The sequence below is a fragment of the Alligator mississippiensis genome, chromosome 4 (genome assembly GCF_030867095.1).
Source record: "Alligator mississippiensis isolate rAllMis1 chromosome 4, rAllMis1, whole genome shotgun sequence".
NCBI lineage: Eukaryota > Metazoa > Chordata > Crocodylia > Alligatoridae > Alligator > Alligator mississippiensis.
In genome coordinates this window covers 245,788,271-246,349,517 of record NC_081827.1, presented here as the reverse complement: position 1 = coordinate 246,349,517, position 561,247 = coordinate 245,788,271, and the positions used below count along the sequence as shown (strand labels likewise).

Below are 561,247 nucleotides of genomic sequence, written 5' to 3'. Positions count from 1 at the left end.
CAACACCATTAAATTAAAAGCTTCAGTCCCACATTAGAAGCTTTTTTCTTCCTCAGCTCAAGCTCTGTGAACAGAGGTCATACACCAGCAAACAGTTTCTGCCTTGGGATTAAAAAAATACAACCCGCCACTGAAGCCCTTTCTAGTACTTCTGGAAACTTTATCAGAGGAACTGAAAAATTCACCTGTTTGCTGCCAGTGGGAAGCTGTCCCTGGTGACTATAAGGGTCTTACCCTCATTTTCCAGAGAATTTAAGCCCTCTTTTCAAAGCACTGTTGTTGGGTATGTGAGAGGCCACAGTGATGAATTCAATCTAAGAGCGTGATTAAAATAAACAGAGGACTTAAGGACTTGGCCCCAGCTTGGCTATCAACTTATGTGACCCTGGGCAAGTCAGCTCAGACTGGATCTTCCAAACTATTCAGCACAACTACCTCCCAATAATGACTCTGGTAGCTTGCAGAAAAAGGGCAATGCCCCTCTAAATAATTTATTTTAAATTATTTAAAGATATACTACCATACTCCTAATACACTGTAATACTTAGGAGACTCAGTGAACCGTGCTCTTTTGAAAATCTGGGCCTAAACACCAATGCTGAACAGCTTAGAGCATCTGACCCTTAAGCTTTCCCCCCTGCCTCTCTGCATCACCTGCAGTGCATTGAATGGTGGATCAGTGTCCTAGGTTAGGAGATGCATGATGTGCCCAGCAAAATGGGGATGATTTTCAAGGTTTCCTGGCTCCCAGCTGTGAACATCTTCCTCTGGGGCACTTTGGAGAGGAATGCAGTGAAAAAAAGACCATCCACCATCTTCCCTTTCCCCCATTCTGTCTAGAAATCACGTCCTAACCTGTTTAAAGCCAGTTTGAGGGTAAAGAGTTCAGAGCATTGGTTAATGCAGCATCCTTTCATAGTTGCATGCTTTTAATGAGCTTAACTAAAAACCCTGCCGTCCATACGCAGTCTGTGATATTGCAGTGCTTATAATTCAGTCAAATCAAAACCAATTGACTTTCAAATCTTAGCCATTTTGGCTGCAGGGCTGTTCAAATTAAAAGGTCATGAGAATTTTTTTTAATAGGAAAAGCATTTTTTTCCAGTGTCCTTATTCAAAATCTGAACTTTATTTAAAAAAAATTCACCTTTGAGCAGAGACCAACTATAGTAAATGTCATCCCCCACCCCGCATGTTTCTAGACTTTCCAGAAGTATGAGTGACTGGAAATAAGGAGTTGGACTGGAAAGTGTTTTACAACTTTAATTATAATGATTATGACCAAGTGCCCACTCTCTTGAGTAACAGACCTGGGCCAACGATACTAACCCAGTGATGCACCTGGGCTCTGGGAAAGTTCACATCCAAACTCCTGTCCAAATCTGAACTCACAACTTTGGATCTGTCTCATTAGGAAGCCTGAAATTGGAGCCCAAACCCAATTTTTCCCAAAGCAATGAGAGAAGGATCTGGGCTACGTTTTGTGGCTCTGTCCCCTCTGAAATCACAATGGTGATTGGTGGTGACATAGTGCTATACCAGTAGAAACCCTTCTGTAAGGATGTGCAAACCTTCTCGTGGTAAGCAACAGGCAAATGCATGTCCCCACATCTGCTTTCTCGTCTTTTCCAAGACATTGTGATGCCTCACAATCAATGCGATGCTGCACAGCATCAATGTGATTCTGCAGCTAGTAAAGCGAGCAAAGCGCTGGCTTGCATCCATAGATGCTTCTCAAGCAAATCCCAGGACATCATTCTCCCCTTGTACTCTGCCTTGGTGAGGCCGCAGCTGGAGTACTGCGTCCAGTTTTGGGCTCCACAATTCAAAAAGGATGTGGAGAAGCTTGAGAGAGTCCAGAGAAGAGCCACGTGCATGATCAGAGGGCAGGATAACAGACCTTATGATGAGAGGCTGAGAGCCCTGGGACTCCTCAGCCTGGAAAAGCGCAGGCTCAAGGGCGATCTGATGGCCACCTATAAGTTTATCAGGGGTGCTCACCAGGATCTGGGGGAACGTCTGTTCACCAGAGCGCCCCAAGGGATGACAAGGTTGAACGGTCACAAACTGCTCCATGACCATTTCAGGCTGGACATAAGGTAGAACTTCTTTACTGTCCGAGCCCCCAAGGTCTGGAATAGACTGCCATCGGAGGTGGTTCAAGCACCCACTTTGAACACCTTCAAGAGACATTTGAATGCTTATCTTGCTATGAGATGACCCCAGCAGACTTCCTGCCCTGGGGCAGGGGGCTGGACTCAGTGATCTTCCAAGGTCCCTTCCAGCCCTAATGTCTATGAAATCTATGAAATTTGCTCTTGTCCTTGACCCCACTTCCTTCTCTTGTTTATTCCTCATTGATGTGTTGTTCCTATTCCTCCCATTCATCAGCAAGCTATGTACTTTTCAGGGTAGGATTTACACAGAATCCTTACAACAGAGATGTGCAGAGAAGAAAGAAAAATGAAAAGAAAGGCCGAGTGCTGAGGCAGCCAGGTTTCACTAACACCTGGGGACACCCTGCCATCAGCTTTAAGCCTGGGAGGAGGAGCAGGCCCTTCCATCTCCAACTGAGTTAAAAAGGACCACTGCTCATAGTGCTTTGATCTACCCTCATGGCAGTTGCGACGCAGTAGGACATCTCCAGGGCTAAGTTGTATGTTATCCATCTATTAAGTGATGCACTAGTAAAAACTTCACTGCAGGCAGAGATAAATTCAGTGCAGGTCATAAGTTGCACAAGAGGGTTGCACTGTGTTTTGTATTTGCACTGTGCCGTGACATAAAAGCTTGCCAGCAGTAGTCCTGGTTCACAATTCATGACTTCCCATCTCACCTTGCTGTGAAAGACAAGTGGGTGCTGTGGTGGAGGAGGACAAGCTATTAAGCTTAAGCCTATATATTTTACTTGTATCTGTTTACCCACATCTCACAGCACACTAAAATCACTACACTAAATGCAGGCATAAGGACATCTCTAACAAGCAAAGCTTCTCTGAAATGCTGACCCTTCTTAAGAAGGTGTTGATCTGCTGTGGACTCTACTCGTTCATTGAGACAAGTGGCTCTTTAAACCATCTGGAGGTACAAAGGATGGGAGCAGCTGTTTGAGGAAAGAAGATCTAGGGCAGCATCTCCAGAACTTGCAGGCAACAACCCTCCTAAGACTCTCTGACCTGGCTTATGGCAACGGGAAAGGAGGACGTTCGTACTGAGGCTGACAGGGACAGCGAAGTATGATGTTGCCTGCAGCTTATTACTTGCTCATCATCGTTGCCCCTGGGCCAGAGAAGGTGGGGAGACAGTCATCCAGGGTGTGGGCAGAGGCTGTCCGAAAAGGAGCTAGGAGGATTGAGCTGAACCTTTCTCTGGTTTACTTCTCTCATTAATAAAATGCAGTGTCAGCAGGAGGATGAAGTTGGCGGCTTTTTGTCGTGTGGGTTGTATGTGTAGAACAGGCTGGAAAAGAGACTCACAATACCTCAGCTCAGAAGGTTGCCTGACAGCACAGCCCACTGCCTGGCGGAAACCTGCAAACACTATATCATCGCACTGCACTGCACAGCATCCTAAAGAGTGTGTCTGCTTCCCTTCACAGGCATGGCCAGAGATGCCAATAAAGAAAAATGATTGCAGCAAAAAAGTGCATTGGTGCAGGAGGAGACTGGTTTTCTGCTCTAATTTTCAGTGATTAAAACCCTGCCAGCCACTTCTGCTGAGCACTGTTTCCTTCACTCGACTTGCATGTCACAACATAAAGCGGCGGACAAATAATCACTAGAATTCCACAAATGAGGCCCGACATCAAGGAGAACCAAGAGCTCTCAGGTGGCTTTGAAGGCACCATAAAAGCATAGTGCTCTCATAGCTACATGAGAACAGGACAGTCTTTCATCTTAGACTACTGTACCTTAAGTCTAGGATCAAATCCTGTATGTGCATTTCAGGAATTCTGAGCAGAGAGCATCTTAAACAAAGTCTAATCAAGACTGCTGTGAAACTAAGCGTGCACATGGATTGGGCATTGTTTCATACAAGGTTACTTATTAAACCATAGTGTTAGATGGTGATAATCTTTCGACTCAGTGGCATCTGATTACTAGATTGTAAATGAGTAATTATACATTGCTGAGCATGTATTTCCTATTCCTCCTCCATACAAAGTTGCCCATCAAAAATCTCTGCAGCAGATGAGCACATGCATTACTAAGTATAGTGCTAGTTAGTATAGGCTAGATATTATACTACATTGTACTTTTCTTTTACTCTAGAAACCCAGTGGATTCCATGTGCTTTCAGACAGTGATCCAATAGCCACTTGTAACAGGGAGCTGGGGATTCCCTGTTACTCGAGTGGGGAAACAGCCACAGGGAGGCCCAGAAGAAGGAAGCCGCTCGTTAGGGGCTGCAGAAGGATAGGTTGTGAGGGATTAATAGGCTTCAAGCGTCTATTGTAGAGCTAGCAGCTCTGCCTTAGTACGATACAACAGAGCCTGCCCAGTGCAGGGCTATTGCAAGCCTGGCGATGCTGCAATAGTACAGAAGGGCAGAGGCTGGCTTAGGCAACAGGGGCATGGCTGCAGCTGTTAGGTCAGCCAGCAAGCCTAGCTGGAAACATCTGTAGCTGGTGGGGGGAGCAGACACATGGCTAGGAGGGGCAGGGCTCAGGAAGCAACAAGGCTTGGGCAAGGGAGGCAGTCCAGTCCTGCAGGCTGCCAAGGGAGGAGCTCTGCTAAAAATGGCTCTGCACTAAAATGGCTCTACAAAACAATGGACAAGATCCTGGTACAATAAGCACTGACAGTGAGGAACTGAAGGCTTGCTAGGTGCTAAGCGTCAGGATGAAAAGAGGATTTGGTATGTAGCTAGGGTGCTTCCCATTTTAGTTATACCCTCTTTTTCATTACAGTTTATACTAGAGCACCAGGTCAGGACTAACAGATGAGGTTAGAGGTCCCAGCTGTGCCCACAGGGCATATGACTGTTTTGAGCCCTGCCTGGGGCCAAACTCCAGGCATTGACAGGTTGCTGCCATGGAGGGTTGAGACCTGAGCCCGGAGGGGTGAGGCCAGAGACATAGCAAGTTGTTATCAGGGCCGGGGCCTGAAGCTGAGATGGACGAGCCTAAAGGCCAGGTATGACACCATTGGCCAAGGCATCAGGGTCTGATAAGAAGAAAGGAGGGTTAGAGGCCAGGAAGGCTGGGGTCCCAACAAGGTCATACAAACCTGAAAAATCATGATATTGGCCTGGGGCCAAGAGCCACAGACATGATCAGCTGGTAATATCTGTGAGGCATGGATGTAGATGATGGGGCAGTAGGAGGCCACGAAAGCAGCCCTTAAGGGTTTAGAGTACACATGGTCAGTAGCCTGCTTTTCCCAAGTTAACTAATTACATCAAGGCGTGGCAGGAGAGAAGAAAGGGAGGATACCCAGAGAGCCCAAGTGAAGCAGGAGCTGTGGGACCCAACCTGGGACCCAAACCTGCTACATCACTCCATTCCCAGGGGATAAACTGAGGATAAGCACCTAATCCCAGTACTCTGACATTAACCACACAGCCTGTTTAGGACCCTGTCCTATATGGTACCAAGCACTCTCAACCTTATGTTAACATGAGAAATAAAGGTGCTAAACACTAACACACAAGACACCTGAACTCCTTAAGGACTCAGACTAGTCATTAGAGCAATGACATATCTAAATTTCAGCACTGTTTGTATGTTGCAGGCTACCAGATTTCAGCCTGATCAATTATTTGATTTCCCATGAGTCTCTTCATGGTTGACTCCCTCTTCCTATTTCTCTTCCACACAAAGTTGTCCATCAAAAACACCTCTGGTAGATTAGTTTTATATTTATATTCACGATGTGATGAGAAAGTAAAATGTACAAGGATTATTTCTTTTATTAATTTCTGTTCCTTTTCTCTAGTTCTCCCCCCCCCGCCAAAAAAAAAAAAAAAGGCTGATACAAACAAGACCAGAAGAAAGAAGAATGTTTGAGGCAAATACTAGTTTTCATTGCACTTTGAATTTAACTACTGCATTTTATGCAAATATTACCACTGATCTGCACTTCTTTGCACTGCAATCATTAGGCCAAATCCTGCTAAGACTTACTTCCCATCAAACAGAATAGGACTGCTGGTATGAATCAGGGCTTACCAGAATGCAAAATAATTTGTGTTAAAAATGCTTATTCTTTTAAATTGTGCCTTAAATGGATCTTATTGTAGAAATTTAACTCCATTTTCAGAGTGATACCCAGGCAACAAAGATGCAGTAATTAGGACTTTTTGAATAAAGGAGTCATGGGTTGTGATCCCCTTCTAGAGCTGGAGCTGATATTCCTGCCCCTGGAAAGATCAAAGATTTATGCTCCTTATGTTTTATAGGTAAAGTGGTGACTGATGGGTGAGACTGCCTTCTGCATATGTGCTCCAGATATTTAAATGAACTAAAAGGATATTACCCACAAAAATCCTTGGGTATCACTCATGAAAAAACCCACAGATATTAGTTGGGAGGAATTTAGGCCCTGATTCAGCAGAAGGATGATGCATGTGAACAACCCCGTCTCAAGGCTGCAAGGCACATAAGTGGTTTATTTTGAACCTTTGCTTAACATTCTAGTGAAGTTTGGATGAAGCCAATGGGATTTAGGCACGTGCCCTGCTAAACTGGAGCTTTATTTACTGTAAATATGAGGTGCAGTCAGGTTCATCAGTATTTTGGATGGGTGAGGGGTTGCAGCGCTTCCCTCTCACTGAATTTCTATCAGGAGTCAGGGGGCAAAAATGTTAGGCTTTATCCCCTGAAGAAAGTGAGCACAGCAGGCCCCTCTTTGGACCACTCAGACCAGTGAGATTAGCTCCTAATTTTTCACGTAGCATCCTGGAACCCTAAGCACCATCTGAGCTATCTCAAGTAAGCAAATGCAGAAGACGAGCTGAAGTGGCAGCACATACTTCAAGCTCCATTTGCCCTGACAGAGCCTGTACTCTTTATCTTATTGCTAAGTACCAATTATTTTTCACTGTATGTTTCAAATTCATGCACACAGAGAACTAAGGTCTGCCTTGGTTTCAGGACTGTTGGTGCATTGCTGCAGACTTGGGTATTGAAAGCAGTACGTGGTTGTAATAAGCAGCGCCAAAATGCTCATGTTCTATCTCTTTGCCTGCATTACCTGGCACAGATCTTAGACTCTGCCTTTGAAACATAATCTGTTATTACAAATGAACCTGGGCCTCCATTGTTCAGACTGAGATCTACTTTCCCAACATTTGAATGGGGGAGGGGATCTTCCAGTTACCAAATTGGGTCAGCTGTGAAGTTTAGGTGTCGGTCTCAGTCTTATGAAAGGTTCAGGCACGCTTGGAGCCAGATATACCATTAGAGGCCACCATGATTGTCACTGTGACAGCGATCCAGAGCCAGACAAGATCTCTATTTACATCATGCATAGACACTCGGACAATTAATATAAAGTTCCCAGGCAGATAGTTTTGCTGAATCAGCCAACACTGCGGTTCTCAAACTTTATCTGTAAGAGCTGCTGCTGTCACAACGGTGAGGCATGTCAGTCTCCAGGCGGTGCAGTTTTGCTTCTAGCCAGAGCTCAGTTCAATGTTCTCTTAGGGTTTCCAGATGCTTTTTTGGCTAAATCAACCCCAAAAAAACCATTGTTGCTAACAATTTGTGCAGGTGATTTACATCTTTCTGTTCCAGGTGTCTCTCTGGTACAAATCCAACTCTGATCAAGCTTTCTGACAATGCTGAAGGTGAGAGGATAGCAAACGCTCAGGAGGAGAGGACCAAACTGTGGAATGACCTGGGGAAAAAGTGGGTGCCTGAAGGCAACATAGTGAGAGTCTGCCTTAATAAAGGCAAAGCCTTGGCAGGTAGCGAGAGAAAATAAAGAGCACAGATGCAAAATAGTGGGAAGTAACCAGACAGGTGCATGTGGGCTTTTAAATTAGCTTAATTTCACATCACTTCCTAGTGTTGTTTTCATTTTGTTCTACTTTTTCTGGTAGCTACAGGGGGAAATTGTGACAGGAGGATGGGGAGGCAGGGAGGAAAAGCAGTATCCTTGATAGGAGGCCAAAAGAACAGCTCACCCCAGGAAGATATTTGAGAACCACCAAGTTGCCACATTGCCAGGTACACGTATCCTGCCATTTCGGCTGGAGGCAGGATGTGAAGAATACTACCTTTAAGCTATTCTGCAGCATGCATGCATCATTAAGCAGCTGTTGTGCTGCAGCCCAGCAGTGGCTGCATTTCATTGATGGGCAAAGTGATCCGTATGGTTCATAATGTACTTGGGAGTCCCTCAGGAGGAAAGCAGCTGAATATGTGCAAGAAGTCATGTTGATTTCATTATCTTTCATGCAGCTCCTTGCCTTAAGGACAAGGCATGCGAGAACTACTACAGGGTCCTCTCTCCCCAGGATCAGCTGGAAATCCCTCAGGGTCCTGTGATCGGTCCTGAATTGCGGTCTGGCTCCTTTCATATACCGCGTTTTGCACTTGCAGATTGTAAATGGCATAAAGCCAACTCGTGCAACTTGCTTTCCACGTTGATGCATCCCAATTCCTGGATGGATCCTGTCTGAGTCAAACTGCAGGTTGTCATGGGACTGCTTATTGCTTGCTGCTTGCTTTGCTGATATATTGGCACACCCCAGCAGTGATTTTTCACTTGTCACAGGAAATGTTCTAAGGCTGCATCTGGCTCATACGTACAGGTGAGAGCCTGAGCAATGACAGTCCTATCCATTGTGCACTGGACCGTGTGCGGAAGATGTCCAAAAGGGGCTGGAGAAACAGAACAAAAGAGTACGAGCAAGGCAAAGTGCAGGAAACCTACATTAATTCATGGAAGTCAGAACAATTTTGCTAGTTATCTGTATTTCTCAAGGGATGTAGCCTTACTGATTGGGAGATGTTAAGGTTAGATTTGCTTTCATTTGTCAGCAGTTTAGTTTATTTAGCTCTAATAAAGTCTTAAGCCAGTTGACCTTTACATGCATCCTTCTGTTTCATAGGTAGTGTCGTAGGAAATACCTTACTGGAGAAGACCCACAGCCTTTTGTTCCCAATATCCTGTTTCCAACAGTGGCATCCGAGGTTGTGCAGGAAAGCTGCAGGAGACTTATGGTAGGTCTCATCCTGATCCTGATTGATAGAGATTGCCTGAAGCGTTAATATCCCTTCTGAATTTTTGCCTCGGCTTATAATGACTCTGGCTGTTCTTGATACCCATATAAACGTCCAATCCTTTTTCAGATCTTGTCAAGTTCTTGGCTTCAACGACTTCTTGTGCCAACAAGTTCCACGACTTAATTAAGTGGCAAGCGAAAAGGTGCTTCTTTATATCGGATTGGGATGCCCTATTTTTCATATTCCTTGGATGTCCACTTATTTTTGTATCGTGATTCTTCTCTCTTTCACAGTGGGGCACACAACTGAAGCCAGTTCTTTTTTAAATTGCTCCCATATGCTAATAAAACTTAACACTTGCATAACACTACACAGGTGTTAATTAACCTTCACATCATCCCAGGAAAGTAGTCAGGTTGCTCTTATCATACTTGTCCTAGCAACACTGCAGAGCTAAGATTAAAACTCACAATATTAAAACCCGAACCCTAACCTGAACCTGTGCTTATTTCTGCCTCAATCCTTTTGTTTATCTGCCTTCTTTTCAAAGTCTCACCCTTAATGATGCGGTATTGCCAACTTTCATGATTTTGGGCATTGTTCTTAAAGTCTGCCCTTTGGAAATGTGGAAAATGTAGCTCTTTCTTTTATCTATATATATAAATATAAATGTATATAAAAGAAAGAGCTACGGTTTTCACATTCCCAAAGGGCAGACTTTAAGAACAACACCCAAAATCATGAAAGTTGGCAACAATGATGATGCGATATTCCTGCTGGATGATGTCAGCAGCAGCACAGGTCTGCTTCAAGTATATATATGGGCTGCTTTTAAATGTTGAATGGATCCCTGTCTGAAGATTCAACCCAGAAGCCCAGAAGAACTGTGAAATATCATCCCTGGATGCTCTTACTGGGCAATATTTCCCAATTCGGAAGTACCAAGTCTATACGTGTATTAAGCAGGGGTTTCTCAGGAGAATTGGAGACACAGAATTAATGTGAGACAACACAGCAATAATCAGTGAACTGTATGTACACTGTCTTTGGCAAAAGTCCTTTAGCAATGTTCCCTTTGCTACCGGGTTAGATGCCCAGAAAGGCAAAGTGGCCTTAGCAGGTGCTTTCCACTACACACTACTCGCAGGTGACTGTCAGTGATTAGTAAAGCCTCAAAGTTCCCAGAGGTCCCTGGTCTGGTCCCGAGGTTAAAATCTACCCCTAAGCTGCCATGATTTTAGAGGGCTGGGGTCCCTGCAACCTCACCTCTTTCACTGCACATCATGGCATCAGCAAAGCTGCCAAGCTAATTGGGGTCTAACATTTTAGGCAGAACATGCTACCTGTAACTAGCATGATTTTTACCAGAGCTCTACCCCCACCACAAAGTAGGCAACCATTTACTCTTGTCCTGGTTACACTGCCCAACAATGCCAGATACCTGTTGCACTTAAGTGGACTCCTCATTCAGGACACTTGTTGCAGCACGCCTGCCCTTTTGTCATCCATTTGGCACAACAGTGTTTTGATATACTTTAGCTCATAACTTCACAGGATTTTGACCAAATGATCTGGGCTGGTGCATAACCCAATGCAAATGAGGCCTAGCTATTGTCCTGCTCCTGCTGTCCACCTGGAGAACTGAAGCTGCTCTCAGCCACTCTTTTCCCTGTTTCTGTATCAGAGTGCCAGGCTGCAGGGCTTACACTGGTACTGGAGCCTTGCCTTTGAAAAGTTTCTCATCTCGGACTGCCTTTAGTTCTCTTTGGGGGAAGATTTGCAAATAGCAAAGGGGACAATTTGGGGGGCAAAAATCACTTCCTGGAAACTGCACCTTGGTGTGTGGCCCGAGTAATTTTGAAAGAGGAAGTTACCTGTGTGCTTTTTACATCTCCCTCTGGTTTAGGACTGCTGCCTATTGAATTAATAAAACCAGTTGCACAAAGAAAACACACGGACATCACGTCACCAAATTCTCCTCTATGGGAAAGTGATCCAATGGAGTTCAAACACTCATGCCTTTTGGTAGAGAAGTGACAGTAATATTGTTTGCATTACAGGCAGTCCTCGGACTTAGTACACAATTGGTTCCTGAAAACCATGTCTTAAGTTGAAATACTGTAACTCAGAACTGATTTTCGCATAGGAAGCAATGTTATAAATGGGGAATTTGTTCCTGAACCAAGGCCCGATACCCTATTTTCACCAAAAGTAGCCCAAAATTTTGTACTCGGTCAATTATAGATGAGTAGTATAGCTACATTAATGTATTTATATTGTAAATAGCAATCATATTGATTTGGAAGGACTTCTTTGTGGTGACTTTGCTGGAGTTTTTGAAGAGCTCTTGGTTGGACTTTTTGAAGGGTTCTCGGCTGGAGTCTTCTCAGGAGTCTTGACTGCAGGTTTTTTGGAGTCTCGTCTGCTTTCTTAAAGAAAGTGTCCAAGGAAGTTTGGACAGATGTTCTCCAAGGAGATGGGTGATGCAACTAACTTGTTCACTGGTGTCGTGTCGAATCAAGCATTGTCAAGTCAAAACTGATGTCAGAAAGTTGAAACAGGGTTTCATTTTATAAATGTTGTAAGCGTGAAAAGTTGTAACTTAAAATGTTGTAAGTCGAGGACTGCCTGTACAGTTGGTGCTACAGACCCCCACCAAGTTCCAGGTCCTGGGAACCATGTGGGTAACCCACATTAATGTCTCACCTCTAGTAGTTTAATCACATAAGAGGTTTATGAGCTTATGGCTTCTTCCCAGTTAACAGATTCATCTTCACTCAAGCAGCAGAGGCTTACAATTTTAAATCTAGATTGGTCCAGGTGCAGTCCTAGCGGAGATTCAATGCCTGCTCCAAAGAGCTTACAATCTAAGAAGGGAAAGGATGGTGTCATATGCTCAAGAAAACTGAGGCCCAGAGAGATTAAGTGATTGTTCATAGAAAGTAAACCCAGATTTTCCAAGTCCCAGACTAGCACTTTAACTACAAGCTCATCTTTCCTCTCTGGCAGTGATTATCCCATTAAATGTGGTTGCTAGTTTATTTAATTGCAAGTATTTTGGAGTCAGAAAGTACTGTACATTTATTTAATAAGAGTGAGATAAATGCATGTCTAGGGTGATAGAGTTATACGAGGCATTAATTTGTTTTGATATATTATGTGGAGATGTATTAATTCAATATATATAATATACTTGGATATATTAACTCAATCTAGCATTATATCCTAGACATGTTTTTAACAGTATTTATAATTCAGTCTTTTTCTTTCCTGTTGTATCCCAATTGCTTGTAGTTCTACGGACAGTATCTCCATTTCTTTAGGAGTCTGATTTTTCCCCTTATGAAAATTGCTAAGAATTAATGGATAAGTAGGAGAAGGACTAGGGTTGGGATCATGCCAAAGTAAACATCGGATTCTCTCCTTTTCTTCATTATGTCTTAAAGAAAGAGAAAACAATGGAAGAAATTGGGAAAGAATACCATAACTCTCTGTCAGAATGAGGAACCTTGAAAAAATTGCAGTTTTATTTCTCTCTTTCAGTATATCTTTGGTTTACTTTATTTGATACAGTATTGCTGTCGGGTTTGTTATACAATACTGGATTGTATAATACTGTCATACAGTTCTATTGTTGTTTTGAAAGGAAAGAGCAAAACTAAATCAGTTGTGTAATAGTGGAACGTGGCTGTCTCTGCTTGTCAGTCAGAATTAAATTCAGAAACTTCAGTTGTATAAGCACAAACTGCTTCCCCATAAACAGTAACTCCCTTGGAAATTAGTAACAGGATGTTATGGTCTCCAGAGCCAGCTGTAAGAGGGAGACATGCAGTATGCAACAGTCATGCCATGTATTATACTCCCTTTTTTTTTTCTAAAAGAGTCAGCTCAAGTACTTCTAATGATGGAAAATAAGCCCGCTGGTAGAGAAAGACGTCAGGAAGTGCAGAGGTCGGGTCTCTCTCATTTTCTAAGCCAGGTCTCCCTTCTTTGTTTGCTTCCTCTTATATCTCTCTGCGGGTTGCTGATTTGAGCTAGTCATGACCTAAATGGTTTTTCTCTTCATCCAAAAATCTTGACTTGTCAATGAAAAAAATCAAAATATTCCTGTTCTAAAATGTAGCTGCTGCATCTCAGGGGAGTTGTATTTAAGTACCTTGTTTTCCCATTCTCCTCTATGGGCTGGACCAACCCCCCCGCAAACCCTTCCCCTGGTATGCCATTCTCTCTGCCTGGTGAAAGGACACAGAGCTTCATGGCAGTCATCTGACCACAGCGCATTATGGGCAATAATGGTCTGGCCTAGTGAGTAAGGTTAAGAGGCAACTGAACTGTAACTCTGCCAAGACACTGTAGTGACATTTTCTTCCCATTTATTCCTCTCCTTCCCTAAAGAAAGTTGTCCTCCATTCAATTTTGGTGGCTCACTATGCACCACCCTTTCAACTTCAGCACCCGGGGACACAATATCTATGGCATCCGGGACTCCAGAGTGGTCTCTCATCCAAGTACTTATCTTCCAAGATCACATACAGGCTGCCTGACCTGGCTACCTCCACAGCATTTCAGATTCAGAACATTTGGGGTTTGGGCCATTCTGGTTTTTGACCCAAAATTGAACATTTCTGCAAAAAATAGAAACAAAAAGTATTAGTTGTTGAGAAAAAAAAAAAAAAGGCCCTCAGATTTCCACAAGGACAATGTTCAGGCAGGCCTTCTGTTATTAATGAGGGCAGTCACTGCCTATCTTTCCTGTTCTTGAACAGTCCCCGTGGATCGAACTAAATGAAGAGGCTGCTCCCTCTAATTATGACACTTGAATTGCAAGACTCGGATGCCTCCATGAACATGATGGGCAGTGATGCAGTCTGGCAAGGAAAGCTTCTGCAGGCGGGCATTGGGGAAGGCTTGCTCAGAGAGACCGGAAGAGTCCTGTGTAGAAAACAATCCACTATAGATCCTGGCAGCTCAGAAACCTATCGTTGAGTGTAGAAGAAGTAGTCCCATATTTTCCTGCTATACAAATCTATGGTCAGTAGGCATCTGCCCCAACCTGAGTAAAAATGGAGGGGCGAGGTACTTTGAGAAAGAGAGACTATTACTTTTGTTGAGTGCTTAGAAACCACTAGCCCCCATGTGCTGTGCAGAAAACTGGAAGGACACTGAAAATAAAGCAGTTATGAAAAGTCAAATGCTTGGAAATGGAAGTGTCAGGAGAATGGGGTGGTGACCCAATGGTCAGTGTTGGCCTCTGATATAGAAGACCTGGGCACAGCTCCCTCAACTACCATGGACTTGTGTGACCTTTGGTCAATCACTTCGCCATGGGATTCAATCAGAGTTTGTAGCCTAAATTCCTTTGAGGTCCTGTGCCTGGGTCACTGCGTGCCTCAGTTCCACAGTGGTAAAATGGGAATAAGAGCATGTTCCCACTTTGCAGGATTGCTTAGGGGATAAATGCATTACAGACTGTGACAGGGGTGTAGGTTGTAACCGTGCTGGTCTAAGGCCATAGGCAGGAAACACTCAAATACTATGTGCCCCCCTCATAAACAAAGTATAGGTACCGTTAGGCAGTCCCATGTTACCTCCCATTGATTTCACAGGGATCATGGTTAGATTAACACAACAGGCTTTGAATATCCCGCTTCGAGTGTAAAATACATTGGCGATAGGAACAGCATCATTAGTTGGATAATGAGGGAAGCAATACTCTAAATTATTATTGGATTTTTAAGGGGTCAAAGCAGCAAATATCGGTGTGGCAAAGTGGGGCTCCCCACCTAGCCACAGTGCTAGGTTCCCCACTTGCCTTTGGGCACACCACCCACCTGACTCACCTGCCACGCCTTGTTCTTAATTAATGAAGATGTTAATTAAGGCGGGAGGCTGCCCATCCATGCCTTGATGCCAGGGGGTGCTATCTGTGGCTCTGTACCTTCCCTACACCGCAGCCCATGCCTCGCAGATGGCATCCAGCTGTTAAACGCACCAGCCCCACACTGGGCTCCAGAATCCTCCACTCAGGACCCCTCTTTGATTCCTCCATTCAGGCAGCCTACTCCACCTTCATTCGGGCTACCTAGCTCCCTGAGGCTATTTCCCCTCTCAGGCATCGTCTCCCCGGGACCTTTGGCCACACAGGCCCTGGCCTCACCTCCAAGGCCAGTCGGGACCCTAGGCCCTCAGCTCTGTGCATCCCTCACAGTGGGCCCCTAGCCCTTTTGACCAGTCTGGTCCTGGCCCCAGCATTGACTAGTCAAAGGGTATTCTACCTCAGGCCTCTGCCACTAGCCCACCCTCTCTCTGGGTCTGCTTTCCTGGTTGCGGGAGCTGGGGTACTCACACCATGACTCGTGCTCCAGGGTCTCACAGGGGACTCTCACCCCCCACCTGGAGCAGTGGGTCATGGTGCTACTTAAGGTCTTGCCTTTGACCCACACTCAGCCTCCCAGCAGTGGAGGACTGGGGTCAGGACTCATCCCTCTCTCTCTTGGGCTGAGCCCCCTTTACTCAGCCTCTGGCCCAAACTTCAGCCTCAGGCACCCAAAGACCTATCTTGGCCTACTCCCCTCACTTGGGTCTCCAGATCTCTGCCCCCCTCACTCGATGCCATGGGGCTTTGCTCCCTAGTAGGTTCAGGTGGCCATAGCTGTGAATGGCCCCAACTACTTTTCCTCCAGGTCTTGCACCCCATACAGGGCTCAGGTGGCCACAGCCATGCCTGGCCCCACACTCTCCCTCCTCGGGGTCTCGCACCCCACACAGGGCTCAGGTGGCCGCAGCCATGCCTGGCCCCAACTGCATGTGGTGTTACACAAACCCACCCAAAGGTGAAGGCTAGGTTTAAGGTGCCCCTTCTCACCTTTCACCGGGATGGTAACTGTTCTGGTATGTCCTGGGGGCTCCCGCACCACTGAGAGCCCCACCAGGCCACTCACTCCCAGCAGAGTGCGGTTTTAGATCATGCCCAGGACCAGGAGCCTCCTAGCCATCCCCCAACAGCTCCTCCCTTTACTCCAGGATGATACTAGCAGCCTTGCAGCCAGGTGATGTTGCTGCCTGCCCTGCCAGCAGCAAAACACTCTTTATATAGGCAGCCCTGAGTCCAAAATAGCTGCTGCAATCAGGCACCTGCTGGCTGCTTGGCTTAGGTCTTAAAGGTCTTGAAGTGGTAGGCACCCACAGTCCCTGCCACACACCTTCCCCCTTAAAATGGTTCCTAGGGGAGATTTCCCCTGCTGCTCCTCCAAAGCAGGCTCCCCTCAGAGCCTGAGAGAGCCCTCAAGTGGTGAGCACCCCCAAAGGTGCTCTGCCACAATCGGTCACAACGTATTATTAAGCCATCCCTGGGACAGCCAAATAGCAAAGAGAAGATGTGCTATGTTTGATGAAATACTTAAAACTATGTCTTGTACCAATATTGTCTTGTCTTGTACCAATTCTAATATTGCCAAATGTAATAAATACTTAGCCCTCACTTTGCACTTTCTCTTCTTGAACCGCTATTCAGATATGAAAGATGTCATTAAACTCAGGATTAGAATGGTTAAAAGTAACACTGGTAACAATACTTCCAGATTGTGAGCTTATTTTCGTCAGTGTTGCATTAATGGTGATGGACTAAAGGGCCCTGAGAATGAAAGGCACTAATTTGACCCTGTCTCTAAACAGTTAAACAAGGTTTAGGGGTTTGAGTAGAGAAATCTCAGCTCATTTAATGCCATGGCAACAATCACCATTAAGAATCTTTTTACCCCTTTTATTCAAGATATGGAAAAAGAAGGAAAAGCTGTTAAACCATTGAACATGTAAAATATAAAGCCCAGCTGTCCTTTTAGCAGCATCCCTCCATCTCTTTCTCCTAAGCAGTTGAAAGGTTTTATAAGGAAAACCCCTCTGTTTGACAGCCTTTGAGATGGTATTAAAGATGGCCTTTTTGTGGGAGAGAGGAAGGGTGCGTTGAGATAAGGGGGGGCCTATTGCTGTGGTTAAAGTACAATCCTGCTTCCTTGAGACAAAGCAAGAGAAACATGGGGAAGGGGGAAGGGAAACCACAGCAAAGAGAGACGATGCGGTTTTTCTCAGCTGCTGACTCTCACTGCCGTGTGCTGCCTCTCGGTCTTATCAGCCAGTTTGAGACCAAGCAAATTTGTACCCATGTTGGACTGCTGGAGACATCTTTTCCCTCTGGGCACGGGCTCTTAGCAACGTTGCAGAACGTGCAAGCTTGTCTGACAAAGCCAAAGTCTTATTCAATGGAAGATAAATAGAAAGAACAAGAGGAAGTGGGGGGAAGGAAAAGAGCTTGTGAAGGGGAGCGGGACAGTGGGAACCCAGGTCTCACAATGTAGGTGTTAGGTTTTCGCTGAATCAGGCAAGGGTGGTGAGGTCGGCTATGTCTCTTGTAATGGGGGCCTTCTTGAGGCCAATTTGCCTTTGGCCCGCCCACTTGTTTCTGGGCCAACCACCTGCCTTCTCTCCTGGCACACCTTGTTGTTAATTAATTCATGATCTTAATTAGACGGGAGGCTGCCCATTCCTTGCCCTGATGCCAGGGGGTGCTATCTGCAGCTCTGTTCCTCCCCTACACCGCAGCCCATGCCTTGCAGATGGCATCCACTGTTCTTATCATCACCGGCCCCCTTCAGCTCTGGGTGTCCCTCATGGTGGGCCCTTGGCCCTTTTGACCAGTCTGGTCCTGGCCCCAGCATTGACCAGTCAAGGGTACTCTATGTCAGGCCGTTGAGCCTCTAGCCCCACTCTCTCTCTGGGGTCTGCCCTATGGACACGACTAGCGGGTGACCCACCCAGTTGTGGTAGCTGGGGTTAAGGTGCCCTGACCCACCTTTCACCAGGGTGGTAGCTGGCCTGGCATTTCCTGGGGACTCCCGTGCCACTTAGAGCCCCACCAGGCCACCCACTCCTGGCAGGTGCAGTTTTAGGTCATGCCCATGCCCATGCCCAGGCCCAGGAGCCTCCTAGCCATCCCCTACAGCTCCTCCCTTACCTCCAGGGTGTTCCATGAAGCCTTGCAGCCAGGCAGTCTTGCTGCCTGGCCCACCAGGAGGGAACTGATCTACTTATATAGGCAGTCAGGGTCAAAATGGCTGCTGCAATCAAGCACCTGCTGGCAGCTTGGCTCAGGTCTTAAAGTGGCAGGCACCAACAGTGCCCTGCCACATCCCTCTTATTTACCCAGTCTTTGAAGATCAGGGCAATGAAGCCTCGGTGTCACAATGGATCCATGGGTTTCAGAAACCGGTGGGAGTGGCAGCCATGATGGTGGAGGTGGATCTTTTCAATCCTTCTCTCCTCCTGACTGTTTCAATTTCCCCTTGGTCTACTGTTTTTTTCAGGATACCGAAAACATGGAAGCATGGCTGGACTAGTTTATCCTTTTGTTATTTTGTCCTCTAACTAGGCCTAATTTCCCACACACCAATATTCATTCACAAGCATCCAGTTCCATTCGCCTCCTGTCTACTTGACACGACTTCAGGGTTTTTTTAGCAGACCTTTTGTTTCAAATGTGGACATTAGTCCTTAACCACTTCTGACTTTTATAAACAATTTTTTGGAGCAGTATGAGCTGGACTTTTGTTATCTTGGACAGCTTTATCTATTGGCCTTCACACAATATTAGGAGCCACCATTTTGACCTGTGTTTGTACAGCAGATAGCACAAATGGCCCTGGTCCATGGCTGGGCCCTTTAGCAGTATCACAGTACAAATAATGAACAATAGATGTTTAAACTGTGAAAGAAAGCAAATGAATTTAAACAAACAATATTTATTTTTTCCTGCGTAGTTTGCAACCTAAAGGTGAAAATGAATCTAAGCAAAAACAAAGCTGACTTCCTTCTCCACCCTTACAGAAATGCAAGAAGTCAGCATTGCCCATGAATAGTGCAAGGTCACCCAGACCTTTGAGTTCTTTCTGTTTGAACACATTAATGTGTTGTTAATAAGATAGGAAAAGGTATCTGACTTTTAAGTTGATGGTAGCCCTGTATCAAATATTAATCTTCAAAATGCCATTATACAGCATTTAAACCTGATATTAAAATAGACTGGTGCATACTAATCTAAGAGTAAAAGGATGTGGTTTTTACATTATAGTTGTGTTTGTGTTATGGAAATACAAATGCAAAATGCCAGCAACAGAATCACAGCATAAACCAGATACTGTCTCTTTATTCCACTCAGCACACTTCCACCAAGAAGCACATGTTGCCATTTTAGTAAATTATCAAATTATTTTGCTCCCTCTAATTAGGCAATCTTGCTTGCATTCAAACATGTATTATCATCATTAACAATTATCTTTGAAAGGGCATTTAACCAAGACATTGTTGTTCTAGTATGATTTTATGTCACATTCAGGGAATTACAGCAGCTTGAAGGGTCATGATTTTCCTTTACACTAGCTACCATATGTTGTTGCATGGTCATTTGACTCTGTAACCTTTAGATCCTAACTACGTTTATAGAGTGGTAGTAATGTATGAGGTGCTTTAGGGAGAAGTAAGGAAAAGGTCCATGCTCTGGAAACCTTACAGCCTAAACAGGCAGCATTGTAACAAATCCACTTCTCTTTTATGGTTCATCAGCTATGTTGAATACTACAATCATTCAGAAATTATCAGGGATAGCAGAGACAGCGTTTTTCATTCTATGCTTCAAAAATACAGGCCCCAATGACTTGAGTTAGCTAGTAGCACTACAGGGCCTATGACACACATTTGAACATACTTTTTTATTTTATCCAATAGTGCATAAATACAACCCCCTCCTTCAACTCATTGCAGCATGAAGCAGAGGTATAAAACATTCCTTATAATAATTTATTTGTATCGTGGTAGCACATAAGCATCACAGTCTTGGATCGGAACCCCATTTTACAGGACACTGTAGTACCACAAAATAAAAAAGATGTTCCTTGCTCTAAAGATTGCAAGATGAAGAGCACTTGCTCAGCCAGAGAACACGATTATAAGCTTGCAGTCTTTCTGGTATTATGTATTGTCTTGGATCATGCTGAAAGTTTAGTACGTGAATATGTAGGAGTGAAGTCAGTAAGCAGTTCTGTACTGCAAATCTACAGCATTTTTCACTGCCTGCCTATATTTCTTAGGTCACGTGCATTGCCTGGGGATTTCATTTTGACCACTACCATTTGTAGCCCTTCATGAACAAGTGCCTTCAGCAGGTACTCAGCTTTTCTGCTTTCTACCTGCCAGAATTAAAAAAGCAATTGTTCATCTCAGCTTCATTCCTTCTCTGGCACATGAACTCCCTGGGATGATCCCATCATTTACAGCTCAACCTTGTTCCAGTGCTCTTTACTAGTTTGGCTGGCCTGTATCTTATTAGCATCTCGATGTTGTTCCTGTCTTATACTTCTCAGACTGTACACCCTGCCCATATCTAATTTCAGTGGCTGTTTTATTACCAGACAGCCCTTCCTCCTATATATATATAGGAGGAAGGGTTGTGTGTGTGTGTGCGTGCATGAGGAAATATGAGGAAGGGTTGCCTGGTAATAAAACAGCCACTGAAACTCTCTCTCTCACCTTGGTTTTATGTTGTTTCCAAGAAAGAACTTGTATAAAAAAATAAAACAAACCCAGATCCGGACCTGTATCACCCTTGTAACCTCTGCTCCCTGGATGCCTCCCTAGTAACTTCAACCCCTGACATCAACTCATCTCATAAAATAGAACTGAGTTTCAGGGGAAACCATGGCTTATGGGTTGTAATGCAAGGCCTGTTGAAACCAGCAGACTTTCTACTAATTTCAGTCGGTTTTAAAATATTCTTATGGTGACTGCAACTCGTTCAACTATTCTGTGATCACCGTGTCAGATGTTATGAGAATTATATCACCTAGTCCTTATAGAGTTTTGACATCAGTAGTTATCAAAGGGCTTGTAAGCAGGTCTCTCTGTCTGCTGGCTTTTGCAGGAGAATTCAGTTCTTGATGAGCTCCTCAGCCAGTTCTCCAAAACAAAGATCCTTCTTTCCATTCCCAGACACCCAGAGGAGCCCTTTCCAGGCCCAGGCCTAGGCTCAGCAGCCTGATCCCTTCTTGCAATAAGCTGCTCCCTACACAATTTGTTTCCTCCCCTCTCTGGCTTTTTCTTCTGAGAGCTTTTAAAGCTCCTAATGGACACTCATTAACCAAATACTCACAACTGGACTATCTTAATAGGGCTATTCCCTAACTGTTCCCAAGTATCAATATACTCATTTTATAGAAGGCCAAACTGATGCAGGGAGTGGCAGAGCGACTTGTCTAGGGTTACCCCATAGAGACGTGGTAGGCCCAGGAAGGGAATGCAGGTCTACTGCAATCCAGACCAGCATTTAACTACACAGTCACTACTCCATACATTTATGTAAGACTATCACAGGCTTGGCAGAGGGAATAGACAGCAACTGTTTGAAACTTGGAACACATTTTGAGATCACTGCTACACAGAGAAAGTCCAATTTTGGTATCCCAGTACAGGCATGGATCTTGCTGACAGCCAAGGAGCATTGAATTGGGCTGGCACTGACTGGAGGTCTTCGTACGTACCTAAGGAGCTGGGGAAAAGATTTTAAAATTTGTATTTTTCCATTTAAATGCAGGGCCCATTATTTTGTGAAAATCCTTTCCCTATTTTCATGTTGTTCTGCATGGCACTCTTTAGCTAATACAGGCTCACTCATTAACTGGGATTTTCTAGATTTTAGCTTTAAAATATTTTAACGCAAGTCTCATCAGATCATTTTGCCTTCCAACCTGCCATCTGCTTTTTGCAATGTTGTTATAGTTTTGTCTTATATATACATGACAGGGTTCAACCTCTAATACATCAATGATATGCTATTTTTTTTCACAGGGCCCCTGCCTCATTCAGTTCACAGACTGGATAGCACACATTTAATGAGTAGCTATTTAATCTTTCTTTTTACCCTCATCGTGCAAAGTATGGTCCCGCTCACTCCATTCAAGCCCTATTCTAAAGACAGAATTACACTACTATTTTTCCTCTCGGTTTCTCTATAGTGTTGATCACTGCTGCATCTGAGCGCCTCACTACTGTTAGTGAATTGTGTTAAGAAAGTGGTATTATCCCAACCGTGCACACAGGGAACCAAGGCAGAGGGGGATTGAGATCCAAGGTTTTCACTGATTCTGATGCAATGTGAATCTGATTTTTCAGAGTCTTTAGCAGTATATAGCACTGTATACAGCCTTATTGCCCATTGACTTCAATTACTGCTGTTTCTGCTCAGCATTACTATAGACCAGATCCCCGAAGAATCAGTTTGAACAACTAGAGGATGAGGAACATGTAGTTAGTGACCACTTGCAAAAAGTTTAGTTTAAGTTGCTGAGCATCATGCAGGGGCTCTGTAACAGAGGAAGGGATAGAAACCAATCCTCTAGGGCATCATTTTATTACCCAAGTACTGGGGTTTGCTTTTCCTGAGAGAGCATTTCGTTGGGTTTGCCGTCAGACCTGCCTTACATAGTTCTGACAGGACAGCCCGCAGATGTTGGCAGTGCTGTCCCCATGCTTCTGAAAAGATGATTATATCATCAATGTAGGCCGGTACATATTCCTGGTAGGTGGTCAGGACCCTGTCCATCGACCTCTGAAAAGAGGCGCCTGCCCCATGTAGCCTGAAGGGCATCCGCTGAACATGAAACAGTCCCCATGGGGTACCAAAGGTCGTCTTCTCTCGATCTTCCTTTGCCATGGGTATCTGCCAATATCCCTTTGCGAGGTCTATTGTTGTGATGTATCTGGCAGTCCCAATTTTCTCCAGCATGTCGTCTATTCTGGGCGTGGGGAGCACATCAAACTCAGCTACCCCATTTACCCTCTGGAAATTCACACAAAGTTTAAGTGTACCATCAGGATTAGTAACTAGCACTGATGGGCTCCTCCAGGGGCTTTGTGATTCCTCCATGATCCCCAGTCGGTGCATCTGTTTGACCTCTTTCTTAACAGCCTCCCACTGAAGTCTGGGTAATCTTCACTGATTTCAGATGACACAACTTGCTGGAGTCCTGATCCTACGTTCGATGCCTCGTGCCTCCCCTGGGGTTTCCTTGAAAACCTCTTGGAATTCATTTATTATTTCCTCCGTCTTCTCCTGTTGGTCTTTTTCTAGCATATCCTCCACCACTGGGTGCCTCCCCACCTCTCAGGTCATCTAGGTCCCCGCTTTTCTGCATGAGCCACCCCTCTTATGGGTGCCATTTTTTCAAAAGGTTGATGTGATAAATCTGTTCCCTTCATTTAGGCTCCATCCTCAACACCTCATAATTCATTAGGCCCGCCTTCCTAACCACCTGAAAGGGTCCCTGCCAGCGTGCCAGCAATTAGTGGGGATCATCTGGTAGCATCACCAGCACCTGGTCCCCTTCTTGCAGTTCTCTTTCTTGGGTGTGACTGTCGTATAAGTGTTTCTGCCGTATCTGGTTCTGTCCAAGGTTTTCCTCTGAGATGCTCCTAGCCTTCTCCAGTCTCTCCCTAAAATCAGTCACCACCTTCGGGGGCATGGACCATCCAGGTTCTGATTCAATCCATCCTTCACATATGAGGTCAATTAATCCTCTGGGCTGGTGCCCATAGACCAAGTCAAAGGGTGAATATTGAGTAGATGCCTGTGGGGCCTCCCTTACTGAAAATAACACAGGTGGCAACATTTCTTCCCACTTACTGGGATCTTCTTGTATTGTGGCTCAGATCATGGTTTTGAGAGTATGATTAAAGTGGTCCACCAGGCCATCTGTTTATGGATGGTACACTGACGTTCAGAGTTGTCTGATCTGCAATGTCTTACAGACCCCTCGTAGGACCACAGATGTGAATTTTTTCCCCTGGTCTGTTAGGATTTCCTGGGGAATCCCTACCCAGGATACCCACTTCATCAGTGCTTCGGCTATCCGTCACGGACCGTAGCAGGACCACCTCTGGGAATCGGGTAGTGTAATCTACAATCACGAGGACAAACTGGCATCCCACCCAACTCCGCGGAAAGAGGCCTGCTATATCCAAGGCTATCCGATAGGGTTGGCCAGCCAATGGGAGAGGCATTAATGGAGCTCAGGGTGGTTTCAGCCTACCAGTCTTTTGACAAGCTGGACACTCCCGGCTGTACCGCTCAACCATTTTATAGATCCTGGACCAGAACACCTATCTGGTCAGCCTGGCCTCTGTCTTATCTCTCCCCATATGCCCCCCCATAGGGAGGGCATTGGCCACTCAGAGCAGGGTCCTCCAATATGTTTGGGGCACGAATACCTGGGGCCTTCGTCCCCATCCCTTCCCCTTTCCACGTGGTATAGAATGCCATCCCTTACCTCGAATCTCAGGCTCCGTGTCATCAGGTTGGGGTCCAGCACTTCATCTTCTCTTTTTGCCAGATGCTCCTGCAGAATGTTTTGATAGAGCAGTTCCCAGGTCGGCTCTTCCCTGAAGGTGTTTCCTCCAGTTATCTGATCCAAATCTAACTCCTCTTCCTCCTGACTAACCGACTCTCCAAAATAGATTTCTTGGGTAAGGTACTCCCCACCCCCCGGTTTTCCCATTACCCATGTCACTACTTCTCACAGATGGGGCCAATCTATACCCAGCAGCATGGGGCAGGGAAGGGTTTCAGCTCTCCGCATTGCCAACTCTTTGGTTTGTCCCAGTACCATCAGCCAGAGTTTCCTCCTTTTATATGTGTAGGAAGCCCCATGTATGCAGACCATGCTGACTGCATTCTCTGGTGTACCCATCTGTGGGGTGGCCATATCTGCCCTTACCTGTGTATACTGCCCATACACAGAGGCTGATGCCTCTTGACCCACTGCTGGGCACTCCCCTCCCAGATTGATCAGGAACTGTTCCAGTATTATCAAGTCCACAACCTCCACCCCCATCTTCCCTTTGAGGTGTAGCCAATGTTCAGCTAGATCCCTTAATCTTTGGACGAGTAAGTGTGGTTGAAATTCCTCCCCCAGCTTCATGGCCCTAAACTTTTGTCTGTACGTCTCGGGAATCAATTCCAGGTGATAAAAGATTGCAGATTTGACCTTGTTATAATCTCTAGCCTCGGACCAGGTTAATGCCCTGTAAGCCGCTTGTGCCGGTCCTATCAGTAGGGGTCCTATTCAGGTGGCCCAGGTGTTGGGATCCTATTTTGCCACAATAGCTGATGGCTCAAAAGCCTCTAGGAAGTGAGGGCACATCTTAGGCATTGGGGGGTCCCCATGCTTCCAGAGACCAGTGTACCTGCTGTGCCCCAAATTTTCTTACTGAGGTCTTGTTGCCACGCAAACAGCCAAATCCCAGCCTCAGCTTCCTGTGTCCTCATTTGTATAAGCTCCTCCATCTGGGTTTGTTGTCCTTGCAAAATCCTCAACATCAAGGTGTGGACTTGTTGCCAGTCAGTGGGGTTCTGGACCTCCATGGACTCCATCCTGCTGGGGGTTATTTGTTGTTTCCCGGCCAATGCACCACTTGTGGTCGGGTGGAGGTGAATAACGAAATCTCTCTCCCTGGGGCTCGCCTGCCACGCTTTGGAATGATGAAAGAATAAGAAGTTAATTCCCCAATGGGAGAGGGTGTAGTAAATCCCCTTGCTGTGGACTTAAGTAGCTTCTGGCTCCTAATCAGTTAACATTCACCCCGGGGTGCAATCCCCTTCCCAACTGTGTTTACTAAGTAATTAACTTTGCCCTGTCCATGACCTGACTCGCCCCCCCACCCACCACCACCACTTGCAACTTTGTAGCATCAAAAGAACAGGGCCCTCTTTGCCCTGTTACAAAGTTGAAAAACTTTAGGTTGTGGTGTTCAAGAAGAAGTACAGAATTTGGGCGGTAGTGACAGAAAACTGCTGCTACGTCTGTGTATTTGTCATTTTGCATACTTGTTTGTTTTATTCAGGGCTGGCCCACAATTTTGGGGGCGCCCTGCAAGATATAGTTTTGGGGGCCCTCTGATCTATCAAAAAATCAAACTTGCAGTTAATTGCAGTATAAACTCACTGAAATAAAATAGCTGGGGCCAGGCTGCATGCACGGATTTTCTCTGATTAAAAAACAATCCCCAATATTCAGATTAAGAAAGTAACCCAACATCCATATTTTTCCGAGATTAAAATGAAACGTGGCGTAAAATGAAATGCCACTAATAGATAGATAGATAGATAGATAGATAGATAGATAGATAGATAGATATAAAATGTATAATTAATATATTATAGTATAACACTATGGACATACATATACATACACACACACATATGTATATGTGTGTATATACATACCACTATACATATACATACATACACACACACACACACATATGTGTGTGTGTGTGTATGTATATACGTATGTATATGTATATGTATAGTGGCATGTCATTTTAATCATAGAAAAATGTGGATTTTGGGTTACTTTTCTTAATCCAAAAATTGGGGATTTTTTTTTATCAGAGGAAACCAGGATCCCTGCTGATCAGTAGGACTGAAACCTTTAGATCCACCACAAAACTCTGATAGTTGCGGTAACAGAGTAAGTGATAGTAGTAGTAAGCTGTCATCTGTGTGGATCAGTACAAGAGTGTGATGAGGCACATGTTTTGTCAGAGGGTCTCACTGATATTTGAGAACAGGAAAGGAAAAGCAGAAGCTTTGAAATCTTGGGCTCCCCTCCCAGCTCTGGAGCGCTGTGCCCTAAAGGACACAAACTCTTGTTTGCAATCCCTATCACTTTCAGCCTGTCCCTCTTGCCCACCCCTGGCTCTTTGTCCAAGCCCTACTTCCTCTGCCCATACAGTCTTTATTCTTCAGACTTCTCATCCCAGTCCTAGCTTCCTAGCCTTCATCTCCCACTTTGGGTGTGTTGTCTGAGTCCCCACCTCTCTGTAATTTCTTTCTTCCTTTCCCTCCACCACCACCCTTTCAGTCGCCTTGCCCAACCAGCCCCAGTGCTCAGCTCCTTGGACAATCTGTCTTCCCCCATCCATTGGTTCTGTTCCAGTCTCCCTACCCTCCTCATTCACACTCATGTCCCTCACCCTTTCCTAGTTCCTCATCCCAGTCCCTTTGTCCAACTTGTCTCAGTTCTCCCACTGCACCTTATCACCTTTCCAGTCCATCTCCCCTCTCCTCCTGCTACCTTGCTAGTCCCAGTCTCCTTCTCTACCTGGTCCCAATATGTAGCTGTTTTTTTCCCAGACCAACACAACTACAAAATTGATCTGTGAAACTCTAGTTCTTTAGCCACTTTAACCTGTACCTAAATATATCCGATGATCACCCTAGTACATTAGAACCAAATAATTAAACATGTATATAGTAAGTAATTTTCAAGTGGGGAGGGGGTGGGGAAGGGACTTACATCACAGCTCCATGCCCTCATCCTAAGGATTTGGACTGAGGAGGAAATCCCAGATGACTTCAGGGATGCTACAACTGTGACAGTCTTCAAGAAAGGGGAGACTAGTCCGACTGTGGAAATTACAAAGGGACTTACCTTGCTGTCCACCACAGGAAAGACCACTGTGAGAACCCTCCTGAACCATCTCCTTCCACTTGCTGAAGAGCTCTTCTTGTAATCTCAGTGTGGGTTTAGGGCATCATGAGGCACAACCAACATGATCTTCACAGCTCAACAGCTTCAGGAAAAATGCTGGGAACAATATAAACCTCTCTACATGGCTTTCAACTATCAACTGAGAAGCACTATGGAGGATCCTTCTGAAGAAGGGATGCCCACCAAAATTCTTCACCATTCTTGCCTGCTTCATGACAGTATGCAAGCAGTGGTTCTCAGTAATGGATCTATCGCAGATGCATTTGAAGTTAAGACAGGAGTTAAGCAAGGCTGCGTCAATCCCCACCAAAAGTCTTCTCAATATTCCTTACTACAATGCTACATCTGACCAGCAAACTTCCAGTCAGAGTGGAGCTAAACTACCAAATGGATGGTAAAGTGTTCAATCTCAGCTGACTCCAAGCCAAAGGCAAGACCACCTCAACCTCAACTCATTGATGTCTGGTACACTGATGATGCTGTTGTGCGTGCTCACTTGGAAGCAGATCTTCAGGCAATCATGAACATCTTGACCGAGACATACAAGAAAATTGGACTGATGCTTAACATTCAGAAGACTTAAGTCCTCCATCAACAAACTGTTAATGAGCAGTTCCCAGCTCCGGTAATTCTAATTCCCCTTCAGACACTGGAAAATGTTGCCATCTCTCAGAAGCCATCTCTTGCAGAAGGCTGACATTGATCCAACATTGCCTCAAATGTGCAAGTGCAGCCTTCAGATGCCTGAGGAAACAGGTGTTCATGGACTGTAGCACCAGATCTGAAACTGAGCTAATGGTTTATCAAGCAGTCGTGATCCCCACCTTACTGCATGGAGCCGAGATGTTGACAATGTACAAGAGACACCTCAAGTTGTAGGAGAAGATCCTTCGAATCCAGTGGGAAGTCAGATGCACCAACATTAGTGTTCCCTCTCAAGCAAAAACCATGAGCATTAAGGTGACATCATCCAACATCAACTTTGCTGTGTTAGCTATGTCATCCAGATGTCCAACTCTAAATTCCCAAAGCAAGTTTTATTCTTCCAGCTTAGTCAATGCATATGCTTAAGTGGAGGGTCAAGAAAGTGCATCAAGGATGTCCTCAAGGCCAACTTAAAATGTAACATTGAGATCAACTTGTGGGAGACTATCACCCAGGACTGCCCCAGCTGAAGGAAGAGTCTGCTGCAAGGAACTCAGTACTTTAAAACCTTATGGTGATAACACGAGTCAGAAAAGCAGGAGCAGCAGAAACAGCGTGTCACAGACCAAATCAAGAATCCGAAGCCACCCACCCTGTATGGAAACACGTGCCTGAGTTGCAACGGAGCTGGTTGATCCTAGCCACATCAGCCGTCTTCAGACTCACAGACAGGACAATCATGGGAGACAATCATCCTCAACTGCAAGGGATTCCTGAAGAAGAAAGATATGATAGTAGCGCCTGAGGACTGTTTAAGAATGCAGCCTTTCTCTTTCAGACATGAGGCAGATGGTCCCTGCCCCAAAGACCTTGCAGTGGCTATAGGCAAGACTGGCTAAGGGTAGGGAAGGGCTATGACACACAAGCAGATAGTAGCAAAAGGCAAATTTGTTCTACAATTATTTCATTTTTTGGAGAGGTTACTTAGGAAGGGCTCAGCTGAGTGGCAGAAAGTAAAGGATGAGGTGCTGGTAAAGGGAAGAGGTAGAGGAGAACAAGGAAAGAAGGGCAGGTGTGGAATGAAGCTGATGAGAAGATGAAGGAAAAGCTGGAGCACACAGACAGTCAGCACAGGGCAGAGACAATCCTGTCACTACAAAGAAAAGCTTCTTACTGTCCAAAGTTCCTTGCTTCTGCAGCTGTTCATCTCTGGCTGGCTCCTTTCTGCAGTTTCTACACCTCAAGGCCATGTGAGAGAGAAGGAGGGATATACCCCTGTGCCCTAGGGCCCCAGAGTAAGGGAGTCACCCTGACACTTCTGGCTCTGGGGGATCCTACTTCTTGACCCTCTAATCTACCTTGTGATTCTGCAGGCTCTATCTGGTGGGCTGATTTCCAGGGTGAATTCTGCAACCTCTGCAAACATCTGCTCAATAGGCCTTTTGGAGAAGGCTGGGGTAGGATCCCTACAGTGATAAAGGATTTGAAAGGAGTATAGTTGGCTGGCTGGCTGAATTCCTGTTAAAATAATTACTCTAATGTTGCTGGGATCCCGTTGTATTATTAATGATGTGTTAGAGTGTCTATAGCTGTGGAGAGAGATTTTTTTAAATTATTTAAATCTAAATAAGTGAATGAAATAAAAATTGAGGAATATTCGCACAGATGAGCAAAACTTGTATTGAACTCTAGCAGCAGTAAGGTTCAACCTCACCCTAGTCAGCGGTGGCAAGGGGTTCCACAGGTGAACACCCTTTGTGGATCTCACAGTGACCATGGGGGGTTCTCTCAGATTAAGAAAGAAACTGAGGCAAAGATTAGCTGAGTGACTTGCCAGAGATCACAACAAATCCTCAGAAGAGAACCTGGGTCTCCTGAGTTCCCAATCGTGTTCTTGGACCCTAAACCTTTATAAAACCTCTGATGAGAAGTGTACTCATCATTTAGTTACAGCTCAAACTAGCAGGGTGCTGAGTTCTCTCCCCATCCATTGACTGCAGCCATGCTCAATTGAGCATTTTCAGGAGCTTGCAGGACTAAGCCCTTTGGGACCAGTTCACACTAAAGGAAAAATAGAAAGCAGCTCTCTGCAAAGCCCCTTCTGCCCAGTGCTCCATCTGTATAGACTGGATAAAGTGTTCATGGTCCTACCCTTCCCTGTAGAGATGCTTCAGTGGGACTTTCTTCTCCCCCCTGCTCCCCTTCTACCTCTCATGGACTCTTGGACTTCTTCCTTCCATCTCTTCCTGACCCCCTTCTTCCCTCTTGCATTCACTGACTCAAGTCACACTGAAATCAATCCATGAATGTCTAAAAGCTTTGCATCAGACCCTTATATTCCTAGCTTACCCAGTGCAATCTCCTTTCCATGCGTATGCTGCGTGACAGCATCCCCAGTTATGTTTTCCCTGCTAAAAGATGGGTGATTGCAGAGTGTATATGAAAGAGACTGAGAGATAATTTTAAGGGCTCAGCAAATTCCTTACTGAATTACTAACTTGTTTCTGACTACAAACATGCAGAAAGCAAGGGGGCTTGCTCTTTTCTTTTTTTTCAAATGGTTTAAAATAGCATAGCTCTTTTTATGCAGCAATGAGTAGCAACCCCCACAAAAGAAGGTCTTTTGGAAGGAAAAATTCCTTGTCCATTTGAGTGCTTTTATTGCAATTTGTACTCAATGATTGCTCTGTCATAGGTTTAACTGTGGCTGCTGATAGTAGTAATTCTGGCAAGTCCATATGCTAATCACACAATGAAATAAAGAAAACTGCAAACTATTTTTAGTGCATTTAACCTTTTGGGCCCTCTCCTTGGCTGGTTGATTCTCTTATGGGATTTTGTAAGGACAACACCAGGTGAAGGTCTTTTATCTGTAGTTATCAATTTATATTCAGGTGTAGCAGCCCCTGGTGACCTCAGGACTCTGCCTACTCTGGCTCTTCAGGTACCCTCCCTTTTCTTGCTCTTGTTTGCCACACCTTGCTGTTACTATCTCATTAGGGAGTAAGGGAGGCTGCCCCTAGGTCCCAGAGTGAGCCTTCATCCTTTCTGTAGTCTACTGATACCTTTCAAAGGTCACCTGCCTCTGTTCTGCCTTCAGATGCTAATTATGGCCCATCAATGCCTTCCAGGATGCTAGTCACTTCAAAGGCTATTCACAGCCTCCAATCTCCCTTACTGCCATACCTATGCCTCATAAGTATTACTACTTAGTTATTTTAGGTGGCACATGGCCACTGCCCCTTATCAGACCACTCTAAGCCTTTCTGTCCCTTGTTAGGACCTCAGTCTTTTCAGCCTGTGCCCCTTTTCTCTTGCTGGACCCTTCTGCCTCGGTCCATTGTGCCAGACCTGGCTTCTGGTTTTCAGCTACCATCTCATTCTTATCAGTCTGGGCCTCCAGCTCTGGTCTTTCCTGCTATGGCTTTGGTCTCACCCTACTAGGCCTTTGGGCCCCTGCCCCATTTCCTGCCCCTCTCAGACTTCAGGCCCCTAGCCTCAATTCTGATTCTTGTCCCCTAGCAGGACTCACTGCAAACACATGCCCCTTTGGCACCACTGGGCCTTCCAACCTCCCCTACTAGCCCTTTTCTGATCGTGTAACTAAACATCAACATTTAGCTCTTCTGCAAGCTCTCACTTCTTTACTTTTAACTTGCAGAGCAGTAGGGTCCCCAGATAGTTGGATTCTTCAGGCTGCTAAGGAAATATCTACTCTGTTATGACTATGGCTGAAAGACTAACTCCTAGGCTCAAGCCCTGATTTTATATGCTGCCTAAGCCCAGCTCCCTCTGGGTCATGCTACTTCCTCCTAGTCTCCACAGGTATTCTCTTTTAGGCTGGCTGGTTGACCTCTAGGGCTAGGGACAGACATTCAAAAAGCCTAAGCCTGAATTGATTTAATCTTTGCAGATTAATCTAACTTGGCTAGGCTAAATCAGCTTACAACTGTGCCGACATCCCAGAAACGCCAGCACATGCCTGCAGTGGAGCAGGCTAGAAGCCAGGGGGCGCTAGAGCAGCCCTCCCTTCCCTTCTACAGTGCTGAGCTGAGGGGTGTGTGGCCAGGCCCTGGCAGGATGCTCTGATTAGGGTGGGGTTTCCCCGCCTCTTGACTAGCCCAGCAAGAAGTTGATAACACAGTGTTTATCACTCCATTAAGAAAACAGCTGAGTGCCATTACCAGCTACCTGTTGATTCTGCCTTTGTCCTGGCTGCCACAGCATGGACCGTAGCATGTGATCTGCTAGCTAATGCTGAGAGGTGTCTGTGTAAGGCAGACAGGAGGGGAAGGGGGGAAAAGTCTCTGCCGAGCTGCAGCCATGGAGCAGAGGAGAGGGGCCAATTCTGCTGTGGAGCAGAGAGCCCCTCACAGCCCAGAGAGCATGCCAGGATGCTGGGGGAGTCTGATTTAACTTAAACCAGGAAGGGGTCTGGGACAGACATTGGATAAACCAGTTTGACCCAAATCAGTTAAGTCTGATACTACATTCAACCAGGTTTATCTCAAACCAGCATCAGCCATTTTCAAACTGGTTTATGTGCACTGAACATCTGTTCTGTTACAGGCTTAAACCAGTTTCTGACCACTTAAACCTGTTTATGTGTAATGTCTGTCCCTAGCCTAGAGCAGCTTACAGCTGCTAAACCAGGAGCTATACCCTTACTCCCTGGTACTACTGCAGAGCAATTAACTTTGCAGTAAGCACCCCAAGTCTAAAGTACCCAGGCAACCTGTTTTTCTGCTACTCCTAATGGGCAGACTATCCCACTCGGAGCTCTCCCTACTGCTGGTGTTCCCGTAAGGAAAGGGAGAGCCTCTAGCTCCCTGTTACATCAGGGAAAAGAAAAAAGGCGGGTTTTCCTAAAATTTAACTTAAAAATCTGAGGTTGACATATGGGAATGATATAGTATTGCCTCTATGATATAACTACCCTTCCTCACAAGTGATCTATCTGATCAGAGATATTGCATACAATACCATGTATGTATGTATGATATAGATATAGATATAGATATATAGCTATACATGTGTGTGTATGCATATACACATATATAATGTATGTTATACGTGCTATGTAAGACGTATTTCTTGTTACAGATGTGTGTGCATGTATCTATGCATTGTCTGTAATAGCTATATATGAATAGAAATTATTTAAGTGGAATAATGTATCAGGCTAAGTATACATCATTGATTAAATCAGTCTGTAGTTTGAGAGACTCAAATGCCATTTCCTTTTGTGATCCCTCTGTATATATGTAGGCAAATCTTCAGCGACTTTAAGTCAACAGAACTCCAATGAAGGGTGAAGTCAGTGGAGCATCCCTATTCTACACCTAATGAGGATTTGGCCCCATCTCTCACCTGTCTGTGAGTATATTTTATGCTCAATGAAACCAGTATCTGTAGGTGTGCACATTGTTTACCTTAATGTCCATATCCGCATGCAGAAGGCTAGATTTGTGTATTGGTGCAGAATCGTTCCCTGTGTGCGAACTTGTGTGTTTGAACAAAGCATTCTGCCAATGGAATAGAGGACAGTGTTATTCTAACTATTTATACACCCCCTCATCACTATGGTATCTGAAGGCCTTCAGAGTCGCTAATGGTTTTGTCTTTTACCACTCCTGTGAAGTAGCAAAGTGTTATCTCTGTTTTACAGATGGGGAAGCAAACCCATGTAGATTAAGTGACTTACCCGAAATCATGCAGGCAATCTTTGAAATGAATTGGAAGTCACAAAGTGAATTCATTCCAGTGCCCTCTCTACTAGATCATTCTTCTACCCATTCTTGATGGTGCATTAAAGGGAAAAAACAACCTGAAAATGGTTTGTAATGTTTCTGCAAATCACTAAAAAACAGTCTTGGCTGCTAGTAGTACATGCTTTGGAAACATGCAATTGTGCCCCCGTCACTGTACAATTGTGAGACTTCAGTGGGTGTTTTAATCTTGTTTAAGCTATTTTCTCAGCAGGTGACTGCAAGACATAAATGTCTACAGCATGACAGCAAGAGCGCCCATTCTCCTTTCAACTCTAGACAGTTGTTGTATTGCACACAAACACATTGTATGCAGCTCTGGAGACCCAGAAAAAGAAACTAGAATTATTAGCAGTAGTGCCACTTTAATGTAAAGGGAACTTGAGCTCTAAGATTTAAAGAAAGCAATAAAAGCTGTAATAGAAAATTTCTGGGAAGAAATATTGGGAAAATATCTATCTGAAACTTCCAAACTCACTCCTGAGACACCTACTTGTTTTCTCCCATACATAAAGAGCATTGTTGTCCTACCATTCGTTTTAAGTCCTTTGATTCTTAGACTGCGGAAAGCAACAACAATAAAGTACAAAAAGTTTTTGTGAAAGGTCGTGGCATATATGTATTGCTTCTCTCTGCTGTACAAAGCATGTAAAAAAAGCCAGCTATTAAGAGTCCTTTGAAATTTAAAGGTGCAGTGCACAAAAATGAAGGCACCTTGGTTGCACACAGCACACCAGTACCGTAAGGGAGATAACCTTTGGAGCTAAACTCTCTTTCCACTTTGCCTTCTTGCTATCTCTATTGCCTTTGCTGGGTAAATCAGGTTTAGAGAACCTGCATGTATCAGGACATCACCTGGGGTCTCCAGAGATAACTGTATTTATAAAAAATATTGTAAAAAGAAAACATATTCAATGATGTGGAAACTTAGAAAATGGGAAGGTTTAATCTAAAATGCAATCCTTGAGTTGCTAGCTGCACCTTTGAACAACATCTCTTGGCGCGATAATGATCTCCTGTGGAATCTGTTAGCTGGATGTGCTCTGTGCTAGGTATGTCTGCTACTCTCAGTGTGAAGGACTGACAACCCAGCAGGGGCAAAGCTGTATCCAGCTGCTGCCCTCAAACAGATGTTGATGAGAGAGCAGCGAATGTACAGTTGTTTTTCCTCCCCAAGTCCACTCCTATTTGGAGACCTGTAGCAATCTGTCCTGTCTCCTCTCCTTTTCATCATGTACAGGAAAGCTGCCGGAGAGGTCACAGAGAGCCAAGGGCTACAATACCATCAATATGCCAATGACAACTAGCTCTTCTGTTCCCTTTCAGCAGATGCAGTCAGCACCATCAGGCAGATGTCACAGTGCCTGCAAGAGATAAGCCCTTGGAAAAAAAGCAGCTGGCACAACCTGCATCCAAGTGAGAAAGAGGTGATGCTGGTTGAAAGATGGAAAATTTTGAGAATCAAGATAGGACAATGACCATCCTTTCCAATACTGACATTTCCCCTTGCTTCATCCAGGTAAGACAGACTTGGGGTCTGAGTGCAATCATTGCTGCTCTGGCAGACAAGGGCCTTTGGGTGAATGTGATATCTTTTATTAGACCAACTTAAATAGTTGGAAAACAATTATTAAGCAAGCTTTCAGGTTCAAAAACCCTTCGTCAGGCTAAGGAAGTTTCAGCAGTTGGTGTGTGCTCTTCCTGGATTGCTGCTCCTACATTCACATATAACAAAGCAGACAAATATGCACTTTCCATCCCCCTTGACTCACCAAGAGACTGAATCAATGTTCATCTCTGCTGCTGCCTCTAGGATAGAGGTGATTCACTTTATCTGGACTGATGGTAAAGGGCACCAGAGACTTGTGCAGGTTGGAAAAGCAACAAAAAATAAAGTTTTCTAAGCAAAGCGGCTAAACTGAGGAATGCTGGAGGTGACACACTTAATGTCAGCTAACCTCTATATTTGACCCTTGTATATGCAGTGATAGGAACATTAAAAAAAATTGAGAGAGAAATGTGGATAGTCAACTAAGAAGGGACGTTGGGGACAGGATGTCCTGAGGTCCAACTACTACTCTGGCACTTCCTTGCTTTATGGCCTGAGGCAAATCATTTAATTTCTTTACCTCCATTTCCTGATCTGTAATCTGGGAGCAATATCCTTTCCTGCCTCAGAGGGGAGAATTAGGTAATATTTGTTAAGTGCTTTAAAAAGCCTTATCCTATTAGCATATAGCAGCTTGCGACCAAAGACAATAATGCCAAATGGACACAGAATTAAACCTGCAACGTTAGATAGCAGTGCACTAAAACGCCACAGTAATGAGCTCATTAGAAATGCATGGCTAGATTGATTAGATAGATACTGCTGTGCAAAGTCTTATTTTGAGATGATCCTTAATGTGTTGTTTTGACTTCAGACAGATACCCAATGGTATTGTGCTTTAAGTTGGGGCAGTACTTGTCATATCAATAGAGATTATTGAACTGGACTGAGAGAGAACAGGTGCAGATACCACATGGATGGCCTTGTGGTATCATGTCGTGCGTGAGCACTTACAACTTCCCAAATGGGATGCAGTATTTTGTACAGTCTTTCTGATTTGCAGTTGGAAGTAACACTGCTTGTGCTGCTTGAATTCAGTGTTTTCTTCCTCCCCTGTTTTCTCTTTTTCACACTATTCCAGAGAGGATTTACTCTATCCACTGTGATAAAACTGCACTGCCATCACAAAAGCAACAATCCTCTAGGATTTTGTCCTTCTCTGCAGCAATGGCAGCATGCCCTGCCTGGTGGAGACCTGAGACAAGGCACTGTCATATTAATGTTACTTTTGCATTGTCTATGATAGGGAAGCATTAGAAGATGTATGAGCGCTCAGCCAAAAGCATCAGAAGAGATTTCACACAATCGTAAGGAATCCAAGTGTGACTGGAGGGCTGGATGAGTCAGGATAATTGTTTACACAACCCTTTCAATTCCAGGTTATTTGTCTGAAGGCGAACCATTTGGAGGCCCTCAGTCTTTTTCCTGTTAGACAGATCACCACAGACAAGATAGCCAGTACCACAGTGCATGCCAGGATGCATGTGGACATGGAGATTTAATAGCACCTGCCCTAAGGGTCTAGAGGTGCATTGACCATAGGGCTGCTTGTGTTACCCCTTCTGCTCTTGAGTGAAAGCATGTCTTCTTGCCTCTTTCCTTCCCTAGGTCTCTGTCCAGCCATATTTTCTTTCACCCTTTAACCCTTCCCGGGAGAGTTTCATCAAAGCTGTGGCAGTAGCATAGGTTTCATCAGGAGATCTCAAAACACTTTACATAGGAATTAAGTAGCATTAGTCCCATATTACAGATTGGGAAACTGAAGCCCAGGGAGGTGAAGTCACACAGCAGGTGGCTTTTGTCTTTGCATTGTGTGAGAGTACAGTGCCTAGCACATTTGTGACTGTGATGGGTCCTCTGAGTGCTACAACAATATACATAACAATGGTACTAACTTTCTCTCCATATGTGTCTAATTTGAAACGGCATGTCCCTTGGAGGGAAGAGGTTTTATTTTTAGTGCTGTGCAACTGTGGTGATCACCATTTGAGGTAAAACTACTTCCTAGAAGCCATTCTGTTATGTGCAATGCTCAGGACACAGTTGGTTGTAAGGATTAGATTTTTGAGTGATGCCTTTGATTTTCTTTCATGTTTCCAAGGCAAGCAAGAATTTCAGATCTTCCCAAGAGGCACTTGGCTGGAAAGTAAAGCATGTTACTGTTTGTGGGAGGGCTAATTAAAGTCACATAACCTGACTGACCTGCTTTGACATTAGGATCATGCCTAGCAGGGCTGTCTGTCCTAGCTAGATAGAGATTTAGCTCTTCAAATGTGCCTGATTAGCTAATCGGTGCGTGCTCCAAATCTGGATGCAATGACCATTTGGATATAATGATTCAAATGAAGACTCCACAGACTGATCTGGGTAGAATTTCGCTGCATGTATTTACTTGTCGTTTTGGATTATCACAAAGCCAGGATATTCGGGTATGACTTTAAGACTCTGGGAGCACTCAGGGAAGCTATTCTGTGGGGAAAGGGTCCCCTACCCCTAAATCCCTCTGTTATTTCCCCAAATCCTCTTTTCTTTACTCACCTGCCTGCCCCCCTCCTCCCCCCCAATCTAAAATTAGGCAGATCTAGCAAAGACTCCTTGGACTGGTGAACAGGGTAAAGATATGGTGTTGGGAGTGTGAACTGGGCAGATGGTTGTAAAGATTAAGATAAACATTTTTGTGGGGGGAGGAGTGAGGCAAAAAAGTTCCCGTTCTTCTAGCACATAAATTAATATCTGTGATAGGGACATGTGAATGGAAAGCAAAGACACCTTTACAACTCCATTGAAATACACTGGCCAGAATAGCTTTATTACTATTATTATTTACTGCCGGTAATAGTCCCCACTGTGCTGTGCATTGCACAGACACAAAGTAAGAGTGCGCTGCCCTTAAAGAGCTTATCATTTAAGTAGGTGAGAGACAGAAGGTGAAGTGGGGGAGAACACATATTACTATCCCTATTTTATAGGGGGGCTATAGACTTGCCTACGGTCACATACAAAGCCTGTGGTACAGCCAGGAACCGATCCCAGCTCTGTTAACCTGGTGTCATCTTTCCTCTTTTTAGCGAGCCACACTCACTTTGCCACAGGAAAGACGGTTCTGGAGGGACAGGGAAGGCAAATTCTGTGAGATTCATTTAATTTGATTTCCCCCAAAGCATTTCCTCACATGGAAAGAGGCTGGCAAGTTGTGGATGTTGAACAGCACAGTTGCCTATGCAGCTGCCCAGCTACTCTTTCTGTCTGAAGCCATGGAGGGATGACCCTGCTCCCGTCATGCCGGATAGCCCACTTTGAAGGAGACAGTGCCCTGCAGGGCAACACCTTCTATACCTGATCTCCATCTAGGGCCAGTACTTAGGAAGGAGAGAGTAATCTAAAAGGGCAGAGTTAGGTATGGCAGTATCACTGGAACATGGTCCCTCTGGGATAGTTGCCAGGACCTGGATTTGAACCCAGGATCTAAAACCTGTGAGTTACTCTTACCTGAGCTGAAAGGCCCTGCAACCTCATCCCATGCAGCAAGCAAGGGAGCCAGGGTCCTGTCTGCTCATTGCCTCCCTGCAGCACCTAATCTGGGTGAAGGGAAACCCCTGGAGCTGCCCCTGGCAAAGCAAGGGAGTGGGACAAGGAGACCATGTTCCCCACCCTTGTCTCATTCCCAGGAGGACAGGGGTGGACAGCACTGAAGGAGGGGCTGCCTGGCAGGAAGATGTGGAGCATGGCATGGGGGCAGGGTGCACTTAGGTGCTGGGGCTGCAGTGTTAGCAGCTGGGCTGAAGACAGGGGTAGGAGGCAGGATTGCAGCAGACAGGATGAGTCGGGATTGAAGGGGTGATGGGGAGGGATGTTGAATTTGGAGCAGGGGGTGCAGAGACAGAGGTGCCTCATCCCATAGAGCACCACACGCTTGTTTCTCCAGGTTAGAAGAAGCTAGACACTTCACTAGCAGGCGAGGGGCCTTAGGATCATGTTATGCAGTTTCCAATGGACGCACAAAACACATAGGACTCTGTTGGCATGAGTTAAAACCAATCTACAGGACTGGGACATAGGAGCAGGGAACGGACAGCAGAACGGCAGAACCAAGGCTGGCTACAAGGGGCAGCATCAAGGCCATGCACAAGGAGGGAGGGTCCTTCACGGGGTGGAAGGAAGGATTAGAAGGGACCAGGGAGAGGACAATGGACTCTCTCAGCCCTGCCTGGCTAGAGATGCTGCTGCCATGGGCAGGCTTCAGACCAGTGCCAGATTATGACATGCTGAGGCCCTAAATTATGTCCATCGTAAAAAGCCCCATATGATAAAAATAATCCATGAAAATGGATTTTCATTAAATTTTAAGAAGAATTATTGTTATTTCTGCAAAAATCTAGAACTCCTGGTTCAGAAATTATACCTTTTATTAGACCAACTGAGGAATTGTAAAAAAAAAAAACTTTTTCTGCAAGCTTTCAGGCTCAAATGCCCTTCCTCAGGCTCAGGAAAAGTTCAAGATGGTATAAGTCCCCATAGGTGGGAAATAAACTTCATTTTTGCATAGAGGAAGCAGAAGCTGGAAATCTGTCCCTCTGGGTCTATGAGAGTGTCTTTTTGAGGTTGCTCTTTGTTGTGCAGTTCCAGCAGGATTTCTTCCTGTTATTTCTGCATAAATTTATGAACTCAGTATGAATAACAACTGTGGAGACATATACAGGCAGTCCTTGGACTTGCGACACAACTAGTTCCTGAAAACCGCATCTTAAGTTGAAACATCGTAACTCGGAACCGATTTTCCCATAGGAAACAATGTCAAAATGGAAGATTCGTTCCTGAACCAAAGCCCCATACCCTATTTTCACCAAAAATAACCCAGAATTTTGTACTCGATCAATTATAGATGAGTCATAAAGCTACATTAATGTATTTATATCGTAAATAGCAATCATATTGATTTGGAAGGACTTCTTTGAGGTGACTTTGCCGGACCTTTCAAAGGGCGCTTGGTTGCACCTTTCAAAGTGCTCATGGTGAGACCTTTCAAAGGAGGGCTCTCGGCGGGACCTTTCGAAGGGCTCTTGGCAGGACTTTTTGAAGGAGGGCTGTTGGTGGGACCTTTTGAAGGGCTCTTGGTGGGACTTCTCGAAGGGCTCTCGGTTGCACCTTTCAAAGGGGAGCTCTTGGTGGGACTTTTTGAAGGGCTCTTAGTTGCATCTTTTGAAGGGCTCTCGGTTGCACCTTTCGAAGGGCTCTCGGTTGCACCTTTTGAAGGAGGGCTGTCGGTGGGACCTTTCGAAGGGCTCTCGGTGGGACTTCTCGAAGGGCTCTCGGTTGCACCTTTTGAAGGAGGGCTGTCGGTGGGACCTTTTGAAGGGCTCTTGGTGGGACTTCTCGAAGGGCTCTTGGTTGCACCTTTCAAAGGGGAGCTCTCGGTGGGACTTTTTGAAGGGCTCTTGGTTGCATCTTTCGAAGGGCTCTCGGTTGCACCTTTTGAAGGAGGACTCTCAGCAGGACCTTTCAAAGGGCTTTCAGTGGGACTTTTTGAAGGGCTGTCGGTGGGACCTTTCGAAGGGCTCTCGGCGGGACCTTTCGAAGGGCTCTCGGTTGCACCTTTTGAAGGAGGGCTGTCAGTGGGACCTTTCGAAGGGCTCTCGGTGGGACTTCTCGAAAGGCTCTTGGTTGCACCTTTCAAAGGGGAGCTCTCGGTGGGACTTTTTGAAGGGCTCTTGGTTGCATCTTTCGAAGGAGGTCTCTCGGCGGGACCTTTCAGAGACGTGCTCTCAGCTGCACTTTTCGGCGCGCTCTCAGCTGGGGTCTCCTCAGGAGTCTCGGCTGTCCAGTCTTGTTGAGTCTCGCCTCACGAGCCTTGGCTCCTTCCTAGGAGTCTCGTTTTTTTCTGGCGTTTCCTCCGCTTTCATAAAGAAAACACCCAATGAAACTTGGACGGACGTTCCCCGGGCAGACGGGCTTGTTCGCTGCCGCGGCGTCACCTCCGATAAAGCCCAGTTGAGTCAAAACCGCCGCCGGCCTGTCGAAACAGGGCGCGTCCAAATCCATAACGCTTGTCACGTTTTTTCCCCCTCACTAATTGCAAGGCCTGAAGATGTTTAACCCTAAATCCAGCTTCAAACTTTGGGTGGAGGGGGGTGGGGGCAAATGCACTGTGGATCTCACTAGGGGGGGAGGCCAGACTCATGCGATGGTGGGGGGCAAAAGTGAGTGCCCCCGCCCTTCAAAGTGAGTGTCTGTGCAAAGGGAGGGCGAAAGGACCCAGGGGAGGTTCTGAAGGAGGAGGGTGCCCCGCCCCTTTGCCCCCTCAGAGGGCGTGGCGGGACTACAAGTCCCAGCATGCCCTGCTCCGCCCCCGCCCCGCCCGCGCGCAGGGCGCATGCGCGGCCAGACGTGGCAGCAGCCGGCGGCGGAGCGGGAGCGGGAGCGGGAGCAGGAGCGGGGAGGGTCATGGCTCCGGCGGGGCGCGGCGGTGGCGCCGGGCTGCTGCTGCTCGGCCTGCTCGTGAGTCGGGGCCCCTTGTGCGGGCAAGAGGCTGGGGAGGGGGAGGAGGCGGAGGGGGGTCGTGGTGCTGGCACTGCAGCCCTGCCCGGAGGCAGCTGCAACTTTGCAACCTGCATCCCCCTCCCCTGAGGTGCCCGTGTGGTGGGGACCGGGCTCAGGGGAGGGGGAGGCCCCCACTGGCATTTCTCTTGCAAGCAGGAAAGAGTCTTATCCTTCTTTTATTTTATTTTTTTCATCCCATCACTTCTTCATCCCCCCCTTGTGCTTCCTCCCCAAAATGTCCATTCTGCCACCGGCGAGCGCGTCTTTCCCTCCGTGGAAGCGAGCACTTTGCAACAGGAGGGAAGGGATCCCCGAATCGATACGAGCCCGTCGCCGCCTGCTCGCTCTTCCAGCCTTAACTAGTTAATAAAGTTCCTCCCTCGGTGGAAACCCAGCCTGACGCAGGGACGGCGCCTCTTCAATTCCAGATGGGCTTCTTTGGGGGAAGCGGGGATCTTTTATTAGACTGACTTAAAGAGTTGTGGGGGAATGGGGTTTTTTTTGCAAGCTTTCGGGTCGTTGGGCTGAGGAAGCCCTCTGCAGTCGGTGTGTGCTCTTTCTGGATGGCGTGAATAGTGAACAAGCCAGACGTTTTAATAAAAAGCAAGTCGAAAAGGGTTTTTTTAATGAGAGTTTCCCTATGCTGCGTTTCAGGGGGTCACGTTAAGGAGAGAGGGGGCAGCTAGCTTCTCTACTGTGCATTTTGGGGGGGTCGTATTAAGGAGAGAGGGGCAGCTAGTTTCCATGTGCTGCGTTTTGGGGGTCACGTTAAGGAGAGAGGGGCAACTAGTTTCTCTGCACTGCATTTTGGGGGGTCATGTTAAGGAGAGGCATTAAGGAGAGAGGGGCAGCTAAGTTTCCATGTGCTGCATTTTGGGGGGTCACGTTAAGGAGAGAGGGGGCAGCTAGTTTCTCTGCACTGCACTTTGGGGGGTCACATTAAGGAGAGAGGGAGCAGCTAGTTTCTCTGCACTGTATTTTGGGTCTCATTAAGGAGAGGGGACAGCTAGTTTCTCTGTACTGCATTTTGGGGGGTCATTTTAAGGAGAGGCATTAAGGAGAGGGGCAGCTAGTTTCTCTGCACTGCATTTTGGGAGGTCACGTTAAGGAGAGAGGGGGCAGCTAGTTTCCATGTGCTGCATTTTGGGGGGTCACGTTAAGGAGAGAGGGGGCAGCTAGTTTCTCTGCGCTGCATTTTGGGTCACGTTAAGGAGAGAGGGGGCAGCTAGTTTCTCTGCACTGCATTTTGGGGGGTCATGTTAAGGAGAGAGGGGGCAGCTAGTTTCTCTGCACTGCATTTTGGGTCACGTTAAGGAGAGAGGGGGCAGCTAGTTTCTCTGCACTGCATTTTGGGGCGTCATGTTAAGGAGAGAGGCATTGAGGAGAGAGGGGACAGCTAGTTTCCCTGCGCTGCCTTTGGGGGCTCACATTAAGGAGAGAGGGGGCAGCTAGTGTCCATGTGCTGCATTTGGGAGGTCACCAATACGGTTGCTCCAAAAGCAATGTGAAAATCTTAAACTTCAGCAGGACCCTGAGTGAAGAATTTGTGACGGCACAGCCAGAAAAATGTAGTGCTAAAATCTAGAACTCTTGATTCCAAAATGATACCTTTTATTAGACCAACTGAGAAGTTGCTAAAAAAAAAATAAAAAAAAAATCTTTTTCTGCAAGCTTTCGGGCTCATGCATCCTTCATCAGGCTCTGGGAAAGTTCAAGATGGTAAAAAGTCCCCATATGTAGGAAATAAACTTAATTTATTAAACTTCCAGAAAAATGTAGGCATTTAGATTCTTTTTTGCATTTAAGTTGTGCTAAAGAGCATTGCAAACTTTCATTTTTCTAGAATGGCTTAGGCTTGCAAAAAAAGCTTTTAGAACGAGTGGATTCTTTGAGTTCGGTATAAATAAGTCAAAGGATTGGTTAACATAAATACTTTAATGCATTCTTTTATTTAATTTGCGGGGTGGAAATGCAGTTCTTCCCTCTCCCTTAGCAAACAAAGTTAATAATTAATGATAAATCACGTTAATTTTCTTACGCACACACCAACTCAATGCACTTCAGAAACAAAACTATGCAAGAGCACTCTAATTCCCATAATGTAAGTGCCAGAACTGGTAGAGATGTTGAAAGGCATCTGTGAATGAAAGCTGGAGTTGCCCTTCTAGGACTATATTAGCCCGTCTAGCTAGACTACTATTTTTTGCCTCTGGAAGTGGCCTAGATAGCCAGTTGGTTCAGGAGGTGAGAGAGAACTGCACAGTTGGCTGCATATATTGTTCCCTGCTTTGGTCCCGAAGCACAAAGGTCACGAGCATTTGTAACTTCGTAAATGTCTGAAGCAGAGCTGCGCTCTAGCCCTGACTTCTTCCAAAATGCTTTTGTTTCAGGCAGGGATTTTTGTTTCAGGCTCATCTTTAATTTGTAAAGTGTTTGTCTCCATAATACCTTATGGCAGTGAATTCCCCAGGTTGGTTATGAGCTGTGGATTGTGTTTATGCCAGCATTGCACCAGGGATGAATTTGACCATATCTTTAAAACATCCTTGTTTCTGGTTGACAATGAGTTGCAATTTTTTTATTTCCTCTTTTTTCCCCCTCATATGAAACTGCAGCGTTCAGCTGGAGTTTGCCGCAACATTCATATTTTCATATATGTAATGTCAGACGTGCTCTTCTCTCTATTTTTTTTTCCAGATGAAATAATCCACAGTCGTTTACATTTTCCTTCATATGGAATTCTGTTTCTAATAATTCTTGTTGCCCTTCTCTGGACCTTTTTTATTGCAGTCATGTCCTTTTTGAGATGGGATGAGCGAAAGTGAATGCAGCATTGTAAGTGAAATTACATGATGCCATTATAATTTATCCACATTATTCTCTTTCCCCTTCTTAATTTACCCCAGCATTTTATTTGCTCTTTGATGCTGCACGCTGAGCAGATGTCTTCATTGAGCTGTTGATTCAGCTAATTCTTTCCCCATTGCTGTATACAAGTAGTTTAAATTATTTCTTCCAATTTGCATTATCTTGCACTTGAAGGTGTAAAAATTAGCCTACAGCCTCAGTACAGCAAAGCTTGTGCTTAACTTTACATTAAATCAGGAGGACAGCCTGCGGTGCATAAAGCTGAATGTGTGCCTGAGTGAGGGCTATTGGCTCTTAAAGCAGAGGTTAAGGAATTGGGATGTTAGTTGGGTTTTCAACTCCGGATTTGCTGTGTTGCCTTGTACTAGTAACTATGGCTCCAGTATTCATAAGTAACCTTAACGTTGGGTACCCAAATTCTTCTGTTTTTCAGAAGCGCCTGCTGGTTGGAGTTGCGGGTGCTCAGTTTTTCTAAAAGTCAGCCCACAAATTTGATTCCACTTCTGAAAAACTAGACTTCAACATCTTTAAGGCTCAGTTTCTCCATATGTAAAATGGAGAACATGCACCCATCATTGTCAAGCCGTTTAGGATTCTCTGTTGTAGTGCTTCCCGTACATTTTGGACTAGTGGGCTGTGAACAACATTCAAACTTTCTTTTGGACCACTGTGTATCCTTCTCAAAATTACAATTGAAAGGGGAAAGGCCTTTACCCTAACCTTGCAGGCTAATTTGGCAACCATTTGGCTCTAATGAAGCATATTAATAAAAGCAGATTGTTCCTCTTAGTACAGTGAATGTATGACTCATATTGGGGGAAATATTGCAACAATCTGTCATTTGTAGACTCGCTTATCATATTATTTGGGTGTTCGTAAGGAAGTTGTGGTTTAACTTCACAGATACTTGCCTTTTTAGTATATCAAACGCTTGATTAAATCTTGTGCTTCAGGGTGAAAAATAGTGGTTTCATGAGTCGGAAAAGAATTTCCCTTGAGGAGTAGCATTGCATAATTGACAAGGTGCATTTTCTATATTTCTGTAGTGCATCAGGTACTGGGTACCAGTTAGATGTTGGGCAATTAGAGCCATAATAGCATTCTGTGTCTCTAGGGTGCTTTGCAAATGTTAATCAATCACAGTGCCCCTTTGACTTATTTACTAGTGGAGAGACTGAGGCAAGGGCATTTGACTGATTTGTGGCTCGACCTCAGACAGGTGGCAAAGCCAGGGTTAGATTTGAGAGCTCCTTGCTCCCAGTTCCTTGCTAATGTTGTTGGTCTTTACCAGGTGGACTTGGTGTCTTGAGCTAGTGTGGCATATGCTCTTTTGTATGTTTAAAGGGAAATGTACCCTGCTCCTTCTTCTAAATACATATTCATACCATCTGTAACATGGGTAAAATACTGTCTTCTCCGATGCTCCTCCGAAGCCCAGCATTGACTGCTGGATTGTTCTGGTTCACAGGCATACATCTGATGCTTTATAGAGACAGTGAAATTCTGCTTCCATTGAAGTCAGTGGCAAAAGTCCCACAGCAGGGCCAAGATTTTCTGTTATCCTGCAAGTGTGCCCTAATTGGTGAGAGCAATTCGCAGCCTGGAGAAGCTTTCTCCACTGCAAATTTTCTTTTATGCTTTTTGAGGGTAAGGCCAGTCATAGCTTGAAGTCAAGTTATAGCTTACCTTGGAGCTGAGTGGCAGTGTCTGTTTTCAAGAGGCTACAGGAACCAAAACTAGCACAAAATGGCAAGTTTCAGTACTTTTCTCAGAACTGGGGGAGTGGAGGAACAATTCGATACATACACCTGTAAAACAAAACTATTTATGGGCACGGCATCAGTTTTAGTTGCATTTGTATTGACCAGTCTGCCATACTTAGTTGCATTGATGTGACTTTAATATCTTCCCTGGGTAGATGAGCAGTGAATACCTGTGGGACGCTGCATAATGTCAGTCTATATTATGAGCTAATAAGTAACTCCTGAAACCTTATCCTGACTCTGACACTGCCTGCTTCTAGCCTTTGGTTGATCGTTTGACTTCCCCAAGAATATTACCCAGGCTGGTAATTTAAGGTGATTCTCCTTATCAACCTGGCGGAGGTGCTCTGAGGATTAATTAATGCTTGTGCAGTGCTTTGAAGATGTAAGTGCTATAGAAATGCTAAGTATTCTTAGGAGTCATTTCCTTTCTCAGCTCCCATTAGCGGCTTTTTTTCTAGTAAAGTCTCAAATTTACCTGAGTAGATGATGGCTCTTCCTTAGAAACTAATTTCCAGCAAAGCATCATTTGACTCATACTTTCTCATGCCCTTAATTTTTAAAATTATACAAATGTGTTTATTCTTAAATGTTATCTGGAACAAATATTAAGCCGAAAGCTAATGAAATAATACATTGCACCAAGACTGGGCTTGATGAGAAATTTAAATGTTACATTTGTAACTAGGGGAAAATTCTTTGTCAGCATTGGTAATTGCCCATGTTACAGTCATTTGTTAATTAGTAAATAGTTTGTGCAGGTTTTCCTTCACTAAGCATTTTTATACCAGGGATATAGAATGTAATTGGCTACTCAAAGCTTTAAACAATCTTTAATACGACCTATAAAGCCTGTCACTTATTTTTCCTGAAACCCAGTGTTTCAGCAAGATGTAAGCAAGTAGGCAGTAGTCAGATTTTGATGTCACTGTGGCATTGTTGCTGTCTATATTTGGAATGCAAGTGTTGCAGATTGCCACGTTAACTTTAATGCTTTGTTTGCACTGTTCTTCATTTTGAGTTTAGGAGAGAGCACAAATATCATGGTGCTAAATGTGCCATCTCTCTTCAATGAGGGAAGAAATGATGCAAGCCTTTTTTAGTGTTACGTGTCATAACTGGAAGGATGTCAGTGCTTCTTGCTTGTAGGTTGGTCCTTAAAAGACTGGAGGTCAGAATTAATTATTCCCTTTGCAATTCGGGTCAATAAAGTTCTGTGTCTTGTACCTCTCAAGAAAAATTAACAAAGCAAATGGAGAGGTCGGGGGTGAATATTTGAGATCTTAATCTGCATCAGGCAAGCCCTTTTCATCCTTTATTTATGTTGTGAATATTATAATGGTTAAGAAAAGATCATGCTGCTGGCTTGAGAGGAGCTGTAGAACTATTTATGCTGTACTACAAATTAATAAGCAAGAGGTTTGCTTATGGTCACTGATGGTCTGAGTCCAGCCCGTTGTCCTTTCTTGGTTCCAAAGATTCAGTTCCCAGCAGTTTTTTGGGAAGAATTCAGAGCCACCTCTTCTGAATAATGTTGGGTACCAAAAGTAACCCCATTTCTCCTGATCTGCTTTGATTAAAATGTTTCTTCAGCTACTTTGGATATTAATCATGAACCAAAATGGGGGACTGTCCTACTTATCACTATACATCTCAGAAGACATTTGTTACAAATGGCTCAGTGATCAAGGCAGCGCAACCCTGAATGTAAATAGCAGTAAAGGGAAGGCGTGTGAGTAGAAAGAAGCAATTATGGCACAAGGTCAAAAGTGCTTTGCATGATGAACAAGGATAAAACGTCTGTCTTCAGACTCTGCTGGTTTTTTGTTTGTTCGTTTCAAGCAAAGTAGGGGGCACGTTCTCCAAACCAGTTGGCAAATTTGGGCCCCTCATTTTTTTGAAGTGCTCAACTTTGAGTCATTTTAGAGGGACCTAATTTTCAGAAAGTGTTGACTACCAGTCTTCTAAAAATTAGACCCATGTTGAGCATTTCTAATTGAGTATGTAAAATTTCTAGTTGCTTTGAAATTTTAGGTCTAGATAAATTACTTAGAACTGACAGAGTTTTGTTTTTTTTTTTTTTCTTTAAAAAAAAAATAATAGCAAGAAAATTTATTCTTAAGTGCTTTGATATTTCTTAATATCTAAGCTTTGCCCATTAGCTTTTGGCAGGGGTATAAAAAAAACAGAAAATATAATAGTTGCTTGTTACAGTAGTTAGCTGCGTGCTGCAGTTTCTGTTAAGTCTTATTGTAAAAGATGTCTGACTGCATGGTTATAATGTGTGAGTGCATGGAAAAAGCACTTGGCCCAGCTTTTTCAAATGCAAACTTGAAATAAGGGGGAGAGGGAAAACATTTACGTCATGGGTGAAAATGTTCATTTATTGAGGATAAGGTTGGAGGGGGGAGCCCCTCAGTTTAGCAGCATGTGACTTCAGAAGCGGTGGTAACGTCAAGGCTGTGTTTATCCAGCTCAGCCAGGGTAATTTCCCCAGTATTTACATTGCCCCTTGGGTGGTTTTGCTGTTTGTGCTAAGCTTCATGCTGCTATGGCTACTGCTGCCAGCAGTATCCAGGCTAACTAACCCAAAACTAGCTAAGGTATGTCTCATTCAAATAGGGCACTGCCTATTATGCAGAACTAAGGTGACCAATTTTGAAGGAAAAGTATAAATACAGCATAAAACGTGACCACAGGATTTGCCCTGGGAATTGTATAGGGAAGAGATTGAAAACCACTCTCACTCTGTGGATCCTTTGCTGTTTTCCCCATTGTCTTCCAGCAAGTAAAGCATCAGTCTTTCCTGCCCAAGTGCAGGGGGGCTGGACCCGATAATCTGTAAGATCCCTTCCAGCCCCTAGCAACTATGAAACTAACTCGTCAGAGTTGTCTTCCCTACAATTTATGTTGCTCCTTTATGAAAGAAATCAGGTGACTTATTTAAATTCTATAATCTCCATAACATTTGGAATTTCAAGGCAGATTTGGAGTTCTTCTAAATGCCGATTAGGAGACTTCCCATAAAATGGATTTCTTGTCAGGCAGTCTGTTTTATACATGCGCTGTCACTTTTTGATCTCAATTACCATGACATAAATGCTGCTGTCCCACTTGACTCTGCAAAGGTACGAAACCCTTTTAGAAGATTTCAGGAAAACCATTTTTTTTTTTTCCGTAAGAACAGTTGATTTAGGGTGCTGGGAAACTCAACAGGAGGATTTCGTGTCCTACAGTGAAATTTTAGGATTTTTTTTAACACTTGTATTAAAAACATGATTGCCATCCTTGCACTGCGCAGAGCCTGGAGAAGTGTCTCTCTGTGCATGCCTAAAAGACACCTGCGACTATCAGATTTCCACGTGCCTAAGGGTATTTGTGTACAGATTTGGCCAGGTACGCAGTTTTTCAGTGTCATGCCCCCCTTGGTTCCTGAATGCCCAAGCCAAGCCTGTGCAAATGCACACATGCACCTTCATACTCCTGTTTCTGGAGATCGGAGCCTTTGTTGTCAGGAGGTCAGGCAGTTCCTCTACTGAACAACGGGAACTTTGTCAGGGAGAGCTAGTTAGTCTTGTTAGACTGAAGTCAGACATAAGGCACGGTAGATTTGCACCCTGTAGACCAACTAAATCAGAGACAAACTTTTGTAAGCAGGAGGCTTACTTCATCAGATACTGTCTATCCTGTCTCCTGCCTCTTTGTCAGTCATCTTTGATACATTGTTCCTTCATTGGGGACTTAAATGAACTTTTTTCAGCTGCATTGTCCATGCCAGAATTTGTCTTCTAAGTTTTCTCATTATCGTACGTAAGATCACTGCATTTGTACAATTGTATGAAATGTCCCACACCAACTCACAAAAGCAGCGAGGCAAGTCATAAGTTAAACCTGGCTCTACAATAATAGCAGGGAAGTACTTATTCTCTGCATAGATAGCAGGGCTTATGTTATATAACGTTTTGCCAATCACTGAAATAGAGGTCTCTCTTGCCATTGCAAACCCGGCTTTTGAAGCCTTATAAAAGCCTGAACAATACACTCTTACCTCTCCTCTTCACACTCTGATTTTGGAGAAAAATGTGATAAGGAATAATTATGTTGTTCAGAACCTTACTCGTCTTGAAGATAACAAATAGATAATTATTTCACCAGCTGGAAGTGGGACTGCAGGCAGTGGGTCTTTGAAATTCCTGAAAGTCCAGTTGCAGCTTGAGAGCTTGATCATGGACTGTCATTACAGCAGGGCAGTAGCACCACCATAATTAAGGTTGAGATGAGCAAACTGTTTAATGGCAGATTGTTCCATCAACTTGTAAAAATTGGTAGCCTAGAGATAATAGGAAGGCCTTTAAGCTTTTTGCAACTAATTAGGTCTTTTCAACTTAGTGTGCAGTGTTGTATTTATTGAATGTGTGTCTTGATACGACCATTGGAGACGGCAAAAGACTGCTGCTGACAGCTATGTTCTTGTAACTCCTATTCTTATAGGAAGTGAAAAAATCTTTGTAATTTTGAATACTATTCTGAATGCTGTAATTGAAGACCATAGCCGTCGTACTGGTTCTTACTGAAGGGTTATTGTCTAGCTAAAGTACTTCAGTGGTAAGGGCAGTGTAAGAACTTGTAAAATACCCCTTCCTGTAGAAATGAATTCATATCCCGGAAATGTATGAGAAGAGAAAAAACAGTATGGAATAGAGATCTCTCATGTTGGGGCTTTTCCTTACTCGGCCCTAAAGACTAGGGGTATTAAACTGTATTTTTGTGTCGTAGTCTGAATTGTGCATGTTTTCCTATGAAGGCCTTCACCAGCCTTTTGGGGTACTGAATGTTAAAACTATTGTGGTACTACTGGGTAGTCCCAGTTGTGAACTGGAGCAGGACCTGTTGTTTCAGGCTCTGTAGACATGCAGAATAAAGAAGTCCTGTCCCAAAGACCTTCCAATTTGAATAAATTGCTGGCTCAATTCCCACTGTTCTGACATCTGGTAGGGTCATTCCTGAAAGGGTGGGCATGCTGGTTGCTTTCCAGGACTGGGGTTGTGTTCCTGCTCAAAACTGCCTTTCAGCCAAACTGTCTGGAGTGTTTCTGCTCTTTTGTGTGAGGGATTCTGAAATTTTAGGGTCATTTGATCAAGTGGCAGGTAGGTTTCCCTTGTTCCTTTATAAGGCTCAGTACAGGTTCATGGTGTTTTCTGTGGCATATAAAAGATTCCTGCCTGGGAGACTGCATCACCTTTTCTGGCCTGTCTGGCTCGTGTTAACGAGCTTCTGTGTCCTGGATATCAACAATGAATAGAGTGTTTAATAGATTGGGGAAGAAGTTACAAGCCAGTGTGCAAAAACCTTGTAAAGAAAACATCTGGAGCAAGACTACCCCTGAATCATACCTTGGTATTGATACAAGGGAGCACAGTGTTTGTAAACCAGTCCTGGCTGCTCCTTGACATTTGCCTGTAGATTTTCAAAGAGGCTAAAATCCACTGAAAAGATTTTAGTGGATCTTTCACTAAAAGAACTGGGTGCCCAGTTCCTGTTGAATGACTATGAGAGTGGGATACTCTGTTCCCTGAGGGCCCTTTGGTGTTCTTTTTTCTCTAATTTCTTGTTACTGATGCCACTGGTTTGTCTCCAGCCAGAGCAGAAATGCTCAGAAGTTCAGCCACCACATTGCAGAGCATTGTGATTTAAATTCTGCTTGGAGCAGAACATGTTAACTGAGTAGCGGAAATCCAGGCCACCACCTTCAGCACCCCTATGTGGATATTTGTATGGGTAGACAAACTGAAGGAGCATTGTCAATAAGGGAAAGAAAAACATAAGCATTTTTTCTTATGTTTTTGAGGAGCGTCATTTGTTCATTTATATGAGCTATTTGGAGAAGATAAAGCTAGTTAATTCTGATCAGTTTGCAGACACTTAGGAGGTGATGAGATTACAAAACCCACTGCTAACTTATCATTATTAATGCACGATCTTGTACATGAATATGCTGATGCGTATCATCCTAACTCAGTACTTTCAGACTGGACCTTAGCTTCCTGAGGCTGACAGGTTGCAGCATTAATCTTAATTCTGTGGCAAAGATTTATTTGGCAGGAGTCATCAGGCCTCTGGTCATGCTGTAGCACATGGCACCTGACCCAGTGGGTTTGCAGCTTTTGCTGGACACGAGCTCAGACATTGCCATGATGGGTGCAATATTAAAACCAAAGATGACTAATGGGTATTGATAGGATAGATCAGGCTAGGATAGCAATGTGCACTTATAATGCAATATGCTTCTCCTTTTAACAAGCCTGTGAATTCACTAGCACAGCAAATTCTGTGTTAGTGACAACACATCCATGCCTGTGGTTAAAGTTGTCATTGTTTCCAAAAATCTAATTTTTCATGAGGCTTGTAATCTGCCATAAAAAAATCACTGAACTTGGCTAAACAACCTCTGTGTCTGGAAAAGACATGACATAAGTTTGCTTCCAAACAATCTGTAAATCTGTACAAGTACTTTATTTAAAGTTTATGGGTGTATAATGCAATCTGGTGTTAGCATCATTTTGGAAGAGGCCTTGACTTATAAAAAAATAAAATAAAATAAAACAAACCCAAAACCAAACCAGTCAAACATTTTCCAGGCAGTCAGTTAGTAGCTTAGTCTTACTTGATAGCAGTTTCCTAGACAGACATAGTGAACGGTCACTGCTTCTCTTGTGTGCTAGACCTTGTTGTTTCTGTAACATGAAGGTTTGATGTTCTGTAGGATTTACATGAGCAGACTTTTGAAAAAAGCCATAGCCAGTTCTGATATGGGGTTGTGTACACACCACTGCTTGTTACAGGGTTTCTGTAAACAGTTTTTGTTCCAAATGTTCTGTTCTTCCCATCGACTTTAGTGGAGTTGTCCTGCATGAGCGTGAACTTGCAGCTGCATGTAACTTGCCCTAATGCTCTGCATGCATTTTTCATCCTTTAGTAGCTACCCTGGGTTTTTTTAGCTCAACCAATGCACTTATCTTGACCCTGGAGACTGAACTCCAATATAGGCATCTAAAAGCATAAACCTCTATTGCCTGAGTTAAAAGATGAAGGCTGTTTTATTTCGGATGCATTTGCTGATTTATCTTCAGTCTAGCCATTAGAGAGACAATCAATTAGACTGTGGTGGGAACATTATGTGTAGGATGGGCCAACACTTATCTGTTTATAGGCAGATGTGGTCCTTTTACAAATACTATGTAAACTGTAAGTATAGTTTCCTGTAAGTTTAGTGCTCTGAGCAACATTTTACAAGATCTCATTCCCAAGGCTACAGCAATTTCAGTCTAACCTGATGGTTTCAAAGCTTCCTGACAGTACTCTTGTGCAATCAAGCTTTTGCAATTGTGTTCATTTTTTGCTTTGGAATCTCATTACCAAATCTCATTGTTTAACAGAATTTGGGTTGTTTCTTGGCCTCGGCAACATGCTGTTGCTTGTAAATAATTGTGCGTTTCATTGCAAATTCAGTGCCAATGGCTGACTTTGGCTTGGTGCCTTTTCCTTTTTTTTAATACAGAGGATGCGAGAAAAACAGGGTTTTGCTTTTTTCATATACACTCTGGACATGAATTTTCCACCCTAGTTAGAATGAAAGAGACTAACAATTAGCATTGAATTAGGGAAATGCTGAACCTCTCATGTGTTTGGCAAATTAACTAATGCTTTTAGCCAAGCAATTAAGTGTTAAGGTTTTCCTGTAAGGTGAATGTAAACTAGAGCATTTCTCCAGCTAGGCTTCTTTTAATCATTCCATTGGTATGACTGTATTACATTGCAGGAGGAAGGCAGAGTCTGATGGAAAGGGTGGTTATTATTGAAGGCTACTGTGGGCAGACAAATAGTAGAAGGCTTTCTGCAGACATAAGGGCAAGAGCAAGGCTCTGCTGTGTAGAGCTTCCACTCAAAAGGGTTGGCCTCCTCATTTTGCAGGTGTGGAGCTGAGGTGCAGAGAGATGAACTTGTCCAAGAGCATAAGGGACACATGTGGAAGAGCTCAGAATTGAACATGCATCTCCCCAGGATCAGTGCTTCAGCCCCATGACCCCAATTTCTGTACTGGGTATGGGGCTGAGACCTAGAGTGAAATTCTGGCTCCACTGAGGTCAGTGGGAAACTTGCCAATGACTTCAGTGAGGAAAATTTTGCCCTGAAATTCTGCACTTAGTTGTCCCATTTCTGTGTGATTGGGCAAGTCCCTTAACTTCATTGAACCTCACTTTCTTCACTTATTAAAAAGGAGGTATCTGATGCTTGATGTGCAAAGCAGTTTGGGGTTTCTGCACAAGAATGCTTTGTGGTGGTGCTGCACTACAGGGGATAAATAAGAGGAATCAGTTTTCCAGCCTGAGGAGATGTTTAAAGGTCACAGCTTTCACACCTATTAAGTAAAAGCATGCATCTCGATGTTGTGCTTATCCAGTATTTCCTTGTGGAAATGCTTAACACAATATTCTCCCTATTTTGATTGATAGTTTGGGTTTTTTGGCTTTTTTTTATCAAGGCAGTATGTGGATTTGGGTGAAAGAGGGCATTAAACAGAGTCAAAATAGTTTATAATGCCAAAAAAGTGACTGGTTTTGAAATGCCCTTGTGCCCTTTACCTTTCGAGTAAGTGGGAAAGTTGACATTTCTATTTCTAATGTCTTGCATCCTTAGGCAGTCTTACCAGTGTGCCTGTTGCCAGCAAAGGTGTCTCCACTCATAGAAAAAATTAGCGACCACAAGGATTTCAAGAAGCTTCTCAGGACGCGGAATAATATATTAGTGCTCTATTCCAAATCCGGTAAGTTCTTCTTTTGCTTTTCAATTCACTCTCTCTCCAATGGGCTAGGACTGGGGGGAGATGGTAAGGCAGGGTAAGAGGGGGGTGAGCACTGGGGCATTTATGGAGGTGTCTAAATGCTCCCAGTTTATTTTGAAGTCTTATCCTATATTCCTTGGCAGTGCCAAGCAAGCCCATGGTGCTCAGTAAATAATAGCAACAATGCATGTTGGCTGGGATTTGGGATTCCTGCATTCCTGTCTCGTGTTGCTTCTTACTTACTCTGTGGCCTTGGAGAAGACTCTACTTTGGAGCTTAGTTTTCCCATTTGTGAAAATGGCTTCCTGGATGTTTCTAGCCTGATGGTTTGCTGCGGTTTGTAATAACTGCCCAGGTGGTGACACCAAGAGGCTTAATCATTGCGGGAACCCCTTCATTTTTACCAATCACATCCTTGGGTACGATATGGTTGTCTTGTGCCTTAATGTAGTTAGTTGGTGCCTTGCATTATTCCTCCTCATTTCCTGTTATATCATGTGCCCCATCAAAGCTTTTCAGTAACTTCTCTCTATCCACTTCTTCACACTTTCTGTCTTCTGATCTATCATTTGCTCCTTACCATTCTTCTTATGTGCTGCTCTTTTTTGCATGTGCCTGTACATCATCTTTCCTGCTGTGGTCCGCTCCTGGAGCGGTCTCTCTAGCTTCTTGTTAAACATCTACTGTCTCCCCCATGTTGCCTCAGTGGCAGTTTGCTTTTCCATGAATCCTCCCCATGCTGAACTTCGCTCAATCCTTCCATAACTGATCTCTTGCTCTGCATCTTTGTCATCTAAACTTGATCACAAGAGCTTTCAGGCAGCAATCCTGTCTGGCTCTGGGCATTGTAAACTTGTATATCTGTGACATCAAGCAAGGTTAAAAAAAAAAGTGATTTTGAGATGCTTATCCAAATGCAAAATGCTGTTGCTGTCATGCATCCGATATTCATTAGTGCAGCAGATAGGAGAACTGCAGATTAACAGAAATGAGATCAAAGCAGCCTCTTTAATGCTGTTGTTTTGGTTTTGCTTTGTTTTTTTTGCTGCTTTTTTTTTTTTTTTGCCATACAATAGAGAAAAAGAAGCAGCCAAGAAATGTCATGTTTATAACAGATCATCTTTTTGGACTGTGCTGAAGGTGTTGGATCCAAATTCTGTTATATTGCATGAGTCTGAATTTGGAGAAACCCTTTTGACTTCAGTGGAGTGATACCAGCTCTCTACTGCTGTCACTGAAAGCCAAATTTGGTCCCAGAGTGGAGTGGTCCTGCATCCTTTCCCAGAAAAATGACCAAATTTAAAAACTTTATAAATCCCAGAGTGTAGATGCTTTGGGGAATTAACTTTTATTTGTTAGAGAGATTGGCTGAAAGGGTTAAAATTGTGTTGTGTGACTTGAACTGTTGAAATTTTTATATTTTTGATGTAATGGGGAACCTGGCCCTTGGAAGCCAAATGTTTCTACAGCAGCAGCTTTAAAGTAAAAGCCATGAAAGTTTCTGCTTTTTTTGTAATTTTTTTTTGTTAATGGGGCAACTGCACTGTTCAGCTCTTTAAAGGGAACTTTTCTAACCCTTAATGTATTTAGTAGTCACTGCTTTCATTTTTAGTTGTACAACCACAGCACTTCAGTGCTGACACTTGTCAAATAAATGTTGCCCTATGGGCATCCTTCAAAAGCCATGTTATGTATGTATATCTCCCTCTCTCTACTTAATTGGTTGGATTTAGCAGTATAAAGTGTTGCACAGAGCTGCCGGTGGGATTAACATTTCCTAGAGTGGTGATCCTTATACACAATTAAAAAGCACTTGCTTATCTGCTGCCACCCATTTAAAAAAAACAAAACAAAAAAGCCAACAAAACCTTGTAGGCACAGTTATAATCCCCAATACGTACTGTGCATTTATGATGAGATTCAGGTTTACCATTCAGGAAGCTGCTGGCAAGGAGGGTTAAAATGTCAAATAGAAGTCAAGGAAGAGCTGTGTAATGTTCCTGACACATGCAGGAAATTTGTCTCTTGTGAAAGATGTGCCTACCTATGCTATGTGTTTTGGTCTTCAGTCTGCGCCTTAGGCTTGGTGAGGTTCCCTACATGTTCTCTTCCAGTTGTGTCCAGGGGAAATGCCTTGGAAGATGCAGTAGGAAAAGAGCAAGGGGTAGAAAAGTTTGACCTTTTCTTGCTTGCCATCCCCGTCAGCATCCACTGTCTGCTACCACGTGAGAACCTGATCCTGGGCTGAATGGATTTGCAGACCGATCCAGTCAATGGCAGTTCTTTTGTTTTGGTCCTTATGCTTAGGGACCTACTTAATTTGTGATTTTGTGTATTTCATGGAAACAGCAAAATTGGGCATTGTCTGTGAAATCTGCAAAAATCAACCACCCTCCCTCTTTCCCCCTGCTCCCACAAAAACTTTACTAAAAATTGAATTGCTGGCCTTGTGGCCACTGAAGCCTGCTGGGGGGGGGGGGGGGGGGGGGGGGGTAGGCCACAAAATTGGTTCCTTTTTGCTTACCATGACTTGGGTAGATCCCTCCTTATACTGGATTTGATGCTGGGAAAAGCAGCACAATGCCTTAACTTATGGAGCAGATCCCAGTTGCATAAAACCAGTATCAGGTCTACAATAGTTTCCAGAGTGATAATGTGGGCAGCTGGAGAAGTGTCTGTGCACCCATGCATATATCTGTACTCACTAGGCCTGCAGAGCTGGAGGACTGTGCAGAGAAGGTGCTGCTTGATACCTGGGGTGCAAACAGATGTTGCCCTGTGCCAGCATGAACACTTTTCTGGCGGCACAAGTTGCAAGCAAACAGACATCTTAGCCCATTGCCATGCTCCAGGTGCCCCAAAATGTTGCCACAACCAAAGGTAGTCACAGTTTGTGATGCCTTCAGTGGGAAGGCATCTATTTGCTTATTGCATATCCCCTTCAGGGGATTCCTGTGGCGCACACTCCTCTGTTGCTGCACTCCAATCTAGGGCATGTGTCTGCAAGCAGGGAGACCTGTGTGGGGCCTACAGGGTACAGGAATGGCAAGGGCCCAACCCTGTTGAAAAGCAGCCTGGGCAATGGCTATAGGTGCCAATGAAGTGGATTAGCTGTCCTGGGACGCACCCTGGCACAGCTAATTTCACTCTAAAGATGACATTTGTTTATAGTCTTGAATACCAGAGTGCCTGCTGTCTTATAAATGCCTTATGGGAAACACAAATGTATTTTTAAAAGTGAACTGGCCAGGAGATTGGGTGCAGGTGCCCCTTGTCCTTGTGCTTTTCAGCAAATGAGGTGGTGGTGGTGGTAATTTCTTGGGTTTTACAGCCCGTGTCTCATCACTCGCACTGTCAACTTCCCTGCCTTATTTGCTGCTGTGCTGCCTGTGCTGTGCTTTATATTTGCTGTTTTTTAAACCAAGGTAGTTGGCCTCCTTTGAAATGACCTCTATAATAAAACTACCTACCAGTGGTTGACCCTAATAGAGTGTCTAAAGCAGTGGTGCATGCACATGTGGCATGGCAGGAGGCTAGATTGTGTGAATTGCATGTTAGATCCTATTACACCTTTACCTGAATGTCTAGAGGGGCCCAAAGGTCCTTATATGCCATAGTGTTTGAGCACCTCACTGCTCTGAATGCATTTGTCTTTCAAATGCCAGCTTGAGACAGTGAAGTGCTATTAACTCTATAACACATTGAAGCACAGAGGTTAAGTGCCTTGCCTGGGATCACACAGGACGTCTGTGGTAGAGCAAACTTGTACCCTTAGTTCCCTGAGTCCTAGGCTAGAGCCATAAGTATAGGATCATGCTTCCAAAGCAGAACAGTTAGTGCACAGCCAGAGGCAGAAAGAGGTTGGAGGGGGAGGGAGCTCATTATTTTGGCCAAGCTGCTAAAGTATACAGGGATTTCATGATGTATTCCCAGAAGATAAGGCAGTGGTGCATGCCTGTAGGTATGAACGTTTAGCCTGTGTTTTTAAAAAAAGACTCTTTAGCGATCTTTGCTGCTGTCAGCTTGAACTGATTTACTGATTCCTCTCACTGGTCTCTCTCAAGATTTGGAAAAAGAGTCTTTCTGGTGCTTCATAGCCGAGGCAGCAACTGCTGCACTTGTCACTTGGTTTAACATTGTTGTTTGTTTTCAGCTGCTGCTGCCGAAAGCCCACTCAGGTTACTGTCCGATGTGGCCCAGGCGGTGAAAGGACGGGGCACTATAAGCTGGATAGATTGTGGGTATGTGATGTGTTTTTCTTTTCCTCTTCACCCTCCTGCCTCACTTCAAGTATTGCTGAATTTAGCACTTCAGTAGCAGTGGTTTCAGGCACGTTTGGTAGCGATTCAGCCCTTATCATAAACAGGTCCCTCGACCAGACCTGCTTTTTTACACAGATCTCTGTGTTGTTCCTCTGGGATATGGCTGGAAGCTCAATTTGTTTTCCTGTTCTTTCTCTCCATGAGCAGGAGAACCTAGAGCATAGGGTCTCCTTTGCTGCTTCTCTTCCTTGCTTTGGAGAAGCAACCAAGGAAAAAAAGTCTTCTACTCGCCTTGCATATGTCCACATACATGATATGTGGATGTCAGAAACTCAGGCAGATAGAGAGGGAGGCTGGGGGATGTTCCCAGGTAGCACAGGTTCTTGTTCATGGTGCTCTGTAGTTTGGAGCTTAGCACGCAGGTGGTTTCCTCTTAGAGAGAAGCTCCAGGCTAAAGGGATGTTTAATGTGCAGCACTGAACAGCAGAACCTGCTTATGTCGAAAGGGAGCTTCACTGCGAGTGAGATCCCTTGCTGGGCAGAGGGGACAGCACTTCATGCTTTAGCCAGAAATCAGTGTAGCTGTTGCAAACACTGCAGGATCTGTAGGACTGGGGGCAGGGGTGTTATGTGTGTTAACTTCCTGTCACAATGCTGCACAATAAGATCTGTTTTTAGTAACCTGCTCTCTCGCTTGTAGTTTCATGGCCCTTCTCAGTGCAGCATCAAGAGGACATTATTCTGGGTAAGCAGTTCTCATTTGAAGAGCAATGAGTAGGTGTTCTCTTGGTTCGGAGAGCTGAAACCCTCCGCTGGTGGGGTTCTGCTCATGTGGCTGACGAGAGCACGTTGCATGTGGTTTTTGTTTGCATATCATCATGCGTCTCCCTGTGTCTGCATCTTCAGAGCTTTGCTTTGGTGCCTGCAGCTGGCAACTCCTGCTTCCTGTTTCAGAAAGGAACAGATTGCTGGCTACCTGGGTGTTTGTGTGTTTGTTTCCCAGAGCTTGGGGTACTGGTGCCTGAGCCACATCTGTACTACACACAGCTGTAGGTCACCTCTAGGATGAAATAGCTTTTCCTGAAATTTTATGCGTGTTAATCCATGTCCTCTCACTTACATTGGAAAGCAGCAGTGCCTAAGAGCAGTGTTTTGTCCTTGTTGGTTAGTGCAAGGTTGCTTTGTTTCCCTGAAACAATCCAAATGAATCCTTTTCCTGTGACAGCTTCCTTCTGCATTCATTCTGCGGGGCCAGCAGATTAATGAGGTTTTTACTTCCTTTACCAATCATCGGAGGCAGGATACCAGACTATCAACTGGCATAAACTAGGAGAGCACCACTGAAGTCAGGAGAGCTGGAGGAGTTTTCACTTGTTAGGGGGATTAGCTGCTAGATCCTTAACTGTAAAGGCAAATGTGCAGTGGGAAATGTGGCCCATCTCTGAGGTCTAGTCTCCCTGGTCCCTTTCCTGCAACAGACATGTCAGCGAGTGCATCTGGCGCACCTACATGAGACGTTTACTGCAGAGCTGCCTAATTAGCTTCACAGTAATGTCTCTGCATTTACACATGTGGCCCTATTAGGTCATAGTAAGCTAATTAACTCTGCTGTAGGTTAGCACTTGTAAATACAAGTACTATTCTGCAGCAGAGTTTTCTTTTACTGCACAGAAACATGTGTAGACGCTGATGGGGCTGGCCAGGGCACAAGGGTGCTTTGGTGTGGGGGCTGCCTGCTGGCTAGCCCCACACTGGAGTACCCTTGTGCTCCCGCCAAACCATTCGCAGCACATTAAGCCAGACCCCCCAGGCCTCCTGCCAGCCGGGGTTGCTCCAACCCAGCTCAACGTGCTGTGGTCCGAGGTGCCCATGTAAATGCAATGCCTGGGAACAGTAAACACCAGCCCAGTGTTTTGATATTTGTTGCAGCAAGTTCTCTATATCTAGTTCTTCTATTTTTTTTTTTTTACCTCAAGCTGTATCCTTCCAAAAGGCTATCACCAGAAAGCACTACCTTGTGAGTTACTTGGTTAAAAGATATCACCTCTACCATGAGCCCTGATTGCTTTTTCCTCTAGACAATACGGCTACAGCCTGGATACCTTGGAAACAATATATATATATTTTTAAGTGGTGTTCATTTAATACTTGAATAAACTCTACAGTATGTTTAGCACTTTACATATCTTTCATCCGACCGTTGCAGAGTGCTGTACAGATCTTAATGCATTAAGCCTGTCCATGTGAAGGTGGGTAAGTATTGTCCCTGGCAAGGGAAAGCTGAGTTGGTCATGCCTCTCTAAGCACCAGCAACTGATACCAGGCTGCGCACAGGGCACCAGATGTAATGATCTCTGAGGGCTGAGTACCTCCTTTTCAGAGGGTGATTTTGGGAGGAACCTTGGAAAACATGGAAGCTTTTTCTGAAGGGAATTAGATATTTTCAGAGGTCTCCTTCATTTCTCCTTCCTATGCAGATGCCCCAGCAGGGACTGCCAAACCTGATGAGTGCTTGGAATAGTGAAGTGAGGCTGAGTGTCTTGCTGATGGCCAGGGAAGGGATGATGCACTTTTAAAAGTGCTTTGGATTGGGATAGCATTGCTTTGTTATCAAAGCCATAGGTTGCCTATACACATGCAGCGAGGCTGCTCTGACATGCTGTAATTACAGCTTCATCAGAGCAGACTTGATTAACCAAGTCTGTTGGGGTGTGGTAATTACTGCACTCTAGCAGACTCCAGCGTCTTGTGTATTGGTGTCCCTACACTGAAAAATTGTGGTGCTTGAATTAAAATTCATTCAACCAGCTTTAGTTAAAGTGCCCCTGCTGCCATTTTTCAGTGTGGGGATGCTGATATATGCAATGCTCCATGCACTTTAAGTAGATTGGCAATCAGCCGCTCTAATTAAAGTGCCCCCCCCCCCCCCCCCCCCCCCGAATCCCAGAGCACAACTATAAGTGCCCATAGAGAGCATCTGGAGATTAACCTTATTACTCACAGTTCTTTCAATGCCAAGGCCATCTACTGTTCAAGCATTTGGGGACCAACCCCTTTGAGACCTAAGGACAGAGGAGACCTGATCAAGAAAATAGGAGTCATCAGCACCCATTAGGAAGAGCACGTTGACAAACTTTTCAATCAAGACTTTGTTGTTGATGAGAGTGCTCTCAACTCCATCCCACAACACCAAGTCAGAGATGATTGGGGAATCCCTCTCTTTCTTGATGAGGTGAGGAAAGCCATCAAGCAGATGGAGAATGACAAGGCATCTGCAGCTGATGGAATCCCTGACGAAATCTTCAAGCAGGGGGAAGAGGAGCTCCTATCGCAGCTTCATGCCCTCATTTTAAGGATTTGGAATGAGGAGGAAATCCCAGATGACCTCAGGGATGCCACAATTGTGATAGTCTTCAAGAAAGCGCAGACCAGTCCAACTGTGGAAATTACGAAGGGGCTCACTTTGCTGTCCTCAACAGGAAAGATCATTGTGAGAATCCTCCTGAACCATCTCCTTCCACTTGCTGAAGAGGTCTTCCTGTAATCTCAGTGTGGGTTTAGGGCATCACGAGGCACAACCAGCATGATCTTCACAGCTCGCCAGCTGCAGGAAAAATGCTGGGAACAACAAACCTTCAAGGGACCTCTCTACTTGGCCTCCTTTGACTGTCAGCTGAGAAGCACTGTGGAGGATCCTTCTGAAGTACGGATGCTCACGAAAATTGATTACCATTCTTTCCCTGTTCCGTGATGGTAAGTGAGCAGTGGTTCTCAGCAATGGATCTATCACAGATCCCTTTTGAGGTTGAGAGGAGTTAAGCAAGGCTGCATCATCCTCCTAACACTCTTCTTGATATTCCTTATTGCAATGCTATATCTGACCACCAGCAAACTTCCAGTTGGAGCGGGGCTAAACTACCCAATGGATGGTAAGCTATTCAATCTCGGCTGACTCCGAGCCAAAACTGAGGACCTCCCCCTCAGCTTCAATCATCAGGCTTCAGTATGCTGATGATGCTGTAGTGTGCACTCACTTGGAAGCAGACCTTTAGGCAAGTGTTGGTGTCTTTTCCAAGGCGTACAAGAAAATGGGATTGACACTTAATATTCAGAAGACTAGGGTCCTCCATCAACAAGCTCTTAACAAGCAGTTCCCAGCTCCAGTAATTTAGATTCCCAGTGAGGCTCTGAATAATGTTGAGTATTCTCCTGTACCTCAGACATCTCTTGCAGAAGGCTGACATCGAAGAAATCCAACATCACCTCAAATGTGCAGGTGCAGCCTTCAGACACTTAAGAAAACCGGTGTTCAAAGATCATGACATCTGATCCAAAACCAAGTGTATGATTAATCAAGCAGTTGTAATTCCCACCTTATTGTATGGAGCTGAGATGAGGTGTCTTCTGTATGTTGTCCACAAATTATAGGAGAAGTACCATCGATGCTGACTGTGGAACATCCTTTGAATCCAGTGGAAGGACAGACGCACCGACTTTAATGTCCTCACAAGCAAACAGCATGAGCACCGAGGCGAAGTTCATCCAACTTCAACTTTGCCGAGCTGGCCGTGTCATCCAGATGTCCAACTCCAGGCTCCCAAAGCAAGTTTTATTCTCCTAGCTCAGTCATGGCGTGTGCTGAAGAGGTGGGCAGAGAAAGCACTTCAAGGACATCCTCAAGGCCAACTTGAAAAAATGCAACATTAATAATTTAGGGCTGGACCTGATGATCTTCCAAGCTCCCTTCCAGCCTTACAATCTATGAATATCAACTCATGGAAGACTATCACCCAGGACTACTCCAAATAGCAGAAGAGTCTGCTGCAAGGATCTCAGTATTTTGAAGTCTTACGATGAAATCAGGAGATGGAAAAGGGAGCGTGGCAGAGACAGTCTAAATCAAGAATCCGGGAAACTTGCCCAAGTTGCAGTTAAGTCTTTCGATCCCAGATGGACCTTGTCAGCCATCTTCACTCTCACAAATAAGACAGTTATGGAAGACAAGTGTCCTAGACTGCGAGGGATTGCCAAAGGAGATGGTGAGTTGCTTTCATCCTTGAAAGGCTCTTCTATCTGCTCCCTTTATCCCAGCCACAAAGTGTGAAAGGTGGCCATAAGGCCTTTTGGTGCAGGCCACACAAAGCAATCTGTAGGGGTCCAAACAGCTGAGTCCTGTTGGAGCTGTTCAGGGTACTTGCTTAGTGCAAATATGCTGTGAGGCTTATTTGTGCTCTGACACTGAAACAACAAATGCACAGAAGCTGGGATATTTACAGTGCAGACTTGATTTTGTTTTACAAATATTGACAGGAAATGACTTTTCTGGCAGCTCTCTTCTCTGCTCCTGTTAGCAGAGATTTTTGGCTTTGCTCTTTGTACCCTGCTGTAGCAAGCTCCTTTGCCTTCTGGTGCAAGGCTGGTATCCATGCCGAGCTATGGCTCCTATCTAAGCCTCTCTGTGACAATGACAGTGTGGTTTATTTTATTTTCATTTTTCAGTGTTAGCTTCTTCCTTGTAACCCAGGGTTTCTTCCTCCTCCCCCTTTTGCAGAGAAATCAAGAACATGCTGCCACACTAAAGGGGAAATCATGGCTGTTACTGAGTGCCAACAAACTATTCCATATTGTGCAAGATACAGGGGAAGATGCTCTTCTTGCTACTGGAAGTTTGTTGTCTAAATAGCTTAGTGATATGTAAACCAGGTTCCCCACTCCTGGGCTGCTTTGTGGGTTGTGGTTTGGACAACAAGTTAGACTTGAGGCGTCAGTTCCAGTTTTGATGCGAGTTTGGCCAGGAAGATGAATTTGTGGATAGAGGCTAGGGGAAGCATTGGTTCCAGATAGTTAGAACAGAACTAGAGATCTGGCTCGGTAGCCCTATAAGCAAAGATGGTAAAGGATGAATGAAACTGGCTTATTGTGACTCTGTGGCCCAGTTCTAAGTAGCTTCCTCTTTCAGTGGGATTACTCAGAGGATTAAATCCTTTGCTAGATCAGAGCCCTGTTTAACCACATAAGGAGGTTTTCCAGCACATTTCAGTACCCTCTATTTGCACTGGCTCATGTTGGCAAAAAACTCTAGCAGAAAGAAAATGACCCCTACTAGGTAGAAAACCGGTGGTGTGCAAATTGATTAAAATATTCAGGTGGTCACTCTTTGTTCCTGTATATTGAGAAGCTCCTGAGGCCCTGTGTATAATTAAACACGGAGCGGTTCAATTATGAATAAAAGACCTGCAAACGATGTGACAAAAATACTTACATTTCATTTCAGCCTTCCCATGTTTTAATTAGGAAGCCCTTGCTGAGGTGTTTGATGTTGAATGAATTGCAGCGTGAGAGATGTTGGAATATTGAATTAATGTCTGGTGAGATGCAATCTTACACATGGCATCTACTTTTTGCTGCTGTCAGATAGGACAGAACATTTCCATTACGGTGTTTAGGAGATCTGGTAAGTCGGTTCTGGATTGGAAGCTGAAGGCTGAGGACCAGTGCTGGCAGAACAGTATAGTAACACAATTTTTGAACCCATATAGGGCATCTAAAAGGTTGGTTGGCAAGATAGTGTCTTCAGTTTGAGCTATGAGACATCCTATATACAAGCTGAGACCTGGGGAGTATGGCCCAAAACTTTCAAAAGACCTGGGAGTCAGGACTTTTAGGTTCTGCAGTTAACTCCAAATTCGTAATTTAGGGCAATTAGCATGCTTATGCCTCAGTTTACTAGACAGATGGGTAGGATAGTACTGGATTCCCAAGGATGATGTGAGGTTTAATTAGTTGCTGTTGGGAGATCTTTGAGTAAATAATGCCACGGCAGTGAAAATAACCACTACTTATTCATGTAATGCATTCAGATATTATTGTGGTGGGTATATAAACAGTCAGAGAGGATTTGATGATTCTTTTCTCCAGCAGCCTGATGCAAGTTTTGCAAATAGAAGGACTTTGTGGGTGCAGGACCTGGCCCTTATGTTGTAAGCACATGGACATGGGAAATAGGAAGTTGAGCTTGATTTGAAAAGTGGGTGTTTTCTACCCTTCACTATAACCTTTAAGGAAGAATTTGTCTTAAAATGGGATGATGCAAAAAGAGCTGGGGGACAGCTTCAGGCACCCCCTGCTTATCTTTTCCTGCCTAGACAGACATGATGAGCTTCCACCTCCAAAACTCCAACTGATCACCCAGATGCACCATGTGTTGCTAGACTCTCAGGGTTGGGGCCAGGTGCTGGGTGCACTGAGTGAATCAAGAGTTATGCCAAGTTCAGGTTGTATACACTATGAAATGGTCCAGGCCTGGGGCACTAGATTTTGGCACTTTTGTCTGACCTACGTTCTTGTGAACTCTCAGGAAGGTGCAAAGGAAATGTGTGAACTGCATCACAGCGACATTTTTGGTCTTCGATTTTTCTTCTTTCTGATTTTTATGAAAATAGATTTATAAATCAAAGCAGAGCAAGCGTGTATTTCTTTGGCTCTGGGCAATTAATCCCCCATCAAACACACACAGTTTTTCCTTTTTTTTTTAATGTTGGTCCCAAACAGAACAAAGCTGTGTGGGTTCCATCTGCTGTCATGGCGCATGTGCTCAGCTTTAAAGACGAGATGCCATCTGGCTAAAATGTCTCACTCCTTGGTTTGTGGTAATCCCACACTCCTGCTTTCATGCTATTTACGTGATTTGCTGCTGCTTCCTTCAGGAGAGGATCTAAAAATTGTCTGGAGTTGTTAGAAGCCTTTGGAATTGAACATGAAGTTCAGCTCTTTTTCTTCAGAGCGGTCTCCAAATTCCAGTTTGGCCAATCATGTGGCCTGCCTAAGGACATTGCAAACTTTTGACCCGTCTGGAGGCATGTTACACTCCTCATTTTAAGACCAATTTCTTCTTCCTTGGAAGTTTTTTTTCATGTTAGCCTTTGGACGGATTTCTCTTTGAGTTTCCTGATTTCCTTGGATTTTTTTTTTTTTTTTGGGGGGGGGGGGGGGGGTTTGGTTTTCTGAGAGTAGAAAAGACCCACTAAAAATAATTGATTCAATTGTTTAATTAGCTGAGATGGACGAGGAGGGATTTTAAAAAGATATTGTTCCATCAAGAATGAGAAGTATGCAAGTCCTTACTTTATAAGGACTTGCATATAAAGGCAGGTGGGATTAGAGGTAGTCAGAAATCAGAGGTCCTTTTCCAAAAAAAAATTCATGCAAACTCCATCCTCTTTCTTTTTAGGATAAAATTATGATAGGGAATTGTGAAATTATAAATTCTGAGCTGGGGGCTCGGAAATGCTCAGGTGAAGAGAGAGAAATGCAACAAAGAATGCAGCCCTATTGCATCTAGGGCATCTAAATGGACTGCAGAACACTGTTCTGTAGGATTTCTTTGTTAATGCTGAAATACAGCCTCTTCTAAGGTGCAAGGGAGCCGTTTTTCTGTAATAGGTGCAAGTAATGTAGTTGGCTTAGGAGAGGAAGTAAAGCATGCACCTGTATCCTCTAAAAAGTTTTAGGTGATGTTTGTCCTAAGAACACTTTGCCAGTATAGCTGGTTAAATACATGTGCTATGACAGCAAAATATTTCTAAAAGGACAGAGTTTGTACAGGCAAAACTGTTTCAGTGGCATATCTCATTCCAGCACTTCTCTTCCATGCATTGGGTGAAATAACCTATCCACATAGACTACATTAATTTCAGAATAACAGACTTATTCTACAACGAGTGTTCACATAGCTTATCTGGAATAACTGCTTTGTTTTAAATTCACACTTTACCTTAGGTGAGACTCTGGGGTTAGTAGATGGAAAATTCTTCAAGACCCCGTATACTGCATTTCTTCAGAAATATGTGGCATTTAACTAAAGACTCCTCTATATGCATAAGATGCAGAGTTCAGGTCATGCATTCAGCCTTACTGTTTGCGTTTCCTGATCTTTTTATTTTTTCCTGAATTGCTGATTAAGTGTGGAAATGTTAACATTGCTGTTATCTAGAATAAAATTAATGTTAAATTAGCTAGAGTTTAATTAACATTCTCCAGTTTCCTTGCACTTAGTGCTTATTAATTTTAAATATTCTCTGAATGATTCTCCTTAAATTCAACTGAAGAATGGTGATGCAAACAAAGACCAATGCAGAAGTTCTTGTGTGTATGGGACTGGTTTATTCCTAGAAGTATTTTCCTATCCAGTATTTCTAGCATTCATTCACATCCTATTGAGTCGCACTGTTATCTCCAGATCTGGACTCTTCTGATGAAGAACCCACCATGTAAATGGAGTCCAGTGTGGTCTCTGATTAAAAGATGCAAGAAAGTACAACTGCCTTAGCTTTTCAGAAGTTCCTGTGCTGCCTTTGGTTGTTCCTGCAAGTCCATTCATCGTATCTCTATGCAGGTTTTTGTGGTGCTCTCTAACCCTCTTTATTAATTTGGCTCTCCTTCATTGTAACTTTCCACCTTGCTGCAAACAGGAAGATTATGCTATGTAATGTTTTATTCTTCTCTCTCATCTTGATCACTGGCAGCTGAAGACACCTGCATTACCTTCTGTCTTCCTTTTTTTTGGGCTGTCAAAGATTCTTGCTTTTAGGGAATGGATCTCCTGAGTTTTAGTTTTGGGAAATGGTTTTTTTCCTCTCTGTTACCAGGGAGGTTTTGTACATAGATTCTTTGGTTCTCTAATTGACTAACAGATCGACAGAATCATTTTTATTGGATGACTGGTGGTGCTGGTTTTCCACAGCATATAGATTGTTCCCTCCTGCATTCCTGTCACGTTTCAGGGGACTGTTCAGAGCGGAAAGCTGCAGTTGGAGGGCAGGGTGCTGCTGATGGAGGAATCTTGCGGTGTGTTGGGGCTGGAAAATGAGCCCTGCAGTCCAAACGAGACCTTTGTCGTCTGCTAATCCCAATTCCTGCATGCTTTCTATAAAGCAGCGTTTCCTTTCCTTGGTTCAGGCTTCTCTCTCTTCCCCCAAAATAAAATCAGAACTCTTCAAGCATTGCAGTTGCTGGTGTGAGATGCCTGTTTGCTTCTGGTAAGCACAGACCTGTTGTTATTCTCACTTGCCTTCATTAATTTCCATGTGAGATGTAGAATAGTGGAGACAGATCAGCAAATCTGTGTAGAAAAGAAAGAGATACTGTATTTTAAGATCAATATTTTTTTCCTTTTGTCCTGCTCTTGGAGTCTTTTCCTGGTCTGTTCTGCATCGGTTTTTCTGCCACGCTCATTGCAGCAGTTTGAGTGCCCGTCTGTGGTGAGAGCTACATATGTGCTTTCTGTCTGAGTGGATGTAAGCCATTATCATCCGGTGCCTGCTTAGCACAACTCTTTGGAGAAGTGCTTTTGCAGCTAGGTTGACAGCTTCTGAGAAGTGATCCCCCCCCTTCCCCTCTCTTATTTCAGATCTGTCTCAGGAGAGTGATACAGGAAGGCCTGAGATCATTACAGAATATGAGGCTGCTTATAAAGGTGACATACTGTAAGCAACACTGTTCATAGCAGCTGCCACATCATACTAGGAAATAGTGATGATACTACAAAAGCATCCCTTTCCATGGGAGCATGGCTGGAGAGGGCCAGTGAGCATGGCATACAAAATGATGTCTTATAAATGATTCTTGCTGTAGTGTAGGAAGGATGATTGTAAGGAAGGTACTCGGACATCAGGTACTGCCTGGATGCATTGCTCTTAAATGACATGAGAGTCCTGAACTTCATAGTAGCAAGCATGTCTCTGACCAACTGGCATTCGTTTCTGCTTTCTGACAATGTATTGAAGGCCTGCTTAAGCAACATGTGTACTTTTAATTTAAATGACTTGGTGGAAGCTCATGGTATTTCCATCCCTTTGGATTGCCACAGTTTCGGGTTGCACATTTGCAGGATCTGAACTCTGTGCTTCTCAGGGTGTTCGTGAGCCCTTTTTCCATGAAAGGGGAGAACAGGGTATGTTCTCTGGCACCCAGCTGGAGGGCTTTGCAAAGGCTCTGCCCTGGGGCCGGGAAACCAAAGAAGGGACAACTGCAGCCTGTAGATGGTTGGCCCAGAGCACAACATGGGCTCCCTAGCCTCGGCGAACGCTGACTGATGCTGGCTTAGCACAACAATCTCGAGGGATATTGCGGAAAGCCAGTTAACCTGTAGTTAAATGGGGCTGGACTGCCTAGGCTCTTCCAACCATGTCCTGGGATAAATTTAACTTCATCAACAGGAGGAGTAAAAAGCAAAGAGAATGCAGGCAGAGGAGGAGAGGCCTGACTGGTATCTCCCAAGCATTTCTAGGATGCAGGGTGGTTGGGAGCTGCCTCGTAATCTCGTATTTTAGGACTTCTGCTGAAGAACAAGGCAGAAGGTTCCCTGCATCCCCTTCCCCCACATTAATACTTTATTTGGCTTTTCTTTTGCCTTTGAAGAATCGGACGTGGGCTGCAGTGAAGAGCCGGCTGTTTGGGGTGCATTGATGTTTCTCCTGCTGCTTAGGAGTCTCGCAGGTGCCTGGCTGGAGAGTCTGGCTCAGGTGTTCAGGATCAAGCCATTTCCCAGAATTGTGGTTAGAAAGGAATTTTCCTCCCTAGGTCAGATTTGACAATAATTGGGGTTTTGGCTTTGGGTTTTGTGTGTTTTGTTAGGAGGGTGGGGGTTGCTTTTCTCTATAGTGAGAGGTACAGTCCTCTTCTTAGGATCCTCTAAGCACATTTTAATTTAACAAATTCCCTGCCACTGTTAGCCAAGATGCTGGCAAGTGACTTTGTTTCTCCTGTTCTCTACTTGTGGCTCGCAGTAGGATTATCTGTAGGGCACTTTGTGGCTGTGGAGTATGAGAGAGGGTGGAATGGGTGATTTTTATGGATCCTTTGGATTTGGGGACCTCCTTGCCTACATCTACAATACTCTGGTCCACTTGAGCAGATGCTGGACCAGAAGCGGGGAACTCCTGGTCCGTGTGCAGCTCTGATGCCGACTTGCTGTCACTTCCCTTTTTAACTGATTCTTTTTTTCCCACCCGTCCTTTGTCTTGTCTGTGCAAGTTGTAGGCCCTCCAGGGCAAGGATTTTCTCCATGTGTGTTTGTAAAGTACCTGACACAATATGGTCCCTGTCTTGGCTAGAGCTTTTGAGCCTGACAGCAGTATAAATGACTGGCTTTCAGATTTGTTGATATGGTGATGTGGTTCAGATGTGCTTATGTGATATGCTTGCATGAGAGCAAGCCAGTGTTAATGTATGCAGAGTTACTCACCTCATTACTTAAACCAGTGCTTCCATGATGTCTTCATTAATCACTTCGCTGTGCCTGGGCCCACAGGAAGTACAGATAAGGGACAGCTAGTCCATGAGTGTGCTACAAAGCAACATGTAGCCAGACGGTCAGTATACTGATATGCCACCTTCCCTTCACATCCCTATTGCAAAGACTGCCCAGCAGCTCCTCCACCCCTTTCCTGTCCCCAGCCCAGCAGGAGAGGAAGACTTTTAAACTGTTATAATCTGGCCCTGCTTGTCCCTACAGTAGTGCTTATTTTATTGTGCAGCACAGTTTGAACATGCTGGGATTTTTTGTCTGTATTCTGAGAGTGGGTTTGAAAATCTTACCAGGCCCAGCTGGTGCTCAGGCTTATTTGCCAGTCAGAAACTAATAGCAGCATACAGTTGCACACGTTCCCTCTCAGTGAGAAGCCAAGGGATGGTATAATGCGATGAAGTCTTTTGGGGTTGGCAGGAGCAGCTGTCTGAGAATAGAGATGTTCATCAGGATGCTGAGTTTCACTCTCCTGATGTCCAAATCTGCCTGAATCCTTGACCTGTGCCTGATGATGGCGATCAGCAGTGCCATCTCCGGGCACCATGTTCACCCTTGGAAACAAATCAGCTCCTGGTGCAGCAAGTCCAACATCTGCACTGTTTCTCCCTCCATGCATTCTGGCCTCTCTTGGTCTGTTGTTGCAGGAGCCCTTCCCTGAGCAGCTCCTGTTGAGAACAACTTCCCATATCTTTCCTGGATATGGAGAGAGGTGGCTGGAGTGCCTGGCTGGGTCCACCCTGTTATTTTGAGGGTGCTAGCATTTGGGATTGCTTTTTCCATGGGGATAAAGCTGGATGTATCGAATGCAATTTAAATAAAGCTGTGGCCTCATCCTTTTTCAGTGGTGGCATAGTACTGAATTAACAGGGTTAAAATTCATGTGAAAGAAGATGGTGTGAGATACCCACTATTAATATGGCCGTGCTATGGTTACTCGGAGTAGTAACCCCTTCTCCTGAGCCTGGAAGATGCTCTGGTGCCTTGTCATACCCATTAAGCAGTCAATTCTGAGATGGTTTCTTTCTTTTCTTCCCCAGCACACTAATGAGCTCTTCTACTTTCTTCAAACGGTTTAATTAAATCGCAAGAGCTGGAGTCCTAATTATCCTTTCCCATGTAAGAGGTAAAGAGCTTGCCTTTAGAGAGTAGCTGTTGGCCAGAATCCAATGGAGGTAAATCTCCCCAGAGCAGACTGAATCTGGGTTGGTATTTACTCTCCTGAAGGATAACAGCCGTTTCAAAATGGTATTGTAGAGAGCTGTTCCTTGTGGATGGTTTTCTTTTTCTGGCTGCGTGGAAATCAGCAGCAGCAAATGCAGGGGGGCAGCGGAGGGAGACTAGGTCCAGTATTGTCTTTGCAAAGTATGTCATCTTTCCAAGAAGACTTAATTCAGTAGCTGAGTCGGTGCGTCTGGCATATTCAGAAAGCTGCACTGGGGCATGAAAAAATTACTGATGCAAATTTAGACCTGATTTGTGCTGGGGATTTGCTTGGACATCAGCCATGCAGACCCCTTGTGTAGATGGACTAAATTCTGTTTCATGCTCGCGCAGGGTAAGATGCACAGAGCAAATTGCAGCTTTCTGTCTGTCTGCAAAGGGTTTGTCCCTGTGCAGCAACACAGATGGCTAGAACTGAGGCAGAACCTCAGTGCTGGAAAGATTTAAATAGGCTGTTTTTTTTCCCTTTTAAGATATTGCTGCTTCTGGAATTTACATTCCTGTTTTTTTAATAAAGGCTTCAGGTAGTAAGGAAGGAATTAGTAAGAGTTGAAGCAGGTGATGTTTGTTCCTGGTATTCATGGGGCACCTGTTATGGTAGTACCTGGGGACACTTTCCTTTGAGTAGTAACAGTGTGGAGCACTTCTCATCTGTAAATCTCAGATCATCTCAAAGCTTACTGTCCCTCTAGATAAGGAGAAAATGAGGCTTGGGGAGATAAGTGACTTGCCCATGGCTCCGCAGTGACTCAGTGGCAGAGTTGTCAACAGCACCCTATAGTGCCTGATCCATTGGAGAGCAGCGCCATAACCACTGGAGCAGGATTAATGGTTGCAAACCCAGGGCTAAAGGCCCTCCAGCCCTGTTTGAAGATCCAAGGGTCTGTGTAGCTTGGTGTTTGTGACTCTGCTTGCAGCCCTGTGCCCCTCACTTGGACATACTTTAAGTTAGCCCCATTGAACTTGCTCCTCTTCACACTGCACAAACATTTGCTTCCAGATGGGGCTGTTGCACAGAGTCGACCAGAAAGGGACTTGCCCTGGAAGAAATAGTTGGGCGTGCCTGGGGCAGCGTTTTAAAAGTTTGGGCTCACCTGAGCTGGGTGCCAGTTACTTGCAGCAACACAACAGACTTGTCTCTGGGTAAGCCCCTCTGTGTCCCTGGCTAAAGCTTGGACGAATTTCTTATGGGGTAGACTTCAGATATGGGGACTTCCTACCGGGAATGAGCTGCCTTCAAACTTGGCCAGCAAGACAGCTTGCAGGCATGTTTTGGCAATGCATGGGTGACTTGGGAGAGCAGAATGGCAAGAGGTGGTGCCTGACAGCTAGGTCCAATCATCTGTGGCTTTGTAAATGGCAAATGGGACTGTGCAAGGCAGCTTCTGAGTGAGATTCATAGCGAAGCACAAGTTGCATATCCTTTTACGAGCCCCCTCTGCATATAAGATGGGTGACCTTGTTCAGTGTCAGCTGAAATATCTCAAGCGGCTTTCCCAGGTGCTTCCTAGATGGACCGAATTATGGCCATCCAAACAACAGGTACCGATGGCCAAATTGACCTTTATGTGATCCCAGAGGTAGCAAGTTTGAGGCCATAGCAGGAGCACTCATGGTTCGGCCGTGTCAGAATCTAGCAAATTTGCAAATTCTGCAAAATACCTTGTCACAAGGACACAAAAAAGGAAGGAAGATCTGTGGCTGAGAGGGACATATGCAGTTTTGTGGCAAAGCAAAAGGTGGAGGGCGGGGAAACTTGTAGCTGGCTGCATTCTGCTATCTGAGTATCCAGGACCAGAGATGAGTTTCGTAGGACTGCAGGGTTATGTGTGGGTGAGAAAACAGACACTTCTAATTGGAGGAATCATCACATGCTTTGCTAGCTCCTTGAGATGCTAATTTAGATCTGTAATTTAACACTCCAGTGTATGTGTCTGTCTTTTAACGCAATGTTGTCTGGAACGTGCCTCCTAGGACTTCCTGCACACAGTTCCCTCTCTGCAACAGTGTTAATTCATTGTGTTTCTTTTCTCTTTCTTGTTCCTCACGTTTGCAAGGAGACAGGTTGAGAGTGTCTGTAGAATTGATGCAGACACCAGCAGGAGCCCTCAATTCAGCAGGGCCCCTCGTAGTTGTGGCATTGAGGCTTTCTAAAGTGACTCTAATCAGTTTAAACTTCAGTGGCATTGATAGGTGCTCAGCATTTTCATTTGCTAAATGGATTTATTGGTGCAAAAGGTACAAGGAGCCTCTGCTGAGAAACAGGTTTTTGGAGCTTTTTCATCTTGCTCTGTCGAGGCAACTAATAGCCTTGTCAACATAAACCCTCCCTTCTTTTGGCACTTTGACCATTTAACTTTTCTTCAGGAAGTTTCCTCTTGCATGCCATGTTCTCTTCAACAATGAAGGCTTCATATAGTTGACAGGGGTGTAGCTTGTAGCTGTGTAGGTCTAAGGACATAGGCAGACAAGGTTCTTTGGGTAAATCTGATAGTTTTTTTTATTAGAATAACTCAAATAGTTGGAAAAATTCTTCTTTGCAAGCTTTTGGGTTTAAATACCCTTCGTCAGGCTGTGGAAGCATCTGCAGTTGGTGTGTGCTCTCTTAAGCCTGGACTTAAGTCTTACAAACCTAAGCAAATGCTTTCTTGAATGTGGATATGTGTGTTTAATTCAGTGGTTCTTAACCTTTTTATGCCCAAGGCACCCCTGGATAGATTTAAGGCACCTTTTAGAAAATGCCAGCTCATATTTCTCACTTCTATTTTTCTATAGACAAAAAACTAGAGCAATTCTGTTGCCAAGAACTCAGACCACAACAGATCAGATTGTTTTTAACACTCCAGATTTCTGTGTGAAATCTTTGGGTTTATCATGTGAATCATGTTAGAACTGTTAAGTTTGCAAACACTGTGCAGCACCCTAGAAAGGACCTTAAGGTGCTCCAGGGTGCCATGGTGGCCTGCTTGAGACTCACTAGTCTAATCCCTTCTCACAGTTCTCTCTCTATTTTCTCTCAGTCTAAACCCTCTCATCATGCTTCAGGCTTCCTCTGTGCACTTAGGATTCATTCCTACCCTGAGACAAAGGTTGACTGTGTTCTGTTTATTTTATTCTCTCCCAAACCAGTCTTGCCAACCAAACTATGGGCACATCTTCCTGAAATGTTCTTAAAAGCTCTCCTGTAATCACCTGCACTGAAGCATGTATCCTGGAGCATGTTGCAACCCCTGTTCTAACAGATAGGACTCTCAACTTGAGCACTGTTTTGGACCGTTCAACTCCATGTACCTAGACCAACTAACCAAATGGCTCGGATCCACGCTGGCTGCAGTAGAACGCCAGCTTGCTTGTCAGATGTGATGGAAACCACCATCCTCTTGGATTTAAGCAAAACTAATTGCTGCTGAGAAACCAGGGCTAAATGCTTTACTTTCAGCACTGAACTGCTTACATTCTTTTAACCATATTTTTTTTTTTCTTATGTGTACCTTGCAGTGATGCAGAAAGCCGAAAATTATGCAAGAAGATGAAAGTAGATCCCAGCTCAAAGGAGAAAGGAGTGGAATTATTGCATTATAAGTGAGTGTGGGACTGGGGTGAAAGAGGCTCTCACTAATTGTCCAAGCTATTTATGAGCATGTGGCGTTCACTTATTGTTAGTTCTGTCATGTAGTCTCTCCCCCAGTGCAGAGGCTTATTACTGTATTTACTTGAATTCAAAATGACATTTCCCCTCCCCGGTCTTTGAGCCTCATCTAGGAGTTGAGCACTGGCCTGGGTCATGCAGCAACTCGGCTCCAGTTTTGTCCCTTGCCGTGGGGCTGAAGTCAGAGCTGAGCTGCTACCTGCCCTGGGCTCGGATGGCTCACTTGGTGGGGGAGCAAGCTCACAGCTCAGGGAGCACAGGGGCAACTGGGGGCAGGGAGAGGAACGGGGACACCTACCTAAGTGAGTACCAGAGAACATGGGGGACACTGTAGTCTCCAGCTACCCCCTTCTCTCTTTACTTTCTGCTCTGGCTCTGGTCCTTCCAGCCCCAATCTGGCCCAGCTGGGAGCTTCTGCTTCTTTCTGGCCAGGCTAGGCTGGGTCAGGGCTGTGCTACTGCTGACTGCCCCAAAGCTGAAGTGGAGTTAGGTGACGGTGGTGGTGGGAGAACAGGCGAGGGGGCAGGCTGCAGGAAGGATATACAAAATTGTGGGATCAAAAGGTAGCTGTGGTGGAAGGCGGGCAGGTAGGGAGGCCAAGGGATGAAGGTCCCTCACACGGGGTCCGACTGTGGGGCTGGATCCCACAGATCTAGATATATGGTAGCATTGGAGTAGCAATTAACGCTGGCACTGCTTCCCTGCCACCAAATTTCCAGACCCATGAGCCCTGATGACATGAGTTTGTGGGCTGGATTTGGCCTCAACAGAGATTGAGTACCACTGTCCTAAGGTGTTGCTTTCAGTGGGGATTATGCACATACCTAAATGAATACAGGTAACAGGGGAGGAAGTATGACCTAGTGGACAGATCACTGGACTGGGACTCAGGAGACCTGTGTTCTGATCCTGGCTCTGGCACTGCCTTTCTGGGTGGCTTTGAGCTTGTCATGTCACCTCTGTGCACCTGCCTTTCTCCTTTAATCCAGCCCTCCCCTCCCGCCCCCTCCCCTGGGTCCCTCTTAGTGAAGCACTTGGAGAGCTGCTGATGGAAACTGCCATTCCTGGAGTTAGATTGCCTTCTTATGCATCATAAAAGTAGGGATAATGCAGCTATACAGGGTGCTGAGCAGCTGTCTCTCCCAAGATCATGCCTTTAGTAAATGCTCTCATTAAGGCTTCAGAGAGGAAATTATTCATTAGAGGCCTGTTTGCTTTAAGCTTATTTCTACCTCCCCTACCTCCCCCCTTTAAATTGCTTTGCATTAAATTTTGCACAATTCTGTGACTTTGGTGGGATAATTTATTCTGGAGAACAAGGTGTTGGGGAGAAGGGGGAACAGCTGTATGGTTTTTCAGAAACATTCCTGAAAGTTCACACTGTTTCCCTGTTCCTCATTCAACAGGGACGGTGCATTTCATACTGAATATAAGAGAGCTGTCACACTAAAGGTAAAGTTAAATATGTGATTTTTTTTTTTTTTTTTTTTTGACACTGCAGAGGAGGGGAAGGAGTGGGAGGGACATCTGTGGATTAAACAGATGTTAACGCTCTCAGTTTCATGTTACAGGGGCACGGGGTAACTTTCATCAACAGCTGTTAGGGAAAAAAACCCTTTAGGTCATTCTATCTACGTGCATCTCTCAGTCCCAGATCCAGAAAAGCTGTGTGCGCTTAAGAAGATTGAACCCGTGTTACATTGCATAAATTGTGACTTTATTTGCAAACTGGTATTACACAGGGTTTTTTTTTCCCCTGCCAGATCCTATTGGTAGTTGGCTGTAACTAATAGCATTAGCTGGACAGCTTTTATGGAAGGGATTTCCCTGTTGTTTTAGCAGTTATCAGCCATAAAGAGAGCAATGAAATGGCCTTTTCTTTCATCTGATTATGGAGCCTCAATTCATATGACTATACCCTGAGCACAGCAGGAACGAAATGACCTTCCTTCGCATAAAGCAATGGGAATCAAAATTCTATGGGGACAATAAAAGAAGGAAAAAGACATGTCAGTGACTTAAAGCAGGGGTTGGGGGGGACAGGAGACGGAGTAATTTTGATGCTCATAGAAGTAATAGGCTAAATGCAGGGTATACTAAGCAGAAACTGTACAGTCTTCCCTTGTGTTTTGCTACTAGCTGGCAGGGGGGCTGGCAAGAGCTTGTTTGCACTGAGCAAATGGTTACCCTGAGATCAAATTGACTAAATCAGTAGACATACAATCTGTATGTGGCCATAGCTTAGACTAGCGTGAAGTTATTGCTGCCTCTGTGAGGGGTGACTGGACTGGACTGGAGTGACTTCAACCAGTGTAGGGACTGTGTGGTATGTTTCTACTCTACATTTGCACGACAGTAAACTTGCTGTGTCTGCAGGGTGGCCAACCTGTGGCACATATGGCACATGCAGCCTATATGTGTGGCATGCAGCAGGCCAAGGAGGGGATGGATAACACAGTGGCAGATAGGGCAGGGAGCAGAAAATAAAAGCAGCAAATCAGGCAAGGAGCACAGGTCAGGGAGCAGAAGGAGCAGATTGAGTAGGGGAGAGGGATGAGAGTGGTACTTGGAGGGTGTGGGGCTAACTTGTTGCCTGCCTGCCTCCCCAGAGACTTGGCCCCCACTGTGGTGTGCGATCTGTTCTCAGTGGCTGACCTTAAGCTCCCTCCTTCAAGTCACTTGGAAAGCCAGAATCTCCAAGGAAGCCTACATTTTCCAGTATCAGCCACTTCCCACCAGCCAAATCCAGAGCAATCAGGAAGCGCTCGGTGTCCAACTTCCCCATCTTCAGTCCTTAGTGCAGAGGGAGAGGGAGGTCTTTGGGTAGGGCTACTTTTTTCCACCATCTTCAGCAAAAATGTTAATGGGGGGACAGGAAGTGTCCCTTTTATCCTCCAAATGGTGTCACAGCCAGAGAGCAGAGTCTCTGCAGCTCGGGCTGGGCTGTGGTAAACTGTGGGAAGCATTCATGGCTCAAAGTGGCATAGTAACTTAGGTGCTGTTACTAGGGAATCAACAAGTGACTTTCCTAAGTACTGTGGACTCTTGCTTAATTCTCCCAGGTGCTGCTGCTGTCTGAAGAGGAACATTTTGCCCCCTTTCCTACCATCCTGTTTGACATGTACTTAGAATCATAGAAAATGAGGGTTGGAAAGGACCTCAGGAGGTCGCATCTCGTCCAACCCCCTGCTCAAAGCAGGACCTTCCCCAGCCAGATCATCCCTGCCAAGGCTTTGTCTACCCAGGTCTTAAAAACCTCCAAGGATGGAGCTTCCACCACCTCTGAATAACCTGTTCCACTGTTTTACTACCCTCCTAGTGAGAGAGTCTGTCCTAATATCCAACTTAAACTTCCCTTGCTGCAACTTGAGCCCATTGCTCCTTGTTTTGTCATCTGCTACCACTGAGAACAGTCCAGCTCCATCCTCTTTGCAACCCCCCTGCAGGGAGTTGAAGGCTGCTTTTAAATCCCCACTCATTCTCCTCTTCTGCAGACTAAATGAGCCCAGTTTCCTCAGCCTCTCCTCATAAATCATGTGCCTCAACTCCTGAACCATTTTTGTTGCCCTCTGCTGGACCATCTCCAATTTGTCCACATCCTTTCTGTAGTGGGGGGCCCAAAACTGAACACAGTACTCCAGATGTGGCCTCACTTGTGCTGAATAGAGGGAAATAATCACTCCCCCTGATCTGCTGGCAACATTCCTACCAGTGGAGCCTAGTATGCTGTTTGCCTTCTTGGCAACAAGGGCACACTGCTGGCTCATATCCAGCTTATTGTTCACTGTCACCCCCCAGGTCCTTTTCTGCCGAGATGCTGCCCAGCCAGTCAGTCCCCAGTATATTCTGGTGCAGGAGATTTGTTCCATCCTCAGTGCAGGACTTTGTACTTGTCCTTGTTGAACCTCATGAGATGCCTTTTGGCCCAATCCTCCAATTTGTCTAGGTCACTCTGAACCCTGACCTCCAACGTATCTACTACTCCCCCCAGCTTAGTGTCATCTGCAAACTTGCTGAGGGTGCACTCCATCCCATCTTCCAGATCATTGATGAATACATTGAACTAAACAAGCCCCCAGGACTGACCCCGGGACACTCTACTTGATACCGGCTGCCAACTAGACACTGAGTCATTGATTACTACCCTCTGAGCCCAATGCTCCAGCCAGTTTTCTATCCACCTTACAGTCCATACTTCCAGTTTGGTAGCTCGGTGATGCCCACAGAAGGAGGTTCTTGATCCCAGCAGAGGCATAACTATAAATTTTGGTGCCCAGGACAAAACTTTGGGGGCGGGAGGAGAGGGCAAAAACTCCTTTATCACCTCTGGAACGGCCTTGTGCTCCCCTCTCCATCCTCCTCCACCCACCTGTAGGAGCCAAGCTAGAGAAGCCCCATGCTGCTCAGCTCCAGGAGGGTGCAGGACTGCTCCGGATATGGCAAAGACTCTGGTGGTGAGTGGGCATCATTCTGGGTACCCTTCTCTGTCAGTGCCCAGGACTGGTGCCCCTCTTGCATCCCTTAGTTACATTCATGGGTCCTAGTACAGGTGGGAGGGAAGATGCTCTTGCTCCAAAGGCCATGCACTTGTCTGTTTATTGATCCATTAAATTCACCAATTGTCCATTAATATCTTTTTAAAGAGGAGTCTGATTATACATCAGAAGTCACTGTCAATCCATTTCACCTGCTGCTAGCTTTGCTACTCTGTTCTCTATTTTAAAGTTCTTTCTTCCCCTACATCGGTGGTTCCTAACCTTGTTAGGTTCAGGGCACCTCTCATGACAGCTCTTAGTTTTCATTCATTTTTTGACTGCATAAAAATAATAGAGCAGTTCTTCTGTTGCAGGGAATTTAGGAAGACCACAACAGGATACAGTGTTTTTAACACTAGGGATTCTCATTTCACGTTTCTGGGTTTATCTTATAGGAGGAGATAGCTGTTTAGCCTGAAGTCAGCCAGAAGGCAGGGCAGATATGCACCTTTTTATAGGGCTTTCATAAACCCATCTGATGAAGTGAACTTGGGTTCATGAAAGCTTGTGCGTTCTGTGTCTGTCTCCTACTAGAGAGAGAGAGGGGCATTGAGGCACTGAATGTCTGGACTTGGTCTGGCCTCTGGATTCTGTTTCAAAAGGGGTTTAAAGTGGGGGGATGGTAGATTTAGGGCAGCCTCCAGTCCTCCATACACCTGCCTAGGCATCAAAGCCCTTGCTGTGATGGTCACAGGACTCCGTAAAGGACATAAGGAACCTGAGGCGGTTACCCAAATGTCCTGGCAGCCCTTTTTAGGAGTGGTCTGCTTGCCTCCCTTGAGAGAGGCACTAGAAAAAATCCATGGACCAACCTGAGAGAGAGAGACTGGGTTGGGGCATGGATTTATTTGGAGGCACCCCAGGGTGCTCTGGCACCCTACATGAGAATCACTGTTCCATATGGTCTGCTTTCTCCCCCTCCTCTTGTTGTCTTGCGTATGCTGTAACCAAAACCTTCTCAATTGCATTTCAGTCGAATTTCTAAGTACACTGCAAGTGTTAACTCAGCCATGCAGCAGCCCTACTCAGAAGATGCTATATAGATGGGCAGACTGAAATGCAGAAGGTTAAGGGATTTTTTTCATGTCACTGAGCAACAGGTATATTATTCTCAGTCTTTTGCTTTCACCAACTGACTACCCAGCCTCACTAGCAGCCCCCCAAAGTATAAGGCAGATGCTCCATAAACACATGTCTGAACATAAAGCCTTCACTGTAGGATCAGGCACAAGGAAAATTTTCTCCCCTTCTGTGATAGCAAAAACTCATTAAAACCCAAACTTTTTCAATACAAGTAAAGGGAATAGATAGAACCAGGAACCCACTAAATTAGTTCTGTTGTAAGCCCTGAAATGTTTTAAAGCTTGCTTTTGTAAGGCCCTCTCTTTAAAAACCAAAAGGTCCATGTGTCTGATCAAGAGGATAAGCCTCTCTTATTAGCATCCCTACTGCATTATAGCTTGAGGGAACAGAAGGTGCAGGAACATGATTTCCAGAGCATGGCTAGTTATCGTCTTTATATAGTTATCATTATTTATGACTAACCACCGTGCTCGTTCCATCATGCTATAAAACATGGTTTGTCCGGTCTATGCTGCAAGATGAAACCATATTTCCTGACCTCTGTTCCATCAGTATTACCCAACAGCTTTGAACTTTGTTTCAAGAACACAGGTAAAGCACAGCTTGGTTCAGTCTCTGCTGCAAGATCAAAGCGTGTGGCGTGTTTCTTTCGGTCTTTTTTACCACCTCATGTCCTTTCAGTGTTGTAACTGATTCTCTCAGTGTGGTGGTTGCTGTGTTATGGACTGGTCCTTGCTCTGATCTTTAACTGTTGGAGTGCAAGAACCTTTGTAGGAAAGTGGGGGGGGTTTTTAAAGTTTTTTTTTTTCTTTATTTGTTCTTATGACTAAACTTTTGCATTTCCTTTGTGCTTTATTTAAAAATAAATAAAACCTTGACAGAGCAGAGGAATAAGTGAAAGGCAGTACACTGCCTGCCCTTGCCAGAAATCGTTACACATCTTTCTTTTCTTTTTTTTCTGGCAGAGAGTGAGAGACTGAATGAATTTAAATCTCTCTCTCTCTCTCTCTCTCTAATCTCCCCATCCTCTAACAGCATCTGTTGCTACATGGCTGAACTTCACAGATGGGGATTCCTGAAACTAGAGTAGTCAATCACACTCATTAGCAGCTCAGAGACTGACCCCTGTCTCTCTTCCCTTGTGTATATCTGAGATTTAGGCACAGCCTAGTCCAGGCAGAGAGAGCACTGCTTGATGGGACATTCTTAACTGCAGTGCATCTCCCTCTCCTTCCATGGCGCATGTTATTGAGCCTTCTCCAAACTGGTTGGGGCTGGACAGGCTGGTATGGCTAAAGCACCTCGATCCTGTTTATATTACATCCATGTTTTAGAATATGGTTTGTCCTGCTTAGATGGGACCCATGTGTTACCATCAGGCAAAAAGCATGCTGCTACTTTTACAAGTGCCTGTGCAAAAACAACGCTTATACTCTGCACATCTGCTCTTTGGCTCTATGCTAACTTCAGGGACCAGAATATGTTGTCAACGGAGGGGTTTTTTAATTGTTTTTTTTACTCTTCGTAGCTCTGCAGTGGCAACTCCTACAGTAGCCTGAGCCAGAATCTGTTTCTTCTTGTCAGTTTATTATTTTCCTCAGCTCCCATCAGTAGTGCCTGGGCAGCCCCACTGAAAGCAAAAATTGCCAAGATGTCACTGGCCTTGCCTGGACTGGAATAAAAGCTGTATTAATACATTAATTAATACATGTGCAAATCAATTAATGCATTTGCAAAGCCTGTTCTAGACAAGTCCTTAACATGAGCTCAGCTGACTGGGCATCAGTCCAGACTTTGATTTGACCAGGTCATCATGTGTTATAACGTATGTGGCAATGGCATGCAAGAGTGTTCAAATAAAGATCTTGCAGGGGCAGGTTGCTTGTGCCTGAGATCAGAAGATCTACAGTGCAACTCCCTTTCTTTGTTGATGCAGCAACATCTATTAATCGTGTCCACAAAAAGAGAAGGCCGTCTGCACTTAATGTAAGAAGAGAAGAAGTCCGTTTTCTGCCTGTTTTGTCGTTCTAGAGGGCAGCAAAAGACAAGGGAACTGGGTTGTTTGAGTGAAATCCATGCTTATCCCCCTCCTTGAGCACTGACGTTACAGCAATCATCATGGGTTGCTCAGGCCTCCAATGCCAAAGTTGGTTATGTCACAGCTCACAAAGGAGGCTGGTCATAAATGAAATCCTACCTCCGTTAAACTCGATATCAAAATTACCATCGTCTTATCTTGACCCATTTCACCCATGGTCTTGAGTTGTAGCTGACTTCCCTTGGGCTAACTTGTTTTGATATGACCAAATATCTGTGATCTGCCAAATCTACATCAGCCCTGGAAGATGTTCTGCATGTATGTTTGTTTAAACCTTAAGCTCATACGTTGTGGAATATTTAACTGTGGTGTAAATAGAAACTTTTTTGCGTTACTCCCAGCTGGCTTCTTTCCTCTTCTGGTTCCTTGTTACACCCTGGCTGAAATTAAGGTGTAAGCTGAGTTAGGTGGAAAATGGCACGAGGAGGAAACTAGCAAAATAGTCTTTCTCAGACCAACTAACTTTTAGTCCCCAAGCTCTGGACTGTGATGCTCTTCATAGGAGTAGCATCTTCCTCTCTGAATTGGCCCCAAACTGAAGAAGGGTGTGAGAATTTGCGTGGCATAGGAAGCTAGGCCAGGGAAGCAGATGTGGAGGGGCTGCAGTGCTGAAGGTGGGGTAGTTGAGGCCCCATGCACTGCTGCCACACTTCTCTCTACACTCAACATGTAGAGGGCCCACATCTGTCATACTTTCCCCTCCTTAGAGGGAACAAGGGCCAGCGAGCTGTGAGTCATTCAAGGAGCATAAACTTTCAACCAGGCCCACAACTCCACTCTATGTCCTAAGGAACTTCTGCTTCCTAGAGATTATGGCTGCATTGGTCTTACCTAAAGCAAGCTAGTGCTAGGGCAGAATAGCATTGGCGTTACTTGTGGGAGAATACACAATGTGGAAGGATGGGGTTCAAGATGGTGCCTGTCTCGTATTTTGTTTCAGTTTTACACTTAAAGGCCCATTTCTTTCCATTCATTGCAGTCCATGGTGGCCTTTCTAAAGGATCCAGAAGGAGCTCCATTGTGGGAGGAGGATCCAGAAGCCAAAGATATTGTACATGTCGACAGTGAAAAGGTATTTTGAACGTATAGACACAGGGCATTGGTGAATGTAACATTGTTAAGAAGCATCAATATAAGCCCCATTGTCTCCCTTCTACTGAGGAGGAAACTAGGGCAAGAGTTAAATGATTTGGCCAACTCAAAGACCTGTTTGCTATGGAGCCGGATCTCCTCACTCCCTGTCTTAGCTGTACTCGGCACCCTGCTGCTGGGTATAGACCTTGCCTGGGATTTCTCCTTGCTTGGCATGGTGTTGCCATGTACCTATACACATTCAATTTAAATACATCCAAAGATCTGTCCCTGTCATGAGGAGCTTGGGGCACAACATAAATGACCTCTAAGATGCTTAATCAGGGCTTAGGTGCCTGAGTCCCAAAGATCCAAATCAGCTCTGCTCACTGAACATGCCACCACTTAGGTGCCTAGATGCATTAGTCTTTTCCATTTTGGCCCAATACGGTCACTAGTTGTCTAGACTTGGGCTGCTGGACATGTTCAGAAGTCACCCTGAGTAGTTATGTATGTGATTTAGTCCCACCTAAGCTCTGTTGCAAGCTAAACTGGTCTGGGAGGTGTGCAACCTGTGCCTTAAGTCTTAACCCCCATGAAAGAGCTGGATGTATGCATGCTGCTTGATACAAAATGATGGCAATGAGGTAGTGGTGGTGCCTACCTTTTACCCAGTAGCCTGGGTGACTGGCTGATCCCAGCCACCTCTGGGGAGGCACCTCGGTCTCCCAATTCACTGTGTAGAGGAAGCAGAAATACCTTGCCTCGTTTTCTAGATGCCCCTGAGGACAAGGCACCCACGTTTTAGGTGTTGTAGAAGGTAAGTGGTGGCACTTTTGGAGATGGATTAGGATCTATCCTTTAGAGCAGGAGAGAGGAAATTTTATCTCCGTTTCCAGGGTTGTCGTTAAAGTACAGAGATGGCCATGCAGGATGTTTTTGGCAGAGGCAGAAACTGCTGACCCCAGTTTTCCTGTGTCTCAGCTCATCACTGTTGGCCCTTTTCTCTCAGTTCAGTGGAAAGTTTCATCCCACCTTTAAAAGGCCAGGGTCATTGTAGTGCTAACTGCGATTTCCTCTGTAATCATCATTTTGGTGTTTTGTATTATTTTCCAGTCTTATTTTCCAGTCTATTGATTTTTAAAATTTTAATTGATTGGTCTCTAGCTGGTATTTTGTAAAGAGCGTTTTCAATTTTCTACCTTTTGTTTTTGATATTGAGAACAGTTATTTTGACATTCAGTTTTTGTAGGAAGATTAATTTTTAATGTTCACCTTTTTTTACTCTATTATAAACTCTCATGGGGTCGCATTCAATTTAAAAACTTCATCTGGTTTCCCTGCCATGGCAGCACTAGAAAAATCTATTCTTGTGGCCTCTCATGGCCCAGCTTTAGGTTTCATGATGTGGAAACTAAACCTGTCCCAGTTTTTCATAGTCTGACCTCCTCAAATCAGGGTGTAGGTATCTCTGAGAGGACTGGGGAGGAAAATGTGTCTAATTATAAAAACTTTGAAAGCTCTATGGACCAACAATTGTAAACCTCCCACATCTTAGCACTGAAAATTTATCTCAATGTATTTAGGGAATATTTGAGCCCCATGATGATTTATATTAATCCCACTAAGCTGGAGCTGAGTGGAAAGAAGTGATTCAAGTTCTGGCTGTTTGCGAGATTTGTTTTTATTCCTTAACTAATTGAGTAAACAAGCAGGAGTGTCTTTGAATATTATTAACCTTTATTTTTTCAAGTTTAACACCACTAAAAGTGACTGGATGCATTTAACAGGGACTTTTCTGTCTGATTTGTCATTAGGAATTCAGAAGGCTTCTGAAGAAGGAAGACAAGCCTCTTCTGATGATGTTCTATGCTCCATGTGAGTGCTCTGGCACTTTTTTTTATCACTGTCTCCTATGACTGATCATCCCTTACGTCTACCCTGAGCTGAGTAGTGTTCTCCTGACCGCCTCCTCAGTGACTTAAACATTCAGCTCCTTGAACTGACACGCTGCCCTTATCATTTGTCTTCAGTGCTCCTTTGGGTTTCCTCCACTCCTGGCATCTACTCTCTCTCCTGGCCATCCATTTTTCTTGCCCTATTTTTTGCTCTAATCCTGTCTCTCTACCATCTTCTATAAGTGTCAGGTACTGTCTCATCAGGCCACTGGGTCATATCATTTGTACATGACTCATTTTGTGCATGTCTGGTTTTCTCGTGTTCTCTCGGTCTGTGCTAAGCGCATCAGACCAAACCTGTGCAGTATTGTAGGCCCAGCACTCTGCCCCATACAATAATATAAATGCACAGGGTCTATACATACTTTCTGTCATGGTCTCCAGATCTTATGATAAGTAGCAAATCTCCAAGGGAGACTACAGCTCTGAGTGCAGCCTTGTCTGATGTATGACAGAAGGGAGAACTCATTGCTCATGCTGCACACCTGAGGCAGAGTGGTGTGTGGAGTAAACTTAACCCCCAGTCCCTCCCAGCAATTGGGAATGGGGTTTGGTGAGAGGAGGAAGTAGAAAAGAAAGCATATCAAAGTCATAACAAGTTAGAAAATGACAGCAATGTAACAGCCTAACATTGTGTTGCCAGAAGGTTTAGTTTGCTGCATGAGTACATGGTGCCTTCTGACTTCATTCTGCAAACTTTACGGTGTGTGAATATCGAATTGTTGCTATTAGGTGGTTTCTTCAGACTGTTCTTCAAACATAAAGCTCTTATGGTCAAGTACTATTGCACCAGAGCCATTGATCACTTGGAAAGCAGGCAGGCCACAGAAAGGGAACAGTTGCTCAACCATTGAATTTGCCTTGATAGTGGGATTGATGTTAGATGTCACCTGCAATTTGTGGTTATTGCTTTGTTAAAATGAGCCTCCCATGTCAGAACTCTGATAGCACCAAAGGATACTTATCTGTGGCTTCCTGATTCATCATTATGAATCTACCATCATTCTACCTTTAGTCTCACGTGAATATTGCTCAGATGACCAGTACTGCCCATGACTTGACCTGATGGATCAAGAAGAGTGTGCTTTCCTTTTTAATGCCATATACTACAGCACCTTCCTTTGAACTTTGCAGCTGCAGAAGAAAGCTCAGGTTCTACCTCTTATGTGGCTGTGCCATTTTCTGATTTATAGTATGCATTGTAGTGGGCTGCTGCCTTGTTTCAGCATGAGATGATTTGCCTGTTCTGAGCTTGTAAATCACCCCTGGAGGGCCATTCCCAGTTTCCTGAATGCTTTCACTCTTTACCTCTGTTGTTTGTAATCATTTTCCATAGGTCCTCTCCCCAGATGTACCTCAACTTTACCTTTCATTCTTTGTGCCATTCCCCTAGCTGCTCTAGTTTTTCCCAGGCTTCCTTTCTCTGAAAAGCAAGGTACCTGCCAGCTTTCAGTACTTTTACTTTTGCTGCTTCTAGACTGCATGAGGAAGCCTGCGTTTCTTTTTTTACCCTTCTCTAATTTCTCACACCTTAATTTCCTCACTTTTTTTTTTTTTTTTTTTAATACTAACTTCCTAACTTGATTTTTTTTTCCCCCACTTTTCTTTTAATTCTTCCCTCATTCCACTTACCCTGGGAAGACAAACCTCATTCAGGAATCACAGTACTGTGTCGGTTATTAGACTCCGAGGATATTGCCTGCTGTCTTGTGACAGGGCTAACCTCTTGTAGCTCTGACCTATGTCTTGTAGCTGGGAGCAGGAAATCAAGATGAGCCTCTTGCCAGCACTCCTGTGTTTCACACTTATTAACCTGTGCTGGAAGAAAATGTAACCTCTGGCAAGAAATTAGACCGAAATCTCCAAGTCTCGGAAGGAATGATGAAGGCATTTGTAATGTGTCTAAGCTTTCTTGGAATTGGGTGCCACTGCAGAGAAATCAAAGATGGTGAAACTTTCCATTTGGCTATATTGTGGCAGCTTCATAAGGTATCGATAGAAGAACAAATTTATAAATAGGGGTAAGCTGCACTGGTTAAGCTTCCTATTGTGAGATAAGAGCAGACCCATCAAATAGTTGATGCAAAACCACCAATATGTGGTAAGTCTCCTACCATCCTTCACTTACGTAATTTCTCTGTATGTTCCAATAAGCTTTAGAGAGACTCAATACATCCTGTGGGTGGGAAGATGAAGGTGACTGCCAACTGCCAGGCAGTCTCTTGCACTTTCAGGAACACTGCAATCTGCATAAAAATATTACTTGGTGAGAAGATATGTTTTTCTGACAAATTAGCTGCCATATAAGACCATAGTCTGGTCTCCTAAAGCTGTATAATAAAGCCAAGTTAGACCCAACTGAGCAGTTAGACTAGTTGGAGTCCAGATTTAGTCCTGTAACTAGTGCTTGCAAGATTATTGCAGAAAGTGGGCTCCATCTTGCAGCATCCAATGTAAAATATTTGTAGTATAAAATATGGTTAGTTCTATTGCAAACTCGGCTTTTGAAATGGAAGTATTAACAAGCAGCAAAAGAGCACAAGTGCATTTGATATAGAAAATGCACGAATAAAACATATGGCAGGGACCAGATTTGTTTGCAATGCATGTGGAGGAGCAATACAACACAAATATACACGTATGCCAGAGCTGCAGGGTCATGTGTGCAACCAAAGCAACCGCTTTGCAAAAGTTAGGTGTTCTTGGCACCACTTAAAAAACAAAAATAACACAACCCACACAAGAGAAAAAATATACTGTTAGAAGATGGATCTCATGATTCACAGAAGTTTAGGGCTGGAAGGGACCTCGTGAGATGATAGAATCATAGAAGTAGGGTCGGAAGGGACCTTGTAGATCTTCAAGTCCGACCCCCTGCCTGGGCAGGAGGAAAACTGGACTCAAATGACCCCAGCCAGGTAGGCATTGAGCCGCTTCTTAAAGACCCCCAGGGTAGGAGCCAGCACCACTTCCCTTGGAAGTTGGTTCCAGATCCTAGCCGCCCTAACTGTGAAGTAGTTCTCACGGATGTCTAATCTGAACCTACTCTCCAACAACTTGTGGCCGTTATTCCTTGTTATCCCAGGGGGCGCTAGGGGAAACAAGGTCTCCCCCAAACCCCTCTGGTCCACCCTAGTAAGTTTTTATAGACAGTCACCAGGTCCCCCCTCAGCCTTCTCCTTGTAGGGTCTGCCCTGCTGTCCCTGGATCATGCGAGTGGCCCTCCTCTGGACCCTCTCCATGTTGTCCACATCCCTCTTGAAGTGGGGTGCCCAGAACTGGACACAGTACTCCAGCTGTGGCTTGACCAGTGTCACGTAGAGGGGGAGGATCACCTCCTTGGCCCTACTTGAGATGCACCTGTGGATGCACGATAAGGTCTGGTTAGCCCTGCTGACCGTGACCTCACGTTGTCGGCCTATGTTCATCTTGGAGTCAGTGATGATCATCGGGTCCAAACCCCCTCTGGGCAGGAAAGTCTGCAGGGGTCAAATGATGATGAAAATAATGATGATGATAATGGATATCATTATTATCAAAGACTGGTGATGAAGATGGAGTAAAGTGCCTAGGTCTCTCGAGGTAGTTGCAGCCATTGCTTTTACAAAAGACTAGTGCCTACTCAGCTATGTTTTACATGGCCAGCACAAATGTGAACACCTGAGATGAGGCCAAAATGTTTGATCTGTAGAAGGACACCTACCCCGCATTGAAGTTTTCAATCAATGTAACACCATTGGTGAGAGCAATTTTGTAGTCAGTGTAGGGTGGATCCACACAAGGCAACAGTGAGAATGAGTTCAGAGCTCGAGGGAGAGAGGACAGTAGCTTAGGTGATGTTTTTTGAAGGCACGCCTTTATTTTCTAAAGGGAATCTAGAAGAGTGCAACTTTTTAAAAAGGGGAAGGGTGGGAAGAGGGAGGATCGTAGCCAGTTGGAAACTCATGATGAGTTGGTGGGATGAGAAGTAGAAAGCAAAGGCACCCTTGCTGCTGATGTGGTAGTGAACATGAAGGCAACAGGCTGAAGTGTCCAGGAGCTGAAACCAGCTGTTGAGTGGACTGCATCAGATTAGTTTAGTTTATATTGGTTCAGGCTTTGGTGAAATGGATGGTTGTGCCGTGTACATTGTGAAATCACCTTCATTTGAACTGGCACCAATCCTCTGTGTTGTTGACAATCTCAGAAGGCAGGGATAGGATGGTCATGGGACCTGGAGTCCTTCTCTCTTGTAAAAAGGTATTTCTCCAAGCTGGAGCAGACGCTCATTGATGAGGCCGACCAGAATCCTTGTTGCTAAAATTTCCAGGCAACAGTAGCAGATATTTGTCATGTAGCCTACGGCATTACTGATCATTGTTTTCCTGCTGTGCCATTGCCTGTAAAATAAATCTGACTATCATCACTGTGGTCCCAGGAGTAGTTCAGAGACATCTCTTCTTTGATGCATAACAACTTAGTCATCGCCCTGCCCCCATATCTCGCTTTACTTGGCAGCAGTAAAACCCTCTGGTTTACAAAGCGATTTATTTTCTAATCTACTTAGCCTCCTACAGCACATTCCAGCCACATGTCTTCACTCTCTTTTCCCTAGCAAATCTGCCTTGTCTTTTGCCCAGCATTTGGGGTTTCCATGTGTTACTAGAGGCTCTTCTTTGAACTGACCTCTTCCCTAGGCAATCAGGATAGCATTAGTGGTCTTCCAGTGTCTTTTTAATATGTTCAGGAGAGGTGCCTCCAATTCAATTCCTGATGCTTGCTAAAACTCCAGTTAAATCTGAAGAGGACTCATTTTAATGTGCAAAAGACTGGTTTCTGATTTGCTTGCGCACTGGAGCCCAAGTTTGGAGCTTGGAGTTTGGCAAGTGAAGGCCTTTCCCTTGATGTAGGAGAAAGGTTCATGCATTTTGAGCGTTCCAGGGGAGTATTGATTGCTTGGAGCAAGGGTAGGCAGCTCCTGGCATGGGTGCAAGAGCATGGCATGCAAAGGCGTTTGGCTGGGCATGCACGCCTCGGGCAGGCGGCAGGGGAGTTACTGGGACTGCTGCCACAACAAGGAATGGGCCCCTTGCTGCTCTCCCGCTATCCGCCCCTGGCACACCAAGATCTTACAAGTCAAGGTTGTGGGTGTTTTTGGCACCCTACCCAAAAAACGTTGCTGACCCCTGGTGTAGAGGATCAGGCTCTTTGGCTGCCTATACATGTGCTTGGGGGGAGGCATTTTAATTGAAGTGGTTCCCGGAGAGTCATTCCAATTAAAACAGCTCACCGTCGCATGTATTATTAAGCCCCACCACATTTCAAAATGGCCATGGGACACTAACTAAAGCTAATTTGACGAGCTTTAGTTAAAGTGCCCACAGCCATTTTGAAACGTGGGGTGGGGCTTAATCTACGTGATGCCCGAGGCAATGCCAGACCGTTCTAATTAGAATGAGGAGAAGCCTCGGTTAATTGAATCTGCTTGTTCTCAGTCTAATTAGAATGTGAATGAGCACATCTCTGGGCAGTCTTTAATTTTAACCTTCCTGTCTAGCTCTGCTAAAGACAGGCTGTGAGCAGGGCTTACTTCCAGCACTGGGAGTGTATTTGTTAAGTGGAAGTGGAGAGATGTGTTTAATAAAGGCTGAGCAGAGCTGTTCTGATCATTTTATTTGTGGGGAAGTGGTGGTTGGGAATGCTGTTTCAAATGTTAAGCATTTCAATGAATGTTAGCCCAAAAACGTGAAACTACTTCTAGTTCATCATGCTACCTCTCATCATGCTGCTACTTCTAGAATTAGGACCTGAAAGATGAATTTGACTAATATGGATAAATGCACACTTTTCAAAAAGGAAAATGAAGATGGATCTACTGTACATCTGGATTTTGTTTACAAATGTGACCTTTTTTTACCTTAGCTTTTTGGCTATGCTAACACTTGGAAAGTAGTTTCAAAAAGCATTTTTCCTTATCTTTTACTGTCTGACATGCCACATTTCATCTGGGAGAGTAGTCTGAAGGTTGGCATTGCTGAAATGTTCACTATCTTCATTTTCTGTTTCCCCAGGGTGCGGCGTGTGTAAGAGAATGATGCCAGCTTACCAACAGGCAGCCACAGACCTGAAGGGTAAATATGTAAGTGAGAAGATGGCACGAGGCATATGTTAAATTCATTTGTTTTATCTTTTTTGAGGATGTAATGCTGTAGAGATTAATCAAATAGGGAATTTTAACTGATACTAGGTTGAAGGAGAAATATTTGAAGCCAACTCCAGCAAAAAAAGGACCATCTCCACTCCTTTTATTTGATTCTAGTAATGTATTTTCTCTCATAAGACAAGCCCTGGGGTAAAATATAGACTTCGTTTTTTTGAAAAGCAGAATGAAAAATAAAAGATCTTTCCTTTATAGTAAGTAACTGAGTAGCAGCAGCTAGGGAAGGAGCTGAATCGTGTTAGTTCCCTGAAGATTTTACTTTCACTTCAGCTTGGTAAGGCAGAGCTGCTCTTACCATATTTCTCGCATGTAATGCCCACCACAATTTCCAGAAGCTGTTTTTTGGAGGCAAAGTGGTTGTTTCATTCAAGAAAATATGATATTTTGGAGTCTGAAGGGTAGACACACTACCTGAATCCAAAGTGGCTTTCTCCAGAACAGGCTGTGTATCTGATTCTGCAAATGCTTATAAATATAAGCTCTGAGCATTTAAGTAATCCCATGAGCAGAGGAAGGGTTTTGCAAAATTGGGATCTAATACTTTTATTTAACCTGGAAACCTATCTGAGAGTGTGGGCAAAAGTGTCTCTCTGAAGCATTCATTTACATTTTTACCATTTACCTAGTTTTATACACTGTGCTTGGAGGAGAAAATGGAATTTGTCTCTACCTCAGTAAGGAGGCTGATTCTTAACTGGAAAGCACAGGAATTGATAGAGCTTTTTGTTTTATTTTGGCTGTTTTAATATTCCAAACAATGTCTAATGAAGTTTTAGATAAGTTTAAAGAGCTTTTAAATAAGTTTAATAAGCAAATTTCATGGAATAATCATGTGTTGTGTGTGCAAGACATAGCACTGATACTCTTCAAATAAGACATGGGCACCCCCTGGTTCAAGACTTTAAATATGTATTTTATAAATAAATTCAGAGGGCATTTAAGGCGAAAGGAAAGCCAGTGCTGGAGACTTGGGCATGTTGTAGTTTAAGCAGTGTTTGCTTTCAGCCTGACTGCTTACCATTCACTTTGTCACAGTTTGCTGGCTTTACTCAAGAGAGGCTGTGTGTGGCAAAGCAAATGATGAAGACTGAGGTTCACTGGCAGGGCATTCCAGTCACTACATCTCAAGAGCATTAGAAATCCTCAGGATCTCACATGCCCACAAATAGCTGTTAAACACGGTAAAAGTTTGTTTGCCTAGGGCTAATTCAAAGGGAACTTGCATTTATTTAGAGAACAGTATGGCTCTTTAAATATCTTTAAAAGCATTCTGGTCAGATGAAACATCATTAAAATCCCACCTGTCCTGTCATTGGAATTTACACTAAGTTCCTCTTCAAGATGTTCCTATCTCGGGACTGGTGAGTTTTAAGGCTCTGTGACTATAAATTTACAGGAATTGGAAGCATCAAGAGAGCTAGACGTCTTGCACTGTGCAGAATGCGCTCTATTTTCCTGTAACTTTCCTTTTGCCTTGGCTGCAAGCAATCTTCTTTTTCTTTTTCCAAGGAGTTGTGACTTAGGCTGGAGAAGTTATTGTTGTGCCTTTCTGCCAGGTTTGATCGTTTCCTTCCATATTTTTACCCAGTGAGATATGAATGCTGGGGTCCTTGTCCTACCTTGAGCTTTGAAGCATAGGCCTGTACTTGTGCAAATTGTTACTAAGGTAATTGGGGCTGCACCTTAGGGTAAGGTGATCAGTCTACAGGCAATCGGTTTGGACAAACATCCTACCTAACATGTCAGTTGGGAGGGGGGGTGCTGTTTTCCCACAAGCTTAATCCTTTTGGTCTAAATCCAAGTCCAGCTCTCCATGGATTAATGCTTCTCTACTAACCAACTCTTTTTCCATCTGTACACTTCACTGTGTCTAAAGCAAAGTAAGTTCTTTATTATACTGCACTATTTCCCAGCGAGGTTCTTTAAAGTAGTAATGATCTCCAAATCAGAGATTTCCACATAGTTTATGACTGGCGTGGATGAGCTGAGGGTTTGGCCTTTTTAACCCAAGCAGTCATTACCTGCCAGGAAATGCCAGGCTTGGAGGTCATTATTCCTATTATAAAGTTAGAAAATAAAATAAAGTAACTGCCTCTTTAATAGGTTGTAAAAATGAAAAGGTGAACCGTACCTGACATTGGTTACTGTATTCTGCTGTTGGGACTGGTCTTTTCCTGTTAGTGCTATAACCAAGAAGAAAGCTGGATGACATTTTCAGTGTTACATTGGGTTTACACTTTGCATTAAATCTCAAACCAGCTCACGGTGAAGTAACCTTAGAGATGGAAGCTTCCAGCTGTCCTACTAGTGGGGTTAATTTCTGCTAATAACCTTGAATTCCTGTAACCGGTGCACTCTGGTCTCAATTCGGGAAAGTATCCCTAGTCAGCAAAGGACTTAAGCATATACTTAAGTCTCATTTGACTTCACGAGGTGGGTTAAGTGCTTTGTTGAATAAGCATGAGCCAAAATCCATCCTTTCTTGAATTGGGGTTGTCTTCCTTCAGCACAAGCAAAATGTACATGCCATGCAGTCCTAATATTTCAGCTCTGTCGGGTAAAAGGAAGGAATTGTTTAATTCTAGTTTGTTTTTTAGTTGGGGTATAACACGCATTGAAATTCTGAGTCTGTCGAAATGTGTTTATTATACTCTGCATATTGTGTGCAGATTTAGATGTAGATAGGAAACATTTAGATGTAGGTAGGAAACAATTTTGGAGTACCTGTTTTAAAATGAGCTTGTTATAAGAAAATAGTTGCATATATTACATTTGAAAAATGTCTTTCTGATGACAACAAAGACGGGGAAAAATGTCCTCATTCATTCTGATGACTGATAAGTCACTGGAGGGGAAATCATGTGTTAGTTATTCTGAGAGACCGTTCTTAGAGACCCCTGTTGGCAGACTGTTTGTGTGCTATTTAATTGCATGAAATCAGCAAATATCAAAAAAGTTTTTTAAAATAATGTGCAACACTCCTGCCTGGAAGCCTTGATTTCCGTGTCTCTAGGAGTTCTCAAATCATGTGTTAAACCAAAATTAGGGTAATTTCTTATCTCCATTGAAGTCTCTGAGGCATATAGGCTGCTGCGTTCACTTAGGGTGACTGCAGCTGGACTCTCAACTTTTGTACATCATTATGGCCTAATTGAAATCAGTAGCACTGTGAAAGTTCACACCAGCTGAGCATCTGGAATGCCCTGGAACACCTTTATGGACTCCAGGGGTCCTCTGAACTCCAAGCACATGAGAGTTTAGTAATTTAACATGCAAGAGAAAATCTAACAAGCCACATTCTCCATCCCCTTTTGCCCCTTGTGTAGCCATTTGCACCAAGCAAAGTTACTACTGTGAGACTACCACTTTTTTTTTTTAACCCACTGTCACCTCCTGTTATTGACAACATAAGAGTCAAAGTGTTGGAGAATCAGGCCCAGTACTTTTTATGAATCAAGTAAATGGTTGGTTTCCTTTGAATAATCAAGAAGTAAAATCAGCAGAGAGCTAATAAAGACATATTCTTTACTCTGCTCCTTTCAGTGCTCCAGGTGTCCTTCCCAGGGCAGGGGAGGAGACACCAAAATGTCATCTTTTGTGACTCTCTCCTATATGTCCTGAGGAGAGACTGACCTCACGAGGAGTCTATATGGGTTTTTTTGGTCTGTGCAGTTTGCTGCCATTAGGAAACTAGCATTAAATTCTGATGTGGTATTTCAGTTGGAAAAAGAAAACCCTGTTTTCAGAGGGGAGGAAGAGGGTTTGGATTATGACCATGCTGCTAAAATGATTTAAAATATCAATGTCTTCTGTCTGGAGTTAATCTTGAAGTTGTATCTCCACAGCTAGCCAGCTAGAATTCTGTATATCCAAGGCCTACAGAAACATTTAAGAAAGTTTCATCCTCAAATCTCCACTATTTAAAAGTACTTCAGCCACCCATCATCTTACCTACAGGGAAACAGTATTGGGAACTCCTTTGTCTTGATGCTTAATTTTGATTGCTAACCTGCCAGTCTCGCTGAGTATAAATAGACGTCTCCGTTGTGTTGCTATAACAGTTTTTACTTATTCACTCATATACAGACGTGTGTACCATTTGTCACACCACAGGTGCCTCAGTTCATGGCCCCTGACAGAAGGCAGCAGTAATTTCTGCTACTTCCTTGTGGCAGATGTCTGCTAGCTTTATGGCATGAGAGTGCAAGCATCCTGGAGCTGCCTGCACTCTCCAGCATCCCTAGGCAGGTGGTCTTGATGGTTTGAGGGACCTGATCCTATGCACCTGCTCAAGATCAAGCCCCAGGAGCCCCTGCCCAGCTTTCTTCACTCAGGTTACAAACAGATGTGGCCTGACATCCATTTGTGTCCCCCATAAAAATGTTTATGGGGTACAAATGGTGAGCAAATAGATGTCCATACCCTTTGTCGTGCCACATGAGAGACAAATTAGTGGTGCAACAGAAGGTAGTAATAAATGCTGCTTTATTGTGGTGGGTGTCTGTTGGCTCTCTGCTTAGAGAGAGGTTCACTGGGGGAATCTCAAGCCATCTCTCTACAAGTGGGGGGAAGACAGGATTCCCCACTTAAACCCACCTTGGGATCTTGGGGGCATGTCTTCATAAGTGGGGAAAGCCCACACAGGTCCTAGCTTGGAGGCAAAGGACCTGGGGAATCCCTGGTGCCGTGTGCTTCCAGACTGGGACCCATTCACCCAGACCTGCCACTGCAGTTGCATCTAGGTAAGTGGGAAAAGCTGGGCAGGTGCCTTCAAGGCTTGAGGAGTCTGATCCTGCCTGGGAATTCCTGGGGTAAGCAGGACCAGGCCCCACAAGAACATATCGCCCCTTGCCCCGCACCTTCAATGGGCAGGACGAGGGATGATGTGTTTCACCCAATGAGGCAGATCAGTTGTCATGACACATCATGGCATGGCAGACCCGCTGCATTCAGCCGTGTCTATTTCTAGCCTAAGGTCCCGGAGACCAATGGGCAAGGCACCAGATAACAACATGTTTCGTCCAGTGAACTGGAGCGGAGATGATGGGACGCAACCCAGTAAAGCTGATCTGCTTCATCTGTCTGTCTGTTTATGCCCACTGAGACCTAGTCACTGCACCCTCTTGCTGGTTTCACTTTTCATAACACAGGAACAAAAGCTTGCCTGCCTTGCGAGACCATATAGTTCCTGTCCCTGAAGTGTATGAGTAGCATGTATTATTTCCCCCAGTTATCAAAAGGCTATAAAATGTATAATAAAAAATGACAGGGCAAATGATTGTTTTGAATGATCTTGTTTACTTCGTTCAGAGCCCAAACCTGCTCTAGAAGCCTCTAAAGAGGTGTTGTTTCCTGTTGCCTAAATGAGCATAAGCCTTGTTTTCAAACTGCAGTAATGGTTTTGTGTGGTTTTGCCCTCTAATAATTGCCCGTTTAAGCTGCTTTTCAGTCAGATCTTAAGCTTGCTGCCCTGGTAGAAGCTGAAGAGGTGGGGACAGAATGGCCTGTTAACGTCCCTACACTTTGTAAGCTGTGATACTTGAACTGAAAAATATAGTCAGGCCTGCCACTTGAAATATCAATACCCAGCGAGAGCAATAGTAATGCTCCCGAATAAGTCCCCTTTGGGTGCTTCAGATTTTAGAGAGTGCGTATAAATATGGGAAGATTCTTGTCCAGAAAACAGGGGAAGGTGATGAGCTACTTAAAGGCTGTTTTTACACACTATATGTAATAGGCCAGAGAGACTGTGCTAGGATGAATAGCAGGATGGCAAAGAAGCATGCGGCTCTGTTTTCTTGTTTCAGGTACTTGCGGGAATGAATGTTTACTCTGCTGAATTTGAAAGGATAAAGGAAGAATACGGTGTCCGGGGATACCCTACCATCTGCTATTTTGAGTCAGTTTTGCTTATTTCTTCTTTAGAAATCATACACTAAATTGTAATTTCTTGTTCCTCCTTATCCAGGGCAGGGGCTAAAACTTGTTTTGTTGCATTAATAGGAAAGGAAAGTTCCTCTTCCACTATGAGAACTATGGTGCTACAGCAAAGGATATAGCAGAGTGGCTGAAGAGGTAAGGCATTGTACTTTATGAACTATACCTTTTATGTACTATACTTGCTGTAAACAGCAGATCAGTCTAGGGATGACACCTCTTCCTTCTCTGCCCTCACCCTTCCTCCCTGAACAAATAAACCTTGTCTAACCTGTTACAGCTGAACTTAGCTCTAATGTTTGTTTTCATCATGCCTGCCACCTTAACATTTGTATTATGGGCCTAATATAAGACTATCTCTGACCAATAGGTTGTGAACAGAAGGATCTGCTGTTCTTTGGGCCCCAACTCCATTAAAACGTGGACCTAAATTTTCAGGTGTTTGTTTGTGGGTAATTGACAGGAAACGCTTTGAAACACAAGACAGTATAATGTATTTCAGCACTTTAAATCAGCAGGAGCTGTTAAAGTGTGTTGAATTACCATATTTCTTCAATCCAAGGTGAGGGGTTTTTTCCCCCCCACATTTAACATGAGATGGGGTAGCCCTTTGTCTGGAATTTGAGTACAAGGTGGGGCTCCAGCTCTAACTTGGACTTGGGTTAGGAGCTGCAGCTGCTGTCCCTCTGCCACCTTTATTTCTACCCCGCCCTGCAGCTCCAGTTGGGAGTACAGAGCTCCAGCTCTGGCCCTGGCCTTGTGGCAAGAGCTGCCATTGTCACAATCACTGCTGTCTGTCTGGGCAGAGACTAGAGCTGGAGCTGTGACCAAAGGTAAGCAGTGGTGGAGATGGGAGCTAAGTATATGAGGGAGGCAGAAGCATTGGTGGGAGGAAGGAACAGGAGGCAAGGTGTGGGGGTGTGCAAGCAAACGGGGGGGGGGGGGGGACAAGTGGCAGTGGGCAAGGTATGCGGGGGACAAGGGTTAGGGGTCAGGGTGCTTTCCCCTCTGCTGCTGCTTTTCACGCTGCAGCTGTGGGAGGAATGAATTTAAGATGATCCTCTGATAATTTGATTCTATACATGGAAAATTATAACAGATTTATAAATTTTCTATATATAGAATCCAATTACTGGGGCTGGGGATTGTCTGAAAGTTGAAGTCATCTTGTATTGGGGAAAATATGGTAGTCATGAAAAATCAAAGCAGCCAAAATCCTAACTCAAAAAAAATTATTCTGTAAGTGCCTCTGATGGTACCATCAGCTTAGTGTGATGGACTCTACCTGGAGGTAGTTATTTGTCATGGCAAATATTTTGGGGGTTACAGGAATTTATGGGAATCGCAGTGGAGTTGCTATAAATGTTTGCTGAAACACTTTTTTGATTAGATGTTCAGTGGGGCAAATCAACGTGGCTTCCTCAAAGACGGTGGAAGTACTCGTACAATGCATGAGAATCTCTGTAGAATATATACCAGTTCACGGCAGCCATGTTTCCCTTCCACTCCCCCAACTTTATTTTTCCCCTGCCCATCTCAATTAATAGCTTAGACAACCCAGCCTCCTCCTTTTTCCCTTTGCTGTCTCTCGTCCCCTCTTCATTGCTGTTGAAGTGCAGAGGAACTGGTATCAGGCATAGCAGTTGGCCTGGACTTGCAGACATTTCACCCTGCTGAGACCCAGGAGTGCAGCCTAGGCATTGCTCTGTGACATCAACAGGAGACTTGCATGCACAGGGGGGACAAAATGCTGAAGCTGAGTAATACGGTGTGGATCAAAGAGGAGAAATTTGGCCGTAGTCTTTAAGCCTCTTTCAGCCCATTAAGCCTTCAGACATGAATAAGCAAGAAAGCAGCTCTGGAGACGACACTGAGATGATCACTCCCTTGGAGCAAGGATATATGACTTCCATCACCTGGACCTTTTTATGCTTTTCAGCTCTGCAAGGATGTGGTTATCTCCTGGCTACCACATGTGAGACATTAGATGTTTGCAGGGGGGGAGGGGTTCAGTCTGCCCACATACTATCCAGATAATCCCTGTAATATGCAGTGCTTTTATATCAGTGCTGCAACAGTTAGTGAACACAGCTACTGGAGGCAGAGCAGAACAGCTGCAAGCTCTTTCCAATGATAATCTCTGCTAACAAGCCACGGTGGGCTTTGGCTGATATTTCAGCAGGCCAGAGATAAAGACAGCTGTTTGTCCTCACTTAATTTTCAGTACATGCTTAATAGTTTCCCAAAAGACAATCTCAGCAGTTGCTTTTTTGCCCCTTTTTGTATCTTTTTAAAGAAATCACTTTCAGGAATTGTGCATACTTAATATCTCTGGTAATTGATGTTACAATTAATACTGTATATAGGATAAATCTAGTACATGCATAATATTGTATCACTTAGAGGGATATTTAGTACAGGCAATCAAATGCTGTGGCAAGGTTTTGAGAGCCTAAAATTGTAATTAAATAGCTACAGGACAAATGCATATGCTATAAATTTTAAGTATCCTTTAATTCAAGTCCTTGCCAAATAACTCATCCTTGAACTATGTACTGATAACTATTTTTATCTAATAACTGATAATTTTTTTTTTTTGGCAGTATTTGTTTTGGGCTATTTCTCTTTATCTCTATCGCATATAGAAATTGGTTCCTTTTTTAAAACAAAAAAAATAGGGGGAAAGCTGCTGAGTGTGCTTGGCAGAACTTGGATCCAGTATCCTATCTCTAAACTTCGGGAGGGCTTGCCTCTGGGTTCAGATTTCTCAGCTTGGGTTGTCTTGAGTGTGAGAGGAACTGGAGGGCAGAGAGAGGCCACTGAAAACTCAGCATCATGCTCTGCTTTCCTGTAGAGCATCATGATCTGATGAGTAGGCCGGCCAGCAACACTGAACAGCAGGGATTTGTCACTGCAGGGATGTCTGTTGTGGTAGGTGATAGGACACACCTCTGCGACGTGTGTTTACATACATGAATGTGTACATACTTGTGCCAATATGCACTGCATGTACATGTAGAGCGTATGCATGTTGGGAAACTAGTGGAGACCTTTTGAGATTGAAAGATTCTGAAATTTACACTAAGTAAATGGCTCCCACAAAGCAACAGCCTTGTTTTTCACCTTCCTCCTTCCCTGTAGATTGGCTTTCAGTATTTGGTCAGTCAGTCACTCTAACCCTAAACAGCATGGGATTGGGGTCGATTTTACATGAGGGAAAGTGATCAAGTCAGCCAGGCTTATGCCTGTCCTGGTCTCTCTTTCTTCCAGGAAGGGTTTAATCCTGAGGACCCCAGCTTCTCTCACTACTTAGTCAAGGTTGTTCTTTCTTACACTGGAGGTTTCTAATGCATCAATCTTTAGATACTTGGCCTCTCTTATCTTGCTAATAGACACAGAGATAGATCTGGCTGCTATCTTGCTAAGGTTTAAGGGCAGTTTTATGAGGCTACCAAAGGAGACAATTGTTCTCCAGTGCACTCCTTACTGTCTTGGGTACTCTCTTGTACTAGAGCTTTTTCCTTTGCACTAAAGTCTTAATTTCTACCTTTTTTAGCTCCATCAATCTAGATGGTTCGCCAGACATCTGCAAACTGCCTTAGTGGATACTTAGCTCATCTCTTAGCTGCCTTTTTTGACCTCCTGTTGGGCTCTACCTTACTGCTTAGCTGTTCAATTAAAGCACTCCTCTCGCTGTCGTTTGTTAGTTTAATTAGCTCTTGATTACTCTCCCAGACTTCTCTGTCATTCCCTGTCTTTGTCTTTGGGCATGAGGTTTTCAATGCTCATAGTGCTTAAATAGCGTTTCAGATATTTCTTGCTGTGTCTGTCTAGCATCAAGATGTCTCCTTTGCTCCTATCTAGCCATGCACCCACACAGTCATGATTAAGCAAGATGCTTGTATAGACCGCCTTTTCCTCTGTGTATTACTTAGGTACCAAAACAGATGATTTGGGATCACTAACATTTGTCTTGCTCTTGTCTGTTAATGCCTTTAAGGTGACCAGATTCTCTCTGACTCGGTCAAGTTCTGTCCCTCTTTAAAATCTGCATCTTTTACAGATTACCCCGTGCAAGTAATTTGCAGGCAATGCACAGGCAACTAGCAAGCTGGTTTTTTCTGTACAATTCACTGCCTGATCCACCTGCTAAGGCACTACCAGCCCACTTATTTTTTACCCACTTGTAGGTCCTCTCCATTTCTTTTTAAGATGTTGAATTCACCAGGGCAGGGATTATACTTTGTTTGTGTCTCCACTGCTTGGTACAATGGCACCATGATCTTTGATTTGAGATTCCTGAATGCTTCTTTTCTATAAAAAGGCCAGTGAGATGTGCTTCCTGGTTTACCAGACCTTGCTTTTTATTCTTGGATCGTTTCTCCTAGCATATGTTGATGCTGTCTGCTACTTCTGTCTGTCTCCCTTTTCTGCTGTTACCAAACTAGGCTTTCAGCTTGGAAAGGAGCAAGGCAAGATAAATGAGTTATCTACTTTCCATGCCCTGTTCCAAGCAGCTTGAAACAGTATTAGGTTTTAATCAAACATGGCAAATCTGCTTTGTTAGAGAGAGACCAGATGTAAGCTTTCTCTTTTTTTGGATGGGGTTTGGACCTAGCGCAGCCAGCTAAATCAATACTATCTCCAAAGTCTGGATCTAGATGTTCCTATGTTTGGCTCTGCTTTTATTATTAAATTTTAATAAATAAAAGGTCAAGTTTAGTGTAGTCTTTGTTAGCATGTGCTAAGTTTTGTCCCTTTAACGTACATTCATGGAAGCAAGGAAGAATCTGGTACCTGAAAGCTTGTCCGACAGCTTGCCTAGCTGAAAAGTAAGACAAAAAAGCCTTGCTCTTTGGTGATTTAAAGCACTGAGCCAGAACTCAGGGGATGGGGGTTCAGCTCCCAGCTCTATTTCAGATTTTTACATAGATCCTTAAGTAGTCATTGAATCTCAGATGCCAGTTCAGGAGCAGAACTGGGGAAGCCAGTAGGACTGATCACATATCAAAGGTTCCATATGTGCTTGAGTACTTTGAACAGGGACCTTTAAATGCCTGTTTTAAAATGGGTAAGTGTCATTACCTCTATCTCACAGGTTATTGAGGATAAATTCCTAGATATTAGGGAGGTGCTCCCAGGGGTACTGTAGATAGATTGAGTGTGGGTCTTGTCCCATGGCCCCATGATCATTCCTGTTGCTTTGATCTGGCAGAAGAGCAGTGACTCAAACCATATAACTTGCTGGGCTGTCTCTGCTTTCCTTTTTCTTGCAATGTGTGTACTGGCAAATGCTAATGCAGTGAGAATGGGGATCTTCTTGCTGAGCTGGCTAAAAGGGTAATAAAAAACCCCCCAGGTTTTATTTTTACAATGGAGTAACAAAAGTGGTTCTTTTTTTTTTAATCTCTCCACTCTACCTGCTTCTGTTTCTGCTGTCTGCAGGAGCTTCTGCTCATGATGGATTTTCCCCTCCTCCATTTTTATCTAGGTTTCAGCGCTTATCAGCTCAGAGTGGAACCAATTAAAGAACCCCATTTGGCGAGGTTAGCATGTCACGCAGCAGCATTGAGAAATCAAATTGGTTCCCCACAATCTGATTGGCTGCAGCGGTTGTTATTCATCACCAAAGAGCTTCCTCTCAGCTACGTCTTTTGTTTTACAGCCCTGTGCCACCGCAGCCGCAGGCCCCAGAGACTCCCTGGGCAGATGAGGAGAGCGCAGTTTATCACCTGACTGATGAAGACTTTGACAAGTTTATCAAGGAGCATTCGTCTGTCCTGGTGATGTTCCACGCACCATGTGAGTTACTTTTCCTTTCCATGTCCTGCTCCAAATGCTGGTTTATAATGAAGTGGAGGCTCGTTTCCATCTTGGTGTCGCATGCTGTGAATGTCAATATTAAGATTTTTCTTTATGATCCGTCTCTGATATAGCTGGTTTGCAGTGTTCATAAAGACACTGGCTGCAAGTTTAGGACAAGGATGGGCAGTCATAGAAGTTGCTGTTTTGCTGGACAGGATTGAAAAGCTTAATATCCTAAATAGTCTGGGAGCTCGTTATCTAACACAGTGCTGTCACACATTTAGTTTATCCTGTTCCCAATTCCACTTTTGCTGCAGGGAGTCTGGGGGGCCTGCATGCATTATTTGAGCCAGAAACTCCCAAGTTCTAATTCCACAGCTGTTGATGCTTCTGCCTCAGTTTCCCCATGTGCCAGAATGGAGATAATGGGTAATTTAACTTGTACAGAGGTGTGGTGTCTGCACATATTAAATAATGACCCTCAAAGACTTAAGGTACTGAACAGGTGTTGGTATTGATATTACTTACTGTTCTGCCTAAAATAAATTGAGTTGGATTGGATTACCCAGATTCGACATCTTGATCAAGCCAGATACAGAGTGTTGTCCTGGACCTTTGCTTTTGAGCTTCTTCAATGGGCTCTTCCACCCAGAGCACATTGAAATGACAGTGAGAAATTGCTTGGAGCACTTTTATAAATGACACCTGCATTTGGGGTCGTTAAATATTGGTGTTTGTCTCAGATGCTATAAACCTTCCTTGGGACTGCAAGCCTTACCAGAGTTTTCTGTGTTCAGTGTTCTTTGCTAATTGGACAGTTGAAATGCAATTCAGGCAGTATCTGGAGCATCCAGGCTAGCATTATACTTTTCTTAGCATTGATCTTTGCTTGGCACTAAAATTCTAGTGTTGTGTAGATGTGTCTGGTGGTGGTGGTTGTTTCTAGCTGCAATTTGAGACGGCTGTTTTAATCTCTGCAGTTCAGTTATGGGGTAGGCTCAGCCCCTGGTTCTTCACCATCCTGGAAATTGCGATTGGCTGGGATGCTCATGTAATAGCCTTAGATTTGAACACTGGGGCTCTGGAGGCAGAGTGCTCTCAGTGAAGCTCTTGGCACAAGAGTTGAGATCACACCTTTTATTGAAGTCTGTGGGATTTGGCACGTAAATACCTCTGAAAAATCTGTTCTTGCGGGGCGCTCAATTTTTACCTAAAGTCAGAAAACTTTCTTTTGTGTAGTGGGACCTCTAGGAACCAACTAATGACATGATTTAAGTCAACTTAAGTTGTTGTTGTTCTTAATAATGGAAATAATGTCAGATGAGTGCTGGGTGCATAGTTTGAAAACAAAAAAATATCCTCTAGGTTGATAAGAATATAGATTTTTGTTGTGGATTTCTTGCCCACTAGAATCTGGAGAGGACACTTGCACTATATCAAGACTCCTATACACTTTAGCTTACCTTTTTAAAAATTGCATGGTATTTTAAGAGTAACAATTGCATTAAAATATGACTGTTCTCCTTTGGGGAAGCCTATTATGTATACAGGTTAAAGGACACCTAAGTCTATGGTAGATGCTGATTTTAAAATAAACAGATAGCCCCTGTTAAGTTAATGCAGTTTTCCTAGATTTTGTCCCAACTCCCCTTAGCTGTGATTGAGAGCATATTTCCTGCTCAGACAACTCATTTTAACTGCACCTTTTTTACTTGGAAAATAGTTCTGTAGTTGTTTATGATCAGAAAACTCCTAGGGAAGACTTGCAAGGCATGTGAGTAGAGGTCTTGCCTACATACAGAATCTAGCTTGCAAATACAGAAAGAAGCCTTGCTTACAAGAATCCTCTCTGGGAATCCACAGCCGAGAATGGGCATGCAGACTAATTAAAAACAGACAGCTATCATAAACAGTTATCTCCATGATTAAAAGATTTTCTCCAGGCACTTCTTATATTTCCTGATGGAGTGACCTTATGAATATTAGGAGATATATTACTCCAGCTGCAGTACAAGCAGTAAAGACAAAGGACATCACTGCCTTATTTGTTTTAACCTTGGAAAACTTAAAGGATGTGAAAGCATCTTCTTTTAAAAGTATATGGAAAATAAGTATACTCTGTTGTAGAAGGAAGAAATAACAGAGAGGACAAGAATTCTGGACATGCTTCCCTATAAATGTCTCCACATATAGGAATTTGCAATAACATTTCCACCACTGGGCTAGAATTAGCCAGTATTTTAAATCTCATTCTAGTATACAGTGCATGTATTTAAGTACCATAAATCTTACTTTCATTTAAGGGGGGAGAAAAATGCCTTTGCTGAAGGCAGAGTAATGGTAGTGATACCTTAATTGCAATTTCATAGTCAGATAGCCAGCAAATTAATAGAACATAGTATTAAAAGACCCGTAGGAGAATCAGCATTTTTCAATACGAGAGAGGATGCTGAGCCATATACATTGTGGTGCAATTCCACCACTTAGTGGCATTATGCTGGGGGTGTATTTGGCCAGTTGTGGTGGCTCTGAATGTGGGTCCCTGTGGGTCAGGTTCTGAAATTTTTACCAAGAAAGAAATGAACTTGATTTCACTGCTCGAATGAAAGTGTTACTCCAGAAATAAAAGAAGAGGAACACCTTGGGTGTTTATACATGCGCTCTGGTTGAGGGGTGCTTGAATCGGAGCAGCTCCAAGAGATGCTGTAATTAAAGCGCCTGGAGTGTCTTGTGTATCAACTCCCCACACTTAAAAAATGGTGGCAGGGGTGCTTTAACTCTTTATCTCCCACCACTGTTTTTAGGTGCGGGGATGCTGATGCATGTGGTGCTGGAGTCTCTTGGAGCATGGTAATTATCATACTGCAGCAGATTCGATTAATCGCATCTACTCCAAGGTGCTGTAATTACAGCATGTCAGAACAGCCTCACTGCTCATGTATAGGTGCCCCTTGTGTTTTATGTCCATCCTCGTCTGACTAATGCAGTTCAGCTGGACCCAGGTGTATATGAGTTACCTCAGCAGTTGTGATCAGTGCAGCTCACACTGCTGTCTGACCAGCCTTTCCCTAGTCTTGAGATTAGGCTTTCTTTGAAACTGGAGGCATCGGATGACAAGAAGTTTCTCTGCTTCAGATTGCTGTGTTAAATTCCTAAAACTGGGTAAGTAGTGGTGGGTGGGCAGAATGGATTTGGCTGGCTTCTCTGTTTTGGATTAGTTGGGGCACAACGGAAAATTTTGCAACCTTCTAAAACAAATAGCACTGTAAAGCTCTTAAGAGGATGTTCAGCTAATCTGCACAATTGGGCTAGGCAAACACCTAACCCAGCCAGGTGCACTTCTGCTGTGTGCGTCTGCATACCACCTCTCCAACCATCCAAGCAGGGTCAGTGTTGATGCATGCCTTTTATTCAAATAGTCTGTGGTGTGGGGGGGTTTTAATTTCAGTTTTAGTCACTGGCCGCTTCTTCAGTTTTGAAGTTATTTTGTTATGTGACATCAAATACAGATGTATGTTCACTCAAATTTAGTTACTTCACAATGAACATTTCATATGAGAAATGGATAGAGGTGGGTGATAAGCAGGGATCCTGGTTTTCTCTGTTTAAAACCCCTAAATTCTTTTTATTAACCTCCTCCATCTGCATTTTGCCACAATTAAAATGAATCGCCACTATATAATTAATTAGGTGTCAGTTGAACACAATGTTGTATTGATATATTACAATCTTAAAACAGTTTGGAAGCCTACCAGTGCCTCAGTCATTATAATATAAAACAAATTCTAATTACCTATATATTTTCATGTTTAATTTTTGTTTTGTTTTTTATCATGGAAAATTAAAGCTCCCCTGCCCCCTTCACTCACCAGGACATGGGTCCAGCTGCGGATGTCCCTCCCTGCTGCTTTGTGGCACTGAGCAGCCCTGATATGCTGGTGCCCTGCCCCTGCCACTACCCCTCAATCGCCAGCCACAGCCCCGTGCCCCTTGCCAAGGCCAGTCCTGCACGGACTCACAGGATGGTGGTCTGTGAGGACACAGTGGAGACAGCCTCTAGCATGAGGTGCATACAGCATACCTAAAGTGGAAGCACAAGCAGCAGCTGGAGCATCACATGCTGCCCTGTGCGACTGGCTGGGGCCGGGGCTGGGATGTGGCGGGGAGGACCAGCACTGTGCTCCACAGCAGCAGGTTTAAGCCAAACCAAGCTCAGCTCTGGCCTGGGCTATACTGCAGGGGAGGGGCTCCAGCTGCTCTCCACCCCATCAGGCCAGAGCGTGGCACCTGCAGCTCACGGAGGCAGCAGCAGAGCAAGTCCAGCCCCAGATGGAGGAGAAGGGGAGCTGGTCTTGCTGGTAGCACCAAGTGGTTCTTCAGACCCTCCCCTGCCCTGCTGCAGTCTTGGTGCCCGGACATCTCCCAATGCTGGCAGGCACCCCCTCTCCCCAAGCCCTGGCCCTCCAACACCTTCCCCCATTGACTTACCTGTATGCAGCTGCTGGAAAGGCTCCCACCACCCTGCCTGGCTGTATGTCAGCTGAGTGTGTGTGAGCACATGCATGTGCACCCTGTGCCTCCAATTGCCCGCCTCCCACTCCTCGCCAGCCCCAAGCAGCTTCTTGCAGGCCGGAAGGCTGACCGCCTGTAAGGGGAAACCTGCCACTTCCCAGTTTTCTCCTTTTAAAGGAGAAAATGTGTGTTCTTCTGTGGCAAACAGAAAACCCGGATCCCTGGTGATAAGGACTCTATGCATACCACAAATGAAGTCATTAGTTGTATTGTAATGGGATCTGTGAACGAACCCTGTCACAGATCTGGACCCCAGTATGATAGATACCATACCGGTGCAGAACACGGCAGCCATCCCTACCCCAAAACGTTTACAGCGTAGACTTTTAAGAAAGACAGGAAAGAGATCTTGGGTCCATTGTTTTTAAGCAAACTGTCCACATCAGCGCAGTGTTCAGGAGCAGTCAAGATAGCAAATAATCTTAGGAATTATCAAGAAGGGAAATGTAAACAATAAACATTGAGGTTCTTCCCCTTTATAAGCCTCCAAGAAGTTGTGGAGGCCAGTAGCTTAACTCGGTTCAAAAGGGGCTGGACCAGTTCTTGGAGGAAAGGCCAGAATTTGGAAAAGCATTTTTCTCCACTTAGAAAGGAACTAGAAGCTTTACTAATATGGTAGGGGCCTATGGCTGTATTATGCAGTTTAAGATTGAAGCCAAAATGAAAATAGCTTCATTGGAATGAGTTAAAAAACAATCTGCAGGGCTGTGAAATAGGAGCTTCATTATCAGGAGCAGCAAACGGAGTAGAATTGCAGAACAAAAGATAGTTTGATTGGTGGAACATGAAGGCAATTAAAAAGGACAGAGGGTTGTTAACACCTATTGGATGGAAAATGTAGAAGGGATCAAGGAGATGACAATGAGCCAGGAAGTCAATTGACTCCCTCAGCCCTGTCTGACTAGAAATGCTTCTGCCACTGCCAGTTGGTTTTAAACTTGGGGTGGAGCAGGGGTCAAAGCTGGGGTGCAAGTATGCCAGTGCACCCCCTGGATCTGCTTCTGGGCCTATCAGTAGGTATTGATTATGGTAGGTAGGGCTGCAGCCTCTTAATGAGACTTTCTTATACCTCTGCTCCAATCCCACTGCAGCTTCCAGCATTCAAAGAGTGGAAAATTTTGGACATGCTTTGTTCACTGTTCTCACAGCATCTACTCCCTGCCACTGTGCAGGACTGGCTACGGGGTTTGATGGACCTATGGTCTGACCCAGTAAATAGCAGTTCATACGATTGTGATGTATTGAATTAAAATAGCTATACCTATTGTTACCTCAACAGAGTAAAACCTCCCTGTATATTTAAACTCATTCATTTTTAGTTATTATTTATTTTCATTGTTGTTTTTTGTTGGAGGTTTGTATGTCTGTGCTTGGTAATAGTAGACCAGGCAGGCCTGGATGAGCTCTGGCTTATGCAGACATTGTCATGTTTGCAGCTGGTCAGCAAAGACATTCCCAACTTTGATAAGGGATCGTATAGCTTCAGCCAGAGCTGTTTGTCTGACCTGTCCAACATCACTTCCAGAGAGGCAACAGTGCGGTTTGACACAGATGGCCAGAAAAGAGAGCCCTGTGTGATGGCTGCTGAATCCCGGTGCTAAATCACATTCACTTGTGTGCTGAAGAGCCCAGCCAGCTCCTTCCGGTGCCTGCAATAGGAGCTACATCCTGGAAATCAAGCTGCGCTGATCTAAACTGCTAACAAAACATTTGCAATTGCCCAAGTGTCTTTATAGCCAATTAGGTTGTAGGCTCTGAGCCTCTCGGGCACTTTCTAATAATTTGCCCTTTGTCCCCCAAATGATTTGCTAATTCAGAATGTAACTTTTAAATGGAACATCCTCAATAAGAAGGAAAGAAGTAATCGCCACACTAATGGAGCCAGGGATCCCTCCCATCACATTTCTCAAAGGGCCAGAGCTCCACAACCTTTCCTTTTCCATTTACAAATATTTCCTAGTATTGCCCTCCAAAGCACGATCTCCAAGTCTTCTACAAAATAAGCCTTCCCGAGTCACTGAAAAAAAAAAAAAGTCAATTCAAATGCTGCTAAAGGGCATTTAAAGTCTTGGACTGAAATTAAAATCAATTCAGGAATGGATTTTAAAAGTGCCTGCTTCTCATGCATGGGAGTTACTTTTCATTACATTTTGTTAACCCATATGACATGGCTAACATTTTAAAATGTAACTGTTCCCTTAACATCATGTACAAGTGACCCTCCTGGTGCCCTCCCGGACTCTTACCTCCACTGGTATATTCAGCAAGCACAGGTCCCTTTTACTAGGGAGTGAAAGTTGTTGAACTCTGGCTGCTCAATAGCCTGGGCCAGGCCTCCTGGCATCCTCCCTCTCGTGCCACGTTAGCAATGATGAAGTCAATGGGAGCTGCATGAGTGTCAAAGCTGGTAGAAGCAAAGGGAGAATGCGAACAACTCTATTGAAGATAAGACCTGAGGTAGTGGTTGGTTAAAGTTAAATGCCTGTTAAATCCAGCTCCTGTTCCCAGTATCTTCATTGGGCTGATTTAAATGCATATATCACTTGTGTTTGCAGATTGCTCAGGGATTACAGAATACCTCTACTGCCTTGTCTCTGCCCTTCAGCCGCTATCTTCCTCCCTCACCAGTAAGCAGCACGGGTAGAGCACTCATCCTGTGCCCCCAAAATTGATAGCTTGGAGCACAGCTTTGGAGAAAGAGCCGGGGGAATGGGAGGCAGTATTAAAGTTAAAACCGTTTCATAGCATGGGACTGGGTTGGGGGTGTTTGCTTGGGGCCAGCACGACCCCTTGGGCAGGAGAGCTTGGGAAAATGGAATTGTTTTCAGGGGGAGAGGGCCTGGGAGCCATGCACCTTGGGATGCTGGATGACTGCAGATGGGTCACTTGATCTCCATTAAACAGATGCAATACCCTAGCTTGAGCTAGGGAGAAGGGCTCAAAGATAGCCCTTGCCTGCAGTGTACTTGTAAGACACTTGGAGGGAACTTAGCACAGCTTTAATGCCCTTTTAAACCATTTTGAAAGGAACTTTTGAAATGGGAACATCCACACATTAAAGTTGACCTGTAACATCTCCCTTACTTGCCACTCTTCCTGCTGGGTGTGGAGAATCTAGACCAAAGGTTTCCAGTTTTTATTTTATATATAAAAAATGCAGGAAAAACAACCCTGCTGACTTACTTTCTTTAAAAAGCAAAACCAAAAAAACCCTTGGATTTTAGAATGCTAAATAAATAATAAATCTCCTTACCAGTCCCTAGTGAGGTGCACACTGGAGATTTCTTATAAAACCACCAGTTGCTGCGGTTAGCGCTAATTGGTACCGCTGCCAGTCTCAGCCAACAAGCCCAAAGATTGAAAAGGCTGGAGATTGAATTGACAATGGGATCTTCAAAAACAAAAACAGGTGGAAGCCCATCAGCAATGCACTGTGGGCTGGCCTGTTGCACACAAACCCGTCTCAGTTGATGTTTTCATAGGATGATTTTCGATTCAGCACACGCAGGCGCCACTGGGGACCCATGTTGTTGACACAGACTAGCGCAGGTTGGTGCAATGAGGAAGGACCAAACAGTTTTGTGACCTTTTATTTTAATAATGGCACTAGGCAGAGAGCACGTGGCAAGATGCTTCACTGATTCTACATGAGCGATGCATCTGTGCATAAAAGTATAAAAAAAGTTTTGCAGAGACTGCTCGCGCTTCCTATGCTGTTTTCTATAGATGTCACCAGCTTTAATGAGGTAAAAAGCGCAAAAGTGGCAGAGAGAGCGCTTGGAAGTGTACATTTGTCCTGTAGTAGGAAAGTTTTCTGTGTCTCTTTTTTAGTCACTGAAATTAGTTGTCTGTGACTGCTGGTTAGGGGACGTAAAATCATTTATTTCACATGCAAGGGGGTCATTCTTTTTAGTGCTGAAGGGCTGGAATTAAAATCCCCCTCGGCTCAAGCAAGATCAGTCACAAAGGAGTGGTGGTACCTGATACAAGGTGTCCCAGGGGAGCTGGGACGCCAAAGGAACCCTGGGGCAGCAAGGAGTCCTACTTAACTCCCGCAGGTCCAGAAGAGCCGGGGGAGGCGTGTACGCCAAAGATGCCAGCACGGGTAATCAGCCGGGCGTTTATCCGGCCGCGGCAGAGCAGCGGGGGTGGAGGATGCCTCCCGGAAGGAACAAAAAGCAGCCCTGCCAAGGCAGCAGGGCGGTTGAGGAGGAGAGACCACGGGAGGGAACTCCAGCGTGGAGGAGATCAGCCGCTGCTCTCGGCCGCACCGAGAGCAAGGGGCGGAGCCAGGGCAGGCTCTGAGAGAGCCAGCAACACAACCAGCAGCAGGGTTGACAGTGGGACCGACTACAACACTGTCAGCAGAGCCGGAGGAGAAACTGACAGTGTTCCAGGCAGTAGAGCCGAAGGAGGGACCGGTGGCGTCTGGGGCATCGAAGCCCCACAGGAAATTGACAACGGTGCAAGCCGCAGAGCCGGTGAAGGAACCGGCGACGTCTGGAGCAGCGGAGCCAGTGAGGGAACTGGCTGCATCACAAGCAGCAGAGCTGGTGTAGGAACCAGCGGCGTCTGGAGCAGCAGAGCCGGTGAGGGAACTGGCTGCATTGCAGGTAGCAGAGCCGGGGAAGGAACCGGTGGCACCCTGAACGGCAGAGCCGGTGGAGGAACCGGCTGCGCTGCAGGCAGAAGAGCCGGTGAAGGAACCGGCTGCTTCGGAAGCAGTAAGGCCAGGGCCGGGACGAGCGGCCAGATTAAGGAAGGAGCCGAGGTGGAAGATCTGGGCTGGCAACCCCGGCAGGCACCATAGTGAGCCGGAGACCTGTACGGACGGCTGGCAGGTCGGAGGTGAGATGGCGGCGGCCCTAGGACATCGGGGAAGCCAAGAGAAGATAGAACCACAGGTGGCGAGTGGCTGGGGTGTAGGGGAGGACGGAGCCCCAAGACCACCCGCTGGGGACCACGCCAACTGTGGTGGCTACCCCAAGGAAGGACCCCCCACTGAGATTACATTCAAAGTCGTGGCAGGCGAGTTCAGGGGTCCTCCTGATTTCAGCAGAGGTAGCCTTCGGGGCCCACCTGTAAGCCTGGGGCCCGCAAAATCTAGGGCCTGGGCAAAGGCGGCGTGGGAACACTTACTAAAGCGGAGGCAGGTACACAAGGCTTGAACACAAACGCATCTCAGATGGTTTGGTCAGCGTGGGGGTCACTTGCATAGATGTACACCCGGCCATATAGAAAGAGCAATAGTTCTTGGTCCCTTAGTTTTCATTGCATTCGTAGCACTCAAACTTTAGTCTCTGATGCTGATGATTTTTTTTTTTTTCAGGTTTGTTCTCTGCTTGCAAGGGAGTATGTGCACTGGGGGTAGATAAGCTTGTTAAGTGTCAAAAGAAGGGAGGAAAAGGTTCCTATTCTCAATTACTTTAAAAAAAACCCACAGCCTGCAATAAGGGACTGAAAAGCTGGAATTTGGCAGAAAAATAGCCCTCTGTTATAATGTACCTTTGCGGTTTCCTGAGGAAATGAGGTCCTTATAAATCTTTGAAAATTGGAGTTCACACATGAGCAATGCATCTTAACACTTACAGTACTATTTAGCAGTCACACAATAGTCTGAGGGAAATGGAGAGAAGTTAGCCACTGAGTAAAATAATTGCTGAAAAATTGTATTGAATGAGTCCAGCATTCACAAGAGCCTTGCCTCATTCTGCACGCATCTTGTAAGTGTGTGTAACCCCATTCACACTCGGTAACATTTTCCTATTAGACGAGGGACTGACTGGGGTGTGTGGCGCTGTTGCAGGCTAGAGAAGAATTCATTGGGTTTGATCAAGCCTTCATTGAAGTCGATGGAAAGGCTCTCACTTGCTCCACTGAGAAATGCATAAAGCCTTGAATGAGGGAGGGCTCGTTTATAGCATCTTCTTTTCCACTATACACCTCTTGCTTTTTTTACCATTTGAATCCTATGAGGGGGAAAACCATGCAGATCTTGTAATACTCTGGAAAGAGAATAGATTCTGTCTTTATTAGGAGGGGGGAAGGGCAGCAGGAAGGGACTTCCATCCATAAAACCTTTTGTTATACAGCATCAAAGCTGCAAAATGCACCCATTGTAAGGCAAGAAGTGAGAAGTTGCATAAAAACTGGATCTTGAGGCAAGCATGCAAAGGTACCTGGGTACCTATGAGTGAGGGTGTCGCTACAAGAGTCTTGGTAAATAGGTGGGAATGAGTTTGGGTGGGGGGGTTCTGACTCTTGAGTCCATAACTGCATAACTATAATGTCCCTTTGGCATTTTTTAATAGAAAGTGAAATAAAATTTGCCTCTGGCAAAGAATTGAGCATGCCATCTCTCAAAGGGGTGGAGGGGGTGAGAGAGACTTGCTTTCAGGAGGGTTTTAAATACAAAGCATAAAGTAGATACTCGACAGCTTTTGTGCATAGCTCCAGTGGCACTCTCATGTCTTGAGCTTTCTTCTGCTAAAGCCAGTGTGGATTTTGCCAGTGATTTTTTTTTTTTTTTTTTTTCAGTGAGACAAATATTGGGCTTTTATCGAATGTATCCATGTAATGGTTATATATTGAAAAAGATATATATTTATCAGTTTGAATTCCTTTATTTTATTTTGAAAAATCAACAAAAGGAAAATAATACACAGAGTGTGGTTTTGTTGATGTCAGCCTAATTTCAGAACCTGTTCTCAGTACAGCTGTTGTTCACATTTGTTGGCACAGGAGTCCCTGAAAAAGCAGTAATTTCATTAACCGAGAAAATGAAGAACCTGCCATTGATTTTTCTTTCTTGTGTTCTTTTTTCTATTTTTTTTTAGCTCTTGAGAAATGTGGGGAAGATTGTCATAAAAAAAAATCAATGCGAGTTTATAGTGATATATCATGTAAATAAGGGTGAGAACACTATTAAAAACCCTAACAACCAAGTTATGCAGTAAAACTTGATGAGCTTGGTAATGAAAAGAATCAAGACAGTAAAACAGACTCCATTGTCTCTCCTGTCCATAACCTTCATCAGTTGTGTAGCAGATACGAAGTCAGAGGTTTATCCATTGAGATGCTTATTATTCCCAGTAACATTCAAGGGAGGGACTGTGATCCACGGGTGAGGGTGCTAACTTCAGTCTTTGGGGATGTTAGCTTAATCCCATTTTCTGGCATAGTTTGTGTGTGATTTTGAAGGAGTAATTTACCCTCTGCCTCAATCTCCCATCTGTAAAATGGGAATAGCAACACTTCCCTACTTCTTAGATGCTCTAGTAATTGGGGGCATATCCATACATAAGATAGAATGGCAAAGATCCCTTTGACCGAAATGATGCAGATCAGGCCTGGTCTGACAAAGACGGCCTTGTTGGCCATTTTCAGGGCCACAGGTAAACAGTCATGCTCGGCTGCAAGGGATTGCCGAAGAAGGCACATATGCCTGCTACTTTGTGCAGGATGAAACCCTCCACTTATGAAATGCCATCTGAGACTAGTAGACTGATTAGTTCCTATTATGACCATCACAGCTATCATGCTGGGTTACATGCACCCTTTTCAGTCTGCCTGGGCTTGCAGGGAGGACTTACTAGTTTTGCCAGTTGTGAGATACAGTTCTTCAGGTGGTGTTGCTCTTTCTGTTGGAAAACTGTGTCGGGACCTTTGCAGCTCTCATTCCTTAAAGGTGAAACTTGTTGTAGAACGGCGCTGTGCTGCCTGCAACAGGAGGGGCAGGTCAGCTTCTCTTTTTAGCTATTTTCTATGACTGTGCACAGGTAGAAAGGATGCTGGGGGGGAGCTGTGTGAGGGACAAATATGTACTGTTCAGATTTTGTGTTAACTTGGAGAAACTCGTTTTTTCAAGATGCTTTAGTTCCTGCTGGTCTCCAGTGTGGAGTAATTAGTTTGTCTATTAAGAAAGACATTTACAAAGGCTACTTTAATCAGAAAAATACTCACTACAAATGTGCAGCAGGTGGTGAGTGGAAAGAACATTAGGTTCCTTTGGGATTTGCTATCTCAGTTCTGCTGTTACTTTCTATTACCTTTCCTCTCTCTCTTTAAAAAAGCTTACTGTCCAACTACCCCAGCCAAAGTGGACTAAATGCAGCTCCCTTAGAGGCAGCTAATACCACTCTTGGGTCAGCAGGAGGTTGATAGCTGAAGAGGGATGCATGATGCTCCAACAGATTATTTAATTACTTGTCAGCAGGGCTTTTGATAGAGTACCTCTAATGGCAGCTGAGCCTTTGTCTGGCAGGAGTCTTTTAGCTATATATTTTTTTTTTTTTCCCCCAAGATGAACTTGGGGCTGGATTGACAGCCCTGGAGGCTGCCACTTCATGTGGGTCTTCAAAATGTACACAGCTGGAATAGATGCATTGCAGGCCCACAGCCCTGAACAGGATGGACCCCCTCGAGGGGTGAGATGCAAGATTGTTCTTGGTTTGGGTGCTGACACAGACAGTCCCTGTGGCATTTACTATAGCGGGCTGGCTTGTTGAGAGCATTCAATCTCTTTTCTCCTGGAAATGGCACTGAGGCCGCTTTGATGGCTGCCTACTAGTCAGTCGCTGCAGGCCTCGGAGTTCTGTTAGAAGAGCGCCACGGTTAATATTCATAACCTCACCTGCTTTGCTTTTAATGACCGATTAAGTATTAAAATGAGCTTTATGCGCTAAAGCAGCTGTGTTTTTCTGATTGAATTTCCTGTCCCACCTGGAATCTCGTATCGGTCAGCTTGCACAGTTTTCCTGCAGCACTGGTTGTGCATGATGGGTGAGAGAGGCTTTCTGCATTTTGACACTGGAGCCGCTTTGTGCATTTCTCTAAACACAGTACAAAGAGGTCAGATCAGAGATGCTTTGTCATCTGCCAGGAGAGGTTGTGGGGTTTGTTTGGCTAAAGCACATTTTCCTAAGTACTGTTTTGTTTGGCTCGGTTTTCTGTTATTCTGTTCAAAGAACTTGCTTTGCCTACCCTCAGAAGTCATTAGAGAAGCAACTAGAGAAATGATAGCTTCTCCATCCCATCTTTCTGAGACATACCTGCTACTTTTGCTGCAGTGCTGTGTGAAGGAACGAGCTGGATTCTTTGCCCTGCGTACCTGCTGCTTTTATGCTGCGATCCTGTCGAGGAGGAGATTGGTAGTCAGTATTTAGATGGGAGACCAGCAAGGAGTATCAAGCTGTTGGTGAATCAGTAAGGAAAACACTTCCATTGGAGTTACCAGGAAACAGCATGTTCTTGGGGGCATGGTATTGGCAATAGATGGACTGCCTTCTGGGTAAGACACTCGCCTGGAGTCCTGACACCTTCTGCACAATATCCAATTTACCCCAAATAAGACAAACCCACAAATAAACCAGACAAACATCACTTTATATTTTCACCCTGTGCTTCGCTGTGCTTTGTTTTCCCTGTAGGAACTCGTAGATCTTAGTTGCGTTCACTTCCAAGAGAGTCGTTTATATTCGGTTTTGGAGCTCATCTCATTCGCTGGTATTTGACACTGCATTTCCATGCGAGGTCCAAGCACCTGAGGTCAGGACAGCTCAAAGGAAAACTGCATCCTGATGCAGGGGTTCATGGTCCAGCACCCTGCTTACAGGCTTCTAGCTGCATGCTTTATGCAGATGGCATCTTGGGCCCCATTAAACAGGTTTTCACTCGTGAAAAGCAAGGCTGCCCCAATCCAAAGAAGCTGGAAGCACATAACATGCCATTATATGAAAGTGATTTAACCCTGCCCCAACAGTGGCAAATTTACTCCTGGTTAAATCGGGGACAGTTAAGTAATTACAGTCTGAGTCCCTCGATCCCCTTGCAATTTCCTTGAGAATTCTTTGTTTCCTGGCCTAAACTCTGTCACTTAATGTTGTGCTGTTGCTAGATCTTCCTCGGCCTACTAGCAAGAGCTAGAGGAACGCAGCTCCCAGATGAGTGTGCTCGCAGGATGGTGTACATCTATGGTGGGGGAGGAGAATCACTGTCTGACTTAAAGCAAAGTACATTTGGATATGGAATAATTACAAGGGAAATGAGATGGGAGCCTTGCGGTGGTATTATTTGTAATTTTCTGTCAACACTTTTGCCTTAAGGTTATGCTATTGTCTTTCTTTCTAATTTTAAATAGGAGATGAATAATTTTTCACACATACTGAGGGCCAGATCCCCCCCAGCTGGTGTGGGAGGTGTTGACTTGCAGCTCTCTCTGCCAGCTAGTCAACCTCCCCCTGTTTCCCCTACCTCTGAACGTTGCCAGCAGAGTGGGACTCGGTTTTTCACTGGGTACCCACGTATCGCCTCAGCCAGTAGACGCTGCAGATACAGAAATCCCACTGCATCAACAGCCAACGGCTGAAAGCTGAAGTAGACAAATTCAGAACATAATTAGACAAAGCTTTTTAACTGAGGATAATTAAAAACTGGGGAGCTATCCTAAGGACTTGATGGATTCTCCATTATGTAATCTTCAAATCAAAAGAAGACAAGTTGTATTTCAACGAGACAGTGTTGAAAGGAGTTGCTTGGCATTGCCTATGGCCTATATCCTGCGAGAGAAGATCAGTAATAGTACCTTCTTGCCCATAACATCTGTAAATGCAATGGGCAGAATTGGCTTCAGTTGTGTTTTCAGCCAGCACCATTTTTATGGAGCTACCCCAACCAGAGGATTAGGATGTCATGGTGTGCACCTCTTTTTGTGTTACTCTGCTGGGCTTTACCCCCAAGTTGACTTTAGCCCTCGTGCTCCTTGCCATACAAATAATGTAGCCGCACGCTGGACTTCTGGGAGAAAGGTTTTGCCAATTCGTTTTAGTTTTATCTGACTTCTGCAGCATGCAGAACACTTTAATAAACTACTCAGTATACCCTGTGGCTACCTTTCTAAAAGTAGTTGTGACTCTCTCTGCTTTTTCCACTGCAAGATTTTTGCGGAGTTAGCTGTTACATAAACCTTGTAAAGAAAAAAAAGAAAGCAAGAAATCCAGCGTGTGATCTTAAGCTCATCTATTCTCCTTCTGCACTCTTGCTAATGTCTAGAACTTAAGCTGTCAAGGCCAGAACAGCAGGGGTTGGCATAAATCAGAATTTCACACGTGTTTCCATTCTGATTCTGTATTTTCGGTTCCACAGAACTTGCTGGGCCATCACCTTTTGTACTGAAATATTCCAGGCTTGGCCTCTTGCAGTGACAATCTCTAAGTGCGTAAGATTTGAGGTCAGTTTGAGTAGGAGGAAAAGGGGGAATTGGACAGTTTTGACTTTTAAAAACTCCCCCAAAACAAAAAACCCTATGGAAGCTGTATTTAATTGGAAACAGCAAAACCAAATCGAATTGAAAATGGATGTTTGGTGTACAGTCTTCCATGAAGAGCACCACTTGCTCTTGCTGCCTAGAAAGATTTGATCTGGCCAAGTCGTAAGTCCTTGAAGAATCCAGTACAAAGCATGTACTACTGGAGGACGTGCTCTGTCTCGCCATCGGTAATTTAAACACGCAGGGGGAAATCTAATCCAGTACACTGCTACAAACAGGCAGTGATATTGAAGTTGGGGAATAGCTGCAGACTTCATAAGCAGGTGTCTACTCCGCCTGGATACCCCATGAACTCGGCTTGAGCTGCCTCAGGCTTGGAGGTCAGTGCTGTTGCTGTAAAAAGTATGGTATGTTGATGACAACAGAATTCCTGAATGTGCAGCTTTAGATATAAGGGAATAATGTCAGAGAGATCCACGGCCCCTGATCTTCAAGAGGTGGGCTCTGTGCTTTCCAGAAACCTACCTGGAGGTCTGCTTTGCCCTCAGATCTGGCATAAGCTGATCAGAGTATATGGGATCATTGTGACAACTAAAAGAATGGGAATGAATATGGGAGCATACCCATGTGTTCAGGGAAAATGAACAAACAAACCTGCTTTGGCCTTTCGCAGCTTTTCAGTATGTAACAGTGCAACCTTAGTGCTCTGTAGGTGTTGCGTGCTGTTTGCTCCTTCCCCCGTGGTCTGTCATATAAGTTTGCAGCCTGTTTCCACTCGGAGGTCTGAAACGTAGCAGGCTAAATTACTCGGAGGAATCCGCAGCTGCTCTTGTATATTGTCTTTTTATATGTGAAGAAATTGCAAGTGGTCTCCCATCAGACCTTCGTACAACTCTGTTAGTTGATGCATAATAAATACCTTCATGTTCAAGAATATTCCCAAAAGGGGTGATATATTTGTATTCTTCTGTGTGATGGGGAAGCTAGGATTATACATGTGTCCATCAGAAAGATACCAGAACATCATGGTAAAGTATGTTTGATTGCAACCTGTTGGCATTGATTATTCAGTCTCTTTTTCTGTGCAGTTCCCCTACTTTTTGCTGTACATCTGCCATGTCCTGCTAAGACAATTATTCCAGTTGGAAAGAAGGATTTGGGAGGATCCTGAAGGATCTCCTTTTTGCTGGTTCTTCCTCCTGGGCTTTCCCTTAGAGAACATAATGGGTTCAAGTCCCTTGGAGCGAGGTCATGGGTGGAAGTGGGGGATAAGGAAAGCCCTCAAATCTAACGTTTTCAGTGGCTTCAAATCCAGTTGTTGCGGTGGAGGGGTGGTACTCCTTTTAGCCGAGCTCCACGACACTTGCTTCAAAGGGCTGGCTTCAGATTCTCACCAAGTAAATTGCAGTAGTAGTCCATGTTCAGTGGCCCCCTTCCTTAAGAAGTCGGTCACAGAAATGCCTCTAGTGTCCCAGAAGACCATCGGAAAGGATTTCATTCATGTGGAGGCAGCAGGCCCTGTGAGATGGCAGTGTCTATCTGTCTTTTGTGCTGACAGCAGACAGTGACTACTATATGCAGGTTGCATTGCAAGGTCGGTGTCCTGCCAATGTCCTCTTGTCTTGACTAACCATTTTACATTCCTGCCATCACTCTGTGTACCCCAGTTTCTCCCCAGCATGTACTCTCTGGTCAAGGTTGAAGACTGGGCCAGGCTCATTTAAGGGTATAAACAGATCTGACAGCTGATATCAAATGATCCTAGTATAAGTTGTTGCAACTATTACAGCTATCCATGCTACTATAGTTGTACAAGTGTAGTAAAGCCATTGAAACTTTTAGTCTGCTTCGTTCAGAGGGTAAAGTTACAGCGATTTGATCTGTAACAGCGGATGTGCGCTCTTGAACAGCAGCACCCCCACCCCTTAAAACAGTTAAGAGTTGCATTTATCCATAGCCTAGGATGAAATAATTGAATAATTGTTTTTGACTGGCTGTCGGGCATAAAAGTCAGATCTGTGTCCTCTGCACTGCCCTGCAGAGCCCCATGTTCGGGTTGGTGCACCAGCCCCAAAGTTTTTGTTTCAGGCTATTTGCAGAATTAAGTGTAAATTAAATGTGAACTCCCCGCAGAAGGCACTGCAGGTTGTGCTTCAAACGTGTGTTTTCCCATTAGGTTAATAGAAATATTTGCGGTAAGTAGCGATAGGTGAATGTGGAGATGGCACGATCTAATGAATAGTGTGATGCATGGTAATGTTGCCCGACTAGCTTGTCAATAGAAGGAATTTAATGATTCTTTAGAATCTTTATTCACAATTTAATTTGTCTCTAGGGTTCTGCAAATCAGAAATTCCTGATTCTCAGTCCGTCGGAAGTTGGTGATGGCCTTTATCTCTTGCTTGTCACGTCTCTGCCTTCACTTCATGCCCTCAGACAATATTGTGTCGAAACCATGGGACGTGACCAAAAGCGTGATATTTATTTATACAGCCTTAATAACTTGAAAGAAGCAAACAATAAATAAGTGACATGGAGCAGCAGAGCCATTTGTATTCCAGGGACTGCAATAAGACAGACTGCCTATGCAGCAACCAAGTTGCTGGATAATGATTGGTTTGCGGCGGGTCCTCTGTAGGCACAGCTGTAAGTTTTTAGGGTAGAAATATATCCATCACAGCAGAACTTTTGAAAACAATTTGCTGCAATACAATTTGTCTGTGTTTGAGTCATCTTAATGGTGCCATATATGTTGTCACAAATCAATAATAACAAAATAAAATACTGTGGGGGGAAACATTTCCTTTTGGCTAAAGCATTGCATTACTGTGGAAGAGACTTGGGTTTGCTTCCCACTCCTGATCTGCCTGGGCTACAGGGGTTGGAAGTACTGTATAGGAGGATACATATGTATGGGGGGGAGTTATAATATTGAGTTTCTTATCACGTTGATAAAGACCTACAGTTTTGTAAGAAGCTAAAGGTCCTTCTGGTCCAGTGTCCTTTCTCCACTCCTTCCTGCCTTCTGGACGAGGCATGTCATGCTGCCACTGTCACCAGTATCAGTGTAACTAATTGTGCAGGACAGGACCTCTTGTAATCAAGTTTATGGTTTGAGACCTGAATTAAGATCATTATTTGTATTCTAATTAATATATTCCATTATTCAGACTTTAATTGATATATAAAAAAGACAACCAGCAGCTGTTATTTAAGCCTCTTAAATAAGCTTAACAAGAAGATGAACAGCAGTGACTTCTGCAGGACACGTGTATATATTGCTTAAGTTGTAACTTAAATTGTTTGATTTAGGAGCAAAGACCTGGAATGGTCTTTTTGGATGGGCAAATACAGGCAGTCCTCAACTTGCAAGGTTTCGTGTTACAAGGTTTTGCACTTATAACGTTTATCAGTTGACACCCTGTTTCAACTTTCTGATGTCAGTTTTGACTTTATAACGCTTGAGTCGATGCAACACCACGCCAGCGAACAAGTTCACTGTGTTGCTCATCTCCCTGGAGAACGTCTGTCCATACTTCCTTGGACACTTTCTTTAAGAAAGCAGACAAGACTCCAGAAAAACCTGCAGCCGAGACTCCTGAGAAGACTCTAGCCAAGACCCTTGTCAAAAAGTCAAACCAAGAGCCCTTCAAAAAGTCCAGCAAAGTCACCTCAAAGAAGTCCTTCCATATCAGTATGATTGCTATTTACAATATAAATACATTAATGTAGCTATATCACCCATCTGTAATTGATCGAGTACAAAATTCTGGGGTATTTTATAGTGAAAAGATGGTATCGGGCCTTGGTTCAGAAACCAATCCCCCATTTAAAACATTGCTTCTTATAAAAATTGGTTCCAAGTTGCAACGTTTTGACTTAAGACACGGTTTTCAGGAACCAGTTGTGTTGTAAGTCCGAGGACTGCCTGTATAGTCTCCTGCTATCACTTTCACCTCCTAGGTTTGCAGAAGAAGGCTGGAGAGAGATCCATCTGGGATAGTTTAGGACCAATGAATCTTGCATCTCTGGACAATAGCACTTGAGGTCACTTCTAACTGATTCTGTGATCAAGTTATATCTTAAAATTAGTTGATTTTCCCTGTTCCAGCTGGAAATCTGTTTCCAAAGCTTGTTGCTTTCGTGGTCTAAATTGGTTATGTCCCAGTTCTTGCAGAACATCATAGAAGTGTTGACTGGGAAACCCTTACCAGCCATTATCAATCCCTGCATTTTTGTTTTTTTGAGACTTCTTGTAATGTGTGTTTACAGCCAATTATGGGTCCATCAGCCAGGGCTTCAGACACGCAGGAAATGGACCCTTGTGTTGGCTCAGCTTCATAAATGGCTCCCAGAAGTTAAAAAGGCTGGTGAAAATACCAAGCACAAATACTTGGGAGCACAACAAAAGCCATCAGTACCAGAGCCAGAGCACTGTCCTTGGAAGTGCATCTGTTTCTACCTTCTGAAGGTCTGAGTTCAGGATTGCCTGTTTCCTTCAGTGGTTAATGGCCTGGCAGGTGACTAATATAAAACTTAATGGATTCCATTCTGCGGCTTAGGTCTTTGCAATCAGTTGCTGAAGGCTAAAATGCAGATGCCTCGGGTCTTTTCCGTTGGAAAACATTTTAGTCCACTTCTTAAACTGGAGCCTCAGGAGATACGTTTGACAATTGTAGCAGTTGTAGAATATGAATGTTGCTGTCTCAATAGTGTGTTTGCAATTAATTTTCTATTTTAAAAGCAACATTGTTCTACCAGATGATAACCTGCAGCTGATATGTGACTTGGATTTTGCATTACAAGTCTGCTCCAGTCAGGTGGCAGAACAGATCATTTCTTTGCATGAGATTTGTAGGCTGAAGTCTTCATTCAGGATCGGTGGTGGCTGAAGCATTCTGTGCTCCCCTATTTTCACCTGCTCCTTCTCCTGTGAAAACAAGAACGAATGGTTGTAATGATCTGGACAGTTGTGTAGGATGGGATGCGCTGAAATCAGTGGGCTTCTTTGTGCTCTTGAATTTCTTATTCCTCTGCTTGTAAATATGTTCTTATTTTAATGGGACTGACTATGGACCTGAGTCACCACCCTGCAACACCAGCTGCATGTGGGTGTAACTTTCTTGGTCTCAGTGGATTTCTATTAGTACAAAAACTGGAATGATGCAGTGATGAATCAGAAATAATGTGCTCTTTTGCTTCCTGGGACTAAATTTGCAACTGGAGTAAACTGGCATAGCTCTATTGACTTTTGAGAGAAGCATGGATTTATACCAGCTACAGACCAGACCCCTGAGACCCCAAGTGCTTTTGTCCCACTTGGGGGAGTGGCCATCCTGCATGCAGTCACAGGCGAAAACGTTGGTGATTAGGCCCCTATAAAGGTGGCCCTCCATTGCAGCTAGTGGGAAAGCTGCAGCATGTCAGATTGTCATTGCGATGAGCACTCCCTCCTTCATCTGCTGTGCTTCTTGTCCATTTTCTTTATTTCCTTGTGAAAATTGTGACCTGGACTGGAGCAGAGGGACAGTCATATGAAAATACTCAATTGCTGACCAGTAACAGGGTCTTTTTTTTTTTTTTTTAACCTTTCCTTTTCAGTGTGCTGTTGGCCTCCCAACCTACTGTCATCCCACTGTTTGTTTTTTTTTATAGTAGATAATTCTCTCAACTGTACATAGCTGGACATGCTGAGTTACTCCTGCCTGACTTGCAGGGCTTTAGTCTGCTGCGTCTAGTGACTGATGGCCAGATCCCCTTGCTTTTCCAGCTCTGAAATGAGTCAGAAAACTTTGAATGGTCCCAGTCATGGGCATGTAATTGAAATTTGTGACTCCTGATTAACAGCCGCTGCATCAAAGGGAGAATGTATTTATTCGCATGGTTACTTGGAGCGAACAAGAACATCAATTATAAATAAAATGGGAAATGGGTGCTCTCACTTCATTCATGCAGCTATTTTAAAACAATTAGCAAGGGCTTGTTTTACACCACGTTTCACACTTCAGGATTTTGATTTTTAAGAGTGTAAATCTCTCCCTCTTTTCTCTGTGATGTTAATATGTGCATTCTGCCTTTCCTTTTGTGCAGCTTGAAGGATTTAGACTCGTTCAATGAGGTAGGATGCCCATTTTATAGCTGGGCAAAGCCACCTACATAGAGGATCTCTGTGAGGTACCTAGGATTATTTTTCAGATCTGGTTTTCCCATTGCAGGGTAAGATTAATTCTCATTGTTATTTCAGTGGGAGGGTTTCCTCATCCTACAGCGAGAGAACAAAACTCCAGGAGTCCTTATTCCCAGGTATCTCCAAGATCCTGGTCCCATCTAGAGTGAAGGAGCTGACATCAGTCCATATGGCAGGCAGGCAGCGGGGCATCCTTAGGGTTTTTCTTGACCTTTCTCTTCCTCTCCTGGGACTGGAGAGGTCAATTCTCTTCCTTAGTATTTTTGCTCATAATGTATCCCTATGTCAATATACACTTAACACAGAAATGCATCTTCTAAGAATGAACATCAAAGGTGTTTGCTGCAAAACCTAAGGGCTTCCTTCTGTAATCCCAGCAGACCTTACACAGCACATTGTGGCGTCTGGGTTAAAGGCATCTTGTAGAATTGTTGTTATTTTCCCATTCATTTTACACCTAAAAAATGTCTAAAACTAGAGGAGCTTGGTATTGGAGGATATAAGCTGTGCTGAGCAGCATAACATGGCAGTCAAAGAAAAGACCGTGAGCTTGAAATTCATTTAAATGACTTTCTCATTGGCCGTACGAATGTCATGATGATTCTGACAAGAATAGGGAAAGGTAGGATAAGTGACCCCAGGAGATTTGACTTGCAGGGTTGACAGCATCTTAACTTAATCTCAACTGAAGGGAGGCAGCAGTACCAAGCAGTGAAAGGGAATGGAAAAGTCCCCATAAAGCTGGGCAGAGTAACTTTTCTGTTTTGAGGAAAGTTTTCATGGATGTTAGGGGCTGGAAGGGACTTTAAGTGATGGCTTTTAAGATTTTTGCCACCTGAGATTAATCCAAATGTAGCCTCCAGGCCGTGGTGGTGGAATACTGTACTGCTCTGTACGTGACCTGGGAGAGGTTGGGGTACTTCAGGCTGCTGAGTTCAGTTCCCAAGTGGTCTCAGCCGTGACGCGAAGCGCTCTTTATTCATTCTGTGGAATCTCCACCTGTAAATAAAGTTCTCCGCTCCAAAAAGGGGAAATAAATCAAGTCAAGCAGATGTCAGTGGGAACTGTCAGTCCCTTCCAGAAAGCCATGCGACTGCAAGATTTCTGTGGGTGGCAAATAAATCATTTTGCTGGCTTTTTGCATACTCTTGAAAACAGGACAAGCAGTGCTGAGACAGTAACTCTTTCTCAGGCTTTTCTAGCCTCTGAATAGGATTTCACCTCTTACCTGTCATGTCAGGCTCCATGTTCTGTGCTCTTACTTTCTCTGACTGCAAAATCTCTCCTTTATAGCTTTCCCTGCATTCTTAAAACCACCTGGTTCTTCCATATTTATGGCTTTAAAAATGCACTTGTATTTTTTCACACGGAGGATGTAAGTCACTGCAGCCAGTATTGTGTAATTGATACCATGGGGCATTTTTACAGCCTGGACTTCAGTTGTGGCTCTGTCTGCAGTGCAATGTAGACTCATTCAAGCTAGTTATCAAACTGTCTAATTCAGGAACCGGTAGCTGTCCAGCTGCTGCAACTCGGTTATTCTTCTCAGGCAGATTTTGCAGCTTGCTCTGAGCTCCTTACTGCAGCCTGTACATCGCAACTGACACCTAAGCTCGATTTGTTCAAAACCAGCTTGGTTATGTCAGTACCGCATTACAGCTGCAGCCAGGATTGCACCCAGAGTGTGTCAGCTGTAGCAGCTGGAGTTGTATGCCATAAATCCCTGCTTGTTGTGTACAAGTTGCACCATAATGCATCATACTAGACCCTCCTCTTGCTGGGCTGCAAGAGGAGCGGGTGGAAACGGGGCTCTTCACCTCTAGAGATGGGTCAAACCAGGGTTATCCAACTGTGGTTTTTAAAACCAAGCGCAAGCTTGGTCCATGGCTGCTCTGACTGTTCTTCCCTGCAGTGAGATTGAGCAATACTTTTTGTTCTGCTTATGCTCTGTGTCCTTTTTGACAGCACCCTAACCCCGCTCCTTACCAAACTTAGAAACGGCCATAGTGGAGCGGAAGTGGACATTGCCTTGGCTTTCATGCTTTTCAAAGCCCGTCAAAGCCTGGGCCTTTATGTATTCCCACAAGGAGGAGGAAAACAGGACTGACTTTGCCCAGCAGGAAAGTACCTGTCAGGACTTTTCCAGAAATCAATAGCCAAATGCAATGTGTCCTGTTAACAGCACAGTTCATTTAGCAGCATCTGACAGGGCCTTTAGTATAGATGGCCATTTATAGGAATTAGTTCCAACTCTTTCAAGCTCTTCATCCATAACTGATGGCTGGGCCTCTCCTGTTCTCCTTTTCGTTAGGCCAGAGGGAACCTCATCTGTGTCGGCATGTCTTGGGAGGAATGGAGAGAGTTGCATGAGGGTAACTAAATCATCCAGCCTGAAGCGAGTCCCATCTACAATTTGCACCGTAGCTGCTCAGACCTAGGTCTTATGTCCTGGCAGGGTACCTACCTACTCCAGTTTTGAAGATCTTAGTCTGCCTGGAAGCTTTGGAAGGGCTTGTAGAGGAAGAAAGCAGCTTTAAAAAGTTAGTTTTATCATCTGTGCATAAGGTGGCCATTTTACCTCATTACCATAATATAGTTTTGTGCCTAAATAATGCTTTTTAGACAAGTCTTGAAGATCTTTACACAGGTGGCATACTAACATCTCCATTTTACAGGCCTTGCCTGTGTACAAGCATATGTATTAGTATGCTTTACGTCAGTGCAAATCCCCATTATAAACAGGCTGCACCAGTGTAAAGTGGAGCTTATATCAGTACAGTCAAATTGAAGTTTAAATGACTAAATAATGCTGTTAGCGTAAGCCAACCTGGATGTATGTTTTCTTTGTGTAGCTAAGGATTTAGGATTTGAATTAAGTCAGGCTAAGTGACTTGACAAAGAGTGTACTGTAAAGCAGTGTCTTGAAAGATGCTACCTATATAGTCTTTGTAGGATTCTGGAAAAGAACAAGATATTACATATTCCATTCTTTCACCGCATATTAAATTGTCATTAGTTTTATGGAAATGATCCTAAAACTTACTAGCATTGGTACAAGTAAATGAAATAAAATATGTTCTGAAATATATTGGATGTTTATCCTTGGTCCTGGATCTCAGTAATGGCTGGATGGGTCTTTACATAATCGCGGTGTGACCCTGCTTAGGGAGCATAATGGAAAATACCGTTGTATAATGGATCATTTAATTTTTTTTCTTTTTTCTGTCAGGGTGTGGGCACTGTAAGAAAATGAAGCCAGAATACGAGAAGGCTGCAGAGTCCCTCCATGTAGCCAATGATGTAAGCTAATCTTTTGTCCTTCCCCTCACTTTTCAAATAATGATTAATAAATGACTGAAATAATAAGAATTACTTTCCTTTTCCCCCCTACAACAGTTTTAGCTGTTCTCATCCTCCCACTGGGCCCTCCGAGATGTGTTTGCAAAGCACAGTCTCATCGGCAATGCGTGAGCCCTGCCAAAGTCTTAGAAAGAACATTCTGTCTTAAATGAAAACAAAATCGCAGTGTTGATGTATTCCGCTGTAGGGCCTTACTTATACATAATGTGATCAAACCCAAATACAAAGTGGAAAAGTTTTTCTTTCCTATTAATTACAGGCCTCATGTGAAATGCAGATGTTAAACAAACATGGGCTTTTATTTATGAAGTAGATTTAAAAGTCTAACGGGCTTGTTCTTCCTTCTGTGTACGTTGGTTTTAGACTGATGTCGCACTGACTTCAACACAGTTGTTCCTCATGAATGTCAGCATGTTTAATTGGGAGAATAGTCATTGCTGCTTTTTACAACAATGCCGACTGAATCAGTATCTACCGTTGACTCCTCTACATGAATGACCCATTGACAGCTGGGTTACCTAGTGTGGGGGCTACCGTCAACTAAGTCCAAAATGGGTTCATATTCATGGCTTTGGTGCCATAATGAGATGCGTTTGCCTCTCTGCCACAGTGCCTCTACAGAGTGGTTAAATCTCTCACATTTCACACTTGGGGAAAAATCCTGACCATTGGTAGTTGTTGAGACCAGATGTGTCCAAGTGGTTGGAATCTGGATCTTATAGATGTGATGCTATGAAATGGGTGCCCTTCCTCTGTAGGGGCTCCATCAATGGCATTGCATGGACAGGTTGAGACAGGCCAGAGGACTGCCTGGTGTACAAGCCTCTAGTCCTCCTCTTAGGGCTAAGACACATGGTGGAGTGCCCTGGATGGTCTCTTCGAGCCCTTGGGTTGACCCAGTGCTGTTAGTCACATAGCTGCTTGTCCTAGAACAGTATTTCTTCCCATTTTGTCTCCTTCCCCAAAATATACGGCTTATGTCCAGCCAGGCTACCAGAGCTGTGTCTTGGGATTCATCCATTAATGAGCTGGAGGGTCTTCAGTATTTTAACTTGATGACTTGGTAAAATATTCATCCCTTTATGCCAATCATTAAGACCAACTGTGCTTTTCTGTATAGGCCTAGTTTGCACATAGAGGGCTAAGAGTCACTGTGTCTGAATGTGTACCGTCTCCTGGAAAAAGCTGTGTCCATCATCATGACTTACAGTTAGTCTCTTTGTATTTTAGAGTCCAGGTGTCCTTGCAGCAGTAGATGCTACCGCCAACAAGGCACTGGCTGAAAGATTTCACATCTCAGGGTTTCCTACATTGAAGTATTTCAAGGATGGAGAAGAGAAATATACTCTGCCACACCTCAGAACCAAGAAAAAGATAATTGACTGGCTACAAAAGTAAGTTTCTAAGAGTCTGAGATTTGCATCCAGATTTTTGGCTAATGGCCACTGGAGATTGCTTTTGTGAGGAAGCAAATCACCAGCCTAGCTTCATCTCCCACTTAAATCCCTTACTAACAGAAAGAAAATTGAATGCCAGTATCAAAGCCCACACAAACATGCATGCTAATTATGGGTTTTAATGCACAAAATCCTTTATTTGCTGTGGGTTTGTTTTAATGCTTGTCCTGGTAAGTCTTTCCTAAAATAAACGTTTTTAAGTATATCCTAAGCTTCTCTCCTGAGAGAATACCAGGAGCTTCAGAAATAAATAGGATAAAATTTGTTGCACCTTCTTGAAATGAGGCAATAGTTTCCTTTTAGTAGTGAAATTGTTGTACTTCGCACTTCTTTGTTCTGTTTCCCTTTCTTTCAATCACTGTAAATCATCTTTGCCCAATTCATTTCATCCTGACATCTTTTCATAAGGAATGCATTAAAATATGCAGATTTGAGTTTAATGTCTGTAGAAAAGAATTCTGTTCCAAGAGGGAACAATTGCTGTAGTAATTGTCCTTTTATTTTCTCTTTTGGAACAAACATATATAATTGTTGTTTTTTTCAGCACTGAATTTGTTTGCTCAAAACCTCTGGATTTACCACGTTTGTATTATTCAACAATTAAAAAAAAAATTGTACCTGCTTTTTTCAATTTTTGGAAGTTGTTGAGCTCTAACCATATATTGATATGGGGCATATAACCTCGCCTTTTTTTTTTTAACAGGATAGTTTGTTTGATAATTTGTATTTGTGTTGTCTTGTAAAAGTGCCCTGAGATGCATGTGCTCGGGGTGGGGGGGATACTTTAATTAGAGAGGCTCTTAGAGCCTCTCTAATTAAAGTGCCTACAGCATATTATATATCAGCATCCCCTTGCTTCAAAATGGTGGCGGGGGTGCTTGAATTCAAGTTGGTTGAATGAGCTCTATTTCACGTGCCCCCAGGGATGCTGATGCTCAAGACGCGGGAGGGTGCTGGTGTGCGGTAATTGCTGTGCTCTGGCAGACTCATTTAATTGAGTCTGCTCCAACACGCTGTAATTACAGTGCGTCAGAGCAGCCTCCGCGCTCGTGTACAGGCACGCTGAATGTTTCCAAGGGCTTTAAATCACGTACTTAGTTTGCCCTTACAATGCCTTTCCAAGATGGAGGTAAACACTGTACTTAGCTTACGCTTGGATAAATCGCCATCTCTCCACCCCTCACTTACTCAGGGTCACACCGTAAGTGAGTGACGCTATGAAAAATATGGGATCCCAGCTCTAGCCATTAGACCTTCTCCCAACCAGAGCCAGAAATAGAACCCAGATCCTTAGCTGATTTAAGCAGTCAAAGCTCCTCTGAAATCTATATAAAGATGCCTACACCGCAGTCTAGACGTATGCTTTTAGCCTGCATAGATGTACCAGAGCAAACTCTAATCTAGGTAGCTTGGATATGTGCAGCATTCTGGTCGCAACACACTGGTTTCAGCTCAGGCTGCACAAACCCATCCAGTATCCTTGGTAACTGCTCAGTATCTGCAGCCCATGCCATTGCAGCCACATTGTTATTGATACCTGGGCTAGCTGGTCTAAAGCAGCTTTGACATGTTTGCAGGTGATGTAGAAGCATTTCTGGATTGTAGCATAGACAATACCCTTTGTCAGCTTGCGTCAACAGTATCTGACATCCTGATTCCTCTTGCTAGCAACTGGTCAATCAGTATGGAAAGAAATATGGAGTCATCTGGCAGATGACCTTGGATGCAATTAAAAATCGGAATTTTCTCTTTGTTTTCCTATACCTAGTACTCCTTAAAATGGTGTCATTCAAAATGACAGGACGTGTGGAAACTGTAATATATGACTAAGACTACACATGAAGGTCTTTATGCTGTGGCTCCACTCTGATGATTTATATAAGTAATCACTTATTTAAGATACAGCAGGAATGAATTTAATGAGTCGGAGATGAGACCGTGAGCTGAAGAATAACAGATTTCTAGAGTAGTTCTACCTGTACAGGGTTGCTGCAGTCTATTCAAGAAATAAAGTCACATTTGATATCAGTCTCTTTACTAAAATAAAATAAGTTTGATTACTGTCCACGCTGTTAAATAGAGCAGTGTGATATATTGTGCCCTGGTTTGAGTGGCAGACTTTGTATTTTATGATCTGCTCTTGAAATACTTGACAAAAGTTTTTCTTCTGGCAATACCTGCTACAAAGGCTTTTATGGGTGGGTTATTCTCTGTCAACCCCTTCTGATCCTGCCAGCTCTGTAGGCATAACTTTAGACACCACAGCACAAGACATAAAGTCCATTCTGTTGGCTCTTTGCTAAAATAACTTTTCCATGTTGTACCAGTCCTACTCATACCATTGGGCAGAATTGCTTATGTTTTTTATTTTACTGACCCATAGAAATTAACTGTCTGGTGCTGGAAATGCAAGCCAAAGTTTTGCCCTTAGGGAAACTTTTCTGCTGTTTTCTCAAATCAGTAATGACCAAGTTACTCTTCGTACACTTCTATGAAATCTGAATATTTTTAGATTTCATAGACATTAGGGCTGGAAGGGACCTTAAAGATCATCAAGTCCAGCTCCCTGCCCTAAGGGCAGGAAGTCAGCTAGGGTCAAAGGATCCCAGCAAGATGCACATCCAAACTTTTCTTGAATGAGTCTGGAGTAGGTGCCTGCAGCACTTCTGGGAGGAGTCTATTCCAGGTCTTGGGGGCTCGGACAGTAAAGAAGTTTTTCCTTGTGTCCAGCCTAAAATGGTCTTGGAGGAGTTTATGACTGTTGGCCCTTGTTTTCCCTTGGGGCACTCTGGTAAACAGACGTCCTCCCAGATCCCGATGCACACCCCTGATGTACTTATAAGCAGCCACCAGGTTCCCCCTGAGCCTGCGCTTTTCCAGGCTGAAGAGTCCCATGGTGCTCAGCCTCTCTTCATAAGGCCTGTTCTCGTGCCCTCTGATCATGTGCATGGCTCTCCTCTGGGCTCTTGCAAGCTTCTCAACATCCTTCTTAAATTGTGGAGCCCAGAACTGGATGCAGTACTCCAGCTGTGGCCTCACCAAAGCCAAGTACAGCAGGAGGATGACATCCTTAGATTTACTTGAGAAGCATCTATGGATGCAAGCCAGAGGGTTTTTTTGCTTTACCATCTGCAACATCGCATTGATGGCTCATGTTCATCTTGTGGTCAGTTGTGACCCCCAAGTCTCTTTCAGCAGTGGTGCTAGCAAGTGTAGCACTGCCGAGCCTATAAGCATGCTGCGGGTTCTCCCCCCCCCCCCCCCCCCCGAGGTGGAGTACCTTACATTTATCAGTATTGAAGGTCATCAGGTTTGTATCTGCCCACTTACTAAGTTTATCCAAGTCAGCCTGGATCACTAGCCTGTCCTCAGGTGTGGATGCTATGGCCCAAAATTCAGTGTCATTGGCAAACTTGACCAGTGCACTTCTGACACCAATGTCCACATCATTGATAAAGATGTTGAAGAGAACCAGTCCAAGGACAGAGCCTTGGGGAACACCACTGGTCACGGAGCGCCATAATGATTCACATCCATCAACTACTACTCTCTGGGTCCGACCTCAGAGCCAATTTCCCAGCCATCGGACTGTGGTGTAGCGAGGCCACAGTTGGCCAATTTTTCCATGATGAGGTCGTGGGACACCAGATCAAAGGCTTTTTTAAAGTCCAGATATATGATGTCAATCTCTTCTCCCTTGACCGGGTGACACATCACCTGGACATAGAAGGAGATGAGATTGGTCAGGCAAAACCTACCTGTGCTGGCTATCCCTCAGGATGCTGCCATCAGCCAGCTTACGAAGAAGGGTCATCTTGATAATTTTCTCCAGAATCTTACCGGGGATTGAGGGTAAGCTAAATTGGCCTGTAATTCCTGGGATCTACTTTCCGCCCTTTCTTGAAGATGAGTACCACATTGGCCTTCTAGTCTTCAGGTACTTCACCTGAGTGCCACGAGTTTTCGAATATTTTTGCCAATGGTTGGGCTATGACACCTGCCAGCTCTGAGTAGTCTAGGGTGTAATCTGTCAGGACCAGCTGACTTGCAGGTGCCCAGCCTCTCGGTGTTCCTTTACTAGATCTACACCGATGCTGGCTATAAATACGCCCTCACCCTGGCCATCCCGCATCATGCTAGGCAGGGCAGTCCCATTGGTTTGATGAAAGACCAACGTGAAGTACCCATTAAGCAGGTTGGCTTCTTCCTGGGTGTCAGTTATCAGCTGTCCCATTTGGTTTAGCAGGGGTCCAGTGTTATCCGATTCCTTACATATCTGAAAAAGGACTTCTTATTATCCTTGATACGTGAAGCCACATGGAACTTGGTTGCAGCCTTGCCTTTCCTGATCCGCTCCCTGCAGGTACGGACAAGTGCTGATTACTCCTCCTTGGTGGTAATTCCAGCCTTTATAAGTCTCTCTTTTGAGGCATAGGAAGTCCTCAGTTTCCCTGCTGAGCCAAGAGGGTTGCTGTGCCCTTTTGCTACCCTTCCTCTGAGATGGGATGGCCATCCCTTGTGCTGTCAGGATCGTTCCCTTGAGGAGCAACCACTCCTCTTGTCAAGACATGGTCCCTTAGAGCCTCGACAGTGAGCCTCCTGAGCTTGTCAGTCAGCTTTCCTGAAGTCAAGGACTTGAGCATTGCTGACTGACTTGCCACCTCTGCGATGGATAGTAAAGGTGATCAGCTCGTGGTTACTATCACCCAGCTTTCCATCAATTCTTAGGTCACTGACTAGATCATCCCCTTTGGCCAATACCAGGTCCAGCAATGCTTTACATCTTGTCGGCCCATAGACTTCTTGAGTCAGGTAGAGCTCATCCACGCATGTGAGGAAGCTTTGCAACCGATTGGATTTGGTCGAGTGCTCTTCCCATGAGATGGCCGGGTAGTTGAAGTCTCCCATGACAACCATGGACCAGGAGCGTGCAGCCTCAGCCAGTTCTGTGGTGAATTCCTGGTCCGGCTCTTGTTTCTGGTTAGGAGGTCTGTAGTAGACTCCTACCATGGTGTCCCCTGTGCCATGTTCCCCACGTATTTTAACCCAGAGGCACTCCAGTCATCTTCCCTGGGTGCCAGCATCAATTTGCAGGGACGTGTAGCTGTCCTTGACCGAGAGTTATACCCCCACCGTTTTGTCTACATGATCTCGCCTGTATAGGGTATAGCCCAGTCATAGGTGTAGTCCCACCAGGTCTCCGTTATCCCTATGAGATCATAGTCATTCTTGTTTAGCAGGAGGACCTGTTCCTCCTGTTTATTTTCCAAGCTCCTGGCATTGGTGTACACCAGAGGTGGGCAAAATGCAGTTTGCGAGCCAGATGTGGCCCACCAGGCCATTCTGTTCGACTCGCAGGGCCCCCTAAAAGATGTACAGCCCCTGGCTGCCTGTCGCACGGCCCTCGATGGCTTGCCAAAACTCTGAGTGGCCCTCTGCCCAAAATAATTGCCCGCCTCTGGTTGTACAGGCACGTAAGTGTCCCACTGGGGGCCTTGCCTTTCCCTAGCCCTGGAGCGATCTGTAGGTAGGGGTTGGTTCCCTTGAGTACCTTGGCCTGCTGGATTTGCAAAGGTTGCTCAGTGGGCTTGTAGTGGCGGTAGTCCTTTATCCCTTGGTGGGCTTAGTTTAAAGCCCCATTGAGCAGGTCAGCCAGTCTGGCTGAGAAAAGCCTCCTCTGCAGTGCAGTGTGGTGGAGGCCATCTCTCCCCAGCAGACCACTGCCACTCTCACCAAAAAGCGGACTCTGATCGTGGAAGCTGAAGCCTTCACCATGACATCAGTGTTGCAGTCCTTGGTTGACTACCTCAATCCTCCTCTCCCTCCTCAGCCCATAGCCCAAAACCAGGAAGATCGAGGAAAACGCCACCTGTGCCCCCAACCCCTTAAGCCCCACTCCCAAAGCCCTGTAGCATCTCATGACCTGGCTGGGATTGCTCCGAGCCGTGTTATTCGTACCCACGTGGATAAGGAGCATAGGGAAGTGGTCAGTGGACTGGATGAGTTTAGGGATCCTCTCGGCCACGTCCTAGATATGGGCTCCTGGGAAGCAGCAGACCCCCGGGCTAAGGGGTTGGGGTGGCAGATCACGCCCTCAGTCCCCCTCAGGAGGGAGTCTCCCGCGATGACCGCTCTACAAGTGTCCTTAGGGAGAGCAGGGATGGTAGCTGTGGGTGAGCATCTGTTGCCTGCAGGAGCTGGCAGCTCTGCAGGCTCTACTGGGGCTGCAAGAGGTTCATACCTGTTGCAAAACCCCAGAGGGGAGGGGACCTTGGCACAGCATGCCTTGGGGCTGTTGACCACCTTGGTCCAACCCCCTGGCTAGACAGAATGGGGGATCCCAGAATCCTCCCTTGTCTTGAGCTATAAGAGCTGGACCAGCTGAGCTACACAGGTCCCTTCCCTCCATGGGCCCTGCTTACCTCCGGCTGTGCTGGGAGTCGGCAGGGTGCTCCGTGGCTGCTGGGGGGCTTCGGGGTGCGGGGGCACGATGGGCTTGCAGTGGATGTTTCATTGCCTTCTTTTTCTTCAGTCCTCAAGCACCACCTCCACCCGAACCAGCTTGGGAAGAAAAGCAAACAAGTGTTATCCACCTTGTGGGAGAAGACTTCAGGGAATCTTTGAAGAAGAAGAAGCATGCCCTTGTCATGTTCTATGCCCCATGTGAGTAAATGTTTCTCTTGCCATACAGTTTTTGTGTGCCTGCATTGTATTTCTATGCACTTTTCTGAATAGATGTGCTTTTAGATCTGCTCTTTAAAACAAACATCCAGATCTGAACACCCTGGCCTTGTCAAAGTTAAAACCTGGTTAGCTGTTTTGGGACCATCTCTAGCCTATTTTGTGCATCTGTATGGAGGGGAAAAAAAAGTCAACAGGTTTTAATCTAAAAGGTTACTGAGCTACCACAGACCCCAAAGGAGGCGGATGTATAAACTAAGTGAATTTTATTTTCCTTGGTTTCATCTTCTGGCCTGCATTAAAAAAATGTTATCCATTACAGTATAGCAGTAGACACAGAGGACCGGGTTTGCTAATGCATAACTCCAGCATATTTGCCATTTATATTCCAGTGTTATCACTAGAGTACTACAAGAGAAATTAGTCCCTTACAGTCCAAGCACAAATTCTGATGGGACCTTTCCAGTAATAAATTTGTATTTGAATCCACGTGTGCATGAGTATAGCAACTGCGTCACCAAATTACCTCATTTACATTAGTGAGTCAGCTTTTGATGACAGTGGGAATCTTTCCATTAGACCCTCTGTAAGTAGGGTGGTTTGGGGCAAAGCTGATTTCTCCAACTATTTTATATTACTGTATTGTGGCATAGCACAGGTTGTGCCTGCCACTTCAAGGGCTTGAGCAGGCTGCAGATCAGTAGAGACTGCAGGCCTAATCAGGTGGGTCACATGGCACCCAAGAGGCTGCCTCTGTTCCCCTGCCTGCCCTTTTCCCTCCTCCCCTTATTTTTGCTCCATGCACCCTGCAACCTGGGGCTCTGAGCACAGCCCCAGCCCAGCCCTGTGGCAGCAGCAGCATGCAGCCTGTGTGGGTGCTGTGGGGGCCAGGCTGAGCTAGGCTAGGGCCATGCTCAGTGTCCTAGGCTAGATGGAGCCTGCTGGTGCTAAGCAAGGTTGGGGGGGGCAGAGGTTGAGGGGAAGGGGGAACAGAGGTTGTGGGGACCAGGCAGGGGGCAGAGGTAACACGGGGACAGGCACAAGCAGGGGCCAAACTGTTTGACCTCCCCACACCACCTGCCTCAGAATTACCTGCTCCCCTGCAGCAGTGGGAGAGATGAATTTAAGACGACCCTTCAATAATTAGATTCTATATGTGGAAAATTATTTTAAAAAATTATACGTTTTCCATGTACAGAATCTAATGGGAGGGGGGGTTGTCTTGAACTCAGAGTTGTCTTAAATTTGAGTAAATTGTTTTGCTTTTTTCAAATATAGTCAGTTTCCAGCCAAGAGCCTCATCTGTCTTCCTGATTTTCATTGTGCTGTTTGTGTTGTTTAAGCCAGCAAATTCATCTTTTCTGTTTTCAGTATTATTCTAGAGAAGTCTGGACACCATGTAGACTCTAAACGTTTTTTTTGGTTTGTACTGGAAAAGAACGTATCTGTGTAATGTCTGTTTGATATTTATAGTCTTTTTTTTAAAAAAAAGAGGAGGCAGATTCAGCCTCCAAACTTGCATGTAAAATATTGTGCTGTCAGACAACCGTCTTGCAATTAATTGAGAACATTTAGATAAGCAATTACTAACTTATGGACAGTATCAGACTTGTTCCCACAAAACTGAAGGCCTTTTTTAATCAAACCCTTAATGTTTAATCAGGCAGCTCCTTATTTTGCTTTTCTGTCTGAGAATGAAACATGAATGCAATCTGGGCTCCCACAAAGCTGTGCTGGATATGGGATGCAGAGAGATGGTGAGGAGTGGAATTCACAAGGGAATTCCTGGAAGGCTGTAAAAGAAAGTGGAAAGGCCTTAATCCTTTAGGCAGCTCTAGTTCCCACCACCCATTGACTAAAAATTGCTTCTGTGCCAGGAATTTCTGATTCGCAGAACCCAATTGGGTAAGAATGGAACTTTTAAATGATACATTAAATAGTGTGAGTAAAGTCGTGTCCAGCTAGTTTGCTTTACCTTCTCTTTCCATTATGTACTACTTTCTATGAAGGAGAGAGAACTTTTTTTTTAATTATTTTAATTTCTCCAACCTTCCAAGAGCATTTTTTAATTGCTTCTCTAACTTTGTGTGTCAGGAGAAGGGGAGGAAGGAGTGGCACTAAATCTTAAATAGCATTTAAATTTTGAACTTCATAAGACATTATGCAGTTTATTAATGCCCAGCTCCTGTGGTCACATGCATGTGTCTTCTCTGTGACAGCTAAATGGTAAAACCCTTACTCATTGAATAGTACCTTCCCCCATGCGTAATTCCACTAAGTTAGTAGAATTGTGTAGGGATGTGAAGGTCATGGAGCAAAGTTATATCTTTGAGAGTCAGGTTATCAAGGTTGTCATAGCCTGTCTCTACATGTATTAATGGGCCACTGGAATGGAGTTGACCTGGTTCTTTGCTATTCTTCACATCTGGATTCCTTGTTAAACCTGTTCTTAGGGACCTACCCAATTTGCGATTTCATCGATTTTTTTTTTTTTTTTTTTTTTTTTTTTTTTTTTTTTTTGCAAAAACCACAAAATCGCCATTGTCCATGAAATCTGTGAACTAGAGGAAAAAAAACACCTTACTAAAAATAAAATGATGGATCCCCAGTGGGAGCCAGTGGTCCTTGTGGCCAGTACAGCCCAGCCTCAAAGCCCTCTGGGCAGAGGGAAGGGGAGCTGCCGGCACCAAGGTGGCACCATCTCCTCCTGCCCCTTGCCACTAAATGGCTGAGAGCGCTGGCCCTGCCCCTCTTGGCCAATCAGCAGCGAGGGGTGGGGCCATGTGACAGACAGCCCTTGGTCAATCAGCAGCAAGGGGTAGGACCACAAAACTCTTGGCCTGTCAGAGGCATGGCGGGAGGGAGGGTGCTGCAGTAAGCCCATGAAAATGGTGGCTGGCCCCACAGTCGGCCCGTGAAATTGGCCACCTGCCTCCTTGATTTTGGTAGGTCCCTACCTAGTCTTGAAACGTGTAGTCTAGAGAACAAGACTGAGGGGCAATGAGGTGTCACGGTCTTCAAATATGTAAAAGATGATTGCAGAGAGGAAAGTTATCAACTGTTCCCCATGTCCCATTGGAGGGCAGGACAAGAAGTAATGGACTTCGATTGCAATGGGAAGTTTAGGTTAGATCTGGGGTGTCAAACCCGCCTGGCCCCCAGATCTGGATGCAGTGGCATCAAGGCAAGGGGTGGCAGCAGCCATGGGGGGCTAACACATCTATTGCTCCCCCTTCTCCCTCCCTCCACCCCACTGGCGATACGCATCCCCAGTGGGCAATGCACCTGGATTGTGGCAGCGAGTCCTGCTCCTGTCTCTCCTACCCTGAATTCCTGGCTCCTCTGGGGCACCCTCAGGGCAGAGGACCTGCTTCATAGGCAGGATTCAGCCTGTTGGCCATAGATTTACCACTCCTGTGTTAGACGTTAAGAAAAGCTTCCTAACTGTAAGGAGAGGTCAGCCCGAGCACAGATTACCTACAGAAGTTGTAGAAGCTCCTTGGCTGGAGGTTTTAAGAGCAGGTTAGACGCACAAAAAAATCTGTCAGGGATGTTTTATGATTAGTTGATTCAGCCGTGAGGCAAGGCATGGACAAGATGAGTTTTCAGATGCTCCTGAGATCCATTTTCTGCAATTCTAACAACACGCTTTGAGCCAAACGATACCCCCGTCTGTCTGTGGGTAGGATAGATGGGTGTTTGGAAAGCAGATCAATCACAAGGATTTGTCTGATCCCTCATTAAGAGCATCATTGCCTTTGCAGTCCCCCAAGTTTAGGGCTTGCGGTGTTCTGTCGGCATCAGATTTATTCTCATTAAACATCAAAGTTTGCGGTTATGTGCAGGCCTGGTGATACATAAATACACACACGTACATACGTTCAGCCAGCCTGTTCTTGATCAGGCGTGGCAGGAAATGATTGAATATTTTAAGTCTCTGGGTGCAATGAAATAATTATTAAGGAAAACAGAACAGTACAAATCATCCTGTACGAACTCGGCTGCTTTTCCGAACTGATAATGTGCCTTCTGCTAAATTTGATAGATTAACTTTTGTTTACAACTTTCTCAGTCATGGGACCTCTTGGTGCTTATGCTTGCCAATTAGTGCTAACTTGCTTATTTTAGTGCAGAAGGAGCACTGGTAAAATTGCCAGGCCTCATTAGATCAAATAATTTCTGTTCTCTATTCAGATCCACATCCCAGGTCAGTGCAGCCCTGCTGTGTGTTACTCTATTCAGTGAGTGCTCCGTGAGAGGGGGGGGTTTATCTTTTGCACAAACTACAAACCTCTTCTATTTAGACTTTGAATTTAAAACAGTGGATTGAGTGGTCTGACCTTTCTACAGCCTTCAGTTAAAGTAACGAACCTTTAGGCAAAGGCCACGGTGATTTCCATCCTCTTTATTCCTGTTAAATGAATATCTTGCATTTGGATATAGCGCCTTTCAACCCAAAGCATTTAATGTACATAGGAGACCCTTCGCTCTGCTGAAATGCAGCCATCTCTTGAGGTGGAAAGCAGCAGTGTTTTAATAGCACATAGCAATATTTCAGTGGTTTAAGAAAGGAAAGGAAGACTGCTGTGTCCAGCTGAATGAGCAACGGGAATCCCAGTAGGAAGCAAGTAGGTGCCATTTTGAATTTGGCCATAACACTGAGGCTCAAACCGTGGAAAAAAAGTAATATGTAGGGCCTTTTAATAACTTTGAACTCAATGAAGTCAATGGAAAGAGAGGCTCCCATTGACTTCAGATTGCTCAGTGAGTGACAAATGTCTTGGCTTCATATTTCATGTGCAAAGAGGCACTTCTGGCAGCGCAATGAGCACTGAATTATACTGAGCTGTTAGCTCATTATTGGCTCGGGGGAAGAAAATCACCCACTGCATAGCCAGGGCAGTAACTAGGTTTTACCTGACGTTTCAGTCTGGAACTAATTGAGTCCCACTCAGAGCCGTGTTGTGCTGCCAGGCAGTGAGCTGCATGTCTCTTCAGCAGACAGTTGGGTCTACCAACACTTATTAACGCTGCTTCTGTTGCATAGAAAACTGTGCAAAACAAAAATCAGTTGTTGATTAGCTGTCAGAGCCACAAAGGGCAGACAAATTGCGGTAAATAAAGCATCATTTCGATTGGGGAAGTTTTTGCCATGTAATTTGGAGTGAATTGAGCGAAAGTGAACCATAAGTAGAAACAAGAGGGAATCTTTTCCGACGGAACCATTTTTACTGGGGGGAAAAAAATAAGCTTTGTGAATTTTTTGTAGGAAGGTGCTGATTTCAGCAAAATTTTGTCAAGAAAGGTTTCTTCACTCGGGGGTTGTGGGGGGGGGGGGGTGAAATATAGTGTGTGGGTGGGGGAAAGGAGATGCACACGGGTGTGCCCCAGAGTACGTGCACATCGAGGGTCCACCTGGAATGCGGTAGGAATAAAGTCCCTTTTGCTTGATTCAGACCCGGGCCTTCAGCCTGTCCCTCTTTCCTTGCAGCTGTGCTTTCTGACCTCCCAGCTACTAGCAGCTGTAGGTTTAGACCATCCAGGCTTTTTGACTGGAGCTATTTCTGCTTCTATGAATTCAAAATTAGTCGGTGGGCAAGAGACAGAGATACTGAATCTATAACCCAGTAGATCTGGTGCTCACCTATGATATGAGAGGCCCCGGGTTTAAGTTCCTGTTCCAATGAACGTTGTATTTTCTTAGCGGAACAGCTCCAGAAAGGGGAAAAAGTCAGATTCCCACCCCAGAATGTACAATAGCCTTGCAGACGAGTTACATTCATATAATGCAGATGGGCTGACAGATCTGGGACTTGAACCTGGGTGAATGTCCTAACCACCAAGATGCAGGGTTTGCTGGGGTCAGTTTATTAGGGTTTTTTGTTTTTAGGTTGTTTGTTGTTTTTTTTCCTCCATGGAAAACATCTAAAGGTTTTAGCTTTATCCCAGTGCACAATGAGAATACGCACAATTCTCTTTTTTTTTGGGGGGGGGGGGGGAATATATTTTTCTGCCCAGCTCTAATCATCAAGTTTATAATGGAGAATAGCGGTGCTGCAGTCTCAAGCTTTAAGTATCTGTTATGTATTTTCTTGTAGTCGGGATTTCAATGAAGGGTTTTCTGCAAGTAGAAAAAGGAGCCCCTCTCCCCACCCCCACACATACACGAGGCCTTTCTTCTTTCTTTTCAAACCTCAATATTGTTTTAAGAAACAAAGAATAACATGGCAATGCAAGTATTTGTGGATCATCATGAAGGTCAAAACCTACCTTCAAGACGGTTTCTGGTATGAAGGAATCGACCATGTTAGGATTATGGTAGGATTTATGCCTGAACAAGTCCTAGTTCCTTAGGATTTATTGTGCTGAATGGCTGGTTCTGAGGGAGGATTTAATGCTTTACAGACAAATTCAGCTTCTCTTCTTTAAAAAAAAAAAAAAAAATATGCAGGCAGGTTTTTTTTAATAACTTTTTCTGCCAGCTAAATTGGTAATGAGGTAAGCAAGAAGTGATAATAAGGAAAAAAAAATCACTGTTCTTTTTAGTGGCTTGTGGAGGTGGCTGTTGTCAATATAATTAACTTACCAAATGGCCTCAATTTGTAGGGCTCTCCAGGGTTCCCCAAATGGGCACTTTCTAATAAGCATTTTACTGCTGAGGGCTGATTTTCCAGTTTGCCTTTACTAATCATGCCAGAAACTTAAATTGGAGTTACTGTTGTCAGCTAGTGAGGTTCATCCTTTAGGACTAATACAACCTGACCCACGGACGCTGTACTTAAGAACACACGGAGTAAAAGCACGGTTGGAAATTGTTCTTTTTTTTGGTTGAGATTTTAGTACAGATTTAGATGAAACTGGGCAGCTGCTACTTGTATAGAGCTTTCATCTCTTTGTTTTGCTACTTGCTCATCTCATAAAGTCTTTTCCAAACTTGCATTTTCCTTGGTAAGTGGGAATGAGTTAAAACATTCAGCTTTCCTTTAAGACCTCCTGGAAGAGTTTTTGGTGTAGTTTGAAAACTGTTGAAAAGAAAAAACAGGTCTTAAAATTGTCTTGCTGCCAGACCTGGAACGTTACGAAACGCCTAGACACAGGAGGAGGGGTGGATGTCATATACTTAGACTTCAGGAAGGCCTTCGATACGGTATCCCACCCCATACTGGTGAACAAGTTAAGAGGCTGTGACGTGGATGACTACACAGTCTGGTGGGTGGCGAATTGGCTAGAGGGCCGCACCCAGAGAGTCGTGGTGGATGGGTCGGTCTCGACCTGGAAGGGTGTGGGCAGTGGGGTCCCACAGGGCTCGGTCCTTGGACCGATACTCTTTAATGTCTTCATCAGTGACTTGGACAAGGGAGTGAAATGTACTCTGTCCAAGTTTGCAGATGACACAAAGCTATGGGGAGATGTGGACACGCCGGAGGGCAGGGAACAGCTGCAGGCAGACCTGGACAGGTTGGACAAGTGGGCAGAAATCAACAGGGTGCAGTTCAACAAGGAGAAATGCAAAGTGCTGCACCTAGGGAGGAAAAATGTCCAGCACACCTACAGCCTAGGGAATGACCTGCTGGGTGGCACAGAGGTGGAAAGGGATCTTGGAGTCCTAGTGGGCTCCAAGATGAACATGAGCCAGCAGTGTGACGAAGCCATCAGAAAAGCCAATGGCACTTTATCGTGCATCAGCAGATGCATGACGAATAGGTCCAAGGAGGTGATACTTCCCCTCTATCGGGCGCTGGTCAGACCGCAGTTGGAGTACTGCGTGCAATTCTGGGCGCCACACTTCAAGAGGGATGCGGATAACCTGGAGAGGGTCCAGAGAAGGGCCACTCATATGGTTAAGGGCCTGCAGACCAAGCCCTACGAGGAGAGACTAGAGAAACTGGACCTTTTCAGCCTCCGCAAGAGAAGGTTGAGAGGCGACCTTGTGGCTGCCTTTAAGTTCATCATGGGGGCACAGAAGGGAATTGGTGAGGATTTATTCACCAGGGCGCTCCCGGGGGTTACAAGAAACAATGGCCACAAGCTAGCAGAGAGCAGATTTAGACTGGACATTAGGAAGAACTTCTTCACAGTTCGAGTGGCCAAGGTCTGGAACGGGCTCCCAAGGGAGGTGGTGCTCTCCCCTACCCTGGGGGTCTTCAAGAGGAGGTTAGATGAGTATCTAGCTGGGGTCATCTAGACCCAGCACTCTTTCCTGCTTATGCAGGGGGTCGGACTTGATGATCTATTGAGGTCCCTTCCGACCCTAACATCTATGAAGCTATGAAAACCTCACCCCAGTTTGGTAAGTCAGTTTTCTGACAAAATGCAAACTTTCTTCTCGGGCTGTGAAGTCTTTATGAAGATGTACCCTCACAAGGAGAATTTGTTGGTGGCTAAACAGAAAATCCCTCATTGACCTGTGGCTAGAAGATAGATGGGAAAACTCCTCTGCAGAATTACAGCCCAGTCAGCCTGACCTCAATACCCAAAAAGATTGTGGAGCATGTCATCAAGAAGTCTTGTTAAGCACCTAGAGAATAACAAGATGATCAAGAACAGCCAGTACACATTCATCAAGACCAAACTGAATTTCTTTTATGGTAAGGAGATGGCTTTTGTGGATGTAGGCAGAGCAATGAATGCTATATACCCCAGCTCTAGCAAGGCTCTTGATACTGGCTTCCAGGATATTCTCATTATGAAGCTAAGGAAATACCTCACTCCATAAAGAAAAATACTGTAAGACACTGTCACAGATCGCGTCACTTTTGAGGGGCCACTCTTTTTTGGGACTCCTCAAGAAGGAGCCTTATTCAGTCTCCCACTAGTGAAGGGCCCACTGATGCCAACCCAGACTATCTATAGCATCCTGAACCGGAGAGCTCCTTTTCTTTTGTCAGCTCCTGGAAAGGAGGATGTTTCTTCTTCAAGAGGGGTGGCGTCAGAGTACTGACATCCCTAACAGCACAGCAGACTGCTCAGCTTCAAACGATTATTCTTTTTTGTGCCATTTCCATACTTGGAGGCTTTAGACCAGTGGCAGCCAACCTTCTGGTCCCTTGGCCAGATGAGTGGCATGAGGTCCGTGCATAGGCTGGACCCTTTATGGCATCTGCTCATGGGGTCAATCTGTGGGTCTGATCCAATGCCTTATCCTGCACACCTCTTTCAGCCCATGCACCAGCCCTTCACAAGTTTGGAAATTTGGCAGCAAGTACTGCCAATTAACCATTAACACTGGTACTGCTCTCTAGCTGCAAAATTTTAGGACTCTTGAGGAGTCCCTCAGGCTGGATGACAATCCTAGTTTAGACCATAGTTTCTCAACCTGTGGTACACATACCCCTGGGGGTATGCGAGACACAGGCAGGGGGTACGCAGGTGCGGACAACCCCCATAGCAAGGGGGCACCGCCGGTCCCCCTGCCACTGCTGGGTTCACGTCCGGCTGCTCGCCCCCACCCCCAAACCAGCCAAAGGCTGCTGCAGGAGGGGGAGGGTGGACATACAGACACCTGCTCACTCCCCGCTGACAGGCAATTAAGTTTTCTTTTTTTTATCCTGCCTGGGCTTTGGAGGGGGTGGGGGGCACAGACTGAGACCCCCAGAGTGCAGGAGGGGCAGGGTACTGCCCTGCTCCCTCCTGCACTGTGGGGATTGGCCCCATGACGCAGCCCGCCTGGGGCCCAGTTCACTGCGGGTGGGAGGGCTGATGGTGGCACCGGGTTCTTCCTGGCATTCGGGGCAGGCTGTGGCGATGGGAGGGGGGCTGCTGCCTGCCCCCGCCAGTGCCACTGCCGCCGAACACTGGGGGGAAAAGCCCTGTGCCGCTGCCAGCCCCAGCCTATAGCCAGCCTGGGCTCTTAGGCAGCTGCAGTAGGCAGCAGTCAGGCTGCAAACTTCTGCACCGGGCTCTGCAACCCCGGCATCAGCTCCATACTGGCAACTGCACGTGCACCTCAAAGCAGAGAGCGGGTTTATCCCCGCTGTGAGGTGTGAGTGCAGTCACTGCCAGCATGGAGCTGATGCTGGGGCTGTGGAGCCCGGTGCAGCTGTTTGAAGCCTGACTGCTGCCTACTGTAGCTGCCCGAGAACCCAGGCTGGCTACAAACAGCTGTGCTCGGCTCCAGAGCCCCATCATCAGCTCGGTGCTGGCTGCGACTGCATACGCACCTCAGAGCAGACAGTGGGGATAAACCCGCTCTCTGCTTTGAGGTGCATATGCAGTTGCTGGCATGGAGCTGATGCTGCGGCTGTGGAGCCCAGTACAGCCGTTTGCAGCCTCCCTGCTGCAGCTGCCTAGAACCCAGGCTGGATACAGGAGGTGCCGGCAGCGGCACAGGGCTTTTCTGGGCCACGCTGCCTCAGGGTCCCCCCCCACCGTCTGCTCAGAGCCGCAGGATGCTGGAGCCTGGAACAGCTCCTCTGCAGCCTCCTGGCTGCAGCCAGCCCAGGCTCTGGGTAGCTGCTGTCAGCCTCAGAGCCCGGTCTGCTTGCAGCCTCCCAGCCACCTGCTGGGAACAGCCCGGGCTCCATGGCTGGCAGCACCTGCCTAGAGCCCAGGCTGGCAGTGGAGTGCCCAGCAAAATGGCTTCACGTGCCATGCTTGTTCCAGGGGTTGCCAACCCCTACCCTACAGACCTCACATGCTGTACTCGGCACACGTGCCCCGGGGGTTGCTGACTGCTGCCCTACAGACTTACCTCACTGTACCGCGGGCCTGATGATCTTCTGAGGTCCCTTCCAGCCCTAATGTCTATGAAATCACCCCAACCCCTGCTGCAGCAGCCCCAGAACCAGCCAACGCTACCTGCCTGCACCACAATTATGGTTACTACATGTCCCTTCTCTCTCCCCACCCTTCACTCTCTTCAGCCTCTCCCCTTCCCTGTCTCTTTCTCTCCTTCTTTTCCTCTGTCTCTCACCCTTTCCTCCTCTCAAAACTATGGCGAAAAATTTGGCATGCCACACATTGCACAACTTTTTTAATTCCCCAGCAATAATTTGGCACATCACGCTTTGCGCAACACTGAGTTCAGCCCTCCTAGCTTTGGCCAACATTGCCTCTGGCCCAGGTACATTCTTGAGCACCCCTGGTATAAAAGGTAGCAACCCTACCCACACCAGATCAGACATCTGTCATATCACTGCCTTATATACACAGCCCTTCTTCCAACACAGGGATACATGTTAGTCTGTAAATATAAAATCCCCTGGAAAATTGAGTGTTGGAGTACTTATTAAAATTTTCAGAAGTTAGGGGGTACTTGCTACCTAAAAAGTCGAGAAACACTGATCTAGATAGTGAGGGAGTTGAATCCAGTTCCATGTAGATCAGTTGACAGAACCACAAGGAGAGAAATACTTGGTTGGTAGATCAGCTGAAGCCAAGGAGACGTACCTATAACAGCCTGATAAATTCTGTGTCCCGTAAGGAAATAGCAGTGTTTGGACCAGTGGTCCATCGTTACCAAAAGCTAGCTCTTTCACAGGGGGCTTCAAGAAACCCTTCAGCAAGTATTTCTTGGATAAGCTGTTCACAGGAAAAGTTTTTCTAATAGAGACTAGTTGATCCCTTTAGTGGAACTAAATACTTCATTAAAACATCATCCCCCTTGAGTAGCTTTATAAGAGGCTGGGTATGCACAAATCAATACCCTGCAGGATTCTTGTAGGAGAGACCCATTTCCCATAACTGTGCATATGGCTACACGTTGTCTTTAAGTATACAATATTCCCCCCCATCTTCTATGATAAAGTATGCCTTGTTAAGCTTTTATTAGTAAGCTGTAAGAATGTGAACAAAATGTATTTGTTAGTAAATGAGGCTTAAAATATCTATCCAAAATTAAGATGCATGCTGCAAAGAATCACTTGAAAAGCTTCGAGTATCACTAGGAAGAATTTACTGGTTGAACGTAGGAGAAGGAGATCCAGGATCTAGATGTGAGCACTCAGATAAGGGTTCTTCAAATGCAGCATGTGTATTTTGCGGTTTTGATTATTTATGTGAGCGTTGCAGCCAGTTTTCTTCTGTTCGTTAGCGGGGTGTTTGCTATCGACTATCACATCAGTCAGATTCATGCTTATTGCTGTAAATAGTGTTGATGCCAGTGCTCTCCACCGAGTCCGCTAATGGTCTGGTTTTGATAAAGGATGAATCTGAAAAGAGGTCAGGCTGGCGCAGTGCTTGTGTCTGAGGATATTAATTAGCACCGAGAGAACTGCTCTTCACCATTACTCTTAACTCAGAAGTTATGAGTCAGTTTAATGGACTGAACGCCGCCGAGGCGGGAACAGGCAGGGCGCTCTGGGAATACAACTGTGGCATTAAACCTGAAGATAAATTTGTCAGGGTCCCTCTCCCTCGTTCTGAGAGACAGGATTCCCACTTTAAATCTTTAAAAACCTTAAAATGTTACAACCGATTGAATCGTTGGGCGGGAGATTTACCTCTTGCGAAGCTGACCTCTTCACACGCACAAGACAGGGATGGCTTCAACGGATGATTTAACAAAAGGGCCAGTTGAACCAGTTGCCACTGAATATTCCCTCCCACAAAAATACAGCTGGCATTGTGCAATGTGAAACCAGTGCAGATTTACAGTATTACAGCAATATTTCAGGGGCCTGCTTTTGAGTCAGGCTGGGATTTAACAGGTGTAATTTTGATAGTGCAATTAATTGCACTCTTTCCCCCCCCCCCCCCCCAATCTATACTTTACCTTCTGACTGCCCAGCTGTATCTGTAAATCCAGCATCTATGTGCTGAATGCCTCTCCACTTGCTCTTACTGCTAAATGTGGCCACTGTTAATGGTGCTTACAACATGAGATGCCGGGTTGAAGCCTGCTTTTTAAGAAATACAGCTGTGAGGAAGCTGTTGACCATTGTGCATGTACATTAGATGCCACAGGGAACTGGCAGAAGGCGCATAAAAAAATCCAGGAGCTCTAGGTCTGAAATGCCAGCTTTATCCTGAGTGTACCAGCTTTCCCTCCCACTCCCCCCTATTTTTTATACAATTAACCCTTGTAGTTGCAAGCTAGAGGCATGCACTTTACACTTTTCTGATCTGCAGGATTAGTTGCTGTTTAAGGGTCCAAGTTACAGCATCGTCTGAGCACTAATATGGTGCTTTTAGTCAAGACTCAGCCCCAGTTCCTGTTATGGGAAATCCAGCTGAGGAATCCTGCATAAGAACCTTTCTCCTTCCTTTCTATCCCCAAAAATGTCAAGGGTCCCTACATGTCTGGCCTTCCCACCCCCTCCCCCTCCAAAAAAAAAAAAAAAGCTGCTCATGTTAAAGGTAGTGGTTTTCAAAGGCTTTGGTCTTACAAAGCACCTTTGCAGTCCAGATAACTCGAGTGTTTGACAAAGTAATGAGATAAATACAGTATTCAGGAAGTAAATGCGTAGGCAGAGCTGTAGCCATAGTTACCTGGGCGCTCTTTCACTGCATGTTATGCACATCCTTTGGATAAGTGCACTTCAAGGGTTAATGAAATTCTGCATCCAGCAGGTGTTTTGTGTGTACCGAGCTCAGATGAGCTAGGATTTTGGAAAGCGCCATGAGAGCGGTACTGTGGGAGTGTGTGATCCAAAGTCTGCTCCCCTGCTACTAAGATCAGTAATTGGCACTCCTCAAGTACTCCAGGCTGCGCAAACACCTAATGCTGTGGTGCTCAGATGAGCAGCGTGGTGCTGGTCTGGGGGCTGGATCCCATGTGCAGGGTTGGCACAAGGGTGTGATCCTGCTCTCTGGCCCAGCCCTACATGCTGGCTCTTGCCACCTTCCTAGCTGGCCACACACACTGCATGTGGCCATAGATTTGTAGTGTGCGAAGCCATATCATACAACCCGTGGGACTTTCCAGAGTTCTAGATATCAGGCAACAGGGAAGGCATTTAAACATAACCATGGCTCCCCTGCTGCCAAATATCCAGAGCCGTGGGGAGCCCCATGGGTCAAATGACACACACGCCTGACCTGATGGATCCTCTTGGCATCACTGTCAAGTAGATGTAATTTTCTCACTACACAGTTCAAAAATTCAGGCAGCAGAATTGAGATTTGCCTGCAAGCATGCAGTGAGCAGGGATCTGGGTTTTCTGCTTGCCACAGAAAAATGCAAATGTTCTCCTTTGTATGAGAAAAATGCAGGAAGCAGCAGGTTTCCCCTTGCAGGATGGCAGGGGTCTAGCCTGCAAGGGGCTGCTTGGGGTGGGGGGAGCAGGATGCAGGGGGCACCCTGTGCATGTGTGTGTAGATGCACGCATGCAGGGGTCCAGCCATACAGCCAAGCAGCTGTGGAGAGTGGCTCCTCCAGCTGCCTGCAGGTAAGTCTATGGAGGGGGGCATAGGAGGTGGGGGAGGCATAGGTGACACAGATCGAGGCGGTAGTGACCACGATGAGGGAGTAGGGCTGGGGGGCTGTGGGTCAGGAGTGAGGGGCACTGGCAGGGACAGGGGGCTGCGGATCAGGAGTGAGGGGCACCAGTGGGGCTGTGGGTCAGGAGTGAGTGAGGGGCACTGGCATATCAGGGCTGCTCAGCAGCACAAAGCAGCCAGGGGGAGGGGGGAAACAGCTGCAGCTGGACCCACACACCCTAGTGAGTGAAGGGGGCAGGAGGAGCTCTGATTTTTCCATGATAAAAAACCCAAAATCAAATGCCAAAGTATACAGGTATTGAGCATTTATTTTATTATGACGATTGAGGCACTGGTAGGCTTCCAAATTGCTTTAAAATTGTAAATATCTCAATAAAACATTGTATTCAGCTTATACCTATATATATACATCAGTGGCGTTGCATTTTAATCACAGAAAAACATGGATTTGGGACTTGTAATAGGAGAATTTGGGGGTTTTTTGGAGAATAAGCATTTGATCAGACTATTTACAGCTGGGCTAGTGAGGTGGATTGCAACCGTCCCATTCAGGCTAGCTCCAGCAGATCAGCTCACGTGAGCAAGAAGCCCCTCTCTTCCTCTGTTTTATTCCTCTAGACTTCCCATTATATTGTCGTCTTGTGAGTTCTAGAGACCGGTTGGATCTAGCGGGGAAACTTCCTCACGTACCACCTTGCATTTCCAGGACACACAATATTCTTCCTTTCTTTGTTTATTCGTGATGGAAGAGGTGACCCAGAGAGGTGGTGCAGTCTCCATCCCTGGAGGTTTTTAAGACCTGGGTAGACAGAGCTTTGGCTGGGATGATGTAGTTGGCGCTGGTCCTGCCTTGAGCAGGTGGTTGGACTAGATGTGACCTCTTGAAGGCCCTCCCAACCCTCATTTTGTATGATTTCCTCCTGAATCCCTTGGAGTCAGTATTTGGCATACTAGTCTCCTTGCTATTGTCCACCCACCTTTTGTCCTACATTAACATATCTCCTCCGACTTCAAACACTGCAGATATTCCCGCACACCATACCGTGATACTGTATCTTTGGCCCGCACTCCCATTTCTTCCATGTACAGTCAGCGAGCCTTTCCTTCAAGCCTTGGACTGGAATGGAAATCAGCTTTTTTTGTTGTTGTTTTAAAGGTTGCTAAAAGAAAAGGTCGCATCTCTCAGCAGACAGCGGCGTGTGTGAGCAGTTATTAATGGCTTGCATGTCATCGTTGAGAGCAACGAGGCAAGCCCTGATTGACCTGACGCTTAACTGAAAACCTCCTGACCCTCTCAAATCAAAGGAGGCCCCCCCCCTCCCCTCCTTTCAATTATTAATAATCGTACTTCTCGGACACAAGTTATGCTGCATGTCAGGTCATATCATAAAGCAAGCGTTGGGTCCCGATATTCAATTAAAAGGCCCTGCCGTTCTCCACTGGTGGAACAAAAGCAAATTAACCTTTCAGTAACATCTCCAGATAGCTTTCTCAAAATCGCCTATGGTTTCAATAACTTGCGCAGCTGCATGAATTGTGTTAGTTTAAGCACTATCTATTTTTCAGTTCTTATCTTCACAGTGATTGCACTTGGCCTATCTGTCCTTGATTGACCAAGTAATATCCTTGTTTTAATCGCTTGAAATTCTCAAAATGGGAGCTGCCTTCCTTTCCTCTCCTACCTGCCAGCTCCTCTGTTTGTTTTGATCGCTGCATAATGTGCTGCTTTCACCTCCTAGAGTAGTTGTTTTAAACCTATAATGGAAGGCTGCGTCTCTCCCTGTTGTTTGGAGGGCGATTACGGAGATCAGGAGACGAGGAGTCGGGGCTCTGGGGCTCCATTCTTTGCTATGCAATTTGCACTGTACAACCCATCCTGAAAAGCACTCGCAGCTTCCACGTGCTTTGCTACTGAATGCAGTCAGCACTTCCCAGATGTGTTCAGTACCTACCAGAATTGAACCTGTTGAGCAAGTCATCCTCTCTTTGACTCAGTTGATCCTTAAACCGTATGAAAAAGGGAGAAAACAATGCCTACTGATCAGGGGCAATTTGTGACGACTCATGTCCATCAAAGCTTTGTGGTTTGAGAGGTGCTAAAGGTGGGTGAAGAAGTGAAACCATTTTCTATTGTATGGAGAAGAGAGCACAGGTCGTTATTGGGACGGCGCTGATGAGTTAAGTTGGCAACCAGTTGCACCCTGAAGCCATCTGCAACCCTAAGCACATGAAGGTATACTGAAACGGTCCCTTTCAAAATGGTGCATCTTAAATATATTTACTTAAGTGGTCAACTCTCAAACTATTTATGGCTTCTGTGTACAGTATAATATAGTGTGTTGTGTGTGAAAATTATAATAAACGGCCAGGTTAAATGTATAGGGTCCAGTTTTCAAAGATGCCTAATTCCTGATCTATACAGTAACTTGCATTTGTATAACTATTTTGTTTTGGACTCCATAGATTAGATCAAAAGGGACCATTGTCATCACCTGACCTCGCCTCATGCATACAACAGGCTAGTGCACTTCCACAAACTAATCCTTACTTGAAGTGGAGCATTTCTAACCCTACAATTATCTATCCTCTTTGCCTAGTTGGGAAGTGGCACAATGTTGGCTTTCTTCCACTTTCCTGGAACTTCCTCAGTGTTTTGGAGAGTTCCCAAAAATTAATATTAATGGTCTGAATTACTCCTTGGTCAGCTTTTGAAAAATCCTTTAACACAACTTATCTGGACCTATTTCTTGATTTATAAATGACTAACTTCCATAGATTGTTTAACATCCTACTGATCACTTTTGGAAGGGAAAGTGCTTTATTCTCCTTTTGTGATATGACTACATTATCATTTTTTTTTCCTCAAATATAGGGCGGAAATATTTTTGCATTACTTTTGCCTTTTCTGTATTAATATATGACAGTTCTTCCATTTCCATCTAGTAATGAATCGCTATTAGGATTCCTCTGGCTCCTCATTTATTTAAAACTTGTCCTGATTATCTTTATCTCGGCTGCCCGTAGATTCCTATTTGTGTGCTTTTGCTTTCCTTATCAGTTTTCTACAATTGTTAATTTCTGATTAATATTCATTACTGTCAGCTTCTCTCTTTTCCCATGTGTTATAGCTAGGATAAACTCCTTTCTGTATGGAAGTCAAAATAATAAGCATATACTGATATAAGCCCATTTGTAGTGATAGAACTGTGTCCACTCTGGAGGGACTGTGTCATGTTAACAATGCGGGTATAATTAAAGCCATGCATCTTTTGCATTAAGCACAGCCTTAAGTGGCTTAGACTCTTAAGGATAGCTGGAAAAAGACTTAAGACTTTAGGAATCCAAAATCTTTTGAAAATGAGACATGGGTCACTCAGGCGCTTTGGGTAAAATTTTACCCAGATGCATTATAAATTCAATATGGTGAGTGTTGGTCAGGTGGCCAGTATCTGTTTCACACACTACTCTTGGGACCTCTTGATAAGTACCATCTGCTCCCAGTAATTTACTGCATCTGAATTTCGACAGTTTCTCCTCAAGTTTTTCCTTTGAGCTTTTGACATCTGTAAAGGACACACTTAGTTAAAAAATCCCTTAATAGGAACATTGTACTCCAGCCAAAACAGGGACAGGATGTTCCTTTGACTTCTTCACTACTTGAAAGTCCTTTTTTTTTTTTTCTCTAATTAACCCCATCACATTTCTCCTTTGCTATTTTGGCTGCTCTGCAATTGCACATGTTATCCTTTATGTCTGATGTGTTAGGACAAATATCTGCAATCATTTGCAACAGAGGGTGGTCAGTTTGTTTTGTCCTATTTTAATTCTCACCTTACTTGGGTTTTGGGGTTTTTTTGCCTTTCCTCAATCTGTTCCCTGTTAAGGTAGGTTTCTTTTACAAAGGGAGTATTTATTAGATCTAGTCAAGTTGAAGATATCTCTGCTTATTATTTTGCTTTGCCTGATGGCGTGCAGTCAGTTGGTGCCATCGTGTTCTGAAACAGCATCCAGCTTAACTCGAAATTTTTCTCTCTAGCTCGTCATTAGCATGAAAGGATTGCCTTGAAATATTTAAAATATACCTCTCCAAGTGGTGCATCCTGTTTTTGTACCAACCTCCATTGTTCAGGAGTTCCTGATACCCAGTAGTGTGCTCACAACCTGTGGACCCCTGCATTGCACACATCTAAATGTGTTCTTTACAGCTTATTTCATAGACACCAAGACAAGATCCCCTGAAATGCAGCTGAGCACATGAGGTACCATGCCAGAAAAATAAAAAGAACTCACCTCGGGACCAACATAGCCATTATTTCCCCAAATTCCTTGACTCTTTGCAGTGCGTTCCACTGGTCAAGCAATTCAAGCCCTTTTGGACGATGTGTGGTGCTGAGACCCTCCTGGAAATCACCCTCTTGATGGTTTTAATTCTCCGGTATTCTTATCAGAGAGGCAGATACGGCCTCTTCTTTCACCCTGTGACCCTGTCCAGGCTGTGGTGCTCTCATGCAGTTGTTCCCAGACCAAGTAGTGACTGGAGGGAGCACTTCCAAGTGACTTGAGCAGCTGCTTCCATTGCAGTGATGGACAATGCTGGGTGCAAACAGGTAGTTCTGCTGTCCTAGAAAGCTTCAGTGGTTCGTGGCAGCTGCCTTCTTGGCTGGCCCTCCACGGTTAAGCTGAGAACCTCCAAACATAAAGCATGAGCTGTTGCTGCTTGATCTATAGAACAGAGGCTCTCTAGCTGGGATTGCAATATATTTCTATCACCCTTGCAATAGAGGGAAATCAGCCGCATGCTGTTGCACTTAATACAGTGATCTCTTGCATTCCTATCAGTGCACATGATGCCATCATGGGATTTTGCATAGGAAAGGAATTCTGGTCAGTTATACTGAAAAGTGATTAAGGGTTTTCTCCTCCTTGACATTTCTGGATGTGAAATTTGGGACCCTGCACAGTAGCTGGGTTTTCAAAGAGCTAAGTGGTCCATGCTCTGAGAACCAGGCCTCTATCGTTCCTGAAGCTGGACTACCAAGAAAGCAATTCAGTTCTCAAAGTCTGACCCTGGCTTGTCCTGACCTCACCTATAGCTCCTGAATCCAGTTTTGATGCCAGATCCCCTCCTCTCCCCTGACTAATCTTAACGTGGACTGCACCCATGTCTCAAGTGTCTTGCCACTAGGCAAGTCCACCCACATCCCAGTATCCCATATGTCCCTATTTCCACCACCCACGTCCCTATTTCCTGCCTTGACTGCACTGACCTCGTTATAGGAACCTGAAGTCTTCCAGATAAAGACCTTCATCTTGACTCTGCAACCCAGAGCGCCCAGATGCTGTGGCCCAGTCTAAGGGCATGTGAACTGATCCTGACTCTCTCATATAAATAACCTTTTGCTGCCAAAATAAAGCTGTGGTCCACCAAGCCAAACGGGGTGAGGGGCAGGGGAACCTCCCCTCCCTAGAACACAATGGGTCTTCTCCTTTGAAAAAGCTCCTGTCGTCCAGCTTTCCCCCTTGGGAACAGTAGCTAAGATTTTCAAAGTTGCCTGAGAAATTTGGGCTCCCAGGTCTGTAATAAAATTAAAACCCTAGGATATGGTGATTGTTAAATGTGTGGGATCGAACCTGGCCACTCGTGACATCTCATCCACGCCTTCAGATGCTAAATGTTTAATCTCTTTCCATTACAGCCCATCTGGAAAATGGCTGCATGCTTTCCTATCTTAACATACAATGCTTGATCATTTCCTCTTTCTGCATTCAAATCTCCACAGTAGTGTGAATACTTTAAAGAAAAGTGTGAGAGTGGGTGTGAAGAGGGAGTGGTGGGAATAAGTTTTCCTTCTGTCAAAGTGAAGACTTCGTCCTCTGCTTATATGTGCATGTGTGTGCACACGCTTTAAATAGAAAGCTTGAATTGGGTGACTTCCAGTTTTCGACACTTGGCAAGCCTTTTAAGTTGTAACAGATGAGGTTCTGCTGTTCCATATGATGTGCTCTTCCCACATCTCTCTTGATGACTTCTTGAAGCTCCTTAAGGATTCAGCACAGAATTCACATCTGTTCCACAGATAGATGTCCAGAGCTAACGAAAGGCCCATCGGACTTGAAGAGTCGGCGATGCCAAAAGCCATATGGTGGTGTTTTTAGCTTTGTGACCAGAGTGCAGGGACAAGAGCACTCTGGGCCAAAGGAGGCGAGGTGTGAAGTGGTATAAGCCACACGTCGGCAAATGCAAAGGTAATTTGCAGATTGGAGTGGGGATGATAAGCATAAAAGTAAGGAAGCCAGGGGTAAACTAGTGAAAGCAACTCTCAGGAGCTGAGGAGCATGTAAGATATAGGCTAAAACTGGGAGGATTAGGTTTTTTACCCGTGACTGTGAATCATGACCCCTGCTGAGAGTCTCCTCAGCATTAGCATTATTGCCTACAAACTCTGAACTTGCTTACAGCACTTGGAAGACCCTAAGCAAGAGTCTAGATCGGTGGTTTTCCAACTTTTTTTTCATTTATGGACCCCTAAAAAATTTCAAGTGGAGCTGCTGACCTCTTTGAAAATTTCAAATGGAGGTGTGGGCCCCTTTGCATTGTAAGGGGTGAGTATGCACATACTTCTCATTGATCCTAGTCCTCTTTCATGGATCCCTTAGACATAGTCTTGAACCCTTAGAGGTCTGTGGACCACAGGTTGAAAACTGCTGGTCTAGGTCATATAATACTCTTGTCTAGCCTTCAGAACCCATAAACCTTTGCCTAAGCCACATAACCATCTTGATGTCCTGTGTCTAAATATTGCCCTGCAGTACAGGTTAATAATTGCATGGTGACTGTAATTGTTGAATGACTATTGACACCCGTCCCTGCCCCCCATGGGTCTATTAATCTCCTTTTCAACATCTATACTGCCATCCTGGCAGCATTATTAATTGCCATCTGTTGACCACTATGAAATGCCAGGTTGCATTTGTAATACAAAGTGAGCTGTCTTGTGTCTGAAGGGATGCTCTCATTATCTCTTGGCTTACCACTGGCTGTCTTTGACGAGAGGGACCTGTTGTAAGCCCAAACTCTCAAAGTTGTTCATGGCTTGAACAGATTGCCATCCTTTGTGGATTGGGCACTAGGGAAATAACGCATCAACCAATGCATTACATGCATTGTGTTGTTTGAGAGAGATTTGCTTATTTGGAGGAAGACTTTAATTAAAGTTGCATGTTTCCTATGAGACTTCTGTTTTCTTTGCATGGGTTACTTAATAAGCTTTTGTAAAATCGAGTTTCCAACTCTGGTTGGAGAATGCACAACCCTCCCCCCCATCACAGTTTCTTTGGGCTAGCTCAGGGGTGTTCAACTGCCAGCCCATGGGCTAAATGTAGCCCACGGAGCCATGGCATCCTGCCCATGAGGCTACCCACAGGTCAGAAAATTTGGTGGTAGGGAAGCAGTGGCAGTTAATACAACCACCCTCCCTAGTTGCCAAATCCCCAAATGCCAAGTCCTGCCCGGCAGGTCAGAGCTGGGCCATGCCCCCTTCCCTCTGTATGGCCAGGTTGGCGCTGGGCTGCACCCCCTTGTCCCACTCAGGGCTGTGTCAAGCCCCCTCCCCACCACGCATCAAAATCAAACCCCATTCTCCCATGGGACTGGGTTGGGGCTGGGCTGTGTCCCTTCTCCGTGTATGGCTGGATTGGAGCAAGGCCACATCCCTCCCCTCTACCTGCAGGGTTTGGTTGGGGTAGCATCAAGCCCTCTCTCTCCTGCCGTGCAGACGGGTTAGGGCCAAGCTGCCCCTGCACCCCTCTACACTGCTGGGACCACTGGCCAAACCTAGCCTGCGGACAGACCAGGTATTGCCCATCCAATTCACCGCTGGGTTTGCTGACAGGGATCTTTGTCGGGTTAGAAGGACAGAGTTGAGTGCGCTTGCAAGGTGACCTGCGTCATCTGGATGAGCAAGAGCACACCTCTCATGGGTGCTTGATTCTCCTCTTTTTCTGAAAAGTTATCAGGCATTGGTGCCAACTCCCATTGTATTGGCTTTCAGTAGCACCAATGGACCTATCTGAGCCTAGGCCACTGTTTTATGTTGTACAAAGTCTGTTTGGAGACAGGCCCAGACCTGAAAACCTTACGCTTGAAATGTCTGGCAGAGGGTGGGATGGAAAAGAGGCAGAGAGGTAATGTGACTTATCTTGGTTGCACTGCAGATTGGTGACAGACCCGGGAACCGAACCCAGAATCCTGGGTTCCTTACCTGTGGACCACGCAGGCGCCTTGCATCCTCGGACTAACACCAGAAATACTTAAGGAAGTACCACAATAGTAGGCACGCTATACTGCTCCTGGACTGTAGCTGCCCTGTGCCACGTATAAGTTCGGGGCGCTAAGGATGGGATTTTTAAAAGTGCCTGAGTGACTTATATCAAGTCAGCAAGCTACTTTCTTTGGTTTTTGCTACTTATTACTGACTTTCCATGGGATTTGGGCTGCATAAGGCATATATATGCGTTTTGAAAATCCCATTCTAAAGGAAGAATGGTCTTTATATTTTGAAAGCAGAGTTTGTACCACAGTAGAGGGTAATTACAGGAATTGTAATTTGGCCAAAGATTTCTGGGTTAGCAGTCTTCCTTTATGAAAAGCACTGTGTGATCTCTGACACCAGCACCTTGGTTTAACGTATTGTAGACCTGAAAGACGTGCCCCTTCCAGTAACACAGCGCCTTTCAACGTGGTGCTAGGGCATTTGCTCAGTACTGCCTAAGAAGGAAGACCGCTGCTTATTAACCAATATTTTACAATGATGAATGACAGTAAGAGTAACATTAGCTGCACAGTGTGCTTGTAGGCATCCAGTTGCCTACATGTTGCCCTTTATTATTTGAAGGTAGAGGCAGGAATACTTCTCTGTTTAACTTTGCACCTTTATGTTGCAACAACACTTGGTTGACAGAAGTTGGCCAGTTTCCTTGTACTAACTGAAAAAGAAGAGCTTTGACAACTTGCTTGCAAAAAAAATCTCTCTAAATTCAGTTGGGAAGAAAAAATCACTGTATATATTTTAGTTACTTATGTTTGCTTGGGTGTATCTAATGTAGAACAAAATATTTAAAGAGTAGCTCAGATTAGTCATATGCATGGCTGCTGACCCGAGAGAGCATAAAACAGAGCGTTGCCTCTAATAAAGAAGGTAGGGTTTACTTACTTGATGTGATTTCCCACCCACCTCTAAATTATTCGAGTGAATTTAGTGCCCATGTAAGTATGGGGCTAGCTGGCCCTTAGATCGAAGACCACAATGGTACAAACAGGGATTGGTCGGTCTTCCCCACAAAGTTTTCTCGGGTCTCCTCGGTGCCGACCCCTTAACCCCCCTGTATTTGTAAGGTTTGTGGTTTCCAACCCTGCCCATCCTTTCAAACTGGGCACTGCCCTTTAATACATGGATAAATGGGCAATTGTAACCTCGGCTCCAAATTCAGTTCTCCCCATGCAAAAGGCCGGTACAGTGACTTCCTCCCCACTGCAAAGTCAGGCCTGGCTCAAGCAGGTGGTTCTCCATTGCTTTCAACTATTTGAATATTGAGGGAGACTGGTGTCCCGGGAGCTTCCCTTCCAGTTTCCAACCCTTGAGGCCATCACTTCTCCCATTCACAACTACCCCGACCGCCCCTTCTCTCATTTGCAATCTCAGGCCATCTGCGAGGCAACTTCAGGAACCGAGTGTGTGGAAATACAATAGTAGGAAAGGGATTAATTTGCACATAGCTCGCTGTCTAATGCTATTTAAGTGACAGGCGTGAAAGAGGATACCCCTGCGTCTTGGTCCTTGTTCAGAACAGCACTTAAGCACATGCCTGAAATTAAGCGGACGATTAAATCTTATTGGGATCAAAGCGACTCAAACTCATGATTAAGTCATCTTCCTGATGACAGCGCTGCAGACTGCTAGTATCCCTCTGCTCAGGGTGCGAGAACCTCTCATCTGTAATTCCTTTTAATGCCGATTTTTATCTGATTCACCTGCAAGCTTGTCTTTGAGTTTTCCCTAATATCTTTATTTTCTTTTTTTTTTTTTAATACAATGAATTTTTACATTTTTTTTTTTTCTTTTTCTTCCCATGCCAAACAGGGTGCCCACACTGTAAAAATTCCATCCCACATTTCACAACCGCTGCCGAGCTCTTTAAGGAAGATCGCAAGGTAACCCATTTTTAATAGTTTCTGCAATGTTTAAAACGCCTCTGCCACCATTTCATTTCACAGGCGGGATCCAGTTTGTCTAAGGATAAGGCTGCCACTGAAAAGCTGAACCGTGTTTTCACCCTAGAGATCATACTTTTTTTATTTTCCTGGCCAACTGGGTTAAAATGTTAACGCTCTTCTGCCTTTAGCTTTTCTTGCTGTTCCCCCTCCTCCCCCTTTTATTTCTTCTGGGGTGAACTCTTCTCTTTAAACATTCTGTAACTTTTTGAATCTTTAGATGAGAGAGATTATTTCAAACCTTTTCTCTTTTAAAGCATGGTTAATAATTAACGGGCTGTGTGTGGGGAGAAAGCCTGTATTTCATGCTCTGGGCAGAAACCTGGGGGAGGTTTTTGAAATACCCAGGATGATTTGTGAGTGAGAGTCCCATTGGCTTTCCATGGGACTTGTGTTTTTAAATCACACAGGAGCTTTTGAAAAGCCGTAAACGGGGAAACTGCAATTTGTTTGTCTCTTCCAGCAAGCTTTCTTCACTTAAACCTTTGCTTACTCAAGTGCGGTGCCCTCTGGCTCGTGTAAGGGATGGCTTGTCCTGTTGGGCTCTTGCATATCTCCTTTGCTAATTCATGTGGATGCCCGCTCACCTGCCCACCCTCTGTAAAATGCATTTCAGGATACATTGGGTATGAAAGATGCTATTAAAAAAAGCTAAAGCTATTTCTGCATCCTCATTTCTGCTCCCTGGTTTCTTTCCAAGCTTTGCAGCTTGGCACCTTTCTCGGTAAAGGAAACGGTGGCTTCAGTTAAGCAGTGTATTTATTTAAGCAGGGCCAGATTAACCCCTTAGTGGGCCCTAGGCAAACAAACTCGTGGGCCCGAGCCATCGAGACCCCTTTCCCCACCCTGGTGCTGCCGCCCACCCGTGAGGAGCCCAACACATTTCGGCAGGGGGTGCAGGGCTTAAATAAAAGGACTCAAAGTATGGAGACAGTGGCATGTGCCTAGTTTGCCTATGTGTTAATCCAGCCTGGATTTAAATACATTCCTAACATGCAGCACTTGAGCAAATGGGATTAGTGATGTTCTAGGCTAATGGCTATAACAGTGGGCGCCAACCTGTGTCACAAATTAGCCCCATACCTGCCCCAAATGCCCTTCCGCTCCCCTTTGTCTGCCTGATCTGCTGCTTTGCTTCCTCTTTTCCATCCTGTGCTCCTTCCTGTTCCTCTGCTTTGTTTCCTGCCCTGCCTGCTGCTTCGCTGCCTATCCTGTCCCTGAGCTGCCACGTGCCACACACGCATCGCAGGTTGTGGCCTGTGTTGCAGGTAGTTTGTGCCCTGTTGATACCTTTTCGTTTCTAAAAACATTTAAAAATTTCACTTTTTTTTTTTCTCTTCTCTTTCTGCCCTCTGCTAGCTCTGAGTTGGGCCTTTCTCAAGTTCCCCACAACTTCAGTCTGCGTAAGCAATATGAAGTTGGCTGTCCCAAACAATGTGAGACTTGCTTATCAGGACTTCGGGCCACATTAGGAAACTTCTGAATCTGGACTCAGTTCAGCATCTGCCTTGGTTAAATAAGAGGCAACTGTGGGAAGGTTTTGCTTCAAAGTACGGTCCAGTGAGTCCTCTGAGTAAAAGGGCTCAAAATATGGAGACAGTGTTTGAGTGCAGGTCTTAAATTTGGTGGAGAGTATCTAAAGTTGAAGAAGTGCAGAGGTGTAAAATGTAATGAGGTAGAACAGAAGGATCCAACTGAGGATATTGAGGCTTGCCTATTTTTCAAAAGGGGGATATACAGGCAAAACAGCTTTGTCCCCCCAGAGACTTAGGAAAGTCCTAGGGATTGATTATCTTGGGAGACCTCTTGACTCATGCACAGCGCATAGCCTGGCAAGGCGTGCCTTAGGGACTGTTGGTGTCCTTGTGGAAAAGCCACGGGCCTTCATCCAGCAAAGAGTGTGAACCTGTGTGTCCCTTCAGGCACGAGAAGATATACATATCACCCCACACATATACCCCAGCATACCCCGCTGCCTTGCAGGGCGCTGCTTCAGTGCCACATGTGTCCCTTCATTCCTTGTTGAACTACTCTATAAAATTGAAGAGGGTTTCACCAGTGGGAAGTTACTCCCAGGGTAAAGAGGAAACCCAGAATTTACTGGAAAATGGGTAACTCGCCTATGTATTTTTTTTTTTTTTTTAAACTCATCATCCCATGTGATTCTGTAGCAGAAAAGTCTTCTTTATTCAGCGCTAAACACAGAGCCATTCAAATTATCATTATCTATTACATTATATTGGATTCTTTAATAAGGAAAGGCCCCTTGGCTTCTGTAGCATTTAAAAACTTTTAATTAAAAAAGAAAAATTCCAGGCCTTACTCTCACCAAAAAAAAAAAAAAAATCTTTCAACGAGAACTGAGGAGGCGTTCCTGAGTTTCTGAAGAAAGGGTTTGAAAATGGCCAGCTCATAAAACGGGGCATTGATTCTGAAGACTTGCAATAGCTGGCTGCAGGCCTTTTCTTTTCTTTTCTTTTCCAGAGAGACGGCACTTGGTTTTACGTGCAGGTTTCCATCATGCACGCCCATGCGGCGATAGACTGTGCCTGCAAAATGATGTGGGTGGGACTTCAAAATTTAGTGTCAGCTGTTGTAAGTGGCGGGAGAAAATATTATTTGGGGGGGCTGTGCAGTGCAGGGTGCACCCGCCTGACCCCCGCCCCCTCATCCCGCAGGGCCATTGCAGGGGCCGGCGCGCGCTGATGCTGTATGTATGGCGGTGCGGGAGTGCACAGCAGGGGTGCTATCACCGGCCACTGCAAAATTAGTTGTGGTGGGGGCTAAGCCCCGTTAGCCCTGGCCTTCCACCACCTGTGCCAGCTGTCAGGTGGTCAGTTGTCGTGGCTGACAGCTTTAGCTGAAGTATCTCATGGATGTGTTTTGTCCCGCAGCCTTGGCCCGCTGTCACAGTTGTGGAAGAGACTGGGCAGGGCTCCAGCACAGGCTGAGGCTCCTGCACTTCCAGCTGGTGCAGTGCATGTGGAGGAGGCCTGGTAAGAGTGGGCCAGTGAGGAGGACAGAGGTGTAGGGGGTGAGCAGGCTCCTGAGCATCCCGTAGTCAGAGAAACTCTTGGAAGGCTCATCCTCAAACCAATTCTGCAAGACTCCTCTCTCTGCTGGTGCAAGTCGTTTCTCATGTCTCAGTATCAGACAAAATATCTTATCCAGGTGAATCCAGGTACTGAAGAGGATTAAGCAGAGACCGGGAGCTTTCTTGTTCCCAGCTACCTGGGGAGCTGTGTTGTGGCGTTTACATGGTGCTGCCAGAAGAGAGCCCAGGGCCTTTTCATACACCGACAACCCTGGCTGTCGACTCTTTAAGTGACCTTCCAGCTTGCCAGCAGATGCTCAGGACATGCAAGCCCACTAAGAAACAGAGCAGCCCCCTTGGCACAATTTTAGATATTTGTACAAGCTTCGTTGGAGTTGCTTATACATGCAAACAGGATTTTCCTTTACTGTTGTGTATCAATACAAATCAGAAGACCTCCAGCAGCTAATAGTCGGTTTATACAGGACCTGTAGGAGCGATGTGGACAGCAGAGAACCCTGTTCTTTTTCTGACAAGTCGGTGCCCTGGTAATGGTTTGCAAACTGTCCGTTTGCTATTGAAACCAGTGAAGCCATATGAAACGTCCACAGTGGCATTTAGGCAGTTACTTTTATAGTGACCCACACTGCATGGCCCCAGTGCACAGTTATGCCATTGGGTCCTAAATGCATTAAGGACACATGGAAGTTAACATGTGGAAATTGGTCACGTAATTGCTCTGCATTTAATTTAAAAAACAAAAACCCAAACCATTTAGATTCCTTAAATGCGGTGGTGTTAGTGCTGTGTGTCCCTGTCACTGATAACTAATCTTCCCTTTCACGTTAAGAATAGCAACATGGCTAACCCCAGTAGGCTGTACTGGAGTTCTTATATATAATGGGTAACATAAATAAAAGCCTGTACAGTAATCCTAGGGAAGGATATGTATGTCTAACTCATGTGCTTTTAAGTCATTTTGGCAACAACAGACTGTTTTTTTTGTATAGTAAGAGATTTGTCATCTGCAGTTGACTACTCTCTAAAGCAGATGCTTAGTGCCATTCCTTTTTTATGCTGAAATTTTATCCCTGTTTTAATTTAAAAAAGGCTGCCCTATATCATTCGTTCCTTGAATCAATAGTCAGTTCGTTATTCACTTCCATTTTCATAACAAAAGTCAATATTAGCTCCTGTGGAGATTTATTTCCTTGAATCAATAAACCGGTGTGTGGCAGTACATATTTTAACAGGATTTTAACAGGACCAACTAGTATTGCAGAAGATATTTTTTACTACATTATCCTATGATTGCTGGAAGACAGACTGGTAAAATGAAAGGGGTTTAAGAGGAGAAAGCAGGAGCTCCTGCTACCTGAAAAGCAGGAAGATTTGAGTCCATCACAAGCCCATTTATTTTAATTGCCACCTCTCCCTAGAATAGACAATTCTGTGTTGCAGTCCTGTTGGAAGCTGGTTCACCCCAGGAAACCAGTGATGCTACAGAGCAATGGCTGAAATGCTGAAAGTGTTTCTTTTCATCTTTGCATGCTACACTCCCGCGGGGAAGCCTGCTAACATGCCTGTTTTACAGCTGGGGACTGGAGGCAAGCAGGCTAATGGTTAGATTTTTTTTAAAGAAAGTTCAGCTTCCAGTTAGGCACCTAAGTAAAAACCTCAGTTGCTCATTTCTTGGGCTTTTTATTTTTTTAATCAAGCTTGGCACTTAGCAGTTCCCATTGAAAGCAAGCACTCTTGAAATTCAGGCCACTTAACAGAAGTGCTTAAATGAAAATCTGGTCCTTAGTGACTTGCCCGGAGTTATGTGACCAGGCTGAGATTTGATCTTTCAAGGGCTGGTCCAGCATCTAACATGAAACTATCCTTTCCACTGATGCCTTAAAGATGCACAGTTCTGGCACAGAAAGAAGAATTTATCCCACAAAAGACATGACTTCTTTGAGAATTATATCAGCTGTAGCAGCCTAACGCTGCACTGTCCCTTTAATCTGCTGTGTTCTTGAAACCTCTTTGGGGGAAAAAGAAAAACATATACTTGCTGAAATCTGGCATCTGTGAAAACGGGCCTTAGTTGGTCTGGTTGCGAGCAGGGCTAGGGTTTGGAGACTTGAGGGTAGGTTTGGGATTCAGCAGTATTGATGTCCAGTGTCTCGCAGATGTGAGGCTCCAAATGTCCTTCTCGTGAAAAGAGTCAGTCTCTTGAATAGATCTGGATGCAGTATTTACTAAGTTTCGGTGAAGAAAACTTGAATGGAAAAGTTGTCCATCCCTTTTTTATCAGCTTGATGCATGAAGTTTGTTTTACTGCGTCGGACCTGGAAATGAAAAGCAGGACCTCTATCGCACGTATAGGCGAGCTCAGGTTTCAAGATTTGAATCAAAAGACCCTTCCTCCTCAAACATTTTGAAGCAGTCCTAGAGTAGATCAGGCATGTCCAACTCATTTGGCCCCATGGGCTGAGCCTGGACCATGGGGCTGCTTGTGGGCCAGACAGCGCACCTCCGGTGGTGGGACAGCAGCTCGTTGGTACAGCTTTAGACCCCGGGGTGTAAATGCTGCCATTGCTCTCTCATCTTCTCCTCTCCTCATCACCTTAACCCCTGCTACCAATTTTAGTCCCCAGTGGCAACTGAAGACCTTGAATTTGGTGGTGGACAAGGGAATAAAGGATAAGCGATGTTCACCCTCTGGGTAGCAAGGCCTGTTGGCTGCAATTTAATTACGTGTGGGCTGCACGCAGCCCGCAAACTGCCAGCTGTGGATTGGAGGATATTAGTATTTGGTCTTTAACTTGTATTAAAATAGACCCCAACATTTATTTTCCAGCAGTTTACACATATGCAGGCCTCCATGAATTTTGTGAACCGTGAAGAGTCAACGGTCCTGTTGAGGCAGGTGCCGGTGAGATGCAATGTTGAGGTGCTTAGCGCCATATCCAGATGGTTCTGACTCTAGCCTAAAGGAGCCAGTAACAGCTGGGTTGACGAAGGGCAGACTTCATCGCATGTCTGGAGCGAGGCTTGAACTCACGGTTCTGGAGCAGTAGCTAAATACTGCTCATGTATGTGTCTGCTGTAATTTATGGTTGGCGTCTCCGGGTATACAGATGCTGAGAACAGAATGCATCCGTTTCTAGCATCTGACAAAGTAGATTATTGTTTGTGCCTCTCTGAACCAGCTGGTCCCTAAGGATTTGTTTGGGATGGTTTGCATAGGCCACTCTGCCTTTCTTTCTGGGAACTAGCTGGTTGAATAGCTTTTATATCTACTTGTTACGAGTATACATACATTAGAAAGGTGTCCAATTGACAGACAAATCATAGAAACATAGAAAAGGAGGGTCAGAAGGGACTGCTAGAGGCTATTCAACCTCCTTCCTGAGGCAGGATCTTCCATATCCAAACCATCCCAAGCAAATCCTTGCCTAACTTATTCCTATGGCAGTCTATAATGCTTTGGACCTTTTTTATGCAAAGCTAGATAAGGATCAATTCGTTGGACTTAAGTCAGTTCAGCCACGCCTACAAAAGGAAAAGGATAGCTGCTTGCCTAGCGCCACGTGGTAGCTCTGCCTGACTCCCTTTGAGCACACGCTCGTTTTAAGGCATGTTTGCACCTGCTTCACTGTAGCCAGCACAGTCCCAGTGATGATGTTGGCTAGACAAGCCTCTTGTAAGTGTTTGTGCGTGTCACAAATAGTTGCTGTAAGGCCGGGGTGTCGAACTCATCCAGCCTCGCTGGGCCAGACTGCAGGCCAGATTGGGGCCTACCCCCTGTGCTGTATGCAGCATGCATGACACGGGGTCCAGCCCACGCACCGCATGCAGCGTAGGCCAGCATGTGCCCCGGGTGGGGTTAGGCCAGATTCAGACTCACAGACCATATGTTTGACACCCCTGCTATAAGGGTTTTATTTTATTTTAAATTAATTTCCCTAAAAGTTTGCATATGCTGATCATGGTAAAGTGAGTAGATTAAAAAAAATTAAATGTCAAGTCTAAAAACAATTATCACTTTCAAAGACACCCCAGCTTCTCCTTTTAAAAAATTGCTGTAGAGTTCTTTATTTTTAGCACATTATGGCTGGTCAAATTTATCTGAATTTGCACGTTGGGACATGATGCCTTGTCTTTAAACCAGTTTCCCTTTTGCATTGGATAAACGGGTACGGTGTTTCTTGGGCCCATGGATAACTTTGATGTATGTCCTGTGCTTTAACTCCCTGGCATATTAGTTATAATGTAAATAGCAGGGTAGATTTTACTAGGCAGTGCACATAGCCATTGCTAATGTAATAATTCTGGCGAGCTGTCATGCAACTCTTGTGTGATAGTTAATTTTTTAGGATCGTTTCTGAGAACAGTGTTCTCCAGAAGTCTCCAGCTAGCTTGCGGCGCTATTTTAGAATCACGGTGTCATGATTTCTTGCTGACTCAGTTTCCAGCCCGATAGATTTTTTTTTTGCATCATTGCCAAAGAAATTAAGGAGCAAGTTTCCTTGTAACCCACCCACTTTAGCTATAACCCAAAGGAAAACCAGTTAAGTGAAAATACTGTCAGTTTTTGTAGACAGTTCAGCATGGATTCACCAGGAGCAAGTCATGCCTGATCAACCTGATTGCCTTCTATGATGAGGTGACTAGCTCTGGATGCAGGGAGACTGGTGGATGTGATGTACCGATTGATTTTAGCAAGGCTTTTGATACCATCTCCCACGACGTTCTCCAAGGCAAGATAAGGAAGTGCGGGCTGGATGAATGGACTGTAAGGTGGATAGAAAACTGGCTGGAGCATCGGGGTCAGAGGGTCGTAATCAATGGCTCGATGTCTAGTTGGCAGCCGGTATCAAGTGGATGCCCCCAGGGTTGGTCCTGGGGCCAGCTTTGTTCAATATCTTCATCATTGAACCGGAAGATGGGATGGAGTGCACTCTCAGCAAGTTTGCAGATCACACCAAGCTGGGGGGAGTAGTAGATATGCTGGAGGGTAAGGCTCAGATTCAGAGTGACCTAGATAAATTGGAGGATTGGGCCAAAAGGCATTTCATGAGGTTCAACAAGGACAAGTGCAAAGTCCTGCAGTTAGGATGGAAAAATCCCCTGCACCGGTGCAGGCTGGGGGCTGACTGGCTGGGCATCAGCTCTGCAGAAAAGGACCCGGGAGTGACAGTGGACAAGGAGCTGGATATGAGCCAGCAGTGTGCCTTCGTTGCCAAGAAGGCTAATGTTATCCTGGGCTGCGTTGGTAGGAACGTTGCCAGCAGATCGAGGGGAGTGATTATTTCCCCCTTTTCAGCACTGGGGAGGCCACATCTGGAGTCCTGTGTCCAGTTTTGGGCCCCCCACTACAGACAAGTTGCAAAGAGTCCAGCAGAGGGCAGCAGTAATGGTTTGGGAGCTGGGGCACATGACTCATGAGGAAAGGATGAGGAAACTGGGCTCGTTTAGTCTGCAGAAGAGAAGACCGAGGGGGATTGAATAGCAGCCTTCAACTCCCTGCAGGGGGTTGCAAAGAGGGTGGAGCTGGACTGTTCTCAGTGGGGGCAGATAACAGGACAAGGAGCAGTTGGTCCAAGTTGTAGCAAGGGAGGTTGAGGTTGGATATTAGGAACAATTTTCTAGGAGGGTAGTAAAGCACTGGAGCAGGTTACCCAAGGAGGTAGTGGCATCTCCATCCTCGGAGGTTTTTAAGTCCCAGGTAGACAAAGCCTTGGCACGGATGATGTAGTTGGGGCTGGCCCTGCTTTGATCAGGGGTTGGACTAGAGGTGATCTCCTGAGGTCCCTGCCAACCCTCATTTTCTGTGATTTGTCTGATTTCCTCCTGAATCCCTTGGAGTCAGCATTTGGTACACTAATCTCCTTGCTATTGTCCTTTTCTCCTACATTAGCATATCTCCTCAAACTTCAAGCACTGCAGATATTCCCACACACCATACTCAGATTTTTGTGTGATATGTTTTATTGAACCAGCACTACAGTTGGAACAGATGTTGGACAAACTTTCAGTCCTTGTGCCCTCCTTCCAGTCTGAGGATGTCCAACAGCCCCCCGACTGTGCACTTGGCCCAGTAAAGGCAGAAACCTCATCTCTTGTCCATTTGCTGCACCAACATGGTACAGCGGCAGCGCAGCAGCAAGTTCATGTTCAGTCAAAGATACTCACTGTCTTTCACTCTCCGTGTGCACTTGGAATTCAAGGCACAAGACTGAAGCTGTCGGGACTAGACTAAGGGAGGCTCATGCCCGGCAGCCGGATTAACTGGGTCAACTGAGCCCAGTGAACCAACCGGTGCCAGCTTGGCTTAGCCTTCAGGGGCAAGACTAATTGAGGCTTCAGACCCACAGCCGGAGTAACTGAAGCTAACAAACGAACCAGCTCCTGCTGAGCCCTAGCCCCTTCCCCCTGGCTGGTTCCAGGTCTGCTCTTAAGGAATCCCTCCAGCACCTAAGCCTTGCTGCAAAACTTACTGGTCTCTGGTCTGTGTGCAGCTCCTGTCCCAGTAACTCCTCTGGTTCCCTGATTCCTGATTAATCTCAGTGTTGAACATCAGTTTGATCTTAACTTGCTTCTGACTTCTGATCCTCCGGTTCAGTGTCAGACTCTGGGCTTCAGCTCCCATTCCTCTGCTGCTCCCATCCTGTAGTTCATCCTTGCAACTCTCCAGTTCTCATTTCTGGTGCCACACACTAGGCCTGCCACCCTTGTGAACCATGACAGAAGCTTAATCTCCTGGAACATGTGAGGATGATTTTGGACCTGGCTGATCTGAGTTCAGCAGCCAGTCGGTTCAAACCTGCAGCATCCAACACGGGATTGAGAAGATGCATGTAGAGAAGCTGGCACTGAGTAAAGGTCTAGCATCAACATTGCCACTGACCCCCACCATAGTCCCAGAGGCGTTGGCCCAGAAGACCACAGCAGGGGCTCAAGAAAGCACTTGGTGTCCCCTCTCTTCCACCCTCTCTCCAGGAAACCAAACTTTGAAGCCCCACCACCAAAGCCTGGGGAATGAAGCAGACAGCAATGAAGTCAAGCTCAGCACTGTGGCAATAGGCAGAGAGTTTTTGAGCCATCCATGGTACATAAGCAGCCAGCACAGGCATGGACTTCATCCCATTCCTGCGTAGTGCCTGTGCATGGCACCTCATTTTCTTCAGTGTTTGGCACTGCTGGTGACCAGCAGAGTACTGTTTTATTTAAAATCCATGAGCAGTGGCACCAGCAGACCCAAGGAGCTCTTCAAAGCCCAACCTCCAAGCCACCAGTATAGACACTGGGCCAGCCCACGCACATGCATACTTGATACTAGCATACCCCCATATCCATCTTCCTTGGCCCAGAAGAGCTGGAAACCTCCACTGAGAAGACAGAATCGATCCCTTCTCCAACACGATCCCCAGCTTTTGACCACAGGCACTGGAGCGTAGAGGAGTGAACTGAGAAGGGCAGCTACATCACACTGCCTCACACCGTGTTTCCTCCCCCTGGAAAAAAAAATCCTTTTCTCTTCATTTTAAGATGAAAGCAATGCCCCCAGCAGCGGTAGTGACATCTGATGATTTCAAGGCATTCCAGTATAGATGGCTAACCTTGGAGATTTGTGACTTTTTTGATCACTGCCAAAATACCCAGCAAGCTAGATTCATCTTCTCTGTAGCTGGAGCCCTGCCATGGGCATGCTTGTGCAGCACTATTGCTGCCAGACAGAGGTGGCCCAAGCAGGTTATGAATGTGGTCGTGTGGCAGCTGCAGAGCTTGAAGCTAGCGTGGCGATATCTCTTGGAAGCTAGTGCATCCAGAGCTAGCTTGGGTAACTCTGCAGGCCTTTCACTAGATAGACGTACACCATCATGCCAGAGCACCGCTGGACATCGGTGGTTTGCTTCAGAAACATACCAGCATCTGAGGTCTCTGTTTGGCCAGGGGATAACCCATGAGCACTTGCTAAATGGTATGGCAGCCAAAGCAGATCCCCAGGTGGTATTGCAGTTTCTGTCGGCATGGTCAGTCACACTTCCCAAGGGAAAATACTGCTCATCTGTCACTTGCCATGGGATTCAGAGTGATAAGTAGTACAAAAAAATAATAATAAAAAGGACAGTTTCTCGCTCCCCACGTTTATCTGCGATCCCATAAGTTGCCCTTCACCCTCCATGCCTGCTTTTCGGAGACCTTGACTATCATGGGCTTCCACGTGGAAGCATCGGAAAAAGGCTCAGCCTTTTAAACCCTCTTTACGAGGTACAGTTGGGCACGGGATGAATGTGTGGCTTAGAGACATGATTGGATAGTCACCAATAGCTCTTCCATTTATGGTTACTCATGCAACTTTTATTCTGCCCCATTATGCATATGCATGATGATAATTTGCTTTAATTACACGATGACACGCAATATTATTTTTACAGGCCCCCTGCCTCATTAATTACACAAGGAGGCCGAAATAATTTTGGTGAAGCAGCCATAAATCTGTCTCTCCCTAACTTTCAAGTGTTTGACATTTGCAGTCAAATAAATAGCACACTTCACTTTTGAAACTGGAGGATCCAAGAGCCATTATTCATTGGGGGGAAATGTAAGAAACAATTAAGCTCCTTGCTGGCACCAAGAAGCTAAAACGGGAACAACCTCTACGTTTTAGCCATGACAAAAACCGTGTGGGGGCTATTGTTTTTGTTGGGGCTTGTGTTGTAAGAGAAGCAGCCAGAAAACACCACAGTAGCAGAAAGGGAGGAGGAACAAGAAGCTTGAAGAAGTACTGGGAGCCTTGAGGAAAGTCTAGAGGGATCCTTTTTGCTGAAGGATGTTGGGAAGGCTGAGCAGACGCACGCTCCTGGGCAGCCGGGCTTGTTACGTGCTTTGGAAACGAACAGGATTGACTCAAAGTAATAGCTGATTCCATCACCACTTTCTCCTCCTAACTGAAACAACCTGCAGCGTACCAAATATTGACTTATAGCTCATGGCAAAAAGGGATAGCCATATAAATGTGTTAACATGCACCAAAAAGTCCTGATCTGTTTATCTTAACAGTTGTGTTTAACTGGGCCTGAATGAGCTCGAGTCCTTTCTCTTGTACAAAAACTAATTACACCTATTTTATGACTTTATAATTTAATCGTCTTCAGGAGCTCCACTCTGCATGATAGCATTCATGTGCTAAACCAGGGAAAGTGAAACCAAGGGTTAAAGTAAAAGGGTTAACTAATACAGTTTCACCTGAAAATAGGCCTGTGTTTGATCTGTCTGAGCCATTGTCTTGAGCACGAACATCTCAAAGACAAACAGAAACTGCCTTTGCCCATCTCTCCAATTGCTGCTAGGATGTTGAAATTAGTTTTGGGGTTTTTTTGTTTTTTTCATTTGCACTGTGTTGTCATGAAACCAGAGGGCATATTAGAATATTAAATGATCTTTTAATTACGGGACTGCAGTGAAACAGCAGCCCTGAAGTCATGCAAGTGAAAAGTATTTTGATGAAGTCTGTTTGGAGGAGGCTGGTCGAATGGAAGCTGTGGCTGGTATTAAATTAGCATTTGATACGTGGTACCAAACGTGCCACGGCTCCCATTGAAGCCAGTGGGCAGAGCAAGTTCTTGAGCAGCTCGCGGTCGGGTTCCAGGTGACGCCGGCAGCGCGGGAACAACGGCTGGAAGCTGTGGTTGGCCTGTGGTGAGCACGGCCTCAAGGCTGAGGCTTCTCTGGACAAGGAGAGGGGACCCGGTGTGTAGCAGGTCAGTCGGCAGAGAGATGACATTCACACCGGGACTCCTTGTTGTTGTTTGTCTTGCAGTACCGTATAACAGCCTTAACCAGGATCAGAGCCCCCATGCGCATGTGCTGTACCTAGCACGTCACAGGTCCTCCTCCAAAGAGTACACCATGCACAGGACAGACAAGTGAAAGGAAAAGAAACAAAGGTCCATAGGAGTAAGGTAGCTTGCCTAAGGCAACAAAGAAGGGAAATGGGTGAGCCAGGCAGAGGTCGAGTCCAGATAATTTGACTCCCAGTCTGCCCTGCCAATCAAGTGCTCTGCATCTCCCTTTTCACTAGATCTGGGAAGAGCTGGGTGAGGCTTGTTATTAGCTACGCTATTAAGATAAACAGATCAAGACTTCTTGGTGCATGTTAACACACTTACGGTTATCCCTTTTTTGCCATGAGCCGGAAGTCAAGCTGTGACCCTTATTCATTAATTCATAGGTGTAGCAAACCTGAAACCATCAAACTTTTCGCTGAATAAATTGTAGTGGGAAGAAGAATTCGTAGGCAGCCAGACATTAGGAATAATGAAGATGGGTCTCATTCCTCCTGGGTGAATACCCAGCTGCAGTTCTGCTCTGCTAACCCTAGGCAGCAGCATTTGACTCGGCTCAGACTAATGCAGGCCAGCTGAAGCCTGATGCTCTTTTCTTTCTCACCTAGTGGGATGAGTTGTCACGCGTTTTGACATGCGTGACGGTCTGGACTCGAGCCAGTCTAGGCTGCAATGGTGAGGACGCAGAGCTGTTCAGGTTTTCTCTGTTACCACTGGGACTCCTGTTCTCCTAGCTTATGTTGAGCTCAGCATTTGATGAAGTCAGCCACTGCTGATGAAAGCTTATGCATCTCTGATTGAGTTTGTCTCTAAAGGTGCAGATCTACCTCACCGTCCGCCTGACTTCAGACTAACATGGCTCACTACCTGTCTCCTACCTTATGCCCTTCCTTTTGTATTTCAGATTGCCTACGCTGCAGTGGACTGTGCCAAAGAACAGAACCATGACCTGTGCAAGCAGGAAGGTGTCGATGGCTACCCCACCTTTAACTACTACAACTATGGGAAGTTTGTAGAAAAGTACAACGGGGAGAGAGGGGTAAGTACAGGTGGAGGATGTGGAAAGAAGCCCCGCACAAACAACTGCTTGTTCCATTTTTGTTCTGAAGGAAGGGTGCGGGAGAATGGCTGGCTGCTGCAATATACTGTTTAGAATTGATTTGTTCTAGTTTTGGTAGATTCCACCCAAAAGAAATGTGGATTTTGGTGCTGTTTCATGTTCGTTTGTTTTGTAAGAAGTTTGCAGGTGAATGTAGGACAAATGAAAATGTTGATTTTTACTGGCTGCAGTGGGCCGTGGAGGTGGCAAGGGATATAGAAGTTACTCCACTCGGGTATGACAGCGCATCTGAATCCAGACCCCTCCCCGTACTCCGCGTGCTCGCAGATTCTGCCGGATCACAATAGAGGGTTGGTTGCATGGAGTAGACAAAGCTGCCCCTTAGACCAGGAGGAGATAACCAAATAACTTGTTTTCGCTGTATTAGACTGCAACCCAAGCTTTAGAAAGGAAAGAGTTATTGTGCCACCTACCCGATGGCCTTCATCAGGCCTTCCATTTTCCTGTGGTGTTACGTACAGTTGATCATGCACCCTGAAGGTGTAAGAGAGTGAACTGCTTTCTTTTTGGTGTGCATCATTTAAGTCCTCATATCCTACAGTCTTGGCAGCAAAGCACTGTCTGGAAGAGAGTAATGGAAAAGCTAGGTGTTCCCGACGATGATTTGTGGGAACATATCTAGCCTGGAGGCCAGCTGCTGCTAGTATAATTCATAAAAGTGTAGCAAGTGTAAAGGAGTGCCAAGTCCTTCCTCAGCACCTTTTCCTTCCTCAGCAGTGAAGTGGAAGTGTTCATTGATAGCAGTGGGAGTTTTGTCTTCAGGATTAAGCCACAGTAATTGCCAGTTCATTGACCTGTGCATTGGCATGGATACCGCTCTGTTTGTAGTCTAGTAGAGACTGGTGCAGCAGCCAGCGAATAAGCAAGGTTTTGGCCATCAAGTGCTTTGGGATTCAAATACACGCCGTTCCAGTGGGATTTTTGAAAGGACGGCTCTCTTGTGGCTGAGGATAAGATGTTGGCAAGGCAGACGCGTGCTTGGATGACGGGAGCTGGGAGATGCGTTGTCCATAACAGCTGACTTGTTTTTAAATAGCAGTAGAATTGCTCTGCTGTGTGTCCCATCTCTGTACCGCTGACAGCTATTGGAGAGTCTCCTTTAGTCAGAGGAGAATGACCTACTTCTGGGACGGGGAGTCACGGTTTCCGTTCCTGGTGTTCTTGTGAAATTTTGAGGAGGGCAGTCTCGCACGAGTACGGTGGAAACCATGATGTTCCTAGGCTTCTCCATGAGCTTGTGGGTTTTGTAATATGGGAGCAAAGGGCTTTATTTTTAAAGGAGTGAAAACAGCATGAAAGGTGACGATATTATGGAGGTAATGACCGAAACAGCTGAGTTATCTTGGCCTGTGGCCCGCTACCTTGCAAAAGACGACGGAGAGAGCAGGGCATGGGGAGGGGAACTAACTGGTGCGTGCCTGTTAGCAAGCCATTTAACGCACTGAGTTTTGAATTTCTCGAGCTGACACCAAGTCAAAAATTGTCACACTTTTTTTTTTTTTACCTTAGAAACATGGCCACTTTCAAAAAATGGCAATTTACCGAAAAACACGCTGCGTCTTGGTCTGTTTTTTCTCGTCCCACGCAAAGTTTCCCTTTTTTTGAGCAAACTTTTAACAAGTAAGGTTTCACCTTCCATTTTTGCTCCATTTAATTTTTGCTCTGCTTTCCTCACTCCCCACACGAGAGTATCTGTCATGGTTAGTCGGAAAAACAAGGATGGGCATTTTTTTTCAAACCCAGGTGCTTCAACTTGTGCATATTACTAAAACTTGAACGGTGAGCTGACTTCCATGCCGTTGCAGAAGTGCCTGGCGCTGCTTCTCTCTCCTTGAACGTGCTGAGTGCTCCATGTGTGAAAATCAAGTCACCTGGGGTGTCTAATACAAATTGAGAACGAGGCCTCTGAGGATGACCAGTCTGACCACACTTCCACATTTCTTTAGCGATGTCAGTCTGAAGCCTCCGTTTGTAAATGAATTCCCTTTGTTCAGTCGCTACCGAAAATCCCCGGTCCTGTACCAGACTTTGGGCAGTTGTGTTCTGCGTGGCTCTATAAGGGCAGCCCCAGTCCTGCACCCGCAGAACCACAGAGCCGGGCTGAGGCCAGACAAGATCGTAGGATAAAGAAATATCTGTTCCTGTGTGGCAGTTGCTTGTCTAGCTGGTCTGGAAGCAAAGCATGCACCTTATTCACATGGCACTCCTGTGTGTTTAAGAGTTATTAATCGGACGACTGGAAACGCTTGTGGAACCCTCCTTCTCGTCCTCTCTGGTTTTTGGTGTCTTTTACTCCATCCCCAACCTGTTTCTCCTGAGACTTGATGAATTGAGTGTCTCTCCTTTCGTGTGCTCCCACCCAGGTATCGCTTCCTCCACCACTTCGGCTGCTGCCACTGCTGGGGTCTCTGGGCTCCCACTCCCTCCTGGCTTCTGCTTCCTGCCTCCACCCCAGGGCGGCAGTCGGGCAGGGGGGCTGCAGGGTCCAGGAAACCTGTGGCCCCGGGGACCCGTGCAGCGTCACAGGCTCAGAGGGGAAATCCAGCAGCATGGTGGGGAGCCCACACAGCATGTGACCGCAGCTGCTCGCAAGCTGCACAGCCCTGTCCTAGTTCATATTCAGCGTGCTTCCCTCTGCCTTTGGGCGCGGAAGCTGGCAAAGTCCCTGTGAAACAACACTGTTTTGGTTTCTTATTTTAAAACTCTGATCAATATTTTCCTTTCTTTAAATGCAGGAGGCCGGATTTGCCACTTTCATGCGAACCCTTAGAGAGAGAGACCATGAAAGGGTAGGGAAGAAGAAGGATGAACTGTAATTTCTGCCTCAAAAGAAGCTTTCCACTGCACTGTGAATGGTCCCAGGTCCATTGTTACTGCGCCTGAGATGTCACGAATTCTAAAGACAGAGACTTTTTTTCTTTCTTTTTTTTTTTTTTTTTTTTTTATAAATAGCCATGGTCATTTTGTACAATTTTGAAATAAAGTGAAACCACTTGATTTTTAAAGAAAATTCAATTAGATTGTTGCCACATTCTGTTAAACAAAAAACAGCATTCTCTCCTGTTGTGAGACTGTGCCCATCAACACTCCTATGCAATATTTTTGTAGTCGGTAGTGTGTCCGTAGAAGACCTCATTTGACAAGGTAAATTTTCTTTTCTTTTTTTTTAAGTGTTTTACAGTACACGTAATGACTTTTTTTAAAACAGTGGAGGAAAATGGGACTTTTAAGAAACAAAAAAAGTCTGTTCAAATGCAGTTTTACATTCTTGCAAAATAGTTACATGCTCTTCAGAGAGATATGGGGGAGTGATTTTAAGGCGCTCAGGGATAACAGGGTAACGGGGTTAATGAAGACACTAGCATTGACCAATCCAGATCTTGTTGATTTTCATTTTTAATCCACTGTACTGGAAGTGTTTACATATCTTTGCAGAATGTACTAAGTTGTTTTAAATAAAATGTCAAAGATCAGCACAGTAGGGATTAAATGTAAAATAAATCTCACATTTTAGCAGTTATGTTGTCAAGTACCCCTGTAAATTATGGGGACGAAATAATATATAGGCTGTTGAATTTTTTTTTTCAATTTATGATCAGGCCACATGAAATGCATATTGCAAGGTGTTATATTTAACATTGTACATTTGACAGAGGCACAGTATTTTTGATATACAGAAATGACACGCACCAGTATTTGTTTACATCCCAAGAGCTTGTCCATATTGTATGTTATATATATATTAAAAGAAAACCAAAACCTGAGTTATGGAACGTTAACAATATTTCTACGGCAAGTAATCATGTTAAAGGCATACTGTGAACATGTTACTGGAAATTGCCCTCCGGATACTACGAAGTTGTATCGATCTGAAGGTGCTTCTTATGTCTTCATAGTCGGGGTGGGGGGGTGTGATTTCATTTTGATGGGGAAAAAAATAAAAAATTGGAAACTATTTTTTTTTGTTCATCATCTTCGTACCTACCAGGTTGCCTGAACTAGCGTTCACAACTGCTAGCAGTCCGGAGACCCAGGCTGCTGCAGGATCTGTGCCTCGGGGTTATTTCCTGGCTGTCCATTGAGGGGTAAAGCCCACTGTTCATTTGTAACAGGTTCTCCAGCATTTTAATCTACCCTGTGCTGCGTTAAGATTTGTATGCATTGGGCTCTTTCTAATGGTCCCAAGCAGCAGTTTGATGCAGCACCCTTGTATAAGGAAAGAGAAACATCCCATGAATCTGAGCTCTCCGCTAAAAGGCTGGTAGAGTCTCATTTTCTTTGCCTGTCCGGCCCGTGCAAAGGGAACAACTGTCCGGCTGGGGCGCCGAGGGGATTTCTCACTCCCTTATCCATTCTGGATGCACTTCCCTTGTTCATCATCCTTTCTCTTGCCCAATTAATGGGACTGCACATTTGGCACTCATTAAGCTGCTGAACCCATTAGTGAGCAAGAGTGGGTAGGCTGATTTGTCTTGTGTGATGGCCAGCTTGTTAGCCAGGACCATACATCTAAGCAATGATGGTGACGTGCCAACTATTTTCTCTTATTAGGCACCTGTTGAATCTCTCCACTCCGAAAGGAGTGGACTGTCCAGCAGGATGTTGATTTTCTATTGTGGAACTGGCCTAATAGTTTATGACCTCCTGCTCACCCATCCGCAACTTTTTTTTCGGTGGCATAGCTATTGTTTAGCATTGTGGTCCATGCCTCTCTATCATGTGGTGAGCATGGGTCAGATCTTTTACGCTGTCCTTGCATTCAGTAGCGTGTATTCAGCCCCGAATGTGGAAAGGAAAGCCCATGTAGTCTTCAGATTCTAAGTGGGAAGATCCTTGCTTTCCAACGGAGCATGAAGCAATGAGTATGATTAGTCCAGAACTATAGACATCTTGCTGCAATTTTTCTGGCCTCCGAGTCAGTGGTTGGCACTGAAGAGAGGAAATAGAGCTTCCATGGACATCTGAGCAATAGGCTGTGCCCATATTCGCATTAATTGCTGAGAAATGCAGACTTCTCTTTTAATAAGATCACAGTTTGCCAATGATGACATCATCCTTGGGATCACTCTGAATTATAGGCTTTAGTAAATGTTTAGGATAAGACAATTGCTCGCTGTGCTGTAGAGCAGTAATTCTTTACAGCTGGTTACACTACAATAACATTAAAATTAAGGAGCCTAGATTTGCCTATGGTGTTTTGTCATGTTGCTTCTTGGACTTAGAGGGGTTTTTCCTTGGCTAATCATGTGTTAATGTACAGATATAAAATATTTGAGAATAACTGACCTCCTGGTACAGGGTCATGACTCATCTGGTTTATAGTCAGAATGTCTTCTAGGATAACTTTGAACAAGATGAACAATTAAATCTAATGACTAACAGAAGCGTTAGCCACTATGAACTAGAGTCTGTCTAACTTTGCTTCCTACTTAATTGCAGAAACAAATGCCTGATTCTGATTTACTGTGGTGTAAATCCAGAATAACTTTACCAAAGTCAATCAAGGTATTCTGGATGTACATTGTATAAGTGAAATTAGATTGTGTCCCATTAAATATCTTTTTTATTATCTTTTTTTTCTGTTTATAAACTTGGAACAGGAAGGGGTTTTTTTCTTCTTTTTAAAAAATAAAATCTCTAATTTTATATTAAAATACTTGAGTTCCAATATTTAAAAAAAAAAGTCCAATTTTACATATTAATAATACCCAGCCATTTATGGAAGATATCCAAGTGTGACTTACAACTTTTAACTCATCTTTTCATGATGGTATTATCTAATCTAGTGGCCCGCAAAAGTGTTAGACTCAAGGCACCCCGTTAGGCTTGGAGCGCCTCTCAGAAAGGCCAGCTCTTACTTGTTTTTTTTCAACTACAGAAGAAAAACAGAAGAAATCTCCTGTTTACAAAGCATTCAACAGACCACAACAGGTCAGCATGTCTTTTAACTATGGATTCTTATTTGAAATCTCCGGGTTTATCTTATGAATCCTGTTTGCACACCCAACACTGCTGCCATCGTGTAGAACCCTTGAAAGGCTTTCAAGATGCCAGTTGAGAATCACTGATATAATTGTATCCAGTATCCAAGTGTATATCCGTAAAAAATGAACTACTGCTAGCAAATATTCTGCAGCAAATCAGAGGTGGTATTGCTTTTGTGACCCCCTGGGTCTAACTTTTCAAGCTCTTAATAGGCAAATGACCCAAAGGCTGTTGATCTCATCTATGTAAGTATATTCCCCTGGAGATCAATTACTACTGGAGTTAATAAAGTGTGAAATCCTTCTTTGCGCAGGGTTGCCAGCACAAAGACTGTGCATCACTTGCATCCCATTTAAGCCAGGTTTGGGGATTTAAGTGGCACACTGGTCTGGCCTCAGCCCACTTCAGAAACTTGATATGTCCAAGACACAAGGACAAGCTGTTTAGACTGGCCTAGAGCTGAGCCTGAAAGAGATGTTAATGAAATAAACAGCTCTTGGGAGATTCTACACCAACACGGCCACTAGCCATGGGTAGAGCCTTTGTCTGTAATGTGAAAAACTCCAGATCTGGTCCCTGGCATAAGCAGGCACCGCAGGAACTTGAGCCTGTTCTTCCACATCCCGGGGAAGTGCCAAAGGCATTAGTCTGTAGAGGTTCTCTGGTCCATTTTATACATAATGGAACGGCTTCAGAAGAAGACACTGATGGAGGCCCAGGCGTGGACAGTAGCATAGCCAATAGCCTGGTCATTAGGCACTACTCTGAATCATGCAGAACGGGGCCTTTGAACAGGGGCTTCTTACATTGCTTTCCCCTCTCCCTGTGAAATCCCTTCCTTGATCTGAGAAACTTGGCAAAAATGGTATCACAACCAAGATACTCCCATAGAGCACGTTCTCATTTTGGTCAATTTTCTCAAAAAATCCGTTTAATTTAACAATCCCCAAGCCAGCTGCCGAGAACTGCGTTGGGAATTCGGGCTAGGATGTTCAGAAAAAAGTCCCACTGAATGGAAGGCAAGGTTCTTTGGGTAGATGCGATATCTATCTTTTATGAGACCAACTGAGTATTCAGTTGGTCTCATAAAAGATATCATATCTAGCCAAAGAACCTTGCCTGCCCGTGTCCTTACACCAACACGGCTACAACCAAAAACCCACTGAAGGGAAGAATTTCAATGGGATTTAAGCATCCAGCTCACTTAAATCCCCTTGCAGAATCCCAGCTTCTGCCTGTGGGTGTTTTTAGTGGCTAACTGTTTTGCCCTGGAGAATCCAAAAGAGTATTGAGGTTTGTGTGTTAACGTTTTTTAATCCAGGGATGATTAGAAAATGTAAATACCAGTACATTTTCAGATAAAGCCAGAGTGCACATCTGAAGTACTGTATGAATTCACTTAATGGATGATCCTGAAAGTTTGGAGGCTTACAGCTTTTTGAAAGACAAGTCATTACAAGCAATTCAGGAATTTACAAGTTGTCCTTTTCCTGTCCTTTGTAGCAGAATATTAGCATCAATCTTCATTCATTGCTACCAGTAATGGTAAGAGAAAGAGCAAGGGAGAAGGAAAAACAGATGTACTAGAGTAAGAGATCCCTGCCAACATGCATGCTAGAGCCAAGGAACAGTTGACAGTAGTCGCACACTGAAAACTATAATCAAAAGAACAAGGACCACTTCTTTGTGTGTACAGTGTAATTAGTTTAATGGGGAGTGTTCAGGTGACTGAAGACAGATCCAAAAGCTGGCAATTAAATTGCACTTTTACACCCAGGTCTTCACCTTCTAGCCAAGTATGTTCCTTTTACTATTTGAGTTCCTGTACAGGTGTTACTTTTCCATGTAGTCTTGTTGCGAATAAGTGAATCCAAACTAAGGTTACCCCTTTATCCGTGATCTTTACATTACTGGTTAGAGGCAGGAGTTTGAAGAGTAAATAAAAAGCAAAGGCAGGTAGCGGACAGGAGACTGGAAAGCGGAAGCAGGGTTTGGATTGTTATTCTTCAGACTTCAAGGAAAACTACTCGGCCTTTCCTTCCGCAGAAGGGGCACAGCTTAGTGCTGCTCCGCCTTTTGTGGCTAGGCTTGGATTCAGGAGGGAAATGAAGAGCTGAGCCCTTTGGCTGTTTGTGTTGCCTACAAAATACTTATGCAAGGGAGCCAATTGGAAACAGTTCTCAAAGCAGACTTTCCCCCAGACATTTCTGTGCCTCTCCTAGAGGGGGTGTGTGACACCTTCTCAGCAGGTGCATCTACACGTGAAATTAATGGGACACAATAAACTGGAGCAGTTCGACCTGGAGTCAGCTGCTCCCGGGCGCAGCGTCTACATGTGTGCCCACGAGAGCAGCAGTTTGAGCCAGGGCGGAGCAGCACTAGGTTCAGGGGGGTTGGCCCTGACCCAGGTGGTGGCAGCAGGTGGCAGAAGGACTGGCCGGGGCACAAGTGCATGCAGCAGGCAGCTCCCACACTTAAGCACCCTGGGCATTTATACACATACATTTGTCTGCTCTGATGCAGTGGTGATTCAGCATGTTGGAGCAGACTCAGTTGATCGAGTCTGCTCCGCATGCAAGCTGGCGCACCCAGCACTACGTCTCATGCACTTGTACAAATGGGAAATGTGCGTTAGTGCTGAGAAAATGGTGGTGATGCGCTTTTGAACTGAAACACCTTTGCCATAAAAACGCCCGGCACTGCAGCACAAGCATGTGTACAAATGCCTCCTTGTGCCCCAGCTACTCCAGTCACCGCCTACACGTGTGTTTTGTCACACTTGATTACTCCACTGTAAAATATCACTGTCCCAACAGCACTATCTTACAGTGGAGTTAATTAATTTACTGCACCCTAATACCAGTGCACGTGTAGCCAATTAGTCAACTCCACAGTAAAGCGCATGTGTAGATGCACCCAGCATGTCTGTGCCTCTCTTATTTGCTGATTAGGGAAAGAAGAGCACAAAGCTTTCTACAAAATAAATCATTCCAAATCTAATTTGATCTCTGCTGGCGTGTCCTTGAGTGCCTGTCTGAAATGAGCTACTACAATCTGCAACTGCCTCCGTTTTTGCAGGTGTTACAGCAAGCGCTGAATGGGCTGCGATTGTCATGCAACCTTTCGAGAACCTCTTACTATCATTAGGCAGTTCTTCAGGTTTCAGGTGCTTCCATCCAAGGAGCAAATTTAGGCCTTAGTTTTAAAACTATTTTTACCTTTGTAGAATTCCTTCATGGATTTGTTGTCACTCGGTGCTGTAGTGAAAAAGTCCCTGACAGAAAATTATGCTTTTCTCTCTCTCTTTGTCTGTCTTGTCCTTTTTTTTTTAAGGCCTGGTAGTTTTAATTACTCCCATTAGCTTAGGGCCACTAACACTTTCCTCCCTAATGCTCTTCCAAGAGTTTGTAAATGGGTATCATTTAGCCAAATGTTGCAGGCACTTCCCCCAGTCCGCACCACTTGATTCCCATCAAGCATTTGTCAAGGGATAAAAGCTTCTAGATGAACAAAATCGTTTGTGATTAGTCTCTGGTGCCCCAGTTAAATGGGTGCCTCCACACTGGGCCTTCCAGAGGGAGAGGCTTCATCATTAACATGTGCAATTCTGCATGATCTGATTAGCTCTTGCAGTTCATTTGGCAGCGAATGTACAAATCCGTCACAGTCCACATGCCAAATATGTGCACAGTTAAATGAGAGAGAAGCAAGAAATGGTGCTTCTCTCATAGTCTTTCCTCATTAATAAATGTTAAGCTGTTACCCAGTACACTAGATTTATGCAGTGCACTGGTCTTTCTTCCAGTTTGGTACCTATCTGCTCCTAAACTGGAAATCTTCCTTTTGGGCTGATGGCTCTTTTTAGTACGCTTGCTTAATGTTGTGCCTGTGGTTGATTATGGACTCCAGGGTCTGGTTCTAATGGCCATAAACTAGTGATGGGCATAACAGGATGCAGTCTCCATTTGCACAGTACATAAAACCAAATTAAACAGTTGTTAAAAATGTATTATTAGCAATCCATTCACCCCCACTTCTATTGTTGTTAAACTGACGGTCTGTAGCACATCTCCGAATAAGAAGTCGGGGGGGGGGTTCTTTAAAGGAAGAGCTCTAAGACTGTCAACCAGAGACGCTTTATGTGATGAAATGGTTAAAATGCAATGATGGGCAAAACGCGAGCGTATAAGGATGACTCCGTCTTGCTCAGCACATCAACCATCTGTGCGCATTCAAACCTGGACCAACTGATGGGGATAAGGACTTCTGTCAATCCATCCACTGCTGCAACAGGGCAGAATTTAGCCATGGATTTGTTAACTCTTTTCTTTACATGTGTTTTCACTACTGTTTATGCCCAGGAGTCAACAAGCTCTGGCACCCTGAAATAGCAGAGTACTGAAGCCCATGCTGAAGTCCAGTGACTTCAATTAAACTTAAGCATGTGCCAAGTCAGGGGCGGGCAGTTATTTAAGGCAGAGGGCCACTTACTGAGTTTTGGCAAGCCATCGAGGGCCACATGACAGGTGGGGGCAGATGAATATTAATTTTCTAAATTTTTTAGGGGCCCTGTGGGCCAGATAGAACGGCCTGGCGGGCCACATTTTGCCCACCCCTGCGCCAAGTGCTTTGCTGAGCCAACAACACCCCTGGTAGTGAACTGGATTCTAGTTTGGCTTCCCAGATCCCAGTGTGACTGCCTGGCAGACAGGTTACCAGGGAAGCCAAGTGTCTGGTTCTCTACCTGGCTTGCTCCTTGGCCCACCCTGAAATTTAAGCTGGTCCCCCATCTGATTGGCTTCCTGTTCTGCCTTTCTGGATGCAGGCAGGCAAACCAACTCCTATAAGGGCTTGTCTAGCACCCCATTGCCTAGAAAGACTTGAGGAGTTTGCCATATATTGAACTATAAACATTAAAATGCAATGTTAGTAAATATATATTAAAATATTTTAAAATCACATTAAAATATACAAATATTCAAGTGTTGAGATCTCGCATAGAACAGTAAATCCCATTCCCTCCCATGCTCAGTAATGTGTGCACTGTAGAACGTGCTTCCATCCGTGTGGTTCAAGTCTGGATTTAGTCCAGTACCCCTGTACCGATCACAGTCATTACTTCCTTCCTTCCCTCTGCAAGATCTGGGCCTAGAGCCTGGGTCAGTCGCCTCCTGCCAGAAAATCTGCTGGGCTGCTACAGCTTGAACTGAAGACAATTCTCCTTTAAGGTGCAAGTAGTCATTATGAAGGATGTAGCCTCCATTCCCAATTGCTAGCACGGGGAATCCTATTCAGGGTTTGCATCCCACCTGCGTTGAACATGGCTGCTCCAAGTAACACGCTGGAACAAGAAGCAGGGACTGCTGCAAACTAATGGAATGCAAGTCTTAGCACGAGATCCTGCAGAGCGAGCCCCACTACAGATTTTTAGATGGATGGTTATCTACATTCTTATTTATTGCTTCTATTACACTACCAGTTACAGACTGCAACGGAGATCAGGGCTCCGTTGTGCTAGATGCTGTACGAGTGCTTATCATCTAAATGGGAAAGGGATGGGAGAGAAGCCATGTTTGTATCTGCTTTACGGAAGGGGGCTACAGCAGAGCCACGTTCGGTACTGTGCTTCATCTCGCGCACAGCCCATGGGGCAGCAGCGGGGACTGAACTTGAATCTTCATTTTCTGCAAAGCCACCGTGTCTCTAGCTGCGTGGTGCAGCGCATTTCTGAATGTTTGGCATAGAACAAATTATTAAAAGAGGAAATGAAGCACGAGGAAGAGATCTGGAATCTCACATCTAGTATCTTTTCTCTCTGGATGAAGCACCTCCTTTTTTCTTTCTCTTCTCAGCACTCCCTTTACTTTCAAGCCCTCTGACAGTGATCTTCATACTGATGATGCCGTCTCATCCCTTGCTTATTGTATCACATTGAGTTATACTGCAAGCTCTCTGGGGGAAACGTCCTGTTCCAGAAGTGGCTGTGTGCATTTAGAACAACACCCTACAATATGTATTTTCAATTCCTTTTTTTAAATGTTCTGCATAATATTTAAGACCTTTGAGGAGAAGGAAGAGTATACCTTTCTCTCAGGTGAAAGCATTGCAGTTTCAAATACAATGAGGCATCCAACATGCAGATTACTGCTATCATCTCTGTTCAGTTTACCTGATAATCAAAAATACATATTGGTGTAAAATAACGAATCCTTACCGATATTCTCAGATGATGAATAAAATATGAATGTGTCTCAGAAGCTACAGTCATTGTGCTCTGCATAAGTAAAAAAATATGTGAGTTTTTGAAGACATTTTGAGGGAAATAAAAAAGCATGGAGGTAAATGGAAAACTGAAAGAAATTCAACATAGGTTTACCGAGAGCAGGTTGTAGCAGACCAGCCTGATACCTTTCTTTGATAAGATAATTGATGTTCTGTGAAATAAATGCACTAGATCTAATCTAGCTGGACTTCAGTAAAGCATTCAGTGTGGTGCTATCCAGGGAGTTATTAGTTCAGCTAGAGAAAACAGGGATTGTAGAGGAACTGCAAAGTGGGTAAGGAGCTGGCTCGAGGGGAATGTGCAGGTTGGAAAGAAGCTACTGGGAGAGGTCTTCAGGGAGCTCTTGGGAACTTACAAAATATTTTCATGAATGACCTTAGAAGTACAATACGAAAACTTGCTAATGATGCAAAGTTGGGAAGCATTGCCAATACAGAGGAAGATTGGAATATCATACAGGAAGAATTTGGTGCCTGTAGTGACTGAAGTAATTGAAATGGGGTGATATTTAATACTAATTCAGAATTTTTGCTACTAGCTGTTACTTCATCGGTTGGAAACAGCAGAGGAGGAAGACCTGGGTGTTTTAATGAATACCATGATAAATGCGACTGTAATGCTAGAATGTATCAGAAGTGGCAGAGCTGTAGGGCAGTGCGAGGCTTCAGATCGTGCTTCGGATCCGGGGCCGCTGCGGATGCTTTGACATCCAAAGCGGCATGCCCGAAGCGAAGCGTGGGCTCAGTTAAGACGTCCAAAGTGGTTCGGTTCGGAGCTTCTGAAGCACTTCGGAAATGCTTCGGATGCTTTGGATGCTGGAAGTGAAAGTTAGAAGAGGGAGGGGGAGCAGGGGAGGGAGGGAGAGTGGGAGGTGAGGGAGGGGGAGCTGGGAAGAAGACTGACATGTGTAGGTGGCCAGTGAGAAAGGCTGGCTGCCTTCCCAATGACAGCGTCTGGGGGGAGGGACCTAGAAACAGCATAAAAGCCACTGTTTGGGGGCTTTCTGTGCCTTTTCCTAGCTTGTTCCCCCAGAAACTGTGTGAGGGAGGAACGCTCAGACTCAAGCATGTCAGCTTGCTTGCTTTTACTCAGTAGTTGGAACGTGCCTGCTCCTTTTTGTCGTTAGAAAGGATTGGGTAGGATTTAGCTTAGCTATTCAATTACTATTACTATTACTATTCAGTTCATTTCTTTTAATTTATATTTGCTTTTTTTTTTGTTTTTTTGCAAACTTTGAAAAAAGAAAGCTGTGTTTTCCCTGCCAGTGTGAGCCGTCACTGTGCAGGGAGGCACACAGATTGCACACACGCACACACATACACAATATAAATAAGAAAAATCAGATATTCATAGGAGACGAAGACAGCACAAAATTTTTATATAACTCTTAACAATGAAGCAAACAATCAAAGAAGAGGCCAGTGCACGCACACAACAGAGAGAATAAAACAGACGCATTCTTTTCCCAAGCAGCCGTGACATCAGTGCTGCCAGTGGAAGCAAGAAGGTGGGAGCAGTGTCTGCACCTGACAGCCCTGCACCTGCACCACCTCTGCTCAGTCCAGAGGCGGGTACCAGCAGCGGAATCACTGTCTCCTCCATCCCAATGTCATCTCTCACTGTGAGCCTCCTACGGCCAGAGGAGGAGCTGGAGCTGGAACCAGGGATGCTGAGCGCACTGGCTTAAGCAATTCTGGGGGAACAGAGTTTGTGCTCCACACCCCTCAAATTTCCCCTAGACCCAGGAGCTCAGACTGCTGAGGAGTAGGATAAGGCAGGATCCTCACCCTCAACCCAGGAGCGGGGGAGTAGTGTAGTGTGGGAGCATTTTGAGTTGGCAGATGATCCCAGGTTTGCCATCTGCCACCACTTTTCCACCATGGCCATGCTGCTGCATCTGAGGAAGCAGCACCCCCTTGCCCTTCTTCCTGCTCAGCCTGGCACCAGTGCAAGCGTGGCAAAAGGGAAGTCCCCCGCTCACTCCAAAGCGCCATTCCCCCCAAAGCAGAGGCAGGCCACCCTGGACCAGTGGGGGAAAAGTGGACAGAAAGGGGAGCACATTCCCAAGGTGCGTGAGATCACCCAGAGCATTGGGGAGATGCTTGCTCTGGATAGCCAGCCCTTCTCCCTAGTTGAGCGGCCAGGGTTCAGGCGGTCCGTAGCACTTCTGGCCCCATCTTACAAAGTGCGTGCATGCACCACCTTTAGCAGGATGGTGGTGCCCTTCCTGTACGAGGCATGCAGGGAGTACTTGAGGGAGGAGCTGTGCAAGGCAGCACCGCAGGTAGCCTTGCACTTCACCTCCGACATATGGAGCAGCCGGGGTGGCGATCACACCTACCTCTCCCTCACAGGGCACTGGTGTGCTCAGTCGGGCCGTTGGTGGGCTCTACTGCAAGCCAAGGTGCTGGATGAGTCCCACACGGCAAGGGGGATCATAGGGGCCATGAACCGCGCAGTGCAGGGGTGGCTCATTGGGCAGGCTGAGCTCACCCACAGGTTCATGGTCACCAACAATGAAGCCAATATGGTGAAGGCTGTCCGTGATGCCAACTTTGCTGGCATCCACTGTGTGGCACACAGGCTGCACCTAATAGTGAGGGATGCCTTGGCAGAGGACAGGGCTGCCGGTAACAGTGCCGCCGCCACTACTGCTATAAGCCAGCTGATTTCGAAATGCAGGAAGGTGGCGGGCTACTTCCACCATAAAGGGGGGCAAGATGCTGCGGGAGAAACAGGCAGAGCTCAGCATCCCGGAGTGCAGAATCATACAGGATGTGGAGACCAGGTGGTACTCCACATACCTGATGCTTGAAAGCCTGGTGGAGCAACAGAAGGCCATCCATGAGATGGCTTTGCTTGGGGAGACTAGGATCAGTGGCCCCCTGAACAGAGCTGAGTGAGGTACCATCTCCCAGATCTTGGTGGTCCTCAAGCCCTTCCTCAAGGCCACCGAGATCCTGAGCGCTGGCGATGCCCTCAGCCAGGTGATCCCCTAGTGAGGGAACTGGAGAACCAAATGGAGAAGTTCCAGGGGATCAGTGTTCCTGGCTGGGGCAGGTCACTGTCACCAGACGTGCAGGCACCGGTGAGGCAGCTGAAGGAGGGCATCAGGAGATGACTGGATCCCTTGCGGTCCAGTACAGTTCACATGATGGTGGGCATGTGCGACCCAAGGGTGAAGGGGAGCATGTGCACTGGCAGCACCAAAACCCTTGATCACTGGACTCAGGTGCTGGTGAACAAAGTCAGGGAGGCTGAAGTGCAGAGGTGAGGGGATGTGGAAGAGGGAGATCCACTTTCCTGTGCCAACACTCCCAGCACTGGCACCAGCACCAGCCAGTCTCCTCCACGCCAGCCACTGCCAATGTGGGCCATGAGCATGGCTTCAATACTGGGGTCCAAACGCAGCAGACCCCAGCCTCGGGCAGGTACCGCTGAGGCTTCAATGGCTACCTATGTCACTGAGGATGTGGAGCCACTGGACTGCGACCCCTTGGCCTACTGGGCAAACCGCAGCCAGATGTGGCAGGATCTGGCCATAGTTGCCCAGCAACACCTGTCCTGTCCACCAACCAGTGTTCCAAGCGAGAGGGTGTTCAGCATTGCCGGGGGTGTTGTCACACCCCACCGCACCTGCTTGGATCCTGCTTTGGTGGAGCAGCTGGTGTTCCTAAAGGTGAACCTCCCGCAGCTGGGGTTCCCCAAGCTCCACCTGCAGACGGACTGAGTGCCACCCTCCTCACTCCGGCTGCACCAATTTCTTTTTCTGAGTTTTTTAAAAGCTGAGTAATGCCCTGCTCGCAGCTGGAGCGGGCACTGACTGCATCACCAGCCAGCAAGAAAAGAACATGTCCCTGCTGAGCTCATTCCCCTGCCAGGATGAACTTGGAGGTATGGGATTGGGGCTATGGGGAAGGAGGAGGCCCCAGGTCCTGGGCATGACCACTAAAACTGCACCCTGCCAGGGTAAGGAGGCCTGGTGGGACTGCAGCCCCATAAATGCCAGGGCCAATGCTCCCCTAGTGAAAGGCGGGTAGGAGGTGTCATAACCTCCAGCTAACGCACGCATGCACAAAGTCCTGGCTGGGGAATGCCCAGACCTGTCACGTCTTTGACAGGCCTGACACTTGCTGGTTGCCGTACAGTTGTGAGGCTCCCGGTGAGCTCAACTTAGCTGCCCGGGATGCCAGCTTTAGGGTTGAAAACCCCTTTGTCAGGCTGAGGAAGTACCTGCAGGTGGTCCTGGATGGAAGGAATAGTAAAGAAGCCAGAGGCTGGCCTGGCCCGCAATGCAGGCAAGAAAGCCCATCAGTGAAAATGGAAATGGAGGCGTCAGGACGGGGAGGGACAGGCTGGGGTGGGGGGTAGGGGGGAAAGGGGATATAGCAGCGCAGGTAAAAGTGCTGAGGTGCCTGGGGTGTCAGATGTCCAGCAGGTCGCAGCGTGCCAGAACTCCACTGTGTAGACTGAGTCCATGAGTTTCTGTACCTACCACCTAGGAGGCTGATGAAGTGCAGCTCATAAGCCCAGCTCTGAAAAGTGGTTTGCATTGTAATTTGTTCCCTCTCAGGATCAGGCCTGACAGACTGGAGGCAGTGTTTTTTTGGTGAGGAGTGTGCCCCCACAGGTAGTTGGGTTTTGTTGTCTTTGATAGATTGTGGTGTGCTTGTGAGGGTACTGGAGAGAGTTGGCAGGTTTTGTGTTTTGAGCTGTAGGAAGTTGGCTTCAGGTCTGGTGATGAGGTTAGGTGCTTGTGTGAATGTACAAACCACTTTTCAGAGCTGGGCCTGTGAACTGCACTTCATCAGCCTCCTAGGTGGTAGGTACAGAAACGCACGGACTCCACATACACAGTGGAGTTCTGGCACGCTGCGACCTGGCTCCCCAGGCACCTCGACACTTTTACCTGTGCTGTTACATCCCCCCACCCAACCTGTCCCTCCCCCCGATGCCTCCATTTCCATTTTCACTGACTGGCTTTCTTGCCTGCATTGCATGCCAGCCTCTGGCTTCTTTACTATTCCTTCCATCCAGGACCAACTGCAGGTACTTCCTCAGCCTGACAAAGGGGTTTTCAACCCTAAAGCTTCCAAAGATACGTTTTTTTAAGTACTCCCTTTTTTTCATAATACACATATAGAGATAAAAACACAAGGTGTTACTTATCACACACCATGAGTAACATTCTATGTCCAACACAACGCAACACAACATCTTTACTTCTTGCTGTCAGTTCCTTTATAAAACAACAGGCTCTGTGACAGTTCAGTTTGGGAACCTTTGCTGCTGCTGCTGCTGCTCCTGCTGGTGTTGAGCCAGCTAAGTTATTGTACCTGTTGTCACGTAAAGTGGTGGACCGGCCATGAGGCTGTAGGGGAGGAGGAGGCCTCACTGGGGCACATTGCCGTGTTGTGCAGAGGCCCCAGCACCAGGAAGGGCGCACCTTAACACATACACACACAGTGTCACCCACCCACATCACAAGTTTTGCCTGTCAGTAGCTTGAGGTGCAGGGCCCCAGAAGACAGACTCCCCCAGCGAGAGACACACACAGCTGGCAGGCTTCGTGGCCTGAGCAGGGGCCACCACCCCTGCAGTTTTCAGCCCGCTGCACCTTAACACACAGTGTCATCTGTCATGAGTTCTGCCTGTCAGCAGCTTGAGGTGCAGTTCCCCTCAAGCCCCTGCACCTATCTTCTTGAAACTCGGCATGCTTCGTGGCCTCACCAAGGGGTTACCACCCCTGCAGTTTTCACCCCTCTGTGGTGTAACACATAGACATGACATGAGCTTTGCTTTCAAGAATTTGGGGTGCAGTTCCCCCCAAACCCCAGCACTGATCTTGAAACTTGGCAGGCTTCATGCTCTCAGCAGAGGCTACCACCCCTGCAAGTTTCACCCAAATCAGAGACAAAACAACAAAGTTATAGATATTTAATTGACCCCCCATTATACCCTATGGCCGGATCTCTGAGGCGGCTCCGAAGTTTCGGAGCTGCTTTGGCTGGATCGAGGCAGCAAACCGATCCAGAGCTCTGGATCAGATCGCTGACATCTGAAGCAGCTGGATCTGAAGCCGGATTGAATACCTGCCTACTCACATAGGCCTACAGAGCTGCATCAATGCCATTCTAGAAAACACTGGTGAGACCTCCTCTGGGCTGGGACATATAGCACTGATCATCCATGTTCAGAAAAATTATTTCAGATCGGAGATAGGCAGAGGAACGGGGGACCAAACCTATGAGAGTAGAATAAAAGACCTTGGCTGTTCAGGCTGGCAAAACAAAGGGTCAGAGGAGATATGATTGCACTCTGTAAATATACCAGTCAGGTAAACACTAGAGAGGGAAAAGAAGTAATTAAGATAAAGAACAATGTTGGCATAAATATGTGCATAATTATTTTGTGATGAAATTTAGGCTTCAAATTAGAAGAAAGTTTCTAACCATCGGAGGAGTAAGGATCTGGAAGCGTCTTCCAGTGGGTTTAGTGGGGGCAGACACCTATCTATTTTAAGACAGAACTTGATAAGTTTATGAATGAGATTACATGATGTGACTGCTTGCAATAGCAGGGAACCGGACTTGATTACCCAGGAGGTCCCAGTTCCTGTATCTTGGCGAGTTACTATTATACAGAGCTGCACCTCCATCTCATTCAATTATAATCTTATTTGATATTACAGTACCTAATAATCCTATTCATCCCTAACTAAGGTGCCTTTCTATCCCTTTGAATTAAATTTCAGATATAACATCCTAACTGAGGATTACAAAGCTATATAGATTTTTATTTCCCCCCCCCCGCAACTCATGTAGAGTTTGTTGTGGATATTATCATTTTCAAAGGCAAATTTCTTTAGGGACCAAGAGTTCTCTGAATATAAATTAAGTGTTTATGGTACAATCTTATTAACAAATAATGCTTTTCTTATTTATTGTAATTGTTTAAATAGCTTCTAATGAATTTTTTGGCCTTGTGAAGCGATCAGCTTGGAATGATTTTTCCCTCCTATGAAAATATTTGAATACAAACAAAGTCTGCCAGTGTGTTCAATTACAGGAGTGTAGGGAGCTAAAGGGATTATAAGTACTAGGAGTATATTAATGTAGCTTTCCAGCTCAGTTTCTTCCACCAGAGACAGAATAAAGTAAGCAAAAAAGCCCTGAAGAAAGACCTTTATTATTGGAATGGCTTCTTATATGATCATTAAAAAAAATAAGCTCAACTTGCTTTATATCCACAAATCCAAAGTCCTGCTGGCTCTGAAAATAAAAATATATTAATAACTTGCTGCTTTGCAAACTAATTGAGATGTAGCAGGAAGATTACTTTTCACAGATGTGATGTACTTGGTGTGCAAGTGATCATGTTTGGCTATACTACAACCAGAGCCACCCTGATAATGGTATTGCTGAAAGTTGTTGTAGCATTTATTAGTAGTGAGCTACTCTACATAAGGTTACTTTAAAGTCCTTGAAAATGCAACACTATTGCTCTGAGGGAGAATCCCTTCCACCTTCACCCAGAGCAGACTCTTGAGAAAAATCTCAGTAGAGAAACAAAGGAGAAATTTCAGCGGGGATATAAATAACACGCCTCCCCAAACTTCGTTACGGCTTCTTGCAGGCTCTCACTGAAAATGTATCAACAACACTTTTTAAAGGACGGAAATGATAACTGGGTTTTCAATTTTCATTTTTTTACCACAAGTGTTGTAAAGAATATTTGTTTGTTTGTTTGTTTGTTTAAGCCCCAGATACTGGTATCATATTTGTACCTGAGAATTAAAGCTCCCAGGTTAAGAAAAGCGTGTTTCTAGCTCTCATGGTTGCGTACTAAGGCTTTAAAAGTGACCCTCCTCAAGTCTCTAAGATCAGTCACAGATAAAAAGAGCTCAAGAGCTTTTAAAGAGCTTCTAAAATGTTACAATATTTAAGATGATACGATGACTAGGGAGTTGACTCTGATTTGGCAGTACTATGAAGGCAACAACAGTGCATACATCTGCATTTATGAACCCAACTGAAGTTACCCATTTGTTTGTCTGCAGGGCTAGTGTCTGCTGTTACTTGCACATTCTCCCTGACAAGAAGCTTTTCGGCACATCTGTTGCAAATAGGGCTACAGATAACCACCTGGGGAGCTATTGCATGCTCCTTAAGAAAGGGGGTGAGGAAGAAACATGCACAGATCTGAAGATTTTGCGCTTGTTTGGTTTCAGTTCTTCAGGCACTGCCCTGTGTCCTGCAGCAGCTTTTCTCTCCAATCAGCTGGAGATTCATGAAGTAGTCAGGTATTCTTCATGACAAAGGCACAATTATCTCTTAGCTCTAAACAATATTTTAAAATAATCCAGCAACTGATTTTATCCTCTGTGGGTATGAGGATCGTGAACTATGAGGATCTATTTGGCACTGCTGCTTACAACTCAGTTTCTGGTGCTGTTAAGCCATACTTGCATTCCTCTTAACCTCCACTTGTTCCAGAAGTCTTTCTTCCTCCTTTATAAATGCCAAGTATGCTTCACATTCTTCCTTATGGTTTGTGTTTAGCATAAAGGCTGACATTTGTGTGTCTAACTCACACGGATCTTGGCCTCAGCCTTTTACTCCTTGTTGAAATTCTGATTTATTCAGAAAACAGTTTCTCTCTAACAATATTATGCCCCTTATTTGTCTTAGTGGAGCTGACAGGATCAGCAAAACAGTTTTGCAAAGATAGATAAGACATTTTCAAGGTAATTAGCTTGTCAGCATTGAAAGTGCCTGGAGGGGAACAGTCTGGTGAGCTAAGAACACCACCAGGAACCAGGAGCTCTAGAGTCATAATCCCATTTCTAACTCCCTCTGTAGGGCCTCTGCAGTAAAGTAGCCTCTCTTGGGGCCAGTTTCTCATTTATAAAAAGACATAATACCATATCTTCTAGGAGTGTCTAAGAATCAGTTAATGGATATATCTATAGTGCACTGAAGTAAAAAATGGTATATCTGTAAATGCAAAAACACTTCTTTTTTAATGTTCTGATTCCTTCACTCAAAGGCAGTCTTATCATTTTATACCTAAAATTATGTTATGAGAGTATTGAGATTATAGGTTAATAATACCAAAGTCAGGGAATAGCATGTTGCATATGCACCCTCAGCTCTACTCCTTGTGCCTATTCTTCCCGTGCTTTCTGTAATTGTATAACCACAATTTATCAGTAATACAGTAGCCCTATCATACAGTTTTCATGCCATGTTTTCTAATATTGTATATAACTGCACATGCTGAACAAAGAGTCCATTGAAATCATTTATATTATCATCACAGCATGTATTAAAGTTGTGCCCAATGTCTTCATCCAGGGTTGAGGCCAGGCTGTGCTAGGTACTGTACAAGCAGAAAGGTACAAATGTTTCTTTTATGAACAGCAACCTAATTAGGGCAAAACCACAATGAAGAGAAATTGTGACAATCTGGAACCACAAAAGAGCTCATACTCCAAAGCATGGCCCTTTCAACCATAGACACAACTTTATATGTTTTTTCTACATACCTTGAAGTACCAGGCATGACTGACGAACACTGTGATGGTGGGACAAGAGTGTCCTACAGGAGTGCAGGGGGGTCCCTCGCACGCTCAGCAGTGAACCCAGAAGTGGACCAGAAGTTCTTCCAGTCTGCTGCTAAACATGTGGGGGACCCCGCCGCACCCCCCCAGCTCTGCAATCAGCCGCAGGGGGACCCTAGGTGCCTCCCGAGACCCAGGAGGCACCAGTCACCGAGCCAGGGGGGTGGGGGATGCCCCACATGCTCCATGGCAGACCCAAAACTGGAACTACTTCCAGTCCACTTCTGGGTCTGTCGCTGAGTGTGCAAGGGACCTCCCCACACTCCTGTGGAACACTCCATTTGCCCCACCACCGCACCATTCATGAGCTGTGCCTGGTACCTCGAGGTACGTAGAAAAAACATAAAGCAGTGTCTATGGCTGAATTGTCAAATCTCTCCGAATCAAATCGGAGGCTTCTGATTCAATTCAGAGAGATTCATGGGTCCCCTGATTTGATTTGGATTCAGAGATTCGGCCGCCAAATCAGGTCAAATCTCCAAATTGAATCAGCGACTGAAGCTTCACACAACCCTATTGGTTTCCTCTTCATGCAGTCTCAACACTGCTGGTACAGTCTCTGCCAGTGCTCCTGCCACCTGGTGTGGCCTCCTATTTCTCCACCTCCTCAACTCTCCAATTTCAGGTAAAAACAATTTTTTCCCTTGCCAGCACTTCTTAACTTTTTCCTCCATCTTTGTTACCTTTAAAATCTGTAAGTGTATTTAACCTTGTAAAGATGTTGGAATACTGCTGAGATGAAAGACACAATAGCTTCAGTCTAAACAAACTGTGCTTGATAGATGTAAGCAGGGCTTTAAACTAGATTCCACTGGGGATGGTGATCAAAAAGCAATCAGTCCAGAGGGGAAAAGACTTTATGAAGCAACTCGGCTCTGGGAAAGGGCCAGAGAGATATAGGACTGCAACAGATGGTGCAAAAGGGAAGCTAGTAGGTCAAAAGACAAAATAGATCTGATGTATGTACACAAATGCAAGAAGTGTGGGGAATAAACACGATAAGCTGGAAGCTTCAGCCTGTGAAAAAAAGATTAGCATCACTGAGATTGGTAGGACAGCTTTATGATTGCAATGTCAACATTGAGGATTACACTCTGCTTGGGAAGGACAGGGTTGGGAGAAAAAGTGGTGGTGTTGCCTTGTACGCTTGAATAAAAACACGTACACTTGTTGCTTGGTTCAAGAAAAAGATGACAGAAAAGCAGAATGCATTTGGGTAAAGATGAAAGATGTAGCACTGATATCATGGTGGGGATTTATTATAGGCCACCTAATCAGAAAGTGGAGATGGAGGCACTCTTCAAGCAGGTGACAAATCTATTCAAAAGCTATGGGATGGCATTGATGGGAAACTTAAATTTTCTGGACATCTATGGGACATCTACTGGCCAGTTCCTAACTTGTGTAGAAGACAACTTTCCCATTCCAGAAAGTAGAGGATACAATTGGGATCATCTGTCTTGTATTTTGTCCTGACTAGAGGGAAGAACTGGTGGAAGATGTGAAGGTGATGGGGAAGCAGGAGGTTAGCAAAATTAGGAGGCTAAATTTAAAAAAGATGGATTAAATCTAACTCAAGGAGCTCATAGGCATGGTGTCATGACAGGATAGATTGAAGAATAAAGGTGCCCAGGAAAGCTGGGAGCTTCTAAAGGGCACAGTATTGGAAGCCCAAGAAACTGTCCCAACGTGATGGAACCACAAGCAGAATGGCAAGAGATCAATGTGGCTACACAAGGAGCTTCTAAAATGCAACAGGAAAGCAAGACTTACAAGAAAGTTACCAAAAAAGTGTACTAGGAAATAGCCAGAACCTGCAGGAACAAGATCAGGAAGGCAAAGTTAAAGAATAAGCTGTGAATGAAGGAGGTTAAAGACAACAAGGTTCTGTAAATATGTTAGCCAGAAGAGAAGGACCAAGGAAACCGTGGGTCCTCTGCTAACAAACCAAGGGAAACACCTAATCAAAGATGCAAAGGAGGAGGACCTACTCTTTTGACTCAGTCTTCACACACAAAAAAAAATTAAGCTGCAACCAGACACCTAATAAGGATTAATTATCTGGCTAAGGAAGGGGGCAAGCTGAGGGAGGAGATAACAAAAGAGACAGTCACAGAGCTTTTGTTGGGTATGAATGAATTCAAGCAGCAGGGATAGATGAACTTCATTCCAGGGTACAGAAGTAACTGGCAGAGGAGATCTCCGAGCCCTTGGCAATGATCTTTGTGAAGTTGTGGGAGATGGGCCAGGTGCCAGAGGACTGGAAAAGGGCCAGGATAGTGCCCCTTTTTAAAAAGTGCAAAAATAAGGACCCAGGGAACTACAAATTGTTTAGCCTCCCCTCAATACCTGGGAAGTTACTGGAGCATATCCTAAGGCCATTTGCAAGCATCTGGAGGAAAGGCTGATTACAAGCAACCAGAGTGGATTTTTGAAAAACAAATGATGTCCAAGAAACTTGATCTTTTTTTGACTAGAGTGGATGAAGGGAATGCTGTGGATACAATGTAGCCGGACTTCAGCAAGGCTTTTGACAAGGTCTTACAAGACAGTCTCATAAACAAACTGAAGAAATGTGGTCTACATAAAACTGCTGCAAAGTGGATAGATAGCTGGTTCACTAGATGCAAGCAAGGGGTAATTATTAATGGGTCCATGTCAGAATGCCACAAGGTTTTGAGTGGAGTCCCACAGGTTTCTGTCCTAGCCCTGGTGCTGTTCAACATGTTTATCACCAATCTGGATGCTAGCATAGGAAACTTCTTGACCAAGTTTGCAGATGACATGAAACTGGGAAGGACTGCAAAAATATTAGAGGATGCGAGTGCAATTTTGAAGGATCTTAACAGATTGCAAAGTTGGTCTATAGCTATCAAGATGAAGTTCATGTGGACAAATACAAGGTGCTTGGGAAGAATAATCAAAAACACAAATATAAAATAGGTGACACTTGGTTGGATAACAGCACTATGGGAAAGGACTTGGGCATCTTGGTAGATCACAGACTCAATAGGAGTCTGTAGCGTGATGCAGCCACACAAAAGGCAAATGCAGTTTTGGGATGCATCAATAGAAGCATTAGGTGTAAGACACAGGAGGTGATAGTGCCTCTCTACTCAGCACTAGTTAGGCCTCATCTGGAGTAGTGTGTGCAGATCTAGGCTCCCCATTTTAAAGAGAACATGGAAAAGTTAGAGAGGGTCCAGAGGCAGTCAACAAAGATGATAAAGGGCTTGGAAAGCAAGTTATATGAGAAGAGGCTGAAGGTGCTATGCATGCTCAACTTGTGGGAAAGGCACTTAAAAGGGGACATGATAACCATTTTCAAATACTTGAAGGGCTGCCATAAAGAAGAGGGAAAGGACCTTTTCTCTCTTGCTGCAGAGAAGAAGATGCAGACAAATGGCTTGAAGTTGCAGCAAAGTAAGTTTAGATTGGATATCCAGAAAAACTTCTTCACTGTTAGTGCAGTGAGGCAGTGGAATAGACTGGCTAGGGAAGTTGTGGACTCTCCATTGCTGGAAGTGTTCAAGAAAAGGTCAGTGGTCTAGGACAATCTACGTGTGGCTATGCCTATGCTCTACTATGGGGATTTTCTATGCTTGTGTGGCTTGCCAGTTGCTCCTTTCTGCTACCAGTGTCTGGGTGTTTTTAAGCCTCCTTTGGAGGCATTGGGTGTTGCCTACAGCCAAAGTTGAGGGCTTTGACTGAGCTGTGCCCATGTGCATGCAGGGCCCAAAGCCAGAGGTTCCTGGCTAGAAGGTCTTGTCCCTCTGCTCAGGGTCAGACTGATAACCATATTCAGGGTCAGGAAGTAATTTTACCCCATGGTTAGACTGCCTCCATATGTAGCAGGAGGTATGGGATCTCTTGAGCATATACTGCCATTTCATAGAGGCCAGACAGTGGTTGCCACAGTTCCCCCTGCTTTACCTGTGGCAGGATAGGGTGGTAGGTCTGTGTTGTGTCAGGGTTTATGTAAAGTTTATATTATGGCTTGTATGGGGTGGTTTAGATAGGGATGATCCTGCCTCAAGCGGAGGGTTGGACTAGATGAGCTCTGGAGGTCCCTTCCAGTCCAACTTCTCTGTGACTCTACATTGGACTGAGGGTGAGCTGGCCTAAAGGGCTGAACTAATCTACATCATAAACAATGCATACCTGGTTACCCGCATCTCCATGGGGCTGCTGCACCACCCCAGGATCACTGGAGAAAGAGGAGCATTATATTCACACCCCTTATATGAAGGTGATGTAGAGCATTCGTTGACATTGGGGAAATCCCAGCTATCCAGTTTACAATGTATTTTCATGTTTTGTACTGCTAGAGCAGGGCTGGAATATGCTAAATTGAAAAGTGATTTGTAGCCCCGACACTGGGTTCAGTTCAGCTGGACTGGAGGATCTGACCTGTTGTACAATACATCTGTATTTCACAATTTGTTGCAAGGTGAAGTTGAAGTACGTTTACATGGTTAAATAATACCAAAGATGAAGGGAATGTGTTAGCAAAGGAGAAAATATTTTCAGAATAGATTCTAACGCAAAGTAAAAGTTGCATCTTATGAAAGGAAATTAAGATGGGCACTGCAAGGAAAAGCTCTCATCACAGAAAGTGAAGTTTTTAAATAAATATTTTATGAAGGGACAAGTCATGAGACAGAGAAATTTTCCCTTGTCATTTCAAATCAAGCCTAATTTATTCCTGACTGAGAATTACAGTTGGATGATATTTGGTGGTCCCAGTTCAGTTTTCTTGGGGGCAGATGTACCTCCACTATATTTTTACATTGATTTGCAGTCCTCCTGGCTACCTCAGCAGAAGGATAAGAGTGTGATTAAAAATTTGTAGACATATTGGTTGTAGCCAGGTTGGTCTAAGGACATAGGTAGACAAGGTTCTTTGGGTAAATCTGATATCTTCTTTTGGACCAACTCAAATAATTGAAAAAAAGTCTTCTTTGCAAGCTTTCAGGTATAAATACCCTTCGTCAGGCTGAGGAAGCCTCTGTAGTTGGTGTGTGCTCTTCGTGGATGGAACACTAAGAATGTGTGGCAAATACTTTACAAACAAGGAGAGGCTCTTAAAAGCCCCAAAATGAGTTGTGAATGGAAGTGCCATTAAAACACATTGGGACTTTGTGTCTCTAATTCATTTTGGTGCTTTGGAAAATCTAATCCTAAAATGACACAGACTTTGTCCTGAGGTTTCTAGAGATGAAAGTAACAAAAGAACAAGCAAGCATATGGTGGAATCTGTCATCAGTACGACTTGTTCATTCTTCGTATGTACCTGTTGCTGTTTCCTATTACATAGGGCTTCTCTGAAAAGAGAACTGGGCTTCAAGAAAGATATGTATTTGCAGGAGATTTCAAGGAGGGGGTGGAGGCATGGCAGACAAAAACAGGAAGTTATATGTAAAATTTTGTTTAGAAACAGGTAAAATTCTTCCCTGGAGAGTCTTCCTCTGGATCAGGATTAGGGCAAAAGGAAGACATAGTTTAGACAGCCAGTGTGCTTGTTTTGCAAACAATAGTGTCTCATTAACTTGGCACCTTTCTCCAGCATGAAATGATGGTAACTAAAAAGCCAAACAATTCTAAACTAAATGCAATAAATGAATAAATAATTTGTGTGAATCTTTTGTCTTATTTTCTGTTTAAGTCTTACTAGCTTCTCTCAGTAAAACTTATCTAAGTAGAGGCAGTAAGACAGGCTGATTTTGAGAAGCAGAATTTAAAGAACCATTGAGTTACTTTGTATTGGTATAGTTTGTATTTTCAGAGTAGTGTGGCCAGAGTCCCAAGTTTTCCCAATCCAGGTTCCTTGCTTGTATCAAACACAAGGGAAGGGAGGGCGTTCAACAGCTGCTGAGAGCAGCTCTGCTCGGGTGCAGCTGCTCCTCTGGCTAAGAGCAAGTAGATCTAAGTAAATAAAAACTGAGTTGTGGGCACATGACTATACAGAGAGAGTTTAGACTAGGGGTGGGCAATTATTTCACCTAAAGGGTCACTTAATGAGTTTTGATGAGCTGTTGAGGGCTGTACACATAAAATTAATGAAGATAACATTTAAACAAAATATAGATGCATACCAAATCAAATCATAAAAATCAAACTTTATAAAATATTTTATTTAAAAAATTAATTTGTGTCTTGATTTACGTTTTGTTGAATAGCATATGCAAGAGGGAAGACACTCGGCCAAGGGAGGACACTGCCACCCCAGCAGAGCCCAGCTGCCATCCAGCCACCTCTGCAATCACGAGGGAGCTCCTGCTTCAGCCTACACCACATGCCCCTTGAGCCACCTGCACCCCATGCCTTCCCATCCACACTTGCCCCCACATAGCCTGTGGAAGCCCAGTGGCCCCCTCCAGCCTGCTTCAGTTCCCTGTCCCAGACAGGATGGGAACAGTGCTGGCTCCATGCGGGAGGCAGCAGGTGGCTGGGCCAGCTCGGTGGCTGCAGGTGGCAAAAAAGGTGGGGCCAGGGCTAGGGCTCTGCTGTTGGGAGGGACTGGGGAAGCTTCACCACCTTTGGGCACAAGTGTGGAGCACCTGCTGCACAGTCCTACTGCCTGGGGCGGCTCCCACTAGCTCTGAGACACACAGACATGAGGCACTGCCCGCCCAGCCCAAGTTGGGGTGCTGGGGTCAGAGTGCGACTCGCCCAGGGCCTGCCACGCAGAGCTGGGCAGGTGGGCCTGCTTCCACCCAGGGTGGCACCACTGGGGCTTAAGCGCAGCTTGCACAGGACCTGCTGTGCTGTGCCAGGCAGGCGAGGCTGCTTCTGCCCAGCATCCCTTGCGGTGCCAGCAGAGCCGCCACCTGCCCGCTTGCAGGAGTCAATCGGTGGGTCAGACAGAACCCGCGGGTAGTATTTTACCCACCCCTGGTTTAAACAGATGTTGGGGTATTAACCGGAAGGGCCTTGCTTCAGCATGGGTTAAAAGCGAGGATGCACTGATTTGGCAGGAGTCACCGTCCTTATATGTAGCCCAAAACAGGACTTTCCCAAGCATCTGAGTGTTTTTGAAGAAGTGCTGTTAATGTGAGGGGGTTTCATTGGGGGCAGTGCTGGCAAGCAGGGCTGGAGCCTGCATTCCTCCTCACGCTCTCGTGCTGGTGCAACTCTCTTGCTGGCTGGACTCACCAGTGGCGTTTTGGCTGGATTGCTTTTTCTCCCAACAGCGTTTCCTTGCAGGAGTCTTGGTACTTGCTACTGCTTGGCAGAGCATGGCCGTGTAATAGATGTAGATGGATCAGGATAATGCTGGTTCCCTCGTTCCAGTAAAGCTCCTTGTCCAGTACCAGAGGAAAGCGACTGCAGTGTTTTTCCACCATCAGCAGACAACACCAGGTCCTTGTTCAGCGCCAGGTGACTGCAGAGGGCTCTGCCTGTGGGCGGGATGGCCGGCGGGAGGAGCTGCCTTGGTGGGAAGGTGTCCGGGATGAATCCAGTGCTGTCTACGTGGGTCATGAGATCTCCCTCGCAGGAGGCTTTTGAGTACAGCTGAGGCCCATCGGGGAGGTTCAAACAGGGGCGATCCTGCCCCGAGCAGGGGGGATGCGACAGCCTCCTGGGGGCCCTCCCCACCCTGCTGTGCTATGAAGTGGGAGCCATGATGATGGGAGACTCCTGCGATTGGGAGTGGGCGGTCAGAGGCCAGCGTCCCAACCGCGCCTCGTCTCCGGTCCCTTCCGCAGCGGGCGTCTGCCCGGGGGGGGACCGGGACCCCCAGCTGTGCACGGGGCGGCTCCCTGCCCCACAGCACCCGCCGGGGGGGGTGCCTTCCTCACAGCTCATCTCCCTTCATTAGCACCGGCTGCTGACGAGGTGGGACGCTCAGCACCTACGCCCCCCACTCACCTCACTGACCCCCTTGTTACCTCAGTGACACCCCAACACTTCAGTGACCCCCCCACACCCAAATGACCCCCAACATTACCTCAGTGACCCCCCACACACCTAAATGACCCCCAACATTACCTCAGTGACCCCCACACACCTAAATGACCCAACATTACCTCAGTGACCCCCACACACCTAAATGACCCCCAACATTACCTCAGTGACCCCCCCACACCTAAATGACCCCCAACATTACCTCAGTGACCCCCCACACCTAAATGACCCCCAACATTACCTCAGTGACCCCCCCACACACCTAAATGACCCCCAACATTACCTCAGTGACCCCCCCACACCTAAATGACCCCCCATTACCTCAGTGACCCCCCACACACCTAAATGACCCCCAACATTACCTCAGTGACTCCCACACACCTAAATGACCCCCCAACATTACCTCAGTGACCCCCACACACCTAAATGACCCCCATTACCTCAGTGACCCCCACACACCTAAATGACCCCCAACATTACCTCAGTGACCCCCACACACCTAAATGACCCCCAACATTACCTCAGTGACTCCCACACACCTAAATGACCCCCATTACCTCAGTAACCCCCCCACACCTTAATGACCCCCAACATTACCTCAGTGACCCCCACACACCTAAATGACCCCCAACATTACCTCAGTGACCCCCACACACCTAAATGACCCCCATTACCTCAGTAACCCCCCCACACCTTAATGACCCCCAACATTACCTCAGTGACCCCCACACACCTAAATGACCCCCAACATTACCTCAGTGACCCCCACACACACCTAAATGACCCCCAACATTACCTCAGTGACTCCCACACACCTAAATGACCCAACATTACCTCAGTGACCCCCCACACCTAAATGACCCCCAACATTACCTCAGTGACCCCCACACACACCTAAATGACCCCCATTACCTCAGTGACCCCCACACACCTAAATGACCCCCAACATTACCTCAGTGACCCCCCACACACCTGAATGACCCCCAACATTACCTCAGTGACCCCCACACACCTAAATGACCCCCAACATTACCTCAGTGACCCCCACACACCTGAATGACCCCCAACATTACCTCAGTGACCCCCACACACACCTAAATGACCCCCAACATTACCTCAGTGACCCCCCACACACCTAAATGACCCCCCAACATTACCTCAGTGACCCCCCACACCTAAATGACCCCCAACATTACCTCAGTGACCCCCACACACCTGAATGACCCCCAACATTACCTCAGTGACCCCCACACACACCTAAATGACCCCCAACATTACCTCAGTGACCCCCACACACACGTCATCATCCTCCCCCCAACATTACCTCAGCGTCCCCCACAGAGCAACGGCCGCGCACCCCCTCAGCGCGCGCCCCTCCCCCACCCCGCCACAGCGTCTTAGCCCCGCCCCCCGCAGCCGCGTCATGCGCGCCCCTCCCCCCCGCGCGACGTACCCACAAGGCCCCGCGCGACGCGGACGTGGCCCAGGTGCCGCCGCCGCCGCCGCCCCGCGATCAGGTAGGGGACGCGCCACTCCCCCCTCCCCCCCCCCTTACGCCGCGCTGCCTAGCAACAGGGGGAGCAGCGGTCTCAAGGCCACATCTGGATCGAGGCGGGGCCCCGCCCCCTTCCCCTCCCCCCCGTTGGGCCCAGCCGCCCCCACAGCTGGACGCATCACCTGGCGCCCCCCATTGGTGGGAAGGGGTGGAGTTGGGAAGGTCAGAGGTCAGCGCGCGACGGGGCGGAGGGATTTCGGTAAGAGACGAGGACAGGGCGCGCAGGAGCAATGACGTTGCCGTCCGTGCCGGGTTTCGGTTTTGTTGGAATAATAATTGGCCGTGAAAGGGTTAAAATACCGACGGAGCTGGTGGGGCTAATAAGACGCAATAAAAGAAACGTCGAGAGCGCCTGGATTAGGATATTTTCCGTCGGCTGGGACGAGCGGATCGACGACCGCGGAGGAAGTAAGCGGGATTCGACCCTCGTCTGACCGCAGGACACGGCGGCGTGCCGCCAAAGCAGACGGCGGCCGGCTTCAGACCGAGAAAAGGACGTCGCTGCGGACACCGATGGTTCGCTTCGATTCAAAGACGCGGAGGCCGGGTCCGTCGGTGTTGTCGTTCAACACAACGTCGAGGGCGCAGCCTCGGCGTTGGGACGTCCTCCGCGTGTTGCGTGCCGTAGCGTGAGCGGGGCGCTTGATGGATCCTCCCGGCCTAAATGCTTTGCCCCTTTACCGTTTATTTCGGCGAGAGGATATTGGATGGTGGCCCACCAGGCACTAAACGTGCATCTAGTGGCGCGGGGGTAGGACAGGTTGTAGGCGTGTGGATTGAAGGACACGGGCAGACGAGGTTCTTTGGGTAAATCCGATATCTATCATTAAACCAACTCAACTCGGTGGGAAAACTTCTTCTTTGCAAGCTTTCGGGCGCGTCTAATTCCGTGGAGCATCTCGTGAGAAACCAGGAGCAGGCTGTAGGTTAATCGCTAGGGTGCGAGGGAGGACACTGACTCCAGCTAGGTGGGTGCTGCCCAGTGAAACCATTTGGAGATGTGTACGGGGCAGGGAAAGGAAGACGGCCTCATAGACCTACTTGTCAGGGGTGCGGGCTTCGGCCCAGCACGTAACCTTTTAGCCTCCCTCAGACAGAGGCTACAGATTCATAGATTGGCATCGGGTCCAGCCCCCTGCACCAGGCAGGAAAGATAACTGGGGTCAGGAGACCCCAGCGAGGTGACCGTCCAGTCTCCTCTTGAAGATGTCCAGGGCAGGCGATTGCACCATCTCTGGAGGGAGCTTATCCACAGTCTGGACACCCCGACTGTGAAGGAGTTTTCCCTAGTGTTAAGCCTGAATCAATCTTCCAGGAGTTTGTGGCTATTACTCCTGGTTTTCTCCAAGGGTGCCTGGTGAACACCAAGCCCTTGATATATTCCCCTGATGTAGTGGTAAGCGGCTACCATGTCCCTCTCAGGCTTCTCTTTTTTTGAGGCTGAAGAGGCCCAAGTCCCTCAGCCTTTCTCGTGTGGCTTGCCATGCAGGTCTCTGATTGTGCGGGTGGCCCTTCTCTGGACCCTCTCAAGCTTTCCACATCTCTGTTGAAGTGCGGCACCCAGAACTGGACGCAGTCCTCCAGCTGCGTCTCACCAGTGCGGAGTAAAGCGGAAGAATCACTTCCTTCGTTTTGCTTGAGATGCATCAGTTGATGCGTGGCAGAGTGGTGTTTGCCTTGCTGGCCACAGCATCGCACTGCCTGCTCGTGTTCATACTAGGGTCTGTTATTACCCCCAGGTCCCTTTCAGTCGTGGTGCTGGTCAGTTTGGCAATTGGCAATTGATTACTGCGCACAAATAATAAAAAAAACAGGGGCAGGAGTGAAGGTCAGAGGTTCATAACGGTAGAGGTGTACCAATATATCGGTCACATATCAGATCAGTGCTGATAAAAGGACATTATCGGCAGTCAGCTTCTTTTTGGCTGGTGTAGCCGATAATGTCACCAATAAATGCAATGTGCTTGTGCGCAACTGCAGCTAGGAATGCAACACAGGAGCTTGGAGAGCAGCATCTGGGTGGGGGGGAGGGCTGTGGGTTTGGGGGGGCAGATTGAGGCCCCCACACTGAGAGAGGGGGTGGGGCAGGGGCAGGTGCTGCCCAGCCAGGGCAGTGAGTGTGACCCCAGAGTGGGGCAGAGCTGTGGGCAGGGGCGAGGGGGTGGCTCTCATCACTGCGCACACCCCCATGCGAGGTATAGGGGCATTTGCCCCCCGGATCTGTGCTCGCTGCCCGCTGCAAGCTTGGGGCTAAGAGCTGCGCCAGCCTCTTCCTGGCAAGGGGGCTGCATTCGGGATGGGCAGGTGCGGGGCAGGTGGCGCTGCTGGGAGGGGAGACTACAGGGTGGGCTATAGCCACCCCAAAATTCCCTATAGCCAACCCTCAGCACCGCCACCTCCCACCTTGCCCCGAGTGCAGTCCCCACTGGGAAGAGGCTGGCAAAGCCCGTGGCCCCAAGCCTGCAGCGGGCAGCCTGTCCTTGCCCTGTGCATAAATCTGGGGGTCACATGCCCCCTATGCCTTCTCTGGGGGTCCGCGTGGCGACAAAGAGCTGCCCCGCCTTCTCCCCACCCTTCTGCACCCCCTAGACGAGCTGCCTGCAGCTCCATCCCACTCCCAGGGTCGCATTCACCGCCCTGGCTGGGCAGTGCCGGTCCCTGCCCCACTCCCTCACTGTGGGGGCCTTGACCTGCCCCCCGCCATGTCCTTTCCCTCCCCCATGCCCCTTTTCCACCCCCAGACTTACCAGCCAGATATGTTCTCCAAGCTGCTGGGCTGCATTCCTTTAACTTGGCTATTGGATTGGTATCAACTAATATGGCTGGTTAATAATCAGCCATTGGTATCGGCCAAGAAAATCTTTCTTAGGGCACCCTTACATAACAAGAGTGCCAAGAGGGGATGCAGAGCAGAGCACACCGGACAGCGCCCACTGGCTCCCGAATGAGTCCAAGGAGCCAGCGGACACTGCCCAGTGATCCTCTGCCTGGAGACGGGAATGATCTAGTGCAAGGAGACAGCAGCCCCGCAGGATACTGGGCTAGATGGACCTGTGATCTGTCCCTGTATGGCCCTTATGCTCTTAGGAAAAGGATAGAAAATTCAGTAACCGCTGTCAGTGTCAAAATGAAAGGTCAGCTCTATATAGAGGAATGCAGAAATATGATCCTGATTTAGGACTCTATTCAGGGGGACAGCCTTGTGACCAGGATCCTCCATATAGATATAAATGCACTTTTACTAGAGTCTTTTTCTCAAAAGAAGGAGCTAGGGCTGTGATCTCTGCTGACAGTCACTGACTCCCAGTTTTCAGGGTGCTAATGCCTTCCAGGTTAGGGGGAGTCGCCCTTAATGGAGAGCCATACCTAATGAAGCCATCCATAATAATTCCCAGAAGCTCTCTGTATAAACAGCAAGGGTAAATGTGGGTATAACAGTTTTTACAAATTTACATCAGATGAGAGAGTCTTTCATACTTATAATGGTAGTGGGATCCCTTATGGACTTAAAATAGTCGGACATAAAGAAGATCTGGAGGAAAACTAATAGATTGTAATAGTTTGGTGAATTAATAACTGAAATTTGGGTTAGAATGACATTTAAAGACAATATAACCTGTTTTTAATATAGTTCCCCTATTTTTTTGTGTATGGATAATACCTATATATAAATTTGTTGCTTGGTATGGAGACTTTTTTTTTTTTTTGTATGGCTGGGTAAAATACTGCTTTTGTGTTTTAATTACTATGTTGCCCACATATTGAAGTTTAGTAAATTTTCTTCACAGTGCAGTTCCATGTTAGTTTTGTAAGGCTGAATAATATTGTTAAAATATATGTGTATTATTAATTACCGTATTTATTTGATTGTAAGGCAATTTTTGTCCCTATTTAATATAGAGGGAGGAGGAAAGCCCCTCATCTTAGAACCGCATACAGAGGCGAGGACAGGTGGCTGCTGTGGCTTGGGCTCCAGCCCCTACCCAGAATTGGGGCCATAATTACAGCTGCTCCCCTTCAGCCCCTGCTCCCCACTTCCCTTCCCTCTCCCCGCAACCTCTGGTCTGCCTGGGCTGGCTCCGTCCCTGTTTTCGGCTGGGGCACTGAGCACATCCCCAGCCCAGCCCCTGTAGCAGCTGGACGTATGCTGCTGCCGTGTGGCCTGCGGTTGTGCTTAATGCTCCAGGCTGCAGCGTGCATGGAGCTTGCCAGTATGGAGCAAAAATAAGGCTGGAAGGGAGAGGGGCAGGTGGGGGAGCAGAGGCTGCATGGGCGAGGGGAGATGGCAGCATGTAGAGGCAGCTGAAAAGTCCTATTTACTATTTAGTCTCTCTTACAGAAATCTTTCCATACCCCTGATCATTTCCACTGCCCTTATCCATGTCTATTTTAACTTCTTACCACAAATTTTGATTAGAAAGTACTCAAAATTAATCTGTAGATGAGATTTTATGTGCGACACTTCACCCATTTAAGCTTTTGCCTAGCTTTACAGAATGTGGCCGAGATGGCAAGGATATCTCCTGCAAGGGTGGGCTTCTGCTCATCTGAGGACACTAGCCTTTCCAGCACTTCCTGGACCAAAATGACCAGGGCTTGTCCACTGAAGGGCCAGTTCATGGAAATCATAGAGAAGTGAGGCTGGAAGGACCTTCCAGAGGTCATCTAGTCCAACCCCCTGAAGGCAGAGGTGACGGGGCCAGGTACAAATAGGGGGCAAGTTACTTGACCTCCCCACAGCCTGTGCCCTGTCACAGTGGGGGGAATGAATTAAAGATAACCCTCAAAAAATTGGATTCTGTACATGGGAAATTATAGCAAATATATAAATTTTTCCATGCGTAGAATCTAATGGAGGGGGGGATCATCTGAGATTTGAGTAAATATGGTATTTCCCCATATTTGCATGCATCTACAACCACAGTGGTTTCTTTTAAGGAAATGGCATTATTAGGCAGCACTCTGGCACTATTTTTGAAAGGCTGAGAAAATAAAAGTCTTCATTTGGATGGTTTAATAGGGAACATTTCACTAATGATATAAAAGAGGCCATGTGTCTAAACATAGTTTTGTTCTCTTGTCACTTCACAATGCATGGAAGACAGCTGGTAGGTTTTAGGAAGGCTTATCTTTTGAAAAAGGAACTAATTTGCCTTGATATGAATAAGGGTTCAGAATCCTGTTTATCTAGGATTTATGTGAATATTTTATTTATATATAAAATAAATATGTAAAATAGATAGACAACTTAGATCTATAAGAGGGATTTTATCCACGCTAAATTCTGCTGCCTATGTGTATTATTGATATTGGCTATTTGAATTCTTTACTTTTAATCCTTAGAGTAAAAACAAATATTGACAGAAAATTAGATTCAGGGTTGAATATGCTGGCAGTAGGAATGTTTTGGAAAGGGAAATACAGAATTATTCAATACTACTTTCTTGATTTTTTTTTTTTAATTATTATTTATTATTAATCCCTTTAGCCCAGAGAAGGTTAGAGATCAGTCATATTGCATTTATTAAATAAATGGTAGAAATCAGAGAGAGACCCATTTACAGCTGATCATTTATCAATCTCTTTGCCAATAAAGGTCTGTATTTTGTAGTATTATTTCACCTGATTATAAATGACTAAAGTGATTTCATTTTGGAAACTTGCATAATGTAATAGAATCTTTTTTTTTTTAAATGTTCTTTTGCTCAGTTTATCTTTTTACTTGTATATCCGTGACTCACCGTGTAATAATTGTCTTGCTTGCTGTTTAATTCTTGGAGTTTATGGGAATGGATAAATGTGCACTTTTAATTTTGATACCCACTTATTACTTCTTAAATTGCTCCATTTGTTTTTGCCTTCTCACACAGCATAACGTGAACTTCAACTCTGAAGAACGTTTTAATGGTGAAGAAAACAATATTTTACTTAAGAACTGGTGTTAGGATTCTGAGTTTCTCTGCAGCAATGGATAGCACTGATGTACCCACATATTCCTAAAGTGGAACATGAAGCTGGGTTCCTTTCATCCCATTAAGTGCTAATGAAGTTGTTCAGTACCGCCGAGGCAATGCAGATTCATGAATTTGGGTTTTGGGCAGGTAAGTGGAGGAGAAAAGAATTGTAGTCTATCTTGTTCTGATGCATTTTTGTTGTTATCAGTTATTACATTGTGTTGAAGTAGTGCCCAATAGTCCCGGTTAGGATTGAAGCAACTCTATTCCCATAAGCTCTACTCAATTCTCTGTTCATATTTGCAGATTTGTAGTAATGTTTAAGTCTACACCCGAGGCAAGGATTTCTTTCTGTGATATTTTGTTGGACTAGTTGCATAGCTGGAAGAGTTAAGCAAGATTTTCAGTTCAAGGCATTCTTCAGACCTGACGAAAAATGCCTTGCTTTCAAAAGCTTGTCTAATGCTATCCCAACTGTGAAGCTGGTCTAACAAAAGATATCACTAAAAGAAATCCTTACTCATCACATAATTCCTGCACTATCACAGGTACAACATCACTCAAGTCGGTGTGGGTCCAGCCCATGGAGGGACTTTATTCGGCCTGTGGAGGGTCCCTTGCTCCTAGCTAGCCCAGGCGCCATCTGGCCCATGGGCCATCCTGCCTCCTAGGTGTGCAGTGGGGCTGGGGTGGTTCCACGGCTGGACTCCAGTTCTAAGCAGCTCATGTGGCAGCAGCTTCTAGCTGCTGATGGCCCTAGCCCCAGCCCAGCCCCATGGGGACTGCTGGGGACCTGGGTTCAACCGTTGGCTTGCCCCATGTCCTCTCTGGAATCATCCTAATGGGAGTGGACCAGCTCCGGATCAGCTGGGACCTGCACACAGCCCTGACCCTGGGCTGCCTTGCATCTGCTGTGTCTGCCACCACTGCTCATAATGGATAGACCAGTCTGGAGAGGACACGGGACAGGCCAGGGTCGATGTTATGCATGTGGGTTCTTGTTGCTCCATAGCCGGTCTGCTCCAGCCAGGGCAAGTCTGGACCAGATGCAGGGCAGGCCAGGAATGGAGCTGTGCACTCAGCTGCTGCTGTGTGCTGTTGGCAGGGAGAAGCTGTAGGGCACACAAGCTCTGAGCTGTTGCAGAGGAGATAGGGGGTGGTGCTGCTGACTGGCCTGTAACAGCTCCCCAAAACTGCCTATGTGGCCCGCAGGCCCAAATAATTGCCCGTTGCTATGGTAAGTCTACACCAGACATTTCAGAGGACTTTTTTTCATACTTTTTTTTCTATTTTTATGTTTGATTCCAATCAGTTCATGGCACACATTTTACACAGCAAGGGATTCTACGGAGGTACTAACTTACAAAGTTAGTGGCAACAGCAGTGGCTTCTGCTGCTGCAACCTTGGTAGAAATCTGGTTTGACTGAATGAACAATAAAATTAGAATGGCACTGGGACAACTCCTGGGAAATAATCTGTAGTGATAGGGAACCTTTGTAGTTAACACGATGGATTCCCCAGTATAAAGGTTGAGTCGAGTATATAAGAAGGGACTGAAATATCACTACAGCAGGGGTGGGAACCTGTTCAGCTGTAGGCTGGAATAATCCACCCTAAGTCGGAGGGGACGGGTGCTAGGAATCCGTCTGTACCTGTAGCTTATCTCTGCATTGGCATCAGGAGAGGGCCTACAGCTGAAGTCCCATGTCCACGGGCTCTGTGGCCCCTAGGTTGCCAGTCCCTGAACTAAAGAAATACAATATCAAATTCCTTCCTTCTCTTCCAACACTAAAAATAGAAACAGATGTTCACTGTGGACACTATACCTGTCTTTGTGCTTATGAAGTGAATCACTTAGGATGAGTCTCGTTTAATAAAATTAACTTTGTACATAATCTTTTTTTTGTTGTTCAGTTTTGAGAACGTATGAGCAGGTGAGGGTCATTTTCAGAGTTGCTTTCGAATTAGAAATGCTCCATAAAGGTTGTAAAGAACTTCTAAAATCTTGGCCCAAAGGGTGTTAACTAGGGCAGGGTTGTCCAACTGCCGTGTGACCCTTGGGCTGTCCCCAGCCACTGCTCTTCCCATCACTCTGGCTGCAATAGCAGTTGAAGTCTCCAGGTTCCCCATCCCTCCTTCAGCTTCTGGCACTTCAGGGGATGGGATGACGTGCAGCATGAGGAGCTAAGGGTGAGTCTGGGGCTGTGCCTTGGGGTGTGGGGGCATTGTACCAGTGCACGTGACCATTGCAGCAGGAGGGGGGGGATCACAAGGTGTAATAGGAAGTGTAGGTCCCCAGGACACATGGCCCCTGGGTGCTTAGAAGTTGGACAGCTCTGACCTAGAGCCAGGACACGTACATTTGGAGCCATTTCAAAAGGGGAAACTGTTGCTACCCTCTTGAAACGGCTCCAAATGTACAAGTGGCCATTTCCTTATGTGCTGCTGTTATTTTACACTATGAATATGTATTTCAGATGTATTGAGAAATCGGTTTTCTTTTTCTGTCTTTGACCTGCTTAGGTTACATCAGCACAGTCTGGCAGAGGTAGACATTTCTTTGTTCTTGACGTTTTATCTGGTAATATGTATAGTATGTGTGGTGGGCAGTTTATATTGTGGTGTTTGGAATTACAGGAGGAAGGAAGCATGCTGCTTTTTCATTTATATTAAATTCTAGTAATTTTACCTCCTTTTCACAGAAGTTTCTACCTTGTTTCTAAGCAAACAAGTAGTTTTGCTTTTAGAGTACTACATGCTACTTGTCTTGCTACATTTTTAACAGCTTGAAGATTTAAAAAATATATCTTGTCATTTTTTATAAAGATTGCATGGGAGTGTGTTTTAAAATGTCTGCTGTGAATTTTCTCCTTTGGTGTCATGAATATTTTAATAAGCTTTTGTTTTATACATGCAGGCCAAGCACACTACAGCATATATAATTGCTAGAGAAAGTTGAGAGCAGTATTATATAGTTTGAAAAAGAATAATTTTTGAACAACAGAAGTCTCTCTATGCCTGAAGATGGGTACGTGTGCCTGGAAGCTTGCAAAGAACCTTGTTCCAACTACTCAGTTGGTCTAATAAAAGATACCACATCTCTCCAAAGAACCTTGCCCGCCTAATTTTTGTTCAGGCTTATTTTATTCATTGCTATCCTCATCTCTGAGATTAGATTTAGTATCTTTTTTTGTCCTTTATAACAGCTCATGTATGGTTTTCTTGTGTTTTTACAAACAGTTTATTGTAAACAACTCGGCAATTGTGTAAGCTAGATTAATATTGCTACTCATCTCACAGATACCAAAACCTAAGGCCCAGGTAGAGAGGAAAGGTCCTGTGTTTAAGATACTAACTACAACTTGAGACCCTGGGTTGTATTCTTGGCTGTGCACCAGTTTTCTATTTGATCTTCATTAGGTTAAGTGGCTCTCCATTTAGCAGAGGCTTTTTAGCCTTTGCCTGGCTTTAAAAATCTGTATTGAATTCAGTGGAACTCTGCATATGTTTAAAGTTAGGCACATATTGACATTTAACCTAGGCAGGGCCCAGATTTCAGGGCACATGTACGCTGCCTGCATGCCCAGCTGGGGAATGCCATGGTGAGGTTTACTGAGCCTCCTCTGGACCTACTGCCATTCAAAACGGAGGTAAGGCGGCTGCCCACCAGCAAGTCCTGAGAGGCAGCGTAACCATCCTCTCTGAAAAGTGGATAATAAAACTTCTTTTTGCTGCTGCCTCTGTTCATAGTGTAAGTTCTTCAGGGCAAGGACTTCTTGATTAGTGAGGCTGTATTATGTCCTTGCGTGGTTATGTCTAAAACCTTGATTTCACTTGGTACCTCTAAGTGCTACAGTAATACAAAACGATAAATAAAAGAATGGTCTGCAATTGCATTTGGAGCTTCTGCAAGCTGTTAAGATCGAAATAATATTATTAAGATAAGTCAGAAGTCTGATTGTGCATCCTGTGTGTGTCTTTGGAAATGGTTGGGCCTATGCAGTAGGATGTTTTATGTGAATTAGTGTTCAAGCTTCAGTCCTGTGCTGACTTGCCCAGTGCTGTGTGGTAAGGTTGAGCCAGATTTACAGCAGCCTGAAGCCACAGTTACTGCTTCTAATCATAGACTGATGTTTAATCTGGCTGCAGATCCTTTTTGGAAAAAATTGCTTTTATTTTAACCAGTGTGTTTATAAGTTTGAGTGTGTTTTTGTTCTTAGGTTTCTATTAAATCAGCTGGCGATGTCTATGATCTTATCTGCCTCCGTGGTCCGTGTGAGGGATGGACTCCCACTCTCTGCCTCTACAGATTGTGAACAGAGTGCAGGTGTGCAGGAATGTAGGAAATATTTTAAAGCGCTCTCAAGGAAACTTGCTCAGCTTCCCGACAGATGTACGCTGAAAACGGGGCAGTATAACATAAAGTAAGGTTCTTCTCTCATTATCCTTGCAATGCTTCCTAGTGGTATCTGCTGTAGCAAGTTAAGAATTACAGTATAGAGGTGATTAATCAATTTAAGAATACTGTCTTATCTCACATACACCCTGCTTCTCCAAAATAAGGCGCATACCTTGTTTTTTAAAGGCAGAACATACAAAAAGGATTTTTCCATACTCATGGCTAATTCTATGACATTAAGTAAGTTCTCTTGGGATTGTAGCATCCAGGAAATGTGGCACCAGGAAGTTTTTGGTGCCAGCTGCCTTACCCAGACTCTCTTCTGGGATGCCAGGCTTTCTAGTTGCTATGTTTCCAGCAGGACTTGCTCAGTGTCACACAAGGTTAGACTCCAGACCCTTGCAAGGGCAGTAGCAAGACTGTTAGTTCTTTACAGTAAGTAGTTCTTTATATAAGTTCCTGAAAATAAAGTGTTGTTTCCACATTACAAGCCCCCATCAAGATACTGCCACCAGCTCAGTTGCTGCTTCAGGCACCGGGTTCTGTGTTTTCTGTGTTCAGCCAGTGGCTGTGGCTCTGGGAGAGTTAACAAGGACTCTGCCATCTTGGCAGCTGCATGGCATGCTCCAGGCTTGCTGCTTTTCCAGTGAAGGAAGTATCTTCCCTGCTTAAAATACACACCCCAATGTGCAGATGGGTGGACGGGCATGAGCGCAGCAATAGCTGAATGGGAGTGCAGGGCCAGTGCTGGTGCCCCAGGGCCAGGGCCATCAGGGGCCCAAAGTAAGCCTGCAGGAGCGTGGGGCCTGGGCTGGTGGGGGCTCTATGGAACCAGGCTAGGCTGTGCCAGCAGGGAGAGGAGGGAGCCAGTCTGGCTCCACAGAGCCCCGGCTAGGCTGGATCCCACACTCCTACCACCCTGCTCTGGGCCCAACCAGCCCTGGCCCTGGGGCACCGGCGTGGGCCCTGCACTCCCACCCAGCTGTCACTGAGCTTGTTCCTGTCTGCCCACCTGCTCGCTCCCACCTGCCACCACCATTTCCCCAGTTTCCCTTCTGCTGTGGTGCTTCTTTCCATGTGGTTTCCGGCACCGGCAGGGGCTCTAGGCAATGAGTGAGAGTGTACATGATTGTGTTTGTAGGGCAAGTCCCACACATGCACCCCACCATACATATGTACCCACACCCGCTTCGCACTGCCATAAATGCACACCCCATACCCCCTCACACACCTCAGCTACTCTCCCTCCCCCTCCACACATGCCATAACCCTCCCTAGCCCTCCTCCCCCTGTTGTACAAACCCTATACCCACCCACACTCCACATATCTACACCCTCCCCGTATTGCCCCCCTATCCCTCCACAATATACAAATGTAAGACTTCATTTTTAGCTATTATACAATCACCTCTATGTACACCACACAAACACATGTCAATCAGGACAAAAATATTTTTTGAAATCAAATTAATGAATGTTGTAGATATTCGATTTTTAGAATATAATTTGGTATTTCTTTGGTTCCAAGATGGCAAACCCCTTTGCTGAAAAGAGTACTTATGGTGGCAAAGGGAAGGATTTCTGGTGGCAAAGGTTGGGGGACTAGGGGGCAGGACTTCTGGTCCCAAGATGGTGACCAGGGAACAGGGCACCTGTCAAGGGGCTGGGCTACCCATGCAGCCCTGGACAGCTTTCCAAAACTCAGTAAGCAGCCTTCCACACAAAATAATTGCCGGCCCCTGCTTTAGACCAACACAGCTACAACCTATATCCCAGTTTTCCTTGTGGGTTTCTTATCATTCTTCGCTGTGCCATCGGTTTCCAGTGCAACAGGTGGATTTTTAAATTTCCTGAACCCTCTCTTTCTCTTATCTGCCCCACCTTGCAACGTTTTTCAGTAATCTTTTTTTAAATGTCTTAAATATTTTTAGGAATATTTAAAAAAAAAAAAACAGGCTTTTTTATTTCTAGAAGTATTTTTTTAGGATGCTTAGCACTAGTTTTAGAGGACGCTACTCCCAAAACACTCATGCGTGCAGTTGGTATAGATGTACTGATACATTGGTCCCATATTGAATCGGAACTGATATGAGGAAAATTTAGAGTATCGGCAGTCTGATTTTTGGCTGATGTGGCTGGGAAGAGCTTGGCGTTGCCCCTGGCCCCAGCCTGCAGCGGCAGCCCACCCTTGCCCCGTGCCCAGATTTGGGAGGGACATGCCCCCCCATACCGTGCCCTCCCAGGGTAAGCACAGTAGTGGGAGCCGGCTCCCCTCCCCCCCCCCCTCCCCCCCCGCACCTCCCGAACGAGCTGCAGCTCTGTCCAGTCCCCAGCCCCACTCCCACCCTCACCTTAGGGGCCTTGAAGTGCCTCCTTTTCCCCCCTTTTCCCCCACAACAGACTTACCAGCTGGTTGCCGCTCTCCATGCTGCAGTGCTGCATATATTGGCTATTAAAAATTGGCCATTGGTATTGGCCCAAAAAGTCTCTCTCAGTGCACACCTAACAGTTGGTAATATTTTAAATTTTGTAAGAAAAATGAACACAGTGAAACCTAAATCTTTCTTGTGAAGGCAGACCAAATGTAGATTCTGTGTATGTAAATGCAAATGTAAAGTCAGTATTTCCTCGAAGATGCTAATGCTTTTAACTAATTATCCAGAAAATATAGCACCATGGCTTTGATGTTGTTATAACTCTTGGCATGGACAAACATATACTTGGACAAGCTTAAGGGGAAAGGAAGCTGCTACTCAGGAGTGCCTACCAGCTGTTGTTCTCTGTTTTGCGTGCCTAAATCACCCCAACTTTAACCCTGGATAAAACAAGAGTTACAATGCGAATGGTAACAGCTGCTAGATGGTCTGAAGTAGCAGCTCCCTCTTCTTTCTGTTTTGAAATCACTCCAAGTGTATGTTTGTCTTTGCCCTATTAATAGTGAAACTGAGTTTGAAGTTTCTTTGGCAACTGGTAAGTTTACAAGACATTTGCAAAAACTGTGCATGCAACGTAATCAAAGGGGTGCTGTGTATACTACTTATAAGCAGGGATCTTGGTTTTCTCTGATTTAAAAAAAAATCCCCTATTTTTTAGATTAAAATAAGTTACCCCAAATCAACATTTTTCCATGATTAAAATTAAACACCACTATATATAGATATAGAGATAGATATCTCTATATCTATATATAATAGCTATATATGAACAGTTTCATTTTAATCATGCAGAAATGTGGATATGGGGTTATTTTTTTATATTTGAATATTTGGGATTTTTTTTAATTGGAGAAAACCAGGATCCCTTCTTATAAGTAAGACTTCTTCAACATTTAGATCTATATTAGCTTACCTCTTTTAAAATACCATATTTCTATTTATTGAAGGGCTGTCTTGAATTCAACCCCCCCCCTCCCCCCCCCGCTCCCCCCACACTGCTACAGAAAAAGCAGTTCAGGGGGCGTGGGGTGGCAGTGGGGGAGGCAGTTGAGGTGGTATGGTGGTGTGGGGGAGTGTAACAACCTGAACCCTGCCCCTTGCCCTCCTACAGTTTGTCCCTGTTACCTGCCCCCCTGATCCAATCCGGCACGGCATCTCCCCAAAACCAGCATTGGGTAGGTGGAACCTCCTGTGCACCTCTTTTTCCTGGAAGAGTATGGCAGGGGGACAGGGATGGGGACTGGACTGGGAAAACCTGCAGCACAAGCTGGCTGTCCTGCCTGCTTCAGGCTTATCGGAAAACCCTAAGAGTCGGGAGAATAGGTGCATGCTGCAGCCCTTCTGGGTTGGTCTGTGCATGAGGCATGTGGAGCACTATCACATGGCTGTGGCAGCAGCTCAGTACTCCTGAGAAGTTTAACAGCACCCTGGTTGAGAACCACTGGTATAGAAATATTTCAGATATTACTTTGGAAATTGGGGGGGGGGGGGGGGGGGGAGGGGGCGGGATTTTCTAGCTTCTGGTCATCTTTATCCCTATTCCTGAGCACTGCTAAATCATCCTTGCTAGGAAGGAGTTTTCTTCCCTTGCTTATTATAAAGGAATTTTTTACAGCAGTTTCTTGCGCTTGTGGAATGCACCAGATGGCACGTTCTGCCTTCAGAATAAATGAAACTTTCCCAGGGGATGAAAACCATGTGTTTTGCCCTCCCTAAGGGCTTTATTTCATTTCCCCATTCTTGTGCACGTTGTTCACTTGCCACGCTTGGTGCGCTTATGTACGTTTAGCCTCGTTTCTTGTTTGCTGGTGCAATACAGTTTAAAAGAGAGACATTACCCAAAAGTAAATTGTTTTCTTCCATAAAACAATCTTTGATTTTGTCGATAAATATTAATGTTTTCATTACCCCATGGCAGTTTTTTTGCTGCTCTGTTATGGCATATGGAACCAGTCTTGTGAAACTGAGTGTTACCTGGATTTAATTTTGAAATGCTAAAACCACTTTTTAAATTTTTAGTTTTATTAGCTCCCTGGGAGTGAGCTATATGATGTTGTGCACTGAAAATTACCCCAGTGTCCTAGCTTTCTGCTTCCTGGATGAGCTTCAGAAGGAGTTCATTACCACCTACGATATGCTGAGGACAAATACTGCCATCCGACCATACTGTTTCATAGAGTTTGGTAAGGATAAGACTTGTTTTACAGTAACTCTTCCCATTATGATCAAAGTTTACTGACTATATTGAGGAATGTACAACTTAGACAAAGACCATTCAGCTGAGATTGTTATATTTGAATGTGATATCAGGGCCTGGTAACACTCATTGAATACAGTTGAAAAATTGACTTTACTGGGAGTTGAATCAGGCATTTAGAGCCTTATGTAAAGTTCATTGGGAGTCTTTCTATTACCTTTTGATAGGTTTTCTGTGTGAATGAATCCAGAGGAGCTTATCTTGCTAGTTGGTAATATATTATGACATGTTTTACTTTAAACCCTTATCAAAATATTTATCTTACCAAGATATTGGTCTTTATAAGTTTACAAAGTAGAAGACTGCAATTTTTCACTGTTATAGTTGTTTATCCAGTGCAGGGAAAAGAGATTTTTATAATGCAGCTATGCATTGCATCTTCTCTAATTCAAGCTTCAAGTACAAATAATGCCACATTCAATTGAGAATGCCAATACCCCTTGTGGAATTGGTTAGTATCTGCAGTGGTTTTTAAAAATCCTGCCGTCTTTTAGAGACAAAGGAAACCTGTTCTGTGTGGTCTAATAAAATACTTTTAGACATTGAAAGTTATAGTTGTTTTAGAAGAAAAATGGTATATATTACATTTCGTTAACTTTCCAGTGCTTGATCAGTTGTTTTAAAATTTGCCCTATGTTATAGCTGTTACTGTCTTTCTTATGAAGAAGCTCTTGAACCTTTCTTTTCCCTATCCCTCTCTGTGTTTTTCCAGGAAGTTTGGGGGTACTTTTATTGCATTGCCACATTAGTTGTGAGGTCAGAAGATACTTCTCAGTGTTAAGATTTTGCAATTTAGGGCATTTTTTAGAATTAAGCAAGTTTATCCATGACAAAGTGTGAACTCCTCTGCTTTTGTAAGAATATTTTCCAATTTGAAAGAAAAGCTAAACCAAGTGCAATAAATCCATTGTATAAGGACTGCATTCAGTTTCACACAGTGAAAAGCCATTAGTTTATTCACAGTTGTTAAGTAATTAGACTTCTAGAGTGTAATTTTTTGTGCGGCAGAATTAATTAGCCTGTGATATATTAGTCATAAAATAGAAATAGTATTAGAATGTTCCAAGATAAATGTAAGAATTTCAAATAATGAATTTAAATACGTGTAAAAGAGAAATCTATTGCCCGTAAAGCTGCATGGTCTTGAATTTATTTAATTAAAAAATGTCTATAGAGATATATTCTTTTAATTTTACACAGATAATATCATCCAAAGGACCAAGCAGAGATATAACAACACACGGTCTCTATCGACAAAGATAAATCTTGCTGACATGCAGATGGAAATCAAGCTGAGACCACCTTATCAAATTTCTCTGTCTGAATTTGGTTCAGCTAATGGATTTGCGCATTTATCTGCTGTAGAATTTAAGGGTACCGGTAAGATACCTGCTGGTGAGTTTCATAGCTTAATTACATCTATCCTTGTATGAACCAAGAGTATGGCAATGCATTTACTTTTCTTTTTTCAAGTGAAATGATATAGGAAATTATGCCAAACCTCGTACTTTCTTAGATGCTGGGTTTGTATAAAGGACTGCTGTGTCATAGGAATCTGCCTCTTTCTTTGGAAGCTGTGACTTCTGTTCTAACTAATCATTCTTCCCCTGCAGCTTGCAGAGAGGAATGTGTTTGTTAAATCAAGGGCAGTTATCAATAGACACTGGTTTCTTAATGAAAATACACAGAAACATTTAAATAGATTTTCTTTCCTTTTTCTTTTTCCTATTTTTAAAGACTTATAAATCAGCTAATGATTTCTTTTATAATGGGAGCTGAGGACATCATGAACGCATTGTATCATTATGGATGTAATGTCATGATGACTACTGGAATCAGTGGGAGGAGCATTACTTAGGAGAGGTCCTTCACATTCAAATTCAGTGTAATTACCCTAATAATATTACATACACTTTACAAAGTGTTTGTGCCATGTACATCACATCAGTAATAATATATTGGCACGTGTGTGGTTTTTTGGGGTATTTTTTTACTTTTCAACCTGTTGTTAATTTCGCACAAAGAATAAATTACATAGAGTTAGATAATGACTTACTGTGGATGGGCATATGATTCTTGACTTGCGACATGAAAAGAACTCTCTGAAGCAATTCAGCTATTTCCCATTAGAATAGAAGAACTGAAAAGAAAAACACAACAGCCTGGTGCTAATGCATGGATTGTACAAATGAAATTGTCTAGAGGAAGTGAAATAGACCAGTCTAGTTTCAATCTTCAGGTTCAATGAAGCAAAAAATAAATAGAATAAATGATGAACATTTAAATAGAATAAATGATGAACATTTAAATATTAAATGTTCCTCTTTTCAAATGTGTCTCTCTCTTATGCTGGTCTGTCCAGGTAGATTTTGGTACCCACATGGGTCACTTTACAGGATTAGAGTAGAAAACAGTGACACAAATGCAAGCTTTCATTAAAATATTATAAAATTTAATGGGAAAGGTAAATTGTGTACCTTTTTTTATATAAATTTTAATAGGGACCCTTTAATTCCCTCTTGTGCTAGATATTCATTTTTAATGATTAGCAAAAACACTTTGGCTTCTGTTACTAAGAATTTTCTCTCTACAGATTAAAAAAATGTTTTTTATTTAAAAAGAGGAGATTGCGGAGTCTTTGTACAGCATGTGCCTTAATGGAGCTCGGATTCTGATAGCTCTGTATGCTATCATAATACAAATAATTTATAATAATAATGATTACAACATGTTGGTGCTGGCAAAGAAAAAAGAACTAAGTTCTGCAAGAGCCAAAAGGGGAATATATAATAATGTTTAAATAATTTAAGTGCGTGAAACCTTTTAAGAGATGCCACATACCTTTGCTAAATCATCCAGAGTGTTCTTAATATTATCGTTGACTAATGGAGAAATGTGGAAAACATTGTATTGAGAACCAGTACTCGTTGACATGTTTTGTTCTTTTTTTAATAATTCTCCAGTGTCATGCTTTTATCACTTTTGACACTTCTACCTTTTGTTTCTTACAAGTTAATCCTTTGTGATTTACTCAACAGCCTGCTGTATAATCCTCTCTCTGGAAGAGGTTATAGTGTCACAAGTGGAAGCCAGAGATGGGAACAATCTGTGGTTACAAAAATACCAAATCTTTGTGATGTAGGTAGGCAGAATTATTATAAATAGATCATCCATCAAAAGATTTTAGATAGCACAAGGTGTTCACTCATTATATTACAATAGGAGATGCTCAGTGATGATATTAGTTTACATTTAAGGAACATTTCCTTCTGGTTCCCATTCTTCCTTTCCTTTTGTTTTTCCTTATTATTGGAATTATTGGACATCTTTACACCTGCTCTGGGGTGGGGGCGCTTTAATTACAGAGGCTCTTAGGAGCCGCTCTAATTAAAGCGCCTGCAGCATCTTATGTATTCAGCATGTATTCACGGAGGGGGTGCTTTAACTAAAGCTCGTTCAATGAGTTTTAGTTCAAGTGCCCCCACTGCCATTCTGAAGTGTGGGGATGCTGAATACACGAGATGCTGAGGCTGCTGGAGCTTGCTAATGAGCATGTTTCAGCAGACTCAGTTAATTGAGTTTGCTTTGACGCATGCTAATTGGCATGCGTTGGAGCAGGCATTGGGCATGTGTATAGGTGCTCATTGTTCTAGAGTCTCCCAACCAGCCACTTCCTCCAGTGCAAGCCTGAAGTGGGTTGAAGAGCCGAAGAAGTCTTCACTACCTGGTTGATACTGCTCAGTTATCAGACCTAGATTTTTCTCATTCCTGAAATATCACTTCTCATGATACAACTTTCCTTGCCCAGTGTCTTTCCCTGCTTCTGCTCTCCCTTTCAAACATAGGGCTTGCTGTGGGTAAATTATAGGTCTTAAATTACTTTAGGGAGTACAATTTTTCTTTGCCTAATTTTAAAATGAATGCCCTGGGAAGCAGTGCAGTCTCTCAGATCTCTAGTATTTAGGGAGATATTCGCTGTATAAGTTAATAAAAATAGTTTATGTAAAAAGACATGCCTGCACTCTAGTTGGAGGTGTACTTTTGGTTTTCTTGCTTTAAACTAGTTTGCTCAGTATTGCTAACTGTGTAGCTGCAGCACAAGATGAGAACTTGCCTGGGAACCCAGGTCAGTAGTTGTATAGCTAGCTATGCAAAATCCTGCACTGCCACAGCTGCGCCTTTGTTAGCTAATTGAAGGCTAGCCCTGTTATTTCCACCTGAGCTGCAATCACATCTTTCACAACAGCTTAGACCTACCCTGGTAAAAAAAGAAATGAATAAAAATGCCTCATAAGTAATACATAGCCAAGATAACTTTCTAGGAGCCACTTCAAGCCCCCAGTTAAATTAACCGCTATATACTTGAGCTCTAATACAGTGTCAATATACAAGTTAGAAGAGCGTTTGAAAAAATGAGAATGGCTATAATGTAGCAGGGCAGGAAAATATTTAAAAAATGTGAAATAGTTCCTTATAGGAAACTTAAAAATGTTTGATATCTAAACTTGTATGTTCTTTACCCTTTGGCATTGATCCAGGACAATCATCTCTTATTAGATTTGGGGAGTTAATAACTTCCATAGGAGGCTCAATCTTGCAGCTATGGTAAAGCTGTCTTGCCACCTGTAACTGTCCTTCCAGATTTTTTTTATTCATGTATTTGCTTTTTGGCACTTAGCTGCTTTGCTGATAGAATATGCAATTGTTTGAGACCTTAGTAACTTCCAGAGCTTAGTAACTTTAATAATGGTGTTGGGTGTCCGTAACTAGATTTGGGTTGGTTGTTAACTAGACAAGCTAGTCCTTTAAATGTTGACCTCTTTTACCTTAAAGTGAGAGAGAGGTTAAAAAAGGTCTGATGCTTGAGCACAGAATAGGTAGTTTGTACTGACTTCGTAGTTTCATAGTGCTCTGGGTCAGAAGAGACCTAAACAGGTCATCAGGTCCGACTGTCTGTGTATTACTTACCCCCATTTTTGTGCTCTCCCAATGCAGAATTCGTCACTGGAATACTTGAGAATTTTTCACCTCCCTCCCCTTTTTTTACTCTCAAAAGCCAGTAGTAATGCATAAATGTAACCCAATTACGTGACTTTTGATTATATGTAGCATATAAAATTTCTGGTCCCCATAAGAAAGAATTGGTTTGAAAACTGAGTAACTGAAGGAAGAGAAGTTTGAATGGAAATTGGCACCCCAGCTTAAATGTTTGTTGTCAGTACTGCCCGTGATATGTCTTGTGGTTAGAGTAGGAGTAAGTTTATGAAAGTTAAGCTTCAGGATGTAGTTTTTGTTTTAAATAGCTTCTACCTGATTATATTAAGCCCTGATTCCTTTACAAATTAGTTACACTAAAACATAAAACTTGAGCATACTAAAATTTAGACCACAAAAGCATACAAACAGTGTTATATATTTAACAAGGAAAAGTAGTTTTTGTAGGTTTTTTGTGGTTTCTTTAACTTTATGAACTGTTTAGAGAGTCTTTCTGCTGCATCTGTTCAGTGCAAACAATCAAGATTGACACCCCCTCTATATTAATGTTACAGTTCATTAACTTCATTGTTTGCACCTTTACACTTCACTGATCTACACAGAATGATTTAAATATGGTTCAGTAATCCTTTTGTCACCCAGTGTTGCCTAGACCATTATGAATTTTGTCTTGGGTTTTTCATATTTGGCTTCCGTTCTTAATTGTGGAAGAGCATAGTGATGACTGAAGCACACATTTACTACGCGTTGCAATCATTTGTGTAACTGTGGCCCCTGATAAGCACAAATGAGTGTACATGTGGAAAGTAATGTGTTTTCAGGTTTAACTTGTGCCAGGGGACACTTCCAAATTTCATATCAAGCTGCAATATGCATACTGCCTACATAGTTCCAGAATGTATTTATTTCTATCTGCGGTAACATTTACAGGCCTGTGTGCTTTGTTGTAGGGGCAAGTAATGGCTTTGCTTTGCAGCCTTCTGTTCAGCAAACAAACTAAATCAGTCCTGATAGCTCTAACTAATGCATTAGTGTTAAAGAAAAGTGGAGGTTTTGAGAGGAGCTCTTAAGTACGTGACTTATTAGATGGTTGCTAATTGTGGACGAATTTTACCAGCAAGTGCGTTATTTGCTATTGATTTACTGGCATGTTTGAGCAGCCTTCAGTACTGTGCTGAATAAACAGGATATATCAAGTTAAATTTCTTTTAAAATGACAGAGAAGAACATTAGTTTTGCATTTAATTGACGCAGAGCACATTTTGTCAAAACCTTGCATTGATGTCTTAAAAAATGCTTTGTGTGGTGTTCTTTTTAGAATTTTAAATTTATGTGTTTTGGTTTGCAAAATTCAATTGCATGTGTTTGAGGAGGAAGAAGATATTGAAACACTGGATTAATACTTTTCTAAAATATGTGGGAAATGAAATGCTTTTACCAATTTCAAAATGCTTACTATTGTTTTTTTGGGGTTTTTTTACATGTGCCTTGCAGCTCCTCATCAGCGACTGGAACCCTTGACTTTGCCAGGGATTGTCTCATTTATACTTAGCCTGTTATGCGGGGCTTTGAATTTAATTCGAGGCTTTCATGCCATAGAAAGCCTTCTTCAGGTACTGTACAACATTTATAAGTCCAAGAAAGAGTAATTTGAAATATCAAACTTGTCAAGTTTATACAAAATGTCAATCAAAATAACACCATATAAATTGTTTATGAGCCAAATTCTGTTTCACCTTATTCATATGAATATTCCTATTGATTTCAGACCCAGTCTGCATGTTTTATAGCCATTATTGAGTGAGATTTTTCAAAGGCGCCTAAGGGAATTTGAATATGAGTGGCAGACTTCCTTAGGTAGGCCGGCAGTAGTGAATATGTGGCGATGGAGTGCTGTTCTCTAAATTCCTGCCGTGACTTTACACTTTAAAGAAAACCCCACACTTTTATGGGTATCAACTATGCATAATGCTTGAGCAGCAAAGTTTTGAAAATCTAGCCCATTGTCTGCAGGGGTCCACAGAGGAGGGATGTTTTGAAGGATTTTTATAGCCAGAATGTTTGTTCCCTCCAGAATAAAGAGAGAAATAATGTACATAACATTTGTTTCTTAACAGTTTTGTCCCTCAGTGGGTTTCCCCATAAACGATGCTTTTATTTGATCTTGCAATCCATGACCTTACAGTGAATAAGAATTTTTTCTCTTTCTCCCTTAAGCTTTGTTCCCACTGATAGTAGTTACTAAATAGAGGACTACGTCATGAAAATGATAGGTCTTCCTTTGGAGTAGATTGTTACAGTTTGTTCAGCGATTATGGTGTCCTGGCAGCATATGCTAGCCAAAGGTTTGCCCCAGTTAATGTTATACCGAGGGTCCACGATGGTGATTGTTCCAGTAGAAAGGGATGATCCGGTGGTGGTTTGCCAAAGGAGTTAGGGGGGATCCTAGAGTTTTGCCCTGCATAGATCCACTCAGTATAACAAGTTTTGGCATCTAAAATTTGGATGAGAGTTTCTTCAAAATTGCAGCATTATCAGTATTTAATACACTTGAATACAATTTAATGCACCAAGTTGCCTTATATCTTTTAATGTACTATATACATCCTAGTTATGTTTTGTATGCATATTTGCATATTAGTTTAAACACTGACAATTAAGACCTAGGGCATTTCCTGAAGACTAATGAATGCATTGGGGGAGGTAATGAAAATACCCTGTGAAAAGGTCATTGTTGTTATAAGAAATTAAAATGAAAAAATGCAAAGAAGAAGAAAGATGTATGAAATTTAACATGGCATTTCTAGAGAATTAATGCCTGTTGATTCACTAATTGTATTTCACACACATGTAAACAATCTCCTGAATTCACTGGGTATATAAATATGAATGAATGTAAAATATAGCATTAGGCAAATAATGTTAAATAGAATTTCACCACTTGTATACTATTTCTAGTTCTTATCTTTGTTTTTAAAAGATCAGAGCTGTGGAAGCATGTGCCAGTGTTGGAGGGGCAGATGGCAGTTCATGGTGAAATGTAGTGACCATGCTTTATTGTGGGTAAATCCTCAATGTAAGAAATGAAGAGTACTTTAACATGGAATAAATCCATGAAAGACAAGGCAGGGGTCATTAATGTGTTATGTGGAAGTTTAACTTCTGAAAAAAAGAAACTTTAATGTAAAAGCTTCCTTCTGAATTTAAAACACACTTTAAATAAGTGATTCATTTTGGAGTTGGCAAAACTATGTGATAATCTGTAGGTACGCTTCACTGAATGATAGCTGAGGGCGAGCTGAGGGTTTTTATATTTTATTGAAGTGTTTTGTCCTTGTAGGTAGGTTTTGTGTGTCGAACTATAGGCTTTTTCTTAGCCAAGGCTACAGATGCAAGAACTGCCGACAGAATATGTTGTCAGCAGAGGAGCTGTAGTTCTGAGTGGACCAGCTGCCTTTGGAAATAGGCTTCTCCTTCCAGAAAAAGTTGTTTGCTGACTGCCTCTCATTTGTCTGGAAGTGTTTCTGATTATGACAGATGCTTGTTTGAAAAACCTGAAAAATGCAGTCTGCAATAATCTGACTGGCATTTATTTTGCTCAGCTTTCTAGAAACTATTAAAACATCTTTGAATAATTAAGAGACATATGAGCGTTTGGGGAAGAAACCCTCAAAGTGGAAAGATCTGTCATTTTAAATGCATCTTCTACTTAGAGAACTCAGCCTTCTCCTAATATTGCTGTTTACACATAATTGTTTTCTACTCATGCTTTGCTTTGTTTTATCTTCCACGAATACAGGTCTGACTGCATTGTTTTCTAGGTATGATTTTGGCACACTCTAGTGGACACTTTGTATTTTCCATTACCTTTTGACAAGTTTGAAGATGCAGTTCTACAAAGTTGATATTGGTTATAGTTCCTAGTATAAAAGCTGGGATTTTCAAAGGAGATAAAGATGGCCAAAGCTACAGAAGAGTCTCTGTTTGGCACATCAGAAATACTGGCGGTAGTTGTCTGCTGTGCTAAATAGAAAGGTTAGCAAGAAAAATAACATTAGAATCTTCTGGACCTTGTAGGTTTCAGTTTGTGGATCTTATTTAACTTGAGAAATAAATAAGCAATGTCTTCTAGTTTCTTCAGTTTGCTTTTAATACAGGAGGTCATTTTAAATTTGCATATCAGATTATGTTTAATTAGAACTAGACTCTTTTTTTTTTTTTGGAAGCAGTACATATTGTGTGAACTATGCAGTTGCTAAGACACTGGCTTGTTGCTTTTCTTCCAGAACGAGGGGGAAGATTTCAGTTACGTCATTGCATTTTTTCTTGGAACAGCAGCCTGCTTGTACCAGGTAGGTTCATCCAGTTGCATGTTTCAGTTAGGCACAAATACCAGATTTTAAATGGTGTATATTTGTGGGCAGCAAGACTAAAAATAATCCCTTCTCTCTCTTACGCTCGTAGTGATGAGCCACTGTAGCATAGATTCCTGCCTGCATCCTTTGTTCTACAAACAGCGGCCGAGACATTGTCTTTTTGCAGTTAGAAAGGTTGGGATATGCTTGTCTCCTTCCCGGAGATGTTAGAAGTGCTGCGTGACCCAATTTTATAGAATCATAAAACTTAGAGGTAAAACAAACATTTTTAGGCACTCAGTTCACATTTTGCGCATGCAAATGTAGGATTTTTTCTCCAGCGCTGCGTCCAGCTTATCTGTAAAAGTACCAAGCGATTTGGGAAAGAGGTAGTTACCTGTGTTAGCCTGAAGTCAGGCAGAAGGCATGGTAGAGATGCATCTTGTAAACTAACTGAATCAGAGATGCGTAACCTTTGTAAGAGCTCATCAGATGCATCTGATGAAGTGAGCTTTGCTCATGAAAGCTTAAGCGACTAGGTCCCTTTGCTTCCCCAGCATGACTCCTCCATGGCTTAATACAGTTTGCTATCTGGAAGATTTCCCTGACATGCAGCCTACGCTCTCTTTTCCTCTGCTCTGTTCCACAGTCCCATAATTATGCTCTTTCTACACCCCCCCAGTGATTCCTGTTCTTTGACATTTATACTCGTCTTATAGTAATCTAGTACCATGTCCTCTTGCTCTTCGTGGTGTTGTTCAGCTAAGCTATGTATAGCTTACATTCTTAATCTTTCCGTGTGAGCCATTTGTCAAAGCCCCTTCATAGTTTTTATGGCTCTTTGAATTCATACTAATTTATTGAAGTCGATCACTTCATGATTACCCAGTGCCAATGCTCTCTTCCATTGCTGGATAGCCTAATTTATCTGTTTTGGCTCTTAAGGGTCTTGCATAGATAAGCATATGATTTTTGCTGTTAGCCAGATGCTTGCATTTATTGAACTTCATGCTGTGACACCCTGTCACTGTGCTGGATTTTACCGCTACCGTTTCAACCTGTCCTTTGTCCAGGTCAGCCCTAATTTATGTTCTGTCTTTTGCGAGTGCAAATAACTAGGGACCTACTGAAACTGAGATGGCAGGCAGCCCATTTCATAGGCTGATTTGTGGGGTGGGCTTATCATAGCGGGGTCCCACCCCCCACCTCTGGCTGAGGGGTCCGGTGGTCCTGCCCCTCGCCGTTGATTGGCTGAGAAGGCTGTCTGTTGTGTGGACCTGCCCCTCACTGCTAATTGTTTGGAGGGGCTTTCTGTCATGCCGCCAGGTTTTTTTTGCTGGCATTTTCCCCTGGTCCAACCTTAAGTAATATGTCAAACCTTGCTAATTTTGTGCGTGAGCAGTCTGGTTCCGTTTGGACCTCATCCTTCCTTTATACGTTCTCCTTTCTGCAAAAATAACAATAATTGAAAAAACCCAAAAAACCCTCCTCGTTTCTGCCCGTTTCACGTACTGAGAACTGCTCGTCTTTGCACCTTCTTTTCTGTGTATTGAAGTTCCTGACTTGTTGCCCATTTGCATGGAAGACAGGAAATGTTTCAGAGAGAGCTACCATAAAAGCTCAGGACATCAATCTTTTGCTTGAGTTACACATTTACAAGTCCATACGATTGGACTTGTATGGAATAAGGAATGTTTTAGTCATAAATAGTAACCTAACACCAAGTGTATAACAAGAAAGAGAATGTCCTTTACTCCCTGTTGCTTGGCAAAGGACAAACACAAAGGGCTGAACCCAGAAATATGTTGTACTTGAAAAGGCCTCACTCTTGATTTGGAATTTCTTTTCTAGTTTTGAGTATCAAGAATCAGAGTAGGAGCATGCAAAGATAATTCACAGCATTTTCAGGGGTGTCAGCAACAGAGGGGTAATCTTGATTGGCAAATTAAAACTGAAAATATTGTACAGTGCATGCTGTATGTATTAAGCTTTAACACAAAATCAGTAGTAATCTGTCTGAATCTTCATACATGGTAAGATGTTGAGGAAGATGTACAAAAATAATCAAGGTCCTACAGTTGCTTTGTAATCGGCTGTTTCAGCTGCAATCAAAACCGTCCGTCTGGCCATTCTTACAACCCAGTTGCAAATGGTTTTTAGTTTCAGGCAGGCGTGGTCAACGCTGTTGTTCATTCTTTACATGCATTTCAAATAACGTAAAACTTCAAGATGCCTGCAAAGAGTCTCTCTAAACTATGTGGACTTTCTTTTTGGGATTTGTTATAATAATTCTGATTTTTGTACATTTGGGTATAGTGTGTATCTACTTTCAGATGCGCCTTTCTAAGTAAAAACTTTAAGGTTTTGTGTTCCCTGAAATCAGTTTACTCATGAATCTAAGTGTCATCTGTGATTTATCCAGCTCCAGCAGGACCTACAAAAATTGTAGTTTATTGCTCTATATTGCAAAATAAAAACAAAATGTTGCACTGATAAAAAAGAGTAGCAATATAATATTTTTGAGGGAAAACTAGCTGTGGGATTAAGGGCTTCAGTAGAGCATCCAGGAAAACCAGAAATGTCTGTTTCGGTAAATCTAGCATCTGAAAGATTGTTTTGGCATTATTTTGCATTTTCTATAAGTTTAACATGAACAAAAGAGGACCTGGAGTCTCAGGACCTGGCTGTGGAGTCATTTCTTAAGTGTTGCAAAAACTTGTGGGCCCTCAAGTACCACAGGGAAACTGTGTGCTTTGTAATTGCCATAGAGAGCAGTTCCCTTCAAACAAACCTATTCAGGAGTTTCCTCTGCTGTGGTTTGTAAATGGAAAATTTCTTGCTGCCTCAAAACGAAAGACTAATAGAAAATTCAGCTCCACAAATCCAGTAAGGCAAAGAATCTTCAGCAAAAGCCTTCAGCTTTTTGGCACCATCATCAAATAGCACATTGCTCTTGCATTTTAAAAAAAATATAATTGCTAAACCTTTGTCCCCCTTAGCACTTTTCATTAACCTTTTGAGGAAAGCATATCCTGACTGTTTGGTGTTTTTGAAACTACCATGCTTGGATCCTTGTACTCTGGAAACTTAAGGGGTAGCTTTGTGAAACAAATTGAATTCTTTTAGGCAATATACTAGTACTGATTGTCTTTTTAAATGTTAAAACCTACAAAAATAGTCCATAGATATATTGCTGTCACTGAGCAGAGCATGAACTCAGAGGAACTCAAGATGGATTATAAAACTCTCTGCTGTTTTGGCCTTTGTTTCGTATGGAGGGGGAAGAAATCTTACCTGATCCAGGCCCATACCTTAAAGGTATTGATTGATTACCACCACCTTTGAGGATCTGAGCCAAAGAAGTTAGAGTGACTGGCACTTTATAGATGACTAGCATAGTGAACAGGTTAGTGAAATATCCAAGTGCACAGTAAAACAAACCCCCTAATAAAGGGGGGTAGTCACACGGGCTAGGGACAGAAGATACGCATAAATTGGTTTAAACCTGTAACAAAACAGAAGTTCAGTGCACATAAACCAGTTTCAAAATGGCTGAAACTGGTTTAAGATAAACCTGGGTGAATGTAGCATCAGACTGAACTGATTTGGTCAAACTGGTTTATGAAACGTCTGTCGCACACCCCTTCCTGTTTCAAGTTAAATCACAGTCCCCCAGCATGCTTTGCAGCCCTGGGCTGGGCTTTGTGCTCTAACAGAGCAGGGCTGGCCCCGCCCCTCTGCTTCCTAGCTGAAGCAGTGAGGGCTGGCTGACAAGGAGGTGGGGGAGGCAAACCCAGCAAGGGATGCAGCCCAGTCTGCAGGGGGGTGGGGTAGGACTGCCTCCCCCAGGCAAGCCTTGTCTGGGGCCAGGGAGGGGGGTTAAACACCACTTCCCCCACTCAAACTTACTGCTGGCTGTGACTGGACTACAAATCCCAGAGGCACCTGGAAGCAGGAAGAGGAAGTGATAACTCTGCAGAGTCCTGGTACTGTGATTCAGGACTGCAAATTCCAGAGGCCTCTGGGGCAGCAGGAAGAGGAAGCAAACACAGCCCATACTGTCTGTTTGCCAGAGAGCTGTGCTCTAGCGCTGCCTGGCTTCTGGCCTGAGCCACTGCAGGCACGTGGCTGCATTTCCTGAATCAAACGTTAATGTGTTTTCAGCTGTTTCTCAGTTTCATCTCTGCAGCTTAAACTAACCTGCAAAGACTGAATCGATTCAGCCTCAGGCTTTTTGACTGTCTGGACTTAGCCACAGTGTCTTGGCTGTTCCTGTGAAACTTTAAAATCCTTGGTGTTATTTGTTGGGGTCAGAAGTGCAAATGAAAAATAGTGAGAACAGGGCTTGGACTGCCTTATATAAACAGTGTCAAACTCATCTGACCCCAGGACTAAATGAGTGGCATAGGGCCGGTTCACTGGCCGAATCGGTGTCCACAGGCCACCCCCTGCATCTCGCACTCGCTCTGGGATGTCGACCTGAGGAGTCACCATGTACAGTTTGCTTCCCTGGGCCCTGTTTGGGGTGGGGGGGGCTGGATTTTGGGGCTCTATAGGCAGGTTCCCACCTGTGGGCCATATCTTTGACATGCCTGCTATAAACAGGTCACAGTCCTGCTTCCACAAGGAGTTGTCTGTCTCGGGGCAGTGCAGGAGGGGTGACCTGCAGATTGAATCTGGCCCGTGGAGCCCTTTTACAAGGTCTGCAGACCTGGGGGGCTTCTGTGGCTTTGCAGTTCAGTGTTTGGGCAGTGGGGGGGGCTTTGCCCATGTGGCAGCTGGGCAGTGGGAAGAAGCAGCAGCAGGGAGAAGTGGCAGCAGCTCTGTTGAGGGTGGGGGGTGGTTGCACCTGGGCCGGCAGGCGTTGGAAGTGGCCCATGCTTGGAGCTAAGCTCCATTAAAGCAGCCCCTTGCTGCAAAACATGGCCAGCCTGTGCTGCAGAGAGAAAAAGGCCAAGCCACTTTTTCATCAGCCTTGATGCACAATGTAAAAAATATTTGGCTAATGGAAATACTGGTAGATTAAATCCATAAGAAAAAGGCTGTCCAGAAGCTGAGAGAGTATGTCAAACGGTAATGCGAATAAAAATAATGCCTTTGAGAGAATGCTGAACAAGTGTACCTTAGAAAGGTCAAAATTAGACCATATTGTAATTAATTGTATAAATAACCTTTAACTGACTGGAAATATTTCCATGACTCACTCTCTCGCTCTTTCTCTCTCTCTCTCTCTAGATTATATATAGATATCTATCTATAGATATCTATATACACACTTTTTTTAAAGAAACGCACAAATATCTTCTTGCGAGTATTTTCAAACCTTGGAATTTCAGTTTTCTTCTCGTTCCAATGTACAACAAACAAAATTGAGTAGCGAGGAACGTGTTCCTGACGAGGAAGTCTCTTTATTGTCCCAGCTGAGAGCAGTGCAAAGAACAAACAAAGAGCATAAAGATTTTTAAAAGCCTTCCACTTAGATCAGCATCACGCTGTGACATCTCAAACCAAGGCTCAATACTGATCTAAAATCATCAGCCTCTTGCTTTTGATGGCAAGAACTTAGTGCATTCTTATACTAGTCTGTCTGCAGAGGTGCCCAGCTTCCTGGTTTGCAGTAGAGCTGTTGTAAGTTGTGGAGCATCCTGTTCCTCTTACAAGACTGGCATTTTGTGTGTTGGGTTTTTATTTCCCCTTTCCCTTTTGCTCTTGAAACCTTTCCATTCCATCCTGGCGTGGTTCCTTGCCTGTCTCAGCACCTACTTTTAAGTGGCTTTACTCTGTTTTCATGTGGCTGTATGCTGCTTGGCATCTGCATATCCTAGGCGTGCCAGGGGATGCTCTGCCCTGATACTTCAAACAGCAGCCAGGCAAAAGATCCTGTGGAGCATCATAGATCTGAAGACCCTAGGCAGTATGCCCCTGAGATGAAAACAAAGCAGCTTTCTGGAAGAGGAACAGAGACAAATGGGGAAGAAGAGTAGATGGTAGGAGCTGTGAAAATCAGTGGAGCAGGGGACTGAGAGTTGTGGAAGAGGGGGAGGGTATTTGTGAAAAGGGGGCGAGTTTAGCAGACGGGAGATTTGGACCTTACAATGTTCTGGAGCAAAGAGGGATTGGGGATGGATGATTTGCTGGGGTTACAACTTTACTCTTACTCTTTCCCTCTGTAGTCAAAAGTAAATAGGCATTTTAATCCCACTGTCTGGCCACATTTAAATGTATTCACTAGAAGCCTTATTAAAGGGTAGGTTGAAGAGAAGGAAGTTGTATGAAAAGCAGCTCCCTGGACCACTTAGACTTCCCTGATTTAATGCCCTCATCACTGGGTAAAAAGCTTGAGATCCTTGTGCCAGCTGGGCATAGCTGAAGTCCCTGACCCCACTCCCTGCGCTCAGAGCAGCACGGGTTGGAGGCATTAGAGTCTAGTATGCCATTTTTACTTGTGCTAAGAGTATTCCTCCAAACAGGAGATCTGCCTGGCCTGAGTGCCCCAAAACCAGCACGTTAGGCCATCTGTAGACCAGCCAGAAGTAGTAGTCTCCATTGCCATGGACCTGTCTCAGTAGTGCTTGTAGTCAGCCAGTGTGATGAAGAAATCTCCCACGAGAGATTAAAGGAAGCAAAATCTCACCTCTCTGGATGCTGAGCAGCTTTCACACCTGCTCAAGTTTGTACTGCATATACTTACTGGAAAAAAAAAAGTTCTTCATGTTTCATTTCTGCATCTACCGAGACGGTTTGGTGTGGCTCATTAGCAGAAGCTGTTTTCTCTGCAGTGAACCCGTGTTTCTTTTTTCTTCTTTGCAGTGTTATTTATTTGTGCATTACACGGGCTGGCGGAACGTCAAATCCTTCCTGAGTTTCGGTTTAATCTGCCTGTGCAACATGTATCTGTACGAACTGCGCAATCTCTGGCAACTGTTTTTTCATGTGACAGTGGGAGCATTTTCAACGTTGCAAATACGCCTGAGACAGCCGCAAGGGAAGTCCCCTGATTACAACGTGTGATGCACATCCTGGGATACCTCAAGGCAGTCTGGTTCCAACTCAACTACTTTTCCCCTCTCAGGAATGCAAAGCTTTTGTCCAAAAGAAGCAGTTTTCTGGATTTTTTTTAAAGCAACACAAGATGCCTGTGGACATTTGTGACTTGCCAGTTAAACTTGTCCTCCAGGAAGAACTAAAAATGCAAAAGAATTCAGCACTAATGGAGGAAAGAGGGTCCTACCCATGCAATTAAAAGTTTGAGGACAAATAAAAGTTTGGAGAACTTGACTGATGGCATGAAGTAGTCTCATTCAAAAATATGATAATGAAAAAGATGTATATAGTGCGTGTCCTGCATATCAAGGGAGCTCTCCAGTTCCAGAATTGGTTTTGCCTTTGTGAGGCAGTAGTATAGCTAAATAAAAAGATGCTATTACATATTAGCAAACTATATTTGGAATGAGTGAGTTACAAAATGCCAGAATATTGGATTGCATATTAAATTTGATAGGATGTGTGTGTTCATTTTCTTAATTAAGACCTAACTTAGAAACCATCTGTTTACGGGGATTAGTTCATTGGCCCCAGTGGCCCTTCATCTAGTGCTGTGTTAATTATAAATACTGGTACATTGGTTTCTCTGTATAATTTGCTTTTAATGATCTTTTGAAAGTAACTTGAATAGGCAGGTTTTTAGTAACAATTGAAAATTCTGCCTCTTACCCCACAGGTCTTACTCTCTTTGTCTGTTTGCTTGCTGAAAGGTTGAAAAGAAGTCAGACTAATTGACAAACGGGGTGATATGCAACCTGCTTGACACGTTACTCTCCTCTTATGAGATCGATTGGTGGCTGAAACTTGGCCCAATACATAGGCAGCTAGTAGCAGTCTTTCTTCCAGTAATGCACACCAGGTTTAGCTAGGGAAAAAAAAATCCATCTCTAGTCTGGGGATTTTTTGTTTTGTTTGGTAGCTTTGCATTTGATAGAACTGGAGTGAAACCCAGCTAATCCATATTAATAGCTGCTGTAGATTCCTGGAGTTTACAAATTTAGTCAGCAAGCGAACATACCAAAAACATGGAAACAAGGACAGGCCCATACATTGTATTTTGACAGCTATCTTGTGAGTTTGAATTTTTTATGTTGCTGAATAGCATAATAGTAAATGCACTTTAGTATAGTCCACACATGTAACAAGGTGTGGTAATATACCTCTTCACTAAAGCATTTAGTGAAGTTTTTATAGACAACACTGCCATGTTACTTTTTGGAGATGTATGATATTCTTGTGTACAAGCAGTTCTTGACTTATGATTTTTTGAGTTGCAGCAAACGGCACTTAAGACCATTATAAATTTTGACCTGTTTTGAGGTTCGGATGCTGATTTTGATTTTACGACGCTCGACACAGCTGCCTCCAGCTGGTAAGTCGGTGGTGGTGGTGGTGGTGGCGGCGGGGGAGCAGATCAATGCCCCTGCAGTGAGGAAGGGGTTGGGATTGGGGCTGGGATGGGGCTGCCCAGCCGGGACGTGGGGGGCGGCTCCCCTCGTCCAGTGGCTCTCACGCTGTGTGCCACTGGTCTAGGAGGGCATGGGGGGGGCATGTGCCCCTGGATCTGCACAGGGTGTGCGGGGCTGGGGCTGCACCAGGTTGCACTTTGGGCCAGCTACAGAAGGTGCTGCAAGCAGGGGCTATGCCCTCCCACCACTTCCACAGCCGGAGCCACTGTGGTGCCTCCAGACAAGTGGTGCACAGCAGTGGGAGCACCCCCAGCCTTTCCGCGCCTCCTGGACGAGACGTGGCTTTGCCCCGCCCTGGCCAGGTGAGTGGCAGCAGTAGTATGGCATGGTGGGGGGTGCCTCCAGATCTGCGCGAGGTGGGCAGGGCCGGGGCTGCGCTCTGGGTGGGGGTTACAGCAAACTTTAGGGTGGCTGCAGCCCCCCCACAACCCCCACTCCGCCACCCACTCCGCCGTGATTCGGCGGTGCATGCCTCCCCATGCCGTGCTGTGGCCACTGCTTGCCCAGCTCGGACGGGAGGGGGGAACAACACAGGATGGAGGTGCAGGGAGGCCGGGCTGGCTGCCCCCATGCCCTCCTGGACTGGCGATGCACAGTGGCGAGAGCCGGCAGACGGGCAGGTCCTGGACCAGTGGTGCACAGCAACAGGAACAGCCCCCTGTCCCAGCCCCAATCCCTCCTTTGCTGTGGGGGCATTGATCTGCGCCCCCCCCCCAACAGACTTACCAGCTGGAGGTAGCTGTGTCGATTGTCGTAAAGAAACCAATCCCCCGTTTATAACGTTCCTATGGCAGAATTGGTACTGAGTTACGACATTTCGACTTAAGACGTGGTGTTCAGGAGCTAATTGTGTTGTAAGTCTGAGGATGGCCTGTATCTTGAAATGTTGCTTGTGGCAGATACCTTGGAGCAGGCCCCACCAAAATATTTTTCCTTGCTAATTAATTGGGAACCAGACTGATGACAAGGCATCCTGGTTTTCTCTGTTAAAAAATCCAGAATTCTCTGATAAACCCATCCAACATTTTCTGGTTAAAAACCCCCAAATCTGCATTTTTCCACAAAGGCCATTTTATATAAAATGGTATATAGGTATCAATTGAACACAGTGTTTTATGACTATATTTACCATTTGAAAGCAGTTTGGAAGCTTACCAGTGCCTCAATCATTATTATAAAATAAATTCTAAATACCTATAGATTTTGGCACTTGATTTTGGTTTTTTGATCATGGAAAATCAGAGCTCCCCCCTGCCCCCTTCACTCATCAGGATGTGGGTCCAGCTGCGGCTGTCCCTCCCACTGCTTTGTGATGCTGAGCAGCCCTGATACACTGGTGCCCTGCCCGTGCCCCTCACTCCTGACCTGCAGCCCCCTGGCTCTGTAGGTGCCCTGCTGTAGGTGCAGAAATCTGGGGGGTGGGGAGGCTTGTGTCCCCCCCATGCCTCCCCCACGTGTTGCCTATGGGCCTGATGCCTCGCCACTCTCCAGACTTACCTGCAGGAGCTGCTCTCCACCACGCTGCCTGGCTGCATTGCTGGCCATGTCCATGTGTGCGTGCACATGCACGTCCCCCTGCCTCTGCTCGCCCTCCTCCTGCTCCCCCCACCCCAGCCCCATGCAGCTCCTTGCAGGCTGCAAATCTACCATCCTGCAAGAGGAAACTGGTTTCCCAGGTTCTTCTCCCTTAAAGGGGAAAAGTTGCGTTTTTCCATGGGAAATGGAAAACCCAGATCCCTGCTGATGGCAGAGAAAAAAATACCCAGGCTGGAAATGTATTGTTTCTTTTTAGAGAAAATCTTAATTAATCTTAATTAAGAGGATTCAGGTGCCTAAAACCAAGATAAATTATAGAGAATAACAACATAGTCCTAAATTATTGGCAGTGGTATGTATTGTATGATGGTGCTGTTTATTATAAAAGTCTATTATGAAAACCTATGCAATTAAGAGCGTAAAGATGGCTTAATGCACATCGTGTCTAAGGTTGATGGTATGTAGTTGTATTTTATCTTTCAAATCCTTTAAAATTTGTCCAGAAAATAGAAAGGAAATGCATTCATCTTGCCTTATGTGCTCTTAGTGTGACACTTTGCTACTATTTGGGGGTAAAATGCAAGAGGGTGTTTGCAGGAGTACATGAATTTCTATCTGGTTTGTTTTTAGAGAATATTGAACCCTTAATATTGAAATACCCAGGCTACTCGCTACTAAACCGAGCTCTTTTAATAGTTTTTCAACTGTTAGTTTTTCAAATCCGGTATCGGTGTGTTTAGGAGCGCTCCTTTCTCTGTTGGCACGCTCCCGTGCTCCTCAAACTCTGGATTAAAAAAAAAAATTAGGAGCCAGAGATGCCAACTACAGGTTCTTCCATTGTCTTCATAGGATCATGCACACGTGTTTATGCTCTGAAGTTATAGCATGACGTTCACCTCCAAGCATTAGGCAAGTGCTGCTCAAGTGCCTTTGGACCCGATGTTGATTCCTGGAAGCTGCAGACGGGCCCTGTGCTGCTCTGCAGGGGAGTAAATCCCACCCACGGGGGATCAGTCTAAGGATTTGCTTCATGCCCTAGGGAAGAGGTCATGGGGAAATAATTATAAGGACTCCTATAGGAATTGGTGGGAGTACTAGCATGAGTGCAGAATATTTGGATGAATTAGGTCTGCAGTTTAGCTGTATTCAGGATACTACTTGTATAGTGTTAGCGTTCTCCATGCACGTTGTGGCATTAAATAACAGCACTATGAACCTGCGCAGCTGGGAAGTCTAGGGTACTTCACCAAAATATTTTATTATAGCGCCTCAGCTCATAAGGCAAAGGTGTTTAAATGCACACCAACGAATATTTGTATTCCTTGTGTAGATACAGGCTTCTCTGCCCCGTCCCTGTCTGCTGATGTGCAAGTCTGCAAAGATTTGCAATTGTCTTTTCTTTTCTCCCCTCTTTTTCTCCCACCTTTGCAAAGGATTCATATTAAGGAGTGAAATCTTCCCTTGCTGTAACATCTGGAGCTATTATTGCATTACCATTGGCATTAAAAAACTGCTGATTTAACAGATGTAACAAGAAGATTCAACTGTCTAATGGCAGAGAGCTTGTTACTGTGTATATTGATACAGATCCCTATTCACAATGAAGAGCTAATGCCTCCTCGCTATATGTGACAATCCTGTCAGGTCTCTGATACAGCCAAACATCAGGAAATGTTCAAAGTGGGCTTTGGGTCTGTTCTGCGCTGGGCAGTTCTGACATTTGAACTTTCTTTACCGTAACCCTTGCATTCACAAGACGTACCAGCAGTGGCCAGTTGAGACGGGAGCGCGACGCCACTGAATTCCCATGCACCGTCTCGTTGCCTGCCTTGGGGCTGGGATTTCATTTCCTGGACCTGATCCAGCACTCGCTCAAGCAGAGCCTTGCCATTGAGTTCACTGGCTGTTGAGTCAGGTTTCTGAGGATGTTTTCCGCACTGATAGACACTCTCATGCAATGTCCTCTTATCAGAGGCTTGATTTTTTTTTTTAGGTTTTTTTAAATACATGTAGTGGGAGCTGAGCCAATTCAGCACTTCATTTTTAAGGTGCAGCTGCAGTTAAGACCAGAATTGTTCCATGAGCTGTACAAGGAATTAAAAACCTTTTCTTCCAACAGTAGTGACTGATATAATGCAGTAGGTTTTGAAACACCTAATTTTTGGTTCTGTGTTTTCCCTTCTAATATCTGCAAACGTCCAGTCTCACGCTGTCTGCAGTTTTATTTTGTTAGTGCGCATGAATGATTTCAACAACTGATCAGATCCTACCCCCCAGAACAGGCTTTTAGGAAGTGGAAAATACCTCTCCTTCCAAAAACCCACAAACCGGGCTTGCTGTCAGGTTAGTAACAAAAATGCAAGGTTTCGGAGATGACACGGTAGCATTGGTCGAGGACTACGCATGTAGTGAAAAGTGAAACCGTTTCAGTCCAGTAACGTTTTTGTCTTAATTGGTTAGTGCATTGATTTTTGTCTGTATCAAAGGATTGCCTGGAGCTAGAAGGCAGCATTGTTTTAAAGTCAGCCAGGTTTCTTTTTAAATGCGACTCGCTCAAGAGCCACTGTAGAAGCTTTTTAATCTGTCAGTCTTGCTTTATCAAACAAGTGATGAACATATGTTGGGGTTTATCACCTTTCAGCCCCTTGCACTACAAGTGGTGCTGTGTTTTGCGTTCCTGATGGTAAATGTTCATATATTTTTATTTGCTATCTAAATACCAAACATATGCTCCTTTGGCTTGGCTTTCAGTGAGCTAAGCAGTATTTTCACATTGATGTAGCTGTTGCACATTGCAAAAGTCTCTGGCATATGAATGCTGGTAACATTAATAGTTTTGCATAACTGGATGTGTTGTGGAGGGGAATTTTTTAAATTGGGGTTGGGATGGTGTGAGAACAGGAAGGTGCAGATGCTGGAGGCGGTGAAGCAGACTCTAGATATTAGTGTGGGGTTGTGTACCAACACCAGGGCCTCTGTCTCAGTGCAGATCCAGCTGCATCTAGCCAAGTATGCACACGTTGTGATTTCACACCGGCCCCCACGGCTCGGGGATCCCTGTGAAACTGCCTTGCTCCATGGACCAGCTTTTTATTGATCATCTTTGCAAAATTGTTTTTAACCCATCTCTTTGTTTCCCATTGGCTTTTGCTGTCCTAAACTGCTCCTGAACTTCTGTTCTGTTTTTCTACCAGATCCTTAGCTAATGCAGCGGTCCTGGATTTCATAGACATCGGGGCTGGAAGGGACCTCGGAAGATCGTCGAGTCCAGCCCTGCTATGTCCATCGTACTTGGATTTGTGTTTAGTAATTGAAGGCTAGACTCAATCAATGACACCTATACAACAGGCACGGTAATGTCCAACTTTCAGGGGCTGGGCCCCAGCGTAATCCATAAACTGAAATTAGGCACCCAGGCTCCTAATGTAAGTAGCCCTCCTATGGAGCAGCAAGATGCTTGGCCCTTCCTATGGGCCAGGCCTAGGCAAAGAGCTGTGCCTGCAATCCCAGATGCCTGAGTCAGGGCACCAAGGAGACAGCTGCCCCCTAACCCACTCCTGCATTTAGTCTTTGAAAGAGCTGAGAAGAGCTCACATGTCCCTTTTAAAATGGTGGGGAGGTGACTACTCTTAGTGGTTAAAGCACTTACTTGGGATGTAAAAGACCTGGGTTCAAACCCCTCATCTCCCTGGAGAAATGCCAGACTACTGGGCTATTGGTAAGTTGAGTGGAGGAGTCCTGCCCTAATCACTGCTTGTGCTTTGGCAGATATAAAATGTGCTTTCAGAGCAGCGACTGGATTGCGCCCCTTGCACGACAGAGGTCTGGCCTGTTCAGCACTGCTAACACTGAGGTGCTCTGGGCATGCCCAGGTGCAGAGCATTAGATGCCCAGAGAACTAACAACAAAACCTTGGGAGTGTGAGGACTGTGCGTCGTCTCCAGGACTAGCTGATTGCTAGGCAGAGCATGGGATATTGCAGTTTATGGCCTTGGGCATCTGCTGCCACCGTATGGACCAAGAGCCTTCTGTGGAGCCAGCCCTTTGAGCCATTAAGCATGCACATATATGCTTCAGAGTTTAAAGAAGGGCTCCTTTAGGGACAGAGAGTCGAATGAACATTTTGCTAGGCAGCGCCGTGCTAATTAAAAGTCTCTCCAGGCTATTATGGCATGTGCACACTCTTTTGCTCTTTCTCATGTTGATACATAACTGGATTATGGAGTAGGGGGGCAGCTTTTATGATGTTAAGTAAATGCATCACCCCTGTGGGCAGCAGGCACAAGGGTGGCTTATGCTCATTGTTGCAACAGAGACACCAAACTTGCCAAGAGGCACAAGGCCTAAACCCGAAAGCCCCTGCACAGGGAGAGTTAAGTGCCTGATGAGAACAGGTGTCACAAAAAGCAGCAACTGAGCAGGGAGCCAAGCAATGCAAAACGGGGTTGTGGCTCAAGTGGCTCAGTCGGACCCCTTTAGAGAGGTAGGTGGAGGGAGCTGCCTGTAGCTGCTACGTGGTATTATTCAACATTGAGGTACCTAGAGGAGGAGAGCATCCACACTGCTGAGGTACGTGGGACTCAGGGGTGCCCCTGCCCATCCAACTAGTTAGAAGCTCATCAGATCGGGAGCCGAGCGTGCAGCGAGTCGCCGTCACACGTTTTCTCTTTCTCTCAGGATGCTTACAAGATTGACCTGCGCAGGGAAGGCTTGTGAATCCCCCTGGACGTGGGCATGAGGTAAGTGCCAAGCAGCTTGGGGCTGTGAAGACTTGGGCAGGGCTGCATATAGCTGGTAGCCAAAATTTGGGCACCTTTCGACTCGCGTGGTTAGGGGGGTAACGAGGCAGCTGCGAGAGGCTATGCAGGGATTCGGAGAAGCTGGAACTTGGACTCAAGCGCGACCTTGTGAGACTACTACTCCCCCGAGGCAAACCAATGCCACTCGCTCAGAAATAATGAAAATTATAGAGTAGATGTTACTGTAAGAAGGGACATAATTAAGATGCAGAACGTGTAGGCGGAATATCCTAGGATGACATTCAATAGCACAACCTTTGAAGGGAAGTGGGAGCAGCTTTGTTTCTTGGTACGTGCAAAAAACAAAAAAGGAAGTGCACACAGGAACAGCCATTGTCTGCTGCTCGATGGAGCATTTCTAGCATACTCTGGTCATCTGGGACATGGCGCTGAACCTGCCTTCAGAGGCGAGATGTGCCAGCTCACCAGGGACCTGCCTGGACTTCGGTTTTAAACGTTTCCTTTGCAAAAGTTCTTAAGCCGGCCTGCACAGATGAGCATGGGAGTGAGGAGACGGGGGGCAAGGGCTTGATTTCTTTAAGCCATAGCTTGTCACTAGCTAACAAGTGCCAGTGTAGGATCATGGAGTCATAGTCGTAGAGAAGTCGGGTTGGAAGGGACCTCCAGAGGTCATCTAGTTTAACCTCCTGTCATCCCTATCCACGCCATACTCTAAACTTGATAGAAGACCTACCATCAGCCCTGACACAACATAGACCTATCACCCTAACCTGCCACAGGTAATGCAGGGGAACCATGGCAGCCACCGTCATAGAAAATGAGGGTTAGAAAGGATCTCAGGAGGTCACATCTAGTCCAACCCCCTGCCCAAAGCAGGACCAGCCCTAACTACATCATCCCAGCCAAGGCTTTGTCTAGCCAGGTCTTAAAAACCTCCAAAGACGGAGCTTCAACCTCCTCTCTGGGTAACATGTACCACTTTTATTACCCTCCAAGTGAGACGATTCTTCCTAATATCTAACCTCAACCTCCCCTGCTGCAACTTGAGCCCATTGCTCCTTGTCCTGTCGTCTGCCCCCACTGAGAACAGTCCAGCTCCATCCTCTTTGCAACCCCCTGCAGGGAGTGAAGGCTGCTATTAAATCCCCTCTGAGTCTCCTCTTTAGACTAAATAAGCCCAGTTCCCTCAGCCTCTCCTCACAAGTCCTGTGCCTCATCCCCCAAACCATTTTCATTGCCCTCCACTGGACCCTCTCCAATTTGTCCACATCCTTGGTACGTGCCCAAAACTGAACTCAGGACTCCAGCCGTGGCCTCACCAGTGCTGAATAGAGGGAAATAATCACTTCCCTTGACATGCTGGCAACACAACTACAAATGCAGTCCAATATGCCATTAACCTTCTTTGCAACAAGGACACACTTGTCCTGCTTCTATGAAATGTAGATATATGTTTAAAAGATCCCAGCTAGAGGGTCAGGCCTCCCCCTGCAGAAGAAGGCAGAAACCCCTGCAGTCCATATCCATCAGGCCGCAGGGTAAAATTTCTTCCTGACACCTAGCAGGAGAATGGGCGCACCCCTGTTCACATGCCCAGGCAACACCCAGTGCTTCTGGGGAAGTTGAAGAGCACCCTGACAAATACAGCAGAAAAAAGAAGGGAGAAGGGGGGGGGGCAGGAGCAACCAGCAGAGCCCAGGAGCATGGGAAATATCCATGGCATAAAATAGGTATAGCTAGATCACCTCCAACCAGTGGCTGTTCGACTTCTTTTTGAACATCTCCAGTGACAGAGCCCACAATTCCCCCAGGCAGTCTAGTCCACTGCCTCGCTAGTCTAAGTGAAGAAGTTTTTTCTGGATATCCAGTCTAAACCTACATTGCTGCAGCTTCAAGCCAGTGGTCGGCATCCTCCTCGGCAGCAAGAGAGAAAAGGTGCTTATCCTGTTCTTTATGGCAGCCCTGCGAGTTATTTGAAGACTGATATCAAGTCCCCTCTAAAGCACCTTTTCTGCAAGCTGAATGTGCCTAGCTCCGTAAGTCTCTTCACACGACTGGCCTTCCAAGCCCTTGATTATCTTTGTTGCCCACCTCTGGACCTGCTCTAATTTTTCCACAGCCTTTTTCAAACGTGGAGCCCAGAACTGCATACACGACTCCAGATGAGGCCTAACCAGCACCAAGTAGAGGCACTAGCACCTCCTGTGTCTTACACCTAATGCGTCTATTGATTCATCCCAAAACTGCATTTGCCTTTTGTGTGGCTGCATCACGCTGCAGACCCTTATCGAGTCTGGTCTACCAAGACTCCCGCATCCTTTTCCACTTTGTATTTGTGTTTTGATCACTCCTCCCGAGGTGCAGCACTTAGCACTTGTCCGCACTGACCGTCATCCTGTTGGCTCTAGCCCGACTTTCCGATCCACAAAGATCCTTCTGACTTGTGCTCACATCCTCCAGTGCGTTCATAATCCTTCCCAGTTTCATGTCATCTGCAAACTTGCTCAACAAGTTTTCAATGCCAGCATTCAAATAATGAATAAACACATTGAACAACAGTGGGGCCAGGACAGACCTCTGTGGGACTCCTCTCAAAACCTCTTGCTATTCTGCCATAGACCCATTAATAATCACCATTTGGTTGTGGCTATTGAACCAGTTGTCTATCCGCCTTTGTAGTTTTATCCAGTCCACACTTTTCCAATGTGTTTTCAAGAAGGTTGTGCAGGACCGTGTCAAAAGCCTTGCTGAAGTCCAGATATGCCATGTCTGCAGCGTTCCCTTCATGCACCCAAGCAGTTACTTCGGCAAAGAAGAACAGCTTTGTTTGTTGGACACTATTTGTTGTTCATAAACCCATGCTGGCTGCTTGCGATCAGCCTTTCCTCCTCCAGGTGCTTGCAAATGGCCTTCCTTTTTTAATGTTAATCTCTTCCAGCCGAAGTTTTTCTGATGCTGTTTGCTTTGTAACAGATGTGTTGACGTCTGTGGACTTGAGTGCAGTCTCACTGGTCTCCGGCAGATGGCAATACGTGCATGCAGCTGAGCGCAGCAGACATTGCAGAGCCTGGAGAGAGCTGCTGCAAATCGGTTTGGCTACTCTGTCTTGCCTAGTAGTGAGGATACGCAGCCAGGAGGTGGCGTTTGGCTCCCCTACTTGCTCGCTGGACTGTTTTTTATGTTTCGCATGTCATGGCACAATCACGAGAGCAGGGGTATGAATCTGGTGTTCCCTCCCTAGTTAAGAGGCTACAGCATCTTATTTCCTCTGGCCTGCTCTTTTGGTCCTGTGAAGTTTGGTAGTCTTGACCAGGCAGCAAGTGGAGAGTCTTTTCCCATCTTCGGTGGTTAGGTGACTTTGGGAGATTGCATAAGCTTGCATGTAGACGCCTGAAACTGGACCGAGGTAGATTTAACACCCTTTCATCACCATTTATGTCTTTCCTCCTAGTTCTTCTGCATTTTTCCTAATGGAATTTTGTGTTGAGCCCAAAGCTATTAATCAATGAATCTAATAAAGTCAAGGGGAGCTAATGGAGCCACTTACACTGGACAGACCTGAGATATCAATTAAGGATGCCATTAACATTTACTTACTCTTTTATAGCATGCTTCTCACAGCCCGACTCTAGGCTGGCCACTTCAGCTAGCACAATTAGTGTCATTCGGTCTGAACGAGTTTGTGTACTACGTACAGCTGTCAAAATAACAACTTACAGCTGTCAAAATACATGCCCAAGCCATGAGCAAAGTATAAAGAGCCAACCCATTTTTTTTATCATCTAAGGATTCCTACCTTGAGTAGTGAACCTCCCTATTGTCCGGTGGCAAACGAGGGGACAGAGGCAAGATGAAATTGCCTGGAAGGGGAAGTCTGCATAGCACTTGCTTCACTTTTTTTTTTTTGGTAGCAACCGTTTTCCAAAATAATGCAAGTTAAATGGCACAGTAGCAGAGCAGTTAAAGTGTTTTAAGATCTCAAAAGGTCAGAACGCTTTTGGCACTGGATTTCGATTTGAAATGTCGGGTGGATCCTGTCCAGGTGTTTGCACACCTAACAGTGCTGCTACTGAGACACGCCTGGGGGTGCTGTTAAAAGGATTACAGCATCCTGGTTGAGAATCACTGTTTTAATTCATTTCAATTCAGTTGTCCTTTTGTTTTCCCTGAACAGAAAGTGCTTAGTCAGTCTAAATAAACTCCTGCTTTTTTCCACCATACAATGCTCCGATTAATATAATACCCCTATGGCTACCGGGAATTAAGCCTAAAGATTAAAATTTACTGGAGGCAGGAGGGCAGTGGGGAGCAAAGGAAAGCGAGATCTCGTTCAGCGTTGCAAACAAGAAACAGCAGAATACATACAGTAGGTGCCTTAGATGTTATTTTAAGAACATTAATCCCGGTTTGAGTTGTTCTGGGGAGATGGCTCGGGTTAGCGGCAGTAAAACAGCTTTCACACTAAACCTGCTCTCAGTTGTAGTAGGTATAGTGCAGGGCCCTCTGCAACGTGTTTCAGCCATATAATCAACCGGCATATTGACACTTCTGTGTCTTGAAAAGAAAATGATGAACGGGCAAACTACTGACTTAAAAACAAAACGCAGCAACTCGGCTCCAGTAAACGTGCCAGACACAAGAATTCCTCAAATGTACTTGAATTTTCCTGAAGTCGCACGCAACGGGGAGCTGGGGAGGTCGCAGCGCAAATAGGAATGAAAGGATCTGTACTTCAAGTGCTTCACAGCAGGTAGCCCGGATCGTGCAGCTGGTCACACCATTTCCTTCAAGCACTACGCTGCATTTTTTTTGCACCGCACGTAGTTCGTAAGAGTTTAGTTACACCACATAAGTACGTTATATTTCTGATGACATGCTCCAGCTCTTTGCTAGCCAGCTGCATTTTAAAGAAAACAAAGAGACAGTACCAGTGAAACAGTGTTTAATGTAGTTAAATTACTTAAATAGATTTCAATTTCCATGGGAAATCATAACTGTTTCAATTTTTGCAAGATCCAGAATCGAGTGTATGTATACCCCTTGAAATGATCATGACACACTGTCAACAACCACAGCCAGAGATACTTGGGACTTGAAATATCAAACACAGCTGCATAAAAGTGGATCAGCGAACCGATCGAAATACAGACTTTGTAAAGTAGAAAGCAAACCTAAAATGAATGTAGGTAGTGAAGTTAATGAAACTCGGTGAGTGACGGGAGGGTGGGAGGGGAAGGAAGGCATAATAGTGCAATGGAATTAAAAGTATTTTGCAAATCAGAAAGAACGTAAAGGAGCAAAAGTATAGTACAAGGGCAGACTTGGCAGTTTTACAGGAGTCGATATACTATACTTTTCAAGAATGTTTCCTAGTGGAAGGGGAAGGAACGGGGAGGTGCCATTTAAGCTCAAGTTTAAATGGCTTGATGCTACACGCTGAGCAAAATGGCAAATTAATTAGGGACAGGCTCATGGATTTGAACCTATTCTTGATGTAAAGTAGGAAAAATAAGATGAAGTCCCTACTTTATAAATCACCACCATAGTGCAATCATTAAGTTGTTAGTACTACAATAATTTTCCCCTGAGAAGAGTTGAAAAGAACTTTATTCAGTGTCAAAACATTTGAGTCATTTTAGTGAGAGCCAAATTCAATAGCAAAACTCTCCCCTAGTAGAATATAAAAAATACAGTTTTTTAAGTGCTTTTCTCCTTTTTTTTTTAATAAAATAGCCAGGGTTTTTTTCTTTTAATAGTTAAAAAAGGTACATAAATCATAACAATGATTATTCATATACCCCTCTTATGACAGGGGGATGTCGAACACAATATCTGTGTCACTATATTTAAAGGTCTCCTGAATCCACACACAAATTATCCATTATAATCTCATTTCTAAAAGATAAAATCCCTTAACTCTTAAAATTGAAAATAAACATGAGTCACCAATTCAATTAAGTGTCTACTACAAGGTAGTCAACCCAGCAATGCAGTACACAGTCTCTGATGTCCAATGGCAGTTGCAGTCTTTTAGCCACCCCTTGACAGGAGTCTGTTAATAGCTGCTATGACAAAAAAATAGAAGAAAAAGTTAAAATGATCTGATTTTTGTTCCTTTGCGTCAGACTTCCTACCACTCCTGACTGGCACTTATCATGCACTTTATTTCCAATCACTGCACTCTTTCGCCCCAACTTCATTATGAATGCTGCACTGAACAAGGATTTGTATTGTTTATTGTACTTGGATATTTTCCTCTTCATTAGGGTTGTAGGTTTTTCTTAATTTTCTCTCAAAAATGCTTCCGAGTCAGCCTGGAACCTCATCCGCCGTTGTTTGATTGTATACTACTAATCTGAAAACTGCCAAGTCTGTGTTCAGAAAATAATGTTATACGTTTCTACACGTTATTTACACATCCCAACACACCCTGGTGTGGACAGCCTAATATATATAATTTACAAAATATAGCATTTGGTATATCTGTTAGATCTCCGTGTTTTCAATATTACAAAATAAAGGATACAAAAGAAAGGACAGGTATCAGGGTTCCCTCCCCCCCGCGCCAAACCGTCTCTCGTTTACCTCTTAGTCTTTCTTATGTAAATTGATATAAACTGAAGAAGAGCTCAGAAGACTTTTTGATTTCATTAACAGGTCGATAGAGCCACGTGTCCTCATCTCGAGCTTCCCCTTCCTTTTGGTGACGTCTCTAAGCCACGTAAGAGGACGGAGGGACAGTTGCTAGACGATGAGGTCTCTTTTCAAACCAAGAACGCTACCAACGCCGTTCAAAATGGCCTTTTGTGTGTAGCAACAGTGGGTATCACGTGTCGTTTGAAAAGCCCATTCAAAACAGCTGATAAAAGACCAGTACACTTCAAATAGCTGACAGTATGGGATGGAAATGGGTGGGGTGCAAAACCTTTCCAAAATAATGCTTTGTAGTGAATCATACATTCCTCCAACCAAGTACAATTCTGTGTAGTGTCAATAAATACTTAAATATCTTCTCATGTCCTGCGTAGCAGCCTCATTTCACAATCTTGAATTCCTGTCTCATCCGTGCAGTCCTTCTTTGGTCAGTTCAGCGCTTCCGCGTCCCCAGCGTTTGCTTCTGCTCCTGCTGCCTTGCGTGGTGCGCAGGCAAACTCCAGCTCTCAAGTCATTGTGTGAAAAAAAAAAAAGAATAATCAGCTGCCCTGTGTTTTTAGGTCCACTGCTAACAAAGTAATTCTTCAGCGAGTCGTGCTCAATTTTGCGGCAAATCCCCTTTTTAAAGTCATGTCACAGCTGCTGCTAACTGATTGGTGGCCCTTCATTAAGGAAATAGGTGGTCATTTCTCCTTTCCCTTTGACCTTAATGACCCCTCGGCATTCCAGCTGATAGTTGTTGGCTGCTAAAACCTGGTACAGGTCTGTGGTTACCTGCGAAGGACAAAAAGCTGGATTACACTATCGCAGCAATCCACGTGACCATTCATGTAGGCTGCAACGTTTCCTCGAGTCCCCTCGTATCGACCACCTCGTAGTCGAGGTGGTTACTTACCAACCCAACGCGAGCCGAGAAGAACGAGGTTGAAGCAGGTGCATCGGCTATTCTGCAAAGGGGGCTGAGACCTCTGGAAGCGGGAGGGGATGTTACCCGAGGGAGGACTCTGCTACAAGGGGCCTCCGTGTGACAAAGGTCGTTTGCAGCCCTAAGAATTACACCTGACCATCCAAAAGAATGGCTTAGCAGGTGACAGTGCCTTAGCTGGACTCAGGAGGGTAGCTGTGTGGCAAATTCAGATAATATGCTTGTCTCTTAACAGTGTTGAAGTGGTGGTGTAGCCGTGATGGTCCAGGAAATAAGTGAGAGGCATGGATTTCCGTGAATATCTTACTGGACAAACCACACAGTTGGAAGAGATTCAGACAAGCTTTCAGGAAGGGTACTGTGATACCTGAAAGCTTGTCTAAATTTATCCCAACCAGGCTTTTAGGCTGATAAAAGAGATCGCCCACAAAAATCTTGGCCCCTCGGTGCTTATGTCATTTCTCAGGAAACTAGAAACTAACTGAATCAAACTGGAAACACACCAGGAGCTCAGATGGGTGAAAGAAAGCAAGGAACGCAGCTGTCATCTGAGACGCGTGACATTTTTAAGCACACGAGCTGATCTAGCGCAGCCTCCTGCAACTTCCCACTGAGCTCCCATTTCCCACAGGTTACTGCAAGGGATGTCGTTAGCAGGATCCGATAGAGAAAAGCAGCGGATCTCAGAAAGACAAGTGTTGTATTGTCCATGCCGTGCTCGTGTACTCAACAAATGCACCAAAACATGGTCACCTTGAAAACTTAAAGCTGTCAAACCCCGTTAAAGTCTGTGCCCGTGCACAACTGTTCCTTGCAGGGTCTTTTATCATGCCAGGTGTATTCTCTGGGTATTTGTTTCCAGTTTTACCTTCAAACAACTGGAAAGTCACTATGCTGATTTGTTTAACTAGCAAGAAAATAGCTCTGATATTCTCCGTTTAAAAGGTATCGGATAAATATTGACCCACTTAACTGACAGCTTAATTGTGGGGAAGAGCAACATGGCCTCCCCACTTGGGTTCAGCATCAGTTGCTCTATTTGAACAACTCCTTCATGCGGCATAAGGAATGATGATACACAACCGTGGCATCGACTCCTAGAGGAAACAGGACCGTATGCGCCATGTGACAATGGAAATGAATCACTGGAAAAGGTCACTGTCAGAACATAGAACAAGGGGCTTGATTAAAATAAGAAAGATGGCATTAATCTGAAAACTGCTCACTGTTTCTCCAGATAAACTTTCACGCCTATCTGGGTTTCTGGTGCAGTTGCACAGGAACAGTGTATCCCATCCTTACACTATACCTGGCTTCACCATGACAAATGGAGACAGCTGAGTTTCCTAAAGATGCTCCTATGGCAGGTAATGGCAGCTACAGAAACGTGTGTAAATCAAGTTCTTGTGCACCAAAATACCTCCAAGGCTTTTCCTTGCAGCTCTTTCGGAGGAGGCTCTCGGGGGGATAGATCCCAACCCACACCCTGCTCCCAAGGGAAAAGAAGAGTTTCTCTCTCCTTTGTCTGGCACCACAGCACAGGCATGCAGGAGCTTACCATTTTCCCTCCTTGAGTACTTTAATACCAACCCTCACGATTCCCCCGGAAGTTGCTGCCCCCCCCCCATTTAAAGGCAGAACTCGGGACAGAGTCAGAGTTACCATTTTAAGCTCCAGTCTTGTCCTCGAGCAAAAATCCCTGCTGGTAATGTCCAAAGGCTTGGCATAAAGGGATGGCAAAGAGCGAGACTTGATCTTTGATTAGGTTTGAAATCACGTGAGATACAGCACAGGGTAATACTATAGGTATCTGAAGTTAATCCAAACTCACCTGAATCCTGTCAGGCACACCTGTGCTGTCCATTCGGCTGGCTACGTTCACCGTGTTCCCCCAGATGTCGTACTGAGGTTTGCGTGCTCCTATCACCCCAGCTACCACCGGGCCAATGTTGAGACCTACAAATAGAGAAAAAATCCCAGTGCTCCAGGTCCATTCTCTGTCCACTCGGCTACCTGAGCAGGCTGTTTTATCAGACCACGTGAAAGTCTTGAGGTTTGCATTTCCCGTTATACAGCTAGGGATAATTCATAAGGCCCCCTGGACTGTTTCTAGCTGTGCAGTATATATGGTCTGGCTCTTAGCACCCACAGAGCCCACAAGACTTCCCTAGCACACAAGCACATTGAGAAGTCTTCTCATGCTCTTTCCCATCTCTTTTGGGGTCTTTGTCTCATGCTTTGTCAGAGTTTAGTGCTCAGAAGAGGTGACTGAATGACAGGCCTTGTGAATAAAGGCTGTGGCCAAACCTGGATCCCATTCTGATGGGGAAGTAGCATGTAGATAATATAAGACTTAAATCCAACCCGCCCCCCGGACTCTCTGGGCCTTTCCGAAAGGCCCACTCCTGCCACCTGTGCTCTTAAGAGCCTATTCTGCTCCGGTAGGTAGGTAAACTGAAGTCTCTGAAACACCAATCTCAGAAAAACCATGCCTAGGGCTGGATGGCGGAAGCAGTTCTCCCACCTTTCAGCCCAACACCCTAGGTGTTAGGGCACTTCCCTAGGGAGTAGGAGAAAAGACATGGGTTTTAGGTGCCCTGCGTCCCTGATGACGTTTGACCCTACATCTCCCACTCCCCAGAAAAATATTCAATCACCAGCCTATGGGTGAGGCACTGCCCAGAGCAGCCTCTAGAGTCCACTTTGCTATGACAGTGCTACTTAGCCATCTAGCGGCAGAGGTAGATTTGGGCCTATTGCCCATAAAAGTTGTATCATGGGCACTAAGTGCACGGCTCCCAACATTGCCCCAACATCCTTCAGCCTTGATGTGGTGAGACCACTTTTTGGTTAAAACCCTCTTTGCTGCCTATATAATGAAGCCAAGTTGTGCGAGATCTACTTGTGGCTTCTGCCATGTGAACACTTGCTCTCAAAGAACTGGATTAAGACTGCTGTGCAGATACAGCAATCGCAAGTACTCTTCCATCACTGCAGGTTGGAGTAATTGAAACTAGTCAAGGTCTTGTTTAATGTTTATCTAGGTAAAGTAAAACTCATTACATTACCTATTTTCATCTGAAAGTTGTTGAACGAATGCTCATTAATGTACTTCATTTGGTCCATTAACCTCATGGCAAAGTCAGCCAGAGCCTTGATGTGCGATTTCCCCACCTTGTCGTAGGTGGAGTCATTGAGGCCTGAAGCAGCCATGTACGTACTGCCAATGGTTTTGATCTTCTCCAGCTGTCGGAACTGGTCCTCACTTATTATCTGTGTCACAAGAGCAGAACAAAGATACTCAATAAGACGCAAGCTATTCTGTGCTACCCAAGACGTCACTGGAACTCAGCCCTACAGTAAGGCACAGCCACTGTGAATCACTGCTGCCATCAAAGCTTTCCATGGCAGAAAAAAAAATGGGATCAGAATTGATAAATGCAGCGGAAGGAAGGGGATTATTTGCAGTGGTGAAACGGGGCAAGGAAGAGAACGTGACTTTAAAATAAGACCAATTCAAAAATGTGGGTTTTTCCCCTTCTCCTTTGGAGCAACAAAAAAGAAGCACACACAGATCCTCTTTGCTCAGGCAGCTGAACTCAAGGAAGACGAAAGGCTGCACTTCCCGCGACTCACTTCATCAAAGTCCGCAATGATTTCGTTGAGGAGCCGCAGACACTCCACCCCTTCGTTGTTGGCCTCCAGCTCCACGTAGAACTCCGAGAAGTTGCTGATGGAGGCGAACATGACGGCCACGCACTCGCAGGACTGGTAATAGAGCTCATCGTTTCGCCGCTCCTGCGCCAGGAAATGGGCTGCCACGTCCTTTGGCAAGATATTGTGGAGGAGGCGTCTGTTGTAGGCCTGCAGCTCCTCCATTTCCTCTTTCTCTTCAGTGGCCTAAGGCAGAAGAGAGACAGCTGTATTGGTCATCCTGGTCTGGGCTTTGGGGGGCAGAAAACTGAAAACGAGCTTACAAAAACCCCAGAACACAAATGCACTTCAGAAATGCTTCAGAGCAACCGGGGTCCATCATTTCCAGCCTACTCCCACCTCGCAGGATTGTGTCGTTTAGTCCCAGAACAATCTGACGACAAGGTGTGGCCTGGTTTCTCACTCCCACACCACATGCATCATTCCTACGCAAAGCAATGTAAAATACTCTCACTGGCGTAGCTGTAATTACGCATCACCAGCATTGCTTCTCCTCGCTGGTCTCAGGGCTAGAGGGGGAAACCGAAGTGGGTGGTGGGGAGCGGAGGAGGGAAGGGGCGCGAGGTTCCCGAGATGTGCGATTGGGAGGCCTGTGAGGGGAGATGGAGATGGAAGAAGTTTGCCGGAGGCACAAAGATGTGCATGTGTGGGACGCGAAGTGGTGTTAGGTGCTTTGGATGGGGCCTGCACTGAGGGAGGGGATGGGGAAGCCAGGGGTATGCAGCAGAATGGAGGCAGAGGGGTGCCCATTACCAGGGCTGGGTGGGTATCCCACTCTGCCCTGTTTCAGGACACTCTGTTGGTCAAATTTAAAAAATTTGGGTTGAAGTTTATTTCTCTGGACCCAAAGCCCATCTCCATCCCAGCACGCTTGGTTTCAAAAGCCTGCCAAACTGAGAACGTGCAACTCTTCTCGCAGCCCAGTGCAAAGGAGAGCAGTCAGGACGCAGTTGTTCAAGTCCGAGCAGCAAGTGGCATTACAACACCGTCTCCCTGCAGAAAACTCCTAAATCAAAGGAAATGCAATTTGCACAACATCTGCCCATACATCTTGATGCTCACGAAAAGCGAGCTCACAGAAAAAGGGATTCGTTGAGTCCAGCACTCCAGTTTGTCCTACACTCTCAGCAACCCTCTTCAACGTTACTGCAGTGCGAGACGGGTCCTTGCCTGTGGACTGCAACCTGCACCCCGGCCTGCTCTGGCCAGCCACAGCCTGCAGCTAGTGACTTCCAGTTCAGCCTGCAAAGTCTATCATTTTCCCAGGTGACAGAAGCTTTCCAGTTTCGGTGAAATGAAACCAGGTTTGGGAATGAAGGGTAGAGAAGAGGGTATTTTGTTTCTGGATACTGGTCCTATGTGGATGGATTTAGATACTGTTAGAACCAGCACGCTTAGATGGAGGTTCTTCCATAGGTCCTGCTGAGTAAATGAAAGTACAAGCTCGCTGCAATAATCCGGCTTCCCAGATAATTGCTCTTTGGGGATCTCTCCAAGTTCTGTTTGCAGACTTAATTAGTGCCAGTGTTGCACCAACTGAAATCCACTGACTACAGTGGAGCTACTTTTGATTTATTGGCTGGAGGACAGACTCAGATGTGCATGCATTGCATCTTTCTCCTCTCTACTGTGTGCTAACAACCTCTCCCCCACCCCCATTTTTACATAATTCTCAACATTTCTGAACAAGGGGAAAAAAATCTGTGCAGGTAGCAAATGCAACTGGCAAGGCTAACTGTACGTAACCACCCTCCTTCACAGGAGCACCGAAGGGCTGCCCCGCATGTCTCCTCTGGACATCAGGACTTCTATCTGGCCTTCTCCATTTATGCAGAGGGCCACTTCTGCAACGTGGTGCTTCTGGGTATGACAAAAACAGGGACATGGAAAACACTTTGACCCATCTGGAGAAGCACCTGAAGAATCCTGGCTTTGGCATGGAGCATCAAGTAGCCATGGGCAAGTCACCTGACATCTTTGCTTGCTCCATCTTTGGTAAGATCAAGATGATAGTATTTATGTACGATCCAGAAGGGCATTCACTAACCACATGGTTTAAATGGGCACATTGTCAGTGTGGTGCCTTGTGTCCGAAGGGACTAGGACCTGAGCAAGAGAGAGAGGGTAATACGCCTATTAGAGCAGCAGCTCTCCAGAGTGCCACAGCACAGGTGCAGCTGCCCTGTGCGCCCAGACGGAGAAGGGCTGCAGCAGGGGTGCAGGCTCCTGCCCGCATTAGCCAGCTACGAAACCTGCAGCAGGCAGGACCACAGCAACAGCACAGAATCCAGCAACAGCACTACAGAAAACGTGGAGCGCTTGGTCTGTGACCTTTGCCGAGTCCCCTTGCCTCCCTGCACCTCCGTTCAGCCTGCTGTAAAACACGGTAGCACCGCGGTCCAGAGGATTAGGTACGCCAAGTGCTTTTAGACTCTGGAGTGAAAGATGTCATCGAACTGGGGAGTACGTTGGAGTATCTGACGGACAGCCACAATCAGGTCAAATACCCGGACATTTTATTGCGCTGGCTCTCTTGGCACTGGTATCGTCAGGCCTTTAATGCAAAGTGTGACAGACGCGCACACACCACCGCTCACCTGAAGTTTCCACAGGAAGTCGAGCCTTGCTGTGGATTCCACCTGCTGGGCATGCAGATATAACGCCAAGACGAACACAGTTATGACGACCGGGGTCACGATCTTCATCGCCACTCTCACCATTGCTGGAGAGCTGCAGTCAAGAGTAGGATGACACCTTATGACTATCATGTTCCAGGGTGTAACCTGGAAGAACATTTCTCACATTGAAGCAACCCAGCTTTTTCTTTTTTCTAAGTGCCATTTGCCAAAACACAGAACAAAACTCGCCATTGCTGCTGGTGACGGCTGTCGAATCTGATAAGTGAAACTGGAAATGAAATTAAACACCTGACAAAGGATTTTAAATATAAAAGCTGTTCTTTTATATGGATGCCCATTATCTGCTCTAAAACTATTGAGACAATGGGGAAATAACTTAAAATCTTGTTTATGCGGCACTATTTATGTATCCTTTGCTCCCGGACAGTCAATGAAACTAGAAGACCGTGCTACGTTTGCATGTGGTCAATGTGTACTCGTTTCCTGGCTTCCATTTATAATTATTCACAATATATCTAGGGAGTTTTATACTGTTTCTACCCTTAGAAAAATAATCTGTGTTTGACTGTCAAAATACAAAACTGATTAATAAAATCTTACACTTTTATATCAAAATCAGATCTACAACCTGGACCTATAACTAGTTGCCATCATCCTTTTGACAGCATTGTGTTCTGGAGCGGAGCACGTCTGGGCACCGTTCAGCACCCTTTATCTATGCTTATGGACCTACTGAAATTGTGACGTTGCGGAAATCGTGAAATCCCGCACTGCTTGGAAATCCACGGAAAAAACAACTTACAAAAAATAAAATGGCGCTGCAGCCCAGCCGTGGAGTCGGCCGGGGGGGAGGGCAGCTGCTGCCACAAAGGGGAGCCCAAGATGGCTGCCACATCCCCCCTCATTGGCTGAGAGGGCTGCCTACTGTGTGGCCCCACCCCCAATTGGCAGTGAGGAGCTGCACCGCATGACCGACAGCCCTAGCAGCCAATCAGTGGCAAGTGGTGGGGCTGTATAGTGGACAGCTCTCAAACAATCAGCAGTGAGGGGCGGGACCACCAGGGCCTATCAGCCAATCAGAAGCATTGGAGGGCCCTGCCACAATCAGACCGCAGAAATGGCGGCCAGCCCCGCGAAATTGGCCAGCCACCCCCTGTCGCTGGGTAGACGCCGTCTATGCCGAACCGTGTTCAATCACAGAACCGACGAGGAAAAGAAACCTTTGCTCTTGGTGACATGCTAGTACTGCTGTACTCTGTGAACGTCTTAAAAAGGCAGCTTTTGGCATAAAATATTTAAACAAGGTGACTTACCATGACGACGTTGCATTCGAGGACACACTGGGGAGGGGAAAAAAAAAAAATCAGACATTTCAGGTGCATGTTTTGGGTTGATCTCAGGAGTAACACAAGTCCTTTTATAACATCACTGAGCAACATCTCTACAGTTTTGCAGGTTAACACTGTGTGGTGCTACAGCCCTTTGAACGAGGATTTCTCCCGAACGGTCAATAGTTCACTCCAGGGTGTGCAGGGACACCACTGTAATATTTTCCCGCAGAGTCAGGAAGGGTGCGAGCTACATTCACGTTTTATGTTTAAAGATCCCTGCGAGTGAACTTTCAGAGGATCAAGTGGGATTTTAAATTCAGTGGAAGATGGCAGGCAAAACCAGCTTTTAGACCAGTGGGGGCTAAGGTTTTTGGCTGGCATGCCACAAGCCAAGACCCAAACCCACTTAAAATGCCACTCTGATCCCCTTTGGCAGGACCTGCTGCTCTGCCTTCCTTACAGCACTACGCACACGTAGGTAAGAAGGCGACGTTCTCCTTTTACGCAAACCTTAAGGGCCAATTCAGGTATAAATCTGCACGGCTACTTCTCACCTGGGCACGCGGCCAAAAAGCAGAGCTATTGGGCAGGCCCAAGGGCATGCTTCCCGTAATGAAAGAGTGAGAAAGAAGTTTTTGGCAAGAAGTGGCTTTCTAGAGCTCTGGTCTGATTGGTTGTTCAATGCTGCTGTAGCATAAATGGAACATGCGGGTGTGTAGGACCATTGATAGCCATCTTTTAACTATTTAAATGGAAATAAATAAGCATCGACAATGATTATTATGTTGTCTTTCTTTAGTGTATATGGTGCTTTATTGGCAAACAGGATAGCAGATCCTTGTCCTGAGGTTTCAGAGAGCATCTTGGAATAACTATGAACTATATTATTTGGCAATGTTTCAATGTTCTTCTTAGTCTCCTTGATCACATACTATAGAAGTAGACAGAGGATCCACCAAAATCAAACTGGGTACAAAGCCTAGTGGAAAAATACCTTTAGCTCCCTGATACAATTGCTTCCATAAGATTTTCTGCTATGCTGAGTGCTGGTTTCCTCCTGTGAGTTACAGATCTACCCTGCACATTCATCATTATGAGACATCTTGGCCACCCACATTACTAACCCAGCGACAGCAAAAAGGTTGCATTTATCTACGTGAGAGTGTGAACTGGGAACTTTGACAAAAGCCACTCCCATCTCTGATCTAAAAATGCACGTCCGCAATGCAACTGTGGCATGCAGGGAAACAGCAGTCAAGGTCTGGTGAATAGCAGCAGCAACCGCTTGCTGCACAATGTATTTGCATTAAAAGGTTGCTCCAACGTGGGTCAGAGATCTCGGAGAGCAGATGGCTCTTTCATCAAGGAGGCAGCAGCATAACGAGGTCTACAGGATGGGAGACACTAAACAAATTCAAGCTAGACATAAAGCGTCAACGTTTACCGATGAGGATGGTTTCAGCACAACTCCCTAGGAACATCGTATTCTCCATCCCTTGCAGTCTACATCAGGCCTTTCTAAAAGATATTCTCTAGCTCAGACAGGCATTATGGGCTTAATGAGGAAATGATAGGGTCAGTTCTTTGGCCTCTGCTAAAATCATATGTAGATAATTATACTGGTCCCTCTTAACCTAGTATTTATAATGTATATTTATGTCCTGCCTACAAGAGGAGGCTTACATGACAGCATCTTTGGACTTCTGAGTACAATTCAGCTGTCATGCTGCTCGTGTGTCATTGTAGTCACATCTAGTGACTAACAATGTATTACAATTGGCTTCTGCTTGCTTAGTTTACACACAGAAGTGCAAAGTGACATCTCCCTAACTGCTAATTAGATACGGTGCTGCAGTGGCTGCAGAGGAGACAGTTATTATGTAGCTACGACAGGCGTTCAATTAAAGTAACACAGGGACGAGTTCTGCATGTCAGCTGGACAAACAGGTACATCTCTGCTGGGCTGTATGCTGACCTCCCGTTTCCCACAAGGCACAAATGGACTGCCACGTTTTGGGCATTAGCTGTGTCCTGAGCTTTTAGTGCAACTAAAAATCATTTAATGAGAGCATACAGCAGCACAGAAAGGACTTTCTGGGAAAACCTGCTGATTTCCATCACCTTATTACTGACTCGGAGTAGTGAGGTAAATGACACTTGTAAGTGCTGCAATCTGTCTTAGTGCTAGATTTACAGGAACAGGACGAGGCTTGGGGTAGAAGGCTTTTTTTATAATTACATTTTATATTTTTTCTTCCAACAGATGAAGCTATTTAGCAATTTTTTTTCCCCTTAGAAGAGGGGAAAAGACAGCACTTTTACTAAAAAGTAAAAGTCAGAAGCAATACAAGTTCCATTTGGCTCCCACAACAGCTCCCTTTGCTTGTGCTAGCAAAATAATTTAAAGTATTCTACTGGAAATGTAAGGAGAACCCATAAAACCACAAAATCGTGGGGACGCTAATTAAAGGGATTAGGAACTTTCCAAAAACTGAGCATGTGCAACTCGCAGCAATCAACGGGCATCGAGAAAGGCTTGAAACCGCATGGGCTACTTACCTCCATGATGGCATGATACACAGAAATAATTAAGACAGACCCTAATAAAAGAAGGGAATCTGTCATGTAATGTGTAGAGAGTGTGTGGGGGGTTTGTACCTCTGTTGTGAGCCTCTGATTTCCTTAAGTGAGTTACAGGGGAAATGGAAGGAGGGGAGAGGTCAGCTGCATTACTGCAAGCCCTATGCTGCAAATCAGGGACTGAGCTACTTCCCTGGGGAAAGAGATGGCTGGACAGTCCCATAGATTCATAGATGTTAGGGTCGGAAGGGACCTCAATAGATCATCGAGTCCGACCCCCTGCATAAGCAGGAAAGAGTGCTGGGTCTAGATGACCCCAGCTAGATACTCATCTAACCTCCTCTTGAAGACCCCCAGGGTAGGGGAGAGCACCACCTCCCTTGGGAGCCCGTTCCACACCTTGGCCACTCGAACTGTGAAGAAGTTCTTCCTAATGTCCAATCTAAATCTGCTCTCTGCTAGCTTGTGGCCATTGTTTCTTGTAACCCCGGGGGCGCTACAAGTCCCATTCAGTCTTGGCTGAAGTTGCTAGTGCCACTCGCGGTGCTGATTTCGGAGTTGTGGCTGCCTGTCCAGCAGCGACCGGATGATCAATAAACAGATGTCAGACAACAGTAATTCTTTTAAATTAATGCCAACCAAAGCTGGATTTAAAGCAACTTTTTAGAGGTGAAACTCAGCCTCCACCTTTACCAATGATTATTGAATATTTACATTTTCCAAGGTAGGCATGAGTGTGTTGATAGAGGGGCCAGACCCTATTCCACATGTTAATCATCCAAATGGCACTCAGGCACCCTAGTGCAATCCTATTCCACCCTACTCGAATCCCTGAAAACTGTACTTTCGTCCCATGCCTTCCTGTTATGACTAAGTCACAAAAATCTGCAAGGAAGAGGAGGATCCACTCTTGCTTTTGCATTCATGGTTTTTCAGGTATTCAACCAGGGTGAAACAGGACCACGCTTAGATGCTTGTGCCTTATATAGGTGCCTAACAGAAAATGGATCTGGTCTGCTGTATGCCAAAAAACTAAAAACATCTTGCAATCAGAATGACTAACAGCAGCCCCATGCCAAGAAAAAGACTCCACGCTTTGATCCGTCACCCAGGAGCCAAATTTCATCTCCAGGAGAACTGCCGTTTCCAAGTATTAGATGTCCATCAGGTGAAGACTAGCAACACTGATGGAGACCGCAAATAGTGCCATACTGGGTCAGACAACTGGTCCATATCTAGCCCTGTGTCCTGTCTCCATCAGTGACAGGAGTGGATGCTTTAGAGGGAAAGCACTGAACTGGGTATATCTACAGTATCTGCTCCCATACATCCACCATCACTGGTACTGAGATGCCAGAGAAAGCATTTCCATCGGTTCTATTTAATAGCCATTAATAGATCTAGTCCCTTGTTGAACCTGGCTGCACTGTGTGCCTGTACAACCTTTCCATAAGTTAATTACGCCTTAATTTATGAGAACTCGTGTTGCCTGCACAGTTCCTCTGTCTCCAATACTGTGGTCCCTGAATACAAATCTTCCTCATGACACAGTGAAGTCACATCATTTAAACCACGGGGGAACAGGGGGGTGGGAGGGGAGTTAATTTAGTAAAAGGAAAGCACGCTTACTAGGCATTCGCAGTGACCAGAAGATCGGCATTGTCGAAGAGGTTCACCCCGGGAACCTCCACAATGAGAACGTAGATAAATTCAATGATTAGCATGAGGATCAGTTTCCCGATGCAGCTGATCTGAAGGAACACAGAGCAGGCCAGGAGACTCAGTAAGACACTGTAGGTAAAATACTGCAGAAAGACAAAAAAGGGGGGGAAAAAACACAAGAGAAAGATAAGTCTTAGGACTTAGGACACCAGGTACTTGAGCTAAATGAATCTGTAGGCTGGGGGCCAAGATATTTGGTCACCCAGGATACCGTTACTAAATCCCATTAATAATTAAGCCTAGTAAGTCACGGCCAAACTCTGCTCTCTGTTAAACTTTCACAACATCAGGGGTCTGCGTGAGGCCATGGGTGCAGACACCCTGGTCAGATGGGCCCCTGGAGTCTCAGGTGAGGAGCCAACGTCAGCAGCCAGTTTTGGAAATGTCCCCTCTGTGGATGATGGCTGCCATGACCGATGGGCCCCGTCAGCGGGATCAGGGCTTGGCGTTCCTGCTGACGAAACACCAAGACCCAGAAGGAGTTGAGACCTCAAGGCTGTGGCTTGGTGTGAAAAACCTGGAGAGCATTTCTAGTCTCTGAGCCCAGAAGTGGAGACGGACCGTGGCCCTTGGTAATTTCAATTTCTACAGACAGACGTTGGCAAAGTCCACGTGGACTTGCAGGGGACCAGCATACGGCTCCCACTGGGTGGTGAGAGTGCCTCAATAGCCCCTTGAAATAACTGGGCTTGAAGCTATCGGAGACATGAATCATTCCAGGAAATCCAAGACGTTGATAGAGAGGCTGCCAGCGCCACAGGTTTTTCTCTCCCCCCACCCCCCACCCGGTGGAAAATATTATGGTGGTGACCTAAAAACTCACAGAAGTGTCTTGATCAGCTGCCCTAAAGGCAGAGATTTCAGGCACAGAACTGTTCAGCTGCATGAAAAATACTCATTGCACGATGTGAGCAACCCGAAAAATGGCTCTAAAGAGACAGGATTTGCGTTTCTGAATCAGACAGCTCAGTCCCTCTCAAGCTGGCTGTGTTGTTTCCAGCCACAGCTCACACCTGGTGACCCAAAGAAAGTCAGAATTCAAGCAAGCCAAAGCTTGCAAACTGGCTGCCTACAATTAGGCTCTTAAAACTTCACCTATGTACATAATGACTTCAAAGGTGCTGAGTGCCCTCATCTTCTGAAATCCCTAGTATCATGCACGTTGCTTTTTGGCACTTTGGCAAATCAGGTCATAACAGCATGGCTCTAAGCGGCTGGATCCAGCAATTATAAAAGCCTATCACTTACTCAAGTGTCAAGGAATTTTCCGGGTTGATGTGCATGCCTAACAGCTGTGGCTTGATAGACAGAGCATCACCGCATCCCACTGACTTCAATCAGAGCTGCGAGTGCTATCAAAAAATCAGTCCACTTATTTAGCTGCCTCGCTATGGATTTATGCATATAACTTGACACACTGAGTCTATGAATATTGACCCCTCGTCGATTCTGCACCACTCAATAAGAAATGCATGTGACGACTCCTGTAGCAATCGGTATCCTCCTGCTTCACTGAGATTTATATTAGCATGTGGGACTGAGCACAGATCACAGCAAGGTCTAAAACCTCTGTAGCCTGCAAATACTTCTTTCAAGCAATACCTCAGGGAAGTTGCAGTTGGGCAGGGAGCCATCACAAAATCCCTGCAAGGTGCCCAGGCTGAAGTTGAAAGATGAGTTGCTGATGAGGCAGACGTTCACGTGGTTTGGTGTGACATTGTACTCGGTGGCCACACAGCTGATGAGATCCACGGTGTTGCACATGAACTGGGAAAACATAACAATTGCATTTATGTATGTGTGTGGTGGGGGGGAACAAAGGCACAGATAGGGAAAAAAAGCAACCTGCAAAAATTGAAAAGCCCCTTGAAGGATGGTGTGGAGGGTTATACAACGCGCGACACAAAAATTACCGGGATATATTCCGTGCCCCAGTTTTCATAATAAAGCTGCTTATCCATGCAGTTACTGTTGTATTTACACTTGGTAGCAATTACTGCATTGAAAAAAAGGGATGCGCTGATGGTCTCTCCTTGCTAATAACCTCACAAAGGCTACTGCAGGAGTCTCTTCCATGGGAAAGGCTTTTACACAGAGGCTCAAAGGCCCTAGCTGCTGACTTGCCACAAAGCAAGAAACCAGCAGATTTCCACCCAGCCTTCTCTGTGGCTGGCCTGATTAAGATTTGAGTTTGTACCAGTCCGTGGCTAATTCATTGTTAGAACAGCTAGCAATGGCAAGAGGGCCAGGCACTCCAGGTGGTGATGCACACTGCCTGGGACTAAGGGTCTACATCTGTGAAGTGGGGATCACCCACAATCCCACACAAGTTCATCATTATGGTACTGGCACCTAATCCCACACCCATAGCTCAGCCTCTTGCAAAAACAGGCCTGCAAACTAACCATAACAGTGCCCTTCTCCAGCCGAAGTGACCATGTTTATCTCCCTCTGTCAGATGGGGAAACAGAGGCACAGCGATATGTGCAGGCACATTTCTCAGAAGTGCTGAGGACTCAGCATTTTCACTGAGCTTGGGGAGAGCTGGTGTGACTTGGCACTTTTTAACGGCACACCAAGGCTGTGGGGGGCTGCGCGAGTGTGAACAACACAACTTAAATCCAGCTCCCAGCCCAGAGCTTCAAAGCAGAACCAGCGTTTCTCTCCAAAACCCCTGAGATGGGTGCAGAATATTGAGTTACACTTTAAAAACAAATGTAGCCAGCAAACTAAGAAACACAAGTACTAGACGATTAAGAACATTCACTTCGTTCTTTGACACTGAAATTAGCACAGGTCTGTATTCCTGGGATGCAAAAAAGCCCAAATGTGTCACTTAAAGCAAAATCTTTCCAATCTCTTAAGTGATTATTACACTCAGCATGAAGCTCAACGCTGTGCAGAAGGCCAGCGCAAAGCCTACACAACACTTCAGTCTCACTCAAAACAGGGACGTAGTGGGAGTTAAAGTGATGCATAAGCCTTGTGCTAGCCCTTTGTGCTGGGGTAGATGTCACTCGCAGGGGAACAGGCTGGTAGCGCAGGCGAACGAAGACCTGACCGGGAAGGAAAGTGAACATGCACAGAAGCAAAACCAGAGCTGGCCAGGCAGGACGCCAGGGAGGTGTCTGGATAGCTCCAGTTTCACTATGATCGTGGACCAGCAGGAAGTGTCGTCTTCCCGCTGTCACACGGGACGCTGGCGTACGTGACTGCGAGGTTAATTGTTTGGTCATGGATGCAGCACGCCAGCCGGGCAGGATCAATAATGAAGGCAACACGGGGGAAAAGAGTAAAGAGGTGAGGGAAACAAAAATCCACGTACCATGTTGACGAACGCTGACAGAAATACCAAAATAATGGCACAGACCCCGACTAAGGTGCTGTTGGTCCTGGACTGAACAATCTTCCTTGAGAGAGTCTGGAGTGGAGCTGGGAACAGCTGAATGTGAGATAAAGAGTATGTCAGGTCGCAGTGAAACCTCATGTCCCCCTGTCAAAGGGGCAACGCTGGCTTAGGATCAAGGACCCTGTGTTTTTTGGAAGAAGGAAGTATTCATTAACATGACTGCACTGTGGCAGCCTGGCCCGTGGACTTGTCAAATCTGGCTAAAAACAAGTTTGTCCAAGCCAGAAAAACGTGGCTATCCTGTCTGGGTAGATGAGCTAACCGAGAGCTAACACAGACAGCTCACAGCTTCTAGCTCCTGAAAAAAAAAAAGGCTGGGGGTGCAAAGTCCCTGGTATCCCAGGACAGGGTGCAGACCACACAGACACTTTACAAAGGTAAACTGTGCCTTTAGATCACAGGATCTTCTCTCTCCTCACTTGCTTTCCAGCTCTCTTCTCACAATTAAGCTACTGGATCATCTTCTTTATACAATTAACCACTTGACTACTACCAGGGCACCTTCAGCATGGGTGGCTCCCCAAGTGTTGCATGGTATTTAGATTGGAAAGATTTACAGTGAATGTCTCCCTTGAGCAGACTTCCCCTGGCCACCCATCTTCCAGAAAAGCAACATTGCCAGAGGCCTCCCTGCAGCATGAAGCACGGTCTGTGCTGCTAGGCCAGTCCTACAGGGTTAGGAAAATTTGCTGTTTATTGAACCATTTGTTTCCCCAGTTGTCTATGCCCATTCCTACCTCCATTTGTTCACTACCCCATGGCACAAAGCTCACAGCAGCAGAGGAGATGAGAGACTCCTCTTGAACTCAGATGTTAGGAGAGGCCTAAAAATTATCCACCTTCCCCACGGACTGAAAAGCATCGTTTCTGCAACGCTCCCAACCATCAGCACTTCAGGGCTAAACAAAAAGGCTGCTGATCTAGCTCCAAACCCTTCTCTGCATCAGCACGCTGCACTACCAGCCAAGCCACTAGAGACGGTAGGAATCCACCAGCACAGTGATCCTGCACTGCAATGCAACTGTGCACAGAGCATCCTTTGCAACTCCTGCTTCTCCCTTTTATCCTTCATCCTTGCATCTTCAGAGGAGCAACGTTTTGCTGGCGACCTGCTTCCCCTTACAGCAGTCCCACCACGTATTTATAAAATCATTTGAATGGTGGGAACATGGATTAGCTGGGGACTTTTACAGAGAGGAGAGGGCATCTGCGATGGTGCTGTGCTTTTTGAAAGAGGTTATTCCATCTGCTTCCAGCACACAACTATTTAACCTACCTCCCAGCAGGGAAAGGAGTGCTGCCCACGTATGAAGGGGAGACGGGTCAGAAGGGCACAGGGTCCTGCCAAATTCTCACTGAACAGACGCATGCACTGAATGACCCACTGCCTCTGCTACAAGGTCCTACGACATCCACAACTCCAGCGGGTAATTTCATTTCTTTATTTACAAGATTGCTTTGCAGAAATGACACGGCCCTGTTAATACGGCAGTTCTAGGCACTGCAGACAATTCAGAGCCAAGGTCCCAAGGTCAAGCTGGTAGAGACTCATGTTCAACTCTAGAGCAACATGGTTCAGCCTGTGGTTTGCTGGCCAAGATGGTGTCTATCGCATCTTTTTTTTTCTGGTTTGGTATTGCACATCCATATCCCACAACTCAATTCCTCAGCTTTTGAACTGGATGGAAACTCCATCAGTTTGCAGATTTCTAACTAATCTGCAACTGAAGCTTTTGCTATGGCAGAACCTATGATATCTGAACTGAAACGTCAGGCCCTGCGACCTCAGTTCGGTGCAAGATTGGAGAGATGGGCTGAAGAGCTGAATTCATTTTCAACCCAGGTGCTTTTGGAGGCAGGGTCTCTGGAGGAAGATGACAACAGGGCATGAAAAACCCCTCCACTTGGACCCACGAGGTTCCTGGACTTGTGGATACAGCGTGCATCAACATCACTTGGAGTTGGGCGTGTGGAGCAATACAGCCTTTAAACTCTAGTGGCTAGAAGAACACCAAAAACATCTACACTGAATTAAGATTTATGGCATCACTATATGCTCTACGCCCTGGTGAACGTCCATGGGCCTTAAGGTGGCTGCTCCTGATTTATACTTAAGTAGGACGAGAAAAGAACCAGAAACCAAGAATTTTGCTCTAGCATCTAGAAGTCTAATGAGGGTGCTTTTTTGAATTAAATGGTGTTTCAATATTCAGCCCGAATCATCAGTGGAGTTTTTAAGAAGCTAAACTGGAAAGAAGCAGCCATATTTGCAAAATGCATTTCTCTCGGGGGGAAAAAGAAGGAAAAATCTCAGAGGAGGAAACAGGGGAATTAGCAGAGGATTTCCACTCATCATTACTGAAGGAGCTGTAGCAATTCTTTATTTAACAAGTACAGCTTAATAAGAAGAAGCACTTAGGGCTTGGCTTCACTCGTCCAAGGGCTGTACACACACTAAATTAACTCCCATAGCAGTTCTCTAAAGTGATCAAGATGAGAACTGTTCTCACTTGACAAAAAGAGAAACTGAGATAACGGCCAGGAGTTACCCCATGGTTCAGCAGGACATGTAGAGATAAAGCGCTTACCCAAATCTATTCAGGAAACAGTGGCAGAACATGGATCAGAATTCATCGCTTCTCCCTGGCTCCCAGTCTTATGCTTCGGCTACAAGAGTATGATGCCTGCAGCCCTTCTTACATGGGATCAACTTCAAACCAATCCTGGGACACCGAACAAAACGCTTTGATGAAGAAACTCGAGCTAGAAACTCTAGTAACAAACATGCTTTCTTTGCACACATCTTGGCTATGGACAGATGCAACTTTTAATCGCTCTGAAAGAGGAAAGGAGCTGTCACTCAGGAGCACACCTCGGCCGTGCCAATGTAATAGTTATGTCTGCTGGCTCCTATAGCAATGCACACGAGTTTAACCCTGAATGAAACAGGGTTCAGGTTACAATAGTTTGGTTACAACTACAAAGCAGGCAGATGTAACAGGTAGGATGCAAAGGATGATATCAAGACCTTTTGATGCAGATACAGTTGTTACATTTGTCTACTCCCCTTCTCAGTTCTCTGCAAAATGAGGAACAGCTGACATCAAATAAAATACATTGTGGAAAAAATGGAGGATAAAAAATAAAGACTTTCTAAATGCAGCAAATTAGAGTTATAATGGGCGTGGTAAGCATTATCACCTCTACTTTACAGGTAATGAAACGGAGGCCGAGAAGCTACGATGGGCCAGAGATCTGCGACAGACAGAACTGGTCCATTAATCCCAGTGTGACGTTCAAGCCTGTGCCCTAATCACCGAACAAGGCTTCCTTTACAAACCTGACTGTACAGTAACAGCCACTTATGTTGTAATAAAAGCAGCAAAAAAAGGAAGAGTGAAAACCCAGTTAAACCTCTTGCTATTTCACACTTTGGTCCCTGCTATTAAATACCATTCATTTTGTTTCACCTTGGGTCTAAATGGAGACCGGAGAAGCAATGGTGAGGGTTTAATGCAAAGGCATAGTATACACCAGTGAAGCCTCCCTTACATGTCCTGTCGGGAAGGGTTTGGTTGGGCTCCCAAATCCACATGCCATGAAAGCTGCTGTGAGGGAGGAAAGCAGGATGGATTTTCTGAGAATTTAATCCATTCTCATTTAAACTGGATAAGGGGGAAGCAACAAGCGCCGTGGAAACTTCCCCATTATACAGCTGCAGACATCTGCTTCGCTCGGCCTCCCCGAGTCTCAGATTTGACCGTGGAGTTGTTGAGAACGGGAAGATGACATGGCCGAGCTGGGGGCAGCTTTGGCACGGCTGAGCCACAGAGCTAGGCAAGTGAGGAAAGGGGGGCTATGCCACAGCCTCCACCAGTGCCTGAGGCGCTGGGGGGAGCCCAGGTGGCTCCCCTGCTTCGCAGGGCCAGTGCCAGCCCACCTGGTCCTGGCATGCCAGGCTGCCCGCCCGACATGCTGGGAGAAGGGCAGGGGCCTATCCGGCTGGACAAGCGGCACTGGAGTCTGAAGCAGTGCTGCTTTACCCCCGGGGAACACAGTGGGCGCAGGGATAGCACTGACATGCAGTGCAGCCTCCCACAGACGTAGCTAGTCAGGATTTTGGCCTAGGCCAGTGTTTCTTAGACCCAGTGGACACTCTCATGCACCCCGTCTAGGTCCCCTCCACCTGCTGTACTGCCGCTTGCTTGGGCGTACTGCCTTCTCTGCAACAACAGTGCATCACCCCTGAAAGGGCCTTGTGGCCCCCATGGGGGTTGAGAATCACTGACCCCGTGTTGTACAAGTAACATTCAGTTTAAAAGCCAAATCTACAGCAGTATTTCTCAACCTTTTTAGATCTGAGGCACCCCTTGGGAGACTCAAGGCACCCTCAGAAAATACCAGCTCCTAGTTTTCACTTGTTGACTACACAAAAATAGTTTAGCAATTCTTCTATTGCAAAGAGCTCAGAAAGACCACAGGAGGTCCAAATGTTTTTAATACTGTGGATTCCTGTCTGAAACCTCGGGGTTTATCCTCTGAATCATGTTTGCCCACCTAACAGTGTAGCATCCCACGGCACCCTTGAAAGGCTCTCAAGGCACCCCAGGAATACTGACCCACAGGAAAGCAGGGCAAAGCTAGAACAAAAGGGTCATGGTTACAGAGAATTTTACTGATACAGTGGAGTTAGACTGGGTTGTACCAGGACAAATCATATCATAGAAGATTTGGGTTGGAAGGGTCCTCAGGAGGTCGCATCTAGTCCACCTCCCTGCCCAAAGCAGGACCAGCCCCAACTACATCATCCCAGTCAAGGCTTTGTCTAACCGGGTCTTGAAAACCTCCAGGGATGGAGCTTCCACCACCTCCCTGGGTAACTTGTTCCAGTGCTTCACCACCCTCCTAGTGAGAACATTTTTCCTAATATCCAACCTAAACCTTCCTTGCTGCAACTTGAGCCCATTGCTCCTTGTTCTGCCACCGCTGAGAACAGTCCAGCTCCACCCTCTTTGCAACCCCGCTGCAGGGAGTTGAAGGCTGCTATTAAATCCCCCTTCAGTCTCCTCTTCTGCAGACTAAATAAACCCAGTTCCCTCAGCCTTTCCTCAAGTCATGTGCCCCAGCCCCTGAACCATTTTTGTTGTTCTCCTCTGGACTCTCTCCAGCTTGTCCACATCCTTTCTATAGTGGGGGGCCCAAAACTAGACAGTACTCTAGATGTGGCCTCCCCAGTGTAGAATAGTGAAATAATCACTTCCCTCGACCTGCTGGCATTGCACCTACCAATGTAGCCCAGTATGCCATTCACCTTCTTGGCAACGAGGGCACACTGCTGGCTCCTATTCAGATTATTGTCCACTGTACCCCACAGGTCCTTTTCTGCAGAGCTGCTGGTTAGCCCGTCAGCCCCAGCCTGCACCGCTGCATGGGACTGTTCCCTCCTAAGTGCAGGACTTTGCACTTGTCCTTGTTGAACCTCATGAGATTTCTTTTGGCCCAATCCTCCAATCTGTCTAGGTCAGTCATATGCAGGCGAAAGCTTTATTCTACTTGATCAGAGACAGTTAGCAATACTTACACGTACCATCTTTTTAACATACTTTGTGGACGTGAAAAGTTGGCAATGAGGGTGCAATTTCTGATCTATGTTGCAAAATGAATAAAAACCAACCTCTCTAAATTCTAATTTTCAACCTGCAATACAATACTTCTGGTCATTCTGACTCAAATTACAAGGCCTGGCGTCAAAGTCAATATCTAGAGGCGATTGAGAGCTGTGAGTCCATTTCTTTGGCTTATTATTGGGTGTTTTATTATTCCATAAAAACAAAGTGCAGTTTACAATTCACTGTGTGGATTTTATTTTTCTCCCTTTACAAGGAAAGATCCACAAAATGAAAATTTACTTTAGGACCCAAGTTTGGGAGGAGAAGGTGTGGAATGGGTCTGTCAAAGTTATTTATACCAGCTGCACTATCAAAACTCCAGCTCCAAGGTACAGTTTGGCCTCTCTCATATTCATGTCCAGCAAACGCCCAAGAAATTGAATACCACAGTGCAACGCATGCAGAACGAGTGAGGGAGCTTCAGGAGACATGTGACTTGTTAAGTTAGGAGCTAAACAGATGCTTGTCAGCAGTGTATTTAAGAGAAGACCCTGGTTCCCATGACCTTACAGAAACTAGGCTTTAATGGGAAGAAACACCAACTTGTGGTGGCCAAATCTTCATGGAACAGCACAGCAAGGAACTAGAAGTCCCTTGTTTATTATATCTGGAGGAACTTGGACAGCCAAGTTGGCTGGGCCTGTGACTCCAGGATCAGCTTCCAGTCCATGGAGAATTTCATAGTGCAGGACGATAATAATGACAGCAAAAAATGAAACATAATTAAGTTGTTCGGAAAAAGCCTGCTGGCAATTGTCAAAGCCAGAATGAGGAGGCCAAAAAAAGGGAAAGGCAAAGTGTTTTCACGTGCAACAGGAGGGAAAAAAGGGGATCGGACCACTTACCATCTAACAGCACAGCAAAGAGACCTAATTAACCTCATGCTCAATCAGCTGGATAGTCGCACCAGGAATGCCAGGGATATCGCCTCCCTCGCTTCTTGTGTGTGGAATAAATTGTACCTACCCGATGGACTCACACTGCCATTCTGCGTGCAGGCATCGACTAAAACGAATCCCTCTAGTACCAACAATAACCACCCCCCCATGCAAAATACAGCACGCCATACTTAACACAGAAACCCCCAAAAGAAGGTAGTCAGCCTTTCTTTTTAAGCCAGGGGTATCAAACATACTGTCTACAGGCTGCATCCGGCCCATGGAGCCCTAGCATCTGGCCCCTGGTGCTGCTCGAGGGTCTGCGAGTTGACCCACAGGCAGCACCAGATGGCCCCGCACGCTGCATGTGGTGCCTGCTCCAGTTCACATCCGCTCCATGCTGGATCTAGTGGCATGTCCTGGAGCAGCCACCGCATGCAGCATGGCCACGGGGGGCAGAGCAGGATTATGCTGCACGCAGAGTCTGCTCCAGCCCTTCCAGGACCCAGGCTGCATGCAGGGCCAGTCTGTAGGTCCGATCCTAGCCACATTTAATACCCCTGTCTTAAGCCAAAACCCAGACTCCAGAACTACATCTGCCTATTTACCCCCATACAGACGTGTTTCAAGGAGCGTAGCATCCCAGATTCATTCACCTGGGCCTCGGCCAACATCGTATATGCCATCACCAGTTTACAAGGCCCATCTGCTGTCTACATCGGACAGGGCGATCACTACATGCAAGAATGAACAAACGCTGATCTGACATCAGCTGCAGAAAGGCACAGAGCCCGTGTCAGAAAACCTGAGCCTCCCCGAACATTGCATTGCTGACCTCAGGATTGTTGTTCTCAGGCAGCAAAACTGAATGGGAAATTGCCGAAGAAGAAATCATCTGCAGGCTGGATTGTGTTAAGTGTGATTTCAACAGGGACCACAGACTCTTATCCTGGTACCTGGATGAGGCTCTGTGACCCCGTTGTCCCTATGGGTTGTTTGCTTGCCTGCTTGTCTCCCCATTCCTCCTCCTCCCCCCTCTCCCTCTCCATCTTCTGCGTTCAAAATCACCCCCTCCACTTTATGCACCGCTCTATGCTGTCCTTTCACAACATCTGACCAAGTGAACTCAAGCTCATATGAGCTTGTGCTCTATATGTTTCTTATTTAGTTAGTCTATAAGGTATGTTTCTACTCTGCCTTCCACTGTTGCAAGCCAAGCAGATAATCTGGTCAGGGCAGGAGGCCTCAACTAAAACCAGCAGTGGCAGCCACCATTGGAAAGAGCTCCTCTTATGGGACCTTAGGAAGTCAAGGCAAAAAGCAGCAAACAGAGCAGCCTTCCCACAGGGTCATGGAGACACAGAAGAATCCCATGTGCATTTCTAATGCATTATTAGTTCAGGACAGGAACATACAAAAAAAAAGGGAAGAGCCTTTGAACGAAACCAGAGAAGCTAGTATTGCTGTCAGCCTGGGCAAATATCAGCCCATCCAAGCCAACGCATGGGAAATCTCTCTGCCGGTTCAAATCAAATCAAGAACGAGCCAGACCCAAAGGCCACAAACCAGGTTTGCTTGAGCTGGTGCTGTAATGCTGCAAAGGCTGCTGGTCTAGAGGGAGGCCGGTGCTGCAGCAGCTTTGGCTCTTGCTGGCTGGTGTTGTGATGGAGCACTGCTGCTCCCTGCCACCGCCGTACAAATATGTCACAGCGCTGCGCTGCGTTTGCAGCACTTTGTCACCGCAGCCAGCAGCCCTTGCTAGGCTGGCTCGCACTGGAGCGTTACTCACAGAGCGCTGCACACAGTCGTGGCATCCAGAGATGTGCTGAACCTTAATTTAAAATGGATACACGTAAAAGTTTAATAAGGCTCTGGGCACCGTATCCTGGTTCAGAGGGACCCGCCTGCCCATTCAGACTCTCCTCTGTAGCTTGTAAACTTTAACATCAACTAACAAAAGGATGATTGGCCTCCAAATAGTCCCAACATGTGCAGTCAAAGAGAACAGATCGTTTTTGACTGAGGTTCCCTCAACGCAGTCGCAAACCTTAGGGAAAGTTTCAGCGAGCTAGCCTGAGCTTTGAGTATTAACATAGTCTGAGCCTTTTGGGGTTCACTGGGAACAGTCCATTTTAAATGAAAACCCCAAATCTAATGTATATAAATACAGCAAGGTGAAAGTATCATTCTGCTGAGTCTTTTATAGACTGCTGCTGCCTGAACTGATATAGTAGAGAGGGATGAAAGAACAGCAGATAATCTGCCTGACCTTCCAGCTTCTGATTATCTCTTCTCCAGGAAAACAAGGCTGAAGTACTACTTCATTCCAGCTTGTCAGGAACAGAGTTGGACCTGAGCCCCGGAGACCGGATCTGAACGGTGATAACGTTCCCGAGTTTCCAAAAGGGAGAATCCGCAGAACATCAAGCACAACTGACTGATCATAACAGCAGAATTCAAGGCCCAAATATATTAAGACAAAGCCATAAATGCACAAACAATGCTGCCTTCTCAACAGAGATGACAGTTTTGGTAGGCAAGGCCAAGAACAATTAAGATTTTTTTTTTTTTTTTTTTAACAATCATTATTCTTTCCTTATCAAGCATCAAAGAAAAGATTGCTGAATGTTGAAAGCTTCATGTGCTCATCTGAGCAAGGCTGATAAAGCCATATATGTTTATGCTTTTATTTCCCTTCAAGGCATATTTCCTTGATGATATTCTGCGTCTGATTATCTGCCTATGAAAACACGCACGTGCAGCAGGGGACAGTACATGGCCAGCTCTGCAGGAAGTCTGGAGAGAGGCATCTCAGGGTCAGTGTTTGGGGAAGTTCATCCTTTTAATGTCAAAAGGATGGGCCTGTAGGGGACTTAATGGACGTGCCGATCTACAGGAGGAGTGGGTGATTATGTCTAACTATGCTAACGGGATGCCAGCCTTAGCACGTTTGCAGTTCACTCTGTCTTATCAAAGAAGAGGGGTTTCTTCACATATCCCTTACCAGTGCAGTACACAAGTGCACCTGCCTATCCAAAACAGGGTGGAAAGTGTGGCTAACAAAATACAAGGATGTTCTATATTAACTTAAGAAACAGGCTGGCTAAGGTCACTGGATGAGCAAAGTGTTATGCAGACAAATCTTATTACTCACCTTTACACAGGAATAAATGACCGAAACAAACACCACTGTGGTCAGGATCAAAAAACAGGTCAGGTAAAAACCCAGCATAAACGCAGAGCTGAAACCAGAAAAGGAGATTTAAACAAACAAAAAAATGACACCATATCGAAGAGTTACAGCTTTGCTCTGGGCTCCGTGATGCTTGCGCAAAGTATGACACATCAAGGAGCTTTCTGCTTGGGATGGCGGGAGGGGGTAGGAGATGCCTCGAATACTGACAGACATCCTGTTCCCTTTTAAATTACGCACGCCGGCTGCCGACCAGAGAACGCTGCATGTCTCACAGGCACTGCCATCCTGCTGGGGTGACAGCAGAGAGACTGAGAAATATTTTATGTGCTAGAAGAGATGATGGAATAATTTGTTATAGTGGGCCAGTCCCCAAGCTGGCAGCGGATAAGAGGCTCGAGGAAGGAAAGCTTGCTGGGCTTGAGAATTCAGCCATCTGCAGCCAAGCGCATAAGAAATCTGCAGGGGAGACGTCGTGAAGGTCACATTCATGGGCCCCACGCCAGCCCCTCATTCGCCTTGTTCATGAAGGGCTCAAAACTGGTGCCTCACTAACGAGGGAAAATGCAGAGAAAGTGCCCGCTTCCAACAAGGTTACCGAGATGTTCAGACCTTGTTTGATTCCCATGTAGAGCATCTGTTCTGCATTTCTTGTTGTGTCCTGCTAGCTCAGCCGAGGAATAGGACAGTGGCTACCACGCCACAAGGATAATTCCTCAAAAAAGGAGCCTCAGTGCTAGCAGTCTGCAGCATATTATCCCCTCTTCATTTTGCTACCCCGTTCCATGTAAACCTATTCCCACACAATTTTGTTGTCCTGATCGGTGATCTGTTTTGACCACGCGATTATCCGATAACGTGTTCATGGTTACTAGACTCAGTATGAAAGGACAGACGCCCTCTGGAACCTCTGCCTCGTTCCTAATTCAGAGGAGGTAATCTTACATGGTGACATTAAGGCTAGCTGTGCTGGATCCAGCTGGTGTCCATGCTCTCTCATGACTACGGAGGTAATTGGACTTGCTAATTTGCTGTTTGAGCTGCCAGAGCATTTATTAAGGCTATTCCTCTTTATTACCACAAGTTATCACTGCCATTTTGTCTCCAGTTGCAAATACAAATTCCACATTGCGTCACTGGTGAATGCGTTTGTTGGTGACACCCAGGTGCACATGGCAACAGCTGCTCATTAACCGCTGCCTTCAGTAAAGACAACTATTATGCAATTAAAATGTTAAAAGCAAAAAGAATTAAAGTGCTTGTGCTTTGGGTTCTAATTTTGGGATGAATTTGATAGTTAGCTGACTAAAGCTGACCTTCTCTACAAAGCTTGGCCAGTGGATTTCAATACTGAGCTTCAACACCTCTGTGATGCTACTCATCCTTAGATGAGGTGGTCCACATTTTTACTATGTGGACAAAGGACCCCTACAAACTTGATTCTAGGAGGGCAGACAAGTTCAGTAACGCTTGTGACCCAATTCACATATGAACTTGGGTCTCCAGAGGCAGAAAGCTGTTGTACGAATCCAACACAACCTCCACTTTGGAAGTCAGCTAGTATTCACGCACAGAGAATGATATGGCTCATTTATTGATCTAGGGAAGCGACATGTCCTTGTAAGGGTCCCAGCAACTGGCACACTATATTTTTTCCTGACAACACCCTTAGGATACCCCTCCTTCATACTGGAGATATGGAGAGAAAGCACAGAGTGGAAATGCCTCAAAAGCACCTGCCTCCTAAGAGACTTGGGCACTTTAAAACCTAAAACTGCATTGATGTTATCATACGCACAGGCTTTGGCACTTGAGAAGGGCAAACGGGTTTGCGTGCACAAATCTACAACCCGGGGTTTGAAGAAAAAAAAATCACGCCAGTAGGATTTGCCACACCAAGATACACTAATTAATTATGAAATCCAATTTCCTGACTGGCTATTTCCGGGGAAAATAAACAGTCCCCAGGATGCCATGTGCTGCTGAGATGTGCAAAAAAACAGGAGTCTCCAAAAAAATACAGAAAAAAAAGATATATTTTTGCCTACAAAAGAAGATCAGCAAATATACAGCACTGGCATTAATGTCACCGTGAACCTGCTCTGATTTCCCTGCCTACCACAGAAGAAAGGCACTCAGCCATTATAATTGTCAAGGATCTAGAAGTTGTCAGCTTGTTTTATTTAAATACTTAACTGGCTTTAATTAAATAGCCTGGTGGTCGCTCAGTGTGTCTGATGGGTGACCTGAAGCCTTTTAGAGGACCTCTCTCACAAAGATGCAAACTCAGGGCAGCAATGTCAGGTCAAATGATCTAAAGTCTAAATGTGTGGAAGGCAAATCTACAGAGGGTTTCAGCAATTGCTAAACAAGTGCTGGGATTGACCTAATTTCAATTTTGAGCTCTGCCGGCTTCTCTTCCAATCACCCCAAGCGGATCTGTCTCTTCCTAAACTATTTCTGCGGCTGCCGTTTTGCTGATTCTACCATTCCTTGAGCAACGGCGATCATCCTTTCGCCTGGGAGAAAAAATGACCTCAAACATCATATCACATATTGTTTCTGTGGCCTACTGACTATGCAACCTGATGGGCACAACTCAGTCTCTTTTCTAGGAAGGAGGGTGGTGTGAGCAAAACAGAAAGCAGTTGCATGGACACATGCTGTTCTTGTGTCTTCCTGAAAGGAAAATTGTTGCCTTCTTAAAATGGAGGAAGATAAACTTGGAGCGTTTGTCAAACGTCCATTATAATATCCTCAAGATTAAAAGTGACAGGTTCCAAACTTACCTAGAAGGACTGCCTATTTGTGGGTACACAGTTAATATCATTGTTATTGAACCAGATCTTTGGGAAAATACATGTGTACTTTAATTAAAATGAGTATTTTATAAAGCTTTTTTTTTGTACAAGCCGCATGGGATAGATGGGGCTCTTACAGGTCTCAGCAAAGGAGGATGAGTAAGCTGCACTGGTCCAGAAGATGCTGTGCCACAGATGGCCCTTTTCCAGTCAACCAAAAGACGGACAGGAGGGGAACTGTGCTTTCCAGTGGTACTAAGTTACCACAGCCCTTAAAAATATGGAGGTTAATTCCCTCTTGGGGCCCACACAATGTTACTTTCTGCCTTTCCTGTCTCATAGCTTGCCAGTACCCAGGGACTCGGGGTAGAAACAGTTATCACCTTTCATCACCTTTGCATCGCCATCAAATTTTTTATGGCAGTCCAGAGTGAAAGCAAATAGGTGTCCATGCCCTTTGCTGTGCCACAATGTGGTTGCAGCAAAGGTAGTAATTTGTGAGGTTTTATTAGAACAAATGTCTGTTTGCTTTACGTGGGGAGAGCACAGGCAGCCAAGAGCTGCCCTCATTCTCCAAATGCCCCCAGCCGGTGCTCTCTGGACTTGAGGAGCTTGGTCCCGTGTGCCCGGGGAATTCATGCACAGGATCAGGCGCATCAAGCCTGGGGAGTGCTTGCCCTGTTTACCTGCTTCCAGAGATGTACCCCAGAGATTGCTAGGAGTGTCCTGAAGCGGGGAAGATAACGCTTCTTCTCCTGCAAGATCAACAGGTGGGACAAAAGGCTTGCCTAATGAAGCAGATCAGCTGTGCTAGGGCTGATCCTGGACACAGCTGATCTGCTTCATTTGGCAATGTCAATTTGTAGTCTAAGTATCCTGCTTTGCACCTGACACCAAGATCCAAGCAGAATGAACAAGAAGCAGCAATGGATTGCTTCCTCCCCTCCTTGGTTATGCTGAACGATGGCCCAAGCTCGCCTGCATTCTGAAAAGCCAGTTGCTTCAATATGCAGCTGGTCCTGTTTTAGCGATTTTCTTTTTCCTGCCGAATTATAAATGCACTAAACCAAGTTTCTCAACCCAGAGGTAAACATTCGGAGAAGTCATGCTGGCAAAACAAAACCCCTTGTGCGCCAAAGCCAAGGTTAACATGCTATAGCCAGAAATGAATGCACTCAACAAGCATTTCACATCACTTAAGCAGGAATTATTTAGAGAGTTTGCCTCCCTCTGGTGCACTGTAGCCTTGAGGAAAGAAAAAAACAAATGCCAGAGTACAGAAATAGCAAGGAAAGATCTACTCACTGTGGCACGATTGTGATCTGAACAAAGCAGATGAAGAGGAAGACTAAGGAGGCACAAGCCACATAGGCTCCGAATCTGTCATCCACCTGCTTGGAATACTGTTAGGAGATGAACAGGTTTTAATAAGCATAGCGAAGAATTAGCACCAGCCTGCTCCTCCCCCAAACAAATTCCTCACTCAGTGCCCCCCACAAAGCTACCAACTGGTATTGGAGATGGGCAAAAATTTCCCTTCTTTCCTAGCAAACCTGTGGAGCCACACAAGCCCCGAGGGTCCTTGGATGAACCCAAGCAGATGGGAGCATGATTTATATTCTGCCCCTTCCAGGGTACATATGAAAATAAGACTGAAAACACTGGTCCAGGTTCAACTCATCTCTTTTTCATCATTGCTTTCCTCCAGTAGGATAAATACACTGCTAGTGAGTCCTGTGAGAAAAACTGGACTTGTGTTATCCAAACTGTGTGCATGCTGCTGGTCCTAAAGCACGTGCAAGGACATGGCTGCACTGTTTTGATAACTGCACAGCTCCTGAAGGCACCTGATTTCCAGCTGCAGCTCTTTAACTGAGGATACGTTCAGGCCCTTTAAACAGGTGAACTGCTAATTTCCCTTAAGTTATAAAATGAAAGGGGAGGGGAAACTGCCTGCTCATTTTTTAATTCAAGCCTAATCTGACACACTTAGAATTTAAAGCATACTGTAATTACCGCAAAGGCCTCCTGCTTTTTAACCAGGGTGTTCGTTGCATCCGCTTTCTGTGATACCCACATTATTTTTAAGCACAGCGATAGAACAGGTAAGCTCAACCTAACCTGACCAACGCTAGATTTATAGATCTGGCTTCTCCAAATAAAAATGTGCCTCGCTCTTTTATCACCAGCGTCAGGGTTTACGCTCAAGATAGCCCCAGCTGCCCCAGTAACCACATTATTTAAGATAAAAAGGGCAGAGCTGAATTTTTCCCTAGGAAGGATAAAACCGCACTTCCTCATACAGTTCCCATCATTGGGATATCTAAGGGTCAGAGTCTATTGCACCTATTGGGCATACAGGTGGGCCCCAAAATCCAGTCTTCTGGTACAGCCTGATGTTACACTTAAGCTCAAGTCACAAAAAAGCAAGGAGAAGGACAATAACCTGCCTTTGTTCTGTTTTAACCCTTTTTAAGGCATTTGAGCAGGGTGGAAAAGAATCACCTCTGGTTGCCCAAGTCCACTTATATGGTTAACAGGTGGAATAGAGTTGGCTTCAAATTTGGAATTAGCTCATGCACAACCCCCAGTGAGGTACTGCCACTCATCCTACGGATGAGGCAACTGATAGGGCAAAGAGGTTTGCCTCTGATGGTACCGGCTGTCTGGGACACTCAGGAAACAAACCCAGATCTTTTGAGTCACAGCCCCATGCCTTAGCCACAAGATCATTCTTCCTCTCCCAAAATGGTAGGCAAGAATGATGAAGAGCTGGATACAGCCAGGGGCAGATGAAGCTGGGGTGGAGTTGTACCCCTCTCCTGTGTATAGTCCAGTGATGTTTCCGTCTCCCAGGCCAGCATGAGACACCCAAGGGGGAAGGAGGGAGGGACCAGCCTCTGCTGCTGTCACTGTCCCTGGCCGAGCCCAGCTCCTGTCGAGTTGCTCCCCATGGCTGGTTCCCTGGAAAAGCAGTGCAGGAAGGGGAGGACCTGCTCACTACCACCACCACCTTCTCTGGCTGACTTGGATGCAGGGGGAGCCCCAGGATTGCTCCTGCCTCACTCCAGCTGGGGACTGTGAGGAGAGGTGGCATGGGATGCTAGGCTCAGCTGGGGACAGCAACAATGGTGGCAGGGAGGTTCCCCCCTCCCTATGCCTGTTCCCTGCCCCCTCCTCTTCCCCTGTGACCCTGCAGGGCTGAAGGCTCCAGGTGCACTTGGCCTCATCTCCCCCAACCTCCACAGTAGAGATGCATCCACCTTTTTAAAATGCTGGTTCCGCCTGTGAGCAGGGCTACACAGTGCCAGGTGGCACCAAGCAGAGATAACTGACCTGGCTCTGTATGAGCTAGGTCCTGAACTGGGAACAATATAATTACATATGTCCAGAGCACATAGCTCTGCTGGGAAGCCTCACACACAGACCCCTTGAGTGTCATCCTGGACAGGCCCTGCAAAACTCAGAAGAGCCTTCTGGTTTCATTCTGCACTTCAACCTTTCTGTAAAAACAGACTCTTTTTGTGAAAGAAAAAGAGAAATGGCCTGGCATGCATTTCTACCATGCATCTCCTTCAGCTGATCCCTGCTGCTTTACAGGAGACTCAGCAGAAGTTAAGATTTCTTTAGAGTTGATGCGATGGGCACATAAGAGTCCTACCATCAGAAACTTAATTTAAAGCCAGGAAGTAAAATTTGATCTAAAAAAAAACAATAAGAGGAGTGGCAGTCACTTCGTGGTCTCTTGCAGTAGTACTTGCAGGACATTACCTTCTTCTCTAAGTCAGGCTCCCTGAATGTTAGGAGGAATTTGCGCACGTGCTCAGAGCGTAACCGATCAATACTTCTGGCATCAATTGCACGGCCCAGAAACTCATCCACCTCATCTTCGGCGTTCATGCTTTCTTGGGTATTCCTGAGCAAGTCACAAAAATGGCAAAGAGTGAGAACTTGATGTTTTCCACACCAATGTGATCCAAAAGATTATTTCACTCCATGCTCTTTAATTCTTAATATCTCAGCTAGACATAAACTGATAATTTGGAGCTATTCATCTAATAATCTGGAACTGTTTATAACCCTGAGCCATCCATCCCCATCAATCAGGATATTTAATCTAGTGTCCTTCCTTCAGACCACCTCCAACATCAAGCTGTTGGCTCCCCCACGCATCAGCCTCTAAAACCAAACTAGATTTTCCTTCCATTATTTTTCCACTTAATTTTTTCCTATAATTCAGTACTGTTATGTTTGTAATTTGCTGAGCTGGCCAAAAATTACTCTCTACACCTTTTTCTTTATTGATTTTTTTTTGTTGAACTTTCAAAATTTGAAAAAATTCTCCAGTTTTGATCTTCCGAACTGGTTTCAGTAACAATTAAAGATAATAGGCCCAATTCCCCTCTGTGTTATTTCAGAGCTGTGCTCAAAATAAATAGCTATCAACTTTTACTAATCTCTTTCTAGCTTTAAGGTAGGAAAAATGATAAAAGTACAAGGCAATGTAGGATTAAGACCTAATTTCCAAATACATAAAGGAAGATCTTCAAACAACTAGTGGATTTTTGATACCATAATTTTTTGAGGCCCAACTAGAGCCTTCTTAAATGGACGTCACTTTCAAATAGTGCTAAAAACCAATAAAAGTGCTATAAACCCAACCCTCTTAATGGTGTCTCAAATTAAGCATCCAAAAATCACACTTTATTTTAAAATCAGTGTCACGTGACTTCTTTCTGGTCTGTATTTAACTAATAAATGGCAGAAATTGAGAGCCAACGCTGAAATGTTGTTATTCTGTTTCCTTTCCATCATGCTCAACTACATGTACTTCATAGTAGATCATAAGACAATATGATCCCCACCTTCGAGGGTGATCCCAATCAATATAAGGCAACAACACAGTGATGCCACAACCCGCATTATGGGAAATCAGCCATTGTTCAAGGACCTCCAAAAACAAAATAAAGCACAGTGGGAAACATGAAAAGTGCTGTTGCAGACAGAGTTATATGGAAAATGATATCTGTTTAAGGAGCCTCTAGTTGGGCCTTGAAAAATTATCATACCAAAAAGCTGTTCAAAGAGCTGTATAAGAGGATCATGCCGACAACTAACATCAGTTGTAATATGCCCATCACCAAAAGGCCTTTATAGGCACGAGTGTTGTACACACAAGCTACTCAGATTTTTAAGGCTGGCCAAAATGGGATCAATATCACTGTTCTTAAAAAAAAAAAAAAAAATAATAATGCTCCTAATGACTTGAATTGAAAGAGGCTTCACTAGCTTTTAAGACATGTAAAAAACTAGAATTCGTGGTTCCAAAATGATACCTTTTATTAGACCAACTGGAAAATGGCAAGAAAATTGTCCTGTACTGAGCCTCCCAACTCACTACGCCCGTCCACCTTCGGACTCCATGCGACTCCCCAGGGGTGCCTAAGCCCTGGCAGACCCCCTTTCGAGCCTCACAACAAGAGTCCAGGGGTAACGTGCTGCCACCACCCCGAGAGGGGACCTTCTAGGGTCTGTGTCCTCGGGGAAACACAGGCCTATTAGTCCTACGGGTGCTCGACCCAATACAAGCACTTGGGGTACCTCCCCAAGCTGGGGGCCAAAAAGGATAGTCCAAAAAGGATTCACTAGCTTTTAAGCTTTTTTTGGACCTGGTTTTCAGAAGTGTTCAGCACCCACAACTTCTGTTTCACTCAGTGGGACCTGTACACATCTGACCAAGAAAAGAAAAAAATCAGGTTTTACAGCAGTATGACACACTGCTGGTCATTCCAACTCCAGCCAAAGGAAGCGATACCAATATATGCTAGCTACATATTAGAACAGCAAAACATTACGTTTCAATAAGGGTATGGGAGCAGAGTAGGGCCGCTTTATTTTTTGACTGCTGCGGTTACTCCATCAACACATATTCCACTTCTGAAACAAAATTTAGTTTTCCCCTCAGAGGAAAGGAAATTTAATTTACTTCTAGATGTTTGTTTTAAAGAAACCACATCTGCTCAAATATACAAAAAGCCATTGCTTATTTTCATCCAGTCCTCATAATCCCGTCCTCCAGACTCATTAAATGAGCAAGGAAATTGCTAGTTTTCGTATTTATAGAATGCGATCCAAGTTCCTGCTAGTTATTTATACATTTGGACCATTTAAATTTAGCCGTTTTATATCACACAGGGGAGAAGTAAAATCCTTCTCCAAGAACCCCAGGTAAAGACATCATCGTTATCTCCGTGAGCTTCAGCTGGCATCATAGTTTCGGTACAACAGCACAGCATGAGAGGAAATGGAGGAACTCTCTGTAGCTCTCAACCATGGCTGGCTGTTTTAGGATCAGCGAGGGGGTCGTTCCACCTCTAACGGGAGTGTGTTTACACTGTAGTCACTGCTGTGTCTGAAGCCAGCTGTACGTACGTCTGCACGAGCTGAGGTACTGAATGAAGTCCATTCTCAGTAGCGTGGAGCTCAGCACCGGATACTCGCCTAGGCATTTGTCCAGTTCATGGATTGTTTCTGAGCCGAGTTCCACACTGCTGCGATTACATTGCTGGCAGTATGTAAGCAAGCTAATTTAAAGCAAGATCCAGTCTGCCCATATTAATCCCTTATTCTAAAGATAGATTCTCATGGAATTCATATTTATTTTTCTGACTTACATAAGCATTTAGTTGCATCAAATGCTTAAACTCAGAGTTCCTTGTGGGGTTTACCTCTCCTGTTCCTGTTCTCTGGACTGACGGCCCTGCTAGAAGCACTGTTGGGGCAGTTTCATGATCTGGTGGGACAGGGTATAAGCCTGTTTATATTCTGGTACAGGAAGAGTCACCAGAAATGTGCAAGCATGGCCTTCCTGGACCTTCCTGAACCACCTGTCACCTCCCAGTTTGGTTTTAAAATTTACTTTTATATTCAAAACTCTCAGAATCACAATGCTCACAAGCACAGTGGTATTTTTTAAATTTAGTGGAAAAGAAAGCTTGGATCCTTCTAAAAGAAACTTTGTGAAAAAAAAATATTCCAGAAAATGGTTTCAAAATCATGACTCTTTACCCTGATTCAAGGCAGAAAAATTCTGAAACTCAAAGTTTTCCCACTAGACAGAAAACGCATTTTCCACCCATATCTAGCAAAAAGCTCGTTACAGCTAATATGATCTCAGGCAGTAGTCCTCAGAGACTATAAAAACCAAAACAAGCAAAGGGATTTTAAGTAAGAACACTAAATTGGAATAAAAAGAAAGACCATACTTGTTTGAGGGCAAAGTTCATAGGCAAAAAACCCGTCCTTCAAAAATCTTTAAAGACACTGGAAACTGGCACATGAACCTGTGTGAACTGGAAAATTTTGAATAAATCTCTCAGGCGAATGACATGCCAGATGAACGTGACAACAGTGCTCTTTTCTTGCAAATTTATTGACACTACAATCTCGTTACTACATTCTTCCAGTAATGGTTCAACATCATTCAACATCTTTTATATGTAAATTTTGTTCTTGGTACATGTTCAGAAATAACAGCAGCAGCACAGGAATCTTTGGGGACAGGGCAGAGAAAACATTTCTATTACAGACTTGGTAGAATTGCAGACACTAAATAAATGTTTTGTTGGCAGGGTTGGTCCTTAGTTCATACGAGCCAACATTGTCAGAAACGGCCTGTGATTTTGATTGCGATGTTTGTGGCTGTTCAACTTAGAGGCACCATAAAAAAGTCTGGTTTTCAGAAATGGGATTCTCCACTGCTCCCCTTAGTTTTGCTCAAGAGGGGAAGAATTGAAAATTAGGCTCTACTGGCGAAGATTTTGACCTCGATCCTGTGGACTGTGCCAAAGGTGACCTGTGATATTCTCAGGGCTGAAGAAATCTGAACCATGGCCTAGGAGGGTCAGCGCAAAACTCAGAACCCGAACCCCACGGCTCTAAAATTAACTGACAACATCCCTTTGGGCAATGTCTCTGCCTCATCCTCCACTTGTAAAAAGGGCCTTTCCTCGTTACTCGGTAGGGCTGAATATTCCTTGGGTATCCTGGAAGGGCAGATTTGACCAATCCTAAATTGCCACAGACAGGTAGCATTCACTTATATCTCAGTGAACAAACATGTATTCACAAGTGTCCTATTCTACTATTGCCTCACTTGGGAACTAAACTTAATATCAGCAAAGAAGCATCGATTTGTTTCCTAGCCAACCTGCTCCCCTTCATTACTCACAAATCGTTTGATTGAAACAAGCTCTAGGAAAGAAAAAAAAAAAAAAAAAAAATCGAAATATTTTTTATAGCTCTGCTCCACGGCTGAGTTTCTTCTGATTGAGCTCCCAAATCCCACAATGGAACGACAAGACACTGCTGCGGCTTTTGCTGGCTAAGCAACCTGGGCCAGGGATGCCCTATGAGACCAAGGACTGCACCGCACGGAGGCAACAAGTGGTCTGCCTCAGGCATCTTCTATTTTATTTCTGCGGCCTTGAAGATCTCCTCTTGTTCTCCCACAGTTCCTACCCTCTCACTTTACCTAAGCTGAACTATACTGACCCCACAAGCCCTTCTCTAGAATTCTTTAAATGATAAAGCAGAAATATTATGATAGTGGCTACTGCTCAAGATTTTTTGCGCAAGGGCCCTGATTAAGAGGGTCCCATGTGTACCAGTACCATCTAGAGCTGGCTCTGCAACTGGCACTCATTAACTCCCTGGCCAGCCCTCCCAATAGAGCTGCTCAGAAACAGGATGTTCATGGAGAGACACCAACCCTCACGTCCCCGAAGGGTATCCCTGCGGAGCAGCCGTTGCATCTGATCAGTGAAGACAACCGGGGACTTCAGGCCCCGGTACTGGGTCATTTACCTAAACCATTAGTTTCATTTGGAGGAGGAAGGGGAGGAATCTAGAACCAGCAAGATTTTATGACAAAAATAAAATATGCTTACTTGTCCTTGGGATCTTCAAAACCCTGAAAGAAAGCAAAATGAGATGTAACAGTTAGGAAAAAATGGTCTTGGGCACAGAGGAGAATTGTAAAAGATAGCAATTCATAGAGGAGCTTTCACAGTATTCATTCGCTACATGCTGATGGAGAGCCTTGCCGAGCCAATGCAGTACTCCATATCCATATGACATGAAATCAGAGAGACTGAGCAGAACAGTTTTATATAAATAAGTGGTCTTGAGATAAATATGTAGAAGTTAAAGGAATAGCTTCTGCCCTTTCAGTTGACTTCTGTCATGCATTATTTGCCGTGACTTTACAAAGAGGTGACGGATACAAGTGATGCAATGGAAAACTACTGACTACGTGTACTGGAGGCAAAATTCAACTCAACAGTAGTCAATGGACATATATCTACCCCCAGACAAGTCTGAGTTCAACTCGTGCCTGCCTTCAACCACAAGGGAGCATATTTAGATGTCCATTTCTTCCTCAATATTTAGCAAGTCTTTGTTCCGAATGCATTTGGTTTCTTAGAGCCATTTCTTCTTGTAGCCCCGAGGTTTCAGATGTGCTCAAGGTTTAGCCCAATTCACACAGATTCACACAAGTTTAGGACTGAAAGGGACCGCGTGAGATCACTGGGTCCAGCCCCCTTGCTCTGGGCAGGAAAGACTAACGGAGCTGAGTAAAGCCAGGTCTTGTGACTTTTCCATTCTTCTCACCTTGCCAAGTATTTTATGCAACCAAAGTTTCTACAACAATCACAAGCCATGGGAAAAGGTCAGGTCAAATTTTAACAAGGTATTTAGGTGCCTAATTTCCACTGACTTCAATGGGAGCCTAGCATATAGCTGCTATTACAAATGTGCTCTTGGATGAGGATTCAGGTAACCCAGCTCTGCCCTGTTTTGAATCCCTCTCTTCCATCCCCACAAGAAAAAACACATTTTTACCAGTGCAGATGTGGCAGTTCCTTGGATTTTGGCTTTAATTTAAAATTCAACATTTCCTTCAGGGTCATTTGAGTTTATTGAAAAAACTGTTCATGCATTTACAAGATCAACATGATTTGAGGGTGATCCAAAAGGTCCCCGAAGGTAAACCCCCCCCCCCACTCATTTACACACAGTTTGAAGTGTTTATTAACACAGGTGATAGGATCAAATGGCTCCATAAATATAGGCTTGATATAAAGTGGATCAAAATCTGCCTCCAGCCCTAATTGAAGTCAACAGAAACTGGGCCTATATACAAGGGATGAAGGTTTGTACATTGTGTTAAACTCTTCTAGGAAGCATAGTTGAGACAGATGCAGGGTTTCTGTGTTTTCCCTTCTCAATGTCTCCAGTTCTCACTTTACTTTGCAAGTAAAATGATGCTATTCCAGCTGCTAGAATGACAATCTCTGCCTGAATGCAAAGAATTAACATGGGTCCGTTCCTGATTGTGCATTATCATAAGTAATGCAATCTGTTGGCTAAATTTTACCCCAGCTGCACTTACTTAATGTCACTGGAGACAATGACATTGTCCAGTTCTTAGCAAGGGGAGAATTTGGCCTTGCATCGATAATTTAACAATCTGGTGATCCTGCGAACGGCAGAACAGAACCTAGAGCACTTACTGAGCCACACAAAAAGGAGAAAAGTGTGTTTTTGTCACACAAGTCACCAGACACAACCATTTGGTGTACTGCACTGGTTATCAATCTGCAGTCCATGGACCCTTGGGGGTCCGGTATCTAAGGGGTCTGTGGAAGACGACTGATCAACCAAAAGTGTCTGAATACCCACACTTACAATTCAAAGGGGTCTGCAACTCCATTCAAAATTTGTGAGAGGTCCACAAATGAAAAAAGGTTGAAAACTACTGGGTCTACTGCATAAGAAAGGATAGTTTCTACATAGCTACTTTCAGATTAACGCCTCGCTTTAAAATAGAAACCTGCAGCTTCGACACAACCATTCAGGAATGCAGATAAAGAACCTCTTGTTCCCATGCACTTCACTGCTAACCACCAGCAGATTAATTTCGAGTGGAAAGAAAGGTACAATAATGATTTAAAACGAGTACGTCCAGTTAACCAAGCCAAAGGATACTGCATGTGCTTTTGATTTAACGTTAACTAGAGACTCAAACATCACTCAGAAATTTGTTTTGCTTAAATCATTTGACAGCTGTCAAAGTCACTGGAAGGTTTTTGTTTCTTGGTTTTGTTTTTAACCCTCTGAGCAATTCCACAACACGCCAGAAGTAAAAGCGTGCTGATTAATCATGTAGATAAAATGCTCACTAATTTGTCTCGTGTCACAACCAGTTGTGTTAGAAGGGAAAAAAAAAATCTGAGTGTGAATACCTTTCATCCAGCCACCTGGGAAATATCATCCAGCCAACGGGGGGGGTGAAGAAAATGTGAAAATACAAGCAAGAACCTTGCTTGCTGGACATGCAGCTTGGGTTTTCAAAACGAGGTATACAAGTACTAGACCACTCTAGGTGCAGACAACCTGATTTTCAAGGGGTGCAGAACATCCACGGCTCGCACTGAAATCCTGACCCTAACAATTCATTGTGAATTAGAATTAGACACCCATTTCAGAGCGGCGCAGTGCCAGCGCTCTCAAAAACGAGTGCACCTGACTTTTCACGAGTGTGAAAAGTCAGATAAACTTTTCACAGGTAAGCATATTTGGCAGTTTTGATTGTGCTCAGATTTGCCCCCACCGCGCGCAAGCCCATATTTGAAAATTTAGCCCTAAAATTATGTATAAACATAGTTCATACAAGTTACCTCTTTAAAATGCTAAAAAAAACCCAACCCCTTTCTAGAAACATGGGAAATGTTTACTGAGAGACCTCCATGCTCGTGGCTCAGTTTATCCTGGTCACCCAAAATGAAAACATCAAAAATATACTTTTGCCCTCTGATACACATATTATCTTCATTTTCTTTTATAGGTCTTCATCTAATGCAATTAAATACTTAAGTCCGACTTGAACTTTAATGAAAGGGAAGCAGCTTAAAATTAAATTTAGTGGAAAACTCTTTAGCTAAGCAAATTAAATGATTCACTTCAAAATACTCCCATTTCAGATGAACCATTGTTTCCTTATTATGTAAAAGGGTCTGTAGGCTAGTTTAAAGTATCCAGGAGTCAATTATAAGAAATCTTCCTTATTTGCAGAAAAGCACTTATTTGGGATACTGAAAGTAAGGTTTGGGGATTTGACTCCAACAATCTTAGAGTAGCTTCTCCTAAACATATCCTCAAGTAGATCATTTCCAAGCACTTAGCAGAAGAGCACGATGTTTGCAATTTGCCATACGCTCTACAGATTTATTTCGGTCTCAGGGTTCATGTATATATTTGTATTACACCCAACAAAAGACACTGCAAGTCTTTGGGGGCTACTCTCAAATAAACAGAGGCAGGAAATATATATTTAATGATAATGAGGTACAGATTAGCTAGTAGGATTTTCTGGGCAGATTTCACTTTAATCAGTGCTCTTCAATTGACTGGATGTGAGCAGTGGTGACAATAACGTCTCTCCTATCCCCTGACTGCAACCCGCTATAGTTCGTTTGCTTCTTAAGGACTGAAATGGTTTGGTTTAAGCAGAAGTCAAGATTGGCTAGCTGGGAGAATTTAAAGGTCTGGGTCATACTCCAGGACAGACTAAATGATCTCAGGGTCCCTTCTAGCCTCAGCCTCTGCAAAATCTATCTGAACATTATAAATCACAATACTGGCAGCCAGCAAGTGACATTTACGCCTCAGTTTTTCCATCATGTTTATTGTCATAACATCTGTGCATCTCGGATGCAAGTTCCATATTTCTTAACCCTTTACATGCAGGACTGCTGGAAGGCATCAATCCAGATCAGGGCTCCTACTGGATTAAAATCACAGAAAAAGTAGGGCTGGAAGGGGCAAGAGGCAGGATCATCCCTATCTAAACTATCACGTACAAATCTTTGTCTAACCTATTAGCAAAACTACAGTCAACCCTGGCACACAAGCCAAAGACGTAGCACCCCAACCTGCCACAGCTGATAGTGATGAAGCAAGTGTCGCCACACATGTCAGAGGCACGAGGGCGAGAAAGCCAGTGACAAGTTGAATGGTCAAGGTCAGTAAGACCTTGGGCACCAGAAGGAAAGCCATAAGGGTACTCATAGAGGATGTGGTTGGTCATCTGAGCTTGAGCACCACAGCTGCAACCAGTGTTGCTGGAGACCTGTAAAGAGTGCATGCTTGCCTTAAACGGTCCAAACCCCACTCTGAGACTGTTAAGAGCAGTCTAGGCCCTGCGGGGCAACTGCCAGCCTGAGGGGTGGAAGCTGGTGTTGGAGATGAAGTTCTCCAGCTGCAGTTCTTGGGCAGCATATGGCCTGCTCCAGTGATGGGAGGTCCATGCTGCGGATGACATGCCATCTGTAGATTTGATGAGCCTATCGGTCTAAGTGGAGAATGGGTTCCAAGACTTCAGGTGACGGTGGGTTTTCTGGCTTGCAACTACTATGCTGGAGGTGCAAAGATTGGTCTGGACTTAGGCTTTGAGGCCTAGGGCCAGGGTGGTACCTTGTCTACGGACTAGTTCATAGATTCATAGATTGTTAGGGGCTGGAAGGGACCTTGCAGATCATCGGGTCCAGCCCCAACAGGGATGTCAAAGGGTAGAAGGCCCGAGAGGACTGGTAAGCAGTCAACCGGAGTTGGCATAAGGCATCTAGTGATGGTTCTCAAGATGTTGTTAAGGATAGCGTCCACTAGCTTGGTGTGCATGCTTCCGCCACATACTGCTGCACAGTACTCAGCAGGAGCATACACAAGTGCCAAAGCAGAGGCGCGAAGCATTTGGAAACTTCCACCCCAGGTGGTGCCAGCAAGGCAACAGATGAGAGCTCCCCTGCCATTAACCTACTAACCCTTCAAGATGCTGGCAGTAGGTAAGGATCTGGTCCTGGGCAGATTGTGGCAACCTTCTCTTGGTCTACCCTGTCAATGCCTCTGTGAGGGAAGCTCATGCTGCACTTTCGTTGCTGCCACAGGTAAAGCAGAGGGACAACAGTGGCCAGTATTAGGCACTGTATGAAAGCATAGGTAGACACAGTAGCTGCCAAGAAGAAACAAGCCTCATGTAGTGAGTGTGACAAGTCGTAACAAAAAAAAGGGAAGAGACAGGTACCATACCAGACTGTTCTCCCCAACTGCTGTACTGCATCTAAACAATGGTGGATCTAAATCAAACTCAGGACTAAGCACAGCCTCACATTTATTCTTTTGGAAGATCACCCCAAACAGGCTCTGACAGGCAGACAGGCACAAGCAAATCATTTCTTATACAAATGCACTCAACTGAGAAAGTGAGTGAGGAGCTGTTGCAAGTGCTTGGCTTCTATAGAAGACCAGGGTCCGTCTGGTCTATGCAGCTGGTTCTGGGTCTTCTCACATTGCCTTTGGTTGGAAAATGTGATTTCTTTTGTCTGGAGAGACTGAAGGACTATCTATTTAGACACCATCTTTTCATTCCAGGTGCAAGTCAATAAGAAGCCTCCTAATATTTAAAGTACTGAATGGCCTAGAATCCAAATATTTGAAAGGTCATGCTTTTTAAATCTGAGCATGGCAACAAAAAGCCCTCAGGCACTCTACTGGCAGTGTTTGGAAACTAGGATTGAAGGAGATTTTTAGGACTGATAGGGATTCCTCTGTTTAAGGAGCCTCAAGATGTGCCCTAGGGATGTTCATCAATGCCTCAAAAGCTCTTAAGACAAAAAAATCTAATTTTGTGATGAAAACAGTAAACTTGGATGCTTAATGTGATCTCCATTGACATCATTGCTCAAGTTGCTACATCAGGATCTGGCTATACAAGTAATTTCAGACCTGCTCTGCTTTTCTTGGCTTGATGGCTGTGCCAGTCATATACCAGTCTGAGACGGAGCAGCACCACCCTGCATATAAAGGACCAGGTACCCTAGGAAGCTGAACTGGTGGTGGCCTTCTGTGATGCCACCACCTACATCAACCATGTCTGCTGCCATAGGGGTTATAACAGCAGTCAGAACAAGGACGGGGAAGCCAGGATTGCTTGGGAAGTAAAGGACAGCTCCAGAATAGAGGTGACAGAACAGATCTTATTCAGGGTATGAATCCTTTAGCCCTGTCTTAAAGCAAATCTAAGACAAGGACTGAATTACAATGCATTCACTACTGAAGTCATTAATGAAGAACTGTTTCACATCTCCTGTGCAGTGTTTTAAACCCTGTTTTAAATATTCCCAGTGCTGGAGTTTCTACCAATTCCCACAGAAGACTACATTATTGCACTAACTGTAATTGTATAATAATAAAATTTGATGGCTATTCTAAAACTAAAAACATTCTAGTATCTGATTTCAGGACTACTAACCCATGTCTAGCTGAACTGGCAGCAAAACCCCAAAACAACAGTTCTTAATAGCCGAAGGATTAGAAAATCTAAGAGGTCTGTCTTCACTTTTACATCTGTATGATCCTGGGCACTTAAGATATTATGATATACTTTTATGAAGTGACATGGCTTTGGATTCGCAAGCAGTTATTTTATATCATAGCCCTTGGAAGAAACTAAGTGTGAGAGAGAAAGAACAAACGTAGTATTACTCCCTAAAAATGTTCATGGCATAAGATGTACTAACAGTTTATCCAGGACATCACAAAATATGTGTGGACAGTTATCCCAGGATTGTATCAGCATATCAATGACAAGAAAGCGGCAGTGCATTCAGACGTTCACTTAACCCTGATGAGAGGGGTGATGTGTGTTCTTGCCAATCCCAGAATATTTCTGGCTTGGGACAAATGCAGATACTACTCATCCAGGAACAAATGCAACATCTGTTCCTAGCCTCTGTTCCAAAATTCTATTTTCTTAGGTGGATTTCTATGCATACCTATTGCTTTAGCACAGGGGCGGGCAATTATTTCGGGCAGAGGGCCGTTTACTGAGTTCTGCCAAGCCATCGAGGGCTGCATGACAGGCAGCCAGGGGCAGATAAATATTAATTTTCTAGATTTTTTAGGGTCCCCATGGGCCAGACAGAATGGCCTGGTGGGCCACATCCAGCCTGTGGGCCACATTTTGCTCACCCGTGGTCTAGCTGCTCTTAAGAACGGCAGTAATTGTTATTCCCTGGATGCTGACTGAAAAAGCACTATAGTATCACCTTTGTGTATTTCCACCAAGACATTGCTCTTGGGAAGAGAAGTAGCCAGGGAACACTGGGCCAATGAGAGCACCTTAGCACCATGCCTGGGGAAAGTGTTGCGGGTAAGGAGTGGTTTTCCCTTTGGGATCTCACTTTTCCTGCTTCAGCCAGGGTTGGAGCCAGACTCTTGGAGCAGGCTGTACATGGAAGGGAAGGGTGACTTTGTTCTTATCCCACTCTGATTTTGGCAACCTATTGTTTGCAGGAACACAGTAAGTTGGAGAGCCCTAGAAAGGGTAAGGGGCCGCTTTTCTCCATTCAGGGAAGGAGCCCAGGGAAAAGCTGAGCGCGGGGGGGAAGCGGCCCCTACCCCGCCCAGTGCCCCATGCTGCAGGCGCTTGCAGCCTGCGTGGGGCTGTCTGGAGCAAGCACAGGCAGCCCCACACAGGCTGCAAGCAGCTGCAGCGCGGGGCACCAGGCATGGGTGGGGAAGGGCTGCTTTCCCCCCTGTGCTCCTTCCTTGCCTGGGGTCCCCCCCCTTACCTGAGCTTCCTACGGGGCAGCCACATGCTCCCAGCCCAGAAACCCCGGCTGGGGCTTCCAGTTGGGGGGTGGGGCCAGGCAGCCCCAATGTTGTTGGAGCCCACTGGGCTTCTCCTGGGTCCCACTGCCCTTGGTTCCTGTCATTTTTGACAGGAACCAAGGCCAGAGAAATATTAATTTTCCTAATTTTTTTTAGGGGCCCTGCGGGCCAGATAGAATGGCCTTGCGGACTGCATGTGGCCCGCAGGCGGTATTTTGCCCACCCCTGCTTAGCAGCTCAAATACTTTAAGTCTCCCTTCTTGCTTTATAAATGAAGTAAGTTCCTCTGAAGATGAAGATCAACATGGATTTAAAGAAAATAATAAAAGCATTTGTAAAATCATCAAAAAGCCGATCAGTATTCCACAACATTTCAAGTCTAGCCAGAGCTTTTTAAAATAATAGTGTCCCTTTGAGATCATGCATTGCAATTACTAAACTATTGTAAATGTAAGAAGAAAATGCTGAATAGGCTTACAGTGGCCTTTTCACTTCTCATTTAGCTGCAGAAATAAGGCAGCCTCTGTGCAAAAGGATGGACAGTCCACTTCCCTCCTAATATGAAAGTGTGCACCTTCATTGGCAGGTTCAGCAAAGTTTACAAGTCATGAGTTGGAATGAAGAATGGATTGCCTTCTTTCATCTGATAAAACTGTAAGTGAGCTATGTTAGGACTTGCAAAGGTTATTAAATGAAACAGCATTTGGCTACATAAATAAAGAACGAACAAAGAGGAAGAAGGAGGATGTTATGCAGTAAAAAAATCAGGGCAGGTAGGCATGGACAAAACACTCCCTGAATACTTCACAGTTTTCAAAAAGGAGGATGATGATGACCACAGTGGCAAAAGCAGGATGGCTTGTGGGAGTTAGAGTATAGAAGTGGAAATAACCACATCCCAGGTGGGAATGTTCAGTTGAGAGTCCTAGATGATCTCCATCCTAGATTTCTGAACAAGCTGACACATGGATGTGCAACTCTGGTTGCAATGCTTTTAAATGAATCTGTCAAGTTGGGGATTGTACCCTATAACTAGGCACTGGCAAGCTGGTGCTAGACCAGTTTATGAAAGAACCTCCTCTTGAACGCCCCCAGGGTAGGGGAGAGCACCACCTGCCCTGGAAGCCTGTTCCAGATTCTGGCAGCCCTTGCTGTGAAGAAGTTGTTTCTAATGTCCAGCCTAAATCTGCTCTCCATCAATTAGTGGCCGTTGTTCCTGGTTACTCCAGAGGGTGCCCTAGGAAATGGAGCATCTCCTATTCCCTGCTTCCTTCCCCTGATGAATTTATAGGCAGCCATAAGATCACTTCTCAGCCTTCTCTTGCGAAGGCTGAAGAGATCCAAGTCCCTCAGTCTCTCCTTGTAGGGCCTTGCCTGCAGGCCTCTAACCACACACGTGGCCTCCTCTGAACCCTCTCACGATTCTCTGCATCCCTCTTGAAGCGCGGTGCCCAAAACAGGATGCAGTAGTCCAATTGTGGCCTGACCAGTGCTGCATAGAGGGGGAACATCACCTCCCCAGATCTGTTCATCATGCACCTGCTAGTGCATGCTGAAGTGCGGTTAGCCTTGTTGATCACTTCGTCACATTGACAACTCATGTTCATCTTGGAGTCAACAGTGACTCCAAGATCCCTTTCTACTGCTGTGCTGCTGAGAAGGTCATCCCCCACCCAGAAGTGTGCTGGGGGCTCTTTTTCCCCAGGTGCAGCACTTTGCGCTTGTCTTTGTTGAACTGCATCCTATTTCGTTCTGCTCATTTTCCCAACCTGTCCAGCTCTGCCTGGATCCATTCCCTACCCTCTGGTGTGTTCACTTTGCCTCATAATTTGGTATCATCTGCAGACTTGGACAGGGTGCTCTCCACACCCTCGTCCAAGTCACCGACGAAGACATTGAACAGCATTGGTGCAAGGGCCGAGCCCTGGAGGACTCCACTGCCCACATCTTTCCAGGTCGATATCGACCCGCCCACCACCACTCTCTGGGGGCGACCCCTAAGCCAATTTGCCACCACCTGACCGTGTAATCATCTGCATCACCGCCTCTCAGGTTATTGACAAGAACAGAATGAGATTCTCTATCGAAGGCCTTCTTACAGTCTAGGTAGATGACATCTACCACGACTCCTGCGTCTAAGCATTTTGTGACCTGGTCATAAAAAGAAACAAGGTTAGTCAGGCAGGATCTACCTGCAATGAACCCTTTTTCCTTTCAGCATTATTTCCCCTGCTGAGCTCCCACAAATGTGATCCTGAAGGATTTTTTCCAGAGTTTTCCCAAGAATGGAGGTGAGACTAACTGACCTATCGTTTCCCGGTTCCTCCCTCCTCCTGTTCTTGAAAATTGGGACCACACTGGCCCTTTTCCAGCCCTCTGGGACCCGATCGGAGCACCATGAGTGATCGAACAGCCATGCCAGCGGATCTGCTATGACACCGGCCAAGTCCTGCAGCACCCTTGGATGACGTTCATCTGGGCCCACTGATTTGAACACATCCAGTCCCTCTAGATGTGAAGAACTCATGGAAGAGCTCAGCTTTGTCTCTGTCACCAATTGCCCTACCCTGCGCCTATATTTTGCTCCGTATGTACCTGAAAAAAGGACTTCTAGCATGCCTAACCTCTGGCTGCTGGGTGAATCTAGCCAGGCTGCTGGATCGATCTAGCCCCGTGACAGATCTGCGTTCTGAAAAATGAAGTTTTTCACTGAAAAAACATCTCTCTTGCTGAGACAGTTATGAAGACAACCTTCCAAATGTAAGCCGCTAGGGCTCTCTCTCAGCCCAAGGCAACACCTCTGCCGAGTGTGAGCTACGTGCATGCTTAATTGTGCAGGGATTTGCAACTCATTTCCCATCATTTCAAGGCCACGTTCTGAAGCAAAACAGGTATAAAATGGTAGGTCTAATCTGTGCACAAAATCACCATAATTGGGATGGCAAATGGGAGAGAAAAAGGCAGACATATCAACAGTTTGGCAAACGCTCAGCATAATTCTCTGCCACCCTTAATTCTCTCCTCTTGACAGTAATCAACAACTTAATGTTATCTATTGTCAAATCACCTCAGAACTGGAGTGCCAAAAACATGAGACACATGCTGAGCTCAATTTCTAAGTCAACTACACCCATTAAATGCCAACCGCAGCTGCTAAGCATCTGTGGGAAGTAGGTCAAACCTCCCAGAAGGTTCAACACCCTGAAGAGTCTAGCATCCAAATCCAGCGCCCCGCTGAAAAATACCTGGAATTCATTTCTACTTAAATGTCACAATTTTACCCTAATTTAGTCTCTGAGTAAAGTTCCTGCTGACATCAGGGCACGTCCAGATGAGTGTGGCCGCACGGTACGCAGCACTGCAGACACTCCTGCAGTGCCACATACCACATGTTCAGGTATAAGGGGTTTTTTTGACCCTTGGATACCCAGGGTCAAAAAACCCATATTAAAAGAAAAAAGTGGAGCAGCGCACATGGCAGCAGCATGCGCCACTCAAAACCAGAGCTGGGCTGGGTGGAGCCATGCTCTGGCTGCTGGCCAGGCTCTGAGCAGCAGGATTGCTGTGGCTGCAGCCCCAGGAGACCCCTAGGATGCCAGGTAAGGCGGCCAGGGGCAGCCCAGTGCTGGCCCCAGCCTCCCCTACCCGATCTGGGGTAACTTGCCGTGTGCCAGAGGGCGCGTGGCGCAGGTGTTTCCCAGGGACAACCAGTGGTGGCACAAGGTGTGCCGCTGCTAGTTGTCCCTGGGGGACCAAATGTCCACAGTTGTGTGGACGTGACCCAGAAGTTTTTCTGAGTACCAACAGGTCAAGCTTTCGATGCATTCTGTAAATACTAGTTTTAGCGATACTGTTGTAGGATACTGAGTATTTTACACTGGGTTTGTTTAACAGGCAAAATGATCTGGAGCCATGAAGCAGCATTCCTGTGCTCCCAACATTTCCAAGCAAAAACAAGAATGGACAGATCCTTTCCTGCAAACATTTAATAGAAGCAGGATGTTGGCTGTCGTGGTTCCCTGATTCAGTTTTGGCAGGTCTGTGTTAGGTCTGTGTTATGTCAGGGTTGATAGTAGTTTTATGCAGAGTTTAGATTATGGATTATATAGGATGGTTTGGATAGGGATGATCCTGCCTCGCCAGAGATCCCTTCCAGCCCTTCTCTATGATTCTATGAAACATTTAATGCCCTGAAGTACATAATCTACGAAAAGCAGCTCCACAGCATCAGTTTCTGCATATTAAATATATGCAAAAGGAAGGCTGCTTTTTAATTCTATTAAAAAACAAACCAAAATAACCTCCCCCCATAATTCAGGCTGATTACAGCGCTTCATCAACCGGAAAAACCAATTTTATATTTAAGACCCTTTTATACTATGATATGTTATCCCATCTAACCTATATGGGATTGTTTCTTTAAATGCCACTGCCGTGAAGAATAACGTGGGTCATAGGTACTAGGTCATAGTCCACTCTCTGACATACTCATGCCACTGTACTGGTGCAACTGGGAAGAGGTTTTCTTGGGGTATGCTAGCTTCCTAAAGAGCCATCTATAAAAAGACTAGAGCAATTAGCTCAGAGATTTCCTCTCCGTTTATACACCAGAGTGATAGTGTGCAATATAAAAACACAGAAAAATTAGGCTAAACTAGGCTGCCAGACATTTTCCTACTATTACATTTAATCATATTACAAAAAGATTTAAATGTTCTGAAATAAAACAGAGGGTCACGTTCCCCTTTCAGCTACCTCAGCCTAACTCCACTCATGTCAGCGTGACTCCTTACAGGGTTTGATTAATGGATGATTGCTAGAGAAGAGAGTAATGATATATTTGATTCTAACAAGAGCTTTTACCAACAGAACAAATCCCCGTGCCTTCAATGAGGGTGCACTGGTGTGAGAGAAGAATTTGTCAAACTCTTTTTGCACCTCCTTAAAATGAGTTATTGAAATAGAATGATTTGTGAGAATAATACGACAGGAATGTATTCCTTTGAGCCCTCCACCTTCTTTCAGGGAAATTAAAATTATGGGAGAGTCTGCCATTTTAATGGCACTTTGGAAACAAGGTGTGGTGGGAATTGGCTGCGTTTACTTGTGCAATACGCAGACAGCTGTTTGAGTAACCCTATCCGAGACACGAGGTATTTTGTTTTATGGCTGAACTGTTACACAGCTGTGCAAGTGCTGTTTTACTGGGATACGAAATCCAAATCAAATATTTGGAAGTACACCTTGCTCTTGGATACACAGAAAAACCCAAATGCAACCAGAAGTCAAATGAGTATAACTGAGGGCAGAACATGTTACTTTTTACATTACTATTCCCACCCCCACCCCAAACACACACACATACACACACACACTTTTTTTTTTTTTAGTTCGCTACTCTAAACTTTTAGTAGACTCTTCTAAGTGGTCATGAAATCATATTGGGCTTTGTTTCAGTTATGTAGTAACATGCTACTATTTCCAGAAGTAAACATAAAACTTGCACATCGCTAAGTCAAAATTAAAATGAGATACCCTCATTTTTGTACTCCCAATTTGTTCCCCATTTGCCTACAAAACCTAAATATCTACATATCTTATTTAGTTAGTCTATAAAGGTGCATATATCTACCCTGCCTTCTGACTGATTTCAGACTAACATAGTTAACTACCTCTCAAAACCCAAGTAACCATACCAGGACGTAATAGCAGTGGGTCAACAGAACAGTAACTGTATTGAAGTAAACCTCTAAAGTCTGCCTCTCCAGGCCAATTCTGGCAAGATGCTGCACGTCTTCTGAGAAAACCCAATGCCCAACAGGTCAAGTTGGGTATTAGGGGTGCTGCACGCTTTCAGGAGTTGCTCATCACTTCCCTTTGGTAGAACAAGGCCTAGGACATCTTTAGAAGGTGAAGTTCTTGTTGTGGAGCTAGGGATCTGGGGTCTGCTTGCTATAAGCCCCATATGCAGGGCTGAAATCTGGAGCATGCAAATCTTCCCACCCAGTTTGCTCAACTTTAACATCTCACCCACCCACTGATGTGCAAAAAAACCAGTGTGTGAAGTCTTGGTTTAAAAAGCCACCCAAGTCATCACATGCCTGCTTCCCAGCTGAGCTCTGACAAAACCCAGGCTTTATATAGCTTCTGCACAATCCTGAGCTGAGCCAAATTAAATGCTTAAATCAGCTGAACTGTGAATTTGTTATGGAAGCACACACAAGCTCACATCCACATGGCTTTCATTCCCAAACTTCTTAATGTGAGACCATCTATCTAATTGAAGCAACAAAGGGGAACTGCCTGGACTTCAGAGACGGTGGGCAATCAATCTGGCTTGCTCTTGCCTACAAGGGCTTAAAGGGACCCAGCTCTAACTCAAACACAACTTCTCCTGCTGCTTGTGTGAGGCAGTTTTACTTCAGGCAGCGTAAGAGAAACATAAGCACTTGGGAGCCAATGCCACAATGCACTTCATGCTGTTGGTTTCTAGAGGCTGAGCAGACTTCTGCTTTGTCAAGTCCTAGCTCTCCAAGAGCCCTTAGGCTCTCTCATACGATCTATTCAGGTGCAGAACCCTGGTAGTCACACCACTGCCTCCCAAAATAATATTTGCCTTTTCCATTTATATTCCTTGACGATCTCCAATTCCCTTTTCTATATTCTAGACCGGGGGTTTTCAACCTGCCGGTCAGATCCAGCCCATAGAGCTGTGTCATTCAGCCCATGGGTCTGGAAATTTGGCAGCAGGGGAGCAGTGATTTCTTCACTACCAAAAGCCCCACAGGGCTGGATCTGCTCCAGCCAGGTCAGCCTTGCATGGAGAAATCAGGTCCCAGACAGGCTGTTTCTGGGATCAGACCCCTGCCGCACCTGCCCTGCATGCCGGATCAGGCCCAAAGACTGGATCCAGCCTGCAGACCGACCTGGAGCTGGTCATCCAGCCCACAGGGCAAAAAGGCTGGGCGCTGCAGTTCTCGACTTTTCCTATTAACTGCCTTCAGTTGAGAATTAAACCTGAGAAGCAAACATTGAGAAATATGAGGCTGTGTAATGCTGAACAGCAGGGATTGTACTCTTTGTGTATATCCCAAACAACGGAAAAAGAAAGCTTGTTCACAAAGCAACACTGATTCACCGCTGGATCTGCTCCTCTTGTTTAAGAAAGACAAAATTGCTGAGAGCGCAACAAAAATAGAAAGCATCTGAAAGCAGCACCGCTGGTGTGCTCCAGCTCATCTGGCCTTCCATACAGTCACAATGCTGATCGTGTCCAGATGTCTTCCAAGTCGTTTGCTTTGGCTAATTAACAGGAGTGAGAGAACCCTACACTGTACTGACAGTGGCATCGCAGGCACTACCACAGACCCATTAAGGGAAAAGAGGCAGAACGAGCTTTACTGTAGTGTGTACGAATGGAGAAAGTGAAGCAGAGTCTGACTCTTTATTTTTTGGCCTGCTGCCTTTTTTTTAGGGGCAAGAAGGTACTTCTCATGGCACCCGTTTCCCAGACTTTCTCTGATTTGCTGCTGTGCTAATCTCCAATAGCTAAAAATGTCTTGCTATTATATAACTTAAATTTCCCCTCTTGCATTCTGCTCTCTACAGAAGGGGAACGATTTATTACCAGCACCTTCTAACCTTTTCCTCATGTCAAGTTTGCTCTACCTCTATTCATTGTTGTGGCTCTTCACTGGGTTATTTCGAATTTGTTCATATCTATATTGAACCACAGTGGCCAAAACTGAACGCTGTACTCTAGGGGAGGTGTTGCCAATGCCAGAGAGCGTGGAAGAATCCCTTCCTAGGGGCCTTGCATACAAAACTGCTGTTAATACATCCCGGTATGCTACCAATTGATTTTTTGTTTTTACAACAGTATTACACTGTTTACTCATTCAGCTGGTGATCCGCTATATCCCCAGGTCTTTTTGTGCTATACTGCAGTATCATTATGCATCTTTTTTTGAACGAGAGACCTTTGGATCTTCAGTTTAACAAGTTCCCAGCTGAATTATTTTACCTCCTCCTTCATAGGCACCAAGAACTTGGAGATAAAACAGAAAATAGGATAGAGTATAATACGCTTTTATCTGAGAAACATTGCATCAAACGAGTCTATGACAGAATAATCGACTTCTCTGATATAGGCAATGCAGTAGACCTAAGCTACCTAGAGTTAAGCAAAGTTTTTGATAATGTGCCAGATGGAAAACTGGTTAAGATGGAGAAAATGGGGATTAATACTGTAACTACAAGATGGCAAAGAAAGACCACAGTGGGTTATACTGAAAGGGAAGTTAGATTCAAGAGAGATTACAGGTGGAATTTCTCAGGTATCTGTACACACATCCTGTTTAATCCGTGATTTGGAGGTAAGAATTAGATGTGTACTTAGGATATTTGCAGAAGAGACAAAGTTGTCAATATGGAGGTGGATCAGATCAACATTTAGGAAGAATCATACAACCTTGGGACATGGAATAATACAAATGGTATGAATTTTAACAGCGTGAAGCTCAGTCATGCACAAAGGAACTAGCAAAAAGATACTGCTATGAACAGCAGGCTCAGGTTGGCGACAACAAAGGGACTTGAGTGTAACTGGTTAATGATCTTAAGCGATCAGTGGGCTCATCTACACATCTACATGTTCATTAGTGCCCACTAGTTACCGTGCGTTTAGTTTAGTACTTGCTTAATGAAGTACTAACTAAACGTGCAGGAACTTGCACCATTGCGCAGTAGTGCCAGCGCATGGTTCTTTTGTGACTGTGCACTAGCCTCACACTGCACGGTAGCGTATTAGCACAGTTTTTGACCAGTATGCTACTGTGCAGTGTTATTAGGCTACTGTGCATTAAAGTGTCTTGTGCAGATGTGCCCAGTGTGATGACAGTAGAAGCTAATGCAGCTCAAGGGTGGTTTAAGCAAGGTAGTTTTAGATGACACCGATCCATTATTACCACTGTATAAGGCCTATTTAGAAAGGTGCCCCATTTAGAAAGGTCTGTTCAGTTTTGATCATCTGCTTTTAAAGAAACTGAATTTAAATGGGAACAGCCACAGATAAGGGCCACTAGAATGAATAAGGGATGGAGAAACGACCTTCTTGTCTGGTTTAGCAAAATGAAGGTTGCAGGGGTTACAAGTACTCCTTATAAGGGACAGTCAGTAGGTGGACATCAAGGAAAAAGAAGAGGTATTTAGATTAAATGACAATATTGCTACAAAAATAAATAGGTTAAAACTGTTTACAAGTAAATTTAGACTGGAAATTAGAAGTTTTTTTTACTATTAGAGGAATAAAGTTCTGGAACAATGTGGAAGAAAGGAACCTGAACTGCTTTCAAGATGGGGCATACGTTTACAGAAGAGATAGTACAACTGATGGGGGCACCCTTGGAGTAATAAGAGTGTGAGATATACTATAAGGAATACTGATCACCATATGGATTGCTTGCATTTCTGGGAGATGTTAGGTAATTGCATGCTTTAAGGTTTCTGCTAATAACCTCTAAGGGTGAGGAAGATTTCTTTTTGTCCCTCTCCTGGAAAACATAATTTGGCTTCTGGGTGTTTTTTTTTTTTTTTCTTTTTTTCTCTTGTACTGCTCTCTTTTGAAGCACTGGACATTGACCCTGGCTAGAGATGGACAGTTAGGAGTACCAGCACACCATAGCATATGGTACCAAGAAACCTCTCAGGTGCCTGGCTACTGGGCCTTGCCTGGATACTTATGGTAAAAACCAGTAATCAGATTTGGGGTTGGGAAGGAATTGCCTCCGAGTCAGCTCAGCAGTAACTACTGTCCACTTATTAGGACCACCTCAGCATATTTTACCTAATAAACTGCCTGCTTTGGGACTGGAAAAGGTACTGATGGCGTCTTTGTCTTCTGCGTTCTTGCTGGGGCACAGTGAAAGGTTTATTTTTTTAAACCAGGTGCTTTGTGGATTGGTGTGCGATACAAGCCAAAGTAGATACTCTTATGGCTCCTTTTGAAGAAATACTTTATTTCATGGTTGCTTGCGAGCACAGCAAACTGGACTGCATGGCTCGGGAAAAAATGAGACTCTGCATACACATATATACAGCGTACACATAATAAACATAAACATATATTTTGCAGCCATTATATTATAATGCACACATTACTGGACTGCCCACATTGCATGTACAAACCCCCCCAAAAAGAAGTAACTGAAGAAGTTGCAGAAAAAAAAAATGGCAATGAACAGGGAAAATTCTGCCCGTGATTGAAACAATAAAATACCTACTTTGGGGACATTCAAATGCAATTCCCTATGGACTAACTCAAGTTATAGTTTTGACTATAGCATCTGATAAAAAAATGCTACTAGGAAAGTATTATGTAAAAGCAATAGTGAAGGAAACAAAAACATACTGAGAATAACACCGCACAAATGAGTCAGATTCAAACCGGTGTTGAGGAGCGAGTCTGACATGCAGCTGCAGATGGTGGCAACCTCTGAAATGAACCTTTTCCATCAGTGTAACCAAGAAGTATTGTTACTATAGGCAACAAAAATGAGTACCCAGGGAAGCATTTCGGAGCTGCAGACTTTCTAGACGGTATATACTAATGCAAAGACAGGTAGGAAGCTGTAAAAAGGAATAATAAATTCACACCATCTTCCCTCATTCCCAGAAACCTCCTCCACCCACAAGCAACAGGCAGTGAAGTTTTTCACTCCCAGCTTGATATTTCAATAAATAATTATGTTTTTCCATCTGAACAACGAGCTAGACATGGCAAACTGTAATTAACAACATGAAGCATAATAGCACTTGGCATGCTCACTCCTTGTTTCTGAACAGGCTGCAAGAACCCTTTAAAAGCCAATCCAAAAAAAAATAAAATTGTATAATAATTACACACTAGCTTGATTAAGATCCTCTAATAATGTCATGCCTATTGTGTCCCCACTATTGAAAAGCCGACACAATAAGATGCTCAGTTCATATTCCTACTTTGTGGAATTGCATCTGAACAGTTTGGGGAAGGAGTATTCCCAGTACAAAACAATATTATTATGTCAATATGAACAGATTAAGCTTGCATATTCTGAAGTGAAATGTAAAGACAGGCTGAACAGCACTGTGCTATATTTAAGATGACTTTTCAGTATAAGACCCTGTTTTCAGTTGCTTAGACTTACGCCAAACACGCTTGGTTTCAAAACTTTCTTCACTTGCAATTAGAATATTTCAGGCAAAGGGCTCAGCTATTTCTGGGAGCAAGGATAAGGAAGAACACATTGTTAGGCCTACAATAAGGAAATCTGGTGAGCCTCTCAACAGCTCTAGTGTCCTCTTGCTCTGGAGCAGGGACTTGAAGTATGGTAGGAAATAGCCAGGTGCCACTTGCTGTCCTGGTGAAAACCTGCCTAACTCGAGTGGAATTATAAAGCTCTGAAAAACTGCCGTTTGCACTTGCTCAGTAGAAACTTAGACCCGAACCACTAAAACCCTTCAGGTTCCTTCCCCACCGAGCATGATCAAGCTGCTGCCAACTTCTCCATGTGACAAGGCTGTGCCCACGCAATTCCACAGAGAAATGGAGTAGGCTTCTCCAATCTACGGCTCAAGCACGCTTTTCCTTTAAAGTCTGGGTCAGACACGCTTCCTTAGGGCATTTCTTTATTTTTGGGCGCTTGATGTTGTATTGTTAGTGATGGTTTTTTAATGTAGTTTTTGTACATGCAATTCCAGTACAGCACGATGAGCCACTGTAGAAACAGAGGCCCTCAATCATACTCAGTCATGCTATGGAGGAAACATTAATTCTCCAATAATTCAGCATGCACCGCAGTTTCAAAAATGAGTTCTGAGTTGGCAACGCAGCCACATACTGCATATGCAAAGTGATTAACTGTATATAATTTGCAGTTCCCAAATGATTGTGCCATTACCCATAATCTGAGAGACGGATGCATGTTTAACTGAAGCACAATTTTAATTTTGCCCTAAATTAACTAGATAGGTAGAATATTTAAAAGAAATTCATTTCTTTTAAAAAGCTTCATTAAAGAGTAATTAACTAATGCTCACAAAGCAATGCGATGATGTAAATTACTATGAAAATGCTAAGTATTATTATTATGAATTGCTTATTAAAATGAAAGATTCTCTTTTTCCCCTCATCTTTCTTTCAGGAACCCAGGGAAATAAAGATCACATCTCCACCCTTGCCTGAAATGAGTCATAAGGAGTGCTCTCAAACAACATACGGGCAGCATTGTTCTGTTGAGAAGTTGAGTTAGCAACCAACTAGATACTGAGTTTCAATTAGAAAAAAGGAAGGGAAGAAAATAGAGGACAGCATGTTACCATAGGTCAATTATTTTGTATGCTTTGGAGTGCATTCCTAAGAGGTAGACACATAGCAATCTTAATGATACCAGGGACAGAGCTCCCACGTTTCCTTGGGAGAGTTAAAAGTCTTAAGGACTCCATTTAGCAGGGACTCTGGAGACCAATGAGCTTGAAGACATAACTTTCCTTCCTGGATGTGTACAGAACTGAGCCATAGCAATGAAACTGAGAAAAAAATGGCAGGTATTAAACCAGGGATCGGCAAACCCCCAGCACACATGCCAGAGCATGGCATGCAAGGCTATTTTCCTCGGCACACCACAGCCAGCCCAAACACAGGGCAGCTTCTTCCAGCATATGCCCAGAGTCTGGGTTGGCTGCAGCTGGGAGGCTGCAAAGACCTGCACAGGGCTCCGCAACCCTGACACCAGTTTTGTGGCTGCAGCAGCTATGCATGCACCTCTGGGCACATGGCTGGGAAGGGGCCTGGGGCAGCACAACCCTGGCTCCTCCCCCACCATCTGCTCAGAGGCACATGTACAGCTGCCACTGCCATGGAGCCGGTGCCAGGGCTGCAGAGCTGGGCACAGATGTTTGCAGCTGTCTAGCCACCTGCTACAGCTGCCCAGAGCCTGCGACAGGCAGCCAGGAGGTTGCAGACAGCTGCACTGGCCTCCGGAGCCCCAGCACCAGTTCCATGGTGGTGCAGATGCACACATGGCTCACAGCACACAGCAGGGAAGGGGCTGGGGCAGCACAACCCTGGCTCCTCCTCTGCCATCCACCCAGCAGTGCATGCACAACTGCCACAGAGCCAGTGCTGGGGCTGCAGAACCTGGCACAGCTGTTTGCAGCCTTCCAGCCACCTGCTACAGCTGCCCAGAGCCTGGGCCAGCTGTGGAAAGTAGCCAGGAGGCTACTTTCCATGGCAGTGGGTACACATGTAGCTTGCAGTACATGGCATGGAAGGGTGCTGGGGCAGCGCAACCTTGACCCGTTCCTTGCCATCCATCCAGAGGTGTGCATGCAGCGTCCTCAGCCTTGCACTTCCCCCATCTCTGGTATACCAAGTCGAGGTGTGGGTGGAGGTTGGGGTGATTTTGGCACTCTGACCAAAAATGATGCCGACCCCTGTATTAAACCGTGTAAGAGACTGGCAGAGGGGGGAGGAAACTGCCCTTTTCTACATTTTCAGTACTTAATTTCTAAATGTATTCAGTAGAAGGCATACCCATCTCGCCCAACCTGTCAGAGTTTCACATGTGTTCCTGATACAGAGCTGGGTGCTTTTAATTAGCGATTTGTAATAATTAAAAGTGCCTAGTGCTGAATCAAGTGCAGGTGTATAAGCAGCGCAGCATATTTCAGCGCTGAGAAAATGGTGGTGGTGAACTTTGAGCTAAAGCACATTGAATGTGTTTTAATTCAAAGCACAGTGCCCGCCATTTTTTCACCTCTAACGCATGCTGTGCCACTTATACAACTGTACCCGATGCAGCGCCAGGCACATCAATTATGTGCTCCAGCAGACTCAGTTAATCACTTGAGTCTGCTCCAACATGCTGGATTTCCAGCATGTCAGAGCGGACTTGCTGCATGTGTGTAAGTGCCCTAGGGCCTGATCTCACACATTCTTGTGCCCACAGGTGCCAATTACTACTGTTCAAGCTCCTTCTGAAATCAAAGTAAAATTCACCATGCCCAAAAGAAAGGGTGTGTAGGACAGGCCAGTAGATTGTAAACTCCCTGGGGCTCCACAGACCATTTACTATTATTCAGCAAGGCACCATACTTTCTCATGTTACTATACACATAACAGTAACATTAAATATTCCATAAAGCAAAACATCTTTACCATTCTCTTCATCTCCTTGGAAACTTGATGAGCACCGAGATGGCTGTAAAAAGAACGATCTACTCCCCAGGGTGGTGGGTTGTGACTGATGGAATTCGCGCGCTGTCGGTTCATCTTGGCAATCGTCGCTTTCTCATCTTTCTACAACAAAGACAAGAGAATTGCAGAATATATCTGAATCATTAACATGGCAGTCATTCTTCACACCCTTCCACTTCTGGTCATTTATGACTTGTGTTAGCCCATGCATTGTTCACTTTAATGGATGGTTACTATAAGTAGCATGCATCTACTCATTAATTTACTAAACTTTTTATTTCCTGTCCTTGCAAGTATACAGGGACAATTTTGCAAAGGTGGCTTATAAGTAGGGGTCAACCAAACTCAAGGAGGTGGCTGGCCAGTTTTGCAGGGAACAAGGCTGGGGGTGGGCAGGGCAGTGCTGCTCGCAGCAAGAGGCACAGAGGCTGCAGGCAGGCTCCATGCCTCCTGCTGTGAGCAGCCCCACCCCATCCCACCCCTCCTCCTCTCTGCCCCTTCCCTCCTGTGCTCCAAACTCTCTGCTTGTCATAATGTTTTTAATTTTTTTTTTCTTTTTGCAGTGAGCTGGCCAAAATTGCAGAGCCTGCCATTTTTCACAGAGCCCGTACAAATTCACGGTTTCAGCAAAAATCGCACATTTGTGAATTCGATAGGTCCCTACTAATAAATCTTTTCACCCACTCTGACTTGATGGCAACAAAATACTTAGTGACTTTAAAGAGCATGTAGAACAGCAGATCCCAAACTGTGGGTTGCGACCCCAAATGGGCTCGCAACATCAGCAGATGAGGGAGTGATAAATGTGCCCCCTGAGATTTCTGCACCAACAGCAGGGTGCAGGACCGCAGCCAGGCTGGACCATCTCCGGGCAGGAGCCATCTCTGTGGTCCAGCAGGTGGGACCCATTGTAGGAGGGAGTGCTGCACCACCATGGCCACCAAAGTGAGGCATGGCAGCAGTGGTGGTGCTGAGTTGTGACCAACCTGCTGCCAGGTAAGCAGGGGGCATGTCAGCTTGGCAGCCATGGTGGTGCAGTGCTCCCTCCCTCCCACACTGGGTCCTGCCCACTGGGTCATGGAGCCCCCCAGGAAGAGGGCAGAAGGATGGAAAGCCCCAGGCCTGCAGCAGGCAGCTCGCACCCTCTCCTGCCCATGGGCTCTGCTTCAGCAGCGCTGCCCATGGGTGAGGGAGAAAGCCAGGCTCTGGGTGCAGCAGCCTCTGCCTTCTGCGGGTGGCAGCTGGGGCTTGGGCACTGCTGGGGTGGGCAGGGGGCTGCGGGTTGGGAGTGAGGGGCCATGCTTAGGAAGGGTCATGCTGAGGAAGTTTGGGAAGCACTGATGTAGAAATTGGGTAGGTATCTCAGGGGGGCATTTTGTCTAACACATGTTCCAACTATATAGTTGGCCCAATGAAAAAGTTATTATCAAACAAGCTTGACATCTGTGAAAACTGTTATTTTAGATGACGATCTGTAGTTTTAGGTTGAGAGGCTCTGCTGGGGATGTCCTGCAACAAGAAGCAGTGCATTTACTCTTGAAAGGACAAACAGAGGGGTAGTAGAACAGAAACCAGGTTTTAATTCTGGTTGTGACACTGCTTTCCTCTGAAGTTTTGAGCAGATCGCTTCCTCCATTTCAGTTTCCCAAGGGATGTTTCCCACAGGAGACACAAGGAATACTTAAAGTTTGCCAAGTACTTCACTGTACATGGGTGGATCCAGAGTTTTGAAAGGAAGGGGTGCAGGTGGTGAGGTGTACCATCACATATAAAACCCTCCCACATATTTAACTATAAAAATAATTTAAAATAAACTGGAAGCTTTACCAATGTGCTAGGGCCAAGGGCTATATTATTCAGTTTAAGGAGCAAAAATAAATATAACATCAATGGAATGAGTTAAAAAACTAATCTGGAAGACTGTGAAATAGGTGCTTCTTCGCCAGGAGCAGCTAACAAACAGCCGAATGGTAGAAGAAAGGCTAGCTTGATTAGTAGGGCATCAAGACCATTAAAAGGGGGGGGTTCATTAACACCTGTGGAAAGAAGAGTTTAGAAGGGATCAGGTAGATTATATTGAGCCATGTAGTCAGGTGACTCCCTGAACCCTGTCTGAGCAGAAATGCTGCTGCCACTGCGAGGCAGTTGGCTTTTAACTTTCAGTGGAGTAGGAATCAAAGGGGTGTGCAAAGGCACCCGTGCACCCCCCTCCCTTGGGTCTGCCCTGTCACTGTATAAGTGATAGGAATAACAATAGTGCACAGTGTGATGTAAGGCATTTTCTCCTTTTCAACATCAACTGTAACTTAGGTCTCTGACCAAACCTTCCCTGATATCTCAGGGGCATTTGCTTTGGCAGTAGGAGATAACTTTGAAATCTGGTTCTGGTCTATGCTTCAGGCTTGACTGATTAAAGACCTCACTCATCTCATCAACACTAAATAAAGAAGCACCTAGTGTAGCAGAGCAAGAGAATACTCCCCTGAGTTGTCTCCTTTGAATGTGTTTCCTAACTAATGCAAAGAATTGCTTTTTTTCCCCATACAGGATTTTCTCTGACCTTTCTTGAGCACCTGTTCTAACAGACCCACAAGTGACTTGCGCAAGGTCAGATCCAGAAGCCTTTATTCAGGCATGGACTGCAAAAGAAGGTATGTTCATCAGAGCCTGCATGAGTTAGTTGCATGCAGGCTTTAAAAAAAAAAAAAAAAGCCAAAAGGGTAGCAGTTCCCATAAACTTCTGTGGAGACAGGAAAACCCTGAAAAGCCTGGGAGTTCAGTTGGAACACTTATCCAAAAATGCGACTGCTTATTAGCTTGTACAATTGACTTCTTTTTTCATTAGATTTCCTAGCGGAGTAGAACCAGCAGAACAGGCTAAAGTAGTTGGTTGATTATCTTGGCTCTCACAGCTGGTTAAAACCACAGAAGTGCTCAAATATCAGAACAATTTAAAGAGCAAACCACATTTTTTTTCCTCAATCTCACTGAGCCTGGTTCAATTTAAGTTTTGAATAATAATGTAAGTTGGTCTCTATTTCTCTCCATAAATTCCCCTGTCCTTAGTAGTTCGTGGTTGCTGATGCATTCACAAACTACTGTAGCTGTCAACGTCACAAAACTTGTACTGTAGCCATGGTAACCAGAGAATTCAACTGTTGTACTTTACTGAAAAAAATGAAGAAATAAAAGCATTATGTAATAAACGGGGGAAAACTGTCAGATTGGCATTCATGGGAAATGAAGATATCTACCTAGTGGGGGGAGAGTCACAGAGAAAATGCTCTCCAACACAACACTGGAGAGCGCTGAATGTGGAGAGGTTACTCCCAACACGAGGGACCCTGTACTGCCGTGCGAGTAGACAGTTCTTGTCCTTGTGTCTCTTGGACTGCTGGGAATCCCGACATCGGTGCTAACTGGCAGTTGGTTGCAGTGGCCATCTTTAATAGCTGTTGGAAAGGAACTACTCGTGGTCGTTAAAGCCTGAGGCCGCATTTGAGGGCTCCAATGTGCTAGGGTAATACTGAGGAACTGCTTTAGACCCTATTCCCTCGGCCTCAAGAGCACTACTCTCAGATCTATTGCAAAATGTAAAGGAAATTGTATGCCATTGCCAAATAGAGAGCGAGGGGTGGCAGAGTTTGACTGCTAAAACCACAGAGAGTCAAGTGGGGAGAAAACAAACCTCATAACTATCACTCTTGCTCCTTACCTGCATCAAACTAGCAGCTTTCAATCTATGAGAGCTGGAAAAGTGAACACTTTGTGCCCCATGAACTCCACATTAGCAATCATTAGAGGAACACTGGATAACCTCCAAGAGAGCTGGATTTTCTAAAAATACACAAGTATGCTGTGACACTTATTGTTTCAAGAAGGAAAAACCAAGAAGTGCCGTGACTTTTCTATCTGCATAATCATTTGTGGGGCTCTAGATGCATTCCCTTTTGTTATGGAATTGATACATCACCTGATGCCAGAACCACAGACTAGCAATTTACAGCTAAATAAATATATATTGCTCCAGATAATAAGAGTGACATTGTCTGTACATTTTATTACAGCTTAGAGACAGGTTTTTCAGCAATAGCAATCAAAACAGCCAGCCACTAAAATTAATCGGGGGACCTATAAACAGAGAGCTATCTGGTTACATTATAAATGCCTTTATATCAATAGACGATTTAGATTAAAAAAAGAAAAGATATATGCAACAAGTTTCCCCTAACGGTTAAAAACATTTCAGTAGGAAGTGAGCCATAGTAAGCTCAGTTATAAGCAGGGTTTTCTCTGATTTAAAAAAATCTCCACTTTTCAGTTAAGAAAAAGTAACCCCAATTACACATTTTTCTGTCAGTTAAATGAAACACCGCTAATATGTGCATATATATAGTGTCATTTCATTTAAGTCCTGGAAAAATGTGGATTTGGTGTTATTTTTTTTAACCAAAAATTGGGGATTTTTTAAAATCAGAGAAAACCAGGATCCCTGGTTATAAGCAAAGCTTTAGAACCAAAACTAAGGCAGATAAAATAAGTCATCTCAGCTAATCAGTAAACTGTCCATTTGCCTCCGGTTTCAATTAAGGCCAGATAGCCATCAACTACATTTACTTTACGTCAACTGCTTGAAGAGAATAAAAGACCTCGTAGGGTAGATGCATGCTTATTGCTGGATATGGGTTGAAGCAAGGCCAAAAGAAACTGGTTAACACATACCTCTGAGGTTAATTTATAACCATGACCTCACGGCACCATTAACATAATAAAAAATGGAGAGAACCCTTGCAGTGCTTTTCCCCTTATGATGGTTTATTCTGGATTTTAAGCCATGTCTTTAGTGCTGTTTGCACTCAGATAAAAAAATAGTGTGGAGCAAAGTTTTTCAGTCAAACCCTCTGGTGGCATATTTTGCATTTGGTACGATTGTACTTTTACAGAACCTTACACTAGACTAGTGGACTTCGCTGCTAATTGTAACACTTATTGAAAAAGAACTTGTCCACCTTGATTTTTTTTTCAAATTGATTCATTTCTGAAATCTGGGTTTGTGACAGAACACTCTCTGAACGGTATGTTCTCGTTTGAGAAGCTGCTTTAAAAATTAAGTGCTTTTCTATTTCTCAGTAAATGTTTATGGATCAATTCAGTGAGTTTCTTTCTTCCTCATGAATTGACGACACGGGGAGAGTGACCGCACAACCTACTCTTCAATGCATAAGCAAACTGGGAAAATTCTGAAGATTTTTTTTTACTTCTACTAATCTGGGATCTTAATGATAATAACAGGAGGTAAAAAAGTTTCAGACAGAAATGAGACTTTTCTAATTTAATTCAGATCAACTCCAGAAGATGGTGTGGGAATTTTTCAAAATCTGGGCTGGTGGTGAATCTCAGACCTGGAGATTTTATGGCATTTTCATTTTTCATCACCATTTCCCACTCATGGGGCTATAATAATTCCATAGCAAAATGACAGAAACAGCAAAGATCATCCTAGGGTGAGCAATTACAATTCCCCAGCCCAGAGTCTCTTACTCGACAGGATTAAGGATCCTTTAAAAAAGGATTTTTAAGGATTGAGTGATGCGTTTTCAGCACTGAAACATATGGCCCAGGCTACGCATTCCTAACTTAGCTGTACCCTGCTCCTTAAATGTCCTCATGTCCTGTTAGCATATGAACTGTATTTCTGACAGCAATATATGATCAGTGCCATCACACAGCTAAACCTAGGGGAACAAAACCCAGACGAGTTGTGATAAAGTTCATTAAATCTAAGAATCATGGCACTAGACTGATGATGGTTTTAGAAGAGTCGCATGCACAACATTGTAATGACTGTTCTGTTTGTTCAGCTGCACGGCGTTCTTGAACACTAATAGAAAAGAATGAAAGTTGTTTTCCTCTCTCATAACCAGAATGTGCTTGGCCTATTACAGACTTAAAAGGCCAGCATCAGCTTTTCCTTCTGAATACAATGTACCTGCTCTTACTACAAAAAACATCTACTTCTACAATTTTTGACAGAGATTAGAGGAAAAACAAACATCTTTGCTGGCTTTGTACACCTGGGCTAGGGCCAGACATTACACATACACTGGTGTAAGTGATCAGAAACTGGTTTAAACCTGTAACAGAACAGATGTTCAGTGCATATAACCCAGTTGGAAAATGGCTGAAATCTGTTTGAGATAAACCTGGCTGAATGTAGTATCAGAGTTAACTGATTTGGTCCAGACCAGTTTATGGAATGCCTGTCCTAGACTCCTGGCTGGTTTAAGGTAAACCAGACTCCTCCAGCATCCCAGCATGCTCTCTGGGCTGGGTGGGGCTCTCTGCTCCACAGCAGGGCTGGCCTCTCCTCTCTGCTCCCTGCCCAGGGCTCTAGCAGAGACAGCAGCCACAGCTGGCTTCCCCTTGTCCTACCCACCCCCCCCCACTGCTCAAGCAAGGATCTCTCCCTCCCTCCCACAGTGCAGCCCCCAGCCCCACGGACCCTAGGTATGTGATATGCTAGCTAATGCCAACAGTCATCTGTGTGTGTGTGTCTCCAATTTCACTGGGACAGGCAGACAGAACAGTGACTGCTTAGGGCTTTTTGGAGCTAATCAACAGGTCAGCTGGTAAGCTGTTTAAGAAGAGTTTGAACTAATGTAGAGAGGCTATTGTTTTGTTAATGGGGTGTTATCAGCTCCCTGCTGGCTTGCTTGCCTGTCAGTTTGCTGCAGACAGTATAAAGAAGCAGGGAGAGGGAGGTTGAAAAGCTCTGTATTATCAACAGATGCATGCACTGCACACCCCCTCTTGCCCCAGAGTGCTAGGTGGGGAATGGGGTTTGTCAACACTCCCACCCTTTGAGTAGCCATCAGGGAAAAGCCTGGGATGGTGCAGGCAGACAACCCTAATCAGAGGTCCTGCCAGGGCCTGGCCACGCCCCCGCCCCTCAGCTCAGCACTGTAGAAGGGAAGGGAAGGCGGCTTTAGTGCCCCCTGGCTTCTAGCCTGAGCCACTGCAGGCATGTGTCCGAACTTCCTCAGTCCAGAGAGAGTGTCTGTGGGGTTACAAATCGGTTCAGCCTAGCCAGGTTAGACTAACCTGCGAAGGTTGAATCAATAAAGGCTCAGACTTTTTGAATATTAGTCCCTAGCCACAATGTACTGAATGCACAGTCAGCACACAAACTTATCACCATTATCAGTGCTTGTCTCGTGTTCATATGGTGGTGTTCCCAAAAGTTGAGGTGTGAGCCTCAAGTCAGGACAATGAATACTCCAATTTGCCCTAAATGCTCTATATTTATGCATCTTCCAAGCTGCTCCACCTTTGTGCCTCCTAATCCTCCTAGGGGAAAAGCTCATGTCTGCTGTCACCATCACAACCATTAACACAAATATGACTTTCTTACAAGCAGTGAAATTGTTAGCAACACCAACATACACATTATCTGACATATCACCCTCCACCCAGGTGTGAACTGTCCCATTTGCTTAAGAGCTATTGTTTGGGGCTCCTTGAAAGCTCAGACTGACTCTGCATCACTTTCACTTGCTTCATGTTCTGAATGTCTTCTTCAAAATCTTAATATCTAAAGGTTGTAGCTTTCATCTCCCTTTGCTCGGGGCATGTTGCACTGGTATAATAGAGATTCAGGCACAAGCTTTTGCAAAACCTCAGCGAGGAAGTGTTTAAAACAGCAGCAACTGAAAGGGAAGCAAAAAGTCTCTCTCTATGTAATTTTTCAATCCTGTGGGTGCTTTTCCTTCCTTCCTTTCTTTTTTTTTTTAAACAAGGCTGCTTTATCAAAAAGAGTTACTTCTTCAGAAAATCAATTTAAAATAAATTCAAGTTGATGGCATCCTTTTAATACAACTATTTTCAAAGAAAGAGCTGGTCTCTGACATACAAATAGATATGTTCCCCCTATTTATTCAGTACCAGAGAAAACTACATTAATGCAAAGAATTCATTTAATGGCTGCAAAGTCAAACAAACAAAAAGGCAGGGAATTCAAAGTTATGATTCCCCATGGCAACAAGCAAGTAGAATTGCTATCACAGCGAGGGCTGTTAAATTTTGTGCGTTAATCTGTACTCCTGACACTGCTGAGTTGCCGTGGCTGTGGGAGTTATGGGCTGGATAAGCAGACAGCGTAAGTGCACCCAAGTGAACCGGAAAATTACTCATGTAAATAGATAATTGGTCCATTTCCATATGCAAGTTGGGTGGGTTTGCACTTCCCATCACAGCAACTCTATGTAAATTAGGTCCTCACTTGTGCACCTTAATTAGCTGAAATTCTGGCTTATTATTTTCCCTGGCTTTCTGCATCTACATTCTCGTTGCATTCACCCAAGGCTTTCTATATAGAATATCCTTTTTCTAAAAGAGAGGAAGAAATGCACGAGAAAGAACTCTCGCTTATCCCACTTATAAGCAAACACTGTAGGTCAAAGTAATTGCTGGGTTCAGGAGTGCACCTCTACAAAAGCCAGGTATATGTTTATGCACTGATTGGTTTAATCCAAATACACAGCTGTGAGGCCTGTTTGAAATTCAAGCTTTCCAAAAAGCTGTGCCCAGGCAGAAGAAATATCAGCTCCACAATGTAATTTTTCAGGAAGTCATGAACCATTGAAAAGGAAAGCACTACCTACACTATAAATACAGCAACTCAAGGAATACGTGGTTTCTGGCAAAATAATAATTGTGAAGCCTGACATGAACGTAACTGATCTCCCTTTGGCTAACAGCAGGCTTGGGGCATGGAGCCTTCAATGCTAAAAGGATGAACTTCTGCCATCAGTTGGAAGCAGTTGGCTGGTACTACCTACTGATGTTGGATAAGGACTCTAGTTCAGGCTCGCTTGAGGTGGCTTACAGACAGTAGAGTTGAAAAGAAAGACCACCAGATATCACATCAAACCAGGTGCTGCAGGAGCGTCACAATCTTGCAAAGCATAAGAGCCCAAGTAACAAAGGGCGCAGACAGAAGTTATATTTGTCATGCAAATACATTTGTCACTCCACAGCTGTGCTGTGGCATGCATACATGGCTGCAGAGTGCTTTTAAAGTGCCTGATTGTGCAACAAATTAACCCACAATAAATGAGAGATCAGATGATGGCTCTCCACTTAAGAGCACTTTAGGAAACTTGTGTTCCCTAGAACTAATTTGTGGCACAATCTGGGGTTTGGCCAGCCTCAACTGGAGGGTGGGTGGGTGCAGTGGTGGCCCCTCCCTAGCCCCCCACCCCTCCAGCTCACACTGGGCAAATACCAGCCGGCAGATCGCTCCCCCTCTCTGCTTCCTTCCTGCAGACAGCTCCAGAGCTGGGAGGCTGGGGGATCAGAGGCAGCTCCTTGGCTGAAAACAGGCTCCCAAAGGTGGCTTCTGCTAAAAATCCTTTCTTTTTATGAGTCTACATCTGATGAAGTAGGCTGTTGCCTAAGACAACTCGTCTCTCCCCGAATCAGTCAGTCTTTAAGGTGCCACTCTTCCCTACCTTCTGCCTGACTCCAGAGTAGCACAGCTAAGTCTGGCCCTTCCTGTAGGCAGCCTCAGCTGTAAGGCCAAGGAAACGAGCAGATCTATTCTCTTACAGTCCTAGAAGGTAACCTGGAGATCCAGATAGAAGTATGCTAGTTGAGCAGTGAAGGGTGGGGGGAGTTTGCACTGAACTCTGCCATGGAGGACTCGCATCTTCAGCTCAGATGAAAGGCAGTGGTAACTAGGGCCACACGTCTGTTTTGTTAATACAGAGTGTGCTTTGCGAACAGAATGCCACGCACCGTGTGAACAACAGGAACCCAGACACGATTCACAGGAACCCGTTACTAAATTCAGTGTACGTTTTATAGAGGTTCCTGGAACAGACTCAAATAAAAACCTCACCAAATAAATCACACTCAAGTAAGCAGTTAAACACAGCAGGAATGGAAGCACAGCTCAAATACTAGACCTTTCTCCATCGTCTAACCAAAAGTTATGTGGGATGAAAGTGAGGAAAGGGAAAACGCTTTTCACTGCAGGCAACTTTTTATTATATTAAAATGAATTTTTAAAATATGGAGATGGAGCTTTGAAAGATTCATAAGTAGTTACAACCTAAAAGCTACAATTCCCTAAAAATAAACTCCTGTAAATGAGCAGAAGCAAGGAAATTTGAATTGTGAGGACTGGGTTTCAGGACACAGGGCTTCCTTGAACACTAATCTGTGTGACCTTGCAAAGTCACTTAATGCCTGAATTTCTCCTTCTAAGTTTAATAATTTCCTAGCCCATGGGCGTGTTGAGAGTCCTACTATTACATTCTTTTGCATCCCAAGGGGCAAATTCTATTAGCAGTAGCAGTACGGTGCAGAGGCCCCACTGCACTGAACTCCATAAATGAACTGGCAATCTATGTAGGTAAGGCAGCCAAAGGAGAGATGGACTGAAAATGCCATCCCTGTGTTATGCATGGGGGACCAAGGCACAGGGGCTAGACAGAAGCATTCAAAAAGCCCGAGGCAGAATCGATTTAAGTTACACGGGGGGTGGGGGGGTGCAAATCTTACATGAGGTTGCACCATTTTTAAACCCATCTGTGTGTCAAACTTCTATTCTGTTACGGGTACAGCCAGGTTTCGGATCACTTACACTGGTAAAAGTGTAATGTCAGTACCTGGCCAGAGAGATCTGGGGAGTTATTCAAAGTCACAGAAAAAGTATATGAGAGAACCAGAAAGCTTAATCAGAAAGCAGGGCTTCGTCACAAACTGAGTCATCAGTGGCCTGTGCACTGGGTCACTGGCGTTGATAGGTCTCCTACAGTTTCCTCAGCAGTGGAAGAAGGTTTGAATGCTCTTTGAAGGACCAACATCCCTCTTCTGGCAACAGGTGAATGTGTTCTCCAGATTTAACAAGTCAATCCATGTTGTTCCCTCAGGCATAGGCCCTTCACCAGACGGGTGTTTTGCCCCATCAGAAATGAATTTGGGATTTTATGAAGGGGGGTGTGGGAGCAGCAACCATTGCTGCAGGGACGGCTGCTTCCCCTGCTCCCAGCCTCTGTCCTCTACTTCTCTGCACCATGGGTGGACAGACCATGCCTGGGGAGCAGCAGCTGGGAACTGTAAGTCCTGAAGAAAATAAGTATCCTCCCCGTCCCTTTCGCTCTGGGCTCAGAGGCATGTCCCCATCCCTCCTCTCTCAGTCTGCTAGTGTCCCCGCTGTCTCAGGGGGGGAGGGGAGCTGGACACAGCCCCGGACACCAGCAGCAGCGATGGACAAGCAGGCTCCCTCTCATTGCCTGCTCCCCCCGAGTGTCCCTGCCAGCTCAATAACAGGCATAGGGAAAGGGAACCCAAATGTACACTACTCCAGTCTCCTCAGCTGAACCAAGCCCCTGCCTAGCCCAGCTGGGGCAAAACAGGGGTTTCCCTTGTCCCAGGAACAGCAAGACACCGGCAGCAGCAGGTGAAGGAGGAGAGGAAAATGCTTACTTTCTTCAAGACTTAGTCCTGGGCTGCTGCTCCTGCCTCATGGTCAGACACTGGTGTGCGGGTGCACCACTGCATCCCCTCTGCATCCATCTGTGTCCTGCCGTCTCCATGCACTGAGCAACGTTGAAGTATAAACACTTCAAGCACTTAAGTGTGGTCACTTACAGGCAGTCATGTCATGTCACAATATAATTATTGTATCCTGAAAGCTCTAACCCTCTTCTGAGAACTGGCAGTCATTAGCAAAATGTATTTTATAAGTAGATACAAAACATTAGCTTCTCCCCTTAACAGATGAAAATGGATTTTCTTAAGAGATTTTTTGCACACTGCTCATTAAGGAGATTTGAGGTTTCTATTCTCCCAGGAAAAGGTGACAGATGCTCTTCAAGCTATTTTTGAAGAGGGAGAGTAGTCATTCACCTAACAACTTGGTGAATGGTCACATAAGCATGTCAATCATTGATACACTTAACCTCACAATAACCATGTTTATGAAACAGGAGTGAGGATAAAAGGGGTAACAGAGGTACAGATAGGTCAAGAGATTTCATGAGGCAAGACAGCAAATCTATAGTAGAGCTGGGAATAGATCTCACGTGTCCTAGCTAGAACTGTGCCTTAATTGAAGGGCAGCCTTCCCTTTTGAATCAGCAGAGAAGTCCCAAAGTTTGGGGCTGTTTTGAAATGAGGCTGTGGTTTATCTCAGGGGCCAGCACCAGTATTAAACTTTGAAGCTTGTCCATGACTTTTCAGAAAGTCAAGGATTTTCAAATCTACTGCAGTGGTTTCATTCATCTCCAATTCAGGGCCTTTCAAAGAGAGAACCTTGAACTAAAAAGGGTTAAGGCCAAGTTTCTCAATGTAGCTAAACTGGGTTTGGTACACAAACTGTGTGTGCAAAGGACACTGTGGTACTTCTTCCCTTTCTTTCACTACTTCAGCCTAAACATGCGTCTAGGCTGGGAAGCCAAGAAAAGGGTGAGAGAGGAAGTTTTTAACACGCGTCCTTTACTGTTAGAGGATTATGTTGCTCTTGGCGAATTTCCATTGGCCAGGAAAGCCTGGTTATCAGGCTTCATCAGTGGATTGGTGGATGTCTGTCTACCTGGCGAACACACCTAAACCAGTTGCTTTGCTCTTACCCGTTTCTGGCTGCACCGTACAATCAGGAAGGTCTCAATACTATGTTCCTTGAGGTAAGCGTTGCGTTCCCCTCCAAAACCCAGCTCCACCTCGTAGTCTCCATTGAGATAATTCAAAGTTGCTTTTGTTATATGGATTCGCCTTAAGATAAAAGACAAACAGAGTCCATAGTTTATTAGACATCTCCTTTGCTACAAAAGAGCCATTTGCTCTTCTGATTCATTCTCCCTAACACATAGCAGGCATGTTTGCTCAGAAGCCATGCTTTGGTACATGCATATAACCAGGACATGGGTGTATGCAAGAACATGCCATATATACTGAAGCCCTTCTAGCTTTTTGTACTGCATGGATCTTAACCACATATGCAAAACAAACAGCACGGCCTTTATTAGGCTTTTTATTCTTTCCTTGTAGAGGATGGGAAATGCAGAAGGGCAAGTAGAATAATGACCTCATGGGGAAGCTACTGTTCCTTTCATCCCATGGGTAATGAACAGGGGTGTTCATTTTGGATTTCTTATAAAACAGTGATCTAAAGAGGGATGCTGTTCAGCACATGTAATATTAGCAGAAAGTTGCATGTCTACCCATGACTCTGTTTGCTCATGTCCACATGGAAATCTATTAGCTTATGCCAATCTAAAACTCGCTAGAATTACATAGAAGATGATATCATTTCTTTGCCAGTTCTAATATGCCCATCTTGAGCTTTGACACACTTACTGTGTGTAGGGTGGAAGAGAATAATCTAGCCAGCACAGGTAACAAATGTAAAATTCAGGATCTGTATTAAAATGAATTTTTAATGACACAGAAAGACAGAGAAACTTAGAACATATCCCTTTGGCTCCAGGTGTCCAAAGCAAAACTGCATGGGGACTGATACAATAGCTTTGATGAAGCAAACTTACCCGGCTTTGCCTCCTGCTTCCATGTGATTGGCTAGTGTGACATCATTAGACCACACATCAAATTGCCATTTCCGGAGGCCCAAGACCCCACAGTGAACTCTCCCACTGTGGATCCCAACCCTCATATTCACATTGACTCCTGTCACCTCCCGGACCAATCTGAAAAGAGATACAGGAAAAGAAGGAAGTCACTGAGAACCACATGCCCATGCCCGGTGACACAGCTTGACCCCCAAAATGCAAAATCCACGATTCCCTAGAAATGATTCAAATGTACCCAAGCAGTGCTGCTTATTCATAATACTATTAATGACACAAAACAGACAGGCTAGCCTGGCTAGGCAGGCAGAGTACTAATTAGATAGGGGTGTCCTTGGAGCAAGTCCATGTACTCTCGACTTGGCCGCAAGTTCGGAACTCATGGAAAAATTCTTTGGGGTGGTGAAAGGAATAAGCAATGGGCTCTGAGTCCATACCAAAGCTGGACATAACCTGCCAGCTCTCAGAACCTCATTAAAAGTAATAGCATGTTGCAAAGAAAAAAAGGAAATGATTTCAGAGCTCTTAATTTGTCTGAATGGCACCAAGCATCACGTCTTCTACAGATGAAATGCGATACGTGTGTGAAATACCCACAGCAGTTGGAAACCCTGAACCAGGTTTGCAGCTGCAGTCCTAGCACTAAACCAGAGAACCACACCTACTGCAGTCACTGCAAATGGTTAGCTACAAGCACTCAGATGCTAATTTTAACAGAGCCTTGAATACTCAGTTTGCTCCCAAAGTGATCACTGGAATACTTTGCAGGCTTTGCCCTTTAAGGGCAAAAGTTAAGAGCTGTGCACATGGAAGTTGTATTGGGATGTGGGTACAAAGTGTCCAATACCCTCATCAAGACCACACTCTATACGAGAAGAGCAGAGCACTGGGAAGCACAGTTTGGGAAGAAAGTGAGCAGCCCTGGGTGGTGAAAGAACAGGTTATAGACTATTTAGAAAAGCTGGACATGTACAAGTCCATGGGGCTGGACGCAAGGCGCTCAAGGGTACTTGGAGAGTAGGCTGATGTGACAAAACCTTGGCTGGGATGATGTAGTTGGGGCTGGTCCTGCTTTGAGCAGGGGGCTGGACTAGATGTGACCTCCTGAGGTCCCTTCAAACCCTCGCTTTCTATGATCCGTGCATGCTCTCTTCTCTTTGGGACCTCATTCAAATGTCTGTATGCGCAGTTCTGGGTAAGTTTCTCTACTGGGACAGCAAACCTTGGAGAATTATCCCAGAGTATTTGAATGCATGTACACAGCCAAAACAGTAACATCTTGCACTCTGGGCTTAGCAGCAACAGTGGATCAAATACCATATGTTTGTGTATGCAACATGCCCTGGAATATAATATGTACCTTGTTTTTGCAAGGCAGAAGGAAGAAAAAAAAGGTTTATTCAGAGTTATGCCTGTGTACAGCAGGGACAGAGGCTAATCTCCAGATGACTCATGCTCCCTTTCCTGCTTAACTGAAGCTGAAAGCCTAGCTGAAGGCTTTTCAAAATCTATGATTCTGAAAAGCGCTAAAGAGTCTTCAAGGCTATAAAATAGGAAGAGAGACCAGTACAGCAAAATGCCATTTAAAGGGATAGCTTGATTAGCGGAACATCAAGACTATTAAAAGTGAGAATTGATCATTAACACCTCTGAAGTGAATAACAATGAGCCATTAAGGCAAATGACCCTGTTAGCTGCCTGAATTAGTAATGCAGGGGGTGCTACGCTGTGGAGCAGAAATCAAAGCAGGGTGTTTCTATCCCAATGAGAAAACCAGATTCCCTGCTTCATACATGCACCCCAAATTAAGGGGTTGATTGATTCTGGGGAAAGAGGCAAGTGCTGCGTGTGTGAAAATAACAGCAGTTCCATAAAATGTTGTGGGGTGCATTGCAATGGCACTTGGACATTTCAGCCTGGACTGAAGGCTCACTATTTCCAGTGCTAGACAAGCAGACAGATCTGAACACTGCCCCAATGTGTTTAAAAATAATACCCAATGCATTTCTAAATGGCAAACACCTGACATTATCCTGGGGTCTTATCCTGGGTCCTGGGGCTTATCCTGGGGTCTTAGCTTAACCCTCCCTCAGCTTGTTGGTGAATGGTGATCACTGAGAAGTTAGCTGTTGGTTTTTTCCTCTTGCTGTCTTAAAGACACTTACATAAATAAAAGTCTAGCTTCCAAGTATTGCTCCAGCTGCCTGTGTGAGGTAGGTGCTGTACTGTCCAACTCTAAGGACATTTATTCGTAGCCTTTTATATTAACGGATCTGATCAAAGCTGGGAATAGCGAATAAAAGCCCCAACCTATAATGCATCAAGTGTCCACAGTTCACACTGATTTCAGTTTAAATGAGTTCAGTCCTTGCAAGATCAGCTCCTGAGGCAGCAAAGGAATTAAAACAGGAATGTAAAGACTCCATGCAGCCCTGCTCTCATTCAGTTCAGTTAAACTGGATTGAATTTCTACTTCATCTTGATGTAATCCAAGAGACACCTATTCGCTGTGCTGGGTACAGTACGTTCTCATAATTTGGATTTCAGCAAGGTCACAAATGTATGCCCACACATATCTATTGCATTCCTGGAACGCAAATTTAAAAGGCAAAGTTTTAACATAAGAGCCCCCTTTCAAATAGGAGCATGGAACAACATTTCTCATTGTATGCACAGTGCACAACGCACAGGCTATTATATCCGTGCTTTCATTATTTGAGTCTCTGCTTCTTTGTGCAAGGAGCTCTGTATAAGAGCTCCAAACTGAAAGGAGTTGTGAATAACTTGCTTTCAAAGGCAAAGGTAAAGGATCCCATGGTCTCATTCCAGGAGTAGAAATAAGTGACAGGTTAGGGAGCTTCTTATCCAACAGCCCCTACCACAAAGACACTTGGTGCATTATCTTTAAGAACAAAAGGCTTACTTCCTACTGGTGGTGGCTTGATAGACTCCATAGCTCTTAACAAATTGCTTTGCAAACCCCCGCTCAGCTGAGTAACACCTAGAATCTTTAGGCTTCTTTGATCAGCTACAACCCACTTCGCCTTGAAATAAAACGTAGGGCTGAATTGCACTCCATTTTTGTTTACAAATAGCTCTCCATCAACCTTTAAAGCCTGGTGCCCACTTTGGTATGAAAGGCATTTAACTATTTTATCCCTTGCTAAATCTAGAATAAGTGGCTTTCTGTTCTTGCTATCCTTGCCTCCCCCATCTTCCACCTACCCTGAGGAACAGAGAAAATGTCTCAGCAGTTATTAAGGTAACAACCAGCTACTGAATGTTAAACAGACTTCACCATCACTCTGCCTTGTCTTTACTTATATCTGGGCACAGGGACTGCAAAACCTCCTTTCTGACCTGCAGGCTTTATGCACTGGTGCAGCGGTGAACAAGGGGAAGGCAATGAAGGATCAAGCTGTTCACCAGTGAAGGAACAGGCAAGCTTAACTGCCTGCTGTTAGGTGTTTAGTCTGAGGACTTAAGCTATCTATTCACCAATGAGCAGTCTTTTGGGAAGGGACAAATCCTGAGAGCCTGCATGAGTGCTCAAATACCCTTGCACAGAGGGCTTGTGGCAAGAGATGGGGTGCACAGGATCTCCCTTCCCCTTTCCCAAGGCTGCTACTCTCTCCAAATGCTCTGCCCCTGCCCCAGGTGTGGCACCAGCTGCAGCCCTCAGTACCCTGATCCTAACCACTTGCCAAGGTAGCATAAGTGAAGCCTTTTCAACATGTAGATCTCTGGCATACAGTATCTTCTTTGCACAGCTTCTCCAAGACCTATCCCTCCCCACAGCCCCATTCATACTCCAGGTACATCTACCCCACAGACCTCACAATGTAGACCAGTAGGGACCAAACTTTTTGGCCAGCATGCCAAGTAATAAGTCCCATCCCCTCCCCAAGTGCCACTCTGGTCCCCTTCTCCTGCCTGATCCATTGCTCTCCTCTCCTCCATGCCTTTTCTGTGCTGTTCTCCCTGCTATATCTGCTTCGAATGAAACAAAAGGGGCTGCACAGCCTCTTGTGGAAGTGTGCCGTGAGTTGGTCACCCCAGGGTAGGGAGAGCCAAGCTAGCTTTAGAGGATAGCTCAGGCGCTAGAAGCAGTCTGGCTGCAGCAGCATGAAGCTTCAGATGAGTCTATTTACTCTGCCTCTCATCTGAGCTTGTGATGCTGTGGCTTAGGGCTACCCACACTAGCTCAGATAGAGCTACCCACACTAGCTCAGGTATCTTGGCAGCCTACCAGGCTTCTTGACAGGCAGTGTTTTTTCCCACCTGGAGGAGAAAAGGGAGAGTAGCTGGTGTTGCTGCAGAGTGACTAGACTCTGATTAACTTTACAGTCAGATTTCTAGGATACATTCACTGTTTTCACATGCTTGTTACTTGCTAGATATTCCTCCTATGAGGCTGAAACTTCCCATGTCTAGTTTGACCAGTTGGGAGAAACCTTTCTGATACCACAGCTGGTCGTGGTTCAAACAGGCTTCTCTCTTGGTCTGTCAGATCAATTTGTGTTCTCTTTTCTGGTCCCTAAGTGTAGGGTTCACTGGAATGGCTGCCTCCTGTACTAAGTGATGAAACACCAGCCAGAAAGGTGTCTCTAGAATACATTTGTTAGTTGTTTGGAAACCTCTCCTGAAGAATTTTGTACTTACGAGATTGCCTCTATCATATCCATCCCCATTTCAACACAGCAATGTGCATGGTCAGGTCTTGCTTCTGGCAGCCCAGACACACAGTAATAACAATCGCCCAGGATTTTTATACGTAAACAGTGATTCTCCTACAAAAAAAAGGGGGAGAGAAAGTACAGTTTCATTTCATGCTTGCAACAGCTTGCCTTTTAGGGCAGTGAACATTTACAGAAATCCAGTAAAACATCATAGTGTGTCATTCTTGTAACAGGAAAAAATATCGGCATTATAATAGAACACTTACAGCTGCAAGCTTATCAAATCTGGCAAAAAGCTCATTCAGCGTCATGACCAGTTCCTGAGCTGTGCACTGGGAGGCCAGACTGGTGAAACCCTCTATGTCCGCAAAGAGAATGCTATAGGGGGAGGGAAAAAAGGGGGGAAAAAAAAACACACACACACACAGATCATTAATATTGGAGGAAGTTTAGATCTGGTTAACATCCCAGGAAGAACAGAGGTTTGGAGTCATGCAGGTGGCTGCCTTCATAAACATTTTCCTTCAGTGACCAATAGAGGGTGCTGCTAGCACCTTTCCTGGGGAACGAGACTATCCTAGCTAGGGACCAAATTAGCCAAGCTATACGACTGCCACTTACTCACATCACTGCATCCGTTAGGTTCCCCATCATCAAGGGGGAGTACATCAAGGGATGATGGGGAACCTAATGGATGCAGTGATGTGAGTAAGTAGCAAATGTGCGATTGGGCTAATTTTCTTTCTGCTGCATTTTTGCAGGCTCCAGTCAGAAAGGCTGAACTTCTCTGACCACTTCCTTCACCATCACCAAATGCTGATGTCTCCCTCACCTTCCTCCCACCTCTCTCATGACCTGGCTTTCCCATGCGCACCCCCACTCCATACTACTACAACAACACTAAGGGTTCTCTGCATCGTAACCGGGGCAAAGCATACAGCAACGCTTGCAACGTGTCTGTGAGGCAGCAGCATTGCTGATTTATATCATGGAGAGGTAAAGTAAGGCACAGGAAAGTTGAGAAAATGGTCAAAGACACCTTGTGCGTCAGTACGTGCGTGGAGAATGGTACCAACAGAACCGGTTCCCAGTCTCTGGCTGTAACCCGTTAGACTACTCCGAGTAAGAGCCATACAGTGTTTCTTTGTATGTACTGGGAAGTCTGCATTGATCTCATAGCTAGGCTGTATGAGCCTTGTTTCTTCCATGTCTCATCCTTTTGGTTTGGTTTCTGGAACGCAAAGTATTTCCCATTTTCAGTGAGTCTGAGCAGCATGGTCCTCAAGGCACGTTAACTATGCGACAACAGTGCACTTTAGAGGCTCTCACCAGAGAGGAAATAAAATAGGGCAGCGACCAAGCAGCATAAAGCACTCCACAAAATTCAAGGGAAAGCGATCAACGCTGACACAACCCTTTAGACATACCAGAGGTACCATTAGAGCGTTAGCACCCAGACTGGCCAAGCAGGACTTGGGCTGTTCAGATCTCATTCAAAAGTAGGGCTGGACTGATTTCAATTAAAGTGATTTAAATTGTCCAAACCAAACCAAACTAAACCAGCAGTGGTCTGGACATGCAACAAGAAGGCCCAGTACCCTTACCAACACCATCCTGCAAGATGATGTGGAAAGACGAAGAAGAAGCACAAGACCTAGGACAAGCTGGACCACCAACATCAAAGACTAGACGGGATTAACTGACTGGTTGTACAAGGATTGCAAAAACCAAGAAGAAGGGCACCTTGCTATATCCAAGGTGCCCCAACATTCGGTACGGCCTCAGAACTGATGATTTAAATTGATAGTACTAATAGGTATTTAAATCACTGTTTCCCATTTTGTGATTCAAGTAAGCCTCTACATTAACTTTGGCACTATTTTCTGCTAACCAGGATACAACCAAACTATATCCATAAGGTCCAGTTGTTTAAAGTAATTATATGAGGTAATGTTCACTTGTTCAAATCTCTCATTTTAAACATTTTTGATTATGTTAGAAAACGGTGACCCAAACATTTACTTGCGAGAAAATATTTACCTTGGGGGTTGTGTTGAGATGTATTTTGATGGAAATGTACCGGAGTAAAGTGTACCAAAATGTAGCACTTTCAAGATCATTTTGTTTTATTAATAGAGCGCAGTTTTAAAGTGCATTAAACATACTGCAGTGAGCACATTTTTAGTTGAACCCTTCCATAGAGTCTGAGGACATGGAATAGCGCAAAGATAGTGAAAGTGTTCTCATAAGCAATTCTTTCCAGAAATCCTGAAGCACATTTCAATTCAGGCATGTCTGCCACATGTTAGATTTCCTTTTTGCATTTCAATTCAATTTCAATGTTACACAAAATATTGTTACTCAGATCGTGAAGCTGAAACAGAAGAATACTACAAAAACAACATAAATGTAGCTCAATTGAAATGTGCTTGGGGATTTGCAAACAATAACTGCAAAAGCACGTATGTAATAAATCTACATTTCAGGTCATTTACAAACAAGCTAAAAGATAGTGGAAAAAACTTCATGTGAACAACTCTAATCTTATCAAGAGGCATATCTGGCTCAATAAGCCACCACTTGAAGGTTTGCGCATTTTAATCTCATGTGCACTTGGTGCCAATTCTAACAACGAACACTCGTGGTCCCTTATATTAAAAAAAGACGAAAACTTTGCCAATATGTTAGTAACAAACCTAATCTCTCTGTGAGCTGAGGATTCGGATGACAACTATTTTAATATTGTTCTTTTCTTTTTAAAGGCAACGACTTTGCTAAGCAACAGTGTAAGACACGAGAGCAACTAAATAAATGGCTGCTGGGATGTGACGAAAGTTGGTAACATTTCACCACGGGGCAAAAAACGACACCCTTCATCAAGGGACAAGACCACTCTACGGCCTATGGGACCAGGGCTGCTCCCATGAATATCACAAAGCTGTAAATGATGCACACTGCAACAAAAAAAGTGCCATGGTTCATTGTTTTGTCCTCAGCCTCTCTAGAGACAGCGTGCATAAAGCCTCCTCACTGCTTGGGCAGCTCAGTGGGCGCGTCTGCATGTGGCCCTATGGTGACATTGTTACTGCGCTGTACAATAATGCTTCCTTTTGGAAGTACTAAAGCACAGCACAGTAACTGCCCCTACTGCGCTGGGCACATGGCACACAGTTGGTTTTAGCCATTACTTCACCATTGGGGTGCACTAAAACAGGAGAGCGCCTTGCTATGGCGAAGTAGCTGCCAGGCACGGGGATGTAGGGTGAAGTGTAGGCGTGCCCAGTGACTTCTCTTCCCACACTTGATTCAGGAAGAGTCAGTGCTAGAGGTAATGTGAACGGGTAAATGACCAAGGCTCTGCTGTGTCCTCATGTTAAGTGAGTGGACTGGAAAATCCCACGTGTTAATCATGGCCATTTTTTTTTTTCAGTCATAGGAGTTTGCAGAGGGCAGTGCAGCTGATTTGCACACAAATTTAATGTCTTTTCCAATCAAACTAAATGCTCGCCACCCATGGAAGTTCTTGAGCTTGTAACCTTTGCTGGAAGTGCAGATAATTGCCTTTCATTTGAACTCTTCAGCTTCCCTTCCCCCCAGCAGTAACAAGGACACGGAGAACAGCGTTGGGGTCCCACAGCTGCCCCCGCACCCTTGGGTGAACTGTGGAAAGCTAAGAGAAAGAACAACACAGGAATAAACCCTGCAATGCTGGCATGTCTACAACCTTCACCCAGTATAAAGGAGCAAGTGCAGGGGTAAAGGTAGCTACACCTAGATTTAAGGAGGTTGCCTGATACTTCCCATGAAAAGACCCCATTTTCAGTTATTTACAGTGAACCATTTGGGCTGATCTGTTCAATGCGGAGCATCTGCCTCGGGATCTTTCCTTGGAGAGTTTCAGCTATTTCCAAAAATGAGATGACAGAGCATGACTGAACATAAATTAATTAGTTGTAAGAATTTTCCTTGGCAGCTCTAGGGCCCCATCTCAGGAGCAAGGACTTGAAACTTTGCAGTAAGTCAGGCTCTTCATCAAGATTATGCCTGACTGTGCCAAAGAAAAACTGCCCAAATCCCAGTAAGTAATGAGCTTTTGGGGAAAATAAATCCAACCCCTCAGTTTGCCCTGTGCTCTGTAGAGATTTAACTGAAGTCCGAGAAAATCTCTGTCCGTACTCAGAAGGTTTCATCTTCTCCCAGCAACTAAGTGCTGAGTGTACCATGCCGGCAGACCTCAGGACCCCAGGGCATGCTCCGTTCCAGGGCTGAGAGCTGAGCAGGACCTTCCTTGTAACTGTGGCTCCAACAACTGTGAGTTAACAGGAGGGACTGCTGCCTCCCCTGTGCAATCCATGCAGCAAAAGCCTGATCTCAGATGCAAAGGGGTTGAGGAATGGGATAGGGAGTTCAATGGGGTTATAATCTTGAGCCTGATGCTGGAAAGGAGCGGGGGAAACAGTAGCCAGAAAAGGGAGAATGTAGACACCCAGGAATAGGGAAATGGGGGACAGACAGCCCCGTCGGGGCAGGAGGGATTGGGAAGATTAGAGGCAGAACAGCTTGTAATGACCAGAGCACGCTCACCTTTACAGCATAGAGCTGAACCTGGGCATCCTGAGTCTCCATGGCTATGTTAACATTGATGGGTAGGGTCAACCTAAAAGTCACCCCCAAGCCCAAACTTGGTGACCACCTATACAGTAAACGCCCAAGATCAACTCCCAGCAGCTGCCCAGCCCAACCTGCTAAATTTATGGGTATAAGATCAAGTCCTCCCCCAACTTGTCTTCAAGTCTTCCCCTTTTTGTGATCAGGCTTGGATCTCACCTTTGCACTTCAGGGCTTGAGCACAGGAAATCCCACAAAAGAAATCACAGAAGTCCCCTGCTCTTTACTTCTGGTTCTTCTGTACCCCCACCCGCCCTTCAACCCGCCTCCTGCAAGTAGGGGAAATGGTGCACAGACAAATCCCTAGGGACTCTGCGATATAACTTAGTGCTGTGCTTAAGAGAAACAGGACAGCATAGATGGCTTTGGTATGAACATCAAGATAGGGAACGGCAGACATGCAGGAAGGGCAAAAGCTCATATGGATGAGGACGATCTCAGTTCACCCTAAATATCTGTGTAAACAGACCCAGTGTTCCTCTGATATCAATGGTGTGGGACCTACTAGACTGGGTCTCATCCCCCTCTCCACACTGAGTCTGCTACTGCTAATGGTTACTCCGACATGCCAAGCAGGAGTCTTGATGCTGTGGATCTAAAGCCACAACTCTGCTAATGACCTAGGCTGGGGGGTCAGGCTGGTTCTCCATGACGAAATTTCTCTCTCATTTGTTCAGTTTCACAAAATGAAGCATTGACATTACATTCAAACATCTACTTTAAAAAAGAATCAGAGATACATAAGGTTTCATGAGGAAAAACTCATTTCATCAAATGCTGCGACAGCATCTGACCCTAGAGTCTGATGAAGTGAGCTCTTGCTTCTGCATCTCTAATTCAGTTCACCCAGTGCTCAACGTCCAGCCTGTGGGCGATGCAGCCATTGCATTTGGTCCATGGGTCTCTGCACGGGTCTGGAAATTTGACAGTGGGGGAGCAGTGTCCATTAATACGACCACCCTCCCCACTGCCAAATTCCCAAACCTCAATGCCTGCATGGCCAGTTAGAGCCAACTGGAGCCAAGCTATGCCCTCTTCCCACTCAGGACTGGGCCACATACCCCTCCTTGCTTCTGCAACAGGGCTGGGCCATGTCCACTTCCCTCTACATGGAGCCTGGCCCACGCCCCCCTTCCTTCTCCATGGAGCTGGGTCAAGCTCCTCTCCCCTGTGTGGCTGTGCTGGGGCCAGCCTGCAGGCCCCACTCCACCCAGCCAGATGTGGCTGCAGAGACCGACTGGGTGAACTGGGACCACCAGCTGGATCTGGCTATGGACAGACCAGGCACTGCCAGGCAAAAAGGTTGGGCACCACTGAATTAAGTCTATAAAGTGCATCTTTACCCTGCCTCCTGTCTGACTGCAGACTAACACAGTTACATCCCTCTCTCTACTTGAAAAAGGTTGCATTTGGAAACTCTAAAGTTCAGAAATACCAGACTTAAATGTTGCTCTCATCCAGTCCCAGCGTGGGACTGGATTAGAGTATGTAATGATATAGTCTTTATCTCTATTTATCATACAGTCTTTATATGTAATTATTATTTAATTATGTTCCTTTTTTTTTCTGCAGGACCTCCTTCAGTCAGCAAATGAGAAGGAAATTAGCAGTATTTACTTCTATCCTCCCTTATGGATGATCCCAGGCCTTATCTATCACATACAATTCCAGCCCGGCACCATGCATACAAATAATTAATTTCCTTCTGGTGCTGACGCCGCAGCATCCCAAGGTATTATAAGCATTAATGGCTTTATCCTCACAACAAACCTGTGAAGACGACAGAGGCCAAAGAACCTCACCCTATGGGTAGAGTTAGAGATTTCCACTGGAAAAAAAGCTAGAAATCCACCCCCCACCCACTCCGGATAATCAGATTAGGGTGATACAGAATGAACAATGGCTTTACCACAATTATGCCAAATTATCCAGTGGAAAATAAAAGGGGTCTGGCTTAACCACAAAACCTTATCCTCCCAGTTCCATGCCCCATCATTTATTTTAGCACAGAATTGTTATTCTCTGGACATCAGGATAGCATTTGAAGATAAAAGGTTTTATTAAATGAGGATGGGGACTAGCAACTGTGCTGGAAAGGAAAACTGGATGGGCTATTTTTTGGCAGTCGCTGTCAAGGAGACATTTTCCTACTGGTGTCAGTAGGATATGGTCATACATCAAGAAGCACCCCCTTCTCCTAGCAAGGGCCATGGGGACGCCAGCCTTGAGAATGTGGGATGAATCAAGTTTGAGAATGTCAAGGCTGAAGGAAATGAGCCTCCGGGGGATGGAAAGGTTATTGGTTTAAAACGCTATTAGTGACACTTGACTGAAAGGGAATGGCAGCAATTGACAATGATTAGTTTATGGCCTTATTTTCAGAGGAGATTAGCAGCCACGGACCCCAAGGACTTCACTGGGAGCTGTAACTGCCAGCACGTCAGGAGAGCCATTGCTGTGCAAACAGGTAATAAAAATGCTGAAGTGTTGCTAGAGCTCGGGAGGTAGCTTTAGCGTCATCACTGACGTCACGCTAACCTCACGCTGGAGTCAGTGTCACCCAGCAGCTAATGAGCGTTACAACTGTAAAAGAGATGGTAAATAGCTTCTTTCTGGGCTGGGAGAATGGTGAAGAGTGGAAGCTACTGCCCTTTTTATACAGTTTATGTTCTTTGATCTTCTAACTTCTTTTAGCTTGTTCCTTGACTTAACTACAGACCAAGTACTCTGACCTTTATTCTGTTACATACAGAACTTCAGTACTTACATCGCATTAAGTCAATGCAAAACTCTCATAAATGTAATAGGTCGCAAGATTAATATCTTATATGCATACACTATCCCCAAATGTTTCACAAAGTTACTTCATCCTACAGCTACAGAGGGGGCAATAACAAAAGCAGGGAGAAAGTGTCATTGAGATACACAGCAAGGGAAAAAGCCTGTTTCGAGTCAAGATTTTACAAGGGCTGTCTACATTATAGTCAAAGTAATGACTCCCATGTAGTGCAGAAATACCCAAGGTAGCTTTAAACTAGATAGGTTGGGTTTGAGGAAAAGCACGGGCAGCTCTTTCAGCAGGCTGGCATCACAGTAAAAACCCTTCCACCAAGAGTGAAAGATCGGAGGGACAGAACTCAGTTCGGCACCAAGGCTAGGGACAGAAGTTACACATAAACTGGTTTAAGTCATGAGAAACTGGTTTAAGCCTATAACAGAAGAGAAGTTCAGTGCACATAAACCAGTTTCAAAATGCCTGAAACTGGTTTAAAATAAACCTGGTTGAATGCAGTATCAGACTGAACTGATTTGGGTCAAACCAATTTATGAAACTTCTGTCCCAGATCCCAGGGAACAAGGTGAGGAAGAGAAAGAGATGAAGTCAAATGAGCTCAGCAGGGGCCATGGAGAGTAAGGTTTTTAAAATAACAAAAATTTACCTGCATCTGCATACAGCAATTTTGAACTACAGCCTCATGTGAATAAAACCAGGAGATTGTTCATGAGGAAGGGTGTTGTGACCTTGCTCCCTTCAGAAACAAGAATATTTTAAATGCTAAAGTCAATCCTCAGTATCTCTAATGCAAAGAAAAATGGTCATATTCTGTTTCAAAACATGAGCGTGCCAGCCACAACATAAATCTAGGAAGGCAAGAAACATAAACCCTATCACCATCACAACGGCAATGCTAGCTATGAATATAAACAGCATGTGTTACTGGAAATGGAGCATCACATGCACTGTATGACAAACAGAACAAAGCCCTAGACACAGGGCGCTGTAATGAGTTATATAAACAGCAGAACGTATCCGACCGTACACAAATCAAAGCCGTGGTATTTTGCTCTAATGAATGCTTACCTAATAAGAAACAAGGAACAGTTTGACATAATAAAATTAGCATTGTTTGCAAACTGTAGCTTTGCTAATTTGGGGATATGAGGAGAGGAATAAGAAGTGGAAGTTTGTAGTTTGCTATAGCCAATGCTATGCCCAGTGTCAAAGGATTTTATTAGGCTAACTGGTTTGGCGAGTGACTCAGAGCACTAACTGCTTACTTTATGATGCCCCAGGCACATCTACACATGTGCTTTAATGCGCAGTACCCTACTTTACTGTGCATTAAAGCACCATATACAAAACCATACGATTATGCTAGTGTGCAGTAAAATAGGCTACTGTGCATTAAGTGTCACGTGGATTTGTTACTGCGAATGCGTCACGTGCATTCGTTATGACCTCACGTTAGAAGTACCAAATGTAATGTGCATTAAGAAAAAGCACCTTAATGCACATGTAGATGCATCCCCTGAGTTTGATGCGACTTTTAAGTGACATTGAGTGATACTACAGCATAAACAAAGAAATAGAAGAAAGAGCATAGCATAAGTAGGATGATGAATACCTAAATACGGTATAAGGTCAGGCTGCATATAAAAGTCATCACACTAGAGCAAAGTCTGCTTCAGTGATGGTTCTGTGATTTGGTAATGGGGCATAATTTTTCTCATTAAGGTCCCTCAGTTAAAAATCTAGTTGCAGTCATCAGGAAAAACCCAAAGGCTCTTCTTGCCTATCTGTTCGAGAGCGCACAACAAACATGGTGTTGGTCCAGCGGGCAACTCTTGGATGAGTTAAGGGCACCAGGCTACATCTACCTGCTTTTCCTCAGAAGTCAGAAGGTAATGAGGCACTGGGCTTGGCTGTGGGTAAGGAAGCTTTCTCATTCTTTACCTGTCCCATGCATAAAAAGAGAACTTCAGTCTCCAGGGTTGTTAAGGCAGGAACTTTCAAGGCACAAATGCATTTGTGTCCTTCCTTTTCTTTCTGCCCCAGAAGTCAGTACTGGGAATAGAGGAAAAACAGAAAGCAAAACAGTCTGAGAGTACATCTACACTGCAGTTACTGGTACCGTGACCCAAGCTAGATTTAAAAGACACAGCTACGCTGCTACTGCTTGAATGTGTAACTTGGCTCACACAAGCTCTCTGTGGCCATGATGTTCAAACTAACTTTGAACTATCTCTGTGCTATACCTGCAGTTGCTATTACAAAGGCAGTGAAGACATCCCGGCAGAAAAGACAGCAAAGCAAGATACCTTTTACAGAGCAATAATACAGACCAAAGAGGTGACAAAGGTTAGAGCACTTCCTTTTCTTACAATCACTGGAGATCAATAGGAAAAAAGGCAGTTTATCCTTTTATGCTGACACTACCCTTTTGCAGAAGCTCCTTTCACTACCCGAAATAATCTAAATAATCTATCAGTTCAAATGTAGCGCTAAGCACTACTATGACCACTACCAATGTGGGACACTGACTTTGGGATAACTGCCGAGCACACAATAAATGCATTCCATTCTATGACTGATCTCTCCCCTTTCCAAATAGGTGAGAGAGAGGGGGAAAGTGGGCACATAAAAACTAGTGCAAGAAGAAAAGCAGGTAGATGAGAAAGTGATTATACACAAAAGGCAACTGAAAAAAAAACCCAGAAGTCTCAAAAACTATGCACATGTCCTTTATCGCCTAACTATTCACAGGCCCCCAAAACAGCTAAAAATGCGCATTGAGAAGCATCAGCTCTCCATGCAAGAGGAAGTGGACTACAGAGAAGTGCAGCATGCCTGTTGGGTAGGGCAACACTCAACGAACCGCCTATAAGGCAGGAGATAAGATGGTTCACTAAGGTGAGACACTATATATAGACTGCTAAATACCAAGAGCACTGAAAAGACCTGGCCTGCAGTGGTCTGGAACAGGAGGGTAAGTTAGCACTGCAATGGATAAATAGTCAACAGGAACCCTTTATAGCAAGTTGTGAGAGATCAGTGACAACTGTCCTAAGAATCCAAGAGAAGTGACTATATATATATCTCAATGCTTTTGTATCTGGGACAGCTGTTTGCTGCTGTGGCGTGCCTAGCACCCACCTGCAGATGTCAGTGCCAATAAGGTAATCTCCTGGGTCCTTTTTTCTCTTCACAGGGACATATTAGCTTTACGTCCAATGACCAGACCTTGCCTCTGTTAGGTTTTTCATATGGTACACTGATCTCCTTCCTTACTGTGTAGCACTGTTCTTCCCTGACTATGATTATGCAAAGATATGTATGGCAGCCTTTTAGCTTATTATGGACTGGAAATTAAAACCATCTGGGGTAGGGATGGATCCATAGAGAGAACTAAATCACTATTTTCTTATTAGAGCCACTGTGCTCCTGACAATGGCAATAGCCAACGCAGGTGCCTAGACTCTTAAGCCCATTCAAGAGTTCTGCTTTTGATGAGAAAATCAGTAATGTTTTCCCATCTTCAACCCATGTTTTGCTAATGATTTCATAATTTCATAGACTGTAGAGTTGGAAGGGACCCAATGGATCATTGTGTCCAACCCCCTGCCCCTGGTAGGAAAGAGGACCGAGGTCAGACGACCCCAGCCAGGTGACTGTCAAGCCTCCTCTTGAAGACCTCCAAGTAGGTGACAGCACCACCTCTCTTGGAAGCCCATTCCAGACTCTGGCCACCTTTATTGTAAAACATTTCTTCCAATGTCTAACCCAAATCTACTCTTCACTAGTTGGTACCCATTATTCCTAGTTACTCCCTGGGGCGCTCTGGTAAACAGCACATTTCCAATTCCCTGCTGTCCTCCCCTGATAAATTTATAGGCAGCTACAAGGTCACCCCTCAGTCTTTTGTAAAGACTGAAGAGATCCAGATCTCTCAACCTCTCCTTGTAGGGTCTTTCCCAGAGACCACTAATCATGCGAGTGGCCCTCCTCTGAACCCTCTCCAGATCCTCCATGTCCCTCTTGAAGTGCGGCACCCAAAACTGGACACAGTACTCCAACTGCTGCCTGACTAGTGCTGCATAGAGGGGGAGCATCACCTCCCTCAATCTGGGTCATGCATCTGTTAATTCACGACACGGTGCGATTAGCTTTGTTGATGGCCTTGTTATACTGCTGGCTCATGTTCATTTTGTAGTCAACTATGACTCCAAGATCTCTCTCAGCCTCTGAGCTGCTGAGGAGGACATCCCCCAACCTGTAGGTGCGCTGGGGATTCCTCCTTCCTAGGTGGAGTCCCTTACATTTATCTTTGTTGAACTGCATCCTATTTAATTCCGCCCATTGATCTAACCTATCCAGGTTGGACTGCATCTCCTCCCTGCCCTCCAGTGTATTAACTTTGCTCCATAACTTGGTATCATCTGCAAACTTGGAGAGGGTGCTCAACACACCCTCGTCCAAATCGCCGATGAAGATATTAAATAACACCGGCCCAAGGACCAAACCCTGGGGGACCCCACTGCCCACCTCCTTCCAGGCCGAGAACGACCTGGCCACCACCACTCTCTGGGTGCTGTCCCTAAGCCAGTTGGCCACCCCCCTGACTGTGCAGGCGTCCACTCCACAGCCCGTTAGCTTCCCTATGAAAACAGGATGTGAAACTGTGTCGAAGGCCCTCCCAAAATCCAGGTAGATGACACTGGTCTCCGCTCTTGTGTCAGAGCAGTGTGTGACCTGGTCATAAAAGGCTATAAGGTTTGTCAGGCAGGATCTACCTGTGACAAACCCATGCTGGTTTCCTTTCAGCATCGTTTCCCCTGCTGGGCTTTCACAAATATGCTCTGTGATGATTTTTTCTAGTATTTTCCCAGGGACAGAGGTAAGGCTGACTGGCCTAAAGTTACCTGCCTCCTCCCTTCTCCCCTCCTTAAAAATGGGTACCACGTTGGCCTTTTTCCAGTCCTCAGGGACCTGGCCAGAGCACCATGAGAGCTCAAACAGCCGTGCCAGCAGCTCAGCAATGACACTGGCCAATTCCTTCAGCACCCGTGAATGGAGGTCATCCAGGCCAGCTGACTTGTACCCATCCAGCCCTTCCAAGCGCTGATGAATCAGTCCCACTGCCTGATCCTGCCCTTTGACATAACTATCTTCTCTCAAAGGCTGTAAAACAGGTAGAAGGGAAGACCAAAGATAACTTGGCATGAGCAACCAAATGAGGGAGTTTATGAATGTCTTGTTAGAAAACAATTCCTTCCCAACCTTTGCAGAGAATTTTGAGAGTCTCAACTGTCACCCCAATTATCTAAGCACTCATGCAACTACATCAATAATAGTTTCATATTTTAAAAACTTGGGAAGCCAGTTTCCAATATTTTTTAAAAATTCTTTGGCTTAAATATTTTCCTACTGTAGTATGGTGGGTCGATTCCCTGCTGAAAATGGATTCATAGATTGTAATGCTGAAACGGACCTTGGCAGATCATCGGGTCCAGCCCCCTGCACCAAGCAGGAAAGATAACTGGGGGTCAGGTGACCCCAGCAAGCGTTCCTTATAAAGAAAATAAGTTATTACCTCCTATTTTGGGAAGACAAAACAAATAAAATGGAATATGAATGGCTACAAGCCAAACTGCAAAAGCGTGTTATAGGTGCCTGTGACAAACAGCGGGAAATTCAGGGTTTTGTGCCCAAAGTAGTTTCTCATTCTGTGATTACAATAAAAGTTGACACCTCTGCCTGCTGATCATCAGGGATCCTAGTTTTCCGTGTCTAGAAAACAAAAATTCTCCAATAAAAACCCCCAAATCCACATTTATCTATGGCGAGCAACTTGACAATGCTGATTGGTTGAGGGGCCCTCGAGGTGGCCCCACCCCTCACTGCCGATTAGCTGCGAGGGTTGTCCTACAGGAGACCCCACCCCCTGCTGCTGTTGGGGGGGGGCACATGACAGGCAGCCCTCTCAGCCAATCAGCAGCAGAGGGAGGAGGGGGCAGTTGCCATCTTGTCTGCTTCCTGTGTGCTGGCAGCTTCTCCCTCCCTCCCTCCCTCCCTCCCTCCCAAGCAGGCTGCCAAACAACTGAAACCAGCATTTTATTTTCAGTATGTTTTTAAATTTTTCCCCAGCAATTCAAAAGAATCTCTATAAAAATGCAAATTCTGCATTTTTCTCTGGGAAATGGATTTCTAGGATCCCTACTGATCATCAGTAGAAATAACAATGGCCTTTTCTAAATGAGGTTCCAGGGTATCAAAGCAGGGAGGCTTTTGAACCCTATAATTTGTTCATTGGGGGATTACTTCTTTGGTACCAAGGGGAAGACGGAAATATTCCTAACAGTGAAGCATAAAAAGAAGGGTGCTGTAACTGTTCAAGATGAAAGAGAACTTAGCAAGGCAGAGTAATTGCCCAAATGGTGGATCCAGCTCAGGATCAGGAAGACTAGGCATCTGCCTTATAAAGATGGAAAAAAGTGAAGGGCAGCAAAGGTCAAATGGCTTGATCAAAGCCAAGCAGTTAGTGACAAAGCTTCTAGACACAAGACCTGGGATAGGAAGTGGGAAAGAACATGGTGTTACCTTTTCCCAAAGCACTTCCTGTACAAGTCCTTGTCTAATCTGTCCCAGTAACGACACAGTCAACCTACTGCACAACTACAAGACACATTGCCCAAAGACACCAAAAGTACCCTAACCTACCACAGGTAAACCAGGGGGATGGGGACTGTCACTGTTCCAGCACTGCCAGGATTGTAACAATGCACTTGAGAGCGCCGAGGAAGAAGGCCACGTCCTCCACTACAGCGGAAGGCCCCCTAATTAATGCCATCTAATTGACTGTGCCTGCAGAACTGTAGCCAGGGAAAGACAGCTTGAGGACAGCATGACAATCAGACACTTCTGTCCTAGATATATGGGCCACTTCAGTCTCATAGTGACTGAATTGTATCATCTGTGCCTCATATTAAATATTAAGGAAATGTCAGCAGCTCTGTTCTAAAAATTCAGTAGCTCTCTGTATTGATGCATGCATGGACATTTTCAGATAATCTTATGAATCTGGACAGTTCCCCATCTTGGCTTGTAGAGAAAAAGTCAAAATGCCAAGCTTGGGAGAGCTCTGGTGAAGTCAACAAAGGATTTTTTTTACCTAGCCCTCTGTCAGCTCGCCATTACCTGTTTTAGAAAATACAGTGGGAAACTGTTTAGAATAAAAGGCACTACTTAAACCCAGTGCCTATTCTATTATTTATTTCTTTGTGCTGGATTAAATGGATTGGCTTCCAGTTTTATGTCCTTCTGTTGGTGATAGTAAAAAGGACTTTCTATCTTGTCTTTTGTGCAACTGCACATCTCTTCACCATACCTAGAACACTGCTTTCAAATAATGTGTTTTAAACTATATGCTGCAAGGTTTGAGAGGGATTTTTTAAGAAAGCAACCAGACTAATTAATATTCCAGCATGCCTTTATTTGTTGAGGGGGTTGTTTTTATCTTTATTTTTAATCTCTCTTTCCAGATCTCTAATTTTATACCTTCTAGTGAGAGAGCATTTGTTTGAACTAGATCTTAATCCACTTCAGTGGGTTTACCATTTTCATTCCCTAAGCACTACACTATGCTGGTGTGGTTAGTATAGCCTTGAAAATTAGCAGGACAATTATGAAATAATCAGATGAATATATAACAAGTAAAAAGAACAAGAATGAGATCCCTAGAATCAAAATTTATTTTGGCTACAGCATTTTCAGCCCTCTGAATTCAATGTGTCCTATTGGCTTTTGTTTAAAGTTAGATAAGATGTTAAGTTGTCTCTAGTAAACCTTCCTAAGCACGGCTTTGTATGTCAGCCTGGGAGCCTGGAAGGTTAAAACAATGGATCCACCACTATCAAATAATTTAGGGCTACATATCCTTAATATTTACTTTAGATTTGCCCAGTATATACTGCCAGACATTCACAGTATTGTGCCAAGGGTCACTGCTGTTAAACTCTGGTACATGAAATTCCTCTTATCTGCCCCATGCTTTCTGCAAAGCTGTTTAGACTTGTCTTCTTCTTCAGTTGCATGAGGCATGCAGATTACCATTGTGAAACTTTATTTGTTCCTCTTCATCCAGTCTTTCTTTAAACATCAATATGCGATCGTTCGTGTCTTGGTTCAGCATTGCCTACATTTCAACACTAGACTTGTTTGAGAAAAAACAGGTGACTACTGCACGATGTGTAATAGCCACATGCCTATCATGTTACTTTAATGTAACATGATAGTTATGCACGCCATACTGAGAGATTGAATAGTCCCTGGCCCCAAAAGCCAACTAAATTAATTACAAGAAGACAGGATGTTGGAGGGAAGATAACATGGAAGGGGATAGAGGGAACAAGGAAACAATGCCCTAAATAAGGCTGGATTGAAGTGATCATTCTGTGCATATTGCTGCTTTTGGATGGAAACTGGAAAAGCAGCACTGCTTGGCTAAATATCCTTGCTGTCAGGATAAACTTGCCAAATGTGATTCAAACAGCAAATGTTGAGAGCTTATGGGATTAAAGCAATGCTAGACAAAGTGCTGAACAACATGCTGTAGGGAGTATCCCACACTTTCTGGGACTTAAAGGGTCTCCGACTCTAACTGGTGATTTGTGGATTCAAGATCTAAACGTGACTCACTGGTTTTCCATGCACTGTCTTGTCCATGTCTTCTACCTACCCTGATTACTTAATAGTTGTGAACATACAGTGCCTCTCTAACAGATATGATTTCTAGATTGGTTGAGCTTTTATTATTCTCTCTTTTACATCATGGCTTTTATTGCTTTGGTCACTTCCCCAAGGGGTCCCAACTAGGGACGAGTATTAAGTTCAAGAAGCCATGACAGTAGAGCATTTCTGCAATTCCTAATAAAGGTCTTCAAATATCTGAAGGGTATTTGATGGAGGAGGATCAGGGGTGGTGCCAGGCTCTTCCCGATGGGGGGCGGGGGTGCTGAGGTGGGGTAGACAAAAAATTGAGGGGGGGGAAGGGGGGGATTATGCTATATATCTGGCCAAACATACTTATTCATTTTTTTTAACAATACCCAGTTAAGGCGCCTCACCTCTGAGGCCAGGAGCAGGGCAGGTTCAGCTGTACAGCAAGGGGGTGGGGGTTGGACAAGGGCAGTGCTAGGAGGGGTGGCTAAGGCCATTTTGGCATGGCTATAGCCTGCCACCCGCCCCCCCCAACTCCTCCCTTACGCTACCCCTCAGGAGGATGGATATGGGCTTTTCTCCATGGCCACAGGGTACAGAACTAGGAACAACGGCCTCAAACTTCAGCAGGGGAAATGTAGGTTGGAGAGAAGAAACCTTTGAATTATGAGGGTGGTCAAGCACTCGAACAGCCTACCTAGGGGAAAGTGTGAAATCTCAATCCCTGTAAACTTTCAAAAGCAATTTAGACACTCGGCTGGAATGGTTTAGTCTTGAATGATCCTGCCTTGAGCAGGGGGCTAGACTAAATGACCTTGCAAGGTCTCTTTTAGCCCTATTTTCCTATGATCCTCCTACAGCAGGTAGGTATTCCTTGAAAATCTCATCCAAATATCTACATATCTGGACCCCATTTAGGCTTTTAAAGTTTTACTGGATCACTGGCTGGGTTAAGAGAAGTTTGATTAAAAAAACAGAAGATCCAAAAATGAACTGTATAGCACCCATAACCTAATCATTTGGGTTATAGTACAACTTTCAAATATTAGATACAGGGCACATCATAGACTATAAAGAGAGTTTTGTATTTCTCTCATTTTGTTCACAACCTACATAAATCTGGAAGAGGGAGAAAAAAAGATGCTGAATATTCATCATATTCATGGAAGTGGGGGGAAGGAAGTCTGCACTGAAAAAAAGTGGGTGAAATTTGACTCTGTGCAGAGATTTAGTTCCAGGCCTGTGCGCCACCGACACCACACTCAGATTAGTCCCTTAATTAGCTTATAAGTGGAGTATAGGTCATGTGTTGAGCCCTTCCACTGAGGTCAAACCACTCCACATGAATATTTCATAGCTTTGCCTTCCTCAGTGAAAGCCTGAATCATGCATCATATAACTTGTGATCCTGAGTTACTGAAATCTTTATGTTTTGCTATTACAGTCGCCTACTTTCTCCTAATTTCATTTCCAAAGTCTCTCAGCACTTTGGATACAGAGCTTGATGCATGACCAAAGATCCTTGGTGGATGAACAAACCATATATTAAATATAGAACCTCAGTGCCATAATTATTCAGAGCAAGCTACACAAATATACATCTTCAGCTGTACCTGAATCTATTAAGCCCACTGCCCATTCTCTTTGCTAAGCAAAAAGGCATGAAAAGAATTTGTTTCTGAGCAAATCAGGTAGTATGATGAAGTACAAAGCTGGGACTCAGAACAGATAAGAAAAGGTACACATTGAAGTATAATCTACTTTTTGCTTCCACAGGTTGCTTTCATAAGTTTTACAGAGAATGACTTTATTTGCTCCAAAAACAGCAAGTGAGATATCAGTACTGTAGGGCATAGCCCTACATATACACTGAAATTGGATTCCTAGCGTGATGCTACTGATAGCAAGCTACAATAAAATGCAAAAGGACAAAAACAGTACAAGGAAACCCTGGTAAGCTTAATGGTAAACTGAACACGATAGCAATGCAGAGAAATGGGCTTTGAAATGGAGACCCGTCCATATTTCTCTTCTCTAATTCAGCAAAGTGGCAGCTACAGACTTACAAACTAATCACAGAAAAATTCTGGGTTCTCACCATCATGCATAGTGAGCGGTGGCTTGGAACATGGCTTTGGGTAATTCACTGGAGGAATATACGTATATAAAATTCACCTTGTACTATGAAATATTGTATTCTGCACATCTTCCTTTCTTCTCTAATTACCTGATACTCTAAATTCAATGTGTGAATGCTCTGCTTAAATGTATTGCTCTGGAGGTACAAAAGGCATGTTAAATGCTCATAATTCTGTGTATTTTGCCTGTTCAGATAATGGGCAGCAGTATCAGGAAGTAGCCATAACACTTTCATTTCTCCTATGCAGGACAGGGCAGTGGGAGTCAGGACATCATGTTCAATGCCATAGTGGCCCTAATCTTGGGTCAGTTACTTAAAACATCTTAAATTCTCCATGTAAAGTGAAGCAGACTAATAATGCTTATCCAGCATCTTAAAGCGTGTTGAGATCATCAGATAAAAGGCACCGTCTCATGGTTAAGATGATCATGGGCTGTGGCATATTTTGAATATCAACCATGTGAAAAAGCCAGGTTTCACCAGTGCCCTGAAGAATCTGAAGAATAATGGCAATAATCAGCTGATATACCATAGAACTGAATTTCCTTTTTCACGGCTGCTTTCCACCGGTGGCTCAGTCAGAGGTGTAACTAGTGATTTTTTGCACCCTGGGCAGAGATGCTAGAGAGCTGGGGATGGGGGCACACGGAAAGAGGGAAGAAAGGCCAAGAGCTGGAAAGCAGGGGTTGGTGAAGGGGATGACAAATGCTGGAGTCTTACCTACAGCTGTCACATGTTTTAGTGAAGTCCAGCTAGCTGTGTAAATCAGAAAGGAGGGCACCTGAGAAATACCAAGAACGCCTGTAACAGCTGAATGCACTCCTGAGCTGTGGACTTCAACACAAAGGTAAAACTTGCAAAAACCAATGAGAACTGAAGGCATAAGAGAGGCATAACAAAACGAGTTGCTGCCTGTGGGGTGGGGTGGGGTGGGGTAGTGGCAAGGGGTAATGTGGTTCCAAGAGCAGGGGAATGAGAGGGAGAATCCAAATGCGAGCTGGAGGAATAGGGGCAGGCTGGCAGGGGACAGCACTCTTTACCCCACTGGGATCTCCGTCCTGGCCAGGATGCTGCTGCCTGTGTATGTGCTCTGCTGGCTCTCGCTGCTTCTCTTCAAGTGGCAGCAGCTGGGGACTGTTTTTAGAGGTCCTGGCAGACACAGACTGACCCCATGGAGGTGGGGATGATTCCAGTGCCTCTCCTAACCTGGCACCTGGGGTGGGGGGAGGCCCTCTCAACCACCCTGGTTATGCTGCAGCTCTTCTCATCATGTATGCAAATACAGTACTTTAAAAACTTTCTTTCATTCTCTTCCCCAAAACTGTTCTTTTTTTCTGTTGAAACAGGTGTGATTATTAGTTTAATTTCAGAAGCACTGCACCAGGCCGCATGAAGAAGAGGCTGAGAGCCATGGGACTCTTCAGCTTGGAGAAGCGCAGGCTCAGGGGTGACCTGGTGGCAGCTTATACGTACATCAGGGGTGTGCATCAGGATCTGGGGGAACAGCTGTTCACCAGGGCACCCAAGGGAAGACAAGGTCCAGTGGTTACAAACTCCTGGAAGACCATTTTAGGCTGGGCATAAGGAAAAACTTCTTTACCACTGAGTCCCCAGGGCCTGGAATAAACTCCCCCCAGACGTGGTGCAAGCAGCTGCTCTGAACACTTTCAAGAAACACTTGGATGCCTATCTTGCTGGGATCCTTTGACCACAGCTGACTTCCTGCTGTTTGGGCAGGGGGGGCTGGACCCGATGATCTTGTGAGGTCCCTTCCAGCCCTAATGTCTATGAAATCTATAATGTCTATACCTAGAAAAGCAGATCTGCAAATAAACAACAAATACTTTGCTCTTGCTAGAGCATCTCTCATTGATGGGTTTTGGAGCGGTGCACTCTGAGTTAATTAAATGAAATATTGCAACAAGCCACTCGGGAAAGTCTGGAGAGATGACCAAATGTGGAATTCTTGCATAGTTATTCGTCTTCAGTTCATTAAAATATTATTCAGTGAGTAATAACAGTTTGGCCTCATCTTCCCCTGTATCATAGCGAGCGGCCTGAAACAAGAGGGTACTTGGGAAACATGTCACACACCACAGAAATAAGAGGAAAGAATTACTGGTTTAGACTTTTCTGCTCACAAAGCACCCATCACTGCAGCCTCTAGCCTATTTCTACTCTCCCGGAAGTTCAGTGTAATAATCATAATCTTGATCTAAAAAGAAAAGATTGCTTGGCATTTGGAATGGCGACAAGCTCAGCTGTAACAAGAACAGGTCGTTAGGCCAGAAACAAGACCTATTATCGCAAATCTAAATGTATGCTAGGCAGAAAAATGTGAATTGAAGTAATGTTTGCTAGTGGCTGAATGTCGTGCCATAGACATTTGATAGCTGCTCGGTATAGCATCTGGGAGTTTAATGGTAAATAATGCCCACCTCACAAAAGCTCAAGAGCTGCAAACTGGCACTGAAATGGTTGTTAGTCTCAGGGAGACAAGGGGAATAGGCAGGGACACCCTCCACCTTCCCCTAATGGGGATTCCTTGAGGTCAGGGCTGTGGCAGCTTGGCAGTACAGTGAGGAGACATGCGCAATTGCTATTTGTGCTGCAGTTCTGGAGAAAAAGGCCTTCAGTCACCCATGCCTTGTCTATACTTGAAAGCTGTATAGTACATAACTATGTCTAATAATATGACTTCTTTTTAAACCAATTTAGCTATACTAATACAATCCCTAGCATGAGTGCAGTTATAAGGTGCCTTCTATTTGTATACCTTACTTCCCTTCCCACACAGGAATGACTATACTGGCATAAAATGACGATTTTACCAAGGTAATTGCATCTGCGCTTCAGGGAGTCGTATTATTTAAACTATACTGGGATAATTAGGGTGATACAAATTGCTATTGTACACAAAGCCCAAGGCTGTCAATCCATCAGTCTTTAAAAAAAAAAAGTTTCAGAAAGCCTCAATAAGTGCTTATTGGGGAGGATGAAGGGGGGAAAAAATAATAATGCTCTTTGCACAAAATTAAGCTTGGAAAAAAGCATACTAAGCCAAATAGCAGCTGTGGTATTTGATGTTCATGTTGCAGCTTTTAATGCTCTTACGGTTCAGACAGCAAGAGATGATTCTCTGTTCTGAAGTACCACGCCGCTTTCCGGAAGCCTGAAAATGCTTAGCACAGCTTGTCTGTTTCTTATACGGCACAATAAAGACACTTGCAAAGGAACTAATTTCTAAAAGCGAGTAGGAAAAAAAAAAAAATAGCCCACACAGCTCTAAACGTGGGCAGACTCAGTGCTAAGCAGCAGATGATTCCTAATGAATAACTGCCCTAGATTTTACAAACAATGCAGGGAACAAAAATAGAAACCCATTTACATATCGATGCTAATAACTTTATTTATAGTGTCACAGCTACAGCACAGTAAACGAACTGCATCTTAACTTGGAAGCCGTTTGCTGCGGCTCAGTCACACGCCTAGTTTTCCCAGCCTGTACACCGTAGGGGGGAAAAAAATGCTGTTGAAAGCAGCCAACAAGCTCTTTAAAAGGGAACGTATGGGACCAGCCAAAAATGAATAGTGTTCAGGAACTCTTAGCCACATAAACCTCTCTGAGCAGCTAGTGACGGCCCTTCGCTGCTAACTTAATGCGAACTGCAGTTAAGCAAGCAAGGCTCAGTAACATGAAACGCAGTCCATTTATCAAGTCGCACCATACTTTTCTTGACCATCAGGATAACATCCCGTAAACATAGCTGATGGATGATTCTTTTGATGAAGGTATGGAGACAGGGTTAAGCCTGCCCAGCCAGGAGGTGGAGAAAGAAGGGATGATAGTCTGATACTGAGTCCTGAACACACTGCTGCTGCCTGGCACAGGACTCGAGCCAACTTTGAACCGGCAGGCATGTAGGTCCCCTGGCTCAGATAGCCCACGCTTATCATAGTGGACGCGTGCATCTTTACGGAGGGGGTACACGTGTGTGCAAGCAGGCACAGCCCCTTGCTCCTGTGGTATTTCAGAGATAACTTTACATGAAGGACAGCTCCAACTGAAACACTTCATAGCCTAGCCAGGAAGCCCCTGAGAAGTGGGAGGCCCTGGTCCAAATCCAGTCCCTGCCTGATTCAGAGAAAGATTCTTGCCTGGAGGTCATAGCACTTCGTAGGAGTTGGGACAGTTTGCTGGCTGGTCATAGGAAAAAAAATCAGCAAGAAAAAGAGAAGACCCTTCTACCCCTGAAATACCTTGATGCTTGGGGCGCTTGCCTAAGGGCATATGAATTGTGGGTCCTATCTTCTTTAGAAGAGAAGGGATTTATAAAACATGAATCTCTAACACCCTAGCCCCTAAGCTTTTGCGTGAAAGGGGACATATCTTATAGCTACATCAGCACTCCCAGTCTGGAGACTCCAGCCCTTCACTGCCTTTGCTTTTCGTAGACGTGCCAGAGTCTATGGAGCATGATGCTGAATTCAATTATTTGCAGTTCCCATTTCAACAAGAAGGGGGAAAAAAAGGTAAAAATCTGGTCCCATGCAAACTGATTTTCTTTGTTCTTGAGTTTTGTTCAACAGCTCAGCTAAAATGACAATTATTTGCACATCCATCGTAGCTACACTAATTTCTGAAATTAGGGCTAATTCCCCATGACGGGAAGGCCTGCAATTGTAAAAATAGCTAATCCCCAGCACAAAAGGGATCCTCTGGTTATTTACGTGAAAATACTTTGTAGGTAGCTCAAGACGACATGTCCTAAGCAGCAGACAGGCTACAGGGAGCCAGGAACTTCTGAGCTCTACCCAGACTCTCCTACTGAGACGTTAATTAAATTTAAATAAATCACTGTCACGACTTCAGTCTCCTAGTCTCCTAGTTTTCCCTTCCTGCAATTGGGAGGCAATTCCTACTTAGAAGGGGGAGGAGGTGCTTATATTTGCATAATGCTCTGAAAATATGGAGGGTTAAGATAAATACAAAGAAGGGTTTGCTCCAAATGTCACTTTCCTAGCAAAATGACTGAGGATTTGTTCAGTTATTGGTAACAACAAATACTGGATTTGATTTAGATTAATAGAAAAGTTACAAAGCTGTGAGATATGAGCAATGAAATATACTTTTAAGGTTTTGCTAGGCACTCTACCAGGGTATGATATTCATGGAAATAGCTTCCTTAGATGTTTAGGAAAAACAATTCCAAAGCAATTGAAGAAACACAAAGGACAAATTAAATAACAAACCAATTACCCCCAATTTCATGTATATGCTTAAGCAAAGTACAGTGATCTAATAACTACCAATGAAAGTGCAAGTCTAGTATTTAATAGCACCAAATCTCTTTTACTGCTCATCAGATAAAAACCCACTTGATTAGAGCCATATGAATCCCAGAGTTTAATTGCAATAGCATCTAAAATTAAAGCATTTTACTTGACTTATCACAAAGAGATATATAAACTTACCAGTTTGTTATGTAAATGAGGCATTTTGAACACGAGCCAGAAGATCTTTGGTATTTCCACAAATTCTCCGTATTCCATTATTTTAGTGTTAGCTCAATAAATTTAACAATTAACGAAAAAGTAGAAAAATTTCAATAGTTAAAGTTTCATGAAACTATAACACAACAAAAGATTCCTGGTAGAATGAGGAAAGGAGGCCGGGCCTCTATTTCATGACATATTTTGAAAAGAAAATTAGACCCAAATGCACATTTTATTACTTGCGTACTTTTCAGTATTCAAATCCATCTTGGGGGAAGGTGCAGGAATGTGTGTGTCCTGGCATGGGGTATGGTGTGACTGAGTGTATATAAGGTTATATCTAGAGGAGGATTTTTTACTTCTGCCTTGGAGATAGTCAGGTTCACAATCACCCTTGCTTCTTCCAAAAGCAAGTTTCACAGACATGATACAACACTAAAAACATATTAGTCTCGTGATTCTCACTCCCACTGCCCCGATGAATTCTCCAAAGGACTGTAGCCACCCAAGGTCTGTGACCACGTAGAAAAAGAGGAGCCAGACCAGTTCTCCGAGCACTGGAGTGATGTACTCTCACAGACATTTATTAGCAGGCAAAATGATACTCCCTACATCAACTGGAGTTTCTTTGGTAAGACTGAATTCATCGGTCACTAAAGCAAGTGAAGTCACTGGAGCGTAAGTTGATTATTATCACATGGACCACTACAGCTGCTTCAGGTTTGTGGAGTATGGTAGGATGGGATGATCTTATGACTAGCCAAGGATGGCTTTATCCCCCTACATTTTTGGTAACAAAGAAGTCCAGCACGATTCTTGAGATGCATTTTGACAACGAGTACAGAGATAGCCCACTGCCCTCATAAAGGAGGTTGTGTCTTCTTTTTAAGAGGGCTAACGACTAGCATCACACATCTGTCTCTCCTAGGTCTTGGACTCAGCACAGCTGCCAGATGCTCTAATATAGTTTAAACCAGGAAAAGACCCTAGCAGAACACATTACTTCACTCTACTGCACTCCCGAACGCATACTTTCAAACAGGTGGTCGAAGAACACAACACTGCAGTTCTCAACCTTGTCCATCAATGAATAAATGAATTTTATTCTAAACGCAGCATTTGTTTTACATTGCTCTAGAACATGGCCAAGAGTACTGTTGCTTAAAAAAATACCCCAGAAGACTACCTAACCTCGGAGTTGTACTCTATAAAATAAAAAGTGCCATTCCTTCCAATTCAGATGGATTATTCTGAGGTATAACTTGGCAGCTGCTATTTAACATAAGTAAGGATTCTCCTCAACCAGATGGGTGAAGGGGGGTAGGGGGAGGAGGAAGGGAAGAGGAAACCTGATCATTAAAAAGGCCTCTTTTATGCTTGGCTAGAAAAAAGATCCTCAAAACCTATCAGAATTGCATTTACAGTAGCTCTTAATGAAATCCAGAACTAATGTTTCTAAATGCAACGCAAGAGTTATATTTTTATGGATAGTATTTGGCTTCCGATTTGCTCCGTTTGATCTACAACTAGAATTGGTCGCGTTACCTAGAACAGAAGCCAAAGTCCCATTTCCTTCATTTTACAAATTGATCCCTGCAAGTGCACTCGTCCTTGGAAACATCCGTTACTGCAGAAAGGAGGATGTACGTTTAATTTAGGACTTCTCTCAGACTGCTAATCAACTCTGTTTTGGCACCATTATGAAAAAGGTCTTAGCATGGCTTTCCTAATCTCTCCCTCGTTTCCCCCCACCCCTGTTCACCACTTGAATATTATTTATTTCAGTTTACTGTTATTTCTAGCCCTATTTGCTGCCAGGCCAGCCCCCCACCCCATCAGCTCCTTGACATACTGTCTCTCGTCTACTTCACGTTCCAAGACATTTTTCAAAGCGCGCCTCCAACTTGCCACTGCATTTAACACTTATGGATCCGACAGGCTTTGGAGATAACAGAAATTAAATGGCTGTTGGAATAACTGGGGCTGTCCTGGTAACATCTTATTAGCATCACATTTCCCATGACGAGTGTTAAACGGTGCCAACGTATTATCAGACTTTACAGAGAACTCTTGTTGAAGTTAAAAACAAAACAAATGAGCTGTCACGGTGGATCAACAGACTATCACTACAGCATCCCCTTCCCTGCAACAGCTCCCCACTGCCTCGTACACTCAGCTCCTTCCCGGAGCGAGGGACAGCATGTTGTACTCCCAGATCTCTTTTGCACAGGCTACAAAGGAGCTAAGCAAGCATGAAGGATGGATGTGGGAAGGAACAAGTTCTGAACACTCAAGTTCCCAAATCACCGGCCACTTAGTACAGAGAAGGTGGAGAGAGGGTGTTCTGCTGAGACAGTAAAGCTGATTAAGTTTGTGGGATGAGCATGATGCATAACCAGTTAGAGCACTGGCTTTTTAACTAATGCCATGATCCTCAGAGACACTAAGCAGCTGTAATTCCCACTCAACTCAGTGGAATAAGGCTTTGAGAGAATCGGGTTCAAATCCTCAGGTGGCTTCCTACTAGCTTTGTGAGGCTGGGATCAGGCATAGTTCACAAGTATGAAGGTGGTCATTTGTGGGCAACATTCACAATACTTGTTGTAAAGAGTTTTACTGAATCAGCAAGCATATCCTTTATTTTATCAGTGAAGGCTAAGAACTGGAACAACAGTAAAGGATTAACAGGGATCATTAGCAATGAGGAAACAGCAGACATTTTTCCCCAGAACGTGGCAGACTTACAAGGAGAGCAGAATCCCCTAGAAGAATTCGATCAGAATAGCAGAATTCTCCTCGTCCTCTTCAACAATTCTTAAAACCACGTATCAGCACCATGCCCCCCACTGTTCTCAGGACTAGCTTGCTTTTACCAAATGCCTTCATCTATAACTTACAGGGCTCTGTATATCTTTTAATTGAAAAAAAACAAATGCACTAGTAGAAAAGCCTGTGCTATGCAACACAGGATGAAGAATCACTCCATAAGACAGAATGGCAAAGGCAAGCACTCCAGAAATGTTCCAAGTGCCATCAATCGGGGGCCTGACTCGATGATCTTCTAAGGTCCCTTCCAGCCCTAGTGTTTATGAAATCATTGCTTTTACCTGCCATGTATAATCTCTCTCTGCATGTCTTATTCTCTCTCTGTTGCTTTTCCTTATTGCTGAAAAATTCTTTTCCCTTATCTACCTTGTATTCTTTCTAGACACTTCCTCCTCTCAGGTCATCTTTTCTATCTCTTAGCTAAACAAAGCCAGTAAGCACAGGACAAACAATAACTGATAAGGACTTAAAATAAAACAAGATGGGGCATTTACCTTGTCCCACTGAACTCTGTTTTAGCTTCTTCACCAAAAAGAACCACTGAAATACTGTTGTGAATTTCAGCTGACTGCAGCATGAAAAAGTGAAGTGTTAAGTATTTAGTCTTTATAGGAACAAGGAGAAAGCAGTTTGCAGATTCAGTTAAACAGGGCACGTCTACACAAAATAATTAATACCCACTGGGCTAATTCTATTGCGCATTAGTGCAGCTGGCAAAAACCATGCTAATGTGCAATATTAGTCCAATACACATTAAGTATCACACAAAGTGTTCATCTGTGCTAATGTGCAGTAGCACCAATTATGGCACATTAGGTTAGTACCTGTTATTAACGGTACTAAACTTAATGCGCGGTGATTACAGGACTCAGAATTCATGGCAGAGGTGATATCTTTCATTACATCAAATAGGTATTTGCAAAAATTCTTTATTTGCAAGCTTTCAGACACACACACCCTTCGTCAGGCATAAAAGAAAGCAAAGATTGTAAAATGTCTCCTAGGTGGAAATGAAAATTTGTATTTCACAGGAAAGCTGAAGGTGTTGTAAGATCTCCTGGTTGGAATAGTTCATTTTTTGCAAATTAGGCTCAGATAAAAGTTGGAAAAAAGTCTTTTTACCTTGAAGTTGTCTGGTGGCAAGCAGGAGGTAGAATTATGTTTCCTTCTGGTTATGTTGTTTCATACTTTACAGAAGAGTGGGAAGATTGAATGCTCTCCTGGAAGCAAAATTTACCACCTGGAAACCTGAAAGCTGACACCCTGCCCCTGCCTGTTGTTCGAGCTAAATTTGCATTTCTACAGAGCTCAGAGGCACATCAACATAACAGAAATTCCTGCCCAGGATTTAGTTGGTCTAATAAAAGATATCACCTCTACCCAGAGTTCCGATTCCTTTTGCCGTAGACTAATATGGCTACAACCTGTAAACCGTAATTACAGTGCATTAATGAATGTGTAGATTCATTCATATTCATGCATGATATAAACTCTGCTCCTTTATGCTACACGTAATGCATTTTTGGAAGAAACAATCTGGTTAACTTTCAGTGGGGCTTGAGAAAGGTATAAACTCGGGCCATTGGAGGTCTCAGCTTCATTCCGGAGGGAAGCCGTGTGGACCCAAGAGGAAACAGAGAGGGAATCTCACTTGGCTTGCTTAATTAGCACCTTTTGAAACTTGTCCGTCTCTGCCTTCAGGGCAATCACAAAATGAGATCTGCATTATGTAGTAAGCACTGGAACAGGTGACCCAGAGAGGTGGTGGAATCTCCATCCCTGGAGGTTTTTAAGACCCACCTAAACAAGGCCTTGGCTGGTGATATAGGTGGGGATGGTCCTGCTTTGAGCAGGAGGTTGGGTTAGATGACTTCCTGAGGTCCCTTTCAACCCTAATTTTCTAGGGTTCAATTATTTGATACTGCAAATTAATGGATTAATAATTCTGAAGAAGAGGGGGAATCTAACTCACCCTGATGAACTAAAACATTGCTCTGTAAGCTAGTGGCATCTTTTCGCTATTCCCTCTGATTCACTAGCCACAGTATTTCATCATTAAAACATCTAACACTTTCCTCTACATCACCCTGTGAACTTCACAGACCCCTGTGTAAACTCTGAATAGCAGGGTGTGAATTATATATCACAGGCTCTTCTTAATTGCGGATAGACTGCTGGGTAGCTGCAGAACTGCAGTCACCTGGCATATTGCACTTCTTGGTGGTTGCCTTTATTACAGCACAAGAGTTGAAGTGGTGCCATCCAACAGGGTGCCTTGCAGAGAATTATTTATCTGTTTTGTTCTTTGGCCTGTACAAGCGTTCTTTGTCCCCTTGAAAGTACCAGGAGTTCCCAGCAGTAAGCAAGCAAGATCACAATATAGCTCCAGTTCAAATAAAAAGACCTGTAAACTCTCAGAGGAAAATTCAAGCAAGTTACTATGTTGGGAGATAAGACTCTTGCCCTCTTTCTCTGGCTCTTGAAGATGAGCAGCAATGTGCCAGTGTATATGAGGAGGTGGATTTGATTAATAAAGTTTGATGATAAAATTGCTCCCCCTCTTTGTCTTAAAGGTCAGCTAAGGCTTTGAGCAATGCCACATGAATCAAAAGTGAATCCTGTTGAGGAAACGATTGGGACCGACCTTGCTTTGAAATGTTCTTTTTTGATACTATGTTCCAAGCCTATAAACTTTGAAGCCAACTTGAGATGGGTTGTAATAACTACTGTAAAATACACATGCTCCTTTCACAGGCAGATTTTAGCTTGAACATCTTTTTCCCCAAAGACTCTTATTTTCCACTATCACACTCCTCTGAGAAATAACAAACGGATAGGATGACTCAGGCAATTAGTAGTAAGCTACAGAGAGTTTCACTTCCAGCCACTGGTTTAAATCCAGCTTAGTTTAACAGTTACTAAACCATTATTGCTGTGTAGAAGAACCTGCAGGATTTATGCACAATGATTTAAGAGGAAACTCACCCCACCCCACTAAAGACAGAGTATTTGGGCTTTGAGATTCGTAGAGAGCACGTCACTTGGGAAAGCAAAATTTACCTTGCACTGAAGTGAGGGCAGCATGGGGCTGCCGCGTGCCCCCTTGTTGTTGCTGTTAACAATCACATCTCCACTGTATTAGCTGTGTGGGGTCACAGGAGCCACATAAATATGAATCTGCAGCAACCTCCAGCCTACCCACAATGCGTTCTTCCATGCCAGTTCAACACAGGCCCTGAAGAAAAGAGAGGGTGCCAGGGCAGCTCGAGGTACCCCAGAGCCATGCCTGAGATCTTGGCACAAGCTATGGGAAGGCAATGTGATCTCTCCCAATAGGAACGCAAGCATCCCCCTCCAAAGGGCCGGTGCATGATTCTGGCAGCTGACAACATGACCCAGCTTGGGGAAAACCAGAAAGGAAGTCAAGGCCTTGGACTGGTCTGGCTACTATGGAGAATATTGTGTCAAAGCCAGATGTCTGTGAAAAACTGCTGCTGGGCCTCCTCCTGATTCATGCAAGACCCTTGTGTCCACAACCATAAACCACCTTTGTTATGAGGTGGTGGAGAGATGACAGGGCAGGGATCAGGTAAAAAAAAACAACACACTACTGAATGGCACGGTGGTATGGTCTCATTCCAGTGAGGCTAACTATAGAAATTCCAGCTACATGAACTCTGGTGAAAACACAAGATCATTTTTGGGCTCTTTCAAAATATCCAGCAAGTAGCGATCACACATTCTATATGTAATAGATTTTTACGTATTGAAGGTGGTAAAATTAAACTTGGTTTCTACTTAGCTTCACCTGTGTTTCATGTAAAAGGAAAAAAAAAATCTGGATGAGCTATTAAAAACAACAGACAGTTGGCAAACCTACCTACAGGAGAAACCCACAGTTTGAACTGGACTTAGTGGAATACGTCTCAATAGAAACTTATTCAGTTTTATGAAAGAGGTGTTACGGTTAGCAAGTAGGACATCAGAGCACTACATGCTCAGAAAAAGGTTTATATATGCCAACCAGAATACAAAATTAACGAGGATGCTAATTTGATGCGTTCTTACATTAACATCAGAATGAGCCCAATTATAGCTAGACTTTGGGAGCCTTTCTACTAGCAGCAGTCAGAACCAAGCTGTTTGATACACTGTGCTTTGACTGATGCCTTCCCTTTAAACAGAAAGAATGAACACTTAGTGTGAAGTGACATGTTACACTTAGACCATACTAAGGACACTTAAAATGTGAGTGTTCACATATTAAAGCTCATTAACTCATGCTAAGGAGCACACAGCAGAAGTGTTCACATCACAAACCCTGTCAGGTAATACTTGCAAATTCTGCTAACACTTCAAACCACGATTTTGACATTACAAATTGATCAACTATAATCAATCTTAATGCCTTGTGACCAAAGTAAACACAAGCCCTCTTTAAGGCCAGTACTGATGGTACTGTCTACAAACCTTGAAGAGTTTCCAACAGTAAAAAAGAGAACTGATTGCAAATCTATGCAAGGAAGTCCAGTGCAATGACTTGTGCCTACAAGACACACAGTGAGCACCTCCTAATAACCATCCTTCAATACCTGGCATGACTATGGCAATTCAAAGACCACACAAGCAACATGTAAGTGCCATACCTGTTAAAACTGAAACGGTCATAAACTCTACAACAAAGACTGAAGAAAACAGCACTGAAATCCTGACTGCCGAACTCTACAGAATTATAATCACTTCAGTCTACAAAGCACCCAACATGAGTCTTGCCTTTACAGATACACCAGGGATCACTCCGAACAAACCACAAGTGATCACTGGCGACTCTTTAACAGCCACAGCACGCAACGGGGCTACAATGAGACCAAAAGTGGTGAAGCAGTAGAAGCCTGGTCGGATGCATACCACCTAAATCTAATCCATTACCCAAAGCTACCTAAACCATTCAATAGCAGCCCCTGGAAACAGGGATACAACCCAGACCTTATATTCACCACCAACACCATCACTGGGCTAAATAATAAAATGGTATTAGACCCTATCCCCCATTCTCATTATTGACCAGTTGGCATTCAGATCAAAGCTGCAACCATGCCATTTCACAAATGTTTCAACTTTAAAAAGGCAAACTAGAAAGGCTTTTCAGAATGCCTTGATGCCACAGTCCAAACCATCAAAGTACTGCCTGATGACTATGACCAATTCATAAAAGCTGTACAGAAATCTGCAAGGAATGCCATCCTGTGGGGCTGCTGCACCAATTACATGCTAGGTCTCACTCTGCAAACCACTGGCCTGTACTAAGACTACAGGCAACAGCGTGAACTAGACCCGTTTTTCTGCAAACGCTATCACTACAGGCAAGGAGCCCGTGTCAGCCGTTACAGAAGAATGCAGGAACTCTTGGGAGACCTTGATTGAGTCAACTGGTATAACGCATAACAGTAAAAAGGCATGGGCAGCAATATGCAAACTGAGCAAAGACCCATGAAAGGTTGATCAACATCATAATGTCACCAGTAATTATACTGCCCAACAGATGCTTCTCAGTGGTAAAACTCCCAAAACAAATAAAAAAACCAAAAAACACTCAGACTGGAAAAGGACAAGTACCCTAAAGACACAGGTTTTACAAGCCCCTTTTCAATGACAGAGCTGAATGCTGGTATTAATGCACTGAAGGCTGGGAAAGCAGCCAGCCTTGACGACACACTTACTGAACAAATCAAGCAATATGGATCCCAGTCTCAAGACTAGCTCCTCTGCCTATAAAAACTCATGCAGTTAGTAAAAACATCCTAAAGATATGGCAACGTGCTCAGGGAAAGATCCATCCGACCCAAAGAGCTTCAGACTTCTTTCTGCTATGTCACACATGTAAACTGTATAAATGACTGATACTGAACCAGCTTGCCCCATACGTGGATAAACACCAAATCCCTGAACAAGACAGCTTTTTCCTGGGGGGGGGGGAAATCAACAATGAGCCAGCTGCTCAATCTAACTCAACATATTGAAGATGGTTTTGAAAGAGGTCAAATCGCTGGAGCTGTTTTTGTCAACCTAACAGCTGCCTACATTACAGTTAACCACTGACAACTCCTCCACAAGACCCTGGAAATGACAAAAAAAAATCTATACCTTACAGAGCTTGGTATGAGCCCTGCTTGAAAACAGACTTTCTTGTCAAACTGGATAGGAAACAAAGCAGATGGATGCAACAGATTAATGGCCTCCCCCAAGGAAGCACACTTGCACCACTGTTATAAAACACCTATACAACCAAATTGATCGATCTGGAAACAAAATGTTTCATGTAAGCAGATGACCTGCGCATAACAGCCTAAAACACTAGCTTTGACCATACTGCAAAATCCCTGTGGGAGGCACTAACTGGCCTAACCTCATACTACACTGAGAAACAATTATGCGCCAGCCCAACGAAAACACAAGTATGTGCCTTCCTTTTGAAAAACGACAAGGCCGACCGCCAACAAAGCATTACATGGTCTGGGACTCCACTATCCCACTGTCCAAACCCAGTTTGCCTTGGAGTCACAAAGCCAAGGTGAGCCTTGGAGTCACAAGACAAAGCCAAGGTGAGCACTCGTAACAACAATTTATACAAGAACATCAACTTGAAATGGAGAGCCCCTCAACCATCTGAACCACTTCCTTGGCTCTCAGCTTCTCTTCTGCAGAGTATGCATGCCCCCTGTATGAGAGAAATCCATGCATGCCAAGCGCTTTGACCCCATTCTGAATTACAGCTGCTGACGCGTCACAGGATGGCTGAAGCCTACCAGCCTAACCAGTGCGTGTCTGCTGCCTGGCGTCACTCCACCTGACATCAGAAGAGCAGCAGCCAGCAAGACACAATGATCAAGACAAACCAAAGATGCGAGACACCCAACATATGACCACTGTGTGGCACGCAAATGTCTGAAGTCACACGGAAGTTTCCTCACCAGCACTCAACCTCTTGGTGCCACACCCAAGGAGACAAGATTATAGATGTGAAATGAGAAACTGGAAAAAAAAACCCATCTGGCAGTGAAAAAGTGGACATTCCAGCACCCAAGTCCTTACCACCAGAGGATGACGAACCACAGCAAAGGTGGCAATGTCTCAACTGCCTACGTACAATGAAAGGTCTCCCAAAGAATACACGGGCACAAGCAGGTGTAACAAAATGGTCAAGCGTGGTATAGAGACATGAGAAGAAGAACTCATGATAAGTTCCCCCTGAGCATCTCAAAGTTATGCCATGTCAGGAGAGGGTTAACTCTGGGCCTTGCTACTTAGCTCATGTTAGGGTAACTTCATTCTGTTCCACAGAGATGAAACAAGAAATCTGCAGTCCTTTAGTATCCCAGGATGCACCACTTCTAGACCCTCATACCCTACTACCCAGAGCAAGGAGAGAGGCTGGGTGCCCTGGCTCCTAGCCACTCCCCTGCTTGCCAGCCCTCTCACAGCAAGTCAAAGCTGGGCAGGCAAGAAAGGGTATTAGGTCTTAACATGCGACTGCTCACTGCATGTTCCCACTTTAACACCGCTTAACATTGTACCAGTTCCATATGATCCAAGTACAATGTTGAACTTCACCGTTAGACTTGAGGAAAGAAAGTGTGGCTTCAAGACTTTTAATCTTGTTTCATGACTAAAATGCAACTGGGATCTCTAGCAGTTTATCCAATTGAAAAATCATTGCCCCAAAAGCAGCAGTTTGCAAATATATGATGCTTAACATCCTACAATCCCCAAACTCTTTACAAACAGCTAAGTACCACATTACTTCTGTAGTAGACACATACCATATCCATTTTACATATGAGAGAGGCTTCAGGCTAGGCAAGGTGGAGCCCCATGGAGACTAACATGTTCAGAAAGATGAAAGCTTTTGTAAGCAACAGCCTACTTTGTCAACTGCTATGAAAAGACTTGCAGAGAGCAGGAGTACCTTGAGATGGTCTAAGTCTGGCTCTTCTTGTCACACGGAGCTCCCAGCTTGAACACCTCAGAGACATCATTAGTAGCCTCCCACCTCTCCCAGAAAAATGACAACCATCTGAAGGTAGACGGAGGGGACCACCCTGTCCTGATTTACAGGCAACTCTGCAACCTTAAATGTCACCTGTCCACCAACAGACTATTTAAGCCCTATTCTCACTAAGCCACCAGACTTTGCTTCAGACCCCGATACCAGCTGTACCCCTCATCAACCCAGACCTCATTATACCATCCAGGGTTTGTTCACCTGCCCCTCTACCAACATCACATATGCCATCACCTGCTTACAGTGCCCCTCTGCTGTCTACGCTGGACAGATGGGGCACACCCTGATTTGACATCAGTTGCACAAAGACACAAAAGCCAGTGGCACAATGCTTTAACCTCCCTAGATAGTCCATCACTGACCCAAGGTAGCTGGTCTTGGCCAACAAAACTTCAGCACTCAATTTGAGCATGAAATTGCATAACACCAAATCATCGACAGACTGGACTATTACATATGGTCTCAATCTTAGACTCCAGATTCTTCTCCCAAAACCTGTCGTACCTTTTACAATGCTTATATACCTCAACGGGTTAGCCGCTTTATTTATCCTTTTTGGATCTCTTCAACCCACCCTTATCTCGCTCATAACTGCCTTCTCCCTCATCCTTTCCTCCCCCTTTCCCTGTCCTTTGTATTTAAATTACCTTTTTCCCTTTCTGCTTAGCACCCTGCTCTCTGCAAGTCCATTCATAGCATCTGATGAAGTTGGCTGCCCCTTACAAAAGTGTATGCATCTCTGATTCAGTTAGTCTATAAGGTGCAACTCCACCCTGCCTTCTGCTTGACTTCAGACTAACATGGCTAACTACCTCTTCCTACAGATGACAGAGAAGCTTGCTTGACTGCAGAGCTGGCACGAGAATCCAGGAATCTTGACTCTCAAAACTAGTGATTTGTTTTTTAGTTGAAATGTTTAACGGTAATCAATCAGAGAGAATTTTTAAGTTTTGTTGCTAGAATATAATTGAATCAGAAAGCTAGTTAAACATGTTGCTCATTTACAATGCCTGCAGCAACAGGAACCCATTGTTTTATTTCTACAAATAGTCTAATTCAAGTTGTCAAGCTATTTTAAACAATTTGCGACACCAAGTTAATCTCATTCAGTATGCAGTTCACAAAAATTATATAAAGAGGAGGAGAGAGGAAATTGTCACTTTCCCCATGCCTGGATACCATCTCTAAAATAAACTTTGTGAAACAGTTCATCAGAGGAATGTAAAAAGTGACAGTGCCAACCTTTATTCTTCTATAGAGTATGTCTGAATTCCATTTATAGCCTTGAGATTACTATATTTGGCCAAACCTTGATATCATTAAGCCATTATCATTGCAATGGGCTACTATAAATAGCACAGGAACAGTGAATGTTTAAATTTCCACCTGGAAAGCATCAGGTAAATAAAATAATCTATGTATACTTTAATGTGTGTGTGTGTGTATGTGTGTGTATCAGATATAATCTTATGCAAGATAAGATCATTTAATTGCATAATTCACTGCGTTGTTTACCCAAAAAGGGGACTCGTATAGTCTTGGGAACTCCTTTCCTGATTATATTTGACAATGGTCTTTATATTTAACACACAGCTGTGGGAAAGGTCAAGTCACACCACGAAGTTCTGTATTTGTCAAAGTTAATTCTCATACAATAACTCAGAGAAAGATTCCTCACTTCAAAAAACCCCTCATAAAACATGGTCATTTGCATCTAAACTGAATATATTAACCCAACATATCTTTTCATCTTGACCAACACCACTGCCTCAGATTCATTTTAATACAGCATTGTCTGGAAAAATAACTTGCTGCCAAAAGTGAGAGGAAGTCATATTTTCATTGTGGATAAATTAGTCTCTGAACTTTACTTTCCATCACAATAAACAGGAGATTATGAACTCATTCACAGGAAGCCCTGAATAAGGTCTTAAACAGATTTTTCTTTTATTCACTCATGTTAGAGAGACCACTTCACTTCTGCATGAAAATCACATATATATCCTGCACAGGTAGAAGCATGCCCCTAGGAAAAAAATATCTGCTTAGACAGTGTAATGGACAGGAAGATGCAAGTGCCTCTGTCCTCTACCAAATGGACTACCTATTGCTTATATTTAAGAGCCTCTATAGCAGGGGTGGGTAAAATACAGCCCATGGGCCAGATCCAGCCCATGAAGTGCCTTTGTCTGGCCTGCGGCAGGTTCCTTGGTCCCACTTGGCCCAGGTGCTGCCCAGCCATGGTGCGTCCTGCCACCCCCTGGGCATGCAGTAAGGTGGGGGCAGCTCCATGGCTCGACTGCCTTTCTAGGCAGCCCAGACAATGGCAGCTCCTTCTGGCCGCCGCCGCTGCTGGCCCCAGCCCCGTGGTACCAGCAGGGACCTGCGCACTCAGCCCCGACCCAGTCCGGACTTGTCCATCCATGGGCAGTCCCAACCCGGTGCCCCGCGCCGGTCCAGACTCTCCCATCCAGACTCAGCAGCATCAGCAGTGGCAGCTGCCAGGCAGAAACTGTTGTTCAGTGAATGGGAAAAGTGGCCTCTCCCCTTCACCGCTGCCGGGCAGTTCTTGCTGCAGCCAACCAGATCCTGCGCCGCGCTGGGCTGCCCTGAGGCTGCTCTGCACTCTCACTGCTGCCACGCTCCGCAGCCCAGAGGCGACAGTGATGGCAGCAGAGCCATGGGGCAGCCCAGGGCAGGCTTTGGGCACCTGGAACTTCCTGGCAGCAGTGAGGGGGAGTGGCTGCTTTTCCCCATGCTGAGCAACAGTTTCTGCCTGGCAGCCACTGCTGCTGAGCCTGGACGGGCGAGTCTGGAGCAGGTGTGGGGTGTGCCAGGTTGGGGCTGTGCGCTCGGGTCCCTGCTGGTACCATGGGGCCGGGCCAGCAGCAACGGCAGCTGGAAGGAGCCACCCCAGCCCCACTGCATGCCCAGGGGGCAGCAGGACACGCCACACCTGGGCAGTACGGAGCACCTGCAGGGTACACTGGGGACTGTGCGCTGTTGGCGGTGGCAGGGAGGTGCCGTAGCGTACGTGGGCTTTGAGCAGTTGCAGGGCGGGGGTGGGTGCTGACTAGTCAGGGGCGTGCATGGAGGGGGCTCTCATGTACACCCCACCATACCCTCAAACCTTCCCCCACAAAGCCCACAACCATAACCTCCCCAACACAACTGCACACCCAACAAAAACTATACTCACCCACACCCTGCATCACACTCTCCCACACCCGCATGCCTCTGGGGGGAGCCCCACTCACTGCTACATGCACACACCCCACCACACGCAAAAATAAAAATATATATGTTGTACAAATATTTTTTGTATTTGTATTTCTGCTCTCAGAAACTATATAACAAACAAACAAACAAATTAAAAGCCTGCAAATGGAGATCAGTCAAAATATTATGGGAAAACAAGTACAGATCTGGTTTGTTTTTATTTTATTTTTTTATACTGCCCACTAAGAACATTTTCCTCCAAACAAATGATTCATTGGTAATAAAGTTCTACCATATAAGGAAATTGGAGGAACACATGAAAGGGCAGTTTCTGAAGAAATGGACAATCTGCATAGTTCTGAATAATACTAAAAATAGTTTGGAGTGGAGAAGACATTAAGGCCTCTATCACAAATATGTAGAAAGGGGTGTCAGGGGTGGGGGTTCCTTCAAAACAGGTAAAAAAAAGTAACTTCCATCATATGGAAAAGCTCATTTCCTGTTAAAAGAACTTTTCTTTTCAATTCAAATTAAACATGGGGCCTCTACTAAAACCTCAGGCCCAATACTCCATCAATTTCCAGATGTTTGAAATCCCTGTCTAAATATGAATTCAGCAAATGGTTTCTTTCTTCCTTCATGTAGTGGGACAAATCAAAAGTTTGATCTGAACAGCCTCAAAGCTTTGATGATCGTATATTCAGATATCAACATCCTGACCCACATTTAGTAAGAATTCATAAACAAATTGTAATGTGTGTCTACATATAGTATACACACACACACACACACACTCTGCAGAACTACATTGCTTGCAGGTTTTCTAGTAATATGCACTTGAAATTCTCTTAATTTTGCTCATTATGCCTTAAATATCAACAAAAAGAATTCTCCAAACATTAGCAAAAACATGCAAGGCAGTACCTGAGTAGACAGCTAGCACTAAGCAGGCTGCAAAACAGAGATTTGGAGAATTTTTGGGTGGAGGTAGCAGATTAAAAAACAAACAACACTTTTCAGGATCTTCATGAGTGCACATGGAGCCATGGATTCTGGAAGCATTTGAGTCTCATCCAGAAGGCCTGCAAATCCTAACTTCAGGCAGCTCAATTCACCTGCTTTCAGCAGGGCAAAGGGCTGAGCTGAATTTGCTGCAATTCATACTTACAGTACCAGCAAGCCACTTTTTTTTTCCTATCCTGATTAGCAGATCAGGGAGTTATCCTCCCTGGAAGCTTCAGTAGAACTTATGCTCTCAGACACAATACTGAAGCAATAGTTCTACCATAACCTTTAAATCAGTAAGAAATGAAAATATACATCAAAACACAGTGGACAAAGAAAGTCAGCCTGCCATATTTCAATGAGCAATGGAAAGCATTAGATGAGTCCATTACATAGCACTCATTAAAAATAATATTAAAAAAAACTCACAAAGCAAAAACAAAGCTAAAGGAAAACAAGGCTCTCCCACTTGTATTAGGTATGAAAGAAACGTTTCTGCTTATTAACTATCAACAGGAAGCCACATTCAATGGGGAGGCACAACACCCCTGCACTAACTTGACTTATTTTTGAATTGCCTTGACACAATAACCTGTACCTAAAACAGGCCATAGATCTTCTGCATAACAATGAAAAAGAAACCCGGTTAAGATGGCTGGGAGTTTTCTAATCTCAAGCAACTTTCCTCGACCACTGTACAGACTGCAGTTAAATGCAGACCTGCTAGTTCTCAGCTAATTCATGTATTCCTTTGATTTGAATACTACTTCCTTCAATATGTTTCTTGGTTCACCCATAGGCTTTAAAAAGCTATGGCAGTAACGGATAATTCCCAGAAGAAAGTATTTTACTGCACCCATTCAAGGCAATGGGCTTCATGCCCAACTCAGAGCGAAATGAGTAATTTCTTCCAAGTCGCATCTCCTTTTCCAGTCCTCTTACTTACTTTGTCATTCCTCAGAATTATTTACCATTATTAACAGATCTTTCAGCTCAGTGGCCCCTTTAATACTGTTGATTTATTTATACAACTTGTCATCTTAAACAAATCTGAAATTCAGCAGCATGAGTTTATTGGTTGGACTCTGACCTTGCAAGTGTTATTTCAATTTTTGCGCCTATTGCTGCCATATCCAAGACCAACGCCCAAGAGCTACAAAACAATTAGAGTATTGTGCAGGATTGTACCTTCATGGATTTTCATGCAACTATGTTTGCTCTAACCCTGCACTGGAGGTCAAATGATAGACAGAGGGACGGTCCGTCTTGAAGCAAAATGGCATTCGGCATGATTAAAATAAATGCCTCTGAAACATGGAAAGTGCATCTATTAAGCAGAATGAGGTTCCTTCTGAACCGAATGTAGCTTATTTTGCTGGAGGGAAGAACTGCCCTGAAACCCATTTTTCATAATACAGTCCAAAGAATAGTGGGAAGGAAGAACTATTTTATAAATCTCTCTATTAACACCTGCCATAAGATCTGCAATTACTTCACAAATAAACTTCAAACCTAAGAGTAAGCTGAATATTGAGTCAGCTCCCTGCTTATTATTCTGGTTCTAAACTTGTTGCCTAGAGACCCCTGAGAAACTTTAATAAGATTTCTGTGTCTCATATCAAAAGACTTGATAGATGGTTTGAGAGGCAACTTCTACTGGATCCGATTTCTGCTTGGATGTGAAGGGAAAGCCTATCTGTGATCAATCAGATGCCATTTATTCAAGGACCAGAGAATACCTCCTCTACATCTGGTATTGTCATCTTATTTTAAAATATGTTATTACATCTCCTCAGATCAAAAAGTCATCTTGCTAACCACAATTTATCTGGAGAAAATCCCTATCAGATTATAGAGATGAAACAATTGTTCCCAGTATATATGTGCTCTTGTTGCAAAAACAAGCCAACAGCAATCTGGGTTGTATTCATAGGAAGGTTACTTGCAAATCAAGGAAGCGATTCTCCTGTACTGTTCAGCACCAGGGAGGCCTCACCTGGAACACCGTGCCCAGCTTTGGGCCCCGCACTTCATGAAGGATACGAACAGTTCGGAAATGGTCCAGCACAGGGCAACAAAAATGGTCAGGGGCCCGAGAGACAAGGAAAGGCTGAAAGTACTGGGGTTGTTTAGTCTGGAGAAGAAAAGACCAAGGGGGTATTTGATACCAGTCTTCAAACACCCAAAGGACGATTACAGAGAGGATGGAGATGGGCTTCTCTCTGGCTGCAGGAGACAGGACTACGAGCAGTGGCCTCAAATTGGAGCAAGAGAAATTTATGTTAAAGACTAGGAGGACTTTCTGACTATAAGGATGGTCAGGCATTGGAACAGAGAAATTGTGGGATCTCCATCCTTGGAAACTTTCAAGAGCAGGTTGGACAGACCCTCGGCTAGGATGGTTTAATCAGGGATGAGCCTGCCAGAAGCAGGAAGCTAGACTAGAAGACCTTGGGAGGTCCCTTCCAGCACAACTGTCCTGTGCACCTATATATTTATAATTTCAACATGTAATGACCATAATTATTTATAATTTAAATATAAAGCTTCTTACCCTGAATTACCCCTTAACCCTGACTGTATTTTTGTACTGGTTCTTTAAAAGAGCTGAACTCAAAGAGAAAAGATCTAGGGGTATTAGCTAGAGCTGTGCTCTGGGTAATAGGGATTGACTGAAATAAAGATGAAAGAACATCTAATCTCGTCTCCTGTTATTTGAGGAAAGGCTTCTGTATTATCAAAACTAATTTTTAAATAAAACTATCCTCCTAAACAGATAATCATCTCCATAAAGACTAGCTTGCATTGCATGTCCTTGATTTCAAATCCAAGAATCGCAGTGTTACTGGACTTTCCCACGTAATACTAAACAATACAACATCTGATTGTCCTGTATCGCTTCCTGTATCAGGCAACTAGCTTTTACTTATTTATTTATTTGCTTTCCTTCAGTGTTAAGCCAACTTTTATGTACTGAAAGAATTTTTTTTTTTTTTTTTACCAGGGTTATTAATACAAGCAGTCCTCAGACTTAAGACGCGGTTTCAGGAACAAATTGTGTCGTAAGTCAAAACGTTGCAACTCGGAACCAATTTTCTCATTAGAAACAATGTTACAAATGAGAGATTGAACCAAGGCCCGATACCCTGTTTTCACTAAAAAATACCCCAGAATTTTGTACTCGATCAATTATAGATGAGTAATATAGCTACATTAATGTATTTATACTGTAAATAGCAATCATATTGATTTGGAAGGACTTCTTTGAGGTGACTTTGCTGGACTTTTTGAAGGGCTCTTGGCTGGAGTCTTCTCAGGAGTCTCGGCTGCAGGTTTTTCTGGAGTCTCGTCTGCTTTCTTAAAGGAAGTGTCCAAGGAAGTTTGGACAGATGCTCTCCAGGGAGATGAGCAACGCAGCAAACTTGTTCGCTGGCGTGGTGTCGCATCAGATCAAGAGTTGTAACGTTGAAACTGACATCAAAGTCGAAACAGGATGTCAACTGATAAGTGGTGTAAGTGCAAAACATTGTAACTCGAAATGTTTTAAGTCGAGGACTGCCTGTGTTGTGTGTTAGTGAAGTAACTCTGAAGAAGTACTTCTTCTCCAAAAAAGGCAAGTTGAATAGGAAAATAAATTTAAAAATTGAAAAGAATGCGAATGTTACAGCTATTCTACAGAGGGACTAGCTCTCTTTAAAATCATTACCAGTTACCATAAAAGTCTGTCTTCATTCCAAAGCTGCATCCTTTACCTTTAAAATACTTAAACAGCTGCCTTTGATATCTGATGAAAATTTGATCTTACATCCTGCCTGATCATCAGGGATCTAGGTTTTCTGTAAAGGGGGAAATGGAAAAAAAAAAACACAAGGGGCTGTGGGGAGCAGGAAGAGGGCTGTCAGGTAGAGGCGCCATGGGCATGTACATGTGCATGGTCGCCAGGTAGCCTGAAGAGCAGCTCCCACAGGTAAGTCTGGGGGGTGCCTGGATTGAGGCCCCCATAGGGAGGGAGGGAGTTGGGCAGGGCTGGGACTGGGGCTGCTGCCAAGCTGGGCAGCTCATGGGCCTCGGGGCCAGATTGCACAACTGCAGAGCCCTGGCAGGGAGTAGGACAGGGCTGCAGGTGACTCATCCCGGGGGGCAGCTCCCTGCCATTGCGCGCACTCCTGGGGTAGGGGCAGTGGGGACCCTTGCCCCCCAGATCTGTGCACAGGGCAGAGGCAGGTGCAGGATGCCCACTGTGGGCTCGGGCTACCCAGTCTGCTGCTCTTCCTAGGGGCCTCCGCAGCCCAGTGGGTGGGACCTGGCACAGCAAAGCAGGGCCAGGCAGGGAAGCTGCTTGCCGCTGAGAGCCCTGCATCACCCTGGCGAGGTGTCCCCTGACCGCCCCCCAACAGAAGTGGGGGCAGTGGCATGGGGTTGTGCCCCTCACTGCTGTGGGGTGGGCAGGAGACACCTTGTTAGGGCACCACAGGGCTCGCGGCAGCAAGGAGGTTCCCCGTCCAGCCTCACTCTCCCCTGCCATACTGGGTCCCACCCACTGGGCTGTGGAGGCCCCAAGGAAGGGCACCAGGGCAGGGAGCAGGAGCCCGCATCAGGCAGCTGTACCACTCCTGCCCCGATCTGGAAAGCATGGGTCCCCTCCTGCCCTCCAGGAGTGTGCATAGTGGCAGTGACTGCCCCCCCCATCCTCCAAGCCCACAGCAGGAAGCCCACAACCCCCCCTCCCCCCTGCCCCAGGCTCTGCTCCTCTGCTCCAGCTACGCTGCCCGTGGGGCAGTGGGGGGGGCGAGGGGCACCAGCAGGGCTGGGAGTCTGTGGTTTGGGAGTGGGGGACCTGGACCTGCATTCTGTGAGCTAAGGGGGCAGGGGGAGCTCCAATTTTCCATGATAAAAATCCCTAAGTTAAACACCAAAATATATAGATATTTAGAATTTATTTTATTATAGTGATTGATGCACTGGTAGGCTTCCACTATCCATCCATCCATCATGGTGTTTCATTTTAATCGCGGAGTTGCAGTTTTTAATCAGAGAATTTGCATTTTTTTTTAATCACAGAAAAACCGAGATCCATGCTGATCATGCATATCAGCATCACCCGACATTGGGTCACAAATGAAAAACACAAAAGCCTGATCTAAGGCTCACAAGATTCTATGGAAAGGCCTATGCCTATTTCAACGGCCTTTGAATTAGACCTTTTGCACCATAACAGTGCAATCTGCTTCCTTTTCCTCGTTACCTTATGCTTCTTTAAATGTGCAATACACCAGGTTTTTGATGGTTTTTACAAGTTTCATGATGTGAAATGTCTTTTTTTTACTGTTATCTAGCAACAAGGATTAAAGGAGGACACTCTAGACATTATAGGTACAATAAACCTACTGTCTTAATTTTAGATGTTGGACACCAAACTTCAGAGTAGAAGTGCCTCTGGATACCAAGTACATACTGGAGTAGTAAAAAGGAGGCTGCATAAGTGGTCAGGGAAAAATGTCTTACTTCAGAAACAGGATCTACCTCGTTGGGATGCTGCGGGAGAATTCTTCGTAATTAAGCAGTGCCATAACTGGAGGACAGCTGCCAGATCACAAGGCAGCCTGGCTCAACGAAAGCTAAACCTGACTTCCCCATCTCCCTGCAAGGCAGCAGAGGTCAGTAATATCAAAATTAAATGCTACATTAAAAACAAAAAAAAAAAAGCTAACAATTATATTGTCTTATAAAGAAGGAAGATAAAATTTCCCGTCTCCGTTTTCTGGTCCATGCTATCCACTTTTCTCTCATCGTCCAAGTTATCACTTCATGTTTCCTCTTCGCTCCAAGATGCTCACAAAATTACCAAGACTGCAGTTTTGAACACTTTCAGTTCTCCTAGAAGTCAATGGGAGCAAAGGTGCTCAATGACCTAGGCTCTGGCTTTGCAACTCACACAGTATATCTGATTTTGTACTACTTATCACTGCCCATTGCTTTACAGGAGGCTCTTTAACAGTGGGAGCAGGGAGCTGAAGAACACTGGTGTGCTGTCTTAGCTGAGGGGCTGCTGGGATCTGGTTCTGATGCCATACTTGTTTCAAGACCAGCCGTGGCTACTCACATCATCTTAAGAGTGATTTGACTTTGCGGTTTCATATGCATACAAGGACTGTATGTCAAAGGCAGAGCCAACCCTAGCAGGGTGCGGGGCCTGGGGCAAATCAGCCTGTGCGGGGCCCCTTTAACACTGCGTGGGGCCATGGGACCCCTGTAAAGGCAGGGCACGGGAGTGCCATAGCAATGAAATTTGTGCCCAGGGCCAAGCAGATCTCGTGCCCCCAGGATGAGCTGCTCTTCAGTGGATGCTAAGCTGGCGGTGCACGGAGGGGGAATGGCCAGACTCTTCTTCTGCAGCACGGAGATGAACTGTCAGCTCCAGGAGGGCCCTGCAGCTGCGGCTGCTCTGCCAGGTCCCCCAAAACGCGGGGCCCAGGGCGGCCACCCTGATTCACCCTACCCAAGGGACAGCTCTGGTCAAAGGAATATGACATGGGATTATCCAACTGGTAGATCTTTTTTTTTAATCATTAATAAAGCAAAACTGCATGACTCCCCTGCTCCTTCCTAAAATACTTGAAGGATTCTAGGAAAAGTTCATGGAGGAGGGATATTTTAGAAACAACTTCTCAAAATGAAGGCAACACAGATGCAGAGGATGCTGCCTCCCCATGACGCAAATAAAACTCACATGTGTTTGGTGGTGCTGCTCTTTAAAAAAAACCCAACATGTTCTAGCCATTATTGATCTTGCATTATCCGTCTCTGCCACTCCCCTTCTTTGATAGTAAGGGCCAGGGCTTGGTATGGCCCTCTCTTCTTTTGCCAGGCAGGATGCAGGCTGCTGCTCTTACCTGACATTGTCGTGCTTCTGGATGTAGATCTTATGAAACATCATATCCTCCTGTTTGGCGTTAATGTCAGCTTTCATCTCCATGGCAACGTGACGAGGAAGTACGGAGAGCAGGAGACGCTCCTGTGGAGTCAGACAGATGAACCAATTAAAACACCTGCTGCCCAGTTAACAAACATACTTTGCTTCTTATTTGAGAGAAATTAAGCCATCAGTTCAGTGACTGATAAGTAAAAGCAGAAGACATGGTCTTCAGAAACCACCAGCCAGTTCTGCTGTCAAAACACCTGGGGCCATGTCCCACGCACAAAGCGAGAGGACAATGATATCAGAAGAAAATGAACTAACTGGCATCCCAGCTTCACTGTACGCACTATCCACAGCTGTTAGTTCTTCCAGATGAAAGAGTCACCGACTCAATAAGCACCCACTTGCATACACACCAGTTGGGACCTTTACGGTTGCAGGATTTCATGGCATAGACCAGCAACCCCAGCGAAGTGGAGCTCAACCGAAAGTTGAATTATTGGTCAAATATATGAGCAGGTGCAAAAGGTGCTGGCACCTCACCCAAAACCTGTGCTTTGATGCTTTTATATAAATCTTGGGGCTCTCTCAGGTACACAGCTACACTGATTTCCTAGTGCTCTTTCACTTTGTTCACAAAGTCCTGCCTCCCTTCATGACTCAAAGGGCAATTCGAGGATAGTTGTGTTCCCAGAAGCAACGTGAGTCCGTTCCTTTCCTCAGCAACAACAAAATCAATGGGGCTGCATCCATGTAAATGGCAGGAGAATTTGACCAGTGGAACAACACATTTCTATTCATTTTATACCCAACCCCCCCCCAGTGATGATCAGGGCCCACTTGCACAAGGTGCAGGAAAGCCTCCTACCCAGCCACAGTGGCAGTACCTCAGTGACCGACTGGCCTTGTCCATTGTCCAAAAATGTCATCTTTCCTGATCAACTGAAGTGCAGCTTCATTTAATCGCAATAGGGTTTAACGTGGCTTTCTTAACATAAATTTGTATGTCGTTGTGCATAAAGTTGTATATTCCAGTTACTGACGACCAATGATGGCTGCGAGGTCACTTTTCCTAAACACCACACAAAGCCTTTGCTCTCGGTCATGCTACACTTGGCAGTCAATCACGTGGCAGTGTTTTGTGCCTGTCCTCATGGGCTTGGGGCAGAAATTACACAAACTGGGAAAAGTGATCGGAAACCAGGTCAGATCTGTAACACAACAGAAGATTCGTGCACATAAACTGCTTTCAAAATAGGTGAAACCAGTTTAAAATAAACCTGGATGGAAGTAGTAGCAGACTTAACTGGTTTAGGTTAAATGGGTTTATTGAACTTCCATCCCAGATGCCCTCCAGATTCAAGTTAACTCACGGTCCCCCAACATCCCAGGATGCTTTGCACTTCCCCCACAACCCCTGTCCCTGGTACAGGGCGGGGGGCTGGCTGGCCCAAGTTGTCTGCTCCAGCCGAGCAGGGAGGCATGTTCTAGCACCCCCCAGCTTCTGGCCTGAGCCAATGCAGGCATGTGGCTGCATTTCCAGAATCAAAATTGAATGTCTGTTCACTTGCTTATCGATTCAATCTACACAGCTTAGACCAGCCTGCAAAGATTGAATCAATTCAGCCTTGGGCTTTTTGACTGTCTGTATTTAGCTACTGAATTCAGGTACAATAAACTTTTCCCCTGCCTCTCCCACCCCCGTGTTTAATTTTCCTTAAGTTCTTTAGAAAAAAGCAGGTTAAAATATGGACACCTATCCTGTTGGATTATCGCAAGTGTATTTTAATCAGCAGGCAGAGGCAGCATGCTCTGGCATGGATGTCAAAACCCAGTCTGTGCTAATGTCACCAAGGGAAACAGAGAAACCCTTTCCCAGCTACACAGTCACAATCACAATCTAGTATAAATGAAGGACCATAACCTTATCCAGTAGCTCATTAATTCCCAACACCACAATGAACACTAGGGATCAGACTGCAGTCGTGACTCAGAGGGTTCGTGCTCTGGTACTAATTACTCACGTCATCATTAGACAACCTCTTGTCCATAGATCAAATTATAAATACAACATTGATTTCCGATTCCTATTTTTGTCACAAAGTTGCTCGCTCGCTTTTCTCTACGCACAGGATAAACTATGAGATGAAAACTAGTTTCTGGAAAATAGTGCATGTGATGCACCCACTATAGAAAGATTTGCAGCCTGTTAAAATTACACAGGGTTGACTTGCTTCCTTTTATGTGCGTTTCAAAGGGCTTGATTCTCATCTCCAGCCCTGCATATGGAGCAACAAAGTGGAACATGATGTGTCAGCTTCAAGAACATCTTGAGCTCAGAACTGCAGCAGCTGTGACAGGAGATGGTTGTCCTTCAAAATACATGACAAAAGAAATGCTTATCATCAGTCCATTAGCACTGTGAAGCCAATAAAAAAATTGTAGCTATTTACACACTTATTCTTATGCTTCTGTCAGACACTAGCACATTTCACAAACACTGAAGCACAACGTACGTTTACGGGAATAACCAAGGCACATGCCTACACAGTTGCTATTTGAATACTTATTGTAACTGTTATCCACAGACATGCAGAAGCTGCTTCTCCTATATAGGAATTAATGAGCTGCTGCATACGATTATGGTCCTTCATTTATACCAGTTTATGATTGTGACTGTGTGGCTGGGGAAGGATGCCTTTGCTTCCCTTAGTGAGATCAGATCAACTTGGATCCAAGTTGAACTCCAGGCATCAGGGACGCTGTAGTAACCTGTGACACTCTTGTGCGCACATGGTCAGGTGGTTGGATTACGTGCAACATGATCAGGAGACCAAAGCTGTGGTAGAACTAGCAAGAGACTTTTTAAATGACCGACATAAAATTAACTTCTGTCTTAACTTACCCATCTGTAAAGGAAAATAATAATCATGCCCTATTTCAGAGGAGCTCTGCCAAGCTAAATCCTTTGACTGTAAAATGTTTTGAGGTTCTCAGTTGGGAAAAAAGTTGGGGGAGGGCAGGAGCAAGCAGCTATGAATGATTGGGTTACTTCCTCAACTACAATCTGCTTTTATGAAAAAAGACAACTGACTGGAAAAAATACCTATACAGGCAAAAAAGCGTACTGTCACATTACGTGGCATATAACAAAGTACCTCAGTAAAGCAACAATCTGTGTTGCATCCGGGTATCCCACGTGATACATGGCAATGCAGTTACAATCTCAGCCAAAACAGAGTTTCCATTTTGCAGAGACACGGCACAAAATGATACAACTTTCATCAAAACCTTATAGACCAGAAGAGTGGTCTGGCCACAATACAGGTACGTTACATTGGCATCTGTCCAACGGGAGAAGAGAGAGAGAAATAAGGGGAAACTCCTTGCCTCGTGCAAGAATACGTAGATAAAGATGCAACTAAAACGGTTTCTTCTCAGTTTGATATGTTAGTCACAAGGAAGGTTTTCTACACACGCGTTCATGTACCTGTACACAAGCTAGGAGTGTTAAATAGTAATCCTGCTGTTTCCCCACGAGGGCCTCAGAAGACTTCAATTTTTAAATGTTAAACCTGGGAATATACTAGTGAGATGGAAATTAATGAAGTAATAAATTAGACCTGTTTTCTCAAGAGGGGGACTGAAGCATGCAGAGAGGGAATAACTTCAGAGTAGAAAGAAGAGCGGTGCTGGGAGTCGAATCCCAGTCTCGACTTCCAGCCTCCTTAGAAAACACGTCTCCTTGGAGGTTGTGCTTCAGCTCAGAGCTCTTTCTTCTGTGCCAGTGAGGATCATCTCAGCTACGATGCAGTGAAATCACTAGAAATCTGTATTCTGGCCTGGGCAATTCAGATTACCTCCCAGCTGACTGGTTCAATAAGCCTGAGGTGCTGCAGGTGGAAGATGCACTGAAGGAAAATATGAGCTCCTTTGACTGAAATGGTTTGCCTGCCATTAGTACAGGAGATTACCCTGTGGGAGTGTCATCAAATCCCCAGATGCTGCTAGGTTCTTTGGGTAAATGTGATATCTTTTATTAGACCAACTAAATAGTTGGAAAATGCTGCGAGACAGGCACATAGCAGCACTTTGCCCATATGGCTCTTTCCTACCCTGGAGACAGGTTTTCTCCAGAGGCAGATTCAGCTCTCATAAATCAAGTCTTTGGCATGTGAAGACAAGCGATTGCAATCACTGGGGCGCATTTCAAAGGAACTTAGAAATTAGAGCTGGTGCAAAATATGGTAGCAAATTTTGCAATGCAAGGTATCTTGGGGGGAGCTCCTCACATCAAGAATCCAAGCAGGCTTCTGAGCAGAGCTTAAGCAATTGCTTTGGACCTAGAAACCTTGATATAGCTTGAAACCTATCTACTCACGAGACTTTCTGTGTGCAACATCAGCATAGTTGCCATCAATCGAGAAGAGCGAGCTGGAATCTCCTTTGGTTAACAGGGGAGGAGGGAACTGATGGTGGGGCACTGATTGTGCAGCCCTACCCAAGGTGGATAAAAATCAGCTATTTTAAAAAAATTTAAAAATCAGAGTTTTTAATTTAAATCAGATTTTAATTGGGTTTTTTTTTATTAAGATGCTTTAAAAAACAACAACACACAAAACCTATATAAAGATGGTTTTAATTTAAGGTATGTTAATGCTTAAAGATAGAGATCTTTAAGGAATAGAGATTATAACTTCTAATTATATATGATATGAGACAACATTTTCATGCAACTTCTTTAGAAAAAAAGGTTCTGTTAGTGCACATTTAGTGAAGGGGCACTTGGAGGGGCTGGATGTGTTCAAATCAGCGGGCCCGGATGAACGTCATCCAAGGGTGCTGCAGGACTTGGCCGGTGTCATAGCAGATCCACTGGCATGGCTGTTCGATCACTCATGGTGCTCCGGTCGGGTCCCAGAGGGCTGGAAAAGGGCCAGTGCGGTCCCTATTTTCAAGAACAGGAGGAGGGAGGAACTGGGAAACGATAGGTCAGTTAGTCTCACCTCCATCCTTGGGAAAACTCTGGAAAAATTCCTTAAGGATCACATTTGTGGGAGCTCAGCAGGGGAAATAATGCTGAAAGGAAAAAGGGTTCATTGCAGGTAGATCCTGCCCGACTAACCTTGTTTCTTTTTATGACCGGGTCACAAAATGCTTAGACGCAGGAGTCGTGGTAGATGTCATCTACCTAGACTGTAAGAAGGCCTTCGATAGAGAATCTCATTCTGTTCTTGTAAATAACCTGAGAGGCGGTGATGCAGATGATTACACGGTCAGGTGGTGGCAAATTGGCTTAGGGGTCGCCCCCAGAGAGTGGTGGTGGGCGGGTCGATATCGACCTGGAAAGATGTGGGCAGTGGAGTCCTCCAGGGCTCGGCCCTTGCACCAATGCTGTTCAATGTCTTCGTCGGTGACTTGGACGAGGGTGTGGAGAGCACCCTGTCCAAGTCTGCAGATGATACCAAATTATGAGGCAAAGTGAACACACCAGAGGGTAGGGAACGGATCCAGGCAGAGCTGGACAGGCTGGGAAAATGAGCAGAACGAAATAGGATGCAGTTCAACAAAGACAAGCGTAAAGTGCTGCACCTGGGGAAAAAGAGCCCCCAGCACACTTCCAGGTGGGGGGGTGACCTTCTCAGCAGCACAGCAGTGGAAAGGGATCTTGGAGTCACTGTTGACTCCAAGATGAACATGAGTTGTCAATGTGACGAAGTGATCAACAAGGCTAACCGGACTTCAGCGTGCACTAGCAGGCGCATGATGAACAGGTCCAGGGAGGTGATGTTCCCCCTCTATGCAGCACTGGTCAGGCCACAATTGGACTACTGCATCCAGTTTTGGGCACTGCACTTCAAGAGGGATGCAGAGAATCGTGAGAGGGTTCAGAGGAGGCCACGTGTGTGGTCAGAGGCCTGCAGGCAAGGCCCTACAAGGAGAGACTGAGGGACTTGGATCTCTTCAGCCTTCGCAAGAGAAGACTGAGAAGTGATCTTGTGGTTGCCTATAAATTCATCAGGGGAAGGAAGCAGGGAATAGGAGAAGCTCTATTTACTAGGGCACCCTCTGGAGTAACCAGGAACAACAGCCACAAATTGATGGAGAGCAGATTTAGGCTGGACTTTAGAAACAACTTCTTCACAGCAAGGGCTGCCAGAATCTGGAACGGGCTTCCAGGGGAGGTGGTGCTCTCCCCTACCCTGGGGGCGTTCAAGAGAAGACTGGACAAGCACCTGGCTGGGGTCATCTGGGGCCAGCGCTCTTTCCTGCCCAGGCCAGGGGGTCGAACTAGATGGCCTACTGAGGTCCCTTCTGATCCTAACATCTATGAATCTGTGCTGCACTGACTCCTGTTTAGGCGAGCAATAAACTAAAGAGCATACCACTTTTTTACTGCCTGTCAAAAGTGCTGATTGACAGCATTGGGAACCCAAGCCCTCTGGCCAAACACAGGACATGGGCACTGCCAGTTCTCCTTCAGGAACGTGGGCCTGGAAGGGACTTCTGGGTCATCAAAGCCAGGTCCCCTGCTATTACAGGGATCATGCCGTTCTTTCATAAACTGGTCTAGCACCAGCTTGCCAGTGCCTAGTTATAGGGTACAATCCCCAACTTGACAGATTCATTTAAAAGCATTGCAACCAGAGTTGCACATTCATGTGCCAACTTGTTCAGAAATCTAGGATGGAGATCATCTAGGACTCTCAACTGAACTGCCTGGGTGAGCTCAGTACTGTACCATCTCTGTGCCTCAGGGCTTGCCCTTGCCACATGCACAGCTTGGGAGGTGCACCTGGGTCACTGAAGTGGCATTACAGAGTATTAGGGTGCGAGGGCCAAGAGCGGGGTGGGTGGAAGCTCCAGGTTAGTTGAGGTGTGTTGAGATTCCCCCAGCCCCTTCCCTGCCATGCTTCCTAAGGCGTGTGTGCAGCTACTGCCAGCAATGAACTAGGCCAGGGCTCTGGACTGTGGTGCACCTGGACTCGTGTATATACAATGGTAGGAAGTATACTTTCCATCAGATTTGTCTTCATAATTCTGGCTAGGTCACAGTATACTGTGGTGCACCTGGACTCGTGTGTGAGCAGCCTGGACTCGTGGTGAGCAGCTGGGGCCTGCCTAGAGCAGACAGGGGTCTAGAGCCCTGGCCTGGCTCATTGCTGGCAGTCACTGAACACACACTTCAGGGAGCATGGCAGGGAAGGGGCAGGGGCTGTGCTGCCATGGCAAGGACTGGGCTCCTTGCGGCTCCTCCGCCATCTGCCCCTGGCATGCCAACATCTTTCAAGTCCAGGCTGTGGGGGTTTTTGGCGCTCAGCCCAACAACGCTGCTGACCCCTGGAATAGAGGATGGTTGGGGTGGAGTAGACCTGGGCAAGGATGGGGAGTCTGGAGACAAAGGCAAGGAGGGAGGAGGGGCAGTAGAAACAAGAGAGAAACACTTTGTGCAAAATACTGAAGTCTTGAGGGATACGTTTCTAAGTGCAGCCTCTTCGCTGATCTGAGATCTAATGAGGAAATGGCATGGTAGAAGGAAAGACCTATCATGGTGGCAGGCTTAGTTCATGTCCCAATGACTTCACAAGTATCTGTTTCAATCAGCTTTGGTAAATAAAATAATCAAGCCGTAATTCAGTTTTCTGATGTAGCTACAAAATTAAATCTGAAAAAATAGAAAAATAAATCACTACTTTAAAATGTATAGTTTGTACCTTCTAATAATGAAACCTACATCTATCTTTGAGTTGTGAATAATATGTATGAAGGTTATATCAAACAGCAAGAATGCACTTTTTGTAGAAAACAACGATTACATCAAGGCTTTCTGACCAGTGATTTAAATCGTGATTGAAATCAATTTGATTTAAATCAAACCCACTCTGCAGCCCCTCATCTTTGAAACCGATCCAGTCTGAAGCAGCATAACCCTTCAAGACAGTCCGTAAAACCCATCTGTTGGACAAGATTTTGGGGAAGGGAGGAACAAATTGGCTGGTATGTGGCATTTGAGAGAGGTGGACGTAATGCTTGCGTTGATTTTTTCACCTGTTAATTTTGGGTTTAGGCAGGAGAACAGGCTGCAGGTTCCACTTCACTGCGTGCATCTACACAAGACGTTTACTGCAGAGTAGACTAATTAGCTCTGCAGTAAAATGTCATGCGTTTACACATGTGCCCCTATTAGGCTGGTGCAAGCTAATTAACTCCACAGCTGAATAGTACAAGTATTTGTACAGGTACTATCTTGCAGCAGAGTTTTTTTACTTCGCAGCAGTGCACATGTAGATGCTGCTCTGGCTGGTAGGGCTGTTCAAAATTTTGCTGGCTGTTTCAATTTGACACTGTTTTGACTCATTTCAAGCTCAAAACAGTGAAATCAAACTGAAACAAAGGGATTCTAAACAGCCTCGAAACAAAAAGAAGCTAGTTGAAACATTTCGAGTTTTGAAGCAGCCAGCAGCCAGGTGGTGGGAGACAGGGGAGAACCAGGGCTGTACTCCTAGCAGCTCCACAGCCCCATGTGGCTCAGCTGGGAGTGCAGCCCTTGCTCTCCCTGCCTCCTGCAGCTGGGCTGTGGGAAGCCGATCACAGCGCAGGGGATGGGAACTGATCCCAGGCTCAGTTCCCCTCCCCAGCGCTGCAATCGAGCTGGGGAAGGGAACTGAGCCCAATTGCTCAGTTCCCCTCCCCAGCCCTACAACTGGGCTGGGGAAAGGAACTCAGCCCAGCTGAGCTGAGTTCCCATCCCCAGCGCTAGATGGGGCTGGGTAAAGAAATTCAGCCCAGCTGGGCTGAGTTCCCCTCCCCAACTGCTACCGATGGATCGGGCTGGGGAGGGGAACTCAGCCCAGCTGGGTTCCAAATTGAACTCCAGGAATCAGGGACATTGTAGTAACCTGTGACACTCTTGTGTGCATGTGGTCAGAAGGCTGGATTACATGTTCACAGCATAGCAACATGATCAGGAGACCAAAGCTGTGGTAGAACTGGCAAGAGACTTTTTAAATGACTGGCATAAAATTAACTTCTGTCTTAACTTACAGAAGAAGAAGAAGAACTCAGCCCAGCTGGATTCCAAGCTGAACTCCAGGAATCAGGGACATTGTAGTAACCCAATCATAGCACCATCCCCAGCCTGATCTAACCCGACCCGATTATAGCACTGGGGAGGGGAACTGAGCGATTGGGTTCAGTTCTCTTCCCCAGCTCTCCAGTCCCAGGCATCAGCACCCGGCTTCCCTCCCTCATCTGACAGGCAGATCGGGGGCCCGCAGCCCCAGGAGGACTGGCACAGCCCCCGCAGCCCTCCTGGGGTTGCGGGCCCCCATCTGCCTGCCAGATGAGAGAAGCTGTTTCAAGCTTCCCCATTATAGCAAATGGGCGAAACGTCAAAACAGCATCAAAACAGGCTCACTGTTTCGAAGAAGCAAAATGGAACAGCTGTTTCGAATCAAAATGAAATGAAAAACGAAATGCTGTTCCGTCAAAACTTCAAAACTCAAGTCAAAACAGAACGGTGCCGTTTCACACAGCTCTACTGGCTGGCTGGGACACAAGGGTACTTCACTGTAGGGGCTGGCTAACTCTGCTGGCTAGCCCCGCGCTGAAGCATCGTCATGCCCCAGCCAGCCACTCCACAGCATGCTGAGCCAAGGGTAAGCAGCCCTGGGCTGGCAGGGTAATCCCTGGGTCCCCTGCCAGCCAGGGCTGCTCCAACCCAGCTCAATGTGCTGCGGTCCCAAGTGCCTGTTCAAATGGTGCATCCGGGAGCAATAAACTCCAGGGCAATAAGCTCCAGAGTTTATTGCTTCACATTAATTGTACATGTAGACATGCCCACTGAAACTGTATTTTTAGTTTATATGAAACATGCTTACAGATTGAAAATAAGTAGATTTTTACATATCAGAAATCAAAATGAATAAAAGTATGCATATACACACATATACACAGGTTCTTTCATGGGTTAAGCACTGCCCATATTGGCAAAAATACTGAATAAGACACAACCTCATCTGCGGATGAGGACACAGACACCAAAACAGAAGGATAGATTCAGTTGCACTAACCAGGGAGAAAAATCCATTTCCACTGATTCATTCTTCCCCAGACTCACAAATCAAGGCTCCAAGGTACTTCTCATGGATGCCACAGAAGGCCCTTTCTGGAAGTCATTTAAAACTGGATTGCACAGAGCGCTTGAAATTTACTGCAGGGCATCATCCTATATTAGCAAGAGAACCTCGTCGACTCTAAAGGTCTTTCCCTCTCTAATTATCAGGGCACAAGAGACTCATATTGCATGAAGACCAAAGAACGAAGGAGGGAGGATGTGCTCGCTGCCTTTGGGCTGCTGGCAGTTAGGCCTTTTTAGAGCAAACAATAATACACAGGATAAAGTGGCTGATGAATTAAATAAAAACAATATAAAGAGGCTTTAGCTGAACTGTATATGGTGGCATTCATCAGGTACGTGCCCAATGGAGTACAAGCACACAGGAATATTAGACACTGACACGAAAACCTCTTTAGAGACCCAACTACCACCAGCTGTGCTGAAAACACAGTGCAATTTGTGCTCAGCAGTGAGAAGGCCGGCACCAGGCCCACGTGTCCCATAACCGCTTAGCGTACAGCTTAGCTGGGACTGCGCCAGTGCAGTACAGAGCATACACAGCTTCTGTGCAAGCAATGCATTTCCTCTGTGGAGCACAAACAGTGGGATGCCGTTAGCTTCCCCGGGCATATTATTAAGCATAGCTGAGCACAAAGCTTCCCCAGAGCCCTTTTCCACATCTCCACATTTCCCGCCCTGCCATACCTCTCAGCTGGTACCCAGCGCTGAAGGAACACATCTCAAATTGATTTACCCCAGTCGGCAGTTACAATCACAAGTCGCCATCCCTTTCTTACCTGCTGCTGGTTCTCCCTCTGAGAATGCAACCTGGCCTGTATGCACTCTCTGGTCTCCTGGAAGGCTTGCCTTTGGGACACCTCTGCTGGGTAATGGGTGCACACACCTACGATGTTTGTGCAGGAGAAGATGAGAACATTGGAGACAAGCTGCAAGAGAGAAACGTGCAGTTACATTTTGGAAACCTGCCATCTCCAATCAAAGAACTAGTCAAAGCTTGGCATGGCACTTGAATTATTCCACATCCAACACAAACCTAGTGTCCTTAATTTCAGTGCATTTTACTTCTCTGCTCTTAGAAGTAATAAACTCATAAACCTCCCCTCAAATGCACTACCTTAGATGGTTTACTGCCTCAGATATGGACATAGGCATTTTCCTTCTGTTAGTAGTAATCCGGTGTCTTGAAGCTATGGTGGCAGTGATTTATAAAAAGGCTTCAATATAATCTGACCTAGCCAGAATTATGAAGACAAATCTGATGGAAAGTATACTTCCTACCATTGTATATACTTGCATGTGTGCTATGAAAAATATATAGAAGGATGCATTAACTCTTACACTGCAATACTGCAACTATTTTAAAGGGGCTAACTTTGTACATCAGTTGCTTACAAAAACTGAGATTGCCTTTATCCGACTTTAGGTTTTAAACAGATGTTGAATGATGAATAGGATTTTCACTGAAGAGACAAATGGCTTTGTTGATGACATTTTCTAATAAAAGGATTACATATATTCTGTTGGTCTGAAAACAAACTAATTTAATTCCCTCCTTCCCCCCCTACAAAAAAAAAAAGTGGAGGGTTTTTCTTGAACTTTAAAAACTGAACTTTGTTGAAGTTTGGTAATTTCTCAGAGGAGTTCTACTAGTTACCATACAAAAGCACTAGCTTTTTACAGAAGTAAAAGTGTACTTTTGCATCCTCAAGACAGCTGTGAGCTACACTTGTTTGGATACAGCCACCAATTCTAAGGAAAAATAGTGGACTTGTATCTTGTAGGCATGAACATTTGGAGTACAGCTCTTTTTGCTTTTATAAAACAGTTGAGAGCAAACTTTCCAAAGTAATATCACCTGTATCACCCTGAAGATAGAGACAGATTCTGGTACAAGTGGTGGATGTCAACCTCAGGAACCAGCAGTGAGAGCTGAGTGCTCAGACTGGTGAATCCAACCCCAACACAGAGCGATCTTTTTTGAGATGTTATACTGTGACATGAACAAGTACTAAGGGATGCTTTACATATTAAAACATGTAGAATTTACATGTAGACTGCAGGGAACTACTTAATGAATAACCTTGCCCCCCATCCTGGGGATGGGAGTCTTGGTCTTTTGGGTCCAAGTCCCTATAAGCTCTTCAGCTAAAGACCAGCAGTCTTGGGAGTGGTAGGCTTTATCCTCCTTGCCAGCTAGCCATAAGATGGCAACACACCTACTCTCAAAGCAAGCGTACTACCTGTGCAATGTCTACAGCCAGAAAGAGTGAACACAGGCCTCTAAGGAATCTCTTGGGTCATCAAATCCAGCTTTGTGCCAGTGAGGACGACCACATCATACAGAATTACTTGCATAAACTGATAGAGCTGCTTTCTAAATGTGATGAGGTTTTGTGCCTGTCCTCCTCCCAGGAAGAACCCCACTCTTCTGATGGTTAAATCCTCTTAATTTCCAGCCAAATTACTTTATTCATATCCAGTTCAGACCCATTTGTACAAAAGCCAAAAAGGCAATGTTAGTATAAATAACTTTTCTCCATCTCTAACTTCTATCTCCATGATGTAGTTAGAGATACAGCGGCCCCCTGCTTAGCCTTCATTTTGGTGAACAAGCCCCTGTCTTAGACTCCTCTTGTAAAATAAGCTGTCCATTCCTTTAATTAATCACTTTCCACACCTGTTCCAATTCTAACTCATTTTTCTTGAGCATGGATAGCTAATATTGTACAACGTATTCCAGAGGAGGTCTCTCAGTGCCTTGTACCAAGTGTTAATATTTCCTAATCTCCACATTGTCCAATACATTCATTTTTTGTATTTCTTTTTGTCTTAGACCAACATGGCTACCAAACACATCCCTGAAAGATTGCACAAAACTTTTTGTATGACCAAATCACAATGGTTGTTCAAAGTTATCCCAGAATCAGCAAAAACAACCAGGTCTTCCTCTATCATTTCTAATTGAGGAGCTCCCAACTTATGGCAGAAATATAGTCTCTGAGGACCAGTTATGGTACAGTTATATTGCTTCCCTTGAACTTGCTAGTATTTGATCCAAAGAAAGGACAAGATCTTATTTTTTCCCCAGTTGCTCCTAAAAAGATTATGTAATTTGATTAAACCTCAGAGAACAAGAACGATACTATAAACAGCATTTTAAACGTGCAGTACTATAAGAGACGTGGGACATTTCTACAATGCACTGAAACATGTTCAGGAGCACCATTATGAAGATGCACCCTCCCTGCCCACATATCATCTCTCAGTGCGTGGTTCCCAATTTAAATAAAAGTAGTAGTTATGTAGCTATCATTCGAGTAGCACTAACTAGCTTGAGGCAAAGCAGTGCTGGGCACACACCTCAAATCAAATATGCGGATAAGCCCTGACTGACCGAACAGGGCGTATTTTCTAAGCTGTGCTGTTAACACTGTGCACCATAATACAAACCACTGGGGGCCAACCTTTTTGGCAGGCATGCCACAAAGTAGCCCTTCACCCTCCCCGAGTGCCACCGATCCCCTTCCCCTACGCATGATCTACTGCTCAGCTTTCTGCTCCCTGCACTGTTGCTCTGCTTTCTGGGTCCTGATCTGATTATGTTTCCTGATCTAATACTCTGATTTCTGTTCTCTAGCCTATCTGCCACTGTGCTGCCTGCCCCCTCCCCAGTCTGCTGTGCACCACTTGTAGCATCTGTCATGGGTCGGCCACCTCTGGTATCAACAAACCCTTAGTTCCCACAGACCCTTAGCAATGCAGTGACTTTTACATATGCAAGATCATACAACACTGCAGAAATCCAGTATGCGTACCACAATCTGAGCAACAGTAAAAGGTGACAGAACCCCACAGACAAGTACGTGCCATGCAGTTCATCTTCTAGAGGGGCATTAATTCTGTTTGCATCTACACTACTGCAAACGCAGAGTAAAATCTCCTGTGGTCAATAAATTTACACCTCCGAAAGCAGCAGACTCAACGTGCAGCTAAGGCCTGTTCAGAGAATACAACAGGAGTCTACCCATTGCACAGTGAAGAGGAAAACCTCAGTCCTGCCAATAAAGAGTCCCACAGAAGTTATTTGGGCCCACTTGCATAGATATCATTGCAACCTGAGTGCCATAAGGAGCACAGCTGCCTTGTCCATAGCATCTAATCCTAATCACGGATACAGTGACCAGCATAATCAGCTCAATTCAAGAATCAAAGTAGATATGATATATAAAAAGAAATGATGAATTTTGAGGTGCTGAGCACCCACTGGACCTCATTTTGGACAAACCTATAGGACTTCTGAGCCTGTCTTATCAATTAGTCATTGAAGTTCACACTTCAGGATGCAGAAAAAACAAAAGGAGGCTGCAGGCCAGTATTTGTTCAGCTAAATGAAAGCTCATAAAAACTCTGTCATCCTAGAAGTATGGGATAGGAAGGGACCTCAATGGTTATCTGGTCCAATCTCCTGTACAAAGGGATTTGGGGTTTTTTTGCAGCTGCATGCATCACACTGACTCATGTGGAGTCTGTGGTCCACCAAACCCCCCTGATCCTTCTCAGCAATGCTACCACCCCACCAATTATCTCCCATGCTATGGCACCTTACATAAAGGAGACACAACTACAACCTAACATTTAAAATACCAAAGCTCTGCAAAGGCTGGATGCTTAGTCTCCTGCTGCTCAAAGAAACAATCTGCACTTTACTTCAGAAGCATTTCTCTTGGGTCTCCCAGTTCATCAGTTGCTCATAAAGTAACGTGGGAAATACTGTGTGGGCAGAAAGAGTATGTTGGTACTTTATTCAGGATTTGATTAAAATCACTTTGTTCACAGGTGTCTTAAAAAACAACAAAATTAAAGATTTTCTATCTCATTAATTTTTCCACGGCTCTTTGTCTGCTTAATAAAATGAATTTATATCCTGTTTGCCAAATGGTACTACACGCTTATCAGTTTCCTTGCAGTTTTGCTATGGTAACCAGCTCCAGTCCCAGGAGGAAGGAGGAGATGATGTAGATATTAAAACTGGTTCCCTCAGCTCCATAGCCTGAAAACTAAAAATGTATTATGGCAGCTATTTCAGGCAATCTGTTCTTGCAAAAATGTTCAAGGCAATGGGAAAATGCAGAGATCTATTTTGGGGTTGGTTTCTCTCCCTTGTCCATGCAAACAGTAGCCCGTGAGCATTCCTTCCCCTCCGAGCTGGGAAACGGCTAGGTTAGAAGAGACTGGGTCACTTGCATATTATTTCTAGATGTGATGTTTATCTGGCTCCCATTCTTGCAGCATTTGAGCAGCTCACAATTTAAGGTATTTATCCTAGCAAAATCCAGTATGGAAGAGAAATACTATTACCCCGATTTCCTGGGGGAGAAAAAAAAACCTAAGAGCTAGATTCTGAAGAGGAGCTCAACAACAGAGACCTCATGGGGCTTTCAAAAGCACCTACCTCCCCCACTTCAAATTAAAGGCTCACTCTTAGTTTGGACAAGAAAACTAGAGTAGGCGGTTTCTGATTGTTTTCACCTTGATTTTCATTCGTGATCACAAGTGGGATGTTTGTATTAAAAATATTGCAGGAAAATATTGGTTTCTAATGTTTCCTTGGGGAGATAAGGAAAAAAAATGGAAACATTTCTGCTCCATCTGTTTAAAGATCCTGAAACTTTGAGGTTATAAAACAAAATCTCAAGCTCAATCTAGCCCGACATTTCATAAATGTCTGGAAGCAGCCTGGTGGCTCAGGGGGTCCGGGGAAAGCCTTGTGGAACGAGCATAAGCAGAATAAAATATCAGCTTCAATCAATAGGCTGCTTTCTCTACTGCATTTCTATTGGATTATTCAAACACCAGATGCTATTCTATATATAATTAAGAGAGCAATATGTTTAAGAGGGATATTGTCAAGATTATTTTATTAGTTTCTTACCTGTGCCTCTCACAACAGTAACACTACTAAAGTTAGGAGAGGGTTTTCCCCCCACCCCTCACTTTTTTTTTTGTTTTTGTTTTTTTAGGTGGTGGGGGAGATGAAAGGTGGGTTAAATTTTTTTGACTCACCTGTTACATTTTTAAAGTCAGTCTCCTACAAAACTGTAACTAGACAGGATGTTTTTTGCTTTTGCAACGGTGTAATGGAGAGTTTCCTTTTTTCTAACCACCATTTTATGACCCCCAACCCAAACCCATTCATCATTTGAATTCCCGTTGTATTAGGTTTGGTCAAATCCAATTTAAAAAACAAAAACACACCAAGCCTAAATCTGGGGCTTCAACTGGCTTGGCATGCTTTGAAACAAGAAGGCAAGCTCAGTGCATAGCTTTCTAATTCCCTGCACATGTAAAGCATAATGTACTACAAACAGCAAATTACACATTCCTCCTTTCCGGAGTTCAGTGCTTCCCAGATCTCAAAAAACTCATTCCATGGGAAATGTATTATTAAATTGATTATCAGTGTAGCAGTGTGCCTAAAAGCAGACAGGACAAGAGAGTTTCTAGATTACATCGTATGGTGTCTGAGTGGTGAATCGACAAGATGATTTGATTATTTATGGCTGGGGCAGACATGGTGTTTAGCTTTGCTTATGAGAGTTTCCTCTCTGTTACTGAGAAAAAAAATTATGTAAAAACCTTCATGTCTATCAAGAATGCAATCAAAGCATAAAGTATGACAGGCTACAGAGGCCTTATTAGGGTGATAGGAGCCCCAGATATTTCTATGGTGCTCTACTACCACGTCTAAGCATTGCCAGATTCTAAATGTTTAGCTGTGAAGAATTAAAAGCATACATATGCATAATACAAATCATTTTAGAAATTTAATTTGAAATGGGCACCCATTTTAAACCATTCTAATAAACAACAATGAACTGGAGGTTGCCTCTGTACATGCTACCTGAATGAGGAACTGGAACAGTTATTGTCAGAGCCAGAGATAAAACCAAGACGAAAGTTAAAATAAGTCATTAACTAGCCGCAAAAAATCAATCAACTTACACATTCTTCCTGTTCATGCAACACTGATTTTAGTCGCTATCCTATACACCAGAGCCATGTGCTAACACAGAACAGCACTATTATGGTAGTATATCTAGGCAGTATAAATTATCTTAATGTATGATCAGTAAAGCAAAGTAAGAAGTGGGGGGTTGCTTTTGAAAGGAACTTGTATTTCAAGTTTTAGATGAACCACTCATAGGATTGCATGCTGAACGCCTCCAATGGCAAAAGGAGCATTCGGCACAGAAAATGTTGGAAACCTATTCTCAGAGCGTGCTTCAGGAGCTGCAGTCGGGTGTCCCCATCCTGGCTCTTCTCTCCGCGCAACACAGCAGGTCACAGATGCCCTCCTGGACACAGCAGTGGGCCATAACTACAGTCTTGCTAGGACTTACATGCACACAACATTAAACTCATGACTTTGGTGGGATTGCTCACGTGCATAAAGTTAAACTCTTTGCAGCATCATAGCATACGAGTTCAAAGAAAGGATCAGGCTTTACCTAGTGCTGCTGTCAAATATAGATTTACATATTCTTCTAGTGAGCAGTTTTCTTCACAGAAATACTTCAGTGTTAGCTCACTGATGCAGGCTCTCCTTGGGAGATCTGCTGACAAAATCAAGAACTGCCTGCTGCAAGTTTTCTAATCATTTTCCATTCTTGGTATAACAATGCTTCTTGAGAAAGAGGCCTTAATGTTCAGGTTAGACTACTAAAAGTGGATTTCTTACATGTCATTTGTGACGAGGTCTGCTGTGACGAGAGACTGGTGTATAGAGAGAAAACGAAAAATGAAACTATCAACAATCCATAACATCAATTTATCCTCCAACAGGGAGCTGATCTGCCAGGCCTTTAGATTGGAGGTGGGGGAGGGGGTACATGTGTGTAATATACTATAAAATATACTACATAATAGTAGTTGTGCATGTACAGGAATTAATAGTGTGTACACACACACACATGAAGAGGCCTTGCAGATCAGTTCCCTGTTGGAGGCTAAACTGATGTTATGGATTATACATACACACCAATATATAACCTGCTCAGCAGTGGGGTGACAACATATTCTCTCTCAACACAGTGAAAATTAAAAATGGCTTAATATAATTTTGCAAAACCTGAGCACAGAATTTCATCCACTTTTAGAGGACAGAACAATTTAAGCATTTTTAAAATAGTAACTGCTGAATCGAGAGAAATAGATGTGAAACAACTGACAATTTTTTCCCTTAATACAACAATATGCTCTACAGCTTTGGTGTTTACTAACAATTATTTCAGATGACTTCGCCAAAATCTTCATGCAAACTGTTTTCTAGATTCTAGTATCCTAGTCTCACATTTCATAGGATTGTCATTGGTTTGCTGCTAGCTGCAATTACAAGCCCTGCGTATATTCTTCCCAGCCAAAAGGCAGATGTTCTTCTCCCACTGATATTTTCATTGACTCATACGCAGAAGAGAAACACAAAACATCTCAGTCATGATTTGCCTGTGGGGATAGATATATAATATATAGAGATCTATATCTATCTATAGATTTAAATCTATCTATATATAACTATATATTATATTATTTAATATATCATTATACATTATATTTTCATATATTATATAGTATTTTTTTTATTTTTTTTAAAAGAACAAGAGACTATAAATATAGATGCAGCTTTAGCAAACAGCTAGCTTAAAAGGAAATTTTTCTATAGTCAGTCGTGGTTTTCTTCCCAGTAGTTTTCTTTTAAATAAATTTCCTCTGGGATTCGACTGGAACTATGTTTTCTCCAGTCACTGAATGATAAGGGGCCCTGGAGGAGAATGTACTGTCCTGACAAAATGTTGGCGCCACACCAACTACAAGGGGTATTTCTGTGTCTAAGTTTTCCTGGAACGCTTTCTGCTCTCAGCTAAGGGAGGTCTGCAGAGTGGCAGAGCCTGGCAGGACTGAAATGTTAGGGAATGAGCACTCCTAAGTCAGATTTGGTATTTGCCCATCCCCGCTTAAGTTTTGTGCATCTTCAAGTACATCTTGCCCATGATGGCTGTTGCTGGTTTCAGTGCAGGGTTTCTCACGGATCAGACTAACTGCTGGTTTTCTTCACCAGTCTACGCGAATTTGGAGCAACCACATGGGAGCAGGATTACTGCGAGACAAACTGTAGTGCTTCAGCTGGGGCTATTACATATGCAAGTGTAGATCTGCAGCAACATGACAGAGGACTTTAGGGGACAGGATAAGAGCTTTCATCATTCTCTCTCTCTCTCTCCCTGCTATTGCAACTTCTCTCCCCTCGTTCAACCTATGCTGTCCTTTAGTTCTTGCTCCCATGATGTCTTCTCTATCCCTGCTGCTCCCCTTCACCCCCCACACCCTCCTTGCTCCACACTCCTGGATCCATGATGGCACGGAGAGCAGAGCGCCATCAGAGGACAAGTCTGACCACCTTCACGGAGGGCCCCAGCCACGGGGGCTGCTCTGGTGGGTGCCATCAGACACGCCAGGAGCATGGGCTGAGAAGTCAGGCCAGGGTCTCGTGACCAGTTCTTAACAAGAGGCAGGTGCGACTTTCTGAAGCTTCAGGCAGGAGGTCTGGACCTAGAGAAAGAGAACCTGAGCTTCACGCTAGTCCAAATGGATTCAATCTCCTAATGAGCAGAAGAACATTCAAGCCCAAGAAGAAAGTAACCAAACCATGGCCTTTCTAAACTTAAAAAAAAACCCTCTTCAGATATAGCTCTGAAGATCAGCCTGCCCTTACCTTTAAGCACAAAGGGCTGATGGCGACAGGTGAGGATACCCCTGTCCCTCCAGACCAGAAATCCACTGGTGATGCTGCACAAGTTCACAGCTGCCACCCATGTGCATGTTTCCAAAGGCAGGACTGAGCCTCACAACCATCACTTGAAACCATGCAAGCCAAGGCCTGCACCACACAGGCAATATACACTACGCTCGCCAGGAACAGACTCTAAATGTTCCCAGCAAACGCACTTAGTGCAAATTTGTTGGCCAAGTACCGTGGTGTCTTTCATTGGTAACAAGAAAGCATTTCTGTTTTAAAAGGGAAAATAAATGAAAAGCCCCACAGTCTTTCAGCCTTTCCATCTGCCAACTCATATAGATCTGTTAAAGTATTCGTGACAATCCTACACTAGGATACCGTCAGCACATCACCGCTTATTTACTGCTTTCACTTAAAACCATGGGGGTGACAGAAAATAAAAGGTTCACCTAGTTACAGAAAAGTCTTCTTTTTTGTGGGAGAGAACATCCTTCAAAAGCTCAGCAGGAGCAAGCGAGTGCCCTAGGTGTGTTCAACTCATCCCCGGGGTGGACGGGGAAACAGAACGGCTGCGAACGGGTCGACAAAAACAGCATGAACTGTTTTAAAGGTAAGAACACTTTCCCATCTCCTTTTCTTGTGCTGGTTTTTAAATGATGTTGGGGACAACTGCAGTGTATCAGCAGGTGCTGTTTTTTAAAGCAGTTCTGTAAGTCTAGTCTAGAAGACTAACATACATAGGCTTGGCAGGATTCGATTTTTTAAAAATCGATAAACAGTGATTTTACCTGACACTCGCCAATCGTCAAAACTTCCTTTTATAGAAAGGAAATGTAAAAAAAATAAAATCCGGGACATGGATAAGGAAATCTGGGACAGGAGGCACCATGTGTACATGTGCGCACACACACGGAGACTGCTGCAGGCCGGGTGGGGGAAGCCCTGGCTGCGCGGCCCGCACACTCCTCCTCTGGCAGCGGCCCAGGCAGCTGCTACAGGAGATGGGGCCATGTTGCTAGGGCTGTGCTGGGGGCAGGAACAACGGGGCAGAGCTATGCCATCCAGAAGCCTGGGAGCCCGTTGCTGCCAGCTGCTTGCTCTGCCCAGGTCCCAGCCAGGGGGATCAGGCATTAAACTCCCAGTGAGCCCAGCCTGGGCCCTGCCTGGTCAGGGCAAGGGCCAAACTCCCAGTGAGCCCAGCCCAGTCCCTGTGTGAGCGGGTATGCTTTACTGATTTATGGACATTTATTTTTTAAAATTTTAACATGTTGTTTTATTAAACTTGTAACAGTATACTGCCATTACTAAATTGTCTGCCCCTGACATCCCTCATTTTGTGCAATCCTGAAAATGTAAATTGATAAAAATTGGAGGAAAAAAAAAAATCACAATTCATAGATTGTAAGGGCTGGAAGTGACCTTGCAGGATCATCGGGTCCAGCCCCCTGCACCAGAGAGGATAAATAAATCAGGGTCAGGAGACCCCAGCGAGGTGACCGTCCAGTCTCCTCTTGAAGATGTCCAGAGTAGGCGATTGTACCACCTCTGGAGGGAGCTTATTCCAGTCTGGACACCCTGACTGTGAAGGAGTTTTTCCTAATGTTGAGCCTGAATGGATCTTCCAGGAGTTTGCACCCATTACTCCTGGTTTTCCTCAGGGGTGCCCTGGTGAACAGTTGTTCACTGAGCCCTTGATGTAGCGGCAAGCCACTATCAAGTCCCCTCTCAGCCTTCTCTTCTTCTGGTTGAAGAGGCCTACATCCCTCAGCCTTTCTTCATATTGCTTGCCGTGTAAGTCTCTGATCATATGGGTGGCTCTTCTCTGGACGCTCTCAACCTTTACCGCGTCCTTGTTGAAGTGCGGTGCCCAGAACTGGACGCAGTCCTCCAGCTGCGGTCACACCAGTGCAAGTGGAAGAATCCCTTCCTTGGTTTTGCTTGAGAAGGCGTAGTAGTACACATCAATGTTAGCTCTCAAAACTATTTAAAAATTAAAATCGAATTCTGCCAAGCCTAAACATGGAGCAGCCACATGGGAGGCTGAACCATCTTTGGATTTGTCTGTGTAGAAACACTCAAAAGCAAAGGCAAATTAACTGAAGGTGTAAAGTTAATGAATGTGTTTAAGTACTTTAAAACTTCTGGATGCTCTTGTGTACATTGGATTAATGCAGCCTTAGCTAACAATAATTTCATACCGACAGGGCTGGCCTGTCTTGGAAAGTTCAGGTGCAGTCACTAGCTACCCTGTGCTAATGCCCTCTGTGGATGCTCTTAGGGGAAATAACAAAGTGCCTCAAGCTTACAGCACACAAAAAGCATCCACAAAGGGAATTAGCACCAAGTAGTTCACGCACCATCACTGACCATAATATGCCACGGCTGGCTGCACGGGAACTTTGCTACCCACACAGGCTGTTAGAGACTCCATCTCAATTCCCTCTATGGAAAAGTCCTGCACATATTGGCTTCTGAACAGACAGAGCTGCAGCAGAACAAAGGGGCCGCCTAGACAAGTCCTCAATCCAACTTATATGGAAAATAATGTAAAATCTGAAGGCTTCCTAGACCTACAGCTTTGCCCCTGCCCGATGACTATCACAGAGCCACAGAGCTTGAAGTGGTTCAAGTTCTCAATAAGGTTCTCTGACATTTTTTTAAAATTAAGTATTAGGCAGCAGCAGCCTGAATTTAAGTGTGCCTAGGAACCACCTCTATCCTTTTATGATGTCATTATAACTAAAATCTCAGTACCTCCCATTCTGCTACCTTAGTGAGACGAAGGTTGACTCTGCCTGTGCTTTTTGCTCTTCCTATTTTATACTGCTGTTTTCATTATTTTGGCCATTGTTTTTTTCCGCTCTGACCTCCTCCTTTGGTCCCTCCTTGGAAAACGCATCCATTCACTAGCTCAGGGGCAGGCAATTATTTTAGGCAAAGGGCTGCTTACTGAGTTTCAGAAAGCCACCGAGGGCTGCATTACAAGCAGCCCAGGGCAGATTAATATTAATTTTCTACATTTTTAGGGGCCTCATGGGCCCAATAGAATGGTCTGGTGGGTCGCATCCAGCCCCCGGGCCACATTTTGCCCACCCCTGCACTAGCTCCTAAATGTAAAGTCTCATCATTTCCATGATTGTACTAAATTTCGCAATTTCCCATTTTAAAAATTATCCAAAAGAATTTAATCCATTCTCATTAGAATAGGCTTAACTACGCCAGCCGACTGTACACGGAGCTGTCATAGCAATACTTGCCCTCCCTACCATGTTACGAGAGATTTTGGAAGTGCTTTGAAATCCTTTGATGAAAAGCATTACCAGTGTTTGCAAATTCACAGTATATCCCCTGGCAGCGTTTTTCGGTTCCATGCCCGACGACTGAGTTCTGACTTAATTCATCAGTTTAAGCTGCCTGAAGGAAGTCAGATGAGCACAACCTTGTGCTCAGAAATAATGTGGCCACAGGCATATTTTGTCAGGATCCGTTCTTAAGCCTATTTTGTTTGCTGCCCAATTTCCAAATTGGAGGCATCTGAGAAACTGCTGAAAGAATGAGCAAAAACAATTTATTCAAGATTTACTAAATTTGAACAGGCTTTGCTACCCCAGAACCCTAGGAAATGAAACAAGTTGGAAAAGGCCAAGTCTGTTGAGGACTGGCTGGGCTATGGGAGAATAAATTATTTCAAATTACTGTAGGCCATGGAAAATGTTGGGTCTACAGTTGAACACGTGCTTTTCCCAGACAAAAGATTGTCATAGATAATGCTGCTGGTGCTGGGTTTTCTGAGGCAAATTTAACATGGCTGATACCACCATACTAGACTACCCAAGAGTATACAGTACTTTAAAAACACAGAATTACAAATCCGGGAGAGATGTTAGTCTAACCTGTTCTTAACTACTTCAAAACAAAGGAGATCGCCTGAACTAGCCTGTGCTACTGCTCATCTACCTGTACAACTAGGCATTTTGTTTGTTGCAAAACACTCAACTCTTTGTTGCAAATTCAGTTGATTGCTTCTTGTCCTGCCTCCACCAGACAAGGACACCAACTGATCATTGCTCACATACTGGAAGACTGTTACATGCCCCTTAGTCTTTTCTACATTAAGCAAACCCAGTTCTTTTATCCTTCCTCATCCGTCCAGTTTTTGAAATCTCCTCTCATTCTTGTTGCTTCCTTTTGATTGTTTTCATTTTAACTGCATCTTTCTGCAAATATGATGCCTCGAACAAGGCACAGCATCCCAGTTGAAGCCTTGCTAGCACTGCAGAGAGTGAGGTCTAAGTACTAGACCTGAACTTTTGTACCGGAAAGCCAGTCTAAAACTCTCTCAAGTATATAGTTGGTTCAGTGAAAGATATCACCAAAGAAGCCCTAGCTTATGTATTTCCTGGACTACCACAGCCTCAACACCACTCCAACCCTACTCCTACATGCAGGGCATTTATATATCCCCAAATGAATGTTTTTTGTAACACTACTATCTTGATCATTCATTCACATCACTTATTGTAATCTCCACATCCTACAGTATTTCTGACTAGCCTGTTATCCCTATTTTATATTTCTGCATTTGATTTCTGAGAAACACATGAAGAACTTGATGACAAAATAAAGATAGTTAACGGGACAGTGGTATACAACTATACAACGCATTATGATCACTTGAAACAGACTGGTTCTCCTCCACTACACTAGTGTAAATCAGAGCTAGGTCTATGCTGGTCTAGATCCAATAAGTAGAGGTGCACCAGTATATCAGTCCATATTGGATCAGCACCAATAAAAGGAAAATTGACATTATTGGCAATTGGCTTTTTTTGACCGCTGTAGCCAATAATGTCGCCGATAAATGCTGTGTGCATGCGTGAAGCAGCAACGTGCACATGGCCAGGAACACAACCTGGCAGTTTGGAGAGCAGCATCTGACCAGTAAGTCAGTGGGGGGGGCAGGCAAAGGGGCACTGGGGAGCAGACTGAGGCCCCCATGGTGAGGGAAGGAGTGGCGCTGCACAGTTGGGGTGGGGCACAGGACAGAGCCGCAAGCGACTGGTCCTGGAAGGTTCAAGGAGGTAGAAAGTGGCGTGGACCCCTGGGGGAGACATAGGGGGCACATGCCCTCTGGATTTGTGCATAGGATGAAGCGGGCTGCCCACTGCGGGCTTGGGGCCAGGAGCTGCACTGGGCTCTTCCTGGTGGAGGGGGCTGAGCCAGGACTGCACTTGGGGCAGGAGGGGGTGGGGTGGGGTGGGGCAGGCGGCAGCAGAGCCGGGGGGGGGGGGGGCATGGCTACCCCAAAAGTCGCCATAGCCACCCCATAACCCACTTCCCAGAATTGTTGCTGCCACACACCCTGCCACCACCTGCCCAAAGAACAGCCCTGGCCAAACTCCCTCGTTGAAAGGAAACTGGTGCAGTCCCTGGCCCTGAGCCTGCAGCAGGCAGTCCACCCTCACCCCACGCAGAAGTCGGGGGATCACATACCCCCCATGACTCCACCAGGGGCACATGCACCAATGGGAGCTACCCTCTACCCTATCCACGTGCCCCCCAGAAGAGCCATCCGCAGCTCCGTCCCGCCCCAGCTGGGCAGCATGCGCCTCTGCCCCATTCCTACAGTCACCATAGGGGCCTTGATCTACCCCCTCCCCCATGTCCCTTCCCTCCCCACACCTCTTCCTCCGCACAGACTTACCAGCCTGGATGCTGCTCTCCAAGCTGTCGAGCTGCATGTCGGCTATCGAATCAGTATCGGTTGATATGATGGTTAATGATCAGCCCTCACTACCGGCCAGAAAAAAATCTTTAACGGTGCACCCCTAATAATAAGCTATTAAAGCAATATTTGACAGGCTGAAATGTCTCTGATTTTCCACTCATATTGGGACAGAGGCAGGCACTGTGCTTCTGCCACCATGCACACCCCGGGAGGGCATGGGGGAGTGCCCCCCAGATCTGTGTGCAGGGCAAGGGTGGGCTGCTGCTGCGGGCTGGAGCTGGGGGGCACCAGGTTCTTCCCAGTGGGTGGACTGGGCAGCAGCTGCACTCAATGTGGGCAGCGACAGCACTGGAAGGGAGGCTGCAGAGTGAGTTACAGCCACCCCAAATTCACTGTAGCCCCCCTCCCAGCACCATCACTGCCTCCCGAGTACAGCCTGACCCAGCCCCCACACTGGGAAGAACCTGGCTCAGCCCCTGGGTCCCAGCCCGCCTATGCCCCATGCACAGATCCAGGGGGCACATGCCCAGGGTGCGGCAGGAGCACCCCCTTGGCCCCAGGACGAGCCACGGCTCCGTTCTGCACCTCGCCCCACCTGGCTGGGCAGCCTCTTCTTCTGCTCCACTCCCTCCCTCACCATAGGTGCCTCAATCTGTCCCCCCACACACTTTCCCTCCCCCCCTTGCCCCTTTTCCCAAAACAGGCTTACCAGCCGGATGCTCCTCTCCAAACTGCCCAGCCACATATCAGCAATCAGATTGGTATTGGCCGATATGGCTCATTAAAAATTGACCATTGGTATCGGCCCAAAAAATCTCCATTGGTGCACCCCTAACTCAGCTATAAAAGAGTCAACCACCTACAAAGTTAGTGCTTGATAACAACTCTATAGCTGGTTTTTATCCAGCTTTCATTTGAATGTGTAGCATGGCCCTCCGCTAACCACTAGACAAGCAACCTCAAAAGCTTCTTGTTTAAATTCAAATATTGCACCAGAAATAAGAAACCATATTTCTTAGAATTATGGTACAGTATGACTGACAAGAGTAGCCACTTCAACTCCAGGCTAGTTTTAAAATATATACTGCATTCATATAAGTGACTCATATAAATGTAATTAAAAGTAGCCCTAAGAGCATCGCCTATAATTAAAGTTGCCTAACATTTTTCACTATGAGGCAGCCCATTTTTACTTTCTTATAATGTTTCCAAGCTTTAACAGTATGGGCTGAAATTCCCCATGCCAAATGCCTGTTTCAGTTTGAAGTTTTGGAAAGTCTAAACTGATTTTTTTTTCCATTTTATTTCTGAGAACTAATATGGAAGAAAACACTGTGTAGTGCATGTTAGAATTTGGTATCTAATCTCAAAAGGATCCATCTGCAGAGAGCATGCTCCATCGCTAATGACTCCTACATCCGACTGGCCTGTACACATGCTGTTCCTGCAGAACAATTGAACATGATCCATCCTGGAGTGGCACAAGTTACAGGAGAACATAAGAATTGCCACTTACTGGGTCAGATCATAGGTCAACCTTGCTCAGCATCCTGTATCACAGGCTGTGTCTACACGAGATGCTTTACTAAGCAGTAGAGTTAATTATTGCGTAGTAAGTGTTACCATCTACATGTGCTGACCCTTACTGTGCAGTAAGTTCTTCTACTTGGCAGTTAATTTGCTACATGCAAATAGCAAATTAACTGCCGAGTAATTACTGCACAGTCTGGCACGTGTAGACAGCTGACTGGGCAGCAGCGGGTGGGAGATTGCTTCCTGCCCCTGGGAGCTGCCTGCTGTTGGGATGGGCTCCGCCACTAGAACCCAGGTGGGGACAATGTCCCCCTGCCCCAGCAGCCGGCAGATCCCAGCCCCTGCTCCATGATTAGGGAACAGGGGCTTGGAGCTTGTTCCCTGTCTCAACTCCACAACTGCCTGACCAGGGAGGGTTTATTCTAGAGCAATTTACAGTGCTTCACATTTAATACCTCATTTAACAAGGGCTAATCTGAAGTGCTGTACCCATGTTTAAAGTACTGTAAAGCTGTGCATTTCTGTTAAGTCATGGCAATAAAGCGCTTTAAATGGTGAATAAAGCAACTTCTATACACACCTTTTTATGATTAGCAACAGTGAAAACTGTTGAAACAGCTAAAAAGAATTGACACCTGACATCTGTCCAACACCAGCAGATGATCACTGATCAGCAGGATGACTACAGTCCCTGATGGCCTGAAACCAGATGGGGCAGAGGATACCTAAAGATGCTAGATAGTACAAAACTCCTCTATTATAATATTATTTCCCAAAATAGGAGAATTCAGATGGTTCTCATTAGCATACACATGCATTTGGTTTTTTAAGCAGAATCCTTGCAATTGTTTATTCCAGGAGAGCTGGCCCCCTTCCCACCTAAAGAGATGGGGAGGCAAGTTTCCACTGACCGCAGATCTACAACTCCCCTGCAAAGCCAGGAACAGTCTAGTAGTGCCAGCTCAAAACACTGCATCCCAAATCTCCTCCTGGCTGATAAAGAGCAAGGGCCAAATCTTGCTATCTGTTACATCTGTGCAACCACAATGTACTAAATGGAGTTGGCAAAAGTAAGAAGAACTTGGCTCCACTCCTATTATTTTTATTTATATTGTGGTATGTATATCCAGAGCTCCTAGTCAGGATTGCAGATCTGCTGTGCTAGGCAGTGTAGAAATAAGTCATTAAAAGAACTGCAACCTGAAGAGCTTGTAACTAATAAACACATTGGTGATATGTTACCTTCACCACAACATGACTGCTGTGAAGGGTCTCTCAAGATAACCCATAAATACTTTGCAGAAGCACATGATCATACTAAAAAAAAAAAAAAAAAAAATCTCTCGAAAAGTTCCCAATAGAACAGAGCTGAGCCAGACCACTGGAGACTAGTTTAGTAATTCTTGTGAGCAATGTCACAGGCTTTTGCAGTGACCACTAATAGTTATGGCCTTGGGACATTCTCTCACTTCATTTCTCCACTGGACATGCAGTAACCAGGTTACACTACTGTAAATCAAGACGGAAATTCCCAGCAAGGGGAATGGTGTTTTTACATCACTGCCATTTCTCTCTGCCCAGAACTTCTGAATAAATCATCAGTGATTGGGATCAATATACCTGCGAATGTGTTTCTATTTTGGGGAACTTGGCAAGGGAAGAAAAAGCTTTGAAAATGCTATATTAGGCTGCTTTTAAACAACTGTTTGATTACTGAAGTAATCATTTATTTGCCTTTGCACACTCCTGCCTTTCCCCAGAGTCCATTCAGTTCTGCATGCTTGAATACATGGTGTGCGATGGCCGCTTGCCAAATCAAGACGTACATGACTATATCTAAGGTACAAAAAAAGAATGGGGATGCATTTGGCTCACTTCAAGTTACTGAAGCTATCCCACACGATCCACCTTTTCTCACATGTTCATCCTTGTGATTCAGACTGAACCGTTTCTGGGATCAGTTTATCTGTGAGAAGAAAAGCAGTGCCCTCCCCCCAGCACTGAGGGGTTGAGGTATTCAGGACTCTCCAAACACATGCACTTGCCTACTAAAATCTACTAGAAAGAAATGAACTTCAGGATGTCAACGAACAGGTTATCCTCCAGACTTGATTCTACTAATATAGGAAAAACACTAATATATAAGTATGGGGATGAGGTGAGGATGAGGGAGAGAAGGAGGAAGTCCATATGTGTATAAAAGAGCAGAAACATTATCATTAGGGACCTACCTAAATTGTGGTGAGATAAACTTTTGTTGCCTGCTTGCGGTGCGCAGAGCAGGTTTCACAGGCATTTCATGGCAGTCCCACCCCTCCACTGACTGCCACAGGGACCTCAGTGGCCCCACCCCTCGCAGCTGATTGGCAGAGGGCGCCTTCACTCAGTCTATGTCACTACCACTTTTTTTTTGGTTGATTTTGCAGGAAATAGTGGCTAATGTTGGATTTCCTGGCGATCACAGATAATGCTATTGTTTGCAGTTTCCGCAAAATATGCAAAAAAAAATGGGATTTCAGTAGGTCCTTTATCATCATCAACTTGTAAGTATTGAAAATATGACTTTGAGGAACCTTGTTACTTCCAGGTCAAATCTAGAAGCTAGATTAATATTAGCCAAAAACTGCTGCCATCTGCGATTACTTGAAGTGACTTTGTAGTTTGGGTGTATTTATCTTCTTGGTAATGGTTATCTCCTGGTACTTCTCCCTCCATTATCGGAATATCTTGGTACCCACCATAACCACCCATTACACTTGACACTCAACAGCAGTTTCAGCACACAGGTTCAAGCTGGCTTGGTAGTGGACCACCCTCAAGCAGGCTCATGGACCTAAGGTAGTATCTAACAGAGCCAGGCATCAAGAAGCAGTCCCTGTATCCGAATGCTCCGAATGCCCCGTCTCCAGCAATGAACAGAACCCGATTCTCCCAAAGAAGGAACAAGTCACCCTGCAGAAGTTACCTCCTCAGAAAAGTGTCTTTCTAATTCCCTTTAGCTAGAGGCTGAAGCATTAGCTGAAGCAGAAGGGATAAGGCACCTTAGTGCAGTTAATAAGACAGGACGCTAAAGAGGATGCAATAGAAACCTTTCACCTGTCGATTTAAAACAAAACCAAAAACGACCTTTCCAACTTATAGCCCTCCATGCAGTTACGTGTGCTTTTTCCCTGTAGAACGGAGAGAGTTAATTTTACATTGTCAAAAGGTACACCAGTGTCATGTGATTTCCTACTTAATCATTAACCTGTCAAATTCTGCATAATAAAGCCTTCACAATTTTAAGGAAATACAAAAGACTTGTCACTGAGAGAATTTTAAGAACATGACAATCATGTATAAATTTAAGGGGGGAAAAAACTTGGTGCTACTTTGCACAGCTGTAATATTTTTCTCCCTCTTGTACTAAAAGCAGTTACTTCTGCCAGAAGCTCGTTCCAACTTTGCTGCAACTTCCTACGGTTGACCCAGCCATACCCCAAATGCAGTTGCTGTGAGTGTAGACACTACATAATTTGGGAAGCCAGACAGTGAAACTGGTCTTCATTAAGCTTCCAGTATGCCCTCAGGTCCCTTAAAAGCTATCATGCAACCAGCCACCACAACTGTAGAAGCATTCAGCAGTCAGTGACTTAAGATGTTCTACCAATCAAGCTACCCTTTGTTCTGCAATTCTGTCTATTGACTGCTCCTGGTATTGAAGCTCCTGTTTCACAGTCTTGCAGATTGTTTTTAACTCATTCCAGTGAAGTAATATTTGTTTTTGCCTCCATCTTAAACTGAATAATACAGCCTTAGGAAATCTTCTAATGATGTTTTAAGCATCTGCACCCCTTTTTTCCAAATTCTAGATCTGCCCCTGTAGAGCAGGGGTTGGCAGCCTGAAGTGGAGCCATTTGATGTGGCTCATGGACACAGGGTTTGGCAGCAGTCACTTTTCTCTGCCGTGGTGGGGAAAGGTCCAGGCTGCAGGGAAAGCAGCAGCAGCAGCACCTATGACGTAAACTGACTACAACCGAGATGTCCCTAAGTGGATGATAATGGGAAATCCAGGGCACGTCTGAAGTTTCCATAAAGGAACAATTTTCTTGGGTTATTCGGAGAGGACCGAGCACGGAGCTGGGCGCAGGGTACACCTTATTTCCCGCAAGCCACATCTTTGTACAGCCAGCACTTTAACTAGGAAAGTGAGCAGGCAACGCTTCTGGTGGCCCTGTCTGATATCGCTAGACAAGTCTGCCCCTTTCCATCCGCTCAGTTGGCTCTCCTTAGCTTGTAGCCATTGCTCAATTTATTTGGAGCAGTAATGCACTAATGTTATCTGACAGCTGCTATTAACGTGTCACAGGCATGTGTATGCAATAATACAGTTGCTGTGGGGATTCTGCTATGGGCCACTCTCTTCCAAGCCACAGAAGAAGAAAAGGGAGGGAGGAAAGATTATTTCACAGATGAAAACATCCTGCTGCTTCTTCCCTCCTCCTCAGGGTACGGCTCATCAGTGAGAGAAAGCAGCCAAGGAGGCATCACAGGTGGAGGCACACTCCAGCACTTGGGCAAAAGGGATTTTGCAGGTTTCTCACCTACATCTACATAGCTGAAAACATGTCAGCGAAACCCAGACAGGAGCCTAGTCCTCCCCGAGGGTTCACAACATGAGGAGCGGTGTCATTTAATGGAGGGGTCTTATTGTACAAGTAGATGAATGAGATTAAAAGTATGAAGCATCAGAGAAGACTTTTGAAGATCCTTTCCCCAAACCAAACACACATACGCAAGCACGCGCGTGCTCACGGTGGGAGCTCATACACCCAACTTTTCTTACTTTCCTGGCACCTTCATTTTAATGCTTCTGAAAAAAAAGTGTTACAAAAGTGAAAGCAGAACTTTACAATGCTTCCTGTTAGATAAAGCAACATTTGCGTTGGATGGAGGAAGATCTGCCAGGCCTGGAACACCGTTCTGAGGAGTATCGGACTAGAAATACCGAGTAGACTATCAATATTCAAAGGTGGTGAATGTCAAACCTAGAGGAATGATGTGCAAGGTAAAAGGGTTAAAAAAGTTACAGAATGGTAAACAGGTCCAAGTCCAGATTTGTAGGAGTTAAAAGGGCAAGCTGGAACAATTTCGACTCCATCTAGATTTGCCTCTTATTTTGGCTTGAATGATTTAAGGCTACAAAAACATAAGGGCATGTTGTTGGAGCAGCTAAGGTACCTTGCCATGGATCCAGAGATGTGAATTTGTGCCTTCCTCTAGACTCACACCAGAGGCAATCCCAGATCACTTAGCTGTACGTGGGTATCTGGTCATACCACCCTTTGTGTGCCATTAGCTACAGAAAGAGAAGTGTCTTAACCATGCTATCCTGATGGGCCACCAAGGCTTGGGTGGGCTTATAACAAGGTGGTAACAACAGAGTGGTGAAATGAAGAAGCAACAGTAGGGGAAAGACAACCTATCACGTAGATAGCTGTCCAGGGGACAACTTCCTATGGGGCAATGTTGAGAGGCCTCTTATTTGGGGCTTTTAAAACAGGACAAGACAACACACCAGAGTTAATTGAATGGTACAATGCTGCATTAGCATTAGATGGACTAGATGAGCTGAGTAATGCCATTAAACAGAAAATGCCTCTGATCCTACGGGGAAGATACAGGTTTTATATGACAATCCCTAATGTGCTCTTTCCCTTAATTGCTGTAGAATTACCAAGTGAGAGACATTTGCAACCTGGAGGAGTATTAATTGGTTAAGACTTGAACAGTGCTTTAAACACATGGATGTAATATATTTTAAGATGGCAAATCACAGTAGCTGCCAACTACTGGAGATCGGCATTTATAGCCTGGGAGTCCTGGAACAGGAGAAAGTTGCACTGGAACTTGAGTTACAGGGAGTTTTATGCCCAAGCACCAACATTGCTGGGGTTATCTTGCTTCAGTTCCTTAATCAGAAAGTCAAGGAATCCTTTCTCTGAATAAGATGCCCAGTGTACAGCTTCATGAATCTTGGCAGCAACAAGCAGCAGGATGAAGGATGAATTGGGCAACGCTCAAACTACTGATCTCTGTCATATGAGCAGTTCTAGCAAACCGACCATTTTTCAGTCGGGGAAACCAAGCTGGATTAGCAGCAGAAAATCTCTCACCATGCACTTCACCACATCACCTGACATTGATGTAGATGAATCTCTGATGATGGATAATCAGCCAGAATCGGTCCATAACATAAGCACTATCAGACCTTTTGATACATGGGGTAGTGCCCGTACTTTGTTTATGGGGGGATATACCCCCATGTATAGCAGCACCTACGGTAGATTTGCCCACTCCAAATTGGTTTATGTTGGACAAATAAGAGTTAGTGACTGCTATCATCTAGACAGCAACTACTACACACTTTTCCACGCACAAGGGGACTCAATTGGTGGTGTCACTCCTCAGAACTGGACCTAGCTCCATACAGATTTCCAGGCAAGGAGACTTACTTCCCCATCCAGAAGCAACAGCGGGTCATCCCACAACTACAACAAAACCTCCTCCCTACCACCGCACCGCAGCTTGTTTCTTCACACAGAGACCCAGGAGTCCATGGACTGGAGATGACCCCAGACCAAGCTGTCCTCATTCACTGCCCAGATACCCTCCCCCTTCAGATGGGTCACTGCTGTCATCTGCTGTAAAATGTTGTATAACAGAACTATATCCATCTGCTCACCGATGCAGCGGATGACACTTGCAGTGAAAGCATGCACACAGCAGTGAAAAGCCAGATACATTATTGTGATTAGGTGATAATTGGTATGTAGCAGATTCAGGAGATCAAAACATTGAGTTTTAAAATGATACTATATCCTTCTTTGAAAGAACTGCTAGGGGTGTTTTTGTAGTTAAGCAAGAGAAGTTGAACTTGAAGACTTTTCAGTACCTTTCTCAAAATACCCCTCCATTGACTGGAACAGGGATCCAATATTTCACTGGGGGGTAGCAGTGCTGCAAAAGGACTGTGGGAAACCAACCCTTTTTCTGCTGTTGGCTCAACTTCTGGCAAGCCCACCTCTGCATGTGCTTTCGTCTGCAATACAATACAACCTACTTGTTTTTGCACCGCTACCATTAAATGATTTACTCCTGTCCTATGCCTTGAGGTTCGTCTCTCATGGCTTTTCCATTCATGTGTCCATGGGCTGGGAGGATGGCTTATCACAGTGTAATATCCTCATACGAGCCAATGCTCTGCAGCATGCTGCCTTTTCCAAGCACTCCTTGAAATCTCACCCTGAAACTGCAGCAACCCACATACTTTTCTGGCACTGGTTACTTCAGCATTCTCCTTTCCCCTCTTCAACCGTCCTTGAGTATTTATGGACCTATTCTCACAACATACTTGGGGGAAGTTTGCATTACCCCTGCATCACAGAGTAGGAGTTGAGACAGATTAAAGTGACTTGCCCTAGATCGCACAGGGAATCCATGACGATGTGAGGGATTGTGTGCAGAACACCAGGCTGTCCAGCCATTTCACCAGCCTCCTTTCTAAAGCTACAAGCTTTGCAGTCAAAACTGTTCTGCAAGAGAAGAGTCCCAGAAGGCTTGCTGCTTTACTTTGATTAGATGAACTTAAAGATAAAGGACTTGGGTCAGCCCTAATTTATAACCCCTTCATTAAAACATTCACATGCAGAGGATGGGTTCTGAGTCCAAAAGTCAGCAGGGGTTAGGAATTTGCTATCTTGATCTCCTTAAGAAATGTCAGCTATTTAGAAATAATGTCATTGTGATCTGAAGAGTGACTTTTATTAACATAGGGAAAGTCAGACAATTTATATTAATTATTTCTGCTATGCACAAGGATGATTTTTTTCCTGGATGGTACAATGCGGGGAGTGCATGAATCTTAGAGCTCGTGTCGCACGGTCTGAACAAGACAGTAAAGCAGTTCAACTTCAAAGGTCCAAATGAACATGGGCTGTAATGCCTACTTTTTAAATCCATATGTTTAACAGTCCAGTTAATATCCGTCATATAGTTCTGTGGATTTTTCCAGGGGCACCAACAATATAACTGGGAAAGACAGCCTCAGCTGGAAGGTTCATTAGTTTACTTACTGCATAAGAGCAATGCTCTAGAGACATCTGTCACAATAATAAAATTGTCTGCGTCTGTGTGGGGGGGAGGGGGGAAGGAAGGGGTGTTTAAAATAAAGCTGCTTACCACAGAGACCTCCAAAATTGCTTTCTTCTGATAAAATTTCTATTTGACTTTAAACACAAGAGGGGAACAATTAATTAACATACCTCCTTGCTGCTAGATTGAGTTGAACAGACAGACTGTCCCATGGTGTTAGATAACAATTTAGCTTCCTAGTCAAACTATAATACTCCTAATTATCAGGCAAGGAGCCTAAAATGGGAGGTTGACTATAGGACTAGGAGCAGGAGCTCATGACTTCTATTCCTGACTCTGCCACTGGTTCTCACTGGGACCTTGGGCAAGTTACTTATACAAGTCGTATCAATCTCATCCCTAAAACTACTATGTTTTGGGAGGGGTTTTGTTACTACCCAAATGTTAGTCCCTTCAAACCACTGCTGACCTCTCATGGGTGCAATGAGAGCTTTGCACAAAGATGCAGGTCAGAATAGGCCTTGGGGAAGACATGAATCTAAAAACCACTGGTCACATAGAATACAACCTCATCTTGCAAACAATCCCACTAGGACACCCTGGAGAAACATTCTGAAATCCATATAGGAAAAAAAAGACAGCAGAACCAGTTACCAAACTCTTGGTTATCATCATGGCTGCTTACAACGATCTGGCAGTTCACATTCAGCACGGGTCTGAAGGGCAACACAGACTGCTTGCAGACAGCTGGTCATCCAGCTGGGACCGGCTGCCTAAATTCACTTCTCTACTTCTACAGTAAGTATGGCCAAAGAGTCTACGGACTAGATTTACAAAGGCAGTTTGGCACCTAACCTGCTTGGGCATTTAGTCCCATTTACCTGTGCTTGTCAGTCTTTATGCAGCTTTGTAAAATTAAACCAAATCCGATAAAAGATAGGTTAGACTTAATGCAAATGAATCCGCACGGGAGGCCTCTTCAGGTACATGAACCAGAGTCAACATACCTCATCCCACACCGAAATCAGTCATAAACCAGCATGCCGCTGGCCAATGGCAGAGATACCACAACAGCCAGAAAGGGCAAAAAGGTAAGTGGAGGGGAGGACAGAGGATGGTTGGGGGTTCAGCTCACAACGCGACTGCCAGTCCCAAGTTTTGCAGCACCAAGGACCAAGCTGCTGACCACTACGTTGGTTCCTTGCAGCCTGTTACAGTCCAAGCCTTTGAAGCATCCCCGACTTGGCTTGGAGCCCCCCTGAAGGGAGAAAATGGCACTGAAAACCCAAGCCAAACAAAACATGCTTTAATTTACAGCCATAAAACCCTCTCAGCTACAAGCAGAGCTGAAGCATGTTTCTGTAAAAAGAAACAAGACGTTCTCTCCCTTCAGGGTGGCTCCAGCCACCAACAATGCAGGCAAAGCTGGGACAAAAGCACTGGCCCCACTGGATCTTAGGGCTTCGGGACCCTGGACATTTCAAGGGTTTTGTTCCCAGATTTTTGTAATCTTGGAGGATGCTGCAGGGGTAGAAGAGGACGGTAGGGGGGACATGGGGCCCTGTTCTCAAAACAGATGCCCGATGCTGGCAGGGCAAAGATTTGCCTTGACATTTGCAAGACAAGTCTGCACACCCACCCAGTTTAGATCCTTGCTTCAGGAGCTGCATCTTGTTTTTTGGTAACCTCAGGCCTGACTTAAGCAGCACCCCATCGTGACCTTTACACCCATCTATGTGCTCAAAGCTCCTGGGGTACTGTCCTGCGCCCTTACCCATTCTTATTTGGAAAGTCCTGCTCTCAATGCCAGCTCCTGAAGGAAGCTGACCCTCTATAATCCTGTTTCGATGACTTGTCCAAAGTCCCCCTGAGAGCCAGTGGCAGAGGCAGAAATCAGGAGACAGAAGCTTATTGCATAGTCCCTAAAAATCAATGTAAAGGCCGAACTTGAACCTTTGCTATGAATATTACAGCACAGACCTCAGTAATGACTTCATTAGCCAAGAGGAGCTGTAGGCACCTTCTTGTGGCTCAACTCTGCATTTTCTTTGCACTGGAGCCAATACGCCCTTCACCCTGCTCTAGCTGACTGACAAATCCAGAGACTGAAGCCCTTTATATGTGTATTCTGCACATTTCCCAAGCATTATATTCACACGCGCTCACTCCAAATCATAAAAGGAGGGGGAGAAAGAGAAAGAGCGAGCCCAGATGTCTCCCACGCAGCGAGTTACGGGATTCAAAGCCTGCTCCTCGCTGAGGTTAGTGCTGTCCTAATACGGCCGGCACACACAGAACAAGGCATTCCTCAACTTGGTGTTTATTTTTATGTTCCCAAGAAGCACAAATATAAAAGCTGCATTTCAAGGCTTCCTCCTGTGTGCGTTAAAACAATGCAACCACCCTGCGCCTCCCTTGGCCACCGCTGAGCCTGCGGAGAGCAGCGGCAGCGGCAGGACCCCTTGATGACAAGGGAAGAACTGGGGTAGGAAAGTGGGGAAAGAAACAGAAAAAGTATCTATATTTGAATCTAACCATCCCCAACTAGTCCCTTTGCACAATATATGCCCCAACCAGCTACTTATTGATTTTAAATGAGATTTATAAAGGAACTGGAGAGTGGATTTAACTATGCATGCAGAAATGCCACAAAGCCATCCCCAACTTCTCTGACAATATACACTATCCTGAAAAGACCTGCTAGCCTGGCAATCCTTCAACGTTATTTGAACGTATATAATCTGCTCCCAGTAGGGAAGTACCAGCCTCGCTCTCTGAGACCTGTGGAGCAGAGGGGCCGAGACCAGGAATATGCCTCGAGTCTTGGCTTCACGAACCCAGGTGAGCATCCCAGCCCCTGATCAAGCCTCATTGCCCCTGTGAAGTAAAACCCTACCTGTGCTTGGTTAAATCATTTTCAATAAGCTAGTTAGCTTTGTTCATTAATTAGGCTTTGCTTATTAAAAATACAAGAGCTGCAGAAATTTGGACTATACTTTTCACTCCCTTGCAACCTCTGTGGTTTTTTGCACTTTCCTCAGCTTGAATGATGAAAACAACCAGTCGCTTTCTGCTTCCTGAACACAGTCGTTAGCACAAATTTACAACGGGTGTGCAGCAAAACACAGCAAGGGAGGAGCTTGAAATCTCACTCCCTAACTGAAAAAAGGGAATGGTTATGTACATTTTCCAGCTGATGTCAGAATTAGTTTGTGCAAAGCTTGAACTTGGGTCTTCGTCTGACCTGACAGCGGTCCTGTAACACGCAAAAACTTCTGCTGATCCTGTCAAAGGCTTTTAACTACCAGCCTTGCTATTCGTTTTTTTAAAATCGGCTAGCATGCTACATACTACAACTGACCACAGATCTCATATCTAAACCCTTTTAGGACAGCAGTCATTTTACCCTGAATATTTCGTACATTGTCTCGGCCTGCCGGACCTGCAGCAACCTATTTTACTAGGAATCTGGACACAGTTCAAAAGAGGAACTCCTTTAAATGCCTGCCGAGTACACAGATCTCAGTCCCAGCCACTCAGCCTGTGTGGCGTAGGGCAGCGTTTCTCAACCCATGGGCTATGACCCAAAAGTTAGTCGCAGGAATGTATGAAAGGGTCACAAACAAACTTTAAAAATGAATTCTCCTTTAAAGGAGAAAAACATGGGAAATTGTGGCTTTTCCCTTGCAAGCTGGCAGAGCTCCAGCCTGTGAGGGGCTGCTTGGGACCCCGCATGCCTCACATGCACCCACCCCGTGCCCCACATGCTGGAGGGGCTAGGGCCTGCGGGCAGCAGGTCAGGAGTGAAGGGCACTGGGTCAGGATTGGCCACTGATATTTGGAAATGGGTCCTGGTACAAAAAAGGTTGAGAACCACTGGTGTAGGGGATAGTGAATGTGCGGTAAAAGCAGGAGGAGGAAGGATAATCCAATGGCCAAGGCACAAGCCTAAGACTTTGAAAACACACAGAGTTAATGCCCTTCTTTGCCTGGGGCTTTGTGTGTGACCTTGACCACAACACTTAACTTCCTCTGCCTCAGTTTTCTACCTTCAAAATGGTTATAATATCACTTCCCTGACGCACAGAGATGTTGGGAAGATAAATGCATTCAATGATTGCAAGGCACTGTAATGGGGCCCTTTCGGTTCCCACTGCAGGGGGCAGGGCCCTACAAAGGAGAAACGAGACAGGCTGGAGAACCATGCCCGCGAGGGCAGCACAAAGGAGGGTCCTCAGCAGTGACCTGCATGCTGAGTAAAATCAAGACTTGTCAGGTGAGATAAGGGACAGCCCGGAGCAGGGCTGGAGGGTGGAGAGGAAGGTGCAGCTGCTCCATACGGACGCTGCAGTGAGAGGGACCAAGTAAGAGCCGAAGGAGAAGTACAGCGAGCAATCCAATTTCAGGCGATGGACCTGTGATCCCCAACACCTGGTCAGACTTTTAGACATCTGTCTGCCAACCACTGGGCAAGAGCTGATGTTGTAAATCGCAGCAGCTGCTCAAGAGGAAGCGGGAAGGGAAGAAGGTTGACTTGGTAGTTAAAGCACACAGTCAGGACAGAGGAGATCTGGGTTCAATTTCCAGCTCTGCAGCAGACTCTGTGTTTGAACTCTGGCAAATCGCTCTGCCTCTCTACTGAAGGAGAGCCGAGATAATAGTTTCTCCCACTGTTTCCCTTCTTTGTGGAGATCATAAGGTCTTGAAGACAACGAGGCTCCGATCCTGGGTGGGCTTTCGAGGTCCCACTTTATGGAAAATAAAAACAAAAGGCATCGACAAGGGAAGTGTGGGAAAAAGCAGACCAGAAGCACTGGGAACACTTTCCATTACAGTTTAACCCCGTGGTCCTTTTTCTTTTTTCCTTTTTTTCCAGGCACAGCTCTGCCTTCAGTAGGAGCTTTGCCAGAGAAAGGCTGTAACCTTTAAGAAATAAAGGCAATATCCTCACAGCAGGAAGACTAACCATTTGTGGGCACCTGTATCCCCGAGGCTGAAAAAAATCTATTTAATCATTTAAATGCCCTCATTCAACCCTCCTCCTCCCAAACTGCTGAATCACAATATAAGCAAGGAAGAGTAACGCCAGACTAGGCCATGGAGGATTATAGCTTCCTGCCAGGCCAGCCCCGTCTTCTCCAGAGCCTTTTTCTTATGACCACAAATACAACCCTACTCTTTCCTCTCTTTATAAAAATTGTTCTAATAATCAACACAGCAAAAAAAGAAACTTACCTCCAAAAATAACTGGGGCATTTTTTCTTTACATTTTCCATAATAACAATAAGCGTTCTGCTCTGGTTTGAGAGCATACCAAAGAGTTTCCAGGCCAAAAATATATTTTCACAGCAGGCTGAAAAGTGCTGGAGGCAAAATGCGTGGTAGCAGCTATGGTGCCTAGGTACTGCTATGTCATCTCCCATCCATCTGGAAGAACTAGTCAAAGGGGAGCATTTCCTTGGTGGTCTATTTGCCAAGTGACCACAACTCTTTAGCTTGTGCCCACAGCACCCAAGACTCCCCTGTGGTCTCCCATTCAAGCGTTAGCCAGGGCCAGAAGTGCTTCATTTCCAAGATGAGACGCATTCAGGTGGTCATGGCCATGGGCTATCTCCTGGACCTCTTCCAACATCTTGGTGAAGCGAAAGGTATCTCAGAATCGCACACAGCTGGTAAAAGCTTCCAAGTCATGCACAGAGGCATAAAAAAGGTAACCGATTTGCCCAAGGTCACCCAGGATGTCTGTGGCAGAGCTTGAAAGTTAACCTCAGGTCCCCAAACAGTGCCTTAAACCACAAGATCATCCTTGGAAGATTTTCTTCATAATACCTCACCTACAATTAACCAAGCAGCACATTCCCCCCAGGACTGAGTTTCCACCGGATCCAAGCTCTTCCTGCAATCATATTTTACTGCTTCTCTGACTCCATCACTGGGGGACACTGTCTTTTTGAGAGGAAGCTTCTTGCTACCTAGGAGAGGCAGACCCTGTGCACTCTTGACTTTTAAAATCCTCATCAAATGTTTGCCATCTAGACCCATCAATCTTAACACTGTCTGAGGATGACCCCATGTTGATGAGCAGTCTCAGATCAGGTTATGAATGAATGACCGACCTGAAAACCCCCACTGACCGATGGAAGAATTAATTTGCTTTTACTTGTTCTAGAGAAGCCTGCACCTTCAAGAACGTGGGGGAAAAGGACTGGATGGGGGCCTCCTGGGCTACTGAATTCACAGACGATCATTAGCCTGTAAAATCGGTTTCAAACCTTCACACAAGATACAATACTCCCCCAAAAAACACTCTACAACATACTATAAGTAAACCTGGGGAGATGAGGGCCCTGCCACTGCAATGAGAGAGAAGTGATTGATTTATATATGCTTGGCTCCTAGAAAAAGGACCATACTCCACACTGCAGAGGGAGGCAAAAACCCCTACAGTCCAAGCCAGTCTGACAGAGAAGAAAAATCCCTTTCTGACCTCAAATTAGGTGATCAGCATAGTCCTGAGCAAAAGGAGCAAGATCCTGTAGCCAGGAACCTTGGGATTTTTCTAAGCCTCAGCAAGAGCATCATGCACCTCAGTTAAAACCCTCCAGCCTGAACTGTGGCCAGCATCCCAGTGTCTGAGAGGAAGGCAAACCTCCCCCTTCCCTACAGAAGCTGGCAGCAGACATGCGGAGAAATAAAATTCTTCCTGGGCCCAACGGGTGAACAGCAAAAGCCTTGAGACGAAGGGATTACCCAACACTTTCCACAGTGTATGAGAGCTACCTTTGTGCTGTAACCTGGGCACTGCACACACAAGCCTCTATCATCCTATCCCGCCATCAATTTATCCAGGTCAGTCTTAACGCAATTCAGCTCTTTTGCCCCCACAACGTAGCTCAGAAGACCCTTCTAAAAACCTTACTCTTCTGATAGACAACGATATAAATCTTCTCCTGATTTTCAGCCTTAAGTTTATCTGTATAGCCACTTGATCCTGTGCTGAATTAGAAGGGGTGGGGGAAGCTGGCTTTTCTGCCCAGCGCCAGCATCGATTGCTTGTAGATACCAGTTCAGTGGGAGCTCGGCATAGCCGACGGTGCAACCTGAACCACTCTGATTCCCCAACCAGTTTGCTTCGTTTGCCACGAAAAGAATCGTTTCATTAAACTCAGCCTTGCAGACTCACCCCGGCATCCGAGGGAAGCAGTGCCGTCTCCCCCTCACACGTCGTCACTAGTCATAAAAGACTGATGAGGAAGTTCCCTCTCTGCTTCTCCCCGTGCAACCCCGCTGACGGGATTATTCACGTGTAAATGACAAATCTGACTTAACGCCTGGCTTAAAAACCAGGTTGCTGCACAGGATATACACAGTCACCATGTGCTAATCATGAGCTGGGTTGGGATAAGCATTCATTTGTCAATTGATCAATCAGGATGAAGATAATTTCTGTCATCAGCAGCTCCCGTTCCCCAATCCTCCACCAACACTGGTATTAACAGTCTATAATTAAATGGATGGAAGCAAACTGGAGCTCCAGCCATCCTGCTACACAGGCATTCAGATAATGTGGCAAGGGGCACGCTCACCGAAAGAGAGGAAACAGTACTGAAAAGGACCCCCTGGGTCACCCAGTCCAGTCCCGTGCTACGGCAGGCACCCTTGTCCTGAAGACCAGGTGGGTCACTCACCTCCGCTGGAAAGCTGTGCCAGACCCACGCTCCCTCTGATGGCTACAAGCCTTCTTCTAATTTTCAGTCTAAATTTATCCACAGCCAATATGTCACAATTTACTTTTTTTCTTGTTGCAAACTTTGTCCTTTAGCTCAAAGTAGTGCCTCTCCATTTTAGTAGCCTCTCTCTTTCTCTGGACTCACAGAAAAATAGGGCTAGAAGGCATCTCAGTGGGATCATCTAGTTCACGCCTATTGCTCACAGCAGAATTATTCCCAGGAGCTTTCAACCCCTGGCTCTCAGGCCAGATCTGGCCCCTGGAGTCATGTCATCCAGCCCATGGGACTCCCCACAGGTCCAAAAATTTGGCAGCAGAAAAGTGGTTGCCACTCTCCCCTGCTACCAAATTTCTAGACCTGTGGGGAGCCTTGTAGCCTGGGTAGCATGGCCCTGCATACTCTATCAGGCAGAGTGGCACAGGGCCTGATCCTTGTGCTCACAGCCAGGCAGGGGTGGTACAGGGCCGAGGTGCGGCGTCACAAGGTACCAGGGCCCAATCCTGGCATGTGGGGCTAGGTGGGGTTGGTGTGGGGGCCTGATCCCTGCACACAGGGCCAGGAGAGGGCAGCGTGGGACACCAGGGTCCTATCCCAGCATGTGGGCCTGCTCCAGGCATACAGGGGCCAGCCAAAGCTGTGCAGAGCCCAATCCAGCTCACGGTCTGACCATCTAGTCTATGGGGTAGAAGGGTTGAGCACCACTGATCTACACCATCTAGAACCAATGTTGTCTATCCAATGTGTATTCTGCAGATGGATCAAACCCATGACTTCAGCACTTTTAGCACCATTTTCTAAACAACCGAGCTAACCAGCTCATCCCACTTTGGATTACTTTTCTTGAACACGGGTAACCAGAATTGTACAGATTAGTCCACATGATACAGCACTGACATTTATGCTTCCTGATCTTTACTGAAAATAGCTCACCCGATATATTCTAGGATCATATTTGCTTTTCTCATGGCCAGATCATATTTGTGGCTCATGATCATCCTAAAATAGTCTGACTGATTCAGGTCTCTCTTCCTCACCCTCTTTTGGAAAGCTGCTAAATCACCAGTTTACATCAGAAAGTCTTAACACTGGTGACTCTGTGAATAGCCTTGCGCCTTGTACTATTACATTTAATCCAATTCCGATTACAACAAAGCACCAATTTCTCCTTTTCACTATTCCTACTCCCCATACCATCAGCACTGCCTCTCAGCAGTGGTGTCACCTGCAAGTTTCATTACTCCTGCTTCTTGTGCCCAAGACATTAATGAAAATATTAAAACAGCAGCAGTCCCAACACAATCCACAAGGATCTCTATTATTAACTTCAACCCAGCTTGATATTTTCCCTTCGGTACAACCCACTATCAGCTCCTTATTAGCCAGTTCCTTAGCTCCATTATGATTCTTGCATTAATCCCCATCTTCTCCACTTTATTTAATCATTTCCAATACGGCACAGCATCAAATGCTTTTTTGACATCCAAAGTGAGTAAAGCTACTGCATTTCCTTTGCATAAACATCAGAAATGTTACCCAAATAAGACATCAAGAGTCTGGCATGATTCAACTTTAATAAGTTGCATTTTACCCCATTTGAAAATTCACCCATATACTTAATGACTTTTTCCTTCAAAATTTGTTTTAATGGACATTCACATAATCTGATTATTGAGATCAAACTTCTTCTTGTCATGTCCTGTCTGAGATTGTTGATGTTCTATTTAGCAGAATTTGCAGATTCGGTAAAATCTGACAGGGCCACGACGTGAGCACTTCTGCTATGGCCATTATGGCAGTTGAGACCAGACTAAAGGGCCTATGGTTGCTCAGATCACAGGTAGTGTATACCTTGCACGTGAGTATTTAAATGATACAATGGTACGAAGTGGTGCTTCCCAAGGGTACAGGTAAGCAACCCAACTTTGGGCACAATTTCCACAGAGCTTGTATTCCCATTTGGGGTTGCCTCTTAGTCTGGGAAGTGCTGCATTACATATTTGTAATACTCCAAAACCAGACTCACCATCACCTAGGGTAAAAATAAATAAGAATGGTATTCAGCCTATCTATATCCATGAAGTATTATGCACAGATCTTGAGCATGGTATAAATGCCTGGAGAGATAACAGGGCACTGGTACTTTGTTTTTATCCTACGCAGGCAGACCTGCACTTAATCTAGATGCTGGAATTTCACCCTGTCCGTTCTATCACAGCAATAAATACATGCGGGGCAATTTTTTTGTTAACTTAGTTCTAAGAAACAGAAAAGAAAAAGGATTCACGCTAACAAAGCTCCAATCAATCCCAGGGCAAGGAGTCCTTTGGCAGCATCCTTGGAATTAAATATTTATTGGATACATTTATATTCCAGGGACCCAGCCAAAATAAGAGAAGAAGCATGTAGGGTAAGCCTCCCTTAAGCTCTAACTAAGCATAAAACCTCATACATAAAACCACACATCCCCTGCTGAAAGATCACAGAAACCTGGCTGGCCCCAGAGAGGATTAATCTGAAAGAGAAAAAGGAAAATAGGAAAGTAAATAGAGTGGCCCGGCATGCTCAGCAGCACATCAGGCAGGTATCAAGCATGATGTACCAGGGAACAGGTGGTCTGACCGCCACCCCCTCCACATTTAAACACTTGCCCCTGTACTGTGTCCCTCACTAGAGTTAAGCTCAAACAAAAATTGTTTACATAATTGCTTGATTAAGGCTGGGGAATAAACCACCTAATAAAATTTCACTCAATGCAATGACGGCTGGCAATTACCAAATCTAGCTCCTTGCTTTCATTATCGCCTCCCAGCCTCCCTCTCCCATAGTAACTCTTTTCAAATCAAGCCCTTAACTGATCTGGGAAATTGATCAAACCGCTATGATGTTTGCAGGCGGTACGTCACGGTGACTCACGTTCACTTGCAGGCCTTACGTTCTGGGAAGTGGTTTAAAATAAAACAGATCGTTTTAATCATATTTATGCAAAGAGTATGTTATGTCAACACATCAAAACACTGCCTAGTTACTCCACATAAATCAGCCATTAAAAACTGGGAGCAGATAACTAACGAAACCTTAGAACGGAAGCAAGTGGAGAGAGGCAAATATCTAAGTTAGAGAGTGGTCCAGGCCTGGTCTATGCTACATAGTTTTCTGGCAAAAGTATTTCATCTGGGAGCATGACAAGGTTGACATCCACACAGCCGTGACAGCAAAGCCCCAAGTATGGATTCAGCCAGCCGACAACGGAGTGCTTTTGTCAGCTTAGCTTGTATCGCTCAGGGAGGTGCAGCTATGTTGGTAGAAAAAGCCTCTCTCTCAGCACGTCCCGAATCTAAAGGAGGGGGCACTGCCCTGCTATTCTGCCAGAGCTGAGGCACTGTAGGGTAGTTGAGACCACAATTTCATCAACAGAGATGGATAGAGAACAAGAAGAAGGTAGAGAAGAGATAGGGTTGTGTCCAATAGGCCAAGTTTGCAGCAAGCTGCAACGCACAAGCAGAATGACGACTCCAAACAATCATTCCCCCACAATGGAAAAGAAATAAAAGTGGTAATTAGCATGTGGAAAACAGCAAGGATGACAGCTCCACAGTGTCCTTGAACCTTGCGCCGGAAGAGGCAAAGACTCTCTGATTAATTAGGAAAGCACATGCTGGCAACGTACTTTTGCCATTGTGCATGGATGGGACTATAAACCCAAAGGCTAGGAAACGATGCAAAGTAACCCGTGTTCTAGGATGAATGAAGACCTAGAATCATCTTTTTGACTACCACTCCCCAGGATAAAACATACAAGTTCAAGAGGTTACTCTGTGCTCGTTAGAGTATCCTGAGCAAGAAGCAACTTCCAAAAGAGGCAATTCAATCTAGGATTTCACAGGTGTCTTGCGTCTACTTGAGAGCCAGTTTTTCCAAGCATGGCTGGTGGAAAGTAGTTCTGGCTTCAACCGTACCCAATATTTTCTTTGGAGACCAGATCCTGAGCCTTTAGCCAGATTCTACAAAGTCCTACTTCATATAAACTCAGAGGCTGCATCCACACGAGCGCACACATGCATTTTGTGGTACTTCAAACGCTTTTGAGGTGCTCCATGTCTGTGATTTGGTTCTTATAGATTCATAGATGTTAGGGTCGGAAGGGACCTCAATAGATCATCAAGTCCGACCCCCTGCATAAGCAGGAAAGAGTGCTGGGTCTAGATGACCCCAGCTAGATACTCATCTAACCTCCTCTTGAAGACCCCCAGGGTAGAGGAGAGCACCACCTCCCTTGGGAGCCCGTTCCAGACCTTGGCCACTCGAACTGTGAAGAAGTTCTTCCTAATGTCCAATCTAAATCTGCTCTCTGCTAGCTTGTGGCCATTGTTTCTTGTAACCCCCGGGGGCGCCTTGGTGAATAAATCCTCACCAATTCCCTTCTGTGCCCCCGTGATGAACTTATAGGCGGCCACAAGGTCGCCTCTCAACCTTCTCTTGCGGAGGCTGAAAAGATCCAGTTTCTCTAGTCTCTCCTCGTAGGGCTTGGTCTGCAGGCCCTTGACCATACGAGCTGCCCTTCTCTGGATCCTCTCCAGGTTATCCGCATCCTTCTTGAAGTGCGGCGCCCAGAATTGCACGCAGTACTCCAACTGCGGTCTGACCAGCGCCCGATAGAGGGGAAGTATCACCTCCTTGGACCTATTTGTCATGCATCTGCTGATGCACGATAAAGTGTCATTGGCTTTTCTGATGGCTTCGTCACACTGCCGGCCCATGTTCATCTTGGAGTCCACTAGGACTCCAAGATCCCTTTCCACCTCTGTGCCACCCAGCAGGTCATTCCCTAGGCTGTAGGTGTGCTGGACATTTTTCCTCCCTAGGTGCAGCACTTTGCATTTCTCCTTGTTGAACTGCATCCTGTTGTTTTCTGCCCACTTGTCCAACCTGTCCAGGTCTGCCTGCAGCTGTTCCCTGCCCTCCGGCATGTCCACTTCTCCCCATAGCTTTGTGTCATCTGCAAACTTGGACAGGGTACATTTGACTCCCTCGTCCAAGTCACTGATGAAGACATTAAAGAGTATCGGTCCAAGGACCGAGCCCTGCGGGACTCCACTGCCCACACCCTTCCAGGTTGAGACCGACCCATCCACCACGACTCTCTGGGTGCGACCCTCTAGCCAATTCGCCACCCACCGGACTGTGCAGTCATCCACATCACAGCCTCTTAACTTGTTCACCAGTATGGGGTGGGATACCGTATCGAAGGCCTTCCTGAAGTCTAAGTATACGACATCCACCCCTCCTCCTGTGTCCAGGCGTTTCGTAACCTGGTCATAGAAAGAGACTAGATTGGTCAGGCACGATCTGCCCGCCACGAACCCGTGCTGGTTTCCCCTCAGCATAATTTGCCCTGCCAGGCTCTCACAAATGTGAGCCTTGATAATTTTTTCAAAGACTTTACCAAGGATGGAGGTGAGACTGACCGGTCTATAGTTGCCCGGGTCCTCCTTCCTCCCCTTTTTGAAAATGGGGACCACGTCAGCCCTTTTCCAGTCCTCCGGGACTTGGCCCGTGCACCATGAGCGTTCGAATATTCCCGCCAGTGGCTCTGCAATGATGTCGGCCAGTGCCTTCAACAGCCTCGGATGGAGCCCATCCGGGCCTGCCGATTTAAAGGCATCCAGTTCTTCCAAATGACTCTGCACCACCTCAGGATTTATGTATGGCAGTCTGGCGCCTTGCTGCTGCCTCTCTACAACCCCAGTGAGAGACTTGTCGTGCCCCTCGCTTAGGAACACTGAGGCAAAGAACTCGTTGAGGAGTTCAGCCTTGTCCCCCCTATCTGTCACCAATTGCTTCTGCCCATTTAGCAGGGGTCCTATTCCTCCCTGGGCCTTCCTTTTACTCCCAATATATCTAAAATACAATTTCTTGTTGTCTTTTACTTGGGTTGCCATCCTCAGCTCCATGGTAGCTTTGGCCCGCCTAACTGCCTCCCTACAAGCACGAGCAGAGGAGGTATATTCATTTTTAGTGATCTCACCTTGTTTCCACTTTTTATGTGCTCCCCTTTTGGCCCTTAGGCTGCCCTGGATTTCTCTGGTCAGCCATGGAAGCCTCCTGGCCCCTTTCCCTTTTTTGCCTCGCTCGGGGATCGTCTTGCTTTGTGCCCGAAGGATCGTTTCCTTTAGGCACAGCCACCTGTCTTGGGCTCCCATCCCTTCAAAACTCCTACTCTGCAGTGCTTTTTTGACTAATCGCCTGAGTTCTCCGCACTGCATATTTGCAGAGCCAAATTCAGATACCAAGAAATCCTGATACCAAAAAAAACACATGGAAAAAAAAGCAGGGCGGCATATGGCAGCAGTGTGCGCTGCCTGAACCTGGAGTCTGGTGAGCCAGAGCCATGCCCCAGCTGCCGGGTAGGCTCTGCGTGCCTGGATCACTACAGCTAGCGCCCTGGGAAGCTCCCAGGACCTCAGGTAAGGCTGCCCAGGTGCTGGCCCCAGCCTCCCTTACCCCACCTGGAGCATTTTTCCCCGTGCTAACCCCACACACAGGGGCGTGCACTGGGGCAAAAAGCAGTGGCACACATCTGTGCCGCTTTTTCCCCCCCGCAGCAACTGCATGCCCTGGTTCATGGGGAAGCAGCCAGTCTTCAATGGGAATTAGAGAAATTAAAAATGGTATAAGGTAGGGCTGCCAAATGATTTAAAAATGTGATCACAATTAGTTGAACAATTAAGAAACTTAGTTGCAACTCATCACAATTTTATTTGCACAGCTAAAAACTCCAAATTATGCAGGTACTTTGTGGGTATGGGGTGTGTGTGGGGGGGAATTTGTGAAGGTGTGGGGGGCTGTGGGTGTGTGTGTGGGGGGTTTGAAGCCCAAGGAAGGAGGCTCCTTGCACACCCTGGCAGGATGCTGGGTGCTGTGGATCGTGAGTGAGGGTCAGCAGTAGCGCTGGGGGCTGCGGCTTGGGAGTGAGGGGCAGACACAGACACACAGACAGTGCCAAGAAGGCAAGTTTGTGGAGGGGTAGGGGTAGGAGTAGGGGGAGAGGTGTGGGGGTGAGCAGATCAAGGCCCCCACAGTGAGGGAGGGAGTGGGGCAGGGTCAGAGGCAGGGCTCAGGTGACTGGGGCCCTGGGGCCAGGGCAGGTCATGGGACGGAGCTATGGGAGGCTCATCCAGGGGCAGAGGGGAGGGGGTTGCAGCTTCCTACTGCTGAGTGCACTCTCAGGGGAGGCATGGGGGGCACGTGCCCCACAATTTGTGAGTGAAGCAGAGGCAGGCTGCCTGCTACAGGCTGGGGCTCTGTGCACTGCCGCCTTTGTCCTAGGAGCCATGGTATGCCACATTGCGACTCCCGCGACCAGCCAGGCAAGGGACGCATGGCATGGCCAGTGCACGGCTCCTAGGGCAAAGGCAACAGGGCACAGAGCCCCAGCCTGCAGTGGGCAGCCTGCCTCTGCCCCACGCACAAATTGAGGGGTATGTGTCCCTCATGTCTTCCCCAGGGGGGTGAGCAGCAGCAGGGAGCTGCGGTCCCCCACACCCATGCACGAGCTTCCTGCAGCTCCATTCCACAATCTACCCTGGCCCCAGGGCCCCATTCACCCCAGCCCTGCCCCTGCCCTACTCCCTTGCTCACTGTGGAGGCCTTGATCTGCCCCACCCCACGTTCCTTCCCTCTCCCTCGCACCCCTCCAGCTCCACACACTTACCAGTGCTGTGCTGTGCTGCTCTGCACGCAGTGTGCAAGCTGCAGCTGCTTGCACGTGTCTGTCTGTATGTCTGCATTGCCCCCACCCCTGCTGCAGCTGCCGAAGCCTGTACCCGAGCTACCCTGCGGTCCTTTGCATTCCCACCGCTGCCTTGCTGGGTGGCCTGGAGGCAGTGGAGTGGAGCCCAGGCACATGCTCCAAAACCACATGTGCAATTAATGCAAGAAGCAAGTAACGTGTTAATCGTGTGTATTAATTGAGATTAATTGACAGCCCTAGTATAATGATATAAATTTCCATGAGGACTTCGGGAATCTGTTCCAGCAGAGATCAAATACTGATGGACATAAGATTAATTTCAGTCTAATCTCATTCTTCCAGAGCAAAACAGACTTGACTTCAGTCAACTGGGCCAAGCCCACCCCAAGGCAAGAGGAGTCACAGATGGAAACAGATACAGATCCACCTTTTATTCTGTTTGTTCAGAACGGAGTACAATGGGCCCTGGTCCATCACTGAGACCCCTAGGTAGTAGTGCTATTCCAGTAGCATTATAATATTAAATATAAAAACCTGGTGAAGGGGACCAGCTGGTAACTCATCTCAGCTCCCACTTCCCCTCACCACACACACACACACACAATTTGCACCTGCTAATCTTGCTTCACAACCACAAGCACTTTCGTCCATTCTTTGCGGTTATTTATGTTTACCTTCAGAGTTCCTCCAAAAAGCTCTGCCTTTTCATTATCAAATTATTTTAATTGGTTTCTGATTTTGTTCCCAGTTTCTCTCTTCTCTAAAATTGTTAGGGACTTCAGCATTCACACTGATGTAAACATGGATTCCATGGCCAAAAGTATTTTCAGCTACTCAGGAATCTGGGAAAACAAACCTCATGATTTCATTCTTGCTTGCTTTGAAGATCACACATAGGATTCAGTTCTTGCTTTGGGTGCTCCCATCACAGATGGCTCCCCTCCTTTGATTTGCTTCCTTTCCTTGCTTGCTCGATGGTTGTCACTCCACTACTGACCTTTACCAAGACGTCCTCATTTCACTGACCCCTCCACCCCATTGTTCTTGGTTTACTCCCTCGTCCACCCTTTTTTAGCTCTCTCAATGCAAGGATCATCATCCTTGGAGAGGTGGATGGGATGCTTTTCACAGAGCCCATCATTCCAATTCCCATATACAGCTATATCAATATCACCTTCCTTACTTCAACAACAGAAAACCAAGCTCAATCCCATATCCATGAGTGGATAGGAATTTTGCTTCTAGTTTCATTAGATGCAGGATGAGGTTTCAAATATATTCATAACTTTCACAGCTGTCATGTAGCAGTGCAGAGTATTAACCACAATTCTACTTAATCAGCTCCACTTCTTAATATAAGTACTCTAGTAAGGTTGTTCCTGAAGTTCAAAATGTAATTCTAACCTTTTCCTGCAGAATCAAGCATTACATTGGATTCCCAAAGCCTCCATGGTTAACTATAAGATTGTGCACTAAAGGAGGCTGGTAGCATCACTTAAGGCAACTGGCTTTTACATTACATTCAGATGTTAAATTCTTCCAGAGCCAAGTATAAAAAGACTTTATTATTACATACAAACAAGAACTGATGGTTTGTCTACACCTGTATCCCCTCATCAACAGAGGCCTGCAACACGCTTCAGAAGGTACAAAAAAAATCCCTCTAAAAATAATCAATTACATGATTATCTGTATTTCGGAAAAAGCTTCTTCCTATCCCTAGTCAGTTCTTGGTTTATGGACTGAAATAAGAACGTTTTTTGTTCATTTAAAACATAACAAATAGCCTTGTTAACCTAACTGCAGAAGTCAGATCATCCAGGTAAGATCTAATCTTTGACCAAATTCACTGTCTATGGTCGCTCTTTTATTTCTGTTCTGTCCTTGTGGAAATAAAGGTGACCAGAACTAAACAGTATTGCAGTGGGAAGGTACCTTCCATTTATAAGATTTTTTTTTAAAGCATACTTCTCTCTTTTTTTTTTTTTTTAATAACCCTGAAATTTTGTTTGCTTTATTTGTTCGTAGCTACATGCTGGGCAGAGACTTGCACCGAGCTGTTGAAAGTGGTGTCCAGGTGGTTTTCTTTTCCCACAAGTGGTTATAGTTCATTTAGAACCCAGCAATTCATCCAGCTAGTGCTCATCCATCCCTCCTTCCAATGAACAATGCCTCACTTCTGTCAAAAATCAATTTAATTTGCCTCGGTGCTGCCTATTCACTTGGCTTTGTTCCTCAGTCTCTGCTAACCTAGATAAGTTTCCCAGCTCCTGCAACTTTTGCTACCTCACTGTACATCCTCTTTTCCAGACAATACATATACTACATATATTGGCCCCAAGAGAAAACCTTGGGGCACCCATCTGTTAAACTTTCTGGCATATAAGAAAGTAGCCATTTATTCCTAAATCTTTGTTTTCCTGTCTCTTGGCAGAAAGGTCATCAGATTAATCATCTATTACTAATTATAATTAAGAAGAGGGCAATGTGCCAGAGTGCAGGCTCTCAGTGATATTCTGAATGCTAAACCATCAGTTTAACATTTGCATACAACAATCCCTGCATATCATTATTTAAAAGAACAGGCAAATGTTAATGAGTGGTTACGTTGCAATTTTTAGACAATGATTGCCCAGTGCCATAAAAATAGGCAGATCTAATACGGAAGGTACCCTTCTGCCCCTCCAGGGTGAGCCCTTCATCCTGTACTTTTTCAGTCAGACTATTTTAAAATGCTTTCTGACTACCTTGGCAGCATACTGTATAGATCACAACTGACATAAAACTTTGCAAGTGAGCTGTTTTATGAAACTTGGACTAGCTCCAAATTCAACTTCCATTTTCTCTTCTAATCAACAATGCAATCTGTCCTATTTCAGCGATGTCCATATAGCTGATGTTCCAAGTTACATCCTGAGGGCAAGTGAAGCAAAGCATTTATGGTGGCTTCTCGTTTACAACGCGAGTGTTACATGTCTACCAATTTGAATTTTGGATGATCGGAAGGTAGGGCTGGAAAGGACCTTGCAATGTCATCTACTCCAGCCCCCTGCTCAAGGCAGGAGCATTCCTGACAATCATCCCAGCCACGTGTCTGTCCAACCTGGTCTTGAAAATTTCCAAGATGGAGATTCCACAACTTCTCTAGGTAGCCTGTTCCAGTGCTTGATCATCCTCACCATCAGAAAGTTCCTCCTAAAAATCACCTACCTAAACTTCCTCTGGTACAGCTTGAGACCATTATTCCTAGTCCTGCCGCTCACAGCTAGAGAGATAAGTCTCTCTCTTTCCTCTGTATAATTGCCCTTTGGGTATTTGAAGACTTAACATTAATTCCCCTTCAGTCTTCTCTTCTCAAGACTATATAGTTCTTTCAGCCTTTCTTCACAAGTCATGCTTCCCAGGCCTCTAATCATTTTTTTTAAACTCTCCTCTAGATTCTTTCCAATCTGTCTACATCCACGGAGAAATGTGGGACCCCAAAACTGAGCACAGTACTCCAAGTAATGCCTCACTAGGGCTGAGTGCAGCCGGAGAATCACTTCCCTTGAACAGTAAGTGATACTCCTGTTACTACAACCCAGCATACTGTTGGATTTTTTTTTTGCAACAAGAACACACTGTTGGCTCATATTCAAACACACCGTAACACCAAGGTCCTTCTCTGCAGAACTGCAGCCTTGCCAGTCATTCCCCAAACTATATTTGTGCATGCAATTATTCTGTCCCAAATGCAGGACTTTGCACTTGTTCTCACTGAATTTCATCTGGTTGATTGCAGACCGTTTATCCAGGTCATTCTGGAGCCCAGTTCTATCTTCTAGGGTGGTAGCAACTCTACCCAACTTGGTGTCATCAGCATATTTGCTAAGCGTGCACACAATCCCATCATCCACATCATTAATGAAGATGTTGAACAATACCAGACCCAAAACAGTTCCCTAGGAAATCCCATATGATACCTGCTCCTCCCAACTAAATATTGAGTCATTGAGGACTCCTCGTTGAGCTTGATGATCTAACCAGTTATGTATCCATCTTACAGTACTGCAGTCTAGTATGCAGTTCTTTAGCTTGTTAACGAGTATGTCAGAGTCAGAGTCAATGGACTGGAAGGGACCTGTAAGATCATCAAGTCTGGTCCCTTGTCATAGGCAGGAGGTTAAAGAGCTCAAACTTGCTCAACAAGGTGCTTATCCTGCCCCCTCTTGAAAACCTCCAAGGATGGCAAGTGCACGGCCTCTGCTGGGAGTGTGTTCCAGGTTCTAGTTACTCTTAGGGAGAAGTCCTTTCTTATGTCCAGCCTAAATCTTCCCCATATTAGTTTGTGACCATTGCTCCCCGTCCTCCCAAGGGATGCCTTCCTGAAGAGTTGCTCCCCCAGATCCTCGTGTTCCCCCCTGACATCTTTGTAGGAGGCTATCAAGTCACCTCGTAGCCTTCTCCTACCCAGACTGAACAAGCTCAGTTCCTGGAGTCTCTCCTCACAGGACCTATCCTCCCGGCCCCAAATCATATGGGTGGCCCTTCTCTACACCCTCCTGAGTTTATCTGCATCCTTCTTGAAGTGTGGCACCGAAAACTGGGCACAGTACTCCAGTTGTGGCCTCACCAATGTAGAGAGGGAGAAGCACCTGCTGAAGTCAAGGCGCAACATATCTGTTGCTCTTCTCCATCCACAGAACCTGTCCACTTATAGAAAGAAATCAGTTTAGTCAAAAGCATGATTTGTTCTTGATGACTTCATGCTGGCTGGCTGTTCCTGTGCTACCTGTTCCTAGGTACTACACAACAGATTCCTTGAGGACCTGCTTCCATGATCTGTCCAGGTATCAAGGTCAGACTGATTGGTCTGCAATTCCCTGGATCCTCTTCCTTCCATTTCTAAGGATGGGCCCTGTATTTGCCATTTTCCAGTCATCTGGGACCTCACTCAACCTCCATGAGTTCTCAAAACAGGACAGCCAGTGGCTCATGAACTACCTCAGCCAATTCCTTCAGCACCCCAAGGAGAGAAAAGATTTACACTCCTGTAGTCTGCACTGGTTTTGTGTACCAGTATCAACTACAATGGAACCCAGAGTGAACAAATGAGCAGTAATTTTAGGTTAGCTGCTCACAGCAGGTGGTATTACTAAATGGCAGGGAGCAGGTAATAGTCTACTGGTGTCAAGGAAATAACTTCCTTATGATAATGGCAGATAAATGACACCTATGCCAGTAACTTTTACCCCCGATTTTTTCCCCAGGGTAACTCTACATTGGATTTAATTTAGTTACACCAACATAGGAAAACATGAAGTTTTTGTAGCAATGTAAAAGTTGGATACATCAGTGTGACCATGTTGTTTGTTCAAGGCTGGACTCACGCATCCAGTCCTCTCTCCAGTAGAGCAATGGACCTCAATTGCCCCCTCCCCCAATGAGAAAGTTTAAAATGAGAAAGTTTTAGGACTCCACTCTACAAAGAAAAAAAGTGGATACTGCAGCACTGGCAGCTCTCAACTTTTAACATTTTTCACCTTTACCCGATCATGGTAGATGGCTATCGCTACATACTTAAAATTCCAGCCCTTGGTAGCAATTTGAAATTGGATGCCTATTTGACCTCACCTATTTGCTCATTTGGCTGCTCCTTGTTCTTTTGTGTGCAATCTCTTCCATCTGTGGCAATTAGCAATTATTATTAATGACTCTAAATGCCCAGAAATTATCTTCAATATCTTGGGCCATAAAACCACAGATCTTAGAACTGCAGCTGACATTTTTTTCTTTCTTAGGCAAGTTATAAAAATAATTTACCTAAGGCATCTGAGTTATTCTGAACACATCAATGATAAAATTTAATTAACTGTGCCTTTCTGAAGGCTAGATCCTATGAGCATCAGCTGAACTGGATTATGCAACTCCTAAAACTAGATGAGGGGGATAAAATGATTGCCCGCATAAAAATTATTCTTGCTACTAATGCCCTGCTGTTCAACAGAAGCAAGCTGTTACTGTTCCCCCCAATGGCCCGCTTTGCCCATCTCCTACTCTGAGAGGATACTGTAAGACAGAGCTCCTGAGCTACTTGTATAGTTAAAGAATGATGATGATTGTTTAAGTTAAAAGGATCTCTCTGGCCAGGAGAATCTCAGATAAAATTAAAGTAGCCCTTTGTCTTCACAAGACCAGAATCCAATTAATGTTTTTCAGATACCCACCACTCTTTAGAGCAAAGTCATGAAGCCGAGAAGTCAACCCTTGTTAACCAAACCAAATATTTAATTTTAGCTTTATTTTCTGGTCATGCCTTAACATGGGGGAAATAGGGAGTGGTGAACTGGCAGGGGGAAGAGGGTGTGGGAGAAATCAAGGTTAAAGTAAAAATTTCATCTAGCGCAACACTAATTTAAAATTTGCATATCACATAGTTTAAGTTCTGCTTCAACAGGACAAGCTTTTGCCATCAAATACACTACAGAGAAAAGAAAGCCAGTGGAGATAAACAAGATAAGTGCAGCATGCCCTATCGTCCCTGGTTGTAGTGTGCTCTAGTCAGTTGGATGCAGGTGAAGAGATACGAGAGACTTCCCTTGGGCATGCCATTTGTCTTGAGATTTTTGTATAGGGATGACTGATAAAACCACTGCCAAAGTGGTTTCTAGTTCTAGGTGTCCCAATTGGAAACCCTTCAGGCTTTAACTTCAGAATTGCAGAGCTCCCACATTGCCGGCTGACATTGGGACACTCAGATGCTTAGAGAAATGGGAAGAGTCAGGACCCAGATTTTCAGGCTCTGCACCAAAAGAGACAGGGAGGCAATTTGCAAGAAATTACAGCTTTTATCCTCTCTGTACTTCAATATGCCCACTAGAAAATAAATGACCTTAGTCACAAAGGCACAGTAATAGTAATTCTTATAAAGAACTTAGAATGAGTGAAATATAAATGCTAAATATCATCATAATTAATATTTACTTGCTTTTGTAGTCTCCAAGTGCTTATTGCTTCAATGTTCCCCACTGTTTGCTATATCAGCAGCACTTTATTTTGAATGTACTTTGAAACAAATTGAGGATAAGCCTTTGCAAAAGACTTCATTAGAGACCTTTGCGAAGGTAATTGCAGCTTCCTTAAATTCAATGAACTTATCTCAGTAGCAACAAGGTAATAATCATCAATAATTAAGAGAGAGGACCACATAAAATTACAGCACAAATCTAATGTTACAAATAGTATTTAAATGTATAACATTAAAAAGATGCTTATCTCAACACAGGGCTTTAACTATGAAACAAAACTATCATTTGGGACATATTTTTAAAAAGTTGTAGTGATGGCCACTGCCACTGGTAAAGATTGCATAATTTTTCAGGGCTGTTTGCTTTAACAATCTTTTATCACCATCATGAAATAGCCATGTAGATGCCCAAATTATTTTCTTTTTAAAGATGCTCATCTACCAATTAAGAAGGGATACATAGTTTAATCTCTGTAATCATGAAGCTCCATCCTGTCCCAATGATGGCAAAATTTCCACTGAAGTCATATGATGGTCAATTTAAAAAAAAAGAAAAAAAGAGAAAAACCTGGCAGAATAATCACATATTTATGTGGAAGAAGACATCTTGATGCGATTCCACAATAGAACAGGAGCAGACAATTATTTTGGGCAGAGGGTTGCTTACTGTTTTGTCAAGCCATCAAGGGCTGCATAGCAGGCAGCCCAGAGCAGATAAATATTAATTTTCTAAATTTTTTAGGGCCCCTGCGGGCCAGATAGAATGGCCTGGTGGGCCACATCCGGCCCCCCGGGATGCATTTTGCTCACCCCTGCACTAGAAACGGTCAGGGCTGATGCATTTCTGTTGCTGTCAGCTCCGTTGCGTTTATTCTCTTAATCGCACTATGGAAGAGGAATTTCATTCTCTCCATTTGATTGGGAACAATCAGCTTTTAGTTCCTGAAGTTACTTCAGAAATCAGTTACACAAACAGATGCCAACAGTAACACTCACACAGTGACTACTGAGTTACATGTTCATGCATCTCTGTTCTCTGCTTTCATTACCCCATAACATTGGGCCCGTAATATAGTCCATGCCCTGTTGTGACCTACTTATAAAACTTTTTTAGAAAAGTTGCATGAATATATTGTCTCAAATTGTATATAATTAGAAGTTATAATCCATATTCCATGATGATATCTTTGAGCTTTAACGTATCTTAAATTAAAACTATCTTTATATAAGCTTATTTTTCTAAAAAAATCTTTAAAAAAAGATTAAGTTAAAAAAAGTCTGATTTTTTTTTTATGAAAAAGAACACTGATTTTTATCCAGCCTGTTTTACCTTATTCCATATCAAAACAGCAAGGGAATATTCAATGATACAGAATGTGGCATATTCAAGTGTCATATCCAAAGCTGATAAAGCTCCCATGGCATGTAAGCAAACTGGAACTTGCCACCACGTGGCATTGCTGAAGCCAGGAACATGGCAGAAATGGGACTTTCACATGAATAGCTATAATATTTTAAAAAATACATAGGGTGAAAGCAACCCATTCAAACTGTTGCTTCATGAGAAGTACAGGCAGTCCTCAGACTTACAACATAATTGGTTCCTGAAAACTGTGTCTTAAGTCGAAACGCTGCAACTCGGAACTGATTTTCCCATAGGAAACAATGTTATATATGGGGGATTGGTTCCTGGCCCAAGGCCTGATACTCTATTTTCACCAAAAATAACCCCGAATTTTGTACTTAATCAATTATAGATGAGTAATATAGCTACATTAATGTATTTAATGATTTGGAAGGACTTCTTTGAGGTGACTGCTGGACTTTTTGAAGGGTTCTCAGCTGGAGTCTTCTCAGGAGTCTTGGCTGCAGGTTTTTCTGGAGTCTTGTCTGCTTTCTTAAAGAAAGGGTCCAAGGAAGTTTGGACAGATGCTCTCCAGGGAGATGGGCGACGCAGTGAACTTGTTCGCTTGCATGGTGTGGCATCAGATCAAGCGTTGTAAAGTCGAAACTGACGTCAGAAAGTTGAAACAGGCGTCGATTGATAAACATTGTAAGTACGAAACATTGTAAGTCGAGGACTTCCTGTATTTTAAATTTGAGGCAGATGACAAAACAAAACAATTCTATTTTAAACTTGACCAAGTCTTGTCATCTGTCCCCAAAGAAGAGGAGATAATTCTTCTTGGCAATTTCATGGCTATTTTCCTGCAAGAGAGGACAGGGAATCTGAGCTATGGAAAGAAACACTTGGAAAGGAAGAGGTGGGACAAGTCAATTAAAATGAAATTCGTCTCCTGAGCAAATACTTGGAACATGATCTTATCATGAACTTCTTATTCCAGCAAAGCATCAAAAACGAAGACATCCTGGATGCACCCAAGCTCAAAACATTGGTATCTGATTGCCTATATCATAATGTATGCCTGGGACCATTGCGACATCTCTATCACCAGAGCTATGACCAATGCAGACAACTGCTGGATGAATCATTATTTGATCCATTAAGTCATGTCCCTTCATAACTCCCAAAAATATAAACAAAGAGAGCAATGAAGAAAGGAGTTCAATATCAAAGTTTTGAAAAACCCTGCTAAAAGCAATCATCTCCAGCACCACCTCGGTGACAAATTCTCCAGCCTTCCTGATGACCATTGACCACTGTGAGAGCCTCAAGAAGAGGAGCACGAAGAATCTTTAGGCTTCTCCACAAAGAAACATCAGGACTGGCTCACTGACAATGATGAGAGAATTCAAGCTCTCATTGACAGAAAATGGAGAGCCGTCAAAGCTTGGCAGAATGACATCAACTCTAAACAGAAGCAAGACACTCATGGTCACATTAAAAGCCAAGACCTAGAGGAAAATTCAAATGCAAAAGAACAAGAGGTGGGAAGACCAAGCAAAAAAGAGATTCAAAAGTTGCCAACAGCCACAATATGCATAGTTGCTTAGCACACCCAAGTCTATCTATGGGCCAAGCACACAAGGAGATGTCCCTCTGAGGTCCAAGGATGGAACAACAGTCTTTTAAAAACAGCTCCACCATCCATGCATGATAGAAAGAACACACTTCCAAGAGCTTCTGAACAGAGATTCAAACGTCAAATCCCATCACAGCCACTCTGCAATACGCCATTAAGGACTCCTTTGCAGATCTACCAACTTACCAAGAGGCCTTGAAAGGCACGAAGCAGATGAACAACAAAGAGTGTGGCCTGGATGGAATGCCAGCTAAAATGTAGAGGGTGGAATAAAAGCTCTTTTATCAACTACGTTTTGTCATTATGAATATCTGGAAGAATGAACAGACAGACGATCATGACATCAGGACCCAAACCAAACTTCTCAATTACTGGGCTGTAGTCATCCCTACCCTGTTGTACAAGTGTGAAACCCGAACAACACATCAGAAACACCTGAAAGCTCTGTACCATTACCATCATCCGTGTCTTTGGAAAATCCTCCGTATCAACTGGAAGGACAGAAAAACGAACCCAGAAGCCTGGCTCATGCAAGTACCAGCAGCAACACTGAAGCATTGTTATACAGCACCAGCTCCACTCAATAAACCATGGCCTAAAGATGCCTGACAACCGGATCCCAAAACAGGTCCCATCCTCCCAATATACCAATGGTCACCGCTCTAGAGGTAAGCAAGAGAAACGCTTCAAGGCTATCTTGAAGGCCAAATCTGAAGATATGCAATATTAACATCAGTGCTTAGGAGACTCAAACACCAAAAATGCCCCAAACGGTGTTATTATGTAAGGCAAGGCATCAATCATTTCAAGCAAAAGTCACCTTGCTATGGAGACGCATAGATGAGAGAAACAAAGAGAAAGAGCGACGTCATCACCAGGATCTTCTACTACCTTCTCAGAACCGTCAGCCACGTCTGCAATCAAACATGCAGATCTTGGACTGGCCTCCTCCGTTGTCTATGGACTCACTGATGACTTCCCTATTTACTGGAAGACTACCGCCTCATGTCTACGGACTTTCAACAGCAATTAAATTTGACGGAAGTAAGTCTTTCTAGGTTGGCTGCCATGCCTAATAGCCGCTTTCACCGGTTTAAAATATTCAGTACTATGGCAGATGTTCTACCCTCCGCTATGCAACGTAACATGACCCTCAACTGGCCAAGGAGAAAAGAAACGCAGTTTTCTTTCATTCCCACTCAATAACCTGGCTCCCAACTGAAATGAAGAAAATCAAGAGTTAGCACATGAATAACACCTTGAGTTTTAAAAATCCAAGGCAGAGGAAAAATGGTCTAATGCTTATTCCTCATAATTCACCCAAGTTTTAATCTCTTAATGAAGCAATAATTAAAGAAATGGATCAAACAAATGGACTGTAAAAGAAGCCACAGGGTTTTTTGTTTAATTGTCAGTGCCATAAAGCTTGCTCACATTTCACATGACTTAGTCTACATTAATACATAATCACCATAGTACAAAGGCCACCAATTTAAAAGTAATTAAATGCTCGCTACTTTTAGCTTATTTCAGGAAGGGATATCAAATCAGGATCTAAACAAACCACCTCTTTCCATAAACTTCCAATCGACTTGTGCTGTGTAGTACAATTTCACTGCCTAAAGGCTTTATTTTTACAACACTAATACAGACACAAGGAGTACCTCCTCTAAACTATAAGCATGCAGCAAAATCCTATGAATCAAAACAACACAGCAGGGGCATATTCATCTTTTAAACAGATTGCCAGTTTTCATCAAGCAAGTGTTCCCACCTACATTGGCGTGACCATCTTTTGGGACCACAGCACTGTATTTTCTTCCATCAGTTCAAGGTGTTAGGTATATAGTGTGCCCATGTACTGCTAGGATGGACACATTAGAAATACGCCTTCGACAGATCAACCTTGACAGCACCCAGCAATATGACAGGTTAGGGGGAAAAGTGAAGAAAATTGTACCTGATGAGAACTATGGGGGGACCTAGGCACATGAACTACAATTGCCTGCCCTGGTGCTTGGTAAAAGGCACTGGGTCCATCACCACCTTTGATGTCATCTCAGCTAAACATACTGTTCAAACTGTACTAGAACATCCATTTTTCAAACCTGTCCAAGTTTTCCTCAAATGGCTATATAGAGACTAGATTGGCATGGAAATGAATTACAAAAAAAACCTTCCCACTTTGAGGATTTTGGAGTTACTTGGACAAAAAAGGCACCAGGATACACTGACCTTTCAAAAGTCATTTAATTCCCCACAATGACTGACAAGCTTTCAAACAGAAAAATGCCAGATGGAAAACTGCGCGCGCTTCAACATTTTAAGGGATATAAAACAATGTCTTCAGCTCTTGGGTTGTAAAACATGTCCCTCTAATATTTCCGCATATGAATTATTACTTTTTTTTTGTTTAGTTCTATTATAATGATAAATTGGGAGAGAAGAGAAAAGGGCAGAAGAAGAAAGCGGCACAGACTTCTCAAGTCACTGAACCCCAATGGAGGCCTCTGTTCATTTGGAAAGCCTTTATAGAGCCCTCTCCTCTGCAGCCGATATCATCCCAGAGGGCCTATACCCTGACAACCTGCCTTCTGCCTGATGCCAACTGAATGGGATTAATTTTGGGGTCCAAAAAGGACCTATCCTTCACCTTGTGAAGCATGGATTACACCAATAGGGACAAGGGACCATTGTGTGTTAAGAGAAGCAGATGTCTACAGAGAATAAGTAATAAGACGGCCCCATTTTGGTGCCCTTCTCTGTCTCGTATTGCCTTGATCATGCCTTTATGATCAGTGGAACCCAGCTTTCCCCATGCTAGCACAGAGGGCCATGGGAAGGTCCCCTCTCTCCATCACAGTCACGGCATGTTACCTTCATCATCTGTTACTAACTCAGACTGTTCAGTGCACTGGCACTAACTGCAGCCTAAAGTATCACAAACAGCAGATGTCCAGCAACAATTCTTTTGTTTTCCTACAAATAAAACAAATTGGTATGTTGAATTTTTGGGCAGTAGTTAAAGGACACCAAGCCTCACCCCGAGACCCAGCAGGAAACTCAGAGCCTACGGCTGTGAGATCCTAGACTTCCTTATAGGGGCAAAAAATGTCCAGAGTCAAATGAAATCAATTTTATTCCTGAAGAGAAGGAGTGGAAAAATGTCAATAGATTTAAAATGCTTATTTTACCAAACTTTGTTTAAATAATTAAAAAAAGGCTTAAAGTTCTGCGAGTTCTCTGAGTCCAAGTAAAAACATGCTGAAATTATTCTCTGTTTGAACTGATGTTACATTAACTCATTCCAATTAATACACTTCCAAAAGCAGAGATATTAACTATACAACAAAGTGGGAGAATTAGAAGTCAGGAGAAGCAAATTATTCCCTTCATTTTACAGCAAATGTGCCAAGATCCCATTTTTCTCCAGCTGCTTTGAAGGTCCCACACAAAGTACTCCCATAAAAGGAAATTACTCCTGCCAGGTTTACTGCATGAAAAGAAGTGCTTCTTTTATGAAGCAGACCCTGAGAAGTACTGCATCACTTGTGAAAGGTGGAGCAGAGGAGGCGAAGCAACACTCAAGATGAAGACCTTTAATATGCAGGACATCATGGAAATACGTGCACCTTTGTAATGGAGGGCTGCAGCAAGCAAGGGTATATTAGGAACAAGAGGAATTTTCAACTACTAGCTTAAATCGCTGCTCTTACAGTAACTTCTATGAGATTATTAAACAGCCACGTAAAGCCTTATACCATCCAAAAGACTCCCACGCTACTGTAAACTGTGTAGAATTTAGTGTAACTGCAGTACCTCCGAAGAAAAAAAGGACTGATATAGCCCTGCTGACATTTTGTAGCATGCATATAAACTAGATTAAGCCATGGCTGGCTTTCTTAGGGCATTTATAGATGTGCTCTGGGAGCAGGGGGGTAGGAGAGGGGGGCCATCAACTAGCACAGCTCTGACAGCCATGCTAATTAAAGTGCCCCAAGTGTCACGTGTATCAGGTGTCCCCGCGCTGAAAACTAGCAGTGGGGGTGCTTTGTGCTAAAGCTTGTTGAATGAGCTTTAGTTTAAAGCGCCTGGCCACCATTTTTCTGTGCGGGGATGCTGGAGTCTGCTGGAGCATGGTAATTACCAGACTCCAGCAGACTCAATTAATCAAGTCTGCTCCAATGTGCTATACTTACAGCATGTCAAAGCAGCCTTCCTGGATGTGTATAGGAGCCTCTAGTTTGAAGAAGAGGAACAGAAAGCTCTGTTAGCTCCAAGCTAACAGGAAGATGCATAAAACATTGCTTGTATTATACCTACAGGCTTAGATGGAGGACTGGGAGCCAGGCCTTGCAAGTGCTCCTCTACCCAGCCCTGCTACACAGAGCTTGGCCAAAAAAAAAAAAAATTGCGCCCTTCTCTGAGCTTCAGTGTAATTAATCCGTAAAATGGAGACAGCACCCATCTCAGAGAGTGTGAATTGTCCTAAACCAATTCTCTGCAAAGTCAATTGTACACTGACATACATTTTAACTTCCTATATGGAAATTGTTAACAAAGCGAGACATTAACCATGACAAAAGGTATTGTTAAGTACTTAACATGACTAATAAACTGTTTAGGTTCTTGCATGCACTAATGCTATTTACTTTAATAAGTGTGCCTCATGACATTTACTGAAGGAGACCCCAATTACAGCAGTTAAGTAGCATACACAGGCCAGAAAAAATATCACCATTCGCTTGTAGGCACCTGCACGATCTGCTATCGGTATAGGTCAAAGAATCTGGCCCCATGCTATGCTGTAAAAGTGACTGGATAATGGCCACATGTTAGTTACAGGATTTTTTTTTAAACTGAAGTTCTTTGAGATTTAACAATTAGCATTAACTTGATTTTTCACGTTAAATTTTAATTTATGCTAATGTGCTCCATGTGAATGAAAACGTGGGACACACTAAGCGTAGCACTGCCCTATTTTATGAGTTTCACTAACATTGTGATAGACTTCATTAAAAACAAGAGGAAATGATCTAATTTGGTTACTTGGGGCTTCTTTCTTTTAGCACTGCTTTGAAGGCACGTTGCAATAAGTAAGCAGCTCTATATTATTTGGGGCATGAGCAATCAGAGAAAGAAGAGGAAAAAAAAAAGAGAAGAGACCAACCTTAAATATAAAAAATACTAAAGGAAAAACATAATGCTTGACTTTATTTGTACAAAATAAAGCTACTCAATTCTCCAGAGCTAGTGCATCCCAGGTCTGTGGCATTAACAAAATAAATGTCAGGTGCTCCATTTAAAGTTATTGATTTTATAATTTCCTAGGGCTAATAAACATCAATCAATTGTATTAAGCAGCAAATGCCTATTTAAAACAACACAAGCAAAACACCTATGTGTTTCTTTTACAAAAGGAGTGCAGTGGATGTCAACAAAAGGCTCCTAATTTCTATTTCATTCCGATTCACGTGGAAGAGATTTTCCATCAAAAAACAAAAGATGAGCAATCTTCATGCTGGAAAGGATTGCTGAAGGCAGAGCAAAGATCCTCTTAATTAGGATGGTCTTGTAGCCTCTCACTGAAACAGGCATGATCAATGGGGAGAGTAAAATTGATTGCTGCAGCTCATTTCATTAGGTGAAGCAAATGTCTCCATAGAGATTAAGCATGTCTTTAATACCCGAAGATGATAGCATCTGTCCCACTGAAATTGTGAGTACTCTCTGAGGTTAAAAGAGCACAACCAGATTATCAGCAGCTGAGTAAGTCTTACAGTTCTCTTCCCCACCCCTGAACCCCATGTTTCTAAGAACCCTAAAGATATTTTTTATCTAATTGACCCTCTGTACTGACAGCAGATGCCACATCCTCCCCTAGCAACATCAGCTACATAAAAAAAGGTCACTGTCACGTATTTCTGCACCTCAGTCATCTGGGAAAACCAGCAAGAATGAGACCAGAAGATGGGGCAGCGGGCGCTGCTCTACAGTCAGGAAGGTAGCCAAGGGGGAGAACCGCGGCAAGAAGTCGAAGGAAGACGAACTCTGCCACTCCCGGCTCAAGGCAGGATAGGACAGATTCCTCCTCCCACCACCATGCTTCACTATGTGCTTGCTGTGCCAACTACTGGCACGTACAAGTGTCACCCACACCAAGCCACAACTTTAGTCACATGGGGTGCATCTACATGTATGCTTTACAGTGGAACTGACCAATCAGCTTCACAGTAAAGCATCACCATTTACATGTGCGCCAGTATTAGGGCACAGTAAAATTAACTCTACGTAGGATAGTACTATGGGGGACAGTACTTACACATGTGTTTCAGTGCAGTATAAGTGGTGACCAGGCGGGCAGGGCCAGACTCGTAGCTGCTGGTTAGCCACACGGCTCCACAGGTTTTGCACCCGTGTGCCCCACCTCCTCCACAGCCCAATGCCACCACCGGAGCCCGGGGCCAATTCCCCTGTGCCAGCCCAGGCATGCTCCACCCCAGCTCAAATTGCTGCTGTCCCAGGCACACGTGTAGACACTGCGCCCGGAAACAGTTCACTCCGGCTCAAAGTGCTCTGGAGTATATTTCTTCACCTTCATCACATGTATGCATGCGCCCAAAGTCACAGAAGTGACAGTAATGGGACAGCAGGATGAGGTGAGAGGGAACAATCTTTTTTAATTTCCTAATTTTGCAGGACTTGATGATTTTCCCAAGCATGGGGCTGAAAACACCTGTATGCGTGTGGCATTCTTTGCTACTTTCCTCTTTCCATCCTACTTTACACCTGTGCAAGGGGAGCACAGGGTGGAGCTAACCCCTCTCCAGAATGGGGGCATACAGCAGTGTAGATGTGGAACAGCAAGTGTGACAGGAGTGAGAAATTGGACCCACTTTTGCTTTTAGTTAGTTTTCTTTTGGGAGAGAACAAATCAGATCACTTTACTGGAAGTGGAGAGAAGCTTATGCCTTGAGTTAGCATTAACTTTGAGATACCTTGGCAAGGGCAAAACTACACTGTTACAAGGCCTACATTACTCTAAAGAGGACACTTAAATCTTCTGCCAAAAAAACCCTAAAACCTAACTAAGGCCAAGAAGCCATGAAGGCTTCCATACAGGCTGCTTGCAAGAGTGAGTCTTCACAGGGTCCAGATTCCAGGGACATAAAACAACCCCTCATCTTGGTTTAAACAACTGTTTTCACCATAACTACACCTGCACCAGCTGTCACAGTTGCCTAAACAGTGCCGTGTGTGCAGTTTGTACCATTCTCTGTAAAGATATGTACACACAGTTGTACAAAGCACTTGCTGAAAGCAGGATGATCCTTTGCAGCTGAAGGAAAGTATAGAGAACAAGAACCATTTGGAAACGACCTGATTTGGGCTTCTCAAAAAGTTATTAAAACCAACTCACAAGTCAGTTTATGGGATATATTATGCAATATTTGGAATAAAAATGTAAAAACTGTCTGATGGATAAAAAGAAAAAATACTTTCAAGGAAGCCAGTCAGGCTTTTTCTACTCCCCACTGTCCAAATCACGACCCAAGAAAAAGCAAACCAAACAACAGATTACTGGTTTTGTTAAAAATTTAACACACTAAGAAGAGTTTAGTGAAGTTGGGTGGCCATTTCAATTAAAAACAGATTTCCATTTGAGTCAACATCAGCTGCCTTCCAATTTTGGCATCACAGAAATAAAATCTAAATCTGGATGTTGCATTTCATACCCAGATTTCAAATCACTTGCCTAGTTTGAGAATAGCATCACTGCATCTATTTTCCAGATTGCAAGCTGGGTTAGGGTGGGGGGCAATTTGTCTGGCATCACACACCATGCAAATGGCAGATCCCAGGCATGCTGGTTTCCATCTAGTACTCTAGTCACAAGGCCGCAAAGAGAAACTTGTTGGCTTCAGCAGAGTTTCAGTTTCAGGCTTTAGATTATATTTAAATCCAAACTCAAAAGCAGACCTTAAAAGGTGTAAATCACAACTAGGCGATGTCCTAAGGAGACACTCCTTATATACCTAGCATTAAGATACATCAACATCAATATACTGCTGCAGAGTTCAAAGGCCCTGCAAACAACACAGAGAAAACTAGATTGCAGGACAGCTCTAGATACCTCTTAAAACTTTTTAAAATAGCTTTAGCTACAGGTATATCATACATGCAGACAGAGAGAGACAGATAGCTGTATAAGAATGTGTAGGTGTCAGAACAGGATAAAATATTTTTCAGACTAGGCTCATGAATTCACCTACCTTCTTTTTAAACTCCAACCGTTTAGCAAAGCAGGACACCAGAGCACCAGTTTCTTGCCAGAGGAAAATATGACAACAGGTTGATTCAACGCACTCAGTGAATCAGTAAATGCACTGAAAACACAGAATGAGATGAGCTTCTTCAGGAACGTAGGGTCTCCGCCTATGGAAGTGACATCTATATTCTAGCAGACATGCTTGAGATCATTTCCCCATGGTCCAGCCAATGAAACAGTTATGACTGTTCACCTACATCTAAAACAGGTGACTCTGTTCACCTACATCTAAACTAAAACAGGATTTCAAGAAGCATCTGCTCTCTCCCTGTATATAATTGGGAAGGTACCAGAGAAGCTAGCTTGCCTTTCAGGTTTGTGTGCCTGCTGTGGAAACGTCTAAACATTTAACCTCTCTTTCAAGAGTACTTCAACACGTCAAATGCATGGTGAAGTGGAAAGGCTTTGAAATGAGATTAAGACGCAAAGCAGAGTCTGAATGACAAAAAGCTGTTCCCACTTAAGTAAGAAATGTCTTCCTGCCATAGAGAAAAGAATAACCAGCTACTGGTATTTATCAGTTTAGGGGCCAGAGGAACACAACTTTCCAAGTACAATACTACAGCGGATGTTTTCCTGCTGTTCTCTGAATTGAAAGAAGTTTATGACAAAGTCTCAAAATACTTAGCCACAAGACTCAATGGATGCCTGTACACAAGCCAGGAGGCTGCTTCAATGAGCTATGATTAAATCAAGTCTGCTCAAGAGCGGTAATTACCACGCTCCAGCCAGACTCCGCGTCTTGTGCATCAGTGTCTCCATGCTTCAAAATGGCAGCAGGGACACTTTATCTAAAATTCATCGAATGAGCTTCAGGCAAAGCGCCCCTGCTGCCATTTTGAAGCATGGGGATGCTGATACACGAGACTCTCCGGGCACTTTAATTACAGCAGCTTTCAGCACCACTCTAATTAAAGCATGCCCCCCCCCCCCTTCCCGGAGCACATGCAAAAACTCTCAATAGAAGCAGATAAGGTTAGTCCTGTCTAAACCAAAATGAGACAGTGTGTTTAGCAAAGGTATTAGCTAACACGTATGTAACCCCTCTCAGGACAGGGTGCAAGTGTGGCAGTGGTGACTCTGCTTCCCCAACAGGACAGCAGCTTAACACCACAACACGCATAAGTCAGATTTATTTACACTCCTAGGGCACCTATACACATGCCGGATGTCTGCTCCGATGTGTGCTAATTAGCGTGTCAGAGAAGATTCAATTAACTGAGTCTGCTAAAGCATGCTAATGAGCACGCTCCAGCAGCCTCCACGTCACATGTATTCAGCATCCCAATGCTTCAAAATGGTGTCAGGGGCACTTTAAAGTTTGTCGAACGAGCTTTAGTTAAAGCATCTCTGCTGCCATTTTGAAGTGTGGGATGCTGAATACCATGACATGGAGGCTGTTGGAGTGTGCGTGCTGTGTAATTCCCGTGACATGGTAGCAAAGGTTTAGCAGAGACAGGTGGGGCCACTCCAGGCCCAGGAAAACCCAGACCCAGGGAGCTGAGCTGAAGTATGAGTTCACATAAATAGCTAAGTGCAATGAGACACTTAATTCATTACAAAAATGAGCAGGGAAGACAGGCCAGAATAGGAAGAGAATGAGTTAGATATATTTAACTTATCTAATATTCATGAAGTCAGCAGAACCTGATGAAATTCTCTCTAGAGGCTATGAATAACTAGCCAAAGCAATTTTTGAACCAGTAACGATTTACTTGCAAGAATTCATGGAGCAGGGGTAAAGCTCCAGAGGTTAGGAATAGGGCAAATATAGCATTTTTCTTTCAAAGGACACATCCAGACAAGCGTGCGTGTGCGTTTCCCTGGTGGGAATTGCTGCCCGAGGTGGGGTAGGGAGGCTGAGGCCAGCACCTGGGCTGGGCCCTGCAGCCTTTCCTGAGGTCCTGGGAGCCTCCCGGGCTCCAGCAGCAGCAATCCGGGTGCACGGACCCTGGCTGGCAGCCAGAGCGTGGCTCTGCCTGGCCAGGCTCCAGTTTCAGGCAGCACATGCTGCTGCCCTGCTTTTCTCCAGAACAGGCTTTTTCTGGTGTCAAAAACCCCCTGCTCTCTTGGTAATCGGCACTGTGGTGAACACCTGCATGTGCGGAGCACGCGGTTTGCAGCATCACAAACTGCACATGCACGCTTGTCTAGGCATGCCCAAAGGGGACCAAGGAAGACCTGGGGAATTACAGACTGTTTCACTCTGACACCTGAAAAAATACTGTAACAAATTATTAAGGAATTAATTTATAAGCATCTACAGCAGCACTTCCCAGACTCTCTCAGCAATACCCCCTTTCCTCAGCATGGTCCCTCACTCCCCCACCCACCCGAGGTGCCCCTCACTCCCAACCCACAGCCCCTGGCCCTGCCGGTGCCCCTCACTTCCAAGGGAGAGCCCCCCCACTCTGCCCAGGTACCGCAGAGCCAGGGCCCACAGGCCCCTGCCCACCTACCGCAGCAGCACCTGAGCCCTGGCTACCACCTGCAGGAATCAGCAGCTGCTGAGGCTGAAGCATGGTACCTGGCTTCCCACCCCTGTCCTCTCCCCTACGGGCAATATGGCCCAAGCAGAGCCCATGGAGGGGAAGGATGCAGGCTGCCCACTGTGGGCTCGGGGCTCTCTGCCCTGCTGCCCTTCCCAAAAGGGTAAGACCCGGCGCAGGAGAAAACGTCATGCCGCAACCCCATCCACTATGTTGCGACCCAATTTGGGGTCATGACTCACAGTTTGGGAACTGCTGATCTAGAGGACAAATTTATATGAAAACCACCAATATGAATCTGTCAAGACCCCCCCCCCTCCCATCAAAGCAATCTAATTTGTTTCTTTGACAAGATGTCTTGGACTGGCGAATAAGTAGTAAGTGGAAGATTTCAAATATCTCGACTCTAGTAAGGTTTCGACACAATCTCTCATGACTATCTCCTAAGCAAATTAAGGAAATGTGGTCTAAATTAAATCACCATGAAGTGGGTGGACAATTCTTTGAAACACTGCTCCCAAAAGAATAAGCACTAGTATTTCACTGTAAAACTGGGGGCGGGGGATATTTTGTGTGGAGTCCCACAGAGGCCTGTGTTGGATTCAATTTATTTAGCATTTTCATTATTAAAATGTGGATGACAAAATGTGGACACTTAAACCACTGGCAGACGACACCAAGCTGGTACGGGATGCAAATCCTTTGGAAGAATTCGATATATTTTTAAGAAACTGAAGAAATGGCCCAAGACCAACAAGCTGAAATTCAATGGGCAGAACTGCAAGTTCCTGCAGATAAGAATTAAAAAAGAAAAATCGAACGCACAAATAAAATGGCAACTGACTGGCTAGGCTGCAGGACTGCAGAAAGGGTCTGGGGGTTATAGCGGATCAAACTAAAATGCAAGTCAACAATATGTGAGCTATAGCAGAAGATGCAAATGTCTTAACATGTGCCATACATGAAACATGAAACTATGCTTTACGCTACACTGGCGAGGCGTCAGCTGAAGCACTGCATCCAGTTTGAGGAACAAACTTTAAGAAAAGAAGAATTGGAGGGAGGGCGAAACAAGGCAACAAGAACAATTACACTTTTAAGGAAACATAACTCGAGGAATCATTGAAGGAAGTGGGCTTGCTCCATTCAGAAAAGAAGCGTAAGGGGTAGAAGACAAATCTTTCATTATGTAAAATATTGTTATGAAGGGGTATTTGCTGAGTTCTTGATCTCCACACCCCAGGGTAAATGGCTTAAGTAGCAACACAAGATATTCAGGGTAAATATTAGGAAAACGTTTCTGGCTATGACGATAGCCTGTTCTACTGCTTAAATCGGGGGGCTGTGGAAGCTCTCTCCTGGGAGGGTTTTAAAAGACATAGACAAGCATCTGTCCAGGATGGCCTCGGTCTAGGATGCTAGATCCTGCCTCAGAGCAAGGGGCTGAATTAGATGACTTCTTGAGATCCCATCCATTCCTCCATTTCTGCGATTCCCCAATGTGCTGGCAGCAAACCTGGGATGACAACCAAAGCTAAAAGTAAAAATTAAAACCCACATGCCACATGTAAAATGATCCCTCAAATACTGATTCTTTTACACACACAAGCTAAGTGGTTGCCTGAGAGGAACTGGAAGAGATGTTAGCCTGAAGAAACACACTATTCATCCTGGTAAATAGACTTTAAACATGCCCTCCCCATCTACTGTGCTACTGGCCCATCTTCAGTAGCTTTCCTTCAAAACGAAACATTTTAAAATAATGTCAACTGTATTTGGGGGGAAAAATAGAGCACCGAGGTAAAAGTGTGATTCACATGTAACACATAACTGAAGATCTGTTTTGCAGCTCTGAGTTCATTGCTACCTTTAAAGATCCTTATACCCGACAGGGTATGTGCAAGAAAGGACACAACGGAAAAAATACCTAGAAAGAAAAGAGGCAGGAAGGTCATCTGATAGAGGATTTTATCGAGGCAAGCGTTCCCAGGACTAATTTTAGTTATCTAAATGGAGACATGCCTATAGGTTCCAGTGCATACCTATACCAGTCCAAGTCTTCTCTACATGATTTCCAGCACAATAACATTGATTGGAGACGCTTTAAAAAAAAGTAACATGTTCCTGACTGATATTGTTTCAAATACCTGATCTGTCGACAAAGGCTTTGAAGCTCCTTACAAAAGCACCTCTCTCCAGTCATTTCTGGGCCAGCCCAAATCACTTTTGAAAATGCAAAATAGTGACGGCATTTTTATAAAGTTTCACTGTTTTAAAACACGCCAGGACTAAAGAGCAACAGCGCTTTCAAAGCATGTCAGGTCTGTGCACTGTGCCTGCCTTACACCAGGTAAGCACAACCGCAGTCGAGCTCTATCACCCAACATTTTCCAAAAGATGCTAAATGCTGTTTTCCAAAACCGCACTGATGCATTAAATACATTTTTAAAAATGCCTGTTTCCCCAATCTGGACAAGGCCTTTAAGCCAGTGGTATCAGTACTTGCTGAGTTCCCGATTCATACCAGCCTCAGTCGCATGCTTCTGTGCTCCCAATTTGTGTTCATTCTCTGACAAATTAACAGCTTTTTAAAACTACCTACAAGCAAGCAATTACTATGTTCTCAAGCCACTGCACAGCATCTACTATCCCTGTTCAGGGAGTATGCAACCTCGGGCCCTTGGGAGTTTTGCCTGTGCCACTCATGGTCGGGCAGTGAAGACAAGTGGCAGCAGCTAGGTCCTAGCACTGGCCCAATTTGGCCTTGTGCAGGGTCATTCTGGCCCACCACTGGAACAGTGCTGCTGACCACTGCTTTATATTAAGCTGATGAAAGTGACACTGCTAAAAATAATTAAGACAAGTTGGCATCATTTAGGCCCTAGGGACAGAGCAATAGAAAAGCACAAAGCAGTGCTTTGGTGAAGCAAGAGCTTGTACAAGATTTAAAGATTATTGATACAACAGTGATTATGAAGGAGACTGAACCCCATATTACAAGAGCCAGTCTGCTGGTCAATAAGCAAGATCATTATAGGAGATTTAACACACTAAGCAAATCTGCCACAGTAAGCTACAAATGTTGAACCCGACTTGGGGCACGTCTACATGCACATTAACGTGCTTTAGTTAATGCGCATTAAATCTAGCACCTCCACTGTGAGGTACTAGGAAAAATGTGCATTAGCCTGGCTTAATGCACATTAACTAAAAAGCACAGGCATTTTTACACATGCAAGGGGCGCAGCACCAGGCACTTTGAAAAGCACCCGGCGATGCAACGCTTACAGTTGTATAAGCAGCGAAATGCACGTCAGCTCTGAGAAAATGGCAGCAGCATGCTTTTGAGATAAGACACATCAGAGGTGCTTTGGTTCAAGAGCGCACTGCTGCCATTTTGTGTGTGCTGATGTGTATTTTGCAGCTTATACAACTGCACGTGGCACAGCACAGTGCATTTCAGCTCGTGTGCAGAACAGACTCGATTAATCGAGTCTGCTCTGAAGCAGCAGGTCTCTGGCATGTTGTGGGATGAAAAAGTATGCGTATAAATGTCCCACCACTTTTGAGTGATGCTTAATGCGCATATTAGCCTATTTCAATGCACATTAACTGACACTTTAATGTGCATTAAAATAGGTGAATAGGCATGCAAGTGCATGTGGAAACACATCCTTATTATTATCTATGGGTCATGCCCTCTCTTGGCTACCGTATGTAGCTTAAAAAAAAAAAAAAAAAAAAAAAAAAAAATATATATATATATATATATATATATATATATATATATATATATATATATATATATATATATCCATAATGCGCGGTCTACCACAATTTACCCAAACTCACTCATCCTGAATATTATTCTTTCCAGATTAGCAATTTCATGTAACCCAAGAAGGGTAATTTTGCATGTGATTTCATATTTCTTCCCTTCCCTCCTCCTTTCTCTGAAAAGCAATGAACTGAAAGAAGAAACTGAATTAGTAGTCAACTTGAGATCTGTACCTCATTTGGATGATATAGCTGTGTCCCTTCATGTCATCTGTGTTTTTTATTATGCTACTCTATCGTTATTATGAGCGTGACAGATGCTTGTGTATTTCCATTAATGTCAACTGCTCTGCATGTTCCTTTAATTGTATTGAAATAAAAAAAATAATCTGTTCAAAACAAAAACAATAAAGCAAGGAAGAGCCCACACACTGAAGTATGAACACTTTACCCCCAAAACAAAGGCAAACAGACTCTCAAGTAAAGCTCTTGCATTCAAGAAGGAAGGGGGAAGGGGAGAGAATTAAAAAGGAGAGAATCTCATAGGACAGAATCTTATGAGCCTCAAGTTAGTCCACCCCAAATAATAAACGTCTCTATTAAAGAAGGCAATCAAAACTGAATGGAGTATGAAGAGCCTCTAAAACGTCTCAGGCTCCTTTAAGTTTGGTTCTACCATGATGCCTGCCCATGACAGCAGGTACTGGTCAGGCCAGGAGACACCCGAGACAGCTTTCCACCCTCATCCTCACCGTGACCTCTCCTTCCACTCTGGCCTGCTCAGCGCCGATTATATCTCCTTACAGTTTTGGAGAGCGACCTCTTGAAAGCATGCATGTCCTATGCCTTAGTAATAGTACCCAATTCTCATGCCTGATTGGAGCTGCAAGCTCTCCATGTAAAACAAAAACAGGTTTGTTTGTGTTTTTGAAAAAACAAGAACAGCAAAATCTTAATGTAAGCTCTTAATCTTAACGTAAACTCGCTCCAGAAAGCTGATGAATATTAACCAAAGCAGCCATCCTCCAAAGGAAATGTACATACGTGAGTTACAATTTGCAATACAACATTTAGAACTACTTGCAGTCATGATATAATGGCTCCTGGGCAACGTATAAGTAATGGATTGCAATTATCTTTGTCTTTTTTTTTTTTGAAGAGAGGAGCCTGACTCAGAAGATATGCAGTACAATTTATCTAGAAATGAAGCAGTGTGAGCAACATCTTTGAACTAACGAACACTTTTATTTGTCTGTATACCCAAGGCATTTAGCTGAAGAGATGCCAAAAAGGTTCAGAAATGACTTCGTGTGGACTACCCGCAACACTTTCCGCAGCAGCTCTTGTTATCCTACGATTCTAAGCTCCAAGCCTCAGCTGTCCTGTAAGATTAGATAAATGCCACCCCATTTTCCAGATGAATATACTGAGGCACACCTCAGTAACAAGCAATACTTTGAATAAAAAAAACATTGATACTGGCTGAGAACATTGTCAATGAGAGGGACAGGTGCTATAGGCCTCTGTAAGGTTCAAGGCCACAGCGTAAGTTAGGAATCTAAATACTGAAGTCATCAAAAACAAGGAATGACTTTTGAAGATATTGCTGTGATTTGCCCAGCACCACAGGATGCTGGGAACAGAATACAGATGAAAAGTGTTTCCATCGTCAGCTTTAACCACTAGAATTGCTGCTTGTTATTTTTGCATAGAAAAACTTAAACTTGAGAACAGATTTTTTGCAGAACAAGGTTAGCGGCTTGACACAAGTCATGTCGGCAGAAAATTAACAAGAATTCCATTTTATTTGTCCCCATCTAACCCAATGCACAGTTCAGTACTGTTTTACTACAAGGTTTTCCTTCCTAGACTTTTTAATCAATTGCCATTGAAAAAACTGCGTATCCTAACGGCTCAGCAAATAAGCCTTGCTTGGATCCTGAAGAGTTAGCTCATATTAAATCAGCTGCAAGGCACAGATCTAGAGTCCATGGGATCCATCCAACAATACCTGATAATCAAGGGTCCTGTTTAAAAATTATGAATTCTCCGATTAAAACCCCCAAAATGTCTTTCTCAATGAAAATGAAACGTGCGTGTGAGTTGAGCACAATACTTTATTGATACACTTACAATTTTAAAGCAATTTGGAAGCCCACCAGTGTCTCAATCAATATAATAAAATAAATTCTAAATACCTGTATATTATGGTGTTCAATTTTGGTTTTTTTGTCATGGAAAAAAAAAAAAAAAAAAATCACAGCTGCCCCTGCCCTCTTCGCTCACCAGGACACGGATCCAGCTACAGCTGTCCCTTCTGCTGCTTTATGGTGTCGAGCAGCCCTGATATGCCAGTGCCCTGCTTATGCCATTGCCCCTTAGCTCCCCACCCACAGCTACCCCAGGCCTGCTGGTTCCCCTTACTCCCCACTCACAGCCCCACAGCCTTACTGGTGCCCCTCAATCCCAACCTGCAGCTCCCAATCCCCTCCAGGTGCCCCTCACTCTCAACCCACAGCCCCCTGGCCCTGCCAGTGCCCCTGACTCCCCAATCCACACCCACCCCTGCTGGTGCCCCTCACTTGTGACCTGCAGCCCCTGCCCCCCCCACCCCCCCCTGCCAGAGGGGGCTCCCAGTTGCCAGGGCTACCGGGCCAGGGACCTGGGTCCATAGCTGCCCTACCAGCAAAGCCTGAGTTCTGGCTGCTGCCCATGGGAGGTGACAGTTGCAGTGGCCAAAGCAGAGCCTAGCTCTCCCTCCCCCACGGGTGGCATGGCTGGAACAAGTGCCCAGGTTGGGGGGGGGGGCGGGGGGGCGGGCACGCGACTGTGGGTTCGGGTCTCCCCACTGTGCTGGCCTCCTCCCAAGAGCCTCTGCAGCTCAGTGGGTGAGCCCCAGCACAGGAGGGCAGAGTGGGGCTGGTAGGCTCAGTGCTGCCACCAGGAGCCCTGCACTGCCATAGCAAGATGCCCCCCTGCCATGCCCTGCAGCTCTGTCCCGCTCCCCAGCCGGGCCCTGCAGCCACACATTCCTGCCCCAGGCTGGACCCAAAGCACCAGGCCCCAGGCACTGCCCCGGCTGGGCAGCACCCCTAGCCCCAGCCCTGTCCAAGTCCCTCCCTCGCTTTGGGGGCCTCATTCCCTCGTACTGTCCAGACTTACCTGTGGGGAGCCGCAGGCGCTGCTCTCCACAATGCCTGGCTGCCACGTGCACGTGTATGTACGCACATGGCACCCCCTGCCTGACCACCCTCCTCCTGCTCCCCCCAGCCCCTTGCGGGCTGGAACTCTGCCTGCATGCAAGGGAAAACCCGATGTTTCCTGTGTTTTTCTCCTTAACAGGAGAAAATCCACGTTTTTCCATGATGAATGGAAAACACAGGTCCTTCTGATAATTCTGTCAAAATACAAGCTGTTAAAAAAGTGGCTGGGCTAGCATGTCTTAATAAGGTCTGAGGATAACCAATTCTTTTTTTTTTTGGTCAACAGACTAGGAGGCAGTTTATGATTAACTGAGTATTGAAGCCCAGTAAAACTAAAATTATTATCTAGTTTTAAGTAGAAGGACCTTTCAGAGAGTGATGCAGTATAAAAAAAAAACAAAACAAAACAAAAATCAGATCTAGGACTGGAAACCAGGAACTTTGATTTCATATAGTGCTTATCATCTCAAAGCATGTTAAAAAGAAGTAAATAAGAGTTATTTGTGCTGAAACAGAGATACCAATATGAATAAAGGTGTCTTGCCCACAAAGATCCTCTGACAAGACTGGAAAAAGAACCCATCTCTCTAGTAGCGCGGCCTTGTCCTCTGTTAACTAGACCACAGCATGCTGCAGATACTGGCTTCTTCCCCCCAAGAAGGCATTTGCAAGTAAACCGACAGAGACAAACTCATTACAATTCCAAGAGAGCCACAGGCAACAAACTACAACTTAGTTTGCAGCTTTTCTAAGACATGAGATGTAGTTTTATGCTTGCTCTACTGGAAATCACAAAGGAAGCAGGACTCACACATGACAGCATAATACCCCAAGGAAATAATGTTTTCCCTTTTAGCAGATGTTACAGGAGCAGACAAACAGTAAGGACAGAACTGGATTCCAGCAATGCTCCGCAGAAATTAATCAAAAGAGTCTAATGTACCCAAATTATTGCATCACATTCAGCTCAATGCCAGTGGGTAACAAGGTAGCTAGGTTACCCTGATATCTCAGTGTATTTAAACTAGGATTTTTATCTTGTTAACATAAAAGGAAGAGATCATTAGAGACTGCTCTGCATTGCTGCATTTTCTGCAACTGTTACATAACTCATTTCCCATTTTAAAAGGGCACAACAGTGTAAACTGGCTGGGAAGCCGGGGGGGGGGGGAAGAGACAGGGAATGATATCTGCTACATCTAATCCCCTGTCCTGTCCCACTACTGCAAAGTCACCCACCTTTATATTAAATGATGCTGAACACTAAATTTGCCTCACCAAACCTTTTCTTTAAAAACGAGCGATGTGTTCGGGAACCCCAACAGGTGCAGCTCTGTTTCAGGTTCAGGTTGCACTGGGTTTCTATACTCGCTCCATTCCTGGTGCCAGATCCCATCCTCATCACCACAGATTGTATTTCTGCTTGCTCTTCACACAACAGGCACAATATGCAGAAACCCCAAATGTCAGGACTTACTATACATATGAGAAGACATTAGACCCTACCTACCTCCTGACTCTGGTTCTGGCTGGACTGAGGTGGGTGCCAAACGAAGACCATGGCACAAATTACTACAGGGCCCAAAGCTGTTTAAAGGGACACCAGCCTAACCATATGGGATCTGTTATATTGAACAGCAACAACAAGAGCCCCCAAAACACTGATACTAAACAATGCTGGACCTCCCCACTCCCCCTTCCCAAAAAAGAAAGGCATTTTACTAGCACATGAAAATAAGGAAGCAAAACTGAACAGTTTGCTCACAAAACTTCCAGGCTTCCCATTATTCTCCAGTTAGCTCTAATAATGCTAACATACATGTCAACTGTGTCATTGGGGTTCCCTTTAACAGAAGGTTTTAACACTGTCTCACCTTGTGGATGGAGTTTGAATAACATACCAGTCGCTCATATCCTGATTGCTTTCCAGTCAACATGGTTATAATTTTGCTTATTATCCTTTCATTATTTTAAATAATAGTGTTGCCCTGGTAACACTTCTGGAAGTTGAGCTATGCATAATAAAAATACAGCGGACAAGGTTCCAGATAGTCCACAACAAATGCAAAATGTGAGTCAAAGAGCAGCGATTCACTTATCCCTGCAGACTCCCCCACAGCCGATGGACTTTTTGGATTTCTCTCAGTTAATATTTCTCTACCAACCCCTGCCCATTTCATTCATTTCCACGATTCTAGTGGCCACTTCCCTTTTTCAGCCCAACATTAGCAGGCTTCCCCCAGTCTGCACTTAATGAAGCACTCTCCTGATCTCACAGGGAAGAATTTGGGCTGCACCAGACCTGCCTCCATGTGCATTATGAGAAGCTCCTTTAATCTCACTGTCTCAACAGCAGCATTGTTTTCTGCTTTCTAATTCGCTTTCAGCGAGAGGATGGATGTGATGCTGTCGGCGCTGCTTGTGAAATTAAATCTAGGCCCAGCCATCAGAGTCAGAATGCAGTCAACAACAACCGAGGAATTTCTTTCATCTTTTACTTGGTTTAAAGAACATATAACTACTCTGGGTTTTAGCTTTGCAAGATCAAAAGCTTCTAGTGTAAATCAAGCGAGTCCTTTGCCTTGAGAATGCAGCTAGTATAAGGCTTTCGGAGGGGGCAACCTTTCTGGATAAATCTACCAAAGGAAGCTTCAGATAAGAATTATGCATTGCAGGAGTAGTTCTGTCTTTATCATACTTACAACTGTGCCATGGAGTATTTGCTGCCGCTGCAGATGCCATAGCCCAGCAGGCTACTGGCAGTCCAGGGGGTGATGGGGAGTGGGGCCTGCCACAGAAGCAGATGCTCTGCTGGACACAGCCATGTGGCAAGTAGAGCTGTGTTGGCACAGCCCTCACTTGCCCTTCTGCCACCAACGGCAATCTGTCCTGCCACTACCACCACCTGAACTGTGGCCAACTCCCTACCATCTCTGGTGCTGGCCCTGCCTCAGGCACTGCTGCCTCCCCTACTACTGCTTACCCCGCAATCCGGATCCGGGCATAGGACAAGTCTGATGCCCCTGCCATTGAACTAGTCACGTGTGTAAGTGGCAAGCACTGTAGCCAAAACCCAGATTGCTTCAGGTGTATTCTACCTCCTTGCAACCTCCTCGGTGTCAACTACATATTAAATTCTTTGCTACGTGTCCTAAACTGTCACATAATGTTGTAGTACACTGTCAGAAAGCTGCTGCATTCCACTGCAGAGGTGGGCGAAATGATTCATGGGCTATCTATCTATCCATCCATCCATCCCCGGTGCTGAAATCCAGTTTAAGATAAATAAATAAAAATGATCTTAACATATGCATTTCCCATTCATTGGGGGTGGTTTTTTTAATGGCATGCTGAACATTTATCAGACTGAAATATGCATTGGCTGTGCCTTACCTTGCAGACCAATAGACAAACTCATCACGGATTCAAGGTTCCTAGTTTTGCTCAAGTTTTCTAGCAAACCTACAACCTTAGTGTAAGAGTCTTTTTCTAGGAATCACTACTTGTGTTCAGATATGCAAACCCGATTCAACTATTTGCACAACCTCTAGTTGTGCCTTTTTTGCAAGCCGTCTGCAGTTGGAAAATTAATTGTTAAGAGTCTGACTGACGAGACCAATAAAAGATCCACCCCGCAGGATTTGCTAGCTAACACAGTACTGAAAATTCTTGGGTTCAGTTCTCACATGCAGCTATGTTAGTGTGCCCCTCCTTTCCTCCTTTATGCGATCCAAAACATGGAAATGAGGGAATTCCCATTTTTCTCTAGTCCTACTTTTTTTTTTTTCCAAAAAACCTACAATAAATAAGTTGAGCGTTTCTAAATTTATCTTTGGCTTGACGTTCTGCGGAATAGGTAAAAGGGAAGGCTGCCTGCCTGATACTTCCTTTGCTGCATTTCCTAATTGACTTTTCCCTACTCTCTATTGTGGCAAAATTAAAAAGGTATGTCTTAGGTTTGTTTAGTCATGCATTCACCAATTTTACTTTCATCCCGAGAGCAAGCCTATGCTTAGTAACTGTCACCTCATATTAACAGCTATATTCAATGTTAACAATGGCTCCTTTTCATCCCCTACTCCTAAACTTCAACTCAAGTCTATCAATAGGTGAAACTTAGTTTTTGGATGCTAAGATGGAGACAGGCAAATAGTTCATAGCACCGAGAACTTGTGGATTTTTTCTTCTCCGTTAAAAATAACAGAATTGACACAAAGTACAGAGCTGGAAAGGACAGAAGTATTTATTTCCCTAGAAAACAAGAAAGCCATCAACACTGTGCATTTGCCATGGAAGAAAAGCTCCTGGTTATACGTATTACCTCATCTGATTAATCAAGTAAGTTAGCTCCAGGTCAATGGAGATCCATGCAGGCCCCTTCTACACGTTACATGCATTATGCAATTAACTGGTTAACTGCGCAATTAATTTAGACCGGTTACACGTGCAAAGTAACTGTTATGCCCTAAAAAGGTCCACCTACCTATAAAACAAGGGCTGGAAAACATGTAATAACTTTATAGCTGGTTGCTATCCAGCTTTAATTTGCACATGAACCAAGGTAGTAGCTATGCCCCTGTGGCTATACTGGCTACAGCAGAGGGGCTCCCAGCTGCAGAGGTACACTATGCACTGCTGGGGCTGAAAGTCCCACAGCTGAGGGCATGGCAGGAGGTGCAACTGTGTGGATGGCACATCAGATCCTATTATGTCTTTACTGGAACGTCTAAAGGAGACACAAGAATGCACAAAAAACCCTAAGGTTTGGAGGATTGGGAATGACAAGATAAGTCTGTGAGGACACTTGGCCTAGTTCGGACCCGTTTCTAGAACTCAGAAGTAGGTGATGTAATAAAAAACCTGGGGGGATAAGACAGGCAGAAAAGCAAGATGCTTTGCTAGTGGGAGCTGATCTGTTCCAGCCAGCTGGGGACCGCCAGAACCTCCCTCACCAGCCCAGCTGTAAATAGTCTGATCAAATACTCAAAACTAATTGTTGCGTGGGTGTGGGCTTTAGTAAGTATTGTAACACTGCTATTTCATGTGTAGTTAGTATTTTTTTTTTTTTTTTTTTTTTACAGTATTTTAGAACATTCATTTAAAGTATTTGTACAACTACTCTTGGCCTTTGGATTTAATAAAGGCATCTTAGGCGAATTACTGACTGGGTCATTTGAATTCCAGCAGTTTGGAATTAGTCATATGATTAATCTCTAATCTTCCAACTAGGAGACTCACCCGTTACAGATTATACTTGACAAAGATCATACCTTGAGAAAAGGATTCCTAGCCCCTGCACTCCTCATTTTCAAGTAACCTCCTAGCCTTCCCCAACTTAGCATCAGAAGCAAATTTCCCACTCTTCAACAGACGTCAAATGGGACCCAGCCTTTCCTTAATAGATGCAAAACCTGCCAACACATCTCTGGTGCTACAACAACGAACACTCCCCACAATGAAGCCAGCAGAACCCAACACATGCCGTTCCCAAAATGTGGTGCATCTGATCCAGTACATCAAATACCCTCATAGTAACTATGTAAGTGAAACTAGACCGAAACTACCCACCAGAATTAACTCTTACAGGAAAAAAAAAATAAAGGACAGAAACACAAACACCAGTAGAAATTTATTTATTTATTTATTTATTTATTTTTACAGAACAGCCATTCTCTTTCTGACCTCACTAACCTTTGGCTCAAGGAAAATTTACAGAACACCTTCATAAGACGAGCCTGGGAACAAAAAAGAAATCACAAGCTGGCCGGACAATAAGACCCAAGGACTGAACACTGGTACCGACTTTAGGGCATCATACTATCTACCTGTACTTCATTACAGGTGATAATGACCCTTTTGCCTTTTGAAAGGTCTTGATCTCTCATCAAGCAAGCTATTTTTCTTCTGTTAATTGTTTGTCTGCTACCCCTGGGAATTTCTCTCTTTTCCAATTTCACAGCCCTCCACACTGCTATTGCTGTGCCTACTTCTTCCTTCAGACCCGATGAAGGATGCTTTGCATTCAAACACTTGCTTAAGTCTATCCCAACCATATTGTCCAATAAAACATCACCCACAAAAATCCTTACCTCATATTACTGATTCAAGTTGACACAGCACTGTGGTTCTTTATCACCCAGCTGTTTAATGACACCTCTTAATAAAAAGTGATAATCATACACAGTGACACAAATTCACCAGACCATGAAAGCCAATATTTGCTCAATTCCTAATAGCCACATAATTCCTCAGGAGGCTTTGAATTTGCCTATTACCTCTCCACTGGAAAGCAGTTTTCTTCTTTTCAAATCCAGTATTAAAATTAAGCAAGACCTATTTGAAATTTTTACCAAGTTATTCAAACTTAACATTTCCCATCAGGTGCTACAACTATTCTACTGCAGAGTACAAGCGAGACTCCTTTCTTTATGAAGAAAGCCTGAGGTTTAAGCACTAAAACTGCAACAAAAATATACCTTCAACTTTGCATTTAAAAAAAGATTGGGGCCGGGACAGGGACAAAAAAAAAAAAAAAGAGACAGTCGATTACAACCTAGATAGCAAGAGACCAGTGTGAAGGCCAGTCCACAGCTTCGGAGTTCAGGGAATGCAATGGGACAGGGAATTTCAGTTCCTTCCTTGCATCATATGTCAGATCTCTTATAAACTGCTCCTGTTATAATCTTCCTGAAGTGGAGGAGTATTGAGAGAGCAAGAGTGAGGCCGACTGACTGGACAGACCCCGCCATGCTCCCAGCCGGACCCTGTTAGACAGCGCTACTGTAAAAGCACACCCTGTACATACACTTGCTTCCCTTACACAACCAACACACTTTGGCATATGGGGGGAAATCACTTAGCTGCCAGTAGGGATGTGTTATCACCAATAATAACCAGTCCCAAGGCTGAAGAACCTGGCTGTGACAAAAAGCAGCTACATGAATGTTTCACCATTCAACCCACGTGGAACAGAAGTGAGTGTACGGAGCACGTTCACAGCAGCCCTCCTGAGCACAACCAGACGCAATGTGGCTATGCCTGGATGACCTGCCCAAGATCCCAGGGGAAGAATTTAGCAGAGCATGAAACCGAGCCCAAGACTCCAGAGAGCTCTGTGCTAATGCTGTAGCTATAGGGCCATAAGGGGCAGCTATAGGGCGCTGTAGCTATGGGGTGCACAGCTCAGGTAACCTGGCAAAAATGAAGGCTGAAAAGGAGTGTGATAGCTCCATTTACATCAGTAGGGTAAACATCAAAGCAGAGGAAAGGCTCCTCGAGCTACAGGACAGAGGTCAGCAGATGACCAAGCGAGTATGATCTAGCCATGAATGCATGTAAACTGGAAGTCAGATGGTTTGTCGCTGGAGTGAGGTTCTTCCAGCAAAGTACTCAGAGTTGGGTGGGGATCCCTAACTACTTTGAAAAGTGAGTTCAATCAGTTTAGGAGAGAGCCTGACACAGTTATCTGTGTAACGGGAACTGGACGCGATGACCCAGAAGGTCTCTTCTAGTCCTCACTCCACACGCAAAGCCCGGAGTAGTGTTTCTAGGGAGACGAGGCAGGGGAGGACGCGTGGGCAGGTGAGTGCATGTCTTCCTCCCCCTCAAACCCTCACGCGCTGTGAACAGCAATGCCGTCAAATGACTCAATCTAATGAAACAGTCATCTCCTCGCAGGAGGAAGAAAATATGACAAAAATTCTTCAGGTAAGTTATGTGCTCAACTATGTACGATAAGGGAACAAAAAACCATACAAATAACCAGCAGGAATGAAAAAGTGCGCGCGCGCACACACACACACACACACACACACACACTTGCCTATGGCATTAAGAGGTTGACTCATTTGCCTTTGACACTCATTAAAAATCAAGTCTAATCTTTGCTGTACAATAAGGGGGGGGATCCAAAAAAGATAAATAGCAATTATTTAATGAAATCATGGAGCTAGCCTCCCACGTCTATAGTGACTTTTATCCAAGGACCCTCGCCTGCTTGCAAAGTCATTGGGCTATCTTCATTGCTACCAAGCCCTTGGTTTCCCTGAGGAACGCTTTGCAAGACATTGCAATAATGAAAGTAGAGGGCAGAGGTGTGTGCATCTCTCTCCACAAAAAACAAAAACATCTGGTTAAATGCACAGCATATTGCTCCTGACAAGAGCTATTACACATCTAAGAGAGAGAGAGAAAAAAATCATATCAAAAGAAGAGAAAGCTCCAAATCTCCTGTAATTTACTCCTGGAAAACTCAATTGCCTTTGACGGATTTCTCCTGATGAGCAGCAGTGTAAACGGGGAGAATCGTTGCCTCAAGTCAATAAAGGCAGACTGGGTCATGCCAATGCAGCGGTTTTCATTCTCGAGGGCCGCACTGCAGGAGGAGTATATTGGAAATACTTTCTACTGCATTTTATTAAAGGAGTAATGTATGATCCTATATGTAAAGACTGTATTGCAATGCACATGCACAAGGGGGCAGAGTTAAGGTTGCATAAATCAACCTTGAATTTCAGACCTCGAATACTTCACTTTTGCGGGCTCAGTGATCCCTGAGGAGAATTTTATAGCCCTGAATTACTTGGATAGTTAAGGAACAAGATGAAGCAAGCTCTTAAAAATGATACGTGTTCCTCTGCATTATGGGACGCATCCAGAAAAGGCTAAATTCAGGCAGGAGGACAGATTTCACAAACAGACAGTTTGTGAACAAAGTCACGTTCCAGGTACTTCCTTCCTGCTGAAATCCCCCTTGAAGCATCAACAGGATAGAAAAGTCATTCTCACTCTTGGTCCTAAACTACTGTGCAGCAAACAACAGCTCAACAATGGAAAACCAGCCAGATTCCCCATAGGGGAGCTGCGTTTTGCTGTGGGAGAGAAAGATTTCTGATACCGTCACTGGTAAAGTGCCTGGTGATGAGCGGAGTAATACCATTTATGTAAAAAGAATAAAACAGCTTCAGGGACAGGGACCAGAACCCAGGACTCCTCTCCAGCAAGTAGCTGTTTTAGCCACTAAGCCAGTCGTGTAACCTCTCTCTGGCCCAACAAATCTTGCATTTTTTGCTTCAGTAGCACAGCCAAAACAGGGAGGATGGACAACGGGCCCCACCCAGACAAGCTTGTCAACTGGGGGCTGGCGTATTCTCCAAAGGGGCAAGAACTGTGGGTTTGAAACCCCTCAGGCTAGGAGACCTGAAAACCTGCACACAAAAAAAGTTTGAGTTGATCTAATAAGAGATATCAGATGTACCCTGAGAACCTCGTCTGCCTCAGGCTAGGAGAAGCACTGAACCAAGTCGCTCAACTGCTGGGAGAGTCTTCTAACCACCATCAGCACCTCCAGGTCCTGGGGCCAAGCTTTGAGACCAGAAGAGCAAGCCCTGCTCAGGCAGGTGCCTCCAGGCCCAAATTCCAGGTGGTGGATCTTGAAGAGACAGAGGTGTCTCCCTCCAGACAGAGGCAGGCTTGCTGTTTTGGATCTCCTTTGGAGGAACGGAGCTCTCCCCCCACATCAGAGAGGGAGATTAGGTACCAGCAAATGGTTTTGGATTCTTCTCTGAGGCCAAGCATCTAGGAGGTAGGCCATGCAGTGCCTACGTCCTTTACTGGGTCTACAACCAAGTGTTTTACCAACAGCATCCTTAGGTTTTACAGAGCTTCTATGACACTCCCCTGAAGACCCCCATGACTCCATTTCCACGGGCAGGCGCATCTCCTCCGAGGAGCTCAGTGTTTGCAGCAGCACTGTACGCCGCTACTTTGCAAGTGCTGCTGTGACGACCAGCACATTTAGTGCTGCAGTATGGGAGACCCTAAAACCTTAAAGTCAGCAACAGAAGTCTATAATGTGAAAAACGGGTCCATCTTTGGATCTGGAGAGAGCTGTTCAGCTCACCACGCTGAATTACTGACGCTGCAGAACAGCACTGGCAGTTGCTCCACTCATGAAAGCACTAAATGGATAATGTTATTTTCTTTTACTCAGGATCATGCTACACAATTTCCAGCTCTTATAAAACAGATTAAAATGGCAGATGCTGCTACCAATTGGATGGCGGCTACAGAGTCTAAAAATACATAAGGAAAAAAATCTGGCTGTTTTTTATTAAGGTTTTATTACTAGAAAGCTTGTCTATGGCGCCTGCGTAGACGTCTGTGAAGTGTACGAGCAAAGTTGTAGTCCCAGGATGGGCTATCCCTCCCGTCCTTGCTGTATTGATCTGAATGCAGCTATTTTTTCATTCTGAAACATAATAAATTCCCCCGGATTCAAAAATAAAAGTTGTTGCACCAGACTGTACAAAAGATGCACCTTCTGCTTCCTTTCTGGCTCGCCTTTTGTTGCCATGGAAACACATTTTCCTGCAGTATTGTAATCTCCAACCTGGCAAGATGATTTCAAGATGCTGGATTACAATCGTTTCTGCTTTGTTGGGGGGAAAAGCAATGGGGGCTGGGGACTAAACCCACCCGCCCACCCATCAATCCACACACTGGTTCTAGATTTGCATGCAGCCAACTGGCTTTTAAGTCACAGCCTTTCCAAAATCAGGTGAAATGATATCAAGTAAAAAGGATGATCCAATAGTTAGGATTTAGCCTGGAATTTGGAATGACTGGATTCAAATTCCTCCCTCTGCCACAGACTTCGTGTCATGACAGGAGAGCCACTGGGTGCCAGATCCAAAGATGGGTGTGGGTGGACTCCAGACACCTACATCTGAAATTGTTCCACCCTGTCCTGCAGATCGTGAGCCCCTAGAAGGAGCCTAAACTGACCAGGAACTTTTTCTTTTGACCTGAAATCTTCTTAAGGGCCCACAGTGCTGTCTTCTGCGCATCCCCAGAACTGCCCTGCTCTAAGCAGCTAGATGCCTACCTCGCACTGGGGTCCAGAAATTAGGTGAAACAGTGCCTAAAGAGCCACAAAAAAGAGGAGAAAGGCTGGGATTAGAAACATAAAACCCCCCCCAAATAAAACCATGAAATATCAACCACTGATCTCTCAGTGGAACCTAGGACAGTTAAATATCCCAGTTGAGGAAATCCATAGCAATATTACCGACACACTCCAGCTTCTTACAGGAACTTGGGAATAAGTGACCCTCCGAATAAAAGAGGATGCCCCACTTTGCTGATGTCCAACATGACTGGGACAGCTCAGAGTACTTGCAAAGAACCGTGGGAAAAAACGAAACAATCGGGTAACTAACCTGTGAGCATCCATCACAGCAGCAAGAATTGACATGAAAGCCAAACCAGCTCAACCTCCGATCAGGCAACTTCCACCTCGTATTTGGAAACAAACCTGCTTCATTCAGCAACCTGAAAACACAGCTTCTCATCTGTGGTGCCATAGGTCTAATTTACTTACAACTGTACTTCATGATTTGAAAAACCATAATGAAAAAACCCCTCAAGTTCATAATTAAAATCATCTTTTGGGACCTGAATCACAGCTACTTAAGGAAACGCTACTCAAACAGTCCAATTACAATTAAGTGCATAGCCAGTTTAAATAAAAAAAAAAAAAAGAAAAAAAAAGCAGCAATTTCAGGGAATCCATAAAGAAACAGATTACTTGGTTTCACTCATTATGGTGATTTAGAAGTAGATGAGCCATTGCCAGACCTGCAAGCATACAAATTATTAGAAAGAAACAGTCTCAATCTAGCAATAGGATGTGGGTGCCATGACTACAAGAAAATATCTTATCAATAGATAAATTTCACTGTCTGTCACAGAGAGTACAGGACCCATTTTCCCTGCATCTCAAAGTGTTTTACCAATATAAATTAGGTCTGCAAGATAGTTATGATGTCCATTTTATGGGAACAGAAAAATTAAATGACTTCTCTTAGGTCACACAGGTTACCCCCCCTTCCATTTTTCTGAAGCCCAGTTGTCTGCTCTAGCCAGCAGCTAACCCACACTGTCTGCTTTATCTGATCTCTAAGGCAGTCTCATGTTTGGTTAGTCTATTTTATTAAGATCTGTTGTATTGTTATTCCTGATTAGACATGGGACCTGCATAGATTAACCTCCCTCAAGTATAATTATGCACTCACTGAACATGGCAGAGGATCAAGATTGCTGATTTTAAGACTAAAACACGCTAATTTCCCAGAACCACGGGCCCTCCAGTGCGCGACAGAAAACAGGTGATGATCCAAGGGCAGCAAAATGATCAGATGGTGCTGGCTCACTTCAACATTTCCAGCAAGTAAATAGTACTGAAAAGGTAATACATATCCCATGCTTCCTAATGTCGATTTTTCTGGGTAAGCAGTTGCCACAGGGACAGTACTGCAATAGAAAGAGTTTCTATTAGGATATGGCTTAGACCTAAGGGAAGCTAAATCAAGTACCCAGTCACAAGGGACAGAAAAATGTTCTCATAGCTATAGATATAGCAGCAACCAGTTAATAGTGCATTCTACTGGATTTTATTCTCAGCTCTCCTACTGACCTCCTTTGTGACTTCAGGCAAGACACTTTACCTCTGTGCCTGTTTCTCTTTCTGCAATACAGGAGGAATATTTCTTTATTCAATTTCATTTCTTTATTCATTTCTTTATTCAATATCTCTTTCTAGTTTGGAAGATAAACTCGATAAGCTAACGCTCACACTTTCTCGCCTCAAGTGAGCATGCACACAGTACTACTCTATCTAAGGAACTTTTCACTTCGGTGACTGATCTGAAAATAAAGCCTTTGGTTTTGGGTTTGACTCCACTTTTAGCTGTAGGTCCATTTAGAAGTCCTAATGCCTTTTTTTTTTTTTTTTTTTTTTTTTAAGTTGACATTTTTAGACTCCTGTCCCCTCCCCAATAGTTTTCAGTCAAGACTTAGCTGAAATTTGATATTAGCAGGTTTTTGACCCTCCTGGAAAAAGCTTTTTGGTGGATTTGCTGTTCAAAAAGTTTTGCATGAGACACATGGTTAAATGTCTACCCATAGATGACTAATAGCCACTGAAAAGGTGGCTCAAACAGATTTATGTTCAGCTGCTAACATAATTGAAAATATGAGAACAATTTTTTAAAAATTCACAGAATCCTTTAGGTCAGAACTATTTTGAAGGTGTTTGCCAGTGGACTGAGGAGTGGAATGAAGGAGGCGGTACTGCTGAGAGTCAAGGTGAGTAGGAGAAAGAGCAAAAAACCAGAACAGTTAGCCCTATGTCCCTCACTGGGTTAATAAAAGCTAATACAGGTAATGGGATAGGAATCAGTAGTCTTGATTTAGATGATACTTAATGCAATCTGTGGATGACTTCTTGTTCAGCAATTTTCCATTTAAGTTTGTTTTCAAAGTTTTGTTATCCAAGATCAGCCACTCCAATGGAGCATCCCAAGTCAAAGTGTTCTGCCATAACTTTGCCTGGTCTTTCCAGTGCATCAGACTGATGTTTGTTCAAAGATACACATGGAGATTGTCCCCATCCGTCCAATGCAGACAGTAGAGGGACACCGGCAGCAAGTGATAGTGTATATAACATTGGTAGAGGTCCAGGTAAATAAATCTGGGACATATAATCATTGGACCAAATAACATGGATTATTGTTTGTATTGATAAGGCAGCGGTACAACAGACATCTGGGTGCAGAGCAAGGCATGGTGCGTGGGTGAGAAAACAAGTTAGGTAGTCTGTTGCTGGAAAGACACTGTTTGAGATTGTGGGGATGCCGGTTAGTCAGGACTAGTTTCCACCCCCCTGACTACCTTGAGATGGCCATCATTTTTCAGGACTGGTTGGAGGAAATTACTGACATATCTGAGGTGTTCAAGCTGGGGACTGTAGGTGAAAACCAAAAAATCTGCTGTCCTCGTCTTGCAGCTGGTATTGTAGCAGACAAAAATGGAGTCTGAGACTTACTGTTGATTAGAGTGACTACAGTTTTAGGATTGTATTGTTATTGTAGGAATCTGTGCTCCAGATCCTTACAATGTGTATCCCCGTCAGCGAGATCAAAAGAGATACAGCTGTAATATAGAGCCTTGCTGTAGACAATGGATCTAGTAGCGAGAGTTACTGGGAGGCAGCTGTAGCAGTCAGTCGGTTACCGATGCAGGCAGCGGTAATAAGGCCATCACAAACTTTCACAGTGGTGTGTAAGAAATTAATTTGCTAGGAAGAATATTCCAGAGTCTGTTTGATGGAAGGGTAGAAGTTGTTAAAAAGTGTAATTTCTTTTGAGATTCTTTTCCATACATCCACATGATGTCATCATCAATGTATTCTGAGTGTACCTGGGGGAAGAGAGGGCAGCTGTGGGGGGGAAGCTGACTTCAAGGTCTACTGGCATACTGGGAAGCCATGCATATGCCTATGGCAGTGCTGTTCACTTTCAGGAATAGGGAGCCCACAGATCTAAAATAGTTGTGTGTGAGGACAAAATAGTAGAGTTTAATGAAAGAAGAAGCAGTGCCCTCATTCAAGATAATGTTCTTTATGACCTGTAACCCATCCATGGTAGGTACTATGGTGTTAGCTGAAAGCTTGTCATGGGAAGCTAGTTTCTTTAGGAAGCCTGTGGTCTCTCTTTCCAACAGCTGGCAGCTCCCGTAGCATATGGAAACAGGATTGAGCCCATGTAGCCAGAGACTCCCTCTGTGATGGTGCCAATGCCCGAGCTCCTTCTGGTATTGTGCCATGGGGCCCTTGGGCAGGAGTTTGTAAAACTCTGTGTTAGAAAGTTGTTACTCATCTTCCTGTGGGTCTGCTGTTCTGCCCGTGACAATGGTGTACATTGCTCACTCCTTCCTTGGCAATCTCAGAATGGGCAAGGAGGCAGAAAGAGTTTACATACAGGTCCAGAGTGTCTGTGGCCCACAGGTGGAGCTCGGGAGCTGTCCTTCTTGTGCTGTGTATGGTTCAGCTCTGTGGGTTGATAACTGTCTGGCTTCTTGTCATGGAAATGTTCCCTTAGACTTAGGCAGCAGGGGGAAAAAAAAGCCTGAAGGTCTGCCTACAATTGCACCTTATTAAATTGTGTAGTGGGGCAAAAGAAAAGCACAAGATAGTACAGTACAGACACCTCATCCAGGCTGAGGGTGTGGCTGGACAGAGTGATAATACTACCTTGGATTGTGCAGTGGTTGTTGGAGCATGTGGGTTTGGAGAGGTTTTTTTGCTTCTTTCATTTCCTTCAAGGGGTGAAGGCATTTGTGATAGGCTTCACAGCTGGATGAAGATCTCCCCTCTTGGTAAACGACTGCTACATCTGGGTGGTGCGGTACTGTTAGTTAGTTCTGCAAGTCTGGCGTTGATCTGTTCCTCTTTGGTGGTTCCTCAATTTCTCAGCGACAGTAAAGCACAGCTTGTCAGAATAAGCTGTATGGTACATCAAACGCAGTGGATTCATCACCCAGCATCCACTGGGCTTCATATTCAGCTACTTGCATCTAGCAAGAAAGAAGATATCTGAGCAAGTTTCTTGTGTAGTTTGATTGCAATCCATTTAATTTGGGTGAGCATGGTGCTAGCCATTAGCAGAGACATAGTTATATGCGTTTTGTCTGCAGTCAGGAGGAAAGCAAGGTAGATGTTCCTCTTTATAGACTAAATCAGAGATTTAGTAGACTTTTGTAAGCAGAGGGCTTACTTCATCATGTAGTGTGAATAAACAGAGTCATTATTTACATAGGAAGGCAGCCTGCTTATACAGTTGCTTAGTTTTTGCAGCTGACAATTAGGATGGATTGTTCTCAAGAAATTAATCCATGGGCCCAATGCTGATTTTAAACAAGTTTTATATCACATCTAACTCTGGGGGCTTCTTCCAATTTATACTAGAATACGTGAAACCAGACTCAGGTTGCAAATGTACAAAGTCATTGTGGTAAACTCAGGAGTACATGCCACCACCACTCATCCCTTAGTGATGAGAATGCGAAAGTCTGGCAGCTGCCGGTGGCCAAGGAACGAGGGTGAGGGAAAAATAACCCAAGCAAACTTATGTATAGACAAAAGTCAGCTCAAAGTTGACCAGAGTCTGGAGCTTCTTCAGTTATACCCCTTGGGACAAGACACCGAGCTGTAGTTTCAGCTGTTGGGTTTTCTGTTGGAACCAGACCAGGGAAGGGAGCCGATAGCTTTGAGCAAGAGTGAGTTAACGTGGACTTCTTGGTTCTTCCTGTTTTGCAAAGCAATTTTAACTAAAAAAGTCATTCCCTTCTCTGTACTGTCTCCTTCCACACAGATAGGGCACAAACAAGGAAACAAAAGAGGCGCATTTATTCCAGCTCTACTAGAAACACAAGGGCATTGTTTTGGTGGATAATTTGTTTGCTTGGGAAAGCTCAGCTCAGTCGCAGAAGATTCTGCAATTCCAGCAGTGAGCTCCTATCCTGCTGAGGTTTGGGGGGATTTTTTTTTTTTAAAGTTCCCCCAGTTTGTGACCAAAATAGACCTCACTCAGTGATTTCGAATCAGCCCTATTCACTTCCTCTAGTTCTTTATTTTTGGTTTTCAGTGATAGATATTTCTATTTCTATATTTCAATGAAATAAAATGAGTAATAACCCTGTCTAAACTGAAACCATCTTAAAATATTTCAGTACATCTCAAGACACTCATTCCCCCTATAGAATAGCTGAGGAAGCTTGAGTATAATTTAATACGTTTAGTTTAGTTTGCATTTAAAAGGACTGAATATTCTTCGTATATAACCCAAACGTGCAATGTATTTACATAATGCATCCAAACACACATCTACATAAATCTAGGTTTGGATGGGCAAGCCCTGGTGACATGGGAAAGTAACTGGACTTGCTATTCCATTTTATCCTCAACTCAGTCTTTTTTTACATCTGTGTTTCCCCAAGATTTTCACTGTGTTCCTCTCCAAGGAAGAGAAAATGAAATGAACCAAACAAGCCCAACAGCCCAAATATGTGTTTAGAGCTCCCCATATTAAAGCCAACCACGTAATGGAACCACCTCTTCATTTTGAGCCCAGTGTTTTTCAGTGGATAGGCAAACACTTTGGATGCTACAAGATCCTGTGTGAAGAGTCACCAAGAAAGAGCTAATGCGAGCCTCCCATTTTTGTGGGTTTGATTTGCACTCTCTAAAAAGATACTCAAAGCATTTAGATACTCAAAGAATTTATTAAAGAAGAAAAAAAAACAAAAACATTCTGCTCTATGGTATGGCTAACATCTTTCCTCTTTTAGAGCACACCTCTCCGAATATGTTCTCTCTCTAGCAATTTAATAATGAAGTGCTGCCAGCCAGGCCCGGTAGGAAGGAATTAGGACACCCAGGTCTAGTCTCAGCATGGCCACTCCCCTGCTGCAACACTGAACTCCCCCACGCTGTTTCTCCCACGTCCCCTCCTGCCCCTTGCCTTCTATGGGATGTTATCTTCAAGGGCCTGGCAGAATTTAACCACGATACAGGTTTCCCTCAATTTATGTGATGCACATGCTCCCCGAGAACGGCACATAACTCGAATTTGCATACAGCGAACCCACTTTATAAAGTAATAAATAGGGATAGGTTCCCACGGCGGTGAGGAAGGGAGGGAGTGAGGCACTCACCCCGGTCCTGGGAGCAGCTGACACCAGGTGCCTATAGCAGCTGGGCTGCACCGTGCCCCAGCCCCCCAGGGCTCTGCTGGTCCCCACTCACCCCAGCTCGTCCCAGAGCGGCTGACACCAGTTGCACCGTGCCCTGGTGCAGGCAGCTGGTGTCAGCTGCTCGCGGGGCTGCACCAGCACAGGCTGGGGTGAGTGGGGACCAGCAGAGCCCAGGGCAGCACAGGGCACGGCACTCACCCCAGCCCCGGAAGCAGCTGACACCAGCTGCCTGTAACAGCTGGGCTGCACCACACCTCAAACCCCTCGGGGCTCTGCCGGTCCCCACTCATGTGGTGGAGCAGCTGCCTGCACCAGGGCACGGTGCAGCCCAGAGGCTGCAGGCAGCTGGTGTCAGCCGGTCCCAGGGCCACTCCAGCGCGGGAAGGGGTGAGTGGGGCCATGTCCCTTTCCCCTCCCCACACAGACTTACCTGCTTGGGCATGGGGGGGGGGGGGGGGTCGTCAATGCTGACTGCATAAGAGCGAATTTACCTCAAATATAACAAATTGTGGGTCTAAATATGCTCATCACATAAGAGTGAATTTGCATATAGGGAACCCACATATATCGAGGGAAACCTGTACTCATAAACCGGCCATCACATGAATGGACAAGCAGCACGCAGAATCTGAACGCTAATTTAACAAAGAATCGAACAAAAGTAGTTTTGGAGAGAGCCTTACCAAAGTGCCCTACATGAAATCTCAAAAAGCTTTACATTAAGTAGAAGCAGAGCTTAAACGATTTTATTCCAAGTACGTCCCATTTCACCAGACAGCGTCTCACACAGTCTACTGGAAGACAGCAGCCCCGTCAGCCTTGCTGAGGGATCTGAACCAAAGGTTCAAGTAGTCCAAGTATTTCATCACCAATCCTCCTCCCCAAAACAGGAACCCCTACCCACTCATATTCATGAATGCTTAAAATCAGTGATCTCCAACCTTTTTAAGTAGATCACCTTTGGCATTTAAAACCGTCCCAAGATCTACCGTGCGCTGCCACCACACAACTCCTGGCCAGCAGGTAATTCTGTCCCAGCATGGAGGGACGGTGGTGGGGTGGGGAGAAGGTAGGAGATCACGGCAGTGAGAGAAAAAAAATTATTTGAGGGCGCACCTCCCCAGCAGATAAGTGCCACCCGGCTGGGGCCCCACTTAACTTACCCCTGCTCTTGCCTCTGCAGCACTGTCTCTCACCGCGGGGGTCTCAATCTAGCCACCACCCCCTTCCTTCCCCACGGACTGACCTGCTGGGCCTGGGGTGGGGAGCGCACATGCATGCACGCGAGTACTCAGCATCCCAACCCCAGCCTCAGATCGACTCCAAGACGCTCCAAGATCTACCGGTGGATCGAGATCCACTAGATGGTGACCACTGGTTTAAATCAAGGGATGTACTTAACCAAGAGATAGTCTCGTTGCCGTGCACTGCTGAAGAGTGATATTGAGAAGCTGTGAGTCACGTATCTTGCAGTTTTGCTTACTTCTGAGAGCGGGCTGATCTCTGAAATCAGGTAACTGCCAGAAATGAGAACTGATTTAAAGCCATGCGTGTTACTTGCAATGACGTTTTCTTTACAGGTTGATTAGAAAGAATTCACACAAAACAAACAACCAAACATCACTTTTACACTAAACAAGCATCAACAGTCCAAATTTTGTGCAACGGTCTGGGCAGCCTATTAGGAGAGGTTTACCAGTATCAATCAATCAAATGCATTCATCATCTGCTCTACTCCTTCCAACACTGAGATAAAAAAAAGATACTAAAACATTCTCCATCTTTGTCCACTGAAGTGCAAAAAGAAAGCCCAGTCACTACAGTGGAAGCCCAGTTGGTCTTTGCCCCTATGCTACACAGTTCAGAGTTCTGCTCTTTTACCTACGAGAGCATCTGAGCAACTCCCACGTGAAAACAGACTGGAAACCATTTACTTCTCAAGAAATACAAGGAAGTCTCTGGCTTTTTACCCTCTGCAACTTATAAACACGCTGTTCGAGGAGATTAAGAAAGGAGGCCAGCAGCAGACCACAAGTTCAATACTTCAGTCCAGTTAGTGCATTGGGACTACTGCATCACCAAATACTGTATTTAGTTGACTAAGATGCCATCAGCTGTTTCCAACTTTCCTCTCCCATCACAGCAACATAGCTTTTATTTCGAGTTGCAGGGTTCAGCATTCACACCGCTCCCTTATCAACACAGCCCATCTTACGCATAGCCTTAATCAGCTACACATGGTTCATGAACCTTGACTGCAGGCCACTGCACTGTAACCACTAACATCACACCAAACTACATGTCTAGCATATTTATAAAGGGGGGGGAGGATGCTGGACCTAACTAACACCATTGCAGATCTACGACAAGAGGAAGAGAAAGTGTCTAATGAAGACCCAAGCCAAGCAGTGTTTATGGCCAGCTTGTACATGCGACAGGGGTTTGGTGCGTTTTTAATTGCAACAATTAAAAACCCGGTGTTTCAATTTAGGGGCTTCCATTACTGTTATAGTAAGGAGCCCGATCCTTTTTCCTTCCCCTCTGCAGAGCTTGCTCACGTCTCTAGCAACCAGGGGGCAAGCTGCTGGCGGGGCAAGCGGCCCCTCAGCTGTGGGGGGGCCCTGGTCCTTCCCTCTGTGGTGGTGGTGCCCCCCCCCGGGGCCACCTGGGTAGGCTGCTAGCAGGTGGGTGCTGCTTGGGGGCGCTGCTGCCATGGAGGAAAGGTCTGGGGCTCCCCGCAGCTCAGTGCCCATCGGCAGCTCGCCCCCCAGCTGCAGGAGAGACAGGCAGGCTTTGCGGAGGGGAAAGCTCAGTGCCCCCTTGCAGCTTCGGCCCCCACCCCCCACATCTGAGTCTGTCCATGCGAGCTGCCACTGGGCCGTGCAGCCCCTGAGCCAAGGTGGGGAGCTAGCTGCGCACATGCTGTCCCAGCTCACAGGCACCACATGCCAGATCCAACTCTTCCCCAAGCCCGCACGCTGGAAGCCCACAGGACGCTGCTATCAGCGTGGGCTTGGGGGAAGAGTTGGATCTGGTTGGTGCTGCCTGCGAGCTGGGGCAGCATCTGCACTGCTAGCATGCCCAGGGGCTGCCACCACCACAGAGGGAAGGACCCCGCCTCCCCACAGCTGAGGCTGAACAGCCCGGTGGCTGCTTGTGCAGGCAGGCTCTGCTGAGGAAAGGAAAAAAACCCCCAAAACCCAAAAGCAGCAAGGGGCCTGATCCTCCCCGCCTCTCCCACGGCCAGGGGATGAGCTGCTGGCAGGCTCTGAGCTGTGTGGGGCCCCGGACCTACCCTCTATGGCGGTGGCACCCCCCGGGGTCACCTGGGTGGGTGGCTAGCAGGTGGGTGCTGCCGCAGCTCGTAGGCAGTACCCAGCCCAATCCAACTGTTCCTCGAGCCCAAACTGGGTGAGCGCCAGCCTACTAGCAGCCTGCCTAAGCAGTCCCAAGGGATGCCACTGGCATGGAAGGACTGGGGTCCTCCGTAGCTCAGGGGCCGCTCGGCCCACCAGCAACTCGCCCCTCTGGCCGTGGGAGATGTGGGCAGGCTCCATGGGGAGAAAAAAAGGATCAGGCCCCTCACCACTTCTGCCTTCAGCTCACCTCTCCTGCGGCGGGGGGGAAAGCTGTCAAAGGCTGAAACGTTACAACGAACTACCTTGCAAACTACACTACATGCACATGTGATTTAGTTTGCAATATAGCAAACTCATTTAAATCATAAAAAAACCCCACACATGTACAGCATGATACAATTAAACTGCAAAACGACCAACTTTCGTCACATGTACAAGCGCCCAAGTTGGCTAAAGGTCTTCAGGCAGCCACAACCCCCATAAGGACTCTAGCTAACTAGCTCTCCAAGTACATATACATTGCACACTTGTACAGAGAGATAAAATGGCTATTTAAAAGGAGTTATGTATTCCAGCATGAAGAATAATCACATTAAGGCTTGTTACAGTTCCCTCCCATCATCTTATTATTACAGGATGCTTCAGAGACTATGTTGGGCAAAGTGTCATGAGTAGAAACAATGAAGGATGGCCCATCGAGCATTAGACCTCTCCTGCCAGGGACTGCTGTTTCATCAGCCTGTTTAAGTCTTCTTTCCTAGCTTCCCTGCTGTGCCCTTTCTGGGCACCTTGGCTTCAGTACTGTAACAGTTACTCTGCTTCAGGGATCATTTGCACAGGGTTTATTCCAGAATAAACACAGGGTGCAAGTTTAAAGTGGCATAGCTACTCTAAAGAAAAGTGTGTCCACACAGGGAGATAGTCCCGAATAGCTTTTGCCATAAAGTTTATTCTGCAGTAGTTACTCTGACTGATTTTTCTCTGCATAAGCAAGCACCTGACAAAGTAGCTGTCACCTACAATACCTCCCGGCTCTGAACCAATTAGTCTGTAACATGCCACCCTGCCCTATCCTCTGCTCTTAGGCTGTACACTTCTGCAAAAGAAGTATTGAGCTTGTGCATCTGCAGTGTTTGAAATCATTTAGGTATCCCAAGGGCATACAGTCCATGTCTTCTTTAGGATAAGCAACTGGTAGGACTTTCACCTTGGGTGAGAGCCATCATAAGCGCACTTCTCCGAGGCCTCAGTGGTGTGGCTTTGGGATCTTCAGTGACACTTGCAAGTTGCATAGGATTATTAAAGCACTGGACTGGACACTAAGGGCATTTGTACACACATTAATGCTGCAGTGCTGAACACTTTTAAAAGTGCCCGGTGCTCCGTCACATGCATTTGTATAAGCAGCAAAATGTGAGTCAGCAATGACAAAATGGCAGTGGCGCACTTTTGAATTAAAATACAAAGGTGTTTTTATTCAAAAGTGCGCTGCTCCCGTTTTTCAGTGCTGACATGCATTTCACCATTTATACAAATGTATGTGACAGCACCAGGCGCATCAGCTTGTGCACTCCGCAGACTCAATTAATCGAGTCTGCTCTGACACGCCAGATCTCTGGCACTTCGGAGCAGACAAATGTATGTGTATAAATGCCCTGGGAAACAGGCCATATGGAACAAGTCTTGAGGAAGAGGGACTTGACAGTCTAATCAGTCCTTCCATCTCAAACTTGTACAAATCTAGGTGGTAGAATTCAGAGTTACCTTTTTTGCTAACAGATGATAAAATGCACTTCAGTCTCCTTCGACATAAACCAGACACCATCCTGAAGGAGGCTGATTTATTCAGAGGCTTCAAACCAGTTTCAGCTGCTGCAAAAGCATAGGCTACAATGGTCAAGCAAAAGGATTCTCATCTTCATAGATTTCACAGACGTTAGGGCTGGAAGAGACCTCAAAGATCATCAAGTCCAGTCCCCCGCCCCAGGGGCAAGAAGTCAGCTAGGGTCAAAGGACCCCAGCAAGATAAGCATCCAAGCGTTTCTTGAATGAGTCCAGAGTAGGTGCACCACATCTGGAGGTAGTCTATTCCAGGTCCTGGGAGCTCGGACAGTAAAGAAATTTTTTCTTACGTCCAGCCTAAAACTATCTTGTAGAAGTTTATGACCGTTGGTCTTTTGTTTTTCCTTGGGGCGCTCTGGTGAACAGACGTTCTCCCAGATCCTTGTGTAACGCATAACGCAAGGATGGAGTTAGAGGGAGGAAATCTTCACTGTCCATTCAATACATCTATGAACTCTGCCATGCTGCTGCTGAAATAGTAAAGATGATAGTTGTTTAAACAGTACTTCAGTGTATAAGCAATTCTCTGGGGAGGGGAAGGCAGCAGAGAGGGGAAGGGGAGGAGGCACTCAGCAATTAGCCATACATCTAAAAGTCAACCTTTGCACAGCCAAGAACACAGCCCAGGGCTCCTGCGTTGCACACTGTGTTCCTAGCCACTGGCCCCCATTGCCTCTAATTCTGGGAATGGCTCTTATAGCCAACACATCTTTTCCACTGGCTTCGCTTTTCTCAACACAATGCTGTGCTGAGGTAGTTAAAATTATAGCATGTCCTCCTGAACAGAGCTGGGCTTTTACCCTCTTCCAATCAGGTCTTCTTTCATCCACCAAAAATCTCATGAAATCTTAAAAAGTGCTCCACCTTTTAAATTAAAACCTCCTTCTCACAGAGGGTTTGGAATGTGCCTCACGTTTGACTTTGCCACTGAACAAATATGCAAAGCCGTTTTGTTTTCCTTTTATGGTCTCTGCTTTTGGAGGATCGTGGTAATTTTAGTTCGCATCCTTGAAGCACAGCTAGATTAGGATCCTGTAACGTTTACACTCTTTTCTAGTGTGTATTTTGGAAACACAAATACAAATATTTTGGGGAGAGAAGAAAGAAATCACATTCAAGTCGCTCACTAAGCATGAAGAAACTAATACAAACCCATGTCAAGATTAGTTACACAACCTTTCAATTACTGAGCAGTGTCCTCAGAGATTTATTAGACTCTCCCTTTGGAATAACCTGGAGTTGCCAATCCACTCTTTAATTATGCAGCTTTATAACAGAGTTACAACACAGACCAAGAGCAACAAAACCGGCGGCAGGACGTGCACAAGCCTATTCCATGCCTTGTGATTTAAGTCTTTTCATGATGTAACTTCCTAACATACAAACCACTTTTACTCCGAAGTTCAATATGTGGCTCACAGAATAATGCACAGCAAGACCATTTACAGGAAGTGATGCAGAATCCTGTGCCTATGGACAGTTTTTTATCCTGTGTGTAACCCTTCTAGCCGGCACTGGTCGGCAGCAAATAGGGGCAGGTTCACATTTTGGGGTACCTCAAATTATACCAGTGGCTTGAGCCCACAACTAGAAATCTAGGAACACTATTTGCCGGGGTATCCGGTATAAGCAAAACCCCCTCCTCACAAGCAGTGTAAATACTACAACCTAAATTAATTAAAGAATTTAAAAAAAAAGTAAACACTAAATATAGTTTTAAAACACTATTAACTACAAAGCAAAGTTTATAGGTGGCACCCTCTTGGGGAGCCTTCACCCATACCCCAGCAGTCTGGGACTTGGGGCTCCCCAACAGGTAGCTCCAGGGGCCTGCATCTCTATACCTGCCCTTCACCAATGGGCTGGAGAGGGTGCCCACATCAGAAAGTCCTATGAGCTGCTCCTTGGGTTCACTGCACTGCAGGGCGCTGCTCGAGTGTGAATCCTTCTGCACTGCATTAATCCTCGGGACGTGGCAGAACGCCGACCTCCACTTCCGCAGGGTGGCTCTGAGGGGTTAACTGCGGCTTTCGTCAGCATACTGCACCCCAAAATTCCTAATCCCAATCCCAGCTCTGATGGTCAGAAAAATGCAAAACAACTTGAAGGAGAGGTCAGGCCTGTCTTGGCTATAACTGGCACCCAACCACACCGCTTGGCTCACTCTGGCCCAAATCTGCCAGCCAAACAGGTGGCCAGGGTTCAGCCACACAGCTAGTTTAACCATGATAGCTGTGAAACAGCCAAAAGGGCCCAGGTGTACGGCTGCAGCTTGGACACCCAGTCTCAACTGTACCACAATGCTGAGACACTACAATTTGCAAACACAGGGGTCAGTAACTGCCAGGACCCATTCCTGGCCAGTCTGCTCCAGGAATTAACACCCCCACAGTATTATCCCGCTTAAGGCCTGTGTGGCCCAAACTGCCAGGACTCCATTCCTGATCCCTGGAGCAAACTGGTCAACAACCCCACTCGTGAAAGAGGGGCGAAATACGAGTCTCAAACTCCGAGACAGACTTTCTCTCCCTGTATCCGAGGCTTTCCCATCATATTTTGCTTCCCTCTCCAGTGAAGAAGGGGAGCAGGTTTTCTGGCTCCCAATGCAAATGTGCAGCTCTTAGCACATGGCCAGAACAACAGGGGCCATCTTGCCCACATAAAAACACAAACACACAAAAAAACCCCCACAGTACACAACCAAAAGCACACACTTTACCATATACAACCCAAGTGTGTGTGGGTGTTACATTTGCATTACCTTGAAAGTGCTACCTTTGTAGCACAGATCCTATATTTATGTGCACTGCCAACTCTGAAAGGAACTGCCTGTATAAAAGCCAGAAGATCTATGATGGCATTTGGGGTGTTCTGAGAAGAGCTTCTTTGTTAAGGGTATTTTTTCCAGTTTAAGTGAACAAGCTGTAATACATCAGTTTTTTGATCATAAAGGAATCATTGAACGGCTACACACGTAACTACTCCATAATGAGAAGGCTGCAATAATCACGTGAACAACATCCCGAATATTAAAAAGAAAGACAAATATTTAACAAAGCATTAGGAAAAAAAACAGCTAAGGTTTTTCTACATGCTAATACCAGGAGTTTTTAACCATTAAATTAAAAGTGATCGAACTCACTAGCTCTGTATTTTTTTAAAGAAACTTTAAAAGCTTCACATACGTGATAGATTTCTGTCGTGCTATTTTTTCCTGTTACAACACAGGAGTTTCCTTAAAGTTTCAGACTGATATCTGCAGCATCTTGCAGTAACTTGCATTATTGTGTGTATGAACCCAGAGTGAGATTCAATGCCACAAATTTAAGGGGGTTGCAGAACACAATTTATCGCCTGGGGTGAAGAAAAGTTAAAAGGTAGACTGCTACTTTGGGGGGCTCCAGGACTGCTCTGAGTGCCAAACTTCCCTACTGTAACTTAGTCCCTGACCAGGCTGCCTATAAACGTGCTCAGAGGTCAGGGGCATTTTAATTAGAGTGGTTCCTGGAAAGCTGCTCTAATTAACACACCTCAGCATCACGTGTATTAAGCCCCTGCATATTTCAAAATGACCACAGGATGCCTTAACTAAAGCTCATTCAACAAGCTTTAGTTAAAGCGCCCCAGTAGCCATTTTTAAACCCGCAAGGGCTTACACACATGATGCTGGGGTGATGCTAGAGCGTTCCAATTAGTATAGGCACCTTGGTCAAGTACAGACAATCAAAATGCCCAAGGCTGAAGCTGAATCTATTCAAACTTTGCAGGTTGGTCTACGCTGCGTAGACTGAATCGATAAGCAAGTGAACAGACATGCACTTTTGATTCTGGAAATGCAGCCACATGCCTGCAGTGGCTCAGGCCAGAAGCTGGGGGTGGGGGTGAGGGCTAGAGCACACCTCCCTGCTCAACTGGAGTGGAGATCTTGAGCCAAGGCTAGCCCATCCACCCTGTGGGGAAGTGGGGGTGTTCAGGGAAGGTGCAAAGTGTCCTGAGATGCTGAGGGACTGAGTTAACTTGAATCTGGAGGGGATCTGGGGCAGAAGCTCAATAAACCAACTTAACCTAAATCACTTAAGTCTGATACTACATTCATCCAGGTTTATCTTAACCTGTTTTGGCCATTCTGAAAGTAGTTTATGTGCATTACAGATTTGAATCGGTTTCCAATCACTTATACCGGTTTGTGTCATTTCTGTCCCTAGCCCCCAAGTTATGGCAGTATCTGCAGAATGCTCCTATGGACCACTAAGCTGTCCAAAATTTCTGCACTACTTTGTGCTGTAACCCTCTACAAACACCTCCCTCTAGGCCCAGTCCTATGCACTGAATAACTATCTTCCAGCATCTGTTCTGTCCCCAAGACAGAACTGGGCCTAGGGCTTCTATATACTCCTGAAACCTCTCCACCCAGCACAAAAGGGAGAACATCTTACACAGAGCCCCTGAATTATATTTATAAATAAGGTCTCAATGACATGCTTCATTTGGTGCACATATTTCAAGGCTGTGCAAAAAATATTGTACATTAGAATGGATTAGTTGTGGAGTAATGTGATGCAGCACATTACAGCACATTATAATGCCCATGCACCAGGGGAAGGCATTATACTTGTATGTGCCAACTTAACTATGCTGTTCCCTGCCTTACAAGTTACAAAAACATGCAGTGAATGATAAAGGGTTTTCAGACTGCATTACAGATGCACCCATGGGTCTTACCAAGCCAGCATTAATATGACTAAAACCTGTGCTGGAAGAAGGTCTCAAGCATCTTTAGAGGTTCTTAGATGCTCACTTCCTACTGAAGTTACCAGAAATAGGCCTGGGTATCTTGAGGTGACTGCATCTCTCAACTGAACAGTGTGCACTAAGACCTGATGAAGGCCAAATTAGTTATCAGCTGGACACTCAAGGTTGCATCCTCTTGGAGTGACAAAAAGTTGGAAGTAAATGAAAAGAAGACTAGATATACTTGGCCAACTTTATTTGCAGCAATCACATTAATGTTCTAGTTACAATACCAACTCATTATCACAATCCATTGGTTAGGAAGGGAAAGCAAGTCTCTAGCAACAGTCCTGCCCTTCGGTGTGAGAGATGTGGAGCAATGGGCTCTGACAGGTCTTCCTATAAAAGAGGCGAGTTTGACAGAAATACTGTGACTGGGGAGATCAACTTCTGGGATCAACAACTGGGGAGATACAGTGATACAACCTCTAGATGTTACAAGACCAGTGTCACACAGGGCAGTCCCTCCCTGGAAAAGCCCAGTCTAGTCAGTAAGGCACTGGACTTGGAAGCAGGAGACCCTGTGTCCAACTGAGCTTCAATCATTAATGCCCTGTGACTTTGAGAGAGTCCATTCATTTCTGCAGTAATGCCCTTTTCCCAGCACTCCCCATTTGTCTCTTCTAGATAGAGTGCAAACTCAGAGCAGGGGCAGTTCCTCGCCCTACCTAGGACATGGGGCCAGGATTCTTGTTGTGGTCTCTAGGCACTGCATTAATAACAGTGAGGAGCTTATACATTATCCAGTAGCAAAGATGCACTGACAGCTTTTTTTCTCCCTGAGCTTCTAACAAGGTAGTTCTGCATAGGCTGATTGTTCACTAGTCCAGGTTGTCATCAGCTCTGACAACCTGCAGAGTCTTGACACTTCAGGTTTTTGTTGTTTTGGGGGTTTTTTAATGCAACTAAATCATTAAATTGAAGTGTTGCAATGAACATTTGCCTCTTTCAACTTTAATCCCAAAGCTTCCTTATCGCAAACGTTTTCATAGTTTCTAGGGCTGGAAGGGACCTGAACAGATCATCAAGTCCGACCCCCTGCCCTGGGCAGGAACGAGTGCTGGTATCATAATATCCCAGCCAGATATCTATCCAACCTCCTCTTGAAGTCCCCCAAGGTAGGGGAGAGCACCACCTCTCTTGGGAGCCCATTCCAGAGCCTGGCAGCCCTAACCATAAAGTAATGCCTCCTGATTTTCTCCCCACCTTTTTTTAAATCCAGTTTTAAATGTTTTGAGGAATCATTGGTAACATTCAGGTATTGCCAGACACGCTCCTCATCAAAAGAATCAAAGATGCAGAAGCTTTTGTAAGCAACAGCTCACTTCATCAGGTGCTACCAATGAACCATCTGCTTAGTCAGATGCTTACGAAGCTTTCACATCTTATTCAATCAGTCCCTGCCTTTTGCCCGACTTCTGATTAACATGACTAACTACCTCGTCCCCTTATAATTTCATTTTTTATAGATAACTTAAAAATACAAAAACTCTGAAGTGCTAAATTTAATCCTCTTTCCTAAATGAAAGGGCACAAACCATGAGAATCGTCCCAGTCCTTTGTTCAGCAAAGTGATAGAACGGTTCTCATCTGTCCTTTTTGGAAACCCGAGTCTTTGGCCCTTTAGGTGTGGCATGAGAGCAGTTCATAAACAAAAGCAGCTAGATCAGAGTGGCAATTTGTTGGAAATTAAAAATATTTTTCTGAGCTATTCTGAAGCATCAAATAAGCTGTAGCTTTTAGTTTAAAAAAGTAACAAATATTTTTGGAGAGAGATACATGGGCTGTCATTATTCAAGGAGACATAAAGGGGTTGAGCAAGTGTTTGAAAGCCCCTTTGATAAAGACCATGATTGATTAAGTTTGACCTTAGCATTTTAGAGCACAGCCAGACACTGAAGCATTTCTTTGAAAGGTTACAACTTAAAAGAGATCCACGAGGATTTTCAGCTGCATAACTTCTATGGTCTTTTGTGGACAGTTGGATGGTTGGTTTTCACCCTTATTCAAAAAATCAGATATAGCTACAATATTTTTAGTACCTGAACCTATTAATTCATCCTACTCAAAACCCTTTAAAATTCATCCAAGGTAATAGGAAGCTATAAATCACTTTTAAAAAAAATACAATTTATTGCAACTCTAAACAACTTAGAAAAAAATTAGCAGACAAAAATCTTGAGCCGTAATGTTTTCATCAATAGTCATTGATTAACACTGTAAAACACTGCAGCAAGTTGCACTCTGAACACAATTAGGGTCAGGGTACCCATCATAATAGGGGCATTATCACACTTCATGACACAAAAAGGTTGGCATGATTACAAAAAGCTAGAGGTAAAAATAAATAAATAAGTAAGGATTTGACAATGCCGCAATAAACAGTAGGCTTGTAGCAGATGTCACAGACCTGCAAAAAAATTAAATTGGTCTGTTTATTTCCACAGATGGCAAATTATTTGAAAAGAAAAGGGGAGAGCGGGTGATTTCTAATGCTAAAAATCACTACTGTTCTATCTGAAGCTTTAAAGGGATGCATTCATATTCCAACTGTGTATGGAGGACACAAAGTTTTCAAAACTGTCCAAAATTTGCTTAAAACCTATTATTCTCCAGCTTGTGTTCCTTGGCTTTGAGTGCCTCAGACATTTTCACCTGCCCTGACCCCTCCATAGTGAAGACCTGTCCAAAACCTTCTGCTTCTTCCTCAGTCCATCTCCAATCCATCCCTACACCCCCGCATAAAGCTTTTACTTTGGCCTTCATCACAAATCCAGTTCTGATTATAGTCAGTTCCTCCTTTTGGTCCACACAAAGCCTATATAAATCCTTCTCCTTGCCTAGGGATTTGGACCACGGTCAACCTCCTTCCAGCAACTTTTCTTCTATCTCACCATGCTTAGTTTCAGGTATCTATCCTCAAAACCATGCTTAATTTGGATCCTTCAATTTATTCTCCATCCCATATCCATGAGATTAGCTCTTTTTCACACAAAGTGTCTCTACACACACCCAGAGCACTGAGAAATTACTTGAATTCAAAGTGGCTCGTATTAATTGAAAACACATTATTAGAGCCAGCTTTATTCTTCATATGTCCAGGCAGATGCTGTTTCCACAGTACACAGTATGGAACTGGAGTCACGAGACCACAGCTCTAACCCTCAGCTGGCGACTGTTTGATTTGGACCAGTCTTTGCCCTCTGCTCCTCACTTGCTGGAAACCGGGATAAGTGATGCACACTTTTGTGGATCTCATTTAAATTCTCAGATGAAAGGTGCTCTTTTAAATGCAAATTATTGTTTGGAGCTTTACAGCTTTGCTCCCTACCCTCTCAAGTTTGACAAGCCCACCCTCCAAAAAGTACTCTAGGGCTCAACACTGTTGGCTTAAAAGGAAAAAGAAAAACCCAAAAGCACTCTAGTAGGGACTACAGTAAAAACTCGTTAATTTGACATGCAGGGGACCAAAAACTACGGACTTTGAAATAAACGGGTTTGAAATAAACGTGCCTGTAGCAATTTGCATATAGAGTTCGTTCACCTACGTGCGGACCTTGCTAACTGATAAGAACCAAGTGAGGAGTTATCTCGCTAAGTAAGCAGGTTTCGTGGGATGTAGCACAAGGAGTTCCTAATGCAGACCAGCAGCAATCATGTAGGAGCGGCTCTCTTTCTTCTGCTTAGATCAATCTAAGCATGAGATTGGGGGGAGTGGGGCGGGGGAGATAAACTCCCTACAGACCCGGCATCCCTCATCCTGTGAAACCACCCTGGATTGTGCATGCAGCTGGGGATACTGCCCCCACATCCCGCCCCTGCAGACTCCCTGTGCCCCGGCACTTTCTGTCCTGAGCCCCAGCTGCTCTGCATGCTCCCTCCACCCCCTCAGGCCAAACCCTGATCATGCCAAACTGCATTTTTTCCAGGCTATGGGACCACAGTGTGATTCCTGCAAGGAGTACTGTGTGATAAGAACCTCACAGGCAATGGCTGGAGGGATGGTGGGGGCTGCATTCCCCCCTGCCTTGCAGTATGGTAAAGGACAGCCAGGCATGAGGACCAGCCTCTGCAGGTAGCGTGCAATGGACCCGGGCAGCTCCCTGCCACAGGAATCCCTGGAGACTGGAAGTGCCCGAGGGGATGATCTAATTAGAAGAGAAATAGCGCCTAGATCATCACTGCTGGTCTCCATTAGGAGCTCCTTGTGCTACCTCCCATGAAACCTGCTTACTTAGTCACTGGAATAACTCCTCATTTTGATCTGATCAGTTAATAAGGTCTACAGGTAGGTGAATTACATTTGTACCTACACAGAGTAATCTGGATATAAGCAAATTACTATTCATACATTTATTTCAAACAGATTTACAGTATTTTAAAGTTGGTATTTTTTGGTTCCTTGCATTTTGAATTAACGGGATTTTCCTGGTCCAAGGGACCAGAAGAGAGCTTCAAATTTCAAAGCAGATGCAATTCGAATTATCCATGTTGTAATGCATATGGAAACTTGCCCTTTCGGCTGGGGAGTGACAATAGTATACAGGTATTTCGAGGTATACAGTGCTTTGAACGATCTGATATCAAACTAACAAAGTTTTACTGTATTTCTTTCCTGCACGTTAACAGATTTCCGTATAGCTCTATCCTGTTAAAACCCGACAGAGAAACTCCTGAAGGTGCTCTCAGTAGTTCGCTGATTCTAAATGGACCTAGTATTTGTTTTCTTTGACAAGCCATCACTTCTGTTTAGGAAAATCAAGCCATATCTGTATTATGCTCTATAGGAAACATCTGTAAGACAGGACCAAACTACTCTTGTTAGCTGGCAGAAGGTGTTGGCCTTCAGTCAGTGTTAACCCTCCCACTGCCAAATTCCTTCTGGCTGCCTCACACATTTAAGAGATTTGATTGAAAGTCATTTTTTGCACAGAGGTGGACTGTTTGTTCCTATACTTCTACCATTTTCAGATCGTGTTATACAGCTACTGATGCAAACAGCTGCTCAGCTTATGCTGGGCTTGTATCATGCACTGTTACTGAGCAATGCATAATACATTTGATCACTCTCTCCCCTGCAGCGAGCATAGCAATCTACCAATCACACAGCCCACACAAACTTTCCATTAGAAACACTTATGCAAAAATTAGATGAAAAGATTATTCAGTATGACACAAGATCAGCTAAGAGGAGAAAAAGAATGCACCTCATTATGTACAAAGCCATATCTGGATAATATGTTTACATGGATGCAATAGGGCCTGATTTGCAGATCTGCAGGGTACCCACAACTAATGATGGAGGCTATTCCTTGGTTGGGGCCATGGCCCCTTCAGAAATCCACAAGGTTGGACACTGTACAGGTAAATCATAAGCAATGGTGATGGCCTCAGGGAGCATACGAACTAATAGGCAAAACTTAACAGATGGGCCAGAGAGCTAAGTGGGCAAAGGGGAGTGAAGTAATAAGAGGATGCTTCAGTGCAAACGGGCAATTAAAGCTGGCCAAAGGTTTTTTTCTTTTTTAATTTCAAAATGTTGATGAATTTATTTTGAAGCTGCAGCTGGCGAGGTGCAGGGAGCTAACCTAGATTACACTACTGATTTAGCAGCTCTTTCCCACTCCCATCTGCAGGCAATGCTAACTTTTCCCCCAAACCTTGGCAGAAGAAAGAGAAAGCTTGCACCAGGTAACCAGGAGGCATGCGGAGCCGGGAGGAACGTTATGCTTCTCCAGCAGAGACTGGCCCAGGTGAAAACTTACACAAGACAGGACAGCCCATAAGCTTTCCTCTAAGCTACACCTGCCTAACAAGTTGGATGCCTTTTGCACCACGCCAGGGTTTGTGCCTCTACTGAACAACATTAAGAATAATCTCTGCTGTAGAAAAGGATGTTTTAAGTGCACATTAAATAAAGGGCAAACTTGTCCCTGACAACTCCCCGACTCAATAAAGCTACACCAGAGTTGACTTTGGCCCAAACTTACCTCGTTGCAATTAACCACCTCAGCAATCACACAGCTCTGGAAACTGCAACGATTCCAGACTTTAAAGAATCTCTCTTCCATTCCCACTCTTACGATTTCATAGGCAAAGGTCATCTCGAGAGAATAAAAAAAAAGTAGCAAATGTCATCCTCATTATGAGATTTCCATGGAAACCCTTCATATGCAGCTCCACACAATATGTTGTTAAAATGGGTTAGCTCATAAGAGACTGCTCTTTGTCAAAAGAAAATGGATACGCTTGTATTACTGCCTGCAATGTGCTTAAAATAAACAATGTCTTGCACTTTTTTTCCAGGCTATCTTGCATTTTTCTCCTGGGGGAAAGAAAGAGATGGCCCAGAAGATGCAACACGATACAGAACCCAGGTGAAAGGCAAATGGAGAAGACTAGGGAGTGTCTTGGAGCTTGTCTATGGGAGACAATTTACTAGCAAGCTTGCACCATGTTGACAAGCCCCAAGACAAAAGGCAAACGGTGATTTTCCAAGCATCAGTCTGATGGTCAGCGTGCACCCACCACTCATCTCAGACAGCTGTGTGCAACTAAACTAGTACTCTTTTTGGAAAACCTGGCAGAGGCTGAGGAACAAAAGGGACATGGAAACCAAGCTCTACACAAACTCCTAGGGCTGGGCTCATCAGAACAAGGTGGGAACACCTTGAGTAGGTTTCCCCAACTCATCCTACGCTGTCCCTGCTCTGTAAAATACAGTTAACTTTGGTTACCAGGGAGATCGATCCAACACATCAAACAAGCATAAGAAATAGAGAAGAAGGCAGCTGTGATGCAATTTCTTTTTATGACAAGTACCAAGAAATGTTTTGTACAGCAGCTTTTGCTATACTGTGACAGTTGCTCAGTGTAGTTTTTAAAACTACACTAGTAGGTGAATCTGGATTAACCTGATTAAAAAAAAAAATTGCAATGGAGAACTGCCCAGCAGTTTCTTGATTTTTTAAAAACTGTATTAAAAACCTGATTTCATAAAGTAACCAACTTCTTCCTAATCTGGGCTGTAGCACTAACACATGTTTAGGCATAGCAGGGATTATCCGCTTGTCCCAACATCGTAAATGGGAAACATGTGTTGGGATGTACTGCAGTTCCAGTCCTGCTCTGAACAAGATTTCAACATCAATATACGGATAGAGGTAAAACTTTTTCAACAAGTTCTATTAAGCAGAGTCTACGGTGTGCCAGTAATGAAACAACATTTCATTTGAGATTTTTGGGGGGGGGAGGGAGAAGTCACGTTGAACGCAACGAATACTTGATAGGACTTTATAAAATTGGAGCTGCCAAGCAGTGCATGTTTCTGTAATCCAGAGAAACCGGAATGAAGTCGCAAGGACCCCTCTTCCAGGTACAGCAAGAACAGCTGCCACCTTCGCAGCATTCAGAACAAAAGGACGGCGTATTCCAAAGTGCTCAACTTCGACATCACTCTGCTCTCGCTGCATTCAGATGGTCCGACTCCCCTTGACTTCAACAGAAGCAGACAGAGGTCGAAGCCGAGTGCTTTTGAGAAGTGTCATCTCAATGCAAATTGCACCTCTTTAACCCAGCTCTCCTACAATAGCTTCCACACCATAAGTACTTGAGGCCTCCAGGTGCTAACACAGGGACCACACAAGATCAGGAGCCTATCTTGCTAGACACCATGTGTTAAGGACCTACCTAATTCATGGGGGCTGCCCCCCCGCCCCGATTTCACAGGCAGAACACAAGCCATTCTGTGGGCAGAGTGCAGCAGGCCCCCCCATGCCTCCAACTGGCCATCCCCTACCTCTCTCATGCTTTGCCCCCCCCCTGCAGCACTTCTGCTCCTCCAAGACCAGCAGCAGCAGCATGGTACCAGCCTGACCCCAGCCCAGCCATGGGGCTGGAGGGACAAGAGCCAGAGCAGAAGGCAGGGGGGAGGGAGAGGGAGAGGGCAGCAAGAAGAGGCAGGCACAGGCACCAGGGGTAAGGGGTTGGGGGGGAAGGCTGCAGGCCCCCTCCCTGCAGTCCCCCTGACATTCCCATGTGCTTCCTCCCACACCAAATGAGCTATTCTGGGGTGGGCGACAGCTCAGCTCTGACTCTAGCCCAGAGTTGTAGTCGAATCCAAGATGAGTCTCCCCCCCTCCCCCTATGCTGACTGGGAAAAAAACCTCTTACCTTGGATTTGAGTAAATATGGCAGTATCTACTTATATATATATATATATACACACACACACACACACACACACACACACACACACACACACACATATATACACACACACACACACACACACACAACAATTCTTGGTTGACTTCCTGCTACCCATGCAGGTACAGATAACTAAATACAGTCACAAATATACAGGCTGATGAAGGAGCAGTGAGCAAGGAAGTATACAAAAGAAAGCCATGCGACTTGTGTGGCAGAAGCAGGTTACTTAGTGTAGGAAAGGCAGCTAACAAAAGTTTATACAGAGAGAGGTTTTATTTTTTTAAGCCTCTTGAAGGACGGCATCCTTTCCAATTGATGCAGAATTTTACTCTCAGCTTCCAGTATTGTAATAAAGGTCATATATCCACACTGAATTTATGAGACTTTCCTCATTCACTCACAATTGTGCCTCGACCCATTTCTGTACAGTTATTTCTATTCATTGTAATAGTTTTCCTTCCTCAGGCACTCAATCTGGCAAAAGTGTGCTGCTATAGATTCCTAATATTTAAATTGTTTCTAAGTACATGTTAGTTTTTTGTTTTTCTACTGCCAACAGTCTGGTGCCTCCGCACGAAACCTTTACTAGAAAAAAAAAAGATGCTGTTAAAAAATGGCTTTTCAAAGCAAGTTCCCCAGATAGGTGACACATACAAAGCCAGAAAGACTCTGATAAAACATCTGTAACTGGATAATAGCCTGTTTTACCAACTATGCCACAGCAGAGCTTGAGGGATCCAGTGCAGGACTGCTCCATATTAAGAAGTTTTTCACGCTCACTTACCAGACGAGTCCAGCTTCACCTTCAGTGAGAAAAGCCCTATCCTTTTCTGGTCTCTCTCTTAATCCTGAGGCCTACGCACCAATCCATTCAGGGAAATGACAAAGCAATGCATCCACCTCGAATCTACCAGCAAGCTATTAATATTGACGTTTGATGAAATAAAAATGCATGTATTCCTCCTCTCCCCCTACACGGGACAAATTAATATTTTTGTGTTTACAACCACCCCAGCATAGCGTGGTATACGGCAGCTCCAAAAAAAACGGTTTAACTGAACCTTAGCTGTCATTTAATCCTCACTGACACACTGAAAAAAAATGAGGTAGGGAAGCAAATGGTCAACTCAGAACCTCTGAGGCTAGCTAGGGTATATGTTTTTAGTGGCAGTGCATGTGGAAGAAGCTGAAAGATTTAAAAAAAATTCATCAGAAAAGGTGGGGGGCATTTTTTCCTACCCCTACACCCCCCCGCCACAGACTTGTACCTGCAGAACCACCAAGAGTTATCTTCAAAATATTGCCATAAAAATCCAGCTGCATACCAGCATCTTTCAGAACAGCTACAGCCACGGGCAATCGCTGCCCCAACACTGCCAATATTGTTTTATGGCTTCAGAGCAAACATAAGAACGGCCCTGCCCACTATAGCACATGAAACTAATTTAACGTGTTGGTGGTTTTCGAATCATAGTTTTGACCTTTCCAGTTTTCAATTATTTCTTTCAGTGACTGAAGAGATTTGTTTTCTGACACTCGTAATTTAGAGGACCTTGGCAAGCGGACACAACATCTTTCAGGACTGCTGTCAAACAACTTGGCTTCAAATTATAAATCAAGCCGTAACTGTCCTCTGGCTGATAAGCAACACCAGCAGTAACACATGTTTTATAACTTAAGGATACCAGTTATTTATAGGAATTTAAACCCTGGTGTTACCTGAGGGAACTACATGGGAAAGTACAATTGCAAAGCGGCAGTGAAGTACTGCACAAACAGCGCTAATAATTTTATTTTTTTTATTGCTTTACTACTTGTCATGATTTCCAAAAGCTTCGAGAGACAGTAACAGCAAGCCATAGCACTCCCTGGTCAAAGAAAAATGGAGCTGGAAGAGCAAATTTATTATCCAGCTGGATACAGATTCTATTCCTTTCATGAGATTCAATATTGTTTTAGCTGCTTGGACTTTGGAAAGGCAAATACTTTATTAAATTGACTCAAAAACTTTCTACTACTCCTGAAGCTTCCACAAACATTGTATTAGGGTTCAATCATGCAAACACTTGCTTTTGAGCCGAGGGCTTTACTGTTGCCGCTGAGAGAATAAGACAAATCCAGCAATACAATGTTCTGCTCTGCGGTTTCTCAAGCTTTCCAGGTTGCCAATCCCTTCTGCAGTGAAAAAGTTTTGGTTCCCCCACCCCCTATATTTACCATAAAAAGAGGTGGTCAAATGCTTCAACTGTTATCTGCATAAGCCATCACAGGTGTGCGTGTGTGCACGCCTGCAGAAGTGTTGGAGAACACGACCTTTCAGGGCCTCTTGCAGCAGGAGCAAGGTTGTCCTTGCTTTCCAGCGTAAGCCGTTTTTCAATGCCGCCTGGCTCTGACCCCCAATTTCCTTTTGTGACCCCCACCTCAAGGTTCGCAACCCACTGGTTGAGGACTCTGCTCTACGCTACTCAAGGCTGGTTTCCCGTCTGCTCCCCTCCCCTGACACATGCACTGTGCCCCCCGCAGCTTTGCACGCTAGCTTCTGCCTGCCGATTCCCTTCTCACTGCTGAGCTGATCCGAAGTACGGCTGAAATAGCTGGGAAACAAAGGCAAACCAAATGCAGTCTCTCTAGGGGCTGTCTCCCGCTGAGCTGGAGATGGGCTGATGGGGCAACAAGAAGAAGGAAAGTAGCACAGGGAGTTCTCCCTCTTTTTGTGCTGTTGTGTATGGGATGGTTAGAAAGGCAACAAGGACTAGCTAGTGCTGCCTTCCTGACCCTCTTCTCCCTAACCCCTGGCCAAGATTTCAAGGTGCCAGGGAGAGGAAGAGTGGTAGCAAAGCTGTGCATGGCTACCCCACCCCTGCCATCTCTGCCAGCCTGAAGAGTGGCAAGAGGGAATGTGATGCATGCCCGGGCAGAGGCAGTGCAGTGATCGTGCCAGCCTGTGCCATCTGCTCTCCCCTTGGAGGTATTCTAGCTGAACTCTGAATTCCTCCTGGCTGACCGCAGGTGCTGTCTGGCCTCTCAACATGCTCAAGTACAGATTCAAACTCCAAGAGACTGAGCAGATCTATAATAGCAATTTTCTACCTTGGCTTGCTACAAAGGGCATTGTGGACAAATGGAGAACTCCTAGAGACTCGCCCTTACCAAAACAGGTAGGACACTAAGTACAAGGTTGGAAACGCTTCCTTGTGTCCCGCTTCGTTAAAAAGTGAAAAGGAAACGTGACCATAAAAGGGGATTTTTCGCACAGAATTCTAAAAATAATGCAAGAGGGGGCTCGTTTTTTATTATGTACGGTATATGCCAATTACAAAAGACATTTTGTTCAATCTCTGAATCTAGAGGAAAAAAGTTTTAAAGTGAAATGCATGCTATTTTAGTGCCACTCGGTTCATTTTTCTTCTTCCCAAAGGAGCGTATTTTTCACCTGACACTTTCTTAATGCAGCAGTGTTGAGCAGAAGGGATGTCAGACGTGGAGAAGCTCCACGATAAAACGGGACCTCAGGGGCTCCGCTCTCTCTGCTGAAGAAGCCTCTCCCTACCACAGAGGTGGCACAGAGAGTCGGACTCGGGCTGCAGCTGTCCCAAAGCCATCTCCTGTATTTTGCCAACATAGAAAAACTCTCAGGCTGAATTAATTTCTGAGAGCCGCAGAAACGGACTGGAGCTAGCAGCAGCATTCTCCACAAATCATGTATTCACTGAAGAACGCAGGCTAGGCTTTACCAAGATTATCGGGACATTTGGGTTAAATTTGGTAAACATTCCGTCAAAATTCTGAAAATGTCAAAATTGTCATTTTGACAGTTGAGGAGGGAAAGCAATGAAAGAAACCCAGCTGCAGCATTTTCAATTTTCTACTTCAAAACACTGAAAGAAAGAAGCCTTACCGAAGTTAAATTAAAATATCCAGATTTTATCCTTTTTCTTTTTTTTGCCACTTCCATTGCATTAAGAAAATCAAAACATTTTCTTCCCAGGTAAACCCAAAATCCTATACCCACTACCCTCAAAAATTATTCGGTTTGGCTCTAAAACTTACCTCCTCCCTCTATCCTCATCGCACCCCGTATTTTTTAAATAAAAGCTGGCTCGGTGTATCTGCAGTGACCATTTACTATTGTTCTCCCTTCTCTCTCTTTCACCACAAGGATCGTAACACTGATTCAAAAGTGAGGGTGGTATTCACGGTGTGGAGGGAAGCAGGGATTTAGACTGAAGAACCAAATTCAGGAATACAGTTTAAAGGGTTGGGGTTTTTTTGTAAACTTAAAACTTTATCCGGACCCTCCAAAGCCACCTGCAGTGTCCCCACCATGCTGAACCAATCCTCAAAGCTATTCTAACCTGGGATGACCCCCAGGAGAGCAAGCGGCTGGTAGGCAGGCGTTAGATAACAGCACACTCCCAGCACGTCTCCTTCTTGCCACTGAAATATTCCAGGGCCATACTGATGCAATCACAGCCCCTCCATTTCCCTGAAAGTGCTGCTTCCAAATTTGGGACCCCACTGGCTCACTGCTGTCCTATTTTTAGTGAGGGAGTGGACAAGGGCTCTCTCTTTACCCTTTGCTTTACGGAAGAAAAAAATCACTTTGGGTACAAAAACACAATCAGCATGAGTCCATCTTCTCCATGCCTAGAGAAGCAGGAGGGGCAGCAGGAAGGGGGACAATTCAGCCCCTGGCTGCTGGGTCACTCGCTCAGGCAGGCAGACAGCACAGGCTTGCTGCACACACTTTGTTTCTGCACAACAAGCCCACGGCCCAATACAGCTGAGAGTGTCCCTCCCCACCAAAGCAGCACTGTGTAGCATGAAGCAAGTCGGTGTCCGCCACCTCCAGATTGGAGGAGCCATCGCTACATCGCTTGCACCAGGGCATGGCTCTGCACAACTGCAACCCTTCTAATAAAAATTAAAGTCTAGTTCAAAAGTCACAAGTGCAGGAACTGATGTCCCAGGTACAGGCACAACCCAGAGGTGATCCTCCATGTGTAAGGGGCATTTCCCGCTGTGTGTACGAGCTGGGTCGGAGGGCTTTACATTCAATTCCTTGTGCCTAGAAGTTAGACCATCAGCTCCGCGTTTGTTTGTTTTTAACTGCGTTTTTAAATGGCGCTGCAGATCTGACTAAACAAGGATCCTAAACAAGGATCACCAAAATCTAAAAAGATACTCAAAATACCCAATGCATCAAACAAAACCATGCAATTATAAGGGACAGGCAAGTTCCATGCTCTCTACCACCACCAAGCTCCAGTTCCTTTCTCCAAAACGAGGCATCATCCCTGGCACCGGTTCAACTCACCAAATTAATCCAGAAAACACTGGACAACGTTTTGTTGGCAGGTTGAGTCATGATCTGATCCCCACCATACCATACCCCTTTGTCTGCAGCTGCTCAGTGCTAAAAGCATTCTTCTTTGGGCCAATCCTAAAACCCCAAATCCAATCTTGACTTAGAGATGTTTCGCCAGGCTGTGCTTCACTTCCCCCACCTGCAAAACATCGATTTATACTTGCCTCACAGGATTGTACAAGATGCACTGAAAATCCTGTTTTGTCCCACTCGCATATACGACCAATCTGAACATCACCTTTCTTCTAGACCTCCCAATACCAATTCGAGCCACAAGCAGTTTTAACTTAGGTTGGCACACTGGGAAATTCATCTCCATTAACTGGTCCAGAATATTGCCATGAACCAAGCACTAGGCTCAGCCGAGGAGCAGTAATACATTATATGATGTTTAAAGAGGCCACTGTCCAGGACAGCAGTGCAGGTGTGGCAGTCAAACACCACATTTCCTTGCCGTTTCCGGGGACTTGATGAAAACTTCATCAACTCAGAACCCAAAATCTTGACATCTCCAAGTTACAAAAGGAGCAATTGCAGCCACATGTTATTTTTCTGCTAGGGTTTGACTCATTCTCCCAAACTTTAATTTAAAATCAATTGTCTATTATGTTATTTCCATGACACAAAGACAGCACCAGCTCTTATTCCCCCACGGTGGCTTTTAGGAGACCACAATATAGTTTGGGGGATAAGTGGCACCTAAAGGAAAAAAAAAAAAGGCAAGTATAAAGCACTGAGCTGATCAGCTCACTTAATTAGCTAAGCATTCTAATGACTTTCTATTTATTTCAAAGGAGCAATACTGGAAGTCACGGGGGCCTGCCAGCTTTCACAACTAGGAGCTAACAAAACTCTTCAATTGTCACTGGGTGGGTGGAAGTTCTTCTAAATCAATTTGGAAATGAAGCTGCCCACACATTTCTATATTTGGAAAGGACCAGGGGGCAAGTGACCACCTACCCGCATACGGGGAAAGAAAAACTAAAGCAGAGTGCCACAATTTTCTAGCTTGCATTTAGTGACTCGAAGCATGGCTACCCAGTTTTCATTATTCTGCAATAAAGCAGGTGAATGTACAGACATATAGCCTGCATGACAGTCTTTCTTTCTCCACTGAAGTGAGGGGGAAGGATTCCTGGTAGACCGCCACAAAATGTTTCTGTGGAGTCAGAGATCAGCATGGTGCCCTGAAAGACTAACTTATCTGCCAATCAAGAGCTCAGCGAAAGACATGCAGATAATCCTGATAACTGAGCAAATCTGGCATCTTTGCAAGCTATATAAGAAAGTAATAAATGTCCCTAAAATCACAATGCCTGGAGGTGGCTGAAGTGTATCCAACAGCGACTTAGAAATGGCATAAAACAGGTGGGGACTTCCGAGGAAAAGTCAATAATTAAAGCTTCAGGCGCACCAGCACCATCACAGTCATAGGGAGCAGGGCCTTGAAAACATGCCCTGCCCACTTGTTCCTGCTCTGGCACATGCTGCAGGCTGACAAAACAGCACGTAGCCATTGTTAGAGCAGCTTTAGGTGCACAAAGTGCTGCTCTTGTGAGTGGGCGAAGACAGAGCAGTGCCAGGGGCATGGTCCAAAAATAATTGTGGCATGCGTGCAGCATGTGCAAGAGAGTGAGTAGGTAAAGCTCGTTCTTGTGGAGGCCCTCCCAAGCAGTCTGATATAGTGCAGATGCTCTTAAGTGTTTCTCCAAAGCACGTGGGTTTTGCCGTGTGCTGTTAACATTTTCATCGTACGACAAGATGAGGAGTTAAAAGGTTGTTGCAATCCAGAGATGTCCACATACGATATGATAAACCCTGAACCACGTACCAACAGTTCTCCTGGATGGATTGCCCCGACTGCGTTAGTGTCTGTGTTACTGGGCTGCCACGTTCTGGTACCCCCACTTTTGAAAGAAGACCAAAAAGTGAAAGGCGGTTACGAAAAGCTACTAAAATAATCTTTAGTCCAGAAAACATAACTGAAGGAGTGCATGTATATCAAAAGAAAAGGCTTGAGGCTCTTTAATTTTAATTACATAGATGTGGAGTAAAAGGTCTGATACGAGAAAGCTCTTTAACCTAGCAGACAAACGCACCACTAGATCCAACAGCTAGAATCTGAAGAAGTCTAAATAAGTCACATTAGCACCAAAATTAATACTAACATCACAGTGAGGCAAAATTTCCCAAATGCTTACCACAGGAGCCAACAGACACCAAATGATGGGCAACCAAGACTGGACTGCTCTTCCAGAAGAGGCACTAATTTATCTATGGCAGGATGCAGGAATGACTGTGTGAAATTATGACTCATGGTATGGGGAAGCTAGTTTCACTTCCCATGTAACACTTTCCAAAGCTATGTAGAGATCTAGGTTCTGCACAAAGTGATTATGGCTTCACAAAGTGATTTACTGAAGGGTGTCTCTCCACTTACTCGCAGAAGAACTGAATAGTTCCAACACAACCCAGTTTTGAGCTTACATCAACTAACACACACATCCCACACAGGGAGTGGTGACGACTATGAAGCAGACTGAATTCTTTCTGCACCATTTGCAGTTTTACTAAATTTGAAGTGGACAGAGCTATACCCAAGCCATTTGGCAACGTTCAGCAATTTCCATTTAGGGAGAGGAAATGACCTAGGACATAAGAATATAAGAAGTACCACGCTTGGTCAGAGCAACGGCCCATCTAGCCCCGTATTCTGTCTCAGAATGGCAGAAGTGGATGCTATTCAGTTCGATCCTCTCCCTGTATATCTCTAGAAGGATCCATCCCTTATTCGATACCCTCTTGGCATCCACCATTATAGGTTTAGAGATGATGACACAGCAAACAATCTCCAACTATTCTGCTCAAAAGCAATTAATAGATCCAGCCTCCATGAATTAATTCAGTCACTTTTTGAACCTGGCTATGCTATCTGCCTCCACCACCTCTTGCGGCAAGGAGTCCCACAAGTTGACTGCACGTTGCATAAAACACCACGTTCTCTTGTTAGGCGTAAGCCTGTAACCTACTAACTTCAGTGGGTGCCCCTAGCTCTAGTATTCTGGGACTTGGTGAACAACAGGTTTCTGTTCACTTGGTCCATCCTCTTCATTTTATAGACCTCTATCAGATCCCCTTTTCCTTTCCAAACTGAACAGTCCTAGCCTTTTTAGTCTCTCCTCATATGGGAACTGCTCCAGGCCCCTGGTCATTGTGGTTGCACCTTTTCCAATTCTACTCCATCCTTTTGTATATGTGGGGACCAGAACTGCACACAAGCATTCAAGTTCTGGGTACACCATGAATTTGTATTGGCATGAAATACAAAGTGGACAAAAGGATGAAAGTGTTGATGTCTGCCACAAACACTCAAAGGCAATCCTTGGTAACCTGTAGCAAGTAACATGATTTTAGCTCTGGGATTTCTGTGTGAAAAGCATATTCACCATCTCTGTTCACACCTCAGGGTCAAAACAGCTAGTAGTATCAGACCAGGAACTAGTCTGTGACTTTTACATTTTCAAAGTGTAGCAAAGCCCCATTCTGAAAGTTTTTAGAGATGTATTAAAAAGAACACGTTTGCCTCTTATGCTGTAAAGATGTTTTCTGTTAGTCGCAAGACACAGGAACTAAAGCAACCCACCTTTAAAAAAAGGTGAAGATGAGCAAAAAGTAGTATTAACACAGGAGACCTTTATTTATATATACTGGGTGCATCTACACATGATTATTAAGGCTATACAACGAACTCCAGTGTGAGTATTGCTTCTGGACACTGCATCTATATGCGTGCCTGGGACCACAGCGCACTGAGCCAGGCTGCAGCAAGAGGCCTGGCAGGGGTACGCCTGCCAAGCCTGGGTCTGCTCCAGGCTAGGCACAAGGGGCTAGCCGGTACGCAAGCCCTGCACTGAAGCACCCTTATGCCCCAGCCAGCTGCGTCCGCATCTATACACGTGCTGCTGTGGACTAAAGCACTTTGTTTAGTACTTGTATTTACAAGTGCTACCCTGCTGCAGAATTATTTAGTTTACTTCAGCCTAATAGGGCCACACATGTAGACGCGAGATGTTTACTGCAGAGCCAATTAGTCTACTGTGCAGTAAAACCATCTAAAATAGGTTCGCCTAAAACATACGACTTAAAGCAAAATGCAGTGATGTGGCAGAGATTGCTTTTACTGGCACTTCAATGCAATGAACTGCATTCAAGTGGCGTTGCTATTGGTGAGTTACACACAGCCCTCTTGCACTCGTGCCAAAAAAACCATTATACCATTTTGTAATTAAATTTATTTTCATATATCTTATTATCTGCAGGATGCTCCTCTTAACTCCTCCAGTAGGAATTGCCAACGCTGGCCAAGGGCCAAATAAAGGTGAGACAGAAGTTGAAAGAAAAGAGCTTTTAGAGCTATAACGTGAATGGAAATTGGTAATACGTACAAAGGCAAGAGTAATTACTTATTTCAGGATGTCTACATTTGAAGTGAAAGTTAAGAGAAGGGAGAAAGTCCTAACCAGTTATTCAAAAAAAAGTGTGCATGACGCCTTATGAACGTAAGGATCTAGGTTTCCACATAGAAAGTGATTATGGCCCCTCAAATTAACAGCAGTGGAAGAGGCCCAATTCATTCAACATAAGATCACAGCATCTGAGCCAACAACCAAACCTAATCACACTTAAATACGGCCCACCCACCTTATATACATGCACACAATTTTCTACTGAATATCAGTGCATTTAATGGATAATAGCTAAAAAGAAATGCTCAAGCTGTAAGAAATGAAGATGCAAAGATTAAAATATCATAGTGTAGGAGGATGATAGCGGAGAAGCTAGCTTCTGGTTGAGCTCCTAAAGTACTTCTACTGATTGTACATATTGATACTGAACAATAAGGCTGGCAGCTCATTACCGGAGTTAGTAGGCAACTTGAACAAATGGATGAGACACTAACGGGGTTTTTCTTCCTAGTTTTACTTCTGATCTGCTCTAACCCAGCAGGCAACTTTGCTTCACTGTGCCACAGTTTCTATATTTCTGAAACAGGTGGGATGGTACTCTCTCTTCACTGTACAGTGCCTGGAAGATCCGTGGAAGGCATTCCACAAGCTAGCTGGTATTTGTAAAATGGAAATAACTCTCATGCTCAGTAGTCCATCAGCGATGCAAAGTAGCAGATGGTATCTTAGACTGTATTTACATGTCCACAAATATTATACATCTCCCACTGTAATTATATATACAAAATATACATCTCCCACTGTAATGCTAAAAGGCTGTGCACAATTCATTCTTACAACAGCACAGGATGCTGAGAGCGTGGAGAGCACAACATGTAACTACAAGAGAAGGTGGGAGAACGAATTCTCACAGCAGCACTCAAACTGTGAGGCAAGCAGGCAGCGCTCCAGGAGAGGGTGAAAGAGGAAACATCCATCTAGTCTTTTGGGAGGAGTGTTGTCAAAACATCGTGGTGTGTATAAGTGATATGAAACACTGCCAGGGCCTATCTACAATGATCAGCATCTCCAACCAGGACTGCAGACCCACTGCCTGACACAGAATAAGTAACAGAGTAGGCTACTTGAGATGCTGTAGCTAGGCACAGAGAAAAAGCAGGAAGGGCTTTTTGTTCTTTTTTTAGAGATGATTTCTACACAAGCTCTGTTTCATTCCCAGATTTTGGAACAGTTTCTTCAGCCTCGTACAAAACAGGAAGAAACTTTTAGTTCCCATTTAACTGTATCTGGGTGATGTCTGCATTAGAAGTGTGACAAAGTGGTCATGCTCGCAGGGAGGACATTTGATCCACTTTTACAGCAATGCTTGGGCCCCAGAGCTCCAATGACTCCTCATTAACACAGATATCAAGTAACTGAAGTGACAGTAGTAATTAGAAACCAAACCTTAAAAAAAAAATCCTCATCGCTATATTATCTGACTGCCTTCTTTCCATGTGGATCATCAAGAGAATCCTCTCTCACCTTCCCAAGAAATAATACCCCCAAAAAAAGTCACCTATAGCAACATGTGGGTTGTGATGTCCAGGCTTACTTACTACATAAGCTCTGTTTGAAAACAGAACTTCAAACCCTGACAGTGCTTCAGCTGGGACAGTATGACGACCAGGGCTCCTAGTTTCTCTGTTTAAAAGTCCAAAGTTTTCTGATTAAAAAACCCCAAACCTGAATTTTTCCGTGATTAAAATGAAAGGCCACTATATATAGATAGGTATCCAGCTGAACACAAGGTTTTGTTGATATATTTACGATTTTAAAGCAATTTGGAAGCCTACCAGTGCCTCAATCATTATAATGAAATACATGCTCAATACCGATAGATTTTGGGGCTTTTATCATAGAAAATAAGAGCTTTCTCTGCCCCTTTGCTCACCAAGATGAGGGTCCAGCTGCAGCTATTCCCATAACTGCTTTGTGGCACTGAGCAGCACTTATATGCTGGTGCCCTGCCCCTTCCCATGCCATTGCTCCTCACTCCCAACCCATAGCCCCCACCAGCCCTGCCTGTCCCCACTGCCTCTCTCCTGGCAGCAGCTCCCCCCCTGCACTAGGGCACAGATCCAGCTGCGGCTGCTGGCTGCTTTGTGGCTCTGAGCAGTGCTGACCCCTGCTGTTCTGCTCCCCACACCTGTGTCTAGGCTCCAGAAGTCCCTGTGCCCTTCCAGGGAAACCCTGGATTGGGGTTCAGGGACTGGGCTGGGCTGGGCTGGGCTGGGCTGGGCTAGCTGTTGCCGCTCCTCCCCTTCTCTCCCCTCCCCGTGTCCTGCCATGCAGCACACCCTCAGCCACCACCTCCAATGCTAGCTCCAGCAGAGCTGCCAGCAGCTGCCAGACACAGCCCAGCGGGATGCAGTGCAGTAAGCACTAGCATAGCAGATGAGCACTGCTCACCCTCAGTGCCCTGGCCCTGAGCACTGCCACGGCTGAGCAGCACCTCCGGCACCAGCCCCCAACCCTGCCCTGAGGGTACCTGTGGCCTGGTGTCCAGGGGCGCAACACGTGCTCCTTCCCTCTCTCCCGCACTGAGCTGCTGCCACTGCCACCCCAGCTGGACAGCACCCCCAACCCAACTGGTGTGCATCACGGCAGGACAAAGAAGCCTGCACTCACCCAAGCCTTGGCCCGTGGCACAGGACAGGATGATCACCACCCATACACCCCTGCCCTGCCCCCCACCCACCCTGCCAGCTCTCCCCATAGGCCCCAGCCCCCCTGGCAGCTTGACCCTCACCCGACCCAAAGGACCCCCCCAGCCCTTCCAGATGGGACCCCCAGCTGCCCCCCACCCCCAGGGCCCAGCCCCAAAGGCTGCAGGAGGGAAAGTGAGTCTGAGCCAGCCCTGGCAGACTCATTCTCTGGCCCTGCCCTTGCCCCCTCTGGACAGGGCTTAGGGTTTCCTGCCCTTTTGCAAGTAGCTCTTGCAGGCTGGAACTCTGCCAGCCTACATAAAACTGTTTGCAAAGGAGGAAACCTGCATTTTCCTGCTTCAAAAGGGAAAATCCACGTTTTTCTCCTTAAAAGGGAACTGTCTGAGTTTTTCCATATTGTTCCCCGTGGGAAAGGGAAAACCCGGATCCCTGATGACTACCAGTCCAAGCAGATACTAGTTCTCTCCAAGGGCTTTGAATTTAAAGCCAAATATGGTAGCCTTCAAATGCCATGTTCTTACAGGTGATGTTCAGGTTCTCCTAGAAAACCACTTACCATCACAATCATGGCCTCCTGAGACAGCCACATTCCTCAAACTACACAGAATGAGACAAAACCTTCTTGAAACCAAGCCCTCACCTTCTGAATTCAGTCCCATGAGTTTAGACCTGCACCACCTTCACACACAACACACAGCTCACCCTTGCACCAAAGTCTGACTATAACAGCGAGCAAAAAGAAACCAACCAAGTCTGGTCTTGTGGAGGGGGAGCTTTTGCAGGCCAGTCATTTGGGCTTAAATCTGCAGACTGGATTTAAATCTACCTAGTTTTCAAATTCCAGGGAGAACTGTGGTATACCTGGACAGATATAGGAACAAAAAATGAAAAATCATCTTGATTTAAGGCCTCTCTGTTGCTACAGTGGAAATATGAACTACTAAAGTCCTCCAGTATATTTTGTGCACACTTTAACCAAGTGGTTCTTAACCTTGTTAGATTCAAGGCACCCCTAGGAAAATGCCAGTTCTTAGCTTTCACTTATTTCTTGACTATGGAAGAAACAGAGCAATTGTTTTATCGCAAAGGGCTCAAAAACCACAACAGGTCAATATTTAAGACTGTGGATTCCTATTTGAAATTTCTGGGTTTACCTTGTGAATCAAGGGAAGGTATTTCCACACCTAGCAGTGCTAATATTGCAGGGCACCCTTAACAGGATCTCACAACCCCCAGCTGAGAACCACTGCTCTGCCTACTAAATTACATAAGTAGCAGATTAAAAAAAAATTTTTTTTTACCCAACCAAGTCACATTCTTAGTGCAGTGAAAATGCAGAAAGCAAAGAAACCTATTTTAGCTCCCTGAGCAAAGCTGGAACTCAACCCAGGGGTTTAATCTATTTTGTTTAATAGGTTTATGCAACATTTTAGATGTAAAAAAGGAAGACATCAATCCAAGCATGTGAAGTAATAGGGATCATTTAGAAGAAGTTAGCAAAAAGCATGCCATTTGTTCCAGCTCTGTCTGCATAGCTAGGGATCGCTGTTTCAGCCAAATCCCTTACCTTTTAAAAATGCAAAGACTGGTGTGACAAAAGAGGCTAAGCAGGCTGATTCTAGCCTGCAGTCTTGCTGGGGACCATGTCTTTGTCTGTATCCGTGTCAAAGGGACTCAGCTTGAGCACACTTTCCTGTAAACAGTTTCATGAACAGGACACCTTAACGCCCTTTCCACCCCAGGTGCAGATGGCAGTCTAAACCTGACAGCAGGCCACAGACACTGCTCTCTAATCTGCTCCCCATGATTTTGTTTCATTTTACTGTTGTGCCCAGTTTAATACTCTAGCTTTGGATTTGTTTTATTGCAGGGGTAGCACACTGGGCCACAGAAGAATGAGCAAGGGTCAGAAAGCTAGAGTCAAGAGGAAAAGTCCCAGGGGGAACAGAGAGCTGAGAGGAAAATGGTAATCCAAGGAAGGGCAAAAAGAGGAAGCCCCAGGGAGCAAGGACCACGTGAACCACGGTGGTACAGTACCGTCGGTTTGGAGCACGGTTGCTCTGCCGTTTGGGATGTCGGCACTCTGACCCCCTTCCCCGTGGAAGGAGAAAAAAAATACACCTCTTCCCATGAGCTGACCACAGAGGAGCTCTCCAAGGCTAGGGTGCTACAGGTAACTAGGGAAGCCAGGGACAAAGAGTCAGGTCTCAAGCCAGAGGCTTGCTCCTCGAGAAGCCATGCCAGAGCTGCCTTCAGGGGATCCTCACAGGAGAGGGAGACCAGACAAGGCTTCTTCTTGGCAGATCCCGAGGTAAAGCTGCTCCTCAAAAGCGGTGTGATCTGTGTTGAGTGGCACAGTAAAAAGACTGTTTGCCATGCTATTTGGGATGTAAGCACCGACTCCCCCCTTTCCCCAGCCCCTGCCGGCCAACCTTTTCCTGGGAGCTGACCAAAAACAAGGGGCTCTCTGAGTTGGGGGTGCTATGGCTTGGAGTCATTCCCATTGTACAGAAGGAAGTACATTTCTCACTCCAGCAAAGTACAGCCCCCACAACACAAATGCTGTACACAAAGGAGGAAGGAAAATGTCAGTTTTAACAGAGGTTTGCTTCAGTTTGCCGAAAAAGGTAGATTGTATTGCCTTGTACCTGTGTGCACACAACAGGGGAGCCTGGCGCATGCTGGAAAAACTCAACGTGTTCAGTTTCCATGAATTCATTTCTCCCCAAGGACGACTGCCATTTTAGTGTCGGGTTGAAATAACAGCATTTTAAACAAACAATCTGGGAATGTTCTAACCCAGAAGAAGGCGATTCCTTCCTAAACTGTTTGTTCTTTGGGGAATGTAAAGTTATGAATCATCCAAGCCTTGCAAGAAACCATATAATTTGCTTTTAAAGGCAGCAGGTTAGCCCAAGTAAGGCATGAGACTTCTGGTCTACAACAGCAACCACAACCACCTAGGGAGGAGAGTCTCCCATGCTCTCCTCTTCATCTAGAAGAGTAATGACTGCGGTTGGAAACAACTGTAAGGCACAGTAGAGGGGCACTGGACTGGGAATCTGGAGGCCCAGTTCGATCCCTGGCCCTGTCATTGATGCACTGGACAACACTGAGTTGCCTTGTGGTTTCCAGTCCCACTGCTTGCCTGCCTCATCCAGTTAAACTAAGCTCTTTAGGACAGAGACTGAAGCCTAACACAACCCTAGATGGCGACTGCAAGTGTTATAATGAAACTCGCTGAGTGCTAATTGAGATCAGGTATAATTTTTAAATGTACATTATAGTGAAATAGTGCTAAGTGAAACAGCATTAAGCAGGGGTTGCCTCTATTTTTCTGCAGTCAAAAAACAAATGAAAAAAAAACCTAAGAGCTGCCCCCCATTTTCCAAGGAGTGCCTTCAGCCAAAGGTTGAGAACCACTGTGTAGGCATTCCTGCAAAAAGTATGCTCTTAAATAGGCACCAGACATTAGAAGGAGACACAGAGTGGCAGCCAGTCGTGGAGCTGAGAGGTGGCAGTGTGGCGGGTGGTAGATAGCAGTGGCAGCCGCCGCATGCAAGCTTTTCCCCCTCTGCTGCTCCCTGGAGTACTGTATTTTTAAAAAGTGCCCGAGTTTAAGAATTATGGAGTTTTGCTATCCAGATTTATGAGGTTATACCGTATTCCAATTCAAAACACTGCAAAGGCCTTTCACTTTGTAACAACAGCGCAACAAAAATAAGGCCCGGGACCTTCAGCTCCAAAGCACAGGCTTCTTCCACCAGAGCTCAATTAATTACTGCTCTGTGGTAGAAGGAAGATGATGACTTTTCCATGCAGGCCATTGTGCATGCACATGTACATATCTACTCACCCCGTCACCCACCCACCACCTCCCTCCTTCCAAGCATCACCAATCACTGCCAGATTGAAAGTTTTAGGCTTTTGCAACAACTCCTTGTAAATCATAATGGGTCGCAAACCCCACTCCCTTGAAAATACCTTAGGGCACCTATACATGTGCACTGAGGCTGCTCCGACACGTTGTAATTACAGTGCATCGATTATTACTGCACTCCAGAGACTACAGCATCACGTGCATCTGTGTCCCCACGCTGAAAAATGATGGCAGGGGGCGCATTAACTAAAGCTTTAGTTAAAAGCACCCTCGCTGCCATTTTTTAGCACAGGGATGCTGATGCGCATAACGCTTCGGGCAGCACATGTATAAAAACACCCTTAGCTTCCCTACAAGGGGCTGTGGGAAACTGTATATAATGATTCCAACTGCTGGTACAGATGGCAGAAGTTTCTTGCAGTTTCTTTCCCAGGTCAAAGACACTGCTTAATCCTAGACCAGGGGTGGGCAAAATGTGGCCCGCCAGGCCATTCTATCTACCTGCGGGGCACCTAAAAATATCAGAAAATTAACATTAATCTGCCCTGGGCTGCCTGTCATGCGGCCCTCGATGGCTTGCTGAAACTCAGTAAGCGGCCCTCCGCCCAAAATAATTGCCCACCCGTGTCCTAGAGAGTTCATGGCTTCATCTACATGCCACCAGGTTAGTCAAGCCACATTCAGCTAGATATTATGTTTGGTACAGAGAAATGCTAATTTTTTAAAGCTACAGCTGATCAAGTCCACAGCTTCAGGGATTTTTCTTGAAATCAGCAGACAAAGCCTAACATCTGGGGTGAAAGCTGGAAAGCCAGCAGCAGGAAGTGAAGGGACAGAGATAGACTGAGCATGCATGCAAGTGGAGAACGTTATTAAGAAATGTACAGTAATGTTGGGGCATAATATAGTTACGTTTCACTATAGTGAAAGGTTCTGTGTTATAATGAAGGGACAGGAGTCTTGTATTTACACATGGTTAACTACATAGGATCAGGCTTCCATTCTTAACGGGACCAGCAATTTATTCCAGCTGGACCCACTCACTTTTCCTAGATGCCTGGTTCTTTTGGTATCAACAATAAAAAACAACACTTGAATATTCATAATTTAACAAAGTACTGCACAACCATGACTTTGAGCTGGGAAGGGCAAAGAATCTACTTGGAAGAGACTATTGTTTGCTTGGTACAGCCAGCTGGATGGAAAAAGCCAGTGCTGATCCTCAAGTGCATTAGTTTTTAATAAAGCTATCACAGAGAGAGTGCAAGTTGTCTTTTCCCAGTATAAGCATTTGGTAGCATGCAACCAGTTCCTAGCAAGAGCCCTTGGTAACAATTAAACAGAGCTCAACCTGAGTTTTCATGCTCTTTTCCCCAGGGAGGCAGCCTCCTTGTTCTGCAACTCTTGCAGACAAGCTCATACTTTCTGTTTTCCAGCTGGTGGGAATTCTCCATTTTGAGATGGACTAGGGTTTTCCTCGAGCATGGATGCAAACGGGTCAAGGCAGGATAGCCCTCTTTTGAGGATGCACATTTCCAGTCTCACTGAAGGCTTATAAGTAGATGTGCACCAATACATCGGTCCCATATCAGATCGGCACCGATATAAAGCAAATTGACTGTATCAGAAATCGGCCCGATGTAGCCGTTTATTTGGCCATTAAATGCCCGTGCACGCACACAGCCACAGCACAGCACATAGGCGGCGAGGAGCACAGCCCGGAAGCTGGGAGGGCTGCGTGCATCTCTTAAGTCTGCTGCAGGGGAAGGGGAGGGGAAGGGAGGGGAGGAGCATGGGGGGACAGATCAAGGCCCCCTGCAGTGAGGGAGGGAGGGAGGGAGTGGGGCAGGGGCTGCCCAGCTGGGGCAGGACATGGGACAGAGCCTTGGCTCATCTGGAAGGCACGGCTCCTGTCGCTGCGTGCGCCCTGGGAGGCATGGGGGGCAGAGGGGGCCATGTGACCCTGGATCTGTGCAGGGCGGGTAAGCTACAGCAAGTTTTGGGGTAGCTGCAGCCCCCCCTGTAGTCTCCTGCTGCTATATGCCCCAAGCACAGCCCGGCCCAGCCCCCTGCCACCCCAGTCCCAACCTACCCCGCGCAGATCTGGGGGCACAGGCCACCCTCCCCCCACACCTGTGCGTGCAGCAGTAGGAGCCGCCCCCCACGAGCCATGGCTCCACCCCATACCCCACCCTGGGTGGGCAGCACCTGCCCTAGCCCCTGCCCCACTCCCTTCCTCACTGTGTGGGCCTTGATCTGCCCCCCACATCCCTTCCCTTCCACCACAGACTTACCAGGTGGACACAGCTCTTCAAGTAAATCAGATCGGTATTGGCCTATATGCCTCCTTAAAAAAATCAGCTATCTGTATCAGCCTCCAAAATCTCTATCGGTGCACCCCTACTTATAAGGCCATTCCTTTTCAGAAGGTTTGATTGTTTTAAATTTAGGAATACGTTTGTTCTGACCCTCGCTTTGAATTGTAAGATTGCTCAAGCCCTTCACAGTTAGGCTTGGATTGTTCCCATTTCCCTATCCAGCAAGCTCAGTGAAGACAGAAATAGAGCAAGCACAGCTCTGTGAAACAGGTAGTAAGAGCCTTAACCCCATCAGTGCTCTGGATCAAGTCAAATAGAACCCAATCCTACAACAAATCCCCAGGGGAGTTTAAGGAACTCAGTATCGCGCAAAATGAAAGCCTGAAGGCCTCATTCTCCACGACTGTCTGCCGTGTGTCATTATCTCTGTGCAAATGGGCGCTTAGAAGGGTAGCATCTTGACTAGTAAATGTTGCGCGGCTATAAGGGATCCAATGAGCTACAGCGCAGGGAAGAATCTGGAGTGGCAAGATCAACTCATAATGCTGTTAGGTGACGTAGCAGTACACGTTGTGAAGGAGGAAAATTTTCAAACTCCCTCTCATTTCTCCTCCATTTTACAAATGCTAATTTGTAGTTCTTCACTAAAGCAGGAAATACCATTATTTCATATTGGCCTTTAGCTGTGATAAGGTTTTTCAAACTATGGCTGTACTGCAAAGCTAAGGCAGCTCTTTACAGCTCTCCGTTGGATAAGACTTGTTTTCTTCTGTAGCCCAGGAGAAAGAAAACTCTTCCTTTCCAACTTGCCACTGGGTAAGTGGTTCTTTAAAAGACAGCTGCTCACTGCACTGCAGACCTCACAAGCCTGAATGAGGTGAATTATATATAGACAGTGGGAGCGTCTAGATGGGACCTTTGTGCTACAGATTGAATAGGGTTATGACAGACTGAAGACAGAGTGACAAGGAATCCTCTCTCTCAGACTTAAGCGACAGAAGTAGTAACTGAGGGAATATGCAAAGAGCAAGTAGACTTTCCTTATGAGTGCTCATTAAATGCATTCCTCGATGCTGTTGCTTAGCACTTCAAAGCAGAGACTTTCCGTTTCTAAAATGTTTTACCCAGCACTATGCCTCACAACCCCCCCCACCTCCCCAAGATATCCTTTTTTTTTTTTCCCACTTAATCTTTATGTGACTATATTCTTACGTTGCCTTCCAAAACAACAGAAGCTAGAACCGCAGTTCAGCTCTCTGAAATCCAAGCTTTTCTCTCCAGAGATTTGGGAGTAGAAGAGCAGAGACTACTGAAGATGAGGACTGAGGTACAGGACTGCTGAGCGGAGACAAGAGCAGCCAACCCTATGACGTGCTATCCGTCTTTCAGAGCCATCTCTTCTCCCTTCTTCAGTGCTGTGGGATGTTATTACTTCAATGGGATAACGAGATAAAAGCACTCAAAAGGCATTATTATTAAGATTATATATCCTCACCCCCCTCCAATTTATATGTGTCTCAGCACTTTGTTAGTAAGAATCTTTTTATATGATTGTCTCCTTAAGCCTTTCTGAAATAATTTTAGAAGCCTGAGTCAACTGGAAGTTGAATTTTGACGTGCTTTCCCGGAAGAGCCCCACTTAACAAGTGAACTAAAATGTCTGTCTTAATTCTAGCTTTGAGAAAGAGATTTGATTCATAACAAAAAAATACCCTAACAACAATGACCCGGTTTTTCTTACAATCTTTATAATCTCTGTCCTACTTCAGAGAACATCACTTGTTAATTGTGGAAGCTGCTAAGCAAAGGGTCTAAATAACCCATGGTACAAGTGCTAGCTAGAGTCTGAATCCTACTGTATGTCATCAGCAAAGTGTCAGCTTATTTTTGGCAAGTCATCATTTGCCCTTATTATTTATTGAAAAATGCTTTGAAGATGAAAAGGATTAAGGCCAATGTAATGCATTAAAACCAATCTAGGATTTTGACTAGACTGATTTCCTTATGCTGTAGGGCTCTGTGGTCAACAGTGCAGTTGGACATCACTTGGGTGCACTGAGCAGAGTTGTGGGTGTCTAAGGTGAGGCAAGCAGGTGCCCTAACTTGTCTGGATTCTACTGTAGAGAGTCATTCAAGGAAGTTCATGCACAATCATTAGCATTATTCTCTCTGAATGCTGGGCTCATGCACTGTTACAAAAAAAATTGATCAAAAAATCCAGCCTAAAAGTAAAATGTATTAACTTTAAACATTGTACTAAAAAGGGCAGGGGGAGAGGGGGACAGGATTTAAAACAAAGATGTGATTTTTCTATAAGCTGTCTTAACAGTAGCTGTAGTGCATCTCAATGGACTGATGCAAGTCACCACAGCATAAGCACAGTCTGAGGTCCGATAAAAACATCAGAGCAAACTCTTAGCATTTACAGCGCTGCACCTGGCTGCTGCAAGCACAGGGATAGGGGGAAGAAGAGAATTATGACGTTAGGGTTTTTTCCTGCTTAGTGTTCTCCTCTCTCCTCTCATTAGAGCAACTAAAGGCATAATGGCATGCAAATTTTCTTTACTCAATTTGGTCCACCAGTCTCAGTAGACAGAAGGGTACTCAGAGTGCATCATCTCTCAACATGCAGTGCTCTGCCTTTGTGAACGTGTGTGAACAATGGAAACTAGGAGCTGGATCAAAGGCTCATTACAAAAGGTTTATTAATAGTTATGCTGTTAGCGTTTATCTTTGAATGTATATAGAAAGGACTCTTACACTACAGAAGAGTGGAGCACAGCATCTGAACCCCATGTAAGTATTTAGTTCAGGGGCGGGCAATTATTTTGGGCAGAGGGCCGTTTACTGAGTTTTGGCAAGCCAGAAGGCCGCAGGACAGGCAGCCAGGGGCAGGTAAATATTAATTTTCTAAAGTTTTTAGGGGCTCTGCGGGCCAGACAGAATGGCTTTGCGGGCCACATCCAGCCCCTGGGCCGCATTTTGCCCACCCCTGGTCTAGTTCATGATGAGGCCAGAAAGTTATCAGGCTGGGGAAGCATTCCCATGTTATCTTGGATAAGTTACTGATTCTGAGTAGATACAGGAGAGACAAAAAGGTGTCCTGGCAACCACCTTGCCAGAATAAAAAAGGAAAAAATAGCCTACTTTAGAAACAAAAGGACATTCATGGTTTCTACTGCTGTGATCTTTTTGTCACTGGAGGCAGACAAAGTGATGCTACTGGGAAAGTATTGCTAGAGATTCTGGAAAAGGAGGACAGATGAAGTTGATCTTTATTTATCTGCAGTGATATATCTGTGCTCAGTCACCCTTTGAAGCTGAACACAAGACTTGGCTGAGGGTAGAGAAGGAAACAGAAGAGGATCCAATGCAAGTCTACAACATGAAGCCTAAGTCTTCCTTTCTCCCCTTAAAAAAAAAACTTTTACTATGGTATGGTGCATGTTAAAACAAAGGAGGAAACACCTTGAACAGCTTGGCTATTCATAAAAGGGGCTGTTACCGTAATGACCCCATTTGAGCTGCAGGTATGCCACTTAACTGCCCCCGCCAGTCTGATGCCTGCACTGCAGAGCTGTGGTTCTGATGACAGCTTCCTGTGAAAACTGTGACCAAAGTGAACGGACCTGCCACTCCACTGCCCTTTGCAGAAAACCCTCATGGCATAGGTTTCCAATCATCCTTCCAGGCTTGTAACTAAAAAGGTATCAAGCATCCTTAAGCCCTTATCTGTAACTCTTTCCCTTCACAAGATGATATATTACTAGGAAATAATTGCAGCCTGTGATTGGGTTTCAACAACTCAAAAGATCTGCCCTAATTAAAGCCTGTGATCTGATGAATTTCAGAACTTATATATTTTCTTTTAATTTGCCTGTTTAAAATTCATGCATACTTGGCAGATTTTTAAATGAACAGACTCATGTTTGTAAATCAAAACCTTGGGAAAACTTTGGTGAGTATCAACACCATCCTAGCAAAGCAGCTCTTGCTGACAAACCTTATTTTGAATAAAAACACGGGCCCCTCGCTCTAACAGAAGAGCTCCCTGGTTATGTTACCAAGCCTCGTAGGTTTTCTAAAACCACATAAAGGTTCTAAAAACTGACTGGCAAGGTTTGAACTTAATGAAATCATAGTCTGATTTCTCTAGGGTTTCATTTCAGAGCTTAGTCTAAAAGAGAGGTAGCAGACACTAATGGTTACAGCCCCAGACTGTTGCCAGTAATCCAGGATTATTTCCAGCTCTGCCACTGACTGACAACAACAAAAATTCTGAGTGCCAAATACTATCCTTTAATAAATGCATCAGCAGGAGTTATGTACTTCCTCTACTTTAATACACTAGAAGATTTCCTTCCTATAGCAGCTGCAACACTATTTTGCATTTCTCTGTCTCCAGAAGAGAACAAACCATTTTTCTTACCTTTGTAAACAGGGTTTTCAATTCTGCAATATAAATCTTCTAGGTTTATGTATTACCCAACAGGTGCATTAAACCCAAGCAGGGTATATTTAAACAGGATGTCATTTTCCTTTCCTCAGGACATCTGGTTTTCTTCAGAAGAAACACACCCTAAATTTAAGCACTAGGAAGAAGTTATCTGGCTGATTGTGCCTCTCCTTGTGCAATTAGTCTTGGTCCTACTTTCCTATTTGCTAATTCATGATATCCTCCAATCTGAACCTCAAGAAATAAGTGCAGGTTTATCTTCAACTCTGTTGCACTATTTTAGTCACCATCCCCAGTAGCTTTTACCACATTTACGAACTTACATTTTTAAGTGTCTGGATTTTCCTCCAGTCTAGGTCTTTTAGCTGTCTGTAGTGACAATGTTTAGCCCTTAATGCCGTCAAGCCCTAGTAATACGAATTTCTAGCCACTATGGAACGGACCGAACTGAAACAGCAATGAGCTCAAACAAAACTTTCAACTGCTCATAACCTCTGCTGAATAACAGAGAGGGGGAGATTTTTTTTCTATCCAGGTGATTTCCCCACACATCATCAACGCACAAGAACATCCCCAAAAACTGAATGGAGCCAACGAAGTGAGCATTTTAGCCACCATGAATATAGCCTCCTTTTCCTTTCTTCAGGTTTCTCCCTTTTCTCCTTTGCACAGAAAAGGTTTGCAGACTACAATATATAGGCAGTTTGCTTCACTGCCGGGGCTGGCCATGCCCCCTGCCACTCCAGCAGCAAGAAGGGCAAAGTGCCCAACGGGCTGCTGTGCCCCTTCCTGGCAGACCGGAGCTGGGGTCTGTACTGATGGGACAGGGGAAGGAGGGGAGAATTAACGCCCCCCCCAATCCATCTCTGGTCCCTTCAGGCTGCCACTGGGGCTGGCCATGCCCCCACTGCTCCAGCAACAAGGGCAAGGGAGAAAGTGCCAGAAAAGGGCTGCTACACCCCTGCCAGGCCGACCCCAGGTGGGGTCCCCCAGAGGGGAGAGGGGAATAAACCCTGCCCGCTTCACTGGGCCAGTGTCTGGCCATGCCCCCACGCCTGCTCCAGCTAGGGAGCACAGGGGCAGGGCTAGCTCTGCTCTCTAGAGTAAACAGCACAGCACAGCCAGGGCTGAAAAGCATGCTGGGATGCTGGGGGAGTCTGATTTACCTTAAACCAGCAACGGGTCTGGGACAGAAGTTCCATAAACCAGTTGGATCCAAATCAGTTCAGACTGATACTACATTCAACCAGGTTTATCTTAAGCCAGTTTCAGCCATTTTGAAACTGGTTCATGTGCACTGAATTTCTGTTCTGTTACAGGTTTAAACCAGTTTCTAATCACTTAAACCGGTTTATGTGCAACTTCTATCTCTAGCCCTAGTGACTAGGCCCTGAAACATTTGAAGGCTATTCGCTTGGGAGAGCTGGTCCTATGTCTTCATATTACTAAGGAGTAAAATTGCAACAGAGGAAGATCCTGGGTAGATTATTCCACTGTAATCTTATCATGTGATCACACCCAGGCCCATATAGTGAAACTGAGGAACCTACTAAGCACCTGGCTAACAGAAAGAGGAGTCCTTTAAACAATAGCATCTTATGGGTTTAGGAGCATCAAATGGTGACCTGTACAAGGTTTTGAGCTGGGGAACGTAAAAAGTATGTAGAGTTTTTCCAGACGCATCCTAAAGAGGTCATTCTGACCCAATTCTTAGCAGGTCGTTTCATTGTTAATATAGCTGGATTGACTTTGGACAGAAAGAGACAGCCATGGGTTCCCCAAGAGCTGTACCTAAGGGGGAAAAAGAGGGAAGGTGGATCGCTAAGGCAGTGTCCCCAACCAGGCTGCCACAGCACCCTGGGATGCCGTTAGATCCTTTTAAAGGTGCCGCAGGTGCCACGCAATATCAGTACTGTTAAGTGTGCAAACACCTCCACATGCTTCACAAGATACACCCAGAGATTTCAAATAGAAATCCAGAGTGTCAGAAACCTTCTGACCCAACTTGGTCTCTCCGAGCACTTTGTTTTCTTGAAAAAAATAGTAGAGTAATTCTGTTACGAGTGCAGACTAAGAACTGGTATTTTTTGAGGGGTGCTTTCAAATCTCGCAAGGCGGAGAACCACTGCTCTAGGGTTTAACCACACACGGTTTGACATTTTCAGACACAGATTTCTTGTCCATATTAGGTGTTTGCTAGTGACTGACAGTTTATTAACTAGCATTTATTGACATTTCCTGACATTTCTTCTTTCTGCAAGTGTAAACAGAAGCCTTAGAGTAGAAATCTAATCCCCCTTACCCCTCTGAGCAATGGAGAATGGGAACAATTAAGATGTTCTACATTAAAGGCTCAGGGCAAGGTCTAAAGCAAGAAAGGCTGGTTCTGATGTTTTCATGGTTTTAAGGGAAGAAAAAGATACAGTAATTGTTTTGTGGATTAATTGTCCAAATATTGCCAAGCAACGTACCGTATGTGTGGCAGCTAACAGCAATGGTTTACTGGAAGTGGGCAATACATTCTTTAAAGCTTTTTTTAATGCAAATTCATTGGATAGAAATCAACTACAGTGTTTAATCACATGACCAACCAGATTTCCACAAACAACTTTGAGATGGTGTAATCAGGAGCTACCCAAGGGGCTGAAGTCACAATTTTTAGACCCACTGTGCTAGGGCTCAGAACAGACAGAAAAGGACAGTGCCTATATTTTCTTAAGAGAAATATCTATTTCTAACTCAGTGTACTCTTGCCACTAAGCTCAAGGGGAATGAAAGAGGCAATTAAAATCACTCAGTGACATGGATCCTGCTGAACCATTTTTCCCCAGCAAAGCTGATACTGCAATTAAATGTGGCAAGCAACTATAATAAACACCAATGCCAGATAAGCATCTCAGACAGAGTTTGCATTTTATACTCCCTACTTCAGAGGGACACTTGCGTTATAATCAAATGAAAAACAATAATTGAGTAGTCGTTTACTTACGCCACTTAAGCTTTTCACTCAACTTGGGCCAAGAGAAACAGACATTTGGGGGTTGTGTCATGTCTCTCTCGCACACGTTTCATTTTCTGGTTCTCAGACACTAATGTTATACATTGCAGAAGAACACTGACATACAACCCAGATCATAACAGGTATTAAAAATTACATAAAACCATTAACATTTTATACTTCATGTAAACACTAGGCCAGGACTTAAGGTTGCCAAGAACATCTTTCAAGAGTGCCTTAGAAATCCGGCTGAGCTGCATTCTTTCTAGCATCTTTTCAAACACTCACCGACTGAAATAGCAGCAAGAGTCCAAATGAAAAATTAACACATATTTGAGGAAAGTACTTTATTTCCTAAACATTTTTCAGATGTTAGAAGGCAATCAAATTTATGCAAATCCTTTAAAAATAAATACAAGCAAACAGAGTTGTTTCCAATTTTGTCATATATGGTGCGAGAGAACACAATTCTACCCGTTGCTCTTGTCCCTATTGAAGTTATGGCTTTAAGGATTAAACTGCCAGAAAGGGTGAACAGCAGAGACTATAAATGCTAATTGCTTTGGACAACCCTCGGGATGAGGCTCAGACCAGTTTAATTAAGGCATATCATGCAGCCCAGCTGCAGATTAAGAAAGAAAATTCCACCCAGTTTAGCACATCCCCAGTTTGGAAGCTGAAGTCGCAAGCAAACTGAGAAATATATCCTTGACATTGTTTCTATGACCACAGGTGCGTCTTTGAGGTGAACTCCCAATATCTCATTAAGGATGGCACAGTGAGGGCCTCTTGGAGCCTCACACTAGTTCTGTGGGGAGGAGAAAGATGAAGGAGCACTGAGCATATGGAAAAGATCATGGCCCAAAATTCACTTTCTGATCACCCACAGGGAAAGATGGCACTATGGTTAAGGCAACAGCTGACTACTGGAAATCCATCTTCCAGCCCTGAAATGAAATCCTACCCCTGATGAAGTCAACAAGAAGATGTTTTCCTTCTCAAAGGTTTTGTTGGACTGAAATGTCATCTCTGGGCTCTAAAGTGATATAGGCCATATAGGCAGGCATGCCACAAATTAGCCCTTCACCAAGTGCCACTGATCCTCTTCTTCCGCTTGATCTGCTACTCTACTATCTGCTTCCTGCCCTATGTTCCTTACCCAGATCTGCTGCTCCGCTTTATGCTTCATGGCCTATCTACCACTGTGCTGCTTGTCCCCTGGCTGGTATGCCATGCAGAGGCTACCTGTGCCATTTGTCAAACACATGCTACGTTGGCCACCACTGATGCAGGCCACACAAGCTGCTCAGGCAAGCTCAAGCAGCAGCTTGCTGACTCACAGCTGGTGCTCTCCCACAACTGAACTCACAGACCTCTGAGGATCCACCCAGTTTTGAGTAGCTGGTGGCTAAACGGTGAAGCAGGCAACAGACCAAGCCTAACACACCAGATGAGATGCACAAAAAGAATAGCATTGGCTGAACACAGAAAATTCATAAGATGTTGTGGGGAGGGGAAGGAAGACGCACTAAAATATTAAGTGGGGGAAGAACCTCCCCACACACACACAATGACTGTGAAGCAAAAGAAACAGAAATACAGCAGTGGCTGAAGTAATTTCAGAGCCATTGGCTAGCCTCTCTGAGTGCTCATGGAGGTAGAGTGAGGTCCCAGACAACTGGAAAAGTGCGCGTCTGTGTGTCTGCATATGAAGATCCAGATTACAGACCACTCAGTCTGACCTCAATACCTGCAGAGATCATGAAGCAGGTCCTCAAGGAATCTATTGTGAAGCACAGAGGAAGACGAGGAGATCAGGAACCGGAAGTCTGGATTCATCAAGAGCAAGGCATGCCTGACCAATCTGATTTCCTTCTATGACCAAATGACAAACTCCATGGATAGGGGAGCACCAGATGCTATATACCCCAACTTCAACAAGGCTTTTAACACCGTCTTCGGTTACAGTACTCTCATTAACAAGTTAAGGAAATACAGAGTAGATGAAAAGTATCGTAAGATGGATACATAACTCGTTGGCTCATTGCGGTCAACTAGTCATCATCAATGGCTCAGTCCATTTGGGAGGAGGTATCAAATAGGAGTTCTCCAGGGATCTGTCCCGGGTCCAGTACTGTTCAACATCTCAATTAATGATTTGGATGATAGGATTCAGTGCATGCTTGGCAAATCTGAAAATGACACTAGGTTGGGTGTAGCTGCAAAACACTCTGAGGGTAGACCTAGGATACAGAATGACCTGCATAGACTGGAGAAGTGGTCTGCAATCAACTGGAAGAAATTCAGTGAGAACAAGTGCAAAGTCCTGCGCTTGGGACAAAAGAACTGCATGGACAAATATAGCCTGGGGAATGACTGGCAAGGCAGCAGTACTGCAAAGAAGGGCCTGGGGGTTACAGTATGCCATAGCTGAATACAAGCCAACGGTGTGCTCTTGCTGCACAAAAGCCAGCAGCATCCTGAGTTGTATTAACAGGAGTGTCGAGGGAAGTAATTCTTCCACTCTATTCAGCACTAGTGAGGCCTCACCTGGAATACTGTATCCAGTTTTGGGCCCTACACTTTGAGACAGGTGTGGACAGACTGGAAAGAGAATCCATCACAGAGGAGCAAAAAATGATTAAGGGCCTGGGAAGCACAACTTTAGTGGTCAGGGTTATTTAGAAATAGGGTTATTTAGTCTACAGAAGAGAAGATGGAAGAGGAATTGGTAACAGTCATCAAATAACTGAAGGGTCAGTATAGAGAAGATGCCGATGGGCTTTTCTCTGTCCTTGCCACTGGGGACAGGACTAGGACCTATGGCCTCAAGATGCAGCAGAGGAAATTTAGGTTAGTGATTAGGAGGAACTCTCTGGTTGAGCACTGAAACAGGCTAGCTGGAGAAGTTGTGGAATCGCCACCCCTGGAAATTGAGAGCAGGTTAGACAGACAGGCTGGGATGGTTTAGTTAGGGATGATCCCGCTTTGAGCAGGGAGCTAGCATAGATGACCTCATGAGGTCTCTTCTGGCCCTACTTTATGACCCTATGATAATTCTCTCTTATTTCAAAGATCATCTCCATCTGGCATCCCATCTCTGCTAGTACCTTGAACACAATGGGGTGAGAGTCTGAAAGAAGTGAGCACTATTGTGGTCAATTCATACTAAAGCAGGAAGTAGCATCCCCTGCTCTGAGTCTTTCCCATAGCTTGGGGGGGAGGGGGGGGGGCAGAGCACCAGGATGTAGAGCTGCAGCAAATATTTGCATGGGACTGCTGATGAGCTCCACCCGAGTAGAGGAGTGGTGTCCTTGAACTAAAAACCACAACAAAGAGCTGAGCAGCTCATCCTTAATTCAGCAACCCGAGTGCAAAAATTAAGCAAGTTGTGAACCACCCATATATAAATGATCTAGGTATTTGATGTAGTTGCCAGCAGCACTGGGCACTGACAGGCCTCTCATGTGGGTGCTCCACTTGAGAGTCACAAACAGGAAGCAGACAGTTGCAATCATCCTTTGTTGTCCTCCGGCAAGTCTAAAAGGGTCTCAAAACCTTGAATATATGAATTCATGGACTAAGTTATAGTAGGATCAATTTACTTATATCTACATAGTTAATTCCTGAACAGAAAAGGGAAAGAAGCCATCCTAATATAAGGTACTGTTTTACCAGGATAACAATAGCTATACTGGGACTTGGACTGGTGAAACAACTGATAAAACCTATCACCACCTAAACATAACATACTGTTACAATTAGAAGTTGATCCTGCATCTAAAGGCAACCTGACTTTTGTTTTTTGGGTTTTGGGGTTGTTGGTTTTTTTTTTTTTTTTGGGGGGGGGGGGGGGAGAACAACTTCTACGCCTCAAATATAAATCTATAGCTGTAGACTATGGATTAGCAACCATTTAGGAACAGCAGGCTGAATTAACACAACTCAGTCTGAAGGTGGGCTGCTGATGCTGCTGCCACTTTTCTAGCCCATGCATGCTGTCACTGATTCCCTATCTCCCAAGTGCTGCCAACACCCCAGCTCTGCAGGCAGGATTTGGCCTGCAGGCCATCCGTTGCTGACCTCTGCTATAGATGAAAGTCCTTGAACAAAATCCCACAGGAGAAATCAAATAACCAAAAGAAAAGACCTAAAAGATTTAATGCACTAAAAATGCTAACATCAAAACTGCTCTGGAAAAAGAAAGCCTGGCTTAAAAAAAAAAAAAAAAAATAATAATAATAAAATAAATAAATAAAACCCCACACCAAACACCACGCACAAAAAATGTTGCAAGTCAAAATTATAAGGTGTCTGATTATAGATTAGCTCAGAGTATAAAAATCAAGTGTGATATTTTAATGAATCTTCTGAAGGAGGAAAAAGGCAGATGTCTAATCAGAACAATACAATAAATAGCTACAAGATTATCTCCCCACTAGGCCTAAAACACCTCGTTAGAAAAGAGAAAACATTTGAGTAGCTTTGTCTAACTTCTTCGACTGCTCAAACTATGGTCTTGTGGAATGAAGCCACAGTTTTCTTACTCCTGTTGTTTAAAAAAAAAACCTGGGTACCGTATAGAGATCCGATAGCTGTAAAATAAAAACGGGGAGAGCAAGCAGGGAGAGTACTTTTCAAGCAAACTAGAATCAGCTATTTGCATAAAGTTAACACCTAATCACACGATAAGAAAACTAACAGCCTGTAAATTGCAACATTTTTGGAACCACTCCTTCAAGAGAAGAATTTATAAACTCCCCCCCCCCCCCCCCCCCGAGTTCATGGGCAGAGAGAAGCAGCTCTATGCATTCACACTGTAGTTGGTGGTAGGTGGAATAGTAAATTCAAGAATAATTTAATGCCAGCAGAGGTTTTCCAGTTTTCCTCAAAAACATCAGCTACACTTTGGCCTCATTACAGGTTATCAAATAGGGTTACTCAATAATTAGTGGGGTGGTTAGCTGTGTGGGTCTGAAGTCAGGCAGAAGGTAGAGAGCACCTTACAGACTACAGCATTTGGTTCAGAGAGGCACGAGCTTTTGTAGGCAAGTTACTTCAGATGCCAGCATAGAGATGAAGCAGTCTCTAAATGTGCCACTCCGCCCTACCGTCTACCTAAATAAATAAAGAAGATGTCAAGTTAAAGTTTATTGAAGTAAAATATTTTGTACAAAGTTGCAGGGGAAGAGAAGAGACAGACAGGCAAGGCAGTACAGAACATTCCTACTGCAAATAGGAGCTATTTTGAAATGCTTACAAAAAACAAACAAAAAAACAAAAACACACACACAAAGGACATGGAAATAAATTTTTAAAAACTGAGTTTCTCCTGGAGACTCGAATGACAATATCACTAATTTCTGAGTGTCTCTTGCTCTCAATCTTCCCTGTAAAACAGAGAAGTGCCGTTTCGCTCCTTCTCTTTTCTGATGGACTGAGGCACTCGGAGAGAGGCTAAAGGCCCATTCCACTGATATCAGTGGGAGTTAGATGACTAGAATACTTTTTTGGATTGGGGTTCACTTGACCAAATATAGTCCCAGTCTGTGGCAGAGCAGAGACTTGAACCCAAGATCTATGCTCGTGTCCTTCCTCTCTGCTCGCAATCAGCATTCAGGAAAAGCTCCCATTTGAAATGAGAGGTTCCTATATTCGTGTCTTCCTTGCCAGCGGGAGAGGAAAGGGCAGAGCAGACTGAGGAAGGAGCAAAAGGAACAGACAAGACTTTCCTCAGTATTGCTAGCACTTGTGCTACCCATACTGAATAGTGGGAGCACTAGGGCAGCCTGAGCTGGTTCACTCCAGTCTACTGCCAGGATATGTTGCCTACTGTTGACCTTGACCGTTAGCCAAGAAACTCCAGAGGAAGATACTCAGTAACTGAATGCAGCTGTATGGTACTGGACATTAACCAGTAACCCAAAACAGCAAATGTTACTGAACTAATGCCTAACTGTCAGGGTTCGAATTACACACAGACTTTGGGCAGGTGGGTGGATGCAAAAATGTTGGCCGGGGTTAGGGCTGTGCGCACAGCGCCCTACTAGTACGATGGGGCTGGGCCAGCAGCAGCCAGATGGATCCGCCACCACTTGGACCGCTTAGAAAGGCACAGGGCGGGCTGGTGGCTGACCAGCCCACTGGGGAGTTCTCGTCTCTCGTGGCGGGACTCAGCCCCCCCTGCAAGTTCCCGTGTAAATCAAGCCCTGCTGAGAACCTATTGAGCTTAATGGAGGCTGCGTGCCAGTGTCAGGCTCTTCTAAAAAGAGAGAGGGGACCTTTTTCCAAGCAGACTCTTATAGCTAAATCACCTGACAGACTGCCTGGGGCAAGGCACAATTAGATCAAACCTACATCCATCTACATTAGGGGTGTCAAATGGATGACCCACAGGCCAGATCCAGCCCAGAGCCGTATCGTCCAGGCCCCAGTGCTGCCCATGTGTCAGAGGCAGCATGCACCAGATGACCCGTGCAGCACGCGAGGACACCTGCAGTGGTGGAGCAGTTGCCACATACAGCACAGTCCCAGAGTGGCTGTGCACCACTGCGGGGCCATGCTGCATATGGCGGTCACTCTGGACCTATGCTGCTCGGCCTCACAGCAGCGGTGGCTCCAGGCCCCGAATTTTGGGCTGCCATATGGGTCTGATATGGCCCATGGACTGGTCCCATGCCACTCTTCCAGCCCATGGGGCATTTGACACCCCCAATTCACAGCAATCAGTGGGAAGAACCAAAAATGAAAGCCAAGTTGAGAAATGGAACCTGCAGCATTCAGCTGAGCTCTGAATTCCCATCTACACTCCTAACACGGGCTTCTTTAGAGAAGTTTATGAGCCTTTGGGGAATTCCCATCAGCCTCTTTGTTGGCTATAAAACATCTATCTCCTAGGAAGTCAGTAAAAAGACTCCCAGGGTCTATAAAACGTCACTTGGATTGTGGTCTAAATACATTAGTGTGAATCTGGTATAATGCCAGCAAGGTGTTAGATGTATACCGGCAGAACAGGAGAATCTCTGCCCGAGACAAGACATTTGGCTCACAAGACTTTCTATAAATCTCATAATTGGGTACCTGGAGCCCTCAGCCTGGCTTCTACCCATAGCCCACACCAACATGAAGATGAGGTTTCACCTACCTAGGAAGGCCTTTTCTGGAGCACAGTTCCTTAGCATAACAAACTAGAAGCTGCACAAATTGAGCAGTTCACATGTAGCTAGAGTCTGCTACCTGATAGGCCATTTCCTTTTGACCCAAGCAGTATTTCCCCTTCCCCCTTCTAAAATGGCTAAAACTTAGCTCTCATCCACACGCTTTGTTACAGGCATCCATGACTGTATACATATAATTTGATCGGGATATAAACCATTTCATCTATACCTTAAGAGAGCTTAGGCTTCTATTTTTTCCCTTTAAAAAGGCATTAAAAAAAGAAGGGGATACAAAATTGCATTTGCTAGCACAGAAAACATAAGAGAAGCTCTAATAGAACAACCTAAACTAACAGTGGAGCTTATTATACATATTATACTGCAGTGTGGTAATAAGCATAGTCAACCTACGATCCAGGAGTCACGGCAAGATCATCTCTATTCGTGCAATATCAACAGGAACAATATGTTGCAAGTTAAGAGAGGACATAATCTTACATCAAGGCCAGCGATTCTCAACCAAGGTGCCATGGCACTATGGAGAGCCACAAGATACTTCTAAGGCTGTACAGTACAAACATCTGTACATAATTCACTACATAAACTCAGATATTTCAAGTAGGAACCCACAGTAACGAAAACCTGCTGTAGTCTTGCAGAGTTCTTTGCAACAGAGGAATGACAACGAAGAATGCCTAGTATTTTTTTCTTTAGTCAAAAAGCCAGTAAAAATTAAAAGCTAGCATTTTCTAAGGAGTGTTTTGAGTAAAAAAGAAAAAAAAAAAAGTGTTGAGAACCACTGATCTAGGCCATCTATTATACCAGCATATTTAGTAGTCAATGGCAATAAGCCCATATTTGTGGGTCTATACAGCCAGTGGGTTAAATCAGCAGTAATAAAGAAAATGAGTTTTTGAAAAACCTGTTTAATTTTAATTTTATAACACCTTTAAGAGAAACTCCACATGCTTCTCAAGCAATTTAACCTCAACACAACCCTTTAAGATAAATCAGCATAACTCTCAGTTTACAGACTTTGGGCTTCGGTGCCATGGCCCCAATCAGCAGCTCAACAAAGAGGAGGAGTTGGGGAAAGGAAGTTATGCAGCTCCCTCAGAAACACCAAACCACAAAGAAAACAAGCTGTTCACAGTGAACAGATGCCCAAACCAAGATCATTTAGGAAGCTCCCAGACATTACTAGTTCAGTTTGGTTATCAACAAGCACTACAGCTCTCTGGGAAGTGTGTGACCTGGAGTGCAAGACTGAGAACCAACCTAAGATGGAGACACCGTGCAGCGCGCTCATCTTGATTGGGGACCTTGCGATTTATTTTGTGCCGAGACAAAAAACAAAACAAGATTAAACAAGGAAATATTTAACCCAGCACCAAAAGAGTCTTTTTTTTTTTTCCTGGAGCAGGAGCCAAGTCAAGCTTAAGCCAAAGCAAGTCTGACAAAGGGGACAGGAAGCAAAAAGGATGATGAGAACAAGAGTCACTTTTTCCACACCTCCATACTTAAATTTTCTTTACCCCGAGCACAAATATCTTTAAACCACTTCATTGTTAACATTGAAATAGGCTTCCATTTATTCCAAAATAATGCTCTCCAGACATACTCGGGTTTCACATGACTTAAAAAGTTAAACAAATCTATGAAAGGTAAAAATTATCTAAGTCTTCTGAGCATGTTTCAAGGCTCTTATCACATTACCACCAAAAGAGTTAAACCAATAAGGGTGTTCTCACTCCGTGCCAACCTGCTGCCCATTGAAACCTTGTTGTTTTCCCCTCTCAACATCCAAGAGTTATTTGGGTACTTTACAACATTTTTAAAGGGCAGAAGGAGCTGCAATCTTTGTCTATTCCAACTGCCTGTATTAATACATTTAAATGCAAGAGACTGTTCCAGAGAACATAAAAAATTACTGATACAGCACTCTCCATCAACAGGGACTTAAAGGAGGTCTGTAACATCATTGTTATCAAGATGAGAAACTGAGGCACAAAGCAAGGAAGTGACTTGCACATGCCAGTAGCAGACCTGGGAATAGGGTCCCCATTTCCTCCATAGGAATGGAAGCAGAGGGAAGCAATTCAAGCTCAGGTTTGGTCCTGGCAGCAGCTGGGAGGAGAAAAAAAAAAAAAAAAAAAAAAAAAAATATATATATATATATATATATATATATATATATATATATATATTGAGACTCCTGTAGCTAACACTGGCCTTTTAGCATCTTTACAGCTCTTCTACACGCACAGCTCTGCCTGTTCGCCGAATGCCAGCAGAACAAGCTCCATTACCACAGTGCAAATGAATAGGCCATAGTAGAAGGGAAGCACCAGATTTCTGTGAGGTCAAGAAAAGGCAAGTGAAAGCACCAGGGGTTTTTTGTTTTTATTCTTTTCCAGTCCTGGTAGGAGGGCAGGCTTGAGGATAAGGCTACAGGAAACAAATCTGACAAGACAAAGATGGTGTGCAGATGATGCAACAGGAGCAAAATAAGGTGATGGAAGAGACCAAGAATGACTCAGAAGGGTGAGAAGTGGAGACGGAGCCCGCTGGAAACAGCAAGGAGACTTGAGGAGGAGGGTAACAGAAATTCAGATGCTGACAGACTGATTAGCCTGATACTGTGACAGGGTCAGTCAAAAACTATGGCAAAAATCAAATCAAATGAGCAAGTGATGGCAACTCAGTTGGAGTAAATAACCAGGGGAGTGACTGAAAAAAGCAGACAGTGACACTGGGCACAGCTGAAAGGGGGCCACATCCCTGACGCTTGCCAGAAGCTGTGAATGCTGCTTCCCTTTTGTGGTGACCCTGGCCCAGCAAAGCAACTGAGTGGAGTGACTGATCCCAGCACTTTAAATAGCAAGAGAGGCTGGCAGCATCTTTAATGTGTTGCAATAGGGATTAATTGGCCCCAAGTCTCTATTCTGATCCGTCTGTCACCCACTCACAAGAGACTGGAAGTTGAAATCAGAACAGTCTTTCCCTGCTTTTACCACTTTAGAAAAATCCAAAGCAAAAGTTTATCACTGTGGAGGTGATCAAACTCTTGTTGCTGTGGGAATCTCTCAAGCACATCATCTAGTATAAAACTGAGTTGAGGCAAGACAGGACTCTGCCAGCACAGTAGTGCCCTTCCTTTCTAATTATGTTTCTTTGCCAAAAGGCAATTAGTTTACCAGTTTGATCCTCCTCCCCTCTCCCCTCCCTCCTATGGGCAGATTCTGGTCATTGCTTAAACGCCATAAAGTGAGACACCTTATAATACACATGAAATGCACTAGACTGGAACAGTTCAGTTGTCTATTAATCCACTAGATCAGCCTATTGAACCATGCAGACAAGATCTTCTTGCTCTGTCCCCTCTCACTTCTCCTCAGACTGTGGTGGGAACCACATCTCTAAACATAAGACATGATAATACAAGATCCAACGCCTATTGAGGTTAAATGGGCACCTTTCTACGGAGTTGAGTGAGCCACTGAAATCAAGCCCTACAAATGCTTGAATATTAGCCAACTTAAAAACCAAAATATGTAACTGCAATATTTTCCTATGCCCCGACCAACATTGGGAGGACATGACCTACATGCAGTAAAGAAATATGACCTTGGAGAACTTGGTTTCAGCCATTCCTCTTGGACAGAGGATACTCAAACTACTAGGAACAGCAGCTGACCCACTGCATCTCAGGTTATTGGCAGTGGGGAAGAGGGAGTCACCGGTTCCAAGCAGAGCTCCTGAACTCTTACTCCATGAAGAGTCAACCCAATCATTCTGTACAGCAGATTAAAACAGTATTTGGGAGTGCCTGCAACACAAGAACTTGGCTCTGCTAGCCAGCAGATCACGCTATTAATTCACACAATCACCACGACATTGTCTTGAAAGTGATTTCACTGTTTATTTTCATTATTATTATTTTTTCCAGTATAGTTGATGCGCCTGGTTCTAATGGGGAGAGAAGGAGAGCAGATATTTGAGCTTTGTATGTAAAAGGAAGAGTCCTTATTAAAGAGCATGTATTAAGCACTTGCATAGCCCTCTTGCCTTGCAAAGAGGATATAGAGGTTCAAGAGCCAATCCAGCAGACACTCGTGTGTCTGGAAACCAGTTATTCTACGCAGAAGATCTCATTCTGAAGATCACACTCCCAGGCTACTTTGCACTGGCAAGAGATTGTAAAGGCCCACACAGTTTTAACATGCTACAGAGCTAAAGCTTCCTTGTGAATGCCTAAAGCTCTTAGTCAGACTACTGGCTCTGGTGCCTCAAGTTCGAAATTTCTGGTCATTTAGGAGTTTTAAAGCAATTAGCAGACTGGGGTTATAGGGCTGATTTAGGAAACTGTACTCATTTACTGGCTAGTTTGAGGTGTGATAGCAGAGGAGCTCAGGCTCCTTGCTATGGTCTGGGGACATGAGTTCAAGCCTTCTTCTAGACTCACCCCCACCCAGCTCAGCTTTGAACTGGCATCTGCTCATTCAGGCTGAAGTCACAGAACTGTAGAAAAATACAGCTTTAAGGGACCCCAGGAAGTCGTCTAGTCCAGCCCCGTGCTCAAGGCAGGATCATCCCTATCTAACCTATTCTTTGAACTGTACAAGCAACCCTCATCCACAGCTACCAACACGGTGCCTAAAAACATCAAGAACACCCTAACTTCCCACAGGTAAAGAAGGGGAAAAGGGCATGGTCGATCTCCTGCCACAGTGAGTACAAAGATTCAAAGGAGGCCAGATGCAGAACGAGTCATATCACCTGTCCTCATGTGCTGCTGGCTATAGAAAACTGATGAATTTCAACTACCCAAGGCCAATAAGCCTGACTTTTTGACTGATTAGTTTGAGAATACACCTGGGGGGGGGGAGTTAGCTCTAAAAGATGCTCTGATCAAAGCTATACTCTGCAGGAACTGTACTTATTGCTAATTACAAATAAGCTGGTACAACTTTATCCTTGTTTGCCCGTGGAGCTCTCTCCTAATGAGCATCTCATTTCTCAAGACAAGATCATCTCACCCCACAGGAGACTGGGCTAAAACTCCAGGGAAGCAAAGAAAGGCACTTTGTCTCCGAAGAGACAAGCCATGCACGTTCGAGAACACAAACTCCTGGAAGGTTCCCTAGGAACAAAAAGGGGTCTTTCGTTTCAAAGCCAACTTCCCAGATACCTCATTGAGGCAAGGACATTCCACTTGCTATGGCTCCAGCCCGGGGTTTAGACGACCTCTGTTCAAGTCCCAGCTCAGCCACAACCCACCCGTGGGGTGACAGGCCAAGTCACATAGCATCTGTCTCAACTTCCTGTCTGTAGACTGGCAATAACACTACGCAGAATGCCCGCTCAGTAAAAGTTTAAAACTTTTCCTCTTGAATAGGCAAGCCCACCCTGCAGCGATGCCAGAGTGTTTTCACCCTAGAGAATGATGCGCACACGGCAGGGAATTAAGGTAGGAGCGTGTGCACACAAATACAGAAAACAGGTTTTAAAAAGCTAATTTGTAGGGAGTGAGGCAAAGCTCCAGAGTTTGAGTTAACTTTAGATTTCAAGTGGAAGAGCTGCTGGCAGACTGCCCAGATTCCTTGGCCCACTGCCTGCCAAATCCTCAGAGACTATTTTTAATCTTTATTTATTTATTAAATTTAACTATCGTAAGGCTGGATTATGGACAGTCTTCAGGGGAAAAAAAAAGTGGATGCTGGCACATTATTTGAACATAAAACTGATTAGCAGAAGGAAAAGAGGCAACAGGTTAGTTATAATGAGAACATCCAGTGCTCTCCCATAGCAAAGTGGAATTCCACAGGGAGCTGCTATGACTAGCTTACATCCTTGCCAATCCTTTAATGCTGAACCACCCAGAATGATAGGGTGTTTGCTTACCTGACCGGGGTGCATGTCTGAACACTCGTTAGGCATCACGTAATGCAAAGTGACAGTGTGCAAACTCAGGCGTCTTGACAAAAGGCAAGAGACTGACATGCTGAAAAGCTTCCCCCCTCCCCTGTTCTAGCAGGTATATCACATCAGGTCTGCACCCTCTCTGGGTGACAATGACCCCTTCCTCCGTCTTCGGTTTCCTGTCCCCTCCCTAATCTGTCGTGCCACACAGGTTGCACGTGCCACTTGTGCTCCAGGTTGGCCATCCCTGTACTAGACACTGAAGTTGTACAACCTGGTAAGGCCAGCCTACCAACCCTGCAGTGGAGAGCCAATTTGTGAAGGAGATCAAATAGTTCAGCTTCCTCCAAGCTTCAGCCCTTGAGCCCAGATTGCAGCTGGCAAACTGCTGAGTCTTCCAACCAGGATGGCACATTGGCCAAAAAAGCCTTCCCAACACTGGATAATCTGGAGACACTAGTTTTTACAAACTTGTCTTCATGCCCAAGGGCTTGGTGGTTTCAGGTATGGATGGATGCAAGTGAAAGCTGTGGCCATTCAACGCTTCTCAGGTTAAGATGTAAAGAGAAGGAACTACTTTCAGTTCAGCATGCAAGCAGGCCACCCTCCCCGCCCCCAGCAAAGACACGAGCAAACTCACTGTACCAAATTACATTTCCAGATGGAGCAAGGTGAAATGCAGAATGGCGATATAGAGATTTACATCCTGAGATGAAGCTGTATCTTATCACAGTGGTATCAGGTCTGGGAACAGGAACGTTTTGCAAATAGGGACAATTCCCATTTTAAAAATAGAACTATTTTGCACTCAAACAAATACTTTCCATCCACAGACCACAAAGAGTTTGTTACAAAAGCAAGCATTATTCCTGTTTTACACAGTGGTTCATACCAGGCAACAGACTCATCCAGGGTCACAACACAATATGATGCTGTCAGTCCTTCTGACCTTGCTTTTCCAGGGCTTACCTTTCTCCATTGCGTGTCCATTGGTCAACATGGTGACAGACAATGGACGTTTTAACAGAGAGCTATAAGTCACAGCTATGGATCTACTCATGTTCTCAGGCTAAACAATGTCAACACTGTCCCTTCAGTTCGCAATGCCCCCGCGTCTGACTGAAGCAAGTGGAGGTGGCTGCAGCTGGCATGACAAAAATCAGATGTAGGGAAACTTAACTGTGTAGGTTCTGCGAGTACAGTCTAGCATATTCTGGGTGGCGCCAAGCAGAAGCAATTCGTCCCCGCTATAAAGTTTCTATTGACTTCTGTAGGGACGCCAGGTATAGAAGGGTCTTGCAGGGCCAAAATATGCTAAAGACCACGTGATAAGAGCCAAGACGTGCTTGGATTGTTACACAGTTTGTACTGCAGCTCCCTCCATTTCCTGCGAGGAAGAAAGATCATCCAGTCCTGGCAAAATACTGCCGGGTGTCTCTGGTGCCATATGCCCTATGAGTACCAATGTAATGGCAGAAACTTATTACAGAGAGCACAGCTTGCATAGAAGGATTCACACTGATGAAACCTCATAGGTTGCAGACAATTAGCTTTTAAGTACAGCCCCTTCTTTCCTCCTGTACAGAAATACTGCTAGGTAAGACATTTCAGTTCTACTCAACACACAAGCAGTGGGGCAGAGAAAAGCTGTTTGACTGTTAATGAATCAGCCTTGTTGAAAGTTTCCTCTGTGGCATTTTGCTGGCTGAGTCACTTTGCAGTGCACGCTTCTGACAGGAGGGACTTCTTTTGGGTTTATTCACCTGAACTGTGCTCAGGTTTGTAAGTCTGCTCCGAGGCACGCCTCCTCCCAGTGCTCTTGCAATGCCACATGTAATTAGCAGGCCAATGAATGAATGAATGCAGAGCTATTATTTCAGTCTCCGCAGTCTTACTGATTAAGGGAAACAATCCAAGATCTATTTTTTTAAAGCATTTCCTTTTGAACATCATCTTAGTAAAACATGCAACTGTACGGTGGAAGTCTGTCTCAAAGCAGATACAACATACATTGCCTTTTGTCAAAGCACTTGGATAAACATTAACTTGCGAGTCCCATCCTCATTAAACAGAAGGCAGTCGTTAATGCTTGGCTATAAACAACCATCTCACCAGAGCAATGCAATAAATAGTGATTTACCCAGGACCGCAGATTGAGTCAGTATCAGAGCAGGCATTCCTGGCCCCCACCCATCATTCGAGGCATACTCTTAACACAGGGGCGGGCTATTATTTCGGGCAGAGGGCGGCTTAACCAGTTTTGGCAGGCTGTTGAGGGTCACATGGGTAGCCCCGCCTCTTGGTCACCATCTTGGGACCAATGTCCCAGGGCCAGCACTGGTGGGCCCAAAGCAGGGCACAGGCTGGCAGGGGTCTGTGGAGCTGGGCTGCACCAGCAGGGAGAAGGGGGAGCTGGCCCGGCTCCATAGAGCTCCTGCTGGCTGGGACCCCATGCTCCTGCCACCCTGCTCTGGGCCCTGGGACACCGATGTGGGCCCCGTGCACCCGCTGGCTCCCCACCCAAATCACTCCCAGTGCTCCCCAGCCCCGCAGTACAGGTGGGGCTGTCCAGAGCAGGCATAGGAAGCCCCACATGGGCTATGAGCAACTGCAGCGCGGGGCGCCAGCCACAGGGCAGGCAAGTGGCCGCTCCCCCCCCGCACTCAATTTTTCCTTGGGCCACATTTCCCCAGGCTCCTTCTCTGCCTGGGGTCCTCCCCTGCCCACTTCCCCCTCACCTGCTGTTCCAGCGTGGGGCAGCCACATGGTCCCAGGCCAGAAGGGGGCAGCCTGGGACTTCCGGCTGAGGGGGCGGGGCTGGGCAGGCCCTGCTGTTGTAGGAGTCCACCGGGCTTGCCCTGGGTCCTACTGCCCTTAGTTCCTGTCATTTTTGACAGGAACCAAGGGCAGAGAAATATTAAATTTTCTAAATTTTTTAGGGGCCCCGTGGGCCGCATCCGGCCCACGGGCCATATTTTGCCCACCCCTGTCCTAACATCACTGTGGTATGAACAACCTCCTTCCTCTTCAAATGTAGGTGACAGTCCTGTTCAGGAACCTATGAGTGAGGTCTATTAAGCAATTATATTGACATGAAACTTTAAAAGAAAATGTCTCAACTAAGTGGTGCCCAGCTGGCTGGGTACTCAGCACCTCAGGAAAGAGAAACAAGACTGAATTCTGCTCCATCCATGGGCAACAGCAGGAGACACTAAGTTCAAGAGAAATCAAGGCTCATTTTACTAATCCAGCACAGACTCTCCCTTTACCTCTGCACAGCTCACTCAGGATTCCCACAGGAAGAAACTGAGAGTTTTGTCCTTTAGCCCTTGGTATTTCTGCTTCTCCCACTTTCATCCTAAAAGGTTTCTCCTGCTTTCTCCTGGAAGAAGAATTCAATAGACTAAGGACTGCTTCAGTATAAGGGCCGTGTTTAAACAGTACCAAGCCTGACTAGCAGTGCTCCTTCTGGTCAGAGAAGTGCTCCTTCTGGTCACTGCTGACATGTTCGAGTGGTCAGGTCACCTGGAGGGAGGGTTTGTGCAGTGACCTGCTCCCTCCCTCAGGAGGCTTCATGAGAAGATGAGATGTTGCAGACCTCTGACATCCTCCAAAGAGAAGCTGATGTGCATCCCACTTCGCTGTGTGATGCTGAATCACTGCAGGAACTGCATCAGCAAGTATGCAGCGTGGGTGCAGCTGAAGTGACACATTCCCTTTGCATCCAGGGCTCCATCACTTCCTAGCAGCTCTCCTCACTTGGAACAGCATGCGGCCACCCCTCCACAGGCAAAGTTTACTTTGCACAATCCCACAGACATGGTGCTCAGAAAGGAGGCAGCTGCAGCAATCTGACAGCAAAGTGCAGCAGCCTTTTCCAGCAATGACACCAGATGAATGCTAACCCCACAGTGAAGTAATATGCTAGTTTATGGGAATGTCTAATCCTTGCACAACCACATAGCACAGATTTCTTCTAACAGATAAAAGCCATAGAAGAAGGCAGGAGTTAGCCTTTACAGCAAACAATTTAGTGGTGTTTTTCCCACTACTGGTCCCAAAACAAGATATTCAGGCACCCAGAGGAAAAAGGGAGAGAGCATGTGTGCATGAGTATGTATGCGCCCACTCCCCTCGCAAAATGCTACTGACACCAGTAATTCTCCGCTCCACTCTACTATTAGAGAATTATAGTGAGACATTCCCGATTTAGGTCGGGCTCCTTAAAATTTTGCTCTGCAGTTACCATATAATGCTTCGTAATTCACATTAAATTGCAAATTCTTTAAGACATTTTCTCTGTTCGAAACAAGAGAATTAGAGAGGAAGTCAGACCTGCACCATTTGTAAGTTACTGTAATGAGCACTTTCCAGTTCCAATGAAAACTCGCTCCCTTCTTCTTTCCAATATCCCCTCTCCTCAGTGTTGGCAGCTGTCCTCCTAGAGCATAAAACTTGTTTTTAAACCCTTTAATTTTTAGGGGTTTTTTTTTTTTTTTTTAGCAGAAATTTGTCACACAGGGTTTGTGAAAGAGTCCAATCCAGTTAACACATACCAAATCCTATTACTTAACGTATATGTAATAGTCTCAATATACAGTATGCCAGGTTAGTCAGACAGTCTCAAATTTTTACTAGTTATTGCCTACCGAAAAAAACATACCACATTAATGCTCCCAAGTAGGACTGTGTAGGAATAAATGCAGAATCCCAAAAAGTCAGTTTGACAACACTGAATCAAGACAGGGCCCTATTCAAACTCAGGAGAAAGACAGTTCATGCATTTACAGGACTCCAGATTCATAGGTTCCAATACAGGGACCAGTGATATTTTGGGGCAAAGTGGCAAAAATACCCGCAACCTCAACTTATATAAGATGTTGGCACACCAGAGGCAGCTGGCAGGGGAGCTGCAAGGGGCCCAATCCCTGTTGTGGCAGCACAGGCCCAGCTGCCTCCCCTGCTGTCTGCCCTGAAGCACGCGTGCAGCCGCTGCCAGCAACAAGATGGGGGAAAGGCTCCACAGACCCTGGTGCAGACACTTGCAGTGTCAATCCTGGCTCTGGGCTGGCCCCTGCTGCCCACGGTGGAGCCCAGGCTGCTGACAGCTGCACTGGGGTCTGTGGAGCCCTGGCCTGGCCTGACTCGCTGCCAGTGGCAAGTGCACATGGGTTTCAAGGCAGATGCCGGGGAAGGGGCTGGGGCTGCACTGGCACAAGAAGGATCAGGCCCCTCATGCCAAGCAATCTTCCTGTGTGTGCCATGCTCTGGCACATATGCCAAGGGTTGCTTACCCCTGCTCCAATACCATTCCTGGGTGCATCAAGCAACAGGCACTTAGGCAAGTTACAGATAGTACACATTTAAAAGTAAAGGTGATCAGAAACCTGCCTACCTGTAACAGAACAGAAGTTCAGCGCACAGACTGGTTTAAAAGTGGCAGGACTTAGTCTAAGACTTGCTCCCCACCCCCAAAGGATGGATGCGTGTTCTGTTCGCTACCAATCTAAACTACACCACTTACAGAAAACCACGCAACTTAGCTCAATTCTGCCTCAGGTTTTTTTGAATATCTGTACCTAGACTTAATTATCAGTGCATATTCTCCTCCTCCTAGCACTTAAAAAATTACATTCTGATCGCAGTCAGGCAATTCTGATGAGAAGCCATTAGCTGTGCTTGTGATATGCATTTATGAAATAGGATCAAACAAAACTACATGATACAACTGGTTCATCATGACCAAGACCTGAGGCTCACAAATAAGGTGAAGACCTTTGGTCTTTTGCTGCTTCCCTTAGATTATTAGACGGACTGGGTTCTGTGCGCACACACACGACTAGCTATCCTACTATGGACCTCTCTACAGTTTGAACTACATGTCATTTTCTCTTTCCACTTCCCATCCTCGCAAAAAAGCAACTTAAAATTGAACACAGTTGTTCAAATATTACTATGTTGCTCGATATTTTCCTTCAGCCAAGCTTACGCTGGCCGGAGAAAATACTAGTTCTGGGAAAGTTGCTCTGTTTAAACAAACTTGCTAACAAAGTGCTAACTCAATTTTCCTGGCCAGCACATACACAGTTCAACTACGGTCATCCACTACATGAGTTCATTAAATGATGTAAAGCCGATTATAGCATCCAGCCATGAGTACAATGGTCGCAGACACACTGAGACCAAGAAGCAGTTTAAATGCAGTTCTGGAAAGAGGTGCCAACAATTTCCTTGGCCACTACAGACAATGCTTTACTGTCTTTTGGGGTTTTTTTATTTTAAAATGATGATGTTTTGTTTTGGGGCCCTCTTTGGAAATTACATGACAACACGTACAGACGCCAATCTCTTCTGTCGTAGTCTTCACAAGAGTCAGTATGCTACCCCCTCTAACCTCCTAAGGGGTTGTCTGCCCTGTGTGTTTTTATGGAAGAGCCCTCTTTTGGATGTTAGAGAGTATACCTTAGAGCTGTGAATCACAAAAGATGCATGTTAAAGGAGTCTAAACCACACAGCTGGGGCTCTCATCATAGCCAACACTTGTCTACTCAAGAGACATCTGTAAAGAGAGGCCTCAGTGCTTTATGTTGAGAAGAAAAACTGAAGCACTAGGTATGAAAACACTTCCTTTATTTCTTCCAATTTTAAACATACACAGAACTGCAGGTGCCCCAACTGATAGTGTAAATGGTCAGGATTCAGGCATCTCTGCAAATCAATCCCTCTCTAGATGCTAAAGTCCCATGTCTCACTGTGTAGTAAAGCAATAACACAGGAAGCACAGCACAAGGAAAACAGGATAAGAAGTTAGGTTTAAGAATGAATATCAGAGATACAGGTTGACTTAGGGGTGGGCAAAATATAGTCCATGGGGCATGGGAGGCGGCCCAGGCCATGGCATATGTGGGCAGTCCGGCTGCCCCCAGGTGCAGAGGTGCCACCTGGCACAGACTGCAGCCTGCCCTATCCCCTCACACAACCCTCAGACATCCTGGGAGCTGTAGTCTGCAGGGCTGGCAGGGCACAACAAACAACCAGACTTGGCTTCCCAGCAGCTCCTGTGTCAGCAGCTCATTCTCGCTGCCAGCATCTTCACGGCTGCCACTGTATTTGCCCCTGCTGTTCAGGCATCCTCGCCTGTCTGCCCTGTACTCAGTGGGCTCGGGGGAGGAAGCATGTCTGTCTGGGGTTCCAGTCCTGCACTGTCACCGCCCCACGATCCCAGCCCCGCTCACCCTACTCCTGCACACCACTTCCCAATCACCTGCAGCCCCATCCCATCCACCCAACCGAGCACAACCCGCCGGCGGGGGTCCCTGCCTGCCTGCTCCATCCAGTGCTGCTGGCAGCAGGTGCAGGGCAGGTGAACCTGGGGCCAGACAAGTTCATTTGGCATCTCCCTGATGCCCCTCCTCCCCATCACTGCACAAGACCATGTGATAGTCCCTCCCAGCTCTCAACAGCTCACCAGGACTCCTAATGTGGCCCTCCAGCCCAAATAATTGCCCGCCTCTGCCCAGAAGCAAAATAAGTTTGTGTACGTAGGACACCCAAAAGTAACCTGAATTAAAGCAAAATAAACTATCTAGTCTCAGCAAGAGACAGCTGATCCGACAGACAATCCAAGTACACAGAAGAATGGCACTGAGCTTGAACTAGACTCTGGAAGCAGCTCGATTCCAGGCAAGAGAGGTAGCAGGTTGTGCGCAGTGGGAGCGAACTGGCTCTGGTGCCCTGTGGGCTGGGCGCTCTACCACAAGGAGGGGCGTGAGCAACAAACACAAGAGCTGTGAATGAAAGCCTATGCCCTACATCCATACACACAACACTATCTAACTTAAAATGCGTTTCCCAACCTTGTCTCCAGTCATTCTAGTCCACAGCTCTTCTCCCGCCCCTCTCCTCTGCTGCCATCCCACTCCCAAAGTCTACCCCATTTTCAAGTCCGACTGCTAGCCATTCATCTGGCCCACAGGGACAAAACACTGGAGCACCACTGATGTAGCCTGTAAATTAAAGTCACGTCAGTCAGTTAAAATGGGCTTAAGAGCTTCAGACTGCACCTTCCAAATAAGCCTGGTCAGTGGGACATTACACATCCACAATATTTTAAATGCCCTCGTCAGAGTGGAATCTGACCCCTGGGTAACCAAAGAGCACTTCTGCAATTTCCCCACCTGTATTCTTCTGTTGGATCATGCCACTTTCAATACAGCTCATCGGAAAGCACTTATGGCTTTTTATTTAAGGGAGTTAGTCAGAAGCAGAGAGTGACAAAGCCCTTGGATCAAAGGATGACCCGAGATCTGCCAGCTTCCGCTCCCATCACGATTCTTGAACCATGCTAAGCAAGCCTCTTGTGGGCTGATTTTCTAGAAATACTTCCACAGCTGTGCTAGTAAGAAGGTAAGAGTGGGCAACTGGGAGAGGCAGGCACGGAAGAAGTGGGAGGAAGTGAAAGCCACATTAAATCTTAACCAGGCTAAGTCTGTATGAGAATGCAGCTCCCTCCTTTGAAGCCACCTGATTGCTCTTTTCCACAGAAGGAAAGGAAGCCATTAAGGAGGCAGAATACACCTGTGTCTCCACTTGCAGTACTAATTACCACACTGGGATAATAAATATCCCTCAAGTGAAACATGAGAGCTGGAATTACTCTAATCCTATAGAGAAAATGAAGCTAAAGTTAACGCAGAAGCAGTTCACACAGGTTCTTGTTGTCTCACAGCTCATCCAACAAAAAGGGTTGAGAGAAAGGTTGTTATTAACTTAATTATGTTTCTAAAAGGGCAATTTGTATGAAGGTAGATTAGGGACACGGTGTTTAAACCTGGCTGCCTGCATCATTCAAAAAATAAATTTAAAAAAGAAACAAACTAAGGAAGGGTTTAATGTTCTCTCTCCCCTCTGCAGAGGCAGCCAAAGCAAAAACAAGCCCTGCTCTATCACTTTAAGCATGCTGGGTAATAAGAGGACTTTTACCAGCTACCAGACTTCAGTTTTTAGTTGCAAGCACCTTATACCACTGGTCCCTTGCTTGCTAGTGATCAGGTGTCATTCTTCACTAACAGTTTGGCTCACACCCTGTACATAAGTTTGCCAGAAAATCCACAAGGTGAACACAGGGCTGCATGGACTTCCTGATTCTCCCCCATGACCAGCTTACGTTGTGGAGGGGTGCAACCGAGAACAGGCAAAGGGGTAGTTTGTAGGTGACCATCCTGACTACCCATGCAGGTCATCCTCACAGCCCCCTTCCCCTGCTTAGCCCTTATGGGGGGGGGGCAGATTTGATGCCAAGCCCCAGACACCTTTCAAAATGAGTTCCCATTGAAACTTAGCAATCCACTGCCCGACGGGTAGAATCAAATAGGGAAAGGGTGCTTTTCAGGATCAGTAGGAAAGAGTCAGGTTAGCAAGGAAAAGCAGAGCAGAGACTCTGCAACACCCCTTGTCACTGGGATTCAGATGTGTCCAAGCAATAAATGAAACCAGGCAAGGAAATGAAGGATCTAAAAAGTGAGAGTGACAAGATTTCTCAGTCTGTACTGGGGCACAGAGGAACTCAAGCCATTAAAAATTCAGAAGCATTTGACTTGGCTTAACAATCACATCTTTACTGACGGCCATCTGTCACTGCAGAAGGCACCTTCTTATTCAAAAGAAATCTGAGCTCTAAATAGCAAGGCCATGACCAATTCCCATCAGAGGAGAGAGAGTGCTATAACACCCACAGTGCTAGCAGAATGCAATACTGCTCCTGTGATCTTTGGCATTAGACTCAGTCAGCTGGGCTGAAGACAAGTCCTCTCTCACCTGCCTTCCTAAGATTTTCTTTTAAGAGCAGTAACTCATTTGCTTGGAGCACATGGAAGGAAGTTCTGTAACTAACTGGCTACTGCTCAGCAAAGCCAGTAGTACAGGTAGATTACAAGAGGGAAAGGTGGAAATAATAATAATTGGTCAAATTAAAGAACACGGAAGAAAACCTTGGCTCCTGAAGTGATTGTTAAATGAAGAGCAAGATCACCTGGCACTTCACTACTTGGAGCCATAGGTTACTAGTCTACTAAGATCCATTATAGATCGGAGGATACGCTAAGGTACGCTATAGATAGCCGAAGGTTCAGCCCCAACTTGGATGAGGAACTGAAAGTTGCTTGTTCCGCAAGGAAGCTGTTGGAAGCCCTAAGAGCAGCTTCAAGTGACCACAGGAGAAAGCACTGCCATAAGAGGGGTGGCGGATGAGTGGGGCAATTGCCCTGGGCACTGAAGCAAAGGGGCACCAACAGGTGCTGCCCAGCCAGGACGGGGGACAGAGCTGCAAGCAGCTCATTTGGGGATGCGCAAGGACAGGACAAGGGTAGCTCCTGCCGTTGGGTGCGCTCCCATGTGCCCCCCGGATCTGTACGTGGGGTGAGGGCAGGCTGTCACTGTGGGCTTTTTCCCAGGTGCCAAATTTCCTTGCAATAGTACTGGGAGAAAGACAAACTTGGCTTCCTGAGAAGCTGTTTCAGCTACAGGGTCAAGGACTGAACAGGACAACTAAATTGTTCTCTTGCTTCTAGAGACAGTCAAAGCCTGTTGCAAGAGGGCAGTAAGAAGCTTGTGCCACAACCTGTGTTCTGACGGACTATGTCTACATCCACGTAGCGTGCCAAATTACTAAGTAGCCCTAACTTGCTCAAATCATACAAAAGTCTTACTTCAGCTATGGGCTACCAAGCATTCATCTACAAGGGGACACTCGGGAAAGTTAAAATTTGAAATAACTAAAAGGTGCAAATTCAAACCTTCTTCTAAAACGAATTTAATCTTAAACAGAATTATTTTTTAATAAAAGCATCCATGCTCAAGGGCTTTAAACTAATGCGCTCTGAAACAGTATCTTTAGCCTATTCAGATCAACTCACGAGTGTTTGCATGTGGGCAAGCCCTAACAATTGCAACTAGTTTTTTTAACATTTAATTTCCCAAACCTTTTTTTTTTTTTTTTTTTTTTTTTTTTTTACCTCCTTTCTTCATTTAAACAGATGATGAGCTCTCCCAAGAGATGCAGATTAATTCAGAGGTCTTACAATGGTAGTTGCTAGGAAGTAAATACTATTAATTGCACCATTAATATAAACATTACTTCAAGTAATGGGCATTTCACTTAATGGCTCTTAAGTGGTTATAAAGTGTTGCCTGTATGTCAACAGGGGAGGGTACTTACTCTCTTATCCAAGGACAGAGAGTTGATGGGGGATATCTTGGCCCAACTGCAGTTGAGATATACTTAGACATGGCTTTGAATGAAAGACATTCTTCTTCAGGTCTACTCATTTAAGCCAGCTTGAAAGGACCAAATGTAAAACCCAGAACCTATTTCCACAGTGGACTGAAAAGTTAGTATTTGACATTATTACTTGTGTTAAAAGAGCTCAGAGGCTCTGTTGTACCAGGTGCTGTAGCAGAAAGCATCTTACGGTGCTTAGAAATAGCTTCAATGGATTCAACAAGCAAAGCCATGACAGCTCTTCTCCCCCAAGAGGAGAGAAGATGCCAGGGAACTTGCTTCCAAACTACCTTATTCAGAAGCTTCCTAGTTCCTTAAAGCTCTGGTATATTTAAGGACAACAGTTCACACTTAAGAATATTTGGGACCCAAGAGCACAAGAAAATAGGAAGTTTTAGTTGCGTATACAACTTTCACAAACGTCCACGTAGTCACACAGGAGGGTGGTAGGACTAAACTTGGCCTAGCACATTAACCCCACTGAAACAAGATTCGAAGTGGAAACTTTGTTTCTCCTGCTTGTCTACAGCTCTACAAGTTTCACACACACCAGTGTCACTCATGCACAGCAGCTGATTGATAGTGCTGAACCGTTCAGTGCACAGCAGACGGCCAAGGAAGAGCAGCACATCCATGTGAAGAGGCAAAAAATGTAATTGCTCAATGTGAAGTCTGAACAGAGGACCTGAGCCCTGCACTTAGGAAGTGTCCCCTCAGATTTTTTTATGAGAAAAAGTGATCAGGACCCATACCCTCTTTTTTTGGACCCCTGTGGTGTGTCCAGGCAGGTTTTTAAAATGATAGCAAATGTCTGGGTTTTCTGCTCTCCAGGGCTGGCTGCTCCAAGCTGGGAGCAGCAGGCAAGGCGATTGGCTGTGGGGGGTCGCATGCTCCCTGTGATCAAAAGGCAGAGAGAGAGAGAGAGAGAGAGAGCTTGCAATGTGGGAGCTGCTTGGGCAGCAGGGCTGGAGAGGCAGGGGTCTGCAGGTCAGGAGGGCTGGGGGGTTGGGGGCAGAGGCTGCAGGTCCAAAGTGTGGGACACTGGCAGTGCTGGGGAGGACACGGGACAACTGTGTGCAGGGCACTGGCAGCACCAGGGTTCTGCAGGCCAAGAGTGAGGGGCACCAGCAGGGTTGAGGGGGCAGGGGTCTGTGGGTCAGGAGGGGCACCAGCACAGCTGGGGGGCAAAGACTGCAGGTCCAGAGTAAAGGATATCGGCAGTGCTGGGAGGACGGGGGCTGCAGGTCAGGAGTCGGGCACAGGGGATGGGACGGGCAACTGTAGGTTGGGTGTGCAGGCCACTGGCAGCGACAGGGGGCTGTGGGTTGGGAGTGAAGGGCACCAGCAAGATGTGGGGGGCAGAGGGATGCAGCTTGTCAGTGAGGGGCAACAGAATGGGCAGAGGCAGGGTCAAGGCACCAGCATGTTACTGTCCCCCCGCCCATATTCCCTCTGGTGACAGGTGTCCTCTTTTTTGGACCTGGAAATATGGTAACCTTATCCATGACCATCTCATCTAGAGGACAAAGCTTAGGGCAGGGGTGGCCAAAATAGGGACTTGGTCTGGCCTGTGGTAGGTCCCTTGGTCCTGTCTGGCACATTCCACCGCTCTGGGCATGCAGCAGGGCTGCGGCAGCTGGACTTTAGCCCTGGCCCCACAGACACTGGAGGGGGCCCACACTCACAAGCCTGGCCATAGCCCAGTCCCAGACTTGCCCCAGCCAGAGTGGACCAGCTCCAGACCAGACAGGATCCACATGCACAGCCTTGACCCTGGCCCTGCCCTGCACCCTCTCCAGACCCACCTGCCATCACCACCACCACCAGCATCGCCTCCGGGTTGCCCAGCGGTGGCAGTGAAGAGAAGCCACAGGGCAGCCCAGATGCAGGCTCCAGGTGGCCAGAGCAAGAAGGACCTAGAAGAAGTGAAATTGCTCTATTATTTTTCTGTAGTCAAAAAACCTGGTGAAAACTATAAGCCACATTTCTGAAGGGCGTCTTGAGCCCAGCCTGGTTGAATTCCACTGCTCAGAAGGTTGCTGTTACCTTCTGTCACATAAGAGAACTTTTTGGATGAAGTCGGCCCCCCCCAACCAACTATGTAGTTTCCTAATTTGCTGCTCACGTAAAGGAGACGGTTACTACCCAGCTACCTTAAAATCCAATTCCTACGGAAATACTGTCTTCGTTAATTATCTGCTCCTAGAGCTACCCATCTTTGCAGTTCTGGGTGGGTGTAAAGCCACACACAGATGTAGGTACCAACAAGCATCTTCTAGAAAAAGGAAGAAGTTAGTCTCTTCTACAAACATGGATGGATAGATCCGTCACCTGCAGACTGGCTGGCAAACTTGCTATTCTGAGAAACACTGATATGACTAGTCTCCTACCACCTTGCCAGCTCTAGCAATTAGCAGTTTCCACAAGTTGGAGTGCCAACGGATCAGTGCTTGCAGCAACTGGCCTTGACTTTTGCCAGTGTCTGAGGCTGCAACGCTTCTAGTAAGAGGGCAGAGAGCTGGGCACAACTTGCACAAGTGATATGTCATCACTGAGAAGCTCACGGCAACACAACAGCTGGTCTGACTGCAGAACCAAATTGCACATTGTCTTTACCATGAACAGCTTCAGAGGAAGCACAGAAAAAACACTGACAATTAGTTGAAGTTACTACCTTACTATTTCTAACACCTGGCAAAAACCATGTCTCCATTTATATTAATCTCCTCTGTACTAACATTATTTCTTTACTTTCCACAAGACCAACCCATTCCCCAGCCTCATAATGTACATTAGGCTTCAACAGTTTTAATCCCAAACAGAACCACTGAGCATTTTACACCATCACTGAAATGCAGCCACTACTGAGGCAGTGGGTGACAGCAGCCCAGAGGTGGAGGGGAAGACGGGCCAAGAATACCCTAGCAAAACTCCTACAGCTGTGTCACCGATGCTAAAAAGAGGTCCCTGGAAAAACACAGTGCTCCCAGAGTTTGGAAAAGTCTCCCCTGAAAGACCTCATAAGCCAGAGAGCTGCAGAAAGTTGTTTCCCTTAAAGGACAATGATAAAGTGGTTATGTAGGCAGGATTCGCACCTGCCACACTAGGGAGTCTGTGTCCCCGTCTAATACTCGTAACACAAAGCCATCACATAGCACATGTAGGCTACTCCATGGGCATTACTTGGCACTGTCATCTTAAAAGTTCAGGGAACAGCCAGGATACATAATATTGTTTAGGGATGGAAAACGCATCCCGACTACATAAGCAATGTCTTGTGCTCGGGGGTCTTAAACACCTCCAAGCATGGAGAGTCCACAACCTCTGTGGGTAGCCTGCTTTACTAACCTCATGAGAATTTTTTTCCTAATATCTAACCTAAGCTTCCCTTGCTGCAACTTGAGCCCATTGCTCCTTGTCCTGTCATCTGCCACCACTAAGAACAGTCCAGCTCCAACTATCTGAAGCAGGATTTACAGAGAGGAAGGCTACCATTAAATCCCCTTCCAGTCTCCTCTTCTGCAGACTAAATCAGCCCAGTTCCCTCAGCCTCTCCTCACAAGTCATGTTTCTCAGCCCCCGAGCCATTTTTGTCACCCTCTGCTGGACTCTCTCCAATTTGTCCACATCCTGTCTGTAGTGGGGAGGAGAGGGCAAAACTGAATACAGGACTCCAGATGTGCCCTGGAGAATCACTTCCTCAATCTGCTGGCAAAGCTCCTACCAATGCAGCCCACGATGCCGTTAGCCTTCCTGACAACAAGGGCACACTGCTGGCTCCTATTCAGTGTATTGTCCACTGTCACCCCCAGGTCCTTTTCTGTAGAGCTGTTGCTTAGCCAGTCTTTTCATCTTTGTCCTTCCACACTGAGTGCATCCACTGCCACCAACCCAAGTATTAATAACACCACTGAAGAAGTTGGGAAACATTTCAAATGAAACCAAATCCAGCAGCAGTGCTCCCAATGACATTTAAGGTAGCCAAGTCCAATTAGTCCATTTTGTCCATCTTCCTCAGTCATTTTAGGATTGTACCCAGCACTCAGCTCTGTAGCATTTCAAAGCTACTATTTCACAATGCAATTCCAGCTGGTGCCAACAATATGGCTAGTGAGTAGTTCTAGCATTGTGGGAATACTAGGAAACATGCAGTGAAATTATCAGGAATCGGGGTTTAAAACAAGCAAATAGAAGTTTTTTTCCATGATGCACAGTTAACTTGTGGATAGTTGTTGCCATTGGGGTGAATCATTTAGTGAAGTTCAAGGAAAGATCAGACAAGCTCATATAGGATGGGTATGAAACACAAGAGTCGGGCTACGACGTCCAAATTAGAAATTCCCAAGCCTCTAAATGCTGAGAATTGAAGGGAAGAGGTGCAGGGAACGGATCAGCCTGGATAGACCCTGCATAAATACTCAACTCAGCACTGTGAATTATAGGATACTGGGCTAACTGGACCTGTGGTCTGATCTACACCAGCGTCTCGCGTATGAGGAGGTGACCCAAGCAGAGCGCCATGGGTACAATTCTGCTAGGAACGAAAAGTGAAAAACATCTTGACTTCTCATATTGTCTGATAAGAGGAACCAATAACTGTTTCAAGGCACTACTTTGTAAGTGGCTAGAAACTTGCACTAAGTGTTTGGAAAGCTGGAAATGCAGCTACTGCAGATGTTCAGGAAATGTCCCGTTAAGAGATATTCACTCTACCTCATCTGCATTATTTTCTTTGTGGTTCAAAGCATGTATTTCAAGAGACCCTATGAGACCGCTACTGCTCCCCTGAGATGTTATTGTACCTTTGTGTGATAAGCAGGCTAACACCAAATCTTTCCTAAGCATGAAAAAAGCCACCAAATTAAAATATCCCTAAAACAAAACCCACACAGTCACAGGCAATTCAGTGTTGCATAGAAAAACCCCAAAGGAAAAAAAAAAAGGAGTCAAGTGTTTCCATTCCTACCACACACATATACCTCTATCACTCTACCCTTCCCCTTTGACATCCAGGCCAAGAAATGATACACACCAGGTTGCTACCTGGAAAGGCAAGGGGAGATTCTGATACACTATGGAAAATGCATGGTCTCTGCAGAGCAATTTATAAAACCTTCAATAAAAATATAGCCAGCCTTAGGCTCACACAACTAGCTATACTTGGAAGTTCCTCTTAAACCCACGCTTGCCCGAACATATCTGCTTTTGTTCTTTGAAAACACACCCAGCTCTACAGCACAGAAAAGAGGACAGGAACTAGAGAGTGTGGTTTCTCAGAAGCCGCTAGACAGCTCCCAGAGCGGGCTACCTGACCACGCTGACACCCCCAGTGCAAGCCAGGTAAACACAGTCACTTTTACAACCGAGTTAAGAGTGCATTTAACTAGATGCTGAGGATTCTTCTTTGCAAGCTGAGCGACTGTGCCAAGAAATGAAGAAAATTCTGTTGATTTGACCAGAAGACATTCCACAAATGCTCCATTTAAACAAAAAAGCTGGACAGTCAGTCTGCAAAAAGATAACAAGCTTCAATCCCTGCACTCCAAAAAATCAGATGAAGCTTTGACAGACAACTGAATGGTTGCAAGCCAAATCCAAGCCTAATGCATTTGAAGAATGGCTCCATGCCCAAAGTTCACATTCCAGCTGTGAAAAACTCTCAGTCTTCTTCCCTGCCCCAGACTGTGGGCGCAGGGAGGGGGAAGAGAGGGAGAGGAAAGTGCCCTATTTGATTCAGGCTCTGGATGCCTATGAACATCTTATACTGAAAGCCTTGTAAGCATGGCCACGGTTATAATATATTTGCATTTCCCACCCTACATTCTGGAAAGCAGCAGCTCAACGTCACAGAGTGGAGTTAAAACTTCCTCAGCTCCAGGCCTGCTCAGCAAGTGGCCCAATAGTGGACAGATGGGGTCTGTTTGCAACAGTAGTTTTAAAGGGCTTTGCTTCCTCTTTGCTAGCCAGGAGTGACTGATGCTATAAGGCTCCAATGAAACTTTGTCAAACAAAAACTATGGAGCTTGAAGCTTAAACTATCAACCAACCCTGCCTTAAGAATCAAGGAAGCTTGAAGCCATCAGCTCCCTGTATGTTAAGAATGGTGAAAGCAGTTTGCCAAAATACCTTCATTTACACAGAGATTAAACAGGACCATCATGTCCTGCCTTTCCAAGACCTCCCTGAAGCAGCTAGGCCATTAAATTAGAGCATTTGGCCAGAAAGTGCCTAAACCATGCCCATCGGGAATGGTTTCAGATTCAAATCACCTGCTCTGAGCTAGACATCCACCTGTAATTGTTTCTGAAGAGATGAGAGATTCAAATAAAGGTGGACCAGTCTGCCCAGAGGATGACCTTACAACTGAGTCTGGGAGCAGGGAAGAACCTTAGGCACCTTCTCCAGTGCTTCTTTGGCACCAATGTGCCTTGTTGGCACTCAGTGACTACCAAGTTACTCATCTGATTTGCAATCATCAGAACCAATAAACACAACAACAAACCTTCCATATCTAACAAGCTTCCCATCTGGCAAGAGAAGGACCTTAATAAAGCTTAGAGTAAAGAAAGAAATACTATGAGGGTTTTACAGGATTTCAATTTTCCAAACCAAGGACCCCAAATCCCACACCTCTTACTGATTCCAGAGGAACTATTCATGGAAGATCCCATCAACTTCACACACAGTAAAGCAAGCCTCCCTTGAGTGGCTCTGCTGAAGTCACTTAGATGTGTAGCATCTTGCTCTGGGTAAGGGGAGCATAACGTGAATAAGGATCAAGTCTCAGATGAGTGTTGCTTTTATTCACCTTTGCCCCACTTCCAATTTACAATCTAGATAGAAAGCATAAAAATCTACAAATGCAAGAGGATCACACATGGCAATTTGCAGTTCAGGCAGCGTGTGTATTTTTTCCCCTATGAAAGAAAGACAACCCATTTTATTACCATTCCCAGAAGTTTCACAGTGACAACAACAGAACATTTCAGATGATCTGCCGGTCTCAATATCAGTCACCACTCAGACATCCTGCACGATACTGCAGCCTCAGCAAAGCACAGAGTGCCACTCCCCCCACCCGTCCCACGTGCAATCTGCACTACGCTATTCACTGAATGCTAATTAGAGCACATCCAGTGAGAAGCATCTTGGTGAGAGGTTATGAGCTCAAGTGTAACAAGAGTTGATGTTCTGTTACAATAAAACACTGTTTTTATTCAAGTTGGAGCAGTGGTCTATTTTAGGGAAAAACAAAATAACACAAAAAGCATGAATAACTAGAGATCCCAGAGTGAAACAACTTCTTTTGAGGGTTCAGCATTCAGCTGCAGATCAGACATCTATCGTTAATGCAGATCTCCAAAGAAAAAAGCCAAAAGGGGTTAGAGTAGCATTGTTAGGATATGACAGAGGTATTTGTAATGGGGCTGAACTGCTAGAAGCTGGCCTCCAGGAGACTTGGATCAGAAGGGGCTATAGAAAGAGCCACATGATGGTGCAGCTGTTAGAGCCCTACTTTTAGGACTCCACTAGAGGAGGGAGGATGGAGAGCATTGTTTGAAACAAAGCCTCAGAACTGTCCATCTTCCCACTGAAATGGAACTGGAAAGGCAAAAATCTTTCCTAGTCTGTTCTGGTACAGGCATCCCATATCTTACGCGCATTTAACTTGCGCGAACTCAACTACACGTGGGTGGGGAGGGAGGGCAGGGCTCGAGATTGCACGCAGCGCTGCTGCTTACCTGGAGGCCTGGCCACCACCACGCTGCCAGGTTTTGGAGGCAGAGGTGACTGCCTCTGCCTCCGAAACCTCCTGCCATTGCCATGAAGCTGTGCCCGGAGCTGTGTGGCTGGCCGCCAGGCACAGTGGGGGCCGGGCAGCATGCAGCCATCCCCACCACCACCCTGCGCTGTGCGGCTCCATGAGGTTTTGGAGGCAGAGACAGTCACCGCTGGCACGGTAATATGCAGTTTCACTATATGCGATTTTCATCTTTACGCGCTGCCTTTAGAATGTAACCCCTGTGCGTAAGATGCAGGATGCCTGTATGTTGTAATAGGCCACCCTTTTCACCCTAAAAGTACTAGAAGTTTAATAAGCTAGAAGTACTTTTTCCTCAACCATGCTACAAAATCAGAAATAGGCAAAATGATTCATAGATCGTAAGAGGCCGGAAGGGACCTCGGAAGATCATCAGGTCCAGTCCCCGGCACCAAGCGGGAAAGACAACTGGGGTCCAGTGACCCCAGCAGGATGTCCATCCATAGAATCATAGAAGTAGGGTCGGAAGGGACCTTGTAGATCTTCAAGTCCGACCCCCTGCCTGGGCAGGAGGAAAACTGGGCTCAAGTGACCCCAGTCAGGTAGGTATCAAGCCTCTTATTAAAGACCCCCAGGGTACGAGCCAGCACCACTTCCCTCGGAAGTTGGTTCCAGATCCTAGCCGGCCTGACTGTGAAGTAGTTCTTACAGATGTCTAATCTAAACCTACTCTCCAACAACTTGTGGCCATTATTCCTTGTTATCCCAGGGGGCGCTAGGGGAATCAAGGTCTCCCCCAAACCCTTCTGGTCCCCCCTAGTGAGTTTATAGACAGTCACCAGGTCCCCCCTCAGCCTTCTCCTTGTGGGGTCTGCCTTGCTGTCTCCGTATCATGCAGGTGGCCCTCCTCTGGACCCTCTCAATGTTGTCCACATCCCTCTTGAAGTGGGGTGCCCAGAACTGGACACAGTACTCCAGCTGTGGCCTGACCAGTGTCGTGTAGAGGGGGAGGATCAGCTCCTTGGACCTACTTGAGATGCACCTATGGATGCACGATAAGGTCCGGTTAGCCCTGCTGACCGTGACCTCGCATTGTTGGCCCATGTTCACCTTGGAGTTAGTGATGACTCCAAGATCCCTTTCTGCCTCCGTGCTCTCAAGAAGGGAGTTTCCCATCTTATAAGTGTGCTGCTGGTTACTGCTGCCCAAGTGCAGCACCCTGCACTTGTCCATATTGAAACACATCCTGTTTTTGTTAGCCCACCCCTGCAACCTATCCAGGTCTTTCTGCAGTCTTTCCCTCCCTACTAATGTGCCCACCTCACCCCAAATTTTGGTATCATCAGCAAATTTGAACAGGTTGCTTTTCACCCCATCGTCCAAATCGCTGATGAAGAAATTGAACAGTGCGGGCCCAAGGACCGAGCCCTGGGGGACTCCGCTGCCCACTTTCCCCCGGGTCAAATATGACCTGTCCACCACCACCCTCTGAGTACGACCCTTCAGCCAATTAGCAATCCATCTGACTGTAGGCATCAATGCCACAGACGCCTAGTTTTTTTAATGAGGATAGGGTGGTCGACAGTGTCAAAGGCCTTGCTGAAGTCCAGAAAGACTACAACCACAGCGACACCTGAATCCAATGCTTTTGTGACCTGATCGTAAAAGGTGATCAGGTTGGTCTGACATGACCTGCCCCTAATGAAACCATGCTGGTTGCCCTTGAGCATCATCCCCAATGCCAGCCCATCACAGATGTGCTCCTTGATGATCTTCTCAAAGAGTTTCCCCAGGATTGAGGTAAGACTGATGGGCCTATAGTTGCCCAGGTCCTCCCTCCTCCCTTTTTTAAAGATGGGGACCACATTGGCTATCGTGGCCAACCGCTGGCAGCATGGTGGTGGCCGGGCCTCCCGGTAAGTGGCAACGCTGTGTGCAGACTCAAGCCCCGTCCTCCCTCCCTACCCGCTGTATTGGGTCGAGTACCCGTAGGACTATTAGGCCCGTGTTTCCCCGAGGACCCGGGCCCCAGACAGTCCCTTCTCAGGGTGGTGGCAGCACAAATTACCCCTGGACTCTGCAGTGGGGCACGAAAGGGGGTCTGCCAGGGCTTAGGCACCTCTGGAGAGACACGTGGAGTCCAGAAGGTGGACAGGCGGGGTGAGGTGGGAGGCTCAACGCAGGAGCTCCCCTTACTAGCCTGCCACAGCTAGCATGGCCCCCGAGCCAAAGGGGACAGGGAGGGGATTTATTCCTCCCCCTACGCCCCTGGGGGACCACAGTCAGGGTCTACCAGCCCCAACCACTGCCTCCAGGTGCTTGCCCAATGCAGGGAGCAATTGACAAATAAGCTCCCTCCCTGCCCACTTCACCAGACACTGGAGAGAAGGGGAAATAGACCTCATCCTTGCCCCCTTCACCTAAGGGGTCATGCCCCTACCCCTGGCCCTGCCCCTGGAGTGGCAAACAGGGAGCACCAGGCAGATCCCAGCCCAGGTCTGTGCCAGTGCGACAGGGAGGGGGAACTGGCCAGGTCAATCCAGGCTACTGCTGGGGCCTGGACATGCCCCCCCCAGCACAGCTTCTCTGCAGCTGAGGGCACACTAGTGCCCCCCAGTGTCTGGGCTGAGCCACTGCAGGCATGTGCCTGCATTTTGGCCAGCCTATGTGCAGCAGCCCCTGTCATGGTGTCTCGCGGAGCACAAACCTCTTCCTGGCAGTGGGGTTGCATTGTGATGGAAGCAGGGAGGGCAGAGCTGCTGCAGACCGTGGGGCAAACGGCAGTGCGCTAGGGGAGTTTGTGGGGGGACTATGGCCACCCCTCTGAGCCCCGGTGCCACCACTCACCCCATGCAGTCTGCATCAACTCTACCCACGCCCCCCTGTCAGGAAGAGGCTTGTGCTCCCTCAGGCATCATCATGAGGCTGCTGCACCTGTCAGAGTCCCTGCCCCCTTGCCACTCCAGCAGGGATAGGGATGTAGCCAGAGGCTGGCTGACATGGTCCCCTTAGGGGAAGGTGGCAGGGAGGTGGTTTATTCTGCTGCTAGCCCCACCTAGGGAGCAACAGGCGGAGGCAGCGGCTGACAGACATTTGCTGCAGTCCCCAGGGGGAAAGGGGACAGAGGGAAAAATTAACCCCTTCCCTGCCTGGCTGCAGGTAAGCAGCAGATGCAGTGACCAAGGCCTGGCTAAGGCCCCCCGGGGGGGGAGGGGGAAGGGACATAAACCCCCTCCCTGCCCCCTTCACCTGAGGGGGCCACAGCAGGCCAGTGCCTGGCCATGCCCCTGCCCGGGCTAGAAAACAGAGGGGCAGGGCCAGCCCTGCTCTCCGAAGCAGACAGCACAGCCCAGCCCAGGGCTCCTGGAAGACTCCGGTTTAGCTTAAAATGAGGAAGGAGTCTGGGACAAAGGTTGCATAAACTCGCTTGACCTATTTCAGTTGAGTTTGATACTACATTCAACCAGATTTATCTTAAACCACTTTCAGACATTTTGAAACTGGTTTATGTGCACTGAACTTCTGTTTCATTACAGATTTAAACCAGTTTCTGGTCACAAACTGGTTTGTGTGTAACTTCTGTCCCTAGCTGTAGAGGTCAATGGGAGAGTGCACATGTATGGAGTTAAGCGTGAATGGAGTTGTTTTCAAGCCTGTAACCTCACAATGCAAGCTCTGTAGTTTTCCTGTACGTCTGTGAAGTGCTTGGTAGTTTTACCTTTGTTACAGTAAAAAGCCCATATGAACTCTCAATATCCTATTTACTGAATGTGGAGAAGAAATAATAGTTTCTTCTTTTCTTCCAACTGAGGATGCTATTAGTAAAATGTCTCTTATAGAACGAGACGGCCTGACAACCTTAACTTCTGAGATGAACTCCAGTGGTAATACATTATCTGGAAGTGTATCAGACCCTCATGGAAAAAAAACTCAGGACACAGAGCTAAAACAGTATGTATATACAACCCTTGGGCACTAAGTCACATTTGTAATCCAAACATTCCCAAAATAAATCTAAGGGCATGCAACTGGGAAAATAAATGGAATTTTGAAAGCAGAATACTTAACTAGCTGCAGACACAAGAAATATACAAGCAGTTAAAATATTTGTAGGTTAAGAGAAGTGTTATTTATGGAACATACATTGCTTCTATTGACCAGACTTTGGCTGTTAAGTGTTCTCGTATACTAGATTTCTTTCTTCTCAGAGTGCAATTCTGGTTTTTGAAAGGTTATTCATCTATTTCCTCACATGTCCTCCCTCCCCTGCCCAATCATCTAGAGAAGTAAACCAGCAATAAAAAACAGACAGACTCAAATTGCCAAAGAAATCACAAATTTGCGTGTGCGCAATTCTCAGAAAAGTTCACTGCCTGCAGCACCTGTTGATCTCTGCTAGAATTGCTAGTACTCTGCACTCCTGAGAGTACATCCAGCATGTTTCAAAACAGGGGGAGCAAAGTCAGAAGTGATTTATGTAACTTCCCAGGAGGGGGAAGAGAAACGTGATTCCATTGTAAAAAGGAACAATTAAAACAGTCACAATGCTGTTGGCCTGTCCCAGAGCTGAGTACAGAAGAGCAAAGGAACTTTGAGACCCTTTATGCTTCCCGTAATCCCATTCAGGGGCAGGTGCAGTCCCTAATCAGAAGACCAACAGATACTTTATACTCCTCTTCTCGTACTAGTCTTGCTAGCCCCAACCTGGACCCCCTCTCTCAACCCCCAACTCTACACATGTCTAATGCCAAGGAGCAAAGATATAGAGAAAAGAGATCCTTTATATAGAATTTCTTCTTTATGACCCATTTCACTCCCTTTACACCAAACAAGTACACCATCCACTTTTAAGGATGAATTGTGATGAATTGACCCTGGACCTTTAAGAGTAGCATATCTGGATATTGTAAGCTTGGATCACAGGTAATCCGGTCATAACGTATTTCACAAGAGATGTCCCCCATCTTGTGTGCTATTTATTAGAATATGCCGACTCTCTTGCCATCAAGATGTACAAGAAAAGGAAAAAAAAGTCTCTCAATGTTCAGTAACATTTATTAAAAGGATTCAGAGTCTTAAAAAAGCACTCAAGAATACAGGAGGCATGGACTGCAATAGAATAGTCCACGGTCCTTGAGACAAGAGTACATGCTTCTAGCTTTGAAGCTATTGAACAAGAGACAAAATAAAGACACACATATACACCTAAAAACAAAACAACAAGAAGCAAGGAATTTGGTTTAGGGAGATGGGAACACATTCAGAATGGTTTTCTAAGGGGTCACACAGATCCAGAGCCAAGGGGTGAAACAGCAGTGAGTTCAGCTACTGACCAACTGGACAGTCGCGTCAGTCTGAGATTCATCAGACGGAGTGAAATCACAGCTGAGAATAGTGTCAGCTGAGAAGTGTTAAAAAATGATTTATCTGGCCTTCATCCACCTCCGCACATTGAGGTTGAGAGAAATAGGGCTTATATGCATCAGTGGGACAGAGTTAAGCAAAAATTAGATTTCCATGGCAACAAGCTACAGCCTCAGTCAGAAAGGCCTGCTAAGAGTTGTGAGGCAATGTGCTTTGTAGACACAGATTTTAAATGTTAGACAGCTCTAGATACCAGCTTATGTACATACACAAATATACTGTGCACCAGATCCTCTGCTGGCATAAAGGAGGCTTCAGTAGAGGCAGGCTTATTTATACTGCATGAAAATAAAGGCCTGATATTTAAATTAAGCTCCCCTCCCCCTCAAAAAAAAAAAAAAATCACACAGTACAGGAATACAATACAGAGGACTAATTTCTAAGAAACGGTGAAATGCAAACCCTGCAAAATGACCATTTCATTAGCTAAATGCTTCTTTTTTGTCTGCTGTAAAGAAGCTCATGCCGGCAGAGGAGCAGGCCACATGAGGATTGCAGAATGCTGCGAATTACTAAGTGGGCCCGGGATACTGCAGCACAGGATTGACCAAGTCCGTTGTAATCCGTACACTGCTTCCTCAGGCCATATTGTTAGGGGTGCCATGTGAAGTAGTTAACTGCAAATAAAATGGCACTTATCAAACCTAAACTGAGAGCCTGAACTGTTAAGCACAGTTCTTCCAGCGCACAAGGCCTATGGCCAAACTCTCCATCTCTACAACTCACTTTCCTCACAGTTAAACCAATGCTTTCTGATGATCAGGAGACCCAAGTAGCGCTCCGAAAATACGACATTACCAATACTGTATTTGGTGACGATTTTAAAGAAAACTCTTACCCTAGTACTTTGGTGCTACATCTTCTGGTGCTTATTTGGGAGGCATGCATGCATGCCTAAGGTCTATGCAACTCGAGCAGTCTCCTTGACCGAAATGGGGTTACTTGCATTGGATGAAGTTTAGCAAATGCAGAAGCAGCAGAATTCCAAGTAGTAATATCCGAATGCGTTAGCAAATCTTTACCCTGCACGGACGAAGATGACATACTTGCCACGCTTGTATTAAGTACAATAATTAATGAAATTCTGCTATGAACCTATAAACAGGCCACTTAAATCATGCATGAGAAGAATGAGCAATGTAAAAGGTCCATTTTAAAACGTTTTAATAGCCTCAAAACATAACTAAAAGCTGCTTAGATGCACTAATTTATAAGAAAAATGGTTTTTCAGTAATATTTTGAACTAGTACAGAGCACTACCACTTCAAATTCACCCAAGCGTTGGCTAGCTAATATAAAGAGTCCTAGAAGAGTCTTTCCTGAATTCAGGATAAGGTGAACACTAGAAAGAACTATCTTAGAAACTGCAAGACTCACTCAGCCATGGAAGAAGTTTAATACTCTTATACTTAGGACTGTGTATTGGTAGCTGATAATCCTCTCTTACTAAGTGGTATAAGAACCGAAACAGTAAGTTACACCCACTTGCACAGAACCCCCAGCATAAAATAAGCTGCTTAACAATAGCTTGTTTATTCATCCATTTTTTTTTAATTGTGAAAACACAATGATAATTTCCTATTGTTAATGCATTTGCTAAGCTTAAGCAAAACAACCCCTCTAAAATGCTTGCTCTGCTTAGCAAGGAAAAGAAGTGCCTTGTATTACTGTTGTCTAAACAGACAGGGTAATTAAAAATTGCACTGCAGTGCATTTCATAATTGACTATTGTTTTGACGAGCTGAACTCCTCCAGCTTAACACTTTATTTATTTTAACTGTAATCTTGATAGAATAAATAATTATAAATGAAAAAAAGATCTGTGTCTAAAACTTGAGTTAGTCGAGGCTGTGTGTGGATTGCATTTTGGACTTCTTTACACTCTAGGTATGTACTACACATTTCAAAGAGCAAACACTTTTCCTTAGGTCACCGAGATATTTAGCTTATATTAAATACGTCTCTTTGAAGCCCCGAAAACATTTTATTGGTATTTGATATGTACGCCTACATTTATAGGCAAGAGCCGTTTCCCCTCCATCCTGATGGCAAATCACAACGTTTGACACGTTTTTTTCAGGACCACGGCATCCAACACATCCACCGTTTCCACAGGTGTGCTTAGGGCCGGTCCGTTTACGGGGACTAAAACCAGAAGGCACTAGCTGTTAATAGGGCTAGTCCGTATCATTGTGCCAAAAGATCAAGAGACGCGTGGGTACACCGTTACTTAAAAGCAATCAAGAGGAAGCAGGACCGTAGCAGGAAGAAATCAAGGTTAGAGTAGCTTGTAACTGGGTACGAGGTCCAGGACAAAGTCCCATCAGCCTTCGCCCCAAAAACCAACCTACAAACCTGTTTTGCCTCACCATCGGAAGCCACCAGCATCTCAGGACACACAAGCCTTTTCGGCCCCAAAGCTGAGGCTTGCCTGACTCACCTGCTTTAACAGGAACTTGTCTTCGGCGTTGATCTTGAGGGAGATCGCCAGGTGGATGGCGGAGAGGACCACGCCGCTGATGACCGCCGCCCGCATCCTGACGGGCAGCAGCGTGTAGATGCTGTAGATGAAGAAGACCGTCCACCAGATGCCCTCGGAGGCACTCCTGGGCCACACCAGCAGCACGCCCACGACCTGCACGGCCAAGATCACCAGGATGACCGAGTAGCACACGAGCCACATGTGGTCCTGGTGGAAGTCATTGCGGTTGCACACGGCACACAGCACCACCATGAGCAGGATGGCGGTGGACAGCACCGCCACGTAGGGTACCTCGTAGTGTCCGTAGACCGCGTGGAAGATCAGCATGACCACGCACACCAGCACCAGCACCGCCATGAGCATGGTGAGGCTGCTCTGGTTGAGCCGGAAGAAGTAGCGCTGGTAGAGGCGCTCCAGCTTCTCCGACTGGAACTTCTTCGACCTGAAGATCTGCAGCAGGCCGCCGCAGCAGCCGCCCACGGAGAACGCCGCCGCGTCCGAGTCCCCGTCGTCGTCCTCCTCCTCTTCGTCCTCCTCCAGCTCCTCCGCCTTGGCCTTGCCGCGCCGATCCTCCAGCCCCAGCTCCACCGAGCGAGGCCGCACCTCGCCCTGCTCCCCGAAACGCCGGGGGCTGGCGGCGGCGGCGCCGTCCCCGCTGGACGGGTGTCGCGGCGGGCGGTGCCGGCGGCTCTGGGGCCCGTGGTCCTGCCACGCCGACTTGGACCGCACGCTCGTCATCCTGCCGCCGCCCTCGCGGGTCCTGCCGGGCGGGGGCTCGTAGTCGTCCTCGCTCCGCCACCGGCGCGACGCCTTCTTGCCCGAGGCCCGGCCGGGCGGCGGCGGGTAGGAGTAGCCATTGGCCCGGGACTCGGCTTCGCCCCAGGCCGAGCGGTGCGGCTCCCAGGGCGCGGGAGCCCCGAAGCCCGGGGGGCTCACGCTGTTGGAGCGGGACATGCCCCAGCACCCCCTCAGGCGCGGGAGGGCCCGGGGGCCGCGGCCATGGCCGCGGGGGCGTCGCAGCCTCCCCCCTCAGGCGCGCGGGCAGCGGCCGGCTCTAGCCCCGCGGCCACGGGGGCGAGCGGCTGCCGAGCGTCGAGGACCGGCCCCGGCTCCGCGCGCCGCCCGGGGCCCGCCGCCCTGCCTCGCCGCAGGCGCGCGGACCACCCGGCATCGCCGCCGCCGGGAACCGGGCGGGCCCCCCCCGCGCCGCCGCCGCCGCCGCTGCTGCTGCCGCCGCCGCCACTGCCTCACGCGCGCATCGCCCCGCGCGCCCGCGCTGCCCTTCTCCCGCACCTAGCCCCCCCCCCGCCTTTTATACCCGCCTTCCCCGACGCCCATTGGCGGACGCGGCCCCGCCCTCCCGTTGGCCGCCCGGCTTACCTGATGGCTCCGCCTCCGCCAATCCGCGCC

General features: G+C 45.0%; 3 protein-coding genes and 1 long non-coding RNA gene across 7 annotated transcripts; 2 read left to right on the top strand and 2 right to left on the bottom strand.

Moving 5' to 3' along the window:
• The first annotated feature begins 42,174 nt into the window (after positions 1 to 42,174).
• PDIA5 (protein disulfide isomerase family A member 5) lies at positions 42,175 to 181,854 on the top strand. 3 transcript variants are annotated; one of them, XM_014599612.3, is made up of 17 exons: positions 42,175 to 42,282; positions 55,653 to 55,779; positions 59,951 to 60,038; positions 77,086 to 77,169; positions 78,643 to 78,688; positions 85,932 to 86,024; positions 87,841 to 87,901; positions 94,032 to 94,099; positions 99,988 to 100,079; positions 100,184 to 100,255; positions 105,783 to 105,919; positions 131,177 to 131,247; positions 132,538 to 132,701; positions 139,297 to 139,427; positions 163,964 to 164,034; positions 177,875 to 178,009; positions 180,826 to 181,854. In XM_014599612.3, exons 1-17 carry the CDS (start codon positions 42,229 to 42,231, stop codon positions 180,904 to 180,906), a joined length of 1,575 nt encoding a protein of 524 aa, XP_014455098.1. In that variant the 5' UTR covers positions 42,175 to 42,228; the 3' UTR covers positions 180,907 to 181,854. The 3 variants fall into 3 exon arrangements, with proteins under 3 accessions (XP_014455098.1, XP_019336122.1, XP_019336121.1); XM_019480576.2 differs by lacking the exon at positions 42,175 to 42,282 and adding an exon at positions 45,121 to 45,159; XM_019480577.2 differs by lacking the exons at positions 163,964 to 164,034; positions 180,826 to 181,854 and having other exon boundaries at positions 177,875 to 178,003.
• A 24,239-nt stretch (positions 181,855 to 206,093) lies between these two features.
• On the bottom strand, positions 206,094 to 209,294 carry LOC109281377 (uncharacterized). The gene is made up of 2 exons (XR_002087999.2): positions 209,213 to 209,294; positions 206,094 to 207,621 (listed from the first exon to the last, which is right to left on the bottom strand). It is a non-coding gene; the product is annotated as an uncharacterized LOC109281377 (long non-coding RNA).
• Positions 209,295 to 209,327: 33 nt separating this feature from the next.
• Positions 209,328 to 241,117, top strand: SEC22A (SEC22 homolog A, vesicle trafficking protein). Of its 2 annotated transcripts, XM_014599619.3 has the most exons (8): positions 209,328 to 209,405; positions 215,314 to 215,544; positions 219,619 to 219,822; positions 224,252 to 224,415; positions 225,690 to 225,884; positions 230,979 to 231,097; positions 233,771 to 233,836; positions 240,650 to 241,117. In XM_014599619.3, exons 3-8 carry the CDS (start codon positions 219,641 to 219,643, stop codon positions 240,848 to 240,850), a joined length of 927 nt encoding a protein of 308 aa, XP_014455105.2. In that variant the 5' UTR covers positions 209,328 to 209,405; positions 215,314 to 215,544; positions 219,619 to 219,640; the 3' UTR covers positions 240,851 to 241,117. The 2 variants fall into 2 exon arrangements, with proteins under 2 accessions (XP_014455105.2, XP_059583461.1); XM_059727478.1 differs by lacking the exons at positions 209,328 to 209,405; positions 215,314 to 215,544 and adding an exon at positions 218,085 to 218,426.
• Positions 241,118 to 253,575: 12,458 nt separating this feature from the next.
• Positions 253,576 to 561,037, bottom strand: ADCY5 (adenylate cyclase 5). The gene is made up of 21 exons (XM_019480224.2): positions 559,796 to 561,037; positions 390,145 to 390,294; positions 379,202 to 379,323; positions 333,662 to 333,773; positions 333,379 to 333,506; positions 328,678 to 328,836; positions 327,763 to 327,904; positions 315,089 to 315,229; positions 293,112 to 293,134; positions 287,935 to 288,079; positions 285,469 to 285,566; positions 281,324 to 281,411; positions 271,539 to 271,655; positions 269,816 to 269,980; positions 268,121 to 268,296; positions 263,894 to 263,920; positions 262,539 to 262,671; positions 259,864 to 260,127; positions 259,296 to 259,500; positions 258,059 to 258,183; positions 253,576 to 256,076 (listed from the first exon to the last, which is right to left on the bottom strand). Exons 1-21 carry the CDS (start codon positions 560,789 to 560,791, stop codon positions 255,948 to 255,950), a joined length of 3,645 nt encoding a protein of 1,214 aa, XP_019335769.2. The 5' UTR covers positions 560,792 to 561,037; the 3' UTR covers positions 253,576 to 255,947.
• Between the last annotated feature and the right edge of the window lie 210 nt (positions 561,038 to 561,247).

Excerpts from the sequence above, each read along its gene's own strand:
- PDIA5 (XM_014599612.3), top strand. The coding sequence starts at position 42,229 with ATGGCTCCGGCGGGGCGCGGCGGTGGCGCCGGGCTGCTGCTGCTCGGC. Across the intron at positions 78,689-85,931 it reads AGAGAGCTGTCACACTAAAG|TCCATGGTGGCCTTTCTAAA; the intron begins GTAAAGTTAAAT and ends CATTCATTGCAG. Across the intron at positions 105,920-131,176 it reads GGTGATGTTCCACGCACCAT|GGTGTGGGCACTGTAAGAAA; the intron begins GTGAGTTACTTT and ends TTTTTCTGTCAG.
- SEC22A (XM_059727478.1), top strand. Across the intron at positions 219,823-224,251 it reads ACGGGGCAGTATAACATAAA|TTTTATTAGCTCCCTGGGAG; the intron begins GTAAGGTTCTTC and ends TTAAATTTTTAG. Across the intron at positions 225,885-230,978 it reads TACCGGTAAGATACCTGCTG|CTCCTCATCAGCGACTGGAA; the intron begins GTGAGTTTCATA and ends TGTGCCTTGCAG.
- ADCY5 (XM_019480224.2), bottom strand. The coding sequence starts at position 560,791 with ATGTCCCGCTCCAACAGCGTGAGCCCCCCGGGCTTCGGGGCTCCCGCG. Across the intron at positions 315,230-327,762 it reads TACGGTGCAGCCAGAAACGG|AAAGATGAGAAAGCGACGAT; the intron begins GTAAGAGCAAAG and ends TCTTTGTTGTAG. Across the intron at positions 271,656-281,323 it reads TCATTTATTCCTGTGTAAAG|CTGTTCCCAGCTCCACTCCA; the intron begins GTGAGTAATAAG and ends TCTCACATTCAG.